At 40.7% G+C, this 564049-nt stretch overlaps 25 protein-coding genes and 1 non-coding gene across 50 annotated transcripts in view; 15 read left to right on the top strand and 11 right to left on the bottom strand.

The window, feature by feature from the left end:
- Positions 1–43949: 43949 nt before the first annotated feature.
- Positions 43950–62528, bottom strand: pdgfab (platelet-derived growth factor alpha polypeptide b). 2 transcript variants are annotated; one of them, XR_003298720.1, is made up of 7 exons: positions 61897–62528; positions 60690–60786; positions 56948–57085; positions 55568–55758; positions 47525–47651; positions 46859–46983; positions 43950–46155 (listed from the first exon to the last, which is right to left on the bottom strand). XR_003298720.1 is itself a non-coding variant. In XM_026358450.1 (6 exons), exons 1-6 carry the CDS (start codon positions 61957–61959, stop codon positions 46142–46144), a joined length of 630 nt encoding a protein of 209 aa, XP_026214235.1. In that variant the 5' UTR covers positions 61960–62528; the 3' UTR covers positions 43950–46141. The 2 variants fall into 2 exon arrangements, 1 of the variants encoding a protein (XP_026214235.1); XM_026358450.1 differs by lacking the exon at positions 46859–46983.
- Positions 62529–73563: 11035 nt separating this feature from the next.
- On the bottom strand, positions 73564–127585 carry prkar1b (protein kinase, cAMP-dependent, regulatory, type I, beta). Of its 3 annotated transcripts, none has more exons than XM_026362216.2 (11): positions 127429–127585; positions 126211–126398; positions 114219–114389; positions 111649–111740; positions 95515–95576; positions 92349–92395; positions 89273–89431; positions 85318–85378; positions 82802–82923; positions 76112–76193; positions 73564–74963 (listed from the first exon to the last, which is right to left on the bottom strand). In XM_026362216.2, exons 2-11 carry the CDS (start codon positions 126382–126384, stop codon positions 74791–74793), a joined length of 1143 nt encoding a protein of 380 aa, XP_026218001.1. In that variant the 5' UTR covers positions 126385–126398; positions 127429–127585; the 3' UTR covers positions 73564–74790. The 3 variants fall into 3 exon arrangements, with proteins under 3 accessions (XP_026218001.1, XP_026218012.1, XP_026218019.1); XM_026362227.2 differs by having other exon boundaries at positions 127487–127578; XM_026362234.2 differs by lacking the exons at positions 126211–126398; positions 127429–127585 and adding an exon at positions 117113–117165.
- A 993-nt stretch (positions 127586–128578) lies between these two features.
- On the top strand, positions 128579–148770 carry LOC113163865 (dynein assembly factor 5, axonemal). Its single transcript, XM_026362888.1, has 13 exons — positions 128579–129137; positions 129443–129627; positions 129775–129899; positions 130046–130164; positions 131499–131731; positions 132263–132487; positions 136365–136508; positions 137836–138004; positions 140327–140474; positions 142979–143129; positions 144633–144789; positions 145053–145244; positions 148244–148770. Exons 1-13 carry the CDS (start codon positions 128600–128602, stop codon positions 148396–148398), a joined length of 2541 nt encoding a protein of 846 aa, XP_026218673.1. The 5' UTR covers positions 128579–128599; the 3' UTR covers positions 148399–148770.
- A 307-nt stretch (positions 148771–149077) lies between these two features.
- LOC113156850 (glycerophosphodiester phosphodiesterase 1-like) lies at positions 149078–152820 on the top strand. 3 transcript variants are annotated; one of them, XM_026352245.1, is made up of 6 exons: positions 149078–149454; positions 150193–150368; positions 150693–150798; positions 150905–150997; positions 151099–151310; positions 151571–152820. In XM_026352245.1, exons 1-6 carry the CDS (start codon positions 149194–149196, stop codon positions 151713–151715), a joined length of 993 nt encoding a protein of 330 aa, XP_026208030.1. In that variant the 5' UTR covers positions 149078–149193; the 3' UTR covers positions 151716–152820. The 3 variants fall into 3 exon arrangements, with proteins under 3 accessions (XP_026208030.1, XP_026208021.1, XP_026208013.1); XM_026352236.1 differs by having other exon boundaries at positions 149078–149496; XM_026352228.1 differs by having other exon boundaries at positions 149078–149514.
- A 163-nt stretch (positions 152821–152983) lies between these two features.
- On the top strand, positions 152984–156463 carry LOC113156866 (MAPK regulated corepressor interacting protein 2-like). Its single transcript, XM_026352258.2, has 5 exons — positions 152984–153437; positions 153529–153598; positions 154358–154497; positions 155089–155193; positions 156000–156463. Exons 1-5 carry the CDS (start codon positions 153383–153385, stop codon positions 156059–156061), a joined length of 432 nt encoding a protein of 143 aa, XP_026208043.1. The 5' UTR covers positions 152984–153382; the 3' UTR covers positions 156062–156463.
- A 129-nt stretch (positions 156464–156592) lies between these two features.
- Positions 156593–163134, bottom strand: trap1 (TNF receptor-associated protein 1). The gene is made up of 17 exons (XM_026352216.1): positions 162937–163134; positions 161836–162006; positions 161648–161730; positions 161393–161533; positions 160676–160908; positions 160411–160520; positions 160239–160312; positions 159784–159939; positions 159524–159644; positions 159339–159408; positions 159024–159171; positions 158661–158846; positions 158239–158377; positions 158056–158141; positions 157736–157881; positions 157538–157610; positions 156593–157228 (listed from the first exon to the last, which is right to left on the bottom strand). Exons 1-17 carry the CDS (start codon positions 163055–163057, stop codon positions 157127–157129), a joined length of 2160 nt encoding a protein of 719 aa, XP_026208001.1. The 5' UTR covers positions 163058–163134; the 3' UTR covers positions 156593–157126.
- A 612-nt stretch (positions 163135–163746) lies between these two features.
- Positions 163747–196757, bottom strand: crebbpb (CREB binding protein b). Of its 5 annotated transcripts, none has more exons than XM_026369337.2 (31): positions 195903–196757; positions 184113–184741; positions 181275–181448; positions 179081–179333; positions 178259–178372; positions 177383–177628; positions 177178–177277; positions 176785–176922; positions 176533–176650; positions 176231–176405; positions 176057–176119; positions 175669–175790; positions 175327–175515; positions 174659–175150; positions 174260–174433; positions 173858–174035; positions 173568–173686; positions 173205–173444; positions 172933–173021; positions 171961–172071; positions 171745–171801; positions 171558–171635; positions 171373–171440; positions 171108–171258; positions 169310–169456; positions 169100–169213; positions 168829–168994; positions 168087–168254; positions 167677–167838; positions 167137–167418; positions 163747–167027 (listed from the first exon to the last, which is right to left on the bottom strand). In XM_026369337.2, the coding sequence occupies exons 1-31, from the start codon at positions 195985–195987 to the stop codon at positions 164748–164750; spliced, it is 7482 nt and encodes a 2493-aa protein (XP_026225122.1). In that variant the 5' UTR covers positions 195988–196757; the 3' UTR covers positions 163747–164747. The 5 variants fall into 5 exon arrangements, with proteins under 5 accessions (XP_026225122.1, XP_026225301.1, XP_026225233.1 ...); XM_026369516.2 differs by having other exon boundaries at positions 171961–172041; XM_026369448.2 differs by having other exon boundaries at positions 173858–174032.
- A 1249-nt stretch (positions 196758–198006) lies between these two features.
- LOC113156047 (adenylate cyclase type 9) lies at positions 198007–231364 on the bottom strand. Of its 3 annotated transcripts, none has more exons than XM_026350881.1 (11): positions 230708–231364; positions 227855–230598; positions 210378–210550; positions 208324–208431; positions 206717–206973; positions 206435–206537; positions 205473–205681; positions 204935–205094; positions 204512–204654; positions 204277–204300; positions 198007–203829 (listed from the first exon to the last, which is right to left on the bottom strand). In XM_026350881.1, exons 2-11 carry the CDS (start codon positions 229665–229667, stop codon positions 202500–202502), a joined length of 4320 nt encoding a protein of 1439 aa, XP_026206666.1. In that variant the 5' UTR covers positions 229668–230598; positions 230708–231364; the 3' UTR covers positions 198007–202499. The 3 variants fall into 3 exon arrangements, with proteins under 3 accessions (XP_026206666.1, XP_026206676.1, XP_026206657.1); XM_026350891.1 differs by having other exon boundaries at positions 230938–231364; XM_026350872.1 differs by having other exon boundaries at positions 227855–231364.
- Positions 231365–232870: 1506 nt separating this feature from the next.
- On the bottom strand, positions 232871–246549 carry srl (sarcalumenin). 2 transcript variants are annotated; one of them, XM_026358009.1, is made up of 7 exons: positions 246485–246549; positions 239789–239884; positions 239547–239642; positions 237938–237973; positions 236679–236795; positions 236061–236294; positions 232871–235940 (listed from the first exon to the last, which is right to left on the bottom strand). In XM_026358009.1, exons 1-7 carry the CDS (start codon positions 246543–246545, stop codon positions 235129–235131), a joined length of 1452 nt encoding a protein of 483 aa, XP_026213794.1. In that variant the 5' UTR covers positions 246546–246549; the 3' UTR covers positions 232871–235128. The 2 variants fall into 2 exon arrangements, with proteins under 2 accessions (XP_026213794.1, XP_026213877.1); XM_026358092.1 differs by lacking the exon at positions 237938–237973.
- Positions 246550–251165: 4616 nt separating this feature from the next.
- Positions 251166–257005, bottom strand: tfap4 (transcription factor AP-4 (activating enhancer binding protein 4)). 2 transcript variants are annotated; one of them, XM_026360448.1, is made up of 7 exons: positions 256673–257005; positions 253915–254080; positions 253707–253805; positions 253433–253603; positions 253182–253331; positions 252216–252383; positions 251166–252124 (listed from the first exon to the last, which is right to left on the bottom strand). In XM_026360448.1, the coding sequence occupies exons 1-7, from the start codon at positions 256759–256761 to the stop codon at positions 251966–251968; spliced, it is 1002 nt and encodes a 333-aa protein (XP_026216233.1). In that variant the 5' UTR covers positions 256762–257005; the 3' UTR covers positions 251166–251965. The 2 variants fall into 2 exon arrangements, with proteins under 2 accessions (XP_026216233.1, XP_026216240.1); XM_026360455.1 differs by lacking the exon at positions 256673–257005 and adding an exon at positions 254527–255621.
- Positions 257006–260433: 3428 nt separating this feature from the next.
- On the top strand, positions 260434–285407 carry glis2b (GLIS family zinc finger 2b). 2 transcript variants are annotated; one of them, XM_026340451.1, is made up of 7 exons: positions 260434–261266; positions 277899–278100; positions 278232–278362; positions 279924–280079; positions 280166–280299; positions 280390–280508; positions 280702–285407. In XM_026340451.1, exons 2-7 carry the CDS (start codon positions 277923–277925, stop codon positions 281442–281444), a joined length of 1461 nt encoding a protein of 486 aa, XP_026196236.1. In that variant the 5' UTR covers positions 260434–261266; positions 277899–277922; the 3' UTR covers positions 281445–285407. The 2 variants fall into 2 exon arrangements, with proteins under 2 accessions (XP_026196236.1, XP_026196155.1); XM_026340370.1 differs by lacking the exon at positions 260434–261266 and having other exon boundaries at positions 276608–278100.
- A 119-nt stretch (positions 285408–285526) lies between these two features.
- Positions 285527–380794, bottom strand: LOC113148302 (mitochondrial import inner membrane translocase subunit tim16-like). Of its 3 annotated transcripts, XM_026340154.1 has the most exons (31): positions 380615–380794; positions 378836–378932; positions 378500–378580; positions 378094–378164; positions 376870–377056; positions 375734–375810; positions 371360–371410; positions 352415–352498; positions 352071–352153; positions 295039–295093; positions 294706–294763; positions 294463–294608; positions 294227–294325; positions 294043–294147; positions 293792–293951; positions 293515–293690; positions 293249–293357; positions 293071–293157; positions 292749–292891; positions 292474–292578; positions 292263–292348; positions 292019–292160; positions 291825–291914; positions 291544–291660; positions 291267–291402; positions 291047–291138; positions 290796–290882; positions 287180–287264; positions 286618–286754; positions 286336–286401; positions 285527–285710 (listed from the first exon to the last, which is right to left on the bottom strand). In XM_026340154.1, exons 1-31 carry the CDS (start codon positions 380672–380674, stop codon positions 285621–285623), a joined length of 3162 nt encoding a protein of 1053 aa, XP_026195939.1. In that variant the 5' UTR covers positions 380675–380794; the 3' UTR covers positions 285527–285620. The 3 variants fall into 3 exon arrangements, with proteins under 3 accessions (XP_026195939.1, XP_026195863.1, XP_026195784.1); XM_026339999.1 differs by lacking the exons at positions 285527–285710; positions 286336–286401; positions 286618–286754; positions 287180–287264 and adding an exon at positions 288843–290490 and having other exon boundaries at positions 380615–380793; XM_026340078.1 differs by lacking the exons at positions 290796–290882; positions 291047–291138; positions 291267–291402; ... (22 more) ...; positions 378836–378932; positions 380615–380794 and adding an exon at positions 287950–288052 and having other exon boundaries at positions 285534–285710.
- Positions 311354–334188, top strand: vasnb (vasorin b). Its single transcript, XM_026340251.1, has 3 exons — positions 311354–311668; positions 318572–318633; positions 330336–334188. Exon 3 carries the CDS (start codon positions 330343–330345, stop codon positions 332404–332406), a length of 2064 nt encoding a protein of 687 aa, XP_026196036.1. The 5' UTR covers positions 311354–311668; positions 318572–318633; positions 330336–330342; the 3' UTR covers positions 332407–334188.
- A 301-nt stretch (positions 380795–381095) lies between the features above and the next one.
- On the top strand, positions 381096–387182 carry dnaja3a (DnaJ heat shock protein family (Hsp40) member A3a). Of its 2 annotated transcripts, none has more exons than XM_026339789.1 (11): positions 381096–381354; positions 382013–382140; positions 382236–382319; positions 382478–382684; positions 382793–382945; positions 383028–383175; positions 383431–383495; positions 383693–383821; positions 383942–384057; positions 384223–384320; positions 384855–387182. In XM_026339789.1, the coding sequence occupies exons 1-11, from the start codon at positions 381111–381113 to the stop codon at positions 384872–384874; spliced, it is 1392 nt and encodes a 463-aa protein (XP_026195574.1). In that variant the 5' UTR covers positions 381096–381110; the 3' UTR covers positions 384875–387182. The 2 variants fall into 2 exon arrangements, with proteins under 2 accessions (XP_026195574.1, XP_026195660.1); XM_026339875.1 differs by lacking the exon at positions 384855–387182 and adding an exon at positions 384451–384587 and having other exon boundaries at positions 381121–381354.
- Positions 387183–387326: 144 nt separating this feature from the next.
- Positions 387327–392203, bottom strand: hmox2b (heme oxygenase 2b). Of its 2 annotated transcripts, none has more exons than XM_026339572.1 (7): positions 392098–392203; positions 391381–391533; positions 389778–389867; positions 389541–389658; positions 388875–389366; positions 388444–388567; positions 387327–388340 (listed from the first exon to the last, which is right to left on the bottom strand). In XM_026339572.1, exons 3-7 carry the CDS (start codon positions 389852–389854, stop codon positions 388213–388215), a joined length of 939 nt encoding a protein of 312 aa, XP_026195357.1. In that variant the 5' UTR covers positions 389855–389867; positions 391381–391533; positions 392098–392203; the 3' UTR covers positions 387327–388212. The 2 variants fall into 2 exon arrangements, with proteins under 2 accessions (XP_026195357.1, XP_026195441.1); XM_026339656.1 differs by having other exon boundaries at positions 389778–389863.
- A 3428-nt stretch (positions 392204–395631) lies between these two features.
- On the top strand, positions 395632–407883 carry LOC113152069 (tubulin epsilon and delta complex protein 2). 3 transcript variants are annotated; one of them, XM_026345048.1, is made up of 10 exons: positions 395632–396163; positions 397434–397492; positions 397837–398428; positions 398547–398600; positions 398693–398771; positions 399002–399146; positions 399462–399557; positions 400360–400553; positions 400697–400863; positions 404305–407883. In XM_026345048.1, the coding sequence occupies exons 1-9, from the start codon at positions 396060–396062 to the stop codon at positions 400844–400846; spliced, it is 1473 nt and encodes a 490-aa protein (XP_026200833.1). In that variant the 5' UTR covers positions 395632–396059; the 3' UTR covers positions 400847–400863; positions 404305–407883. The 3 variants fall into 3 exon arrangements, with proteins under 3 accessions (XP_026200833.1, XP_026200823.1, XP_026200814.1); XM_026345038.1 differs by lacking the exon at positions 404305–407883 and adding an exon at positions 401591–402946; XM_026345029.1 differs by lacking the exon at positions 404305–407883 and having other exon boundaries at positions 400697–401142.
- trnat-agu lies at positions 396434–396507 on the top strand. The gene has a single exon. It is a non-coding gene; the product is annotated as a tRNA-Thr (tRNA).
- A 2331-nt stretch (positions 407884–410214) lies between the features above and the next one.
- Positions 410215–420588, top strand: ccnf (cyclin F). Of its 2 annotated transcripts, none has more exons than XM_026345015.1 (17): positions 410215–411233; positions 412054–412205; positions 412370–412476; positions 412568–412635; positions 412840–413036; positions 413300–413353; positions 413678–413782; positions 414004–414081; positions 414505–414659; positions 415011–415175; positions 415388–415511; positions 415626–415806; positions 415978–416065; positions 416830–416929; positions 417073–417203; positions 418196–418374; positions 418654–420588. In XM_026345015.1, exons 1-17 carry the CDS (start codon positions 411221–411223, stop codon positions 419106–419108), a joined length of 2352 nt encoding a protein of 783 aa, XP_026200800.1. In that variant the 5' UTR covers positions 410215–411220; the 3' UTR covers positions 419109–420588. The 2 variants fall into 2 exon arrangements, with proteins under 2 accessions (XP_026200800.1, XP_026200789.1); XM_026345004.1 differs by having other exon boundaries at positions 412051–412205.
- Positions 420589–422524: 1936 nt separating this feature from the next.
- abca3b (ATP-binding cassette, sub-family A (ABC1), member 3b) lies at positions 422525–449722 on the top strand. The gene is made up of 31 exons (XM_026364313.1): positions 422525–422802; positions 423907–423998; positions 426787–427036; positions 428875–429002; positions 430312–430477; positions 431253–431512; positions 431615–431731; positions 431892–432012; positions 433719–433892; positions 433991–434172; positions 435750–435896; positions 436060–436189; positions 436289–436443; positions 436698–436853; positions 436941–437151; positions 437280–437430; positions 438279–438377; positions 439825–440023; positions 440114–440420; positions 440510–440783; positions 441438–441642; positions 441758–441977; positions 442673–442831; positions 443495–443667; positions 444500–444634; positions 444805–444999; positions 445172–445359; positions 445462–445632; positions 445974–446170; positions 446424–446497; positions 446884–449722. The coding sequence occupies exons 2-31, from the start codon at positions 423945–423947 to the stop codon at positions 447013–447015; spliced, it is 5130 nt and encodes a 1709-aa protein (XP_026220098.1). The 5' UTR covers positions 422525–422802; positions 423907–423944; the 3' UTR covers positions 447016–449722.
- A 1117-nt stretch (positions 449723–450839) lies between these two features.
- On the top strand, positions 450840–454182 carry LOC113164868 (cytochrome P450 2K1-like). The gene is made up of 9 exons (XM_026364433.1): positions 450840–451167; positions 451301–451463; positions 451834–451983; positions 452138–452298; positions 452509–452688; positions 452765–452906; positions 453349–453533; positions 453641–453782; positions 453861–454182. The coding sequence occupies exons 1-9, from the start codon at positions 450958–450960 to the stop codon at positions 454046–454048; spliced, it is 1521 nt and encodes a 506-aa protein (XP_026220218.1). The 5' UTR covers positions 450840–450957; the 3' UTR covers positions 454049–454182.
- A 1258-nt stretch (positions 454183–455440) lies between these two features.
- Positions 455441–459291, top strand: LOC113158169 (cytochrome P450 2K1-like). Its single transcript, XM_026353897.1, has 9 exons — positions 455441–456041; positions 456153–456315; positions 456398–456547; positions 456709–456869; positions 456971–457150; positions 457234–457375; positions 457467–457651; positions 457736–457877; positions 457961–459291. The coding sequence occupies exons 1-9, from the start codon at positions 455841–455843 to the stop codon at positions 458146–458148; spliced, it is 1512 nt and encodes a 503-aa protein (XP_026209682.1). The 5' UTR covers positions 455441–455840; the 3' UTR covers positions 458149–459291.
- A 201-nt stretch (positions 459292–459492) lies between these two features.
- Positions 459493–463266, bottom strand: LOC113158157. 2 transcript variants are annotated; one of them, XM_026353880.1, is made up of 4 exons: positions 463115–463266; positions 461220–461889; positions 460956–461069; positions 459493–460799 (listed from the first exon to the last, which is right to left on the bottom strand). In XM_026353880.1, the coding sequence occupies exons 2-4, from the start codon at positions 461856–461858 to the stop codon at positions 459843–459845; spliced, it is 1710 nt and encodes a 569-aa protein (XP_026209665.1). In that variant the 5' UTR covers positions 461859–461889; positions 463115–463266; the 3' UTR covers positions 459493–459842. The 2 variants fall into 2 exon arrangements, with proteins under 2 accessions (XP_026209665.1, XP_026209674.1); XM_026353889.1 differs by having other exon boundaries at positions 460956–461057.
- Positions 463267–463316: 50 nt separating this feature from the next.
- LOC113158179 (RNA-binding protein with serine-rich domain 1-like) lies at positions 463317–466110 on the top strand. Its single transcript, XM_026353905.1, has 7 exons — positions 463317–463376; positions 464316–464462; positions 464566–464751; positions 464856–464961; positions 465188–465341; positions 465444–465585; positions 465747–466110. Coding segments are annotated over exons 1-7 (843 nt in total). The 5' UTR covers positions 463317–463374; the 3' UTR covers positions 465853–466110.
- A 578-nt stretch (positions 466111–466688) lies between these two features.
- On the top strand, positions 466689–479133 carry LOC113155822 (arf-GAP with dual PH domain-containing protein 1-like). Of its 2 annotated transcripts, XR_003298259.1 has the most exons (12): positions 466689–467223; positions 469262–469392; positions 470479–470570; positions 471629–471711; positions 475054–475166; positions 475348–475494; positions 475717–475800; positions 476029–476091; positions 476224–476295; positions 476500–476728; positions 476829–476967; positions 478919–479133. XR_003298259.1 is itself a non-coding variant. In XM_026350517.1 (11 exons), exons 1-11 carry the CDS (start codon positions 467133–467135, stop codon positions 476855–476857), a joined length of 1134 nt encoding a protein of 377 aa, XP_026206302.1. In that variant the 5' UTR covers positions 466689–467132; the 3' UTR covers positions 476858–479133. The 2 variants fall into 2 exon arrangements, 1 of the variants encoding a protein (XP_026206302.1); XM_026350517.1 differs by having other exon boundaries at positions 476829–479133.
- On the bottom strand, positions 477707–521133 carry LOC113155828 (ras-related protein Rab-26-like). 2 transcript variants are annotated; one of them, XM_026350536.1, is made up of 9 exons: positions 520375–521133; positions 518568–518678; positions 503483–503524; positions 501674–501740; positions 497193–497245; positions 482302–482367; positions 481351–481407; positions 480549–480625; positions 477707–479736 (listed from the first exon to the last, which is right to left on the bottom strand). In XM_026350536.1, the coding sequence occupies exons 1-9, from the start codon at positions 520558–520560 to the stop codon at positions 479637–479639; spliced, it is 759 nt and encodes a 252-aa protein (XP_026206321.1). In that variant the 5' UTR covers positions 520561–521133; the 3' UTR covers positions 477707–479636. The 2 variants fall into 2 exon arrangements, with proteins under 2 accessions (XP_026206321.1, XP_026206329.1); XM_026350544.1 differs by lacking the exons at positions 477707–479736; positions 480549–480625; positions 481351–481407; ... (3 more) ...; positions 503483–503524; positions 518568–518678 and adding an exon at positions 519299–520110.
- Positions 521134–563489: 42356 nt separating this feature from the next.
- LOC113162385 (SRY-box transcription factor 8) overlaps positions 563490–564049 on the top strand; it is a 2732-nt gene continuing 2172 nt past the window's right edge. The window contains exon 1 of the mRNA XM_026360478.1: positions 563490–563905. Within this exon, the coding sequence (XP_026216263.1) occupies positions 563490–563905 (416 nt within the window). The remainder of the gene's footprint in view (positions 563906–564049) is intronic.

Below are 564049 nucleotides of genomic sequence, written 5' to 3'. Positions count from 1 at the left end.
AAAACTAAAACATGAAATGCATTTATTCTTTAAGCACATATTTTGTGCTCATACTTTTTTTTTCTTCACCGCGAAAATAATAATCTTCCTTTTACTACAATTCATGGTAATTAGTTAGAACAAATTGTAACTGTACAGCTAGAGCTTTAATACTACAGCAGAAAGCTGTAAAAAACTACATAATCAAGTTTGCACTTCTTTGACACTATTTTAATAACAAGCATTATACAGTGGACGTAGCTAACCAACATGACAGCTCAGTGCATGTTAGGCTGACTCTGAAAATGAGTGCCCATATTAAACTGAGTCCAGGGCCAGGCCCAGCTGACCAGACCTTTCCATGACCCTGCTCAGTGGTGACAGCTGCACCCAGTCTCTCTGGAACACCACGCCATCCCAGAGCCAGCTAAACAACGCTTCCTTCAAGACAAGGTCCCTCAAGACAAACAGTCAGTCAGACCCAGACTTCAGCAGGATCTGACTGTACCCTAGCCACCCAGGTGTGCCCTGCTCACCTCGGCACAACAACGCTTCTATTGACCACTTGTTTACCTCTCTTTACCTCACTTTCCAGGTCTATATTTGTAGTCATCCTTAGAGGGATTTAACTGTTCACAGGTCATCAGAAAATCCAGAAAATGATATTACTGGTCATTACTGATTACTTTCTCTCTACATGTGAGAATTAACAGAAAATAAATTAGCCTGTCTGTACGTGGTTGGCTATGTGGCATGTACAGCCACTTCCTCTGCCCACAAAATGCAATTTACATGATGTGGTCTTAGAAGATACTGTAGGCAGCAAGACATCACACTTAACTTTAATGCTGATTCTAGTTAAAAACCACTTCTTGTCTTGAAGTATATAAACTGCAGCTTTTTAAGATGACACAGGCCCTTCACTGGAGAGACAGAAAGCACTTACTGTATGATTCTTTGTAAATCAAAATCACTGTGAACGTGAAAATAAAACTCTACTCGAACACATATTCTGCAAAAATTGTCTGACTAATTTAACATTATTTCATGGGTGTCTCACTGTGGGTTACCAAACCCACAACAGTGCTTGTGAGAAGAAAAAAAAAAAACGCCTTTACTGTAAATGTTTTGCTCTATAGTAATGTTGGCCTGTCAGTCAGTATCGCAGCTTCTGGATGGACTGTCATTACATTCTGTACAAACATTCATGCTTCCTGGAAGTAGCGCTGTGCAGCCCCAGAGAACAGCATGCATGGCAATACTCTTGATCTCATTTCCACACTTTTAGCCTTTATTACGGTGACAGAGTGGTGACAGGGAGGAAACAGTGGGAGAGATACGGGAACTATGTGCACAAACATGTCCAAGCAGAATCCAACTGTCAAATAGGTGACAGTATTATGATGATAAAAAAGAAATGGGTTTCCCCTCTTCCTCCTTCTTCTTCGTGTTCTTCAGCTTTGTTGTCATAACTGTCTTCTTTCATGTAACCCCTCTCTACCATTTAGTTGTCAATAATATCTCCTAACTCTCTGTCTGTGTATGTATGTGAGTGTATGTCTTGGCGTATGGAGTTTGTCAGTATTCTAGCAGTGGGTAAACACTTCCTCTGGCCAAGAAAAGCTGCGGTGGTAGCAATGGTGTGCGAGGTAATTGGAGGGAAGACAGGCCTCTGCCCAATGTAAAGCAGCTGGATTAACTTGGTTTGTATAAATCTGAATGAGCCAAGTGGACTGGCAGCATCTCAGAGACCTGGGATCCCTTCTAAATAAACACTGTCGTGGATGCCAGTGTGAGACTGAGGCATGTATGTAAGTGATGGGATCAGCCTGATTTAGAAGGCTCCAACTGAGATCTTGATTATAGGGGATGTTCTGAATATGTCCTCCTATTACAGTAACAAGGGCTGTTACCTGGTAACCAAACACTACCAATCATATGCACAGGATACGTTTGAGAAAGATGACAAACAGAGGAAAGATGAATCCTCATTAGTCTTCTCTGTCTTGCCTTCTGCCTCTCTTTCTTGCCAATCCTCAGTTTCAGACCATAAAAGGCAGGGATGTTATGTGATGGATGGGAATGGAGCCTCTTACGGTGCCACTCTGTTGAGTTCCTGCAGTTTCTCTATTCAGCCTCATTCAAAAATGACAGCATGGGGGGGAAACCCCTCTCCTTCTGAGCAAAAACACCACATCCTGCCTGCTAGCCCATCTCCCCACTGCCCTCCCATGTTCTCAGATCCAGACCCAGTAACACTGCTTTATTTTTATGTTGTTTAGCAAACTGCTCCTTAGCAACCAAACCAAAGACATCAGGAATCTACAACCAGTACTCATGGGACAGATAAAACCCAATGATGGTATGTGCGTATTTTTTGTCTCTCGTATCCAACTTTAGCAACTACATTCTCACACTTAGATGAGGAGCTAAGTAAAAGATGCAACCTAGTTTGAGAACAGAAACTTGTAAAGCTCCAGTGAAAATGAACAGGATTTAATTTACTTCAGTTTTGTACTTTAGCCTGTCTGTCTTTTCCATCTGAATGGCAGATACTATACAGCATGCTAGGAATATGAGGTCAAGTCTGCAGTGTACAATAAACTACAATTAGGTGTGAAATATGGACTGAATGTTATATACTGTAGCACATGCTACATAAAATTAAATATAAAGTCTTATAGATCCACCTTTGGCCACTCTTTCTATATGGAATCAACACCTCTTCACGCCAATAAATCTAACTGGGAATGACTGTATGAGCTGAGAGCTGCTCTGTCGACAGCCTGTGGTTGACCGAGTGGAAAAGCCTGTGTTCAACACACTTGACAAAGGGCAAACATACATCTGCACACGCATTTACAAATGTTGATGGAGCCGAGGTAGTCTCTGTGGGAACTCTGTGGGATTCTAGGAAAGCCCTTCCATGTCTTCTTCCATCCCCTCCCTCCTTCCCACATCAGTCCTTGTTTCCTTCTCTAACCCAACATCCTACCACCACTGGCTGCCTCGACATCATGAATATACAGACCTTTTTCCTCTTTTTTCCATGTAGTCTGCACCACGTACTGTCATATTTGATCAAATCTAATATGTATCTTGCAACTATTGCCTGTTTCTGACAGGGAGTCTTGCAATGTGACTAGAATCAAAATAGCCACATCATCACTCGTCCTGTGCCTCCCTGCTCTGAGACTTCATTTTATGAGATGCTGTTGATTTAACATTTACTCACACCTTTTTAAACAAAAGGTGTACACAGTCTCTTTGCAAAACTATGAAGCTCTTGGTGCTGCCACAGCTGTGCTATGTGTCTCTCTCCCAAGCTTGAGAGCTCATGCAGTAGGTTGATTTGCTATCAGGTGTAGTGGGATAACTTCCACATCCTGCTCTTTCATCCTACCAGCATGGATTTACATGTGACTTACTGCCTCCAAACCACAGAATTATAACTATAACCAGGATATGTTTTTTTATTATACTCTCACACCTACTGTGGATTTTGTTTTTCTGAAGTGATTCTGTTGTGCGTTTTGGTCATTGTCCTGTTGTATCACTGAACTTTTACAGAGTTTCAGCTGTTGTAAAGACATTTTCATGTTATCCTGAAGAATTTCACTTGGGTATTCATGAGTACTTGTGGATCTCTTTACATTATATTTGTTAATACTATTTACATTAATATTACTTAGATGAAGATTAGTTCACATTTTATGACAAATGAATGCAGAAAACCATGAAATTCCAAATGTTTCACATACTTTTTCTGTTTTCTACTCACTTTTAGTACACATCCTGTGTTTGGCAGGACATCAGCTCTCTCTCACATAACATTACAGGCACTGTCATCATTTCATACCTATAATAACAACGTGATTTAATGCTAATTGAGGCTCACAGTAGAGCAAAGACCTTGATTTTACCGGAGCAGAAAGAATGTGTGAGATCTCACTCCCTGTCACCCACTATTGTCTTGCCTTCCCTATCGTAGAGGAGGATGGAAAAACCTTCTTTTAGGATTTTTGATTTCCCTAAATCTGTCAAGGAGGAATTTTAATTTGTAGCTGGGCTCAAGACAGTGTGACGGAGAGCAGTGAGGGAGAAACAGGTGCAGCTGGGTAGAGTTCCCTCCTCCCAGCTATGGAAATAGACATGATTGACTGTGTTGTATTTACTTTATCTGCCATATTTTAGACTAAAGTTTACTCTAAATAGCCATAAAGCATGCAGTATTACTGCTTACATATTCTCTGCTGACATCACTAATACATTACAGACAGTTACTGTAGGCTACTAGACACCCAAGACATCCAGACCATTGTAGAACAATCAACAGAAACTGGTCTGTGGCAAGTCAGAAAAATTAGTTTTCTAGTTTTTACAAGTACACTTGGTAAAAAATAATATAAATAGTTGTCTAATTTAATTGTTGTTTAACTTCTTCTATTACTTAATCTGTCTGGACAATATGTTGGAAACACTTGTGCAATTAATTTCAACATCCACCAAAAGTACAGTTCTAAATCAAAAGTGAAATCTTCTCTGTTATGTTAAGTCATAACAGTTTGTTTTTGAAAAGAAGTATAAAACAGTAGTGTAAGAGGAAATCTTAAGCCATGTTAAGTTTATTGGCTAAATACAAAGGGAATTTACTTTACTAGATTTTATTCTAAAATTGAACCATATTGTGGCAGTTGAGCAAAAGTAATCAAGTCTGCACTAAATTTATTGGCAGTCCGTAGTCGTGGAAATATTTTAGTCACTGCCATCCCCAAAGACATACCACTAGCATGGCAAAAAATATTGGAAATGATTAATCACATCTTAAAATTGTTGCAGAAACAATAGGTCGGTGGTATAATGTTCCCACCATGCAACTGATCCACCGAACCCTCCTCCGTACAATGAAAAGCTTCCTTGGATCTCTCAGTTCGCTGGCCTCCTCAATGAGACCTAATGAGTGATGGTTTTATTAAGCCTCTACTTTGGCACATGGATGGAGGAAAGGAATGGCAAGATGGAGAGAGAGGTAAGGAGAGACTGAGCGAGCAAGTGATCCCAATTTTCCTCATGAACAGTCTGAATGTGACACATTATCAGGGTTTATTAAAAAAGGCAAGTCAAAACATACTTTAGGGTAAAAGAGCAAGTTTTAATATTAGCAGTGGAGAGAAGCAAAGTATTAGGAGCCCCTTCATGGCTTGACCTTTTCTCCTCCCTCTCTCTTGTTATTTCCCCTTGCTTGTCGTTAACACAGAAAACAAATCCAAAATTATTCAGACTGGGAAAACATAAATGTAGACATATGGAACTTTACTGCTGAATGGAGCACACAATAGACAAAGTGTTGGCTTTTACATTCTCAGAGAAATCTTTGTCTTATAGGAAATACAGTGCTGGTATTCATTTTGGTTTATTTAGAGTTTTCCAATTTGTTCAGTAAATGTTTTAGGAAAAGTTCAATCTTGCTGTGAAGCTGCTAACTACTCAGGGTGGGAGTGGTGGCCAGGAAGACTCAGCATGAATGCTGTCTCTCATTTTCAAACAAAATATTGACAGAGAAATGGAAAGACAGACTCATGCTTTGCACCCATTCAGGTGAAACCTAATTAGCACTACTGAATACTGGAGCGGACTATTGAAATATATTATTGATGGTGCACAAAAAGAGAAGATGGGCAAAGTCTGCTATTAAGTGTGCAGGAAATCGGAGAACTAACCTCTGTGACCTATAGATGGCGCAAGATAACCAGTCATGAAACATTGTCTCCTCTTTGCATTGAGTGGTTCTGTGTCAGGTGTAACTGAAAGAAGGATGTGTGATTCCTGAGTTTATGTGTCTCCCTGGTGTGAGAAAGTGTGTTGCTCTCATTACGCCTAAGAGTGAAGCTTACTATCTGAAAGAAAAATTTAAAACACCGAGTACATTTCTCTTATTGGATATTATTATCCCATATTGGGTAATAACCATTTATGTGCCAGCGTGCACATAGGCTTATTGATCCCAAGCACACATCACTGCTGTGTGAAAGGTAGAAAAAGATTAACTACATAGTAGGTTAACAGGAAGGTATCTTGAACTGTAGTTCTGAAATTATTAGGCAATTAGTTGATTAATTAATTAATTAATCAAGAAAAACTTCAGTAGCAGCTATTTTCATACAGTAATTTATCTTGTTTTATTGACCAGAAATACCAAAACCCTAATTATAGCATCAAAATAGCTTAATAGTTTTTTCCTGGTTTTCTTAGTCTTATCTGATAGGAAACCTACAATTATTAGGTTTAAAATTGTACCTTGTGTAAAATGTACATATGGATATTCAAAATTACAGTTGTAGATTTAGCAAGAAAATAATTAATAGAATGACAATAATGATAAAATGAATCCCACTGAACAGGTGTCTAGTGGACAACTAGATGCATTGTAAAGTGCTTTCTTTTTTGTTAACCCTAAATATAATTATACACTTCCATCTTACAGTTAACCACACTGTTTAAATATCCCTAAACTCTGTACATTCAGCCTTCTGTTGCAAAATGATTTTTATCAACCGATGTGTAAACACATAAAAACTAAATCTGAATGTGGGAGCTCCTCTCTGACTATTTGTGTAGAATACAGCAGCAGTGTTTGTGGAAATCTGACTGACTTCACTGGGATCCTCATCTCATTTCCTCCACAAACAGAAGTATACTTTGAGGAAGAGCAGCAGATTTATTTAGTTTCCATGCTTCCTTTTACTGGAGGGAGTCTGAGGAAGTCAGGAGCTGACTGGAAAACCAAACAAGACAGCGCCAGAGTAAGTTATAGCACAGGTAAAGTGTGGAAGGTCAGGGTGAACGTTAGGGGCTGGTGCTCTGGTGAGCTTTTCACACCCCAGTTGCACTCCTGTAGACCCCCCACACCCTATGAATCCCTTAATGGTTTAAAAATGCCAACAGGTATCAATACTGGCTGTACTGGTGCAGCTCTCCCTTCCTATTATTGTGTGCCTCCCTGACTGCCTCCTCACCCCAGGCCCTGCTATCTTTAAACCTTGATAGATGTTGGCTAACATGTGAGGTATGGGAGACAAGTGAGCATGCCACACAGGAATACTGAGCTACACTATGTCAAACATTTTGGTGAAGAAACATGCCTTCTCCTATCATTTTTTAGTACTTTGAAGGTTTCCATGCACTCTGTGATAGGAAGCTGTTTTCACATATAAACAGGATTTTACTTCTATAAATCTTCATGTTCATCTTAATATTTTGGCCATGTTTTTCAGACATTTTTCTTAGTCTGACTGCAATGTTTTAATTGTGTTTGAATGAAAGATTTAAGCTTTCCTAGCATGTTTGCCTCCATAAGATGCATGCATTCAGCTGAAGGCCAAATAGACTGGCTAGTTGACCTACTGCACCACCCAAGGGATCAGAAATAACAGGGCTTAAAAACAATTTAAAAATTGACACACAAGCCAGTAGTTTTCCAGTATATCATGAGGGCACAGCAACATTATCATGTGCATGGATGGACAGATAGCATCTGAATGAAAGTACTGCTCCCCTGTAGAAGGAGTTAAATGCAAATAGTACATAAGCCCAGTGGCTTTGAGCCAACGTCCCAAGCCTATTGAAGTTTATTTAAGCTTGAATTCAACATGGCCAACAAATATTTCTTTTAGAAAAAAAAACTGAGTAGAAAAACGTGGAAATACAAGGAAGGGAAGGGCTTACCAGTAGAGAAGTATAATGTACACAGAAGCATATTGCAGCCAGTAAGAACTGAAGCATCGAAATGCTTCATCATTGGCCAGTTCCCAAGGGGGAAATGCATACATATCATGTTTCTTCTTGTAGTTTGTTTCACAAGTGAAGTTGTCTTTAGCTGTTCCCTCCTCTCTGCGAAAGCTGTGAAGGTTCAAAGAGGTCACTTTTGTGAAGAGCAAACATCTACAGTGTCTTATGGAGTGTAAAAATTAATTTGAGTAAAGGAACATGCTGCCTGCTGTATCTGTGTTTTAGTTTGACTATTTTGATGAGATTAAAAACATATAGAGTATGCAGGTACAGTACAGTACAAGAATAAGCTTAAGTTGGATTCAGTTTTTTCTCACTCCCTCTTGCACTCCCTCTTCTATGCCTCATCTTTCATGTCACTGACATGTAGGGTCGATTGCTGGGTCATGTCAGTGTGGTGCCAAGTGTCCTGGTGTCTCCATTGCTGTAAAGCCATACTAACACACATGTACAGTATGTACAAGGAATTTACACCTGCAAACAGACACACACACACAAATGCTGGTTGCACACACACATGTGTGACATGCATTCTGCACATGCATGCACAAATGTAAGCATGCACCCTGACTGTAGACTCTATGATGCCTTTAGTCTCTTTACCACCTGATCAATCATCCCAACTGCCATTAGATATATTAGAGAAACATTCCTTCCCAACAACTGCAGTAGGGTTTGTGTGTGTGTGTGTGTGTGTGTGTGTGTGTGTGTGTGTGTGTGTGTGTGTGTGTGTGTGTGTGTGTGTGTGTGTGTGTGTGTGTGTGTGTGTGTGTGAGAGAGAGAGAGAGAGAGAGAGAGAGAGAGAGAGATTTGTACATTTAGCATGGCTTAGTATAGTCACAAGATTAAAAAATATAAAAGGCAGCCATTTATTCTATATACTTTCCCATTTCTTGTTCCATCTCACTCTGTGAAACCTAGCTGGCAAATGTAAGACAAGAAGGCTAAAGAGAGACTACATAAAAGCCGCCTCTAGCTCAAGTCGTGTTCATGCATGTTTTGCATCACACTAGAAAGAAAAGAAAAGTAAAGCCTCTCTGGATGAGGTACTTTATCTCCCCTGTTGTCCATATCTTTCACCCCATCCCTCCTTTTCCTCGCCTCTCTGCTCTTTGATTTTTCTCCCTCTTCTTTTTCTGAAAGAGCTGACTGTTCTGCTCACGGAGTGAAAACTCCAAGTGAGCGTGTGTGCTATGCATTGTTCCTTCTTCCTCAATATGATGAGAAAAGCTTGAAAAAACAATGTCTGGGGGTGGAGTGAGACCTCTCTGTTGTCTTTTTCATCTCTTCTCTCTCCTGTTTCTTGCTTCTCTAGTTGACAGTAATGCTCTCTGAAGACCTACTGCAGGTGGGCACCTTCTAAACTGAGGTACACTTATCCTTGTGCACACACACACATTAGAATGTGTGTGGGCACGTGCTCAAGTTATACAACACATGGCTGCATGTATGCAAAATAAATTGTGAATCACAAAAGCTGAAAACATCAAATGGAAACTTAACACAAATTCAAACACATTGACTTAAGAAAAGGACAAATGTATGCATGCCATCCAACTATGTGAACAGGATTATCGCAGGATCTGACCTGCTGACCTTGAGGAGGTCATGTGTGAGACGCAGGCTGCAGCCACTGGCCCCACCATCACCAGAATGTCTGATGTCTCAGGAATCTGTGCAGCACCAATCTGCCCGACCACGCAGCACAACACAGAGCTTCATGCAGTAGTGGAAACCTCTTCAGAGGGGAGGGCAAGACAAAAAATGGCACTCCCTTACATTAGGTCATAATCAGCTGTGATAATAAGTGCAGCTTAGAAGTGAGTTTCTGTGCCCATGCTTTTTAAAATAAATGTATGGGAATTAGTTCATGCATAGCCATGGTTAATCCTTTTTCCTATCTTCATAGACATTTTTACCCAGAGACCTATTGGATTTTTTTTTTTTTTTTGTTACATATTTATAACTTAATTATGTAAAGTGTGTGCAAAGTACTAAAAATGGCTGGTGACGCACTGCTTGCACAGAACAGGCTGTTTGGCAGGAACAAGCAAGAAGCAAGCAAGATTTATTGGTAATGCTTTAAATTTACCACTTATTGCAAGAGAATAAAACCTGGAAAACAGTTTCACAGTGTAATAAACTTTTAAAATCCTTTAATGAACAACTCTAGACGGGCCTCTTCATGTGTTCTCTCATGTTCTAATCTATATGATTTGCAAGTATAATGTTTGTAGCATATGCGCAAAACACAGCAGCAAGGTGTAAGATCTGATATACAGTTCAGAAGTATTAAGGAAAGTTAAGTAGAAAAGAAGTAAAGGATTTGCTCAGGAAGCAGGGATTTAGCCTCTGAAACTGTACTCTCATGCTCTCATACTGGTTTTTGGCAAGAATTGGTTTGAAAGATCTCTGTTTTTTTTTTTTGTGTGTGTGTGGTAGATTACACCAGTTTTATCTATTTGTGTAACTCCACCATGCTCCTCACCCACAGTTTCTACAGGTAGCGATGCCTGTCTTCTCAATTAGCGTCTTCAGCTCACACAGAGAAAGGGTGAGTGATTTGAGGTTGATTCTTTAGTTGATGTTTATATTGTCAGGTGACCTCACAAGTGAAGTTGGCTGCATTTAAAAGCCTCTGCAGTGGTTACACATGGCTCCCCCAGCCTCGGTGTCTCTCCTCTGGACAACATACCACTCGTTATCCCTCCACTGCCTTACCATCAACACCACAAAAATCTCTGCTCTGTGTGTGTGCATGGATATGTATCCAGTATGTGTTGTTATGTGTGCGAGTAAGCACGTGCTTGTGTGTATATGGATGTAATTGTGTGTATATATCTAACTGTGTTTTTGCAGGAGCTCGAAGCAGCCGCAATCACTTTTGATGGATATCTACTCTGGCTTTGGAGAGCTGTACGTTTTCCAGTGGGTGACTCATGGGGCTTCTGACAGATGCCTGTACCAATTTACTGCTACTGCCACTGCTCTTGTTCCCCACCCCAAGTATGTGTGTGTGCAAAAGTCTATGAATAAGTGTCCTGTGCATTGGCTGGTTGTGGTTGTAGTTTCCAGCTTCTGCTTATGGACTTTCCACTCTTCTCTTGAACAGCAGACGAGTAGAGTAAAGGGGAACGAGGCAGCTAGAGTCCTTTAATGACACTGTACACACATGATGCATTGAAATAAATTGAAACACATACTGTGGATAAAATGGCCTCAGTTGAGTTTTCCGGGTGACTCACTCCCATCTTCTCTTGTTATCTCAGACTCAAACATGATAATGACTTTATTTAATCTACTGAAAGATAATTGTGATTTCAGCCACATATCCTCAGGTTACACACTGTTATGGACAGAGGTGCATGCCACAGCTGAACAAAAGGATTCATAACTGTATTATTAATCTGAACAGAACAGTTTATGGCAATAAGAAGATACATGCCACTGAATCAACAAATTAATCTGGAAGGTCACCCAGTTCAGTTGTCTTGTGACTTCTGACTTTTTTCGCCCCACAGTAAAAGATTCTTTACCTGTAATGCCTTACTTGGAAAAGCTCACCTGGATTGCTTCATTGATTTATTAGCTTGACAAACAGAGCGACTCACAAATTATTTCAACTCTTTGATAAAGGATCAGTCACTTGCCAGTAATCTGTGTTGTATATTTCCAAGACAAACATGAAGGTACAGTCAGTATGAACTATGGCCTTATGTGTTGTACACATTGGCAAATGTAACACAGTGATAATGTGATGTCAGTGAATCTCATCATCTTGATAAAATTAACACTGGACAAGCAGAATTTGCCTTTGAAATGAGACAAATGTTTCTTCTAGATCCTGTCCAGCTGTATGTCTTACATATGTGTGATCATAGGGTATGTCTACAAAAGTAAATCCCAACAGGGGCTATTTGTGGAAGATTGAATAGCTCAACTCATTTGGAAAAGGTTGAGCCTAAATCTGTAACAGCAGAGGATCATGTGATATTATGAAAGTAATGAGTGAAGACTTGACTAAAAATATTGAATAAACAGTTCAAATAGATGATTAAAAGTAATATGTAGTCACAATATAGTGAGTAGTAAACAGCTATGTGTAATTTGTTCTAGAGTCCATCACATTTGAACAGACAAATTGGAGCTTAAACATACAGTAACCAAGCTCAAGCAGAGAGGTAGCACTCTAGAGACTTAATTTATGTTCATTGCTGGCACACATACACACACATCCTTGTGAGCTGAAAGGGAAATCCCCTTTACTGCAGGTAAAAAAAAAGCTTTTCTTTAGGAACTACATGAACGCCGTAAAGGGGATCACATATCTTTGAGCTGAAGTAGTTCTTTGGCTGAAGAAACTTATTTCAACTTGGATTACTTTCCTAGGCCCCAGTCTAATCTAATGCAGTTCAACCTGGCTGAAGAAGGGGTGAATAGCCTCATCTACTCAAGTAAAAACAGAAGATATAGTTCAGATCCCCCGAAGACGACATGGCTGTAATGCATCAACCATATTTAAGAACTGTGTGACTAATCGCTGACTGCTTCAAAGCAATCAGTAACTATTGCTAAAGCCTGTGGTCTGCCAGGAGGACATGCCACCTGGGAAATGTTCAGAAACCATGGTTTCATCCTGTTAAACACAGCATATTTTTACATCCCCCACTCATATCTGTCCTTCTCCATTAACTGGCAAGAAGAGAAAAAGTAAAATCTTTTTTGCTTTGATGCACATGTGAAAGAGCTGACCACCCAGTCAGCACCCAGGCTCCTCAGCTCCAGAAAAAAAACCCAAATTCCATCTGTCTCTTATTGCTGACCCAGACATGAAGCCTTTTATTGAGGATCATCCCTGGATGGAAGGACTTAACTTCTATTCACACTGTTTTCATCCCTTCCATTCTCATCTGTAAGCAAAAAAGCATAGCACACTAGTGTGACTCCTGGCTTCACTGCAGGCTATTCTCGGCTGAGGTTACCCAGGACACCATGTGGTTTCACCCAAATTTAGCTGCCCACAGTATGCCTGAGTTAAATCATCTGTGTTTGTTATGCAAATAATAAATATTCATTAATGGTTCTTCCACAGTTCCTTGGATTCTTCTTCATTATTTTGTGTCAGTTCTGTAATCTCTGAAGAGATTTAATCCTTCTGGACTTCTAGAAATAATCCTAAACCAATATTGACATGTGCTAAAGAAGTGCGCCTGTGGTAGTAGTGCTGGACCAGAGGGCTGTGAAGAGGGTCGTGGAGCCAAAGCCAAACCGCAAGGCTGCACAGAGGAGAGAGGGCAGCCAGCGGAACAACGGTGCATCAAAGACATCAAGTTGAACCACCAGTCTTGTTTCTGCGTCTCTCCACCTCTTACACTCAACTTATTTTGAGAAAGACCAACATGAGGGCAACCAGCAAAACCTCCATCATTGTTGTTATCATTTCCAAACAGAAATTTTCCATGCCAAAACTAATTTAGATATGCTGCTATATAATGTGTAATGCATGGAGCTGTGCAAGCACTTGTGTGTGTGTGTTGTGTCAAACCACACATACCTTTTCATAGATCACCATGTGTTTACCTAAGAGGGTTTAGCTCATGGAGAATCTGTCAGTTTTACTGTAGCCAGTGGGTTCAGAGCCCCCTAGCTGTTCTGCCCAGTGCTGTGGATCAGCTAAGGATGGACTTGGCTGGGCATGGCCACTCTGGGCGCCGATCCCATCCCCACATTGAGGTGATGAAGGAGAACTCTGTCCCACACATGCCCTCCCCCAGCCATGGCCACAGAGGTGAGGAGGCACTCAGGGGACACACTGGCTGGTGTCTGAGACCATATTCGCACAGCTGACAAGATCGGCCTTGGCTGCTCTCAATTTGATGGTGCCAGTTTGTCTTGCCCGCTGCTGCCCACGGCTGCCCTTCTCCGCTGTGAAGTGCTCCACAAGCACTACAGTATGGTCAAGTCAGCATTTCCCATTCCATCTGTCCATGTTAAAAGTGGCAGTATCTGGGTCCAACCTTGTCGCATTGTAGTGGGAAAATGTTGAAATGAGAAAGGTTCCTGTGGTGGTTCACATGATTAAAGGATAAATTGAAATCTTGTGATTTGCATCATTGCAAAATAAACAATATCACATAACTGGCCGACCTGATTGCTGTCTGAAAAATCCCCATCTCGTTTAGAGTAAGTGCATCTCTGTGCGCTTTATTACTCTCTTAAACACAGCTTTTCAACTCACTGTCTTCTGACTGGGGTCACGCATTTATTTTAAAAACACAGCAGAAAGATTTAACCGTGCTGGCCAGCCCAGGTGCTGGTGAATAGGGAGCTATGACAATGGGCTATCAACTGAATGGAGGATCAAAGCTGCCACCGGTGATTTCATGATGGTTGAGGGTCCCTGCATAAGGGTAGGGCCTCCTGCTTCAGAGAGCTGTTTGTGAATGTGTGTGCGAAGAGCACCATCATACAGGTTCACTCTCCCTTTGATTTTACTCTTTCTTAAAGTGCTGTAGCGGCGCCGATGTCAGTTGCATCTCACTGTTCAGTGGACATCAGAGACAAAGGGCTGGGTTAACCAGGTGTATTGTCCTGAGTTTAATGACAAACACAGGCAAGAGCTGACTGAGGATTTTGGTTGAAATTTTACAGAATAACACAAGAGCTGGAGATAAAAGAAAATAAAGCCGGCTTCTTTTCTTTTTTTTCAGTCAGTGAGCTAATCTCCGAGAGGGGATAAAGAGAGAAAAGAAATAAAGAAGAATGGTAAAGCATTTACTTTGAGCACGCCCGGTGCATACCGAGGCTCAGTTCGCAGATTCCAAAGACAAGCTGATGGAAGTGAGCCAGGCTGCCTCACACGGGAGGGGAGGAGATATGAAAGAGCCGACAGAAGAAGATGGAGTAAGAGGGGAAGAGAGTGTGAGAGGGGGTTTGCTTATGGAAGAGGACATTAAAGGGAAACTCTCTTTAATCAGGAACCTGCAGCACGCTGATTGACAAGGGACAGTGAGTGATGGAGGAAAATGGTAAGATGTGAGGCTGGGAGTGACAAAGATGAAGGGGAGTAGCTCGCAGAGCATTACAGCTGGAGTACCTCAGCACCTCCCAACACTCACCCCTATAACCCCTGCCTACCTTCTGTTTGCCTTCATACCCCACACCTGGAAAAAATGTCACTGTCTCCATGCTAACACCACAACATGCAATGGCTGGAAGAAATAGATGAAGCAAGCAATGCAGGGAGTGTGGGATGATCCTGAAATGTTGACCTCAGCTGTTCAGTGAGTCTAGAACGGATAGCAGCCAAGCAGGGTCTTAAGGATTAATAGTTCAGGGAGATGCAATGAGACAACCATGCCACAAGTGGTTTGTCATGTTCTCTCTAAAGTTTCCCTCAGCGTTCCCACCGTATCTTAACCCCTCCTCCCCACACACACACACACAAAACACACACAAAACACACATCGCAGTTCTGGCTCCAGGATCCCAGATTCCAAAATCTTAACCAGACTCTGTGCACGTGTAGAGAACAAGTGAGCATCTTTGTTCAGCGACACTGCCATCCTTTTCTCCCAAGGTAACTCACTGACAGACAGTTAGAAGAGAGATGGATGAAGACACTTTGTACCTTAAAGAGGCAGGGAGGGGAAATGGACTGATAGGACCAAGAGATAGCAGATAGTAGAAGAGGCTACGTTAGCTTCAACAAAGGAGTGAAAGAACAGAGGGAATAGAAAACATCAGTAAGGACAGAAAAGAGAGGAGAGTCAAGAAGAGCCAACATGAGTTTGCATTTGTTCAGAGCAAAAGGAGTTCCATCCCTCCGAGACACAGCGGCATCACAGGCCAGATTACTGTCTCCACTGTCTCTCAGTTGGACCTTTCTGACAGCCAATTGCCATCCAGGAAGGCTTGTAATCCAGGCCATGAGGGGTTGGGGCAGGGTCAGAGGTTGGGAGTTATGGGGCTGACAGACAAGAGAGATTGATGCCAGTTGACAAAACCTGAGCCCCACTCAGTCTCAGCAGCAGCCCTGCCTGCTCCCCAGGGGCCAGAGGGGGATCAGAGATATAGATACAATCCCCCATCTCCTTCTCATCCCCAGAGACATACACTCTGACTGCCCCCAACTCACATATACATAAATGCTAGCCCACTTTCCTGTCCTGTCTTGTTTGATCAAGTCCTAGACTGTAACAACCAGTGAAAGACCGCTGTAAAAGGAGAGCTCTGACATATATTTTGTTACATCCAGTTGTGAATTCCTGCAGGGTGCATGCACACATTGCTGTATGTGTCTTCATCAGCTAAAGGAGATCATGGTGTTATTGAGAGAACGTGAATTGAGTCTGGTGGGTGGAAGTACTGTAGAGGTAAAGTAATGGAGCATGAACTGTCACAGATAGAGTTACATGGGGGTTCAAAACAGGCTAAACTCACAAACGGCCTTTCGAAGATATTGTTACGAAAAGCCAACTGGCTCTGTGAGAGTAGAGGGGTTGGTAAAAAAAAAAAAAAAGGTGGGAAGTAGACAGGTTGTGCTTAATTGTCTTTTGTGATGTTAGAATTGTGTAGCACTTCCTCTTGTTGAAAAGCATCAACAAGCATCATAGAACATGTTACATGGACCCCAGCTGCGAGCGCAGATCACTTACTCACTCCTTCTCTCTCGTCTCTTGTTACATGAAGTAATTCATGTGGAACGTGAGATCCCTTTCCAACCCTCTGCTCTCTCTGTGGAGAGAATGTGATATGCTGGATATGTACTGTGTGCAGGTATGTACAAAGCTGTAAAGTGTTATCTGCATAGGTGACCAAATAAATAGTGCTCTGAGTGCGCATGTGTATTTGTGTATCTGTGTGCCCCGGACGCACATGTTTGTGCAGAGGTGAAGCTCTGAATGGAAACCAGTGAAGAGTCTTCAGGTCTGGCTATGCAGTCAGAAAGGAAACCTTAATGATGTAACACATGTAGTTAGTTGTACATGACTTATCATAAGTTATAATAAGGCTTGACGCATTTAGTTACAGATGAGTAGTTACTCTGTATACTGTATTTTGCACATGAAAGATGGTATGCAAAACATATAGCATTATTATAGTGTTACATTCAATATTAAAGGGGCTACATTAAAAGAAGACATTTTCAGACATATTAAATATTATAAGGCAAATGTTCATACAAGCTATGTAAGTACACATCTCTATGATTTTCTATTTATATTCATGTTTGTATGGGTTGAGTTAAGTAGTAAATCGTAAGCTAAAATATATTCTTCCAGTGAAAACACTATGTTATTTTTATTGCAGAACAGAATGTGCACATTTTACAGGATGACAGTTCAAATTAGTAATATATGAATCACTTATCAAATAGACAGTAATATAATGTAATATAATTTTTTCAAGCATTCCACATTTCAGACTCCTCAGTTGTAAAAATTTGTATATCAAACTGATATACATTTGAACATTGTCTCTTTTATTTAGAAAAAAAAGTAAATTTACAGAGTAAATAATTGAGACAATAAAAGTAGCTAATACTTATAACAGTCATTAGTTTCAGTCTGGAGGTATGATATGTGAAAGATAAAAGAGGATCTGATAACTAGAGAGCTTTATATTACACAGATGAATAAAGCTCTTGGATGTTTGCACAGCCATTAAAAAAACATCCCATTTACCAAAAATATGTTGATTTGTATTGGTAAATAAAATCTATTCAGCCCATTGGTATGATCTTAGTAGTTTTGAGAGAACAATTTAATAAGATGAATTTTGCAACTCTGTCAGGTTTGAACTAACTGACCTCCTTCCACCACTGGCTGAGCTCAGCAGATCAGAAGAATAAGGTGAGGATTAGGTGTAAACAGAGAATCACTGGCTGTTTGAAGCCATACAGGAGGTCATGTTCACTTCCCTGGCCCCATCCTCCCTGTTTCCTCCATTGATTGGGAATGTTTATCACATTAGGTAGAGGTCAAGGAAGGGGGCAAGTCAAAGAGAGGCTGCCACCCAGCAGTCTGGCTTATGATGCTGTCCAGAGCCTGACCACAGACACGTAAACCTGTTGAGTAGGATTTAGTGGCTAGAAGAAGAACATGTTTGTGATTAATTAAGGCTGAAGAAAGACAAAGAAAAGGAGCAACTCCAGTTTGTCTGTCCTCTGGCCCATCATACACCTATTTACACCTACTCATTAACAGCCTCAGTGCACTATTAACCCACCTATGTTGAACTCGACCTCTGTAATTTGTGCATCCGACCAGTCTCAGATCTGCAGGACACTCACATGAAGCTTTCATCTCCAGACAGAGGCCTAGTTCAGGGCCTTTTCCTGTGACCCAGGTCTTGGCTTGGCTTAGCCTGAGGCACAAAGACATCTCTCTCATGAATGACAGGTCTGGGACCTCCTCTACCACACCATTTGACCCCCTTGTTGGCCTAATTGTGTGTAATGCCAGGGCCATACCCCACCCAATTCCCTGGGCTGCCACGGTGAGGCCCACGGGCTACAGAGGCCAATTATTTCCTTACTGTTGACACAGACAACCTGACAGTCTCCCTCCCACATAACTCCTGTCCTCCCATGTACTCTTGTGTCTCTCTCTCCCTCTCTTCCCATCTTTTTCAGGACCACCTAGGTGTTTGCTAGAACTAATGCACACGGGGACTGTTTTTTTTTTTTTCAAGCCATGTTGGCAGGATCCTCTCTGTTCTGCTCACGTTCTCTGCATACCAACAGTGGGCCATTAACAATGCCGCCCCGAGGCACGATCGTAACGGGAGGGTGTGAGGGGGTTAAAGGTCACCTGCTAGAGCAAAGTTATTTGTTTACTTCTTGATCTGGAGTGGCTTATCAGTAAATTTTGAAAATTATGATTATTGGTAGTAGCATTAGTAGTAATATGAAAGGGATATCTCTTTTCTTTGTTTCTCTCTAGTACTCAACCTTTGTATTTTGTTAGCTTTTCTTGTTGGAACATCAATCAAACCACCACAAAGAGGCACAAAATTATCACAAAGACACACACGGCTTCTTTTGTGTGTTCATATCCAGGAGTCTCGTGGCTCATAGTCTCTCCATTGTAGACTGTTAAGAGCAGAAGTTACAAATGCCAGCCATTTGTTGCTATTATATCGTCCACGTGTCATTATGTGAGCTGTGTGTTTGACATTCATTTATTACACTGCATAAAGAACGTAACTATTAATACTGTAGAGTTAATTGTGACCACAGACCTGGGTTGTGCCACTCCCCCATTCAAAAAACCTGCCTCTGAAAACAATAGGAGCAAAAAAACAAGTCCTGCTGTGACCAAACAACATCCCTTATATAAACAACGGGGAGTCAAGGACAGCAAACTGTAAATGGTAGAGCTTTTTTCATCTTGAGCCCTGCATGGATGTCTGCCAAAACTTAGAGATTAGACAATGACAGGACTGTGAGTGATAGTGCTTGTGTGTGAGTTATGAGCTGCACCTTTCTGCAAGTTGTCAGGTATGGCATTGGCAAAGGGATAGACATGAAGGAGAGCTTCACAATCACACTGAGAACAAGAAGGCTTGCCAAGATCCAGAGGGACAGTTTGTTTTATAATTTTTACATTTAAATTTACTCGTTAGGCAGTTACCTTTGTCCGAAGCAACGTACAAGTGAAGTACAAAGCAAGCAACAAATCTGAGACAAGGAAAAGCACATATGTTTAGTGTATATTTAAAGGTTGTAATAACTGTGATCACACTTTATTCCTCTTCTTTCCTCAATGTGTTCTCTCCTGTGAAGCTTTTTGGCTAAGTTGAATGGTATTCAGAGAACAGTGTGTCTTAACAAAGCTGCCTTTATGTAGACTCACTCACTGTGGCTTTGACCCGTATCTACCTCTGCTGTCAGACCAAGATGGACTTTGTGCGTATTTGGCATTTAGTCTAGTATATCTGATTTTGTCTCATTCTGTTCCCCAGTTTAAAATGTTCACTCCATTGCCCGGTATCTACACAACACATATGTGACAGTTACTGTTCTACAGGGATACAAGTCTCACCAGGTGTGTGTAATTTGTGTGACAGCCTGATGATTTAGCACGGCAGGTCTGCAAAGTTTAACAAGCTAGAGGAGCCTGTGCAGATAAATGGATAAGGTGGACCCATGGGAGTCGTAGAGGCTCCTATAGAGAAGTACCCATGCCACCTGACTCTGCCCTAGAGAGGGTGCTGTGACCGGCGTGTCAGTCTGGCTGGTTGGTGTGGGCTGGGGCTGGTCTGTGGTGTGACGAATGGGACACCTGAGCTAAACTGTAACACAGCCAGCATGGTGGGTCCCCCTAATCACTCTGACTGCCCAACTTCCAGCATTAGGTTTCAGATTCCATGGGGTGTGATGGTGGAGCTGTGGCCCAGTGAGTCTGAGGTGTCTGGTTTGCTTTAACAACAAACATTTACAGATGCTGCTGCACATACCACTTGGTAGCCCACAATACTCACACACAAGCCCCAAAACAGACAGTTGAACAAGGGAAACACATGCAAACATGCTCTCAACACATGCTCCTCATACTCACTCCTCAGGTCCCTTGTAACTGTAACTGTGATCAAACTACAGGAACAACCATAGCTAACCTGATTCTCAGATTGGATCTGGATCACAGTTTACAAGCCTAGTATCACCCAACAGATGGTAGAAAACTGGAATTTAGTGGAATATGATCACTCAGCTAGATGATGCTCTTCCAATAAAGTGAAATATATGGAGAGAATATACCAGGTGCCCCTCTCCATTCATATCTCTGGTCAGGCCACTTTAAAGCACCCATGCAATAACAGGCAGTATTATTAGTCCCTTATATAAACAGCTTTCTCTCGATCAAATAAACCTTGGCAGAAAATGAAATGACCAGTGAATAAACACGTCTCTATATTTGTCATTGACAGTTAAAGTTGGCCTACTTGTGGTTTAAAGGGGAGGGGGTTTCAGATGTAAGGGGCAGAACTTGATGCTTGGTGATACAGTGCTCTGTTGACATGGAAAACTATCAGTTTACCATGTTAATTGAACATCTAATAGCTCATGTACAGCAGATGGTCTGAGGTGAAGCATGTCCTCCTGCCCCCTCTCTTAGGGTTTTATTTCTGGATCTGCAGAGGTGGAGTGAGAAGAGGGCAGAGGACGATCTCTGTACCCAGGACTAAAGCCTTCCTGTTTGAGCACATGAGGTGCACTCCTCCCCTCACCTTTGCTGACATCCACCACAGCCAAATTTAAAAACTACGCAGGGAGATATTTCAGTAAACTGCGTGTCAATAGTGATCTGTGCCAAACTAAACTCCATTTGCACTTGTTTCTCTCCTTTATTGCTCATCTAAACAAGCTTGAGGGTTGGTGGGAAAGGAGGAAGAAGGGCAAGGGTGCCGGAGGTGGAAAGGTGAGGAGGCAAAAAAAGGGGAGTGGACTGGGGCTTGCCAAAATAAATGCATGAATACCGTCTTTGACTGACTGGCATCTTTGAAGTGAGCTATAATTGCAGGCCTCTTGTCCAGCAGTGGAGCCTGTGGCAAGCCAGGTCCTGGCCGAGCTGATATGTCTGGCTGAAGCACTGAGGAAACGCCATGGCTTAACAATAAACAAAGTCAAGAGGCTTTAATTTAGTATGATGCAGCGTCATGCTTTGGTGGCAGTAGAGTAAAACCACAAAAAAAGAAATTAGTTATTGCTACATTCATTTGCTGTAATTCTGTTTATAACTGACCATCATCAAATCACGGCACCAACAGAAAACCAGTCTGGCACCACACTGGGTGTATCACTTAAAAAATTCCCCCTAAGTGATGACGGCATACACAACGACCTAAGTACTGAGGACTAGAGAGGATTGTCACAGAGGTTCTTTCTCAGTAACACACATGCACTTATTAGGTAACACTTGAGCCCTCTCAGAACAGCACTACCTGTGTACTGTACTCTGCCACTCTCTGAGAACATGTTGAATGCAAAAGCATGTATTCATGTGTTCATGCATACACATGCACTGTGCATGGGTACAGTTGCGTCAGGGGGCAAAATTGGGGTCCAGAGACATGAGAACCAAACACTAGAGTAGAACGCTTTCTGATCATAGCGGTGTTTTTCCACTGGGGAAAGTGTGACAGGATTATATGGGCTGTGATTAATACACGGCCCCTTGATCTCCTATGTAGAAAATATACCCTCCCAACCCTGTGATTATTAGCCCAAACTCCCTGAAGAATACCTCATACAATGCACCTTTCAGCTGCTCTTTTTAAACTTTGCCACTGGTGTGTTGTCTGGATTTTTTTAATGTTCCACTGCAGCACTTGTGAAAAAGGGGAAAACCCAGTTTGGTGTTGCCTTACAATACCCCTCGGTGTATGCATGTGTAACTTTGTACAACTTTTTTAAAACTGGAAAAGTAAACAGAGGAGGGTTCAGTTTAGAGCAGAATTGTACTTGTCTGGGCAGCGCTTAAAATGGCTGCTAGGTTTTTCTTGTCCTTTGTTTCATTTTCTAATGATGAGGATCCTTGACAGCTCAGCCAGTGTGATGAGAAGATGGAGAGGCTGATCACCTTGAAGCAGCTATTTGATGTTTGCTGAATTCGGCACAGTGCCAAACACACATTCCAAGTCCTGCAGATGCCGTGTCCCTCTTTTCACAGCCCTGACATGTAAAAGAAAAAAAATTAAGTTAGTTCAATGATATATAGTAGCAACAATTTAAAACTGTGTGAGCTGTCAATCAGATTTCCTCCATACAAACAGAATGAGTCCCTGGTTTATGAATCTTCAATAGCACAAATGACTTCATGTCGATTTAACGTTACTGTTATCCTTGAAGGTTATCCATTCATTATACTCATTATAGGGCACCAACATTAATGTCTTTGTGATAATTTCTACAGTAAATTCTGCAACGTGCATCCTCTGCTGTCCACAGCACTCAGTTTCCCTCCCTCCTTGCAAACTGCTGCTGACTGGAAGAATCCGGCCCAGGTGTGGGGTTGGCGGGTAAACCTGGCAGTCGTCCAAAGTCTAACCCCCACAACCACCAGTCACACACATAGCCCCTTTTCTCGCAGTGCACACACCTGTGCCTGGGTCTGGGCCCCTCTCAGCTGTCACTCTGAACCCCAGGAACCTCAGAGTTGTTCTCCTGTTTGATCCAACAAAATCTGAAGTTTTTTTTCTATGCCACACACAAAACACACACCTGTGCTAAAAGTTAAACACAAATTCGTACTTGTGCATGCATTCACGTGCACACATTAGTATATGACTTTACTAATGCATTAGTATATGAATATACTAATGTGTTGTAAACTCAGTCACCCCGCAGGTGGCGACTTGATTCTGCGAGCTGCAGTGAGGTTGCCTGATCAGTCAAACAGAAATACCATTTGGCTTTATGTAACTGTAAATGACAAAAGAGCAGAAATAAAATAGCTCATCATAACCAAATTACAGTATTCAATGCATGGTTAGTAAACCACAGATCAAGTTGTTCACATGTGTGTCATCACCTACTCACCCCTCCTTAATGATATCATGGGGAATGACAGAGAGCACAAGACTGAGGACAGTCATTATTGGTGAAGAGCTAAAACACTAAAAAACCATTGCTCATTGAAGAATTAATAGCCACAATAAGCTCATTTCACCTCTATGCTGACAACAACAACAAGAAGCTTCAAATAAATGCAAAAACATTCCTGTGGATCTGGGTGTGTGTGTCTATCTTTTTTACATGCACCTTCTCATACTTGAAAAGCCCAGATTGAAGAGTGCAGATGTTTTCACTATGGTACAACGATAAAAATGTCAGTGTAAAATCTTTATAAACTGCTCTGTTTGCAGAGCGCTATGAAAAATGCTGACCCAGAGTTTTAACTCATTTGAGAAAATGCCTGGATAAATCAGCTTTAGCGCAAACTTAGCATGAAGGGAGTGTTAAATGTGTCATCAGTGACTGTGAGCCAGAAAAAACTACAGGAAAAAGTTGGATGGGTGGTAGAAATAAAGCACTTGAAGTATGCAGGTATGTGAGCAGCCATTGGACTAATTTGTTTCTATTCTGTAGTAACTCACACAAATGTGAATATTAAATAGTAGTAGTGTTGCACAAATGATCAGAAAAATTGCCCTGTCCACACACGTGGACATAAAACCATCTGATGCATACTCAGCATCAATTTTTCACTCCTTCATAATAACCACATTCTGTGGGTGTTGGCAGTGTGGGATAAAATCAGGGATTAGGTGGTCTATAAACAGAAAAAAGACCAGTGGATTCTCCTTTTCACCCCCACCCCTCCCCTTATCACTGAACCACGCTCACCTTCGCACTCCCAGCACTTGACACAGATGGAAGGGCTGAAATTACACGAGCCCGGGCTCCAAATCTCTCTCCATTCTGCACACATGCCAGACACAGGGGAGGAAAGAATAACAGGCTTTACTGTCTTTAGCCTGTCTTTCTCCCTGCCTGGCTCAGACCATTGCTCAGTCTCAACAAGAGATAATCATTACAGATCATAAAGACATGGAGAAAATGTTGAGGGAGTAGGACGAAGACAGAAATAAGAGAGAGAACTGACTCTAAGGCAAGAGGGTAGAAATTAACATGGTAGTCAGGATGACAGGCAGAAGAAAAGAAGAGAAGAGAAGAATGTTTTTTTTATATCAAAGAAGAGAATAGAAAAGGGAGCCATAAAAATAAGATGTAAGACATAGCAGAATAGATATGAAATAGAAATACAAGCTCACTAAATATATCAAAGAAAAGAGAAGAAAATATATGTGGATGGAAGGCAAGTGGAGGCAGGATGAACATTTTTAAAAAGTGAAGCAAACGATCTATGGCAGCAAATCATGGTTTAGGAAAATCCAAGGTTTATTCAAGATGAATGTGCTCACCAATCTCTCCTGAGTTTTTTATATGCTCTAACTATTAATAAAAACAACCTATTCCCGGATACACCATCGGATATAACCTAAAAATATAACTCTTGTGTAACTCAACTTTAAATTCTCAATTTAAAGCAGCAGTTTTAAAGTAGTAAAGTACAATAAATTACAAATGTGATTTTACTGATGTAGTTGGTGGAGGTGGAGCCAATTTAAACTATTTTATATACTTTGTAGTTAGTAATAACACATTATATTTAAGAAGCTAATGCGTCAGTAAAACTGATCTAACTAGAGTCTTTCCTCCTCGGATTTTAATGGAATGGTAATGTCAGTACTTTTGAAATTCATGATCAAAAAGTTCACATGCACCAGGACAAAGACATCTTTTAGCCTCGCCTGTGCTGTCATCACAGTACCTGCAGTAATCTACGACAGGCTTATGTAATGTCTACAGCAGCACTTTTATATTTGGTTGATGACAGAGAGAGACAGTAACCATGATTGGAGTGGTGGCTCAAGCCTGTAGCGTGAGTCCAGAGATGTGTTTGCTGATGTTATCTGGACAGCTGTAAACAGACAGGCTGATGTACAGGGGTATGATGAACACTAGCACAGTGATTGTAACGTATCACTGTGCATTGGGCCTGCAATTAAAGCTCACATTGTAGATGTTGTTGCTACTTCTCATTTACAGTACTGTGTCTGCCCTCTTTCATCTCAGTCTCGGTATCCGTCTTTCTTTTTTGTTACACACTTACAGATCTCGTCTCAGCTCAGCTTGTTATCGCAGCTATCACATTCCCGCTGTTTCGTGTCTTTTACCCCTTTTCAGTTCGTCTTTCTGTGTTTGTCACAGCTCGCTGCCACTCCATCACACGCACTCCCATCATACCTCTGGACCTGCAGTTTCTTTGATAGAAAAAGTCACCATTCTTCATCTCATTTCCAAATGTCAGCAAAAAACTCTGGGACTGAAAAAGAAACTCCATACTAATACATAAAAACACACTGTGAATATTAACATATCTGCGATTCTCCTTCTCTGTCTGAGCAGGTTTGTGTTTGTTTTATGCATCTGCCTTTTCTGACTGAACGAGCAGTAAGTGCATTGAAAGTTGATGTCAGAGTCAGTCAAAGTCTAGCACATGCACGGCAGCGTCATGGCTCGCTGCAGCCCGAACCAGAATGTATTGAGAAATCTCTGCCAAGCCTACCCATCAAACCAGACCCCAAGCTTTGGTCATGTGACTCTTCTGATTTGTAAGAGACTGTTTACAATTTTGCTTTAAAGAGAGTCACAAATCCTCCTCTACTGATGATGTGTCAGCTGTAAAACATTTTTTCTGGGTGATCTTCCAAACATAAGGAATAACACATTTCTTCTATTAGCTAAGCCTAAGCCGTGCAGTTCACACTGTTTATGTCTGTTAGCAGATGCTTAACCAACAACACGTCTGCACTGGTCTGCCATCTGATCACAATCAGTGATTCAGACACAATTATTATTTCCTCCGCAGACATTTCTAATGAGTAATTTATCGAAGTGTCCTCTTCAACCCTTTGTGTTTGTCAGCGTGTGCAGGCCCATCTGTACACTCTGTGTACTTGCAATTGAAAGGTGTTGACTAATGTCTTGGAGAGGATTAGGGTATGTTTCTGCTCAGTAATGACATTCCTCAGTGTGTCTGTTTACCTCCTGTGTCCTATAGTTCTGTACAGAGCAGGTCAGCAGGTTGTGTCACAATAGGCCTCAGCTTTTTCCACTTCCTTTTCTTCCAAACTTGAATGATGAACTGCAAAAACAGAAAGAGAATTATGTGCAGTTGTCATTCAGAATAAAATGAGTAAAACGCTTTTATTTGCGCAGCCGTAAAACAATGACTGCAGTGTGGTGGATACATTTATGAGAGTACATGTTGAACCAGTTTTGGGTTCTTGTTACAGGACTGTAGTTCCTGACTGGGACCATTTTCAATAATCACAGCACATGGAAATGAATGAAGTGGAGAGGCCAAGCAACAAAGAACAACTGAGGGAGGGAGAATATCACATAATGTGACTGGTAAAGTGATAAAAGGAGGTAGTGTGGGAGGAAGCAAGGGCATGAGAAGAGACAAGAGGGTTGTACGGGAGGGTGTGTGTACGGTTGTTCTGCTTGTGGATGTTGTAGACGGTAATGTTATACCTCCTCTGTGTTTTGACATTTGAAGACTAATGGAATAGTTTCATACCAACAAAAAGCCAGACGATTATTAGGCCTCTTTTCTAGACGTAAATAAAAAGCAGAGAGGCATAACTTTCCCATGCTGACATAGTTGAGCCTTTCGTACCTGATATCCTTGGGTATTAATTGAGATTTGTTGCAACAGATATCTTTGTAATTGGTTAATAATATACCTATCTGTAGTATAAATGTAAAAAACATAGCTCCATGTACAGGATAAATGGGATATCTACAATGATTGGTCCAAATATCAGACAGACATCAAATCGTGTCTCTGAGGAAACACTGTCTGCATAATTTGGATGAGAGTGAACTGCGAGATGGAGACTGAGAGGGCTGGAAGTTTGTGGGAGTGGAATGAGAAAAACATATTCCACTGTCTAAATGTTCAACACTAATGTGGTTTTCTGTGAGTGTGACCTTGAGTGACCCTGAGATGGAGCTGGTGATACCCCTTTGACGCAAGACAACTGTGTATTTGTGTGTATTAACTTATGTTTGATCCCACTTACAGTATCTTAGACTTTGGTCCCAGGTTATTTTCTGGAAGTCTCACATCTGCCACTGTACTTAGTAGCTTTGCTCATCACAGCGAAGTTTCAGTTCAGCTTTTCTCTTCCACAGGATCCTCCTGATCAGTATATGTCACTATTAAAGAGGAACAAGTGACAGCAGCTAATATACAGGCTCAAAATAGGGTCAGAAATATTTTAAGTGGAACACAATATTTACAGAGAATTCCAAAGTCTGTGGTAGTAAAGAAACTTTTGGAGTTGCTGTCCAGGAAAGGAAAATGTCCAAACACGTGTACACACGTGTAATATTTCCAAAACACAAAGCAGTATTCTCAGAACTATCTTGTGACTCACATTTCTGTTAAAAACAAGTTAGTTGTCATCTTTGTTAGAGCTAAAATTAGGAAAAGATCCTGTTTCTGTTTATGAGAATTAAATGTTGATGGCTTCTATTAAATGGGATGGGCAACATGCTCGTGAAATTTGCACGCTTCGATGATCCACTATCCATAAGTTTTGCTTTATTATGACAACGTCTCTCTACTTTCATTAATGTTCTTGGCAAGCAATAGTTCATATAGTTAAATAGTAATTCACTTGGGCTGGAGCTATTTGTCAGGTCTTCATCTAGACAGAATTTGTCTAGTCGCCTGAAGACTTGAAATATATTCTTTTCATAATATTTTGAAGGGTTTAAAGACTTATCTGTTGCTATTGGACAGCATCATCTTCTCAATCTTTTTCACTGTAGCAGACAGAGATGCCTGGTTTGCTTCTCCCCAGCTAAAATACCTTGACACTCAGTATAAGTCAGGCAGCTACAACCACTCTGTCAAGTGTGATATCATTCATCTAGAGTTGATAATGTCTCAGAGTCCACTGCCATCTCTCAGATATGATTGCTGTGGTTGTTGCCTGACGACGTCTCTGTTGTGGTCATGTTTAGACGATAAACCAGGTAGTATCTTGTTTGTATAGTCTCTGAAATAGGTGATAGCGTGTGAGCTCATGGTTGAGTTGAGTTAAGTCTTGTTATTTTGGGGTCACATTACAGCTCACCCAGACATTACATTACTGGTCTCTGAGTTCAGGTGCTCCTGTTCACTTCATGAAATTTCATTTTTGTTTGTTTATTTTATTTAGGGCCCACAATCACCATCATATCTTTCTGGGTTTCATAAGACAACATGTAGAAAAAGCCAGAGGACAAATCTCGAGCTTCAGATTTACCTCTCACTTAACCTCCATGCTTTCTAACCTCTTTTTCCCTTTTTCCATGTGACCTTTTCACCCCTTTCTCTGTTTTTATATCCTCCCCTCCCCTTGCAAACACAGGAAACCTGGGCTGGAAAACCCAGCTTGTGTGACACTCCACTTTAAAGAGAGAGTATCAAGCAAGAAAATAAATACGGGATAGAGAAAGTAGCAGCAGAACAAAGTAAAACAAAACTGGCATGGATGAATAGCCAGGTTCTGGCTGATGTCCATGTTGATAGAGAGGCTTACACACAGGCTGGGGGGGACTCATTTAAAAAAAGCAACCTCTGATGCTTTTACATGCTATTGCAATGCTATTAAGACTGCTGATGTTATGATTGTTGCTTTGATTTTGATGCTGAAGGTGTAACGCACCCCTCTTGTATTTCCTATCCCTCAGTGAGTAATGATTTGGAAAGCCCAAAACGATTAACGGATGCCCACCAAAGCGACAATTGTGTTTGACTCACACTTGCTCTCCTGTTCATGTCCATTTTCCATGCTCTTTGATTCGCCTCCAACGAACCCTGACAACCCTCTGTGTATGCTGGTCGCTGATCTCTCACCTCACTAATCCTGCAAAGCTGACAGAATAATTTGTCTGACAGAGACCCTTTCCACAAAGCATTGTAACTGTGTAGCTTCATTGCCAGCCTACAATGAGGGCTAGAATAAGTGATCAAAAAGCACGGGCAGGATAATTATAATGTTTTAAAACTATGATCTTCTCTCACCAGTGCTTCATTGTGGAATACAGGCTGTCAAATGTTGGAGCTGATTACAAAAAAGGTGCAATCGCACATCAAAGACTCATCATTGTCACGGCGTCAGACTGGCCCATCCCACCTTGTACACTTCAAAGAGGTGGAAAAATCTCAAACACAGACGTACTGTCACACAAGTACTTCTCACTTTGTCTCCACACCTAATACGACACATACAGGCAATTTAAGTGGCTCACATGAACAGCCAAAATATCCTTCAGTGGGTAAACTGACATCCGTTAGATCGACTTAAAACACCGCACGTACTGTAGGTGGGCAAGGATCTAGATAAAAGTCGGAGATTTCCCAACAAGTCTTAACACCTTTGTTCAATGAAGATCCTGAGTGGAGATTTATTTGGTGGAATGAAGGGGGAAATCGCAGCCTGTATATTAAGCAGCCTGGCAAAGGGAAAATACGATACAGAGGACAGATATGTTTAGGTGGTGGGGGGGCGTTAAACATTCCTGTAAAGTTGCTGTGGGGACAGGCAAGGCTGTGTTCCATGACCGTGTCCACATGTTGACAGCTTTACGCCTGTGGTCCTGTACTTTAACTGCTGCTTTGGATAAACCCAAAAGCCATGGACTCTCACCGCTTGCTGCATAAACTGAGAGAAAATCTGGCCTGAACCGAAGCTTAAAGTTCAGTTATGAGCACTTCATGAGCCGGGTAAATACTGTACATGGGGACAGTAAGATATAACACTTTGGTTTGAATAAATGTCAATACGTGTTTTCACACTCAACAGGTGCAAGTTTAACATCCAATCTTCAGTCTCAGAAAGCAAACTTCAGGCGGTCACGCTGGCTGAGTTCTGCAAGCTTTAATCCTCCTTCCTAACCCCTGTTCAAAAGCACACAACCTGTCTTTCCTCAGTCCACCTTTAAGGTCTTAGTCACGGAAGAGGAAACATTGTTGGTTTGGGGTTTACAGGAAAATGACTCTGGCTGTTTATAAGGTTAGATGGTCACAGGCAGTTTTTGTTTCAAATGCCTAAATTTTGTTATAGTTGTTTGTAAGGAACTGCTCCCTATTAAATAATAAGGTAAATGACAACAGTGAGTATGACTAACAGGTCACCATTCATGGAGAGAGTGTTGCTGTTGATTACTTAATCCAAATACATGAAATTTTGTGCATGATGGCTTTAAATGTGGTGGCCAAATGATGAGATCTCTAAAAGCCTGGATTCAAAAAATCACAATCTCACTGTAAAAAACTGAGGGTAATGTGACAATCCCAGGTTCAACTCCAGTTGAATATCCACATTGCAGATCTCTATTTCTTACCTGCTTCTCTCTACCTACTGTATATTTCCTATTAGTGCCGCACTTCCAAGCTGTGCCTTTGGAAACATTTCGCTGTGATATAAATAAAACCTGACAGTCATGTAAGATGTTTGTTATAATTTATTATTGCTTAAATGTGTAAATACTTTGCAGACGAGAGTGTGCTGAAGGTCGACCATAAAATCAAATTGCTTACAGGATCTTTTTAAGGGTACTGTTTCCCAACATGTGCTCTTTCTGGCAGTGCACAGTCCTCAACCAACCTCTCCACACCACTCCCTCTGTCCATTAGCACCTCTCATCCCATTTACACAGCGTCACAGCGAAACCATCCAACACCAGCACTGGCTTTGATGACAGTATTAAGTGTTTCTAAGTGTGGCCCACATAAGTGCAGCTCTGTGTTTGCCTCGATTCTGTTGATACTGTATGTAGCAATAGTGGTGGCGTTTTGCACCCCACAGGTGTTAATTTTACACGAGTGGAGTAGTTGATTTTAAATCTGAGCGCAGCCATGTTGAATGAATTGAAAAGTAAGCACACGCAAACCAAAGACAAATATACAACTGCACTGAATCTATGTTTTTCCAAGGGTGAGCTGATGAACTAGTATACATTTGGTCTATATGCACAGGCTACTTTTAGATTAAGGAGGAAAAACATTCTGTATGCTCTGATGAGAGTAAAGTGCACACTTTATGTGACTGAATGAGCGGAAAAGAGAAAAACAAACTGTCTTTCTGCTTCTGTCTTCTCTTCCTCACGCCTCCTTCCCCTCTTATCTTTTCACTGGAGCTTCTTCAAGCAGGAGAGCTGCACAGTGAGTGGATTTCAAAGGAGCAAGTTAGGAAAAGGACAATAAATAGAACTGAGCAAGAATCTGTGAGCCTTTATCTGACAATTACAAATAAAAACATTGTTCCATAAATGCATTGTGTATTTATGCAGCAATCTGCAGAGGAATTTATCACTCACTGAGTTTCCATAATGCTATAGTGTATGGAGACAGAATGGATATATGAAAGAAGAATGGTCTCGTTGCATTCTGTACTTGTATCAATGCAGGGCTCAGATATTTGAGTATAAATAGCGTGAAAAGAGTTGTGCCAGACAGGAATGTCCTCCTCAAGGGCATCTGTTGGACGATGCCCAGCATGTCATGATGGGTGTTAAAATTTGCTGGAAAGCAGCCAAAAGCAGGAGGCAAGAAAAGGGGACTGAAAGAGTGAAAAAGAGAGAGAAACTCCTCCAAAGAGACTCTTGTCTAAGACATTTTTTCACTAGATAATTTTTCATACTTCCATTTATGAGCAAAATTAAAGAAAACAAGACAAAGAGGGAAAGAAACGTTTGACAAATCTATGGAGCAATAGATTGATGCAGAAATATTACAGATAACAGTAGGACTGGAGGATACATTTACAGGAAGAAAATCAATGTGAGGAGGGAGGAAAAAGGAGAGAGAATATCTGATTGGCTGGAGGCAAAGAGGCAGAAGGAGGCAAAAGAGGTGAATGAAACAGAAGATGGAGGAGTTATTTCACACTTCTCGTTAGCATGATACCCTTCCCTCACTGTGACCTATTAGTCCTCTTGAGATACAATCACTATACGTCACCGTATGCACAAACCAGGGCTGACTTCCTATTTCTCTTTAATTACTTCATCCTAAATGTTCCCATTTCTCTGTTTTGATAGAAGTCACTTTCTCTTCTCTTTCTTTCAGACTGTAAACAGTTTTTTACATGGTAAATTTCTTTTGCTTTTACATCATGAGACGTCAGGGCAGCTGACAGCTATTCACCTGAATATTTGAGACATAAAGTCACACAGGAATGGAATCTGATCCTATAAAATAACTTTCAACAGCTCCTTCCCACTTCTCAAAGATAAACTTTGCAATGCCACAGCAGAACATAAAGCGATTAAGTAGGGATGTCAGAGACTGTGGAGAGATTCTGTGTATGTGTGTCAGCATGGAAGCCCTGTATGTCTGAACAGCTGTGCATCTATATGAACGTTAGTGAACTGTATGCAGCCACGGTAGCCTTGTTGCCTTGTTTGTAGCAACAGGAGCTGCTGTCAGTCTCATTGTGACCCTGAAGGGGTCAGAGGTCAGGGAGGTCACACTGGGATTGTTGGGAGATATGGAGTGAACCAGCCTAGCTCCATCACAGCCCTGACACCAAAACAAAAGCCTGTGACCTCATCCCCTGTGAAGTTCTTCGATGCAAGCAAAGTTGCTGATTTGGATTTTAAACCAATAGTAAGAAAACACTCCAGCTATAACTCAAATCTCCTGGGTAGCTGACAAGACATGCAAGCTTTTGCCGCCTCGGTGAAAAGCAGAACAAGAAATGACCACAAAGCAGAGTCAACGGTGCATTCCAGTGTCAGGGGATGTGAGTCACAGTGCTGACACTGTGGAGACACCCTGTAACTCCTGGCAATGATAAGGAAGAAACAAGGAAGTTCATTCCTGTAATTTGGGAAATTTAACATTTTGTGATTATGATAGACCCCACAGAGGTCACTGGCTGGGTCGCAGCAAGAGGATTGATTGTGGCCGTGCCGGTGCCATCCCCATTGCTTTAGATTTCACAGTAGTGGTGAATTCCTCAGCTCTGGCATGTCACACTAAGATTTGTTTCATATGGTAACACAAAGGCAGCGCTGGTTGCATGCAGGGCCCCAGCACCAACCAGCCATTCTTGCTGGAAGGGCCATACACTCTCACAATGGCACCTCTGTAAATCCAGTGAGCCTGCAGAAGTTTGCTTTTGATCTCTCATCACGCGAAGACATCATCCGACTCCAGAATAGAAATAAGAAAGATCTTATATCTTATTTGGCCCATTTAGCATCTGCTTGATCTATTTTCTTTTTTGTGCCAATGTGAAAGGCTATTTTCAGTCAGGGAAACATTTTACAATTTTGATCCTATTGATTAGTAAAACAAGAATCCTGTTGTAAGAATAGAAAAGACACTAAATAAAGACACGAATGAAAGAGAAATGTTTCCGTGTTGCCCTCTCGTGTCATTAGTAACATGTCAAAGAGGCCATATATTACAACATATGCTGTTCACCAGTGCTGTGACCTGCAACACAAACAGGTGTGCAACAATATTATCTGGCTCTGCCACCAAATTGTTGACCTTCTCTTCTGCACCCCCCATCTGTTACCTCTTTAATCCTCCAGGCTTTTCACCACAGAGGTTACCCTTCTTTAGATGCACATGAATCTTCAAGAAATAACAAACCAGATTATGGATGTTCAACAAAGTGCCATCCAGGAAATAAACATGAAACATTATTATTACTTGGAGCTAGCTTTTTATTATTATAAGCTTTATTTTATTTTATTTTTTTGTGTCACAAACGTAATCTGACTCTAGATTTTTAATTAAAGCTCCTGTTTTAGACTGAATGTTTAGAGTCATACAAATCCCCATAAACCAATATGAAGTAATCACTGCAGAGACCCAATTCTGTAGAAGCGCTGAGGTTAACCAGAAGACTTACATGACTACTCTACACATTCGACCACACGATGCCACCTTGTAGCGCCAACCGCAATGTAACACAGCTGTTTAGAAAGAACATGCCACCCATACTTAAGGCTGGCACCCACAACCAGACGTTTGTGCTGCACCAGATCCTGATGAGACCATTTGTTCTCAGTCTGGGAACAAGAGATGAAAAGAGACAGAAGATGCAAGGAAAAAAACTAAATGCTGCCAGTAATTCAGTTATCACAAGGCGGAGATTTACAGAGTAAGAGCATGAGAAAAAAGGGGAAGAGAGACAAATGAGAGAGAGAAAACAGTGTGAGAATGCCCAATGTTGACTTGTCTATCACTCTTCTTCATCAACTCTGCAGCAACTCATTCAACAACACAAGGACATCTTTCCACTGAACCAAGGATCCGGCAAAACACACACATCACAAACATGAATTTCTCAGAACACATGCATGCAGGGAGATGCACTTCGTCCAGCTGTATTCTTTAACTCCCCTGATGATTACTACAAACTCAGCGTAACATCCTGCAAAAACATTCTTACTCTGTCTTTTACAAACTGTCTGATCCCTGACTGATGTGATTGCACTTTTCCTCCTCTACTCCACTTTCTCCCTCTGTCTCTCACGCTCTCGCACTGAACCTCTATCCCATCCAGCTTCACCCTTACATATCGTTCCACATTTACATATCAGGCCCAGTGCCAAGCTCTGCCATAAAAAAGCCATTGTCCTAATCTGCTCCAAGACGAATGTTTCAAGCATGTAATATCATCAAATTATCAAACACATTAACATTTTCCTGTTGCGGTATTGGTTTCCCCAGTGCAAACATACTATCATTGTCATCCTGTGCCTCTTATACACACGAGCCCTTCAGCGTTCAGTGTCTCAAATGAACTGAGAGAGCTGAAATGCACACTTGCGCCACTGGCATAAGAGCAACAAAGGTCTACACAAGCCCTGTTGTCCCAGGACAGTAAGGTAGTTATCTGTGCCACAGTGGGAACAAAAATCAGTCAATAGATGAATGCTATCTTTATATCTACTGCACCAGAGGTGATTTGAAACAGTGCCACTGGACGTCATAGAGCTCCACTCTGAGGCGCAGTCTTTGAAGCACTGACAGCGCCGACAGAATCAGGGCAGCTCTTTGATACAAGTGGTGGGGAAAGGAAAACTTGAGCGTTAAAAGGGAGCATTATTTAGTTACAGTTCCTCTAAAAAACTGTAACCTCAAGAACGACAGGAGGAATAAAACATGTTGGAGTTGGCCTGAAAAGCTTTGCGGGTGGACAAAGGGTTTTCACTCTTATTAAAAAGATGTTTTGGGGCTTCACTTCAAGGAAAGAAGATCTAATATGAATGTTAGACATGTGTAAGGTAACTAAACATTCACAGTGTATTATTATTATTATATTCTGAGCTTATGTACAATAGGTCTTTTAAATAAACACAATTACTGTATACCACACAAGCACAGTAATCACTAAAGTTATCCTAAATTGGGAACTTGTGGTGTTATTCTTTGTCTAATCAAAAGGCTTCAGTTATAATGAAGTCCCTTGTTAGACCTATTTGGGCTTGAGGGAACTGAGCTATCTACCCCAAATTGTGTTTATTTTACTCCAACTTCCTGTTTTCCTATCACACATCATCTAAATGCTCACTTCCTGCCCGCAGGACTGCAGGTAAACCAAAACATTACGTCAGCGTAGAACCCGTGTCTCGCCACGTCAGGCCCTGGAGGGCTTTTTGAGGAGAACGAAAAACACAATGGCTGGCAGTGGGAGAGAGAGTTAATTACTGAAGCCGATTCACTTGCTAATGACTGTTTCACTTCTGTGGGGTGTTTTTAATGGGATTCAGGAGTCAGACTGAGCAACAGCACAATCTGTTTTTAATGCGACTTTGAGCGGTTTGAACTAACGATGTTACACACAGAGACGAAGTCGCTGCTTTTACTTGTGGTGCAGAGTGATCTCATTAGAGGCTGCATAATAAAAGAGAAATTGAGTAATTAAATCAGGACAAAAAGAGAAAAAAAAACTGAATGAGTTTATCAACACGTTCACAGCACACACCTCGAGGCACTTCTTTCACCACGATCACATATAATCCCTGACGCTGTGCAACAACAACAATATAAACTTTCATTGGAGCTCTGATTCAGTCTTGCAATATGTTGGGAAAACAGTCTGAGGTCTTTTACTTCATGTCACAAACTGCTGTTAATGTGCACCGGAGCTGTTGATGCACTTTCTACCGAGTCTCATTAGTGTTGATTCTTTATTGCAGATGAGGTCCATCACTGCTGTGTCATGACCAAACGTTAGGATGTGGGAGCTTTATTTCAGTATGAAAAAAACTTAACTAAAAACATTACAAACACCTCAAACAATGTGACACCCCACAAAGTCAAACCTGTTTGTTAGGTTTAACTGGAAAAAGTAATTTGAATTTCACATGCAGACACTCCAAAATACTATATACTGAAAAAATCACATTGTTATGAGTTACTAAATAAAACGTTGCTGTCCAACAATGAATACAGACACTTTCTCAGTTCAACTTAATGAAGTTCCATCTGGCAGCAGTGCATTGAACTGTGTTGCAGCCCATAGAAAGAAGGCTCAGTTGAGAAAATAGCAGAAAGGTGATTAGCAGTGTAACAATGGAGAATTATGACAAAGCATTGTCTGTTTCACTCTGGCCCCCTTGTGTGTCAGTGTCTATAGACACAATAAGAGAACAGCAGAGAAAAGGAAGCTCAAGTCACAGGGCTCGCCCTGGACTTACTGTTTCAGCCCCCTGCTGCACAGCTAAGGATTACGGAGCTCTTTATAGAGACACTTCCCTCCGTGGCCCTGCCGACCCCCAACTGCTCAGCACGTGTTCACAGCATCACACAATGTACATGCTCTGTGAATACACACGTTGTCACATGCACACACATACCAGCTTAAAAAAAACCTTGCTCATCTGTCTGTTTTTTACCTGCCATCAACTCCACAGCACAAAATGATTACCTAGTTTAAGTGTACACTATGCAGAGTACCACAAATATGCAGATGAAAAATCTACTTCGGTGCAGCTTCGTAAGAATCAGAAACTGGAGTCTGGAGTAAGACAGTTGAAAAAACTGGGGCGAAAAAGTTTCCTTTGGCTTTGTTTGTTGACCTGTGCCTGAGTTCAGTTTTACAGACCTTCCTGCGTGACTGTGGACTCTGGGTGCTGGTGTCACACTCACATATTTGCCCAAAACCCACTTAATATGCATTAAAGGAGGACACACATTGCAGCACCACAGAAAAGAAAACTCCATATTCAGTGTTTGACACGTTTATGAGTCTGCTGTTGGGATAGTTTCTTTATACTGAGCAGATATTCTTATTTGCCCTCATTTCTCAGTCAGCAGGTTGGAGGTGTCAGTCATTTATATTTAAGTTTACATGCACGGCTGTCTCTATGGCCCACAATGATTTACGCCACCAGCTCTGCACGACAATGAGTATGTAATTTAAAATAGCAGGTGTTCACATGCTGCTTAGCTCATGGAAAGCGTGTTAAAGAGAGAGAAGGAAAGTCAGATGAGTGCGTGTGAGGGGAAGCAGAAACCTGAATTACAGTCATAAATGGTTCAGTCAAACTGGCATGCAGGTCAGCGACTTGTCCCGACCACTGCTGGGCCTGTTTCTCATACAGCGACAATAACTTTGCCAGGCAACTTGCAGCTGCATTGGTAGCAGTTCTCCTGTTACTGTTATTAACTTTGGTGAAAGTCATGTCATAGATATTCAGGTCAGGCTAAAAAACACTGACTAGAAAGCACTGGGGTTAGTGGGCAACCATGCATGTGCGTGCGTGTGTGTGTGTGCTTCACATTGTGCAATGACATCATCTTACTGAGCAAGGAGAAATGTGTATGCAGATGAAACAGACTGAGAAGATGTGAAAATATTACAAAAGCAGATATGATGGCTTTTATTTTCTACTCAGAGTTTGTGGGAATGAGAAAAGGAGATCGTAACAGAATTGCAAAGCAACAAAAGTGCAACATGGATGTAAAGTAGGAACATACAGGGAATAAAACTGAAGAAAGATGAAAGGAAAAGTCAATAAATGAGAGGGGCCATAGAGAAACAAAAAAGGGATCTGCTCTTTTGCGAGACATGACAAAGAGAACAAACGGGGTGCTGTGAGTTCTAAGAGCCGGCAATGTTAACAGGCTGTCAGAGACCCCATCACAGTCTTTCCTCTCCCCCGCCATCCCTCCATCTCTCACTCCCTCTTCCCCCACTGTCGTGACCTCCCCTCAGAAGCCACTCCGTCAAACTTGCTTCCACTCAGACTCGCACTGAAGACAGTTTTGTGTGTGTGTGTGTGTGTGTGTGTGTGTGCGTGTGGAGGAGGGTTATACCTAGACAGAGATGCACATACAAGCATGCAGCGGATCGGATGTAACAAGAAGCCCAAATATGCATTTTTTTATTTGGTCTTTTTCTGTCGTTTAAACACACACTGTGTTGTTCAATAACACTGCTCATCATTTGAACAAACCTCACACCACATGTATACTCATACATCAATTCTTATATCAGTTTTTGTACAGTAAAATACAATATGCTTGACTTTTTAGCAGAGTTTAAGGCTGGGGATGAATGCTAGTCACAGACAAACAGTAAAGTGGGATATCTGACATGAAAAAGCTGCTGCGTGAGTTCATTATCAATCTTCTTTTGGGTGAACTTGTGTTACTACCCTTCAGTACCAGGTGCATCTGCCACCTGCCAGCTGGTGTGAGCAGTGTGAGGTCTGTTCTGTGATGCTCTCATCATACCCTCATCAGACAGGTAGGTGTGAGGCTGCTGTTCCCACCGTTAATGTAAACTACACAAACACACACACACCAAAGTCCAGAGTCCTACATTAATGCGGCTCATGCTGTATTTTTTTTTCTTTCTGTCAGCACAAGAAAGTCTTTGTGTGTGTGTGTGTGTGTGTGTGTGTGTGTATGCCCTGTCAATTGACAATAGTGTTGCTTAAAAGATAAGGGAGTGGTGTGTGTGTGTGTGTGTGTGTGTGTGTGTGTGTGTGTAGGCTTCCTCACAAGTGTTCTAGTCAGGTTTTAAAACTAGGTGGTCTTATCGCATTGTTGAATTATGGGGCGTAGGACAGTGCAAAGACTCTCTGTGTTTGGCTCCCTTCATAGACAGATGCTGTGTTAGTCCGCACACGCACTCACACACACACACATCACTTAGTCAGCATTTCACCAAGCCTCCTTTTAGCTTTCCAGTGCTTCATGATGATAATAATGAGGTAAGAATGTCCTGAACATCATCATCTCCATAAAGACAAGGATCACTAAGAGGAAAAAGAGAAAGAGGCAGAGTTCAGCTGAGTCCATTACTCCTCTGATGGTGGTTGGATCAAAGTAAACACTGATACTAGTTCAACCACAGTTAATAATACTGCTGCCCAGGAATGTTGGCTGGGCCGGCTACTCCCGACCTCACACATATAATTGTACACACACAAACACACAGATACGCACACTCACACACACACGCACGCACTCCCCATTCCTCAATAGCAGTGACACATTCCAAGCTTTCTTCCTCTCTTCCCACAAACCAAACACTGCTCACTCCTTCTTTCTAATTGTAGACTTTTGATTTATTTGATGTCCAAAGGGAAACTGGCTTCCCTAGCTGCGCTCCCATCGGAAAACATGCATGCTCACACACTCAGCCTCTCAAACGCTCACAAACACACAGTAGAGGCAATGACTTGTTTGTAATTACAACACATACAAACTTCAGCTCCCATTAAAACCTAACTTATCTCCCTCCAGAGGCCTCTACACTCTCAGTAGTTGCTCTGCCACACCCTCCTTCACTCCCTGCTTCTCTTACGTCTTCCCTCCCCTCAATTTAACAAGACCTGACAGAGGCCCTGCCAGGTTCACTTCAGTCAGATAACACTCTGAGAAAAAGCAAGTTAAGTAATTATGGATCAGCTTGTGAGTATTTCCAGGTCGTTTGCTTTCAACCACCACGCAAATACTGGCACAGTCAATTAAAAGAGATACAGATGGATTTAACTGAGAGGAAATGAAAATTAATTCCCTCACTCTGCCAGTAAATGTATGCGTAGGTTTGACTGGATTAGCAATATTTGCTGTAGGTTTTTTTACTTTGAATAAGCTTTACTACATGGAAAAATGTGAGCACTAGTCTAAAGTAAATGTACCGGTGACACAAATGGAGACAAGCATCCCATACTGTCGAGTGCAATTTTACATGCACACGAATTGAGAAACAAAATGCTGATGAAGTGCCCTTATGAAAGGGCCGAGCAGACTGCTATCCATCTCATGTTTATCAGCACCATCCGTCATCCACCTCCCCTGGGTGATCCAGAGCACAGTGATCTAGTTTCAGTGCTGTCGCTTTGGGAGCACTCACAGCAGGATGGCCTCATCACTCGCCGTGATTCAGACACAAGGAAGGTGATGGAGCTGTGACAAAGCATTTGAACAAAGAGAGCAGAGAAAAGGCAAGGAGATGGTGGAGAAAAGAAAGAGAGGTGACGTTTGGGGATGAACGAGGACTTATGATGAAGACCCACTACAAACTAACACACTTCAGCCACTTCTCACTTGTCACTGTGGTGCTTCATCAGCAAACACTGTGTATGAGTAACCGACAAGCTTTCCAACAATCTACTTGGAAAATTTGTGCCACACAGCCCCTCATTGTTCTCACAATCTTGGCAGTAGGAGAGAAAATTTTAAACATTGGTCCCAGAAATTACTGACTAATGACTTTCTCTGCCATTTAATCACAGCACTTAACAATACTACATTTCCTGACCCACTACAGTATCAGTTTTTGTTATCAGCTTGCAATAATATAGACCACATAAATTTGCCCCTCGTTTTCGACCTACGAGCACTTTCTATTTTTGAATCACTGCTACAACTAGAGTGTCTTCACCATAAATTGTGGGATAAGATGTTTGTGGCCACTGGCAGAGGTTTTAAATTATGCAGGAAAGATTAGAAACAAGTCTACACATTCTACACATGATTAATTTTTTGATCAGAAGAAATAATAATTAACCGTCACCACTCGTATGGTGCTGATAAACCATTACCTGTGTGAGGTGAGATGTGCCTGTACGTAAGTTTCCAAGGGACTGCCACCCAAGGGTGAAACCAGAAACTAAAAGCACAGGCAACCTGCTTTCCTACCCCTGTGCTAAACCCCACCACAACCTCCACCAGCCCTCTCCTCAATCAGCCTCCGCTGCCCTAATCCAGTGTTTACATAAAACGCTGGGCAGTAATGATAGCCATGAGACCATGGACCACCCCATGTCCCTCCTTCCCAGCCTTCCACCGCTAACCCAAAGCTGTTTTCACAGGAGCCAAATACCTTAAATACATAATTAGCGGGGTCATTTGTGCAATGGGGGCCCCGGTGAGGGCATGGGCATGTCCGTGTGAGTTTGTGGGGGAAAGAGGGAGGATGAGGAGTATAGTGGGGGCAGGATATGAAGACGTAAGAAAGAGGCAGACAAAGACTTGCATTCATGGCTGTGGCCCCGGACAAACTTGGCTGTTGCCATCATCAAAGGCCCCCTCTGCCTTTCCTCAAAACCCAGAGGCCACAGGTTGAGGCAGAGAAGAGAAGCATAACCAATTCATTCCCAGGTCGTCAAATACTGATGCTTTGTCAAAGGTGCTCGCGTCTCATAGAGTTACACAGAGTTGGTGTCTGTATACTGATGCACAGGGTTTTCAAACAAAATGCAACTGTAATATTACATTTGTAACAGTAAGAAAAATATTATAAAATAACAAATCTTGTGTAAAACATTATTTATTATTTGGTTTCAGCATTTCAATCCAATCAATTGCAAAACTATTTTCACAGGCCAGAACCCTGCTGATGCACAACAGTGGTGCATCCCACAACCCAGATGTGAAATACATATCTACTTATCTCACTGTTATCTAACAATAGGCTGTTACAGCTAGCATTACTCTACAGCATATCGCACCTACCCCTGATGTTTCCATTATTAACGTGGACTAACAAGTTTACCTGTGACTCTGGATAGCTTGGCAGTAGCCAGGTGAAAGTGCTTTGTTCTGTAATCCAGCACACTGAACTTGAATTTTTGGTAACGCAAATAAGTACATAAATTAAAGTGCCACTGAATGTGTTTTTGCTGTACTTGTATTTTACTAGCAGCTTTGGTAAATTAGACAGTTTTGTAGTGTCTGTGGGGTTCTAAGTTTTATGTCTTATTCATCATAAATTATCAGATATTAATTATATATTACAGTACACATAAAGGATTCATTTAGAAGATTAAAGGTTCACCACACATTTTGCATCATCAGCAACATCCCCCATATAATCCCTGAACTCTGATCCGTTCAGTGTAGGTAGTCTAATCACAGTTTAGCCTCCTCAAGAGCCCAGAATTCCAGTCATCTATGTTTCACACCAGGAGGCCTCCTTTGTATTTTTCCACTGCACACACACTCAGAGACATTTCCACGCCCGTATACACACATGCACACACTCACAAGAGTCCATTCAGCAGCCCTTTTCACACCTTGTCTGCCTCCTCATCTCCCCCTGGCATTGTTTATGAAAGCATGTCCACTTAGTGCTGGCCTGTCTGCCCCTTCTTGCTGTGGTGCCGATTACCTACATCCTGAGGCCACTTCATTCCCTCTTTTCTCCATTTTTCTCCTCTGTCTCCATCCCCTTGCACTCTCACTCCTTCAGGGTATTCCCACCCCTCTCCCCTCTTCACCGTGACATATTGTTCTCTTTATCCTGCACAGTGAGTACACTGCACATGCCATACTGAGTCCCCAATCCTTACTTGAGCCTGCCCTCAATCCGTATGAATGAAGTTGTGATTGTCAAATTAAAAACAATAAAATCAATCAATCCTCTGCTCTTCCTTTTATCTTTACTTTATCCCCTGTTCCTCTGGCTTCCAGAGCTGCTGTCTCTCTGATCCTTTCTCTCTTTCATGTTTTGCCGTCTTTATCTGACTCCCTCCTGAGGTAATAAGCAGGGTGTATGGCTGGGAAGTGCAGACGAGAGGGACTTTCATGTCCTTTGGCCCAGGGATTAGGGTGAGCTGCTCGAGGAAAAGTAATAAAGCCCCCAGCACCTACCGTCTGCTCATGCTGGATCCTGGAATAAAGCCCAGCTCCTGCTCAGCCTGCAAGCCTGGAAAAGCTCACATTTCCTGTGTACACCACCGCCCTTACATCCAGCTTCTGTCCTGCTTCAAGCAGCAGTACAAGCACATGTGTACTCCATGCTTGTGAGGTCACGTTATCTATAGATCTTTTATTTTGCATATTATACCGTCTTCAGATTACAACCTGTTAGAAAGTGTGTTACTAGGGAGCAAGTATATTTTCCAGGTGCAAAATATTTCCTCTAACCTGGAGGGTTTATTGTCACTTTTCTCTGCTATATTGTCCAGTACAGTGCTGCTTAATACTTGATATTTACTTATCAATGTGTCTCATCTTGAGAACACTGCAAACAAATTACAGAACACTTTGATAAGCTGAAATATATTTATTGTTGAAAACATAAATATATAAATTATGATTATTGCTGTCTTTTTCCAATGGAAGCCCAAAATAAAAGTAATAAAGGCTTAGTGATAGCGTGAAGGCATTTTCTCTAATCAGATAGCTCTAAGCGTGGAACACTATCTTACACTGATGTAAATGTGACTGTGAAAGGTGATAAAACGTTAGCCTTTTAAATATAGCACCAGTCGACTGATGGTTAGTTAATTCAAAGATGGGCTATGTGTGTAAAAGTTGATGTTTACGGCTGAACAGTAGCTGACACAGTAATGTGTCAGTCAAACCTTTTTTCACTTGACTTTAACTTGACTTACTTCACAGTGCACAGTGACTCACTCTTTAGCCTTTGACTGTTAAAAAAAATGTCTTCCTCATTTAAACAGGGTGAGAGACGAGGATTGTTTTTGCACCCTGTTGGAAGGGCTACACATTCATCACTGTTATAAGAACTGGTAAGGAAGTAATTGTTTGTTTCATCAGGGCACGGGTTCAGTCCAGGACTGTTCTGTTTTCACGCCACCCCAGAGGACTCATCAACATCTGTCCTGATGGTATGTGGCTGCATAAGGCGTGAGCTCCTTCACAGGGTGGCGCAATCAGAGATTTGTTCTCCTGTCAACAGAGGAGTAAAGTCTGACTACACAAGGGGTCCATTCACGCACAGTTCGATTTGCTTTGCTCACTCATTCACTCTTTAAAGTGGACTTTGCCCTTCGCAAGCACAACATGTGCGCTTGTGAAGCAAACCGGGCGGGCATCATCCTTATCAATCTTAGAGTGATATGGATGAAAAATAGCCTTGTGGCAGGAAAAGTATGTGCGAGTGCACACACGCCCTGTCTATCCCGCCTCACATGTTAGCACACTAGAGTTGCTGTAAAATTTGTGTGTGCTTACGCGTGTACTCTAATGTGCTGTGTGCACATCTGATTTGTGTGAATTATCACATGTGTGAGAAGCTTATTTCACATGCCTGCGAAATAAGCTTCAGTGTGGTCACTCACCATGACTACATAATATTAAGCCACTCTGCCCCCACTGATACACCCCTGCATATGAGTGAACAAGCACTGCTTTCCCCTTCTCAATATATTTCACTTCTTGTCCACATTTCTGCCCCTTTTCCAATGGATTAAATACAAGCATTCATACCACAAAAGAATTAAACATAATTCTTGCTTGGATATAAGTAAGCATAATATATTTCATAACAAAAATAAAGCATCTTCCTGTAGTGACTCTCACATCTCCTCCTTGCACATACATCCAAACCATATACAAGACTTGACATCATTCAGATATACGGTAATATAATAAGAAACATGGATGACAAGAATAACAACAACTTTAAAAAATGACTGAGATTGTGACGCTGATGGTTACAAAGAACCTGACCACACAGAACTTTTGCACGTATCCAAAATTATACAAACATATTTTTAGTTCTTTCTTTTGTACTGGAAGAGACAGAAAGCAAACGTCCACATGTATAAATAGCTTTTAAGTAGCGGCGTATCTTCCGTTTTCATTTTAACTGTACATAGCAGGTGGGCAAAGTCATGACCGCATGGGGTCTCAGGGAAGATTTCCTCTTTACTCAGAGCAAACATCCAAAAACATAAAATGTTTGATTCTCCATAGAGAGTCTTTTAGAGGAAAAAAAAAACACACCTCCATAACTCAATTGTTTTCCTATTTCTCGCTTTCTTTCTTCCTGTGTATGCAAGGATCGTTTAAGCAGGGAAGGGCACTTTTATGTCGCCCAGCTGGAGCTCATCCACTGCTGTTCTGGAGTCTGAGCACCAGATTCCCACGAAGGCTTGATCCAACTGTTTCAGGGCAGTTTCAGTTGTGTGTCTTGTTCAAACAAAGTCTGTCAAAAAGTTCAACACAAATCCCTTTCATCATCTCCCTTCGGCCTCTTTCTGCCCTGCCCAGGCTCCACAGCATCTTTCTGTTTTCTTCTTAATCAGCACCAGGGTTCAGTCATCTGGGTAACTGGCAGAGGAAGTCATCATCACTGGTTATTGTTTATTCTAAAAGCACCTTTGGCATCTTATTAATTTTTTTCTGTAGTCTACTTTTCAGTCTCTTGTCTTTAAAGGAAAGTTGTGTTTGTTTTTTTATTAAATGAAGGTTGCATTTCGGCGGGGAAGAGGGCAAAGCAGGTCTCCTTTTGGTGGGATCCTCTATTTAGGTCCCTCCCACACTGAAGTTCCTTGTTCTGATTGGTCTCACCTCACATCCACTGTAGAAGACAGAGCAAAGTCTGTAATTAGTATCACAATTTTATAAACACAATGGATGTATTGACTTGTGAAGAACAAACTGCACTTTTGCATTTTATGCCCAACTGCATCAAATTCGTTCATGCAATTCACGACACACAACACACACAAGACCCACAAAGTTTTGAATCATGTTCCTCCAGATTTCATAAGAGAGTGATCAAATCAGTCCTCAACATGGCAGGTTGTATGTGTGTGTTACTATGTATGTGCACAAAATAAAGGGCAGAGAGCTGGGCAAGAAAACCTCTGATTACAACATTTTAACAAAAAATAAAAAACTTCTCTGACAGCTGAGAGAGAAACAATATCAGTGACGGATATTGAAAAGCAACAATAGAGAAAACGGTGTCTTCTACGAAGTGAACTATACACACAGTGGGTGGTGTCTTACTGTATAACACAACAAAAACAGTGCACACGACCACACACAATCCCAAAACAACGACACAAAGCAGATGTATGCAGTGTGCATGCTCAGCAGACCAACAAGATCAACATGCAGCATCGGGGCACACAGCATGTTACGCCTTAGCCCGCACTTTTCTCATACTGATTGGCTGTGACGTGATTGGTGACAGTGATTGGCAGGCCCTCTTTGCACCATGATTGGGCCAGTGCAGTGCCAAAAGGTGAGAGGACGCCGCGGAGCTAATGTCCTACCTGTTCCCTTCACAGCTCTCCAGTGGACTTTGGGTAATGAGAGCAACTTTATTATGTTGCCAATAAATCCTTGCTGGGCTTTAGCTTTTTAGGTTTCCTTTTTTTACCTTTAGCCCTACGAAGGCCTGAAAACACAAAGTCAGGAGGGGTGGATAGAATAGAGGGTTAACAGCAAGAAGCAGGGTTTATGATACAGAAAGAGGCACAACAGCCCTGGGACAGAAGCAGAAAGCGCAAAGATATGACACATTATAAATACTTCAGATGTCTTATCAGCACACTTCACAGTGCTTATCAGCTCTCAGGGAGAGGAAGGCCTTTGGACACCCTCCCTTAGCAGAAAGACTTGCATATACTTTCACACACATCCTGACCTAACAAGGCGCAAACGATTTACAGTTTTGCAATAGCACGCCATCTCACAGGTGTGTCTGTCTGTTTGGGAGCAATCAGGGGAAAAAAAGTCATCCAGTGCAAAGCCAAACAGCCAGACAGAGAGAGAAACTATCAGACAGACATGAGGAAGGCAGAAAAGCAAGGCATCACATGATGAGTGGCATGAGGATCAGGGTCATCAAACCCGGACCCCCAGAGTTATTTTTCTGCAAGAAGGCAAAGCCAAGACACTTGTTGTGATCAAGTCCAAAAACAGAGGTTCATATTTACCTGTTTCTGCATCTGAGTGTTCCACCACATGATGTTGTGATGTGCACACGCACTCCAGGTGGTCTTCTAACCGCACAAAGACCTCCTTCAGCTTGGGTTTCCTCCTTACGTACTCCACCTTGGCCACCTGAAGAGAGGAAGAAAGAAAAGATTAGCTACAGATCCAGCTCGCGCGCCGAGTGTTGTTGATGAATGCACACACTTGTAGCTCATCGGCTAGCATCAAGAGGCATAGCACTGTGACTGATGACTCTTTCATAAACTGATTCATTTTTTAAAAAAAGCCAGGCACTGCTTTGCCTTGTTGTGTTTGAAGTGTGACAGCAACATTCCTCAGACGCTGATGCATTAGGTTCCACTTGCTGTGTGCTCTATGGGCTGTTGATCAGGTGTGTAAATATTGAATGGAGTGTATGACCCTGTCCAAGCAAGCTCAAACAATGGAAGAAGGAGGGTAGAGGGGAGTGGTGTTCGCCCTAAGGCCCAGGGAAGCTTTACCCTGGCAGGAGAAGAGAGGCTGGGAGATCCCCCCCTATGCTAAAGGCCTGGAGCATCCACATCCAGACAGACAAACACCTAAACTCCAGTGCCTTGTCCTGACATGTAGGATAGTTTTAAGCCACATTAATATTTCTTCATGGGTTAGAGAAAGTGTTGCTTAACATGTACATGCAAGATATGCTGGGGGACCTCTACTGATACACTGAGATCCTCTCCTCTCTCCTCTCCACTATCCATTCAAATGCTACCATTGCATGTCATTAACTTTGTGTCTCTCTCTCTCTCTGTACTTTTCTGCAGGCATCCTGGGCCTTGGAGCTGTATATCTCCAGAGTCCAGTTATTGACCCTACGAACCTGCCCAATGTTTTTGCTGCTTGTTGTTGTTTTTTGTTGCCTACTGTTCTTTTTCCTTTCCTATTTTAATTCACCCCAACCGGTGGAGGCAGATGGCCTCCCACCCTGAGCCTGGTTCAGCTGGAGGTTTCTTACTCTAAAGGGAGTTTTTCCTCTCCACCGTTGCCTTGTGCTTGCTCAAATGGGGTTGTTGGGTTCTCTATATAATTCTGTATATACTTATACTGTAAGGTCTTAAACCTTAAATACTGTAAAGTGCCTTGAGATGACTTCTGTTGTGATTTGACACTATACATATAAAATTGAATTGAATATGCAGGTACCTCAGCACCTCAGGAATTCCTATAGTTTAGTGTAGTTAACATCCTCTCAAATAAACAAAACAGGGTTGACCTTTACTTCCCACCCATCAGCTCATTGAGAAGGGTTATGAATAGACTATATTGATTAAAGCTTAGATGGAGCCTGAATAGAGTCTGTTGTATGTAGGTTATGATGATCTTGTTATGTAACACAGGAGAGGTGGGCACATTTCCCCTCTGTGATCAGGGTGCTAAGGGCAGGTAACCTCCCCATCCACTACTGAAGGCCTGAATTACACTGTTTTGCAGTCACTATGAGGTATATATCTCACAGACAGAGGCCTAAAACTGATGATAGGCTCCCGTCTTCCAGCCTGTGATTGCAAGGCTGGCGCTCAGTGTTGAATTAGACACGCAAACAAACGAACACATAAATCCCTGTCTGATGAAACAAAGTATAATGTTGACATTCACACAGGGAGCGCTGCCTCATGTCAGTGTGTAACAATGGACGGAGGGTCATCTGGTGAGGCTAAACTGAGGCAGAAACAAATCAGGGACCAACAGCTTCACCAGCTGCTCCTGTGCCACTGTTTCTTTCTATGGAGAGAAAAGAAATAAGTGCGGGAGGGAAAATAGCATAAGCAAGCAGAGGAGGTATGCAGAGAGCAAACAGAAGACAATGGTGTCTGGGGCAGCATTGGTGTGTTTGCTGTTTTCAGGCCCTGACAGCGCGAGAGAGCAGTTGAAAGGCCTAGAGAGCACTGAAGGTTGACCATCACTCTCATTAGAGTAGAGGAGGGTGTGTGCATGTGTGTGTGCAAAAAGAGCGGGTCATTCAAGGTAAGGGAAGGAGGGACTGACCACAACCATGACTAGCATTAGATGGTATTCATGTGTTACCTATTAACATTTAGTTTCTGGGGCTGCCCACTAGGGATAATTATTACAAACACAGAAAGGACAGATAGAGAAGTTAGAAGATAGAAGATAGAGAGTAAGGTTTATTGTTATTGTTTATCGTTACCTATTAAAACTGACACAAATTTCCCAGAAAACCACAAAATTTGGGTAGGAGGGAGCGAAAGCTAGAGGTACAGCTGTATCTGCAGAGCTCTGTTGCCATTGCTTACAGGACCATCTACAGTATATTACTTCTCAATCAGCCTTTGCTCTGCCCATTTTGTCAACACTCTCTCTGTTTGTCCTTCTGTCTTGTTTCCTGTTTTTTGTCTTTTGGAGAAGTGTTGATACTACAGGAATTACAATCGTTACTCCTACAATTTTTCCATTTCATCCATTTTGAATTTTGCCCTGCTCCATTTTCAGCCACTTCTTCACTTCTATACAAAGACCAGCTTCCTATCCAGAGTCAATGACTTCTCACATAAAACATACATCAGAAGGAGACCCCCATGCTATGACAAGGGGCCCCACACATATTTATCAAACTGCTTTAAACTCCACAGAAAGCCGGGGCCCTGAGAAAACGTCCCCTGAGTGGCTGTGGAATGATATTCGAGAGGCGTGGGGTGAGATAGGGGCTCTGGGAAGTCCCCCCCTTGGCTTCTCCGCAGTGTGAAGCTGATTGTCCCATTTGGGTTAATTGGGAATTCCCTAAACACGAAGCACTGATGAGAGCATGATGGAAGGGAAAGTTTTACTCTGGTCTTCCAAAGAAAACACAAAACAGGGATGTAGATGTGCACCATGGGGGATCATGAACTGGAACAGAGACAGAATCAAGCAAAAATAAATAAAAATGTATGTGTGTGTTTGTAGAATGGAGGAGTGAAAAGAGGCAGGGTGGGGTGGTAATTCATCTGTCAGAAGGGAAATTAGGCAAAGGAAACACTTTGAGCTTGTTCCCTGGGGGAAAAAAGAGCTTTTGTTGAGATGCTACCATTACGGTCAACTGGAGGAGAGGTGGGAAAAGTTCTAGAGAGGAGGGATGTGAAAAAAAGTCTTTAGTGTCTCCATCTGACTGTTTTCCAAAATCAAAGAAAGGAAAAACTGACTCGCAGAAAAAAGGCAAGATGAACTGCAGAGGAAGAGAGCAAACCACAGAAGACAGACTGAGCATCAGACAAAGACAGGCTAGACAACCTGCTGCTGCCCACAACACACACACAGAGAAAAACACACACTCAGGGCAGTGGGTGGAAGGGGTTATCACAGGCAGTGTGTGGAGAAAAGAGGAAACAAGGAGTGCATTTATCATGTTGCTCACAGGATAGTAATGCCATAAAAAAAACACCTCTCTCACACACACACATCAGTGTATCACCAGATGTGAAAGTCTATGTGCTCCTGACTGCATCGTGTGCAGTGCCTCCTTTCTCTGCATAAAGCAGAAGAATCTCTATAAAATATCAAATATCAAAGTATTCCCAGATAAATAAGACTAAGACTGACACAGGGATAAAATTAGAGAGTGGGAGATGGTTCTGTTGCGGTAGAGAGACAGAAAGAGCGAGGAGGGAGTGAACAACTATTTCATATAACAGACAATCAGACTCCAAGACTGAGGGGGGACTTCTGAGAGGAGAAGAGAGGTGGAGGAGGAGGAGGATGAAGTCAGAGGGGAAGAGCGAAAGGGAGGATAGGAAAGGAGGAGTGAAAGAAAATACAGAAATGAAGTAAAATATGATTAAAATAAGGCTGCTACTTTTCCTGTTTCAGCTGATGCTTTCCAGCCGGTGCGGCAGTAGCCAAACTCTTTGGCTTCTGACTTGGTTGGGAAGCTCTCATGGTCTCTGACCTGCCCCACCACCCCTGTCGTGCACACCACACACGTTTATATACACACACAAACTCGCTCACCCTTCTTCATTTAGTAAGAGAGCTGAGTGAATCAAAGGGAAAATAATTCACAGCTGCAGGGGACTTCAAACAGGGAGGCCCCTCATTTCCATCCACCCCCTCCTCACGTAATCCACAGGACCCTTCAGATGATCATAAATCACACTCACTGTATCACCGTCATACTGTCTTTTATTTATGAAACACCCCGTAAATCAGCATCCCGCACAACTACAGCTACTGCTTCCCCCAACACCCAGGTCTGACCCAAGGCCTCTAAGGTAACCAGGATTGTGTGTGTTTGCGTGTAAGGATCGAAGCCGGGGGCCAGCGCAGGGAGATGTGTGGACCCCCACACTCAGCACTGTGGCTACATCCGCCTGGCCTCTGTCAGCCTCCACTTTGATCCCACAGCCATCAACACTTCATTAGTCTGCGGCCCATCTTCCTCTTGCTGCCGCTTCACTCAAATGGCCTTGTCCCTTCACTGTGGTGGGGGAGTTCAAGTAGCCTAGCGAGGAGCGTTCTCTCCTTCAAACACACACGAATTGATTCCTTCTTGGGTTTACACAGATGTGCGCTGACGACCCTGTCTGACCTCCGCAAAATATGCCATCAAAAGTTTCTAGCTACTGAAGTAAATTAAATGAGAGAAACTGAACTATGTTGTGGATTAGATAGATGATGGCACCTCGTGCTTCTATTTTTACAGTTTTGGCAACGCTCTAAATAAATGAGTTCAAAAATGCCATTCACAGCAGAAAACACTGTAATTTAGTATTTTTTGAATTAACTTTGTGGAACCCAGGGCTATAATTAGCAGCTCATTTCTGCACTCACTGTATTTTTCTTTTTTCATTATAATGTGAAGCACTTTATGAATTGCTCTTATTGCCCTGATTTTCTGAATTACCTTAATTATACAACAATTAAAATCACATAGATATTATATTATGTGATGTGTGGGATATTTTCTGTATCTACATGCATCTGAATGAAGAAGCATGATATAATAAACTTACAGGCTTAATGGACTGTAGATAGTTAATGAATGAGACGGTGAGTGACATCTCTATTCTTTCCCTTTCATGCCATACAGTATTTACTCAGCCCTATTAGAAAAACAAACAGAGAGGCACTTTTATTAAAAAAAAACAGACAATCTAAAGCGCTAATGTGCAAAACAATGCAATTGCATGCTGCAATCACTATATAAACTCTCACTCTATCCCACACACACACACCTTTTATACTATCTCCTCAGTCCTGCCTGTCCAAAATCACCTGCTGATTAATGGCAAGAGAGTCCATCTAGCATCTAGCAATCGTTGGGGCCAAAAACACTGAGAAAACACAGAAATACGGGACACAGCTGCAGCTGTCAGCAGACAGAGAGAAAAAAATATGAAGAAGAACAGAAATACAGTAGGGATGATGAGAAGAGGTGAAAACAATAATAAAACATGAATAGATGAAAGATTGATAAAGGTTTTCATCTTATCATCAAAAGAGCTATTTTTCATTATTGTCATGTTCTGCTGCATCTAGATTAATACATCTCTAAGAATATTACAGTGCAACCACAATGAAAGTGGCAAAAGTGTTCAGAGATAAAACAACCAAAAGCAAATGAGACAGTAAAAGAAGAAATGCAAAGGAATCACTTTGATGGAAAAGAACGTGGAGAGCCAAGATGCTGGGATAGGGGGGGAATGAATGTGGTGTCACTGAAAGTGCAAAAGAAGGTGGGGGTGAAGGAGGAGTTAAAGGAATGCTGGGAAGATAGACTCTGAATATATAAAAACATTTTCTCATTAAGAATTCTGTTTGCCTACATGTCTCTCAAACCTTTCTGCTTCAGTTTCTCTTTCCATCTCTCACACTCTCTGACTTAATCTCTTTCAAATACTGCACTATCTCCGAATGGCTGGCAGCATGCTTATCTTTACACCTCTCTCCTTTACAGCATCTTCTCCGTGCCAAGGCATGCAGACAACACAAAAACAACTATTTAATGCAACCTACATGCACACACGATGTCAGAGGCGGACTTTATCACAGTAATAGTGCAAAGTGTTAAAAGAGTGCATAAGAATGAGACGCAAAAAAAAAGGAAAAGAGTGACTTTAGGATCTGCCCCTTCTCCTCCCTTAGGCACATCCTATTTAAAGTTTTCTTTTTTATTACCCCACTACTGAACAGGACAAGCTTGTACAGTACAGGGCCTGTATAGACCCGCTCTCTTTTTTGGGTCCATACCATGAAAAAGGAAAGAGGGAGAGAAAGAGAACAGAGGAAATAAATAAATAAATGTGCAATTTGGACAAATGCATAGTGGCATGAGATGGAAAGAAACACAGTAAATGTGTTCTTTTCCCATCCTTGGCAAGTAGAAAGAAAACAAGTCAGGCCCCGGGTAGACGTGCAACATTTTTAGCTTCCTAATAACTAAAATGAAAAGCACAAACTGAACCCCTATTCGGACTAACTGCTGAGAGGATGGAGGGGAAAAAAAACTTGGCACGAGACAATGTTTCACACACACAATGTAGTGAATGTCTCTTGACTGTAGCGAGCCCTGACAGATGACCTTTCCACTGATACAACGCCCGTCAGCCCCCCTCACACCCGGCTGAAACCACACGGAAAAATGGCCCCTGTGAAACCCCGCCCACCTTGCCTGGAGGTCCCTCTCCAGCCTGTGTGCTCATTTTGTCCTCAAGTGTCATGAGGGGGACACGGCCATAAGTCGCATGGATCACGGCATTCCAGGAATAGCTGAATCAAGCCTTAGAGTGACTTGTCCACCAGCGTCAGTGTTTCTCCACCCGTCTTCATCACTGTGATCACAGACAGAGCTCCCATTGAGGTTGTCAGACACCAACTGTCTGGCAGACGGAGAGACAGACGAGTTGCGTGCAGACAGATAGATACACAGAGTGTGCTGTATATCAGAGCTTGACTCTTGCTATGAGTCAGCATTTCTGATCATAAACTCTGTGCCCTGGATGCAGTGTCCTGTCACCTACAATGGCTGCACAGAGACTACAAGAGGGTCAGAGCCAATGCCCTCCTATCCATACTGAAATTCCCTTGACCCATGCCAGTGTGGCAGGGGTAAGGAGGCAGCAGCAACTTGGGTTGGTATTTGTTTTATTACTCTGCTTGGCCATTGAGGCGGCATCTTTAAAGCCCTGTATGAGGAGCAGGGGGGAAGCAACATGCCAGTACCCATGGCCAGGCAAGATCGCAATGATTAAAGAGAAGCGACAATAGAGTGCAGAGATAGACTCAAAGAGAAACACAAACACAGTGTTCCAGGCTATCCTGTTTATGCCCCAGTTGTCTCTTGCTCTTACAGAACAGAGCACATAACTCCCATACCTCCAAATAGAGCTATGCACCAGCTAACAAGCCGTAGTGTAAATATAACAGAAATACAACTCAGCTCCAGCCACGGTGTCTCCTGTGATCCTGCACAGAAGGACATGTTTTTAAGTAACCAATGCCAAACAGTGCAATACCCTTCAATCCTTCTCTGTTTCTCTTTGTCACCTTGTCTCCTCCAGGCTCCCTGCTTCCAGAAAAGACAAAAAAGCCCAAACAAACAGAGAGCGGAGGAAAGGTTGTTCAGTGGCCGGTGACACTCAGACATTCTCAAGATACAGGAGACTCTTTCTCTCGCTCTCTTGCTCTGTCTTATATCTGGCAGGAACATCCCTCTCTTCAACAGATGTCCTGGCTAAAAGTGCCAACAACCCTCCCTCCCTCCCTGTCCTCTCTCTCTCCTTCTCTTAATGCCTCCTGCTGTCCTGGCACAGGGACCCTGGCCCCTCGCCAAGCGCGGGATGGAGTGAGGAGAAGAGAGGGTGGTGATCGGATGAAATGGAGAGCGGGGGGTGGCAGCTGGGGGGGCATGGGAGGAAAGGTGGCCACTACTTTAGTTGAAGAGGAGAAGGGTAAGCTAGGAAAGCCAGTTCTCCTATGTGATTTACTTACCTGTACTACTGTAAGGATCTGGAGTGAGTGTGTGTGGATACAGGCATGCTTTTTTCAGTCAACTAACTTGCAGACTGTCTTACCTTAACTGTGCGGTGGTGCTTGCGGGATGGGTGACAGCGCATGTTGCTGGTGTTGCAGCAGCCCGTGCAGCGCTTCACCTCCACACAGGGCGGCCATATCAGGAAGTTGGCAGACGTGGGATCCACCTGACTCCTGGGGATCTCATAGATCACCGTCCGTGTCTTACACACCGCCGGGACCGCCTCCTCTACTGCAAGAGAGAGAGGGAAGAGTCGAGTTAAAGTATTTGGTCTGCATGAATGTTCAGTGACACATTTTCCGAATGCGTGCTAATGTATTATTGTAATCTGTCCATCTCACTCCAGCTGTTTCATGCTTTCCATCACTGCTCATTATGTGATGACTTACTTGATGTGTGAGCTGTTTGTCTTACCTCATATCACACCCAAACTCTTAAAGTTATTAAGAATACAAGCTATCCCAAGTGTTGATCTTATATTAGGAGATCTAAGGAGCTTTGGGATCAAGCTGGTGAGACAGGCATCAGGACTGGGACAGAAAGTCTTAATGCTCTCCAGTGGGAAATCTAGTAATGGTCTTTGAACATCTTGGCAATACTGAACAGAGGAAGCATTAATTTCAGATTTAATGCACTGACAGGCACTCAACCTAAAGAGGGTGTTATAGTAAGATGCCATTATGTCGTAAAGATGATATGTGCATCATATACAGAACATGACAGCCTTTGTAGACAGCTGCCAAAATATACTGTTTACTTTATGATACGCACCACATGCATGAAATATGACCAGTTTATCGTGCATGGCTTTAAATGCTGCGCTGCTGGGAGAGATGTAAAGAACACGCAGCCAGTCTTAACACACAGAGCACACACTACATGGTAATCTCCACGCCTCGATCAGATATCGTACGGCATGGCGTTTTATGAAGAAATCTGACTGAGAGCCGAGGCGAGCTGCAACTTGAACCCTGAATGTCTGGAATTTCCACGCTCTAGGATATATTTCTCTCCTGACGCGTGTGTCTTAGATCTGCAAGCATCTGGCCAATTAAAAGGTTTCATGTCAGACGTCCTTTTTAAACTCACACGCCAGACTCGTTTCTCATGATGCCCTGATTGCCATAAATACTAGGTAGATGTCTTCATTAGGGTGGCTGTTATCCACAAAATGCAATATAAAAACCACTAACTATTAACTTTGTTTGAAATTAGTGTAAAGTGATGGGTTTCATCTCCTGGGAAGAACTCATACTGAATGATAGGGGGGATATTTATGACAAATGTTATTTTTAGGGCATTATAACACTGTACTGTAAGTTGTTGTGCCAAGTTGTCATGTATATAGAGTCAGGTATCATGATGCAACCCCTGAGGTGTACAGTGTATAGCATATTCTGTAGTATTCATTTAGTCTTACCAATGCTCCTCTTCCGTCGGGTGTGCAGATGGGAGCTCTTCAGGTCATTGTAGTAACCTTGATGATGAGAGTGATTCTTATGGTGAGTTTGGTGGTGGTGGCGGCGCTTGGGCTCCTCGATGACATCATTTCCCGTACCTCATCAAAACAGAAGGCATCCGATGTAATAATGTCACACAGAGAAGAAGCAAACACAAACACGAAAAGCTTATTCAACCAATAAACCAACTATGAGTCTGTAACCGCCGCTGCAGCTTCAACAGCACTGAATGACTGTGGTGGGTGGCTTGCTGGGCCTCACCAGCAGCCTGTATGTGACCCACTGTTGATGTTTTATATACTCTCTCCACAACAAAGAATGTGTTGGTTAGTCACATGACCATAATGAGATGGTAACTTCCAACTGGTTTCTAGCGCTATATGCAACACATGCTGTGACTCCCTGAAGGCTAAGGGTTCCCTCAAACATGTTGGCTGGCAAGCAGGGTGACTACTGATGATGTCACGCAGTAAGGTAAACAGTCCAGAGTATGTACAGGCCCGAGGCAGAGTTTTACCCAGACCTCTGTGTAACAGTAAGCTTTGTGTGTCAGCCTTAGTCACTCATTTGGCTGAACTTTCCCAGCAGCAATAAAGTCAGCAGCTCCTTCAAAAGCAACCAGCTTTCACAGACACACAACGATCTAAAGTGGTCATTTGACAGGTGGTACTCAGCCGCCATTACCCCTGGTCCTAATTAGTGGTTTCATGTCTCTCATTTACCTGAAAATATTTGCTTTCTCAATCACTCAGTGCCTTGGAAAAGTACATGTTCTGTTGTGCTGCAATGTTAGTTTCTTAAATCTCCCTCACTACAGTCTAATATAGCCAGCTCAGCTTATTCACAGTCATGGTCATCTGATAAAGCTGGCTTGTTTTGGTCCACACCCAGAATATGAGGTGGATTACAGAAGAGTGCCAGAGCAGCAATAAAACGATAAAGCTTGTTCACAGCATACTGCCCTTTCCTAAAGAACAGAGTCTGAGAGTGTTTGCGAAGTGGGTGGGTCTACGTGTCTGTAGGTACAGCATACCCACCCACCTTGCTAACACAATCCTACACCTGTACACTTAACATAAACATACTTAAACCCAATGTACACCAGCACAACAAAGCTTAGCCGTGGGCAAACACATTCCACTCATCCTGCTCCTTTGTGCACTGACCAGATTCACCTGAAGGGATTTCCTCTACCTACACTTGGTACTGGTTTTGAATGCCTTCTTTTTCCAGGTTTGTGAGGTGTCAGTGCTAATATTGTTCCTTAACCTCAGTAAGAGTTAAGGGAATTCCCCTCTATCCTGTCATGTAGTTCATCCAACAGCCAGTGACAGAAAGGTCCATAGAGTGGAAATGCTCACTGCAGCTGAGGTTTGGAGTTTAGCAATGGACTGACTCCTACGTCATATACATTCTCCACTCTATGATGTGCTGATACACACTGTCTGCAGAACTGATTGCAACAGTCTGTGTCAGAGCTGACAGCCGAAAGAGAGGGAGGATCTAAAGTCTTTTACAGACTGCAGAGTCAATTTTAGCACAATAGATTTACTTTTCTGTTGTTTTTTAGTTTACACAAACAGGAGGAATCAGAAAAACAGAAAAGTGGACACAGGGAAAAAGTAGGGAGAAAGGTTTGTTTTTCTGTTGACTCCAGGTGAATAAGTAATGACATGCCTAGAGTACTGTCAAACAGAGACACGAGAAAAGACCAGACCAGACAGTTTGTAATCATGAATCACCCTTGCATGACTTCTAAATGATTTCTTCCATTAGCTCCCTCCCATTACTCCTCTGCTCTTTTTTCTCCCCCTACATGTTGTTGACTTGTCATAATAAGTAATAGGTGTCTCAACAATTCTCACTCTTTTCTCTCCGCCACGTTTTACATGGGTGAGTTGACAAGTATTAGTGTGGGTCATACGGGCAGCAGATCCTCCCTCTGAAAAGCACTTAGGAAACACAATAACCCTGTTTTTGAGATTGTTCAGGTTCATAGGAAAAGCTGCCAAGTACACAGGAGGTAAACACGCTGCCAGCTTGTCAGAAACAGAGCAGATTGCAATATTCAGCCTGTCTGGGTGAAGCATAACAGGAATACAACCTCCAAGTTTTTTGCTCCCTCCTCCACCTTTGCCCTGCACCAAGAGTCAGGTTCTCTTGCCTGTCAAAGTCCTTCACTGAGAGAGATAAGAGCAGGCAGGCAGGAGGGGACGCCTAAAGAGGGAGGCAAGGCTAAAGAAGAGGAAAAGAAAAGACAGGAGCACCTCAGGACCCAAACACCAGACTTTAGTGAAGTCATCTATTAGTCAGACGCTATCCCGGCAAGACATGTGCACATAGACAATCCAAAACAAATGCAAGCCTGCATCAACCGATGCAGCAATAATAATAGCAGCTGAATTTTAAAGTCATTCCTCCAGAGATCTCACATTGTCATAACTGTGCCATAAGGAGAAACAACACAAAACAACCTCTGACTAGATCAATAAAATGACAAAATGACTGTCCTACATCATGTGTGAGAGCTTCCAGGTGCCAAAGTGCTATACAACCTTACAGATATTAACGAAACCATCGTAGCCTTCACCCTCCCTTTCCCCTCGTTGACATGTTAAGCCGTGTACAATTCATCCTATACTGGTAGCTTTAGTATCCTAGCCATCTGCAACAAAAGCTCTGAAAATACCCCTCTAGCTGGCGTCAAAGGTCTTTTAATGGGCTGGCCAGGGCCGCCAAGCTGGCCGTCAGACAGATTTATGTCCTCGTAATAATAATCAGCCTACTTCTGTTACCCTGCAAAACATTCCTCTGTTTGAAGAAAGACATGTTAATTCAATTATAAACACCTCTTCTCATGCTAGAGGCACTCCAGGGATCTATTCTGGGCTCAGAAGAAAGTGGGAAGATCACTGTTGTTGAGTGCACATTGACTTGATTGTTAAATAATAAATTAAACACACTAATGATGTGGGGCCACATCAGTCCTAATTGATATGTCCATCAGAAAAGCAGTGATGTGGTTATATAGAAGACTACCTGAGGGAAAGACTAGTTTTAATGTTTAGGCTGAATGTAAGTTTGGAGGTTGCTAATGAGCTATGACCAGTAGCATCCAACATCTAGGGGCTACTACAGCAGATTCTGTAATTACTATTTCCATTGACAAATATTTAGAGGAGAGCCTTGAGTTTGATATATGGCTGCAGCCTGTGTAAATAAAGGCTCGTGTGAAGGCAAACAGCTTCTTCTAGTGCACCCCTGTAACTCAATCTGAGACAGACTGGTCCCTGAAGGCAGAAGATACAGCAACTCAGAGAACCTGGAGCAGAAGAAATCCACCTGAGTTGCTGTCCCTGTTAACAGGTTTCCTGTAAGGCCAGCCAGAAAGAATGTGGACAAATAAATGCTTGCCAGTGAAAGTCCACCTTAACACGCGTGTACAGTAAATGCACCTATCATACTTTAAGGACTACACTTGGCAGCTTCCCTTTGGTGCACACATGCCTTGGCAGTTTCAGAGTGCGCAGTCAATGGCACGTCTTTTGAGCTTAGATTTAGGAGGCTGTTTTAGCACCACCCTGCACTATGTGCTATGACATCAACAATAGCAATCTTACATGTGAACAACAAGGTCATTATGATTACAAAATACAGCTCTGGTGATAAAAAAGAAAGTAGGTATCAAGAGGCAGAATTTACCTACGGAGTCAATCTCCAGTAGCCGCTGGAGGTCGCTGATGCTGTGGATTTCGCTGTGGGACAACCTGTCTATCAGCTCCTGGGGAAACTCCACTTCCTTCAGGGGGCGGAGGGCACAGAAATCAAACAAGAGAGGAAAGTTAGAGAAGTGTCGGGTCAGTGGCAAAACGTTGTGTAATTATTTGTCTATAGAAATAAACGCGATGGGTTTAAAACAGCCTCCGGTAAAAGATCAGCACTGGAACAACTTTGCAACTAGGTGCCAACATGAAGAAACAGTGGCGCTGAAGCCTTTTAAAACAAAGCAATTTAAGTTTAATTTGTAAAGCACCAGTTGCATGACTGAGGGATAATAACATTTTCATTTGAGTATTCTATAGGAATAAAGACTAAGCGCTTTTACAAGAGTATTAGATTATTTCCATTAACTGGGAAGCCTAATATAAAAATATGATAACCACTATTAAATGTAGATGCTGAATTGTTATATTGCTGATCTTGTTCCTCCTCAGGCGAGTGAAACAACAGAAACCCCTCTGTTTTCTAGTGGAGTTGTGTGACCAGAAGCTCGCCACACTTTGCACTTGTTGCGGTCCTGCGATGCCTGAAGTTGATGAAACCATGCAGCCTTACAGGAACAGTGGCTATTTATATCACCCAGACCGGTTCCCATGAAAGCGCTTAGCCCCACCAAAACGTTTGCCCACTTGGCTCGGGCTACAAACAGATTTGGCACAAAAGCCAAAAATAACTCCAATATGCGTTCAAGTGCAGACGCGATTCTGGTTCTCACAACTTCGAAGTTACAGCTCCACATGGTAACTGGAGCTGTTGAGCTGTTTGTTCATTCTCAAAATGAATTCAAATATTAACAGTGTTCTTAAAATAGCCTCTTAGGCCCGTATTTACTTACGCAAACAGGGGGAAAATAGATTAATTAAAATGAAGAACTGCTTTAAATTATGTAGTCTGTGTGTTTATAATCTAGTCTTCCAGTCTAATTACAGGCTTTAGTTCAGGCTTTTTCTTTCTCAGGGCATCAAGTTCTGGCGTAGTGTGTAGGTGCTTGAGAAATGCGCGCTCTGTGGCACCGTGCACCCTCACAGGATAAGAACCCGCACCACTGTCTATGACTTGGGGGCCAGAGGGACACAGTCTCTTCGGCCCCCAATGCGTCTCTGACTGCGCAGAGTCCCGGTAACTTTACCTCAGCGGTGACCAGCAGAAGGTACGTCGTCCACAGCAGGATGTAACAAAGTGCGGCTCTCATCTCCCTTTAATTTAGAATGAACCCCAAACAAGAAAAAGGTGCTGTTCTCTAGGAGCCGCAGTGTCGCTCCTGGCCCCAGAGGATCCACAACCATCCCCTCACGGAGAGAAACCGGGATGTCAGAGCTGCTCAGCGGGCTCAGTCAGACTCCGTGCTGCACTTGCCTGTAACGCTGAAAAAAGCTAAAGAGGCTGGAAGTTGGCTCTTGTTATTCACACTGGACTGCGTCCTCTTGAACGAGCTCTGTGCGGCAGCTCGACATAGCTCCTCGGGCGCAAGTGGGGCAGTCCCAAGAGACAACTCAGACACACGTTGCACTTGTCCTTCACCCCCTAACAAACAGGCTTCAAACTTTAGCTCAAAATACTGAAATGTCGAGCAACAATTGCGAAGAATGTTTAAATAACACAGAATTACGCACGACTATTTTTCAATAACAGCACTTAATAGTCCTAAAAGAATATAATCCAAACGAACAGATCCTCTCTGAAAATCACAAGGGAGAAAGTTGTCCGTGCTGTGCTATCCAGAGCCTGTCTTGCAGCAGTCTGCACAGCTCCTTGACTGTGCGGGACTCTGAAGTGAATGAACTCAGAGCGCTTCTGAGCGGCTGGATATAGAGAGCCAGCAGCTCTGTGCCCGTTGCGCCTCCCCTCGCGTTTTGGCGATCATGCATCTATTCAGTTGAGGGGAGCTGGTTGGCTGGTTGGATGACTTAAGATTCAAGAGCATGTTCCCATCTTCCCCACCCCACCCCCTCAGTGTGTATGTGTGTGTGTGTGTGTGTGTGTGTGTGCCCTTCGACAGAGAGCCCATTCAGAGATCCAGGCTGTAATCGATATTGATCATCGCTGATTGGAAAGGATGCAAAACTTCAACGACTTTGGACAAAGTGGGACGAAAAGAATGAGAATGATGGTGAAGATAATAATGATGAGATACTGGTCTCATTCCTCATTGTTAAAATTTGAGAAACTGTCTGACTGAACGATTGGGACCAGAGCAAAACCACAATTACATTTACACTGAAATCCTCCAAATCTCTTATGAAGGATATAAATAATTTGGTCAAACTACTATAAAACAACAATGATAAATACCATGACACTAATGATGATGAAGATGGTGGCTCACGATGTTTTATGATAATGGGGTAATAATACGATCTGTGCTTTCAATGCAGAAGAACCCACTCTGTATTATATTTGGACATGTGTGCAAATACTGTATCTGTACATGTCTTTAGAGAACAAGCACAGTGTGTCGGTGCATGACATTTGGGACACAGGAAGCAACTAGTTAACTGCAGGTTAAAAAACAAACTGGTCCTAACTTGTTGTGAGGAAGCTGGAGGCTGTGCGGCGCTGCTGTGCTGCGCTGGGAGGTCTGGAAGCAGAGCCTGAGGGCCTGATAAACGAGACCTACAGGAGCAGAGACACGGGGAGAGGCAGCATGCACACACACTTTATCAGCCAGAGGTGACAATCAGCACGAAGCCATAGGTCAGCCAACCAGGTGGCCTGCCCTCCACCTTGTCCACTCAGCTGGATCCCTCAGGCCAGCCTGAGGGCGTTGTAGCTGGAAACAGTGCGCGGAGAAAGCACTCAAGCAGCTGGCGGAGTAATTAATGTAAGTATTTTAATAGGGCTGTGAAGTTCACTTTAGGATGGTACCACTGCTGTAAAATGATTTTTATCATTGAAATTCCTTCTGGTAAAGCGATTTGTGTGACACGTTGCTCCCAGTGAAGCTTCTTTTTTTTTTTTTTAATTGGATTCACCAGTTTAGCATTGATGACTCAGTATGTGATGCTGGGGCAAAACAGTCATCATCCTGACCCCGCTGGGGAAACAGCCTCACAGTGCCGTCATGGTTACAACACAATTCAGCCTCCCTGGCTGAACGTGCACGCTCAGGGAAACCTCTGAATCATCGTTCTTGTAGGTTTATAGGTTGCATCATCGTGGGGTAAGGGGGGGGGGGTCTGAGGAAGAGGTGAGGGAGCAGAGGAGAGGATGATGGTTGTATCTGTGGAGAAAGGGAAAAAATCATTATGCTTATGCAAGATTAATATTCAGAAATAATCTTAGCATTGACCTTTAGTTGCAGGGACCATACTGATGGAGTCAGTGGTACAGGTGGTGGAAGATAAAATGAAAATAATTAGATAAACAGCTGTTGAAGAATCAGTGAACTCACATTTAAGGAGAAGACAACAATTTAAACAAGACCAGAAGCCGTTCTCTATTTCTCTCACCCTCCTTTTTCTGCATAAGCTATTAGGCAACATGTTTACTGGCAACTGAAGTCTGTGTACCTAACAACATTAACCCCATTAAATGGTTTTATAGATGCTGGTGCACAGTAAATCTAGCCATAAAGACTCTGTGGATGGGGCTTTCTCTGAGTGAGCTGATGACTCCCGTTCCCCTCCTCAGGCCACACATAATTCCCAGTGAGAGAAGTGTAGAATAAAAGGGGGGAATTTTTTAAGAATGTGGTGGATATGAGTTACACGGCCTTTGGGGGATTAGAGCGTGCCTCTTAGTCTGGATAAAGTCTGTCTGTTCTTATCATCAATTTCCACGGTAGGAAATATATGATAAGCAATTGTGACCTTGTGAGCCCAAATATTTTTTAAGCTGGTGCTAGAAGTCTGACCTCAGCTGAGCATAAGATCTGTTTTATAATTAGGAATAAAGAAAGAAGAAAATGAAGTTCAAAGATTACTTCCATTTGGTTTGTTGAGAAAATCCTAATATAATTATAAAACACAACGTACCAGGCTTAATTTCCCCCAAGGGATCAATAAGGTATGTTATTAAGGATAAAGGTTGGACTTGTTTCCATCATTGTTCAGATCTGATATGTGTTAAAACAATCAATATACCAAATAAATAAAAGCTTTAACTATGTTTCTTTTTGTTCTAACATCTCTTTTCTGTCATATTATTTTATTATCCATACACGTATACAGCCTTGACACCTGTTGGATAGGCTCAAAGTAAAAGACCTGTCAGTACAGTCAGTGTTATGACACACATCATAATCCATAACTCAGTGTCAACTTGATCCCAGTGCAGTTGAACTCTGACTCTGCAACGAAAGCAAAGAATCTCACACTTCAGTGTGCTGGGGAATCATAAAAAGATAGCAGAGCCGACAATAGAAACTCAATACACTGATAGCCCCATATTCATGACACTTATGACTGTTAGATTTCCTTTCCAAATAAAGTTATTACATATTTTCCATTGGGCATCCCCATTCTATGACACCTCATAATGTCAAAGATCAAGTGGATTGCCTTGCAACAGAGAAACAAACACAGATCTTAACCTGGTGTCTCCCCAAGCGCCAACCAGCCGTATCATGCATGAGTCACGGACACAAAGAGCTGGTCCTTTGTAGTCTACAGAGAGATCTCCTCCCTCCTCTTCAGGGTAGAATTAGGCTTCACTAACTGAAGCCCTAACTAGCTCATCAGTGTCTATAATGACAAAGTTGATTCCATTAGTGGGTTATGTCTTGGATGTTTTTAGTGTGCAGCAGTGTGTTATTTGACACGGGCGCATATCTTCTAATAGGCCCATTAAAAACAGTGGTAACATTTATGGTTTGGTTACTCATGTGCACATAACATTTACATGGGTAAGTAATTCAGGTGAAATTTCCCAGGAGCAAAGGTGCATTCCAGAGGCGGGTAGAGGTATAGATTGGACTTGGAAATTATCCAGAGCCGAGTGCATATCCAGGCCAACCTCTACACACATAAACAAGCTGTCGCAGAGTGCACCTACACACATTCGCACATAGAAATACTCAAACACACACTCTCGCTGCCTGTTCGCTGAATATTATGCAGTGGAGAGAGGCCAAGTACAGCAGCCATACTTCCAACTGCTCCTAGAACCAGCTGCTCTTTTATAGGGATGATTACTGGCAGCCATTTACAGGCCTTCATCTCTCTAACATGTATAGCAACCTGAATGAAGGCCTCTATGGGGCCTCACAGCACCAGTCTGGACCCCTTTTCCTTTAAGGCACTATAGGTGTGCAGGCATTCAGGGGGCACAATGCCCAACAGCTCTTTCATAAGTCACAACTGTGTAGTCAAGTCACATAAATGCACAAAGCCGGTCGTACAAGGTATGCAGGGCAATCTTCCAGCTGCAACACATTAGACATTACAGCAGCTCACTTCAGTTGTTAAGGGACCCTCTCTGCATCCTCTCTGTGTGATCTCTACATCTGTCAAACTGTGGTCTGCTCTTGTCATAACTCTACCTTGACTTTTTCACTCTGTAGTCTTCCATGAAAGCCATCCTTAGAGAGCTAGAAATAGGTGTTCGGTGTGAAAGAGAAATTACACCAAAGAGAGAAAATACTGGGAACACGCTGGAAGAACTCCGAGTGTGTGGTGTGTGTGTGTGTGTGTTTTTCACGTTCCTTGCTGCCTCCGCATCCAGCTTCTGCAGGTTTGAGAGTTTGACCCCGTCATTCAGGTCAGAGATGGACTCGTGACCACAACACTGTAGAAGACGCAACAGAAAAATGCCTCCGCTCCAGATGTGAGGAAAGGAAATCCCATTTAGAAGCAAATCAGACTCGTGCCTCAGGTATGAAACCCACACATGCCCTCTCTCATTCACTCACACACAGACTATATATGTGGGAACTCTAACACTAACACTTACACACCTGCAGTCTCTCATGCACAGTCTTCAATTTCCACCAATGGACAGACACACAGACATGAAGCAATCCGGCAACAAGTTCTTACATGCAGTTCCCCGTTCCCCCTGTCCACACCTCCTTTTCCCCTTAAAACACTGCCTCTTTATTCTCGATGAATGAAAAAAAAAACACTCTCTCTTTCTGCACACACACACTTACACAGAAAACAGGGGACTTCCAGCCACTGAGAAATAGCAGCATAATTGCCGGTGCTCTGTTGTCTATCAAGACCTGACCTTTCCAACATGTGTGTGCCGTGCTGGGAGCGGTGGGAACCGGCAAGGAGGAAGACAGGGGTCTCCCTGGCTCTGTGGTGGTCTGACCCAGCTCCCTCCTCCTTTCCTTACTGCAGCTCCCCCAAAACTCTGGGGACTCCCACTGCGTCCCCGTGTTATTTGGGTTCGGAGGCTTGGAGGGGAGGATATGGTTAACCCACAAATCAGGCTCTTGGGACGGAGACATCAAAGGCAGGACAGGATGATGTGAAAAGGGCAAGGAGAGACAGAGCTGCCCTGTCTCACTTTGGTCCCAAGAGGATGGAGGAAAATTCAAGGTTTATGTGTGGAGCCCAGACATTATAGTGACACAATTGTAAGCTTTCTGTTGGTGCCAGTGGGAAAATAACTGACTAGTATTGCCTTACATGAATATGGCCCTTAAATAAAGACATTAAAGAATGAAACATATACAGGCATATACTAATAATAAACATATGTGGGTTATAAGATTATACATCAGTGGTAAGTGGGAAAAAGTGACTTGACGTGCAGGGAAAAGTCAGCCAAATAAACAATCAGAAACTGCATGGATGTGCTACTCATGGGAAAAAATCTAATAAAAAACGATATTATAAGCAAAATGGATCACTCCTGGGCCAAATGACAAGTCATCTTTACATTGCTACATGACAGACAAGCTAATTCTCATAGGGGACACACAAAGCTGTCCTCAGAAATGTATTAGGAGCCTATAAGCCCATAATTACTTCAATTGCCGTGTCAGATGGGGCTTCCACTTTGCTATTTACCCTACCTTCTCCTCTTGTCTTTCACTAACCAAGGGCTGCCCCACTGATGGCATAGGGATCACAAGATGGGGGGACTAGTGGTGGTTGTAATGATGGATAGTGGTGATGTGGGAGCGGGTGGGGTTCTTTAACAGGGGATTAAGGAGAGATTTCTCTGCTTGACTTGAGCAACATTAGCTATCTGTGACAAAGGTGAAGAGGAAAGAAGAATTCGAGGGAGGGAGGATGATAAAGGTGAGAGGTCTGAACCAAAGATTTCACCAAAAGAAACCTCTAGAGTAAAGGGTGATTAAGTCCAGTTAGAGAGTCCTTTTTGTTGCACCTGGTTACTGGCCATGCCATTTAAGATTCTCCTAAACACAACCACACAGCCACAAAGGCACATTACCTCAGAAAGAGAAGCCCTGCCCAGGTTATGGGCCGTACCATGATTTTTCGGCATGCAGTTTCACATGCATCATAGCAACAGTCATTAGTGGTTAATAAGTAATACTCCAAAAACCTTTAAGCAATGCTGCAGCTGTTCTAAAAAACAATGGGGCAGATTTTTGGTTGCTTTGTTGCTCATGTTATTATTTGAGGGCCATAAAAGTGGTACCAAATCTGGATCCAACACTGAAAGATGTACAGCAAGTGAGATATAGAACAGAGTTAGTGGGCCCTGAGTCCTGTTTTTTCATTTTGGCATGCTTCCGTTTTCTCAATGTTCAACAGCAGAAAGTAATAAAACACAAGTGGAACATCCCTCCCAGAATTGACCTGGAAATGCTGGAGTTCTTCCAGTGTATATAAAACCCCAATCCCCAGTCCTTTGATGCCAGCCTATACACTATATTGTATACAGTCAAGAACCATAATAACACCTCTCCTCCTCCTCTCCTAGGACTCAAGATGAAGTGTCAAAATCCTGAGGCAGAGAAAGATCACAACAAACTGAATATCAACAGGAAGTGGCTCCATTATGGGCTTAAAGATAGGAGAGAGTGCTCTCTGGTTACAGCACTCACTCAAATCCACACATTCCTGCAGGGTTTAAGGAGAGCCAGGTCACTCCTGTGGACGCTGCTCCCTAGCCGCTGCCTCTGCCCCCGGGGCATTGCTCAGGGTACAAGTGGGACATTGAAATTCAGGGGTCCTTGAGGAGGAGCTGGAGGGTTTGTGGATTCTAAGTTGGCTTGACAATCAGGAGACACTTGACAGCCTTTTTCTTGTGACTTTGCACACCTGCACTGACAGGTAGTGTTATGGGGGATGAGATGAATCTGCTGGGATGTCAGGACAGACTTAGAAAAGCTTCCACATAATAGAACCCAACACACATTAATTCCTGGGGAAAACGCCAGATCTTAACAAGATACTGAAGATGTCAATACTCCCAGTCCATTTTGGAACATCACATCTCAAAGGATGACAACTGATTTGGAAACAAGAGATGCTGAAGTGCAGGAATCCCCGGAGCCTGAAGCAAAACGCCAAAATCCCTCAAAGCCAAAGATTTATTGACATTATCTGAGTGGGCTTTTGAGACCATTTCCTAAACAGTTCAACAGAGAGCTTTTTGCTTATTGCATCTTTTCATCTTCCTAATGTGGGTTCAGATACTTTTATTATCTGCACTCAAAGCTGATGATTCCTCAGAGAGCAGGAGGCACTGGAAAAAAGGAACAATTGAGACAATTGCTGAGCTGCCTCCCCAGGGAGTGAAGACAGAGTCAAAGTAAAGAGATGGATTGTGCTGGGTCGGGATCGACATGGGCCGGAGTTATGTGCATGATGGACTATCTCACTCAGAAAAATGTTAGTGACCCATTTCCTCCTTATGCATGCAGAATGCCGGCAGAACATTTCAGCCTTTCTGTTTGTTTTTTCTACACGTCGTTTGGATGAGAGTCACCAAGACTCCATTGGCTGGGAATAGCTTTGAAACTGAGGCCAAAATTGAGACGAAGCCTGTGTTTTGGTACATGTATACATGTGAATTATTTACTTGTCGTCCAGCAGGAAATGAGGAACGATAACAAGCTTGGGAAAGAAAAGCAGAAAAACAAACAGATTGTATCTCATCCCCTCCTTCGTTTCTTGCTTTCTCTTTTTCTACTTTCTTTTCTCTGAGGCAGTCGGCTGCGTCCTTCTGGGACAAACAGCAAAGCATGTGTTACTTTAAAGACTTGAGCAGGAAGAGGACATGATTTCAAAGTAAATAATTTCAATTGCTTTCAGTTGGATCATAACTGTAGGAAGATGGTGGAATTGTTAACGGAGAATTGTCTTAAACGTTAGATTCCCCTGGTTTACTGGTCTTGGCAAGTGTTGCTGGGTGAAATCTGAATCTTGAATTGCCTCAAGTGATGTCACTTCAGTCGGTGTCAGATTTATCTGAAGATTACATGTTGTTTGAAAATGAAAAAGGAATCTGTAAAGTTAGCCTACAGATGGATGGTAAACTGCAGAGCTTACCAGACATCTGCCTGCTTATCGTCTCTGCTTGAGGCAATCGGCTCACAGCTACATTAACTGCTACTAGCATGTCACACCTGAATTTTGTGCCATGTCAGCACCTGGTCTTGATGAGGAAGAGAAATGTCCATTGCATTCCTGCTATAGAGAGAGAATCAGAGAAAAAACGTTTTGCTTTGCTCAAGTATCACAATTACTCACACCGAGGTATTCAGTGGTCACTACTTAGAGGGGCTGCGGTTTTACTGACTTAGACCTTGTGATAATCTCCTGACCCAAATTTTGACTCTCTTTCTCCCCCTGACCTCAGCTCGGCACCCCCTCCCGTCCCTAACCTTTCAATCCCATCAGCCTCACTATTGCCCAATCACCTGTGACCAGACCTGGGCATTGACCTATGACCCCAGAAAGTTACAATTAGATTTGAGAATCAGAGCAGCAGAAGTCAGGACCGGACAGAGATGAGATCCTGGACCACGTTTCGAGCCAGACATGGTGAACTCTGCTCTGGAAGTCACCACACCCAATATGTCGAGACGAAAACAGAGCTGAGTATCAAAGGCACTGGTCATTAGCGCAGGCAGTTGGGGGTTGATTTTTTATCCACCATGGTGTGGGGATCATGAAGGAGGGAGAAGGCAGGGAGACTCAGTGGAAGCCTAGTGTTGGTAGGCATTTTAATTAGCCTGGATCTCCCCCAGACAAGAGGGTAGAAGGAAGCAGAGATTGCGGCTATGGGAACAGAGAGAGAGAGAGTGGGAGAAGAGCACAGGAAACAAAAGAGAGAGAATCAGGGAGAAAGAGAGAAGGATAAGGGTTGCACGCCCAGGGGCTATGCTCACTGTTCCAGATCTAAATATGCAACACCAAATAAAACATCCTCTCGGGAGACGATGGGTGGTTGTGTCTGGTTACGGGATGCAACAAATACACACGCAAGCCTGCACACACACACACCAAATCACTCCCAGCCGTCTTATCTTGTAAATTTTTGGAAATCCTTTATAAAACTTGGAATTTAGGGGGATGCATGTTAGAGGCCGTTGTACAAATGAGCGGCAAAACCTTCCCATGCTGGGATAAATTCTTTAAAATTTATCTTAGTGGGCTTCACATCACTCAGGAGTATTCTTAAACCCCAAATGTGAGCATGTTAAAGGCCATGTCAGTGAAGCTGACACAGCATTCTTTTACATTACTTGTCCTGTCCTGCAACATGTTCATCTCTTTCCGAACCTCCTTCTTTATTCTCCTCCCCTGAACCAGCTGAGTTAGCGCCCAGCTACTCCACTACAGGAGTAGCTGGGAACTGTAGCAGAGCCAAACTGCTGCAGAGAAAGGGGATGCAGGGAGGAAGAGGGGATTGAAGTGCAGCTGTGGTGATTCATCCTCCAGCTACTGTTGCTTTCCTCCTCTCATGGACCACTTTCTGAATGGATCATTTTCTGAACTCTTAACTCTCACTCGAGAAACACCTACACAGCTGAAACTCAGATGGACAGAGGAATGTAGCACAAAACAAGTCTGAAATAATGAATAACAAAGTGCATATGAACAAAACATGGAAAGACATATTTCTTTCTGTAACAAATGGGAAGTCATTACACATAATCAATGAGATAATTTAACCAAGGCTAATTAGAACATATCTTAATATGTAGACTAGAGCAATTTAAGCTCAGACCTCTCACCTTTATCATCCTCCCTCCCTTTCTGCCTGGGCATATAATATTTTTTTATTATTATTATTATTACTGTCTCTCTTCTTCAGTTCTGTAAGTGACAAAGTAATTGAACATTTAACAAAATGCATGGATCGTGGAAATACAATAACTTACATTTTACCTTCAGCCTCAACACTGAATGCTTTGTTTAAAAGTGAATAAAACTGAGTGAATACTAATGGCTGTAATCAACTTTTCAGGCTTCTTGTCAGGTGTAATTATTGCATTAAAACGTCTTTTTTAATTGGCTGTTGTTGACTGTGTGATGGCTGTGCCTTTTTCTTGTCTGATGCAAGTGCAGTTATCTGAAATGATGTCAGCTTAGCTGGTGAAAAGTGCTTTCACAGTGCACAGCGGGGCCACAGGAGATGTATGACAGATTATGCGACTATATTGGACTCAAGCACCGAACTGAGTGACTTAAATTAAAAGTTAGTAAAGGTGTGTGTGCTTGGTTGTTCATCTCACACTGGCACAGTGCCACAGTATCAGGGCTTTGTCTTGATGCTTCTGTGACAGTGCCAGGTTTTTCTCCTACTGGCCCACCCAGGATGGCCCAGTAATTGCCCTGCCTAACCAGATACTATGATCACATGCACATACAAAAAACTCAGGTCAGCTCAGGTTAAATTTATCTTCTGGTGTTACCAGTGTTATCAAAAAGGCTTTGTTTGGAAAGGATGAACACAATCGTTGTTTGACAAGACAATCCCATCTCAAGGTCTGCTTCCTAGATTCTTCAGTCGCACAAACTCTGCCCACTGATGACACTTGGGTATCACAGAGATGGATCTGTTGACACAAGAGTTCAGTCCCTGTCACTTAGATCACAAACAGTTTTTCTAAGTTCAATTTACAGGCCTTTTCAGAAACCTTCAGTTATGTAAAATATATTATTCTATATCAATCCTCCTTTTGGTTACCTAGAATGACCTAACAGTATTTCTCCACCTGTTTGTTTAATAAGCAAGCAGCTTATGGAGCTAAGATGCATAAATATCAGTGTGGTCTGAAACCAAAACAAAAAATGTAATTTAGCAGGTGCCACATGGAAATGGCTGTACTTGCAGACATGTATAAAAACTGTTCTGTTCTGTGAACATATTTATGGTTCATTGTCATGAATGGACAAAGCCTCCTGAGGTTGCTTGATATGAAGTTTTTCTCTTCGTAAAGCTTTTGGAGGAGAAATGTTTCGCTGAGCTACAAACTCCAAACTTCATATGCATGAACTCAGTGTGTGTTAGTGTATATTGTCAAAATGATGAAGGTGCATGTGTGAGTGTGTATGTGTGTGTGTTTGGGAGGTATACTAAACTCAATGTCAGCGGGTTGGGGGCACATTCCTTAGTTGATTTAGTGGGCATTAAGATGAAGAGGAATGTGTCAAAGCTGTAGAGGCTTTAGTTCACTGCGGTAAACTGGCTGGGAGGAACTCTGAGGCTTTCTGACAGCTCAGACTGACGGATGACTGACACTTGGCTTAATGTGAGAAGGATGAAAAACAGAGAAGTGTGGAGGGAGCCAGAAAAACCTTTCTCTGCTTCACAGAGTAGAGTAGGGAAGCAGAAGTTGGGAAAGAAAGGCAAAGAATGTGAAAATGAGTCACATTCACAGTGGGACAAGGAGGGAGTGATCAAGAATATATTACAAGTCAAATCAAAAGGATTTCAGAAGCTTATCTTTATTTGCTCAAGATGGTTTGGTAAGTGAAATAAAGAGATACAGAGTGAGAGAATACAGAAAGACTCTGTTGAGGTCTCGTTTTATACAATATCAGTTGCTGGGTCAGTTGTGCATTGACAGATTACAGTAGATCAAAGGAATGCAACACAAGTATATTTTTTTTACCTCTTTAATATATTTCAAACAGGAGTTTTAAAAACAACTAAATCACACTCCTGTTTTGACCCAACATTACAAACTCTAAAATGGTGCAAAAGCTTTCATCTAGCAATGTAACATCGAACAAAATCAGGTTTAAAAAGCATCAGGTAAGTCGTGTGTGTATGTGTGTTGAAGATTTATTTAGTCCTGAGACAATGTAGGAATATATAAATATGTTTGTGTGTGTGTCATGTCAGTGTTTTTCAGACTCTGCTTGTGTGTATCTGAAGTGGACTGATAAAACTACTGCACCTTTGGAATACCACAGCTCACAAATCAGAATGAACCGCTGCAGGGAATATCGGAAAGCGAGAGGATTTCTAGTGAAAAAAGCAACTTGTCAGTTCATCTGGCTGACACACACCACATAATATTAAAATCTTAACTCAACATATCACTGCCTCTAACAACAGCAGTAAATGCACACTTAAGAAGCACTAAAATGAAACAGCCAAAAATGTGTTTTTCTTTTTATCTATGTTTTAGGGAACTGTGTAGTGTAGTGCAGGTCTGATGTGACCTAGAAAGAAATGGCACCACACATAAGTGAAAAAAAAGGCAAACCACAGCCAGCGCTTTACATAAACATGATTTACGTCCTTCGTGTTTCCTGAATTTCTCCCCACACTTCATAAATTAATGAAAGTACAATCGCCATTTTCTGCCAGTTCAGAAGCATGCGTCATTCACAGCTGACACACTGTATATAAGACTAATTTACATATGTCATAAGCTGAATGATCTCTGTCCTCACTCTTATTTTTTACACTCCTGCATGTTGTTTTTGACATAAAGCTATGTGACAGCACAGGTCAAGTCAAGGTGCACAAGATTGAAATAAAGAAACACGCAAAATGGAAAAAAGGCAGGAAAGAAGCGTCCTGTCATGGTGAATGTAAAACTCTCTAACTCCGCATCCTCACCCTTTCCCACCCACTGACAAAACTCTGATGCTGATGTTGCCCACCCCTGCTGGTGGTGCCCAGAGGGGCCGACCTGTCACACGGTAAGAGAGATGAAGCTGTTGTATCTCTGAATGTTCCTCTTGAGGATTTCTGAACATGGCCCCAGCACACGCTCAAAGCGGGGCCTGTCCAGCTTGACACACTTGAGCGGACCACGTGCAACTACGGTGGCTGCCCTGGGACGATTCAACAGCAGGGCGATTTCACCTGTAGGTGGAGGAAAAAAAGAAAGAGAGAAGAATCAGTTTGACAATTTTAAATAAACACTATTTGAAGGATGTTTAAAAACGTTTTATTAAATACATTATGCTATTACAACACTGAGAAATTTGATTGAAAATGTGTTGCCTGCAATATGCTGAAAATGGTTTGGCCAGGGCCATGAAAAGATTAAAGAACTGAAGAACAAAAAAATAGATAGGACATGAGAAGGCTGTTGAGCAGCCTAAATCCTATATTAAGCCATTTAGGAAAATATCTAACTTTCAACAGCAGTAACTGTTTCCTCAGTTTTCAAATGCTTAGGGTCTTAAAAGAAGAGATAATGCAATACAAGCCTCCAAAAAAGAAATGTGAAATTTGTTGTGTTATCAAACTCAAAATGGAGATATATGAATTTTTATAGGATTTAAAATCTTCATATTTGCTATGATGCATTTGTAATATTAACTATACATTTGGAATGGTGTATAAAGGTTAAAACTACACAAATACTACATTTTACGCAGTATCACAACTTTTCAGAAAACTGAGTTCTATTTAATGTGAATGATGCTTGTATAATTAAATTAAATTTCATTCATGTATCACAACTTAATAAATAATTCTGAAGCTTTCTAACACGATTATAACAAGTGACAATATTTTATGTTTGTCTGCTTGTCTGCTTAGTTTTAATTTTTCCATCTTGAAAATCTGTTTTTTGGAGACAGTAGACTGGCAACAAGCAGATCCAACATGGGAAGCCAATTCATGGAGAAAAGAGCTAAATCAATGATGCTAAGACAGGCCATTTGAAGATATTTTGTTTTCATTCCAAGCACAAGCAAAAATCACATGTTCTAGTTTGTTAAATGTTAAACCTTTGGTTGGATATGGAAACTTATTTTCATTATGACATGAGGAGACAATGGTTTTTATATGACATACAATTCTTAAAATTTGAATGTTAAATCTAAGAAATCTATACCTCAGTGCAGTGAATCTTTTTTGTGTTTGTTCTTGCACAAATTTGTAATGCTAAAATATAAATTTAAAAATAAAAATGTATTTTTTATAGAAACTGTTTTGACAGCTTTTTGTTTTATGTGCCAATTTGGAAAAGGAAAAGGTTTCGTCAGACCACAGTTACTCACCAAAGTAGTCAGAGGGTCCGAGGCGTCCAACTTCCACATACTCCTCATTGTCAGACCTGCGTTGCAGAACAGAGGCTATTCCCTGGAGAAAAAAAGGAGAGTTGAAGTAAATAAAAGACAGAGAGACAAGAAAAGGAACAAGATGAGTTAAACAATGGAGGGAAGGAGGGGGTTGGAAAGAGAAAAGGAGGAGTTATTTAGCGAAGGGTTGAAAATCATCAGGAGGATTAAGTTGAGGAGAAATTCCTTTGGTTCATAAGAACACAGGTGCACAGGATTTAGTCCACTTTTCTGTGGGACTGACACCTGTTTTTTAGGACGTGTACGAGCAGAAACACGAAACACACAGATATTCCAGCGGGGTACGTGATACAAAATGTGATTGGTTCTGCTTTATGTCCTCCAGAGTGTAATAAATACAAACATCTAAGTCCATTAGAGCCTGAAATGATTCCTCAGGGTCTCCATAACATAATCCCCCCCTATCAACATTCATCCACAAAATGGAAACAACACCATTTTCCAAGACTATGGGAGCTCCAATATTGTGTCCCTAACTCACCCCAAAACACAAAAACACATGCGCACTACATCTCATGAGCACACCCAAAAATCATATTATAGCTATCACCTTGCTAATTCGCATGGTATATTAGGCATTTGCTTTACACACACAACCAGGTAACAATAACAAAAAAAAAAAAAAGAAATAAACAAAACAAATAAATGCACAGAAGAAACACAAACAGTGAGAAATTCAGCAGAGTCCAACAGCTGAGGTCTGCTGGACAGACGGACTGGACTCTATGACCAACCATGCTACGCATATTACCATCGCCTGCTGGTTGCTGTGTGTGTGACTCATCTAAAAAGTATAAGGGAGGAAATTTGATTTCCGTTCACATGAGCCTAACAGTTCATGTTGTTGTATCTTGCAGCTGGTGATAAACTTTGTGAAAGGGCATATGTGCATATGCGCATACACAAAGTATTTGGAGCTGTACTCAACTTCCTATTAAATGTAATAACATGTAATAACAATAAGAAAACACATGGTTGTGTGTGATGGAGAATACGCTTGGCAAGTATATGTTTAGACAGAATTAGAAAGTGTGTTTTCAGTGTTAACTGACATTTACATGTGCTAGAGATAATTGTTAGCAAGTAAAAAATCAGTTCCCAGCTTGTCTTGGTCCACGTTGCAAAATAAACTTGACCGTTCCAGCACTTTCTCACTGTCTCTAATCCTTCTCTGCTCTCTCTCTGCTCCTTGTGCTGACGAAGCAAATTATGCTAAATATGAATATAATGAGCTTTAATGAGAAGCTCAAAACTGCCAGCAGCTCATTGCAGGCACACAAAGGTGAGGCTGTATTTTAATGAAAGGGATGTGTGTGATGGAGGGAGTTTGTGCTTAAAATGAACTGTGGAAAAGTGAGAACTCCAGTTTAAGTAAGTGGAAAATACTGTATGAGCATCACTTCCATCTCATATCTGGCCAAACTATGTTCTGATGTCATGACCTCCACACACGCGACACTGCAGTGTGAATATAGCATTTAAAGTAGAGCAGTGATACCGTACCTAAATATAGGTGAATGTGGTGGTGAGAGTAAAGAGAGTGTTGACAAGTGTGTTTACTCATTTAGTCAGTGGTCACTCTTGATAGTTCCCTAAAAAAGATGCTGTGCATATAGAAGTTGGCAACTGCGAGACATTATAACAAAAGTCTGAAAAAAAATCTTTGTTACATACACTTGGATATTGCATTTTGGAAGTTGCTAAATTGCTGCAATATAGTGGTGACATTTAATCCTTCCAACAGATTTCTGTTGAGAGACAGCTGCTGAAACTATATATAAATGTATAATATATATTTATTTGTATTTTTTATGTTATCTTGCAGTTACATGCTAAAGTCATCAGTGGTGACTGTTATTTATTACATTAATTTAATGCAGAATAAAGATTACCCATCCCAATTAGCTGAACGTATCACCCAGGTAGCTGCCAAACTTATCTTATAAGATACATCAGAAGCAGAGCAGCAGAGAAAAGGCTGGTGTTTCATAGTTTGCTTTTGTGGTTGACTTAAATGCTGCTATGGTGACAAGAATGTCTTTTCATGGCATACTCTATGACATTTAAGCCTCTATGTGAACATAGCATGAAGACAAACAAGGTTACTAGACTAGTGGTAGGTGATTTTTGAAGGTCTAAATCCCCTCCTCATCCAGTCAGCATTTGTGGACATTGAAGTGGTGCCAGCCTACAAATATCTAGGTATACACCTGGACACTAAGTTGGAGAAAGGCACACAGAAAAGCATAGAGACCATTATACAGTGCACTGACAATCCCATGCACAACATCCAGATGGATCAGAGAAGTAGCTGCAGTGCCTATCTTAGTACAGTGAAACCTCAGCTGAAAGAAAATCATGTAGGAAATCACAACAGAAATGCAAACCATGATTACTGAGTGAACATACATATACATTACATTTAGTCATTTGGGAGATGCTTTTAGCCAAAACGACTTACAAGTGAAACTAATTACATTCACTTTTCATAAGGTGACCAGAGAAACATATATAAACATATACAGTACACAATTATACCACTTTTTCTACCATGTGTAATCTCAGGCACAAAGAAAGCAGCAGCCACTTTTAATGAAACACACTCAGCTTGAGTGGTAAAGTGCTATAAAACAAAGAAAGAGATGTGAATGGAGAGGGAATGAGGGAGGTGGGGCGTTGTAACTCCTGTGTTTACAACCAGTTGATTCCTCTCCTTTCCATTCATGTCCAAACAAACAAAGTGAAACAGCGCAGCACCATCAAGTACAGTAGTTAATTCGTGAAACAGGCCTTATCCAGTGTGGTCTAGATAACAATCTCACAATGTACCACTCCAGGGGCAGTGCTCTGCTCCACAGATATTTCTTTTATAAACACTCAGATCCTCCTCACCATGCTACCAGACACAGGGTGCAAAGAAATGGCAAAGATAAGTAGGAGTGGGACAGGCACAAAATGTGTATGAATGACAATTTGTGTAAAGAAGTAACAGAGTTATCTAGTAAGTATGATTGTGAGACAGCTTGTGCAGCAGGAAGAAATTATCCAACCTAATAATGAACTACCAGTATGTACTCTACCACTAGTCACACATACCTAAACACATACCACACGCAGAGCGTAGCGACTTGGCTCGTGGCAACATGTCAAAATGTAGTGTCTTGTACAGAGGAAGTAACAACCATTGGATCAACAACAGGCACAGAGAGAGCGGGTCAGAGAGGCACAAGCAGACGAAGGAAGAAAGGTGATATCCTGAGTAGCCTGTTCGCAAGGCCACCCAGCACCAGCAGTGTCTGCACCTTCTCACTAAAACACTAACACACATGCATACATACCACAAATGGCCTATGGATGACTTTCTTTCAAACAAAGATGACTCAAAATCAGTTTAACAGAATTAAGACCTGTAAATTGCTACCTATGTTCACCATATGGTTGAACATATGAACATATATGGTGAAAAATGACCTCGTTCATTAACCGCATTGATCTTCAGTCTATCAGTATTAAGTGCCATTAGCAGAATTGCATTTCTATGTATACATGTAGGTTACAGTAACGGGTGATATATTGTCAATAACACATAGACAGCTCCGTGACCCAGTGTGACCCTTTAGACCCTTCCTGTGTGATTATTTTAGAGTGAGGTTAAAGGACAAATATGAGTTACCACGTTGAGTTGCTGTTTAGACGACTGACTGGAGGAGTAAGAGTTATTACACAAACTGGCAGGAGACATAAATGAGTCATAAATCTGAAAGACAAAAAAAGACAAAAAACAACTAAACTCTGACTGTAACATTAATGACTAATAACTTCACTTGGACTTTTTCATTTTGACATGGAATGAGCTAAAGATTAAAAATAAGTAGAAAAAAATGACTTCATTTCCTGCCAACAGAAACACTTTGAATCACTCTGAAAATAGCTTAATTGGCATTGTAGATCAGCAGATGATCTCTTACATTATCGAGGTGAATGTAGACTTTTCTGTCCTTCTGTCAGGAAAAATAATAAATCGTAAATGTAATTTATTAATTATGATCATGAGACCCACAACTAATTACAGTGGATGCCAAAATAAAGTAATCTTCAGTTTTTATTACTTTATTTATAAGATAGCAAAATCTGGGTCCCTCTTTTGTTCTTTTGTTGAAGTTGAAGTCTCATCTTGCATTACGTTAGGTGAGTGTACTCATTAAGCCCTGAAGGAAGGCAGAGTTTTCACCACCCTGGAGTTCTGTAAGGGTTTGTTTGTATAGTGTGCGTGGCAAAGAAAGTGATGTCTCTATATGTCCCTTTTGCAAATCCCCAGAGACAGATAAGAGGGAGGGACGTGGGTTTTAATGAGAGAAATGTGAGGGTTTTGAGTGAACAAATCTCTGACAGAAGGAAGAAGAAGAAGAAAAAGACTCGCTAGATGAAAAGTTGGTGAGTGCAGAGAGTTGTGGTGAGCCTGAACTTGCAACAAGCTCACATAAAACCCTTCTCTCTCTCTTTACAGTGCTTGTGGTCCTTCTCGAATCAACCTCCCCTGTAAGCCATATGTCCCTCCCTGCCTCTTTTGACTCATCTCTTTCTCTCTCTCTTTCTCTCACTCTCTCATTTCCCTCTCGGGAGGCTGTGTCTCCTGACCCTGTGTGAAAGTCAGCAACACACATTCCACCAGTCCACCCTGCTCTGGGAAAGTCAGGCCTTGCTGTATGAGAGACAGCGAGAGAGAGAGAGGGGGATGGAGTGAAAGAGAGCTTAGAGGAAAATGGAAAAATAGACAATAAAAAGGAATGAGAGAGATTTATACTATTAGGTGATGAAATTAAAGGGAGTGCAGCAACGATTAAAGGGACTGTTCAGGATAAGTTGGAAGAGTTGTAAAGGTGCCCCTACTGCTTGTTTTAAAATTTTAAACATGTTTAGTGTGACTCTCTGTTTACTATGACTGCCTTTCTGTCTTTCTTACCCTCTTTTGTCTGTCTCTCCATCCTATAATCCCCCAGATTCTTCTGCATATTTTGCCTTTTGCTTCTCTGGGATCTCTCAGTCTCAGATTGATGAGTCATGCATTGCTAACTGCTATATTTGTGCCCTAAACCCCAATTTGGTTCATTTTTTTGCATAGTCAAACTGCTGTTAAGGGATTTCTGCAGCTTCAGGAGGCTCCAATGGGAGGCTTCAAACTCAACCAACACTGGTCAGATAATGTGAGGTGTTTGTGAAAAATATATATAGTGCAGTCTATAAATATTTGGAAAGGAACACATTTTTGTTGACTGGCTTCATGCTGTAGCAAACATGAAACCTTTGAAAAGATGAAATAAAACATCAAACTTCAACACATTTCTTACTTTATGTTGAATTCATAAGCCTTGAAGCATCATTGTTCACTTGCTATTATAGCCTTATTTAGTCTTAAATAGATGTTTCTGTATAACCTGTGCTGCTGAGTCAGGTTGCTGAACTTGACTCCTCTCTGCTTGTGTTACATTGTGTTCTAACTTTTAGCATTTGCCCATACATTTTATTTGTGCACACAAAAAACACTGGTTATCTAAAGTTACATTAAGTCTCAACAGTCTTCATGTAGGTGACTGACTTACTTTTATTCAGATTTATATCTGAATTCTTTGCACACTGAGGCCTCCTTTCAATATTTTTCCTTGTTATGTTCTTTCAGTACCATACTGCATTTGTCTTCAGTTCAGCATTGTCTGATTGTCTACACTGTTCAAGAAATTAAAAAAGGATTTGAACAAGCCAAACCTTAACGTTTTTGCTGCATTTGCACTAAAACAACCTAAAAAATGTCACATTAAAAACAAACTGTATATTTGAAAAGAGGTATCACAAGGTGAGTGAAAAAAATGTGAAAAGGCTGGAGATGGTGAAGAGGAGTGCTGTGTTGGAGGGGTGCAGATAGAGAGTAAAACAAGGATGAAGAGTGATACATCACTCAGCACACTTTGGCTTAGCCACACCTAACCACTCCCACTGCACTATAGCCACTGCACTGTTCATATGGACTATTGATGGACATACTGTAGATAAGTTGGATATAGTAACTGACAGAGTGAGAATGTGAGACAGACTAACCTATATGTAAGACTAAGAACAAGAGGAGAAAGAGGGAGGTAAGAACGAAATGACAGCAGATTGCAACCCCACCCCCTCTAGACAGAATCCTCTTGACTTGACCCTGGCGAAGGCTGTGTAAGTATGGAGTTAATCAAAAGTGTGGTAGGATGACAGGCAGGGGCCCTGCGAGAAGCTACACCAGGGGCTCCAGCCTCACAAAGCCTGCAGTTTGACGGGGTCTATTCTTTGCACAGTAGGTTTTCATATAGTCTGTCTGCTGGTGGCAATAAACTGGGATCAGTTTCGAGCCCACCAACATCTCTGCATGATGATACAGCTGATGTACATGTCATCATACCATATATAGTCTGTGGGCCCCTTATGTCAACAAATACAGTGCACAGGAAATGTGACAGTTACCAAGTTACCACACATACTATTTTACTTGTGGTGCTACTACTTTTTCTACAAAACTCAGTACAAAGAGTCTCATAAAACTCACAATTTTTCAAGCAAGCACGCATACAGACTCACCTCTGTGATAATGAAGAAATCATCGCCAGGTTCTCCTTGCACCACTATCTTTTCTCCATCCTCAAACTGAACGGGCTCCAAAGCATCCGCCACAGTCAGACGTTCCCACTTATCCAAGGATTCTGGCAATGAAAAACGCATACAGTATGGATTGGTATCAAATGTGTGTGGCTTTCAGTGATCAAAGCAATATCAGGAATACAAAGGTGGATTTTTTATGTTTCATGGTCTGAGAGGGTGTTTCTTGCTTAAGTCCTGTAAGCTGGTGAGAATGATAACTCCAGCCTCAGGCTAATCCAGTCATTCATCAGGGACCATTACTGGTCCCCCTGTCAGATCCCCCTGTCTCCCCTCCCTCTCATTATGAGGCCTCATGAAGCTAAGACACCTTGAAACTAACCCCTAAATCTCTGTTTTACAGATTCTTGGGTGTGGTGACAGAGTGCTGTCATCTTTGAGGTTAATTCAGGTTTTACCGTGCCATAATAGAAAGATTAAGACCTTTATCCCCAAGACAGTAAGGATGAGAGGGTAAATTGGTGTAGATAAGAGCATCTGGATAGTACATGTAAAGGTGAATATGTACAAAATGTACTTAAAGCATAACTAATCAAATAAATATAAAGGTCAGTGCAAACCAATGTGAAACCAGTGTGGCTGAGCTAAACATACAAAACTAGGAAGATTCACTATTACAGTGTTTTAAACATATATTTAAATACTAATAAACAAATATTAAAATAAGGTATGTATGTATGTGAAACCTTTAAAAAGATATTTATATTTCAAAATTTGCAGTAAATGGACCATTTGTAAATGAGTCCTGACAAAACCTATGATAAGGTCTATCTTTTTCAGTTTTGTTGATCTTGAGAACCAGTGGCGACAGCTTTCTTTCCGACTGTCCAACCACATGTACAGTGACGTGGTTAACCCGGGATATTTCTAGAAGCTGTTGGTATTCACACAGAAACCGAAAACACAGGCGATCTTCATTGGGAAAAATCTTGCAACCAGAGGACTTTTGAGCAACTCAGATGGATTTTTAGAAATAGGACTCACTGATATATCTCCACCTAGAAGACTTACCAAATGAGCTTATGTTCCTTTCACAATTCAGTGGATTACCGTTGTCTAATCTTAACTGTCCATATATGTGTTTGGAATGTGACTTACCTGCAGTGAAAACACTCATCATCTTTAGCTCTTTAGCTTTGTTTCCCTTTGCTCTCCTTAGCTTTGTCTAGATAAAAGAATGATTCAGTGTTTCACTTTGACTAAGACATGAGTTAGAGGCGTAAAACCCGTTGTTTGAGACCATTGTCTCCCAATGTGTTCAGTAACTGATCCCAGTGTGTCTATTTGAGTGTGTGTGTGTGTGTATGTGTGTGTAAATGTGTATATTCTTAGGATTAACTAAGGTGATGTCTGGTGGTTTGGAGGTGTCCAGTGTCCCCTCTGGTGGGGCCACGGTGTCTACCAGCCCCAGATGGATGTCCTCTGTCTGGCTGCAAACTAAAGCGGCAGGTCCTATAGAGCTGATCCTTAACAGCGCTGTAAGTAACATGATACACAAACGTGCTGACTAAAGAACCTACATTTCACGCTCCGCAAAGCCTGCACCCACTTGGATCACCTTGCTGCACACATGCATATTACACACACAAGGAAGGGACACTGAGGTGTGAAAGACTGTGTGTGTGTGTGACAAAGAGCATGTTGTTTTTACCCCTTCACTTTAGGACATCAAGGGCTTGTACCCAATTTCGTGGCTATCTTAAAAATCAAAGACAAACAAAAACACTCCCGCCTCCTACCCCTCCTCCAATTCAAAGAGGTAGTGCAGAGAAGCAGAGCGACATAAAGAAGAATGAGGAGAGGAAAAGCACTTCGGAGAGGGACCGTTTGAATACAGGCCTCGACAAGGCTGTCAAAAAGGGAGGCGCAGAAGAAAGGAGGTGAATGAAAGGAGAGCGGACCTTGCACAGACGTTCTCTCAAGACCTGAATTGAGTGTATGTGTTTACTCAGCCAGCTAATAACTCTGTACAGGGGGCATGGCCTTACTCTATACACCACACACACACGATCAAGTGGAAAGAGATGAGATGTCAGTTCCAATTGCAACTCGTTTTGGAACTTTGAATGAATCTCATTCGCCATTCCTCCATACTCTGTGGTCTGTGTAGCCTGGTGTTCAAATTCCAGTGGGAAAGAGAGGCTTAGCTTAACTCCCTATTCTTCAATTGTCCACACAACGACATTACAGAGTGTGACTGGCTTTAGTATGAACTGTGCGAGGGGATTAGGACTGTACACACAGACCTTACTTAGTTATGGCCCTTGTGTGACAACGTGTGTCTGTGTTTATGTTTATGAGCTAATCTACAGTATATGTTGCACTCTCTGACCTGTTGTTTCTAATTACACACTAATTCTTCAGCATATTCACAAATACAGAAACAAACAAGTAAAACTAATTAATTTAATCACAAACACTCACATACACAGACTTACCAAGGATGGACACTTTGCTAAGGAACTCTTCATACATTTTTCTCTTCCTCAATGTGCTGCCCTGTAAAAGAAAATAGAGGAGGCACATTTACTATGTGACCCAAACTCTATGAAATTGCATGGTGACACTGTACATCTGTGGAAGAATTATAATTGTGATAATTCTGCAAAATATCGTGATCATTATGCCTTGGTTTCAGGACTGATTTATTGCAGTGCGGTACCATAATAGCTCACTTCTAAGAATAAGTATTTTTCACAGTTACACCAACTAAAACTCTTGCTTTTGAAAGGTTATCTCATGCTGTGTCATACTTTAGCTCTTATCAGAACAAGTTTAAATAATTACCACTTTGGGGGACTGCTACAAAGAAAACCTTGCACAAAAACTTGTTTGTTGTGACAGAGTTCAAACTGAGAAATTAATTCAAAAGATTTTCCTCTCTGAGGATGATTTTCCCACTCATTACACCTTTCTTGTCATTATGTTTTATGTGGTATGTGCAATATTTCTCTTTTTCTTCTTTCACACTCACAGCTTTTCTTTTTAGTGAAGGTTTTATTTGCCCACATGGATGAATATCAGTCATTCACACATCATATACAATAAAAGACCTTCATATGTCACAATTGTTCTTTAAACGTAACAAAACCACCAAGCTATAAGAGTCAAAAATATAAAAAAAGCTATTATATATATATAATAATATAATAACTATGATATATTACTATAATTAAGAAATCGATAGTTCATGGGGTCATACTGGAGGTATGTATGAGCTGTGTGGTAATGTTCATAGCACGTGTGTGTCTGTGTGTGTGGCCCACCCCACCCACCAGGCAGGGGACTTTCCCCTTTCTGCCTCTGCCATGAACATCAGGTGCTTCCTGACAAGTCTAAACCCAGAGGACCCCTTCTCTAACTGCATTTTTCCTTTTTTCCCCACCTTTATTGCATAAAGTCACTCAGAAAGAACAGGATCATAAAGAGAAAAAAGAGAGAGTGAGGAGAGACAATTTCGTCTGCCATGTGTCTGCCTTTGCATATGGAAATGATATATTGAGGCTTGGGGTGTCTTTAGTGCATAAGTGCCTGAGTCCCGTTGCTGCCTCTAATTTCATATAATTTCACATTTTGTCTTAAAAGGGGAGAAAATGTTCCCAAGTGAGCCAACGTCAAACTCTAAATCGTAAACAACTTGATTAAAGGAATTTGAGTCTGCATCGCCTCCCTCCTGGATAAACGATTCGAGTGTATGTGTGTGTGTAAATGTGTATGCAGGCAGAAAGAGTGTGTGCGGTGCATGCAGTCTGTTTTTAGTTCTGCCACTTATGTTTCGCTGCTGTGTCTGCAGAGACGAAACTTCATGCTTACTAAGATATCAAATACAACCCCTCACAGATGTATACTCTACCTCCAACACAATGTCACACACGCCAACAAACACACACAAACACACACACACACACATGCACTTGATCTTCCACAGAGATGTGGGGTTGGTCTCCTGATTGTGTAGAGCCCCATAGAGCTCCTCACACAGGCTTGCTGTGCTTAAAGGCTTACCATGTGTACATAACATTATATTGCACTACAGGCTTAATTTATGCGACTGGAGGCAGGAGGGTGGGTCAGTGTGATGTCAGTAACATCTACTGGGGTGGATGGAATGAAAATTATACTTTCTCATTTCTCATTCTAAAATTTCAAGTTATCTTTTTTTTTGTTGTTGCTGGTGCACATTTTTTTTTATCTTTGCGTTCCTTTTACATCTGTCCTTGTCCTTCCAGTCTACTTGGGAGGGCCTGGGCATATGTTTTATGTACAAAACTCCCTTACTCCTGTTGGTCCTAATGTGTTGTGCTCCTCCTGTGGTTGAAGATGAACCAGTCTCTGTGTCTGCTCGCTGTCTTTGAGGTTGAATCATCAAAGAGTTGAGGTGTGGAGCAAAGCCAGACTAAACCAACCGCAACATACACCCCATCCCCATCACCTTCATCTCTGTCCAAATCGAAACACATACACTCCCTCCCATTCATTTTTTGATATCATTTCTTCTTGTCTACTTTCGTCTTGTGTTGTTTGTTGACAGTGGTGTGTTAGTTTGTTGATGGCTTTGCCTGGAGCTGTGTTTAAATACTAAGGTGACACAACAAGATAGGTATTGTATGTATGATTGACGGCAACATAATGGAACCCATGTATTTATGAATGATATTACACTGTTTACTCAATGATCTCCTGGATAAGAAGGAGAAGGCAGTTTTGGTTTTGAAGGGCTGACTTGTCTCTGGTTTTACATGACAAGATCCCTGTCTTCCTAGTGTTACATAAACTGTCATTAATACGCCCAGTGGTTCAGACTCCTTCAAGACCTTCTTTGATGATGAGGATTTTACATGTCACTTTTACCATTAGGTGGTGGTATAAGGTACAGGCCATGTCTTCAGAGGCACAAGAATCTAGAAAAAGCTTGAAGTAGCTGTTGTTCTCTTTATCAAATAAGTAGGTAATTATTTTTATTAATTGCTGTCCACAATCAAAAAATACTCAATTTTAAGCTATTTAAAACACAGAAAAGCAAGGATTGTCAGCCTTTGAGAAGCTGGAACCTAACATAACTTTTTGATATTATTTATCTGAGTAATATTAAGAAACTATTGTGTCAAATCTGATTTATTTGTTTTATAATTTGGAGACACAAGACAGAAGAAAAGCAGATGTGCAAGTGAAGGAACAGCAGCAGCTCACCTTCCTGAGCTCCTAACTAGCTGCAGACACAGGCAGTCGGCACAATTTTACTGGGGAACGCACACACATGCTTAGACACAGAGAGAATGCTCATTGTGTTGGCCTGAGATGCTGCCAGAATACCACAATTTATAAAAACAGCTTTACAAATCACTGACATCAATAATTAACTACAGGTTTACATAATTGAATTCTGCTTCACCCCGTCTCCCCTCCTACTGCTGCTGGAAAGAAAATGAGGGAATGAGAGAAAGGGAGAGAGAATCCTATCAAAGAAGGGTTACCAGGGCATATTGTGCCCTCAGTTAAACTATGTGCTTAAGAGGTGACATGAGTGCTAGGCAAGCTAGTGCCAACTTCACACTGAGCTGGAAGGTCCAAACACAAACCTTCTTGCATCTCTGTGGATTCAAATAGTTTGACACAGACCAGAGTTTTTACTTCTGGTAAATGCTTAGATGCACACGGGTGGTTACAAGGTTAATTGGAGGCTATCTAATTTATTTGGAATAAGGTGTTAGGAACATTTGAGGAAGTATTTAGTTGAACAGGGAGACCTGTGCAGACACACACACAGTAATTAGTCATTCTAAAGCGCATAAAATGTGTGTGTACGTGAGCATAAATGACAGCTGGGGCAGAGCACCTTGTGTTTCTAGTTTAAACATTTAGACATTCCTGGAAGATAAGCTCCTGGAGGGGGAAGTGTGTAGACACATAAGAGCTGACCCTCTGTCTCCTCTACCACCCTCACTCAACCCCGTCATCTTTTATTTTTTGCCTTTCCTCATCTAGAAAAAATCCAGAGAGACACTATAATCGAGATACACTCCACTATGTATGTGTGTATTTTAGATAAAAATAATTACTGTTAAGGAGTTTTAAGTGGGTGAGTGGGAGAAAATATCACAAGTGATGGACCACCTATGATAACAGTGAAGAGAGTTTACTAAAGCACATTTTTATTGCAAGTACCTCACATTTTTTTATTGAGTCATAGTGTGGCTGTTGTTGGTGTATGTGAATGTTTTATACTTTGCAACTTAATCTCCAAGATGAAAGAGCTAAAGTGGAGCACACTTTCTAAGGAAGTAAAAGGCTCATATTCTTTGAGTATTATCATGTGTCCTCCTGGTTACATGGCGTGTGAAGAATATCTGGTCTTAACCAGATTTTAGTATCAGTTAGTGTTGAAGTTCATACCATCAAGATGCGCCGGTAGCTGTCTCGGTCAATGCCCCACAGTTTAAGATCAGTCTTGGCTTTGACGGTGGCAGCTCTGGGGGTCCCATAGATCAGGGCCAGCTCTCCAAAGCTGCCTCCTTCTCCAATACTGGTCACCCACTCCCCATTCACATATACCTGCAGACAGAGGAAGAAAAACAGATCTAATACACTCATTTTGAAATGCTTGGTCACTTATATGCACACACACACACATGCACAGCTCTATTTAGGCCAGCCACTATAGCTCCACAGACAATACAACCTTATTGAGATTCATTCAGGCTGTCTCTGGGGCCGTTACGGTTTCACCTGTCGACACACTATCCACTATCTTGTTGACTTACGTCAACAGAACAGACAGAATAGAGGACAGAGAGAGGGGGAGGGTTTATCCCTCCAGTGGCTGTTGTGAATTGCCACAATTGTTGCAAGCCATCATCCAGGACTCAGAGTGTAGACCACAGGGGACATAACCTTCACAATAAAATGGGGTGACTTCAAAGAGACAAAGAGAGCTGGCTATGGTTAAGACAAGTCTCAAAGAACAACACAATAAAATGTTGTGAAAGTGTTAAATGAAGAATAGCATGTTTACTGCAGTTTCCCTAGTTTAGTCTGCAAGTGTCTCTTGATCTTCAATTTTCTGTTTGGTCTCACAGACACTTTCATGCAGCTCTTGGGCACGTAGCATTGTTTCAATAATCAACATGAACTCCTAAATGGATCAGGTTTGCAAAGCTGGAGTAATAGCTTTCAGAGAGGTGGAACGCTGGAAAACTGGAAAGAGTTGTACTGTACTGAGTCAGCAGTGTGGATAAGGTAAAATGGAGTTCAGAATGAAAAAGTATTAGACAAGAACAGTGTATGCTATGTCACAGCTGTGGCATTTTCCAAATACAAATACCTACAGCAAATTGCACAGGTCTGGTGGTAATTAAGAAAGAGCAAGTACTGGAAGGTGGGTGACTAGGCAATGTCACTCTGTATTCCTGTTTGTAGTTAGTTGATGCATGTTTTCTCACTAGCTGTGTGAGTGTGTGTGAGACAGGGTCTGTCTCCAACTATTTGGCAATTATTTCACTTAATTTCCAAATGCACGATCTGCTTAAAAAATAATAATAAAATAAGATTACTCTTATAAATAAGTGCTTGGATTAAAGTAAAAGTGAATTATCTTAAGACATTTGCTCACAAAATGTCAGATATAATCATCTGTGATTAAAGTATTTTCCATATTTTTTCTGCAAACAGCATTTTATTCCAATAAGATCATCTCAGATTTTGTAGTGAAAGCTTTCATCTACTGTGTGTTGCACCATTATACTGTAAATACAGGCCAATGTCTGTAAGTGAATACACTTGTGTGCAGACATAGAGGGGTGTTTACTTCAGTGGCAGTGGTTGTCAGCTTTTAGGCAGTTTATGGGATGCCGGCAGATTTACACCCCTGTCTAATGAGAGACATCTCCACACTTTAATAACCTCGGCACTGAGCTAGAAGTAGTTTAGTGCCTGAACTGAGGATGGGAGGCAACAGCTGTGTGTAGAGACAGAGGGATGGTTGGCGGAATAAAATGAAGGCGACAAAGATAACCATGGGATCTGGGCAGAGGTGAGGTTGAGGATAGAGGTCTTCACCCAGTTTAAGTGCAGACTGACAGAGACCTGGCTGTGGGACAAGACACTTAAAATTCACCGGTGACAGACAGGGAGAGGTTTAAGTCCCAGTGAAGAGCAGACCACCTCCAGTTACACACACTGGCAGAGACAACATAGGCAAATAGTGATGCCGCAACTGTGCAGCTGAGCACTAGAACAACTGTGGATCTGATCTAGAATTTGGGACGAGTCAGAATTACGGAAGACGAGAGAAAGAAAAAGATTTAGCTTTCAAATATTGTTCCTGAAACCAAGTCTGATAAAGGAAAACGGATCAACCTGTGGTCAAAGGACAGGCTGCACCTTAGGTGGAGTTTGAGATTGGTTGAAAGATGACCAGCACTGAATGTTAAAATTAGCAGCGAGAAACAGGTTCCACTAAAAAGCCTCTGCTGTGAAGGTAAGATTACCATAAACTGAATATCAGATGGTACACAAGACTAACTTACACTGAAGATAGCTGAGGTACAGAGACAAAACATTATAATAATGGAAGGAAAAAGTGGAGAATATCTGTAGTCTGTATGATAAGACCTGGTTAACTTGTTTGCTTTATCAGTCTTCATTGGGTCTTATGTAAATGGCATAAGCTCAACATGTTGCTGATTATATATGTTGGAAGCTATAATTCACAATCTCAACTTCGCGGATACTCACATGTTTTGTAAATCACATGTGCACGATGACTTTTTTGTAGTAAACAAACAACTCTTACAGCTAATTTACAATAATGTATTTGATTCTATAATCTAATTGTATTTGACAAAACATCAAGAGTTGATATTGTCTATCAAGGCACCATCTCTTCTGGCTGTAATCATACAATTGCTTCTCTCTATATCTCAGATGCATTGACTATATTCTCGCTCGGCCGAACTTGCCAACCTGCTTCTTTCCTTTTACCCACTGTATCTGTGTTCACCGCTGTAAGCTGATAAGGTTGCTTCCTGTTTAACTTTCCATCAGCTTCTGTTTTATCTCTCCACTTAGGTCTACCATACTATGTCAGACTTGCTAAGACAAGAGGTGTTCTCAGTTTAGCTGCCTTCACAGAGCGCTGAACTCTATAGCGCCATGTTCAGATTGTCATCAGAGTGGAACTGAACTTTGAAGAGAACAAAACACGGGGGCAAACCAATACAACCTTTCCATTGTTACAGGGAAACATTGTCTCAACATGAGTGGAGAAGGCTGGATTTTCCCACTGAGCCACAATCCGTCTTATGCCCTACTCTTAAAAACAGGTGAATAAATGCTAATATTTGGACAGAGGAAACTTTTAAAAACATTTTTAAAATGCTATTTAAACCATTTCACTGATAATGAAAGAAACTGTGTGTGTGTATGTGTGCATGCGCGTGTGCATGCTTGGGTCTCTGTGTCAACCACTTACGTCCACTTCACCCTGGTCAATCACATAGAAGTTGTCTCCTTCATCACCTGAATGGGGAGAGAAAAAGAAAACAGGGGTTTGTGAGAGAGAATAGAAAAAAATCTGGATAAATACCTGGCTTTGAACCAACAGGAAAACCTCTTCCTACTGCTTCCTCGTGCTTATGTTCTAACAGATTTTTTTTTTTGCCATTAAAACAAAGAGGGTAACAACTCTGTGCCTTAAAAGATCAAAATGATCTGTCAGACAGCTTTATGTGAGCTGGGGGACAATAACGTAACACTAAGACATACACCCATTCTTTTTCTCACACTCTCTCTTTCATATCTGTCACATTCTACCTCTTAAAAAAATTGTTGAATTTCTTGCCTTGCAATCATTTTTCTTTGGGTCTTTATAATTTGAGGTCTTTGAAAGCTTCAGGGCAGACACAGCGTCAAAGATGCCGCTGCCTCCTCCAGAATACATATTTCAGCAGAAGGTTGCAGCAACAGCAGTGCTCATTAATACTGCTTGTGTGGCTTAATAGTGGAAACTCTGAAACAGAAGTGCCTGAGCATGCAGAGCTTACAACACCTTATTACAAATTATAGAAAGATTCCTAGTATTCAACTAAAGATGCCAGTTTTATCTATTCTTTTTTTTTTTTCTTTGTGGAGCTTTGCTGCTCCACAAAGAAACTCACATTTTCCTTTTGGAATCAGGTACAGTAGTCCTATTGAGGTCTATGTTTCTTTTTCCACAAAAACTGAAAATGTGAACTGCTGCTAAAAGAATAGTTTCAAATTTTACTTTCTTGCTGAGAGTTAGATGAGGAGATCAATACTATTGCCCAGAGAAAACTGTTTTGTCTCTCTCTCTCTCTCTTTCTCTCTCTCTCTCTTTCTCAAAGGTAACAAAATACCTAGGTACAGGACTATACTGTGACTGGCAGCACTAACTTCCTGAAATCTCCAGGAGTTGTTTACAACAGCTGCTGAAATGTAAAACTGTTCCTTTACGTTTTCCTCTAAGGTTGCACAAGCAGAAAATACATGTTATCGTTCGGATTTATGCGGATGGTGGACATTTGAGACCATTAAAGATGCAAATTTCCAATAGGAAAATAAATCCTGCAACTGTGGCCATTGTTTTATATGTGCAAGTCGTACAACTTCAAATGTTTGGTTAGTAGCCTGGATCCATTTCATTGACAGGGATCCGCTAAAAGCATCTAGTCTGGAGATAAGGCTGAAAAATGGCAAGGTGTTCCTTTAATTATGCTATCTGTTACACAGGGCTCAAGGGAAAACTTTACAAAAGATTGACAGCCACATACACGCGGGCTATGAGGCTCTCCCTGCAGTGACCTCTTACAATACTATTTGAATACAACTCTCTTCAGAGGTACAAGTGGGTAATGATGCATGTGGATGCATGGGACAAAGTATGCATGTGTGTGCACTTCATAGGTACCAAGTATGTATGTATGACTGTGGAGGTGTGTTCTTGTGTGTATGTTCATTCACCTGAAGAGTTGAAAGGCTGAGGGCACCCTGTGTGTAAAGTTCACAAGAGTTCACACGGCTAATTAATACTGAGTGGAGAGTGCTCGTTAATCATATAGCTCTATTTGTCACACAAAACGCTCCTTGTCTGTCTGATGGTGTGTCCCAGTGGAGACCCCAGATACACACACACAACAACAACCTGCTGCAACCTGGCCCTCTGCTATCTCCCTCGCTCTGTCTCTGCCCTGCTCTCTTTCATCTCATCTATCTCTCTTTCAATTCCCACTCGCTCTGTCTTTCTTTTCTTCTGCTCTTCCTGTCTTTTATCACTTTGGTTCTCAACTCTTTGTTTTGCGCCCTCCCGGTCCCTCTGTGCCTGAAAGTGCAAGCAAATATTTGACCAGAACATGCACAAGCACATAGAAATGTATGCATGGTCTGTATACGCCTAACGCAGTATGCGGACCAGTGGCCTCATTTAAACAAAATAATTGTCATACACACTCTTCAAACTTTGCTAATAAGAAAAATACTTTATACTAGGCTTGTGCACCATTAACATATTCATGATATTTAAAATTAGGACTTATACATAAATGCTCCTTTTACCATAAAGTCCTTTACTGTGTCTATATAATACAGAAAGAACAAAAAGTTCACATAACCAGCAAATTCATTAATCTAACTAATATAGGCAACACTGACACAATCAAAATACCCCTAACCTTTTTTTTTTGCATGTTATGAGAAAATTGTCCCTTTGTTTAAATACCACTGAGGCATCAGGGCCGATAACTCCTTGCTGTGTCTAAATAGTGTGTGATGGGTCAGTACAGTGGTGCTTTCTTGAAGCTATACAGTGGTCCAGACATTAGCGATGACATCAACACTGTATATACTGTACACCACATTCACAGGCTGTCTAGGATTGTGGGCCCTGCAAAGTTAGCTAGACTTATTATCACCAAATTAGGACTGATATACTCTTGGATGCTGATGGGGGAGTAACTGAGTGGGTGCGTGTCCAATGGCAGACAGGTCCATGTAAGTGTGTTTTGTAAGGCGTGCCCCACAAGTGCAACAAGTGTGATTTTGTGCAGGTGTGAACAGAGTATAATATCTGAATGTGAACATTATCTATAAGAATGTGTTAATATTCTGTGTTTTAAATATGTGGTTAAACATGCCTGTATTGTGTATCATGGGAGTTTGAGTGGGGAAGCACTGGAAAAATACAGCCTGGCCCTGCTATGCTTTTCAAAGTTCATGGATGTCTAAAGTGAAGGCTTTCTTGACTGTGGGTAGGCAGAGAAGAGGGCAGACTGGTGCAGAGTGGGGGAATGTGCTTTAGGGAGAGGAAATGGGAAGAAACCAGAGTGCAACAAGATACAGTTAACATGTGTCTTGGTGGCACAAGACAGCAAAAAAAGGCATAATATTTTCTTTTTTATATTGTTATTTAACAGGAAATTTCTTATTCTCCCTTCTGTATCGTGATTTTGGGATGGATTTTTTAACACAAAACTACCACTAATTTATTACATATTATATGAAAAATGTAGTTTAAATTAAAATTTTGGACTGTTGAACATAAAAACCCAGATTGTAATATCATCAACACATTACATGTTACATTTTACCTTTACATAAATTCATGCGAACACACTTATACATACCTTGCTGAATAACTGTTTCCCCTGCAATGTGGGTGACCGGAAACATGGCATCAAATATATCACTGGGAAAAAAGAGAAAGAGGGAAGAGGAAGAGGGAGAAGGAAAGAAGGAGGGAGAACACAGTTATTATCAACATACCTGCTATTATGTTGCATCATCCCACTGCTCTTTTGAATTGTGAACTCCCTCACACACACACAAGAGTTTGTTGTATGAACATGAGGAGCAGTGTGATGGAAAAGACAGAGCACCCATCATCACTGTGTCCACTCTATACGCCAAAGAGAGGGGCCTGGGAAATCTTGATGACCCCAGCACACTATATATATATATTCTATATATATATAGTGTGCTGGGGTCCGACAATCCCAGCAATTCAAAAATTCAAATCTGTGGTGGATCTGTTTAGGCGGAACTTTGGGCTTTGCTAAATGCACATACCAAACATAAGAGAGTATTATTATTGCAGACAGTAAGTTATCATTACAAAGCTACAGCCACTTTCGCTGTATCTTTGCATTATACAATATAACATGGTGCATAGGCTTAAACACAACTCTGTGTTGTTACAGACATGATCAAAGCCTGAGCTGCTGAGCGTATCTCCTAAAAGTAGCACTGAGAAAACAAACAAAATGACGGCTGTGCCTAAGCACTTAATTTCTGTTTCAGCCCGGCAGGGAAAGCGCCTGTTAGACTGTTCCTAATCAGGCTGTTTAAATGCATGAAGCCTCAGCAGATTAAAGTTCCACTGCTGGGATGTGTTTGGACAAGAGAAAACTCAGTATCCTTCCTCTCTTCTTCTCTGCCCATCTTATACCTTCAGGGGATATTTACCTATTTAATCAGTTGCGTACCACCCTACATATAAGGAAATATAGAAAAAACAATAAAAGAAGGTCAGGCATATTGTATCAAAGACATACAAGACCTGCAGTGTGAATGTGGGGCAAGTTTGAGCCCGTTCTTGGTTATTTGCTTTTCAGTTAATGTGTGCATTTCAGTGAGTGTGTCTACATTTGAGTATACACTGCCCATCCAAAAAAAATGTCACACACTAATATTTTGTTGGTCTGTCTTTAGCTTTCATGCCTGCCAACAATTTGACTCTTCTGAAACAGATTAACATCTTTTTATACGACCACAGGATGTGCTTCTGACAAGTTAGGGTTAAATAACTTGTTGGCAGCTGAAAAATAATAATTCATGCAGTAATTATCTAGTGGGAGGCTCTTAGCCTATTTGCTTAGTTAAATCCAGGTGGTGACTTTTTTTTTTGGACGGCCAGTGTAAATTGGCTATGAAAACACACAGGTTTATACAAAATAATGTGTCATGTATAATACAGTATTTCTATGCTCATGACAGCACATTAGATAATGCAGCAGTAATGAATTCATGGGATGAAAAGGTTTATACAGCTGAACACACCTGACTGCACATTACAGACATAAAAGTGCTGTTTTACATGAACCTTCTCAGCAAAACTCTGCAGGTCAGCAGATGTTGGGGAGAGATCTGACAGTGTTGTTGAGTGGTTTTGAAGTGAACAGACCCTGCTTGCATTTGTTTATGTGGACACTGAATAAAATGCAGACTTTAACAGGTGGACATGAGCCAGCTTCACCCACAGGTAGGCCCTGTGCAATGCAGCTGGACACTGACTCAGATGTACCCAGGGAAACACACACATACCAAACACACTTACTCTTTAAAACATACAGGCTTGATCTAAAAGATGCACAGACATACTTAGATAATTATATACTATAAAACCTACGGTATATGCACATGGCTCTATGTATTCTACAGTATATACTCACCTGAGCACACACACACTTGCAAGATCAACATATTTAAGCACTGGCATTCGTGATGAAAACACATGTACTGGCACTCAAATGACATGCAAACACAAAGTCTTTGATGGTGATTAGTCAGCACAACATCTGCAGAAGGGTTCTCAACTCTCCTCAAATCTGTGACCACCTGCGCTTGGCAGGAGTTTGTTTGTTCAGGAAGCTTCAGCGTGGTCTTCAGGTCACGTATAATTCCTAGCGTGTGGATTATGAAAATAATAACCTCAGCAAAACAACAAGTTCAACGGGGGAGACCAATTCAACAACATAGGGAATTCATTAATTATAATTTCTTCGGAACAAAAAATATTTTGTTGCCATCTAACTCAGAATAGTCTATTTCAGTATGTGCCCTTTGGCAGTGATGCTGGCATTAATGATGATGATGCATCACACAGCTAAGCAGGATTCTCAAGACTGAGCCAAATAGTCATAGTAAGAGGATCAAAGGCAAGCAAACCTGCCTTTAGGTAATTACCCTTGACCACCTCTCTCTTTCCATGCCCTGCTCTCACTGAATGCATCGGTGAGCACAACAAAGACACTTAATGCAGATAATTACTTCCCCTCGTCTCTACCTGTCTCTCTTTCCCTTTCTTCATCCCCAACTTCCTCCCTGTCTGTTCTCTATCACTTTTTCTCTTCCTCCCCCCTCTCAATTATCCCTTTCTTCCCTCTAATTCTCTCCCTGCCCCATCTATTTCTCCCATCTCTTGGTCTATCGCCCCCTCCCTGCCTGTCTCAGATGAAGTGATTAATCTTGTCCTTTCCGCTACCTGTAGTCCCTCTGACCTTATGAAAAGGCAGAGCCCCCCCTTCTTAACAATGGATGTGCTGTTCTGACGGAGACAGGCAGAGAGAGAGAGAGATACCCTGCAGACTGTGAGGAGGCTCGGAAGTTCACCTGTACCCTAGAGAGAGACACAAAGCTTCTGTCATGGTTGAGATTTGAGGAGATAACTCCCTACAACTTGTGTATCTGCCTTCACACTCAAACATACACACACGTATTTATTTAAATTTTGTCATTTGGCAGACACATTTATCCAAATAGACTTACACTGTGCATCCATGTAAATACCCAGTTGTTAATTACTTTGATAGTTTGCTAATTGGCATCATCATCATCAATCCCTGTCCATATTACATCACATAACTGTAGTGCGAAGCCAATATGTGTGCTGGTCTGAAGAACAGGAACCAACAGCTAGAGATAATGACACTTCTGTAATACTTCCATGGAGGTGAAGCAGTGGTTTTAAGTTCAAAGGAGCAGCAGATGATGCCAAAAGATATAGTCATCGGTAGAATAAACATCAGAATGGAAGCAATTAGAAATAAGAGACACTTGTATGTAACATCTGCATTGCCTTGTGTTGCACTCATCATGAAAATGCGTTTTTGTAAAATTATATTAACTAAGACAGGTACATAAAATGTAGCTGTTCTCTCCAGTTGGAAGTACAAAGGAGGGAGTGTGCATAAACATGCAACTATATTTGAGTTTAAATGGCAATAATAAAAAAAGTTTATGTTATCCTAACATTTTTCGTACATGTACCCAACAATGCAGCAACAGCCTACTATTATTTTCAAACACCCATAAAAATGTGGTTAGCTTAGGGGATTTCAGTGATTAATGAAGTACAATCAGGTCTGCTTGTTGTAGCTGGACTGGTTGTTGTTCTTCTTAGTTGGCATTGAAGGCGCTTCTCTCTCTCCCCTCTTTCTCTTCCTAATCTTTCCTTTACACAGCTGTTTATTTGTTCTGCAGCAGACGCCTTATCTCTTACATTAGTACCACAGCACACAGCACTGCCATTATTCCATTAACACCAAAGGGCTCTTTAACAGTGCGGCATGCCGCCATGTCTTTGTGTTTCTTAATGGGCCGCAGAATGTTGAGTTACACAAGCCCTTCATGGGGAACCCATCCAGAATGCCCTGTCTGAATGTCTGGGTGAAAGGGCTTTTGCAATAACCAAAATAATCAACAACTGCACCACATATGGGAAATTCCCAGCCCTCAAAGCAGAGCTGTGTCTTAGCTTGGCAGCGACGTGCCACTGGTTTGGCTGGCATAGTGTTCATGCCGTAAGTGCTTGAAGGATTAATTTTCACTACCACAGTTGATAGTAATTCAGATTGCTGATTCTGGCTAATAAGACAATAGTCTTTGTTTTGCAAGTTGACATAGTTCCACTTTATAAGTAATTCCCTGAGGACAAATGTACAGTTAATTTGTCTAATATATAAAATAAACTGACACTAAGACACACAAATGTATATATATATAGATCAGAATTTACCAATTTTTCAGATAGCAGAAAACCTAATAATTGAAACTAACAAATTTACAAAAAAAGATGCTGTGCTCTGTTCACGTTTATTTTTACACACTCGGTTCCACTAATGATAATGTTGTAAAATAATGAGAATGCTTTAAAGTGAAAATGTTTTTGGTTTGAGGCTCCACAAAACCTGGAAATGTATGTATAAAAATGTATGTTGCATACAGCTGCTCCGGGACTGCGGCAATAATGTGTATACATGTGTTACAATCTCAACATCTATAACTAAAGTGGCATGTTGCTATGAACAACACAAACTACCATACTGCTTTTGTTTCGCTGCCAAGTTAGTATACTGTGTAAAGCACTTGCAAGTGCATATAAATGAGCATGCAAACATAAACTAGATTTTCACTGATGACTGTATTTAACAGAACTGTTTACTAGCCTGTTGTGTGACTCATTGTGGGTATATCACAGCAAGATGGAAAACAGTTTTATGAGTTTAAAGTTGAGCACAACGTGCCAAAGTTACTCACGTGGAACGACTAACTCAACCCATTCGTATGGACACAACAAAATCTGTTTTAAAAAACATTACATAGACTTGTAATACAAGTGTATGCACTTGTATTACATACACTTACATAAAGACAGACACACCACTGACAATCGTCAGACAGAGTGTAAGAGAGAAAAACTGGGAAGATAAAGAAGGTGTAATTATAAAGCACTGAAGCATTCAGGGAACGATATTTATGACATGAAAGCTTTTGACATGTGGCCTCTCTCTCACTGGAGGCCCTGCAAAAAATGGATGGACCGGGCCATACCAGCTGCTGCCCACTTCTTTACGTTGGCCTCCAAACTCTAAGTGAAACCTCAGAAGATTATGTCATGCCTTATTTGGTCAAGACACACTACAAAGATCCACCAAACCACCAAATCACAACCATGGTCCACTTCTAAAACTACAGTGGGCATGCTGAATAACAGAACTCAGCAAGATGTTAAAGGGGTAAAACCTTGAACGGTAATTTAATATTTTAAGTTTCAGGATTTTTGAGTTTGATGATTCATAGAATAGCTGGACCTATACTGTGGCTCACGTCATACAGCTACATCAGACAGAACAGTCAGATATGGAGAGTATATCTCCTTTTAATTCAAATTGTGTCTGAAATACAAGAATTAGTTTGTAGTTAACATTTTTTGCATGCCATAAAGTCGTACTTACAACTCTCTTTACAGGATTAAAACTATATTCACATATGTAGGCATCTAAAGCTTTCCAGGTAGAGTAAGCTATGTGAGTAAATGTTGGAAGCTGTATTTAAAACCAACAGAGGGCAGGGAGCACACTGTGTTAAATCCACACACCTGGCCTTGATGGATTTAAAGAGGGTGTAAACGTGGATGCATCCTGTTGCCTCAAAGAGTGGATGTGTATCTCAGTATGTGTGCATTGCATCACCAAAGCACCTGAAGGCCAATGCACTCATGTCGTGATTTGTGTGATCTGTACAATGCTGCTAAAATCTAAAAAGTGTCATTTACGTATACTTCACTGATCAGATCACCTGAGAGAAAGAGAAGTTGAAGAGGCAAGACACAAATCAGCTTTAAATGTTCGATTTTGTAATCTCTGCTGTCTTAAATGCTTAAATGCAGTGATCAAGTGTTTTCCTCAATTTCCACCCGAATCAAGATACACATACAATTTAGGGGGTGGGGTGGTCAGTCTAGAGAAAATACTGACTGACACAATACCTTTCCTGAAACTTTTGAGCCTAACTAAAGCAGCAATTCTCAGCTAAAATATCAGGCTGAACTACCACTGAACCAGCACTGGCGCCTTCGACCCTGCGAGCCTGCCAATGCCAACTTCATGAGATGGCAATCTGGCCCTATCATCTCCGCACTGTGCCCAGTACTCACAGAAGCACCAGCGCTTTACTCACATGGCTGTGTTGCTGGCATGGCAATAGGAAGCTTTGGAAGACAGTGAAATAAAAAGAGAAAGAGAGAATTCAGAAGCAGCCAGCTGATGTAGTGAATACCAGATAGGTTAGGCTTTCTACTAAATCAAGCTTTATGAACACATACATAAACAAACACAAATTAAAACTGTATACAGGCTTAAAAAAGCTATTTTACAAGATTTTCCTACTGTTTTATTAGCAGCAGTGATAAAGATGTGGAGACTGTACCATTTCATTCCTCTGCTGTGACTACAGCTTGGAACACACCCACACACACTGAATTTCACTAAGCAAATAGGTAAGAACCTCCCATTGAATAATTACTGCATGGATGATTATTTTTCAGCTGCCAACAAGTTATTTAAACCTGACTGATGCAGTGAGTAGCTTCTGATTTCGTAATCAACCATGTCAGAAGACACATCCTGTGGTTGTGGAAAAGACGTTAATCTGTGTCATAAGGGTCAAAATATTGGCATGAATAAAGTAAAGAAAACATGTAAGACAAACCTACTAAAACTGGGTTAAAATGTGCAGTGGAAGAAGGTCATGTGGTCTGATGAGTCCAGATTTACCCTGTTCCAGAGTGATGTGTGCATCAGGGTAAGAAGAGAGGCAGGTGAAGTAATGCACTCATCATGTCTAATGCCTACTGTACAAGCCTGTGGGGGCAGTGCTATGATCTGGGGTTGCTGCATTTGGTCAGTTCTAGGTTCAGCAACTTTATGTGCCTAAAGAATGAGGTCTGACTACCTGAATATACTAAATGACCAGGTTATTCCAACAATAGATTTTTTCTTCCCTGATGGCAAAGGCAAATTCCAAGATGACAATCCCAGGACACACTCAAATTGTAAAAGAGGGGTTCAGGGATCATGACACATCATTTTCACACATTGATTGGCCAGACCTTAACCCCATTTAGAATCTTTGAGATGTGCTGGAGAAAAGTTTGAGCAGGGGCCTGACTCTCCCATCATCAATACAAGATCTTGGCAAAAAATGAATGCAAATCTGGACGGGAATAAATGTTGTGACATTGCCACAGCGAATGAGTACTGTAATCAAAGCTAAAAGCAGTACAACAAAATGTTAGAGTGTGTGACTGATTTTTTGGACAGGCAGTGTATATGCGACAACATAATCTTTTTTTTATTGGCAAAATAATATGATTAGTTGGCTCATTTTGCAACAGCTCTGCATCCATATCTAATGTATTTCCTTTTTATTGTCATCCATTTTTCCAGTCATGCCTACAAATAACTGATCTGGGCTAAAAATAATGCCAGACTCTCATAAAGAGCTAAATCTTAAATTACACTGCCGGCATGACATGTATGAAGGGTCTCTGCTCCTCTATTTTCTGACAGTTGTGTGTACCAAGTGTGACAGGGCTGTTTTACAGGCCTACCTGATGATCCTACACACACCACCTGCTGATGCAGCCATGATGTCAGCCCAAAACTATCACAAACATGTCCAACCCTGCTGCCTCTCCCTGTCTTTCCTCTCCCTTTCTCCTTTTCATGTGTTCATGGTATAGTGATTAATTGACAGCTGCTGTCAATTAACCTAAGCTTATTTTTTCCTCAACTTTCTCTAAGTTGTTTTCCTCATGTTGACCATCTAGATCACATTTTCAGCACTCATAAATTTCACACATTCCAAATGCCCATTTCCTCTATTGTTTGTTGCCCCAGGGCAGGAAAAAGCAGGCTCTTCCTCCACTTAGAGGGAAAAGGGCTGGGGCTGAATCAGGTGCTGACAGGACTAAGCCTCTACCTCTCTGATGTGTCTACAGGGGACGTGTCATCAGAATGAAAGAAAGAGACAGACAAGAGAAAGAGAGGAAGACATATTCTCTTCCTCACCCAGCCTGCAGAAATAAAAAAAGACATTCAACACTCACATATATTGTATACAGATTTAATAACGATACAGGTGCCAAGAATTGTGCCTCTCTCTTTTCCCTCCCTTTCTCACTCTCTCACTCAGATACGCAAACACACACCTATCCTGACACGTTGCTAAACATCACAAAATATGCCGCTATCCGCAGGCATGTCCCCTCATTCCTCCATTACCTTGCAGAGAACAGGCACTAGAACAAGGTAAGCATTTTAGAAGCAGATTGGGACACAAGTTGTCCTTTGTTGGGGTTTAAACCTAGCAGGTGTTTACACAACACAGTACATTATACATGCATGCTCAAACACAAACATGTACTGTGCACACAGAAATTATGACAGAGAAAACTCAGAAAGTCTAAAGCCCTAAGGAAGAATGAGGGATGGATGAGTAGATGACAAAATGGAGAGGAGTGTACTTTCACAAGTGCTAAAGGCTAAAACTGAACACTGTACTCGTGTGTAGGTGCAGTGCTCTGGGCAGTGAGGTAATAGGTGCACTGAGTGCATGTAGGGGAGAGAAATAGTTAGACATTCAATACCTGACATCTGACTGATGTAAGGCTTCCCTGCTGTAAACAGACAGCTTCATCAGACACACAGCCTGCAGACCTGGACAGTGTTGAGCAACCTACTAGGATCTTGTGTATAAAGTGGTAACACCATGGAATGTGCTAATGTTAGCAACTTGCTAACAGGAAACCTCATTTAGCACCAATGTATAACTTGCTTGGATGTCTTTAGATACAATGAGATTAAGATTTTCCTACTCTTAACTGAGAGCATTAGTATATAACATAATACACATATAATATATATTTTAATAATTATATGTATGTAGTATGTATTAGGTGAGTTTGCAATGTATAACCATGCTAATGGAAATCCAGCAAAATAGATGGACTAAAATCTGCAACACAACTCCATGGGATGTCCCATATCGAAGTTTATCCAGCATGGAAATAGCCTGAGCGCCTCTAATCTAAATGAAACTCAACCAGAGTGACACCAATAAACCAATGAGGAGGTCATGGGAGAATTGACACACTATAACAAGACTGTTGTCTGTGCTTGTGCACTGGAACCTATCAAAGTAGCATAGACAAAGCAGACGGGATGTATACAAAAGGAGGCCATGGGCTAACCAAGGCTATTCTGTAGGGCACTGGGCTGCTCTGTCCCTGGCTAATGCGTGATGGTCACTGTGTGGGTTCTACTTAGGGCTTGGCTGAGCTATAAAGGCACATCATGTTCTCACAGCAAGGGCAAATACTTTTTAGGATGTTACTGTCATGCACACTGGCACATTTATCCATCACATTTACTCACATGAAGTGAAGCGTGACACTGTCCCTGCACACAGTAACAATCTAAATAACTCCCTGCCCATATATTATTGAACACATACACAGGTGTCCCAGTTTAAAAGTGTTAACAGTTAAGACTTTGAACACACTTTCCATTTTGTTGGCAAACATGGACGTAAGATTGAGATGATTCACTACTTCTCCCACTATGGACATATGATCCAATTGCTGGATCCAAAGGCCAGAGACCAGTTTCTCTTTTTTTTTTCCTGTTTATAGCAAGACAAACACGTGCATGAACACTTACTCTCGTACCAATTTCTTAGGCATTCATTTTCAGACAGCTTTCACTTATATATGCACATACATGCTGCATTGTATGTGAACAGGAACATACTTCTACACATGTGCACAGACACAGACATGTATCCACACATGCAAACACACACAGACACATAGACACATGCACATTGATGGTATAAGCAGCTGAAGAGGCAGGAATGAATCATAGCTAGCTGGAAAACTATCTTCCATAGACTCTGGGGTACATTTTTAAGGGAATACAGAGTTCTAAAAAGTCTCTAGACACTAACACTACTACATGAGTCACTACTTTGTGCAGAATTACATAGAGAAATAGATGAAGTGAAGGATGGAGAAAGATGACAGGGGGCGGAAGAGGCAACAGGGGACAGGTTGAAACACAGCAGAGGGTATGAGAGAGGACAAAACTTTCCAACCACTCCACAGTTCTAAGTGTAACTGTGTTTTTGTGCATGTGTGCTTTTGTTGATGTGAATATATGAGTGCATTCATCTGCACTGACTTGCATAATTTGAACCTTCTACAAATGATAGATTTGTGTGTGCGCCCTGTGGTTTTCTTAGGCGTAAAGGTGAAGTTGTCTGAGCTTAGACGAAGATGTGATGTGCTGGGGGAGGTGAGGTTGTTGATCTGTTAGTCCTCTGTACGTAGATGATGGTGGGGATGGTCGAGGTTCAGTCAGGCCTTCAGCTCTCCTGTGGAGAGTGACCTCATCGCCTGGCCCCGGGCATTGTGGCAGCGGCACAAAGCCATGCAGGGGACAGAGAGAGAAGACTACACATGAAGTTGTGGGGGAGGGGGTGGATGTGAGAGTGGATGTAGATGTGAATGAGTCTGCATGACTGAGAGTGGGAGAAAGACAGGAAGAGAAAGAGAGAGAAAGAACGTAATGAAGTCTAAAAATGGGAAAAAGAAGACCACCAGGCTGTCAGGAAGAACGGGGATGAGAACACACAGAGAGTCAATGAGGGAATGAGTAAGACAGGAAACACAAACACACACGCAAATAAACACACTAAACAACACACAACAGAAACCTGTTAATTTGTTCATGCTGCCGACTGCTGTTATTGCATCTCACAGGATGTCAGGAAAAGGCGCACAAATAATCGTAAAGCCAACCCACTTACTGTAGACACAAGTCTTCAACAGTCATTCTGATATCACGAGAAAAAGAAACGTGGGTGGGAGAAGACTCACAAACAGCCATCCCCTCTCACTACATCCTGTTTCCCCTGCTCAGTTCACTGCAGGAAAAGGGTGTCTGCAGGTGGTCAGTGTGCAATTGTGTATGTCCACATTTGGCATATAATTTGTATTTACATGTATATGAATATTGACAGTTCCAGTCAGAACAAGTATGTCTCGCTGCAAGAAGCACTGACTCCCTACAAGAAGCAATATCTGTATTATCTCTGTGTGGCAAAAACACCCTCTAGGGGCTGATATGTGGTAATAACACACACTAAGTGTCAATGTCTCCATATGAATATCAATATACATATATGTTCTACCAAACACATACTGTTCGACTCCCTGACTTGACCCATTCATTAGAAACAGAGGTTCAGTATCACTTTCATTGATGTTGATATGTTTCAAATGAGCGAGTTATCAGATAGAATGATGAGAGCTGTGTTCATCTGATAGGCTTACACAACACCCTCTCACATTGCACCCTCTGTGTTGTCTTGTCCCTTCACACAATCCTTAAATAAACTTCCACTGGAACACAAGACGACACAGCTCTTTCTCAGGCAGTTTGTGTGTCTATCCATTTACTTTTTATTGTTTATTTAAGTTATCTGGTCTTTGCTGATTTATTTATTATTTGTGCACCTCCTTAGGCAGACACACACACACACACACACACAGGCAAAAACTGCTGGTATACTAAAGATGTTCCCCATCCATCGGCAGGGGCTAGTCAGGAAGGTGCAGAGGTCAGAGTTTAGAGGTCAGAGGTCAACTAATCGGTCACTTCATCAACTCATTACTCTGCTTGTTAATTAGAGGATTAAAGCAGGCAGGATGAGGTAAGCGTCACCTCTTTACTATCCCTTTCCCCCCTTTGAATATCCGCAAAATGTTTTGTCTCATATTGATTACTGGCTTACTTTAAACACTATGGAATACTTTCTGTTTTTTGAGGTTCTGATTCTTTGCATATCAAAGATCAAGTACTGTTTGCTTGATTTACAATTAGGTCATGACCTGAGAGGATTTAACAACTCCTGTAGCCAGATGTTATTTTAGAACTTTACAAACTTTGCCAAGATAGCTGAAGCAATGGGATAAACAGGGGTTCCCCGTGCCTGTCGGACTATTTATGTGGTTATACAGAGAGCAGGGCCTCTCTTGTCTGTACTGTCCTCAGGAGAGTGTTTTGTGGTATGAAGTCATTAGACTAATGCAGGCACAGAGAAGAAGACGACCTGATGAGCATATATATATGTGTCTATTTGTGTGTGTTTTGATTATGTCAAGAGAAAAATTGAGGCATCTCTAACAGATTTCCCAGAGGTCTCTTCTTCTGCAATTAATCTCTCTCTGAATGTGACCTCAAAGAATTGCTCCAACATGTGTGACTTCCTGCCTTGACCATACTGTTGTTCTCCACATAAATAAGTGGTATATTATCAAGGTCATCTATCCTGGTGTGCAGAATCTGACAAAACCATTTACAATATACACTGTACAGTTATCAGTGGTCTTATTTCATATCAACTCAATAGGAAGTTAGATAACAGTAGGAACTAAAAGAATGTGTTTAAACAGGCGATAGCGCTTCTAATACCCACATTAAAAGGCTAGTTCTCAAATGGTATTTAACAGTAGGAAGTGGTGGGAAGATATGCTGGCAAATCACATCATAGGGCACACCTGGACAAACAGATTATATATGTATGCACATGTGTGTAATCACGTACACACACAAACCTGAATACTTGACAGCTGGGCCAAGACCAGATATCCAAATTGGTGCAAAAGAGTGTGACCTGATTCATTTTGTTATCAACTACATTTTGTTATCAAAACCTTTAATCTGAAAACTATCATCTAAGTGCTGTAAGTTAGCTGAAACCAAAACAGAATAATCAGACATCCAGATGGAAAGCTGAGATAATAGTTTCAGTCGATATGTTAACAACTACTGCATGGTTCCAATGTTGAGACAGGTGGTTGCAGGCTGATTTGGGTGTTAGCAAAGCAGGCTCAGCACAATGTGAAATCAAACACCTGTTCCTATCTTATCTTATGTGCGTGTGTGTCTGTTTGTGTGGACGTATTATAATGAGGTCATTATTGCAGCTAATGGGTGGTAAATAAGGAGTCCACCCTATGGTCCAGTGGGAGCCACACCATGGCAGAGGTTCAGACGTCAGTTAAGAGACGGCGAAGAAACAAATGTACATAATGTCTCCTAATGGTACAGAATGTGCTCATTCCCTCTTTTTCAGCAAAACAAAATATTCCTATTATTGCACTGTATGTACGCATCATAAATAACATGTGTTTTGATCTCTTTAATCCTGTATCCACCTCAGCTTCACTAGTGTTTTGTTAAAATTTGGAACGCAAAATATGTTTCGCTTCCAGGCAGCTGGGGAAAGATGGACTACACACACACAACTAGTGCAGCTTAAAAACTTTGAGCCCATAAAGTTTGACATATGGAATGGTGTATTAATCAAAGACTATACACTCCCAGCAGACACACACACTCTGACACACACACATGAGAAGGTCCTGTGTGTGTGTGTGTGTGTGTGTGTGTGTGTGTGTGTGTGTGTGTGTGTGTGTGTGTGTGTGTGTGTGTGTGTGTGGCAGCAGCTTCAAGCAGGAAGGAAGGAAGAGTAAAAGCAGTAAGGTTTTCAAACCATAAAGAATACCAACCACACGAATTATCTACTGTACTGTATTTATACAGGTATTTGAGGCCTAAATGTTGGAATTACTGCAATCTAATCTAATCCCCGTCTTGTTGACACACACAGACTTTATTCATTTTGACTGATATGTGTCAGATAAATAAGAATGATTAACACAATAAGTCCATCCCCTACAGATAATGGCGAATTAACTAAACTAACCAAGAAATTCCAACGTTATAAATTTATGAAATGTGTTGTTGAATGTTTGTTCGCATGATTGTTTGTGATTTGATTTCAATCAAAAAGCAGGGTTGTCAACGAGTCTGTGTTTAAGATAGGTCAAAATGCGCTGCTTACAGAGTTAATACAGTCAGTAACAAAAAAAAACTAGATAAATTATGAACAACAAGAGACAGGGCGATAGAGGATTAGAGAGCAACAAAAAAGAGAGAAGAGCCTTAGAGAGAAGAGGAAACAAAGAGGTCTTCAATGTTTTCATGGTCATTACTAAAGGGGATGATAACATAATATAGTGCTAATGGGGGAACAAATTGTGTGGTGTTCAGCTTACATAACTGTTGAGTGACTAATCACACAAGATGTTTCCTTGACACAAACACACACAGACACAGACACACACACACACACACAGAGCCTCTATTTTTTCCCTCCCTCAGTCTGTCTCACACACATTACTCTCAAAGAAAAATATCACTTCTATGAATTTATCCAGTCAATTATTGAATAAATAGAAAATAGTATAGTCCAGTTGCAAAGATCTGTCAACTCAAATGATGCATGTTTTGATGCTGATGTCAAAAACAGGCCCATACCAAGAGCAATGGTCAACTGTCACTACCTTTTCAGCCAAACGACCAGCTGTTTGCAGAGCGACAATCAGTGAGAAAAATGGAAGGTGTAACACGCAGAGAGAGGGCCATGTAGTCAGACGGCATCTGCTAATGTGCGTCAGAGCTTGACAGTTCTGGCACATCTATAGAACCCGACGCACTTCATACAGTGACTTTGTCAATGCCAACAACAGAAGGCATCAACAAGCAGAAATTAATACCCTCAAGCTGAGTTTAGCTTTATTATATTTTTCGTCTCCAGCAATAAATGGAATAATGATGATCATTGTATATTATCAAGTTTGGTGAACTTTAACACTGCGAGCATGTAGCATAAGCTGCAGTGTCTAAGTCATATACAAAGGCCTCTCATAGCTGTGTGCAGTTTTCATTAATGATGGAGGACCACATTTGGCAAACAGGCTCTAGGTGCATCAACAGCAATAGCCAGCCATCCAGCACCATCAGCTGGAAGTCACAAGTGAGGCACAACAGAAGCGAGAGAGTGAAAAATAAAGACTTAGGGGAATAAGGCTAAGCCAACTAACTGTCATGTCCCTGCATGCATAATCAAATAAGGAGGTTTTCACTAGCTAAGAGCCTTCAGTGCTGCTAACTGCATGTTCACCCGCAACAAATTCCTGTGTTAATGGTTGATGCAAGCTGTATGTAGCGAAACAGCAAACATGACAGCCAGTCGATTAAACTCTACATCATGCATGGTTTCATGGGCTGACAACACAACCATTTCATAGCTTAGCATGCCAAGAAGCCTTGAGTACATTAAATCCTGACAGTTTATGGTCTACTGCCACTTATTATTGCAGTGTAACTTTAATCTGACACCCAAATGCACGTTTTTTCCGAATGTCCAGTTCTATCACACGTTGCATTTTGCTCAGAGCTGCTTCAGAGGGACTGACATGCAATCAGAGTCCTTCGTGCCTGTCCCAGGCTGTAGGGTAAATTGTCAGTTGACGAAAGACTAGAAAGAGTGTGTTTTGGGTTTGGTCTGTGGAAGCTTTAGCCAACAGGAAAGCTCCGGTGTTTTCCTCTTCATGGGGCATAATGGATTCTCCCCGCCAATGAAACATTATTCCGGCTGGCGGTCGGGACTGTAAGCCACCTGAGAGCCTTTCCCACAACACCCCCTTTCCTATCAGAGCCAGACCCAGCTATCAGCAGAGATCTAGTATAGAAAGAAGGATGGATAGAGGATTGTTGAACAGAGGAGCAATGTAAAAAACAATGAATGGAAGCAGATGGTATGGAGGAACAGAGGGAAATTGGCATCCCTCTCTCTGTAAGACAGTTATGAGGAACTGTTGATTTCTGGGTAACGTATCTGTGCACCACTGCCCATTTCTGAATACACAAAATGATCCTGACATACACACATGTTGCCATAACAACCAACAACAAAACACAGACACATCCAGTTGGCCCCTTACCCACTCTTCGCTGCATCCCCCTCCTCCTCTGCCACATATGTCAGTGTTCACCACTCCTTCTCTGTCTGCTGGTGTCTCCACAGACTTGACACGCTTCCAAAGAAGGCAACACTGGCACACAGAGGCTACAAGGGCGATGCACTCTACTGCAACAATGGCCCGTTCATGATTTTTTTCAGCATACAAAGATGTACTCACAGTCCACACACACATTAGAATTGCTGGCATCAGAGTAGATGTTGTGCAAACCTATTAAATAGATCATTGGGGTCACACAAGTTTGTACCTTCTCTCATTGTCGTCCAGGTGTGCAAACAGCACATTTTTGGAGATGGCCTTTGCCAAGGCTGTCATGGTCTTGTAGTCCTTTGGGATCACCTATGTAGACAAAGAAATAATCCATTACAGCAAAATGCACTGTAATAACATTATGCAGATGGACACATGAAACAAACCAGTACAAACACATAATAGCCCTGACTTCAAAAGCAGACTAAATTGAGTAATTAAAGAGCAGCATATTGGCAAACTCTGAAAGGAATATCTCACAGATGTGTCTGCATATTTTTGGGAAAGCCCATCTGTTCAGGGATTACACTCAAAATGTCACACAGACCAAACTCAGAAGAGGCTTGAACTCATTCATAAAACATGCATTTTCATGTCCCAGAGTATGTGGTGTGTGTGTGTGTGTGTGTGTGTGTGTGTGTGTGTGTGTGTGTGTGTGTGTGTGTGTGTGTGTGTGTGTGTATAGTGGTGCGGGAGAGGAGGGGTAGACTGTAATTACATTATAGCAACAGATGTGTCCACATGAAGAAGACCATACAGCACTGTGCACAACATGAACACAAATCCACACACAGCCACATCATATGTAAAATAAAAAGTACCAAATTTTTATCTCTCTGCTCTACTTAGTTTTGAGTCCTCAGTGGACAGAAAGAGGCTGATCTGGCCTGGAAACTTTGTTGGAGGAAGACAGAGACACCGAGCAGGGCTCAGTGGCCGAAGTAATTTTCAGTTTCAGATTTTAGGTTAGTCTTCTATTCATCCTTCTCCTTCTCCTCCTCAAGAGCCAGCTGCAGCACTGTCACCAAAGGGATCATTAAATGTCAGCCTGTCGCCAGCTTACAACCAGCTTTTGATTCAATGAAAATTGTGATTCAGTGTGTAATTCCTAACTTTTCATGGTAATATTTAGATGTTCTGCTATAGCCATATGGGAAAAAGTGGTTGAAAAACCACATGGGAGAAAGATGGATTCTAAGGATTTAACAGCTATGCCTACATGAATTTATGAGGTGAAGCAAATTAGATTTTGTTGGTACATTACATGTGTACTAGCTTAGCTGAATGAGTTAGGCTACTGTAATGACAAGCTTACATTACATACACTAATATGCTAGGTGTGAAAAATGCTTGGAAAGTTCCTACTTTAATGTCACATTAACCCTTTAACATAGTGTCATTGCAAAACTATTTCAATTAGAAGAGCAGGGTTATTGATTGTGTGCTGTTCGCTAATGATTATCAATGTAAAGTCATTACTGGAACTGATAATGTATAAAGATGTCAGCACACAGGTTCTTAATGTGTGTGTGTTACCTTAGTGTATATCAATGGCCATAAGAAATATTTAACATAATTTTAATTCACTTTTCTTTTTGCTGCTAATATTGCTGCGTGAAATGTTTTGTGTCTGTCTATGTGAGGAAAAGTGAAGATAATGAGGATGTGGATAAGGTTTGCCACTGTACCATGATGCATGACCACAGTGTCTGCTTGAGACTTCAGAACCACAAACACAGATGCATGTTGGTGCGTGCACACACCTGACAGACATGCAGTGCATGCTACAGTGGCTATGTAATTAAAGCGTGGTGACAGGTGTTCATGCCGTTATGTCATTACCCAGCAATTAATATGGTGTCAAGTTAATTACAACTGAAGAACCATGGCAATGATATAACAACTACAGTGTGTGTGTGTGTGTGTGTGTTGTACATGTGCCTTCGTGTGTGCAAAGATTAGTTAGAATTTCTAGCAAAAGAGCACCTTTTACTATTCAGTAGCTCATCTGGAATTGATACTGACAATTAATACTATAGATACTAATTCTCAACCATAGTATTTGTCATATTGTTATTAGATGTAGTGAGTAAAAAGTAAATTCAAGGATAAATTACACTTAAATTAACACTTTCCAAAAATCAGGATAGGGGGTTAGAGAAAACAGTCCTTTCTAAGTACTAAGGAAGACAGTAATGAGACTCCACATGTCTTTAAATTTGAAGATGAAGATGTCAGATATCAGCAAATACCTAAATGGAGAGTCTCTGCTGATCATGGGTTAGACTGCTGCCTCACAAACTGTGTACTTTGCTAAACTGAATTTTATGTTCATAAAGTGTTGGCATAAATTTACGTAGCTTCTCTTTCTTTCTACTGTCACATTATTCCACTTAATGTGTTTACATTCATGAGCCTACATGGGTGTTAACAGCACAACAGTTCTGTGTCCAACAAATAAACAAACAACTTCAGTGTCTGTGGGATGTTTCTGGTTCACAGTAGATTCCTTCTAAAAATGTTTCTAATATTTATGAGTCCATCGGTGCCATCAATCTTTTTTAGTTATATAGTGTTGCTGTAATGTCTTATTTGTTCAAATAAACAATAAATAGTTGAGTGAACTAATAGTAACTGTTCTGTGTTACAGTAGAGTGAGTGCATGTATCTGTGAAAACATGCTGATCAATTAGTATTTTCAAGCATGTGCAGTCGGACATATACTCAATATGTGTGCCTTTGTGTGTGCACAGATGTTTGCTTATGCATCCATCCTCCAAGGCTGACCTTGCGTACGTAGCTGACAGCATCTTCTTCAGTGTAGACCTCGGCACTGACCCCTCCTCTGCGGCGCCGGGCCTTGACAACCGGATTTGGTGGTGGTGGAGAAACCTCATCATCATGTGAGTCTGACTGGCTGTTAGATTTCTGGCGTGCCATGATTTGCTTGCATTCTTCCTATAAAAGCAAGAGAGGAGATTGGTAGAGAAATGAGCACAGTGTGAGAGACAAAGAGAGAGAAAGACAAAGACGTATGCAGTGGTTAAATAAAAAATAAGTATCCTTCTTAGACAAATTCTTTGAAGGTGTAAAAAAAGATGTACATGCAGAAAAACAGATGCAACTACACTTGTAGCTTCAAGCAAGATAAACAAGATCATTTAAGAGTATCTATTATTTCTTAACCTCACAAACAATCACATGAAGAAGGGCTGACAAACCACTCCAAGCATCGAGCATCATGTGGATTTTCTTAACTAGGTCAGATAATGTAACAGAATAAACCTCAGAGAAAATACAAGAGGTTTCCTAGTCCTCATTGCACTGTCTGGTCATCCGGCTGCCCTGCTATGAAGTTAAATCAAATATTAATATCTGCAGGCCTGAGCATGCAGAGAGAAAAAGGCTCAGCAAGGTATTCTCCTCCTGTCAGGTAATGAACAACAAAGAATAAAGACATGCCTCCGACTGGATGTTGTTTTAACTGCTGAACACTCTGCAGGTGCTGAATTATTGATTGCCATCCTAATTAACACATTAGCATGAGTACACAACAAAAGCACCGAATGCTCATTAATATGTGTAAGTGCTGTAAAACGAGGGCAACGGAATAACAGCAAAGGGAGATAGCATCTATTGCTGTGCTTTTTAACATCGTATTTATGCAGAAGTTACTGGTGTTCATCTGTGTGAATGTGTGGCACTATGTCTTTATATATTTTAACAACATTTTTAACATTTTAGTGCATTAGTTTGTTTAATAGTACAAACGGGTTGACTGCAGTAGCCTACAATGCACCCTCAAGTATTCCGACCCAGCAACAACATCTAAAACAAAATTTCACTGAGTGTCATTGAACCAACGATTGCTGATTCACTGCATTGCTACTGTGCTGTTAGGAATAAACAAAGATGTCTCAAAAAGACAAGAATCAGGCAGACAGGCAAGTGTGGCAAGATATGGCGTTCTCACACTGCAGTACAGAACCACCACAAAGACAGAAATGAACAAAAAGAGAGCAAAGATTATATTTTTCTAGGCATCAGCCATAGCTTCATTTAGAAAAATAACATACCACTTTCCAGTTTGTAGGAATTTGCAGGCTGCAGGTCTTTATGTTGATACGAATATTGGTCGGGCTTCATGTCCTCTAAAAAAAGCCTATTATATGGTTCAGTTTACAGCTGAAATACTTTATTTGTGTAGTAAATTGACAGAACTAATCAGCAACAAGGTTTTCTTTTTCACCCAAAATTACTAAACATTATGTCAATCCTTGATTCTTCTTATGATTTATTGATTTTCTTTGGGTAGTAAACTGAATATCCTTTTGAACTGTTGATAAGGGCTAAACCAGTAAATATAACTTTGTATTTTGTAATCTTTTTACATTTAATTAATTATTAATAATTAGCAAAGACAATAATCAATCAAGGAAACTCCTGGTTTATACAGATAACAATGCTGGCTGTCAAGAGCAGACAAAAGAGGCTAATGAGGCACATGTTGCATATGGCTTTTTGGTAAAATTATATTGTTATACTATCATATACTACCGCTGTAAAGTATTTATTACATCTCATAAAGTACAAGTACCACCATTTTCTATCAAATGCACTTATGCAACTTTTACTGTGGAAAAGGAGAAGGAAGACAAAAACCTAGAGGAGCTGGGAGCATTGTTACAGTATGCCTTGGGCAGTGAGCAAAAAGTGCTCATTCTGCTCATATACAGAGAGTAAAGGACAGGGGAAGCAAGATAAAAAAAGCATAAAAAGATGTCAGAAACTCAGAGAACCAGAGACACAGATGGAGAGAGTAGGTGACACTGAGGAAACTGTCAAATTACCTGAAAACTGAGACAAACAGAACTATGAAATCCAGACCACACAACTCAGCACTCCTATGCACTTTCTCAACATTATGTTTTAATCATTCTGACATCATAATGTAATGTGGAGGGAAAATGCAATAATACAGCAGTGTCATAATGATGCATAACATTAGCCAGTTACAGTTGTCTAGAAGGTATTTGTCAGCTTGTACTTTATCTCATTCTTTAAGTTGATACCATTTCATGTCATGGTCTTAGACTCTCGTGTTCACACTGTTTCTCTCCTGCTCATTCCATCCTAAGGTTACTGTGATGCTTTGCTGCTCACAGTCTGTGTAAAACAATGTGATAATGCCAATCACACACATACACACACACACCAATTGAAGAAGTAAGCTAACACATACACACTCTTCCTGCTTACGCAGAGTCACCGCCTGAGGGAACACAGCCAGCAGGAGGAGAAGAGGGGAGGCACAGCCAGAGAGCAGCATAAGGGCGCACAAACACACACACACATTCTTACAAACAGACTGCAGGGGAAGAGGAGAGGTTTAATCAAGGTGGCAAAGTCTGCAGGTAGCATATGACAACTAAAGACAGTGATGGTTAAATCAAATTACCACACTTTCCTTTAAAACTTTGTAAAGGAAACATCTCTCTCCTCACTTCAATCACAGAACACTGCTAGCAGACACTAGTAACATGCTCTTATCTAGAACTACCGTCAAACTACTGTCTTTACATTGCAATAAAACTTGCACGGACTTTCATTACATTTAAGATGTTATACAGATCAGCTCCAGAAGACTAAATACACAAAAGGCTGGTTGAAAAGCTATTTACCATGGCATGGAGGACCCCTGGTCAGGCCTGCTGTGTGTCCCTCCACCTGTAAGAGGCACTGGGCATCAAGTCAAATTGTGAGTGTGCCACGGTGTACATCGGAATCAACACACGTGGATGCCAACCTCATATACACCTGACACACGTCACGTCACAGCAGCATCTTTCCATACTGGCACAGCAGCTGCTGTGTATTTGCTCTGTAGTGTGTATGTGTGTATGTGTGCACTCTCAGGTTTGAGAGTGTGTGTGTGTGTGTGTGAGTAAGCAAAATATCCAAGTTTGTGTGTGAGAGACAGAGAGAGCACGAGTGGCAAAACGTCTGCAATCCTCACGACACAGCAGCTAAAAAACAAGACTACTGATGAAAACACTGGTCACAGCAAAAAGCCTGTCTCTCCATCGCTCCTGCGCAACTCCCTGTCTCTACTTTCCACTCTCTCACTTCCTCTCCACCTCTCTCTCTCCCTTGCACACTCACAATCAGGTGGCGCAATGAGCGGGCTCTTCTCGCTTCCCCCCGTCACTATGACAACTGGGTACCGTGAGCATCGTGAATAGTTGGTGGTGGGTCTGAGCAGGAAGCAACGATAGCTCACACACCTAGATTCAAGAACACATCAGTTCTGACGCCTGTTGACAGATCGTTTCTCTCCCGCTCTCTCTCACTAACACATCTAGAGTGATTCAGTTCACAGAAGGGAAAACGTCACTTCTTTCAATACAGACTTCTGTTCTAACCAAATGGCATGTCTGTGTGTTTGTTCCAAACACTCCCATAGAGCTACATCACTATCCCATACATTCAGTGCGAGTGCCAGATGTCAGTCTGTGCCATGCAGTGTCTTCCCCACTCCTTACTTATCCAGTCACACCCGCATGCTTTCTTGTTAGGTCAGATTTTCTGTCATCAAGTGAGGACTTTGTGTCTTTCCCAAACATGTCTTCATACTGTTGAAACTTTTGATGTCATCAAAGTGTAAAGGATCTACCTGGGAGTCTCCATAAATCCAAGGTGAGCTGAGAACAGATGCTATGTTAAACCCAGTCTACGCAGTTGAAGACTGTATTTATTGTTTTGCAGAGCTACATACACTAGCTAAGAACAAAATATCTGCAGTCCATTTTGCAACCTTTTTGCTATCCTATCTTAATGTGAGGTAGTGTAATTTCTATTTTACAGATCATAAAATAAATTTACAAGAGCAACAGGCTACTTTAGAATGAGTGCTATTAGGTAGGTATTACTACTATCTCTTTCCTATCCCCCTTGTTCTCCCCTCTGCTCTTCCTGCGTCATCATCAGCAGCTGGGTGCCAGAGAACAAGGACAGGATAGGAGAAATAGGAGAGGAGATAGAAGACACACGCATAAGCAGGACACAGAAGCTCTGTAAAAATTGGGCTTTCCATTAGAGACAGAATGACACTGGGTTGGAGACTAACCCAAAGAATGAAGACACAGACAAAAGATGACACACAGGCAAATCTATTCAACTCATTCTATGTAAAGTCACTGTTATTACACCATTGTGAAATCTAATTTCAAGTCATTTATGGATGAATCATGTTAAAATGGGTCTCTCCTGTTGATTTCCTAAACAATTTTGCACTATGCAGATATGAACAAAAGTCCTGACTAATCTCATCTGTGACTAACCAATATTAATCAGCCAAACCACCCATCATGTTCAGCACAAAAGCGGTCAACCCATCAGAGAGGATCAAAGGGCTCACAGAGCAAACACTTCAAAATATCCATTTAATTTTTTGACATTAGTCAAAGAAAAATAAATATCCATCAGCAGTTACCTTAGGTAGCCCTTGTTCAGTGACGTCAACAATTTCACTCCACTGTTGAAACTTTGTGAGTAAACCAAAAACAACAAGGTGCCTCACAAACACACACTTACACACACACACAGGTAATGAAGCATAGAGAGCTGATCCACCAGCGAAGCTAACAGTCCACTCATCACTCTGTTCCACACCATTACAGCACCACAATAGACAGAAAGCTGGCTGCTGTATTACAACTGTGTGGAGTGCTGACCTGGCTATGGAACGTTGTTCACTCTCTATATGGTTGCAACACACACAAATTTGCCATGTTATCCGACTGGTGATTATCTATTGGTGACATTAATTACTACATCATAATCAAGTCTACTTGTTAAAAACAAACTAACAATGATGAATTAGTGTTGTTTGTCACTTTATAACCTAATCTTAACTCTTAAATCAGCAGTTAAACAATTTGTGGGGACCAGCTTGTTCCTCCTTGACCCTATAATCAAACATCACATATCTAGTAAACATGAGTAAATGATACTACTGTGTTTGTGAAAGCACAGAGAGAACAGAGAGTTAAAGGCCAAAACTCATGACATACTGGTTTCAGAACTATATGCACAATGTAACCCAACTCCTTTCACCACCATGAAAATGCATCTACATTTACATGCTTGCAGGATGTTAGTGGGAGTTGTTATTAGTTTCGGTACCATGCAACCTATAGACCAAAACTGAAACTCTGGTTGGCTTCTCAATTAGTCAAAAGACAGAACATGAATCTAGAACAGAAATCTACTTACACAATACATTAAAGTACATTCTTTAGATTTTAGAGTTGGTTGGACAAAACAAACAAATGTCCACAAATGTGAATGTGTTAATTTGGGGTTTGAGGTAATTTTACTCAGCATGTTTTGCTTTTTGTAGATCTTACAGAAGAATTCAATTATAGAGAAAATAACCATTTGATTAAATCAATATAATTATTAGATTAAGCTCTTTTGAAATCTATGAATAACTTGATTAGATGACTAGATAATACTATCTGATCACAAAGGAAGTGACTGCTTAAGAGTGTTGTTGCTTAACTGCTCAAGCAAAAATCAAGCAAACATCGTAGCGCTCTACCCTGGGCACATTTTCTCTTTTTCTCACACCAATCACAAATCAGCGAAGGAGGGAAGCAATGGGCAGATGACAGAAGACAAAGAAGGACCACCAAGGAGACAGGGTGTGTGGGTTACCTGTTGGGGCCCCAGGGTGGGTCAGAGAGGAGGAGGTTTAGGCCTGGGTCATTGCGTGCACCCCATGCTGATTTGACAGAATACCCTGCTCCCAGCATGATGGTGGGGAGAGTGAAAACATAATGTTGGAGATGCTGAACAGAACTGACAATTTACAACCTAAAATACTCCATGCACTACACTGGCGCGAACACGCAAAACACACACATATGTTGACTGATCTAAATATTCTCAGGTCAGAACCTGAATAAAATAGTGACAAAGTAAAAGAAACAAAAGAGAAAGTAAACAACAGGAAAGATAATACAAAGGCAGATCTAATCCTCCTCTAAATACTCTCAGTAGACTCAATAAACAACCAAACCTTCCTGAAAAATTGTCAATCATAGGCCTTTGAAGGTACTGGCGGATTTGTTATGACAGGTCCTGGTGACAGCTGAATGGCTGGCAGCACGAAAAGGCTTCTCACTTTACATGGGACGAGGAGACTATGGCTGATTGACTGATAGATTGACTGACAGGGAGTGAAGAGCTCTCCATAATGGAATGTGATGAGCTCGTTCACAGAGTTCATGCAGCAGTGTTTACATTTGTTTTAATTGACACGCTTTATGATCTTCAGAGAAGCTAGGCACCGATGTAACACTAGCCTAAGTTAGAAACAACATGTATACATTTGTATGCATATCAATCAATTCCCTATTTCTGCTGTTGATTGAATTTGAAAATAAAAATAAAAAGAAAGATTAAGCTAACATTGGGTTTAAACTAGCAATTTATTATCACAATTTAATGAATAGTAATTTTTCCGAAAGTATGTGTAAAGTGTTTAGTCACAGCAGACGTAAACATAAACATAAATAACATAAATAACAAATAAGTTAGTTAATTAATCCTCACAGCAACTGCACAGCTACACCTTGAAACTTTTCTGACTGCTTGAAGATAGAGTAAGCACTACAAGTAGGTTTTTGCAGCTAATAAATACATTGTTAGTTATAGCCAATATATTTAAAACCTTCATCCCCTCACTATAACTTTTGTTTAAATGTATTCAAAAAAGCACAACACAGAAGCCAATGAATGGATGTTCAAAGGAAATGTGCTTTCTTTTGTGCCAGTCTGTGATGGACAAATGGAAGGACTGGGCAAGTTGGAGTGGGACAGTTCATAAAGAATATGTGCAAGATGTGAGAGAAAAGAGGAAATAGACAGGAAAGGTGAAGGGTGGAAAGTATGAAAGGCTAGTGACTTGTGAGAAAGACATGAAAGGAAGCACAACTGAATGATAAAAAATTTGCAAGGATACCTCTGCTGGGGAGGAAATAAAAAGATGAGAGACACAAGAGAAACTGTAAAAACCCAAGAGTAAAATTTGAGATACAAACTTACGACAGCCATGTGAGCATAAAAAACACAGATAGTATTCTGCCAATTGTAACACACACCAACTAGTATGAATGCATATATTTAAGATTCTGAATCTACTGCTGAAATGAGTGAGTGAGCAAGTACCCAAGAGATTATGAAACAACATTTACAATGGTTCAAAAGTCCCACAGCATGTATCCACCCATGCATGGTCGTATCCAAGCACCAACACATACAGATGGAGTTGAGGAGTGACGGCTGTCATGCAATGAGCATTTGGTTAGCAGTTTATGTGTTATGTTATCTACAGATCAGTGGTGGTTTCTACATTGCTGCACTGAAAACTGCAGGAGGAGCAGAGCAATACTATATGTTCTAACTGGGAAGGTAACATAAAGAGAACAAGCTAAAGATGGAGATATATTTGTCATACATGTATTTTGCAGGTTTCCTGTATAAACACAGTGTTACAAAAGGAACCAGAACTCTAAAGCAAGTTATTCGTATTTGCAAATTTCCATGAATGTGGCCAGATAAGTTAGCAACAGCAGCTCTGCCAGGATCACTGTTGAGCCTTGTGAATGTAATGCAATGTGTCTAATTCAAAAAAACATCTGCGATGGCAGCTGCCCACTTGATATTCTGAGTGACATATCCACACTCACACATTCAGTCCTGGCTCGTTTAGCTACTTGTCTATTTCAAAATCTGTGATTATGCTGGAGACTAATGAGATCTAGATATAGTTTATATTCAGGTTTCATGCAGCATTCATTTGACCATTTAAAATAGACGTATAAATAACAGACTGACAAATAGGAAACCTGTCAAAAGATATCTAATTTAAACACTAAGCCGTCCCATAAATGTTGTGTCTTTACACTGTAGTGTGCCAAAAGTTAGGGTTTAGTTCTCCACGATTACACAATGAGTTGAGCACTCATCTGAAGCAAGTGTTGTAAAGATCAAAGGCATCATTACCAGGCATAAAGAGGCAGGATGAAACGGAGCAAGCAACTCTTGTTTTTTCCCATTCACAACATCAGCTGGCACCCAAAGACATGTTATTACATCGAACAAAAGTTAAAAACAAACTAGGCAGACTGATGATTTAGCTCTCGAGTGTGCATGAAATATACGTGTGTATGTGTGTGTGTGTGTGTGTGTGTGTGTGTGTATGTGTGTGTGTGTGTGTGCATATGTGTGGGAGTGTATGAGTAAAGGAGAGAGACCGAATATAGAAAAAAAGAGAAGGTAGACAGGAAAAAAACAACATCAAAGAACTGAGAGCAGACGATGGAGAAATTGAAACAGAGAAAAGATTTCCTGATAAGGAAATGCTTTATGACACGGATCCTGTGCAGACAAGAAACTAGGTTAGCTTTAGCAGAAGAGGAAAAGGAATACCCTGGTGATCTAATTGGCATACCTAAAAGCCTGAACATATGAGAGGACATCAGGAATAAAGTTTGTGAATAACAGGGTTCACTGAATACAGGATAACCGTCTAACAATCCTCTACTGTTGCCTAGGATACCGCCTCTAGTGGGCGAGGAGTGCTGATGAAAATGGTTGAGATGAGAAAGAGAAGCACACACAAACATGGAGGGTGAAGTGCAGGAGAAAATGTGGTGACAAAGGTGTTATTTTCTTTTCTCTCTTTGGGCTGTGAGCAAGAGTTTCTTTCTCTGAAAGAGCTCCAGAATCAGAGACACTTTGAATTCCTAAAATTATGTATGCCGCTTTGCATTTTAAAATTGTCTTCATACCCTGGCAATTTTCATTTCTCTCGGAAAAAAGAATAACAACACAAAATTCAGAAATCTGTAATGTGCAGCTCTAAATCCAGATTTAATGGATGAGGCTTGTTGAAACAAATAGTGTGCCGAATGTTATCATGGTCAGAAAGAAAGGAGCACCAAACCCTTCCTAAATAACTGGGGCACCACAAAAACACACATGGCCTGTTTCAATTAATTCAAGAACAGATTTAGAAGGCTTGAAGGCTTGACTCGAAGAGTGTTAGGCAACGGTGCACCTAAGAGGGCCGAAAGCCAGGAGCTAGTAATTCTGACCATTTGTATACACAAGGTAATTCCAGTAACCACCATGCACAATATGACATCAAGCAAAAATATATTATTATAGAGTCTTTATGTGAATGTGTTAAATTCTTAAGTGCAAAATGGGAGCCTAACAAGGTTCCACTCAAGTGGATGTTTTGGAATAAAGACCAGAGTATGTCTACACGAATTCATAATACTGCACCAGGCTGGAGCAAAGTATGTATGAGAATCTACTATATGTGTTTTTGTTATAAATCTAATAGGTTAACCAACTAAATCCAATATTCAAAGTTTATTTAGTGAAAACAATACTGGCACAAGACACTCCAGTATTTGTCCTCTTGATATCGGGACACTTTTTGTTCAAATGAAACTTCAAATAGCATCTCCTCAAAATATTTTTCTGGCATTAAAACAAAACTGTTAAGTGGAGCTGTTACTTTTCTAATAAAGTAAGCAGTCAGGCTATTACTTCTCGTAATTATAACGCTGCATGTTTGCTGCAGCAGACATCTATCACACATGGAGACTTGGGAGTGACAGCAACACAACCCCCTAAGAGGACACTATAATAACGGCCTACAAGTGGATGCAGGAGTGGCGATGGGTCTGATTAAACACTAAATGTAAGTACCAGCAGTGATGATAGTGTGTTAAATTGTACTCTAGCAGCACCAGCATAAGCAGCTAGATTGAGTAGAGTACGACAGCTTAAATACATTACTGAAAAGAGTATAATGATATGTACTGCAAAGAGTGAAGCATGTCATGTGAAATACTAATGTCTATTGCACCAATAATAAAAATGTAACCTTTCGTAAGCTACTTATCCATAATGCACTGTGTTTCTGGACACCATACCCCCATTTCCTTAATGAGGTTAGTGCCTCGGATTCATGTGGCAGAACATGAGCACCAAAACACTTTGTATTTTATCAACATAAACAGCACTAATCACAACAGAAAAACACAATTTTGAGTTAGTGAGATTAGATGCAAATGCAGTAAAGGTGCAGTGAATGTCATTTTCAACATGTATCACTTGCAACCTGCTATTCTGTGCAGAACCTGTGAGGCCTGTGATGACTGCTGCTCCAGATCCTAATAACAGACAGATGCAAAGAGATAAACAAGTGAAGGAGAGCCTGACCTTGGCCTTAATGCCAGTTGTGTATTCTGTCCTCAAACCTAGGCTTACAGTAGTATGCTGAGCGTGCTAACTGTTTGAAAAAAGAGTTTGATTGGTCTGAGTGGATAGATAAATAATAGATAATTTATTAAAACATAGAGACAAATTGTTGTTGTATTAACACACTAATGCAGATATAACAAAAACTGCCCTTTTGAAAACCAAATCAGATGACTCTCACATGCCACCACACACACACACACACACACACACACACTCCTCCAGGCATTAGGATGGTGAACTTCAGTCCTGCAATATCTGATTCCTGCAACAATCACTTCTCTTTTTGGAGGCTTAAACTCTCCTCAAGACAACTTCAACAGCCAACAGCTTCACCTCAAACACCTTTACAATCTATTTGTAACAGTGGTGAAAGAGTAGAGCCCATTGTTCTCATAAACCAATCTTGTGACCTGCTCATGAGCAGAAAATTAATCTGCGCCTCTCCTTGATCAAAGCCTAAAGGCCAGAAAAGAATGTTTATATTGGCCAAAATCTGGAACAACAAATTTTAAAGTTATCAAACACATTAGGCACAACTACAGTTTGCATTAATGTATTAATCTACATTTATGTGTGACATCAACTTGATATTAAGTTATTATGCTCAAAAAATGCCTTATAAATAAAGCAGGACATTCCCAGTCCCACACACACATACTTTACAACAACAACAACAAGCAGTTACAGTGTGTGGGCCACAGTGAATGTGCTAAAAAACCTCCACCGTGTAACAACAAAACAAGTTTTCTTTCGCCTCTGCTCTATCAACTTACTCTACCGACTCTTCCTGGCCACATGTCAAGGTGTCCTTAGAACAGACACATATCCAACTACAATTTTAACAAAGGGATCAATAAAGTATATCATTATTATTATTTTTCAAAATACATATCTCTGCAGGTGATTAGGTTGGTTTAACAAATGTATTACTTCTTTTTTCTAAGACAGACGGAAATTAAAAAAGCAGGTACAAAAAGTCTGTTCCCTGAGCCTGCAAATAGGACACTGGCCTTTTATGGGTGCTCCTCTCACATTCCCTAATGGATTTCCCTTTTATTCTATGATAAATGAAAGCTCTGTTATAACAGTTTGAGTACGCTGTGTACAGTGCACACATGAATTAACTTTCACACTGGTAAAGAGAATTAAAACATTATTCCACCTATTCTCTCTCTCTCTCTCTATAATAACCAGACACAGGTAACTTTCACATAAGCTGTATTTTGACATGCTATGGCACATTACACAAGTATTTTAATATCAGAAAAACCTGGAAAAACACACTCATGTAACATGTCATTAATTGTCAAATGTAACTTAGAATTAAGAACTACATGCTAACCAAGGTTTCAGACAACACAGAGCTCCACATTAGAAATAGAGTGAGAATGACAAACCTACATCAAAACACAAACACAAAGTTAACACCAACCTTTTCCAGCTTTTCAAAATGCTCCCGCAGGAACTTCATAGGACGCTCAGGTTTAGCGATGCAGAGGTTCACAATGCACTCTTTGAGGATCTGCTGGATGTTGTGCTTCTGCACAAAAATTTCACAGCCCTTCAAACTCTCGTCTTCTTCCAGAGTGGTGGAGGAGGTGGCCATCTTTTCTTTTATTTCTGTGGCAGTGGGAGAAAACAGGGTGGTACATGAGGGGAGGGGTGGGAAAGCAAAACAGAGTAGCAGGGAAGACGACAGTTGAAAACAAATTAAAATGGAGGGGCAAACTACAATATGCAGTGAGAAAGGAAGAGAATGGAGGACCAGTGGATCATGAAAAGCAGATGACTGGAGATTTTTCTGAATGATGATATGAAATGCTGTCCACTGGCATTAGACCATGTCAGCCATGCTATGTGATTTTTGTATTATTGTGACAAAGCAGCTCGATTTGGTGGATTTTAATTACTAATATTAGCCAAATACAGACATATGTATCTGATTTATTTACTTTTTCTTAAGTAATACTCCTTAAAATGTACTTCAAAACTATTTATATTGATATGTCACAATATACAATTAAATATGATAAGATATGTGCTTTTATTTGTATTGATCATTCTTATGTGACCTATTTATAGTTTAATAAACTTGTATCCCAGAACAAATGTGTATGTCTTTTATTTGTGTGTTGATGACGGCAGGCTGGCCCACAAAATAAGATTATGGCTAAACTAAAACGACATCAACAGTGAATTACACTCCAATACATTACATCCCCATGCTAAAATAATAACTCACCAATAACACAGCAGTAATTGTCATAACAAGCCAGGAAGCTAAACAGGTGCAGCTAACAGTTTACTGTGTCACTTCCTCAAAGAGAAATCACGTCCACCATGTAGTTATTACTTCATGATAGATGGACTGTATGCTATGACATCTACCGAGTGCAGTTCCTTAATGCCAAACAGTAATGCAGCGTCTATAACGATTTACTAATCATGTACTGTGGAGGTAGTGATGAAACAGAGCACCTGTATTTAGTAGACAGCTAACCTAGCTAGCTTTGCTAAGCTTACAATGACAACCAAACCGCAACGAAGGGGAATTACTACCACTACCACGACTGAAACGCTATGAGGAGGCAGCCTGAGCCGCTCATTAGCGGTCACAAAAAGAAAACACCGCTCTCGCTGGTGTCCCTACCGTTATTATTATTTTGTTTTTTGTTTTTTTTTTTGGAGGATGCTCAGTGAGAAAACACCTCGCTGGTTGTGGCAGATGGATGAGGCGCCGTGTGTTAGCCGGGATGCTGCTGCTGCTGCTGCTGCTGCTGCTCCGCTGCCTCTCTGCTCTGCGTCAGTCCCGGTGACGTCGATCTGTCATCGGCTCGACCGCAGCGGCGCTCTCTCGAGGCAAGCGGCGGCGAGCACGCGCCAGCCCACGTGCGCGTGGAAGTCTTCTAAAGGAAACATCCACCCTAATAACGACACTGTTTAAAAAAATAAATAAATAAATGTTTAATGCATAGAGTTTGAAGATGGTGCTGCATGGACTTTATGTGGGTCTGTCAAAATGCTGCAGCCATGAGCAAAACACCACCCTACATTAGGATATTAGAAAGACTCTGGTTCTTGGCAATAATAAAATGTACAGCATTAACAGTTAGGGCAATAAACAAAGACTTAACAAACAACTGTAAATAAACCTGTAGTAATAATATATTAAAGGAAGTCATCAATAAATATGTGGCTTTTGTTGTTCCAAATGAACTAAAACTAAGTTCTCCTACCCCTCCTATGCATGAGCAATTGCATACCATGTGAGAATAAAAGTGCTAAAAATGCCTAAAAACGCCACCATATCTCATTGTGGTGCCAATGTGTCTCTTTGTGGTTGTTTTGTGTCTGTGGATCAGGCAGAACAGTGTGTTATTTAACAGGTTTCTGCTTGATCCTTTTATGTCAATGTGCCCTTGGGAAAGACTGTTGCTCCAGCACCTTGCATTGATGCCACACTGTCATCAGCATGACATCTTTTCCCCCCACAAGATTCAACAAAAGAGTTAGGTTAGTTATGTTTTAAAACACCTTGATGGGAAATGACCATAACGATCACAAATATTGTACTTGTATTATTTTATTTAATTAAATTTATTTATTTATTTATTTATTTTTACATTTTACATTTTTCCTGTGTATTTAAAGTGCTATATAAATAAAGATGCCTCGCCTTGCCTATATCTAATGTCAACCCAGAATGCATTTGTAACCTACTGTTGTGAATACAAATAAAGTTCTGGATTTTGAATTGACAGCTATCGTAAAGCAGCCGTTTGTTTGTCGTGCAGTTGCTTGTTGCTATAACAACAGTTAAGATGGCAGCCATGGCGGCTGGAGATGAGCATGCTGCTTCGGAAATTTTGAGAGGACTCGCCCGACATTTAAACTGTCTAAATGAAGACAACAAAGCGACAAGAAAGAGGGCTCTTGAGCAAATCAGACGAGAGACTGTTGATAAAGGACTTTCGAGCAGCGTTTTACAGGAGGTTTTCTCTGTCGTCCTCAAGCCTCTTCTCAGATGTCTATCAGATCCGATGGAAAGATGCAGAGAAACAGCTGTACTGGTGATAACGGAGTTTATTCGTTGTGCCCCTAAACCCGAGGAGTCACTGCCTTATCTCATGCCCTGCTTGGCTCAGAGACTCGGGGAGAAAGAGATTTTGGAGCCGACGGAAGAGCTTCGGCTGCTTACTATGGAGATGTTGACACTGATCGTGGATGTGTGCGGGAAACATTTAGCCCCCTATCTGAACGAAATGATCAACATATTGCAGCGAACCATCGTCGATCCCTTCCCAGATGTCAAAAGAGAAAGCTGCAAATGCACAGTAAACTTTGCGAAGAGTGTGCCAGGTTGGTAAAAGTTTTTTTTAGCCATTGTTGATAAAGTCTGTTGCCATGGTGCCGAGGAACCTTCCAGGCACCCAGACATGTTTGTGTGCTACTGCGCAACTTCCTGGTTATTGTGAGTTACGTTAAAGGGCTAAAATAGCTAAACCATAAGCTTAGTCACTAAGTTTTACTGACATTTAATCACGTCGTTTAGATGCCCTTAGATTATTCCATTTTAAATTAACCAAAATGTGTCATATCACCCACCCAGCTCTTCAGTTTTAGAAATGGATGAGCTAAAATGCATTTCACTTCTTTCTCCTCAGAGCACTTTCACATGCAGTCTGACAGTCTGGTCAAGCCTCTCATGCAGACAATTGCTCATCAGCACTCCCGAGTACGAATGTCTGTCATCGATGCCACTGGGGCAGTGATTCAGTATGGCAGTGGGAAAAACGTGGATGACGTTCTCTCTCACCTGGCACAGAGACTATTTGATGACTCGGCACAGGTTCAGTTCATTCACATAATCCACTGTTAGAACTCAAACTTAACTTATTCACATCTAGGCCTCATAGTTATGTTCAGAATGAAACTATGCTATCCTCCACAGTGAACAATGCTTATTCTAAAGCAGTGCTTTTGCTCTTTGATCCAGGTGAGAAAAGCTGTGGCTGCAGTTGTTGGCAGCTGGCTACTTCACATGAGAGACAGATACTCTTATTTCCACAAACTCATCCCACTCTTGCTGAGCAGCATTGATGATGAGATCCCAGAAATACGGTAAAAGTGGATACTGCCATTCCTCTTTATTTAGTCATGTATCATGCCACAATAATAGGTTATATACCTTTCTTGAGGTTAAGGTAGAGTTTGATATATGAAATGCAGTGTATAATGTTGATGATCTGTGTTTTCCCTCACTCCAGACTTCTAGCAGCTGATTTGTGGAGACAGGTAGGCGCGCAGTGGGAGAAGGAGAATGAGGACGACATCAAAGACAAGTTGGACTTCCTGCTCACCCCACCTCCCTTTTACCCACCAGGAGGTTAGTTCCTCCCCAGTTATATGTTCTGGTTATCACATTTTAAACTGGGTCAGTTGCAGAAATAGATGTAATTAATGTACTGTGAGAGTTGCAGGCATGTGATTATGGAACCAGGAAATCAGACTTTGGTACCATTCAAATTAAATTTCTAGTCTAAACAATATCAAATCACTTATGTATCCAGTTAAATGCAGAAAGGGAAATTAATCCTTTTTATTAGGTAACATACATTCCCCTGCGCTTCTCCACTCACCTAAAGAAATGTGTGCAGGAATCATCCCTCTTGTGTCTTGTTACTGCTGCCAACAGTACCTCGATGGGGAAAATAAATTGCCTTTTTTTCCCTGTTTGTGTACAAGAGTTCATATAGGATGAATTTAAATTTGTAATAGTGCTTGAATTCCAGTGTTACAGTGGAGTTTCTTTGTGCACTGGTATCACTTATCTTCCCATACATCACAAAATACATGTCATACCAGTTAAAAGCAAATGTAAATATAGTCACTACACCTTGCTATGTTAAATCATCTGTCTTTACTAAAGCTGTCCAAGGTTATTACCCATCATAAAAGTGATGCAGCAAGGTGTAGTTTTGAGGGCAGGCATTGGCTTGGAAACATAATTGTCTGCCTCAGGGCTGGGAATGAGTGCCTACAGGGCAGTGTTTGCGGGGTACAGTTCTTTGGCCCTGCTTTTTGGTGAAAGCTCCCATACACCCCCCATCTATACATGTGACAATAAACATAAATTTTGGTTGTGCTCGTGGAGTAGAAAAGAAGCGAAAAGGCTCTCTTTGTCTCTCTGTTTTTGTCATCATAAATCTGCTTGATCTTCAAGTCTGAAGAAGTCACTATAAAGCAGTGAGACACGACCAGAAAAGGGCTTGTTTTGTCTTGACCTGGTGTGTCTCTGATTTATCTCTGTCTTCCTTTAGCCTTCTCTTCCTTCCTGTCTTGTTAGTGTGCCTATAGGAGAACAGCAATTAGGGAGAGGCATAGGAATAGAAAGAGTAGGTGGAAGTGGGCTGCAGGATTTTAAACCTAGAAGACTGTTATAGAAGGTGCTTCACTTGCTCTGACAAGTCCCTTGTGGAAAATGTGAGGACCTGAAGTTGCGTCTTTAGACATTTAAAAAACCTGTGAATGAGTGATATTGTTTTTCCATAAATATAGTTTATTTAGTATTCACATAATTATATTGTCATTAAATATTACACAATTCAACAATGTCTCATAAAAGACACAATAATAGAGGTGGCATAAAGCAGCCAGAAAAACATGTTTCCTATTTTTGAATAGTTCTTCTATTTTCTAATTTTCTAATTTTCTATGCAGTGGAGCGTCCAGGGCTGGGCTGTAGAGAGTTGGTGGTAAGAAACCTTGGTAGGCTTGTGCCGGCCATTACCCACGATATAACCGACTGGCTGGTGCCCACACGGATCAGAACTTCTCAGCTTCTCTATGTGCTGCTGCTTCATGCCGAGGACCACAGTACCCAACATTTGCAGCCTCTTCTCGCCACCCTCTACCAGGCTTGCACTGACTCAGAGAAGGACGTTGTCAGCAATGTAAGTTAGAGGGGAGAGTATGGAGAACACATCACTTTGTTTTAAAAAAAATCACATTTGTGTGTCTTGCGTGTGTGCAGTGAGAATCACGCACACATGCTCGCTATTAATAAATCCATTTGCACTGAGAATATGCAAGTCTCAGTCGTTATGAGGATGTTATAAATATATATCTGATATATCACACCATTGTAATTTTTTTATGAGGTTAGGTGTGGTGCTTTGTATTTTTTCAGCCTCTGACACTATAAATTGTTTTGTAATATTTCAATTATTACTATAATTTAGGACACATCTGTTTTCCTTTGACTTAGCATTTTTTGCAATTTTGGTATCTATCTACTGTCCTCAATTCAGACCGGGTTAAGCAGGACTCAATGACATGGGATGCACCTGTATTCATAGGAGGATCCTGTAGACCTTTGATGTTCAGGAGATTAAAAAAGGACTTCCTGTCGTTCTTGTCCACCTTTACCCTCCCATATATTTGTGTCTCTCTTCACTCTCTTCTCTCTCTGTACCCACATGTAGTGCCTGGCAGCTGCCAAACTGCTGGGGACCTTTGTCCCTCCTGCTGTCTTCCTCAAGTTGCTGCTGGATCATGTGACAGCCCCCTACTCTAGCTCCCACCCTTGGGCCCCCCTCATGGTCCTGGCTGCAGTGCTGGGAGGCTGCTCCAAACCTCTCCTTAAACCACATCTCGAGCAGATTGCCAACACACTGGCCCAGCCTGATGTCTGCCAGGAATATCAACAGGTCAGCAGGGGGGAGCTTGGGCTTGGTTTTGGTTGACCTGTTTTTTACTTATTTACTTGAGAATGATGTTCTTTGCCAGTATCTACCTCATTCACGCCCAGTACAGCCACATCCTAATGTTTTTAGCTTTTTAGCAGGGCACCTAACATTTACTGTGGAGGGGAAAATAGGTTGTATTTACATTATTAAAACAATAACATCAGACTTGTTTTGATGACAGGTTTGCCAGGTTTTCTATGCACTTAAATACCTGCCATGTCTTGCTCCAGCTGTTCCTTTTCCTGTCTTGTTGGATGATCTTGGCAGTGTCATATAAGGTCAATGTCTACTCCTTCTATGTGCCTTATTGCTCTTATTTTTGGCAGTGACGGTGCAGCATTGCAGTCATACTGTATATTTCTTCCATAATTTGTCCTTTATGGAAATATGCTCCATGATAAGATGCCACATCTCTTGAAAGGGCTTTAGTTGAAGAGGTTTTAAGAGTTTTCAATAGCACTACTGTACATGGTGAGTTCAGTGAGTTCACTGTTGAGCAATTCTCCAAAATGCCAACCCTGCTAAAGTGACAGTCCGTCCACATGGTGTTTTTAAAATCTAACATTTCAAGTTTATGATCAAAACGTCTCTGCTCACACGCAACTGTGAAATGTACTCCCACAGCGTTGAACGTCTCTTTATTTTTTTACATAGCAGAAGAAATGATTAAAAATACCTTTGGAGTTTTTAACAGTCTGCCAGTGGAAAAATCCCACTGATTCCGGAGCAGACTCTTCCCCACTTCCCTACTTTTGCAGCAAATATGTTTCCCTTTCAGAATCAAAATAACAGTTGTCTGGCAGAGAACTATTTTTTGATCCTGCCGCAGCACTGACTCACCTATACCCTAGGCCCCACCCCTTCCCAGTGAGGCCTCCAAGAATTTCCTCCCAGGGATAATGATAACAAAAATCCACTAATTTCTTGTGACCCCTACATGGCTTCTCTGACCCCCCCTGAGCAGACAAGGCAGGGCACAGACTTTGTTTTTTTTTTTTAGTGTGTGTAGGGTCTCAACACCGGACAATGGTTCAGCCATTCCATTAAAAGAATCTTTAAAATTTCAAAGCCTGCCTGGTCAAGGCTAGTGATTAATGGGGAGGGAAGCTGACCCTCTCTGTCCTCCCTCATTGCTGTCCAGCAGGGTCAACTAGAGAGAGAACTAACAGGACAGGACAGCCACACATTGTCTCACAGATGGAGGGAGACCTCTGTTTCCTCTCAGCCTGTTGCTCCATCTGTCTCCCTTTGTCATTCTCTGTGACTCTGATTCTGAGAGAAAGGCAGAGAGCTGTTGTGTCAAGAGCTGGTCCAGACAGAGCACCTGCAACATTCTTCGACAAGAGGCAGTGTTCATAACAGGGAGCAAGGCCAGATCACGGTGTAGCTGTAAATAATACCACTGATGAGAGGAGCACCTGCATCCAGTGCTTCCTCTTTCTGTTTGTGCTGAAATGCTGACCTACTCAGTTACCTTTGCCTCTAACCTCAGAGAGTTATGGGCCACTTGAATTAAAGGGTCAGATAAACAAAAACTGAAGTTTGACTTGGACAAAATAAAGAAATATAAATAATCTTCAAAGAGTCTCTGCTTTTAAAAGATTGGAAAGCAGATATACGATGTCTCTGCCTTGCTGACTCTAAAGTTCCTGCAGTCTTTAGTAAATAAAAATATTGGTTATAAAATCAAGTTGATATAAAGGGCTTGATGAAGAATAAAAGGCTAACTATCATACACACTTTACACAGTTGAGTATTGCAGTGTTGAGGGTTGCTATGATAATGTAGGCAGCTTTGTATCCAGAATGGATTTAGAAGCAGAGTGAAAACATATCCAATATAAGAACAGTTTTTTTTTTTCACCAATGGCACGCCGTAATTGTTCCAAATATTGGGAACTAGTAGTAGTGGTACTTTTGAATTAGGTATTGCAAGGCATAGAAGGAGAGGGACTGCCAGTGAATTAACTTGCATATTTACAACCAGGCTTGTTAACAGTGCACAGTGTCTAGGTGGAACTCTATAAAAAGTTCCTGACCTACAGTAACCTGGAGGAATAGATAAGTGGGGAGGAAAAACAAGGTTCTGTGTCTTTTCATATTGTCTGTGCATGGAGAAACGTCAGTGTCCCAACAACCAGTTTATGGCTGAAAGTGCAAACATACCTCCATACGTAAGCATGTCCCATATGCCTTCCTTTTATCATAGCTGACAGCTGCGTACTGCTCACAGCTCCACTGAATGACACGTTCAAAGAGACGAAAGGAAAGGCAGAAGAGCAAACTTCACCTGACTGCAAGGGGTCGGTATTACATCCACCACTAGTGTTTGTTTCCTGTTGCTGTAGAAACCCGTGTCTATGTAGGGGTGGGCTCCCTACTGCATAGGAATTCATCGACTGGTATGGCTCCTTAAAGTGGAGTCTTGTGTATGTGTGTGTAATTGATATATCCAGTAGTGGATAGATGTATAGACAAACTTTGTAACGAGGCCTCTTGAGCGTGCCCAGGCCAAAGAAACCAGGTGTATCTTGCCTTGCTCCAGGTGTCTGCCTAGTCATTACACAGCACCACTTTTTCCCCTCTCCCTGTTTCTGTCATGGCCTCCCTTGATAGTTGTTTTCTGTGCAAGTAAAAAATACATGTTTGAATCTGTGACTCCAATGTATTCACCTGCGACTCTTTGGTCATATTTTTTTCTACATTTCTTACAGGGTTTATATACAAGTTATTTGTAGACGTTTCATTTTATCAGTAGGGTATTGTAATGCAAGTTGTGGTTGTTCAGGGTTGCATGGAAGCTTAGTTTAGCCTCATACTGCCTCAAGAAAATGTGTTTACACATTTAACTAACACCCTGGACTCAAGATATGTATAACAAGCTTTTTTCCAGTGTGTGCTTAATTCTCTGTTGCAAAATAAAAACATTTGCTTATGTGTCTCACAAACTGGAAGTCCCTGAGCTCTGCTTCTTCTCAGTCCTGGCCTTGTTAATGCTCTGAATGTCTTTACTTGGCTTAACACTTGTTTTTCTTCCTGACTAATGCCGAGCTGCACTGTACAATAGCTACTTAAATTTGTGAAAAAGATGCACCCCCTACTGATATGTAACTGAGTGTGTAACTGCCAGACAAGTTCTCAGTGGGTGTGTGTGAGGAAGCACATCTTTAAATGGGAGTGTACGTTGAGTGTTTCTTGCCCACTCAAACTAGTCCTCGCTACCCAACTCCTGTGTGAATTATGACCAGACCAAAGCAAAACAAGGCTGCTTTACCTCTCAAACGTCCATCTAAAAATACACACTTCACTCAGTCACTCACACACACACATATTTGCACCTTACATCTCCTCCTCCCTCCCCACCATCCAGCCCTAATGACAGGCCACAAGAAAACAGGAAAGGAGGCCATGATCCCTGTGATGCCATGGAAATTAGTCTGAGCCGCAGGTCTTTGTCTAAACATGAGATCACCACAACACTGGCTGACAAGTGACGTGTCACATATGCTTGGAAAAAAGTTATTTTCTCAGTTATTTCATCCTGTGGATCACTTATACAGAGTTATTGTTTGCATTCATTTGGTTACCTGCGCTGATTATGATGGAGTTATTTTATTAAATAGTTCAACTATCAACTAGAGTTAGGGTAAATAAAGGGTGTGCTGTGGAAGAGAAAGTGGCGAGTGAGTGAGAGCAGAGCAGAAAAAAGAGATTGTGAGCGCTGAGGTGCAGAGTGTGGATCGAAAAACAGTGTTGAATCCATCTCACAGGGCTCACATCTGCTATAAACTAGATGACCAAGGTGATCTTAAAATTCCTTCTCTGTCCATCTTTTCCAGGTTATGTACTTGGAGCAGTTGTTGGCTTGCGTTGATGTACTGCTGCGTCAGTGTGTGTCAGACTGTGGACCAGTCAGCCTGCAGCTGCTGCAGGTGCTAGTCACTGTCCAAAGCCTCTCCACTGAACCAAGTCTCAGTGAAAAGGTAAGAAAGTTTAGCAATATGAATTTACAGTCCAAGATACAGCCTTTCTGCTCTGCCATTCATTCACCCTAACAAAAACAGAATATTGCCTCACCAATGTAAATTTTCAGCTCTTCTCTGATGTGACATTATTGTTAACCCCTCCATTTTCCTTTTTTCTGTTTCATTTTATTAGAAAGCTAACCAGTCTGTTTAAGAAAGAGCTTTATTTGTACATTGTACCGTCTAGATGTGTACAGGTTCAAAGTAGGCATGGCCAGTAAAATTTCCCACTTAGCCAAGGGAACTGCAAAAAAAATTGCATTTTTGGGAATCCTGTCTTGGGTGAAAGGTAGAGAAGAAAAAATAAAAATAAAAACAGATTTAGAGGAATGACTTGTGTTTCTTAGCAGGTGTGTGTCATCATCCCAGCCTCATTTGTGGTTTCATAACTCCTCTGCTCGTCACACAGACTTGCATGTTATGGTCAATCTCCAATGCAAAGAGACAAACGGGAACAGTGACAAGTAAAGCCAGTGGTATCTGAGGCCGGGGTGTCGCCTAACTTCTCGTCGCCGTAGGAGGCTAATGACAGGGAGAGGAGCGAGAGGAAATTGGCACTGATGCTTAGCAGACACCACATAGGCCACCAGTGTGTGTCTGTGTTTACGTCTGTCTGCGTTGGTGTGTTAGAGGAGAGATGGGAAGGAATGGATTAAGAAAGAGAAGGGAGGGTGAGAATGGCCTTGGGCATTCCTGGACCCAGAGGAAAACTTGAAAACTTGTTTTCCCAGAAAAAGGGGCACGAATTTCCCATCAATGGACAACTCAGGGTTGTCTAGTTCTCTTCTGAAGGGACAGATCTGTGACTCAGACATTGTCTCTGTCCCTGTCCATCCCTGTGGGACTATGAACTGCCCTGAAGTTCTGTTCCCCTGCCCTATAGAGTCAACTAATTATTTACTCTCCTATCTCTCATTCTTGCCCTTTCCTCTCAGCTTAAATTTATTGGTATGTGTGTGTCTCTGTGTGTGCGTGCTTCTGTCAGTTCCTGTTCCTTTGTTACATCCTGTCTATCTGTCAGGGATTTTGTTTCTAAGTGGGTTTATGTGTAGGGACCTTGCTTTGTCTGCAGTGTTATTCTTCCCATGGTTTCACGTGATGGTTTTGTGTCTGTCATGACCTGAAGAATTCCCAAATACACATGCAAACAGCTGCAATTGTTCAACTTAAACAGAAATACTTTTTCTCTTTTAGCCTTTCTACCACCCAATGTACTGTCTTTTAGCGTGCAGCTTAAAAAAATATGTTGACATCATTTTGTTCCACCTTTTCCTCTTTCCCTCAGGCTGTGGAAAGTGTACAGTGCTTGTGTAAGATTCAGGGCCTGGACTCAGTGATGGAGCTCTATAGACAACATATGACCCAGCTGCTGGACTGGCTGTCTGCCTCTGTCAACACCTGGTCCAGTTACTCTCCACAGAGACTCCAACTTCATATCATAGTCATGCAATCAGGTGAGAAGTGAAGCTTCAGTGAGCACAAGACATTGCCAAATTATACTGCAGGTGCTGAACTTTGCATATATAGACACAGTAATGGTCAAACAAATACAACAAGCTTTTAGAGGTTAGTCTGTTAAATTACCTGTTGATGATGAGGAACTTCATCAGTCTTCAAATAAACATTTTTATGTTTGTGAGCCTAAAATCTTAATGTTTCAACATTACTTTATTGACAAAGCTGATCTTTCCTGAACCTGTTCAGGCACAACACATAACATCATATTTTGTATGTTTATTATCATCACATTTTGTCTGAAAAAATTTTGTATCAAGCTGTTTGTTTTGTTCACACATGATCCACCAACAAGGCATTGTATCAGAATCAGCGTCTGCAGAAGCAGCATTGATTAATTCTTGTACAAAGGCTCCAAATACCCAATAAGAAATGTTTAAGGTAAAATACAATATATAATTTATAACTTGACACCTTCGACGGAGCGTGTATTTTGTCATAGTCCAAGACTGTGAGTGGTTGAACCACAAGATATTTGGCAATGACACACAGAGCTCCAAACAAAGTGGAGCAAAGTTTTATTATTTTCTGTTACCCAGGGAGAGAGGATCATCGACAGATACACCCACGCAAAAAAAGAAAGTCTGTCATTAGCACCAGCTGGCTTACTGACTTTTGCAAATCCCCGACTCTCCCTCTGTTTGTTGTTCAACAAGCGTGTCACACACTTGTCTAAAGGTGTTAGTCTATGCTTGTATGGCTATGGGTGTGTGGCTTAAAAAGTCACTGGCGTTGAAACTTCTCTATACCATATAATCCTGCATCATCAGCACCTCCCTGTGCCACACTTTCATCTTCACTTCTTTCTCTTCACTCCCCTCTCTTCCTAATTGACTGGGCAGCTGTGTACCCCTCTAATCCTCTCACACACACACACACACACACACACAACTAACTGACCAGTCCACTTGGTGATCCCCATGCAGGTCACTACATCAAACGGCACGATAGCTGCCTGCTCTTGACCTTCTCCTGGATCAAGGCCACTTTGAAGCTCAGTGTATGTGTCTGTGAGTTCATGAATGTTTTATTTGCGCATGTTAAAGGCTGCTCGAAGCCTCCCTGGGTTTTTTCTCTTGCAGATGTGATCTGTGGTCTATTAACGTGACCCAAGCACATTATTATCGGCGTCAAAACAGCCAGTGTGTTGCCGCTGTGTTTGATGTGCACATGCTTCAGGGAAATCAAGCCTCTGCTGAACAATTGTCGGTAGTTAATGTGACAACTGAGGTTTGGTCATTTTGCTTGCTCATCAGCTCGTTACACTGTGTGTGTTTGTGTGTGTGTGTGGGCGACAGGAAAAATTATTGTCCTGTCATGTCCTCCTGACAGTCTTATGTTGTTCAGTTGGTGCAAGAATACAATCTTTGTGTATAGACTGAAACAATCTCCTCTCTCTCTCACCTCTCTCACCTTCTCTATTATAGTGCCAATGCTCAGGGACAGGATACATGTTAACAGTGTCACACTTCAGTGATGAGAAGTGTGTTGTTGTGTCATGTCTGTTGTCACGGCGAGACAACTTGCAGACATCTTTTCTAACATCTCTGGTTGAATGACACACCCTTTGATTCACACATTGGCACTGGATGAAATAGGTCTCCCTTTTCCTCTCTCTCTGTTCGCATGTGTCTTTGTGGTGTTGGCCACCACCCTCAGGCAGTTGCATGATTTCCTCTGTCTCTTCTCATGTCTGTACAGTTGACTCCAAGCAGGGCATGGACACTTATCATTCATTACACACACCTTACTATATATAGCTGTGTAAACATGCAGTCAGACTGTTCGTGGGTGTGTGTGTGGGCATGAGTGTAACAAGCAATACTTCCACTGTGAATTTCTTCTTTTCCCGTAATAGACACTCGTATAGAAAGTCACACAAAGACCTTTTTAAGCCTTGTTTCCTCTGAGCTCTGTGTCACTGTCTCACCAGTCCACTGAGGTCTCATTAACGCAAACCCGTTCAGTGCTAAAGACAAAACAAGGTCTTGAGTCTGTGTAGGCTTTATCTTGTTTGGCTTGTGTCTATTATTTGACAATCAATCTGACACATAATTAATTAATAATTAAAAAAAATAGATTCAATATTGAGTAGTTAGTTAACACATTCATCATAGAATCCAGGTTTAAGCTTTTGCACAATCACACAGAATATCCAAAGCTCCTGTGTAGAGTTTTGAATATTCTGTGTGACTTCCCTCATTAGGCAGATCAATTCAGACATATATTTGTATATTATATATTTTATGTGTTTGTTACAGGTCCAGTGATAGGTGAGTTTATAAGCCATCTGATGCCTCTGCTCCGGTGCTGCCTCCAACCAGACAAAGATCCAGAGATGAGGATGAGTATCTTCACAATGCTTGCCAAGTTGCTAATGGATGCAAGCAACACACTGGATTCCCAGGGGTGAGAGAAACAGACACATTCACACAGAAATATGTTTTGTTTCTGTAACATGTTCATCATGAGTTCTCACATTTTACATTCAACAAAAACACTGCTTTTTTCAGGTAGAGTCATGTGGTCAATGATAGGGTTATAGCCTCTCAGAGCATCATACAGACTAACACCAATTAATCACTTCTTGGCATATCCCAAGAAGGAGATGGCACGTGCTGTATGAATCTGTCATCAGTTATTTGAATGTTATTGAATGGTGACAGAGGTAGGGAGGAGAGATATCTGACATCTAAAGAGAAGTTCCTGTAGGATATTCCTTTCTGTGCCCCTCTACCCTCTAGGGTCCCCTCTGAGTTCTCAGCTGTGCAATCTTCATTCTGGGCTCAGAACACTAATATGAGGGAATGCATTAAGCCTCAGGCCCATCCTGAGTCCCTGAGTCAGCTGCTCCTGTCGATCAGAAAGACATACCACGTCCATGGGGTTACTATGGAGTGTCACCCCAACCAATACAGTCTGTAGGGTTAGTAGGTGTTTTCATTTGATAATACGTATCACAGACTGCTGATCATTATGCGGTGAGATCTTTAGCCTGGATCTGGCAACAGTGTAAAGAAAATAAAATAACATCCCTGTCAGTGAAATTTGTCACATAAACAACAGGTAGTATTAAGCCAAAACATTGTCAGATCTTCCAAAATTGCTTTCAGCGTTGATCGTATTATTTTATCCATAAATGTGCACATTAGACAAAAGAAGCCTCTGTCTCTTCCCCACTCACAGTGCGGCCACCTGTGCTGCTAACTGCTTCCCTCATTCCTGAGCTATATCTCCAGTAATCACAGAACCATCAGGAAACAGAAATCATGTTACACCTTCACAAGATTTCAAACAAATGCTTAACTTACACTACGTGGGGCTGTGCGGTCTGCCATAATATTTCTATTCACACTCATCTCATCCTTCCATTCACGATTTACGGTTTGATCTTTGCTCAGCAGATTATAGCCCACACACACGCTATATGTCATCTAGAGGACAATGATAGTCATAGAGAAAACCTCTTCTCTTTGTTCTACACCCAAAATGACTTAATGACTGCTCCGCTGTACAATAAGCAGAAAGGGAAAGTAAGTTTGTTTGCTTGTAAGTGCTTTTCATCCACACATATACATTATCTTTCTGTTTCATGTGGATTTGTGCCATGATTAAAAAGCTGGATGTGAAATTGAAGTAGGTGATGTGAGAGAAGTGAACTTTTTTTTTTCCCTGAATGTGGCTGGCAAAACTCCTGTGCCACTTGCAGAGGAAATAAGAAAGTATATTTTTTGTGCATGTGTCTCATACAAAAGGTACCTATCTTTAGCTTAAATTTCACCTTTGAAGACACAAAAAATGCAGTTACTGAGGTGAGATTGTTCTCTTCTTCCATACATGTGTTCCCTGTGTCACTTATTTTAGGTTCTTGGCACAAATAATACGGTTTGTAACATGAAACATGAAGACGAACTAAAGCAGATCCAATCCTGTGTCAAACAAGAACAATACTGTATTTAGTAATGGATAGAAAATTCCAAGAGACTTGAGACTTTGGTAGATTATTAATCAGTTTAAAAAAATAGGTTTCAGACTAACAATATGTGAAAGGTTGTTATGCAGTGTTTGACACTTTTATGCATCAGACACACACACACAACTTTCTTTAGACCATGTGTATGATAAGATCATGAATTGAAAGTTCGGCAATTACTGAATCTGCATCATCTTATTCAATTACTCATTAAGACAAAGGTTTTTGCCCTTATTGTGATGTGAGAATGAGTTGCAGCTGCTTTGTGAGCATTACAGTAGCACAGACAACTCCACTATGTAGAGACCCTTGAGATGTACAGTCATAATTCCCTGGCACTTCCATTCAAATGCATGGTAAAATCTTGGTGTTTTTTCCTCTGGACATCATTGCAGTGAGGTGGAAATATGTCTTTCCATTTCCGTGCGTCAGTCATGATGAGCTTTTAGTAGCCATCAAGACGAACACACTGAATTAATGCAGCAGCAAAGGCTTGGCTATATTAGTGGCACACAGTCTCCCCCTGCTGGCTCTGAGACATTGAAACGGTACACCTAAACAAAATACTTGGGAGGTTTATTGTGACACCAGAACAGCCAGAGGTAAGAGGCAGCTTATAGAGTTGGCTGGGAGCAAAGATCAGTGCTGACTCTGTTAGTGTGTGTGTCACCATGGCAGAGAGGGAGAGGAGTAGGAAGGATATCCAGATGTTCCTCCAGCTACTTTGCTACTACCCCCCCACCCCCACCCCATCTGCTTCAAAGTGTGGGAAAGTGACTGCAGTATAGTCATTGTGTTGCAGCTGTTTATAAATTCAGCTGGGCACACTTAGTAGTTAAATGCCAAAAGATTTATACGAAAGATGCAGATGCTGTTGATATTGTGTGTCTTTCTCTGCTCCTGTTCTCCATCCATATATCTACTCACTTTCTTCTTCCAGACGTTTTCATGATGAGTCAGAGGGGTTCCTGTGTGACACCGTACTTCCTAACCTGGTGTGGCACGCAGGTCGCACTGCTGCTGCCGTCCGCACATCAGCCCTCAGCTGCCTGCTGGCCCTTTTGCACGGAGGGGCCATCACACCTGGACAGGTAAACACTTGCACAGCATAGACGTCACATTCACAAAAGGAATCTGCCTGCACAAAAGCACATATGATACATTGGTTACATCTGTTTCCACCTGTGCAAAAGGGACCCATAAGCATTGGCAGCAAACAGAGGATGTGAACCTCCTCCAGTATAACGTACTACTAATCTCCACTCTGCAGAAACACTTTATATTGACTCAGCTGTAAAGGAGAAGATGTGGTAGTGCATTCTTCTAACCCATCAGGAGTGCACATTTATTTCAGATTCTCTGTTTTGTCCATTTCACATCAAAATAGATGGTCCCCCTTGGCCATTTAGGAAAATCTATGATCTGCCATTTTTCTCTCATTGGCTGAAAGAGTTGGCCACAGCAGGTAACAGGTGTATGTGGGGGCAAGCGGGTTCACATACCTTTGTCCCTGAGGAACAATGCTGCCACTGTTGGGTCCTTGTTATATGTAGGAACTATCACCAAGACATGCCCTTGCACCTGCCTGTCAGAGCATGTGCCCAGTTACAGTATGTGTTTCCACATCTGGCTGTATTTACCCTTGCGTGTGCTCAGTGACCAGTTGAACCTGGCTCACAGACTTTTTCTGATCACATATATTTAACTACAAAGCAAAGCAAACAGCTGGGGGACAACGTGAGCATGGGTGTGTGGGTGTTAGTGTAAGTGTGTGATGAAACTTTTACTATCGGGGGGCAGTCAATAATCCACAGAAAACCTGTGAAACCGCTCACTAAATAGGTAGTTAAATGCCAAAGCATCTGTTACTCACAGCACTTGGTCTTAAATTAGGTTGCAGGTTACAGGTTAAAGGTTGAGATGAAATAAATGTGTCCTGATGAGTAAAACAACAGAGGGTTGTGTGTGTGTGTGTTTCCAGGGGCAAATAGAAACATCATTTCATTTAGGCATTATTTCCTCACCACTCCCTGTGAAAACAATTAGCAGCTCCAGTTAAACCTTGGCACTCTCTGATTGTCACTGACGTAATGCCGGATCACTTCTCTGCCAAATTTTCCTCCTCTTAGTGTCTCGTTCCCTCCCTCTCCCTCATTTCCTTCTTTTACTGTTTCACTTGCACAGTTTCCCCATCTGATAGCAAACAGACGATGTGACACAGGGTTTATCCATCACCTCTTGGCCTGTTGCTTGCAGTGCTCAGCCTCACCTTGTTTGTTCATTTCCTCTGTTTCTGATCTGTTGGGATGAAAACATCATTCTTCACTGGACTTTTGAAGTTGGGCTCCATGCCCATGTTTCTGTACAAACTGTACTTAGACATAATCTGAAGCTGTCATGATTCAGGTGACATGTCGATTTGGTCACATAATTGAATTAAAGTATGGAAACTGTTCTTTTAACTTTTCTGGACATGAGTTGAGTTATGCACAAAGTAAAATAGAGACACAGTTCACTTCTAGTAGGTCTGAATTATATTAATATCTTGTCATTCAGTGAATAACTGCGTATCCTGGTCTTTTTCCTGTATGTAGCTGCTGTGTCTGGAGGAGAAGCTGAGACCCCAGGTTTTGTCTTCCCTGGAAGAAGACTCTCAGACAGGCAGACTGTTGGCTTGTCGCTCTCTGTCCACAATACTCAGACTTATAGGAACCAGTCTGCACCCAGATGAACTCAACAAGATCTATCCTGGTAAATGTCAAACACACATATGCACTTCATTCTATAATGATGCACACCAAAATTCACATGTTCGCTTTAACCCTGTATAATCACATATCACACTTTTATGTCTGTAGTCGTTAAAACCGTGAATGTGTGACATCAAAGTTGTGATAATAAAAAAACAACTGATAAAAATAAAAATGCAGCTAAAGTAGTTTTGACAAATTGTGATTTTTTTTTTTTCTGAATCTGGTTCTGTTTTTTTTTGCGTTGGTGTCTTTCCTCAACAGAATTATTAAAGCGTCTGGACGACAGCAGTGAGCAGGTGCGCGGTGTGGCTCTCCAGGCCCTGGGGCTGTGGCTGTCCAGCCTGACGAAAGATTACAACCCTGAGCTCTGCGCTCCTCATCTGCAGCTCCTCTTCCAGCAGCTCCTCCTGCACCTCGATGACCCTGACACCTTGGTGCAGGACCAAGTACTCGGTAAGACTGGGTGGGGCATGTAAACCTGCAACTTCAGAAATGAGAAGTGTTGATAAATTGTTATGTTGAGGGCAATGGACACAAAATTGTGTTTAACTACATGTGGAATTTACTATACAACTAGGTACTTACTAATAAAAAAATAAATAAAGATTGTGAATATAACATTGTGATGGAATATGGGCCATACGCCCTTAATTATCTTCTAAATCTATTTAGCTGTTATAGATAATAAAAAGATGATGGTTGTTGTGAAGCAGTGATGACAGCAGAGCAAATGTGATGAGCTGCAGACCAGCCTGCTGAGTCTGAGGGGAGAACTGGGGCTATCCACTGTCAAACAGTAGATTATTGTACTGGCACGGTGCCAGCAGATTCCCCCTCTTCTTAATTTCAGAAATGTTTCCACGCAATTCATCACTTAAGGCTACTTAAGGAATTCCCCCTGCCATAGTACTGTATGTCCATTAAGAGCTGAGTTGGAGATCATGGAGATTATGAATAAGCATCCACCTGACAGAAACTCTTAACAGGTTAATATGTTTAACGTAATATCCACATAATCGTCTCACCAGTATACCAGTCATATCTCCTCCTCTTCACCAAGCATCTCCGTCCACAGTGCCCCCACTTAATTGTAACCACATGGGAACCACTCCTACCACTCACCACCTCTCCACATCTGTCCTTGCACCCATTCTGCTTTTTATCCTGCTGCCTTTTATCTGTCAGTTGTTCTTCCTCTTCTGATACTCAGTGTTTTCTGCGATGGCCCTTAACTTCACGGCTGGTTTTATTGATGTATCAGTGGAAAGTCTGAGTGGCTTTTGCTTGAAGTTTGTAACTGAGGCTCAGCTCCTCTGGACTTTCACTCTCTCCCACTCACATGAATGTTAGCTGTCATTACTTCTGACAGAACACAGGTGAGCGCTGATGCCTTAGCCAGCAATGAGAGGCCTTGGATATGATCTTCATGCAGCCAGACAAACAGGGAAAGAGGAGAAGGCATTCATACACACTCAGCACATGCAGCTATAGCTTTCATACCATAAATTCTACCTCTGCAAGATCACTTTTGAAAGACGTCCAAGGACAATAAACATGTTTTTGCCACTGGTTATCAAGTGTCTGTAGCCTTGACTACAAAGAACAGAATAACACATGTAAATCAACTTGATGAAGTGGCCTTTGCCCACATACAGCTCTGGAAAAATGAGAAGTGATTACCATAGGTGATCACCTGAATCCTGTTTGATTTTTTGTTTTTTTGCACAAGGAGTGGTATATAGTTACCCAACAGCAATGGGCTGGTTTCTGATTTCTTCTTTAGTGAAAAGATTATCACCACTTTGTTCACAAGTTAATAGATTTCTTTTAATTTCTTAATATAGCGTTTTCTTTTGCAGTTGAGTTTGTGTGCCGTTCATCTGTATATAAGTATTGTTTTTGAACAGGTACATGATAATACAGTATGTGAAGTTCAAACATTGTAAGGGATCATTTTGGAGAATTCGGGGCTCTCTCATATGCTAAAATGGCTTATGTTTAATGGTGCTGATGCTCTTGACAATTAGTTAAACCCCAACTCTGGCACTAGTTCGAGGATATGTCTAGTCACATTTTATGTTTTTACTGTCAACAAATTCCTTAAGAAGATCAAAACCAACATTGAGTTGATCCTAGTAACACTTTCTGTACATGTAGTCAAAGCCTGATATTACTTACTTCTCTTTCTCCATTGTTATCCAGAAAAAGTCCTTGAGCCACAGTGGTGCAGAGCATGACATGATTCTTCTTTATAATAAACATGAACACATAGTAAATCATGCATCCTGATCCTGCTGTAAATAGCAACTTTGTGCACCAAATATTAATGCACAGCTGCAAATAGTCCAAAATAAGTTGGCCTATACTACTTCCATTTGTTTGAGTAACATTTCCCAGCTGTTTTAGAGAATTATTGACCCCTTTCATCTGGCCTTATACAATGTAATGCTACAAATACAATTTGTGTACCCCAATTCGTCAAACTGTGATCCCCATGAGGCACAATAGAACTGTAGACAGGTCGGAGTCTCTTTGTGAAACGAGAATACCTCATGACCTGCTGAGTGATTGTCTATCTGACAGCACCCATAACCGCCTGCAAATGTGGAAGCATTCCTCACTCTCATGCTCGGCTCTGAAGCTTTCTCGTTCTTTTTTCTTTCTTCCTCTCCATCTCTTTCCCTTTGTTCCTTTAATAGTTGATCCCATTCTTATGCTTCTTAGATTTCAAACGCATATCTGTGAAGTGGCTTGATGTCTGCAGCATGTCCTGACAGTATGACGGACGGCACTGCCACCCCTCCTCCGTCTCATCCCTCCTTCTATAACTCCTTCAGTGCTCCACCCTGATAATCCCACCATCCTGGCAGCAGGGCTGCTACCTGCTCAATCACATAAGACTGTTGGCACGGGCATAACTCGTTTCTCACAAGTCATCATTGTTCTCCTTTGAACCTCAGCCCCACTCCCACCTCCCCTCCCTCCATCACAGCTGAGTACAGCATATACAAAAGCTGAAAATCCCCTCCATCTCCTTGAAGAACAAAAGCAGGTATCGGATGATGAGTTTACATGAGCTAACTCATCCAGAGTGATGGCATGTCACTGCTGGAACAGCAATTTTCCATTGTGGTTTCTGAAGCATTTCTCCATTGATAAAAATTCAAGAAACCATGGGAAGAAAATATTTGCAGAATTGTCACCTCCCAGTGGAGGAAAGGGGCACTTGCACATTTGACAGGCAGAGTGGATGTAGTGTGGTTCATCATTGCCACCTGCTGGTTTTCTGACTTCAACGTATGTTTGAAAACTATAGTTACACTTTTCTTCTGTACTTTTACCATCAAATGTTTAATTTAATCCACCCTTTTTAGTAAATATATGAATACATTAAATATTCTCAAAGTATTTTCCTGACTCATTTATGTTCTGTGTCTGTTATGTGTGTCCAGAGATTCTGAAGAAAGGCAGCTCAGTCCACCCAGAGCTTCTGAAGCGTGAGGTGGAGGCAGTGAGAGACAAACAGCGGAGTCCTCTCTACTGTGACCGGTTGCTCCAGCACATCAGCTCACTGCTCACAGACACTGCGGCAGGTTTTCCTGAGTGACATGAAAGTCATGCCAAATAAACACAAACACAGAGACTGAAGTTTATACCGTGATGGACTATTGTACTTAAATTGCCCGACAATAAAAAGTGGATGTGAAACTCTTTATGTAAACATTGATTCTGTCATTTTTCAAATAAGAACATTTTTTATTTTTAATTTAACATTCAGTCTTTTTTACACAATGTCACGTTTACAATTTTTAAAATTACATATATATATTTTCTGCGTCAGTTGCATTTTATGTGTTGTGGTTGAAATGTTTGGCTTTAATGAAAAAAAGAGTTTGGACTGTAGTTGTGTATCTTTCTAACATTTCTTGTATTGCATTCCTTGAGTCTGGGATGAGGCGTTTTTTGTTTGTTTGTTCGAAAATGACTTAATTTTTCAGATGTATAACTACAAAATAAAAAAAATTTAAAAAATAAATGAAATATGCAACATGGCTATATTTGAGTAATAGAAATAACATGACTAGATTCTGTAAAAACTGTGAGAAAGCACATCATCTCGACTCTGAAAGCTGTATTTATTCACTCGTCTGCTGGCTAATGATCATTTTGATTTGAAATGGTATCACAGACTGTTTCGACATCTTTTTTCTACATCCTTGCACTGATGAGCGCTGCAGCGCCTCCTCCTCCTCCTCCTCCTCCTCCTTCCTCAGTATGATTCCGTGTGGACCTGCTGATCTGCTCATGCTCATCTGTGTTTGTTCCGCTTCCTGGACCACAAACATGTCTCGGTGCTGATATCTTCAAAGCCTCTTTCTGGTCCCGTCGTCCTCCTCCCATCATGCTGCAGGTCGGAGATGAAGTCGTTTATTTCTCGGCGGTTTTTCTGCTGGTGATGTTGGGAACCAGGAGCGCTACGGGGGCCTCTCTAGTTACTGCATTCCTGTACATTTTCATGATGATGTTCCGGTTCCCTCCGGTGCCAGCAGACCAGGCCGGCCGCGTCCTGCGGCCCAGGACTCCTTCGGGCGGCGTCCCGGTGGTGGCGCACCGCGGAGGATGCCACGACGCTCCGGAGAACACATTGGCAGCGATCAGGGAGGTCAGACTGTCGGGATGGAGACGAGGAGCTGTGCACGGACTTGTGTGGAAATGCATCTATGTGCTGTCAGATCTGATCATTACCGCAAATTATAACAATTCTTTTTTACATCCCAGTCAGATGAAGTCTGCCAGTCCCTGTCCCACTAGTTTATTGGACGTTGGTTTGCCATTATAAGGTCTTTTGTTGTAATTGTAAGGTTACTGAGAAAGCAGTGCGCATCCCCACATATCAAGCACCATGCACCCCACTGCATGTTTGATCAGTGTGTCTCTGGATAAGACCAGTACTACAGCAACACGTGATTGATATTTAGTCCACCTTTTTGCCTTTGATGAATGATTATATATTGAGTTACAGAGTAACTCAGTCTTTACTATTAATATCACTGTAAAAACATACATTAGTGAAGTAATTTGTTCTCTTGAGATTGTGAAATCAAATAATCATTTGTTGTAGCAGCCACACTGTACATTGTAGGATAAACAGGCACAAGTTATTTACTGACTGTTTCTATTATCTACATCTTTCATTTTACACATGGTGAAAGCACCTGTGGTCAGTTTACTGTTCAGGTCATGTCTTTGCCACACACCTTTAAACCCAGCATGAGAGTACTGATCCACTCCTGTAGTTGAAAATCCCACGACAAACAATATTTCTACTTGTCAATATACAGTATTTCCATTTAGCAAATGAAGCCATCTTCTTGTCCTTCGCTGTGATCTCCTCTTCTAGGCCAGTAGAAATGGGGCAACTGGAGTGGAGCTGGACCTGAGTTTCACAGCCGATGGAGTGCCCATACTGATGCACGACGAGACCGTGGACCGTACTACCAACGGCTCAGGGCCAGTTGGCAAACTGCAGTTTGTCCAGCTAAGGAGATTAGACGCTGCAGCTCGACACAGGCTGAAGTACACTTGTTATCAAACAATCACTTTAATTTGCCAAAGCGTGCGATTTCATGTCCCAATAAGTGGACTTTGGACTGTTTGTAAATACGCTGCACCTGATGTGAAATTTCTTCTCGGTAAAAACTTAGAGTTGCAGAAATGTAGCAGATATGTTACCATTTCAACAGTTTGGTACTCAGAGATTGAGCAGAAATTAGAAATTAGTAGATTTTTGAGACTCAAAAGGAACAGACAAACAGATTTTGGGAGATGTGAGGTTGAGACACAATTAATATCATCTCAGGTTTACCTCTAAAACATTGTTGTGGTTTTGTTTGTCTGAAGGAACAAGTTCATTGGAGAGAAGGTCCCAACTCTGCAGGAGGCAGTGGAGGAATGCATCAAACACCAGCTGACCATCTTCATTGATGTCAGAGGTCAACCTGATAAGGTTCTGACCTGTCATGCATATTCCTAACTATCTATCTATCTAACAATAGCACACAGTGACAGTAATTCTCATAAACATGGATGGAATATGTTTTCTTCTCCTTCAGGCTGCATCAGCGCTTCATGCTATGTATAAGAAGTTCCCCGTCCTTTATAATTCCAGCATTGTTTCCTCTTTTGAACCCAAAGTCATCTACAAGGTAACACAAATACAAACAAATCTAGATAAGGCAGAAACTGAAATGGATTTCTGGTTTAACAGGGATGTTTTATACTGACCCCTGACCTTTGTGGTCCACAGATGCGTCAGACTGATCCCAACGTGGTCACAGCTCTCACCCATCGGCCCTGGAGACTGAGCCGTTTTAGCAATGGCACTCTTCGGCCCTTGTCAACATGGGGTCAGCTGTGGACCGGTGCGCTAGACGTCTTGTTAGACTGGGCCCTCCACCACATACTGTGGAAGCTCTGTGGCGTCTCTGCGATCCTCATGCATAAAGACTTCATCTCGCTGTGGGTCAAATTTAATTTTTGTAGAACTGCAGCTGGAACTACCAGGTTGCAAAATTGTTTGACGCTATTTGTTGCAGTGTTGGTAGCATTTTCATTGATGTCGAGACACATGAAACAATCAGACACAGAAAAATGTCGACACTGGGTTCATAACTTATGGTGACTGGTCATGAGGTGACCTTTCATTTCAGAAGTCATAAAGCTTGAGAACCACTGATCTGCATCATACAATGCTAAATGTTTTTTCTGCTTCTTGTCAGAGACTACGTTCAGTACTGGGCAGAGCGCGGTGTGGTGGTTGGAGCCTGGACTGTTAACACCGCTGTGGAGAAACGCTACTATCAAAACCTGCTGAAGATCAGTTACATCACTGACAGTCTGCTGGACTGTGATCCGCACTGCTGAATGATCACACACACACACACACACACACACAGCAGGTCAAGATACACAGGGTTCACAGTTTTTGTCCTTTCATCTGTTTCAACATTTCCCAGTTTCTTGACTTTATAAAGAACATAAAGCCTAAAATTTGCACAAGAGGTTCAATTTATGGAGGAAGATATTTGGTGCTAACTGTCTCTGTAGGGCCACAGAAGCACCCAATCTTTAAAGAAATATAACTACATTTTACCATAGATGTAAGAATATATTATCTGTAGCTGGCATACAGATGATTTTCCTGTAAATCTACAGTCACATTAAACTACAAGGACCCAACTGTGTTCTTGTTTGTTCTTAAAATACCAACAGCAAAACCTCCAACTCATCTGAACAAGGGATTAGGCTCAATCTACTTTAAAGATCCTTTGTACCTTCTGTTCTGATCTTTCCGAGGCTTTGTTGTCCTTTTAAAGAGACACCAATTTAACTAAATTACACAAACTGACATTGAACCAACTCCTGTCCAGATGACATTTGATGGTTTGATCGGTAAAAGTCAGTTTTATATGTACAGAATATATCTGTTAGATTTTCTGTAAATTCCATCATCACACGTCCAATGCTGCTTTAGGAATCCTACATGATGCTAGAAATATAACTTAGAAGAAGAATGGCCTTCCTTTTTATTATATAGTAGGAGTATATGGGAATTTCCTTTGTATAATTGCTGTTAAAAAAGTCCAAAATCAAAAAGTGATATACTGAAGCACGGTTGCCATGTAAGCTGAGTTGTGTGTAAATATAGTTGCGTTGCACACCTGTGTGTACTGTCAACACAACAATGTTGGGTAAATATGGTCGGGGTTAATTAGAGAAACGGAAGAAGAACTCAGTTTGAATGAATTATTGAACAAATGTAACTAAATTAATTGTTATTTTAATTAGTTGTTAATTGTTAGTTAAATTAATTTATGTTGTGCCAAACAGTGGAATAACAAAGGAGGGAGGTGGTATCCAGAATCAAACAGGTATCAAACTGATTCGATTGGACATTTGTGGAATTACTTACTAAGATTCACTGATTAGATGTGAATGAGAAAGGTTTAATAACACAATATCATCACATTAACATCTCTAGCCGGTGGCGCTTTGAGCCTGGTCGTGATCCAGGGACAGTGTCTCTTTAAAGCGCCCGGGGAGGCGTGTGTCGAGTGCTGCTGCGCGTTGACGGTGCGCGTCCAATGTCTTATGAATGACAACCACTGTTTCAAGTTGTGTGACATTGTGGCGCTACAGGGCACATCAGCAGCAAAGGCTCCGACTTTATCTGTGTGGACAGCTCGACAGAGGCGGCAGGTGAACGCGGTGTTTGTGGCTCAGCTGCGTCCTGGCTGATGGTTTTACGCGCGGAGGAGCGAGGCGCAGCTTTTCGTTTCATGTGTTGTTACTGTGCCAAAAAGCCTTTTTTTTTTTTTTTCCCAGTCAGCTCAGTGGATTTTGCAGGGACTCCAACCTTGCTCAGCTTGTCAGCTGAAATTTCACCTCATCAGCTTTTGGAGAGACGCTTCTCGGTTTCATATCAGGCGAATTGATCCTTTAAAAGTAGCTCTCCTCCAACTGTGTCCGCTCCAGCTGGATTCTGCCTCAAAGTGCTGAAACAGAAAGTTCACAGGTGACTTCTTGCGCGCATGATGTACACAATCACAAGAGGTCCCAGCAAACTGGTGACTCAGCGACGCACAGGTGAGACTTTCACATGCTTTTATAAATCGACCCCACATCGGTCTGTTTGGAAAATTGATTTGAAAATTTATCCTTTTCTCTTCTTCTACAGGGCCTACGCAGCAGCTGGAGAACAAAATAAACGACTTTAAGCACAAACAAACGTCCTGGAGTTTGCCTGGGTAAGTTATCAACTTCTGAAGAGACACGTGTGATGAAAAAGTGATCGCGACAGTATTTGTAATGTTCTTTATTGTTTGGGTGCGTGTGTCCTAAACGTCTGGTTAATTTTCTGATCAGACAAAGTGATTCAGATGAACTATGTGAGGTAAAGTTGATTAAATATATGAGCGAATGGCAGATCTGAAAGCAGTGGACGTCATCAGCTTGAGACAGACGGCGTGGGAGGAAGGTGAAGGTGGTGGTGGTGGTGGGGGGGTCGGGACTGTGAGACCTTTACAGGCTGTAAACGTTAAAAAAAAAACAAAGAGGACACTCGTATATGTCGATCTACATATGTTGTATATATTTACGCCCAAGGACCAACACCATGTGCGACTGGCACCATGTGACTGGACGGAAAAGTGCAGTTGATGTGAATTTACGCAGTAGTTTGATGAGTGTGTGGCAGGACTGAAGTCCCAGAGAGTATCTGAGCAAACCCTGCACATGTCGCAGCGATCTGCAGCTCAGGGATTTCACACAGCTTCCCCCAAGGCTCGCTCAGTGTGCAGGAGTGTTTTCATGCCTTTGAACCAGCCACAGTGTGTGTGACCTTGTGGGAAGGCGTGGTGACACATGTTCCTCCATTCAGCTGTTGCAATCTCTGCCCCCCCTCAACTGTTTGCTTTTACAAAATTCCCTGCTGAGAAATGAGAAACTTGATCATGCGTTTTTGAAAATGATTCTAACATGTTTTTGTCCCCCTCCCTACCCATCAGCCTTCCTGCACCCAAGATTGTTTTCAACCGTCTCAATGGTAAAAAGTACCACCCCCCCGGTTTGACTGTGCCAGCAGGTGACCAACACGAAGAGGCTTTCACCCCCGCACATGAGGAAAACGTCAAGTTCGTCTACGAGGGTAAGGCGTGAGTGGAGAAATGAGACTTACTGGAGGCCTGAGAGTGACATTGTTTTACTATCAGAGTTTATAAGAATTGCCCCCCACCCTCACAGCTGCTCTGTCACTGATAGCCATGGCAGGCACACCCACGTATCAAGCTTCTCATGCCCCTCGCTGGCACACCTACTGAGGAAAACGGCACTTTTGGCTTTAACTTGAATCCACCAGCCACTTGGAAAGAGACTTGTGTTCTGCTTTGAGGAAGGACGACAAAGGCTACTGACAGGATCAGTGGTTTCTCTGGGGTTCTGGGTGAAACTCGACACAATGACCCAGTTTTACAGTGTGTTGCTCTTTCTAACGTTTCTAACAGGCTCATTCAGTCTCCAGGAGACTTCATTTGGCTTAAGCTCATGGTTTCTGTCTCCTGGCATTGAAGCTCCGCTAGAGCAGCTCATAAACAACTTCAGTCACCTTGTCGTTGAGTGGACAAGGACACACACAGCGTAGGGCCCGGCCTCCCTTCTGAGAGAGATTGCTTTTATTGTTTATTGTATATTTGTGGTAGAGCCTGGGCTGCACTGACTGACTGAGTTGTTGTCTTCTCAGCTTGGCAAGAAGTGGTGCAGCAGGAGCAGGGTCCACACCAGGGGCCAGAGGAGGCCCAGAGAGCAGTCCACTACAGAGAACCCACTCCGAGCCCACACATGGACAGTAAGCCTTTACAGCCTTTCCTCAGTCTCCCAGTTGATGCTATTCTGTCCTCAAGCTGCTCATGTTTTCAGGTTACTAGTCTGCATTTTTAAATATGTTACAGCTATGAAAAAAATAGTATCTCGTTATGACGGGGCCATTTGCCCTTTCATAATGAGATACTGAACCTGATAGTTTTTTCTTTGAGATAGAGTAACTTCACACATATACTTACTGTAACCTGGAGCCCAGGTTGGATCTCTGAATCACAGCCAGCCAACTAAAGATTAGTGAATCTGTGCTCTGATCCTTTCAGCTGCAAGGTCGCAAGCAGAGGTCAAGGGCCTGTCCCTATTCACTGTCCAAGTGAGATGTGCTGTTAACACATTTAATTAAAGTTGTTAATACAGCTCTGTTGTTGTCTGTAGTATAATGCTGTAGTGTCTTAAATTTTAAAATCCAAACAATTTAAGAGATAGTAACAGATTTATTAACCATTTAAGTGCTGCTGTTTCACGCTGTGGCCGCTAGAGGGCAGTGACGTAAACACGGGCCAACTGTCGTAAAGAGCATTATAACACAAATATACATCCGGTCAAAACTACCAAAATAAATCCATCAAGCCTCATCGTCGACAAGTTTTATTTAGTACACATTATGATGGAGAACAGATCCGTCAGTTTTATGGTAACCCCCGTTTGCAGTGAGGTAATAGAAACGCTATTAAGTAAATTCATATAAGAATACTACATTGAACTTTAATGACAACAGAAAATGTGCACTTTTATTTGTATATGTATGAATAATCATTTATTTCTTGTTCTAAGACTTTGTGCCCATTGACTTGGATGAATGGTGGGCCCAGCGCTTTCTAGCCAACATATCCTGACCTTTTCCTGGGATTTGTGGGTGCTGATGGACAGTCAGTCATCTGACGCAGGATGGCACGCAGAGGAGAGGATCCTGTGAGTAGCAGCTCTAATGGCTCAGAGACAAGGTTCAAGTGGACAGACGGTGCTGGGACACTGACATAGTGACCAGAAAATCACTTTGTTAAAATCACAAGATTTTAACATTGCATCCAACACTAACTACTCAGCGTGCAACCGACAGCACGCTGGAGGATGATGTCTTGAAGCTTTTGGCATTTACCTGCCCTCGCAGCAGGGTGTTAAGTTACTTTGAAATGCAGTAAAATTGTATTTTTAAAAAGCTCTGGGTTTTGCATCTTTTTTCTTTTACTGTCACGGTTTATTCTTGTCAATGTTGAAGCAAAACAGGACACTGCCAGTGGCCCCACAAATGCTTATACAGTATTTTAAATGACTAAGATATTCACAGGTATTCAACCTGTTGAAAATCAATGTATGACCACACTTCATACGTCACATTTGCAACCTGACTGTAGAAAAACAAACCATTTTTCAGTTGAGTTCAAATATATTTCATCACATTAATTCCTGCCACGTTTCAGGTACTTCTTATAAAATATTAAATAAGGTTGGAAAAAGATGAAACATATGATAATGAGAAAGTGAACATTCACAACTCTCAGTATTTAGTGCATGATCAGTCTTTTACAGTCGGTGTAACCCTGACCTTCATGACTAGCTCTATAGCATCCATCTAAGCAATATAACCAAAATATGAAACTGTTGCTGAAATAGTGCTGAACAGAGAACATAAAGATGTAGAAGTGTTGATGGAAAAGCTCTGCAGCTGGTGTTAGCAGTTCACGTTTCTCTGACTCTTTGTGTTCTCCACAAGGGGGAAGGAATAAAGTACTCCAGATGGGACAGAAATCTGATTTGTATGGCTCCTGATGAACATAGGCCCGTAATGCTCTTCAGATACTGTCGTTCGCCTGGTTTGTAGGCCCTTCAGCTTAAACACTCTAGTATACAGACGACCACATCAGAGCCGAGGCTGAACTGTTCATGTCTGCACAGAGATCTCAGTGCTTTTCCAGAGCTTTAGACAGCAGATCATTCAAGCGTGAAACCATTGGTCGGGGATCATCATTCAGGCCTGCTGTGATCATGGCGTTGTCATAGATCTGAAAAACATACAGAGATTTAAAAAAAAAAAAAAAGGTAAATATTTAGTGCTAGTAGGAGGAATTACATCAATAAACACATGATTAAGTAACATCTGAGTCTTAAACTAGATCAAGTACAAACAAAGGCCAAGTAAACACTGAGAAGCCATGGAACCATGTGTACTCTAATACAGGGGTCCCAACCATAGGTAAAAGAAAAACAAAGCAACTATTAAATGTTAAACAAGAGAAAAAGGCTCACTGCATTATAAGAGGCTTGTTCTTGTTCAAAACTATTATTGCACATCCAGCTCTGACCCACATTACCTGCTCCAGCAGCAGTCCAGCCAGTTCAGAGTTTGTGTCCTTCAGTGCGTGCAACTTCTTAATCAGATCATGCCTACCAGATGATGGAAGAACAAGACAGTGAGAGCTGGACTCAAACTTGCATTATTTAAAGATTGTTTTTCTTCTTCATCTAAAATCTGTTGCACCACACACACACACACACCCTCTCTCTCTCACCCTGCATTGATCTCCAGTGTGGGCTGCAGAATCTGAGCTCGCTCTTCTGCAGTGCGTGCCAGCTGCTGGGTGCGGAGAAAGTGGCGAGCAGCACCCATTTCCAGCACCGTGATCATGGCTGGGTGGGTGTCAAGGCGAGGAGTCAGCTGTCGGTCAGGGAAGAAAATGTATTATACAAGATGTCTATCAGACTGGATTGGAACTGATTCCTTGTCAGGAAAACAACGCCTTAAATCTAAGTAGAATTTTAGTTCATTAACCAGTGGAAACTACCTTATAAACATCAAGGAATCAAAGAGCCGCACTAGTCTCATCATTACCTTTATGTTGGTGACTCTGGGACCCAGAGCATTCCTCATCCAGGCCATGAGGTCATCAGCCTGCTCCTGTGTCAGACGCTCAGATGCTGCAGAGAAAACACACAACAAAAAAACATTAACGCGCTGTAATTGAATTTATTACAACAAGAGGTGTTAAGCTACAAATCTGAGACAGAAGCTGACCAGGTTTGGTGTCCTCGAACTTCTCCTCCTTGTAGTGATCCACCACAATGTCGGTCTCCACTGAGATCAGCTTCTTCTTGTCAAACTCTCTGAGATGGAGCAGGGTCAGCTCGTCAAACTGTTCGTAGCAGAAAAGCACCTGTACACAGAGAAAAAGACATTTTCAGTGGATTTTTCATTGATATTGTCAGTTTTTAGTGTTTCTCATTAATAAATCCACTTAAAAAGAACAAGACCAACATAAAGCAAAACCAATCCCATCATAAAATGACATCATTAAACAAATTTGTTTGTGTTACATTCACACTGAGAGATATATCTTCTTTTTTAAATCCTAAAATGTTTGGTATATCTGATTTGGGTTTGGGAATATTGGGGTACATGGCCCAAGACGCTCAATGGTTCTAATAACTACCACTCACCTCCATGTCTTTCTGTTTCATGGCCTCATAGTAGGGGGAATGCTCAGCAAGATGACGGTTAGGAGCACACAAGTAGTAGATGTTGCGAGTACCAGCCTTCATGCGTGAGGCGTACTCTATTAGATTGGTCTGCTGCCCCGCCGGCAGTGCAGAGGATTCATACCGCAGCAGCTTTGCAATATCCTCCTATACAGAGACAAAGTCAAAGGGGGCTGCTGCTGTTAACAATATCTTTCTGCTGCTTTAAAAGCTGGTTTCTCATTCAAACCGTCAAACAGTAATGACATTTTGTGAAAACTCTTAAAAAAGTGATAGAAAGTTGTTTTCATATTTAGTTTCCCTTTGAAAGACAAAAATTGTCACCTTGACATCTTGTTCCTGGGTGGTGACGATGCCCTCCCTCATGAAGAGGCCATAGTCTTCAAAGAACTTGTTATACTTCTCTGGTTCCTTCTTGCTCTGGTCCAGCAGGAAGCGGATCACCCTCTGCTGCAGAACATCACGAAGCTTCCTGAAGAGAGGTGAAAATATTGGAGTAAAAGTTAAAAAGCAATGAACTGAAGTTAAACAAATATATTTTAATAAATATATTTTATACATAATATATGTTTCACACATGTAAAAGGGAAATGATTACGTCTAAGACAAAGACAGTAAGGTGCAATACTGGTGTTGTACCTGATGAGGGCACTCTCCTGCAGCAGCTCTCTGCTCAGGTTCAGAGGGATGTCCTCACTGTCCACCACACCTGCACACAGTGTTTAATTGTTTTTGTATCGTTTCATAAAATAATGCAGGCAAAAACTGAGTAAAAACAAGCAGCTCCATAAGGAGCAGATGGAGGAAGTTGAGAGGATCCAGACCTCGGAGGAAGCGCAGCCATTTGGGCAGGATGTCAGTGGCTTTGGTCTGGATCAGGACCTTCCTGCTGTACAGAGCCACACTGGAGCCCATCTCTCTGCTCACGTCAAACATGCTCGGCTTCTGTTGACAAATTATTCATCACACACATTACAACTTCACATTGTTCACTGCCACCCACAACAAAGATTACAGTGTCACTAATGTGCATCACATCACTGTGCACAAAAAAAACTCAAACTTGCTGTCCTGAGTTACTCACCGCATCAGGGACATAGAAGATGCTTCGGATGTTAACTGGGGCGTCAGCGCGGTAATGCAGCGTATAGCGAGGCTTGTCATAGGCCTGAGCAACATAACGGTAGAACTCCTCATGCTGCCAGTCGCTAATCTCCTTAGGGTCCATCATCCACAAGGCCTGAAAGGAAACAGGTTAAACAACCATTATAAAAGTGAAGTCCTCTGGTCGCATTATAGCCCACATCTATGAATCGATTATTTATTCTGGTAGCCAAAACATACTTTTAGAAACAAATGCACATTTACAAACTGCATCAAAACACCTGAGGCAGATTTCATATAATGTGTATAATGTGTGTTTCTGGATATATACATATTTATTGTGGATCAGTATTGCTGGGGTTGTTTAAAGTTAAAGAGTGTCTACTACACTAGTTCAATGAGATGCTGGATTAAAGCAGAATCAGAGCAATTTACCTGCAGGGTGTTGAGTCGCCGTCCATTAAGGAAGATGGGGAAGCTCACAAAGTTACTGTACTTTGTTATGACCTCTGAAAAAGAAACAACAGCTTGTAATCTTATGGAGGGATGCATATTTTGTTTCATCACGTTTATTGTTTAGCCATTGAAGCATCTCGGTTAGTTATACCTTTAACTCTGTCCTCAGAAGAAAACTCCTTGCACTCATTTTTGAGGTGCAGCACAATCTTTGTTCCCTGTTGAACTCCACTGGCTTCAGCAATCTCAAAAACTCCAGAGCTGAGGGAGACAATAAACAGTTACATCTGGTTATATTCAGACAGACTTAAAAATACATGTGTTCATCTGCTGCAGAATCAAATCCGGCATCTTTATTCTTCCCATCTTCTTAAGATTAAAACTGCTCCTATACCACCCCCCTCCCTTCCTCTTACCCATCTGAGGACCACTTGTATCCAGGTGCACCAGGTTCAGCAGAGCGAGAGTAGACGTCAACGCAGTCAGAGACCATGAAGGCAGAGTAAAATCCAACTCCAAACTGACCAATGATGGTGCTGCTGGCCTCTGCCTGGTTCTGCAGAGCATCCAAAAATGCCTTTGAACCCGAGCGAGCAATAGTTCCCAGGTTGGCCACCAGCTCCTCTTGGTTCATCCCCACTCCAGTGTCCTGTTGGAAAACAAAGAATCCACATGATTAAAGTTCCTGGAACTGATCATTTTACCTTTAAACTGTGATAAATGGAGGAACTCATCCTGTAAAGTAGGAAGAGAACAGCAGAAACAAAAACAGAACCTAAAACAAGGGTAAAACATAACACTAATATCAGGCATCTAAAACTAGAATTACCGCAGGGCAGTCATGTGTCTCCGCCGACTAGTGCAGTTATCATTTAAATGCAGCAGACTGCACAACACCATGGACTAACAGGCTACATATGGCCACCAAAATGTAAACAATTCATCACAAAATCAAGTGGACGGTTGTGTCAAATTTTAAGAAATTCTTGTTCCTTGGATATCGCATTCACAAGAATTGGGCAGCTGTACGGATGTACAGATAGACAACAAAAAAACATGATACCTCCAGCCCTGGCTATCGCAGAAGCATATGTAATTAAAGCAGTTTAAACAACTTTCACACGTGATAGTACCTGAATGGTGAAGGTGCCTTTGGCAGCATCCGTTTGCAGGTGGATCTCCATTGGGGCTGTTTCACCTCCTGCTGTGATTAGTTTATGACGCAATTTTTCCAAAGCATCACTGCCATTGGAGATCAGCTCTCTGATAAACACCTGGTGGATTGAGAAAGAAGCAGGAAATGTTATCAGTTAAAAGTTATCATAACTCATCAAATTATCAGTTGAGTTAATAAAATATTGTCCTCTCCTAAAAACTCTTCTTCTCACCTCTTTCTCCGAGTACAAGGACCTGGCAACAATATCCAGCAGCTTTTTTGTTTCAGCTTGAAATTCATGTTTGGAGAGGTTACCTGGATAATTGAGTGAACAGCAACAATAACATTAGGTAAAATGTGACAAATTATCACATGAGCCATAAAATTCAAAGAGAATTACATCTGCAGCAGTTCCGGCACCTTGCACTGATTCTGTGTCACTGATAATGGTGTGTAGGGGCTCCTCTTCAGGCTCTTTCTCTACCTCCTGGGTGCTGTAGTAAGACTGTTGGCTGAAACCAAGGCTGGAGCGCTGAGAGCTCCAAACTCTGGGTTGGCTGCTCCACCTGTGCTGCAGTCCAGGCTTCAAGTCTGGTGACAAAAAGAATGCTACATTACAAGGCAGCTCTGGCACTGAATTTTTGTTTTTTGCGTCTTAAAGTGGGCATAGAAATCATGATGTGTATTATTCAGGATTAGGCAACCTAAAGAAAATTAATCAATAATAGATTTAATAATCTGTTACACATTCTGAGTAGTCCTATTTAGCAGAAGAATAACAAATGCTCTGATTTCAGCAAGTCATATATGTATTTTTTCTGGTTTTCTTAGTATTCCAAATCAGTAAACTCAACTCAGCTGCGTTGTGGACTGTGGGCATTTAACCTTGACGTCTCTAACAGAGGAGTGTGCTCATCTCTGTACTTCAGCCACCTAAGATGCAAGCAAATTACACTCTACCAATGAGACTATGGGTCTTAAATTAAAATGAGTATTTTTAAGCCTGATCAAGAAATCAGATTTTAATAAAACTTACATGGTTACATGTGTGCTGTGCAGGTTAAAGCATATGACTATTAATTTGATCCTTCACATGGAGGATGGATTCAGATCTTTCTCAGGTTCCTTTTCTTGAAATAAGATCACCACTGAACAGAGGTTCATGGAAAGTACTGGAAATATATATAATATTGTCCTTTTGTAACATTTAAGACACCTAATTGTTTGTGTCTACAATGTCTGCTTCACACAGATGAAGGACAGAGTATGAGTCATGAAAAATAAAGAGTTTCTACACAGACCCTAAGGAGATAGAAACCTTAACATTTACGGGGTCATACGAACAAAACAATATTGTAATTAAGTTTATTTAGGATTTGATTAGATCCTGAATTGCATGAACTTCTTCTACTACTACTGCTGCTGCTGCTGCTGGTGTCATTAGAAAGATGTTCGAGTGCAGCAGTTCACTTGTAAATTAGCCGGCTATGCTAACTCAGCTAGCTAACAAACATGGCTTACCTCCAGTCAAGAAGCGGGAGACAGTTCTGTTGTTCAGTCCTGGTGCACATGACAGCAGCCGAGAGTTGGCCCTTTGAGAGGCACTGAGAGCGAACCGAGCCAGGCCGAGACAGCGGGACATGTTGACTGACGAGACGAGAAAACCACAGGTCACCCGACACAGAGGGGACACACGCTGAACGACGGTGCAGGCAGGACCCGCGGCTGCGCCTTGTGATGACGTCAGCACGCCGTCCACTTAACTGCCTGATGAGAAGTCGATTACAAATATCCGTAAAACATATTTAGATTAACTGTTTGTTAAAAACACTACTGATTCTGACTATTCCTGTGTATATTTAACCGGATTACTCATTGGCTGATCCAGCTTATTTTAAATTGATCAATTTTTGTTTTTTAATTTGCCCTTCAAGGTCAAATGGTGGTAAACTTAAAAGCTTTAAAATTATTTAAATACGTTTTCATGCTTATGTTGAATGCAGTAAACAGTAAAGACTAACCTGCAGCTATTTTAATAATCAAATTGATAGCCAATTTGGTAGTTTATTTGGAAAACTACCAAATTGATGATGGTTCCAGCTCTCAGATTTGGTCCTTTATTTGGTCCATGTCTTATAGTCAAGTGTATCTGAGCTTTAGTTGGTTGGAGCACAAGAAAATAAGACATTTACTTTCTATGGCCCAGATAATATTAATTACTAATCAATAATATAATAATTCCATTTGTTGTTGCTGTAACAAAAATCAGTTAAGTCTTAATGTTGGCTACTACTACTTAAGGTATTTCTAAACAGAAAAATTTGAAGCAGATTCTGTGGCACACAGGTTTATTTAACAATATGGTATATAAGTAAGAAATGAGCCATTTGAACCAGTTTGTACAGTGATTTCATTATTTTCTGCATATTTACAGTACTGTCTAGCTGCTAGATTTACATTAGAGAACAGTTCAACAATTCAAGTTTAATGCAAGAGAGAAAATGATGCACAAAACTCTCTCTGAACACAAATCAGCAGTCTAACAATTTAATTTTCCCACCACAGGCAAAAGAGGTTCAGGACTTAATGAGAATTTCTTTAGACTGAAGGAGAGACAAAGCAATTTTTAAACATCTGCAAGACAAATACTGGGTCCACGCCAGTAAAAAGGACATTCTGGCACCTGTGAACATTAACAAGCTTTTGTGCAGGTCCATCTTAAACCTGCATGTTGTGTTTGGATGTGTGCAATAGTTCCTAGAGCTATACAAATACGTTAATCTCCCATAGACTCTGCAAACAGGAAAGAGATTAAGGCTTTCCCAAAGGCAGTCCTTTTGAAAAATGGCATATTAGAATAAATTAGCCAGGAACAGAGAAACTGAGCAAGAGGTGAAACCTCGCAAAAAATTCCCAGACAAATAATTTTACAGTCTTCTCAACACAAATACACTATTAATTTGCAAAGGTACAAAATAAAAAAAAAATTGTAAAATGAAATATTTTTTGTTTTGAGAAGTTTTGTTAAAAAAGTCAATACCAGAGCATAACAAATGAAAAACAAAATAAAACAGCACAAAGACCAGAGCAAATACTTGCATGGCTGGTCTAAACAAAAATATATTCTTTGTGTCTTTGTTGTCCTCTTTTCAACAGCAATTATTAAATCACTCTCTGTTGGAAGAAAAGCAGTCCCATGGTTTAAGGAAAGTTCACTGTCCGTAGGCCTCACATGACTTGACTTGACTGTTTGTATTTCTTTTAGCTTTTTACATCAGCAAGTACAAACACTTCTTGAAAACAGATCAAGGTCTTTCTTCTGTCATGAAATGCTACAATCCTTCAACAAATTTCTCCAGCGTGTCTCCTGTCATGTCACTGACCATACCCATGTCATTACTTAATGCCCCTCGGTTTGGTGTGTTAAGCTGTGGGAGCATGGCACTCTGTTCTGGTGTTCCTATGTGTCCCTGCTCCATGGGGCCTCCGAGGCTTGGGTGAGGAGAGCTGGAGTGGAGGGTACCATGCTGGGGTGAAGGCTGAGGCTGTATCCGCGGGGAGGGACTGGAATGCGGGGGCTGCTGCGAAGGCGGACGGGGCGATTGCACTGGGGCTGGGGAGCGTACTTGGTTTCCCAGGGTGTTCGCCATTGTCTGCCCAGGTAAGTGAGCTCCTCCCTGGGGTTGTCCTTGGAGCATGTGGGGTTGTGGACTCATCGAGTTAGCCTGTGCTGGAGAGCCCATCTGCTGCTTCAGCATCTGCTGCTGCTGAAGAAAGCGCTGCTGAGCGACGCTTTGGGACACTTCCATGCCCATGCCAGGTTGGCCCATTTGGGATGTGGGAGGATGCTGGCCCATGGGTCCCCCACCTCCTTGCATAGCCATTTGCTGCTGCATACGAATCTGGGAGTAGCTCGCTGAGCCCGGCAGCTGCGGGGGGAATTGACTGTGGCCCTGAGGCATACCTCCTTGCTGTTGCTGTTGCTGCTGCTGCTGCTGCTGCTGCATCTGCTGCATCCTGAAGATCTGCTGCCTGCGGTACAACTGAGGATTGCCATTTTGAGCAGCATTCATCATCTGGCCTTGAGGGCCCATAGGCGCCATACCCTGGGGCACTGCCTGTTGAGGAGGCTGCTGTTGAGGTGCCATCCCTGGTCTCGGAACCTGGTTTGCCATGGCTGCCATGGCCTGCATTCCTGCCTGGGACCCCAGCATAGCCTGAGGGTTTTGCTGCTGGGTCTGCTGCTGTTGCTGTGGCTGGTTAGCCTGGTACTTCGCTGTTCTCTGTTTAATGAAGGCAGCCATGAGTTGTGGGTTAGACTTAAGGATGTTGAGAACCTGTTGCTGCTGCTGTGGGGAGCTGGGAGATTTCAGGGTGCGCAATAAGTCTTGTAGGGCATTCGGAGCAATGTTTCCAGGAATCCCCCGGGGCATATTCTGTTGCTGTGGTGTCATGCCCTGCTGTGGTGTCATGCTCTGCTGTGAGGGTCCCTGGGGAGGCATGACCCCAGGCATTTGGAGACCTGGTTGCTGGGGCATCATGGGCCTCTGCATGAGCTGGCCCTGCTGAGTCATGGGGGTTCCCTGAGCCTGCTGAGGGACCATGGGACCTTGTTGAGGAGGGACCTGCTGCTGATGACCTTGGGGACTCCACTGGCCCTGCTGCATAGCCTGCATCACCTGGGGGCCTCGTGGCCCCTGCATCATCTGCATCTGGCTCTGCATGGGTCCCATCATTCGTGGGTGGTTCATGGGCATTCCATTCATGGGATAATTCTGCTGCTGATGTTGTTGCTTTGCCTTGGCTACCATTTCAATCTGCTTGGCCACCTTCAGCGCTGCCAGCAGTGGTTGTTGTTGCTGTTGTTGCTGCTGCTGTGGTGGCTGAGGCTGCTGTTGGTGTGGCATGTTAGACATAGGTGACTGCTGAGGGGATGACTGAGGCCCTGGTTTGCCTGGAGTAACTGGCGGGACTGGTGTTGGGGGCTGGCTGCTGCGGCCATTATTTGGGAAGCTTTGGGCAATATTGGCAGGGTTTGGTGGCTGCTGTTGTTGAGGCTGGTTGGGCAAGGGCTGGGGGGTCTGGGGTGTATTAGGCTGCTGCAGAGAGTTAGGAGTGTCGGGAGCTGCTGAGGTAGGAGGAGATGGCAGGGGCATACCCCTTCCAGCCATAGTGGCCATTCTGCGTCGCATCATTTGAGCTTGCTGAAGCCTGTGCTGCAGCTGCTGTTGTCGGAGTTTGTGCTTGATATTGAGACAGAAGGGAACAGGACACTTGTTCTCCTGACAGTGCTTGGCATGATAACAACACAAAGCGATGAGCTGCTTGCACACAGGGCAGCCACCATTGGTCTTGCGCTTGCAGCCCTTGGTGTGCTGAACCACTCTCTTCATCTTCTGGCATGAAGGCAGAGAGCAGTTGGCATTGCGGCATTGGCAGGCGTGGACCAGGGACTGGATGCAGCGCTGTATGCTGAGACGTCGGCTCTCCTGAGGGCTCTTGGAGGCCTCTCCACCCTGACTGTTGCTATCGTCGTCAAGACCCAGGCCCCATTTCACCATCTGATGCTCATGGCCCTTAATATTGTAGCAGTTAATGCATAGGTCATAGTCCTGGTGAAAGGTAAGGCAGACCACATTCAAGTTAAATCAAGATTTAAAATAAATTCAAAAGTACTATAGGTCCTAAAACAAGTAGTCTATATACAGTGCTACAACTTACCTCACAGACAGTACAATGCCAGCGAGTCTCAACATGGTGCTTGCACTCATTGCAAGTGTACACAAAGCGGTCCTGGCCCTGGTTGTGCAGTTCTACCAACATGCACATTGTGCTCCATTTGCATCTTCTCAAAGAGCTGAACTCCCAGTGCTTGTCTCTAGCCAGAGTCAGAAAGGCATCCCGGCCATCCATGAGATCACATGTCAACAGAGGGTCAGGGTCCATGATGGGTGGCAGAGTGTTAATGACAGGCCCAGCATGAAGGTGAATAACAAAAAATACCTGGAGTAGAAAGAAGAAGAAACCCATTGGTCACCAGTTCTCAACTCTGTTCACCCCATATAGGGAGGAATTCCTTCATGGGAGTTAAGTTCATGATCTGCACAACTTTCTAAAGTTCTATGGCTGTATGTTTGTGTAGTGTAGCTTAAAATCCCTACAAGATTACAGAATTATAACTAGTTGCTACAATAGAGTGTCCTTCCTAATTATGAGGAATGGTCTACAAACAATTTGTTATATTTGGCAGTCGTTCCCCACCTCCTTATGTTTCTCCATCGTGGCATAGAGCTTCTGGGACAGATCATTGGCTACATTCGGCATCCCAGGCTTTTTCTTATTGGCTCTGCTGACGCTGCTCTTGTTTTTGTTGGTTTTCTTGTTATTCTTCTTTTTGGCATTCTTGCTGTCAGCATGGGTTCCCTTAAAATAGACGAATATGAACATCCAGAGATTGCACAACAGGCAAGATGAGATTATGCAATTAAGCTGAGTGGTTATTCAATGCTTCAGTTGCTGCTGAAAGCATTTGTATAATGAGAACTTGAGTATGATAAAATCTGAGGAGACAGAGGCCTAAATAGCATGATGTTGATTCTGGCATAACAAGAGCATTCCTTCAAAGAAAGCCCCTCTCAAAACACTCAAAAACACCTATCCATCTAACTCACCTCTGTTATCTCAGAGGAGGCTGTGTTCTCCTCCTTCTTTCTCTCCTCCTCCTCCTGCTCCAGTTCTTTGATGCTCTCCTCTAGTACATTAGGCCAAAAGTCTCCCTCAAAGTACGGAAGCTCGTAGGCACTGGTCAACCTATCTTCTGTTGCCTGCTTGAAAATATCCTGAAAACAGAGAATTCCATCAGGCAATATAGTAACAAATAATCAACAAGAGAACCCCAAGGTTTAATTCAGTACTTTGGCAAATGTGAAAATAAAAAATAAAAACACCAAAAACAAATAACTGAAAAAATATTTAAAATATTAGACCCAAATAGTTACTATATATTGTACAGTATCATCAGAATTTTTCCAACCACCATTTTTGCAATAATCTACAATAAACACCAGGGGGAGCCTCTACTATGCCACATAGCTGAACTCTGGATGGTAGATAGCTGATAAATATTATGTCTTATCAGAAGAGAGACAAAGAGGAAAGTTACATTCCATAGTGATAATGACTTTAAAAAAAAGAAGTAGATAATGGACAATTTTCAATGCTGAATATCTAGTAATAACTAGTTTAAACTTGCTTGTACAAATCCAGTTTAAATTGATGTTCTTAAGTGTAGAATTTGTTCATTTGAGCAAAATAGCATGAAATCTGACCTCCAGACACCAAAAGTTACTTAGTGAAAATAGTTATATTATAACCGCCAAAATCTTTATTTTTATTTAGTGATATTTTGCTGACCTTGTAATCATGTATGATCCTCTCAGCGAAAGCCTTGTCCAGCATCTTCCTGTACCATTCTTGTAGCCTCTTGGGCTTGGGAATCTTCTGGTCAGGAGGGTGGCAGTGGAAAATGTAGTCATCTCCTTCACTTGGTGGGCATGCCCAGATGTGACCCGTCACATACCTGACAGTTATAAGTCATCAGATACTTAGCAATAGGTAGAAGAATACACAATATACTACTAAATTAAATCATGTAAAACACTGTGTATTAGTACACTTCACTTACCCAAGTTTCTTCACATACTCCAGGTAGCCTATTAAAATCTCATGGTACACTGCAGTCCTTAGCAAACGTGGCTTGAAGAAGTGAATACTATCGAGGTATGATATATAAACCCGCCTGCAAGGCAAATATGACAAAAATGAGAAATATTAATACATAGCAAAGTAAACTCAGAGAACCGGAATATATTATTGTTTCTGTTGTAGTTTTTACCTTGTATTTGGAAAGGGGCACTCTGAGCCATACTCTTGAACATGCATTCCAAAGAAACAAACGTCCACTCCATCTATTTCCTCAAATGCAAAAAGTGCTTTGGTTCTGTAAGGGAAGCTCTCAACCATCTCGCCTGATTCTACAAACCTGAAGAAACATGGAGGCACAAAGTTACAAATCATGCGTTTGTGCAGACAACGTTATTTCATGTATAGTTTGCTAGTAATTAAGAGTGGGAGAGAAGGATAAGCAAGAAAGCCACAAGCAACTTTTTCATTGTACATTGCCTGTCCAAAAAAAAAAAAAAAGTCACACTCTCCAACATTTCGTTGGACCGCCTTTAGCTTTGATGATGGCACACATTCACTGTGGCAATAGGCTTCTGCAATGTCACATTTTTTCCTGTCCAGAGATGCATTCATTTTTGCCAAGATCTTGTATTGATGATGGGAGAGTCAGACTGCTGCACAAAGTCTTCTCAAGCACATTCTAAAGATTTTCAATGAGGCTAAGGTCTCAACTCTGTGGTGGCCAATCCATGTGTGAAAATTATTTGTCATGCTCCCTGAACCACTTTACAATTTGAGCCAGATGAATCCTGGCATGGTCATCTTGGAATATGCCCGTGACATCAGGGAAGAAAAAAATCCATTGACGGAATAAATTCATTCAGTATATTCAGCTAGGTAGACTTCATTCTCTAGACACATAACATTGCCAGATCATAGCACTGCCCCCCCAGGCTTGTACGGTAGGCAATAGACATGATGCATGCATCACAGCCGAAGAGTTGAAGGCATCAACTGTTCATGAGTCTACAGTGTGTAAAACATTAACAAAAGCAAAGTGTCTATGGCAGGACATGACAAAGGAAGCTCTTGCTTACTAAAAAGAACATTGCTGCCCGCCTGAAGTTGGCCAAAGAGCACAATGACACTACACAGCAGTATTGGCAAAATTAAACTGACGAAACTAAGATTGAACTATTTGGAAAGAACCCACAACACTACATCTGGCATAAAAAGGTCACTGCAAGTCATCAAGAAAACATCATCCCAATTGTAAGGTATCTTGGAGGAAATAGCATGATTTGGGCTGGCTTTGCTAAATCAGGGCCTGGCCAGCTTGCAATGAGCTTCTGAGTGTTTTAAAAACTCTTTTGCATAATGTGAGAATCTCTGTATGTCAGCTGAAACTCTTTAGACGTTGGGTGATGCAACAGGACAATGAACGAAACAGAATGGCTTCAGAAAAACAAAATCTCCCATTTGGAATGGCCAAGTCAGAGCCCAGACCTCAACCAAATGGAGATGCTATGGAACAACTTGAAGAGTCAAATAGAGACATCCAAAGAATATGACAGAGCTAAAGCTGCACTATAAGGTTTTTATGGTTGTTCTGAATAAATAAACAAAAAATATATATATTATTTTAGGTACATTATATTTGTTAATACTGTTGACATATTATTGGTGATTATTGTGCTACTTGACTTTGGTTTTGGATGTGTTTTTTGAGGTTTTCTCTGAATTTGTGCAGCAACTCCTTGATTACCTTTCCTATGGGGAGTGTTACCTGTCTCTATCTCTTGCATAGAGTTCTAAGGATGTTTTTCACCTTCTATTGCTGATTTAAGGTCAAAAATCCTTGTTTTCTAGATGAGAACACAATAGATTGACACAATGGAGCTTGCAGTGAGGAAGCTGCCACACAATGCACCATCATGTTATTCCACATTTAAAAAAAATGTTTTTATCAAAATAGGAGAAACACCCTTATCAGCAGGTAACAACCTTACCTAGACTTCATGCCAGGCTTGACCTCCACCGTTTTGTCAGAACTGGCCACGACTCGCACAAACACCTCGCCAGCCTCTGGATGGTTCTGCCTTTTCAAGTACTTATTCACTCTGTCTTCAATGTATGTCCCCAACCTTGTAGATTGCAACCCTTTACAAGCACAAAGACATTTATCATTAATTCAGGTTTTTAACATTGTGACTTGAATATTCAACAAAAGTTAAATAAAATGTTACTGTGGTTTTACCATTTTTCATAACTTACGTTTGGCTGAAAATTTGTTCTCCTTTCTTGTTTTGCCTGACTTCTTCAGGCAGTTGTCACAGACAAAGCTAGAAGAAGAAAAGTCAAAACTATACTTCCATGTCCACATACAGTAATTCCAGCAAATAATAATTTCATGGACTGTATATGCTTAAATGAATGGAAAGTTGTCCAGCAAGGCTTACCCTGACGGCCAGATGACATCATAATGCAGCACGCAGATTTGATGCATCTTTCGCCCACAGTCTTTACATTCAACAAACCTGCAAGGACAAGCGTTTGTCTTTCTTTCCTTACAAAAAGCAGCGAAGAAGCAATCCTGTCATATTATAAGGACGGGTCAAGCAAAGCTAATGTTAATACATTACTCACGGTTCAGAGTCCAACATGTCATTCTTCTTCTTTTCAAACTGATCTTTTGATATCATGCTGCATAAAAAAAGAAGATAAAGAGACAATAACAATGAAGTTCAAGTTTGCTCTTATGATTAAAACTCCCTTCTACAGAATAAGTCCAGAGGGAAAACAGGCTGGCAATTTGATGATGATCACCAGCTAGTATTCGGCCACCCAGGCCTGGTAACTTACGTCTGTGGCTGTGCCGGGTCATCCCCCAGGGTCACACTGTTGCCCTGAATCTCATTGAAGCACTTCTCACAGAAGTGATACCTGTCGGCAATAAGGCCATATTTGGGTGAACTGCAGCCAGCACACACAGTAGCAGCACAGGCAAACCGACGTACAGGTGGCAGAATGAAGAGTGAATGGAGCACACGGCAACAACCGAGGACGGAGCATGGGCAGCGGACAGGCGGAAGGACACACACACAGGCAGAGGTACATGTTAGTCACAATTAAAATGGTCACAATCCAGTCACTCTCATTCAAACTGGAACAGAAATGAGGAAACATGCTAAAATGCTATGTTAATTATGATGTACTGTAGGTACAACACCACTGACTAACTGCATGCTGGAATATTACAAAAACAATATTTCACTAGTCATCTATAACATAAGGAACATGCAATATGAGAAGATGAATGATTTGATCATGCTACGAGGGACAGGATTAGTGATAATGCAAATACAAGTGAGTAGATATTTTATGAAAACTGACAAGATTATCTTTATTGTAGTAAATGGTATTTTGGTTATTATTATTATTAATTGAACATTTTTTATTTGGGTAAAGGATAAAACCTCACTTAGAACTTCCTGGACAACATAAAAAACAAAAAAAATTAATTCTTGTAATCTAGTAAGTGTGTAATAATTGGTGTTGCATTGGAACGATACCGAGGTGCAGTTGCAATTTGTGGGCCACAGGGGGAGCCTTGGTGCTGGTTCTTGGGCACCAAATGTATAAGAACCACACTAAATACATTCTGCTTGGCCACAATATGCAACTCAGTGATATCCTTATCTTTAAATAAAAAAGCTCATGTGGCTAAAGTCCTTAGGGCTCTGTTGAAAGGAGTGCATGAAGTACTGTGTTGTTTTATCCTTAAGGGTGTTGTTCCAAACGCCCTCAATATCAGTTTACCTGCATGCATTTTACCTGTTCTGGTAGCTGTAGTAGGTGCCATCCCTGGAGATTGTACACAACTGTTTGCCATAGCAACACAGTGTCTGGGGTGAGAACTCAAACTGCAGAAAAAACAGTGAAACATTAATAATCCATACCATCGTGACAATCATGTTGAGCTTACGGTTTGATATAAACATTAACTGACATGATTAATGGAAGGGTGGTTTTTAACCGTTTCCTGTGTGCTCCTGTGTTTTTCAAGAATGTTTTTTGTGTTGGGTTTCCATCATGTATCGCCTCACCTTTCTGCCGCAGCAGTAACCCAGGCCCTGCATGACAGGATCAATCTCTGCCTCAAATACTTCTGCCAGTTTGGTGCAGTACTTGTAGACGCGAGATGTTTTTCGGTTGTAAAGCCAGGCGTTGTTGAACATGAGCCACACATCGTCCACATACTGCCAAGGCTCCTGGTACTGACCTGTATCCAGCTTACGCTTGATGGTGGATAAGTCAATGGGATTCTTCACAATGTCAAAGTAATCCTGTGCAGCAGGAGAGGCACATTAGTGGTAAAAAGAAATTGTGCTCAACAGTGTTTGAAATTGGAACACCCCTTTTTGTTTGTCGAACAAAAGAGGTGTGTGTGTGTGTATGTGCAAACTCACAGGAATACCCAGTAGCATGGGGTCTACAGGTTGTCTGAAGGGCAGTGACTCTGGGTCTTGTCTGTAGAGAGACTCAAGTGTTGGCATTAGGGCTTGTCTCAGCTCCTCTGGTTTGAAAACTGGACAGACAATAACAGTGTCATTAGAAAACAGCAACAAAAACTGACAAAGTATCTATCTTTCAGCTCCACAATGTCTATTCTCAAAATCTTGTAATGATCAAAAAACACTCCATATTATACTGTTACACGCCAAACACATCAACTGCAGACATATATTCTGTTTCTTACTTTTTTTGCGGTTCTGAGAGGCGGAGGTGGATGTACTGTTGGCCCCACTTTCTTCTGCTTCTTTGGATTCTGCCTTAATCTCCGGCTTCTTCTCCTCAGTTTCCATTGGCTCCTGCTTTGGCTCTGCTACCTCTGGTACCTCCTTCTTCACCAGCGGTGGTTTGGTGTCATCATCCTGCTAAGAAACCATTAAGTATTAAATATAGTAGTATTTCATAGCTTTTAAAACAGTTTCCTTTAGGACAAGTCAAATGTACTTTTGTAGACATGAAATACAAGCACCACTGGTTGGCTTTGGTGAAATATTTTGCAAAAGTGACCGCGGAACAAACAGCTCTGAGATTCTGGAGTGATCAATAAAAATTAGGTGTGTTCTTGTTTCTTATAAAGTCATGGACATACCTCCATTTTTACATCAGTCTGCTTCTTCCCAGAGTTGGTGTCATCTTCTTCATCTTTAACTTCAGTTTTAACTTCAGTGCTGCTCATGTCAGGCAGGGCCTGCTGAGAGTTCATCTCAGCCACAGAGCCTGGGGTGGGCACTCTGTTGTCTATACTCGCTGCTGCCTGGGACATCTTTAAACACACAAGAAAGAGATATTCTGAGCACAATACCTTTCATTTATAAAGAGTTCTACTGGCTTCATTAGTGGGGATTACTGACAAACATTAAGAACGAACTGTTAGTGATTGTTTGGATTAAAAAAAAAAAAAAAAAGACTATTTCCCTTTACTAGAAGCTGAAAAAGGCAAAAGCTCCACTAAGGCTTTTGTGGCTTACATTAAGAACTAGTATCTCACCGGTGTGCTGGGATGCTGTGCCTGTACCGATGTGGGCTGCTGCATCTGGCTTGGGGGTTCAGGTTGGGGTTGCAGGGGTGTGAGTGGCTGGGGATCAGGTGGCGTTAGTGAGGGGGGACCAGTAAGGCTACTGGGTATGTGGGTTGGGGTGGAAGAAGGCCCACCCGTTGAGGCAGGGGTAGAGGGCTGAGGTGGCATCGGGGCCTGATTGGGAGCATGGTGCGGCTGCAGCTGCTGCTGCTGCTGCTGCTGCTGCTGCTGCTGCTGCTGCTGCTGCTGCTGCTGCTGCTGTTGTTGTTGTTGTTGTTGTTGTTGTTGTTGTTGGTGCTGTTGATGCTGCTGCTGCTGCTGCTGCTGCTGCTGCTGCTGCAGACCGACAGAGGTATTGGGTGGAGGGGTTGTGCCCAATGATGGTTGGGCTGTAGGACCACAGGACAGCTGGGAGCCAAGAGAGCCCAATGCATTCATAGAGAGGTTAGAGTTCTGCGGCTGCTGGAACAAAGAAATATATTAAATACATTTCATTCCAACACGATGTAAATTGTGTTTTAGAACTAACTAATACACTTTACTTGATTTTCTATTTTAGCACATATGGTTGCATTCAGCAAAGCACTAGAATACACAAAAAATTGTCATTTGTCTCAGCACAGCACTGGTCTCCTCACCTGTGTTACAGCAGTCTGTGTTATGGGCTGGCCCAAGCCTGAATTCACATTTATTGTTCCACCTGCAGCTGCAGGGAACTGGCCCTGTGGCAGGAACTGACCCTGGTTGGCTGTCTGAGCTACCATGTTGTTGGCATGACCACCCATGATGCCTTGAGTCTGAGGCATTCTTGATGGAGACATACCCATCTGAAAAACAGAGAGACAAACCAGACAAATCATTATTAATTGTATGTTAAGTGAAAAATTATTTAAATAGGAGAAAGTTTAGGACAGAAATTGAAGGACTTATAGAAAAAACTGAAAAAGAGAGGGAGGGGAGAAAGAGGAGGAAGTTCGAACCACTGGGACGGAGCTCATATTCATCTGCTGTGGATGGTTCATGGGGGAGGGAGCACGTGCTCCCATGGGTGCCTGAGACATCTGCGCATTCTGCATTGCCATTGGGTTAAACTGATTGATTCCTGTGGGAACAGACAGACAGACACACACACACACACACACACACACATCATTAAATACCTGTTTATTATTCCTTTGAGTTGTTGTAATTTAATATTCGATACTCTGTTGGGATCACAAAGAGACTAAACCCGTATTCCTACATATCAGCACTGATAAATGTATTTGGTAACAGGTTAAACCAATCAGGTGTGCAAGAAATAACATTTGAAAGTGAAACCAGTAGAGCTGGAAAATCAATGCAGAAAAAATAAAGATGAGCACATACCTTGAGGAACCTGCATGCGGTTCATCATCTGATTTGGCAGATTAGGCATAGGCACAGGTCCATCTACGTAAAGATATAAGTGCAGTGTTCATCTAAGGTTTGAGGTTATAATATACATTAAATGCATATTAAGTAAAAACTCTTAGCTAGAGCGTAAGGAGTTATGCTACTAACTAGGAGGTCGAACAGCCTGTCCTGGACCCATCGCGTTGGGTTGAGCCATGCCAGGCTGCTGAGGCCCAGCTGTGCCCATAATGCCAGGCTGTTTCTGGAGCCGTGAGCGCCTCTTCTCCTCCAGTTCCTTTTGAATCTTGTAAATTTTTTCTGCCAGAAAATGGTAATACTCATCCTAGGATAAGAAGAAAGACAAGACTTAAAAAAAAGGAATTGTGTTTCTCATTCTTTGGATCTGTTTAAAACTCTCAGTAATGATATGAAAGTAAAAAAAAAAAAGAAGTGTATATTGTATTAGTTACCCTGCTGTTGGCTGACTCATACATGTCACCCTCAACCTTGCGTGCATATGCCACCAGGTTTTCCATTCGCCGGTCCTTCAGTGCTGCAGGGTCTGGGGTGGGGAATATGGCTTGTACTCTGAAGAGAAACACAAAAAACATAAAAAAAAAAAAAACCTAAATCAATAACAACCTGAAGCAGCAAGTTCTTTCCTATATGACTAAACTCTAGTTTTTAAAATACTTTTCTTTTTATTTTACTGTTGGACTTACAGTTTGTGCACCAGGTGGGTGCGCAGGTCCTGAGTGACATGTTCGTGCCAGGCCTTCCTTACCCCTGTAGCAGAGAGAGGGGTGGCAGCGGGCAGGTTTCCCATGCCTCCTGCTACTGACCCATCAGGCATCAGCTGACTATAGGACAGAGAAGCAGGAAAACTTCAAAATCAGTCACCAGAAGATGCACTGAGTGATGTTTTGATGTTACATTTCAGAGGCAAGATGACTCATTTGCCTAAATCTCTCCCAGTGTATAAATTAAATAGTATATAGTATAAAATGTTATCATTTACCAGGAGATAGTGATAATAGATTCATACACAGAGCTTTAAACGTACACATAGAAGATGACTCAACAACAGCATTTTGTGTGTGAGCCTGATTGCTCACCTGTTGAGTGAAGAGGGTAGAGAGGAATCAGAGTGGATTCCAGTCTGGTCTGAAGTAGGGATACTCATGCCTCCTGCCATCTGGCTCATCTGATTAGTGCCTGATAAATGGGATATAAGAAAACAAATTAGCAAGAGATTAATAATGTTGTTATCACTTGTATAATATTCTCTAAGATGCCACTCAGGTGCTTTTAATCTTGTACCTAGCGGGTTCATATTTCGCATCTGCTGGTGCTGGGGGCCTTGGGGGTTTTGTTGACCTGGACCCTGGCCCTGGACTTGAGCAGGTGACTGGTTCCCATATGGCAGCCCTAAGGCAGCATAGGCCCTCTGCATGGAGCTGGGGTCAATATGCGTGGCAGCACTGTTGATGGTTGTGGCGCTAGACTGGCCCGGTCCAACTGTGCTGATGGTGTTCTGCAGGCCAGCCACAGGGGAACTAAGCATGGCTACAGGGCGAAGATGAGAAAATAATTAAGTATCTTAGCAAATTAAATAAAGCATGTAACATATATGTAAATAAATTATTAACAATGGTACGCTGAGATATTGTTTTGTCTTGTTTGAGTTTCAAAATCAAAAGAGGTATTTTTCTACATAATAATATGTTATGATTGTGTGTGTGTCTGTAGATATGAGGATAAAAAAATCTGCTGTTCCCTACTGTGTTGACTGCTAACAAGGAGCACGCTGCCTCTGTGGGGGATTTAAATCTGTCATAGGGCCTTTTAACCAATCAGGGATCACGCTGTCCCAAGATCCTGCCCCCACTGATGGCAGAGGCACACAGCCCCTCCCCTGGGTGTCACATTACAGGCCCAGCCTTTCTAAAGGAATCCTCTCACTGTTTGAGCTATCACAGTTAGTGAGCCAGCACAGAGCTGTGGCAGGGAAACACAACCTGCAGGTGGCACTACTTCATACTATACAATCAGACTCAGTGCGCAGTGACAAGTACATTTCTGGAGACTTAATATAACCAAACAGAAACTTTGAATGTGTTTGTTAAGTTTAAACTGCACTCTTTTGCATGTTTTATATGGATTTATAAATTAATAGATGCAACTGGAGTTACTCACGTTGCTGGCTCCTCTTGTCACTAGCATTCTTCAGAGGCAGGCAGACTGGACAGTCATGCCGCGTACAGTTCTTCCAGTGGGATATGATCTGTCTGGATGATGCACAGTGAGGCACTGCGGAATAATAAAGGGACACAGACACATAGACATAGAATGAGGCACAGTGACAAGTAATTCATCGGTATCCGACACTGTAAGTTAAACATTTAAGAAGGATGAATGAAAGCGTTGAATTCATGAACCTCAATGAATACAATACAATATGAAGCGAGACTTTGGCTATAAAATGACCCGGAAAAGTGATTAAACCAAGCACAGTGTCAAAGTAAGTTCAGTAAAAAAAAAAAAAAAAACTACGTGTCCTCCTACCCACAGCTGTCCCAGAGAAGGAAGCAGTTATCGAGCATACTAAATAACAAAATGGAGTATGACCAGTGACAGCCATTTAAATAAATATTACATTTATTGCAATTTTAAAACTGTAAATAATAATTGTGCTTTTTTGTAAACCACTGCTGTTATATCATAATGGGTGTGCTGCTTCTTATTGTGCTGCTAATTTTAGTGAACTCAAAGGTACACAACATGTTTTACTGTGTTGTCCCTGTGCTATGTAAAGCACCTAACACTGTGCCAACATCACAGGCTCCGATTACAGTTTCTTACACATGCAGGTTACAGTTATACCATGTAGACAGAAATTGTAACTAATCTCACTACTTAATGATGAAAGATGAAACATGAGGAAACATGAACAAAAAAAGTTGGATTCACATATACATTTTTATTCCGTCAATCTGAAATCGCATCACTATCACTCACCCTGGCAGGACTTGCCAGCCTGGCAGTGGGTCATGTGGTTAAGGACGTTCTTCATGGTGCGGCAGTGTGGCAGAGTGCAGGCCCTCACCTCCCCGTTTGCCTGCTCCCGCCGCTGGCACTTATGTGCGTGGAGCAGCAGGACCAGCTGCTGCTGAATAAGTTTGCGCTTCTCTGGGTCGGCCGTTGGGCCTGCTGACACACCACCAGCCCCAGCTACCATGCCAACTGATGCTACCTGCTGCTGCATCTGGGACTGTAACAGAGTGCAAATATGCTGGTTAGATCATAAACATAATAAACCAAAAAATGTTACGAATTTAGAGAATAGGAGGAGGTATATCATAAACTAGTCAAACATAAGAAACTTAACATTTAAAAAAAATGACAATGACTTCACACCTTTTTACAAGAAATCCGGGACTGACTTGTCCTGCCCTCTAGTGAGTCAATTTCCTGTTCTTCAAACCAATTTGTAAAGCACAGGGATCAGTTTGCTTTTTGTCTTATAAGAATATCCCTCTATGTTCAACAGTGTAAATGTTGAACATTATCAGTACACAGGCTTTAACACAATATAAAATTTTGGTTTCGCATTTTAAAGCATGGAAGCAATGTTCATATACGGCTTCAGCAATTTCTCAACAGACAAGTTTTATAAAGACAATATGAGTGGGCCATGTGAAGCTCAGATCTGTGTTAGGGGTTAAAATCTCTGAGCATGAAAACTTTTATTAAAAACAAAACACTCAAACATCAGTACTTGATTAGTATTGTTTGTTTTATCACATGGTCTACCAGCTGATTAGAGACATTGGCTACATTCATATGCACATATGATGTTGCACAATCTATACAAATGAAACAACTATACTGAAATAACACATACTGTACAGATATGGTAATCTGATGATCTCTTGACTCAATTATTAGTTGTAATCAAACAGTGTGTATGTATAAATGGGAACTTATATTTCTATAGCACTTTCACAGGACTGTTTGTCCATGAGCTAATTTATAGTATTACTGTGGCAGCACTACAAGATGTTTAAATACTGTTTATATTAGGTGTATTTTGACAGTCAAAGACCAACCCAATGAATAATTTAATGTAAGATTCCTTTAGTGCTGAGTGTTTTCTTCTGGAAATCTGTATTTTCTCTTAAGGTAGTTTGTTTCCATACACAATTTTAGCATACTGTTAACAGCCATGTATTTCAGACTCTTATCTGTTATGTATGTGACGTAACAAGTGAGCTCTTACATTTTGAATTCACACCTTTACATGTTGCCTTACAACACAGGGGAAGTACATTGTGTATTCAGATTCTGAGCACACAACTACGCAGCTTTTGCTATGTAGCCAGTATAGAAAATAATATATAGAATTAATTCATTACAAGGAATTGAAAACACAGACAAGCATGATTGTTTGCCTTCAGGATACATACCATGTTCTACAGTGAGTGCCAAATGTAGCATTTCAAAAAAACGTGAAAGGGTACATTTTAAATCAAATAGTTTCTAAATACTTATTTTTGAAATTCTCTGCAACCTGCATGGTATAATATTTATAGTGGTGGCAAAATGTAAAGCTGTTTGTGCAGTTTCCTACTGCATTCCACTTTAAATCAAGCGGTTGAAAGTGTTTCAGTTGTCAGACTTCATATCCACATTCAGCCACTTTCATTAGGTTCTAAATCCTTTTTTCCACTAAATGTCATAAGCTACAAAATATGAAATATATTTTTTTGTTAATTCAAATTTTCTTATCCAGCCCTAATTAAACCTTACTGAAATCAGAAAGACACAAATTCAAATGTAAACTACTATTGCGTTTACCAAATGAGACCTGATAGGAGCCTGTTTGAACTGCTTTCTCTATTTTCAACATACAAAAGAAATAAGTTCTAATTAGGTCCAAAGGTTGTAGTTTACATGTCGATGGCTGCAGACTGTGACCTCATGTCTGCAGAGTAGATGGCAACAGATGCAGCATAAACCAAGTTTAAACAATATATCTGATTCAAAGAATATATATACTTACAGAATCAATGCCAACATTTAAGTTTTAGTTTTATGTCACATCTTTCCTGCCAGGTCTTTCATACTGATCTCATTGACACAGATTAGCGTAGGCAAAACAAAAAAGGGATTGGAACAAATAATATTTATTTAAGATCTATATAACACTTACCATGTTTGGCACACTACCAGCTCCCTTCAGTTCAGCAGGGAATTGGGGCAGGTTGTTTGAAAGGACTTCTCTTGTCTTGTTCTGGACTTGTTGGGCATTGACCCCTGCTGCTCCCATCTGCTGCACTCCAGCCTGACCATACTGCTGGCCAAATGGAGCTCCTGACATCCCCATCTATAGTGAGTAGGTAACACAGAGGGTGGTCAGAAGGTTTGCATATCATGGAGCATATCGTCACTGCAGATCCATCTTTTACCTCTGCACAGAGGTCTGTGTTTGAAAACTTACAGAACATTGCCAATGCACCCACACACAACAAGATAAAGTAAATATGGTGCAAAACTTGCATAGCATTACTTACTCCCTAAATGTTTTCTTCAATTTTACCTTTTTCATGTTGAACTAGTCAGACCCCCCTGACTTATGCTGTTCTTCTTACTCTCCCTTACGTTCTTGACATCTTTCTAATATAGTTAAATAAAATGCCAAAAATATGTCTTCAAGGATTATACAGCCACAATGCTCACCAACACCCTGTAAAACTGACTGGATAATAAATGTAAAATTAATCACCAAGTTGTTTTAATATATTTTCCTTGGAAACAAAAGAAAAAGTGTGCTCAGTATGCATTTTTCTGGTGTCTTTGCCAGTCTTTCTCAATGGTAGGCAAAGCTTCCTTTACTTTTGGGCAGTTCCGCACTGCCAGCAGTGCTCAGACAGACTGAGCAAGCCCAGCCCAGCAGGGATAGAGATACGGGAGGAGACACACGGAGAGAAAGACAAGCTTGCTCAACAGCTGAGCAGAGCACTGCGCTGCTGCTGCCAGCCCCTCCCCCTTTGCCACACAGATGCTTGCCTGATGCCTCCCTCCCATTCACATGGCGTCATTCTCCACTCATACATGGATTTCCCACTTGATGATTTTCACTTATTATAGAGGAGTGTCACTAGAGGAGAGTACTGTCACACAGGAAGCCTCTAGTGTTTCTCCTCCTCTTGGCACGCTCTTTCCTACACTTCTACCCCCTCCCCCCCTTTACTCTGCCTCCCCCACTTCAATAACGACACACAAACTAGCCCTCTAAATGTGATTTACAGCTCTATTATCAAAGGCCAGAGGCCCAGAGAGAGGTAGTATACACCAGAGCAAGAGACAGAAAAAAAGGAAACAGCTGGAGGGAAAACAGTGAACAACAAACTACAACACAGACTGCTGATTCTGTTCTTGCAGGGCAAATTACTGTATGAGAAAAGATGACGACTGATATGACAATATTTTTCATTATCAGCCGAAACAGGGGAGAAGAATCTTCCTAGTTTTTTTCTAGTATAAACAGAAAAATAAAAAATACACCGTTGCACTATCCTTGTGGCGTGGATATTCTCTATTATTTGTAGTTCAGAAGTTTGACCATTCTAAAGTAGTAAATCATGTTTTTTTACTATAAAAATGTACAATGAAATCTTTCATTTAAAATTGCCCACTTTTAAAGAACTTTTTCAGTTATCGCAACCCTGAAGCCATGATTCTTCCTGAGGCTACAGTCTAAAATCTACACGATTATACCTAACATTTGAATTGGGTGATGGTTAGAGACAAACATGAAACAGGAATAAATTAACACATTACTAATACTAAAAAGGTGTAGCCTGCAAGCCAACCACAAATCAAGTCACTTGCATAATCATCTATTTGTATATTGGTGTATTATGAACTATTGAGTTTAAAATCATGGGCTAAAATTGTAATGCATCCATTTAAAAATCAACTCAACAACCTTAAGTGAATCTGAATAGTGTCTAAAGAGACAGTATATACTCCACATATGTGTATTTTATTGACCAATTTCCCATGCACATATCAGAAATAATGTTGCTTACATTTCTTCTGCTTTTAACAGAAAAGTCAAAGTAAACACATCACTTACAACCAGTTTCTCCCACCCTGTATTCTCCTCAGACACCATCATGGTATTTTTAATATCATGTTATGGCATTTGTTTGACTATTGCATTATAATGTAAGAATATATAGTCAGGTATTAAGGTGAGATATACATGTATGTATGTGAAAGGACGAACTCGTTAAATGTGGCAACATCTGTTCAAATCATCTTAGTGAGAATTTGTACACTGGTTTAACCTTGGTTTCCTGTCAAACCACAACGACCCAAGATTCGTAGACAGGGGGGAAACACTGTCTCACATTGAGCACTTCAAAGTCTGTATGAGCAGGAGATCAAAGAAATTACTGTTCATTCACAAACAAATATAAAAGAGCTGTAGTTGCATCATGGCACAATTCTTAGTATAAAATGATTACTATTCATTCCAAGAATATTGAGGCATAACAAATCAGTAATAAATGCCTCAGCATGTATCAGCCTTGAAACTCTCAATTTAGACCCACAAAGATTGGTGCACTAGTCTACAGATTCAAGACTCGACTGATTTGTCTGCTTCCTCCAAAAGACCAAGGAAGAACAGATCAATAACTTGCAAGTGAAAAAGAGCTCATAACAAGCCAGCAGCATAGCTTCAGGCTAGAAATTATATACTGTATTTATCTTGATGAAAAATGAAATGTAAATGAGAAAACCTGAAATACAGTGCCCATACACTGCTTGACAACCTCAGCCTACAGTAGATTTAAACTAGACTACAGAACTACAGCTATTTCTAACAACCTCTATGACCATCCCTTAGAAAAGCAATTCCTAAAAATAAATAAATAAATATATATGAAAAATTCAAAGTTTTTAACAGTAGTTAGTAATTTATGACTCAAATGATCTTCCATGCTATGCAGGACTAATTAAGCTGAATTTAGAACCTCACCTTATTTAGATTTCCAGCTTGCTGGGCATTCATTGAGTTGTGTGCACCCAACTGTGGCCCTCCTTGGGTGAGTGTCTCTGCCAGCACACTGCCTCCAACACCAGGTCCAGCGCCCACTTGTGTGCCCTGCATGCCTTGGCTTTGGTACTGCATGCCAGGCCCAGGTCGCCCCCGACCTGCTGGTCCCAGAGCTCCATTCATCACCTGTCCTGTCTGGCCCATGACCCCCTGACCCTGCCCACTGTTCAACATGACCTGGTTGAAGGCCATGGCTGCACTTCCATTGCCTTGTCCAGCAGCAACACCTGCTTTCTGGGCCTGAGGAGACTGGTGACTGGGTGAGCCCTGCCCCAGTGGACTTTTACCAAGCACAGCACTTAGCTGGCTTCCCACCATACCTCCCTGCTGTGGGCTGGCAGAGTTGAGACAACTTCCTAAGTTAGTGGAACTTCCTGGTCGCAGGAGCTCAGACAGCTGTTTGTGTTTGGCAGCTGCATCAGGAACGATGGAGTTAAGACCAGGACCCCCTCCACCTGGACCACCATTAGAGGACATTCCCATTCCCAAGTCTCCATTGGGAATAAGCTCATCTGGAAGGTCATTTTCCAGGTCAAATAGAGACACTAGATCTGGAAAAAAACATAGAGAAAGTAAAATCAGAATTGGGAATCACTACCAAAACATCCACTTTAACAAACACCAGACCAAGCTACAAGCCACCAAGCACAGAGACAGAATTACGTTATCGTCATTATCAGGGAATTTAAAGGTGCAAGTAAAACCCTGATTTTGCCACTTGCAATTTTAAGGATTCACTGCCAAATTCCATCGAGTAGCACGGCACATGTACGTTTTAACTTTTCACATTATAATGAATCAAGGCATAACTGTTGTTTCATCGAGCTTACTCATTACCATATTTTCATTATTAGGCAATTGGTTGCTGCTACATGTTGCTTTGCTGACGTCAAACTTAAATAATGCCAAAAAAAAAAAAAATCACATATTCAACCAAAAATTCAGTGGCTTGTCTGTTTTACTGTACAGCAGGAAAATAATATCAACCAATTTGTCAATAACAGGTGTCAAATATCTACAGTCGTAAGAAAAGGTTATGGTATTGCTTGCATTAGTTTTCTGCATAAATTGGTCTTAAAATGCAATTTGATTGTCAAACAATATTTCTAAGCTGATAAAACACAATCACAATCTTTTATGTGTTCATTGAACACATAAAGCAACAGTGTTTTATTAACAGGTTGAACCACCTTTAGCAGCAATAACCTCAAGCAAGCATCTCTTGTAGCTGTGAATCAGACCTGAACAAGGTCCAGGAGGAATTCTCAACCATTCTACCTCTTAGTACCACTTAACCTCAGTCATATTCTTAGTTATTTGGCAGACGCTTTTATCCAAAGCGACTTACAAAGCAAGCAAATATCTAAGACAGGCAGACAAACTTTAAAGTTAAGTGCTCTAGAAAGAGTCGTTTCAGTTTTCATGCGCTATAAGTTTTTGTCTTTTGTTTCTTGAACAGTTCAAGTTTTTGAAAATTGAGAGTGAGACAGCTGAGCGTGCAGAGGTAGGTGGGTCATTCCACCATTGTGGAAGCACAGAGCTGAAAAGTTTTGCCCAGGATTTTTTTTTTTAAGTTGAGGTGGGAGGATCACAATACATTATTTCCTTGCAGAACGCAGCAAGCAAGAGGGATTGCAGACCAGGATGAGGGAGTTCAGGTAAGCTGATGTGTTTTATTGAAGTCCTGGCTGGGAAGACAAGAACTTCTGTCTTGGCGAGGTTGTGCTGAAGATGCATCTCTCTCATCCAGGCAGCAATATCAGCGAGGAATGCAGAGATTCATCAGATGCAAATAACAGGAACAGCTGTGTGTCGTCAGCATAGCAATGGTAGAAGGTTATTCCACGGCATCTCTATTTGGTTGAGGTCTGGGTTCTGTATTTTGTGTCTCTGATGCCATTCTGTAGTATATTTAGCATCATTAAGTGCATTTATATGCACCCAAGTAACCACGTTCCTCTTAGGTTACTTTTGTGTCTCAGGTAATTAGGGAACAAGTTTACATACATACACACTCACGAGAGACTGACAGCACTGCGAGAGATACACAGTAATAGTAACAATGCTCCTTTTTGCAGCAAACTGTCTTAATTGAAAAAAAAAAATGCACGGTTAAAAGTGACTTCTAGCTACTATAGGGACATCTGCATTGGTTTTAGTTTTAGTTGGATTTCAGGCGGACTTGATTGAAAAGCAAGGTCGCATCGCTCCATGTAATGATCTCTCCTTTCATCCAAACACTTCTCTAAGCTGATAATAGTGGTGATGAGTGTCAGCAGCCTTTGTTCTGCACACGCGCCCTTGTAAAAAGCCAATAAGAAGTCTGGTTACACGTTTACATGGCAGAGTAATCAGAGGAGAAGTCCGGTTTCCCGCTTAGATGACACTTACAAAATCAGCTTTCTCATGAAAGCTGACTGTGACCTGGTTAATTGAGTGCATGTTAACGCACTGACTGTTCTGCTGCATCACCTAGGTTCTTTTGAGCTTCAGCTTGCGTTATTCTGTAGCATACCTTGGTAAACATGGGAATTAATTTTCCCCTCCACAGAAGCAAGCAGTTCAGTTGCAGAGGCAACAAAAGTAGAGACACCGCTACACAATTCTCTTTTTACGCCATTCATAGTGCTAAGTGTACTTCCAAAATAATCCTACCTTAACTTTATCTTTCCACAAGACATTTTGCCAGTAATGTTATGGAGTGTCAAGGCATGGCTCACATCCGCTGATGCTGTTTGTTAATGTTAAAAGACTAAAGCAGTGTTTTTATAGGTCAATGTAGTCCTAAAGCACACCTCTGTTCTAATTGTTTTGAATGGACTCCAGGTTCTCTAACACTTGACTCCAGAAACCAGGTTTAGCCATTACCTTTCCACATTACTCCCTATGTTTAATTGGTGCGTTCAATAAAGACATTAAAAGATCATGTCTGGGTACTTCTGGATATTTGTGACTTTGGAGAAGATGAGATCACATTTTATCACAATTTATAAAGCAAACCAGGAAATTGCAAACACAGCCATTACTTTTTCTTGTGATGGTATGTTAGTCTAAAAAATTCTGTAGTGTTTTCTACAGCACAAAATAATCAGAAAGCTTATTTCTACTAATTTCTTAGACTAGCAATATTAAATCTGGTAGGGACAAGTGAAAAGTAGCAGTTCCCTCAACAAGAATCTTATTGTGACCCACTTTTCCAACCAAGTGACCAACACTTAGTTGGGAGGAGAAGGTGAAACCCCACAAGATAATGGGTAATCCAGTCCATAGCTATATTTGATTTGCTATAATTAAGCAAATAATCATAACAACATACATTCATATGGATATCAGGTATCATTCCCTGACCTTATCTAGCTTTGGCTGTTGGTTTACCTGCACTGGCAGTGACATCTGAACTCCACTGAGTTCAATTCTTCAGTCTGAAGTACACACTGTGCTCATGGAGGCACATGTGGCATGCATCAATATGACACAAAATATAAACAATTGTAGCTGAGTATGAGTGATGTTTAAAAGTAAAAACACATGCAAAGGATGTGACATTTGTCACATATATAAGCACCACATATGACGCATCTGTTTGTAATTTCCTTTTAGGCATATTTGTTTACTGTATTCTATGCAAATTAGATTAAATGGCCAAAACTGGAATATAACTTCCAATAAACCTATTTAATATATGTAATGTGCAGGTGCAGATAACTATATTAAATCAGCTCAGTCTCTGGTGCAACTCCATCTTTTTTCTCTTCAGCTTAGAACATCCTTCTGGCTGTTTTATAAAAGCAAAACACATAGAACATTAATGATTGTCAGTCAAAATCACGTCTCTATGCAAACGTCTTACACGTGACAGTGCAAGTATGCCTGTATAAGTCAGTCAAGAAAACTTTTACCACTACAACAGCCACACCTCTACACGTGCCTGTAGCACTGTGTCTGGAGCCAATGTTTTACTGAGGTTGGAGAGCAATCTAACCAGTTTATCAAAGAAATATAGGAGCAATTATTTTAGCCTAAATATTACAGCCACAGGCTTTAAATGAAATACCTGACTTGTTAGTGGTTCAGGTTAAAGCAACAACTGCAACAGCAAGAGACATGGATGATGCATAGCTGAAAGCAAGCACCTGTGCCTAGCTCAAGGTCTATTCAGCAACAAGATTAGGATCATACAAAGTTGGAAATGACACAGTGGAGTCAAAAATCTATCTCAAGGAGGAGTGCTTCAGCATAGTGATTCATTTCATAGGGCTGAGAGTATGATTTAAATTACTCATTATACTACAAGGATATGAGAATACAGAGTAACAAGCAATCATATGCCTGAGTAGTGACAGAGGATGCAGCAACCAAAGAGTTTCAACACTTGAGTCACACTATTCTCACCTGAAGTGCACATTGCTGCGGCCAGTCATAATTCAGCCAAAGCTTTTCAGCAGCCACAAAAAAAATCCTCAATTAGACTCTTTAGGCTGAGAGATAACATGCTGTGCAGCAGGGTCTTGATGCTCTACCAGACTTTGAGAGAGGTGGGATAGAGATGGGAAGAATAAGCTGCAGCCTCTTTTTCATCAAAGAAAGAGGGAGCAAAGTGGCCAAGCAATCAGCAGTGATATAGGAACTTGCAGCTTCTAATGAGCAATGCAAGCACAACAAAACACCAGAAGACCATCTGTACACCAAAATCTTAAAAAAAAAAAAAGAAAAAAAGAAATAACTAATAAATAATAATAATAATTCTGATTAATTTATTTTATATCTTAGTTGTGAGATTGAGAGCTTTGTAAAAACAGCTATTCACTGACAGTTTATTAAAGTAAAAATTTTAAAATTGGTGCTTAAGCAGGGCTGTGATGATTTCAAGATGTTAAAAATTAGTGGCACAATACCCTTGTAAAGCTGGGCCAGGAGTCCATTTGCTGCGCAGTGTTAATGAAAACCACTGCCATTCAGAGCAAATGACAGAAAAATAAATCTTAGAAGGAAATAAAGTGTTTTTTCAGACTTGCTGATAGGCAAGGAAATGTGACTGAATGAAACACAGCAGTCTTAGGACATGACCATTTTGTGCATGTGTGAGATACAAAGGTTAAGAGCAGAGAGCTGCAGTGCAAGACTGTATGGGTGAAATCATTGGCATCCAATGCCGCATTTTGTCATTATCTCAATGAGTTCGCATATATAGCCAGCATAGAGTATCATCTGTTCCACCATGCTGGTGAAATGCAGCATTTTAATGCTTGACTGCATTTGTATGTTTTGCAATGCTAACATAGCAGCATAATGTTCACCCAGGGATCGGTGGTGATACACAGCACCAGACGTGGGAAAAAGGAAAGTGAAGTGAGCAATCGAGCTGGAGAGTGGCTGCCCTTTTCTTACCTTTGGCACTAACACTCCCACTCAGCCACTGGAATAAAAACACATCTGACATTGACCACAGGGGCCAACACATACTGACACGAGACTAAAGCATCATAAAAAACTGTCACACATTAACAAACAATCAAAGACTGGCTGCTAATTGTAGCTGTGAGTGACAACTGTGTGTGCAGTGGAGTGGTGTGCTATATGTCAGACTACCAATAACGGATAGACTTTACCAATAATATATGTGACTCAGTAAGTCAAAGTGATTAGTGTATATAGCACTAATACTACTTTGCTAACATGTTTACAGAAACAAATGCCATAAAAATAATTCATTTTTCAAAACAAAAAAACTACTTATCCTACCACATGTAGCCTGGCACTTAAAATCTGCTCAGTGTACTTAAGACCCTGAGCCACATCCAGGACTTCAAAGAGAGCAGGTCTTCAAGGGACACTGTGCAATGCTGAAGTGAATGTATGAGTGTGTCAGCTAAAACAGAAAGAAGAGCAGCGGGGGAGGAGGCTCACATTGGGCTGCTTTATTGCCCAACGAAAGCTCCTGTCACCCCTCCGGAGGATGTGCTACCATGTCTGAGGAGTAAGACTAGCCTACCACGATAGCACAACATCAAACCTACTGATTCTCAGCAGAAAATGTCCAGTTTAATAATAATAAAGCAGATTGTAGTAGCCTGACAACAACTGTAAGTTTGGATATGTGGACAGGGTTTTAGCACAAAATAGTTTTTTTTTCAGTGTCAATTTGCATTCATCAAACAACAACTGGAGTTGGCCTACAGCCTCAATTGTTTTTTTTAAGTGGGTGACTATTAGGCATGCGGGTCAGGGGCCTCATTACCAGGTAACAGGTCCAGACCGGTACTGAGGCCTGCATGTTTGGGTTTGCAAAATTGGACCTACAGAAAACTCTGGTTGCATTGACTTGTTACAACCTTCCTGTTGACTTTTTTTTGTCACCGTAAATGCCACAAACCTTCCAAGACGGTAAAGACACTTTATGTGTTATGCCTGAGCTGTAGTGAGGTTGAAACCATCAAAAGTGTTTTATTTTTCTTTTTGTATTATTACTGTTGTTATTATTACTAGCATTTTATAAAATGCTTTTATTCAAAATCCTTACCCTAAAATAACGAATAGCTACAGCCCAACAGAAAATGCAAGTAGTGTTATTACTTTTTCTCGCGACTGTAATTTTTCATATTCCCAAAGTCATACAGTCACTCTTTTAAGCACTAGAATGCGGGACTGCAGAGTTAGGGTTTAAGTTAGTTAAGTAAAGGAGAGCAGCTCTGCAATACCAACAGGTATCAGTAAACAAAGAATTGGCTTTTGATCAATTGTATTTATGCCCAGATCAGTCAAGATAACAATTATCCTTATCTTTCTGTTTTATATGATTGCGTCTTCTCTTTTGTAAAGATTTTACATTGCCAGCTGTTTTATCTTTTGTCAAGATTATTTTAAAAACAAATTAGAGAAGTATGGAGTTCAATTTACAAAGTAATGAACCAAGAATGTGCTTTTGAATTGTATATCAATGCAGCATCTTGCCAGTTAAAGTCACCAGAGGTTGTATTTGATTTTATCATAATCCATCATTACCCATGAATATAATGTTTTATAATCTGTTACGCTCAAAACTCTGCACAGCCCTTCAGCTATTGGTCATTTAATTAAAATAAAAAGTTACTAATCAAGCAGAAATTACTGAAGGAGGGAGAGCCTACATCAAGAACTTTTAGAAGCACATCTCTAACAACTGTCAGACTGTCCTGAGAGCCAGACTTCACAGGCAGCGTCACTCAGTGGATTTACATGCACTTAAGTAACCAGGTTGCTGGAAATCAGAGTATACATGCAGCAAATTAGTGATCAGATTTCTCCTCTGCCCTAGACTGATTTTAGAGACACAGTCTACTGATTTTAACTGTATAGAGACAGGAAAGATAGATTCACAACTGCTTTTTTTCTCTCTCTTTTTTTTCAGAAATATGTGTGTCGGGGGAGCAAACAATGAAGCATGGCATTCTTTAGGTTAGTTTAGTATCTGAACATCAGCAGTTGTTTGTTTATAGGTTCCAATAGGAACCAATAGCCAGAAAGAAAGAACTATAACTACTAGAGACACAGCAGTCTATTGTCGCCCTTAGAAAGGGCTAGAAATTGCAAGGAAACTTAAAATTTCTTATCATGCTGTTAACTACTCCCTTCACTGTGCAGAAACTGGCTCTAACAGGGACAGAAAAAGGAGTGGGGGGGGGGGCACATGCACAACTGTGCAAGAAGATAAATATCTGAGAGTGTGTAGTTTAAGACATAGATGCCTCACAGGTCCTCAACTGGTACACGTCAAACACCACTGTCAGCATCAACAGTGAAGAGGAGACCTCAGGATGCTGGATTTCATGGCAGAATTGCCAAGAAAAGGCAGTATCTCAGACTGTCCTATAAAAACAAAAGACTGAGATGGGCAAAAGAGCAAAAACATTGGACACTAGAAGAAAGTGTTGACAGATGAGTCCAAGTTTAAGAAGAACATTTGTGAGACACAGAACAAATGAAGAAATGCTAGATGCTTAATACCTTTAGTCAAGCATAGTGGAGGCAGCGTGATGGTCTGGGAATAGGAGATTTGTCGAAAGTGGAAGGGACCTTGAGGAAGGAAAGCTAGCAAAATTGACTGCTAGAATGCCTAAGGTCTGCCAGTAAGCATGCCTGTTTTGCTGCAAAATGTGTGTTTTTTTTTTTTTTTTTAATGAAGGCAAAGTTTGAAGAACATATTCATCATTTCCATCAAAATTATTATTTCTAACTCTGACAATGTCAGCATGTCCTGTTCTTTTGCTATATTTCCTATTCAGACTGTGATTATAGGTTTTTCAGAAAGTGTAGAGAGTTATCTTTCCTGTCAAAGTTAGAGATCAGCCAATTCTATGCAGTATTGAAACTGTGATCACCACACAAAGCTTGCTAGTTTGTTTTCTTTCCAAGCAGATCCTAACTTGCTCTGACAATTTTCTGGATCTGGATTCTGAATTTATGTTCCTGTATTGAAATAATATATGCAGTTTTATCTCAAATCAAGCCTTATCAGTCGATTTATTTTCTGTAGCAACCTGACATGACTGATTTTATGAACTCTAGCCCATCTAATTTTTTTTATCATATTATTATTTGTACTATCATTATTGTATTTGAGAACTGTGGTCGCTGTAAAACATATAAACAAGCACCTACTATTGGAGACAAATACAAAAAACAACAGATTATTCTAATAACAAAAAATCAAGATCAGACTTAAAAGGATTTGAGCGTTTTTGTGACTTCCTGTACACAGTAATTCTGTTGGAAAGTTTGGAAACTATATGTCTTGACTGCAGCTCTTGGTCACTTCCTCCTCGGGCTACTGAATGCTTGCGTCCCCTTCAAGTCTGCAGGCAAGGTGCAGTCATCTTAAGCAAGCCCATTGTCTATATACTGTCATTGTTCATGTAAAATTTGTTTCAAAATGTTGTAATGGTGCCTAATAGGTAACAAAAGTTGTGCGTTTAAATTTAACTAGACTAGACCCTGTGCCAGAATTTTCTATCCATCTGTCTATTGTATAGCTCTGTATGATACATTTTGCCATGCAAAACCATGAGAAAAAACTCCAAAATGATCTGTCAAATTTTAGAGAACAGTAAGCAGTAAACAGTTTGTGAGATTGTTTTATTTTTAAATATTTTCTATGTACATCTTTAAGACAGATTTGATCCTCTTGGGCATGGATGATACCAGTCTTGTGAAAGTATCTATCATATGTTCTAGTACTTTTTAAGCTCTTCTTTCTAGAACGGCTTTGTTACCCTACTACTGTTGAAGGACATACTGAAACAGGTCATAGCCTTCACCTATTCTACAAAATCACTTTATTTTTGAAACGTGTTTTGCATCACTGTTGTGTTGAGAAAGGGCTTTCCCACCAAGATTGTTAAGGCTGGAAGTTAGCTTTTCATTCAGAATTTTGATATACATGCTTGCATTCATTGTACCATCTTAACCCACATATCAGGACACACCACTTCTTTGTTTCAGCACTGTTTAACCGCTGTGGTAGTCCTGGTAAGCTCCATGCTTGACATGCTGTCTGACCAAAGGATGTGCTGCCAATAATCATCAGGTTTCAATTTATTTGGCAGTTCTTGCAGTTTCTTGCCATTTGGTGAACAATGGTTTTCTTCTTAGATAATGTCCGTAGAGAACGACTTAATTTAATTACCTGGAAGTTGAGTCATGGCAACTGGACTTCCTTCTTGTTAGGTCAAAACGTTTTACTACTCATTCAAGTAGCTTCTTCAGTCGGAAGATAGTTGGTTAGAGACCATAAATTTATGCTCCAGGTTTGGTTTCACTCAACCCCTGGCTCGTTAGGTGAAACAATGGAGGAGGAGGTAGTGAAGGAGTGTTAATTTAATTACACATTTCCACAGGTTATCCTTCCATTAAGCACTTATCCATCAATTATCTATGCAAGGTTGTGTAAATAGTAATTTGTGAGTGACTTGATTTCTCAATAACAGCCGCTGTACCATCTGATTTTGGTAGTAGGTCTCTTCCTATACCTCCAAACCACTCCTGCAAATGTGTTATGTCCAGTACTCCACAAATACTCTTGTACCCCGTTTATCACAGTGTCACAATCTGGTTTCTTAGTTCCTTAGGCAATTCCTAGCAATGTAGATTCATGCTACATTAGCTATTACAGTCTGACTAATCAAACATTTCAAACTTACAAGAAAAAAAACACAGCTGCCATTACTCAACTTCCAGATAAACTCACTGGGATGACTGAGTCTGGGCAACCATAATGAATTAGAGACAATTCAAACTTAAAACTGGGAATAATGTTGTGTTTGGAGATTATTACCTTAATGGAAAATTACATAAACAATCACTTTTGTTGCTTTTTGTTGACCACAGTTAACTTTAACTTTAAGTGATTGCAGGCATACTCATCTTTAAGACTGTACTTTGGGCCCTGAATTTTTAATGTAGTCTATCTGACTACACTGCAAATACATCTGAAAGAGGTACACTCTTTGCAATATATGTTTTACCAAATGCACCTGTCAGATGGCCTTAAGACTGGCGTCCTACTAGATTGGTACAACTAATCAGTGCAATAGTAAAAGTGCCATTGAAAATTTTCCTGGTGCTCATGATCTATAAATCTTTATCCTAATTAAAAAAATCAATTACAACTAGAAGTAAGCTCATCATATCTACCAAATAATACTGTACTTTTGCATCAGCCACTATCTACACATAACACAAATTAGCTTGAACTAGTCCTATGAGGCTTATGTCTACTAAACACAAACACTTACATAGTATGCAACCACTAAAATAATAGAATAAAGTGTTAAGTACAGAATATGAACGTTTTTTTGTTTTTTTTTTAAGATGAGTCCAGTTCTTCCATGCCATGAAGCAAAGTTGCTCTGCAGGTTGGACCAGTGGAGAGGCAGACCCTAGGGCTGGTCCTGTATTACTCAGTCATATCATGGTAGCTGTTTGCCACAGTAGCAGCTACTTTATACGGGTTTACTAACCAATTAACTGGCATCTGAAGGGTTGGTTGTTGGTACAAAACAAATTTAATACCCAATATACTTTTTACCCAGACCATCCAAGCATTTTACTGAATTAAACAAGTACTCAACCTCCAACGGCATACTGACCAAGTGGTCAATTAGGTTATCTTTCAATAAACACAATAAAAGGTTCAAGTATTATCAAGAATCTGCATTGCTGTGAACTGTCAATGAGCCACCAAATCCAAATTCAATCCCAAGCATTTTTATCTGTGATGATGAATAGGAGAAGAATCACAATATTCTTATGATGTCATGTTTCTAAATATACATGTGCATACAGGTTACTCAATGAAGTGTTAGTCCAAAAACAAATATCTCTAAGATGTTTTGATGAGCAAATGTAATTATATTTTAAACCCTGCAAGTTGGGGGCAAACTTTCCCTGTTGGGGAACTGTTCCCCATGTGATGAAATGAGTTTGCACTTTTTAGACTAATTGCAATTATACTTCTATAAAAGCTATATTCATTTTCCCTTCGATTGTTGCACAACCCCATTCAAGAAGGGGGCTTATGAGTTGAATCCACCATATACATTATCCTTAAGATGCATGCACGTATTCGCAGAAAGGATTTTGGTGTTTAGGTTTGCCAAACAAATCTTACTGCAACTCTGCATATGCTTCCCACAAATAAGCTAACGTTATTGATGTAAACCCGTGTGCTGCCCTTACCTGGGCCATCTGATCCTGAGAGGGGTGAATTCAGCTTGGGTCGCTTTGCAGTGGGGGGTCCGACATCCAGCAGATTGTCAGCCATCCTGGTCGGCAAATGCTACCAATGGATGATGCAAGGAAATAACAGTCCAACTTGTCGGCCGCTGGCTCGTAATATTGGGCAAGTTTTCAAAACGTTGCGCGTAAAAAAAAGCAATTGAACTGTTCTGTTTTTTTTTTTTTCTGGACTGGCAGACTGGAGAAATGCTGCCTGAAGAAAAAGGCTTCAAAAGAAAGGCAACAGCGCCACGCTTCGCCGCCGAAGATCACCCCATGATAATCCAACACCCAACACCCACATAATTTTCCTCAATAATTACGTCCAAAAAATATTTCTGTTCAAGAAAAATAAATAAAAATCAATCAAAAAATATTACACAAATCGTAAGCCCATCCCTTTCTCCGTAGATCGCCGCTTTCGCGTCTGTACAGAATCATTTTTTTCGTGGCGAAAACGGGCGACACTAAAATCAGTTTTGGGCTTAAATAAAAAGAGCAAAATTCAAAAAATATTTTGTATGAAGTGGATTATTTTTCTCGTCGCTGTCTCCCGGTAAATACAGCGTCTCGGGACGGAGATACGGCGAGAAGCGGCGCTCTCTAAAAGGGAAATCAAATATACAATGGGCTTTCGACACGATAAAAACCCATGTAACCCTTACATGTTTACATTAATCCTCATCGGAAGAGCAACACTTCGGTTTTCTGCACGAAAAAAGCCGTTTGAGCCCGGTCTGGAGAGCTCCGATCGGTTTTTAAAATTAATGCTCCCCCCGAAATCCCGATTCTGAGCCGCGTCAAGATGGCGGCTGTTGATTCCTCCGATACAAAAAGTTTTTTTTTTTCTTCCCAGCTAGACTGAGGGGGGGAGGAGGGGGGGGAGGGGGAGGTGTCGTGCTACGACGCCCTGACGTAAACCTGTGTCCCGACGTGCGTCATGTGGACGTACGTGAAGTCGCCTCTAGGTGTGTAACAGACCAACGAAGTTGAGTTTTATTATGTTTTACTCGCTTCAAACTGTGCAAATGCAAAACACTCTATTGATGGAAAAGTTCTCCAAGGTAAATATGCAAACTGCAACAACGAAGTCCTCGCCGCTCCTACACAGTCAATCATATTACCAGCAGTGGAAAGTACATTTATTTAGTTTGTCAAACTTCATTTATGTAATAGCTAGTTTTTTACTTTAAAAACATTTTAAAAAAACATATAAGATTTTGTAAAGACTGATTTATTACTACGTTGGACTATTCAATAGTATAAAACATAGTTAGGATCATCTCAGTAATAATAATCCAAAAACATAATTTCTAATTTTATGTTAAGGGACATTTCTGCATAATACATGCTATTAATACTTGGAGTACATTTACTTAATAATGCTATATTCATACTTGTTTTGCCCATACGATTAAAGGACTTGAAAATTAAATGTTTGTCATACCATGGTATTGTTACTATTACTTCCATACAGAGCTAAAAAAAAAACCAAACAAACAAAAAAAAAAAAACAACCTCCAAACATCAACAATTTCCTTATTATGTTATTATTAGCAGTAAAAGTAGAAAAAGTTAGAAATACTTGGATAAAAGTGCACAAGTAATATGAGCTAAATGTATGACTACCTAAGTTATTTAAAGTAAAAGTACTCATTATGGAGCACAGTATTCACTGTTATTTTGTATATATTATTGGATTGGCATTCCTGACTCATTAACATGCAAGTCTTACATGGAATTATCTGTACTTTGTATTATATTATTTCACTCAGGACAAGTGTGTTAGGCCTATAATACTTACTGAGTTTAGCTCATTTTATAATGAGTTTATAACAATATTATACAAAAATCTGTCATTTTGTAATTATTAATTACAAACTTTACAGAAGTAACATAAAATAATGCAGTAGTACAGTATAACATACATACAGAATAAAACAAAATTACATAGAAATGCAACAGCAAAGTAAAGTGGATGACCTCTACACTTGATAACATGTAGTATACAGCACTGGTATACACAGGACCAGATGTAGTGTATAGGCCATAAATTCAACTGGACAACATTTGCAACTGCCTTTATTCAATTTTGACGTTCACTTCCATACCTATTAATGTACTATATACAAAAAAGCAACAATTCATCAAACTTGGCTGTAGCAGGCTTCTGAAATACTGCCTATGTGCAGGAATCTATATAGTAGTGTCTCACCCATTGTATTTGGCCAGTTTGATTTAACAAAAAACAATATGTGTATAGATTAAAGCCTTGCTGTCCTAACATGTTGTCATTTTTGAGATGATAAAGTTAATTAAAATGTCCAGGTTGTATTCCTGTTAAGATTAGATAATCCCTTCCTAAAACACACAAGCGCGCAGTTAAACACTCATACATTTTTTTACACACATGCAGACAAGCAGAAGACAGTATTATTCCAACACTGTTAAAATTACCCAGTTCTTTAGACTATTCAACACTCTAGTACATGCACTTATATAAATAATAGAAAATGCTTCAATAATATACAATATAAATGCATACTGTACATACAAAGTGAGTGCCTTGTGCAAATGTGTTTTAACAGCGAGCATATAAATGACTTTCCTTGAATGTGAACAAACTGCAAAGTAAGAAGATAAGACGTGAGATGGTGATGACACTCTTTGGTATCAAAGAATTCCCATCTCAATAAATCCAACAAAATAAACTGAAGAGCTTTTTTTTGTTTTTGTCTTTTGCAGTGAAAGAAAACGGTGGCAATCAAACCCATGACTTGACAATCTTATTGTGGCTGTTTGTTGCAAATTTACTACCAATTCACAAACATGTCCACATTTCATAAAAAAACATAGAATTTAAAAGATCTTATAAAAATTAAGAAAAACTAAGAAATGTAGCTGATGTGCTGACAATTTAGACTCATGACTTCTATTAAGCAAATAAGTCTGGGTAATAATTATTCTAAACATCCCTTTATTGTAATACAAGTGCATGTTAATAAATTTGAATTTCATCAAAAAGTTAATTTATTTCAGTAATTTAATTCAAAAAGTGAAATTAATATATTATATAGCTAATTTACATACAGAGTAATATGTTTCAACCATTTATTTATTTTAATTTTAATGATTATGACTAATGAAAACCCCAAATATTTCTCAGAATATTAGATTCCAAAATATTCAATGTTTTAGACTCATGGTGTAACACCTGCAAAGATTTCCCAAGCCTTTAATTTTTCTCTCCATCATTTCAGGAAGCTACACAATCATGGGTAAGACTGCTGACTTGACAGTTGTCCGGAAGATACTCATTGACACCCTCCACGGGGAAGGTAAGCCACAAGAGAAGCTAAAGAAGCTGGCTGTTCACTGAGTGCTGTGCCCAAGCATAATAATGGAAAGTTGAGTGAAAGGTAAGGGTGTGGCAGAAAAAAGTGTGCAGGCAACAGGGCTGACTGCAATCCCAAAGAGGATTGGGAAGTGAAGGTCATTCCATAATTTGGGGGCAATTCACAAGGAGTGGACTGCAGATTTTCAGAGGAAAGTAAATTTAGCATTTCATTTGGAAATCAAGGTCCCACAGTTTGGAGGAAGAGTTGATAGGCACAGAATCCAAGTGGCTTGAGGTCCAGTTTGAAGTTTCTACAGTCAGTGATAATTTGGGGAGCCATGTCATCTGCTGGTGTTGGTCCACTGTGTTTTATCAAGTCCAAAGTCAGCACAGCCGTCTGCCAGGAAATTCTAGAGCACTTCATGCTTCCCTCAGCTGACAAGCTTTATGGAGATGCTGATTTCATTTTGCATTTGCATTGTGCACCTGTCCACACTGCCAAAAGTACTGTCATTAAATACCATGTTTAATGACAGTGGAATCACTGTGCTTGAATGACCAGCAAACTCGCCTGACCCATAGAGAATCTATGGGGCATTGTCAAGAGGAAGAGGAGAGACACCAGACCAATGCAATTACAGCAATGCAGACGAACTGAAGGCAGCTATCAAAGCAACCTGGGCTTCCATAACACTGACATGGCGGTGATCAGCATTGCTACAGAGTGATCACCGCCATGTCACGGCGCATAGATGTAGTAAATCATGCAGCCAACATTTGTATAATAAAAACTTTTTTTTTAAAATTCATCTTATGTAATGTTCAAATTACTGTGAGCCATAATCATCAAAATTAAAAGAAATAAACGATTGGAATATATGGCTCTGTGTGTAATTAATCTATACAATATCATGTTTTGAACTCAATTACTTAAATAAATTCACTTTTTGACGATATTCTAATTTACTGAGATGCACCTGTATAACAAACACATTTTGGGCTGGTACAGGGTTGTGTGCTCAAAAGCAAAAAATCTGTTTTGATTTTCCCTTTTAACTCCTATTATTGCATGTAAAACCACTCACACTCCACCTGAATAATAGGTACAGTACAAAATGAAAGACCAAGTAAAAATGAATTTGAATATTGCATTAAGGCCAATTAATTATAACATGTTTGGTATGTTTACATTTAAGAAAAGGCACTACTCAAAATCTTATCACCATCAAAATTAAATCTGATCCAAGCACGAAAGTAAACCCAGCACGAGCTTTAAATAAATATTCAGTATTTTAAGCAATTTAAGCAACTTAGAGCTGACTTCGAAAAGAAGTATTAAGGGAAATCAAATTTAAGTTAAAAGGCACAAGCTAGTCGAATTTCACAAAAAGAAAAACAAATTTAACTTGTAACATTGAAGTTAAATAAATTATAGGATGATAAAGGAAGGCAAACTGGTTCTTTGTTTGTTTTTTGTTTTTTTGGCAATATTTCTGTTTTCTTTCTTTCTTATTTAAAAGCAGCAATTATGAAATGATTGTTTAAAATCTAATCTACTGTTCGACATATGTAAATGTAAAAAGTCTGATAGTAAGACTTTTGCCTCTGAGCACACAAACCCTTTTGCTATGAAACAGTACCAGAGAAAAAATGTCAAAGAAAATTAGATGTAGTTGAGATATATGTAATCTAATTGGTTTCCTCATTTATCTGACATAATTGCATAAAATCAATATAGACAAAAAGGAAACTGTAAAACAACAGAGGGAATCATGTGAAATGCATTTAGTGCACTGCCTTTGCATTTACAGTGCTATTACATTAAGGTTCATGCCTTTGCAAAAATGATGCAGCTAATGCCAACTACTGTAGCTGTTTGCATCCAGTAATGTCTTTCAAACTATAGAAATTAAAGAGGGAAACATAACATGAACAGTTCAAGTTTTGTCTTACAATAAAAAACATTAAACACATTATTTTTTTATTTGTGACATTCCACTTTGATTATCCATGTCTTAAAAGCACTATCAGCTAACACACAGTGTAAACCATAGCAAACCTAGGCAGCGGTTTTCTCTAATCGATCTAAAGTCACAGCTAAAGACACTCACAGGTACAGCAGTGTCTCGTAGGATCCATTGAAATACTCATCAACACTAAACAAGAGCCTGGATCACGTGGAAGGGCACAAACACTAGTCACAGTTAGCTACGTCTACAGTGCTGTTGTTGCAAGCATGCTGATTAAGTGTAGCTGAGCTGAGACCATCATACCTCAGTACTGAGGCATCACAACCATTTTAACTGAGGCCAGAGGAAGAAAAAATGCCACATCAGCAAGCAAGATTTGTTTTGGCATCCTGCAGTTTCACCAAGTCACTTCAGAAAGTCATATGCATCTCTCCTCATTAAACGTTGTATGATTGTGTTAATACACAGCATACAAACACACACAGTATATATGCAAATACACTCATATGACAAACAGCTCAGACCCATAGGCCCTCAGCCCATACTCATTAGTCTCTGCTGTGTCATCCATAAGGACATTTCTCATTTTCATAAAGCAATTTAAGTGCAGATTTTAGTAATACATGTGTTATTCAGTTATTTCCCTTCATTTGACACTTACTGCGATGGTCCTCATTTTGTGGCACTTTTCATAAGCAAGGTCAGCTTGCTGAGCTCTTATTTTATTTTGAAGGCAAAACATCATCGCAAAATGTACTTTGCAAAGTAAAAGCATAATAAAGGAAAAGCTTTTTTTTTTTTTCAAAAAACTTTTTCTAATTTATAGTTATCAATTACTATTAGTATCCCCTTACTCACAAAGGTTTAGTCTACACATTGTTTCTATTCTAAAGGCACTTAAAATGCATGAAAGAAATAATTATTTTAAAGGAGTGAAGATAATCAAGTAAGTTAATTGGAGATAATGGGATCTTTAGAAGGCAAGTGAGGGTTCAGTGTCAGCCATCACACCTTCCCATTTCCTCCATATGTTCCTGCCAGACAGTCTTTCTGTGGTCCACTCAGCTTGCTCCACTGACAATATCAGCCAATCAGATTTACACTAAAAACAACCTGCTGAGTGGCTGATGCAGATAACAGGCCTGAGTCTTCTCGTAGGACCAAATATACACATTCTACAGATGCCAACTGGCAGGAACAAGAGCTTAAAGGGTAGAGGGTTTAAGATCAAAGTGCCACGGTAGCAAATTTTTAAAGTCTGGTTAATTCTCCGACATTACTGTCACAATCGTTCTTCTTCATGTCTTTGATGGTTCGATTGTGGAGTGTATTTTTCTGGGCTGAGACAGTGACCTGTTTGTTATTTGCAGGAGGAGAAGGTCCCTCTAGATTGGTAACAGGTATAGATGTCAGGCCACTGTGAGACATAGATCGTCTGGCATGAGAGGTCTCTGCAGAGGGGCGTCTCTCACGGCTGTCCAGCCCTTTCTCATGACTAAGCCCTGTAGTAGTCGAAGAACCAGCACTGGCACTGGCTACCATAGTATTGGTGCTGCTAGCAGTCACGCTGGTTGTGGGCACCATGCTGGCAATTTCATCAGTGGGAGAACGACCTATGCTACCATCTACTTGTGCTCGGATCTCTGGTGAAACTGAGAGTTGGTACTGAGGCACAGGGCCACTGTCACTACTCTTAGGGTAAAGGAAGGTCTTCATCTGACCTTTGCCTTTGACATTAACTGTGCCCCGGTAATCAAACTCATAATCCATGCCACTCAGCACACAGTAGCTCTCTTCGCTGACCTGGACACGACACTCCACACCTGTTGTATCCATGCGACTAGCGATGTTGACTGTGTCTCCCCAGATGTCATAAAGAAGCTTAGTGGTGCCAATCACCCCTGCTGTTAAAGGCCCATGATTGAAACCAATGCGAAGCTTAAAGCCAAAGCCCAGCATGTTCTTGTTGAAGTCATCTACTACACGCATCATTTCTAGGGAAAATTCAAAAAGAGCACGGAGGTGGGCATGAGGATGTGCAGCATCTGCACACTGTTGGGCATTGAGACCAGCTGCTGCCATGTATGTGGCACCGATGGTCTTGATCTTTTCGATATTTGTGAAGCTAGGTTTTCGTAACAGCTCATCAAAGTCACCTATCAGCTCGTTGAGGACACGATAGCACTCCTTTCCTCCCTCATAGCTTTCCTCATAAAACTCACTGAAGTTAACAATACTGGCAAATATTACTCCCACGTTATCGTGGTTCTTGGAGTAGCTCTGGGTGACCTTCAGCTGCTCTGCCACGTGGATGGGGATGATATTGCGAAGGAGCCAGTCAGCCTGGTCCCTCATGTTCTGGATCTTGATGCGGTGTTGATCAGCCTCCACATTTCCATGGTAATGCAGGCGGTAACTGACCTCAAATTCGCGGTTAAGGAACCAGACCAACAGAAGGAGGAGGAAAAAGGCGACGCAGACCTCAGGGCCCAGCATGTCCTGTGAGTTGGGTTGTGGGTCAGGGTCTACTGGGTTGTCAGACATGATGATGGAGCTGTTGCTGATGTTTTGCCCATCAGGCCTGGTGGAGGGAAGGAAAGAGAGAGGTAGACAGATTGTCAGGTAAAGACAAATAGATCTTTGAAATAGATATTTTGTTTGTCAAAAAAACCTGTCTCTTCTATAGCTGCAAGTTACTAATTGCAACTAAGGAGGGTTTTGGCATCGACACAGCATTGGCTTTGATCTAGTTTTACATTTTCGTGCATCATGTAGGGAAATATTTAGCTTAGTGGTTGGAATATTGACCATGAACTGCACTATCCCTGGTTTAAGTTTGGCCAGGGTCCTTTGTTAGATCTGTTTCCCACTCATTTTCATCTTTCCACTATTGCTACCTAGTAAATGCATAATCTGATATAAACGGCCCTTTATATCTGAAAAAGATGTTGTTTTGTTTGAAGTGATTTGTCATTTGATCTTAGAGCAGTTAGAAATGATGACACCCAACAATAATCATTGTACTTACCTTAAAAACAGACTCTTAGCAACACTGGAAATGATGAGACACAAATAGCACTAATTAGTGCATCTAACACAATCCAACATCCACTTGTGCTCTTTTTTTTTTTAATTAGGGACATTATCTTGAGATTATTATTCTAAACACAAGTTAATTCCTTTAGGTTTAATATGCTATATTTGGACAATTTATTCTTTATTTCCTTTAATTAATGTCTCCACAATAAACTGGCATGTCATACCTGCAGGGGGAACTAAAGAGCAAGGCAAGTAGTGCCAGTCCCACCAATGTCGCTAGAACTGAGCGCATCCAGTAGCTGAGCTGGCAGAAGTTACAGTATTGAATGATAGCTATGATGACAGCACAGCAGATAAACATGGTGAACTGGGGAAATATGGGATAGAGAGCAGTATTCATTAGGCATGAGACACCAACAATGCTACAATGGTAAAAACAAGCAATCTGTACATTGAGCATAGTGTAACGTATTCTGGCAGCAAGCAACAAAACACATTTTGAATATAATTAATCTTTAACTTAGTGATGCAAATTTTACTAGCATGGTGACCCTACAGGCAATCTACTAGACTGGTCCAAACAGAACTTGATTCAAGATATTAAGACAGCAGCCAAACAGCAATACTGGTCCTTTTGTGACATCCACCTGGATGGAGAGATGCATGTCACAGGTGACGTGGGAGAAGACGGCCACAACAGGCAAGGACACCAGGACAGTTCCTATACAGTGACGGGGTATCCAGCCTGAGATGGTTTTCATCAGCACCTGAGTGCAGTTCAGTGCACTGTCCAGGTAAAAAGCCATACTGAAAAAGAAAAACAGTAGGCAGTGGTTAGAGATATAGTAAACAAATACTGCCCTTAAATTGGTACTTGAGTTTCACCGCAGCCTGATATCACCTTGAATAATAAGCTGAATCCAGGTTTGTATTCACATCATTACCTATTTTGTAGATGAGTAGAGGTAGATAGAGGTAATTCAGTTACCCTGCATGCAAACTACACCCTTTAATTATTTTAAACTCTGTATAATGGCTCTGAAATGCAAATCACTTTGGTGCCACTGGTCAGCATGTGTCATCCAGGCAGGAAAACAGAGTAAACATAGATAAAGTTAATTAAGTAAAGTAAATTTTATTTTTTTTACCGTAGTTTAAGACCATTATCTGCATTCAGTATCTCACCGTATAGTAAACATCAGAGCGAGAGTCTCCAGGAAGGCAGCTACTGATGTCAGAATGAGTGCTGGTGTAGACAGACTCTGCTGAGTGACAAGTGGTCGAAGAAAACAGGCCAGTGAAAGAGCCAAAAACACTGAACAGCAGAGCAGCATGTCGAGGAAAGAACTGAATGTTGGACTGGCAAATGTCTGCACTGCTGCTCGAGTCTCCACCTTGGTGGAAAAGAGAGTGAGGGAAAAAGCAGAACAGACATAAAACAGATCAGGAGAGAAGGATATTAATAAACACATATGTAAGTTGTAATTAAAAACAAGGGTGGGTGGGAGGTTGGTGGTCAGGGGTCATTAAGGGGGAGATAAAGGAATTAATGGAAATTAGCTGTAAAAATGCACCACTGAAAAAGATTCTCCATTCAGGATTACTTAAAAATTAATTGTCAACATATGAAGACTAATTGAATGACTTAAGTAAGTCTCAAATGAAATCTATCCCAATTCCCATGTCAGCGTCTCAGACAGCATAGCAACAGTTGCAGCTGAGACATGAAAATGTACTTCTGATATTACACCAGCAGAGGTCATCACAGCCTAGTGCAAAAACACTTTTAATTTCCTGCAGTGATTTTTCTTTGCCGCAGTCTTGAACGTCTGGCTTCAGAAACAAGCCACTGACACGCAGAGAAATGCAAAACAGCAGAAAAGCAAACACACACAAATATAAAAAGATATGACAAGCTCACTATGAAGGTGATACAGAAAGACTGACAGGAATCATTAAAAGACTCTGGTTTGTAAAACTCTCACCAATGGTTATATCACAACCAGACAAAGGCAAACAAGTAAAGCTCACAGCACAAATACATAAAATAAAAAATAAACAGAAACGTAAAGTCTGCATGTATGCACATTACACAATCAGGCATACGGGCACCATAACAAACACAAATACTGGTCAAACACACACACCTCCTCCTGGTAGCTTATCCGGTAAGCAGACTCCAGGCTCTTCTCCAGGAAGGTGAGGCTCAACTTGTTTAAGGGAGGTTTATAGAAATAGTCCTTCATAAGGCTGTTGAAGGCATAACAGAGGGTCAGCATAATTTTTTACAATTAGGATTTTAAAAGATAATCAATCTTTAGAATCAACAAGTTTCTCGTTAACAACTGAAATTGATCTACTGATCAACTGTACATTCTGATAACATATTCTGATATAAATTAATAAACATATTCTTAGAACATTGTCACCTGTCCTCTTTGATAACATCCACGAAGTGTGCATCACTCCTCTCTCTGAAGTTCTTGGATCGCAATGGGATAAGTGCTGAGTGATCCACGCCCATGACGCCTCCACTCCATGTCTTCTTCTCCTTCTCCTGCAGCATCTCACACAGAGACGTCTGGCTATTGTTCAAGGCTTCCAGCTGTGGACTGAGTAGGCCATTCAGTGCCTTAGGGCTGCGCCCTGCGGAAACCACTGGGGAGCACTTCAGATTTGAAGAGTCCTAGGGGAAAAAAGGGAAATATAATAAGTGATGAATTTAGAAAAGGAGGGAAGGTGTGATGATGGATGTTTGCTTTAAAACATGTTAGTAATAATATGAATAAGCCCTATATATAATATAAATAGTGCAGTAACATCTGTTTAAATGCATGTGGCACACTTTAACTAGGACTCATGGAGTTCTACTTCTTTGAACTATTTTTGAGTCTTCTTTTTGCTCCTGGATATGAGTAAATGTAACTATAGTTGGTTAAAATGCGACAGTATTTGATGAAAATGTAATATTATAAAATACAGTCACGATTAGTAATAGAACAAACATATGTTCTTAAGGAATTTGTCTTCGGTACACCATCACATTGAATTTGAAGTGAAGATGTAAGCAAAGTCAAGGCCTTCTGCTTTAATTCAAAGGATTTGACAGTGTGTGGCATTAACCATTTAGAATTTACAGCCATTTTATCTCTCCCTCTCTCTCACACAAATACACACACGCACTTTGGGGTCTCATAAATAATGGAAAAAGTCCTATTTGCTCCTATCTGTCCTATCTGCCCTATCTTGCACTTGCATCTCATGAAACACCAGAAACATTTCTTCTCATACATTTTGCTTTAATGTACCCCCTTGAATTAGCTTTTTTTGCTTTACTTTGGATAAAAGTTTCAAATGAAAATTACTATATTTAAATGTAAAATGTAAAAGTTCCCTCATTACTTCATTCATAACTAAGCAAACAGATGAAAGGCCTGGAGGTGGTTATGATCTAAGAATGCATGGATGCCAATGGAGCCATTTCACTGGATTTTATTGATGATCTAACTGCACAGATTCAGCCAAATGCTGCAAAACTGATATGACACCACTTCATTTTACAGACCGAAGTTTCTCAAGGCAAAGAAATGGGATATTTTTCACTGGTCAAGTCCGTCACCTGATCTCAATTCGATCAAGCATTCTGTTGACTTACTGAAGCAAGACTGAAGGCAGAAACACCCACAGACAAGCAGCAGCTGAAGGCAGCTGCAGTAAAGGTCTTGCAAAGCATCTCACGGGAGAAAACTCAGCATTTCAGGCATTTATTGAGTGCAAAGGACTTTCACCCAAGTATTAAAGATATTCCGAATTGTTGTAATGTTAGTTCTATTGTATTATTTATAGGGATGTGTATATGAAAATTGCTGTCATTTTTGTAACTCTTGTCAAAATCCTTGAATCAAAGCTAAAAGTCTTGACATCACACCAAATTTAATGTGGTAGTGTACAGAGGAAAAATTCCCCCAAAAAAGTGTCTTCACTGTAGACGCTACTTTAAAGTCTGGTTTGGTTCAGGTAACAACAACAGACCAACCTTGTTGCTGTTGTTCTTGTGGTCGTCATGGCAGCCATTGTGAACTGCTCCTTCTTCCTGAACCTGATCTTCCCCTGGTATCAGGACCACGCTGCACTGACAGGGAGACTAGACAGCGGGTAGAGATTTGAGGTGGGAGCAGCGTGGTAGGGAGATGCAGCATATGGGGACAGGAAAGAAGAAAGAGAATTAATAAATGTGGAGATACAGATCAAAGAGAGTATGTGAGCAGAGAAAAACCTGAAAGTATGGCATTGATAGAGATCAAGAGTCTTGAAGGACAACAGAATGGGAAGGGAGAGATTTCAAAATGTATGTCTGCTGTGATCACAACAACATTGCTGCAGCAAAAAAAAAAATTACTGGCTTAATATTATTAATTAAAATGATGATAAAGCTAACAAGAGCAGCAGTTACTGAGATATAGAAATGGAGACAGAGAGTAAACAAGAGCTGTAGAGATGATCTACACAGGCTCAAGGTCTTTACTTTTATCCAACTCACCCTCTTCAAACTGAATGGGAAGTGAGAGTGTAAAATAAGTATTCGTGCGATAGTTAAGTTGCACTAAAACTCACTATGACACTGACATCTGCAAGGCGCTGTGAAATGGTGAGAAGCCAAAACACACACAAACACATCCTATATAATGTAAACACACAGAAATAGCCCAAACTGTGTATCTACATGCTACCCTAAACGTGTGAACATGTATTACCACACCTCACCTATAAATCCTTTCACACAGTCAAATGTATTTTTTGTTGAAGTGTGATCCTTCATTGTAAGTTGTATCTGAATTGTATGAGAGCCACTGAAGGAGGATAAAATTAAGTAAATGTCAGTCAGTCGAAGACAAGAAGTCTTGCATGAGTTAAATAATTACCACACCAATGACCCCCACTGATTCTCCGAACTGTCATCATCGATGCTCTTCCTCCTCCTTTTTTCCCCAGCTCTAACACTACCCCTCCACCTGGCCTGGAGGAGAAATTAAACATCTGTGCAGGGATTATCGCGAAGCATGTAATCGCCAGAAGGCATTGGAGGTCATGCCTCTCCCCCCAAATATGAAAATTATTCCAATAATTGTCAGGGTCAGTGATGAAAAAACATTACACTTCTCACCTCAATAACCAGCGTTAATCCAAGTGCAAGCCGTACTGAATGTTCACTTACCGCTTCATGTTGTTTTACATGTTAATCAGCAAGAGTGACTGCAAAAGCCACACAGTTAAAACACACTCTCTTTAAACTGCAGCATCACTTATGTAAAACATGAGCCCGGTTATTGATCTTGACTGTAACAGCCTGGAGGATGATCTGAGGTTTACTCTTTTGTAAACAGGCTCTGTAGTTGATAAGTCACTAAACTGTGTTGTTGTGAACCATCCAGGTTATCAATGTTTTGCTGGATAAAACACTCACAGGCTTACGGGTGGAAACTCTGTGTGAATGGAGTCAGCAGTGTGCATGGCACATTATCTTTATCAGAGACAGCTTTCGGAAGATACAGAGAAAGGAGAACAGGCCCTAGGTAATATAGTATAAGTGTTGTTTTCTGGCCCTTATCCAAGATCGGAAAATGCTGTCGAAAATCTGCCAAAACCAACTAACACTTACCCCCAACCCTTTCAGTTTTTTGACTGAAAACTTCACCCTTGATCATGGAAATGAGGAGCATTAATCAAAGTGACTTAATGCGTGATTTTGAGGGTAATTAGAAAGGTGTTTTGGTGAGTCCATGACCTAGTGGTACAATTTGGAAGCAAATGGGAACATGGATGAATGGACATGTTCTGGGCTGATGAGCATTAACAGTTAGTTATTATGTAGATGGCCTTCTGGGTGGAAGAACACTTTTTTTTAAATTATTAATGTTTATTATTAATTTGGATTTAAGAAGGGTAGATGTAAGATAAGATAAGAGCATAAAAGGGGAACATCAAGGAGGCTATAGCAGAACACAATATATCAGTTATATTCCTTTGGCAATAAAGATCACATAAATAGGGAATGGCTGATTGTTGATATCTTTTTGTCAGAGTACTCACCTTGGCTCTGTCAGTGACCATGGTACAGGTGGAAGGGGCTCCATCAGGTGTGTGCACTCTGGGCATGGGATACTGAGGTTCTGCATGTTCTGGTCCAGACAGCCCCAACTGAGTGCAGCTACAGTGAGAGTGAGGCTCTACCTTTCTGGCAGAGATCAGATATGTCTTCATGCCTACAGAAAAATAGAAATACAGAGAAAGAGAGGGTAGGACATGAGTGACTGATCAGTCCTTACTCTCTGATGTAACTGGAGTGAGGGAACTTAAAATGTCTTATCATGCTGTTAACTACTCTCTTCTCTGAGCAGCACAAACTGGCTTTAACAGGGAAAGAAGGAGTGGGAGGCCCTGATGCACAACTGTGCAAGAACACAAATATCTCAAAGTGTGTTGTTTAAGAGAAAGACGCCTCACAGGTCCTCAATTGGCAGCTGCACTAAATAGCACACGTCAAACACCAGTGTCAACATCAATAGTGAAGAGGAGACTTGAGGATGCTGGACTTCATGGCAGAATTGGAGGTGGTAAAATAGGAGATTTGTAGAGACTGGAAGGGACCTTGAGGAAGGAAATCTATCAGAATTGACAGCTAGAATGCTTAAGGTCTGCCAGGCTGTAATTGCTGCAAAAGGTGTTATTTTTTTGGTTGTTTTTTTAAGAAGGTAAAGTTTGAAGAATATATTCATTACTTCCATCAGAGCCATTATTTCTAACTCTGACAATGTCAGCATATCCTGTTCTTTTGCTATATTTCCTATTCAGACTTATTTCATGTGTGTATTCTTGAAAAACAAAGTATCTAAGTGATCCCAAACTTCTGAGCGGCTGTGTATATATGTGTTTATATGTAAATATCAACATGGTATATGGAGCATTTATTAAAAATAGATAGAAAGCAGATGCTAAATTGATCCCAGACATGTTTATTTTGTCCACTGCCTTCTTGTCAAACCTATTTCTCTGATGATCTTCTATAGTCTAAGGGGCAAATCCTCAATAGAACTGCTAAAACCCCTCGCATATCCTTCCTGATCTATTGTCTCCCCAAAAATATAAACACTCACACTATACTGTGTGTATCATGCAGGTACATGTGTATGTTTGTGTGCACACACAATGGCCATGAGACAGTTTTCACTTTAAGACACAACAGACCGGATCCAAATATTTGAACACCTGCTATGCCTCCCTAGTCTGTCACCATGTTACCATTTTCATCACTCCTGCAAGGTATGTGTGTGTTTGGTGCTACCTTTAACCTAAAATGTAGTCTTCTGAACAGACAGTTTATAATTTGTCAAACAATGCAAACAAAAAATAGCAATATAAAATAATACATATGATACATTTTAGACTTCTAAAATCTCCTGATAATGAAAATTGTCAAACTCTTTATAGTCACAAAACATTCGACCTCGTAGCTGAGACATGAAATTCCTGGGAGTGCATGGTTGTGTATTTCATGCTCTCTTTTTATTTTATTTTTATAGTTTTTTTCTTCTTTGTTTTTTTCTCAGCCTTAGACCACTGGGTCACCAGGAAGCTCCCACTGAGTAATGTTAATCTCAACTGCAGCCATATGGCTCACTTCCTGTTTTGGCCTTTGTTGCCAACATAGTTGCTTCAATAAACACACACCAAGAGACAGACAGAAAGCAGACACATCTTTATTGTTTTGCACCATAAAGTTATTCAGTCCTTTTCACTGTGACCAAGGAGACCAAGAGTGCGTGACTTAACCACAGTAACAGGTTTCTGTGTGTGTGCGTTTGTTTGTCAGCAACACAGGTAAGTACTTGTGACCATGTGCTTAGTCACCTAATTTAACTGTCACTGAAGCTGAAGCCCCAGGCTCTGAGGATTGTCTGACCTGAGTACTTCAGACAGGCCTACCACCGACTGGCCTCTGACACAAACACAAAATAGCCTAGACATATGACACAAGTATCCATAGTCCACACACAAACCTATAGCACAGAGCAAATATAAAGATACACAATTGAAGAACACAAAAATAAGAAAGAGACAGATGTAAACACAAGTGCAATTATGAGACACTCACAAAAAGCACCTCCCTCCAACCACCTACACAGCCAGTCAAACACATATACACAGCGAGCGAGCGGGGGTGTAGATGGACGCCTTTGCTGTAGCTGGGTCGATAGCCAGGTGGATGAGGATTCAGGGATGGGAAATGAAGGCGGTAAACAACAGTAACAAAGAACTAATTCCCCGCACCAGTGATGCAGAATGGCACACCAGACGAGAAGAGGCAGCAGGAAACTGAGGGGAGCTTTTGATTGCCTTAGAATGAGAATGTGTGAGTGGGAGTGTGTGTCAAAAACACAAACACAAATGCACACACTCACACTGCGTTGACTGATTTCATTAGTTTGCTAATCAAATCTCTCCCTGTCTTCCACCATGACACACAATGACTTCTGCCTCTGCTTATGGGTCAATTGCATTATTTCCCCCCCTTTTCCATTTTTGTCTTTCCCCCAGTTCTAAACTTGCCCACGGGAAGGAAATCTTCAAATTATGTATGTAAGGTTGCAAAAGCAATGTCAAACGATGCCTCCTTTTTCCAAGACTGTGGGCAGATATCTGCATAGGTCTGACTGTTTTCTTGTTTGTTCACTGAGATTTCTACAGGCCAGATTGGAAAGCATTTGAGTCAGAGAAACAGTCATGTCCGTTTTACAAAACTCCTCAAGTATGTGAGTCACAATGTATTATTTATTAATATATTTGGAGTCACGATGAATGCAAATCCTATATTTGCTGTAAAAGCAATGCTGACTACTGAGTAATAATAAAAAATGTACAAGATAGGGGCCAAAGGAAATCTACCTCAACAGAAATCACTGAACCATTCGGTCTCCATTTCCTGATACTGCAACACCTTATTTAAGGTAAAGATGTTTTTCAGCATAATAATAACTAAATAAGACACTAAGCAAACCAGTGGATTACTGTAGAGAAATAATAGATGAAAGAATAATAACCAATATTTAAAACAAATTTAATAGTAAATAGACAATTAAAAACAAGATAGCAGACATGAATACAAAGCTGAAGGAGAGTGGGTCAAAACTCAAAAATAAAACTCTCAAAACTGAAGAGGACAATGACAAAGTGACAACTCAGGGAGGTGACAGAAGATCAGCTGCAGCCTGCCCTCTTTATTTTTTCCTACTTATATCAAAATAACTGTGTTGCTGTCTTGATATCAGATGTTTCAGTGTTCCTCTTTTATCAGACCAAACAAGGGAAGTATGGATCATGTTTAAAGAGAGGAATCCATGAATTCCATCACAGGTTGATGCAGATGCGGTGAGTTGTTGCATGAGTTCAAGTGTCTTCAGATGTGTATTTTTGTGAGCCTGTTTCTGGTTGTTGCATAAGTTCAAGTGTCTACAGATGTCTATTTTAGTGAGCCTTTTTCTGGCCATTCTAGGACTATCCTTCATCTTTACGATCCAACCTAGAGGCAGCTGAACCTGTAGTATTGTCAGGCAGTAAATTGTGGCTCTAATAAACTGGCCTGACCAGCAGCTGGCTCCACTGTCTATTTCAACAACATTATCGGTATACAGCTGAGCACTAAAGGTCTCGCGGCAGGGAAAAAGGTCAGAAACTTCACGCTGTGTGTTCCAATTGATGTTTCTTGTTTCTTTCCAGCTGAGAGTGTGTGTGTTTTTGTGTGTGGATAAATTTGTGTGTGCGTGTGACTATTCCGTCCGTCGGTCTGTGCATATTTGTTTGATGATCTGTGATGCAGGTACATGCGTGTGTTGGCCTCTATCCATCGCTGATAACCTTGGGCAAATTGAAGAGCATCATAAGTGGCAGCCTCTCTGTATTACGGGACTTGAAGTGTCCTGTCCTGTGCCATGAGCTGACAGGAAACAGTAGATAACCTTTCCCTGTGAGAGCCGAGTCACATTATCTCCCTCTCCAAGCCCTTTGTTCACGCCAGAGGGGAGCAACAATGAGAAAAGCACTTTGCAAACAAATAACACCATCACCTCTCCTCCTCCCTTCCTCTTGTCTCTTCACAGCGTGTCCAAGCTCTTCTGGTACAATGGCTACCCATGAACCTCCTCTTTCTGATGATCTCTTACTTAATGCAGAGCTTGTGTGCCAAACAAACATACGTACATAACTAAGTTGGAGGCAATACACATCTTAGCTGCAGTGGCCATTTCAGATACTTAAATATAACCTCCCCATCGTACCTGAGCATAGAGGACAACTCCCTGATATGCAAACTGCTAGGTACAAAAAGCCTGTCTGCACACAGAAAAGAAAAAATATAACAAAGGCCAAATTGTTATTCAGAAAAGAAACAAAAAAATCTAATTTTACCATTGGGATAACAGCAGAGAAAAGAAGAACAGATAAGAAAAAAGCAAATGCTACAGGTACAGCAGCCATAAAGTTTTATCACAACGCAGAATCTTTCCTTTTCCACTTCTATTCGCAGCCTAAATGAGAACGTCCATGCTGCCGTCCCAGGAAGATTTCCTTAAAGCAGCAGAACACAGAGGGCAATAGAGAGCAAAGGAAAGTTGGCAGATATACTTGGCTTAGCAACAACAACAATACACGCGTACACATGAGCACACACACACACACACACACACACACACACACACACACTCCAATATCGTGTGCCTGATCTTCCCATAATGGCTTTCCAGAGTCAGGTATCAGAGCAGGAGGGAAATGGAGCAGGTGGTGCAGAGAAACTAACACTGCTAGGCTGAGCAGATCTCCATGCCAGTTGGCACCGTCAGCCAGCAGCCCCTGTCTCCTTCTCCCTCCACCGTGTCCCTGTCATGGGATATACTGTACATCCCGTCCCTTTCAGGGGGTGGGGAGGCAGGAGGCGAGGTGTCCAAGCTGTTAAGAAAGACTTCATTACTGCAGCATAAGGTGCAGTAATGAAGAGGATGGCTTTGATAGGAGGCAAAGATGACATATTGCAGAGATTTAAAGAACACTTCAAGTAAAGAAAAATGAGTTAGGACATAGGTGAAGGCTAAAATGAGTCTGCGTACGTTGGTGGGTAGCAGTGGTAGAATGTGAAATTTTGTGTATGCTGTCTGCAAGTGAACCCATTCAGTCAGAACACATGAAAGACACATGCATTTTTCATAAGGAACCACAGAGGGGTTCACACTGTCATTCGTGACAGTAAAGAAGAAGCAGTTTGTGTGTGTGTGTGTGTGGACAGTGGAATAGAGTGAGCGCTGACCTTCCTTTTCATAGTGAACACTTCTGCTGAGCCCATATTACTTCTGAGGCATTCAAGGGCATGTGAGGGGGTGAGCAGAATTATTCACAATGTCAAATTAGGACAGGCTGTCGTCTGTCAGAGGATGTCAAGAGGAGACACTGAATGCTGTTTAACATGCTGACTTTAACCATAACAGACGGACTCGTGAATAATATATGAAAAGATGTTTCACACTTAGCTCCACTTACTACATACCTAAACAAACACAAAAACTGATATTTAAATATATATCCATGTAGATGTACATATATTTTATAATTCATTGGACAGTTCTTAACCCAGTTTTTGTAGTTTCACCAATTTCTTTACATGTTTTCTTTGCTTGATTCATTCCAATAATTTGACACTTCTAAAACAGATGAACATCTCTTCTATGACCACAGGATGTGTCTTGAGACATGGTTGTTGATGAAATGAGAAGCTACTCACTGCATCAGTCAGCTTTAAATAACTTGTTGACAGCTGAAATATAATCATCCTTGCAGTAATTATCCTACTTTTTCTTACCAGGCAGTGTATTTACTTTAAAGTAATTAGAATATTCTATTTAATTCACTCAACTTTTTCTTTATTTTCTTTTCCTTGGGGTGATTATGTTTATAAATTGTCCCATGTTAAACTGTTAAGAACTGGGGGTTATATTTAATAGTGTTGAAGTATGATTGATTTGTTTTTAAGGGGCACAAGATGCAGCACAATGCACAGTAAAAAACGCACATTGTCCTTTACAATTAAAAAATATATATATATATGTGTATTACTGTTGCATGTTGTATTTAAGGAAATGTAAGGCAATAAAACTAAGATTAATTTTGTGTTAGTTGACTAAACATTTAGCGAACACAGGGTTATAAACTAAAGCCATGCCTGAAATGTACACATCAAACTCGCTGAAGTGCAGCTAAACCAACAGAGTTCTTCTCAAACACTGACAGACCCCAGATAACCCACAGTGACCTTTTGTAAAAGGCTGAGTTAATAAAAATAAACAGCAAGCCTTGCACACCACCTGGGCTTTCTCAGTACATTAGCTCTCCAGGTTTGGGATGAAAACACTTAGCTAAACTGTGAAATACGTCAGAGTATTTCTCTGCTTACACACAAACACACTGTCCCAGTTCAACGAGTCTGAGGTCTTTCTTCCCGTTGCAATAAACAATCAATATCCTTCCCCCCTTTCTGCCCTTCACTGCTCTAAACAGATGCACCATGAAAACAAAAGTTTCATATTTGACCAGTGTGTTTTTTTCCTGGCTTCGATCCGGCCCCACTGCAGCTCACTCCAAACAACAATAGAAACACTTGACATCTCTCCAAAGTCTTTAACTTTTGCTTGGCTCTGTGTGTCTCATACGTGCTTGTTTTGTATTCTGTGCTTATGATCCATCCATCCTTGACAGTCCCAAGCTGTCATGGTCTGCTGGCAGACAAGAGATACAGTTGACATCCCTCCAACATTTTTAAACTCGGCCTTTGCTAAGTGGTCTGTACTTTATTTCTTTTTTGTCTCATTGTTAACCTGCTGTCTGTCTTCTTCTCCTCTCTCTCACTACCTCCATCCGAATCCCCGTTCTTTTGTGTCCAAGACATTATCCATTTTTCTCATCACCACATAGGCGTAAAGGGCTCCTCTCTGGGAAGAACTGCTCCCTAGCTGATATGAACTCAAAAGCTTAAACACCCTTTCCATCTTATCTTTTTTTACATCATCTTCCTCTCCTCTGTCCAACCCTTTCTTCATGCATGCTCCTCTGAATACTAATGCCCCACCGTCTTTTCATCTGCTCCATAATGATGACCATATGGCTCTTTATGACACACATCAGTACATGTGCACTTCACTTTTAGTCGTTTGATCTGTTTCAAAAATAGATCTGAATCAGGTGTTAATTTCTTTATACTAGTGATCTGACTTTTTCCTGATTTAAAATCTATGAAATCATACTTGTTTAAGCTTTTAGTGTTTTACTGTTGCAGTTTGAAAAAGAGCTTGATGCAGAACTTAACGGAATAAGACTGGTAACCACCCTGTGTATTACCACCTGCATTCAGAACAAATGATTGAGCTATATGCCCAAAAGATCTATTCTTAGCTTTCTGACAATGCATTTTTCAGATAATAAAATTGCTGTTTAAAATTGTTTATCTTGTGAAAGAGGAGACCTTTCCTTAAACCTAGTGACATTATGACAGTGCCCGTTTTAATTCCCTTTTTTATTTGGTTACGTACTTATACTTGACCTCAGAAGACTCGTCCCTGCATACTTAGATGTTTTATAAGGGGAATACATTTTAATGTGTATATTTTATGTCTTCTTCATAAATTTGTATTACACAAAATCTATAAATCACCTTGGTTTTGAAAGCCACTATATAAAGAAAGCTACAGTTGGTCATTTCATTTTAATGAAATATATTCTACTAATAATATTCCTTTTTTGCTTTTTTGTGTGATATCATAAAACAGAATTTGAAAACAGCTGTCTTCATCTGACAGAAGGAAATTAACATGCAAAGGAACCAGTTTCCAAGTAAGTCCTGTTCAAGTTGAGAGACGTCGATTTGAAACAAAATTAAACACATTTTTTGTTATAGTCTTGTTTATAACTAAAATGTAATTACATCAGACGATAAAGTATCTCCATCTGAGATACTGCTGACCCACAGCTATAAGCAGCGCTCTATTATGGATTAAACACTGACCGACTTTGGGGCTCTGGGTAAATAATCACAGCGAACAACCAACACAGACACAAATATCTCCTCACCTTTCATTGTCTTGTGCTCCAATACCACAGACTCTGCTTACTCAACATTTTGAGTAATGATGTCTTCACTAGGGGGTTGATGATGATTAAGTGTTAGATCCTTTGCACCATTCCCTGAGAACTCTTTATCTAAAACAGGCCAATGACACAGCAGGAGTAAAAGAAGATGCCAACTACAAGCTCAGCTTCCAACCAGAACACACTCTGCGTAAGAGAGGAACACAAGTTGCTTATCTACTCGTGGTTAGTTGCCCTTAACCTGCTAAATTGACACATTCATTAAACCTCAAGGTCAAGCAATGAAACAAGGTTTTATACACAGCCTGTTAACATAAGCATTGTTGATGAGGTGCCATTTAAAAAAACAGCAGTGGCACTTACTCAATATTTATAAGAAGAGACAGCTCCAAAATGGAGACTAAAATGGCAGGAAAAAAAACATGAAGGCCGAAAAGTAGGACAGAAAGAGAGACATATTTGAAGCGATAAAAGGGTTGGGAATAATATCTGTCAGGAATATATCGGGTACTTTACACACACAAACAAATATGGCCTTTAGGAGTGACAGCATGAGAGGAGCAGATGACAGCTGGAGGGGCAGACGAGGGCTGTCCCACACTTAAGTCAATGAAGGCTGTTGAGCTTGAGGCAGGGAGCTCAGTTTTCACAAGAGAGGAACCAGTAACATAACCAGCAACTCAAACAGCTTCTCCCACCATTGATGTGCCAATAACACACAACTCTATATTATACTCAATAATTTCACCAGATGACACTACTCTCTCATCACATATTTCTGCATGTATGCTTCCACACAGTCTTCGAGGAATCTGGGGGTCATTATGGGCAACCAACTAAGACTTGCTTACCACATCTACACCATGTCTTGCGCAAGACATGTCTACAACATCTGAAAAATAAAACCCTTTCTCTATGAATATTCTACTCAGCTCTTTGTGCAATAACTTTGCACAGTCTGCTCTTGACTATTGTAATTCCCCACTGACAGGGCTACAATCATGTGCATTTAAACATCTCCAGATGATCCAAAATGCAGCAGCCTGCCTCATTTTTGATCAACCAAAACAGACACAACTATGTGCATAATTCTGTAATGGCTTCCAGTGGCTGCCTGCATCAGATTTAAACCTCTGGCACTCGCCTACAGAGTGGTCAACTCAGCACCTACCTGCCTGAGAATTGTAATCTAGGTCTACAGTCCCTCTCGCCCACTGTGCTGTATTAACACATAGCATCTGGTGATGCCTACACAACACAGAATACGATTCCAAGCAAAGCTTTCCAGCTCAGTGGTCCCATGATGGCAAAATGAGCTACCTAACCCTGCTTGCTCAACAGACTTATCAGAGACACAACTCTTCGGCAACTTTCTATGCAGTTAAAAACAATCTCTGTATGTCTAATGAAACAAGCATTTCTTCTAATGGCACTTGGCTTCAAAAATAGTAATTCACTTGTATGTTGTTTTAGATTAAAAGCATCTGTCAAATAGCCAAATGTAAATATAAATCCCATAATAAAATTACATTAAAAACATTAAATTCTTAATCAATTAGTGAAGCCAAAGTCTACTCCACTGAACCACACCATCACCCTGGATGAATGCAGATGACTCTAAATACAACTTCCTGTTACTTGTAAAAACTCACCAAATGCAATTTACCAAATAGGTATTAATCTGCTGCTGAAAATAAACTCCAAAAAAACAATATTATTATATTATTGTATGACGTATTACTTAAATCAATTAACTTTAAATTTCTGTATATAAAGATCTATACTAACCAAGAGTAGAAAAGTCTCTACGGTACGAAAGGCAGAGCCACACAGGAAGGGTGTGCGTTTCTACATGCAGGTTTCTTCATCTTCACAGAGGCGACAAGGTAAAACTGACAATAAAAATAGATGCATTCATAACACAATAACACACGGCATCACTCATGGAGGAAAATACTTTTACTGTATAGACGTAAAACACAAACATGTACAGTAAAGCCCTAAAGGTTGAGTGTAGCAGCAGGCGTCTGGGTGGACTGACTCCCTTCATTTATTATTAACACAGCCATTTATCCCTAACACACACACACACACACACACACACACACACACACACACACACACACACACACACCACACACACACCACACACACACACACACACACACACACACACACACCTCTGTGCACAATAACAACTTACTACAGCCCACAAACATGCACGTGTGTGTGTGTTTGCATTTAGTGTAGTTAGGTGTACTAAGTGCACAAAATGTGTGTTAGTGAATGTGTGTGTAGGCAGGTGGGTGAGGGGTTATTGTTTGTGTCACCTTAAAAGTGAGCTCCATCTATCAGTGTCAGTAAAGACCAGTGGGTGCCTGACAGGGGGAGTTCTGGCATTTTTTATCACCATTCTGTACCCTTGATCACGAAGGAGAAAAGCTTAGGATGCAACAATAACTCATGAAAGCCATTTATCACCCGAACATCTGCACAGCTCAACTCACACTGTACCATTACAGATCCGGACGAAGAACCAAATGTACAATGAGATGGCGACCGAAGGAAGAGGATGCACAAAAATGCTTTCAGATTTCTTACACTTTTTCGAGCTGCATAAATCTATGAAAGCCAGAATGTGAGCAACTTGTGTCTCGGCAGCAAAAATTCCTTGCAAGTCTACAGTTTATTCTTGCTGGCTCAAACAAAACTGACTGTGGTCATGTTTGCCAGAAGATATACAGGCAGATCTTCTCAGCACGTTTGCATATGTGAAAACACCTGCAGTGTTTGATAACAGATTGGCCTGCTGCATAGAAGAGTCCTTTACAAACTCTGACTGTGTAGAAGAATTATAATAATTCTAATAAAGCATTATCAAGATAGCACGATTTAACTGTATCTATGATCCTATGAATTAGATGTTTTATAGTGAATACCTCTTCTATTTAGGAAACTGATAATATTGTAAATGTAAATACATGATTATTTTAATATTTACTATATCTGTTGGTTATATGTGTTTAATAGATTAATTTATTGTGTGCCCAGCGAGTCAATAGTGATATCACTTGTGCTTTTCCAAGAGTTTAAGAAAAAAAGAAAAAAAAAACAAACAGAAAATTAGAAATTTAGTTTAAGTAGAAACACACAATAATAGCTTCTGATAATAATAACAGCTATATAGTAACATAGCTGGGATTACATCTTTCACAGCCACACAAGAGTCTAGATTGTCTTCTTTTATTAGAAATCATAATTAATAAGAAATTGGTTCATGGTATTTACTACTTTTTAATACTATTTACATTTGTAATGGCTGTGTAGTGGCTCTGTCTGCAAGCAGCACTAAAACAAAGTGAATACTTCACCTCAATCTTGAGCATGTTCTACTGCAGACATGCTACATTTCCTGTGTTTTGCAGTCTCAGCTGTGTCAGCTACCCACATGTGTGGCTCCTTATCAAACAGGCAGTCGTGGCACTGATATCAGACTCCCTCATCCACTTCGCCCTGGGCCTGTATCTGTCAGACTAGATACAGGAAGGACACTTCAGCACTGAGCCAATAGGACAGTTGTCCCCTATAGGGGGGCAGAGAGGTTTGTAGGGTTCTAAACCACTTGTCAGGATTAAGTGGAGCACAGCAAGATACATGGGTGTTCAGAGCAAAATCTCTAAGTATCAGTTCAAGAGAATGCTTACTGGGCCAAGCAGATAATATTATTTGCAGCACTTTGGAATAATATGCAGTTCTTCTTTCCTGCTTTTCATCCAGAAAGTCATTACACTCCCTGTTTACAAATATTTTATTACTTGCTGGGTCAAAGCAGCAAGAAATACCCTTGCTGCACAGTCCTCCTGAACAGGTGGTGCAATCATGCTGAGTAACAATGTGACTCAGCAAATACGCTAAATGAGTGCAGCCATAAACCCCAACTTATCACCACACTGTAGACTTTCTATAACCTTGCTACAATGACCCTATGTTTGTAAAGCTCTGCAGACTTACTCTGCATGTTAAAGCCAGACACAAATGATGAGATTTCTCTTGCTTCAGGCTACAATGATATGCAGTGCTAAACTATAAATCACAGTAATACTGTACAATGCAGCATGATGTATTTTGCCATTACTCTCTCTCTCTCTCTCTCTCTCTCTCTCAGAGCTGTAATCTAACATGCAGAGTCACTGTTCTAAGCAGGGTTCTGTCACTGCAATGCAATACAATACAGCAGCTTAGAGTCCCACCTGGGAGTCTCTGAGGAGTCTCCTCCCAGAGTTCAGATGAGAAAAGGGGGGTGCAGAACGCTGTGTGCTGCGTAATAATAATCCCTGGTTTTATAAACCATCCCAACAGCTGCCAACTCCAGCCTAAACACACTCAAGCTCTAAGTCTGCCTCCCCTTACACTGTCCTCAGAGTAAGCCTCTCCACTCAGAGCACTACAGTTCACTGTCAGGCCCCCACTCCATCCCACCGTTCACTCCCCATCTTTCCACAGTGGGCCTGAAGGCTGTGTGTGCATACTGATTTTGACTCTAGAGTCTAGACGAAAATTATGCCATGTATTTGAGTGCTGGCAGAGAGAGACGACAGCTGTGTATATATTAGGGTGAAAAAGCCAAACAGTTTAACTTTTTGTCAAGTGTAGCAGTGTGTAGACAGAGTGCGTGTGCATGCACACACACACACACACACACACACACACACCATCCAATTTAGGTGTGAAATCCAGAAGCTTAAATGTATACAATATCCCCTCTTTGCTTGAGGGTAACACTAGAGCTCAATATTGAAGTCCAGTTACATGGTAGCTTTAATGAGGTGATACCACTATCCACTGGACCACAGCTAAAATATACTTAATTTACTTCGCTTCTCTAGTTCTCCCTCAATTTCATTCCTCCATTCCTGCTTCGAGTGTAACCTCAAAACCACTCTCATATACTGTGTTCAAGATAGCAGCCATTTTAAGTAATTCTCCACTGCAATGCAGGCAGATACTGTACACACACCTCTATGGAATAGCCTTCCACAGAGGTGTGTGTGCATGTGTGTATCCCAAAAGTATAAATGCCTCTCTTGATGACTAATAACAGAATTAATAGGGTTAGTGTTAAGGGACACAGGACATTCATCACCAGGATTAAATGAAGCTATGTTCTGCTCTGTGCTCAAATCAATCCAAATGTAGCCAATCAATTACTGTTCTGAAGGCTTAAAGGTAGACATGGATTCAGGAGAAATTAATATCATGGACCAGAATACAAATTGTGTTCTGTTTAATGGCTAGTACAACCTCTGGCCTTGGCTGATTCTCTTTGATATCCACACGATACAAAAATCTCTCTTGTTGCCTCATCATAAATAATCACAGCCATGACAGTCTCATTATAGGCAATCAATATCATTTGCTGTGATAAAAAAATGGCTGACACCAGGCCAGAAAGATATGATGATGGAGAAACACTAACATTAATCACTTAAGCCAAGAAGATTACCCAGTATTGCTTAATTAGAAATCTCCCGCAGGGTAAAGAGAGGAGAGAGCAGAGCGGGATATACTGTACTCATCTGCCCAGCACAGCCTCTCTCAGCAGTTAAGTACGAAAAGGTCAAGCTCTCAATTTCAAACTGAATGAGAACAAGCCTTACCTTGAAGCAGGTGGTTATGGAGAACACAGTACATAATGAATATTAATGGAAAAGGGATGTACAATTATAATAATCGAGCAGTTTGAAGCTCAAAATAATGAAAGTGTTATTTAGATCATGAAAGTTGAGGTACTCATTTTGGTTACTTTTCATGTTTTTTTAATTATTCAACCTGAGGAACAGCAACACCACACGAAATTTACTGCAGATAAGAGCAGGTAACAAACACGTGTTTTATGTGTGCAAACACATTGGAAAATGTTGATCTTATGACTCATATTTTAGTCGACAGCAAAAATAAAGGTACTGGCCTCACTTTTCTTATACTTTTGAAGGGGAGTGTATGTTTCCAGTGTGCTCTTTCAACCTGCCCAGTGTTTTGCCTGTTGCTTGTTGTTGCTTTTTTTTTTTTCGCACTCCACTTTCCACTGCTTTCTCAACCGGTCGTGGCAGATGGCCACCCACCCTGACACTGGTTCTGCTGATAGTTTTTTCAGTTAAAGGTTGATTCTTCTTTCCACTGGCACCAAGTGCTTGTAATGTCTTTTGTTTGTTTGTTTTTCTCTATTATTCTGTAAGGTTTTACTATGTAAAGCCCTGAGATGATTTTGCTGTGACGTGGTGCTACATAAACAAAAATGTCATTTCATTAAACTGAATTTAATTCTCAAGTGACCACTTTCCCATTGTCACAGTGTTTACACTCAGTCATTTGATATATTGCTATTATGAAAATACCAATTAGAGCCACTTTGATGTCTGCCACTAAGCCACTGAAGCATTTTGTACATGCTGCTTGTTGTCAAACTGTGAGGGTTTTGTAGCAATACAAATATAGGCAACAGTACTAACAATAACTGCATTTGTTCCATTTTTATTGTGATGCACAATCCTCAGTTAACATCGACCAACAAACAATTTCATTTCCCCATGAAAACAATGGCTGCTTGAAAGAGAGAAGAACCAATTCTGGCTCTCTATGGTGATTCTGTCATCAATGGAAAGATAATGAGGCCACACTGACAGCCTCCTCCAAAGGGATAATCTTCTGCAATAAGCAGAAGGAAGGGCATAAACAGGTACTTTCCAAGGAAACGGAGCCAAATTTAGCTCCCACTTCCAGTTAGGAAAAGCACAAAAAGACAAGGTCTGACCTCGTATTCACCCTTCTTACAAAGATAAACACATGTTCAGAGTTGAAAATTATTGTGTCACTGTATCCTTCCAGATCCTGAGATGAATTTTGATTTAAGACAAGGTTGCAACTAATCATTTTCATTATTAATTATTCTGCTAATTAATTTCTTAAATGATCAAATTTGGATTATGTTCCTAAATTCATAATGTAAAGATTTGCTGATTTCTGCTATGTTGTAAACTGAATGAATGTGTGTTTTTGAAAAAGAACTTGCCCTGGAACTGAGCATGTGTTTAATTCAGTATTTTCTCATTCGCTTCTCCTCCATGTCCTGTCCACTAAGGCTGTCTATGCCGGACCATCAATCATCCTGAGATCTCCCCTCTACATGCTCCGATCTAGATGTTGTGGCTCTAAATTTGTCTTTCGTTCTGTAGTCCCAGCCACTTTTTGTTCCTCCTCCATGTGTGTGTTCATTTCCTTCTTCCTACAGTATGCGTATGAATGATATGCTTGAGCTTTACCTTTGTAAGTCTCTTTCCAGGTATTCATAGAAAGAATGTTGTCTGGCTCAAAACCTATATTTTCATGGTGCATGGAAGTTGCATGACATACTCCTAGATAATCTGCATATGTTACATTACATTATTATGTAATGAAATGTAATGAAACTCTCATCTTGCTTGTTCACACTATAAATCTACTACTATTTTTCTTTATTCCAATCTTTTCTGGGAAATATTCTTATGAATAGAATACCACTGGGTTTTGAGCTGTTGTCGGTCTGATAAAAAACAGGATCTAAAATATCACATAAACAATTAGTCAGAGCCATTGTTGCACAAGACTATCAAACTGTCTTACTTACCCTCAAACACCGGCGACTACCCACAGAAATGTAAACCAAGCTACAACATCTACATTTGTTACTAAAACAAATACCATAGTAGCACCCTATGGGAACCTGCTATGGTGGACCTCAAAATAGTGTATAATTACAGTAAGATGCTATATATAAGGAAGTACAAACTCGTGAATAAGTGTACCTCCAGATGAGGATAAAAAAAAACTTAGATTAAATAGCCTCACTTTGGATTTATAGTGGAACTGTAAGAAAATTCATGTTCTAAAACCTATTTGTGAGAAAGTGAAGCATCTCACTGACTCAAAAAGGACATCAGCAATACACAGAGCATGGCTGCACAGTGATCAGTGTCTAGGTGAGACCAGTTTAATACGGAGTCAGGCAACAGGGAATAGCTCCAGCCAGGATCCATGCCCGTCTGCAATGTTACCCAAGTGATTTATACAGACTGAGCTGGACAGTGGAGAGAATTTTACAGCACTGGAGAACAACTCTCTCCTGACAGCCAGCTCTCTCACTGGCACAACCAATCTATAGAAAGAGGATAAATCTTAGGAGAGGAACTGAATAGATGATGGAGGCAGGAGAGGAGTTGAGAAGTAGAAGGAGGAATGATAACATTGTGGGTAAGACATCTATCCTCACAATAAAAAAGAGGAGGAAGAACAAGAGTGGTAGTCAGTCATTAATCTAAGAAGAGGGGAAATGCAGTCCCATAAATCATTCTAGCTGGTTGGTAAACAACAAAGCACTGATTTCCAGGTAATAATGGAAATATGTGCAGAGTCCCATAGATATAAATGTTTCATAGTTGGTGCACTATTAACGTGCATGCTTGAATTGCTGATTAGATCGAATTACCAGTTCATACTAAGCCATGCCTAAAATTCACTTTACAAAAACTGACATACAGCCTGCAAGGAGATACATTCAGCATCTCTTGAGACAAAAATAAACCCGAAATGCTAATTCAAAAGGGTAGATGAGCACCATATGCAATACCTTAGTTACACTAGATGATAATGGATCAGCAAGCTTCAAATGATGAAAGGAGCCATTAAGCCAACATTTAGTTACACTGAGGCAATTTGCATAAATATCTGAAATAAAAGCTGCAGTCGAGCAATTTAGAGGCAAGGAAAAGGGAGGACAGGATTGAGAGGTGAAGATAAAATTGCAGGCAAATCTCTATGAGAGAAGGTGACAGTTGCATTAAGTTGTAAAGCAATCCCTGGGGTTCAGAGCAAGGTTAAGAGAACAGGACATATTGAGGACGCCGGGGCAATATAATTGAACATGAGAACAAAGAGTGGGCAGAGACAGGGAGGATAGGAAAGAAGATGGCGCATGTCTGTGATACAGTCTCATAATATCAACATCACAGAGGCCACTGATAATAGACTCAAACCTTTGCTAGCTGATCTGTACAGGGTACAATACATGATGTTGAAACCCTGAGGCGAGAACTATTGATATGCTGACAACAGTAAAAATTCCTCTGGGAATTGCAGTGAAGCATTAAAAGGACATAAACCTAATTACATAAAAATGATACATTTTGTGGACTCATGGGGGAATAACTACACCGACACCAAAACTGAGACAGATTTTAGCAACTGCTGCTGACCTTGAAGTCTTGTTAGGGATTTGAACCATGTCTACCCCTTCAGATCAGATTAAAGCTTCAGATAACATACAGCACTGGGAAAAAACAATGAGCACCTACCTTTGAGTTGGTCAGCCACCACACTTGGTCCTATTCTCTCATTGACCTGTCCGTCTTCATGCTGGTATCGTTCATCTAGGAAGTTGGCAGTGGCCTGTGACAAATGGACCTTCCCAGCCACTCCTAGTTGTTCCATTAGGTTGGCGAGGTTTACATCGTTTGACCAAACATCAAACTTGAAACGTTTCATGCCCAGGATACCACAAAGCACAGTACCAGTGTGGACGCCCACCCTCATGTTTACCATCTCCCTCTTCTCCTGGCAGAACTGTTCAATAGCTTGGATCATGCCAAGGCCCATCTCCACACAGCAATAGGCATGGTCTGGCCTGGGTTCAGGACAACCAGCCACACAGTAGTAACAGTCTCCTAAAGTGCTGATCTTTTCACACCCAGTGAGCTCACACAGTCTATCAAAACGTCCAAACAAGTTGTTCAGAAGCCCTACAAGGGCATGAGCAGATTTGTTGGCAGACATTTTTGTAAAACCCACAATATCTGCAAAGAGGATGCTGACAGGCTCCATCCGCTTCATGTTGAAGGGTCTGAAGATGATCTGGCCTCGAGGGATGGAGGTTTTCTTACGCTTGTTGTTTTTAGGGCTGGAGATGGCAGCTGCTGCACCACTAGTGGAGTATCTTTTAACAGAGTTATCACCTATCTCCTCATCACCCTGCTTCATCAGTTCATCAGCAACAATTCGAGGCATGACAGAATGGATCATTCGCTCTTTCAGGGCTTTCTCCACCTCCAGATCTTTGCCATGCATGATAGCTTGCCCCACCTTAAGGAACGTGCTGCGTGAACGCACCTCTGACATGATGAACAGATGGATGCCTATGGCATGGGCACAGAGGTGTAGCAAAGCTTTAGCTGGGCCGAGCCAACTCAGCATATCCCAGTCTGATTGAGAAGCTATGCTCCAGCTCTCTTCTTCCTGGATTAGGTGCAACCAGCCCAAACACTCAAAAAAGGCAGAGTACAGGAGCCCAAGTAGGACAGAAGCATAGAGGCGAATATGAAGAACACTGTACAGCAACAAAAGAACCTCGATACACAGAGAGAAGGTTCCTACAGGAGAAAGGCAAGGAGTCCAGGTGCCACTGCCCACAAGCTTTTCAAAGGACAGATTGTATGTGGGACCCATGCCACTGAACTCTTCTTCATCAAGTGTAGGTGTCGGAGCCTCTGGGTCCCTGTAGCCTGATGTCTGGATCTGGGGGGCCAGAGTGAGGATGAAGGTTACAACAATAAGCAGCAGAGATGCTTGGTTGTAGAAGGAGGAGTAGAGCTTGGTGAATGTTAAGAGGAAGAGGAGGAGGCAGAAAAGGAGGAAGGATGCAGTGGGAATGAGAAAAACATTCCTATCACAGCGTGAAGGATTGGCAGCAAAATAAAATCCCCAGAGGATGCTAGCAGCAATCAAGTAAAAGAGCACATAGCGAAAGCGCCGCTGGGTCTGAGGGAAACACCGTTCTCTACATGCCTCCTCCAGGATCGAAGAGTCAAACTTTGGGTCCCAGAAATGACCTGCAGATCTTTCAAAAAGCTGAGGCATCTTCTTATGTGTACGAAAAGTCTTGACCGCCGGCCTCCTGACTCCAGACTCCCCGGAACTGCAGCTGGAAGAGATGCTGTACTTGCAGTGCTTCGATCCCCCGATGAAGCCTGCCCCAATTGAACCCAGTGGCCCGCCTCCATGCTTGTGCTTTACACTGCTGCCAATCTTCACTGAGACGCCTCCATCTCCACTTGAGTCACAGCTCACTTCTGTGTTGTGAGGCAAGAGCTGTTGATGTTGGGGGGATGCCATGTTGCTTTTATCTATTCAAAATCAGAAACTATGTTGACTTTAGGGACAGTTACTTACAAAGTAGATAAAGAAGTGAGATAAAGTATGATCCACTGTATAGCAACTATGGAAACGATTGCTCAATCTAAAAAAGGATAGCACAAACAATAAACCTTTTCAGAAGAAATGTCCACTCAGAAATGTAGTGGCTGCAGAAACACTGGCAGACCTTCCAAAGATTTGTAGTAGTTCATTACTGCCCTTCTTGACGTCAATCCCTGCATTCCTCTGCGTTCCCGTCTGTTTTGACGCACTTGAGACTGCAAGGTTCATTCGTCGTCTGCTCTGTTCCAATCCAAGTTCACTCAGCTGTCTGCACACTGCTTCACTCATTGGAAAAAATCATGGACCATACAAAATGGGTGCGTAAAAGGAAAATTTTAAAGCGAAAAAACAAAAAAAAAAGTGTTTTAGTATTAGTTATTGACACGTCATCTCCAAAAGTATGAGCAAGTAAATCTAGTTATACTGTGTTGCTGAATTCAGTGCTGGTGCAAGCCTCCAAATTCCCTCTTATCCATTCAATTTTCCATGCTCCTCAATTCCACTGGGAGTGTAGAGCATCACATACAAAACCAAACCACGTTTTGTTTACAAGACTGAGCTTAAATCTAGATCTAAAATTAATTCTCAGAAGAGTTCTCTTGCGTCTGACAACTTGCTGTGTTGATGGAAAAGGTCAGTTTCCAGCATTACTGCGCAGGTCAACTCCAACTAACATATGAACGCAGAAACTGCCACCACAGCTTTTATTTATGCCAACATGCTCCTTGCTGTGCACGGCCTTATCGGTGCTACCGTGGACGCAGCCCCGTCCTTTCCTGGCTTTCCACTCCGGAGTATCCACCGCTGCTTTGTCTCCAAACGCAGTGGCAATATTGTGCACCGAGGTCTGCAGGAGACAAGCGCATGAGACGCATAAGACACTAGATCTGAAACTGTGTTTTATTGCATGAGCTATATACTGTCAATGACTCGCGCGTAAACACGCTCCTCCACACCTCCAAAGCTATGCACCAATCAGTTTGTGTTCAGTGTTGCATCGGTATTGCTTTGTATCCACAGACACCAAATGTCGCCAGTTCATCCTCGCGGTGCGCCCTAGAAAAATGTCCAAATTGTCCAGATATTTCGAGCATACAGGTTCCAGACTGAATATTCACTCTCAGCCGGACAGTTGTGAAAAAAACCCAACACTGAGTAGTCTACACCGAGTACCGTCCAGTCCCACCTTTTCTCTGAAGTAAAGTTTGCCCACGGCAGCTCGGTGCCCCTCTCATTGGCAGGCGTCGAAAGCCCAGAGGAAGTCGGGCTAATTAAAAGGACTCCACCTCCGCTGGACGCCCCCTACACCACAGTCCCATGGGTCAACGCAGAGTGCAGCCCTTGATCCAACCCCTTTACTTGAATTACATGAAATGCACAATCCATATATATGGATATCTCCAAATATCTCCCAATTAATCCAGGACGAATTTGATGGATTAGGGCTGCTGCATCGTCCAGTGTTTCAATTTTCTGCACAGTGATGTCTTATCTTCGTTATCTAAACATCATCTGCGTATCACGGCAGCGTCTGCACCTGCATAAAACGCTGCGCTATCCAGGTGCCGTGGACAGCGCAGTGGCCGCTGCCGCCTCCATCTTCTGTGCTCTGACAGCCGTCCGGCCGGAAAAAAAAGTGTGTGTGTGTGTGTGTGTGTGTGTGTAGGTGAGTGTAAAGTGCCCCAGAAAATGATCATGCTTTCCGTTCTTTCTTTCATAAGAAACCCCCATTACACCTTCTTCAAACAGTAGCACTGACACACCTACAAATTAAAACAGCTTGTTGCCCTCTCTTTTTCTGATTCACTGCTCCAATTACTCTAATGATGCAAAACATCAGTGTAAAACATGAAATCCGTGCCAGATATTTAGGCTATTTGCCCCAAAGGTTTTTACTCTTCCTATTTTACTTGTACCTGTACGTTAAAGCTCACAGATTCTAGTCATATACCTTTTAACAAAAACAGAGCTGCCTTTTTAATACCATTTATTTTGAAAACAATTTGTCGTTCTTCCGTTTCTGAGGTTAGTGTTGACTTGACGCTGCCGTCGGCAGACGAATGGAGAAGAAAGGCGACTGGTGGGAGGAGACGGAAACTGTGGAGGTACGTGCACGCACTTGAAGGTAGCGAGCACGTATTTTAGGGAAGGGTGGGATCGTGTTTTGGTTGCAATCAGCATAATAATAATAATGCATCTATTAGCCACATCAGCACATAGACTACAGACTCCAGCTTTAGTGCTGTATTCCTTATTTAATTGGCTGAGAGAAATATTAAACAGCAGCCCTCAGTGGTTTTACAGAATAGTCAAGGAATCAACTCTGCCTTCTAAAAATTTAATTTCTAGACAACTTAAATACAACTGTGATTAAATGTGTTCAAACCCTCTTGCAATACAGGTGATGTTGGAGTGTGTTCCTTCAAAACAGGATGAAAACAGACTCTCTCCACATTTAGACATAGTGTTGAGTTTGGGGGCAGTTTGCATTGTACTAAAACTTGTTTGCATGGCTTAAACACATTTCAGATTACAAGAATTATTTTGGGATGAAGAGAGTGATCATTCAGTTGATAAGACAATGCAGTTGTGTAAGTGCCACTGCAGTGTCGGTATGGTGTTTGTGCACTGTATTATATTCTGATTTATGCAAAGAAGAATGCAAGTGTGTCTGTTTTTATGAGACTACAACCTCAAAAAGATTTTATTATTTGATAAGAATGCACTTTATAAAGGATTGATGAAGCAGAAGATTTCGTGTTTAAAATAATGTATAAAAAACAACAAAATCTTTTTATTTACCTGAAGCCCAGTGTGTGATTGCCTTGTGATAGTTGTTGTTGGTTCTCTTTAACATGGTTGATGCATTAAAAAGCGGCTTTAATGTTTGAGTATGAACTGTAAATTATTTCCCTCAGTTAGTCTCTTTACAGTCTTTGTACGGTAATGTTTTGGGAATTGGAAATGCACTCACATGTTGGATCTAAGTCCATGTTTTTAGGAAAAAACCTTTATCACCAACACATTCAATACACCCAACAACCCACCAAAGGAAGGGGGACAGAGAAGAGGGAACGTGTTAATCTTATAACACATTTTAGCTATTGGAAATACTGATCATTTTATCAGAATAACCACAACGTTTCACTAACTAGTCAGAAATCTTTATTTTTGACGATCAAGCTTCCAGAAAACTGATTTATATTGTATACCAAAACAAAACAAAACAAAAAAAAAGGAGTGAACCAACAACTATTTTAATGCGATAAACATCCATTCCAGGTCTAATTCACATGTAAATTAAAATACCTGATGATGAAACCGAGCAAAAGCACAACCACAGAACATCATTAACCCAAGCCATCACCCTACTATAACTGCTGCCATGAGTGTTAGTGAGTGATCTGTATAACCTTTTACACAGCACTCTCTAGTGGGCATGTTCTAGATCTGCAGTGTAAACATCCTAAACACACCCTGTGGAGCACACACACTCAGAGAAACTGAGAAAGTTAAGCAAACGTGAGTTTCATTGGTTTGTACGTTTGTTTTTCTTTTCCATTATGCTTCAGATTTTAGTTGAAAACACTCAACACTATGGGGTTAATGAGGGAGGACAAGGAGGGAACTAGAAGTGCATTTGTCTATGAGTTAACTTGGCTGTAACTTAATCTGTAATTATTACTACCTACCTGTTCTTTGGTGATTTTAAGCAATAATATTAATTCTGTACATATGTAGCAGAACACAGCAGTTAGCTTGACTTAGCATAAATGATGGAAAGTGGAGGAAACAGCTAATCTGTAGGTGTACAAGCAATGAGTTGCAGTTTTAGGAGGGTGTTTGTGCTGCACTGCTTCTTTGGCAGGTGCAGTAACTTCCTGGAAACATAATGGTAAAGACAAGGCCCCAAAAAGTTGCTGCACCTGGCAAATAATTAGTGTTCAATAGCATATTTTCAAAATGTCAACCTATTTTAAGCAATGGGATATGCCATATTCCTAGGGAGTTCATTGAGGTAGGCTTACATAAGAACTTGTAGCTTTGACATGTATCACTCCAAACAAATGTACAGGTTAGTATTTGGGCATTTCTTTTTTACACAGAGGTCAGGGGTCAACTGATGAGTCCTCCATTAAACCTTTTATTCTCTATTACCTCGAGCCCACTATTTGCAAGGTGAGAAATCCACTACGAAAGACATCCTCCTTCAGCAGGATTGTTCTGTACATAGACACACCATACTTCAATGCCCATTTTAAAAGTGTACATAGAGAAATCGATAAATATCTTTCTAACCTGCAGAAGAAATGGCAGAGCAAATAGATATAGGCAGCTATAATTCAACCACATCTCACATGTGTTGTTTTTTTTATGGTCATTCAGCTCAAAATGCTGGGAAGCATATTGTTAAAGGAAAATAATGTTCATAACACAGTATTGGTTTTCTGTCAAAGACTGAACTCAAATTTATAGAAGCAAAAGTAAGAGCAGTTAAGAAAGAAAGCAGTATGAGGACGCCTACCAAACTCAGACGACTCCAACCCTTGAACCCTGACCTCTGCTTCCATCACAGCGCTCATTTCACAGGTTGTCAACAACCAAGACATTTAGATAAATAAAACTAAGGAAGAAAAGGCCATAATTGTTGCATAGCAGAGCTGGTTTATCTGTCGGTATCATGAGGATATATTATTTGACTTTGTTAAAAAGGGAAAATACATGCATGTGTTAAATAAGATGTGACTTCTACCATGCATTGTTAATGTTAATCTATGTCAAAGTTTTGGATGACTACCAAAACACATAGGCTTAGTATAGCACCCACAAAAAAAAAACTACTTCAAAGACATCTTCTGAAGCATTTGGAATTGACCTTGCTGCAATGCTGCTCAAACTTTCAAGATGTTACCACACAAATTTGCAACTCTTGTGTTCACTTTTGCTGTTTTTATTCACATACAAGGGAGCTGGTATTTTTTTATTTGATCTAATTTTTTTCCATTTCTGTTTTTCAATACAGAATTTCTTCTCCCAAAATCCCAGACAGTCCACTGTGATTGTGCAAGGGAGAGAGGAGGGCATGTGTTTTAACAATACTCAGTCTTCAGTGGCGTTTTCTTATTTCTTCAGCACTCATGTCCTTAAGCTGCCTTATCAAACAATGACCCTTCCCTCCCACTATCTGCCTCATTCCCACAGTCTGTAAATGCACCTCCCCATATTCTCCTGAGGAAAAAAACAAACACTAATCTCCTCTTCTCTATCTCCACAACAATACAGGCATTCTGACAACAGTAGGGTTGGTTTCCACCAGGCCCTTTCTATTCACTTCCTCTTTCTCCTTTCTTCCCTTACTCAAGTTATTTTGTGTTCCTCAGTTTTTTCGGTAGCGGTTCTTTGGTTTCTCACCACAACCAGTCGCCTCACAAGACGACAGACCAGGCTGCTTCCCAGAATTAATGCTACTCAGAAGGGCAGGCAGCTCATTGGTGATTGCCCTCTCAATCTTATCTAGCAGACAGCCTCCAATGTATGAGCACTGAGCAGCCAGGGGCTTGAAGTTGGTGATCGGGTTGATGCCAAAGAAGTCACGGTAGGCATCACGGTTGGGCAGGTCAAACTTGCTGACGTTGGTCTTGGCTAGGATGGATTTGAAAATGTAGAACTTGTCAGGGTCGTCCACAATCTCTTTAAAGACTAGTTCAGGGTCACTGAAGAAGCTCATCTTCTCTTTAAAGGTCTGGACATAGCGGTCCACCAGCAGGCCATGGATACGTACTCGGATGCCATGCTGGCGGATGAAGGCAATCTTGTTCTCCATGCGGTTTTCAATCACCTGGTTCAGATCTTCCAGGAGGGAGATCTCCTCGCGCTTGAAGAGCTCGCGGCTGGTATCAGGTGCATAGTCATATGGCCAGAAGGAGCTGACATAGACGCGAGGAGGTTCAGTAACATTGATGAGGGGAGCCAAGCTCCAAAACAGCGCTCCATAGACTCTCATTAAGTCCTGGGTTGCCAAGCTGTCAGCTTTATTGAGGATGATACGGATCTGGGACTCACGACCCTTCAACTGCCGGAAGAGCATCTCCAGCTCCAGACCAACGTCAAGCTTGGTGGGGTCAAACACCACGAAGATCAGGTCAGCACGGTCAATGAACCACTGGCAAACATCATTAAAAGGATAGCCTAGACAAAAAAAAGACAAAGTTAGTGTTGCCTTTAAGTACTGAGCTAACCAGCTGCTTTATATTTGAACGGTGGCATGTGAAAATCTGCAAACTTAAGGTAAAACAAATTCTGATTTACCTCTCTCCTGCTGCTTTCTGTTCTCAATAATTCCAGGTGTGTCTACAAAGGTCACACGCTCCAGCAGCTTGTGAGGCATCTCAATACCAATCAGCTTTTCCAGAAAGTTTTGGCCAAATTTCTCCAGGGGAGAGAAGGAGCGAGAGCTGTCTGCTGCCATGACAATGCCCTCAACAGAGCGGATCTTCTCCCCATGCATGATAACAGTGAACTCGGAGGTAGTGGGCTCAGCTCCTGAAAACAAGTAAAGGGAGAAACAGAGGGAGATATAAGCATGAACAGCTTGACACTAGGAAACAATTTCAAGAAAAAAATCTGAGTTAATCATATTTTATAACAGAGACCATAGATCACTGCATGGCCTTTATAGGATTTTATGGATCTAAAGTAATTAGACACCTCTGTGATGTATCTTCCCACACGATAACTTGCATACATACAAACAACTTGCTTCGCACTCAAACCTGTGACATTCTGAGAAGGCAGCTGCCTTTCTAAAGCTTTGGATTTATGATAGCATTTTAGGATTACCTCATCTCAACTGGATTTGATCACAAATGGGATTACAGCATTTAAAATGGTTATTGCTAGTTCAAAAGGAAAAGGCGTGCAGCATACCTGTGTAGAGCTGATAAGGGCTGTCATTCAAGCCCAGGAGGTAATTGATCATTGAGGACTTTCCTACACTCCAGGGTCCCAGGAACAGCACCATGGGCTTGGAGGTAATCTCCCCATCTGTTGGACAAGTACAGAAACAAGTTATTATAATCTTGGCAGAATGGCTAAATAATGACGAAGATCTTGCCAAGTTCATCCCAAATTTTATATGAAATATAGTCATGAAAATTATGCTGGGATTTTATTTTTCTACCAAAAAGTAAAGGTGCAAGAACTACTCTTCGTCAATCACCATCATCAATCCATCCACAAGATATTCTGGATGTGTGTTTGGGATGAACTACAATGCACTTCAAGTTGCTCTTACTAGAGAGCACAGAGGCATTTTTTAATACTTAAAAAAGGAAATAAAAGAATGACAGGCAAAAATGCGACACAGTGAAGCTGTTAGACTTGTTTAATAGCATAAGAGAACATTCAAAGATTAAATGAAATACTGCAGCCATGTCTTTGACAACAAAGCACAACACACTCTGACGTAAGACTCAACAGACCAAGGCTTTCAGAGCAAACTGTGTAGCTCAGCTAACGACCATATGTATAGTGAGTGGACATGGTGAAGGGGTGGTTGTGTGCAGATAATCTCATATAGCCTACTGGACCAAACCTGAACAAATTCAACACAAGACAATGATGAAAATATCATAAGAATAATAAAACTCAAAAAAAAAAAAAAAAACCCAAAAAAACAAAAAACAGAAAATGAATTATTTTTTTATTTCAAAATGTTTTATTGCTAAATGTTGCTAATGATAATACATTTTGAAATGGAGAAAAAGCTAAATAAAGAACAAGGTGTGTAAGAAGGTCAGTGACACTCCTAGCCAGTGACTGACCACCCCTCCCACCAGTGCCCCTCTTGCTAAAGCCAGAACTGCACATGCAACCCCCTCCATGTTTCTACATTTTACACATCTTCATGCTTCATTTCTCTGTAAATACTTTTCTCTGATTCTAGCAAATTTAAATTGCTCGTTTGTTTCTACAACAGAGAATATGTCATTTACATTTCTTCCCTTTTAATTCTTTGATGTGGAACTGTTTTGATCAGAGATTGAATGAATTTGAATGAATAAATCATGAAAACATAAAGTGGTCTTGATTCACATTGGGTATGAAGACCAATGAAGGGGGGAGAAGGAATGGGGCTGAGCACTTCAGGCAGTGCCATGCACAGGTAAGCCCCCACCCACACCCACCTGTGGCTGAGTCCCCCAGGGTTCGTCCAGGGTAGGCTGTTAGATGAGGGGACCGGAAGGGATGGGGGAGGACAGGAGAGGTTGAAGTACAGAGAAGTGAAGGGAATAGGAGGTGAAGGAGAGTGATGAGAGCTCAATGAGGGTGTGAGGTGTCTACAAGCAACAGGGAGGGGTAGAGTAACACTGTGCATGAACGGATGGGAGATCCTCTCCGCAATTTAGTCCCATATTTGACCTGATGTGTCAAACATGTGCTTTCACAAAAGTATTTACACTGGTAAAAAAAAAGTTTGGAAACACCAAGGTATTATTGTGTTTTTACACTGAAATGTAATAAATGAATACCAAAACACAGAAAACATGTTCCCCACTGATCTGTAACAAGCAGGTCAATCATCTACACTAGAAAGATTACTTTTAACAAAACAGCCACCATTTGCTACCTAACCAGTGTTAAACATTAAAGCTTCTATTTTTTCCAGTGTAGATAGTGTTAAATTGATCATGCATGCCCTCCCAGGTGTTAGAACATCTTCAAATAAGTTAATGTCCAGTAAACCAATAACTTGAGTTTATGTTTGACTCTTCCTGCATTGTCAGTGTAAATTAGAACTGAAAATGGCCAAATAAGAACACCTCTGTCAGCTATGCTCACCACTACACCACCATCGCTGGACCACCATATGGAAAAGAAATTAAAGATTTCTTTACAGAGACATATTGCAACTGAACCCAATCAGGACAGAAGATGCAGTGGAAGACCCAAATGCACATATGCTTAAGAAAAGACCTCGAAGGGTTCATTGCTGAATAAAATGAGAGAAATCCCTGTGTGCAGACGCTGCATAAGAGACTCAGAACAGGTGTTTCAAACTTTTTCTTACCAGTGTGTACCTACTGTATGTGAACAGGCAACAAGGTGAATCTTTTTGTCTGTATAGTTTTAACTGTGCTCTGCAAAACAAAGATGTATGTTTCTATAGAGACACGACACAAGTCATCTTTGACAAGTTTCCATGCATGTTAAGCCTGAAACACCACAAGAGGGAAGCTTTGTTTCAGTGTGGGTAAAAAGTTTGTTCTTGGCTGTTCAGTGTTGAGTTTACTGTGAAGAAACAAAGCAGAGTGCAGAATCATTCAAAGATCAAACAGGGACATTACAAAAAGTGTTAAGATAAAAATAAATAAATAGAAGAAAAGGGGAAGAAATGGCTGGCATTTATTTCTAGGGAGTTCAGTGTCTTCTTCAAGGCTGTGCAGCCACAGACTGAACCACCAAACCTATGGTTTCTGAAGACCAAAAATATAATGTTGAAGCATGGTACCATGTTAAAACTATAGTTCACAATTTTATGGTTTAGGTAGACGGTATGTGGCTTTGACTTGATTGGACTTTAAACTGAATATGAGTGGGTATGATTATACAAATGTTCTGCTCTACAGACAATAAATCACCTTTTTTTATTGTCAAGATACAATTACAAATTTTACACTGATGATGTGAAGATGATGTGTTCAAACAAGTCGACAAATCAGTCACCAAAGCAACAAAAACAGAGAACCCACACAACAGAACAAAGTGGAGACACAACAAAAGTCTCTGTAATACCTGAGATCTCGTGCTGTCTCAGCTCATTGTACTTGTATGCCTGCTCCATTGGCTTGATGGATGTGTGGTAGATCTTCCGCAACCTCTGTAAAGCCGCTGATGGACAAGGAAAAAGAGATTAGAGGTAAATATTTATTATGTGTTAGAAAAAGGAGTCTGAAAGGTGCATTTTCAGAAACAGTGAGAATTAACTACTTACTGTTTTCTATATATTCTATGTGTTAAAACATCTTTCTACTTACCTGCATAGTCTCCTGCTTTTTCCTCAGTTGCAAGTCGCAGCGTCTCATCAATGTGAGATCGATCTCTGAGGACGGAGGTGAACTCTTCTTCTTCTTCTGCAAATACATAAAAAAACTTAACTAGTTTCAAGTGCATGTCCAAAATACACTGCTAAAATGATAGGTCTAAGTGAGGTTGTTACAGTTTCATTATGATGCTCACAGCCACTCATACTTTCTTGGAGGCACATTATTCAGTACATCCTGTGTTGTACTATGTGTCACCACTTCTAGCAGAAATTCGAGGGCTGTCATGAATAAATGTTTGCAAACTGAGCCTGAAGACACTTGGAGCTCCTTGCAAACCAAGCTCAATCATTTCTCAATCATTGGGAAAAAGTCCTAACTTCAGTATCTGTGTGCACTAGAAAGCAATCTGTTTTAATGCTGGATACATGTCCACTCATGAGTGTCATGTCTGCTTTTGAACACACTTAGATTACAGCTGTTAGTATAATCAGCCCTCAGATCATAGGTCAAACACTGAAAATAAACAAAGCCATTTGTTTGGAATTAGTTCGTTCATTCATTCATTCGTTCATTTGTTTTTCACACAGCCGGGAAGTCAACCAGGAGATACATCTTTCAACAGCTGGACAGTCACATTTTGGCACGATATGCCATTAATTCCCAATGAAAAAATGAGAAAGGAAGTAAATATGAGTGTTTGTTTGGTATCACCATTGGCTGTTTAACCAATGAGATGGAGAGAGGGACTTCCCCACTTTCATATTGGACTCAGAGGAGAAATCAGCACTGGACTAGGTGTTCCCATCAGATATATACTCGAAATGAGACAATGATGTGCAATCCGCTGTCTTTTCCCTTCTATATTTACCCACCTATCACAGGCTAATCACACTGTGAGGCCAGTCCTTGTGTGCACAGGCCTCAGAGCAGACCTCTCTGCAATGCCTCCTGCACAGTCCTGCCTTGGACAAACCTGCTACAGCTATGAGTTAAAAATAGGGGCAGTCAGGAAGTCTTTCTCGTTCACATATTAGTGCCGTGGGGGAGTTATGAGTATTAGTATCCAAGCTACCAGACATTCCCCTAATAGAGTTGTTAGAGAATTTTAAAGGTGTTTACAGTATGTTAGTGAAATATAGAAGATGACAGAGTAGTAGTATCAGTCTGTATAAATTACATACTATAATCTGAATATTGAGGTTGCATAAACAAATGGATTGCATGCATCCTGTCAGTACAGCTCGGTTAACTGGCACAGGAAACATATTAACATAGTTCAGAAGCAGTTCCTCACTTTATTTTAAAATAAGATATAAAACAGAATAAAATATATTTATCAAAAACTGATACAATAATATGACATTTATAATCGAGAGACCAATATGGAGGATCAGAAAGGATTAAGAATTGGTGTTGTTAGGGCATGATCTTGTGATCTCAGCTGGTGATGTGGAACCTGCTAAGCACACGTCATGTTTGGGTATTTGTGCAATACTCAACTCAAAAACTGTCTGGAGTTTAGAAGGTAACAAATGGATATCTCTTATGATAGAGGAACTAACTTTGATTATTTTATGTGAGCTGCTGTCTGATGCACTCACCCTTCACTCTGTTTGGCATGCTATATACTGTAAATGGGGGACAGGTCAAATATACTGACAGTGACAGTTTGCAAGCACATCTCCACTCTGGTGTATTGCGAGATCCAACACACATGTTGTTGCTGGCTGTGTAATTTTAATACTCCTCTAACATACTCTTCACAACTGCAAATCACCAAATTTCATAATGTTCTTTTAGAAAAGATATTAACAAAATAGCTTTTTTTACAAGTAACATAAATACTGTACTGTTAAACGTTTGTATCACAATAAATGCAGTGTTGGATGATGACACTGTTTTCTACATCTAATAATAAACTGTAGTATAACAGTGTGGGAAGAGTCCACCCTATCAGAGTGCAGCACCCTCATGGCATCCTGCACCGTAACCTGGAGTACAGCCACCGTCCATGTGGTCAATGACTTCTAGTGTTTCTGGCTAAGAGTCAGAACTACATGTTGCATTAGCCGAAACTGATCAAATGACAAGCAAAATCATCTGTAGGCTGGTCTGTTTACAAGCCTTAAGTAAACTTGGTTATATTCTATATTATATGGGTCTTTAAGGCATAAATATGTTTTTATTCAGTAAAATAAAGTCGTGTCAATAGATTTTTTACAATACTGAGAATTGAGGGAGCAGTTTCCATCAATTAAATGATCTGTGCACAGCTAAATGATAACTTGAAGACCCCCCACAATGACTTATTGTATGCAGTAGGCTTTAATTGAGATCCAAACAGTTGCTCATTTGTGGAGCAGTCGGTTAGGGAACAACGCAGAACCACTGATTCTCCCTGAGTCAACCTGCTAAAAATAAACCTGTGTAATGTTGCTCCCAGCACGGTGCAAGAACAAGGCTAACCAAAAGGTTAGCAGCCAGAATTAAAGCAGAGTATGAGTAATGCTGCAATCCCTAAAAATATTTAGAAACAAATCTATATGGGTCGCTTTGTATTTGGGCATCTAATTGGCTACAAATGTAGTTTTTACTCTTATGAATGTACAGTCGAACATGGTTGAAGAATCTTTTCAAAGCAGCAAGGATTGTTATGTGAACTCCAACTGGCATGTTTGCCATGTCTCAATCCAAATGCTCAACTCAATACACCGTGTAATGAAGCAGAGAAACAAATTTAACATTTCACACCTAAGTAAAATAGGTTTTGTTTACATTAGTTTAAGAAATACCAGGTGTCATCGTCTTGAAGCACCATAGGTGCCATTTTGCTATTGAAACACGCTGCATGGTTCAGCTGTGTGCCATATTTAGAAAAGAGAATTAAGTCACGACAATGAGTCAAACATGTTCACAGGATTTCAAGATTTTTCTGGCATAGAGAAGTCATCAGTCAGAGATAGATCAAAGATGCTAGAACATGGAGGTTAAAGTGGCTTTTGAGGAACAGATCGATGTACCAGGTCTGTTTCTGCAGCACAGCACACAAAGCTTCTGTAACTTGTCTCATTTCTCAGAGGAGTTGCGTCTTTTAACACTGGCACTCTTGAGTGGGCCTTAACTGCTGTGAACTTGTTAACACCTTCCAATCCAGTCAATCCCTGATAGAAGCCCTGGGACCAAATTCCACAAAGATCAGAGAGGTAGTGTTGCTTGTGGATGGTGGGCCTTGCATCAGGACTCAAAATTAACCCTGCAGGCGCCAGGGGAGTTGAACCCTGGACATCTGTGCCCTCATTGAAGCCGTTGCCACACAACCTTCCCTCAGTTTGGAGAAACATTCTGGCGGCATCTGAATATCCTGCAGGATTGTGGAGCCTAGCATGGCGTCAGCGGCTGGGTAAGTCATGCCTCAACTATAGATTTTTATTTGGAGGCAATTCAGTCATCAGACTTCATGTCAATCACCAATTGCCAATGTAAAATGTGACTATTTAAAGACCCCCCTCAGTTTTATTTCACTATCGAGTTAGTAAAAAGATTTATAAAAAAGCTCAGTATTTTCCTGAAAACTAAATTAGCACGTGCATGATTTGTGACATTATAAATTGTAATTGCAATCATACATCAGCAAATAACCTTAACTAGAAAGAAAATAAAGAATGTCAAATTTGTATTGAAACACAAATATGTACTAATTACTCAAAGCACACAACCAGGAAATAAAATTACATATTATATACTTATTTAGGCCTGCATGTTTGTGTTGGGACAACATGTATCTGTCGTCATGTGCATTTAAACTGTATATACTGTATTACGAGTCTCTACAAATGTAAAAAGATCATGTTCAGCTCGTAGCACAGTGGAAGTAATTTAATAATAAACCCTTATCTAAAAAAATGCACGATTCTCCTCCTAGCAAGGGTTAGAGGCGTGAGGGCAGTCAGCAGATTATGTGTTGGGCATGGTGAGAAGAGGCCACGGATGGCAACAGGTGGAACTAGTTCTCCCCCTGTAGTCAGAAATAGCCCCACAATGGGTCAGAAAGTGAATGGAGGAGGGGGCAGAATGGCTGCCTCCTATTAAGGCTCTGACTGTTCAGTCTGGAGACTCTGAGACATTAACATCCCACAGAGCCGACTCTGTTTCAAGGCTAACCAAGAAGCTATTACTTACTCTACAATGCTTTCACACTACAGTATGTTCTAAAAATGAGTATATTTGAGACAGAAAGTCTCTACGGAGTAACTCATACAGCCTTCTAGACCCAAACACTTGTGCATTCTGTTCTGCAGTAAAAAAAAAAAGCCAAGCCACTGATAACTAATTGATGAGAATTACAGCTAAACCAATATAAAAAATTAACAAGTGTGTTGTTAAAGTGCAGCCTCAGAACCTAAGAGCCAGCACAGAAAACATGTGCTAACCCCAACCCCACTCCAAACACATTATGACTTGTCTTACATATAAACATTATGTATCACAGCCTGTTTGAGACCTTGATTAGTTCTTCACTCCTGTGTGTTTACACTTGAGTAATACTATCCACTCCTAGTTCAGTAAAATCATTTTTGGCCTCATCGATTTGCAGTGGGGAGAAATGTAGGTACCCCCACTCCATGTGATCCACTACGTTGGCATGTGGCACGTGTGGGACTTCCCTCTGATGGTAATAGTGGAGAAGACACACCAGTCGCACTAAACTGCCTTACTATACACCTCTCCTTAAGACAAGCCCCAGCGCCCCACGTCCCAAGGGCACCTGAATCCTTTCCTGGCTTTCAAACAGGAGAGCAGGGATTTAGACATCACATCAACACCACAGCATAAAGTACTTTTGCCCTTGTGCGTTACTTTGAGCCTGTCACTCCACTTCATAATCTGGTATCATGGAGCCAAGTTGGTCATGTAACACACCCACTCACACCAGCAAAAACAAAACATAAACAAGCCGGATCTTTGCTTTGGACTGAAAGATGAAAGCATGCCTGAAACACCTGCAGGTAAATCACTGTAAAGGAAATATAATGGCAGAATAAAGGCACCTCAATAATTCCTATTAACACAGTGTAGACTGCAAAGCATTATTATACAAAGAAGATTGCTTGGATCTTTCCTTCAGTGTCGAGGTGACAGAAATTAATGTAAATGACTGAGATATCACAGCATCAAAATGAAAGTGTCATCGTGTGGGTGCTGCACAATTCAGAGCAGTTGGGCAACCGTGTTGAAATGATAGCACATAGATTTTATATTCCTTAAAAAGGAGATTACCCTTTCTGCTTGTCTTTGCACTTAGCTACTTCAGTGGAGTTCATGACACTGACCAAACTGATCAATAATACAAATAATTACAAACTGAGCAGGATGGAGTTCATAGACCTCATAATTGTCTGTAACCTGCAGATATGGAAGACAAAAGTACCGCATACTCAATACACAATCAATACACATTCTGCACATGTAGTAAATTTAGAGCCCCCCCAAAAAGACACCTGCAAGGGCCTGCAGAAGGGGATTTGAGGGTATGAGCTGTCAGTCTGGCCCCTCCTGCCTGGAGAATGCATGTCCCTATAAGGCCAACTGCTGGGAATAAATTGTGATTGTGACAGTGCAGAGTGACAGCAGCTGTGCAGCATATCTAAAGGGAAGCATAGGGCTGGGAGGGGTGAGGAGTCAGGAGAGAAGGGGAGTCAAATGGAGGGAGGCAGGAACTGTAGTGAACAGTGTTGGGTTTCAGTAGGCCTTCCAATCTTAGACACCTGACAGCAGCCTGGAATATGGAGGCCTGGCTCAATGCTGTCGAGCTGAACGCCGCCCAAGGACGGACAAGGGTGACAGACAAGGGTAAAAGCAACCGCTACAATCCAGACCCACAGACCAGTTGGCATTTATAGAATGGCTAATCTGAGAGAAGATGTTGCAGCTATGACATTCAACCCCACAGGCACCGTGTTATCACATTTACTGTGATTGTCGGTATCCCTGTAGTTTATGATGCCATGGAACATCACAGCAAATGCTGTGACCTATCTCTCAAATTAAAAGAATGAATAGTGTGACATTGTTATTATTAAATGTCAAAGGTAAAGAGAGGAAAAATATTTCCATTGAAGCTCCTGCGGCTGTTCTCCTCTCCTTGGTTAGACCAAGACTTTCCATCAGCTGGTGCCATGCGTTAGAAAAGCTGACATGCTGTCAGTCCACATGAGGAACTGAACGCTAGTTTGCATAATCCTCAACTCCTTTTCTTTAGAAACTCATTAAAATGGTAGAGACACATTTCCTCATAGACTAAAAGCTGCAGTTATTAAAATATTGTATTTGTTTTACATAAAAACATGAGAAAGAGCCACCTAAATCTGTCATTTGTAATGGGTACCAGCAGTTTAATTAGAAACGGGGGCAGATTTTAAATAGACAGGCATGAGGCAAAGAATAAACAGGATAACATTTCTGTATCTACCTTAGACCATCCTAGGCTGTGTCCCAATAGTTGCCACCGGCAATTTCTAAACAAAAGCCCCCAGAATCAACACAAGAACCTGCTTTTGGCCACATCACAAGTCACTCCTGAATCTCCAACGTCTAAACCAACACCATGTCACCATTTCATCTATTAGCAGCTGCTGTATACAAATATATATAGTGCCACTCTACATAATCCAAGAGAAATCTTCTTACCTGCTGTGGCCTGCAAAAGCAGCAGGTAGAGGAAACAGCAGACTGAGAATGTACCCTTCATGATGGCTGCCAGGAGAACTCAGATAGCCACACAGACTATATATACTGAGGCACGAAGGTTAAAGGGCATGCGGAAAGCAGAGGCGGGGCTCAGTGAGAGCCAGTTGGTAGAGAGGGGCCGACATGTGTGTCTTCGAAGTGCAGCAGGAGTCATAGCATGTCACAGAGACTCTACGTGTACAAACAGCTGACTCTCCTTTTTAGAGAGGTCATAGATTGGTCATCGGTGCACTAAGACCTGGCTGTGTCTGTCAGAGACAACTCTGCTCATTGTCGATATTACAAAAGTTACTTTTTCATTTGTTCATCTATTTATAAGAAACTGTACAACAAAATTATTTATAATATAAGCAAAAGTAGATCCAAGATAAATAAAGGAGAAACGGGGAAGAAATAGGCTCCTGTCCACCTAGACCACCCATACCCCCAAACCCAATAGTGTACACACAAAGTGGAAATGAGGAAGGTAAAGCATTCCCACACATATTCCCCCAAATGCAAGAGGATGCTGATCGACAAACACACACACACACAGAAGCAAAAGGTAAGGGAAAATCATTTCAGAGAGAGTCTGGACAGTTATGGCCAAGTGGTCACCCCAGTACATGTTTTTTAAGAGATTCAGATTTAATTTACCAATTGCTTAGAACCTTTGCAGAAGTGTGCAAATGGTGCCACAGTCCCACATCATATGCATAAAGGTACCAGAGGACCTTAGAGTACAAAGGCTGCACAAAGCAGTTGTAGACCATAAAGCTAAAGTCACTCTAGATAAAATATTATTGTTATGACAGATATCTGGGCCTGCATTAAGGCAGGCAAAGTAGCCCACCTATCCATGTCACTGTGAACATTTTTGTAACTATATTCGTGAGAAGTAGATTTATTTAATCCATAAAAAGTGCCTTTAGGCTGCAAAAGTCGTTTACCTTTCTTGATAGTCTTTGTCCATTTGTGTAAAACTTAGATCATTTCTGGCTGTAATACACATATACATGTAGACACAGACAAAGAAATGATTCTTCTCATCTACTTTTTGTCAATAAATCAAGCATGCAAATTTTCCAAAAAAGAAAGTAGACTAAAATATTAACAATACATTATTACAAAAATGTTTGTGGTAAATGTGATGGCCTGGCATTAGAGGGGGCTGTCAAACATTGCTCTAACTAGGAAATTAAAAAAATGCTCACTGCCATTGTAATAATCATAAGAGTGTGAGTGTGATAGAAGGATGGGAGCTGAGAAGAGGGATTGTCTGGAACATACTGTTAAGACCCCTGAGTCAGCGTAGAATCTCTAACACAGCTAAACGCTGGGCAGATTACTGCTTTATCACACCCAAGCAGACACACTGTGGTGAACGTAATCCCACAATTCCTCAGGAAACAAGATCTCAACTGTAAATTAATCCTCAAAAATGGCAGGAGCTCTGTACTCATGCATGTCCATCCCAAATGTTTTGGAGTAGAAGCGTGTCTAAACAATATGGCATGTTAATGCATAAAACTGCCTTAATCCTTAGGAACTTCACTGGTGGTGCAATGTGGTTGAGAGGCATGACTATTTGTTTATGAGGAAATCTGTGCTACTGACTGGCTTTTATATGTTCTACTGAACATTTATTATTTATTAACTAATTACAAATGATAAACACTGGCATCAAACGTTGGCTGCAGCCGTGCACCTGCACTGAATACAAATAGTTTAGAAAATGTACAAATAGTTTAGAAAATGTATTTAAGAGCTGTTTTAGCTGATTTAAGGATGGATTGTTACTCTGGAGAGACATTTATTAACTAAAATTAACATTTTAATTACTTAGAATCAGTTTCTTGTTTCTTTGTAATTGTTAAATGACTACTTAAAATGCCAGGAAGTCCATAAATGCAACCACACCTACATTGCTCTTTAAGCCTTTTAAAGCAGTTTGCTAATAAAACATGTTAAAATACACAAACCATCATAAATTCAAAAGGAAAAGAGGTCTACTGGTTGACACTTTGCTTATTAACAATATGTCCACATTGCTATAATATAATAAAAACTAGGAATTACTCTGCTTCAGCACACCCAGATACTTTTGTATGAATGTGTGACCTGTAGTAAATGGATGTGCGTCAGCGGATGACAGCAGGAGAAGCCACCTACTGTCTTAGTGGTGAACATTTTTACTGTCATCGCCTTCACACTGGTCCATCTTGATTTAGCAATGAGCTGTGTCGCTTGGGATGCAGGAACCTTGGAGGGTGGGACTTCAAAATTGCATTTACCAATCCGGAATGAACACTTATGCATCATCTGCACCGCTTGAGTGACAGCCAATCACAACTTGAGGAAGACAATTTGAGCTGGCTGCGTCATTATTATGGCTATAAATGTACAGTCAATTATTAAATTAAACAGTAAAAATGACACACATACACAGAACCCAATGTGTAAAAAACAAAGTACAAACTTTTATTATTCTGTCTTTACAAAGGCACAAGCCTCTTTATCCCCAAAACATTTCTTTTAAAAAACAAAATAGCTTCTTGATGACCATATGCACCGACAGTTCTATCAAAAAAAAAAAAAAAAAAAGGTACAGAGAACAAACAAAGAGAGGTCAAGGAAGGAGCTGCAAAATGTGAAGGGAGATGAGAGATATTGACAATAGATAAACAATAACAGCATTAAAGATTGCAAAAGAACAAAAAAAGATGTAAAGGGACAAAAAGGGCAAGATGAAGAAGACTGGACATGGATGGAAAGGGTGATACACAGCTGTGCGGTTTTTACTCATAACCTCAAGAGCTTCAGCTGAGGAGACGCCCCTTCTTACAAAAGAACGAGGCAGACTCCAGTATACTACAGTAAGTGCTTTGTAATCTTGACCCTCTTTAATCATCCCCAGGCCAACCCCACTCAACTGACAATCTGATATGTCCATGTAACGTTTCCTAACACACAGAACAAAACACAGATGTAAATAAAACCGTTCCAGGATTTAGCAGAAAACTATCAAATGCAGATACTCTGAGGAAAAAGCAAGGCTCTATGTAGAGCAGAGCACACAAACCACTTTTTCAATATCCAGGAATCCCCTCCCTATAATGATAAGTACTGGGAAAATATCCCATGATCTCATTTCAGAGCAGCTGACATCAATATTTTCTTAAAGGGCAATTCTATGACATAAATCATGATAGATGAGTTGTGTTCACTTGAACACAGTATCTGTCCAGCAGTTCAAAGCTCCATCTATTCATTGATGCAGGATTTCTAAAAAAATAAAAAGCAGTGATGTGTCAAAAGCCGCAAATGTCACTAATCTCTCACTAGAATATGTTTAGCATTTAAAAAGTAACCTGATTAGAAAAATGAGTAAAATTTTGTGGAATGTCAACACTTTGTTCTGGATTTCCCCCCACACACATCTGGCAAGAATAGTGTAGACAAAAAACAGTTTGAAATCTACATGCAAATCCAGCCGGAGGTCAGGATTAGGACACAGTTTGAATACTTACAGGGGAGGAAAAAATAATAAAAATTAGGAGCGCTTAAATGCAATTAGTATACCAGCAATTTGTTTTTAGGCAAACAAAATAGAACAAAAATAAAAGTGAATTCAACAAAACAACTTGTATATGTTCGTATATCACACTCCAGGTGTTTATATGCCCGCTTGGAAAGGTGAGGTGAAAACCAGAGGGATTCCACTAGTTAGCAAATGGCCCAGATCCAAGTGTTTAGGTACATCCCCCAGACACAAGGGCTGTGTTAAGGCTGGCTTCACAGTGCCTCTCTGCACCCACGGGCTATTGGTAAGGCAAGTTGCTGCCTCTCTCAGCTACATGTCTCAAAGTCGTTCTGCCTGTCAACCAACAGTTCAGGCAAAAGATTACATTTAAAAATAATATCTAGGCTGAAACATGTAAATAGTCTGATACAGTAGACAAAAAAAAAAAGGACAAATGATCTACGTAAGGAGATGCATAGAGCATGTATGTTCTACCTAATCACCTCCATGGCACATTCAGACACTTGCACTGGGTATTTTTTCTCATATCTGGAGCATAACTGCTTCAATAGATGTCCCAACATTTGGGCAAGAAACTACACCATTTAGGGCTGACTAATAGCAGCCCTTAAGATGAGCTAACAGGTGATTGTATGTCAGTTGTATTTGTATGTGTGCGAATATTGTGCATACATACATACGTGCCTCAATTTCAAGGCAAAAGTGATGCTGTTGCAGACTGCCAGAGTCTGGAGCAACACTGAAACCCTGCTGATTCCAAATGCTAAAAGAGACATATGCACATACCAGTGGAAATCACTCAAGAGTGCCCACAGATTAGCTTATTTAACAAGCCAGGTGCTTTTATATTCAAGAGGGGCGTCTAGAAATGTCAAAGCACTGATTATTTTTTGTCAGGTAAAGATAAGAACATGCCAGACATGTGGAATTACTGGGAACCCAGCCCAGTAAAAAATGGCAACAAAGAAAAAAACAAACAAGAGAAAAAAAAAAAAGAATAGCGTTGTTAACCAGTAAGTGCACTCTCTCCTCCTGAGCTTCGCCTCATTTCCTGTGGGCACCAGTCAGACATGAAAACAGCTTTCAATTCTGTGGTGCTTTTTTTTTTTTTTTTGTCTTTTTTTCCCAGTACAATCACTTTAACTTTCTTGCTGAGGGAGCCTTAGAGAAACAAAACATTAAAAAATGGACATCACAAGAGTAAAATAACATAATCTTCCATCCAGAAGCCTAAAGGGTGTAACTTTGAAAATATTTTATAAGCTCACAGTGTCTCTCCAAATAGCTCAGATGGGTCAGAAAGAGAAGAGGGGTTAAAGGATGTTCATCTTAATAAAAATGCTCCGGTGGTGGGTGGTGATGATGTCGCCACACAGCTGGGCTCTTCATTGACTTTGTGTCCCGTTTCGCAGATCAGTCACGTGGCTTCAGGCCGAATAAAGAGAACAGTCCCGGTGGTTAATGGAGATATAGAGCACACAACTGAAATTCTAGTATCCAGTATGATAGAGCATTTATAGATCAGTCAGTGATCATTCTAGTAACCTTTCTAAAGATTCATGAACAGACATGAGTTTGTATGTCGGAGTGAGATAGCAGGGGGCTAGATATAAGCGAAGAAATGACTGCATGAATGAGTGTCTAATTGTAAACCTATTCTGGCTGCCTATCATGGTACAAAATGTGAGTGTGTGTATGTATGTAACAACAACAAAAAAAAAAAAAAAAAAAAAGAGAAAAAGATGAGTGCTTCAATCTAGCTACCAGCCCTATTAATGTCCACTGAACAAGAGAACTGTGGGTTTGTAGCCCCCATTAGCCCTGGTCTGCTTGGGCATGTTGTGTGTATGCATGTGCGTGTATGTAAGTGTACAGCGTGCGAGACGTCAGGGATGAACTCAGGGCAGTGAACAGTCGTCAGGCCCGTCGCTATTGGAAGCCGTGTCTGAGCCCGCCGCGTCAGAGAGAACACGACCTGAGGTGACGATGACCGCCCTCCGCTGCTCTTCCTCACCGACACAACTCTTGCCCTGGGTGCCCTCAATGTGCTGGATTGCCTGGAGACACAAGGACAATAGCACCCTCTAGTGTCATGATCGGAGAATGAGCCCATTGATTTATGACGAAAAACGTTTGTCTGTGTCTTACTTGAACAATGGTGTCCAGGTTCTGTCGAGATGTGGACACTGTATTGATAACTGATGCTGGGCCCATGGTTACCACGGTGACATGATGAGGCTGTGGAGTTTGGGCAGGTGCAGGGACGATGACGGTGGCATGATGAGTAGGCGCAGGAGGGGTAACTGGGGCCAGCACCTGGAGGAAAGAGTCACTTATTACACCTTATGCTCACTTCACTTTGCTAATACATGCACATAATACTCATTAGAAGCCTAGAAAAAATAAAATAAATATATGGAGAAATATTTAAAACAGTGCATGTACACATAGTTTTTTAAAAAGTGGTCATATCACTCAGCTCTGCCTGGGGAGTCACAAAGTGTCACATGACAGAACCAAAGTGCGTCAATCATCTTTCACTACTAGTACCCAGCTGCCACTAGCTCTGGATGAGCAGACAGCACACGCCGATTGATTTGGCATCATGTTCAACTTGGGTTAGCCTGCAGAAACAGGATACTGCTGCTGTCAGGGCAGGAGACAGCAGGACAATGTGTGCACTGGTCACTTAACACAATGTAAATGTGTGTTGATAGCTCTAATGCCAGACATGAAAGGGACTGTCATGCGGGACTGTCAATGTGAAACCTACAGTATTCAGATTTCAACATGAACGATTCCAAGTCCATAAAACAATAACGGGGAACAGGGGAATTAACAGGTACTTCTGTGTCATTGTCATCAACTGATGCATGATCAACACTCCAGCAGACAAACTTTTAACCATTTAACATACAAAATGTCTTAATGTGACGTCAGTTCTTAAACGTGCTGGAGTGAACCCTATGTGCTTTTGGGATTACTAATGTAAAGTGCACACTGTATTTTGTGCATAAGAAAAGTGAAACCGTTACAAAAGTACAATTTATCATCACAATTTAAAAAAAGATTCCACTGCTCATGTGTGAGTCAGACTCATGTAAATGTTCCAACCTGTGGGCTGTGGGCTGGACTAAGATCCCTCTCCAGCTGCTTGTGCTGCTGCAGATGAACAAGGCTCTGCGTCTGGGCCTGCTGCTCCTGGACCTGTTGGGCGATTGCCTTCAGTTTCTCTGGGTACAACTGGGCATCCAGGGAACGCATCTGACAAACAGAGCAGTGAGGAAAATTGCTTATCAAAATTATATTGCTCACTGTGTTGGTTCAGACATAGTTTCAGACTTTTGAATGTGGTGTGTCCTTACCTGATCTTCCAGCAACATCCTGACTGATCGCTCTTTCTCCAGTTGCTGCCTCAGTTCAATCATCTCCCTCCTCAAGTCCTCAGTCTTCTCCTCCTCCAGGATGTCTGGTGAGCCAATCCCTTCATCCTTCTCTTCTGCACGCCTCCTCTTCGGGGAGGAACCACTTAACTCCTAGGGAGAACAAAATAGTTTAGATAACTGATAATACTAATAGACAGAAAGGCTTGATAGAAGCTTTGTTAACAGTTTAGGCTTTGGCACAATGATGCTTTACTTGTATGATTCGTTTGAGTTGACTGTTTTGCTGCAATAGCCGCGTTTTCTCCTGCTCCAAGGTAAAAATGTACTCTGCCGTCTGTTGCAGGATGGCAGCCTAGCAAAGAGGAGAACAACCATGTTACATGGGAGTTATGAAGGTGAGTTCAGACCCTGACAGCTACATCTTATTCATCATCCAATTCTCATCTCCGTTTGTGACCTACCTTGCTGAGCTTCTCTCCATCACTGTGTGGGATGAGTGTTTTAAGTGACTGGAATCCAGCATTGATGCTCTGCATACGCCGACGCTCATTGCTGTTGGCAATCTCTCTGCGAATTCGCCTCTCTTGGTCCCGAGCTGTCTCTGGTGTCAGGGGAATGTTGGCCAGACTGGGGGGGAAAATAAGTAGGGGTAAAAGGTTTAGGCAGACATAATTTATTGCAAACTGATGTATATTAAAAATTATATCACTCTTCGATGGTGAATTTTGCCCTGAAAATTGTCTTAGAAATTAACTATTGGATAAAATAAAACCAAAATGTTACTACTGTCACACTTATGAGCACATAAAAAATGTATTTATTACACTGTAAAATGCTTGTATGATCATCCATATTAGGAATAAGTTCTATTAAACCAAATCAATTTGTTATGTAGGATTTAGCTTGTTTCATGTTTTGCATGTTCTAGGTACAGATTTACTTTCAAGGTACATAAAGTTTAGTTCTCAGAATTATTTTCAACAAAGTTGTTAGATTTCTGTCTCTGGTGGTTATATGGCAATAAATATTAGTGGAAAAGTTAGCAAATGCCAGTCACCCTAATCCTCACTTACTCAACTCATGTCTTATTGGAACGACTTTATATCCAAGTTAAACATCTATGTGGTTCTCAAACGCAGTATGCATCTTGGATAGTACTCTTCATCCCAATTCTGAATTTTAAAGATTTTGGAGAGTTTGTAATTACCTAATTACCTAAAAGCAACACATTCACATTTCACAGCAAGCCCTATGGACACAACTAGTTCTACAAAGGTATCTTTTCAAGAGATGTAATTAGAGCAGCAAGTCTGTTAAAATTTCAACCCAAACTGTAGAGAAAAGCCAGGATATTCCATATGCCGTAGATCAGTCGAGGGGAAATTTGAAGTAAACTTCCTCTAACATCCTCTGTATCGAGCCCAGTATGTTTGGGACCCTCTCTCTAGCCAAGCGCTTATCTGTACTGACTCAGCTGCCTTAGTGCAAACACTGGGGACAATTATGCAGACACAGATGAGAAAAAGAGTGTGTGCATGGACACACAGTCACACAAACACACACAGTGCAGCCGCACATCCAGCAAACACATCCACTGCCAAAACATGACCAACTGGGTTTGGGCTCGACGATATTTCATTAACATGAACCACTACAGAGGAACAACCTGGGTCCTTTAGAGTAAGTTAATGCATAAAACAAAAGTACCAGGAAACTAAAAAACTGAGCTAGTCAATTAATTTGTAATGATTTAATCAGAATATAGATCCAGAAGTACAGTTATAATTATTAAGTAATTTAAATATAAATAATTTGCTGCTTCTGAAATGAGATAACCTGATATGTCTAGCAACTTTTATGACAAAATTTGAGACATCACATTGACAATAAATTGGGATTTTTCACCATTTGCTAAAGTTTTATAGAATAAAATAATAAATTGGTGTATTGCACACTCGTGGGGGTGAAATGCAAACAATATGAGTAAGTTCGCCCCGTGAAGACAGCAAATAGTTCTACTATAAGACGAGATAATAGGAAATATGGACTGTAAATTTACATTAAATTGTCTTCATCGCTTAACGATCTTCCGCAAAATCACTGATTTCTTTTTGCTAGAATAAGGACTACATTTCCCAGACTCCCCGTGTGACTACCAACAGCAGCAACAGCAGTATATCCCTCCGCCTCCGCCTCCAAACCATGGAGGGCTGCGGACGTATCGACGGGCCTTCCGCGACATACACACCCCCTTATTAATAACACCACTTTTTAATTTTCCTGCCTCTGCGCGAACGCCAAATGGCCCTTTTACTGGACCCACTAGACGAAATACGTGTGTGAACAGCCTAAATAAGCTCACGTTCAAATCACAGCCCTCCTCCCCCCCCACACACACACCCCGACAGCACCTCCGTGCTCTAAGCAGACTTTTCGTGTCCTCCGCCATTACAACAATGCGGCAGGCAGCATGGCAGAGGTGCGCGATGAAAAGACGCAGTGGAGGCGACTCGACAGCGCCAACAGGACGCACACAAACACCATTCAAACTATCGCCACGTCGAATGGGGCGACATTTCCACGGCTGTTGTGTATTTTCACTTCAACAGTGACCGACAACAAGGCGCCACAAACAGGAAACGAACACCAGACCCCTCATCACTTTTAGCAGAAGCCACAAGCATGGCCGCACTACCCACAATAACTTCGGATCCCTCTGAGCGAAATCGGCCACCCCCACGACGTGTGCGGTAAAAATAAAAACAGACCCCTTTTTCACGCCGTGTGACACCTGCTCGTGGGATCTTTTGACTCTGTGAGGCAAATTACAGCACGACCGTGCGACACGGGGGGATAATTTGAGGATAAATAAGAGCGAAGGGATGCGCTCCGGAGCGGAGCAGCAGCGTGGTGTGCGCGGAACCACGTGGTTTGTGTTTGTTAGCCACAAAATACGCCGATTTCGCGGCCAAATGTGCGAAATAACGCCGCGCAGAGGGTGTTATGGTCCGAATCAAAGCCTCCACTTGGTCAATCTGAAAATAATATCCGCGTTTGATGCTAATTGGAGCCCGCAGTTGCCCGTGAGTGGGTCGTGTACACAATAACAGATCACACCAAGCGTGTTGCCTCAGCGCCGTCGCTAAGTGCGTGTTCTCCAAACCGATGACTTGTAATAATAACAACAATACCCACAGTGTGAAGCGTGTGTATACACACCTACAAAGACCTCCAATCACTTCTTTCTCCGTTTTCCTGAAATGTTGCAAGGAGGGCACCTTCTGAGCTGGTACCATGAAATACTCCATGCTCGCCTCTCGCCAGTTTTGTCCCCCCCCCCCCGACAAAAAAAAAAAAAAAAACAGTCACCGTGGAATAACACAAAATGAGGACGACAATGAGCAAAAACCCCGTGATCCGACGGGGGGTGAAATCCTCAAAGAAAATGTAAATCCCTCGTCTGTGTAATGTAGTAGTTTCAGGCTGCTGAGAGTTGTAATGTTACTCGACTTCCAGCTGATGGGGTTCCCTCGTTGTGTGTGGCGCTCTCTCTCTCCCTCCCTCTCTCTCTCTCTCTCTCTCTCTCTCTCTCTCTCTCTCTCTGTGTGTGTGTCTTTCTCCCTCCCTCCCCTTTGCTTTCTCCCTCTGCATGATCATGTGTGTGTATGCAGCTGATCGGATGGCTTTCAAGGCGGGAAACAGCTGGTAGGAGTCACACACACACACACACTGCACTACAGAAAAGCCTCCTTCCGCAGAGACGCGGGACTGCATGTAAACAAAGGACTATTTAGCGCAGAAAATACGCACGAAAGCAAAACGCACATGTGCAGTTAAATGGCATTAAATGGCTTTAACGGGGTTTATAGCAAAACATTGATTTCTAATGTAATATTAAAACTGCAGTATAGGGAAGTTAACACAATAAACATTTACTAATTATCAATGCATAGCAATCAAAATAATCTGCCATCATCTTATTCTATTCTATTTTCTACACCGATTGAGCTGATTAAAAAGGAGGATTTGCAACAGGTAGCCCTTAAAACTATAGCACCTGGATTACTGTTTTAGATCCATAACCCAAATCTGGCTATTGTAAAGTGACAGCTAAAGCCGACAGGCCCGTAGTAAATAAAGAGCGGCTCCACTACAGGGGCGGATACTCTCAACAGCTGCGATAAGCGAACAACAGATCAGCTGACGAGCTGGCAGAGCTGCACAGCAACAGCGCACCGGGGACGGGCTGCTGGCTGACACACAACACGGCTCGACGTGTTTGTGGATCACCATTTTGGATGCACCACTGGTGGCACAGAAGGATGAATCACAGTAACCCAATTAAACCGAAGACGAGACGCGCATTCGCCTCTAAATTAGACGCTCCATCGTCGGCCGTAGTGCAGCATAATTAGTGGGTGCACTCACTGGCCACTTCATTAGGTACACCCCACCCGAAGCCTTCAACCTAATGTGATCAAGTACAGCAGCTCAGCTGTGAATTCTACTTTTACATGGTCGTGATTTCTTAGGTTTTGTTGAAATGGTCAGATATGGGATAATCCTGTTTATTTATTATTGACGTCATAGTGGTGGCGTCATACTGAAATGCACTGTATGTCGAGGTGGTTGTAATGTTTTGGCCATGCAACAAATCAGGAAGTCAAAACAGGAGAACCACCCCTTATAGATCTTAAATGTGAAACCATGTAGTGAGTGTAAACACTGTGCATGATAAGTAACTAAATAGGCCCAAATTTACTACACTATTCCATTTCTACAATTTAAGGTACTTGTTCTTTGTTACTTTTACTTTTACCCCTCTACACTGAAGAGTTAATATCATACTTTTTCTTTGACTTCATTTAACGTTAGTTACTTTAGAAATAGATGTATTATGATGTATTATTATGAATTAACAACCGGTGAGTATTTAAAGTGGTTAAATCAGTTCAATTTACGTGGCCTGTAAATGTTTCATACTGTGTATTAAAAGAGATCTTGGTTCCTTGTTTCTTCTTCCTTTTTATTAGTTACTAGAAGATTTTCCTGCTTTTCACTTTTGAAAGTTTGTAGACTTGCACATTTGTGTTATTACATGCAGGAAATTCAACACTGTTCAAAGTGAATAGGTAATATACTGTAAATATTGATGAAATGTGACCAAAGAATTTGAAATGGATCCACTTCTAAGTATTTTTCAGGCAAGTATCTGCACTTTTACTTAAATATTAAGTTTGTGTACGTCTTCCACCTCTGCATACCCAGATACAGACATGACTATGTATACAAGACAACAACCAACCTTGTTCACTGTTTTAAGGTTGTTCACAGTTTTTGATTGGTGTTGATTTGGTTGTTATGTATTGGATTGTTGGTGTATTGTGTTATTCTTTCTGGTTTATATTAGATAGCCTAGTAGAGATAACACAATTTTGTGTTTCAAAGGTGTAATAAGCTAGATTTAAATGTAATAAACACAAATATTGTCCAAGCACATAGAGTTAAACATGAAAATAAAATATAAGCCATTGATTTGCTGTTAGACAATTTCACATTAGTATTTTGACTGTTTCAACATGTGCAAAATATATGTGTGCAATACTTCAATACTTAAATTTCATAAACATATTTGTTTATCCTGGTGTTTATTTATTAGTTAGGCTATTATACGTTGTAAAATCATTTGATAGATAAAGTTTTATAACCCAGACAATTTGAACCATAGCCAGTAAAAAAGTAGTGGAAGTCAAATCCAGGACATCCTGGAATACTACATATCAAAAAGGCATGTGGTCAACATAATAGTCTGCAAAATATGTAATGTAGTAATAGTGATATGAACTATTAACAATCTTTTAAACTCAGAGGAATGTGAAACTTTTACGTTTTGAGTATTTCAGTATTATTGTAAACCATTTGGCTTTTAGACATTATTTTCACTCAATATAAACGTAAAACCTTGCAAGTCAGTTTTTGCTAATACATAATAAATACAGTATTATAATAATAATAATAATAATACATCTCTAGGGCTCCTAAGGTGCTTTCATCTCCCAGGCTGCTTTACGCCCTCTAGTGGTGGCCTGGTGGCTAACCACTCGTTTACATCCCATTATCAGACGAACTGAACAGCAAAAGATCAACACAGTAAAAACAAACACAATAAAAAACCACAGCTGTGAAAGTGATGCAACAAAGTATTTGTAAAATGTTCACTGAACCATTAGTAAATCAGTCACAAACACCGAACAAGTAAAAACATGATGTCATGTGGCAAACATGAGAAACTGCTTTTGAAAAGAGGAACTGGGAGAGAATCACAATAGTGCAGGTTTCACCGTGCTCCAGCTCTTTTCATGTTCATAAGCCAGAAACAGATTAGCTCAGTTGAGTGAATTTGAAAATTGTACATAGGTGCAAACTGAGAAATAAATATAGCCATCATAGCAATTAATAAATTGAACGGTGGCCTGAGACTTTTGCAGAGTGTTGTATTACCTGCCCCAGGGGATGGTTGTTAATTTAAATAAACAATTACTTAACAATTAAGTCACATCTAAACGGCAAATTGATTAGTCAGACAACCTCTTTGGCTCTGTTGTAGTGTATTGTGCTCATTTCATAGGAAGAGATCCTACTTTTTACTTAGATGATCATTTACTTACTGGATTAGGGGGTTTTATGTTGTGTGTGTATGTATGTGTGGTGATTGAATGTGGACTTATTTTTATTTAAATAAAGAAATAGTGAATCACCCTTGATAAGGCTGTGTTGTTTTATAACCAGCCTGTTGAGACAGTGAGGAGGACGTTTGAACGGAGGTGTGTTATCTTTGACGAAGGCCTGTTGATGCAGGTGATGGCCATGAGGACGCAGAGGCAGCGGAGAGGGAAGACTTTGGAGAGGAGCCTGGGACTGCCCATGGTGGATGGGCGGAGCAGTAAGCATGCGCTGAGCTGGCAGACTCTGGGCTGGTCCTGACGGGCTGGCTGGGCTCCGGGCGGCAGTCTGTGCGCTTCAGACGGTCGTGGGGGAGACTACCATCAACACGCAGCGTCTCCTCGGGTGCTCAGAGGAGAGAAAAGCAGAAGAGAGACGAGGATAACTGCGAGAAAAAAAAAAAAAGAAAGCAAACAGCCCCCTCCTCGGCTTCTGGACTCTACCCCCACACCCCGTCGCCAACCCGCCCTATCTACCCAACCCACGACTTCGTGCCATCCCTCTGGTCTGAACTGCCCTCCCACCTCCCCCCTGGAGAACCACGACCACCCGTAGGAAACCCCCACTTGACCAGCGTTGCCATTAAGCGATGCGCTTTGAATTTAGGAAGAAATCATCCATGCGTTTTTGATGCACAACACAACCAGTGGTCTTCATTTTTCCTCGGCGGGAACAGTTCAGGCTGAGGATCTGGGTGTTTACACTTTTTGACGGGTTTCCAGTGGCATGATAACATGCAGCATAGATCATCCCACGGCAACAGACACGAGTGTCACTCCTTAGATTAGTCTTTATTTAAACAACAGGCTGTCGACGCGCTGCGTTTAGCATATGTTTGATTTTTCCATGCTTAGAAATAATCCTGACAATGGTCTGGGAGCGGACCGCCTCTCCAGACACCTAGTATTATTTGTTCAAGACGTGTCAGCTCTCGATTTCGTTTTTATCGGAGAAAAAGCGACAGATTGACGTGGCGTCAGTTCACCACGACGCTGTTTAGCCACAGGACTTTTCGTGCGAAGTTTGCACCCGGGAAGAGGGACCGAGTCGGAGATATCTCGGCCATATCACGGCATTTCCCCCCTGTAAGGTAAGCCAGGAGCAAACCTGTGTTGCATGTCAGGCGTTGCATATTGTGTCTAATGTCATGTGTGTCCACGTCGGTCGGAGTGCGCTGCAACAATGTGAAAAATTGCACGAGTTCAAACAGGGCAGTGACCTATTTTCAGAGTCTCCAGCGGTGCACCGACATCCTGCAGCCTGGGCTCCCTACACTGACACATTCAAGGCCGGTCGGTGGTGGCGGACGTGTCTTTACCGGCGTTTGTGCCATTTACGCAGACACAGTGTCAGCACCTGTATCAACGTGAGAGCAACCCTTCCTACATCCTCAGTGAACTGGCATCCCCCCCCCCCCCCTTCCTAACTCAGTCCTGAGAGACATTTTTAGAGCAGGATCACAAATCCTGGCCTATATAGGGGCGTGCATCACAGCTCAGCCAGCTGTTGTGCAAGATGCAGACTCGTACTGATGTCTGATGTTCTGTCACAACATCTGATAAAGAGTTCAACGTCTACAGAGTGCTGACAGTCACTTAAACCAGTGATGAATGGGTAAATAAAGAGGTGGCTCAGCTGTCACACAAGGTAAATGTTTACTAAGATCATTAGATCAGATTTTTGTTATGATTTTCACAAGAAAGCCTACTGTGATGTCATGTCATCACGTTTAATATCAGAAAGTGCACTTTGCTTTTATCCCAGACTGTATTCCTGGATAGCAGATATAGTTTTACATGTTTATTTAAAATCTTTCTTTGTGTAAGTAATGTTTGGAACTGGTGACATCTTTGCTTTGTCGTTTTATCATTTCTGTTAAGGCCACTTCTAACTTAGTTGAAGGCAAGCATGTCGTTCAGGGCTAAAAGATGAGCATTGACAGAGGCCTAGATAAAGAGCTATTTTCCTCCAATTAAGCAATTCCACTGTCCCTAAGCCTAATTGTGTGCCCACTGGGACTGGGTTAGGGATGGACCTTCTCCCCATTGGCTGCCTCCCATGGGCCCATTGTTCCAGAAGATGCCAGGGGAAAGAGCTAAGCCCTGCCAAGGCAGACCTAACAAGCCCTGTGCTTGAGTGAAATAAGGGCTGATCATTAAAAAGCATTAGGCCTCAATGCAGATCGAGGCTCACTCAGGGGGCTGCAGTTGTATTTCAGATTAGAATAGGATGGCTGTGGATTTCCAAGGTGATTTCGAGGCAGTCTATTAACAATATAACGTGTGGGTGCATGAGAGAAACTGTCACGCACAGAGCATGGGACTGGAGGATGTCTGGCTACGGACCCACTGGAACTCTCTCAAAGTATGTGGGGAAAAGGAGCAGTGAAAGAGGCCACATAGGCTTTGCGCAGATGAAGGACTTTGATTCCCTCTTCTCCCTCCCTATTCCAGGCCCCTGCTATTTAATCCATAACCCCTCTCTGAACTGTGAGCACAGGTGCTCCTCACATCCACAGCATGCTTGCCACATTGTTTATCCAATCAGCTGATGATCAGTTCAACCGCAGGTCAGCTATAACATTGATCTGACTGCGGCCAAAAACAGAGGTATCTATGTGCAATGGTACCAGGGTTATTTAGGCAACTTATGTCTCACACTGCATTTAGTCTTTGCAGAGAAAAGACTCTTGTCTCCAACATACAGCCAGATATCCACTGGGATCCAGCTGCGGATCCCTGTGGTGGCATCCCACACACGCAGGATATGTGTGCGTTAGTGTAGGTAGCCTTTTTTGCTGTACATTTTCTCATCCTGACTCCATACTTGGACAGCTGCTTGGATCAACAGCTCACACTGAGTTTTAGTCAGAAGTAATAGTTTCACACCAACTATCTTCATCAGATCAGCTGTAATTAGAGCACTAGTGGATACACCATAATTGTTTTCCACAATGCCAGACTCTGAAATCAAATTATGGGTGTGGTTGTCAACCCCTTCCCCAAATTTCCCCTGTTTCACCCCCACCACAACTGCATGACATCATACTCCTTAGGTCCCAAACTGTGAGGGAAAGGCAGCTGCTTTATGGTGGAAAAGGTGGACCCTAATGGCATATTCCTGCGTCAGAGAATAACCACGAGGCATGTGGTAGAGGCTTGGTGGGAACCCACAGTGCACTTGTACTTAATGCCTTAAACCAGGCTAATAAAAGCGTACTGCATCTGACATGAAGAGAAGTATATTCAGTCCATTCTTACATTGTGCAGCATGCTACCACAAAGAAACTCCCATCTGAAACCTACGGTGACAAGTGTAAGTTGCACATACTGTTATGAGGTTGGCTAGGACTGCTACAGGGAAGTGAGTGGGATGTAAGTGGCGCAAACACTGGAACAGCCAGTGTGAGTGTTTGAATTAATATCACAGTGGGGTTCCATAGCTGCTGGGGATTACGGTCAAGCTGAAAGGCAACTCAGCAGCAGGGGAGGGAGGATTACAGTGGTCAGTGAATGAGGCAGCATGCAGTGAAAACAAGGCACCTGATACACACTTCCATTTATCTTCACAAGAGCCACTTAGATCCCCATGACAGATATTTCCTTTCTGTTACACATAATGACAGTTAATAGATTAATAAACAATTAATGCTAATCAGTTTTGTGAGCATTAGCGCTCAGTGCTCAAAAAAAAAAAAAAAAAAAAATTACAACCACTACTCCTGGTCATTTTTCTTGCATGGAATTGCATATCATAGCTCTTCAACTTTGTTTGGGTTGAAAGTGTCACAAATAATGAATGAAGCACCCGTGTGTCCCTGCAGCGAAGCGAGGTTCAGAGAGGATGTGGTTTATAACAGAGCCATAGTCTGATTTGTTTAAAATCCCACAAAATCTAAAATCTATTTGGTAATGAGTCAAAATGTTTATATTATTATAAATGATTTGCCTTCCATCATCTATTATTATGGCCCAGTATCAAAAATACTATAATTCTGGCTTCAGATGAAGTTACTGGCAAACAGGTTGTTCTGCAGCTGATGTTGGCTGTATATTATATCCGTGGATTTCATACAAGCCACTGGGATATGACATGATATGACCTATTCAAATCTTAGTAGAAACAGAACTTATTCAATAGCTGAACTTAAGTTAAACTTGAAAATGACTTTCTCAACTCATGCTATTACAGTCCTGTTTTTTTTTTTTACAAAATTTCTTATCACTAATCGTTGCCATGTGTGCAGCAGCAGAGGTGACACACTCAGTCTTTGGAGCACTGTGGTATGATGTGTCTGTGTGGAGTGGTGTCAAGACTCTTGGACTCATGCGTTAAGACAAAACAAAGCGGGAGCAGGGCTTTACTCACACTAACTTTCAAACTGAAAGAGACCATTGCATACCGCTTTGCTGGCTGGGCTCACGGGCCGTGCATTTTTCTGCAGTTAAACTGTAACCACTAATCACCTCATGGCCTCACTGTTTCCTCCTGGAGCAGACCATTCCTGCATCCCCAGGCTAGGGTTAAAATGGCACCCCAGGGGAATTTGGTCTGCCCTTTTTTAAAATCACCTGCGTGGGACATCCCAAATGAGCACAGGACTCTTGCTCGCTCTGTGAGGAGCTGCCATGGTGAAGTTTAGGGGTCAGCTCCTCTGCTGCAAATCTACAGGCCTGCATTTCCAAAATAAACACAGACAACTCAGTGCCTCACTCCAGCTACCCCACCCAACCTCTTCTCATTCTCTTAAATGCTCCTTCTGCACTTATGTTCAGTATTTCTATCATGAGAGAATTTCAGCTTGCAGAGTGCTTTAGACGATATACAGACCCTGTCTGGGGCAGGGCACACTTGATGAGGAAATGTTAGAGAATACAGGCATAATGCCAAGGAGTAATAGCAATGTAAAGATGCTAGCAGAGTATGGATGGAGGGCGTAGAGTCTCCACCAACATACTTAATATTTAGTGTATATATGATGGTAAAAGTAGATTCATCTGGAGTCCTTTTATCTAGGAGCTCAGATCAGGGAGCTGTGAGTTGTATAGTAATATGCTCACAGAAATGTGGTTTAAGTGGAGACACAGCTGGTTTGTGTTATTATTTACTTGGTTGGCCAACACCCTGGATTCTCTAGTATACTCCTAATAGCTCTACAGCAGTTCAGTATGACTGAGGTATGTATGTCTGTGTTTGCTTATTTGAAGAGAAAAGAAAAGGGAGGAGTCAGGACAAAAGGGATTCTGCTTGTAAGCACGGGTGAGGAATAACATGCTGGGATGGGAGATGTGGGTGAGGAATTGAGGGTGTTTTTTTTAGAGAGGGAGGTGGGAGAGAGAGACTGGTGAGGTGTTTCAGATGCTCAAATAATGCTCTCAAGTCTGGGCCTGGCTCTCTGTCTGGGCATATCCAGTCCTGTCAGCTAGCTTCCAGACTTTGCCCCGTTCACCCCCTCCTTCCTCCATCCCTTACTCCCTGGGACTCTCCTCTTTGCTTTTAACTCTGCTTCTGTTCCCTCTTTCCCTTCGTCCCTCCCTCACATTTTTGTCTCCCACTTTCCATGAGCCCCCAGCTTCATAGGGTACATTATATAAGACATTCTCCATCTTATACATGTAAAAGAGTGAGGGAGAGAAAAAAAAAAAGTTTGGCCTGTAAGTGTTTACCTTCTCTGTGGTGTTGTGGAGATGTTGCCAGCACTAATTCAAATCATATGTACTAAGACTGCTTTTTTTTTTTACTTTTGAGGGAGCCTTATGTAATTTGGAAATGCTTTAAGTTTGAGGTTGCAGTTTGTGAAATAAAGACGTCTTCTGACTTCAGATGCAGACATTAAATCGCCTCACTGTTTTTGTTTGGTTGCTAAAAGTTGGAATAATTGACTTTCAGTGGCCATTTTGAATAATGGCCAGTCCTTGTCCTAATACAGCCTGTCTCTCTCTCTCTCTTTTGCTGCATCCAATTGCTTCTAAGTGCCCTTGGTCCTTGTTTGCTCAGATCTCAGTAAATGGTGTTGTCAGTCATTGTGAGTTTGGCTGTTACTTCATTGATTCTAAATGTCAGAAGTAATTCAGGACAGAAGACTGTGTAAGAGCATGAATATCGCCTTGAGCGCCAACATTAATTGTTCGGCTTATTCTTTCCAAGGCTGCAGATATACTGCATGATTGTGTTGGTCCATAGTACATTTATTAGCCGTCTCTGTTCAAGGTGCTTCGTCAAATCAAAAGATAAATCAACTCCAGATCTTTCTGATGCTTATTTCCAACAGATTGTACAAATTGGATGTGCCAACAATCTCAAATCAAGAGTTCAGTTATACTCCATTTTACAGCATTATGCTCAATCCTGTCTGTCGCCATCTCTGTTGCTCTCCATCTGTCCCTTTGCATCTGTCTCTCTGCTCTCTTTTTCTGTTTTTCTCTTGGATGGAGCCGCAAAAGATGAAAGCTGTAGGGTGGAGCCTGTCACTTAGTTTTGCTAGAACACAGAAATATGGAGACAAAGGGGGAGGAATGGGGATAAAGAGAGAGAGAAAGAAAGGAGAGAGCAGGCTGTCATATTGACCTTGTCTTATTGCCATCGATGGTGGGAGGGGACGTGGGGTGGAGGGTTACTCCATGTGAGAACAGAGAACACATGGCTGGCGTCAAGTTGGCACAACCTCATAAGGAAAAGACAACAAAAGCTTTGTATGTACATGTATATGTAAGATGAGGCAGGACGACTGAAACTGCTATAGCAAACATAGTATAGGTGGGGCACACCCAAATCTAAAGATGCAAGAGCTCCTTGACTGCACTACTGCCATGTTTGCCCGTCCACCCCCCAACACACATCTCGTCACTTCGTCTGCTAATTGCTCTCTGCTGTTTTGTATTTCTCCCTCTTCCTGTTTTCCTCTCCTTTCAATATACTTTGGTTTTGGAAGCTGAGCCCTTCCCTGTTCCTGCTCTCTGTACATAAACACACTTATACACACATATAGATGCAGCATAGACTCACATTCTAACAAACACACACACTCCCCGTGCAGAGCACATCTGGTTCTGTGTGCTCTCCCCCACTCCCATCCTGGCAGTCTCCTTTTCAGCATGGCTGCCGCATAGGTGTCACACAACCCTCTCCGGGGACGGGGAGTGTCCATCCAGGAGTGACATGAGGAAGTAGAAAGGAGTGACACTGCAGGCTCATAAGCCTCACAGAGTTAAAGAGAGCAGCCACTACACACCTTACCCCCAGCCACCCGCAGGCTGTGTTGCATAAAGCTGTTGTTGGGATCATATTACTCTGGCTATTGAATAAGAAGACTTGCTTCCCATGGAGTTCACTCTGTGCTGTTGGCTTATTGAGTTGCAAGCAAATGAAAGTGGCTGGGGTCAGTGTGCAAAGGCGAAAGGGGTTTATTTCTCATGCGTGTGGTGCCATAATATCCCTGTCCAGGAAATGACTGTGAGACGGGCGCACCCCTCCCAAAGCTGGAGCGGTACCACAGTGCTCTGAACCGGTATGAACTCACAGCCAGCACGCTGCGCAGCAGTGTGTGTGTTGTACATGTCTGTGTGACTGTACATAAGAGCTCTACAGTCAGGGTGTTTATTTGTGCTGTACCCTGATCCTTGAAGTCATTGGAAGGATAGACCCCACTGGCCCAGCAACAGGTGCTGAAATATAGCTCAGGTTGGCTGCTTATCGTGCTACAGTTTCCATATACATGTCACCCCTATTAATCTGCCTTCAGCATGTTTTTAACTGTGTGGGAGAGAGGGGGAGAGAACAAAAAAATTTCTGGACCTCGTCCCATTCCCTCCCACCCAGTGGCTCAAAACTGGTGCTGGGTTTTCACCAGTGAGGACATTTTACATCTCTTGTTGAATTAAACCAACATCTTCATGTGTTGGTGAACACATCTGAGTTTTTCATGTTAAAACGGAGTCAGCTGGGATTCAGGGAGTCGTCAACACTGGCCGTCAGCTGTGCTTTTTTGTTGCATGTGCTGAGCCAATTTGGTATTTTAAAGATTTAGGCAGGTGCCATTGCTTTGCATTCCTAACCTGACCTTGTGCTCATTTCTGCTGCCTTTAGGGGAGGTCTGCCTCTGCAAAAAAACAGCAAAACAGTGAATGTGTGTGTGTGGCATGGGTGCACATATACATATAAGAAGACAAGCCTGCTTATAAACTTAGCTTTTTCAAGTTGTGTACTGGAACTTTCCATCTCTTTTTAAGTGCACATTTCTTTGCACACATGCTTCTCTACAGTGAAAAGATGCATATAAATGATTTTACTGTATAAGTGCAGAGCTAACATATGTCATCTGCACTGTCTCTTGAGAGGAAGAGGAAGTTTTTGTTTGCAGTAAAGAGTACTTAGTAACTGGGGGAATGTTGACCTTCCAAATCCAACGAAGTTACCCATCTACAAATATCACCAGAATTTCATATGGTTAATCTAGCTCTTAGAATAATGCTAATGTTGGTGTGAGTCAGCTGGAATGACAGCACTTAGTGTGGGAGTAGCAAAGAACCGTCACTTCCGAAATACAGACTTCATCCAGCAACCCGAGCAAAACAGACACAGCTGGTTAGTGGGCTGATTAGATGACAAGGAGCTGGGATGTTGTCCTGTTTGATCATCCAGAATCAAATTAATTCAAACATTCCTCCAGTATCTTAAAGCCTCTAGTGGCTTAAAACCACACACACACACACACACACACACACACACACACACACACACCTCACCACAGGAGCACAAAACAAGTCATGGTTAACCCCATAAACCTAACAATATGCACAACCTGTAAGACAGAGTTTTTAACTTTTATCATAGTTGCTTTTCTCTTGTGACCAACCAGCTTTGACAGTCTGAGATTGTTTTTCCTCCCTCGTTCATTGGCTTCACCCCCCCACACCTACTTTCTTTCTTTTCCTGTTGCTTTCCTACTGAGCATGGTGTGGTGACGCCCCTGCTTGGCTTCTTGGCTGGCAAGACGACTCCAGACCCTGTGATTGCTAGCAGGAGTCGGAGGATTGCATCACTGCCTGTGGAGAGAGGCTACAGGAATGGGCTGAAAGGGGGAGGGGAGCGGGTATGGGAGGACAGCTGAGAGAGATGTGAGAGTGTTCGATGGAGAAATAGGAGCTGAAGAGGAGAGAGCGATGACAGACAATAGTTATATAGCCCATAGAAGTTAACAGGAAGTCAAGAGGAAATAGAGCCGAGGGAGACCATGCAAGTTTTCAAGTGTTTATGTGGAAGTGCAAAGATGAGAGGCGAGTGAGCTGGGAGGGAATGCATTTAGTAGACTGCAGGAGGTAGAAAAGCCCAGCAGAGTTAGTGGGAGGTCAAAGTAAGCTGGGGTGGGGATGTCGATCAAATCTCAAGAGTGCAAAGACAAACACTTTCTCTTCTCTTCTCTTCTCTTCTCTTCTCTTCTCTTCTCTTCTCTTCTCTTCTCTTCTCTTCTCTTCTCTTCTCTTCACTTCTCTTCTCTTCTCTTCTCTTCTCTTCTCTCTCTCTCCTCTCCTCTCCTCTCCTCTCCTCTCCTCTCCTCTCCTCTCACGGATGGTGGCAGGCCTCCTGCTGTGTTCACTGGTTCCCGCTGCCCTTTGCTGCGCTATGAAACTGCTATTTCGTGAAATGCCCCACATTATTGTAAGATTACTCACCGCTCGTTAAAGCCTACAATACTGCTGTGTGAAGTGCCTTCAGCATTAGTGTTGGGAAGGTTTACTGCTTCAACACTGTGTCATCTTCCTCGAGGGGATTGTCTGTTTACCACTGATTGCTGTCTTGTTTCTACAGTACAGGTTATGACTGCTGTAGTTGATTAAAAACTTATGTAGCGCATCTGATTTTGAATGGGAGTAGGTGGGAGAGAAACCAGCCAGCCACTCAGAACACATGTTGCTACACGTGGCCCCTCATCCACGTACTGTTCATGTCATATAGCAGCTACTAGGGAGTCTAATAAATTGACTGTGGCTTGGGGGAAGTTTCCTAGCCTCGTGCCAATGTGTAGCTACTCGCAACCCCAGTACCTGCCTCTTCTCTTTTGTTCTGTCCATGTAGTTCAGAAGGCAGCTTTTATTGCATAACAATTCACAATGATGTTTTCACCTTGAAGCACACTGTGTCCCCTTATAATGAATTACATAATGAAAAACAATTCACACAAGCTTTGCACGACGTTGTTCTCTGTGTTGGATGTTCATACAGGTAGAAGAAATCCACCCATCATCCATCCATCCATCCATTCATCTCCGGCCACCCCACGCCACCCAAAAGTTGAGTCAGGTCACTGTGTTGTGTGAGAATCCAGGGTTTAACAGGCCATAAGGCGCCCTGACACGATGTGAAACCTTTCATACTTTTTCATAGATCATTCATGGCCTAATCTCACTGTGTGTTCTCTGCCGTTGTCAAGTCTGGCTGGATGCTATTAAAATATAGAGTTTGGTGGTGGTTTAACATCGACAGTCTCCCTCTAATGTTTAAATCAACCTGGGCTGCTATTAATGTCAAGTGTCTCAATGAACAAACCTGTCAGTGCTGTCAGTTTATTATACTTAGGCCTGTAGATTTAAAAGTGCATAATGACACTCATATGTTGTTGTATCCAATGTTTATCTATCAGTTATTTTATTGATAAATCAAATAATACGTGAATCCATTATATGCTATGTTTGACTAAAAGTTAAAAGTCCAAATACAGACGACAACATAAGACTGAGAATTCTTATTGTGTGATAAGTTGATCTAAATATATCACAGATATCTGTGTTTAACTAATCACATGAACAATTATTTGCTTATTAAAGTAGTTTTAGCGTTATCGACATTATTCAGTTTTTTGTTCGACTTCACAATTGATCTGCTTTTTTCAGCTTTTTCATCCTTCAAAAATCCATCCTCCCATTATCTAAAAGTTCAAAAAAGTAAAGTGTAACCACTAAGTGGTTCCTAATATGCTGCATGCAGGGAACAGTTGTTTATCAGTTTAGAAATAAAGCAGCAAATGTTCACATTACAGAAAGTAGAACGTTTTAAATATGGTGCTTGAAACATTGGTTATTAAAATAACAATAAAAGAAAATCCCATTTAAACGTACTAAACTGAGCATCTAAACATCTCCTAACAAACACAATATGGCTTTGGGAAAAAACTAACCTAAGACTCTTCATACGTTCAATGTTCGACCACGGAGAGATACCGTATAACTTTAAAAGCGTGTTCTCTTCCTTTCTCATGTAGCAGTCCCCTTTGACAACAAACCGCAAGTGCGACCCACCCTCCTCGTTTTGTGCCTCCCTCCCTCCTGGCACCTTCCCTCCCTCCATGCCCTCTGCCTGGAATTCCTCGGTGTCTGAAAGCACTGGCTGGAGGCCATCGGTAGCTCGCTGAGAAACTTCCTGTTGCACACTCTCCCTCCTTCACTCCATCTATCCCTCCCTTTTTTCTTTGCTTCCTTTCTTCACTCACTCATTTCTCCTGCGCTCCATATGTTGACTTGGATTTGTCAGTTTCTGTTTTCCCTTGCATCTCTTTTCATTTAATAACTTTGTCTTCACCCTGTGTTTAATGTTTCCGGTGATATTTTTCAGTTTTCTTCTAAAAAAAACCCAAAAGAATATGAATAAATCAGTGCTTCAGCTATTGTGACTCCAACAACTCTACTATCCTGTTCTTCAATAGCCCTTCCCCAGTGGCTCCCTGCATGCCACTATTACATAATCCTGTGTGCGATCCTGTGTGCCTTTTTACAACAGGGGGAAGAGGAAAAGGGGAATTTTATATTGACAGTAGGAGAAAACTAAGTTATTTAAACTTCATTATGTGAATTCATGTTGAATAAATGGTGTGAATATAGGAAATAATTTGGAAATGAATCAACCTATAGATAAGTAAGGGGGTGCAGTAGAATAGGATGAGTTACCGTGCAAAATAAACTGAAAGAACGAGCAGAATGGGGAACATGTGCAAACAAAAGCAAAAAACAAAAGCACAGAGTAGAAGGATAAAGAGAAAGAGGGAATGAGAGGCCCAGGAGAGGAGGCGTAAGGATTGGAAACTGAGGTTTCCTGTCTGAGGAGGCGGCTGGCTGAAGAGGCAGAAAAAAAATCCCTCAGCTGTGTGTGTGTGTGTGTGTGCGTTGAGTGTGTGTTTGTGTGTTGAGTGATCTATCAACGAGTGAGGGGTGGAGGGTGTATGCAGGAGCTGTGGCTTGGGCATGTATGTGTCAGCGGAGGTGGGGTCACTCGCGGCTGTTACCTCAAGAAACGTCAGCAATGACCGAAGCGGGAGCGGGTGATGATTTTTGGGTCTGTTGTGTTTCCAAATCATTAACAAATGTATTAATAACTGGATAATGTCTCTGTCATTCGGTGCTAATGTGGGAAATCTGCAGCATCACGTTCCATGACTGTCAGATGAATCCGTGTACAGTAAATCTGACTATTAAGGAAATCTGCAAATGGGAATTTCCTTACTATGAGGCATGAAAATGCTTTGATCACATTAATCCAACTATACAGAATATTGTGTATCTAAAGCTGCTCTAAACATGCCAGGTTTGTTTATTCCTCCTTTGCCTCAGTTGCAGATGTAGAACCAAATGTCAGAGGTCATACCACACCCACACCTCACGCTGTCACCTTTGACCCTGTCCTTCCCACCTGGTGGATGGTAAAACCAGCAGGTCTAGACACGACCCACACTGCACAACACCCTATTGCTAAACCATGCAGTAACAGATTCACTAAACCGAGTTGTTTACCTTCAGTGCCTGAAATGTGGAGCCTAGCTAAGACACTTTTTGGATTTGTCAGTATAATTTGTAAGTATAAGTAAAATTATATGATTATTATAATAAATAGGACCTTTAAAAGACCATTTAAGGAATATTTCAATCAAAAATGATCAACCTATCTCCTGAGCAGGACATTTAAAAAAACATGGACATAAGTCCTCCCTCCCTAATTTGCAGGTATCCACTGCCTCAAAATGCTACAGAGTTAAGTCTGCAGGAATTGCTACCTCCTCTATGTGAATATCATTGTGTGTCAAAGTGTTAAATATTTTAAAACATGTTAAAACGCTTCAGAATAACACCAGTCAATGCTGTAAAATGTTAAAAGCTATCGTTCCCACCAAGTTCTTTCTGTCTCTCTGAGTTTTCTGTGTGAGAATGAAAAAGAAAAAGCACAAAGTGCCCCAGGGAGAGATGGCTTACCTCCTACAGACCACCTCCCAGGGTCACAGCAGGAGGGAGATTAAGTTACAGCCAGCCTCAGAGGGGGTCACATAAAATGTGTGTACACAGACACACACACTCGCTCTCTGAAACTATCACAGCAAACAAAATATTACAAAATACGATTTTACACGCTGTAACATAATCACCTTAAACCCCACAGTTTTCATAGTCTCTGCTTTTTATTGGCTCTTATTTCTGCATCATGGATGAAGCAGACTGGGCTGAAATATGATCCTTCTCGGCACAGATTTCCTCAGATCAGCTTGGGCTGAAGATCAGTCGGCCTGAGCGGGGTTAAGAGTCAGTGCTGATCCACGTTAGCCTAGCCTCAGAGCCTGGAGGTGTTGAAACACATAGCCTCCCTTTGACCTGATGCCCCCTGCACTACCTCACCCATATGTCAACTCCTACCTCTCCCACACTCTCCGACCTCATTCGACCACATTCACCCCTGAACATGCGCGTCCATGCCTCATCAAAGGGTGTAGTAATGTAGAACTCGGGTGGGGAAGGGTTATGGAGGCGAATAGGTGATGGGCTTTGCTAAAGAGGATCCACACAAACCTCTCTTTCAGGACTGCTCTTCCTCCTCCACTTCCTCCTCACCCTCACATACACTCACTGCGGCCCCCTTGGTCATCCCTCTTCTCCCCTCGCTCTCTTGCTCAGCTGCTGTAGCCTGTGTTTACTCTGCTAGAGAGAGAGGAGAGGGCCCAGAGAAGGGACAATGCCGCCTTTCAGAGAGACTGTCGACCCCACGGCTGAGCAAGGAAGTCTGCATGGGGGCCAGCCGACACCCCTTCCCCAAACTTCACAGCCACCCGGCACTGAGTTTTACACACACACACACACACATGCATATCTCACTGGTAATCACACACACAACAGCACACTCTGTTCTTCTCTTTATCGTTCATTCTCCCACTTGGCCTTTCTTTTAGTCTCACATTTCCCACAAACCCCCTCTCAGTGATCGCGTCTGTTTGGAGGATGTAGACTAGATCCTGTAACTCTGGTCCAAGATCCACACACTGTGAGTCATTTCCCAGCCAGTCTTTACTATTTCTCCTCTAAGAAATAATCATGAGGGTGGGCTGAGGTGAAATACGTCAGTGGGGACTGATTCTCCAGGAGCTGTACTTGTCAACTCCACTGAGATCACATTAGTGTGGTGCAGACTGCACTGGGCGTAGCGGCTTTTGTAGAAATTTTATGACTTGAGTTTCTTGGAAGTCAAAGACAGATCCAAGTGTATTTTGTTTGTTTGTTGTGACTGTGCAAAACGTTTTAGAGAATGCACACTAGGTCATGTGTCCGATAAATCCAAACTGATACCATCCATACACAACATTATCTACGGCCACTCTTAAAAAACATATTTACATGTTATAATTATTCTAAATATAAATTATCAAGTGCCAATGTTTTTAATATTATTTTGTTGGAAAATGTTATTGGTAGTGTTAATATGTTGTGGGGTTGGTAATAATTTCATTGAGTAATAGATTAATAGTTAGGTCTAAAAATAAAATAACAGGACAATAATTTTGTCAGGTAAACATCCAGTAACCCCAAAATATAAAATTTTATTTTTCATATTAAAGAACAGCGCAAGAACATTTTGCGAATTTTACTTATAAATTATATTAATCGATGATTCACAAAATAACTTCTAATCAAGTTATTTTCTCCACGTTGGCGTGAGCATGCTTTATTAACTACTCAAAGGGGGGAAAAAAAAAAAGATTTAATGGAAGAATAAATTCTTTGCTGAGATCGGTTTGTTGTATCAGCTTACTGTCAATAGAAACTGGTTAGAACATAAGTAGATAGCAACAATGCTCTTCATTATATAGAGGGAAGGACACATATTCATGAGATGCGCTGGAGTGGGATAGCTGTGGAAGCCTGATTAATAAATTGGTAAAGATGAGCCTTGCAGTCCATTATAGAGGTATAGTAGTGGTTTGCGTTCGGAGCAGCTGCCTGAAAAGCACTTTTGTGTGGAGAGACCTCTGTAGTGTTCCTCCGTCTGTCTCACAATGTCAGAGGCCAAATTGATTCATATTTGAAGTTATATGATCCAGAAGTTCAGTGTCTGTTTCTCATTGTGTTTTAAATCATGGATTAAAAATGCTGATAGACGGTCAGTTTACTGTTTGTCTCTGCAAAAGCTGAGAGTAGGATTTGTAGAAAGGTTAAGCTGATTCATAGTCTGTGCCTCAGGGTAAAGGCTTTTACTCATTTAAAGTGGATGACAGACGATTTTCTGGCACTTCAACCAAACAACAAAGCCCAAACTCTTGGCAGCCTGTGTGGTAGGAGTTACAGTAAGTCAATCATATCCACCCAGTCCAGAGGAGAGAACGAGATGTGGTATTAACCACAGCTTATTCTAAATGAGAATCATATCCGCTGTGACAGCTCTAAACATGTTTATTTTCACAGCTAATGACAGTGTTTTCCCACATAACAAACTTTATGGTCAAAATGGTCATTAGAGCAACTACCAGTCATGCTCCACCTTTATTACTGCAGTATTAACCTGGGTTTTACTGATGGAAATTATTCATTTGTTAAGCTATAATCTGCAATACTGGTTAAAATTCTTTGTTGGAACAGGTGGAACTGTTTTCAGTAAACAAAGTGTAGGACAATGGAGACATTATTAGAGAGTAAAAAATGCTGCCTACACTAGCAAACTAGTGTAAACACATGTGGGCTTTAGTGTAGCTGTTAAATGTCAAACTTATTTCAAACCCGAAGAATTGATGTGTTTCATTTTATTAGTGGCTGGTTGCTGCAAATACTATTTTTAATTCTAACAGTTATGTAAAATTCTCCCTTCTGGTGGGTTTTCCTGCTCATTTCTTAAGTCATCACTGATATTTTACTCCCATCTCAGGGGACCTGTGGGTCATGTGCTTGTCAGTGGTCTGCAGTCAGATAAAAACCAAAGGTTATTTGTTCTAATACGCTTCTCAATGTGCATGTGTGCAACTTTATAAAAGACATGCATCAGCACAAGATCTCATTGATAATACTATAAGGCAGCTGTGCGTGCATGTTCATACACGTGTTACTCTAATAGTATAACTACTTATGTGTATCATCATCCTCTTATCTATAGCTGATTGTGTCTATACACCCCCGCCTACACATACATACATGCTAGTTGTGAGCTATATGTATGAGTGTATGTGAGCTGGTGGCCATCCTTCGTTGGCGAACCTGGTGACCTCTTTGCTCTGTGCCTCCCGTACACAAAGGCTTCTCGTGTGGCCCCTGTTGAGTCACTTTCAAAGCCCAATATTCACTACCAACCAGGGCTTCTATTAGTGTTTGTCGGCATGTGTCTGTCAGGAAAAGGGAGGTCGAAATTTGTTGAAATTTTAGTCTGAATATTTACTGTGTGTGTTTGTGTGTGTGTGCCGACTGTATGTGCATCAGTATACACACCACTACATCCACACTGGGAGATGTTCTTCATGAGCCCGAGCAAGAATATAGGACACTCTGTAAAGTATGCGTGTGTGTGAGCCTGGTGAGAAGGAGCAGTGAACCCTAACACTGTGTTGAATGGAGAGCTTGGCTATAGACCAGCAGTACTGTACTAGCGCTGCCTGTATGTGTGTAGACTAGACTCAGCAACTCGGGTTGAATGGATCTGGTTTGTGTAAAAGTCTGCATTTTGAGAATTATTATTTCTTCAGATTTTGCTGAATTGAACAAATCTTTTATGATTAATTTTGATGCATATTGCTGTTTCAACTGTGTATGTATTTGCTAAATGCTTTGTATGGTACAACATGGTGAAGCTGGATCAGTCCAGTGGCCGAGGAACTGAAAATGACAGCTAGATGAAGCATCCTGCTCACAACCCTCAGGCTGGGTCCAGAGGTCAGTGTGTTTAGAGGAGGGAGGAGGTGGATAGAGTGGGTGCAGCTGGACTTGGAAGACCTGGGGGGTTGCCAGTGTGTCTTAAAGGTCCGTGAGGTTTGAAGGTGAACACTGTGAGGTGGGGGGTCGCTGAAGTTGGGGGTGGCGTGACAGGGTGCAAGGGCCAGTGACTGGCCAAGAGGTAAGTTAAAGGAGGGCTGGCTGTGAGGGTGACCATCTGGACTGGATTGTAGACATTCCTCATGAAGATTGTGTGAGTAAAGGTCAGCGTGGAAAAAGGAGGAGGTCACACGAGCTCTACATGTGTGTGTTTATTTTTCTTTGGCTTACACAGTGTTTCACTTCACAATTGTGGCCAGTTTACCATTGTTGGAGAGCATTTCTTACCCAGTGGGATTCTGGTATGTGCCGTACTTTTACCAGCATTCACGTGGGAAATATTGCAGGTGTTTCTTCTGCAGTCTGTCACTGTTTCATGTTGGAATTTAGCATTGATTGTATGTGTGTCCAACGCTGGCCCCACTTACCTTAATCTAACCCTCAGTTGCTGGATGTTTGTGCAGGCGGGAGGTCGGTGGGTTGCAGTCATGCTGTCCCTGGATGAGCCCTTGGACCTTAAACTCCCTCGACGGGCCAGTGGGCGGGATAGAGGGGTGCGCTCACCCTCCCTCTCCCCACTGCACCCCAAGCGAGCTCGCCAGCTGCGCATGGCGGATGATGGCACTGCAGTCATAGAGCCAGCCTCGCCTGCCTCTCCGCGCACAGGTAGGTGACACTGCACTGTAAATAAAACACAAAACAAACGTGTGTGTGTCTGAGAAAAGAGTGAGAGCAGTGTGTCCGTATGTCAGATCTCCCAGGAGAGAGTTTGTCTTACCAGATGTGTGTTATGTCAGGTGTGCAAGTGGTCCCTCATGATCGAACAGACACCCCTACCCCACCTGCGGTGGACCTGAGCATGTCTCCATCCTCCCGCCACACCCCCAGCTCTCCAGAAATGACCAATGGCAACTATGTCCCCTCAGGGGTGAGTATGACAGATATCGAGATATCTACACACCAATGTAGGAATTCTAAAATAGTTTTTATCAGCTTTTATGTTGCTCATGAATACCTCCAGCATATCCCCTTTTTGATTCAGCTCTCTGTTGAAACAAACACAGCCTTTCAGTGCAGAGCCAACACTTGACTCAGTGACTCATCCTGTTGGTCAGCAAATCAGGAACAACACTGGTTTGTGTCATACTCTCCATAAGGGAATCAGGCTATGCAAGGGACGGGAGGCCTGTGTATGTGAGAGAGAGAGAGGAGGGTGGCTCTTATCAAACACCTCTTGTGTCCTCAACAAGTGCTTCTGTCTGTTCAACTTGCAGTCAGTGGTCCCACTGCCATGATGTGAGTCTGCGTGTGTGTGTGTGTGTGTGTGTGTGTGTGTGTTTGCTTGTATAATTGGATTTAAGAAAAGGTACAGCCATGCAGACCTCACGTTGTCTAATTCAATACTCTCCCAATTGAATTGAGACATGCTAGCTGAAATCATTCAAGCTACCCCACTTCCCACTGAGCCCTAGATTGCCTCCCGATCCCAATGCTACACACTTTCTAGCCTGTACTTATTCCTGGTGGGTGCAGATAGGATACTTTATCTCCCTCTTACTGTCTCAGTCTGACACACACACACACACAGAAATAAGTGGTTCTTATGGATAAACAGCTGCACACACTCGCACTCACACGTCCCCTACAGCATCTCACAAAGCAGCTCACATAGTTTTGCATGCAGAGGCAGAGCTCAGTGCAGGGAATTTGTCTCATTTCACAAAATTTGTCATATACACATTTCTGACATAGCTAAAGACGATAAGACAGCCACAGGATTGTGATCCATTTGCACCCTTTTTTTTTTAGCGCTCTCTCTCTTTGCTTCCTCACTGTCACAAGACACCTCAGACTTATAGTACTTGTTTTCTAAATTCAACATTTCATCAGGACTTCTGTTTTCTGCCTGAGCTAGGTTACACTGTTTATGTCTGTGTGTGTGTGTGTGTGTGTGTGTGTGTGTGTGTGTGTGTGTGTGTGTGTGTGTGTGTAAGCCAGTGCCTTAGCTCTTTGAGCCCCAGCTGAGTTTCAGTGAATCTTACAGCTCTCATGCTGAGCTCAGGGATGTGGGGAGGTTCTGAAGCAAGCAGCAGGTGACTACAAAGAGAAAGCAGAGTGGATTTAAAGAAGAAAATGAATATCAGCAGTTCTTCACTCGTCTGAAAAAAAAATACAAGATGTTTTTTTGTCTCTGCAATTTTTACACCAGTTGCTCTAAAGTGAAGTAAACATTGTGGACTCCAGCCACGTAGCTGTTTTATTACTCTAATCTCAGTGATGCCTGATACTTGAGTCATGTCAACTACAGTTCAAATGCAGTTTCTACATTGGTCGTGTTGATTTGATGTATTTGCTATAATTTCAAGGCTCCATAATGGACCCATACATTTGTTCTTTAATGCAGACAATAATGTGCGCGGTGAGGTCAAAAATGCTCAGACTGATAAAGGCCATTTGCACTCACTCCTCTTTTTCTTTTTGTTTAACAGAATTCACACATCTCACAGGCCTTTCAGTTTTTTGTGCCAATTGGAGCTGGGGCAGGAATTCACCTGCCATCCTCCATGTTCCTTGGCCAGACAAGTGATAAACGAGCCTCTCCTGAGCTGTCAGCAGATGAACAGCTGGCCTGCCGCTGGAGGAAGGTAGGTCCTGAAGTGTAAAGTAGAGCCTTTATTATCCTGTTGTAACTACAAATATGGCTAAATTGGAAATGTTTTCCCTCCTTCAGTGCCATCTGCTTTTTGACTCCCTGCAAGACCTGGTGGACCACGTCAATGACTTCCATGTCAAGCCCGAGAAGGATTCTGGGTACTGCTGCCACTGGGAGGGCTGTGCTCGCAAAGGCAGGGGGTTTAATGCCAGGTGAGAAAATCATACAGTTGTATACAGCATATAAATATAATATATTTGAGAGCAAGCTGACATCATTAAATTGTTTTTGTCTGTCTGCAGGTACAAGATGCTCATCCACATCCGCACTCACACTAATGAGAAGCCCCACCGGTGTCCCACCTGCAACAAGAGCTTCTCGCGTCTGGAGAATCTCAAGATACACAACCGCTCACACACAGGTCAGTGACAAAAAATGTAAAAAAATTCAAGCTAAACATTAAGTAAAAGCATCTAATTGGAGTTTTAAAATGAAGGCTGATATAGAACTTTAAACCTTTATGGAGTTGAGGGGTCATGAGTCTTGGAGTTGAGATATGATGCCTAATTTATTGTTTAATAAATTATGAACCACACATCTGATTGTTTTTGCAGGTGAAAAGCCCTACATTTGTCCTTATGAGGGTTGCAACAAGCGTTACTCCAACTCCAGCGACCGCTTCAAACACACACGCACACACTATGTGGACAAGCCCTACTACTGCAAGATGGTGGGCTGTCTGAAGCGCTACACAGACCCCAGCTCTCTCCGCAAGCACATCAAAGCCCATGGTCACTTTGTGGCTCAGGAGCAGGGCACCCCAGGTGGGGTGGGCTCCCTGCTTAAGGGGAGTCAGAGTGGAAGGCTTGCTAGTGGAGGCGGTAAGGATTCTGAGCTGTCATATGTTAGTGGAGCCCACATTATCATCCCAGGGGCAGCGGCTGCTCTCCTGGGAGGCCATGCTCTGCAAGGCCTGAGTGGTGCCCTGCCCCTGTCCCCCCTCAGTCCTCGCCCCCTGGACCTCAGCACACTGGGCTGTCCCAACTCACCTCCAGGCAACCTGGCAGGCACACCCATCCTGTCCTTTAATGGCTCTCCACTGGGCTTGGCTAAGTCCCCTCTGCTCTCTTCGGCATTCCCCTCCTCGTCCCTAGGCTTGCCAATGGTGCCCATACTGGGGGCCACATCTGAGCGCAGAGCCCAGAGCCTACAGGGGAAGAAGGGCCATGGGGAAGAGGCAGAAAATGAGGTGACCGGAGGAGTCCTAAACCTCTCCACAGGAGGGTCTCATGATCCCCTATCCTGGGTGGTTATCCCCCCTGGCACTGTGGTGCTCAAGCCAGCTGTGGTCAACTGATACACACACACATATACATACACACATTCCAGAGGAGCTCAGGGGATTGGGTGGGATGGGGTATGCCATAAAGAGGGTACGGGCAATCACAGGCGATGGGGATTGGCTTAAACAATCAAATTAAAGCAAAGCATTTCGGAGAATAAAAAAAAATATAAATAACACTACACCTCACGAGAACTAAGAATACAACACAATCCTCTTTTATTGTTGGGAAACCAAGGGGCCCAAGAACTCTGTTCAGGAACACGTATGGTTTGGTATATCTATCACAAGGCCTGCCAGTGGGCTTCTTTTTGCTTATCTTGTACTCATTCCTGTTAGCTGGTTCTGTGGACAGGGACAGTGAACGTGACAGTCTTAGTGTTCTGTGTTTTCGCAAAAGTCCTGATTCAATGATATTATTAGTATTTATATGACTGTACTTCATCGACAGAGTGCCTCCAGCTTATCAGTGGGATAGATACACCATTAAACTGAATGACGCACTCACAGTTAGGCAAACTTTCACGTAATAGGAAGATTCTTCACAGTTGATTTTAAAGTTATGACCTATTTTTCACAGGCAGCTGTGATTAATATGACTCAGACAAGCTTGCCACACCAAAGCAAGTGAACTCAAACTTTCCTTAAGTTGTGCAGGATAAAAGCTGTAGCTTCACATCTTGGACAGTTCAATTAAACATAAACCTTAATATTGTCAACTGGTTTATAGTATTGAAACCTCAAACCTGCTGCTAACCTCTCAGCTTCCCCAGTGCAACGCAAACTGGGAGAAAGCACTTTTGACAATCTGTCCCCAGTTCGGGGAGGGTACCAGACATGAACTAGCCGAGTCTACCAGAATATGTGTCTGGCATGCAGACAAGGGGCTTTTAGGACACAGAGCAATCTGAGGACTTAACACAGACAAATGGTGTTATATCACCTGACAATGACCAATCATCACTTCCTCTTTTACACAAGTGAAATCCAAGCACTGGTGCATCTGGCTCCCCCCTCTGGTCAGTCACGGTGCACAACATCCCACTTAGCATTTACAGAACTAGCACTGTTTTTGCTCCTGGATTGCCCAGCTGCTTTCCCAACACGTCCAGTTTATGCATGAAAGAGCCACTGTGCTGAAAAACACTAGTGTCTTGTATTTTAAAAAGTGACCCGACACAAAACCAGCTGCGAAAATCAGGTGGTCGTCCAGTCAAAGCCCAACTTAGGCTTGATGGTTGAAGTTTTGTCCCATGTTTAACAGGCTCATGCTGTGCCTAAAATACTTGGAGAGGATAAAGTGGGATGTTTGTGTTGTGCTACAGTGAGGGGGGGGGGGGGGGGGTATGATGCACTCAATGCCACGTACAGCTGGACTGACTAGGAAACCACACTATTGTAAACTGCCTCATTTTCTCTGTCCAAAGGGGCAAAAAAGACAAAAAAAAATAGACTCATTCGACTTGGAAAACTTCTCTCATGGTTTGATTAAACAGTCAACATGCACTTAACACAAGCTTCTCCTCCTACATGTTTTATGACATCTCACTGCCAAGTCATGGTCCTTTAAAAATGAGTTTCTGTAAGGATCAGGGGGCCTTCCAGGTCGGTATCGCTTTGTGCTGATGCATGTATGATGTTGACTGCCTTCTCCACAGAGGAGACGTAGGGGAGCAGGAGAGGATCATCACAACACAAGGAACATTCCCTCAAGAGAGTGACACACTCAGTCCTCCTCTGTCGCTCTTCTTACCATCTGCTCATGTTGGCAGTCTTGGTTTTCCATCACCCAGTCTTAGAAATAATCAGTCATTGCTATTTGATATTTTTGTCTTTTTTTTTTTATTTTGCTGTTGTTCAGACGAGACATTTTTTCTGATGTTGAAGTTGCTTGTCTTCTGGCTGCTCTGCAATCAGCTTTCTGCTGTTGAGATTGAGTCTCTCGAGGGGTTGATGAGAAGAAGAGAGCAAGAGGTTTGGGTGATCAACCAGAGCAGTGGATAAATCCGAAAGGTCGTCATCAATTATTAAATTGATTAGCAAATACTTAGACGATAAACTAAATAAAATTTACTGTCAAGAAACAGCAGGTTACTTTTTCAATGTGAGCATATTTGCTTGCTCCTGCTAACATTTAGCTCACGGCGGTTCCCAAACTGCCTCACAGAGTTGCTAGGATGGCTCCAGGCTGTTTCTGCTGATCTTGTGAAAAACTGAATAATGCTACCTGCAAAATCACCACCTTAAAATAACACAATCTATGAAGGAGAACACACTGCTCCAGGGAGGAAATGACATCACACTCCTCAGATTGGTGTACTTGTTTAATTTAGAGAGGGTGTGGGCATAACGTGTTTATGTACACCAAATTGCCTTGGGGTTAAATTGGTTATGCATCTGTTTCTGATGGACAGCATTGAGGAATAACATCTTATTGTGAAATGGCGGGCAGTACTGCGAGTGAGAGAGCACAGAGAGAAAGGATTGGCTGAATAGAGAAATGAATGGACAGGGGCTAGTGAGAGATGAGGGTAGAGGCTGTGTGCCAGCAGAGGAAAAGAGGCAGAGGATAGCTGTGCTCTGCAGCCGCCCTCCATCTGGCCACCTACCCAGCAAACGGCCCTCTCAGCTCTGAAGTCACTGGCTGTGCCCAATGTGGCAGCCACTCACAGGCATACCAGCCGGCAGAAAACTAGGCCAATGAACTCTGTCTGCCCTCTGGGGTTTTTCTTTTTTTTTTTTATAGATTAAACCCAAAAGGCTCAACTCCCCCACCTCCTGGCTAAAAAGCTTTCTCCCAGAGTTGGTGGAGTCAGGCGAACTGACAATCTGCATTCACAGTAAAAGCTGAACTAATATAATCCTCCGTCTATGAGGACGAGCTCTGCGTCAAGCTGTCCACACAGCAGCGATGAGCTGTATACCTGTGTGTCTGCCTCAGTAATTGTCAGTCTTCATTATCTCAGACACCCCCTGCCCCCACTCCACAGCACGGTGGCCTGTCTCTGGGTTCAGGCAGAATCTCTCTTTGTGAGTGGACAATCCTGGCGTGTGATGTCATCAGAAACAGGTGTTAAGTAGGCTAGACATGGTTTCCGTGGCAACAGTGAAACCCACAGATGCGGCAGCTCTCCTCCTCCTCCTCTTCCCTGTCTGTCTGTCTCTTCTCTGCTGGTCGAAGCCAGGGACAGAGACTCAGCACAGCAGCAGAAAGCTGGATAATAAGACACGGATCCTGCATGGGTCCACATACTTTCAATATTAAATAAGCTGTATGATCCATTAACCCTTTGAGCTCAGTCTGTAATAAACTGCACTTTTGTTCCCCTCATAGCATGTGTACATACAGGGATGCTTCACCACCCATTCCACAACATTGTAGAGTGTTACACATCTGTTGTTTTTTAGGGGGTTTGAGGACCACGAAAAATTGTACAAATCATCCTCACTGGCTAAAATGTTTGTTTTAAATGTTATTTTTCTGACATTATAAAAGCGGTACTTGCTCCTGGAAATTTTTAAGTAACCCTCACTAGATGCTATGAATAGTGAGACTGAAATCCAGGGTATAAAAATTGTGTTCTCAAGCTACGTCAGTGTCATTGTAAAGGGGTGCCATTGACTGAAGTGCTACAGTGATGCACAAAGGGTTCATGATAAGACTAAGGCCATGCAAGGCCTGTTCCAAGTTATGTTTTTTGCACATTTGTGAGATATTATGTCAGTATTTTAATTTTTCCAAGTGCCTTTTATTATAGGTAAAATATAGAAGTTATACATTATATGAAAAAAAAGATTATATGAAAATATATTTTTTCCTGGCATCATGTTCTGTGGTTGAACATGCTGAATTTTAGAGTTGTAAAAGTCTCCAATTGGTACAACATAGCGGTGTTCTCCTGTTTTAGAGGAATTTTATTACGATATTGATAATAATGTCAATGAAAAGAATAATGTTTAATAAAGTTGCATTTGATACTTGTGTGTTCATTTCTCTTACAAATATATAATTAAAAACACCCAGATATTGATGTACATAAATACAATAATTAACTTATCTTACAATGACCACACATATTCTAAAAAATGCCACAAAATCATGTGTAGAGAAAAGAAGAAGGAGGATTTTATTAGGTTATAATTTACAGAAGACGGGGAGAGGAAAAAACAGGATGAGCATTAATTCATAATTCATGTTTCTGTATTCTGATCTGACTGCTGCTTTTGTTGTTGTGACTGAATACTTAGCTCCTCTTCCAGACGCTCTTTAGCCCGCACCACCTAGAAGCAGACATAGACAAGCAAATGATAATAACAAATAACCAAATTACACTGTGGTTCATTCAGAGCACAGTGGAACAGGCCATAAAAAAAAAATAACAATTTCATTTCCACTCGGATCACAGAGTGTTTTCCTCCCACATGCTATGAGTCACATGATTGTCATAAATTGAGATTTAACGCAGACGTCATTGTTTGTTTGAATGTTATAATCAAAACAAGCAAACACAGTGACTAAGCTGAGTGTCATTGTTCCCCAACAGCAAGAGATCCAATCAAACGACACCAGCATGAAAACACTGATCGTCTGTTTGGATGATTTTTTGTTTTTATTTTTGTTGGCAGCATTATTTGTAAAACAATCATAATAATGAGACTGTTAAACTGGTAAACAAACTGGCAAAGTGCTACACTGAACAACAATTCATGATGAACCACGAATCTGCACTTGAGATACATTACGTTACGTTAGAGTCTTATTACTTTTATAAAACAATAATTACTAAATAATGGCAGGTAACTTGCTGCCTTAACTGTCTTCCACTCTAGAAAACACATTTAAACCATTATTATGTGAACAACGTAAGTAAATAATAATAACTGGTGAGGCAAAGTAATTACTTACTTTCGATTGTAGGTAAAATGAACCACCCACTGATTTGTCATTGACTTTAAAAAGGTGCTCATAATTCTGCAAGAAAAAAAACACGTAGTTTTAGCCTTTAATCACGAATGTAAGAAGGAGCATAAACAACGTTTTATTTCATAGCTGAAAAATCATGGATATGAACTTAGGTGTTGCAGTGTGCCTACCCATTATTTTAAAAACATATGACTAACCCTAGTACACAACCCAGTACTAATACTCTCCTCAGTAAAAAAGCCTTAAAGAAAAATAAAACTGCACCTTCTGGACCTCTTCAGGGTTGAGGTTGGAAATATTGAGGATTTGCTGCGCCTCTTGCAGGCTCATGCCAGTGATGCTGGAGGCTGCAGCTGACTGCTGACCTGCACTGCCCCTGGCCCGCGCTGCTGCTTGACTGGCTGTAAAGGAAAACACAACACAGACAAATGTTTACCACTAAATAAACATCATAAATGTGAAAAATAAAAACAACTTTACACAGAGTGAGGGCTGGATGACCTGATATTATCATTTATTAAATTTCAGGGTATGGTATAACTTCAGCATATTATGCTCCAATGTCTACAATTAAGCATTTCTTCTAATGCAGTATGCAATTTGTAGATTTACTGATTTTGAAAATTTATTTAATTATATAATAATAGTGTTATGTTATGAAACCATTTACTGACCTACGTCAGACAATTTCTGCATTAATAGTGTGATCATACTGCAGCTGTATCAACTATTTCTTCATATTACTTATTTTGTCACCTATTCAACACACAATGATGTGCAAAACGTTCAAATGTCTACAAATTACTCCATGAATCAAATAGCATACCTGCAAATTCTTGCTGTAAAGCACGAGCAAACGCACGTCCCACCACCTGAGCTCCCATAACAATGATCTGTGCAATATATTTAGCCTGCAGGAAAAGAGAAATACAGCAGAAAACAAAACTAAATCACAGAAAGCAGAACTCATACAAGCAATTTGACAATGACAACCATAAATAAGCAGGGACCTATACATGTCCATTTTAATAGCATGCAAAAGTGCACAGTTTAATGATGTGTGCAGCTCAAAACAGAAACGATGTTACAATTAGAAATCATTTTTTAAAATGTCAAATTGACATTTTAAAACAGACATTTATATGCTAACACCAAACACTATCAGTGTAGGCTGCTTTCTGTGTTTCTATTATTAGCATGTGCTATACAATATACGTTACTGTTTATTTATTAGACTTAATTATTAACCTAATTATAACTTAAATATTACTATATTAGTAAATCAGTTCATATGGCAGTCTGCAGGTGCGGATGCTAAATAAATAGCACTACGTTTTCAGTCTCGTTTGCACAAGCGCCTCTGTCCTGTTTATACATTATCTTAACATGTGCTGCTCATTAAATTAAACCAACACTGTTGAAGCAGCTACGTTGTATGTCAGAAAAACTAAATGCGACAGACTCACAGCTGCTCCACTCCTGCTAATGCTAATGCTAATGCTACATAACATTACACCTCTGCGCTCACTCGCTACCAGCTAATGTTAGCTACGACACTGGAAAGACACCCACGTTTAGCATTAAATGTATTCTTACCATTTTAAAATACTAAGCGACTTCCACAGACAGCGTGTAGCCCCTGTTTTCACACATGTACACTGAAGGTTATTTAACAGTCAAAGTTCAAGGAAGCAACAACAACACACACGTCAAGACGACTCTAGTGGACGGTGATATTTGTTACACTGACACCTAGTGTTAGGGAAGCCAAACTGCAGCTCAACATTAATACCACATGGCAAGAGTGTAAGTAAAAATATTTATGATTAGAAAAATATACACCACCATATACCTATATACCATATAAAATATGAATGGTGTTGAGTTTCTTCTACCTTACCTACATATCTTTATATGTACATGTATATGTTATATATATAATGTGACATCATGTGAAAGACGTTTTGTAGTTCATTTAGATGGTGTCATCTGCAGGAGTTATGGAGAAGTTGCTTGACCAAGACTGTACCTTCTGTAGAATAGGCAACCAGATCACATTAACTTGAATAGAAGTTTTTCAACAAGAAGCACAGAGAGATTTCTATTATTTTATTTTATGGATGGCAGAGGAATGTTTATTACAATTCATATACACATTCTCGCCAAATTAGAGCGACTGGAACCAAATCTTTAATCACTTAAGTCACCCTTTAAAGTGTTTAGTGTAATAAATGTACCCCGACTGATCATTACTGATGCATTAATGTGTAAACATCATTATATTGCTGTTGCTGGTAATGTTTTGACTTTTCATATAACGTATGTCACAGTGTAAAAGTAACTTCATTTTGTAATATAATTTTTATGTACTTAATTGCATTCCACTACTGAAAACCAGCCTCTGCTGGGAAAGAAGATGACTAATAGATGGGTTCAAAAGGTGTTTATTGCAAGACAATGTGTAAAAAATCCACACACCTTTACTTACGTAAGACAAACACAACAATGCTTTACTCACTGTAAAAAAGGAAGGTCTTATTTTAGCACAATGGAAGGCAGGTTATTCCAGTCTAAATATTACAAAGTATGGTGTTTTAAAATAACAAGCATATCCAGTGAACAGTATATCAATCACACAAGCACTGACACCTGCAGTTCATATGTACAACCTGATGTTCTGACTATTCTTGGCTGAATCGGTTGGTTTATTTCAGTCCATCAGAGGTTGTAAACAAATGCTGTTAGTTCAGGCTGGATTGTTGACAATATTGCTGTAGCCCTGATTAGAAATGACATGATGGCTGTTATGGCTGCATTTCAAGTTATTAATACTGTACTGTTATTGTCTAATTAACACCATGGTTACTTACTGCTAGTTAAAATTAGTTAAGAAAGTTAGCTCATTTAGTGAGGAAGGTCCCCAAAACTGATAAAGACCATGAACTAAAGTTAAAATGTCCAGCAAACAAGAAGAAAAACATAATCATCTTACAGTATACAAAGGCCCCTCTAAAACCGGTTTGGCTTTCTGTGTATAACATTTCATTTGATCTTTAACCCTACATAACATACACCTACGTACTATATCTTAATTTCAAAACAATCTAGCTGGCACAAAAACAGTAACACATCTATGTGTTAAGAGTGTATTCTAACAATGGTTGGCAAAAAAAAAAAAAAAAAGTTTATCATCAAAAACTCCAGTTCATGGCCAAACATGAACGCTGGTGACCCTGTTGCATCCTCAGTGTAGTTTTTGCAGCTAAAGGCTTAAACAGTTACAGTTATTGTGTGTGGGTTTTTTTTTTACCTGACCAAAAAGGAAGACAAACATCAGAAAATCAGATGTATGACGTTCGCGCAGCATTAAAAGACACGTTGTGACTGAGCATGCTTACATAACTGGCCTGTAAAAAAGCAAGCAGTGGTACACTGTGGAGGTAAATGTGCACACAGAACAATTTTGTACACAATCATTTATGACCTAGTATTATGATATCAGAAGATTACAGACTAGGCAAAAAGGGGGGCTGTATTATTTCTATTAGTACATCTCAGAGTGTATTATCATGCTTATATTGTGAGGAGCTTGTTGGTTTTTAAAAAATGTGTTTGTAGACTGTGTAACCCGCAGTTACAGTGGGAGAGAGATTTTTTCTGGAGATTTAAAACAGTAAAATTTGCTGGAGCTGTCCTGGTATACTGTATGTATTTACTTATAATTATTATTGTATTCCTGTATTTGGGATTTTGTTCTAAATATAATCAATATCTTAACATAATTTGCCATAAAGATAAACAGGCACAATTAATTCTTCTCTGATGTGATGAACATCTATCACACAATGTGACATTTGATTTTCCAAACCCATACAGACACTGTGACATATACAGTACTGACATCAGGAAGTTTTTTTTTTAACATATTGTTCCCACATTACACAGCCAGAGTATGCACAGACTTTGCTGAAGTTTCATTCACATTGTACAACAGTCTTTTCTATAGTGGTATCAGCTCTTATAGCTCAGATGATGTCTGGTCGGCACATTTGCAACTTAAAGATTGTTCTGGTCTCGTCTCTCAGTTGTTGGCACCATGACTAAACCAAAGGCAAACTGGCAACTTCTTTAGTCATCCTGGGTGATAAAGAACTCACAGTTAGATTGATGGACTTGAATGATTTAGCATTGTGTTTGCTTATCATACAGTATGTCAATTTCATGAAAATATTCATATGGATTTTGTGACAATGTCCTCAGTTTATCATTTTTTTCTAATGTTCAGGGGTTTGAGGCCATGACAGAGTGACCTCGTTATAGTATATTATTTATACCTAGAGTTAAGTAAAGTAAAGTGGATCTCAAATCAATCTAACTAAACTAAATCTCTGTCATTCGGGTTGAGACTCATCCATCCAGCGGTTTCCATCACATTTACTCACCCACTCGTCCTCGTCAACCCCCTGGAAGGACTCCTGTGGCAGCGGGTCGTCCATGTTTCCCAGCTTAGCCACCATAGCACTCAAAAGCTAGGTGACACAAACACATATTTAGGGTTAAAACATATCCGAGAACTTTGACTTAGTATCCATATACATCCAATCTACCTGCTTCACAAAAACTGTGAATATGATCATACATAACGGAGTAGAGAGTACAAACAGGATCCTATGGTATCTAAGTTTGTCTTCACCTCCTCTTTCTTCTGTTCATCGGTTTTCTCCTCCAGGTACACAGAGGAGGGCAGGTATTTCCTAACTGGAGCCTCTTTGGGAGCCTCACTCACTGAAAAACATTATAAAACACAGATTAGGGAACATTGAAAACTGGAATGTAGACTGCAGAGCTAATCATCTTCATTTACACAGATAAAGACACACAGATAAGGTATTTATACACATTTAAAATCACACCTGGTGTCATGTCTTTAGGCTTCAGACTGATCTTTTTGTGCTGGCCGTTGGAACCAGACAGCCAAGCGGAGGCAGTCAGAGCTGGTTCCCACCACACTGCTGTGTCGCTGTAGATATCATCTTGGAAAAACTCTTTCTAAAAACCCAGATGGGACACATAAATTAGATAGTTATTGTAAGAAATAACAGGGGGAACTCATTGCCATTCTTTGGAGGTACAAACGGAGAAAGCCATGTAGTTTTCCAAAATCTCCTGTAGATGGTGTAGTTGGCTTACCTTGACTCGTGGAACTCTGAAGGCCACTGGCTCTATGGACGCCTTGGTGAGCAGTAGTCCTACAGCTATCTCTACATCGCGCACATTGCATTCTGTTTTAGGCAGAAAGACCAAGCCCTACAAACAGGAAATAATCAGAGGTGTCAGAATTAAGCTTGTGCAAAACAGCTTTACAGGTAACCACTGTAACACGCTGGCTGCCCTTGTAAACATGTTTTTACCTTGCTGATAAATTAAAATGTGAAAATATATTAAAAGTATGAAAGAATTTAGAAACATACCTTATGTGGCTCAGGTGAATTAAAACTGCTGCACTCAATCAAGTACGGTTCTTCGGGCACTATTTCATAAATGTGCACTCTGGTGTCGCCCTGGACAACAAATAAAATACACAGGCTACGTTTAATATTTTCCTTCTTAGTTTTAGTTCAAATGCAGCTTTTATGTAAATATACTTTGGTTTTCATTTGCTTACCTTTCCAGTGAGGATGACCACGCTGGTGTCAGGGTCATAAAAAGGGATGAGTGTGGAGGGGGAGACGTCTACTTGAGTGGTGGCTATGGTTCCAGAGGACAGGGAGTCTGCAGAGTACAGGTAGAGTCCTCTCTCACTGCGACTGCAGAACGAGAAAAAAAAGGGTCAGTGGTCTTTGTCTTTGCCTTGATCACAGCTGCACTTAGAATATTTTATGACAAACACTATTTGTCCTTTTCAGCACCTGTCAAATCCCGACACCAACACGTATTTGCCCCCACACACCCACACAACACGAGCTCCTCTGGGGCCCTCAGGACCTGGACCCTCCTACAAACAAACAAAATAGAGCATAGTGGGACAGACGAGTTAATGAAACAAGGAAGTAAGGCTTTTCAGTAATTTATCAACACTGTGATGCAGTGCTTACAGATAAATACAGTAATTCCTCCTACCTGTATAGGTGTTGTGGACTTGCGAGGGTCATAGATGCGAACCTTCCCATCTTTGCACACCGTGGCCAGGAGCTTGCCATCTGGGCTCCATGCCATACCAAAGATCTGAATACAATTCAGAAGAAGAAAGAAATTCAGAGACTTGTTTAAAGAACAGCTAATGTATTTAGTCCAGTAAGCCAACATTTGTTCATGTGTAAATTATTTTGTTATCATCTTAGATGCTTTACTTATTTAGCCAAATTTACATCTGGCCATCGATCTTAGTCACCAACCTGGTCCTCGTGTCCAGAGAGGAGTTTGACCTGCTCTCTGCTGTCCAGGTTCCACAGGCGGACTGTGAGATCGTAAGATGAAGATACAAGGAGTCCACTGGCCAGAGGGTGGAACTTGATGGAGTAAATCTTCTCCGTGTGGCCTATGACAGGTCATAGCAGCTGTCAATCAATTCACCTTTTACTCTGCTGTGACTAGTATTACCTTTATTCTCTTTATGTTAAACAGTTCACATGGATGTTCTGTATTATTTTTAGTGAAGCCCTGCAAGATTCTGTGCTGCATCAACAATCTGGTATTATATGTGTGAGCCTGTCTTACCTTGCAAGATGAGCTCAGGCTCAGTCAGGGTCTCGGTCAGCCCCCCTTTAGGTACCCGCCACAACCTAATTTTAGCATCATCACCAGCTAAGGGAGACAAGCATATTTAATCACACAGAGACACTTATAGAGATGGACAGTGAGGAGAGAGAAGGGTACACCGGGTGTATTTACTCACCTACAGCAAGCCGCTGAGTGTCAAAGGGGTCCCAACAGAAGTCCACCACATTTACAGAATTCTGGATGGTGGGCAGGGCTGTGTCAGGAACCCTGCCAGGCTGAGAGCGCTAAGGAGAGGAATAAAATCACTTACACACACACACAGCAAACAGCACTAATTAACGTATAAGGCAGAAAATAAATACTTAACATAGAGAACACTGCTTTTATAAAAAATGTGACATTAACGGTTTGAAATTAAACTCCAGCTGCAGTTGTATGTACCTCAAAGATCGCAATCTGGCCCCCAGAGATAGCAAGGGGAACTGCCACACGTTCACGGTTGACACAGAAGCCATCACACTCCCCTGGGGTAGTCAGGTTGAGGCCCCGCATGTTGGTGATGTGTGTGTTGCGGTGCATCACTGCACCCTGGATATGACGAAACTTGGAGGTTGGCCCTGGATGAGTTCATTCAAATTAACAACAAGCCACTTAGGAAATGTTATTATAAAATGATAATAACAATATAAAAACCGAGCATGTGTATGTGTGTTCATACCCAATAGGCCCTGGATAGTCTTGGTGCTCTGACTTGGACTGGGGCTGGGAAGAAACCCTGAGGAGAGTCCAGAAGTGGTGGAGGGAGATCGGGATGGGACAGCGCTGCTGCTGGGAGTGCTTAGAGGACTACTGGAGGTGGAGCAGCCACGAGCCGGATCCTACAGAACAGTGCGTTGTATTGAATTTGTCAGAAAATGTCAGTTTTGCTTTTATCTTCTATACATTACTGTCTACAGATGTGTCTCTCACCTCTTTGCTCCCCCCACTGGCCAAGTCCTTCTTAGCAGGTGTCTGTTTTGCTGGTGGAGCCTTTGGTTTGGGTCGTTTGTCTGGGTGGAGGCTGACTTTCTCCACCTGAGGACAAGTAGAGCCATTTGTTTCAGCTGTGTGCACAATTCCCAGACTGGACAAACTTAAATTAGAGAATCATTACCTGCTTGTTTCCTCCCCCCCACCACTCCACAGCAGACATGGCTGGAGTGGTGCCCACAGTGTCTGGGTAAAGATCTTCATGAAACTCCTGGCCTGAGTGCTGGTAGTCAATACAGTCAACACAAATTTAGATGGAATAAAACAGCTATGCAAAGATGGACGTACATTACTTGCATATGTTAAGAATCAGCTTTATTTGAGGAAATGGCACCAGTGCTGTGTACAATGTCTACATACCTTGCGAGGGACTTGATAGCTGATTGGCACAATGCAGCTATCTGTCAGCTGCAGCACACGCATCACTTCACAAGACATGACATCCAGCGCCAGCTTAGGGACCACGGCAACGCCTCTCGTCGAGGTATCCGTTAGACAGTGGCTCACTACAGGCACAAAATTAAAAGAAGAAAAATGAAGTGAGGGATGAGAAGGGAAGTTGTGTTATCTGAACAGAGCAGACACCAGATGTCTAAGCCTTACCCTGAGTGAGGAAAGGCTCAGAGGAAGAAACCTCAAAGCAATCGACCACTGTGTCTCCCTGTGCAGGAGAGAACAACATTAAATCATATCTTGCACTGCAAGGTTTTGGCTTTCTTTAGAGTAAATCAGAAAAGAGTCTCATCTCTTATCACACAAGATAAGAGATCAGCAGTGAAGTGAAACATGTTCTGCAGTAATGAAAGTCATCTGTTAAAATGCGAATGTGTAAACACTGCTGATTTGTGTCTACGTGAAACATAGATCAGAAAGTCAGATCATAAATACTCAGTATTTAATCGTTGCTGCATATTACTACAATAAATGACATCTTACCATGCCAGCTAGTACAAGCAGGCCAGTGTCTTCATCAAACAGAGGGATCAGCATCCTGAAAGCAAAGAGACAAGAGGAGGCAAAGGAAAGACAGAAGACATTAATCAACACACTGATGTTGTGCACAGACATTTTAAAAAAGCCACCGGAACGGGTTGAAGTTGTACAAATGTGCCACTAGATGAAGCAGTAAACTCAAGTTTAGGGTCAAAGTGTTGACACTGTCAAGGCGGCACCCGGAAACTGCTGCAAGTTTGTTACAGATCTTTCAATTAAGGGAACATAAAAAAATACAAATACATTTCAGTGAATAAATTCATATTTAATTTAGGTAATGCTTAAAGGTTTCCTAAAGCCCATGTTTATGTCTTTAAATGAATTATTCTTCATTTAAAGACACTTAACTCCATTTACAACATACATAACATATATAACACAATAAAACTATAATAACTTAAAAATCAGAAGCTGTTAACACAGAGTTCATATAGTTTAACATATTTTTTGATCAATCTGTCTTTTGATAAACTGATAATAAATCAACTTTTTTATGTTTGTTCCAGCTCTACCTCACATGGGCAGGTCTAAACAAGCCACAGTCACCTGCCTTCTCTCATGATTTGAGGTAAGAAGATTGAAGGATAAGGAAACCGAGTAAGCTTTTAACACAATGGGGAAAATACGGCTGGCTATAGTAATAAAACCAAACAGGAAATCATAGCTTAGACCGAGGCAGACTTGAACAAACAAGAAAGAGATATTCCCTCAGTCTCTCTCTTCTTTCCTCTCTTCATCAATGAGTGTAACAGTCAGCATGCTGTATTATTTTCCAGGGCTGGGACAGAGGAAGAGTACAGAGAGCGATGGCTGATCTAACCACTTCACATCACAGGCCAGAGATAGGCTGATTGAAGTGGAGAAGCAGTTCCAGTGATTGGCTTATGATGATGACCTTGTGTAAGGGTACTAATCTAGAAGAACGCCACTCGGCTGCCTCAACATCAACTGAGAATGACAGAACGCTGATGTAATGCTCCAAGTACGACAATATAATGACAGACTAAGTTTGGGTATCTTAAGCGATGGCGCATGGAGACACGCGAGGGTTTATACTGTTTACATGTGAGACAGAAAGAGAGGCAGAGTGCGACTGTATGTCACTCACTCTCACGCTTACAAATGTTTTCCAAACTACAGTAATGAAGCTCTTTTTCATTTTAATCTTTTGTTACATTTTGGATGTAATTCTCCTCTTGGCCGTTTTGCAGTAACAGCAGACAGCTAAAAGCAGGTCATGACTGTAAGGGCTTAAAATGTTTTAGTAAACCAGCCTGCCAAGTGGAAATTGTCTAGAAAAATGAAATATTACTTTGTATATGCGGGTAACAAGTATTTTATTCTACTCAGTGGAGCTAACCTTGATATTGATTCCCACACTGGTATTTGAAGTACAAGAACAGATAAGTAACTGACATAGTTCATGTAGAAAAAACAAAACAAACACATTATAGGAAAATTAAAGTACAAAGAAAGTACTAAATACTACTACTACATAGCATAAACATGAACAAGGAAGTGAGGCAATAGGGAAGTTTAAATTTTTATATGCAAAAAAAAAAAAATGCATGAATGTAAAGTGTGTCTCACTTTGTTAGGAGTGCAAAATGTTAAAGCTGGTAGTGTGTTTGACTGATTGTCCTTTAGTCCTTAGTGTTGCTCACATTAGCTTTTTGTCTTAACACTGTTTCAAATAAGCACATAATAAAAAAAACATTTCTGTTGAACATGTGCTTCCAGTATAATATGACTGTGAATGTCATGGTGTTTATCGCATGGTAAAGTGAATTAGAAGTAAGTTCTATTTCCCTTCTTCCCCTAATCTACATATCTGGTCATCCTCTTCTTCCTCTGTTACGATTGTTTTTAAATTTATCAAAATGTTGAACCTGTCCCACACCTACTCTCCCTTTATTTAGGGCCCGCGACGTCAGTAAGAGGCGGCGATGCTTCGTTACGATGACTGTTTGTTCCCATGTCAACATCAATCCACAGGGAGTCTCTAAACGCCTCCATTCCCACAGCCCTCTTGCTGCCCATCTCCCTCTGTTTCACTCATTCTTTCCTTTCCAATTCATCAACACTACCACGTAGCTTTCTGTGCTCCCTCTCTCTCTCTATTCCTCCAATTTCTCCAAATTGCCTCCACTTTCTCTGAGGCCTTATCTCTGTTTTTCTCACAGTAAATGTACAACAAGTCAAACAGCCACATAATAGGAGTGGAGCTTTATCACTGATAATGGCCTCTGTTTACTATCGCTTTCATGCTCCACCTCACCACCAACCCATTTTCCCACAGGGAGAAATGCATGTACGCATGTATGTGCATATTTACGCACATAAATGTACCTGCAAACACACATTAGTGTGCTAATAAATTGGCTTTATTATGTATGTGTACATGCTCTTATAAGAGAGCGCTGTTATGCTCATGCAGTGTTAAGTGTGGGAGCAGCCTTGTTGTGCTGATCTGAATCACATGGGGTGATTATGAATGAAGAGAAAAAACTATTACAGACTTCATTCATGCTCTTAGAGTAGAGGCTGTAAATAGAAGTGTGTGTACGGTACCAAATGCAGCCTGACACAGAAATCCAGGCACAAGTCAAACTGGTTTAAGCTCACTCACACACTAATTAGCCATCAAGCAATATTATAAAAACAATAAAACCATAATATTTTCCATGTGGAGGTATTAGAGAAAGAAGATATATAAATGGAAAGACATCCACAATATCTGCTGAAGGGCATAAATTAAAAAAGAAAAACACTTTTATACCTTCCTACTTCTTCCAAAATGGCAAATGAGCCACCTCATGCTCCAAAAACACCTTGGCTTCTGTCTGCTGCTGGCACTGTGCTCCGACAAAGGTTTACATAAAACAGAAAGTGGGAGAGAGAACACCTCCCATCTTGTCTGCCATCACCACACAAACCCAAACATCATAAAATTACCTGCACATGACAGCAGCCTTCAGCATCAGCAGATATGATGGGCGAATGACTCTGCTCTTCATCCGTGTGTGTGAGTATGAAAAGGTCCGAGGCAGTCCATGTTTATTACGATTAGAAGAATGTGTTGTCATTTAATAACATTGGTGATGGACTGGAATAACTGGAGAGCCAAATGAATATGAGGATGACAGACATATGCAGAAATGGTGTGTTTATGTCTGTTAAGAGTTGAAAGAGTTTAACTGAGCAGAAAATATACAGTCATTGGAATAAGAATGGCCACGACAATTAGACTACCAAAAAAAAATCCTTCTAGAAACAAACTCAGGCCCAAAGATACTGAATTATATGTAAATGCCATATGCTATATGTATGTTCTTGTAAGTCACACACTACTCTGATGCACTGATAGCATGAGAGACACACAGTAGTGTATTATATACAGTATATCGGAGCTAATGAAAACAGGCTGCAGAGCTATAAGGTTATAGAAGCTATGACCAGATCAGTATCAGTCAATGGAACCTTTCTCTGCTTTATGAGAACATGGCCTTCAGCTAGGCCTGCCTTACTGCTAAAAACACACACGAGAAAGCAAAATAATCTCCAGTCGACAGGTACATGCTGGCCAGAAAGTAAAGAGAAAAGAGGCCTGTGGGGAATCTGAAACCAAAACAAAGCAGCTGGTTGTCTACATCTCACACAGGATCACTCTTAAAAAATGGGCACACAGAAGACTTTCAAAATCTAACCAGCTCTGTTGATCTATAAAATGACTTACAAATACAAACTACACTGTGCAATTAACTTCTTCACTCTCCTTCTGTTTTTCAGTGGTACTTTTACTCTACTCTGTACTGTACGTCAAAGAAATTTCTCAAATTCAGTCTACATAAAGAGTAGTTTGCCTTTGGTAGATGTTCCTGAGGCTTTTAAAAAAATCACATTAAGTAGTTTTCTTCATTTGAATCAAGGGACTAATTGTAGAAGATGTTATACTGTATGTTGTAAATGTTGTAGAGAGAGTGATTTTGGGGTGTGCAGTATAAATAACACACACTTAGCTTTTAAATCACAGACGAGCATTCTTCCTCTAGTGGATACACAGCTATTCTGACTTGAAAAAGCCACAAACTAAAGAGACTTGAACCATAAATCACAGCAACAGGCCCATGACAGTATTGGAAGTCATGTTCATGGTCACACTGGGGTCTTTCTATTTTCATTTCATCCTATTTTCCTCTCCATCATCCAACCTCCTGCTTTATCAGTCTACTGATTATGTCATTGCAGTCAGTGGGAGTGAGTGAGTGGTGCAGCACTGGCAGTGAAGGGTCTGTTGAACTGTGAACTGTTCACCTTATCAGCCCTCCTCTCTCCACAGATCACTGCCTTCATCCCATCCAACTGGCCTCTGCTGTCCCACTGGCCAGAGATGACTCAGTGTCTCGGTCTGAAGCTTTGGCCATAAAATAATGTTGGGATTATTACACAAGGTCACAAGTACAGGGTAAAAGTAGAATTGGTGTATGTATTGTTAGGAGGTTAAATTCAATGAGAATGAATTTAATAAGAGCTCAATTGGAAAAGGCCACGTCAAACATTTTGCACTGTTCCATGAAGGAGACCTTCACGTGGATGGATATTTCAGGATATCTGAGCTAGAGAAGACTTATTGAAATAGACAAATGTGTGAACAAAATGTTTTTTGTTTGAGCCCTCGCTTGCTGGTTGTGGCTGATCTTACTAGAACTACTAGAACATTAAATTGCAGCTACAAAAGAGATATCAGTAAACATATCAGGAGTCTGGACCGCTCTGTTTCCCGCCAAGATAAACTTTCTGCGTCCACTCAAGTCTATTGAGTGACAATTCTCACACAATGAAATACATTTGAAAAGTTGAACCACAGGCCAAATAACTCAGCAGACAGTATCACATGTGCACCGCAGTCCAGTCAGCAACACGTCTAATATGGCGGCCAAAACAAAATATCAAGTGACTTAGAAACGTGGGTGAAAAACCTCTTAACGTGTGAAAAACACAGCAATGTAGCACCTTTGAGAGACTCTACTGAGTCATAATGGCACTTTAAACTAAATGGTAAAACTGACATACCAACATAATAACATTTAGCAGGTGTAATGTCTTTCACTGTTTTATTTTAACATGTTGGCATGCTAACATTTACTGATTAGCACTACACAAAAATTCGACTAACTAAAATTTATATTGTCCTCACAATTCATGGAAACTAAACTAAATGTTTCTCCTCTTTGTATCCTAATCAATGTGGGGCTAGAGGAAAAGCCACCAGGACCATTTATCCTCTGGGGACCATGAACATTTAACCATCTAACCTTGATAACCCTGCCCTCTTCCCGTCTTTATTGTTGTGACAGAACATACTATTTTTGTTTCACTGTTATTACTCTTGCGTAAGGGAATTGGACACAGCTAATGGTTTTAAGCACACTTACACTGGGGGCCCATGGGTGTTCACATTTCGCCAACAATGGAAGGACTGGTGCGGAATAATCCACTGTGATTAACTGAGATTCGATGGAACAACACTGGACACGCATAATCATCTCCAGCAAGGTAAGCCCTGGGTTGGTTTCTAGTGTTCTTTAAGTATGTGAACTAAACCCTCACATTTCTCATTTTTATAGAAGATATGTGAGTGAGGTAACGCTGTCAAACACTGAAACATCAAAATCCACCAACAATTACATGTGCCAAAAACACAAATTAACAATTTATCACAGCTGATGAACTTACTGAACTACAACAACACTGGTTGTTATGACCCCCCTTCTCAACTTTTCATCTATTATCACTTCATTTAACTAATAGTATGGAGACATGTCATTTACAGTCACCATCTTTGTTTGCACTTGATAGATTTACACCTTAGTAAATGTGTTGTAAATCTGTGAACTGTCTTTCAAAAATACATTCACATCAGTATTACGTGTTAATTATCTCTCAGAAACGCTTGAATGCAGCAACACCTGCTTTGAGTGGTTGATGATTTCAAGGCTCCTCAGCAGGCGTTAGATTCAAGATGCGCCCCGCTGAGCAGCGAAAAATACTAAATCGCAATATACCTTCTCTACTGTGTTGGAGAGTGTGTTTTGTTTCCAGTGTGTGTGTGTTTAATAAGTGTGCTGGGCCTGTCTGTCTGCGTAGCTACCTTCAGTAGCCAGCTCATTAGAAGGGAATTAGAGTTGAAGCGCTGTACTCCTGAGAGGGAAAGAAAAGCTAGGATTGTTGGTGAAGGGGCCAGCTGTGGCCGTGTCTGAGCGCCAGTGATGAGGCTCTCAGATGGGCTGCCAAGCACCGGTTCTCCCTTCTCTCCATGCTTCATTGGGCCCTGTCCTTTAGCTCCTGGCAACCGGCACACATACACACAAGTACATGTGGTGAAACACATGCACGTGCATACACTCATGCTCAGGATTTAATTAAATTGACTGAGTCTCATGTCAACAGGTCTGCAGTGACCCCTCTGACACCCCCCCCCTCTGCACACACTCCCAATTCCACATACGACCACATGCAAAGTTGCCAGATTAAAAACAAATGCAACAGCCTCAACAATAATTTCCCCCTTTCCTCAAGAAACAGAATAATACATCACTACCATTCCAACGTATCATCAGTTCAGCTGTAGCAACCCCAATCAACCCCTAATCATGCATGTTTTCAATATCTAAAGCATACAAACAGTTTTATAGACACATTTTTAGACAACTCAAAAAACAGAGCTGTCTACCAAGTGATGGGCAGCACATCTCTTTTTCATTATGTTGACATTTTATTTTTTCCTTCCACCGGCTACACAGACAACTACACAAACCTATTAAACTCACAGGCTTCTACTTATCTTAAAGAATAACAGAAATCAGAACCTCATCGCCCAATTTACACACACTCATGTCGCCTTGCACAAACTCACAGGAAGACCTATTAATGCATGGTAAACTGGTCCAGACTGTCTGAGCTATAAAGCAGCAAGGTCACTGGTCATAAACTGGCAGGAGACCTCAGACACAACTTCCAGCATTGTCCTGTGTACTGGGAAGTTTTAAGGGCAGACGTGGGTGGGGTTGTTTGAGAACGTGGGTGGGCATAATGGAGTTGGGGTATACAGGCTGAAGGGGAGGTTAGTGTGTCAGAGAAATAAAAAACATGCATAATAAAAGTGTGTTGGGGCTGCTGCCACATTTAAATAGCACACAAACCTCCAATAATAGCTTGTGTTCAAGTTTGTGTTTGGATCTTTGATGTTTAAGGTCTGTATCTATATTTGTGCTGGTGGTTCCTTGTTGATGTATGTGGAGCCCCGGAAGAGATGTGTTCCACGTTAACCTCTGGGTTCAGCATCAAGGACTCAGGGTAGATGACCATTATATGACCTGTCAGTGGGGGCCTGGGAACCGCTCGGCAGCCATGTCTGCCTCAATGCAGAGAGGAGAGAGGAAGTGATGGCACAGATGACAGAAAGACAAGGAGTAAGGGTCAAAACTGCCACGACCTCCTCTGCTGTGAGGTCATGTAAAGAGTCCACCAAACACAGACAGAGGTGCACATGTTTAAAAGGAAGAAAGGAAAGAGTGAACTGCTGGACTCTTGACTAGAAGTTGATGGATTATCAGCCAGCATTAGTACTTCATGAATGTACTGTGATCAGCAAAATCTCCGCCAATAAGAAATAAAATAAATTCTGCAAAAACTACTGAAATGGAACCAAATCCTGAAAATCTGGAGGACTTTCAGTCTTTTTAGCTATGGAGGGAAATCCAGATAATAAATCTTAGTGTAAAAGTAAAACAAATGTGGACTGAATATAACTAAAATAAGACTAAGGGAAAAGACATGATATGATATATTCCAGCAGGTATAGTGGTTATTGTAAATTTTAATTGGACATGATCTGTATCAGTATCTGACCCTCAAAACACCTCCTAAAAAATCCTCCTAAAGTCTGTGAATAAACCTCAAAACCAAGATCAGCCTTTGATATCACATCTTGCACAGTAATTATTCTGCAGGGACAACTCCAAAATAAGGATCATACTATAAGATCGGCCTCAACTTGGCTCCAGTGAATCAGTCACTCCACACAGTGCACTGATTTGTTATAAGGAACAAATTGAAGATGAAGTCAGTCTTAGGTGCACTCCAGGTTATTTTTCCTACTATGGAAAGTCCAAAATGTTGCTGATCTGCCATGCACACAAAGTACCACTCAATAAAGTCTACTTTAAAAACACAATCCACCAATAACAGGCTCAATGAAAGACTTACTGCCATGTTTAAACCCCTGCAGTTAAATAGACCATGGTCTCTCAGACAGACACTCTGCAGCTGAAGAGCAACAACTTAATGCCACATCTGAACAGTTATATCACAAGACCTGGACATTTGGTTGATGAATGTTTTTGGCTAATGTTTCTCGAGTCTTTAGCCAAAATTGCCTCAAACGATTGCAGCGTTTGACCCCGTACCAAAGCACACACCAGTCAGAACATACTTGCTTTACCGTGTGTGACCGAGTGTGTGCGCATTTGCGTGTAGGAGACTTTCCCTCATAGACAGCCAAGACAAAATTATTGGAAATGCTAGAACCATAAAACCCAGTAATTTACAGACACAAAACATTACTGTTGAATATTTGTTTTTCCTTCAGGCTTGAGGTACGTATGTGCAAATAAGAGAGGGTCCACTCAAGAGAGGGAATGAGAAAAATAAATGGAGAAATATAAACCTTAAAACAACTCCTTAAAACATTTTCTTTTTCACCATTCTTGCTCAACTATAGCTATAAAAACATTCTTGGGGCATTTAACAGAGTGCCTTTCATCGATCGTCATCTGCACATGTTTTGACTCCGTGGTGTCTTCCAGTTTTGCTTTAACAGTCACTTAACTGAGTTTATCTCTCTGTCTCTGGTACCAAGCGACTGGGTATCTGACTCATCTCTGTGACACACACACACACACACACACACAACGGGCTGACTGTAACTATGCTTCTATATTTACTTTTTCTGGTCCATCTAGAATGCCACTCAACTGACCTCTCTCAAAAAGACAAATTCCTCGCCTATAAGATGAAAATCTAGTATCTCTAAAAAGACAAAAAAGGATTGTTTTCAGAGTGGTGACTTTGATCCTTGAAAGACCAGACACAAGGTTTGATATGACTATCATGGCTGATAAAGGAGTTCAGCTCAAGTAAGGACATGAAAATCATGAAAACCACCACAACAGTACACATTAACTGTATACTGTTCTTGCCCTGCTGCTGTAGGCCTAATCATTTAAGACATTATTTCAGCACCTCAACCTGACTGTGGTTCTTGGCCTTGGCCTTACCTTTCACCCTTTGTCCTGAGTGGATCGACAAAAAAACCTGTGCGTTACTGTTAATGGGTCTGGCACACAAACACTAAATCATCTGCTTTAATGACCAAAGCAGGGATTTGTATGATGAAAACCAATAAAAACTTCACCGAGTACAGCAGATTTACTATAAGGGAGATGGCAAAAGACTGCAGGAGGAAGAGAAGAGAAACTCTGCAAGACAGAGAGCAGTAAGAGATAAGATCACAATCACATTCACGTAGTAAATCACAACAGTTATACGTGTCCTCATGCTCGTGTGTGTGTGTGTGTGTGTGAATGACATAAGAATGCTTTGAGCTCTATCATGCTGCATCTGGGGTTATGGGGCAGAAAGAAAAACTAAAAGTTACGGAGGACACTGTAGCCTTGATGAGCTGAGACTGGTAAGACCAGATCGACCCCTATTGCTGAGCCATCTTTGCAGAATCACACACACAGACACACATTTTATTTGTTCTCTTTTTCCGTCATCTCTGTCTGTCTTGGTGAAGGCAGAAACCACATTTTGTGACCACCCATACGAAGTATCCATTGCTAATGTACAGTTTAGTATACCAGTCACACAATGCCAAGAACCCTAAAACATTCAAAGTTTATAAACTTTACATAGCAAATGGCGGCAGTTATGGTCAAAAGAAAGCAGACAACTACACACACAAACGTCTAGTGTTGCCTATGTACCCACTATCTCTTAACAAAGAGCAGCCCTGACCAGACATTTACATGCCCACATCCAGCCTCAGCCCTGGTAATTCCTCTGTTGCATAATGAAGCAGCTTTGAGCAATTTGTTAACACAGCAGATGCATATTCCTCTGGAGGATAAAGCTAAGTGGCGCTCATGTTGCATTGAATTACACTCAGCTGAGCCACAGCCTTGAAAGCATGGAGCAGGCCTGATGTTCTCAATATGAAGTAAACAAAAACTACAAAATGACAGTCGTAGACATGACAGTTTGAAACCAATAATAACAGATCACTTATGCAACTCCTATTTGACCTCTCCTTGTGCCTCCACATTCATCTTTTCATATTACCGTTATGTGTGTTTGTTTTTATTTAACCTCATTTATTTAACTAGGCAGGTCATTTAAGAATCAAATTGCTCTTGCCTGGTAAAACCCAATGCATGCTCAAATGCTGAAAAAACAAGTAAGGCAGAGAAACGGTAATTAATTTAGGTTTCAAAACAATCACCTGCATTTTTAACAACCAATTAATAAAAGAGATGATTAATTAAACATAATGGTAAACATAATATGAAATATTTCCACACATACAGTATACAAATAAACAAACATGATGTTTCCATTACCTATTATCAAAATATGTAAATGACCAGCCCTGAGATGACCTGACAAGACCTGTGCTGCATTTCTAATACAGCAGTGCTAAGCTGTAGTCACTGTGCTTCCTGGCGTAAACCACAGGCATTCTGCTGTTACCCAATACCTGACATACCAGACTGCAGGGTGAGCATAAGACTGAGAGGTGAGATGGAGGGAGCAGGAGGAATGAAGGAAGAGGAAGGGATTGTTGACTTCATGAGGCCAGGCCAAAACATACTTCACAACAACGTACAATTTGGGATGTTTGACATTTGTGTGACTTTGTATTTTACTTTTGTACGTTGAGGATACATACAGTATACACATTTTTATTAATTTTACATTTGTACCTATGATGCATTAAAAACTAAAACTAAAGACCTGCAGACAGTCTGAGGACACTGCAGCTGACGCAGTAGCCACATGTGTCTAGTTTAAAATACTCTATATCTGATGGCTAAATGACTGTGAAAAGTACAAATCACACAGTGGCTCCAGCAAGTGAAACATGTTCTCAATCATCTCGACAATGTAAGTTGTAAACTCTGGATTGTTTTCATGATGGATTCTTTGTGTTTTCAACAATATAATGTGCATTACAGGCCTGTCCAGTTCTGAGACATGCATGGCCCAGCTGTGCTGTCTGTCTCTGTCTCTCTCCTTAATGAGAAGTGCCAGTGTGTGCAGAGTCAACAGACTAGTAAACCTCAAAGTGAACTGCAGTCTGACCTCTCTAGGTCTCCGTGTGTTCGCTGTCGTCCCCTCCTCTGCGTGAAACAAACAGCTCCTGCAATCACTAAAAGTTTAGTGCACAGATTCTTGAGGTCTTTGTGTTGAGGGCCTTTTCATGTTGTTCGCTAACTAGCTCACATTAAGGGCTCAGCTTGCTCCAATGAGGCCAAAATGCCACGACAATGCCACAGGAAAATGACAAAGTCACAATAATAATAATAAGAAGAAGCACAAAAACAAAACAATAAACAGACAACAAACAGGAGCCACATATGTTTTAATTAAGGCATCCTGTCTATGTTACCAAAGCAAGGTTTGTTGGGCCAGCCTGTCTAATCCACCCTCTGACAGATGAATGGTGAGAAAGGGCAAAAATATACTTTGGGTGCACCCTCCACCCATTTCACCCTGAACATGTAGTTCACTTGAGGACACATATCCTTCCATGAGCCACTTTGGGTCAGGTTAACCAAGGATGAACTATGTAAACAAGATAATAAAATGTACACTTGCTGTAAGAGCGTTACATTAAAAAAAAGCTTCCTCTTAAAAAGACAGCTTTATGAGCAACACATTGACTTATAATGGGTGAAGCTGGCAAAAAAGCAGGTGGGAACAGTCAACATTTCACCTTTTTTTTGATTCATTGCATTTGATTATAGTATTATGTGTTTGTTCTCATGGAAGCAGTGACAACTTCTGCTTTGTGTACTCATTAGTCCTCTCTCCGTTAGCCATATTTCTTCATTACATCCATGTTCCCATAGCAGCCACTAATTAACCATGCATGTTCATAGCTTCTCATTCTCCTGTCCCAGGTTCTTTCTCCTCTGTGTGGCACTCCTTCCCACAGACATTTTTCCTAGCTATTGGGGCCTGGGGCTCTGCGGGAAGAAAGGCAGCCTGAGCCTCGTGAGGAGGGCTCGGTCGTGTCTCATGGCAGCCCACACATACTGCTGTCAGAGCACATTTATGTGTGACATGTATTTGTGGACAGAAGGGGTGGCATGCATCTGCACGAAACACACATTAACACCAATACATATGCAGATATGCTTTACACCAACAAAGGATGTACTCACACTCTCCCCTCAGCCTGTAAAGGATGGCGAGAAGCTGGGAAAATAATGAGCAGAGATTGAGTTGAGGCTGCATCAGACAATAACTATTCCCAGGATGTCCAGGAACGGTTGCTAATCACGCTAATTGCTGAATATTGCAAAATATCAAATTGACAATTCCTTAATCACTTGAGTGATAAAATAATATTAAAGGATGTAAATGACTTAAACTTCAAACTCTGCCTCTTCTGGAAGTTAAATAATTTAGTTTATAAAAATTTGAGTTTATAGTTCCTCATATTTCTCCATTTCAGCTCATAGCAGTAACCATTTTCCAGTCCATGTGACCACAGTTTATCACTGAGGACAAATGAGATCTGATCTGTTTGTCTTTAAAATGCGCTGCACATTCCAGATTCAGAAATTTGTCAGCTTCTTCTTTTTTGGTGCTCTTTAAGATCACTCTAATTAATTTCAATTGTCATTTTCATTAGAGAGCATACTGACAATGAGGGGAGTAAGTGAATAAGTGAATTCGTGATAGAGTGTCTTTCCATCTCTTCTGCAGGGACACTTTTCTTGGCTGTTGTCTGCTGAATTCACAAGTTCCTTTTCAAAAAGTAAAAAACCCACAGGCATGTACACCTCAAACCAAGACACATGCTTGTGTTTCTGAAAAGACCTATGGACATCATCATGAAGGGTGTAATGGGTACAATGAATATTGTTGTGTCTTCATTGTGGTCTGTGTTTGTTCCATAACCGGGCATGAAGCCACTTCTGTGTTTACTGTAGAAAAAGCTTAACAAGCTTAATTTACCATATACTGTACTGTAGTATAGCAAATAGACAGTAAACATTTTGTGAACTGAGTTTACAGCAAAATGTTCAGGAACACAAAAATAAAGAACTGAACTAGTTTTGTACATGCAAAACAAAGCTAAACGACAGTAAAAGCAAAGAAAGAACAAATTGTTGGTGCCCTAACTCTGATGTGATTTAAAGATTTCATTGGTATAACACAAAACACACATAACACACAATTTACAAACATGGACAAGGCAAAACAAATAGAAATAAAGATCTACACACACAGCTTTACGAGGAAGGACAAAGACTGTTTAGTCTTGTTCTATGTCTCTATAAAGATTGGGAGACAATAACCTTCACGATCCATTTTAAATGTACTTCACAACAGAATTTTGTGTCAAGTAAGATCTTCAGTGTGCATAACAATAAGTTTAAAAATGTTAAGTTTGTAATAGACCTGAGCAACACTGTCAAAGTTACTAAAGATTAAAGCAAGAAAAGTACATGTCAGAGGAGGAGAAGGAATTAGGGCCTATCCAGGGTTGGGAAAGAGAATGTGGTGAAAGTCTGGTTGATGTAATACTTCAGCATGAGTTTGAACAAACTCGTAGATGAGTAAATGAAATAAAAAAGAACTTGTCAGCAATGTGAGGAACTGCTAGACTCGACTTTCCAGGAAAAGTGACAAAAGCTTACAAGGAGCAAAAGTCCTTGTCGTCCCCTGAAAAAGCAGCATGGTGCTGTGTGCCTCGAGCTTTAAACTGTTAGCAGGCTGTGGCTGGCTGAGCTGCAAACCAGTGTTTTACTAGTTCCCCTGGGCAGTGTTATGGAGTGGGCCGCCTCGCCATTTTTACTGAGCCAGGGTGATTAGGAGCTTAACGTGCTGACGGCACATGCAGTAATGCTGTTACAGCCACTAGCCTGTGATTTACACCACTGACCGAGCGCCTGTGACTGTCCTGTAATGTACAAATATGTGGAACACATTGAGGCTTTCCTGTTGTGGGCAGAGTTGACAAAACTACAAATAAAATAGAAACTGAGACAAAATGCTGTCAGTTCAATGAAAATAACGAGTGAACAGCTTTGCACACAATTTATTCAATAATTGTTGTCACCACATGTGGTTGATTTTATTATTTTGCCACAAATGCTGCTGAGAATTTGCTCTTAAATATTAAAATGTTGGGTAATAAGAGAAATTGTAAAAGATCATGTAGATTTGAGATAAGACACTTCCTGTTCTCTGTATCATGTGAGTGTATATGATTGCTGATTCTAATTCATATCTTTAACCTTTAAATAATAGAATGAAGAATTAAATGACACTAACTTTGTAATATAGAGTAAAAAAGGTCCATGCAGATCAAAGTTATTAAATTTTAAATAACTAATGATATTGATTGCTATATAAACATTTCATCAAATAATTTCTTACTATATTCTTTTGAATTATTGGTTAAATCAGCAGTATTGTATTGTATTGTATTTCGTATACTCTCTTTTAATTTAAGTGTGGAAACCTTTGGATACCAGTCTGGAGGGGAGTTCTTGAGACTGCTGGTCCTCCTCAGCACGCAACACACACAAACACACACGAGCTGAATGACCAAGATAAATAAGAGAGTGCATGAATTAGGGGACAAACAGAGGTGAGAGCATGAGCACTGATTTGTAAGGCTCATACATGGGTGATAAAGTTCAATAGGCTATGCTGTGATTTATTTCTAAGCCCTTATAAAACTCAGTTGTGGCTCTGTACATCTGGACCCTGCAGGACATGCGTAAAATCATTTCTCTTTTCTTGCAATTTACCATAATGCTTTGCAGATGGCACTGTGCATGCGTGTGTTAAATGTGTAATAACTCCTACAGTAGGAGCAGGAAGAGAGGCAAGGAGAGGAAAGGCATGCGCTCGGACTGTGTGGAGACTGATATCAAAAAGTAAACTGTACAAAACACACTGAATGGCTCAACATGTGGAACTTAAGTGCCCCTTGTCTAGAGGATAATGAGGGTGGGGGTAGTTTCAGGAGACACGTGCAATGGCCTCTAAGCCAAAGAGAGGTCTGTTTGTTGTTCTTGTTGAGTCTCTATGCCTTCAGCACGAGGGTGAATGATGTCACCACAAGGACAAATTTGGCCTGCTTTCAATTAATTTTACAATTTCTCGTCAACATGTGGAGAAAACAGAAGCTCTGCAGGAACGGGCAGGTTGAATTCACACAAACATTTAAAGAGCTGCACACAAGAGGCTTCTGGTTAATGCTGCGACTGGCTAAAAGTACACATCGGAGGTGACACAGTTCCTGAGAGCTATCACCTTACTGTACCTTGGTGGGACTAGCTGACACTGAAATAAGCTACCAGCTGCCAAACGGGGTAGTTTGTCACTGACATTAGGAAGTAATCAACAGCTTTCTCAGCTTAGAGATGGCTCTGTGAATGAAGTAACCATATGTGCTAATCTGAGGCTGCACGTACACTGTCCAGGGAACTGTCTCATTTCTTATCCTTAATTCACAAATTGATAGATATCAACATAAAAGAACCAACTTTCTTCAAATTACATAACAATTGTTTTTTAAATCCTGTATTTTCATTGAAAGGGATGTTGTCTGACCTGGTCTGTGTGTCTACACATACTGGTGATGTCTAGCTACTCATTTTTCTGGAGAAGCAAAATGCATACTTAAGCAACATAGTCGTTGACAAATAGTCATTCAAATGAAATGTAACCAGCTTCTATGTAAATAATAAGACCAGTAATGTCTTCTGCTTAAAACAGGTCGTGCAGGTAGGCATTAAGATATAGTGAGCTGAAAGGAGGCTGGAATTTCTTTCCTTCAGCACTCGGCCAAACTGCAAGGTGAGGTGTGTGTGTGTGTGTGTGTGTGTGTGTGTGTGTGTGTGTGTGTGTGTGTGTGCGCTGCCCTCCGGTCTGTGCAGGAGTGCGCTCTGCTGCCGTGCGCCTCGCCTCGCCCCTCCCATCCCTTCGCTTAAACTCTCCTCTGTGCTCACCAATAAAGCGCTTTTTGTCCAGAGACTCCGAGGCTTGTGCGCATTCTTTGACGTGGAGGTTGCTGTACCTCTCCAAGGATTTGATGAAGACCGTTTGTTAGAAGTTTGTTACGTTCACAGAAACTTTTTTTAAGAGAGAGAGAGAGCGCACACTCGGAAAACGACACGGTGTGGAGTTACATCGGCGAACTGCTCCGCTTGGATAAAGACACAAGAGCGACTGCTCTCCTAACTTTACTCCTTCGAAGTTGAGGGTAAGATGTTTTTGCTTTGTAAAATAAAATAAGGATAAACACTGAACGCTTTTCGGGCTCCAGCCCTTGGAACAGGCTCAACAATTGCGTAAAGATTTAAAAGCAGGGCTATACTGACAAATCCAGTGAGGTGGAATATGATTATCTTTAGAAACACCCTGATCGATTAACTGCACTTTTAATTAACTGCACCCCCTCTCAGTGTAAAACAAACGCGTTGACAGGTTTATGTCACAAATATAACCAATCAACAACCGGTGTTCATGGAAGTTGTGTTTGTGTCATATTTACCAACCCTCTTTACGAAAAGAGTGAATGATCCAACAGACGTTCACCGGTTGGCTGTTCTGCTGTGCATTTAGTTCATTGGAAAGTTTTATGCTTATCGAAATACAGATATCAATCCCGCAAACACTAAAAATATACAGTAGCGCCTTGTTGTCGCCCCTGAAGGGTTCACTACATCAACGCTGCAACAACTTCTTGGATGCAACAGGTTGTACTGGCGATGTGGGCGCCACTAATATTTCAGATCAACCCAATACTAACAATAAACCAGAGTTCGCCTTTGTTTGGGAAATGCGTAAAAACGCGAGCCTGTGCGCGGAGCGAAGGGAGCCGTCGGAGCGGTAATGAGGCGGAGTGGTGTTGAACCGCAGGACGCCGCGCAGCACGCAGCGTCCGAGCCGAGTGTCTAGACCGCACCGAGCCGTGCTCACCGCAGAGGACAGCTGTTTTTGGACCCACACAGGGGGAACATCCCACAACATACAGTTCACCAGGACACAAGCGTTGAAGTAGTCTCAGATTTACTTTATACTTTATAGCAGCGCATGGTGCAACAGTGTTCACCCTGAATGCACAAACTGTCGAGGACCAAGTTGGTCACAATCATGCGCCAGGGCAGCGCCTGGCCGACGCATTGACGTGCTGTGGTTTCATGTGCGCTCAGACCAAGAACGAATCTTGTGGAAATTATTTGGCTACAAAATGAGCTGCAAGCCAGTAAGATGGATGGATGACAAAAATATCTTCGCTTTGTCATCCAGAGTCAGTGGCCAAGTTTTAGTCATAAGCACAATTTAAAATTGTTCAATAATAAATATGACTTTAACAGTGGCTACTGTTATAAAACGACCCAGTAATTTTATTATTATACAAGAAGTAATTAAAATAAACAATAAGTCGTTAAAATAATGAAATCAAAACTAAATATTTATAGTTTATCATCTTAATCATTTGATCTTTTAACTGAAGGCAATACAGCAGAGCAACTTCATATTTTTTCAGATGTGAGGAAATGTACACACACAGCAGTTTCAGCATGTGTGCAGCAGAGCAATGAGTGATAAGGTCAAATTCCTGCAAGATTAAATCTCTGAGTGACCTCCTCCACCAATAAACTAACATCTAATAAAGTGACATGAGTCAACATGTTTAGATCAGTCTTTGTTACAAAACCTAAAAACAAAAGGACCTGTCAGGTTAGTTGTTCTTTCCAGATAATCACAGCATAGCTTTCCAAATAAGAATATTTGCCAATAAGAACTTGTTTTTATCTGAGGGTATTAAAAAAGAAGGAAGTTTGCTTCAGCAGAACAGTTCGTATGTTAAACTTGAGTTTTAACCTTAAAGTTATTAAAGTGTTTATATGTGGTGGGGTGATAACCAAGGAAATGACCACACCAACACACGCTCAGTGTGCCAACACTGAATAAAATAACTGTAAAATTGAAGGCTATGATATAAAAGAGCCCTGGAAGCATCTCTGGGAAAGTTTGTAACTTCAGGGCCCAACTGGAAATCACTAGTTATAATATAACCACAATGCATATTCACCTTCACCTCTGATGTACAACTCATTTAGAAGTCAGCGTTCGGACCACACTCCTTCCAGCTTTCAGACAGATTAACATCTTTTACACAGCCCCCACAAACAAGCATGGAAAATCTCCTTTCCTGAGGGCAAAAAAGGGAGCAAACTACTCCAGTTAGCCCCTCTATTAACCCCCTACAACCACGTATTGCTTATTTCCTCACCATGTGTGTCTTCATAAATTGTCCTGATGCCATAGGAGAAGCTACTGCGTCACTGACAGTACATAATGGTTGAAACTGGTTTATATTAGGCTACTAGGCACAGCAGAGTAGCTACGGGGGGCCAATTATCCCTCACTAATGCGGAGAACTTTCAGTCTACTATTTTGCACAGATTGTAACACTTACAGTACAAGAGAGCAATTGTGGACAAAGCTCAACATAGTAAAGAATGCGCCAGTGTAGTTATTTTCTGTACAGGGAGCTGGACAATCACATCGTAGGGCTCGCTGTGTTCTGCCTCAGTGTTTCAACAGGCTGTTGTGTTTATATTACCACTTTTCACTGCTGAGAGAGAGAGACTGAATGGGGATGAACGGTGTATGAGAAATAAGGTGAGAGACAGAGAGAAGGATTAAATGAGGAGGGTTAGAAGTGTGATAGGTGACAATTTGACAATAAAATACACCACTGTGTGTGCTAGTGTAAGCATTGAGGGAGACACACATGCACACTGGGTGGATTATCCATGCTCCATGGAACAAGTCAGTCTGTGGACGGGAAGCATGACTAAGGGGAAGAAACCCTCTGTTATAAAACCCAATTTAAACAATTAATCACTGGGCTGCTCTGCTGTCACACCACTGTGACAGTGATGTTGTAAACACACTACCCATCCAGGATCTGGTTACCAACATTGTGTCAGTCTTTTTTTTTTTTTTTTTTTACTAAATCAAGGCTGGCATTTCATTATCTGTGACAAAGAGCTTGAGAGGAAAAGAGCACTGATGTACAAATTCGCTGTTGCTGCTGCTGATTGGAAGTTGTTTTCCTTTGTTCTTAGATCAGCTTAGTAGAAATGTTGCCACTCTTCTTCCTCTAAACTTAAAAAAAACTCAGTTTGGACCAATTAAAGGAAATGCCTGAAGCATTTTACCCTGTGCATCTGAGGGATTAGAGGGTTAAAAGTCAGGTGGTGAGGCGAGAAGGCCTGTGGAAGGGAGAAGAGGAGGTAGAGGCAGCAAGGGAAGGACACGAGTGGGGAACTCACACAGCAGGCAGGAGAGGTAAGGTGACAGGGCAGAAAGAATATGAGTGTGGGTTTATTTTCCCCTCAAGGCCACGTGAGAGCAAGGTCTCATCACAATAAGAAAGTACTTTCTGGGAATGACAGAGAGAAATCAAGATGTAAACACGCTTCATCCATCTGCAGTAAACGTTTCAGTGTGCCTCTCTTCAGGTGCCGCACAGCAGGGGTGTGTTCCCTAGTTGACAATCAAAAGCGGGTGATACCCTCTCCAAGAGGCCTTTTAAATAAAACCCCTGGCTTCAAAGGCCTGAGTCTCACACATCCATGCTGACCCAGAGGTATGCAGAGGCAAACCCCAGCCCATACGCCTGCCAAGCAAAATTGAAGAAGAGCTTGCCGATGCAGCCAAATGATGCGTTCAGAAGAACCACTTCAAAACCTTGCATAAATATACACACACATGCAAAGGGATCTGAGGGCTTTGGAGTGCCCCAGCTTGAGCGAAAAACCCCAAATAACTGCTGTCCTCTGTGTCCACATCCACATACAGAGACACACACATGTTCACTGCAGAGAGATTTTGCCAGTTACTAAAGCCGTCTATCTTCTGAGCACTTTGAATCAAACACAGCTTGAAACAAACGACTAAACTTTACATTAAGTGAAGCTCTGCTATTTTTTAACCTCCTTCACTCTGGTTGGAAAATCTGTAAAAAGCCAAAAAATCCCCCAAATTCCTAAACTGACTCCAGTGAACAACTGAGGGAAAGAGAAGCAGAGTGAGAGAGAGAGATTGAGAATGAGAAAGAGAGGATGAGAGGGAGGATGCTCATCTCAGAAAGCTACCACAAATTGCTGCATTTCAGTGGGCCCGTAAAAAAAAGAAAAAAGAGAGAAAAAGAGAAATGGCTCTTAATCTAAGGTTGTAATTACCTCTGGCCAGCACTGTAATTAGGAAATGAGCCTTGAACTAAATCTTACTGGGCAAGAGCAAAGCAAGGGCGCGTACACAACACACACACCCACTGTTTGACCAAAACCAGAACTAGTGAAGACAGATCTCCCTTTGAGAATAAGGTCAAATACTTAACCACTAGTCATTAATGACTAATGAAAATTAAACAAACAACCGTTGAGATGAACATTAACTCTTAATGCTCTACCAAATATAGATTGAATGATAAGACAGCCGAGTAAATTTGTGAGCTCATGTGTAGTGTGTGGGTTATTGCATGTGTGTCTGCTCACCATTGGGTCACCAAGTGTGTGAGACACTGTTCAAAGAAAGTAGTGACATTCACACACACTAACGTAGACGCATTATACATACAAACCGGCACGAGCGGTTCTTTCATAACATCAACCAGCGTTTGTTGTTCTCAACATCGATACTGCTGTTATCTGCCGCTGTCCACACAGCGAGGGTGCAAGAGGCGGGCTGAGAGAGAAAATCTGTGCTTGTACCCATACAAATGCCTGCATGTGTAAATATCACCACATATCAACCTGAATATCAATCATTCAATGCTGCAATCACAGGCAAGAGGCTGCGACAGTGCCACAAGTCACAGCTTGTCACTGTCATATATATTCAACGTTCGAGGAGCGTCAGAGAAATCCTCATAAAATCAAAGAAAGCAGCACACCTACACAGAGTTTTCTTTGTTTATGCTGCCAAACCAGCAGGTTTAGGGTTTAGACTGTTTTGAACCATAATTTGGACAAATTGTTGGCAGTTTTAGAGGATGCCACTACAAAGTGGATCTAACATTAAAGTCAGACTGCTAGGCTCTGTTCTGCTTTAGGAGAGATTAAATAAAATGGGGTAAAGAGAAGGTAGGGACAGAGAAAGAAAAGGAGAAACAGAGAAGGAGAAGATTGAGGCAATATTTATGTATAACAGATGAACGCAGAGGAAGAAAGAAAATTATAGTGGACAGAAAGCATCAGCGCTCCAAAAAATGAGGTTATGACAGACCCAAATAGCTCCTTCAGAAGAGAATAAAGAGGAGTGTAAACCAATAATGGTAAAAAGAGAGAAAATAAGACATACTGGTAAGTTAAAAGATATTTTGGCAGAGTGCAGTCTATACAAATGAAAGTCCAAATGCCCCGTGGTAAGTTGTGGAAGACGCAGCCGACATTATTAGAAATGCCAATTCAGAAAGACCGTTGTCAACAGTTTTATCTTTTTGATAAATGCCACAATCATTTAAGAAACTTGAAGAAGTAAAGATGATTTAAATCTATTATAGGCGTCAAGTTCCATTTTTCAAAACAAAATATTTAAAGTGCAGAGAAGAGAAAGAGGGAGCCACAGACTTTGAGAAACTGACCACAGAAAGTCACACACCTAATAGATATACAACCAAAAACTGTACTATCACATTGCTGATGTACAGGTGAATAGTGACATACATGCAAATGACCTAAAAACATGCACTGAGGATACTCAACCAACATCTCTCTGCCTCTGTGCAGCAGTGCAAAACACTCAGACAAATAAACACATGGATAGAGAGTGCAACAAAGGCCTCAAAGCAGGTCAGCAAGCCAAACCGAGCCCTGAACTTAGATGTAAACACAGCACTCTGTATGTGGAAGTGAATGTGCACCACGCGACAAGTCAGACATGTATACAGTATGCAAAGTGAAGTGTGGTTTCAGGTGTTACACAACCAGGTACGACACATGGTCTGGTCATTTCCATTGTTTTCCACTTCACCGACCGTCTGAGTCAGAGCTTAGGTATATGAGCTATGACTTAAAACACTGCTTAGAAGAGTCATACCGGGAGGGTGAGGTCTAGTGTAGTCCTTATGAATAGGTGTACAGTATAGTAAACAGTCTGCCTGCAGTAAGAGAAAATGCAGAGAATAATGAATGCATCTTGTTTAAGGATCTCTGTTTTATGACCCTGCCTTAAATCAATTAAATGAGAACCCCAAAAAGCCTGCTATTAGAAAGAAATGTGGGACCCGATCTTGGCCAGATGTCTTCCAATAAGAAAACATCTATCAAGTGGTCACTGTATGTTTGAATTTTCCCAAAACCAACTCTTTTTCATAATCCTATAACCAAGCTCAAAAATAACATGTGATACTAGTTATTATTATATTTACTGTATGCATAGCAAACTTGCAACAAGAACACAATTGCAAACATAAATTTGCACACACAAATCATCCTGTGGCAATGGATAATGAGATGCTAATCATTAAAAATACACAAACAGTGTGGTCAATTTGAATCCTACCAGATGATATGACTTAAAATCAAAGCTATGAAACATCTAAACTGTACGCAAATGAAATAACAATCTTATAGCTGCTCTGATATATTAATAAAATCATCACATGCAGCAAACTTTGATGCCCTCCTAAGGCAACACAGAACCTCATTTATAAACAATTTAAGATGGTAAAACTAAATGAATCCAGCAGATTTTACTTGACAGAAACATTGCTAGAAACACAGAAACCATGTTGAGGTTAAAACAATAAGATGCTCTACACACACAGAAAGGCACACTTAGGCCACGGCTGATGGGCTGATACTACAGGACGAACAGCTGACAGACTGGAGAGTGGTCGGCCCGCATTCTTCCTCTCCTGTTCTGTCGTTCTCTTGGCCGCCACACTGCCCGCCAGCGCTCAGCAAGCTTCCACACACAGCTGGAATCCAACCAATTAAGAGGAAAAAAACTTCCTGTTTTGCTGTGGGGCCATTAACAAGGCATGACAAGTGGTTGAATTCCAAATAAATGGAGAGAAGAACGAATCTAAATATACTCCATTTACTTTTCTAAGAGGTAAAACTATTGTCTTATTTTTCAGAGAAGAAAGATCTGAAACCAAGAAAGGTGGAGCAGGAGAAGAGGAGGCAGCTCCTTCACTGGGTAAGCAAAGCAATTAATTATGACATTTTTATTAGTTAACTGTATCATTACAATCATGAACCGTTTCCATCATAACACAAAAATAGATAGTCAGTTAGTGTAAGATGGATTGCATAAGAGAAGTTGTATTTTTGACACGCATAATTGAAAAACACTCCCTTAAATATTTGTCTTCAGAAACCCAAACCGCACACTGTTGGCGGTCCTTATTGTTTTAGCCGTAACACCCTGCTTCTTCAATAGGGTCCTTTCAGACAACTCTGAGCCTCTTAACAGGGCTGTCAGGAGAACAAGAGTGGCTCTCTTAACACACTGTAAATGCTGCATTTACTAGATACAGTAAGGATGTGTAGGGTTACAGCGAGAGTAGAGGAAGTCTGGACTTCTAGAGCCTCCCCAGAACTTTGCTAAGTTAAAGACCAAAACTAATAAACCACCTACATGTATTTGGTTCCAGCTCTGATTCTCTGTTCTCTGTACCCACCCTTTTTGACCTCTTGACTCCTGGTCTGCCTCATTCCTGTGTTGTGCTAGTTGTCAATGAGCTGTGACAGGGACTGTGTGGCTTTGTAAAGAGACACACACACACACACACACACACACACACACACACACACACACACACACACGCAGAACCAAACCTTAGCCTCGGGCTTCTGGACGCACACCACTACTCTCACTAATTGCCTCGCAACTCCTCCATCTCTCTGACTCTGAGAAGCCCAGTCCTCCTCAGGGAAAACAGAGTAGAAGCGAGAGCAGAGTTTTGTTCGTAACAGATTCCTCAGGTTCAGGTATTTGTGTTTGGAGTGTGTGTGTGTGCTTGCTGTAAATTATTTGCCACGCAGGTAATGCTTCAATGGCAGCACACACACTGGCTTTGTTTCTGCCTTAATCCTGGATTTTCAACGTAAAGCTTATACACACCGTCTTAAATTATAGCAGACTGTGACATCCTGAGTGTCTGCTTGAACTTACTTCTGCTGACTACACATCCTTGCCACACCTAAATGTATGCATATGAACATGTGGTAAAACATGAGATTGTGGATATAATGAGCCTCTCGATGTCTGGCTTTAAGCTGTGTGCGTTTCCCCTTTACTACGACTTGTTGCTTTGAGTGTTTGACATCAAAACGTGAAGGTGAAAAACAACATTACCACAAACGTCCCACTCAGTGTGTAGCTCATTAACAGGCTAACAACACGGCAACAGCGCACAATTGTTAATAATGTTAATATTTCTACCCAAAAGCAAATAGAGAAGATCAAACAAAGGTGTTCCAAGATATTTATATACTCTGCTCTGCCACACATTGACATCAGAGCAAACACGGGCAGGTCACACGTCTGACACACAGGTACTTATTGTTCTGTGTTACGGGTCAGCTCAGGAATCTGTAGTCACTTAATGACGTGTATAAACGGATGTGTTAATGAGAGTAAACACACTGCGCTTTATTTTGACAAAATTGCTATTCACTGCTACAATAACAAAGCATTAGTCATTGCTTATCTTGTTGGTAGTGTGTCAGGTCATCTCTGGCTCCCTCTCCATCTACTGAAGACATGCAGTAGATCTGTGCTCCTTCAAAATCACCCCAAGGCACTGGTTTCTCTTTATTCAGTGAATGTGCTTGAGCAGGCATCGCAGTGAGGAAAGATCATACCTGTGGTTTTGCAACGTTTTATCCCATTTAGTGCAAATCACGTTTAATTTAATGTATCTATTGAAACTGTATGTAAAGTATGTATGGATCTTTGTCCAACTTAATCTACTGTTAAGAGGTATTTTGAGTTATAATGCAAACTTGTAATGTGTGATCCATTAACTAGGAAATTTCACGAGTTTGCTTATAAATTTTCATAGTGGGCAGAAATCAATGGAAACCAAACAAATAAAAATGCAGTGGTAAAAAAAACATAAGAGACATACAAAACCTGTAAAAACTATGTGATGTTGTTTAAGAAGCCATTTAACTTGCAAACACGCTGGTATAGTCCTTTAAAAGAGGCACTGTTTGCAATAAATGGACACAAAGAGCCTGGGGTGAGGTTTGTGTAGTGTATTCCTCTGATTGGTGTGTGTGTATTTACTGGAATAGCCTCGTCATGCAGATCCTAATCTTTATCATAAGCAGATCCCTTCTGCATAATGACTTTGACATTACAAGGAGTTCATACTGTTTTGATGATCTTAGAAGAAATTCAAAATGAACCTCTTTCTGTACTGTGCTGGATTATTACATTTTAGCACATTTAAACCGTTTGTTGTGAAATGACGTATTTCACCAAAGAGAAAAGAGGGATTTTTCTTCCTTCTTCCTTCTCTCTCGTCTTATTTGTGCTGCATAGGAGGAATCTTGTCAGTGCGCACCTGCTGCAGGCTAACTGTGAAGGTGTGGGTCAGTGTTGGTGTCTTAATGAGCTGCTGCTGACTAATGTCTTTACACTCCCAAAGGCATTTGGGCCCAAGGGTTGGCACAGCTGGAGTAGCAGGTCAATGTATTAAACTAGGGATTACAGACATTCACAGGGCCCTTTATATGTAATATTTTAATACAACATCCAGGGGTACTGAATTATTAAATGCCACATTTACAGTGTGGAAATTGTACATAATAATTTAAAAAATTAAAGTGGATGACAGTTCAAATCAGATGTGTGTCTACAAATCCTTTTTAAATACCTCATTAATATACCACTGCAAAGTGATAGTAACAGGTAATAAACAAATCAACTGTCATGGACAAAGGCATGTCAGTGTTGGGGGCAGGGGAACTGTGCTGCCTAAGTGCTGGTTTGGCAGTCAGCATCTTCAATGCTGGCATGGAACCAGCAGAGACAGGAGTTTCACAATAAATTCCTTTGTGACAACCTAATCAGCACCAGTGATCTCCATTTCACATTTATCTTGTGTGTGTGGCACATGTCTCAGGGTTTTTTATCTGAGGAAAAAGCCTGCGGGGTAGAGCAACGAGAAAAATCACAAACGGTAACTCTTAAGAAAACGTGGGGGAGTGGGGCTGAAAAACAGGTAGCACTGCAGGATGCCTGCATGGTGCAGAAAAATAGAGAAAAGGTCCAGATTTACAGTATGTACAGTAAGTTTAGTTAATGTCACTGACAACTGAATATGGACATCTTTACTTTAAACTCAAGCTATAACAACACATACTACCAAATGTGTTATCAGCATCTGTTTTTACTCTTTTTAAGCCTTCCTGAAATTCAGTGAGAGAAATGTTCTTTTGTTTTTTCTCCACTTGCTTTAATTTCCCACACAAAGTAAGAAAAGATTTGTGCTGTGTTGAGTTTGTCCTTTTTACAGAGAGTCTACAAGTTTCCAATATTCACCAGAAACCTGACAACATTAACATGTTGATGTTTACCTGTCACCACTTGGAGTTTCTGTTTACTGGCTTATTATTTTAGCCTTGGGCTTTCACAAGCCTAATGAACACTTTGACAGCTACATAGTTGCCTCGAGGCTCTGCGGGGCAACTGTGACAGATGGAGATGACATGTCTTCATTAGGTTTTAGTCATACTCCTTCTAGCTACACGAACAAATATGAAAGAAAAGAAGGTCAAAGGAGGCGAGCAGAGGAACAAGACTGATAAGATAGGAATTTTAGTGTCAATCTCCAATGCACTTCAGTAGAGTGTATTTCTGTGCAGATTTAATATGAGTGCTTCAGCAGAAAAGCAGCATTCAGCAAGATGAGTCGCTGCAAATGTAACTTTCTGGAAGCGAGAGGATATACTCATCAGTAATTGCAGTGGATTGATCCAGACAGAGAAAGATGAGCAGACAGACAGGCGGAACATGCGCAACTGTTTCCTCAGCGAGTACGTGTGACACTGTTTGTCTAACAAGTATAGTCAGCCTGCCAGTCAGTCAGTCTTAAAGTCAGTCAGTGCGCCTGCCTGCTGCCTGACTCATACACTCCCTCTCTGATTCTGTTGGGCTCAAATGTGAACTCTCACACAGCGCTGTTGCAAGAAGAACAAAGGTAAACACATTGTCAACATCCAGCTGGGTGGTCCATACCTTGATGTTTTGATAGTTGCAATTTATTCTGGTTCACTTGCTATAATTTTCTGATCTTAAAGGAACTTTTAATCATATCTGATCACTTTGGCTGTGTCAGTAAATAATATAAATCGGTCCTGACAATGAAAGATTCGAGCTGATTAAGCAGTGGTGTTAATGTAAAAATGTACATGAGATTAACACACATTTCATCTCTTTTAGATTGTCATCATCAGGTGACAAGCATTGCAGCCATGTTGGAGCTAAAATAAGTGTAAATGAGGCAGGCACAGCGTCACAGTGCATGCACATTACAGTACGCTCATGCCTCACTGATAAAACTGGTCCATCCAGCCACTTCAAACCGCAAAGGCACACTCACAGCACAAACACTGTTCTATCCCCACTTAAGGCCAGGTGCCCAGGTGTCTTTTTGAACTATTTCTTGCTGCCTGAGACCAGTTCACATTACATGTTCCTATCATGAACACACTTAATGAGCCAAACAGTCTAATAAAGTTTTGATTGTAAGAGGTGGTGTGTATATTAGCTGTCATGCAGAGGATATGAAGGCACAAGTCAAATCCTGGCAAGTTTCCAGTTTTGTGACAGAAGGATGTTGTATTTACTGTTTCCTGGTGATGTGGTGCTTTTGGACTCATCAGATTGTGACTACTGCAATTGTGTGGATTGCTGCTGTGTCTAACAGAAAAGAAAACATAAACAGAAAGAAAGAGAGGGAGGGAGTAAGTAAGACAGAGAGGAGCTGTTTGTGGCCATTCAGTTGTGACTGATTCAAGTCTGGGTAAAGATAGACTCAACAGAGTAGTGGAGAGTTGTTAAGGTCACTGACCAGAGTTGCTGCTGCGGTACTTTTCCCATAAATGACAAAGGTTGTAGATTCAAACAGAAAAACAAAATAAGGAAACAGATGAAAGCCCAGGTTGTCAGTAGCACTGAAATTATTATTTTGTGTGTAATGTGAGAGTCCTGCGTTGAAGATCTGACGTGCACCCATGAAAGAAATGTGACAGTGACCTAAATGACTGTCCCCAGAGGTCATAGGGCAGGGTGCACTGATAAAAGACGTGCCATTGTTGAGACATTGCTTACCAGGGCAAAACAAGGGCGCTGTGTGTAAACTGAGACAGGGAGAGAAGTGTTATACCTCAGTCTGTGCATCTTGTGTCTCTACTTGTGTGTCTTTATAAATATAATCAAGCCTAGCATTTACAGCTTCATCCGTCATGTCCTTGAGCAATAAAACAAAAGGAAATGGTCCACATTTCCTCTTGGAACTCAGAGTAACTGACCTCTATGCTCTAAAGCTCAGAGGAGGCAGACTGGACAGCACACATGCTGTTGTAGAGTCTCACTTCTGGCTTAGTTTGGCAGGCTGACCACACGCCTCTGCCGGTTTTCTCCTCTGAAGCGTGAGCGTGCAGCTGGCTAAGACTGGGGCTTTGGTGCAGAGCGCATCATTTACTCAGACACGCTCCAGAGGTTTTGGATTTCATGTTGCCCCGGAGGAGCAGAGAAAGCACCTGTTGTGTAGATGAGGACCAACAAGCTTCAGGTATACATGTGCGAAACTGGAGCTGGGTGTGTGCCTGTATCAGACACGGGCTGCTATCTAAGTTGTCTGAGCCACAGTGATAACAGGAGGACACAGAATACTGAGCAGCAGTGGAAACATTAATCTGAGGCTGACCTTTGACCTCAAGAAGTCGCACTCTGCCTAACAGATTCATAGGCTTTGTTGGCCCTTGGATTGATGATATCTGACCAGATTTCTTCCAATCAAACTTAGTTGTTTAGAACATGTAAACAGAAACACAAAATCAAACAGTGGGTTGCCACATATCTCACCATAGAACAGCAAATATACACCACTTTTGTGAGTTTCACTATTCCACTACCCTCTCATTCACCCCTGGCCTGTATATTATTCTCACTTTCAAGTTCTCCAGCTGCAGGATCTGATGGCAGATTTTCACACTGTCCTTATAAGCAGGGCTGCTCAACACTAAAGTGGCCTGAGATAGAAAGGGTCGTCTTTCACACTAATAACAAGCTGCTTTGCTACTCGATATGCACAAGATAGGAAGTGAAAAAGCATGGAATCTAAAACAAGGCATTAAAAAAAAGAAAGCAAAGTCTGTAATAAATAGACTTTTTAAAGGGGTTGTTTGCATTAATTGAAACAGCAACTCTTTGACAGCAATCAACACTGGAAGAACTGGATCTGGCTATTACAGAGTCTTTTCTTGTGGTCAAGCTGAAATCAGTTGGAAGGCTTCATTTATGCAGCACATTGTAAAACTGCTGTGGCCCCTAATCCCTGTTCATACCACTACAAAGAAATGCATTGATGCTGTGGCTTCAAGACGAGTATTGCCACTGACAGACACTGTAAAACTATCTTCCTTCTTTCATTACACATGTCCTCTCCTTCCTCGTCTTTGTTTGTGTTCAGTCTGCTTGATTGACCTTAATGTAAGTGTGGTATTAGCAGAACTTATTTTAGAAACTCATCTCTTGGTTTCTACTAGCTTCACATAGATTTTATGCAGCTGATACTTGATCATTAGATACCTAAGATGTTATATAATAATTCTTTTGTATTTATAATATAAATGAAAATACAATATATTCAAAAACCTATAAGAATAGGTCTGTTCTCCTGTTATGCCACAAAACCACTTAAAGTAAACACCATCAAATGCAAATCCATAGATGAGGATGATGCCAACAGTGAAGTGTGGCTTCACTTTTGTGTCTCAAAAGATGGCTTCCTTCTTCATTGGTAAATATTCTGCTTGCTTATCCAGTTTATTTTGTTGAACAGTTAGAGCCAGCATTAAGTACACACATTAGAGATGCATAAGCTCATGCCATAAACAAATACTTCACAACATTACATGCATACCAGAGTTGTTGCGCTAACATAGCTGACATTTTAAAATACATATTTGTGCTACATGTTTCTGATGTCTGCACAAGCGTGATCCTCTGTGCTACCTCCTAAGTAATGTTTTTATCTTTGGAATATTTTACACAACTGTGGTTTCTGCCACCCAGTTCTCTCTTGACTTCTTTGTCCTGCTGACGAATAACCCTGTTGGATTTTGGTTAACAGGGTCCAGCTGTGGGGAGGAAGGTGCTGACAGTAGTAAGGGAATATGGGGAGTGTTTGTGTTTTGGAGGAGTGGTCCTTTGTCTTCTTATAGGATCATAGATGTAAAGGGCCAAATAGAGAGAGGAGAAAGGAGTACATGGGAACAAGGAGGGGTCAGAGGACTCACATCAGCCTTCATCACTGGTGTTTTTCCCAGTTATCATTTACTACCAAAGTGAATTCATGTCCCTGTGCAACAATAGTAAATTTACATGAGGAGCTGTAGTAATATATTTTAATGGTGCACACCAGTAAACAGAGCCGTCAAACCTACAAAACTGTAGATCACACTCTAATGTACAAACCACAAACATTGTTCACTTCAAAGAAAAAATCCCAGAAGATAAGGGGCCTCTTAAATGGGAGTATGCACTCTCTGGTGATGCAGTATTATGCTCTTAATGTGCCATGGTGCCCCTCTGTAGTCTCTGGCTGGCCTGCTGGGTTATGTAAGTGCACAGTGACCTGTGACTCCTCCACAGACAATTTTCTACCCCCACTTGTATCCTTCACTGCCCCTCAGTGTTGGTCTTTAACTCTGAAGATAAGGGCTCTTGACGCTGGGCCTGTCGGGATTTAATTACTGGAGCCCACTTCACCCTCCCAACGCCAGGCCTTATCCACCTCTTCACCCTAGTGCCCCCGCTGACAGAAACCTGTTTTTGTCTCTGCTGTGCCACTGCTTATGTTGTCTTTTCCTTCTTATCTTGAAATGAAAGAAAAAGTGGGATAAGAAGTGAGCGGAGTGAGAGGGAAAATTGGTTTTTGTTCCTTTTGCCTCTTCTTCTTCTTTGGCTCTTTAATTTTTCTTTTCAAGGGGTTTAGCATGCATTTCACTTAGTGTTACGCAATGATTTTCCCATCCTTTTTCCTTTGTATTTACTCCTTGCCGTTTCTGACCCTTGGGTGATTCCACTTATTCATCAGCCAACACCTCTACAGCCCCAAAACCTAGATTCAAACATAAGAATACACAAGAATACACAGATGCAAGCATGTCTTTATATAAGAGGTTTGGTCACAAACATGTTTTTATTCCCATTCATTTGAAAAGCACTATTACAATCCATCTATCGTCTGTTTATAAACTAAGAAAAACTTCCTGTTAATCTCTAAATGCCATGCCGGTGAGACAGAAAAGCTCACTATTTCAAACTCAGCTGCTGCCTGTCTCAGGAATGTCTCAACAAGCACGCAGGGGAGAGAAGAGGAAATTACAACTCAAGAAAGGAGGAGGAAGACAAGATGGGAGTGGGGGCATTATTCCTTGTGCAGTATGACGAGCTTGTCTTTCTGCTATCTTTCTTTTTCCCCTCTATGGGCAGCCCACTTCCACTCATTTCAAAGCACTTTGGTTAAAGCTACACATTCAGGAATCACTCAGCACCGCAGAACAATGTGGATCCACACTGTGGTGACGCCACAATTGCGCCTTATCTTACACGCTGATAAGACCTGCACAAGTCACTCTGTCTCACCAAAAAGAAAGAAAACAGAAGAATCTCAATTATCAAACTACAGTTTATCTATGATCTGGCAGTATTTACAAACCCCCTCCTCATCCATAGCTTATCCTCCACATGGTCATCTGATGTGCCTGGCCCGGTTTGGAATGAGGCACACTCAAATAAACATTCTGCCCCGGGGAGCTACGGTAGAATCACCACGTTGAGCGTCTAAGAAAAATATTCTCAGTTTTATCTACACAGCTCACCCTTCTCACGGCTGCCTTGATGTTGTTGTATATTCTGGCGCTGGACCTTCTTACTTGTCTCTGGGCTCGGATACACTGTACCAAAGTAAAGTTTCTCTCTCTCAGGAAGGAATGAGATTGGATTTTTGGACGTCAGACACATACAACACTTCTTTCACATACACCCTTTTAACCTGTAGAAATACACTGCCCCACACACTGTGATAATATGAAAATCAGAGGCAATCTGTATACAGTTTAGTTGTTCACTCTATCTTCTTCATCTCCTGTTTATCCTCACAAATCCCCTTGTTTTCTCTTGTTCTGTACACATATGCAGCACAGCAGCCACACTTTCTTTCATTCCCTCATCCATTTGCACCTCCATCATTTTTGACCCCTATATTGAAACCTGTCTTTTTCTCTCTAATGATCAAAGAAAATGTCCTGGCAGTCCTGTGAACTTACCAGTGTCCTGTGACCCCAGTAATTCTGGTTTCTTTTTTTCCCCATCAGCAGATAGTTTTTATTTCTAACCCCCTAGTAACTGAAACATGACTCAAAAATCCTTTATACTTCTGAACACATAATTACTCACATTGCCCTGAACTTTGTGAGTAAATTGCTGTGCTATAGCCCATCACCTCTGCTGCCCATGTTGCTGTAGCCAAAAACAATCCATCACCATCAGATGTTATCAATACTTTCTGGATAGGATTTTCCATAAACAACTGTAATAGTAAGTGGGTTATACTTTTCTGCATGGTTGCCAGATTTGAGGTATTTCTTCTGTGTTGTTTGCAGGTGCAGAGAATTAAATTTATTAAGCGGCTTTGCTTTGAACAGGGTAATTTTATTGACGTCTGGCTGCACGGAATAACAATTCTGCCATGCCTGAAAAAGTTATCTGGATCATGAGCATAACATGTTGGTGGGAGGGATGGGGGGTGTAAGTGCCATGATTGCTTTTTGTATACAGAAGAGAAGGAAATCAGAGAGCAAGGTATCTTTCCAAGGAGGTTGCAATTTCAAGGAGTGAATGTTGAGGAGTGGAAAGAAAAGTATGCTGAAAGGGAAGGAAAATAAATGCCATAGCCGTGGCGTGATTAGATGATACTGGTCGTTCCTCTGTCTTTCTGCTCCCTCCCCAAAAGCCTTGATCTCCTGTCCAAGTTCTGACATTTGAAGCAAGGGTTTTTTTTTTGTAAAAAATGGAAAAAGAAGCCAATGGATGTCAAAAAGGATAAAATATTTCAGGACACAGCTGCTCTGATGTACTTGGCTTAAGTTCTTTTTGGTGGGGTTAATAACACCTAAATATACAGCAGCACTTAATTTTTAAAAATGGATGCATTTATTTCCTAACTTGCTTCTTCCACCTATAAAGTAGATGGCAGTGTGCGTAGTTATAGAAAAATATAAGTATGCTAGCTTTAATTTCAGAGGAAAAGAACATAGTTTAAAGCTAGTACATGAGAAAAATAAAACCTGAAAAACCTAAAAAAGGTGTTTTCTAGTAACCTGTTGAAAAGATAGGGTGGGAAGTGATGATTTAGACATGCTCAGTAGATCAAGATGTTGCCTTTTCCCCCAAAGCCATTTCACTCAGTATCAGGAATTGATAAACTGCTAGACACTTGTCAGCAATTATTTCTCCCTTACCTCATTTCTCTCTTTCTCTTTTCCATCATCCTATCCCTCCTTTTCAGCCCTTTCAATTATGGTTTTGGTGCACTACCACGTTGTTTGTTTTATAAAACTTAGGCTCTGGTGAAATGGGCTTAAATTACTATAGGATATATATTCTTGATGACTACTGTCTTCAGTCTCTGTATATTCCATCCTTTTTACAGCATTAGAAACATTTGTTTGGCAAGTAGCACCAGCTGTCAGTCTGCGTGACGACAACATAGAAAGTGTGTGTTATTTATATTACGTCCATGGTTAGGGAAGCAGCTTCGGGCTATCAGGGGAGCTCCTCTCAAAGTTTTAAAACGGACACAAAGTAAATTATCCACATATGCGTGGCCACGTGCAGCATGGCAGACACACAACCACACAAAGTTGACACAGTGTGGTTAAATGAAAATGGAGAGACTGGAGCATTGTTTATGGTAAATGTTTTCGAGGAAGTGTGTGAAGCTTTTTACTGGTTTAGTGGCTTTTGAGAGGCGTATAGCAAATTTTTGTTTATTTGTTCTTGTTGTAACATCTCAGAAACATAAGCTAATTTTGTTCATTCCAACTGTGTCAGTGTGATCATAGACTATGAAGCAAACTGTGACACAACTACAAAAGCGTTTTTGCAGTATTGTACTTAGCAGTGGGTGATAAGATTCAAAAAACACATTTTGTTTTCAAACACCAACACACATACAATCAGAAATATATATGGTTTTGGCATCCCATAGTTTTATCTATTACACATCGTACTACGAGGAGAATATGGCACTGCTTTAGTCAGAAAAGTGTGGCAGAAAGCCACTATATCCACTCATCCCCTAAGTATAGCAGAAAACTCTATTAGAAGCATGAGGTCACAACTATTGCCCCATTGTTTGAAAGACCTCATGATAAAAGACTGCCTTTGATCACTGGCTACCTATTGTTAAACCTTTGATACTAATCTCACCTCATAGAGAAAGATTTATGCATTAAAAAAACTACACACTGAATGAATAGCTGAAACACAAAAGGTCAGAAATAAGTCTTTATAGAGGGGGGAGTGACATTTACTGTGTATTTTCTTCAGTGTTTATGAAGATTACTGACAGTTTATATGTTATTTTGTTTTAGGCTCATCATGGAGAAAGAAAGAGTCTGCACCATGACAGTCCATCCATTGAGACTGATGCCCTTTCTGCTCCTCCTCATCCTGCCAGATGGCACCTTGTCCAGTGACTGCCCAAGGGATTGCTCATGTTCAACGCCAGAATCTATCCTGTGTTATCAGAGACGCTCCTCTACCATTCCCAAGGGAGTGCCTCAGTCCACAAAAAGCCTCTATCTCTTTGCCAATGGCATCGAAGGCTTGACAGCTGAAGACTTTGATGGCATGGAAAATCTGGAAATGCTGGATCTCAGTCAAAACAAATTGACTGAACTTTCAGATAGGGTGTTTGAACCTCTGACGTCTTTGAGAAACCTGGATTTGTCATCTAACCAGATCACTTACATTTCGGAAGAATGCTTCCAGGGTATGGTACTGCTGGAGCGTCTTTATTTGTATAGTAATCATATCAAGACCATCCACCCTGCAGCCTTTAATGGTTTGGAGCACCTGTTGGAACTCAAACTACAGGGCAACCAGTTGACATCCCTGCCTGCTCTCGCAATGCCTCGATTGCTGCTTCTGGACCTTCGCTTTAATGTCTTTCCTACTCTGGGACCCTCAGACCTCGAGACCCCAAACCTAGAGTCACTGAAATTGGGTGGTGTAGGGCTTACCAGCCTGAATAAGGAGCTCATAAGTAGCCTCAAAAACCTCCATGAACTGGACATCTCAGGAAACCACCTTGAGTCCTTCCCCTCAGTACTAAAAGAAACCCAAGGCCTGATTCATCTGAGCCTTGCAGGGAACCCAATGGGTCCTCTGAGGGTTCAGGACCTGCAGAACCTTAGCGAGTTGCAGGAGTTAGACATAAGCAGCCTCAGTCTTCAGGGTCTTCCTGAAGAGTTCTCGCAGCTCTTCCCCCACCTCAGAAAGCTTATAGTGGCAGAGAACCCCTTCAATTGTCTCTGCACCTTAGCATGGTTCCCAAGATGGCTACGAGCCCAGAGCATCACCCTGGAAAGAACAGAAGAGACACGCTGCCATTTTCCACCTATCAATGCTGGAAGGGTGCTGGAAAGACTGGACCATAGGGATTTTGGCTGTCCTACAACAACTACAGTTACAACTAGTACTGTCAAATCTACTACTACTTTACCTGTGCCTGTCACTACATTACTAAGTACAACGAGAGCTGTTCCAGTTCCCAGAGCCACTGACGTCCCCAGCAACCCTGGTGATAATCCGTCCTTACTTCCTGTGCCTGCATCCCCCAGTAGTAGCATCATTGATCCATTCTGTCCCTCTCACACCTGCCTGAATGGGGGTACATGTCACTTGGATCAGCTTGGTCAGGTAGAGTGCGACTGTCCACATGGCACTTCTGGCATGTATTGTGAAGTCCACAATCCACCGTCACCACCTGACTTTGAAATCCCTGTGGCAACAGTCACTGCAGATGTTCCTGATATCAGTTCACATCAGGTAACTTCAACCTCAATCCAGCTGGACCTCCACCGCTACATAATAACGCGGCCTTACATCCGTGGAATCCGTCTAACCTACCGCAATCTCTCTGGTCCAGACCGCAGACCAATTCAAATCAGCCTGCCAGCAAACTTCCGAGAGTACAGGCTCAGAGGCCTGAATCCTAACTCCACCTATAATGTGTGTGTAAGTCCTCTAGGCACCCACAGTGGCACAGACAGCGTGTGCACTGAGGCCCGCACAGCTCCTGAAAGCATTATTAGCACAAGCCCAAATGCGAGATCTGACCCAAGACTAACCACTATGCTGGTGCCTGCAGTTGCCATATTGCTGCTGCTGGTATTGATAGCAATAGTAGTTGGAGTGGTATGCCATCTTCGCAGAAAGAGGGCCAAGGGCCACTTGGACTTAGATTGTGAGCCCTCACAGCTAGAACTGGATGGAGTTAAGGCTGGCTTGGACAATGGGGCACTGCCACAAAAACAGCCCCAACTTATAATCCCTGAACCTGCTGTTCAAAATGGCAATATGGAATATGAGGTTTTGCTACTACAGGATCACTGTACATCAAATAACAATATGTCTTCACACAAACCTTCCTACTTTTGACACCCAGCTAAACCTAGCAGATGTAAAGGAGGATTTTAATTCTTTTCTGCTTTCCTTACTGGTGAAATACAAAGTGCAGCAACTGCTGCTGTGAAAGTGGAGGACACAGTAACAACCAGTCAACGAGCGACGAAGAAACTGGACATACTGTATATTTAACTCAATGCTCTCTATCGTCTAAATAGACATTAAACTATTTCGAAAACATTGTTTTGGACTTCAAAAGCATTAAAAGTGCCTCAACTCCATTCACATGCTGCATCCTGTTTGAATAATATCTCTCCACACAAACTGCTGGACTAGCAGCCTCTTAGGCCCATGCTATGACTCTGGGATTGACAGCGTGCTGTCAATAGGTGAAACATTAACAGACATAATAACCTGCCCTCCTTAATGTTCATAAGGGAGTGTGTACTGAAATAGGGCTGTGCTGCCTTTCCCACATCACAAAAACCCAACTAAACACTAACAGGAATTGTTTTTTCTTTATTTTGCAACCCTTTAGCACTATCCCAAAGGGATCGGTGCTTGCTGTGAATGACCTTTAAGACACCAAATGAAGTTGTGCAGAGAAGATAGCTAATGCTTGTATTGCTTTATTTGGCTGTAAAATTCTTGTGATTTTTGTTTGTTTTGTATATATGTTTTTTTTATACCTGTGTTTTTATAATATCTTTTATTGTGCAACATTGTGACTGTTAACAGCCCTCTATACCCTCTCCCCCACCACCTCTTGTGACTAACAGACAAAACAGCAGATTAAAATCTTTGAAGATTAAAACTCGTTTGGTACCAGCAAAGTCAATCAAAGGACTTTGCCCCCAGAATGTCAGACAGTCTAAGTCTATGTGAGTCCGGGCAGACTCGAGACTAAATCCCCCGTCTCTATTCTGAAGCCCTCAGCCTGCTTTACATAGAGAGGGTAAGCAGATTTACTAAAGGAGAGAGAAGCAGTTGACTGAACCCCTTCTGTTTCAGTGATCAGTGCTGAGTTCCAACTAGATCTTGTGTTAATTATAGTGAATACACCACAGCAAAAGAGAACTTAATAGACTTTTATTTATTCTTAATTTTTCCTGCTAGGGAAACCGTTTCATCTCTAAACCACAATTCACATACAACATACTACTTGGCCTGGCTGACAATCTAAGCAAACAGTGGTATCGTATTGTGTTTCTTTTGAGTAATAATAGCCTGCACTGCTTAATGCTGTGCACAGTTTCTCCATGGCAAGGAAGATCATAGTTTTGCTCACTTGCACCTAACCAGACAATGAGATTTGCAAAGTGGATTATCTGTGAATACAAGATAAAAAAGAAGGAGTGTGTGCGTGTGTGTGTGTGTGCGCGCGTATGTGTAGATCTGTCAACTTCAGTGATAATGCAAGTACATGTTCTGTCTTGTGCAAAGACAAGCAGACATACAGTTACCCCCCTCTATGTGCCTACATGCCTAGGGTACATTAAGACCCAAACAACTGTACCTAGGTAGAAACTCCAAAGACACATATGTGAATGTCTAAGTTACCTACAGTATTTCCAGAGCACAAAACTCCATGCTAACAAAACACCTTGAGAATCCATTCAAAAACATTCAAGCAATGCAACTGGAATATTTTTCTGTAAATTAGAATACATTGAAGTATTTTCAATGTGATTGTTATTTTTTCCCTGTTTATTTTGGGAAGCTCCTTGTTGTAATTGATTGTTTTTGTAATTCTGTGAACTTATTTGTACAAGTGGAAAAAGTGATATTATCATTAAATGAATATCCATCATTAAATGAGTTGGTTTTTTTTGTAGGCTTTACCTTTGTTTGTACCTTAAGAGGAAGGATTAGATTGACAGGCAAGAAGGGGGATGTATGAATGTATGTCATTCACTTCCCTTCTGTCTTAACCATCATTCAACAAGGTGAGGGGTGCGGTCACAGGAGGAGGACACATAAATAGAAGGTATACAAGAAATTGTAATTATTCTGAATATAACATTTACCAACAAAGTAATGTATGTGTGTGACCTGTATATTTGTGTATATTCCTTTCAGTAGTTGTATAGTGCTAAGAGTCATGGATGTATTGAAAAACTGCAAACTGCATCGAAACATGGCACCCATTCTTTTTTTTTATAAAAAAAAAAAAAGAAGAAGAAGAATCTGGTTTACACAGATAATCTTCACTCTTATACATGTTAGATAAAAATCTAAATTAATCACATCACAAATTATATACCAAATAAAGAGAATAGTTCACGTGAGTGGTTTTGTAGTGCTGAGAAAAATGTATTTAGTGTTTTATAGCTGCTCCATCAATCAAAAAATTAGGGAAAGTGAAATTTTGGCCTACTGATGAAAAAGTCAGGTGAGCACCAAGTGATGTCAGATTCATGATGTGATGATACATACATTACAGGGACATCTATGAAACAGTCAATTGCTGAGGTATTGGTGTAGAACAACACTGCAATCCGTAGAGCCTTAGCATGACATAAGTGTTACATTGTGCAGTTTTATATAATTTCCATGAGGATGTGAATAATATAAATGTGTAAAAAACACACAATCCAAATGTGTACATGTTCTACAAAATGTATGAATTCTCCTTACAGTCCATCATCAACCAAATCCTTTACTCTTTAATGAGTATTTTCTGTAATAGAGAGGAAATTCTCTCTTACCAGCAGTGAGCTGGGGGCAAAATGGAAATAACAGTTATGGCTGAAAAATAGTCTAATAAGTGGATTTAACAATTAATGACTCACTGGTCTTAGCCTAATAGGTGAGCATTGTTTGCAAACCCACACAATAAACAGGCTGACCACCCATGTGTTTTATAGGTAATATGCTGGTAGGGGATTGATGCAGCATGCATGCACACACGTCCACACCCACATACAAAAACATGCATACCTTGGTCCATAGCTTGGAGCGGTTGGGCAATGTCCCACACTAACAATCCAAACATATAAAACAGCACTACTCCTGTCATGCTGAGGCTATTATGCCAATTTAATCACATATTGGAGAAAATTAAGGTAAAAGGACAGATAGGTTACACTGTAGGTGGTGCCAGATAAATAATACCTGTGGCTAAAAGAATGCATGAAGCTTCTGTCCATCTCTGCAGCCAGGCATCTGCAAATGTTCGTGTACATGAATAAGAAAAGGAGAGGGAGAACAGAGGGAGTGTGTGTGTGTGTGTGTTTCTGTTTCTCTCCTTTCCTTGCATAAAACAGTCTCTCTTTTCTTCCCCTGGCTTTAAGAGAAACCTGGTCCCTGGATGAGAGCCAACATTGACGCTCTAACTCAGCCTGTGCTGCTCAAAGACCTCTATTGTAGTTTCAAGGGACCCCTTTTTCAAAACATAAAAATTCCACATGGAATTACATTAGTAAAAAATTTTTTTTCACTTTTTCTACTTTCTTTTCTCCTTTCCATTTCTCTCTCTCTCTCATTTTTTTGTTTCTCTCTTTTTTTTTTCAGGACTACATAAAGACAAGCCAAAGACAATGTGTTGAATCACAGGGTCATGTGGCTGCATACAGCCTGTGTGTTTCACGGCACATTTCAAACTTTTATTGAAATCACTTTTTGTGTCTCTTTCTTTGTTTCTGCTTCCCTGTTTTCCATTTTCCAAATAGCCCTTCTGCCCACACAGCGCAGCTGACCTACCAGTAACCTCAACCATCTCTCCAACCTCAGTATTTACAGTCAGCAGCTGGGGGCATGAAATTAACTCCACGAAAATCAAAATGAAGCATTCAACTCATAATTATCCACAAAAAAAAGGGCAAACAAACTATGTTGCACAAGCAGCAGACATTGCTGACTGCGGTATTAAATTGATGACACAGTTTTATAATTTCTCCCATAGCAAGTCATACTTCTTATTGTCTGAGGAGAGAGATATGCATTATTATACAATAGCATTTAGTTTCTGTGCTGTTGTTACATACTGACCAACAAGTGTATTGGATTTTAAAAAAGAAATTGTAGCAACAGTGTGTAAAAGAGAAAAGGAAAAGAAGAAGTCAGTTGAGAAGACACAAAACAACTTTGTTTTTGGAACCTGGATCTCTGGCTCCAGTTTTTGTCCCTCTGCTTGTTTCCCTACAGTATTAGCTTCAACTTTTCTGCTCCACAATCCACCTTCCCTCCCTCTAAATCTTGCTGAAGTACTAACAGATGAAGGGTGGTGTGCCACCGGTTCCTCTCATGCCATACAGCTGCCAGTCTGTGCCAGCAGATGGCTCAGATGCTGCTCTGACAAAAAGCAATGAGGGGAAAGATGAGAAGTGAGAGCAAAAGAAAAACAGGAAAAGAAAGCACAAGGAAGAATTTGACTTTGGTTAGCTCTTGGCAGTATAGCAGGCACACATGCAATTCATTTCACGTGTTGCTCGGTAGATTATTAGATATAAAAACAAATGGCAGTTTAATTTCCCTGATGCAGATATTTTCTTCCAACCTAGTTTTATCATTGTTTCTAGTCACAATCTATCTCAGTGTGATGCAGGATGACCTTTTATTTCATTTCACACTAGAAGTGGAAAATGCAAGCTGACAGGCGTGTAGTAGTATTATAGTAGGAGTGAATCTGGGTTATACAACTGTATGAAAAGATGGCCTGTGACCTAAGCAAAATTATCTATCTCAAAAGTCAACAAGTGGGTGGTGCAATGTTTCTACCGTAAAATTATTTCTGTTATTCTATTAGTGCTCACATCTTTACCAAGCTTTAACTGAACCTACTGCCAATGGGTGATGATACAGTATATTCATCTTGGGTCCAAATTTGACTCAGTGCCACATAAAAGGCCTTAAAGTATAAGGTGATTAAGGAATAAAAAGCTTTTTCATAATTACAAGGTGTTGAAATGCTCCTATAAAATAAAAATAAAAATATAAAATATAAGCACTAATGAGAAAAACAGAAATCGAGAAGCTGATGATCCAACCAGCTGTACGAGAAGGAGGAAAGTTTGGAAATAATTTGATTGCATTTTAAAAAAAGGGAGCCATAATGAAATGTGAGGGGTGAGGTAGGTGAGGGGGGCAGTTCTAAGTGGGGCCACATGCACCGACAAAGCTTGTTCATCTTTGGGACTATACAGACAAGAGGTAATAGGGAGGTGGGAAGAAAAAACAAAAAAAGGTTTAATCAGAACCTCTGGAAATTCTGTGTGTCCAAGCGAGAGACAGTGAGCGGGGAAATTTTATTTATTTAAACATGAGCATGGTATTAATGAAGAAGAGGAAAGGCCATGTTAAGTGAAAGAGGGTGAAATGCTAGCACATATGGGTGCAATGGTGTTTCATAAGCCTGACAGAAGAGCTCAAGTGTACAGTTATCATTTAAAGTATTCATATCTAATTATTCTAAGTACATATAAGAATAGTTTAGTTTTTTTTACAGGTCGGACACAATTTATCTGAGTGGTCTTTTTCTGAATTAAAAAAGCTATAGCCATTTGGGTAGAAATGCACAAATCACCACTGAGAAGAACTGCATTCTCAAAAAACAAAAAAAATAAAAAGCACTAAAGGTCTGAGCAGCTGTTCACGAGAGAGAGAGACAGAGTAGTTAAACAGCAGAGGAAAAGAGTGGGGCTCAATTTTAAAACTCAGTGGTGAATTCCAGCAATTGTCACCAACAGTTACAGTTGCCACACTAGTGTCTGGCAAGCCTCAGACTTCATAGAATGCTTTCTTGCTTGTCGGCATCCCAAAACCTCAACACTTCCAGCCAAAATCATCTCCAGACAAGAGAAACAGGAAAACAAGACAAGTGACAGTCACTGAGCTGTCATCATCTCTGGAATGGTTAAAAAAAATATTTTCCGGTTCCAGGTCTGTTTTGATGCACGTTTTATCAAATACTGCTGTAATGAACATAACATTTGGAGACTGGGATTAGTATTGGACTGGTGTCCAAGAAAGTATAAAAAACCCACCCATGTCATTTTTACTTGGGCATCATGATTGGCCACAAACCGTCATTAGTGCAAAAGACAAACATGTAGTGTAGAAAAGTCAGCATCTTTTCACTCTACGAAAGAACTTCTTGTCCTTGTAAGTGTCCGTACATGTTCTTTTATCTGTTGGTTTGGCAGAAGAGTTTGTTAAACGGCATGGTTAAAGTAGTAAAATCATTGGAACTCTGTTAAGCAGCGTGCCCGACCACCATAAAAAATAGCTGCTGAACAAAGTACAGTCCATCCTGTCTGACAGCTCCACATGCTGCCTTCTGAGTCTCTCTTTAGGTAGCGACTAGCCAGAATCAGCAGATACAAACACTCTTTTCTACCCTCTGCTGTCACTTTGGTGAATTTAGAGAGAATATGGTGATGAAAGTTTTTTTTTCCTTAGGTATTTTATGCTGACTATGGTCTTGTCTTATTGTACTGTTGCATAAATAATTGCCTCTTGGGGACAATAAGGCTGATACTGATTGATTTAAATGTATTTTTCTTAAAAATACAGTATCTAACATTTTTCTCTAGAAATATTTTCCTACACTTATCTTTATGTGGAAGGGTGTGTCAAAGCCCCCTGTTGACCTGAACTCACAGAACTTCCTGAAAGCAGAGCAGAGAGACAGATCGCTGGATAGTGGATTGATTTCGACTCTCATGCTAGGACCAATTTAAGTTACATATTGTTTCTTTAACTCTCAGCCTGGGGTAGACCACTATATGCATACACACATGATGCAGTGTTTACAGTACCTACATACCAGCAAAACATGAGTAGAGTGAAGTGATATCAAATTCTCATCAAGTATCCATTTAGTTAAGTCTCTGCCAGTTTACAAAAACATCCTTACAAAGAAAGAAATTCAGTATTTACATGCCCGCAAAAAGTACAAACACAGAATAGAACCACCCTTAAACTCCCATAAATGCGCAAAGCAACATATTAAAATAATAATCAGATGTATGACCTGAGGAAGTGACTGTTTGTGCTCGTTTGTCACTGCAAGGGGCCATGCGTGAGGCTTGACACAGCCTGCTCGGCAGAGTCCCCGGCACTGATTAAACCAGTATTACTCAATGCATTATTTCATCTGCCCAGATCAGCAGAAGTCCTGCTGATCCTGCAGAGGAAACATATGGGACACACATGCAAGAATTGCAAGAATGGGACTTGCAATAAGATAAAATAAAGAATCTATGATTGTTTGTGATGTGCTGTAAAAAGTAATGCATTAAGTTCAGGTCCAATAATCAATGGTTCAGTCTGGAATGCTATAAACATTATTTCCTGTGTACGAATTTAACTGCAGCAGCTGCCTGCTGGTGTACAATTGCACCCACAGCTAAATATTGGAAAGAAATGGTCAAAACAACATAAAAACTACAGTGAAAATTATAGCTTCTAAGAATTTAAATAAGAGCCATGCAAGGCATATGCACCATGTGCTAGAACTAATTTTGATTTGAGCCTAGGCTTTGACATAAACAGAACAAAAATTACGACCTAAATCCCTCAGATCAACAACTAAATTAAGAAGGAGAACAATCGTGCACTTATACATTCCTTCTTTCGACAGATGGGAAAAGATCTCGCCTCACTCTTTCCTCTCTCTCCCCCTCCAGTCTCCTTTTTATTTCTCATTTCAACATCGCAAGCAACATTTTAGACTCAAAACCTGCTGCACAAACACAACAGCAGAAGCACATTTATAACTTGGGAGCTGCCCTCTGACAAGGAACAAGCCAGGCAAAGCCTCAGGGTCAAGCCTTCAGGGCTCTGATACATCCCCCTTAAAACTCCAGCACACATTAATCAAACACTGCTGTGTACACATCCTGCACTAACTTTCAAACTCTACTTGCGTTATGGATGCACTGTGTATACACATCTGTAGATTCCACATTGTTTGTGGCTGTAGCTGCTGTGTAATCTCAAACTGAGCTCAACTACGCTGTGTGGGTGGGCATTTTACGGGCATGAGCAAGTAAGGAACAAAAAAATGCACTTGAATTATTAGCTCAAATAAAACCAATTCAAATAGAAACACCTCGTATTACAGAAATAAAACATCACAACTCATTGATCCTCAGGTGTGAACTCCTGCATATAATTCAAGCAGGATTCAAATTATTTCCATTTAAGCAACGTGTGTGTGAGGTGAGTTGGCGGCGATAGGCACGGATTATGTGCCTGTAATCCATTTCATCACAGCAGGCGCTGATGGTGTCTCTGTGCTAGATGGCATGATTTACATTCATCTCTTACAGGACAGGATCCCATCACCACACATTTATGTGAATCAATTTGTTAAACAAATGACTTAGCTGTGTGTGCACAATATGGTACATATGAAGTATTCCACATCAGTCTAAGTAAATCCATTTCCCTCAAACATCCGCATGCAGTTCAAACACAAATGTTCGCTGGTAGGACATAATGACTGTCTCAAACATCCTGCCGCCACAGAGTAAAGGTTACCTGACCTCTGACCCCTGCTTGAAAACTCTAACCCTACAAGAATGGGCAGTCAGCTTCTGACCAACAAACACCTGTTTGTTTCTCACAGTTAATAACACTGCAAAGGGGGGGGGGGGGGTTTCAGAGTGAGTCATTACACTCTAACACAAAAAATGTTGATCTGCTAATCCTGTCCGCAGGGAAGGTCTGGACAGTCACAAGTGTCTGTGTGGTGATTAGTAGTGAGCTGGTGAACGAGTAGCAGACCAGGATAAGGCGGATTGTTATAGGCTGGAGTCTGGTAATTAGGTTGCTGGTTTACATATCTTTACGAGTCAGGACTAAACAGGGACAAGCATACCCGTGTACACACCAACACTACCACCACTACCACCTGATTTTCATGCTGGACTGATAATGGCAACCTTAAAATAAATGCCATGTTTTAATAAATGATAGGTAACAATTTGCGAGTGCACACAACTTGTATTTTATGAGCTAAAACATGCAAAATCAAAGGTCCTTTAAGTATCGCCTAGGCTCTTCAGTATGTGGATCCACAGACACAGCCGACCTCTGTCCGGTCCATTTGGAATGACAGATGCCACAGCCCACCACTGTCCAGGGCTTGGCCAGGGTCGGAGAGGGCATATCTTGGTTTTAGGGTGGTGCTACAGTCACTAAAGCACAGTAAAAAAGTAGCCACCGCACAAAACAAACATAAACAGGGATGCCCACTGGTCAGGCTGACGCCACGTGCCTGTATGGGTGCCTGCCAGCCCAGGCTCTGGCCTAGGGGTGTGAGCACGCAGGCTGGTAGTCACCCCGAGTCTATAGTTCCACCCCAGTGGAAAATGTGCATCAGCCTGCATGGAGCCCACTGCGGCTAAGAGAAGGTAGCAAATCAACAGACCCCCCCACTAATGTAGCCATCACTTCCCAAGTTACCACAAGCTAAATGTATCCTCCATGCGCAGCAGAAAATAACATAACTGTGGGGAGGGAGAATGAAGAGGGAGAGGAGTTGGAGCAGGCTGAAATAAAGCCTGTGTTGTGTGAGTGTTGAGATGAGCGAAGGAGAGGTGATGAATGGATAAACTGAAAAATCAAATAACTTAAACAAAAGAATGAATATTGTAAGCAAGATTAGGAGGAGCACAAGACGAGGGCAATCTGAAAGATGGATGGAGCACTTCTACAAAAGAGTAAATGACAGCAGACAGAGATGAAGAGAGGAGGAGGGGGTCTCTTCAGTTCAACCACCACATATTTTCCCCTCGTATAATTTACAAAAACCCACTGAAGGTCACGAGCACAACATTTGGTGCCAACTCCAACTCAGCAGCCAGCTCAGAATTTATTTTCTTGAGCTCTTTAATTCTGTCCCAGTCTTTGTCAGTCTGTCTGTCTCTCTAAGCATCCCATCATTTCCATGTATTTTTATGGGACATACTCCAATCACTGTGGATTTTAGGTTTGGAGATGGTCGTGTGTTCTATTCCAAGGCTGTACGTCTTATAACAATCTTGGTTTTTGCAGCATGTGGTTAGCAGGCAGTCGCATCTATTTCTTCATTAACACCAAAACACGAAGAAATCTGTATAACAACAGAGGTGGAACGGGCGTGGCATCGTATTTACGCGAGGTAAAGGAAGAATTAAGGAATTTGTTGTATAGGTTTCTGCCTCTGTGTTAGTTTGCACTGTAGCTAACTTGAAGCTGACTACAGAGATGGCACTTAGCCTGTCAGCTTACAGCTCTGAGTCCCCACAGCTTCACAGTACCAGTGGACCGTGGATGGACCATGATGGCCAGGATGTATGGAGAAAAGTTAAGAATAATACAGGCCAGCTAACCAGCACACATGTGTAGAGGTTTCTATCATCATTTGTCCATCAAGCTCGTAATGTTTCAGTCCAGTGGTTACGAAAGGACTGTTCCCCTAAAACGCCACCCAGGCAGGTCAGAGTGAAAAGCCCAGCAGCTCGCCAACTTTGTCCCTTTAGCCTCTGAGGAAAAAGAAGTCCTTTAAATATTTCCCTGTGACTGGGCCTCTATTTCTCTGGGCTGGTCTTTTGGTTAAACATGTTTGTCTAAGGTGCTTTGTGAAGGAGTTGCTCTTTCACTCTCACTCCAAGAGCCTTTCCACACAGCTGGCATATAAAGAAATGCACTGCAAAGAAAAACAGCAGGATATGTAGGTACAACATGTAAGTACAAAACTGGGCAGGCATAGCAGCTTTACAGTGTCTGTTTTTCAGTGGCAAAATATTTGTTCCTGGTTTGGAAAATAGAAACTAAAAGAAGCAAGCCGATATATTTTCAAATAGACGGCTCTTTTAATCATTATGGTGGCCTAACCGAGCAATGAAAGAGACAATATATTGTAATCAATCACTACAGTCAGGCAGTAAAGCCAGTTTAAACTTAAACGTAATAACTAAATTAAAACTGAAAAGAAAGAAAAACAAAGAAGTACAGAGTACTATCTTGGTATCGTATCACCTTTTCTGTGCTTCAATGCGTGACTGAGGAAAGACATGGATGATTAAGTCTACGTCACTCCACCTGTCAAATCCTGTTGAGTGATGATGAATACTGTTTGGCGAAGGTCTACGTGTGCTAAAAAACGGGAAAGAAATGGCAGAGCCGTCCAGACATGTATGTATGGAAGACAGTGTTGCATGTTGTATGAGAATACGTGTGTGCGACTGACCGATCCAGCTTGCTGGTAGGAATGCACCCCCTCTATCTCACGGTTGAGTGGCTGTGTGAAAGACACCTGTGCCCCACATGCCCTCAACACACACACACACACACACACACACACACACACACACACACCAGCAAAATGCACTGTAAACGTGCCCCTATTGTGGGGTTAATGGCACTGCAAAACCCCTCAAGCCCTGCATCCCTCCACACATGATTCAATGGATAATCATGGACAGGAAACACCTTCAGGAGACTTTTGCTTTGGAAGATATGGGTGACAAACTCCTCAAACTTTATGGAAGACAGCACTCCACAGCGAAGCACTATTTTGCAATCATCCATGTAGGTCTGTTTTCTCGCAGCAGTGATTGTGACAATACTAGATGGTCTATTTTCACCCTAACACCATTTTAACACCTGCTGAAGTCATTTGAAATGGCAGATTAAGATGCTAAATTAGTCTTTCAGTGTTAGGACTAAGGATGCCTTAAGCTCTGCTTGCCTCATCATCTTTTGTTGCCAGAAGAAACAGTTCTGCACAAAAGACGTTTCTTACAAGACCTGTGCCTCCTGCTTATCGCCAACTCTTTATTCCGCTGCTCCCCCAAGCCTTACACAAAGAGCCCATACAATAGCTGTCTGACTAATTGACCTTGCTGAAATAATGTCAGCTGGCCACATACAGAGGACTTTCAGGGAATGTTAAGAGTAGGAAAGTCCATAGAAGTTTTTTTAAAGATCACAGCTAATGACCAAACGATGTCCCCCCCCTGAGGGTCCTCCACCTTTTCTTCTCCCCTCCTCTCCAACTTGCCTTGCACAATGAAGAATTTATTTCCTGGCTACCACCACCTCCTCATCTCTCCCACCAATTACATTTTAATGACATTTTTTAATCTGCTTAGGCCAAGTGAACTTGCACAGATGTGCATACACATAACCTTGGGCAGCAAAACAGGGAGACCATGCAGGTGCAGAGCAATTTCTGTTGTCATAACTTTTCCATAGAGACCAGTGAAATCTGACAGGCGGTGATGCTGCTCAGTTCTCTTCTGGTCTTGTCTTCTCTGTTGTCTACTTGCTACTCACAAAGGTATGTGCACATAGTGTATATAGACAAATACTGTACCTCGCATCAACACAGAGAGGCCCTACGACATCATATCATATGACCAGTTATGAAGCGACAGCAGACAAACACAGATTGAGAGCAGCAGCATGCCTCAGCACTTTTCTCATTTAACTAAGCGTGTCATATTACTTCTGCTTCACTAACAATGACATGTTTCCATAGTGTGGGCAGACAAATAGGGCCCATATGAGAAGTGACTTCAGCATGTGGCTCACCTGCCACCGACCAATCAGGGAGCCTCTTTAATAAAGACTTTCCTTCCTTGTGTTTCCTTTTAAGACATCAGGCCGATGACAGGTCCAGGATTACTGGTTTCTATCATGGAAACGTGATCATAAAAGAGAATACAATGAGCAGACAATCCACCTAGCCTGTTCTTTCTTTTAAACGATAGGAAAAGTCTGCTCACTCAAACTGACTTTTAAAAAAAGAAAAGTTAAGTTGGATTTGCTCTTGTGCCAGATGTGGATGAATGTTGTGCTGATACTGCACAGACTATTTACACATGGGAAATGCAGACTGACACATTATGAGTTCAGCTTTGGCATTGCTATTGGCAACAATGACTGGCTGTGAGTATTTGGACAGTGGCACTTGTTATTTGGCTTGATGCAAAATGCAACAATGACTATGTTGTTGAAGTGCCAAGTCTCAGCTTCAGATGGACTGAATTAATAAACATAGTGGGATAGATGGCTGATCAAATGTTTTTGAGAAGGTGTGAGCTGTTTGATTATCAATACATCATTACATGCACAGAAAGATTACAGGTTACAGTTTGCAGAAAGTACAATAAGACACTTGTAAGGTTCAGGTAAGATCCACCTGTGACAAAGAGGCCTAGCCACAAAATACACAATATATATTTACAGTAATTCTAACCTGTTATGTTAAGTTTAACTCGTGCAGTGACAGACTGCCAATCTGCAGCAGTCCTAGAAGTAGCAGTGGAGACAAGGCAGAAGGGCAGGAGTGGGCAGGGTGTAGGGAAGAGGAAACCATCTACTAATGAGAAACACACTTCCCTCCATTGCTCAAAATTGTTCCCTCTACCACAGCAGAGAGCGGTGGCAGGCATCCAGAAGGTGACTGGCGTGCAGAAGCGAGGCATGATTTAAAAACAGGAGCTCTGCAGCCCTACGGTTCCTGATTCTCATGAAAGGGGCAATCATTCTTATAAAACATATGCATGCGTTGAAAGAGAGCTGGGGGAGGAAGAAGAAGGTCGTATATATGAGCGTGTTAAAAAAGACAGTAAGACATGGCAGATAAATTAAATTTAGAAGTACACTCTAAAGAAAACCTAAAGCAAAACAATTGACTGGAGATACCAGAAAGCTTGTTGCACATATTGGAAGGTCCCTTGAGCCAAATATGTGATTTGTGATATTGGGCTATATAAATAAAACTTGGTTTGATTTGGAAAGCAGAATAAAGGAAAGTATGGTTAATAATGGAAAAAGGGGCAGTTAACTTTGTGGACATTTGCGCAACTTCCCATTTTGGAAAACCTCCTTGAACCTGCCACTGTGGCTTCTCCACAAATACTATCCCCTTGCACTGACACTTAATAACAGTGTATTTATTCATCGCCTTGCATTGCATCCATGTGTTGTGAATAATAGCCTGTGCTGCTTCCACTTTAGCCCATGTCCTCTGCCAACCCAGCCTCCTCACATCTCTATCAGGCACTCAGCTACTGGATATCTACCCCACAGAGGAGGACGAAAAGTGCTGAAATGCACTTGGGAAGTAGTGTGAAGCCTTTGGTGGGGCACAGATCCCAAATGTTATTGCCAGAGCATCTTTATGGAAAAAAAAAAAAACAGAGGGGGGGGGGGGGGGGGGGGGGGGGGTTGTCCAGATATTAAAGAAAAAAAGCAAAACTGTTACAAGTGCAACTATTCTGCTGTTTCTGTAAATGATGGAAAATGAAGTCCGACACTGTCACAGAAAAAAAACCTTTTGGAGTAATTTGTGCAATTTACTAAACAGCATTAAGGCATTCTTAACTGCCACGTAATGCAGAACAGCCTTCATTGACAAATCATCTGCAGTTTAGTCAGCATGAAATCATAACTCAAACTATAAAAAAAAAAAAAAAAATGAGGAAAAGTAAAGTAAAGGTGAAAAGAAAAAGAGATGGGGTAGATAGGAAGGAGGTAGCTAAAGGCAGACGAGAGAGACTTTTTCTACTTTTCCTTCTGCAAGTTAACACAAAAAGGGTCCTTCTGATCCCTGGAGTGCTGAGCACATACCTGCGGGATGAAATCAAAACCCTCTGTGAATTATATTACATGTTCCCTGCCAAACACGCCACATGCTTCCATGTGTTTTTACCAGTTCTGCAAGGCGTGATTAGGCTTTGCTCCACAAAAAAAAAAAAAAAAAAAAAAAAGCATAATTAGAATCCCAGACACCAGTATCTTCAGAAACTTATATCCCAGATTCTGTTTCATCAGAGTACTATCAAGAGACAAGTCTGAAAAAGAAAAGTGGGGAGATGAACGGCAGAAGTATAATATGTCACCACATAGGGATAAAGAAAAGATTCATTAAAGGATAACAGCTTTTTCTGACTTGTTAGTAACTGAGCTTTTGGTTGATTACAAACTGTAGAGGGGAACTTCTACAATGAGGTGTTATAGATTAAAAGAAGGTAAAAGCTAAGAGAGACATTATTTCTAAAAAAAATATAAGAGGGGATTTCAGAACTCCCTCCTCCTCATTTTTTATCCTCTTTTCCTGGTCAAGCTTCACCCTCCACTGAATCACAAACTGAAACCCCAAATGACTAACAGATTCCAGACACCATGTTTCAACTGTCAGAAAGCCGAGTTCAGGTTCTTTGACAGAGCGTGTGCGGTCACATCTTTACCCTACACCACCACCCAAGGCCTTCCTGAAGGCAGGCAGCAGCTTAACTGTCGACTTGACCCCACAGATCCACTGAGGATTGTAGTTTTGCATTTCCCTCCTGTTTTTTTAACTGGGCCTAAACAACAATGCTCCATTTACTGTTAGAAAGTGAACTTTGAGAAATGAGCAGGGTCCAACTATCGTTCAAATATTCTGTGGCATTTTTTTTTTTTTTGGTCTGGTTTGGTTAGCAGTGCCCCAGCTGCACCTAATCCCCATAGCAAAGCCTTCATCTGGGACTGATTTTAGAGTGCCTGGTCTGGGGAGGGAGAAAGGGGGAACTGTTCTGTAAAAGTCTGGTTCCCTTCTGGGACAAAGGCTTCTTCTCAATCCATCTGATTAAAGGGAGTTTGGCTCAATTACACCCAATGGCTGGGCCCTGCTCTCAGGCACGACCCTGGTAAAAAAAACATACATACATAGATTGTGGAGAGTCAACTGCGGGTGTGAGTATGTGCATCACACCTGGGGCAGTCCCATTCGTTCACCGCGAAACCTCACTCAGCCAACAGCACAATCTGTCAGCATTGCTTGCCTCAGAGGGCGAGCTCTTTATGTAACCTTTGTGACTGAGTTGGGAAAACAGTGGGGTCAAATCTCCCGGAACATGGTTTATGTCTTCTCCAATCGACAGGCTGAATGCTGGTGAGCTCCAGGTCAGAGTGATCTGTTTTAATCAGCCTCATGCCAAAGGAGAGACAGAGCCGAAGAGGTACGCCAAGATGAGGAGTAATAGAAGATGCATGTGTGTAAAAGTGTACATGTGTTCACTTTTATGCATTCGTGTGTTTGAGTGCAGCAGAACATTGGTAGTGACTGAGGACAATTACAGGGTTTAGTGTTAAAGCCAGCATTTCATCTGGAGGTTACACTTTCATCATGCTGAATCCTAACCAAGTGACCCTCGAAGAACTCACAGTCAGCTTTATGATACCATAACAAGTTATTACACTGACAAACATAATCAAGACTTTGTTTTGTCAACTCTGCGGGTGTGGGGAATCTGAATGTATAGCTGCTAAAGCGAGGGTGTATGGACAATTATCATGATGTCTGAAGCATTTTCACCGCAACCTGGTTGCAATCGTGCCCAGTTGTAAAGTTCACTGATTGCAGCTGGCTTAGAGCACCAATTAAACTCATTATTTCAATTCTAGTTTATAGAGCAAAGGGTATGAGGAAGAGAGTGGCAAACACAGATCCATAATGTTCTTCGATGTCCACATCTGCAGCTTGTGTGGAAAACAGGTCTGCAGTAAAAGCTGCGTTGACACAGCTCTCAGACTCATCACCTTCCATCCCTCAATTTTTCAGTGTCCATTTCAGCCCCAACCATAAATAAACTTTTCCGTACGTTATTCTCCATCCAAATTAAATTCCACCCACAACCCCATTTTAATGGCCCTTGCTCCCGGGCCTCTTTATATCATGGCACTCCAAAGAAAACAGTCCTACTGAAAGTTGTGGACGAGCACAGCTAAACTGATACAAGCCAGCTTGTTGCTCCAATTACACACCATGTTTGCTACAAGCCTTTAAATTAAAAACAGGCAAGGACCAAGAAAAAAAAAAAGTATCTTTATGTGCACCTCAGACCTCAATGACAGAGAGGAAAGGCCCCACTATGGATGTTTGACTTAAAGCCTCCCTAGCCAGTCTTGGTTAAATCTATCAACCGCAAAGAAATATGGAAACAAGGCCTACTTCTGATTATTTTCATTTTGTCTTTTTCATCTAGAGAAATACACTTAGAAATACACAATAGTGAACTAAAACAAAATTATCCACAGAAAATTGACCGTGATAACGAACCAGAAACAAACAATTAAAATCCTGGAGGCCAAGGAGAACTTGAGGACAAGCTGGGAACACTGCGAATTATGGCAAAGTATAGTGTTTTTGTTAGGAAGCTACACTGAACAATGAGATACTGATTAGAAAGTGGCTAGCATTACTTGAAGGAGATAGGCAAAACATAAAAACATACACTGTGTAAACAGTCAATAAAGAACATTTGGTGGTTGCCCAATAACTTAAAACAAGCCAGCAATATCTTCAGTTATCAGTGGCTGCTGATTGCAGACTACGCCTAGGAGCTATTTAGGTTTATTGTGTCTGCCCAGTTCTTAGATGGATATGACTGAATAGGAAGTACTGATTATATTTTGTTCCCTCAATTTAGGTCCTACAGCCTTGTTTGTTTTTGACAATGTCATAGATGCTTCCCTTTCCTTTTCTGAGATAAACAGTAAAGAGTGGAGACTTGGACTGTGGCAGTAGCTTGGGTAAAAGTCCCAAATAGGAGTTTGGTCAAATCTCCAGCTGCATTTAGAAAGACTTGGAGAGGAAAAGGAAAAAGAAACAAGTGTGAGATGAAGGATAGAATCATACATAATAATCTGCTTTTAAACATAACAGTAAAAAGTCATTTACAGGCCTATTTAACATAAACCAAAACCTAAATCTCAATATGAAAAGCAGTTTGACAAATCTTAAGAGTTGGTTTTCAGCCTCAACAGAAATTATTGATGAAAGGGTGAATATAATGGCAATGTGAGAAATGAGAAGAAGGAGGAAAAGAAAGACTGGCAGCAAAGGGCAAGTTCTCATCTGTCATTAAATTCAGTCTGTTTTATATCAGTGGTGGTCTGCAGCATCTGGCGGGGAAGTGGCCTTGGAGAGATTGCTCAGAGTGATCGCTCTCTGACGCGCCATCACGTCACATGATAGAACTACTGGACTATTTAATGCAGAACATATTGCAGATGGGTCAGCACACACCCTTGAAATTGCATCCAAGTGAAATCACGTTATTTCAAATGAACTAATATCAAAATGCAGGAACCCAAAGGGCTTTTCTCGCAATCGAAGATAATAAATGTACTTAATGAATGCAAGGTGAACGCTTCTCCTGATTAAAGAAAATGTGGACATTCACTGATTGTCTCTAACCACTGGTTGCGTAAGAAAGCATCAGAAGTGCAAAACAGCTTCTCCCCAGATGAGGACAATGTGGTAGAAATCCTCACATCACTGGTACATTCTCTTTGAGTTGCACCATCATCATACCCACAAAACAGCGGCTTTAAACTGTGAGTAGATTTCAGCATTCCTTCTTCTACACGCAGATACCGGGGAGACAAACCTTTCAATAAAATTAACCAATTAACACTATAATCTGTGGTTTCCAGCAGACAATCAGTTCCTGATGTGTTGTTTTCAAAGAGCATGGTGGGGGGTTTTCCAGACATCTAGTATGAATATCACAAAGGCATATTCATCTTCACATCAACATCAGTGGCATCAGACGTTGTCCGTGTCCGTGAAACATATACGAGCATGAAACGATTCCATGGATTCCAGAGAGGCACTGAGAGAGGCAACTATCTGCCTTACTCAAATGAAAAGAGGATGTAGAGGAAATTGAGATGAGTGGCGAACACAAGGGCAGAGGGAGGAGTGAGAAAGGAGGTTGTTATTTAGGAACCTGCTGTGTCAATGTCTCTTTCACACACAGATTCTAAAAAGAAAGATAAATCAATTACATCCCTTAGACATTACTTTCTTTTGACAGTCCTAGGCTACTAAAAACTGTTCAGACTACTTACATTAATCTGCATCTACACACTGGTTCTTTCTGCAACCAAACATGGGTAACATAGGTGCCAAACAACCAACATGCAAACATGGTGTGTGCTGCTTTAGTAATACCGCTGGAAACAGAAGAAACGCACACCACTCTTTCTCAGTGCTCTCCGCTGCTACCTCACTGCATTTTTTAAGTAATAATAATGATAATTAATGTGTCTAATCCACCACTGTATGACCTGACAAAGTCTGCTCGTCTCCAGTTCGGAATGACTTGGCTTGCCAATCTGTTTATAACAGCACTAAAATGCATGAGCTGGATCTGACATAGGAGTCCTCACTCCCACCCCCTCTGTTCCCTTTTTTCTTCCTCCCTTTCATTCCTCTCCTCCCTGGAGCCTGGCCACGCTCTTGCTCCCCTCTGGTCTGCGGCAGCTGTGTTTGGAAAAACAAACACAGCGACTGGAGGAGCTCGGGAGCAGAAGTGACAAGTGGGGAACTGAAGAGAGAAGTGTCAATGTGCGACTGCTGTTGCCTGACCTTTCACACTGATTCTGGACAAAAAGATGCCGAGCACACACATATATATACACTAGCAGTCTGTGTGTGGGTCAGCTCTGAACAAGGAAGTAGCAGGAATGTGGAGGGACACTGTAATAAGTCTGGGAGGTCTGCATGCCTGTCCCGACAGAGTCGCAAGCAGCCTTCACAATGTGCAGTAGCCCGCTATACATCAAACTGCACACAGTCACACTTTGTACTGTAACAGACAATCCTTCTCACTCTTACTGACATTAAAGTTGAAAGCTGTGTCATGAGTGTCATGACCGTGGCAGCCAGTTATGGGGGGGCAGCGATTGCATACTGATGAATTACTCACCCACTAGAAGTGCCGAGTGAAGAAGAGCTGATCGAAGAGCTCAACTTCCTGCTGTCCCAAATCCTCACCTCCCGACTGCGCATCTACAGTACACACAACATGACACTGAGATTGATGCATGTAAACAGAGGCAGGCACAAAAGCTCACAATAACATAATACATACTGTATGAGACACAAAACATATGGGCAATTTAGCCTTAATAAACTGTTGCATTGGGTTTCAGCTAGGTGTATAGACATTTAACAAACTCCAAATTAAGTGTATATGTACATGCATTTGATACACATTAGAAATACAAGACTCCTGGTCCCTGCAAGGTGCAGAGCCAGAGAGTTTCTCACCATATCAAAGCCGGTGGTCAATAAAAGGTCATCTTTTGCCCACAAAATGCGTGAATCCTTGTTGTTCTGAAGACTCTTGGCACTCTATTGGACAAATAATGTAAAAGTTTACTTCAGAGACCAACAACATTGCACTATGACAACTTAAACACATCTTGCTTTACTACCTAATTCTCTATGAAGAACCTTGAAATTGAACATTACTTTGGGATCTAGTTCAACATAATGAGTGGGGTGGTGAGTGAATGATTTGCAAGGAAGAGAAAAACACACAGGGAGGAAGGAAGAAAGAAAGACAGGACTATTCCCAGGTGCCTCTGACAGATCCCTGTAGTTGGACAGAACGGGACATGTCCCATGAAAGGAGCACTTGTTATTGTTGGTGTAACCAACAAGGAGACTTCTGCCCCAAGTGCAGATTAGATTACAAAACTGTGACCGTGCATCAGCATGTGCTCATGGTACTGAGACTTTGTTACCCGGTTTCCATGGGGAGTATGTGCCAAAACAGCAGTGTCAGTCTGGGCTGGATAGGTGGTCGACAAATACAAGACACATGTTGTCAGAGGTAATGGCTAAAAACAACAGTATGTGTTGAAATGAGAGAATGTGCATGTTTGCAAAGACAACCTGTTACAAAGCAACAAGAAGCAAGTGGAAGTGGGCATGCCAGTAAGTTGGTATTTAAGTCAACACTTCAATGCTTTTGAATTAACCCACAGAAATACTATGTTTAGAGGTGAGGACACAAGAAGACATGATACACAAGGCTGGCTTATAGGCTATAAATCAGATACTTTAAAGTGCGTTTCCTAAATACCAGGGGTTTGAAGCTCCTAAAAACGTACTATTTAGAGCATCTGTACACTAAAGACAGCTCGGAGGTTAACAATGAGGTTTCCATAGGAAAGGAGCTGCAAGCCCTTTATCCCGCTGTGTCTCCACAGATTACTGTTGTCATTTTTATGGGCACACTAAGTCTGAGGAGCATGGCTAGATGTCTCTTTATGACATGGAGACAGGGGCTTATTTTCTAAGGCTTAACATTCATAACCTATTGAGTGTGCTGCCTCATTCTCATGTCACCGTTAAATAGATGCAGGTGACAAATTATTAAAAACAAGAGAGAGAGAGAGAGAACTTAAGTTGGCATCTTGCACCCAAACCAGGAGCTAGGTTACATGGATCTGAAGTGACAATAAATGTCACACATGCATACACTGTTAGCTGCTGGGTGCAACAGGAATGAAGAAAAGTAGTTTTTTTTTTTTTTTTTTTTAATTGATTTCAATGAAAAGGAATTTTCAAAGTTCACTCCCTTCCCCTTGAGGGTACTGTAATTGCATCTTATCTTGCTGAGCAGATATACTGTAAATATGTAAGTATGAGACAATGATTTTAGGATGAGTCATTTTATAATTAACAACCACTGAGTGTAGTCACCAAACACATGCAGCCGCTCAACAACAACCTCCTCCTAGAGGCTGCCCAGTTTGTGTACTGTCCCTGTACAACTAAACTAGGTTTCACATTGCACAAATATCCTCTTCTGTGTCTGGTTTGGACGGAAACAAGTGTACTTCCCAAACACTTAGACTTACTGAACGTAAAGCTTGGGCCAAGACTCCTGTGCTGGAATGATTTCTGTCAGTGAAGCAGAACAAACTATAAACATTCAGCAGCCACATGTGTATGTGTGCTTATTGACCACTGGCAGTTCAAACTAAATGTATTATTCCCAGCTACGAGGGGACCTAACACATCATAGTTTTAGAAGGAAATGCTTCTGCACCACTCTCAAGAATGATACATTCATACCAGTGTTTTATCTGACACCATCTGTATGTTACACAGATGTTTTGTGGCTCCTGGTGTGCTCCCAAATAGCACTCTCCACTCAGAGGGATTAGAAAACCCTCTACTGCCCTGGCTCTCAAACACATTTCTAAAGTTTTGTTACCAAAGCACCGACTGAGTTGATAATAAGTCCTGGATTGAATAAACACTTAAGTCGTGACTGAGGATCATTTTTCAGTCTGCAGTCAACTGGTATCTCTCGTGCAGGTAACTGAACACATATTTGCCTTGAAAAGTTCACACAAGTGAGTGAGTTGAAAAATAGCCCAGATGCACAGGACAGATCCAGAGTAAACTAAGACATCCAAAGAAGCAATACATCACAAAAGAGCTGGGGAAGGAGATAGAAAGGCTAAAACCGGCACGATATAAACAGACATGGAGAGAATTCATTGCCACTGAGCTGTTCATCACCGGCACCACTGCCTGATTTCCTTCCAGGGACAAGACAATATAGAACTGGCACTCTGACCAAACTAGGAATAAGTTGAGCTTGGACTATTTTAATCTGCTCAAAGTCTGTTTAACGCTCGCCCTACTTTAAGGAGCAACATGTGGTGTGTGATTCATATTTCTGGCTAACAGCAGTAGATTCCAATTGTGTTCATATGATAATCAAGTGTAAACAGCATAAATTCTGCATCATCACTTTTCACCATATTCAGTCATGCTGATCCATCAATGTGCAACAGATGAGCACATCATAATTAGTTTAAGTTCATGTGTCAGCGTACTAACATTTGCTAACTGAACCTTAATACAAAATACAACCAAAGCAGATAAAAATCTGTCCAGATGATGACAAGGAAGCAATAACAAAGGTTACTAGAATTTATTCTCAATTCAATTTCAGTCCTCTAAGCAAATTAAAGTCAAGAGATCATCAAAGCCGAGGGGATTCATAGATCAAAATGGTAGACTGACAAACAGACACTGCCAACAATACGGCTTAAAATAAAATTAAAACTGCACATAAGCTTCTAAATAGACATATAGCATAGTCATCCTGCATTTAGATCTGTGAGTGGGACAAAAAGACAAATCCCTTTAGAGGCTCAGTAAAAAAAAAAAAACAAAAAAAAAAAACACTAAAAATATATCACCTTTCTATGAACCACTCCTAGAGCAGATGGGCTTAGTTTTGCCATTACCGCATCCTTTAGGCCTTCACTGTGCTGAATGAGCCAGCTCTGGGGCTGAAGGCAAATAAAATGTCTTACGACAGCCAGCTATATATGCTCCAACGATCACACCATGATCCACCATTATGACGTCATCCTTCACCCGGATCTGAAGAATCGTGCAGCTTTGAGCCTTTTGACAAACATGTTTTCAGGGCTTGGCGAATTGAGCGGCAGACTTGCAGTTGAGGATTAGGGGTTTGGGCTGGGCCTCTGCTCACCTTTACCCAATAAATAACATTACAACTTAAGGAAGCGTAACACAGTCGTCGGAGAGCTACACTAAACTACTAACACTCCAGGGCAGCCAGAGGACGCAACATCTGGACTTTTTGGTGTCTGTGTATATATATATATATATATTTTATATATTTATATATATGCTGCCAAACAGTATCCCTCCCCGGCAGCCATAAATTTACCTCAAATCACATCTACCTACAGCCAGACTCCTCGCAGTTGAACCTTACCGACATGCTACAAATCGATCATGACACACTTAAAACGAGGAGAAACAAAGATGGGGAGACGGAGAAAGAAAAAAAAAACTGTAGAGAATAAGACAAATGTTTTCCTTAGCAGTCAAACAATGGAGCCAAGTCGATGGAATTCACATAGAAGGACCAAAAGAATAGAAAATGGTTAATGGCTTGACAAAATGTGCACAGGAGGTGTAGGGAATCAGTTACACCTGCTCAAATGAATGGATCACAGATACAATAAAGGACGATAGGAAATTACATCACATCTGGGAAAAGAATGTATCAACACAGGTGTCTCCGTTAAGATGTGAGAAAATGTTTCAGATTGTAAAACAGTAAAGGTAATGGACTAGAATTAATAAAGGTAGCTGTCATAATACTAATATAACTCAAATGACACCAGATGTGTTGAACTTTTTGCAAACAGAGATGTAGATACAGGAAAATGCCAGTCAGCAGTCTGGCCTATTATGGTTTTAAGGGTCTATTAAATATCCTCAATATAAACAAACAAGGATCTCTCCATCTCCTTCTGTCCTTCTCCCTCAGTTATCTAACTTCTGAACTTCAACAGACGGCATGCGCATCTGTGTCACTCTCTGAGAATGTTGATACACCCACCCGGACAAATATCAGGTGTCTGTATGCACATATGGGAACTATCACAATCTCTACATCTCCCACTACCTCTCTTACAAACTCCCCTTGTGTCAGCCTTTCCATCCTTCTGTGTATCACTTCAACGGGGATGTAAGTGTTTGACAATGAGTGCCAGTGGTGCAGAAATTAATCCAGTGTGCTGGAATGCTTATTTTCCCATCTTCACCCAGTCTTATAATACAGTTAATGAAGGCAGATCTTCCAGTCAGATATGTGTACTGCTTTTAAAATGTTTACACATTTCCATTCCACCTTCTGTGGAAGCTGTGGGAGCAGACTGCATGGCATTCGTTTCATGTTTTATTGAAGGTCATCCAACTCTAAAAAGCTAAAAAGCATATTTTCTCAAACGTAAATCTCCTTTTAAGATAGTGAGGTTGAAATTCTTGCTACTGGTTTACCTTGTTTAAAAGTTGATTACAAGATATTTAATGTAAAGTATATTACTGCTCGGTATAGTGTCTATTATAATTCTGTTTTATGTTGACAGACACGTTTGCTTTTTTGATGGACAATAGACAACAGTACACTATAGCTCCAGCTGCAGACACTCATCTCTTTAACCAGCTCCCTCCTTTTTCTCTCCTCTCCATCTTTCCACTCTTTCCACAGAATTAGCTCTTTTCCCCCTCTAATTTCCCCTCTTCTAATCAATAACTGTTGCCCTGTAGCTTTCATCACCCATGAAACAGACTCCCTCTCAGTCTTTTCATCTACGGCTAATTAGTCTTTTCAGCAATTACTTGGTTTTCTTCATCCTGTTTTTTCTTCAAGGCCCATTTAAGTTGTGTTTCTTAGTCAGGACTGACTATCTTGAATGTGTTTCTACATGAGCAAGTGGGCTTTTAGAAATAGGACATGGGGGGGGGAGATGGAAATCAAACTAGCCATTTTATTCTTTCATTTCCTTTTGCCTAACACCACTTTTTCTCTGTAAATTGGAAACATCTTATGTTTCGCTTACTTCTCCAAAGAGCCACAAGTCATTTTCTTATTTTTCCATACTTCTCTTTCCTCTGCACTCTCCCTTCATAAAGATGAAAATGAATGTGCGAGGTCAAAAGCTGGGCAGGGAGTGTAATCTAAGGGAATGACAACAAGTAGTAGAGTAAAACACTACATGCAGCTGTAATAGCATGAACGTGAGAAGTGACCCCTCTGACATGTGTGGGTCATGCATCTTGCAAGAGTGTCTGCTTATACACTTCCCTAACTTTCTTTCTTTTATTTCAGAAGCATAATTAAAATCATGTAATAATAACGAATGAAGTTAATATTTTGCTTAAGTAATGATTTTACTGATTCACATTATCGATTGCTACCGACATCCTTTTTTTCCATATTTGCCTCACTTGCAGTCCTTTCTCCCCTTTTATTCCCTGTGTGTCATCAAATGAAAGCACTGTGCAACAAAAAAAAAGTTTTTTTTTTTAATGCTGAGATGAGAGCCAACAGCACAATGAGTACAGATACGAGGTCAGGTCTACTCTGCAGACACGAGGCAAGTAGGCTGCAGCCCCCTGGGAGGGTCCAGTGATACGAACTGGACTGATCCCCAGTTAAATATAGCATTGAGCTAGAATGAGATATCCAGAAGTCCAGTTCTCGTACCAGTAGTCTGGATTTTCTTTTTTTCTATCTGTACACTCTTCTTCCTAGCTTTAATGAGAACAATGTGGAGAGCTTAAGATAGGACACAGCGAAGTAAAGGTGATAGGTAAGAGAGATGAATAATAATAATACATTTTAAAAAAAAGCACTCTGCACCCTGTGCATCGATCAATCTTGCAGAGCTCAGGAAGAAATTTACTCAATTTCATCCTGCACACTCAAAAAAATACATGTACCATGTATGATGCAACCCATATTTTCTTTATTATAAAGGTTGCAGGTGCAATGCTGTCATGAATGTACAGTTGTACAGAATGTACAGTTTGGCCTCATTATTGTTTTGTTTGTTCAACCAACACAAATCCATGTGTTTGTCATCCCTTAAACGAACAACAAACGGAGTAATGGCAACCCAAAAGCATTCTTAAGTAAGGTGGCATGTTTTAAAACTTAATGCATTAAATGCACAAAAAAAAAAATGTTTCAATGTGAAAGGTAACCAACACTAAACAAAAGCTGCAAATACTTAGATTTCAGTTGGTAGTTGATATTGGATTGACCGATTTTGACCAATTTCCTGTCAATTCACTTTTTGATTAATTAGCCTAAAATGTTCTAACAATATAATGAATTAAACAGTTCTGGACAAAATGCCACAAAACTGGCTCAGTTTCTGTGCACCGTGGAGGATTTGTGAGAGACTCATCATCACTAACTACTCACCACAAAGACGTCACCATGTGTTTTAAGAGGAAATACTGGTTGTAGGAATCATTCTACCCCAATGGAAAAATAAATTAGAAGGGGGGGAATTAGTTAGGTGGAAAAAAAAGTGAGTTCAACCACAGATCAATTCCCTTTTGGACAGAAGAAGAAAGAGGCTGAAAACAAAGAGAAAAAGAGGTAAAGAGAGCAACAGTACACATAGAAAGGTGATTAGAGACTTCATTGAATATAAGGTATGCAAAATGTGTTGTTATTCTTTGTGTTGCTAAATATATAGACAGAGAGTGCTCCGACTGCTGCAGTGCAGAAGGCCCAGCTTTCTCACCGGTGTAGGCTTTCAAGAATTGGCACTACTCTACCATACCTGCACTGCTACTACACTCATTTTTTTGCTGCAGTCTCATTATGTCAATTTTCCTCTTCATCTAAATATGAACATGAGGTTTGAAGAGTTTTGTCTATGTGCGATACTGAGTAGAAGTTCCTGGAAGTATACACATCTCTAAAGGCTGTGGTTTGTCAATTTTAAAATATTCTTATAAAAGCAGACCTTTCCAGATTCAGTTAGGTGACAGTGATCGGTGGAAGGAAACTGGCATATTTATACCCAAACATTGTACCAAACGCCTAGTACTACATGTCCTGCCATTTGTAATTTGGTGGTGAAGAAGTATAGTAATCTTATCCAGCGTGTGTATTTGTTAAGGAATGTGAGGGGGCAGGTGTAAAAACCATTACCCAGCCTGAGCCAACGCAGGTGGCTGTCTATCCACTCAGATATTCCCTCAACAGATGTAGCCCAGGGTCACTTGTTTTTTATTTAGCTTATTTTGGATGAATACATCAGGTAGATATAATCTGCCTAACCATAAAAGACTAATGGAATATATATTTTCAGACTCTCAAAGCGCCCAGAAATAGAGACAGTTTATCTAGTGGTGTGAAAACCGAATAATGCAGTAAATATTCCCTTAATTCTGTGTATTGCCTAACTGAATTAGTAAAGTAGTGAATCATACATCCAGATGACATAAAATGTTTTCAAACTAGTCTTTTTTATTATGTTTCAAAACTAGGTTTTGGGATGCAGTGAGGGAGAAACTGTGATTTTTGGTCCACGCCTAAGCGAACAAATTAGTTTAACTGCCATGCTGAGTGAAATAAAACACTGAAGTGGTAAAAACACTGTGATTATTGAGCCTTGGTGCTAATTGGGCTGTGTGGCCACAGTCAAATATCCAGCCAGCCAAGTGTGCCAGGCTAGGCTGTGGCCACCCCTCTTTGGGGCCTGGTGACAACAGACTGGACCCAATTGCACCATGCAGTGGAAGGGCTGGCACCAACTGCACTGTGCCTACTGGCAGAGGCCTCCGTCTGGGAAAATTACCAAAGGTCAAAGACTGGTCTTGAATCAGAGCATACAGAGCTAGTAGGTTCCCGGAACTCACATGATTAATAGGACGACTGAGTTATCCAGAAACTATGTTACAGTCCAAGAGAAGCACTGGAGAGCAACAAGAGATTCATGTTCATGTTTGGTGATCTCTGGGGTTTTTAATGGCTATGGTGGTTAAGGTTTAAGCATATCCTAGAGATTGACTTAGGGACCTGGTCCAAACAGAGATCCATGGGGCAGGACAGGGCACTAATGACAGAGGAAGGAATGATGCTGCTGACAACAGCAAAATCTGCAGCATTCGGAGTTGACAAAAATGTGCATGCCAGACCTCCTCGTAAAAACAAAGAGATGATTCTTGGAGAGAGTTCTTATGAAGAGAGTTTGTGCTACAGAGAGGCAGACACGGAGAGATAATTATGCCCATACAATTGGAGGCACCACGAAGCCCCTCGATCCCTGTAGATGTACCCACCCCTTTCGCTTATGGCTCTTTCATAGCTGCGTCGGATACAGTTGGCTGGCTTTGCTCCCTTCCTGAAAACCACATCATGGAGGCTTCACATCTTCAAAGTATCCCTACACATTTGTAAAGGAGCATGAATTGTGCACAATGGGATTCGCCCAGGAGGCACATGTGTGCAAGGCATGTCATGTTCATGTCATTTGTGTATAACCATGGAATCATTTAAACTGTGTAAATACTGGAGGCCATTCCTTTGTTTTACGATTCTTCCTTAATCTACTATTGTATTTGCTAGCTGCAATCAAAGTGTGATACTGGAACTTTCTTGTATCGACTTCAAGCATTTGAGAATCACTCATGTTAAAGATCAATTTAAACAAAAGAAAACAAGTTTAATGCCATTATAATTACAGCAGCAGGTGTTAGCCTAAGGAGGCGTACGTGTGCATCGACCTAACTGAAGTGTGTAACATGTGGAGCCTTTTATCCTCTTCACACTGGGTAACTTCTCAATGCCTATAGTCCAAGTGTGATCCACAGCAGCAGAGCATGCGGCAGCTAACTGACAGCTTGATTAATTATCTCATCTGCACTATGCTAACAAGCACCTCGATCTCCTGCTGCTGCTCACACTGCTCTACAAAGACTTCTCAACTCTGACAGAGCCTCTAACACAAATTTCACCCCAACCCTCAACAGCTTCACTCAGGGTGAAGTTCTATTTAGTTCTTGCATGAAACCACAAATTGTAGCAGAACCTGTTGTCTTAAGGGGCTTAATTAGTAAAATATGGTAAGGCCTACGTAGGCTTTTGCTTGAAAAGGATGTGGCAGTTATAAGACACGTGTGAGCCAGATTCCAGGGCCCCATATCCTCAGAAACTCATCATGTTACAGAACATCTCTTTTGTTTCACCTCCAAGTAAAAAAAACATTTAGCACCAATGCAGGTATGAACACCTGTGTCCCTTTCTTAAGACCTACATTTTAAAACAACCTGTGGGAAACACAATGGGGAGAGTTATCTTCTGAGGGCTGTCACAATCTAACTTTTGAATCTTTGTATTCTGCAGCTTTCAACACTTTTTGTGTTGGGTACTGTTAGAACAAGGATCTTCTGAGTAGCCACAAACACGGCAACGCATCTGTTCCAACTGCACCGCAACAATTCCAAGTAATCCCCTTTACTTTAAAACATATATCACACTTCAATGTTCACAAAAATCAAGCCTGAGTCAAAAATATGTGAGTTAGTACTGATCGTGACTGAATAATGAGTCAATTTAACTCAATTTTGGTCAGTTAATTGAGATTATGCAATCTAGAAATGTAGTCAAGGTGGTAAGAGAAAAATACCAAAACCAAACTGCGCTTGATGTTCTGCTCATTAGATACGATTATCACATCAACAACATTTCTACTTACATTCAGTATTCAGATGCCACCAGTGATGTATGGCTATGGTTTGTTCGATTTTACTAAAATACCAATTTGCTGTTATTCAACTAAATCTGAGCTGTTATTTTGCCATTATCTTTAATTATATAATCACCACATAAACTATTTTATTATTTAACAGAGTAATTAGTTTAACATTGTACAGTGTTTTAAACAAAGCAAAGTGCTTTGTACATTCAACATCATAACTTAGAATTGTTGAAGTAATGCAAATGCTTACATATAAAATAGTTTGTAGACAAAATCAAATTCCAAGATAATATACAGTAGAGCCAATGGCTGATTTACACTAAATCAATATCAGCCAGTCAATACACAACTTGGCTTTGTGTATTATGGGCATTCTTATACATACTGGCTAATGCATGAATTGTTTTTCCTGTACTCTTACTCTGCTCTGTTAACTGTCTAACTGAGAAAAGAACGAGAGGAAATGCACCATGTATTAAAACGATCTCCAATCTCACCTGTTCCAACCACTAGGAAAAACGTAAATTCAAACACAAACCCTAAAACCACCAGTAATCGATCATCTTGAAAACAGCGCAGGGCAGAGAAAATGAACAACAAGCCACTTTCCACCTCATTCTCCAGTTCTGGCTCTGGAAAGACCAAAAAGAACTGAACTCTCCCTACTTTTGTATTACCTCCAAGAGTAGAGAAGTTTGACTTAAATCAAAGACAGAGAAGCAACTTGCTGTTTTAAATAAAATGAATAATGTAAGTAAAGCTGTGCAGATGGGGATTAAAGCCTCATTGTGGTTCCAGAAAAGGCAAAGAGAGATAAAGAGGGCAAACTGAGGTGAAGTCACATGGGAGCATGAGATGCTGACTGGGAAGTACTGATGTCAATGTTAGAAATTCATTTCTTATATTAAATCAACTGGTGGCTTTTTCTCATATTCTAAAGTGATGACAGAAACTTCCAGACAATTCCCAAAGTGATTCCCACGTGAACTGCACATTGCAGTAACAATGATTATTCCATTATTGAATCTGAATTAGCTTTTTTTTGCAGCTTCTTATTCTTAAAACTTTAATAAAACCGAAGTAAAAACTAAAAAATCATCAGACAACATATGACTGACAGCTGAAGAAGACACCAATTCCCATGGCACTGAATCTTCAAACAGGATGTAGCAAGAGATGTGTCTAATTGACATCCATATTTAGCTCCAGGTGTTGCACACATGTGTGCAGAGAGCCTTAATTAGTTGCAAGCTAAGAATCCCAGAGAAGCCAATGCACTAATGAGGCCTCTGCTCACAAACAACCCACACATGTGAGTAAAGAGCTCCATCACTGCCAGCTGGCACCCACTCTTACCCCTTTCCTCCCAAAAAAAAAAAAAAAAAACTTCAGCACCACCCCTAAAGAACACACCCACAAACACTTGTGCACACAAACCCTCTTCATTAGCTGAAACTTGTGCAAACTTCAAATTGTATCCTCTAAGACCAGATCCCTGGACTTTCTGACCCCCTCAACTCCTACTCCAGCAACCACAATGACCGACATTCATTAAGCCTTCTTTCTGTTTATACCCAGAAACACAAAACATAACTCAAACATGCTATCACACCAAAGCCAAGGCAAGATTATCTTTTTATTTACAAAGAAATAAGCACAATAAGCACAAGAGGAGCAAAGTCGCAAAAACGAAGCACTGATCGATCAATCATAATTGAAACAGACTCCATCCAGATCAGCAAATGGAATATCCAGATTTTATGCCACTGTTTAGCTGAGCTGTCCAGGACAACAACAATCCTGCCCCCTCATTAGGAAAGTCTCCTCTCAGCTTTGCCATTTTCTCCTCAGACTTTAACTAACACTGGCAGATGGGCGGCCAGTAACACAAGGAGCTGAGAGATGGAGAGGGAAAGTAGAAGAAAAGGAGGGGGCACAACATCTGGGCTACGTTAAACTCTGGCTATTACAAAGTCCTGAACTGAGCAGAGGCCAACTGAGAAAGATACAGGCACCACAATGCATGGGGGTGATTGGAAAAGAGGGTGAGCACGTAGAGAAAGACAAACCACAGGAGTAGACGCAGCTTGGTGACACAGAGCAGGGAGAGACAGAAAAAAGAACCAGATCTGCAAAAATGATCATCTCATCTGTGGTATATTAACACACAGAATGACTCAATAAATGTTGACGCAGCAAAGTAACTAAAGCTCTGATGACATAAAAGTGCCCTTCTACCAACTCTAAGAAAGTCAAAGGTCACTGCAAATAACCTGATTAGATAGATGTAGGCCAGCTAATTGACAGTTTGACCTTGACATAAATAACGTAACTACTTTGCCAGGTGTCTTTTCTCTGTATCATGATCTAAGATTTCTACACGTAGAGGATGTGAGTCCATCATGGTGTTGCTATGTGCAAAATGAAAACAAAAATATGTTTCCCAGTCATCACCGTCCAAATTTGCATTTATATGTTATCTTGCTACTACTACTGTGCCATCGCACATTCACTGGGGAGGCAAACAGTTATGAGGAGAATGCTGCTGTGTGTACAGAGAAATATTTCTGTTATGACATGTATATATTTGGAAAGAGAAACTGCTGCTGTACATAAAAGTAGTATACATTTGTGTTTAATGCTTCACATAATGATGTATGAACAGTGCAGGGACGACTGGCCACTTTATCGCATGAAATCACGAATGGTCTTCCACGCTTCCATTATCACTTATTGGCATATTGGCTATAGAAGGCAGAGAAATCGCTATAAAACTCACAAGCATTTTTGGCTTGGTTTTAAATAAAATTGTGCAGCTTGTGTATGTAGAGTTCGGAGCAGTGTTGAGTAAGCCTATGACATTTTCTTGGAATCATTTCCCATTCTTTATAGACATTAAATTTCACATTTCACAATATTGTCTGCATATCCTTGTGGTGTTAATATAAGACATTCTTCAAACACTAAACAAGCTTCATTCTGCGGGAAGTATCAAAATCCCATTTTCTGGCAACCACTGACATTCTGTGAGAAGAAATCATTTGTTGGTACAACAGAATACTATTCATTTTTGAGAATGAGATAGGAATTTTCACATCTGTGTCCATATCTGATGCATTATTTTATGTGATATTCACATTCTCACTCACTGCTCAATAAAGAATTAATCTAATTCATATAGCAATATACTATATCTGCCATTATTGATTATTATTGGTAACATTAACAAACAGCATAAGCCAATAAAATCGTTATTTGTCAGAGATCACTTACATTTGATTATGAAATTCAGTAGTTTTAATGAGATATCATCTTATAATAATCTCTATCAATAAAGAATTGAGACTATAATGCACATATCACAAGTAGGACAGTGACATCTGCTCAAGTTTAGTAAGACATAGTATGGTCTCCCAACCTCCACCCTTTTCACTTTTCTTGTCTCTTCTACAAGAAAACACAACATATTGAGTAACAATATCAAATAATCACACAAAAATGACAAAATTAAGTTCTTCCATTTCACGTCATCTCTTTAAATGTTTCTCCTTCGTAGCGCTCCCTCTGGGTTTCCATTTGTGGTACAAACTAAACTGTTCTGCAACAGTCAAAGAGCTTCATTGTGCTGCCTGCCAGAGTCCACACACACACACACACACACACACACACACACACACTTACACAAAGCTCACCTTGCCTGCTGGTAGTTTTTTATATCCATAATGAGAAATCTGAGAATGGACAAACATATGCACTCATTCCCAATTCCCAAACACACACACGCTTATCCAATTATAGGAATTCATAGATAACAAAGACTTACAAATTTAGTTTATTATGCCTGTGATGCGAAACCCAAGTATGGAGACTTACACACATATATATACACACACACCTACCAGGGAGTTCAGTGAGTGTAATTTATGGCAGCGTATAAAAGATGGTATGAGTGGCTGCTCTCAGCCACCTATAGCAGTAAAATCTCTGTGCTTTTCTTTGGCCCTGCCCAGAGTTCCCCCCTCACGCCAAACCCATTCCAGCCCGTGGTCCTCTCTAATTTCACCCAAAGCAGCAGAAGCTTGAGCTGAAAAAGAGGAATCTGGCCCCCAAGTCCAGCAAACTATTCCCTTTTCCTGTCTCCCTCCTCTTCCAGCAACCACAGATCGACAGCTCTATGGCCAGCACTGGCCCAAAACTATGAGGGGTATTTTCAGCACTGTAATTTGAAGCACACATGGTATACACATACACACACTCATATAGAGAACCACACACTCAGCAAATACACAGGCAGATGAAAAGATACAATAAGACAGAGGAGAGCAGACACGTGTCCACAACGACACATGTTGTTACATCCACAGAACACCTTGACCCATAGGTCTGTTGACTTTGTGTGCTGGGTCTGTGCAGTAGCTCAGTACAGGAAAGCAGGGCGGAGGCCTAACTGCATAGAGATGTGAAAGAAGCTCATCTGAAAACAAGAGGCCAATAAAGGGATGCTATGGCAGAGAGGGCACAGAGGGCACAACTCAGAAAAGGAAAATGAGTAAAAAATATTCATATAGCGTAATGTTTATTTTTGGTGCCACTGGTTTGTGATTTATACTGAAAGAATTAAGGCTTTACTTGTTTTGGGTCTGTTTTTAATTAGTGAAAGGCTTCGTCATACTAATACAACATGTTTATCTCACTCGGTCTTCAAAAACAGCTTTTTTTTGTACTACACCTTTAATACACTACATGTTACTGAGCTTTACGTAACATAAGTCACCCGTGTCCTCCAGTTGACCTAAGCTGGTAGTCGATTTAAAATTAAAATATGTTTTTACTGTTGGGCAAAGAGCTCTGTTGGAGAAGAATTAGCTCAACCTTTTGTTAAAGTTCCCTTTTAGTGGGCAAACTGAGAAAATCTGAATCTGAATTATTTTTATTAGAAAAGTATGCAAAGAATGTAAATCTGAATGTTGGTGTTTAATTGTCTAAGTAAACATAAAACAGTAATAACACACATTATTAGTGCAGGGATTAATGAAGAAAATGTAGTAACAGATATGTGAAGTGATGATACAACAGTGGAGGTGGGATGCAGTGAACAGTGTGGGGTCTGGTTGGGTCAACTGTACCGTTCAGCTTTTAGGAAGAGGAACTAGTTCTGGAAAGAGGCTGTTCCTGTGTTAACTGGTAGAGGTCTTTATTGCTCCCAATGTTTTCCCTGAGTGGAACAGTTCAAAGACTAATTGTCCAGGGTGGTATGTGTCAGAAAGAAGAAAAAGCCAGGTGAAAACACAAAACACACAACAAAGCAAGATTCAACTCTGAAATTCAATCCTCAGCCCTTCAGTGGTGGGATAGCAAAAAGCTGCCACACGCACAGACAAACAGTCTCACCAACTGTGCCAACTACCTAAATACAACTGTCTGCATGCTCATGCACACAGATACACTCTAGCACTGATTACAGATGCAGTATATACTGCTCCTCCTGTCCAAGACCTTAATTACCCTGCACAGTCTTATTTCCCATAAATACAGCAAGAGCAGGGCTGTAATTAGGGCCTATATTTACCCCACCTGGCTAAGGGAGAACCCAGTTCAGTGCTGGCCACAGGGATGAGCCAGCCCTGCTCCACAATGAGTGCAACCAGGACACCAGTGGACAAATGAGCAATGTCCCAACTCATGGCATGGGACGGAGGGCGCATAGACACGTCATTGCCAAATGAGATAAGCAAGCAGCCACTGGAAAACAGGCAATAGACTCAAAATACCTGTGGTAGACTGGCACAAATACACGATACCAAGTACAACCTCTGATGTTTCACTTCTATAAATAAGGGAGACCAAAGAAACAGTGCATACATTTTCACTGAACTGGTTCTGAATAACAAATTGCCCATTGTGGTTCAAGTTTATGATCTACCAGTGATTGCTATCCACCGAAATGCAAATACATGATAAACAAAATGGGGTTACATGTTTTTTCCAGGCTCCCACAACAAATCAACCCATTAGTCAACTGATATTGCGACATATAGACAAGGCAAATCCGAGGAACTGTCTCTCTAGCTCCCTTTTTTATTTGTTAGACACAATTGTTTGTGGCACTTTTTAAATTATACATTTCATATATACAACTGTATATATCCAGTACATGCAGCCATTCAAATCAGCTATACACACTTGATGTCCGACACAGTCAGACTACATGTCTAACAAACCAGCTCTGACAGACTATAAACCAGCATTACCAATTCAGATAACCAACAGACAGCAGGTGTTACTTTTTCCCCTTTGTCCTCAGAAACCCTCTTGCTTAAAGCACCCTTGATAGAAATAATCAAATGAACGTACATGTGACATGCAAAACATAATTCTCAACCCATGCCTTTAATCCCAGATCATTTTTAGATGTACACAAGAATAACAAATCAAAGCGAAGTGGAATGCCTGAATATACCCTCACTTCTCCTGAAGATTTGTGGACATTAAAGCTTCACACTCATCAATATTCAAATGACATCACGTTTAAGGGGGTTTAGAACAAATTGCCTGCACCCTTCCAACTCTGCTTCAGCAGATAGGGTTGGAAATAAAAGTGGCAGTGGCTCCCCCATTCTCCAGAGGGAGAGCCTCGCACATCTGAAGGCTGTGAGGGTGAGGTTCTGCTCCCTCTCTTCTAAAAGCAGGAACTCGTGTGTTTGAGATAGACTGGAGGAGGGAGAACAAAAACACAAAAAAGGGAAGCTCAACCCTCTAATGACTTTGATCTGGATCCTAACTTTGGTTTGAGGTGGTGAGGCCATGTGTGGAGTGCTGCAGAGAACAACGTGCTGACTCAGGCTTCTGCACTACTCTGGCCTCCGTTCTGTGGCAGTGAGACCAAGAAAATTAATAAGAGAGTCGGGAAGAAAGAGGAAAAAGAAAACACCGAAAGACGATGGTAGACTTTGCTTGACCGTGTCCAGTATCCACATAGTCCTGAAACCTGAAGCAACTTTTTTTTTTTTTATACCTCTGGCCATTTTTAAATGGACAATTTTGCTAACATTTAGAGGAATAGAAAGGTCCTAGTTAGTTGTCTCGTTGGCCTTTGCCTTTTCCAAATTTGAAAATGACATGTAAAGTGAAAGAGAGTGCACAAAAGAGATGATTCAGTGATTTGCAAGAATGAATATTTTATAAATCAATCATATTTTATATGTAAAACCTGAAATAGGCACAGTAACTATTGCTGCCAAATAAAATTATGGCAGAAAAAAATAAATTTTCCCACTGAAAGTAGGACTACAAAGTAGGACTACAATATCCTACTTAAGATAGCGCTAGTCTCCAGCCAGCCCTTCCACTCCCTGCTCTACTGTGCTCTGCTACACTTTCCCACTCTCTGTCCAGCCCTAGAAAGTAGTCATAATAGAATTATAATAAATGAGAACGCTGCAAAAAAAAAAAACAAAAACAAAAAAAAAAAAAAATATATATATATATATATATATATATATATATTTGTAATAAAAAAATAAGTTGTATCAAGTAGCTTAGAACTAAAATACTTAAGTAAAAGTACCTTAAAACTGTATTTAAGAATTAGTATAGTACTTAGATGCATACTACCACACACTGCCCTGGATTTGCGAACCACTGCTCTCAAGCATAATATAAACCAATTAGCTGAAACTTAAAACACATTCCTGGCTTCCAATCTGCCCTCAGACTTTTGTCACTTCTATTTTTCCCCTCCGTTCTCCCAAATACGGCCTGCTGCTCACCGCTGTCTACTATCTAATAAAGTAAAAAAATTGCCATAGACTTGGCTGGAATGTCCCAGCAGCACATCCTCACTACCAGAAACCACTGATCTCTTACTGGAGACGCCATTGCAGACATACAGACAACCCAACACTGATTCATTCTAAAGTAATGAGACCCTTTGGCTGCGCAAAGTGATTTAAATAGCAATTTTATTTCAATTACTTGAAGTCATTTGTTAAACAGAGCACAGTGACTGGCTGAGGATCTGGAATAGTATTTATTCGAGCTATTTGGATCACTGCTGAAAAATTGTGCTGGATGTCCCCCATTGCATTGTGGTGAAAAAGAGACAGAAAGGGCCTTTGCAATGCAGAACACTCAAACATGCTCACGCAATGTGTTAAAAGGGACTTCAAAAGTGACACACCTGATGTAAACATCCAGGTTCAAACACTGGAGAGTCAGCTCAGGTTACTTAAGCAAACAGAAACACTGTCGTCGCACTCTGTGATGTAAAGGCGTTCAGTTGTAAGTGTGCCACAGAGAAAATAATCTACATGTACCTTTCTTTACAGCCTGTCAGAGTCAATGACAACACATGCGTCCCAAACAGTACGCCTTTTATAAAAGGTGTCAAACGTTTCCAAAGACACACAGAACAACACATATGGGGGGTACATGCACCAACCCAGGACTATGCAGTCCTCCTTCTCCTTTCCATACAAGGGGATGTGCCTTCCAGGTATTTCTGCGGTCTAATATTTAATCTGCTGTGGCATGTAGTGTTTTTACAGGATACCTCATATTTACAAATAAGCAGGCCCACAGCCCGAGGCACACCGAGCATCTCGGTAATTAGAACACCCTGGGAGGTCCAACACTGAAATGTGTGAGAATATTTGCACTCACCACCCCCTCATCTTCATCTTCCTTCAACAAACAAATGCTCTACCACTCCACTTCCTCATTGCTACGTATTGGCTCATGGTTGTCATTGGTGAGAGATTTCCAATAAGGGAGTTAAAAAAAGGTTAGTGGTGTGAGCGGAGACGTTCATGGTCACACCAGTTCAGTGTGGGATGGGTACCCGTGGGAAGAGGAGTGAAGGGACTGCAACTTGTGTAGCACCAACATAAATCAATACCATATGAGCGGCCGGTGGTGAGTTCTCTGGGTTAACGTCAACATGTTTATCACAAGATGTAGTGATGGAAAAAACAATCTGCAGTGACAGGGACTAGACATATAGTTTCTTTTGCACACATTGGCTTCTTTACTTTAAACAGCGTCGCCTCAGGTTGTGTCTGTACTAAATAAAACTACTTCTAAGCTGGAAAACTGCATTTGATTTCCTTGTTTTGGCAATGTGGTGAACACGTAGACTCACCTGAACAGGTGTCAGTTGAGCTCTGGGGTCGAAGACGCGCAACATCTTGTCCTACACAGACAGAGAGGGAGAAGAAACATCACTGAACTGAAAAGAGCTGGAAATGATTAACATTAAGATATATAATACAGTGTTATAAAACAGTTTAAAGCCAACTGAGCTCAAAAATCCTTTGTTTTAAATCAGGTCTACTGACATTTTGGTTTATTTTCAATCTCATTGGTGAACTACAGAATATGGAAAGCATGCAAAGTTAAGTAATAAAAATAAAAATAACATGCAAGGGCTGTAAGGAAAGCCTATGTTTTATTTTGATTTTGTTTTTTTTTTAGTAAACATTATGAACATGAGGCGTAAAGAGCAAGATTTACAATTCTCACAAAGTAAGGAGGAAGAGAATGACTCAGCTACAATCATTATTAAAAATTATGGACAACTGATACATGAAAGCGTAAAAATATTAAAAGCACCTTTATAGAGTGCCTCCCCCTCAGTATAACTCAGGTAAAGAACAACACAAGTTCTCTGAAGCTTTCCTTTATCAGTGTTATCTCACTGATTCATTGTCAGCAGTGACCTTTCCACGGCCTCATGTGCCTTCACCCCGGCCAGTCCAAACATGCATTCGGCATCAGTCATAGCATCCAATCACAGAGGCTTCTGCATGATTGAGAGGAAATTGGGCCTAATGGGATCAGGCTGTGACCGGGACATGTGTCTGCAGCCGTGTCACTCAATACTGCTGTGTGACCGAGATCACAGCAGCAGCCTGACATAAAGAGCAGAAGAGCAGGCAATGAGGATAAAAGCTAAGGCTAAAACCACACACACAGTTAACTAACATATACATGTCAGAGGGAATCATGAGGCTGACAGTGACATTCACTGGGGCACTACACAGCATTCAGACGCTCACAACATAACATTTCTATCTCCCTGAACCAAATCATCAGTTTGAGTTTAAGCTTCTCTTCACCCTTCTCCCCTCCCCATCCAGGAGGGGAATTATTTGCTGTTTATTAGCTCCAATAGCAAACAGGGATTTATTTTCCTGCCCCTATCTGTGTGTGTATAGGAGTGTATCTGTGTAGCCCACCCACAAATGTGATGCCCCAAGGTTGTGTCTTCAGGTCTCTGTGACTTGGTGTAAGCGAAAGGCTCAGAGAACAGTGCAAGAACAACACACAGACACAAATAGGCGTTCCCTTCTCGTGTGAGATGGGTTCGAGCCCACCTGTTGCTAAAATGCCTACATTTTAAGCCAACACACAGGTTCCGGTAAATGTTCTTTGATAAACTCACCAACTTGTTATTTTGGGCTAAGGGGCTGATACTAACTACTATTTTCATCATAAGAACATTGGCAGATTATTTTCTTGGTTAACCGATGAATCATTTTGTCAATAAAATGTCAAAAATGGAATGACATCCTCGTTATAATTCCCACAGCCCAAAATAAGACCTCCTAATTTCTAGTTTTGTGTCAGCACTGGTCTAAAACTCAGATGAACAAAGTTTACTATCACATATGTCAAAGCTTCAAATTATAAAAACTAAAATTAGCATATTTTGTGTACTTTTGGTTATATAAAAGACAAAATTATTTATTTAATTATTAATAATTATTATTATTTGACTGCCCTATTAATTGCACAATATATTTCTATTAAGTGAGTAATTGTTGCAGCTGTATACTCAGTGGCCAATCTTTGTTCCCTCACCTCAGACACACACACACACACACACACACACACACACACACACACACACACACACACACACACACACACACACACACACACACACACACACACCTACCTACTGTATATACTCACTGGTATATCATCATAGCTGTAGTGCACACAACAACATATGTGAGAGGAAACTATCTGGCTGTGCAAACACACAAATGATAGGCCTTCGTGTGCGCACAAACACCATGCACGCACACACACACACACACACACACACACACACACACACACACACACACACAAAATCAAGCAAGCAAACACACTCTGTAAAGCCTACAACAATAACTCGTATAAAAACACACACCACCACAACTCATAAATGTACAGATGGAAGGCTTGGATGGATATGTGTGTGTGTGTGTGTGTGTGTGTGTGTGTGTGTGTGCTAAAACAGCAGCTGTTTAATCAAAGTGACAGAGCCTCATTCCCAAGCTGCTGTTAATAAGTTTTCACTGCTCACAACTTTCACGTGTATGCAAACACACGGAGTCGCTGGGAATCTTCAGCCAGAGATGCTCTCTTCACTCATCAAACACACTGCACTGCCAGCCTCCTGTTCCTAGTCTCCCACGGTTACCGCTGTCAAATCATGTTGCGATTGTCAAGTTGACACAGCAAGATGCTTTTATCAAACACTTCTACCCTGAGAAATATGGTATTGAGTACTATTAGAAAATGACTTTTAAAATTCAAGGTGGACGGTGGAACATAAATCCAGCAACACCTTCTAAACAACATACCACCCTGTCCCATCCATCATTTGGATAAACACAGACTTTACTCAACTCCACTCATTCTACCTGTGGATTTCCTTCCCCTACACCGAATGGTGCTTTTCTCTCTCCAGGTGTGTCATAAATATACATCGCCCCAACTCCAAACGAGGCCTGTCATGCTACTTTTGCTCTTTAGAGTGGTGGTCTCCCTTTTACCTTCCCCCCATCCTAGCCCAGTGTTTATCCAATGGGATGGTCTGGGGATTGGACCCACATGTTGGCAGGCCCTATTTGCTTTAATAAGATGGATTGAAGCGATTGAAAGGGGCCTTTTGGGTTAAATGACACCAGAGCCCAACAGGGCAAGAGCCTAGGAGGCCCCCAGCTCTGATCTTGGCTCACATTTCCCCCCCCCACTCGCTTTCTTTCCAGGCGACCTGTTCTTTCAGGCTGAATTGAGGCTGATGGTAGCTTAGGTGAGGATGATTATCTTGTCAAGGTAAATGTCATGATGTGGACACAGCCTGTGAAGGGTGGAGTAATTTGTTGCATGTCAGAGTAAAGACAAACAACTGGGATTTGACTGTCAGATCAGACCTGTTAAGTACACACATGGTAGATTTTTGTGTCAAACCTAATTTGATTTCAAGCACAAGTTAACTCATCATGTATTGTCCAAAGAATGAACAAAAGGACTTTTGTATCATTTTCACATCCATTAGTCTATGTGTGGTATCAGAATGGATGCAAATCCCTTGAGAAATTCATCCTAGTACGGAGGTAAAACTCGGAAATGAATTATGTTCACCTCCACTGAAACACCTCCAGATCTTCCTATAAACCAAATATGCTCATGAAGCAGTTCCACCTCAACTCATAAATTCCTACTTTCTCTGCCCCCTGCTCATAAACCCATACCACCTCCCTCTTCCTCCTCCTACACAAAATATTAACAACATAATGGAAAGCCCTTTAAGCTCTGTGATTATTTCCTGATGGCACACACATGCATAAAAACACAGAAGACTTTTTCTCCTCTTAGATTTTGCCCTATGTGCCAAAAAAACTACTGTACATGTCAAAAGAATTACGGTCAGCAGTTCCTGATTAGACACAAACTTGCACGAGAGGATGCAAAGGTTCAAAGGGGCATTCAGAGGTGAGGTGTAGGAGTGGAGACAGGTGTGGTCAAGAAAAAAACAAAACACCCTGATGGATTTTTCCCTCGCACGCAGGATAGTGCTCTTATTAATTCCTTAATGGCCATATACACTCCTCAAGATCTACATCAACTGTAGTTTAGATTTTTTTAAATTGCATTGTCATCACATTTTTCATAATAAAACTGGTTATTGCATTATTTATTTCATAGGGCTTTCCAAGTTTATTCTTTTTATATATGTGATCTTAAACCTTTTTATGAGCATTAAAGCTAGTTGAGAGTTTGATGAAATAAAGCCAATAAATTAGAAGTAAAGAACAAAAAAAATGTAGGTCAACGCCCATACTGAAAAGGTTTATACACTGTGAAAATTAAATGTAGATTTATGGATGCATATTCGAATAAAGTTTTTATTTTTATGACTAATTTCAAACTTAACAAACTCGAGCTTCTTCAGAGTCCTTTTAAACATTTAAACAACTTATCAACATACACTAATTACCTTATCACTAACAGCTATGCCAATGAAATAAACTCCATACAGAGCAGCAGTGTCCAATATGAGGCATGCTGGCTCCATCTAGTGGTCACTTAATGCTGCAACAGCAATCACACTGTGATTCATGCAGATATAAAGTTGTTAGCAAAGTACAACTAAAGACAATATTCACTTTAAAATTAAAAGGTGAGCCCATGCAGGTTCATCGCAATGTACATCTGGTGCAGGGCACTCTGTCCTCACCTTGCAGGAGGAAGCCAGCAAGGAGCCGTCCCGTTTCCAGCTCAAACTCTGCAGCTGGTCACTGTGCGGCTCCAGAGCTGCAGACACACACATCATAATTAAGAGACACAAGAAGAGGAAAGGACTAGTAACATTATGGTCATGTTGTACACAAAAAGTAAGAATAAAGTTGAAAAAAGAGTTTTAAAAAAATAATATATGTGATAATACAAATAATAAATTGCAGAATGACAGCACAACATAGACAAGACAATAAAAGAAAAGAATACACACAGCAATGAGGGTACAGCAGGAAAAATGCAGGGGAGAAATAAAGTACAATAAATACACCACAGAGAAATCAGAAAATGCTGAATAACACCAAAACAATGATGATTCACACCAAAGAATGGACCATGTGTCCTTACAGATTAGGCAGGTGAGAGGATTATGAGCACGACAGTGCCATATGTGAACACAGCACAGCTTGTATGAATTGTTCAGTTCCACCATGACACCAAACAGATGAAAAGAAATGAGAGGTGCACTTGTTAAGACAGGTAAACAAATGGTGATGCGACATCAACTTAAACAGCAAAGACAAAGACAAGAACCCAAACACGCTCTCATTCAAATATATTGAATCAGTCCTTAAACACATATGAATGAGGGTGACTGAAGACAGTGTGGGGGGGAGGTACAGCAGCGAGCAGCAGCAGCCAGGCCAGCTGTCATGGAATGGGTGGGGGGGGGGCAGTGTTTGTGTGTGTCGGGGGTGAGGCCAGAAGATAGTGACTATATCCTGAAGCCAGTCTGGGAAGACTGGGACCAGGACTGCAAATCAAAACATTACCTCTGCTGCTCCGGCACTTAGACAGAGCCACAGGGCTGTAAAACGTAGGCAGTGACAGTCAGACAGTCCCAAACAAAAATAAAAAGAAACCAACCACTACACTCCACTGAAAATATATATTCATGTTACACATAGAATCAAAACAGGCCACAACAAAACTTGAAGACCAGACGACAGAGACTGAAATGTTACATGTAACACACAGTGTAGGATGTTTGACAAAGACTCTGACAAAGTACATATTTAAGACATGTGCTTTAAATTGAACTGTGCACCTAATGAAATGTACAGCTCTTGTTGCTACCTGCTAGCGGTGCATCCCGGCGACTGGTGTCCCAAATGAGTACAGACTTAGAGGTGCTAACAGCCAGCAAGTCAGAGGAGGTGGGGTGGAACTGCACCAGCTCCAGCTTTCCCTGGCCTGGACACAGGGTCAGCTCTGGACTGCTGGGCTGTTCCTGCTCTGGATCACACAAATGCCACAGCTTCATCTGCACACACATAAGGGGGGGGGGGGGGGAGAAGAATGGCCAGGGTCACTTACACTTTAAAAGTTTCCAATTTAAACATTAAACGTTATATGTCTAACCAGCAAAACTTTTCCTGCCTCCACTCTGAAAGAAACAGTCCTCAAACCTTAATAAATAACTGTAGTTTTGAATGTAAATGTATGAAACTGCTTGTGATCAAATAGGTGTGTTTATTGGCAGACCAGACAAAACATGCATGACAAACCCATTTGCTGATTGTAGCTAGTTTAAATCAACTTAAATGTTCCTCGATGGAGCAGGCTGGGAGTGAGACAATTACAGCAGTGACCTAAAATGTGGATGAGGAGGTCCTTTGAGGAAAAAGATGAATTATCTCAAAAGTCCTGAATAAAAGGAATCCTCAAAATAGGTATTGAGGCTACCTGCAAAGGGCTCTACATCCAGGTCAGGTTTGGATTTCTGGCTGAGGCTGTCATATAAAAAAGCAGATGAAGGGAAACTGTATGATAATGGTTTTAATTCAGTAATACAACATCCCCTGAGACATATTTCCCCCTTATTTAACTTGCTCAGCACCACAAGCTAGTAAAACAATTGGTGCTGTTGGCATTAGATAATAAGAAAGAACTTAAAATGCCCAGTATCTGCAGACCACTGTGAGGTGTGTGTGTGTGTGTGTGTGTGTGTGTGTGTGTGTGTGTGTGTGTGTGTGTGTGTGTGTGTGTGTGTGTGTGTGTGTGTGTGTGTGTGTAGCAATAGTCATGTGTTTACACAGGTATCTATGGTATATGAAACTGCTGAGTCTAAAGATGCAGGGCCACACTCAGCAGATTCCTGGAAGCCAGGGCACCTTTGGCTGAGGATAATGTGCTGAGAGTCTTCAAACTGTCTGAATTAGAAAATGTGAGAGACTCATTTCACATTTAAAACCATGCCAGGAACAACAAACCCAAAAAGGAAGTGAGCATCAGAGTGAGATCAATACAAAGAAAGAGAAAAGGAAAGAACCAACATCTCAAAGTAAATGGGGAGCTCACCGTTTCATCACCAGAGCATGTTGCCAGGAGACTCTCATCAAAAGGAGAAAAGTCCATGTCAGTCACTAGATCTGGCAGAGAGGAAGGAAAATAAACAGAAAATAAAAATAACACAGTGGCTGGATAGTGTAGGAGTAACATCACGTCCCTCCAGCTGTGGCCTACCTCCAGTAGGGGTCTACTTCCTAACACTTACCCTGCCTGTCTTTGTACCTTGTAATTAAATTAAAAGCTTTTTCAAGTGACTAAATAATAATAAATAATTACATTTGTAAGGAAACTAATTTGCATTTCTCAAGTGATGGTTTTAAAGACACATTAGTGTCTGTACTAGGCTGCAGTAATGCAAAGAGAAGGAGACCTGGGAGAGACGCACAGGTCTAAAAACAGTATAAAGAAAAAGTACCAGAATGACAGGAGATCTGTGCGACTGTCCACTGGCCATCTGAACCAGGTTTGACTGAGGTCAGACCCAGCATTCCTCCACCTGTAGACACAGAAAACATCAAACACAAACAGGCATCTGTAACATTTTAATAACATCCTGCTCTCCGTGAAATGCTCTGCTTGTCTTAGGAGTGTTTTTGTTTTTTTGGCTCCACTTTTCATTTAATTTTAACTTGATTCGGTTTTCTCCATATTCTGAATGATTGGGTGTAGAGACTTGTTGAAAAACAACTGTACACAAGGGATCCTTCTGTCTGCATGAATCAAGCTACTGACCACATATCCATAGCCTTACCAGCCTGCTCTGTATTGAAGGCCACAAGTTTGGAGTTGGCTTTGATGTGGTTCCCCTGACAGGAGAAGGAACCAGCACGAACATTGTTGATCCATTCCTACATTTAAAGACAGAGGAGGAACAATAAGTGGTTTGCAGTGTGTGAAACATAAACATAATAATTCACACAGGACACTGGCAGCATACTGTAATGGAAATTAATATGTCCACATCAACAAACCGCACACAGTTGTAGCATAGGAGTGAACACAACCAAGTTGCTGTCACAACTAGAATTAAAGGAAGACATAAACAGGAAGGATCTAGCTGAGAGCACAAGTGTCTCTGAATGAGTACGTTTTGAGGAAGTGCAAAGGCTCCCAGCTCTGCACAGCAGAGAACTCTTAAAGCCTCTTTCATAACCTTAACAAGGCAAAAGCAGCAAGAGGACAGAGTGTCTGTACAACATGCTCCAACAACTACTGCTGTGCTAATCCTCGGAAAACTGGTAGAGAGCAACTATGACGAACAGTTTTTAGAGTTTTATACATAATTATAAAACAGGAATTCATTAGAAATAGCGTTTTTTGCACCCATGCGCTTCAAAGCTCACTTCAAAAGTGTGCATCTATTTTACCGGTTTAACAAATTCTGCATGTGCCTGAAACATGTCTACTCTTGCAAAATCCTTTTACATATCCAGGGACAATGTCTATCTGGAGCATCCTCGTAAATTATTATGGATCAACATGCGCAAGATCTGGTTTGTATTTCTTCTCAATTTAAGTGTTTTCTTATTGTTAACAATTAGGAACAAACACCTTCTGCTATGAATCAAGATACAGGCTCATGATTACAAAGAGCTGAGGCACCAAAGACTGTTTTCAGGGGACTATAATGCTATCTTCCAAATGAGAGCTGACTGAATTGATTCCCAAACTACTTTCTCACATCATGTGGAATACACAAGCTGTTCGGGATCCTCTAAGGAGGAGCTAATCTTTATTGTGGTTCTCGCAAGCCCTACAAACCTGTTTACCATTTTCTCTTTTATACGGTGCTTGAGAGCTCCTGTCATATGACTTCAACACAATCATGCACATCCATTACTGAATACAGGACTAGTTTAACATTGACAGCAGCAAAGCACCACCTGCTGTGAAACTGCAGCAATATCAGGATCATGCACCGTCCATGCAAGGCAGGGTAGAGGATTACATAATACATCTCAGTAAAGGGGGTTGCAACTTAAAACAAATGCATCCAAAGAACGATAGAAATGTGAAATTTTTATTTAAGACCATGAGTCCAGTTCAGACACGCCGCCCTTTGCAGTTATCTCTGACAGAGAGGCTTCATTATAGAGTCACTTATCACATCTCCTATTCAAATCGTTATGTTTCACTCATAGAAAATCTGTGCAGACACTAAACGTGCAATCAAATCACGGTGCAATCCAATATTATAGTCGAGAAGCACAACAGAAGACAAAACTCTGTAAGCTGTGACACCACTGTAAGGGGCGTCATTGCAACATCCTATGCAGGCTAGCAGTCCTATGCAACCGCATGGCTCGACCTGTCGTTTTGTTTGATTTTGTAGTAAAAGCATGTGTTTACGTGTGTGGATTCAGATATCCGTGTAGTTCTCTCAATACTATGCAGCCCTCCAGATGCCGGAAGTTCAACATCCCTTGCACACACAGGCAGGCGTTCCCCCAAAACACCACTTTAGTAGCACGGCTAATGTTAGCAACACAAACCAAACTGGCTCTACAGACACGCTGTGAGGGCTACTCACGTCTTTCTTGGCAATTTTCGGAGTGGTGTTTTTGAATTTGGAGGTCTTAAAGCGATTCATGCTGCCCTCTCAGGTTGACTTTCGTGCCTTCCGGGTGTTTCTGTCGAGCTGGCTGCGGCTCGGCTCGGGGCTCCGGCTGCAGCTGACAGCTCAGGTTTGCAGCGCGGTGTCTGTTCGCTTTGCTGCTCGGAACAGCCCGATGGGGCGGGGCTTTCCTTCTCCAACACAAGAGGACACCCTGCTGGGCGACGTGCTACCCCGGATGTTAAAACATGCACTTACACGTTCATTTATTTCTCCACTGCTGAGACTTGCTTTCACTGCGATGTTTGAATGCTTTCAGATAGTACGAATTGAAGTCTACACAAGCTGCCCGTGAGGAGGTTATAAAGAGGAACAGTTGCATTTTAAACAAAGTCGCTTTTCTTGAGAGCTGCTCCTCTTGACTCACACTTAACAGCTTTGTGAGCTAGGTGACGCCCACTTCGTTACGGACATGCGCACTGTGTCCGGAGCGGTGCCCTGCAAAGTAATGATGGCGTCCTCAGCTGCTCGCTGTTCCTCACGTTGGATCACAGTCATAGTGTCCTCTGGACATCGCCGGGCCGCCGGTACTATTGTCTGTACTGGTAATGGAGGGGTTCGTAGTATTTCTACGCTTAGAGGGGGTAAACTGTGGCGGGGAGAGAGCCTGGTGTGCAGTGCAGCAGGGAGTGCGGTGACATTGAGAGGGCTGTCAGGTGAGTTGTGTTTTAGCCATATGGTACTGGCCCAAGCTAAGCTAAGCTAAGCTAAGCTAGGCTAGGCTAACTTTGTTGTCAAATTCTGTTTGCTCATGTGGTGGATGCATGGTAAAACAACTAAATTAATTCAGCACGGGAGAGGCTTTAAATTAACAATTTAAAGTTGTTAATTTAACAATTAACATTCAAGATAAGATGGACTCGATATTGTGTTTGTGCACGTAGCCATGACTGCTAGTTGATCAAATGTGATTTAATCAGTCCTGCTAGCTTTGATTTGCAGTCAAGTTGAATTTACCGGGTAGTGTTAAAATATTTTCTCAAAAAGACTCTGTAATCTAAATAGTATTTTGATTTATTAAACTGTAACTCCAAAAAACCCGGGATGTTTAACCATTATGTAACTTGAATATGACTCTAAAACTGAATTTTCAATTTGTGTTTGGACGATATTGCAGAGACACTAACATATGTTTCCCTTCTTGTCCAAGTGGTAAATCATCTCCAGTTTCCAAGCATCTGTGTTCCTAGAGCTTGATGACAGATCAGGTTTACCTGTGGAAACCTGTACTCACTTCTCAAGCCGAAACTGGATGCAGATCTATTTCTCTAAATTATATTACTTACACATTCACCCCATTTTATATTTTGACAGGTCTGAAGTCACCCCATGCTGCTTGCTTTCACACAAGTGCCCCTGCTAACAGCAAGCAGGATTTTTACCAGGTCCTTGGAGTACCTCGCTCAGCAACCCAGAAAGAGATAAAGAAAGCCTACTATCAGGTCTGGTCTTTCCTGACATACACAAACAACTTATGTTTGTTCTTAACTGACTATTGGCTTCACAGTAGTTGACAGTGTGTTTCGTTGTCATTCAGATGGCCAAGAAGTACCACCCTGACACCAACAAAGATGACCCTCAAGCCAAGGAAAAATTTGCTCAGCTGGCTGAAGCTTATGAGGTTTGGTTTTTGTCTTTGTTCAAGCTTTCACTTGGACTATCTACTGTCTGTTTGGTACCTTTGTGTGTTTTATTTGAAATCTTTGAGTAGTCATCTCTTCCAGTTTAATCTGTCAAGACAAATCAACAATCTAAATGTTTTTTTTGTGTTTCTCTTAGGTCCTGAGTGACGAGGGAAAGAGGAAGCAGTATGATACTTATGGCTCGGCAGGCTTTGATGCAGGTCAGGCTGGTGGCAGACAGCACTACTGGACTGGACAGACCGGCAATGTGGACCCAGAAGAGCTCTTCCGCAAGATCTTTGGGGAATTCTCAGGTGGCCATGGGTTTAGAGATTTCAATGCTATATTTGACCAGCCACAGGAGGTTAGTGTAAATTTGTGTGAAACTGTTTTTGAACTGTCTGTTGGTAATTTTGTGTCCGTGCATGTTTCAATTGATTGAGTGAATAATATCTCTCTCTCTCTGGCACAGTACATCATGGAGCTGACATTCACTCAAGCAGCAAAGGGAGTCAACAAGGAGATATCTGTTAATACTGAAGCAGTCTGCCAGCGCTGTGATGGCAAGGGCCACGAGCCTGGCACCAAGGTCCAGCACTGCCATCATTGCAATGGCTCTGGCATGGTAAGGGCTCTGGGCATGTTGCCTTTCTTCACTCTGCATGTGTATTTCATTACTAAACACACATATTTTCTTGATCGTGTAGGAGACTGTGAATACAGGCCCGTTTGTGATGCGCTCCACATGCCGTCGCTGTGGTGGCAAAGGCACAGTCATATCCACCCCCTGTCACTCGTGCCGTGGGACAGGACAGACCAAACAGAGGAAGACTGTGATGGTTCCTGTGCCTGCAGGTCAGATAAACATCTGTTTGATCTATTGTAAATACCTGTTCTCATCTCTATTAAGAGATGGCTTGTCACAAATCATAATATCATATAACATGAATCTTAACAAATCTCTGAAGTCATAGTCCACCTGAAACCCTTTAAGAATGAAATGACTGACCTACTTTTAAGCCTTTAGGTGGTGAGCGTTTGATACTCAAAGCATAGATTTTTATACAGTTACGGGTACAACCCCTCACTTTGGTTTGTTTTTGCTTGAAGGGGTGGAGGATGGCCAAACAGTCCGAATGCCCGTTGGAAAGAAGGAGATCTTCATCACATTTCGGGTGGGTATCGATATAAATACTAGTGTGTGTTACTAATCTCTCCACAAGCCCATGCCTGAAATAAAAGAGCTTTCCAGAAGGTGCATGTTCCAGTCAGAGCTGCTGTAACCAGAAAGTGCTGGATTGAGCAGTTTGAGCATTTTAATGTTTGCATACTATGTGTGATCGATTGAAGTGTGTTCCGGTTTTGTGACCAGGTCCAAAAAAGTCCAGTGTTCAGGAGAGATGGTGCAGACATCCACTCTGACCTGCATGTTTCTGTTGCACAAGCCATCTTGGGCGGCACAGCCAGAACACAAGGCCTCTATGAAACACTCAACTTATCAGTAAGTAGACACATACATTCTTCCCAGTTTCCCAGTTCACGAGGAAACAAACATATTACAAATAGACAGTGATAAAATAAGTGATTGGTGATTTTTTTTTTTTTTTTACCTTGTCTTCAGATCCCTGCAGGTGTCCAGTCAGACCAGAGGATCCGACTGACAGGGAAGGGAATTGCTCGTGTTAGTGGTTATGGCTTCGGAGATCACTATGTCCATGTCAAAGTAAAAGTACCCAAGTAAGACTCCACAGAGAAACATTCATCTAGATCCCTGAAGATATGAGAGAGACTTGTGGTTGATATAAAAACTTGTATAAACAGCATTAAGCAAACTGGAATAAAAATCCTTGTTTTGTGACAGATGTTTTTTTTTTTTTGTTGTTGTTTTTTCTTTTTGAGCAGGACATTGACTGACAGACAGAGAGCTCTACTAATGAGCTATGCTGAGGATGAGACAGAGGTGGAAGGGACAGTAAATGGTGTCACTGCCACCACCACAGGTAAGAAAAACAAACTCCATCTGACTTTAACTTATTCAACTGTTCTGCTATTAATTTTGTTTACATCTCTACTGAGAAAAGATCTTGGGAAAGGGACTCTTTAGTTGATGCAGTGTCCATCTCTGTCCAGGTGGGGGCCACAGTGGTAAGTGGTCTGAGACAGGGCAAAGAGTGCATGACAAGAAGGATGGAGAATTAAAACAAGAGGGGGGCTTCATCTCCAAACTAAAGAAATTGTTTAGTTTTTCCTGACAGTCACAAACCAGGTAGGAGTAGTAACCGATTTATCTCAACTAATTAGTGTCTCCCACTTCACAAATATGTGGGATATATAATACAAAACATTTATTTACTTTTCACTAGTTGGGTTTGTGGCTGTCATAAAATCACAGCTGCACCTCTGTGTTCATAGCAGTGTCTAGCCTTCTATTCTGCACCTTTAAGTGAAAACTTAACAAATGCCATCTTGTTTCTTGAAGTTTCACTTCAGCAAGAGTCCTTTCTTTAAATACTGTCTTTTCCTTTCTCTTCCAGGTAAAAGATCCTGGAACTAGGAGGCTCCAGCATCAGGTCAGAGGGCAGAGGGGACAGCAACATGAAGCAGAGACAAAAAGGGACAGATATTTGAGGAGTACTGGGTGTTGAACAAGACCTACGAAGGTTCTGGATGGACCAATAAGGACCTACCTACCATGCCCTACGGTGAATAAAGAAGAGAAGAGGTTGACCTTCTGTTTATCTGCCAAAGTGGATCCAAATACAAGCGGACATTGAGATGCATCAATCACCTCACTGACTAATATCCATTGAGCCTATTTTGGTAGAAGACTTGTCAATTACCATAGCCCTGTGTGCACCTTGGTTTTCTGCAGCTCCTCTGTCATTAATATAACAGAATCAACATGCACAGAAATAAGTTATGATATTGACAGAGTCTGTCACACTTCTCTGCCAATGCTTACAAGTCGATCATTAGACTACATGTTTACCTCAGAGGTCAAATGTTGGGGAGTGTAGAAGTATGTCTGCCATGCCAGTGTATGGTCCCTGTCCTCTCTGAGAAGATTGAACTGTCCGAAGTTTAGGGTAAACTGTGAACACTGATACTTCTGGTCTCTTCCTCTTTATCCCATTTACATTTTGAGAGAGTTCTGACCATAATAACATTTGTGTGTAGACAGTTGTAAATCATACATGCAATGAATGCATCATATAATAGAGATACTGTACAGTTAAAATAAAGCTAAGGTCTGGAAAAGCCTCTGTTTTATATAAATCATTAAACAATAGTACAAACAAAGTGTTCATCTTTATATTACATTACATATATATAAAATGCCACTACGATATATAAAATGCCACTACGACATATACAATCCACAGGTAGTGATGTTTGCAGAGTATGTTGTATTGAATTACTATGAGTTAAACAGATGTATCTAATGAACTAGTGGTTTTCAATAAATCTACTTACGCAGATCTATGTATGCTTTTACAAAACTATTTTTAAGCTACAGCTGACTTGTCCTCTGTTATTTTCTATTCTACATAACGCGGTTCATTAGTAGAATACTACTGGAATTTGACTTCTAGAATTGGGATGTGATTTCAATTCAATTCACCTTGTAATAACTAATCCTTCAAGGGTCAGTCTGCTAGAGGGTTTGTGTCAATGAGCTGGTGAAATAAATGCTTTTATTTTGGAACTTGTGTGCTTAAAAAACAGTGGAAAGAAATCAGCTTTATTTCTGCATCAGATTTTATTTCATTACAGACAACACAGCATATTCCTTTCACTCTCATACAATGAGAGTGCTTGAGTCAGTGACTAATAAAGCTTTGTCCAGTTAGATACACAAACAGATTAAAGGCAGGGGCTAATTAAAATGCAAGCAAATTCAAAGTTAACATGAATTAGTCAAGCATTCCACTTCACCTTAGTTTAGGGTTTCATCAATGGCTAAAACTACCTGTGCTCCTGAGATTCAAGTAAGCATCTCTATAATATGTTCTGAAGTATTTTTGACACATCAGATCATAAGAGTGAAATAAAAACATGAATGCTACAGGAGTACATCAGGCAGTTCCTGTGTCCGTCCTTCCTATGCAATGCATTGTATTGCCATCTGACTGCAACATGAACCTGAGACTTTCAAATAAAAAAATCATACGACTTCGTTTTCATGCCTGTCACCAAATAGCTGCACTGCAGCTGTTGTCCTGAATTAAATTCGCTAATAAGGGAAATCCACACATTCATATACAGTATGCATTGTGCACAATTTACACAGCAGGGAAACCTGGATGACAAAGTTATCTGGAGGTTTCCTTTGGTAATCTGTGGCTAAGAACTCCAAGCAAAGAAAATAAATACAATGCTTTGAAAGATAAAGCAAAGTTAACAAAATGTCTTCACTGTGTCAGGATAAACGCTGAACTGGAAATCAAAGCAATTACTCTGCATATATGAAACAGCACAAAAGTATTCCTCATGTACATCAGAAACAACTGATTTGTGCACCAATAGGGAAAATAAACTAAATATACAGTATGGATAATGAGAAGAAAGTTTTAGTAGTGGTGCATTCTGGTAAATCCTAAACAAACACACATAAACAAGAGGCAAGCTGTTGAAGGACCTACCTAGTAGTTCATAATAAACAACAAGTATTGTTAGCCACCATGTAGATAAACTACACGTCTAATATAGTATGTAGACAAACCATTACTATTAAACAATCTCTTTTAAAACATCTGCAATCACCTTTACTAACATGTCCTAATATAGGCAGGTAAAACTGAATCAATGAGTCATTCAGCTTCTTTGATATTTACGCATTTAAAGTGAAAACAGGCAGTTTTTATGAATACAAGATGCCCCATCATGTAACTGTGAAGCAGGCGAACAGTGCATCTGAACATGCATCAGCAGAGATTCAAATATACAGTATCTTCATATATTCAGTATCTGAAAGGTGTTTATTAATACACTGATGTATTTCATTATTTATTTATTTTCATTACTTGTTTATTATAATTATTTATGCAATTAATTTAATTAATACACATACACTTTCAAGTGTAGGTGTGTTATATTTAGGGAAAAAAAAAAGTTTGATTCGTATGGTCTGTCTTGTTGGAGTATACATGTACAAACTTTCAGGAACCATTTGAAGTATGAATTATAAAATGTGATCATAAATTTAGCAAAGCATATCACTGCAGTGCGTTTTTATGTTTGGAACTGCACTCAAGCTGAAGAATAAAAACTGGAGAAAATACTGTATTAATTTACAGAAATTCAATAAAACAAAAAGGCCTAATTAAATATGAATGCAGCACTTTTCCCTGCAAAAGGTCTACTGTGGTATTCTATTCATGAACAATGTATGCATAGTATGTTCTAACATGTTTTAGTACGTTCTCCATAAATACATTTTAATAATACTGATAATAATAATTATCAATATCAACTAATGTGTCTTAGTCTGTTTCTGCCAATTTAATTTAACTGAAAATTTAATTTTACAACATATTAGAAAGAAAAACAATCAGTTAATCAGTCCATGACAAAACCAGAACACAGCTACAGGTCTTGAGATAAACTGAATGGATGGGCAGCACAATGGAGGTAGAGAAATCAAGCAACTTGAAGAAGAAATAAGTATCATGGGGTAAATGCATGGAGTTGATGTATAAAATGGTCCAAGCCTTTTTTTCCCCTTTCAGCTTTCATCTTTAGCAAAAATTAAATAAACTTTCACCCATGAATGTTTGTATGAAACTACGAAATGGTCTACAGCTCATGGGGATATCTATTCTCCTTACTGTTCTTCTTTTTACTCTTCTCCTCCTTCTCTCTCACAGCAGCAGTGACAGGCTGAAGGCTGGATCACATCAGATACCATGCAGCCAATCCAGCCAGAGCGGCAAACCAAGTAGCAAACAGGACCTGTCCTGTTGGGTGCCTGAGTACAGCCATGGCGAGCTGACAGGCATATGCTGTTCCACCAGAAGCCGCTGGGAGCACAAAAACAGAAAACTTAACCAGATCATCATAACAATGTATTTATATATTAGTTAAAATGGCACAGTGCCCACAAAGATTACTACAAAAGCATACCCATTTTAGCAGCATAGTAGGGACATTTGCTGATGTCCCCACCCATTGCTCCATGGACAGGCATGCCAGCATCTAAAACATCTTCCTGGATGGTTTTACCAATTTCTTCCAACTCCTGAAATACCTGCAGAACAAATATAAATTATGTACAACACTGACTGCAAGTGCCCAATACAAGTAAAAAATATTAAATAACATTAGGGATAAAAGGGTAAAAAACAATTCCTGTTGTCTGACAATACATATTGACACATAACCCTGACATAGACTCATCAACACAGTGCAAGTGTCCTACCAAAACTGTCTAATACATTATTACATATGGTTTTGCATTTGTTTCCCTATTGTAAGAAATCCTCTTTTAAACACTTCACACCACCACCACCAGGGAAAAGATTGCCTACCAGCCTTCTTTCTTCACTGTCTCTTACCTCCATGTTAAACTGGAAGGCTTTGATTGCCTCATCCACCAGCCTCTTTTTTGTTTTCATGTCCAGTTCAAGCTCATTCATCCGACTGCGGTATAGCTGTTTAAATTCTTTGGCACTATGGATGGCATCAAACTGGTAGAACTCCAAGCCTTCTCCTGTGGAAGGAAGCTTCAGGGCTCTCTGTGCCACCTTCTTAAGTACCTGGCCTCCAGAGAGGTCCCCCATGTAACGGGTATAAGCGTGGGCCACCAGCAGCACTGGGTCTTCCTGTCCTACTTGGTGGATACGGTCCACATAGCATTGAGTGGCCTCAGAGCATCTGATCTGGCTCTGCCATTCTGGGCCATAAAAATACTCAAGATCACGAGCCAGAGCCTCATGGCGGTGCAACTCTGCTGGAAAATAAAGAGGCGCAAAGTGGGGGTGGTCCTTGTTCTTTTCAATCTCTTCCTCCATGGCTGTGTAAGTGTAGTAGAGTGCCACGGCACCAAGCTGGATAGGATATAAAGAAAAAGTTTAAAGTTTGGTTTGTCCACTTTTTCAACTATTCTTTGTGTCTTTTTGCCTACAGTCATTCATATTCATTTAATTACTGAACTTCTCTGTTTACATGTTTTACTAAATCACCAGTGACATTTAACCCTTCCAGATTTTTTTTAAACTGACCTTAAAAAGCTCTTTGCGGATGCGTCCCCTGAGAAAATCCTTCACAAACTGGGTGTTCTCAGCCTTTTCATGAACCTCCTTGGTCCCTGCTGCCAGCATCTCAGACAGATCCTCAGGTCTTGTAAAAGAAAACAGACAAATCCAAGGTACGTTTTACCAGTTTTATTTTCTAATCTCACTCCACTTTATGCACTGTTTGAAAAAATTGAAATATTACAATATTACTGGAATATTTACCTGAGGGTTTCCCCATTCTCCTCATATACAAGTCCTGTTTTAACACTTGCTGTTGTCTCCATCTTCTCTGCTGACATTTGTTGTTCCTGTCTGCAGCCAGTTCACCATAAAAAAAAAATCAGTATAATAAAGCAAAATGGCATTATATTCTTAGTGAAATCAAATAGCATGGGCATGTTCAAACTTAATCACACTGCACATATGCTACCCAGGCTTAAAAAAAAGTTTTACAGTGGCAAGAAACACATAGTAAACTACACTGCCCGTCCAAAGGGAAAAAAAATAAATAAATCGCACGCATTGTCATCTTGGAATATGCCTGTGCCATCAGGGAAAAACACTCCATTGATGGAATAACCTGGTCATTCAGTCTATTCAGGTAGTCAGCTGACCTCATTCTTTGGGCACATAACATTGTTGAACCTAGACCTGACCAACTGCAGCAACCCCAGATCATAGCACTGCCCCCACAGGTTTGTATGGTAGGCACTAGGCATAATGGGGGTATCCCTTCATCCACCTCTCCTCTTACCCTGATGCACCCATCACTCTGGAAAAGGGTAAAACTAGACTCATCAGACCACATGACCTCCATCCATTGCTCCAGAGTCCAATCTTTATGCTCCCTAGCAAATTGAAGCCTTTTCTCTGATTAGCCTTACTGACAAGTGGTTTTCGAAAGGCTAAGCTGTTTAGTCCCAATCCCTTGAGTTCTCTTCACATTGTGCGTGTGTAAATGCTCGTACTTTCACTATTAAACATAGCCTTAAGTTCTACTGTTGTTTTTCTAGTATTTGATTTCACCAAACGTAGTGATCGCCGATCATGATCATTTAAGATTACAGATTCAGATTAACATCTTTTCCACAACCACAGGATGCCTCTTCCGACACGTTTGTTTAAGAAATGCGAAGCTACTCGCTGCATCAGTTAAGGTTAAATAACTTGTTGCCCACTGAAACGTAATAATCTACACAGTAATTATCCAATGGAAGGCTCTTACTTAATTGCTGAGTTAAAACCAGGTGGTGACTTTTGTTTTTTGGGACGAGCAGTGTATTTGCAGCTTGCTTCTTTTGAAGTGGCCCAGGCAGATAGAGACAGAGATAGAGATTCTGTGGAATGACTTCAAGGAAGCTGTTTACACCATATGTCTTAAGAACATGACTGAGCTAAAGAAATTCTGTAAGGAATTATTACATCTTTGATTATACTGGCACAGTTTTGAGATATATATACAACATTACCATGGTTATGATTGTATAATGTATTATAACTATTGACTATATTAGTTTCCTTTAGCTACAGCTGTCTAAAACTGTCACTTGAGCTGTGATTGCATAACTGCTTTACAGAATTAACCATGGAACAATGTCAGGCTGTGGTGTTCCCTGTTCTAAAGGTTTGTAATACTTCAAAACTCAAGTAAGTCAAATCAACAACATAGCCCATAGACTATACAAGACATTACAAATTACAGCTCGTCCAGAGTTATTCAAAAAGCCACATAAGATAAAGCAGACCAAACAAAATCACTGTTCATTCAACACCACATCCTTTCATATGTGCCAACTTATATGGAATTGTTGTATCTGACTCTTACCCAAGTGGCAGCAGTGGTCTAATGAGGGAAAGAGGGAGTTGATATCACCCACTGTAGCTGTTGTCCCAGCGATGATGATGATGATGATGATGATGATGGTCAAAGGAAAGACGCCTTCTGTTTGTGGATACAGCAGCTTTGACCTTCTTTAATCTGAAAGGCAGATGAGGCAATATGAGAGTTAGAACTGATAGTGTGGAAAGGGGTTGGCTTGGTTTACACAAGAGAAGCTGTTTTAAACAGAATCAACCCCTGAACTACAGGAACACAGCCGAACAAAACGCATGTCATGCGACACAGCACAGGCCTTCTGGCGTTTACCAGGAGTCTCAAATAATAACTCGTTAACTTTAGTGTTGGGTAAAGCTAGCTAGTGTTGTCCGTTGAGGAGCTAGCTTTTACGTTATTTAGTTAGATTCAGCTCCTCGCTCTAAACAGAAAACGCCATCTCATGCCTTTCATTGTAACAGAAAAAGGGTCTTGATTATTCCACCTGACGATAACGTCCTCTAAGTTGCTAGGAGCATCTTTTTGACAACAGCTAACTTTAGCTACTTGATTAAGCTAGCTAACTTAGCTAAGAGCTAGCTAGCTACACGTTCAACAAGGTAAAAACACTCGATCTGAGAGCATCTTCGACATGATTATCCACATAACAAATTCGTCTTAATACTCGAGGATTAGAAGACTTTGACATTGCCATTAGCCACAACAAACCTTCGCTCCACCACTGTACACTGCGCTGCTTTGAACTACAAATCAGACAGGAGGAGCTAAGCGAAACTGCTCCGCCTCCACTCGGCTGCTCAGTCAGGTGGTGCTTACTTCTCAACACACAGTGCTGATGAGGCAAATTAACCACGTTTGTACTGCGTTGACAAAAGGAAATAGGAATTAAAGATATTTTCTGATGGTTTCGCATCCCTATTTAATATTTAAGACTGAGTTAGTACATCACGGGAAACGATCTTGTGATTTTAAAACCCATAATGATGAACCTAGCTAACAGCTACATCCACTCTCACAAGAAGAAGAAATAATAATAATGAATGATGTGAATGAAAGGTCCTGATGAACAAGACCTTAATAAAAATAAATAAAAAATAATAAAAATAATAATAATTTCAAATGTCAATAGAATCCTATATCTAAAGTATGAATATAATTTAAGCTTCTTAATACATCCCATTAATGTGTCAGTGGATTAAATGCTGTAAAATGTATTGAGCATTTACTTAAGTAGAAGTAGTTGTACTACAGACTTCAAGTAGGCTGCATAAGAATGATAAAAATACAAAATACACTTAAAATATCAAAATAGGCATATATTATTGGATTGTTATTACTGATGCTTTGTAAGCAGCATTTTAATATTTTTGATGTTGATATATATTTAAACAAAATTATTACATTTACCTGTTCCAAGTTCCCCTTTAAAACTGACTAAAAACAGAACTTAACCAGATACATCAGACAACAGCCTTTATGTTGTGTTTTTTCTATAATTCTTTCATTCAGAATCCACATGGTACTGGACACCAAGCATAGTTTAATGCAAAATGTGCATTAGTATTGCATCCTATGTCACACATTGCAACAAGCCAGAAACTACAAAATGATCAAGGAAAAGAAGCAAGGCCATATCAGGAGGCTGGATGACAATAACCACAAGATGGCATTTCCATCAAGCAAATGCGGTTTGGCAGGTTACATCACACTGTACTTACAAGTTGAACACACATTGAGAAGCCCATCAAACCTTTTTGAGCTAGCTAATGTGGAAATTTATTCCAGCAGAATTTGTTCATTCTTGGGGTGAATGTATATTTTCTTGTCATTTTAACTGATCTGAAAAGGCATTTTTTGCTTGCTCTAGTTTTGGCTTTTATCTAACACCAAATTCCAGCAACTTGATATGTGCCTTAATCTTTATTATCAAATAAATTACCATTTACAAATTACTCTAAAATCGTTTACAATGGTGTAGCTGTTACAGATCCACATAACAACATCAGTGTAATGATTAAACCATCTTTCTTTTACAGTACTGGTAAATCAGATCATGATTTAATTCAATGTCTACATAAAATGACCACTTATCCTTGTTACATGAGCAGAACATCAACACATTTGATGGTCGAACATTTTTCCCCAAATATTACTTTACTTAATAATCTGAAAAAGTATGATACAGCAGTTTTTAGAAAGAATGATTTGATTTATCTCGCCCTAGAAACTGGAGGAGTTAAAGAGGAATATTTAGCATCTTGGATCTACAATAATATTCAGTACCCGGTCTTGATAAAGAATATTGTTGTTCACAATTAAGTCAAACACATTTGAAAAATTACACCAGTGAATCTCACACCTTTAATGTGAGATTTGGAGAGGTGAAAGGGGCAGGGCTGGAGAAGGGCACATAATTGTAATGGATAGTCTACTAGCTTGGCAGAGTGTACAATGAGCATAGTGCACTGTGTAATTACAATGAGTGCTTCCAGATTAGAGGGTGTTTGACCAGAGCCAGCCAAACAAAGGTATCCAAAATCTTACCTTTATGTTTGCAGCTGAACACAACATAGTGATCTGTCCCTCTTGGACAAACAAAATAAGCTTGCTTTATACAACATGTTTACAACATGCTGCGGGGGTACTCTGCCAATTACAGATCATAGTTGAATAATTATTTTGAAGGTGTTTTTGTACGTATGATTCATGCATGCTGTTCATGAATTATGTACAAGGCAGTTGTTTGTGTTGCCGAGCAGATTTGTTCACAAGTGTATGTGTAAAAAGCAGTGTGTTTGAATATATATGTGCATAATGTTTGTGTGTGAGCATGTGTGTTGATGTGCATAATGGGAGAAGCAAGAGTGTGTGTATGTGTGTGTGTGTGACTGTCAGAGCCTGATATTAGTGTGGCAGCCGGCTGCAGTGTCAGATGCTCGGTTGGCAGGGCAGCTGAGTGCCCCCCTTCGTTCTGCTACCGAGACACAGGAGGCTGGTGGGGGTAAAGATGAGCTAGCAAGATGATTCACTTCCCTCCAATGGGGCCAGCAAGCTGTTGCCATTACATTAAATTGCTTTGGGGAGTGATGCAGTTCAAAAAGAGAGGAGGGGGACTTTGGTCTAAATCACTGGCGGAATAAACAAAACTTAATTTCATCTTGAATTTCATTTTGTCAATTTATATTTGAGAACCTCACAAAACAAAATCATACTGTCTGTTTGATAACCATGTTTAATGAAATAAATTCAATTACATTCAGCTATAGGCTTCTTTTGTATCTAGTTTCCCTATTAATGGCTGACAAATAAGAAACAATATTTGGGGTAAGACATAAAAGGACTGGTCTAATTGGTACTGAATTATACTGTATATTCACATTAACACTGTTGCATAGTAGTGGGTGTTTGTACTTCTTTGTTTTGGTATGGCATCAAATCAGACTATCAAAACTGTACAACAGACAATTGCAGAGGATGAACAAGTTTGATGCCCAGGCGTGCTGTCAACATTTTCAAGTGTTTCCACCGTGAGGAAAGTCAGTGATTTAGTACATCATTATCACTTATTTATCATATACAATAGACTAATAATGACAAAACTAATCTTCAAATCAATTTTCAGAACAATATCACACATCACAAATTTGCCTTGTGGGGATTTGCCTGTACAGCATATGGCATCCCCTGTAGTAGCTGTGCATGAACTGATTTGTTTCTGTGCTGATGCCTAATATGATGCAGTACATCATCAACAAACTAGCAAAGAGTCAGTCATATTGTGTCCCTGTTTACTCTCCTCTGCTAAATTTTAATAACTTCAAATAGCTTCCGTAATGAGACAATCAGATGTACAAAGTTGTAAATATGAGTAGGCTACAGGGGAATATAATTAAAATTTTATGAATGCTGTTATCAAAAAGAAAAACAATGTTCTTCAGAAGAATTATTAACTGATAATTCAGATATGACCGGTGTGAGTCAAGAATATGAGCAGGTCTGATTGATAAAAGCTGTAGAGAGAGTCTTAGGGTCCAGATTGATTAATTTTTTTTCTCTCTCTGCTCTGGTGGTAACAGTGAAATAACACTGCCTAGTTTTTATAGCGTAAAAATAATAAATCATAGTAGCTATACCATTTTGTTTCAGTCTAGTTGTGGCAACGTGGAGGATCATTAGGGACGAGATGTGTGGAGACTGTTAAAGGGAACAAAGCCAAAATCTCGCGAGATCAGACAACTTTAGTGGAAATAAAGCTGCCAAGTTTTTAGCTAGTTATAAAAGTACAAATGATGCATTAATTAGCTCAGGAATTAGATGGAAGGACATGTGCGATGGTGATGTGTACCTTGATGTGCATTTGCACAATATCCAAGGTGACTCTTTTCAACAAAAACGGGGAAATGTGACTTCCGCATCTGTTAATGTTGAATTCGCGGGGTTAGCACCCGAGCACTAGTTAGCATTAGCGTTGTACCGTTGCTAACACTTGTCAGGAAGTCAGTCGACGAAATATCCATCGTTCCCAATGACGCTGTTGCTATGTCTGTGAACTTATGTTAACTTTAGCGTTAATTAATTGTTTAAACCGATAGTTTGAAAGTGTTTCCTACGTGTTGTCACTGCGGAACAGTTATGTTAAAGTCACCCCAAGGAGACATCCAGACTTTAACATGTCCCTGCTGTCCGTGGTAGAGGAAGCTATAAAGTCATACAAAGCCGAGCAAGCCAAGATTAATGACAGTATTCAACTCTACAGAGAAATACTACAAACGTTGTAAGTAATGTGCATCTGATTATTAACTCAACACCGCAGTTTTATGTTCAATCTTATGATTTCTTAGCCACAGTTTTTGCTACCCTAGTATTATAAGTGTGTGTGGGCTAGTGTTAATGCTCTATGACATATTCAATGATGTTGCGTGTCTTGCAACTTCGCCAGAGAAGTTCACAGTTTGAATACTATGCATTCAATATTATTATATATTTAATCCATAGTATATGTATTATACTATAAGACCTTCGTTTGTGTGAGTGGAAGTCGCCCGGCGCTGTGGCTTAGTTGGTTAAAGCGCCTGTCTAGTAAACAGGAGATCCTGGGTTCGAATCCCAGCAGTGCCTTTTGTGTCGTTCTCCGCTGAAAGCCGCAAGATTACGTTTTTGAGTTAAATGGTATGTTAAATACAGATGTTAAGATCAGCACACATTGTAAAATATACGTTTTGTAGACCTATTATTTTGGTCAATAATTTGCAGGTATTTTATTTAGTATTCGTTAAACGTTTTAGGCATTAAAACTGAAGATGTTTTGTATAACACCATCATGAATAGTTTTTATTAACCTCTCGTGCAGTAAACAAAAAAACCCTTTTGATTTGTAAGTTCCAGTTCTTCTAGATAAAACCTACTTGCACACGGTTTTTTCAAGATACTTGGCAGATATGTTCTTTGCCTGTGTATTAAGACTGCAACTCTACATCTCTGTTTCTGGCTCAAGTTGTATGTTTAATTTAGTTATCATGCTGCACAATGAATTAAACTACCTTAAACTTTTACATAATTTATAAATATATCTGTGTAAATGTTTGCTGATGAGTAACAAGAAATTGTGATAGTTTAAAGTGTGAATAGAATAGTAGATCTGCATATAATTAATTTCAGTAATGATTGTTCTGCCAATTATTTTTTAGATCACTAATCAAGTCTCTTTTTTTGTATAAAATAATATCCATCACAAAATTCTAGAGCAAAGAATTATTTAATTAAATGTCTTGTTTTGTTCCACCAACACCAGTTTCCCTTTTTGGTATTTTTTATTTGAAAACAATATATCAAGTATCCACATTAATGTTATTTCAGTCTGCTAATTAAATACTTTTTGCAGCTTTTTAAACTCCCATTGATATTCACAGTTGGCCTTAAAAAAATCTACTAACATTTGGAAGTTTTTAAACTTAAAATATTTCATACAATAAACTCTCATACATAGTTTAAACTTGCAATTTGTTTATAACTAATACAAGTGACATTCAGTTTTTATTTTACAGAACACCACAACTGAAAGCCTGCTCTGAAGAACCAGAATGTGCAGATAATTCTGCAACAGGTAATTAAAAAAAGTATTTGTCAATTCCATGTTCATTGATAAATGGCTAATTTAAATTATTATTAAAAAAATAACAAAAAAAAAAAGCCAATTTATTAACAATGTTTATTTTAGTATTTTTGGTTAATATAGGTGACAGAGACAAATGAGAGAGGTTTGACATTGTGTGTGATTTGTTAATTGTGCTATTTATTTTATTCTTTGAAATAAATTGTGTAGGATCCTAAGCAACTCCATACTGCCAATTTTAGCCAAGTCTGTGTTTTAAAATAAATAATTTATCTGAACTGATTTTGCTTCAATAGTAAAATAACTTAACCATATTTGCATGCTACTATGTTCAGACACAAATATCTCACCCGGGAAGACAGAAGATTTAGCATTGCTTGAGCGAGCACTGGAGAAAGCTCTTCACGTCCGCACTGCTTCAAGAGTTTCTGAAAAAGACCCCAAAAGAAACAAGCATCCTGGACCTCAAAAGGAAGCCGGGGCTACAAGTGTCCTCTTCAAAGATGTAACCCAGTCTTCTGCACCATATAAGGGGAGTCAAACAACCATCAGATCTACCTCTAAATCTAAAGCCAGTCTTGACAGAAAATGTCATAAAAGGCCTGGGTCATCTACACTAGGATCAAGACCTTCTGCTAGCTACAACCCAGGACAGTCCAAAACCATAAATAATAGAAACAGAATCCAAAATCATTCAGTCTCATCAGTTGGAGCTGTATACCACCAGACAGCCAGGAAATCCCAGTTGGATGGTTCAACCCATGCCTCTCTTACTCGCATCCCAACATTACAGTCTAAAAATGCAACTGTGCGTAGTAACAGTGATGATGACCTGGAAAAAGCTGACACTGCTTCCAGTCCTTCCAATGATACAGTGCCTTATTCACACATAAGAGAGTGGGCTCACAGTGTGCCTCAACAAAATGGGTATGTTTCTAAAACAACTAGAGTATTCAAATAATTTTATATGTAACTTTCTCACAGTTGGAAGCAGTGAATATATGTTTATGGTGCTCTTATCATCATTCTGCTTTCATTTTTTTAGGACACTACCTGAGCAGGCAGCAAAATGGAAATCTCTAAGAACAAAGGAAAACAGGTGGCCAAAATGTGTCTTATCTTTTTAATATATTATACTGCATTGCACAGTTTCTCATTGGTGCTAATATTACCTCTTTGCATTATCGTCAGGTTGTGGGATAAAGTCATTTCCCTACAAAGGAAATCTATGCCTGGGAACAGTCACTTCATGGAGAGAATGAGAGCTATGGTACCCTTCCTTTTTCTAGGGAATCATGTCAAGAGAGGCTGGGAAGCGTCAGACTGGTTTTTCCATCCTCTGTAATGCTGAACTTGGCAGTATAGTTAGTTAGAATAGCTTGACTCCTGAGAATAAGCAAAAATGGGAAATTAGCAGAGCATGTTTCTATAGAAATGTGAATAGAACACTTACAGTAAAATATGTAAACATCCGGTGTACCATTTTTGACCCTCTCCTAGTTCCCTAAGGATTGGCCATGTGGTAGTCCAGATCAGATCAGGGTTCTGGTCGACCGGCTGACTCATCAAAGCTATGACCTCACCCACCACTGCCAGACAAAAGAGCTGCTAGCCAAACACATCCCTGAAGTGGCCACAGAGCTGGGTAAAAACCTGAATGCAATTATGCATGCACACAAAATAAGCAGTAGACAAGTAAGAAGAGATAACATAGACGGATAAAGTGTGTGGATGAGAAGATTATAATTTAGGAAGAAACTGCACAGAGACTTAGCACTTGCTCTGCCAGTGATGCTCAAGACCCTGAACTGGGAATTTGAGATTTATTTGTAACTCTATCAGATACAATGACTGCAGTCATGAGACTGATTAACAAAGTGCAATTAAGCTAAACAATTCCATGTGGTTCTGGAAGAATGTTGCCATTATAACTAGATTTTTATTATGTAATTCTGTATAGGTGGAAAGGACAGCAAGTACGATTGTAGTGCCACACTTGAAAGGTTGCAGATGACACCAGCTGAGCTCCAGGGCTGTGCAGATCAAGTGAAAGAAGGTAGGAATGCAGCTTCAGCATAACACATCTATATTTTCACAAAGTATTTGTTCCCCTACATGAATTATAGCCTGATCTGTTTATGTGAAGGTGTTCATGAGCAAGGAGAAGAGGTGTTGCATTAGGAAGAGTGTTTGAAAGCTGTGAATGACTATGTCTGGCTGTCAGGGTATAATTTACTCAGTGTGTACAGTATGTTACATGGTTTAATTTCCATTACATCTAACGATACATATATAAGTATGTGATATACTTTCCATTTTCCTTTCACACCACTCAGATCACTGTATTACTTTCACAGAGGGAGTTTACGTTTACAGTTATAGCTCCAGTGCAGCAAAAGTATGTTGCTAAAACCAGTGTGAGAAAAAAGTTTCCAGTAATTTCTTATTTCCTGCTTTGACCATACACCTCCCATGACATTGTGACCATGTGCATCTCATCTAGGATCCCGTGTCCCAGGTTTAGTAGGGGTTTTCCAGAGGGATTTATCATTTATTGGATTTTAACAGCATTTTGAAAAATGATTGTGATGAATGAATTGTGCTAACGAGGTAATGGAGCTTCTCCATCGTGCCTTGTGGAAAATGAAAACAGAGCCGCAGTGAATCCTAAGTGCCAGATTGGTTCTTTGCTTAGCTTCAACAGGTCCCCACTCCATGTGATGGTGTGGTTTTGTTGTCTATCCTGACGTGGCTAGGCAAAGGCTTAGCTATTTAAAGCTGAGGCAGCAGAGTAGAAAAACATTTTTGGGTAAGGTTGCTCCTGCTCACACTCTAAAAATAACCTTATTTTCCGTCAGAGTGGGAAGCATGGGATCGATGGAAGCCAGAGGGAGGTTGTCTTTGCCCCACTGGGGCAAATGGCCTGACGGGAGATGAGGTGATTGCACCCTTGCCCCTGACTATAACCTACACAACAGAGGCAGAGCTCAGAGAGCTAGAGAATCTGAGAATGCGAGTGGCACTGCTGCTACAAGAGATTTACCTTGAGCAGGTAAAGACTGTGTTCTTAAGCCCCCTGTTAAATAAATAAAGGACATCAATACATTTAGTCATGCTAATTAATGAGACCGTTCTCTTGAGTAGTAGTATCTACTGAGACATAATGGGCTGACAGACTTTTGTTCTATGTTATAGGCCTTATTGGACACTCTGTCCCCTCTGCTCTCGTGTGTGTTACCTGGGCCTGGATGTCCTGAACCCAGTGTCCTGAGAGATGTGTACTCCCTGTTGGGTGAAGGAGGTGAATGTTTCCCTTCCACAGTCCTGGACTCTGAACTTGATTGACCACAGGATGTATAGAGGTGCTCTGTCCTCCCCTATTCACATATGTAATAGAAATAAAATATCATAAACATCTCTCAGTATAACACAGTTCCATGCAACATCTATTATAGTTCAATTACACCACTCATACACTGTAATATATGTGGAAACTGTGTATTTGTACTTGAATCACAAAAGTAAATTTTTATTGTGACACATCTTTTGTTAGTGTGCTGTGACACTATTCTGTTTAAAAACAAAAAAAACAACACATAATAAATAGACTGTTATAAGATATTAACTGTATTTTGCCACATTTCTGGATTTTCCTTATTCCAATTGGAATTTTAAGTTATGTTTTCCTAATGGCTTAATTTTATTTTCATGTGAAATTGTTTGTTATCCAAAATCGTTGTCGTAGAATGATACTACATAACAACCAATACCGGAAATTCTATCTAATGGAAACTCTTAGTTTTGCAACTCTGCCAGTACCAGTAGGTGGCACTCAGGTCACAGATGTGTTACCACAGGACAGACCATCAGGTGCCTTATGCTAACTTAAATAATGGCACAATTATTACTGCTGCTTCAGATTCAATCAATAAATTGTCAGTTGGTTTTGATCCATGAATCACAATTAGAAAGAACACATATGAAGCCCATACCATGTTTCTGTGAGCTGAGGAATTTGTCAATTGTGATAGAGCTTAACACAAAAAGATGGAAAAGGGTTGGAGGGGCCTAAAAGGTTTGTATCCACAGATGACGTGTAGATGCCATGGGCTGTGCCAGACTGGACAACAGGTGGCGCTGGGTTCACGCAGCAGGACGTGGGTGTTTAAGCTGTGCTGCACCAACCCTCGTGTACACACAAACACAGGGACATGCACCCCCAAAGCTGGCTGAGTCACAAAGACTGCGCCTGGGGATCTGTCTCCCTGTATGCTGCAAGCTTGAAATGGCATGTTTCCCCAAGGATAGAAATAAAAAAAATTACATAAGGTAGACAACTATTTCAGCCTCACATTGCCTGTGTCAGGAGTGCAGTAATTCAAATTCTCCTGAAATGTAGCACTTGCATATTTGCAAGGCGCCCTCTGTTCTAGCACTATGTGTCTCACCACTCATGGATTGCAGCCAAGTCATCTGTATGGGACTGCAGCAGTGTACTGCAAGACTCCGGTCCACCCATACAGTCTTGGAACAGTCTGTGTGAACAGAGTAAAGGAGGGAAGCATCTTTGAGCTCACGTCAACACAACACAGGTCCCTGTGGGAGTGGTGCCTACGCAACTCAGCCTTCCTGTGACCCGCATACGTCAGCTGCTGCCTGGCTCTGGCTGTCACCGGCAGTGCTTTTCCACCCCCACCAGCATGGCCTGGCCTTGCCCAGGTTACCCATGTCTCACGCCTTTGTCCCATACTTCTCACGCTTCTTTTTGTTACATAGTGGAAAATCCAAAACAGTTTTACTTTCCATAGATGAATTTTCATTTTCTTTCCAATTTCTGTACTGCTATATGCCTCACATACACAAAGAGAGGTTGAGTTGAGTAGTTTTTTTGTGATACACATTCCTTCTTACTTGTTAACTTTTTTTTTTTTTTTTACCCTTTTTGTTTGAACTGTTTTTCAGCCTTAGTGCATTGCAACACAGGAGTACAAATCCACAGAAACCGAACAGAGCTACCAAGAATCCACTTCTCTCCTTCTATTGCTCTTAAACGTCTCTTTTCTCTTGGAGCCCCGCCCCTCACAAACATTTCTCACTCACCCTTGTTTACTTCGTTTTGGTTCATCTGCAGCTCTTTTGCTGAATAAGCTAAAGCAGAGATAAATAAGTCAGTATGATCATCAAGTATGCTCCATTATGGTTTATTATTTGATTTACCTGACAGTTTAACTGGTCTAAGCTGGTCTTTTATTTCAAGGCAAAGACAACAGTCTTTTATCTAAGTAACAGTTGCCTTGTGCAGCCAGATGCATGATTGACATTTATTTGAGAATATTAGGTGTCTATTATTCTGATAATGTGTGCCTTGCGGGCACTCGAGAGCAGGAATCCACTGATCTAATCATGTGTAAAAAAACCTGTTGCTAAGCTGAAGCCAGACTGGTATTTTATGGTTGCATAGAGATAATTCATATTATTATTATTATTATTATTATTATTATTATTATTATTATTCATTCAATAATTTTGAATATTGACATTTTAGACCTATAATGAAGTTATAGGTCACTTTGGCGATATAGCTTTCATGCATATCAAAGAGGTCTGTTTTCTCATCACAACATTGAGTACATGTGAGGCATCGGTTTGTTTCCTCTGTAATTTGTCGGTGTTGTTACATTTAAACATGAAAACCTTTCAGTATCGAATTACCATAATCACTTTGAAGTTCACAGTTTTCGGTTTACATTAAGTTGGCCACAATGCACCCAGTAATGGTGAAAGATAAAACCTTTGACATTTTCCTTCCCTGACATAGCTTTTCAGATGTTAAAGAGTAAGATTGGCCAGTTTAGGAGAAGACTACATTTTATTTTCATGGAAGACAGTCACTAGGGGATTAAATACTCCTAGGTTGTCTTTGATTCAGAAAGGGCTGGCATCTTTTCTATGTGTGGGTGGAAAATGAGTGGGGGCTGCCTGTGTTTGTGAGTGTGTTTCTATCACGTGTGGGCATGCTCAGTATTTGCACTTTGATTATAGAGGAACTGTATATTCAATGTCCTACAAATCTGTATGTGCAGGTGTCTGCTTTCAAATAAAAGGATTGTGTGGGTGGCTGTAGGATTTCTGTTCAATATTGATGACTGTACAGGAGCCATGGTGTGCAATAGCTGCACCATTACTGTAAAATTGCTGTATGAGGTGGCACATCTGTGGCTTTTCAATATTGAGGAGTGAGATGCCCCTTTCACCCATCAACTACTTGGAAGCAGTAGCTTTCTAATTTGAGATGATGAGGAATTCCCCTCTCTCCTCTGATTTCTAGTTGGCAGTATGTTTCTGTTTTTGCTGCTTTTATACTAGAGGAAAATAAAAAAAAAATGCAATTGAGAAGTAGTGATGGGAAGATGAATAAGAGAGGAGCGGTTAACTCTTCTCCCCTCCCCCTTTCCGTGCTTCATCAACCCCTATTCTCCCTACTTTCATGTTTGACGTCATACAAAAGAAGACCAATCAGAGCACTTGGACGTCCCCACTTTCTTCCCAGCCCCTCCCCTCCCCATAGTCCCTTATATATTTCTCGTCAGTATGTTCAGCAGAGTGTACAATGTGCTGCCAGAGAGCAAGCGGGCAGTGTACAGAGAAACAGCCAAACAGGAAGGGAGAGAAGGGAGTGTGAGTGGATTTCAGCGCTGACTCACAAGCCTTCATCTGACACGGTCCAGCTATTCCTTCTCCGATCATTTCACTGGTCTCCTGTAGACCTTTTTTCCTTTTTCTATTTATTTCTCCTTCTCCAGACCAGAGCTGACTACAAAAGGAATTCAAGCCAACAACACTGCAGCCTGGTGTCAGGAACCGGTCCACACCATCAGGATGGGCTGTACATCGGGCCACTTGGCTTGCCCACCTCAGTCCCAGGACAACTCAGGGCAGGAGGGCCAGTCGCTGGATGCTGGTGGTGCCAAAGTTCCTGAAGTGCTCTCCTCTCTGGAGCGCCTGTCTCAGGCCACTGGAGGCATGGAGAAATCCTGGTACCGCTGCATCTTTCCGTTTGGAATCATCTCCTTGGTGATTGGTGTAGCAGGAACGGGTGTGACTTACACCTATAATGACCTGCCTCAGACTAAAGTGGTGTCAGTGGTGTTGCTTGTCATGGGTCTTTTGCTAATGTTGATGGCCACAGCCTGTTGGACTGTCCACAAAAAGAAGAGAAGGAAAAAGAAAGAGGGAGGTTCATTCACCTCTGAGCAATGTCCCCTGTGAAGCACAGAGGGAAAACAGTTGAAGGAATTTTAATGCAGAGACATACCCATGTCTGAGAACTCAAGAGTTGGCTAAAGAATCTTTTACTTTACCTCCTCACAGTGACAAATGGCCTCTATTGTTTATTACAGCGTTTGGCTCAGCTCAAACTGGAGAGATCATGGGTTGAGAAATCATACAGAATGGAAGGACAGACATGATCTGTGTAATCTGTAGGTCTGGACTATTTTGCATTAGCAAGGAGGGATCACCAATGCCTCACATACCCCACCAGCTAGTGTCCAGTGTCAAAACAACCTCAGAGGAGACACACACAAATATGCATTGCACACTGCATGCATATTTACCTGCACGGTTTCATTGCCCTCACAGTTCCTACTCACATATGCCCTGGCAGTCATAGTGGAAGCTTGCACAGACACCTAACACGCTATGTAGAGCTGCTGTTGAAGTCAATGCTAGCGTCACTAGACACGTCAGTCACAGCATTCTTCTTGCCAGGACAGGTGACTCTCCAAGAGGCCAGAAGTGGGCCAAAGAGGGCAACCCGACACCCAACTGAAAGAGCAGCGCACCCACGTCAGCAGCCAGCGTCATTCACTCGTCCTGTGACACCGCAGCAATGTGTTGGGGGCTTTTTTACGCAATGAGAGAGTGGAACTTGAGTCCAGCAGGATCTTAGTGGCATCTGTGTGGATGATGAGCTTGCGAGAGCAGCGGATCTGCTGATGAACCTAAAGACTGTTGGACTTTGGACGTTAAAGAAAATTTGCACATATGACCATGCCAGTGTCAAGCAAGAGAAACTTTTCATAAAGCAACATAATCTAGAAGGCCTTTTGTAGCTCCAGCTTCATATAACAAAGCAGTGGGGTACTGACTTTCTGACTGACTGATTGCCCTCCTCTCAGTGTGCAAGCATTTATGCCTGCCTTGCATCTATGCTGGGCACCCCAACTCCACACAACAGGCCAGGATTATTGAAGGACACTGCCTGAGGGAACATGCCACTGTGGGGACACTTTGACTGATCCTGCTCCCCTATGGCCCCTCCCGCTTGGTGCCTTGAGCAAGCACTCATGGAAAAAGGCTCTGTTGCACGGCCCCATTTCCATCTGAACTCCAGAGAATTTTCCCCCTTGTTCTCTCTCTCTCTTCACCCCAACAAGACTCTCCTCATCCATCCTATATGCCTTCCTCCATTCTACATCACCAGTTTTGACTTGATCCCAATCATTTGCCCATTTGTGAGGAGGACGTGTGTACAATCTTTTGTTACATTACACACAAATACAACTAAATATAATCCATATAGTCTTCAGACATTTGTGTTTATCACTCTGTGCCAAAGAAAGTTGCTTATTTTCCCTCTCATAGTGGAAAGAATATTGACCGAGAGTGAGTGGCAAATCCTTTTGTCCGAATGAAAATAGGGAACAAGGCTGTTCTAGTGGATACCGGCTTAGGTTTGTATTCTTAGTAACTCTGGGGTTTCCCTTTGCTATGCCTTCTCTGCACTCAGCTCCACATCTTTGAATAGGTGCTTTCTGTTAGTTGGTGGTCTCACAGGATGAGACACACAATGGCATTTTAGTTTTGTCTTAAACATTCTAATTTCTGTCACTCAGTGTAACATGGGATGGACAAAACAAATCACAGGAGGAATTTCAGTGTACAGAATGTATAGAGTCTAGATCTTTTGTCTTTGTGCAAACGACTGAGTACTAAAATTCCTTCACTCATGAGAACTATCACTGACCACTGCTGCATCAATTCTGGCAACCAGATTAGTGACGCTTGTTGTTGACTAAATGTCTCTATGCATCCAGAGGTAGCCGTTAACACACAGTGCCAAAGACTAGCCTGCCAGTTACAAGGCTGCACTTGCCTGCCTGCTTCAATAGACATGCAATGATCAGTCCTTTCTCACACAATCTGTAGTCAGTGTACAGATTGTTAGCCAACCTCTGTTAAGTAAATGTAAGGAAGAGAAGAGAGGAGAAATAATGAGGTAATGGTGTACACTCAAAAACAGAACCTGGACAGTCATTCCTTGGATTTTCATATGGAAGTAGGGAGCTACTAGATTGGGATCGACCATCCTGAACAGAGCAGTATTAATCTTAGGGAATACCGTGCATGACTGGCAGTAAAAGTGAAAATGCCAAGTTAATCTGAGTAGAGTAAGTCTTCTCTGAGCCTTTATCTACAATCGAACTAGCATATATCAGTCTGTATTTGCAAATATCTGCATGCTCTATGCCCTTAGATAGATGTCAAATTAAATTATCAAGAGTATTCTTTAGCTCAGTGCAGTATTATTGTCTGAGTATTGAGACAAGAGAGAAGTTGTAGGTATCACATTACATAAGATTCTTACAATGACAATATAGCAGGCTGTCTCGCTTCTCTGTCTGTCTCTGCTATCTACAGATGTCTTCACTCTGGCTAATGTTTGCTCTAATCAGAACTCCTTGGAGGGGTAAGGGTGGGGTTCATGGAGTTTCAACATATTGCAGATACAGAAATGAACCATGATGAACAATGTTTATATTCAGTTATTGACAAAGTCATGTGCAGTATTTAAGAAGGTAGACACAAAAGCTGTAGATGAGAACTCCTGTCTTTGGTTATTGTTGCTTCTGATAGTGCTGCTTGGCCACATGTGGTGTTTTTCTGAGGGAAAAGACATTTTGTGGCAGTAATCGTGAGAAACAAAGAGAGCTAGAGTGTGAGGAACAGCTAGCAAAAAACAACACTGTTACTCTGCCCTAAGTTTTGGCTTGTGTATCAATGCAATTTTCACATGCAAAGTACACATTTCCTTTGTAAATTGTGGTTGCGTAGTTGTTGCTAACTTTTAAACTATATTGTGCCAGTATGTTGATACTAACATTGGTGGCAGGTGACCAGAATTTGTTTGTTAGAGATGTGAAGTGATTTCCCTTCTGCCTTCTAAAACATAAAAGGGAAAATCTACCTCTCTCTGCTGCGGGGGATACATATCCCTCACCTAGAAGACAGCCATGCTGTCTACCTATGCTGGTCGTCACTCCACTGAGTGACACAAAATATATGTGTTTGTGTGCTCTCAAATATTTGGTGCTGTATATACAATTTTATATTTGTACTATATATTTCTACTTACATGTTAATTTTAATTGTTGTATTAAATAAATGTTATGTGAACATATTGGTCTGTGATGTTCTAGGAGAAACTTTTACAAATTTAGGCAATGAGCTCTGTCTTGATCTAGAAGAATCTCTGGGCGAGGCTGAAACTACAAAGGATAGATGGGGAGTTGATAGGTGAGTTCGGTTGGCGAGACCACCCGAGCTTCCCCTGAGCCTGAAACTTTGATGCTGTAAATAGACACGTTACTCTGCCAATTTGGACGACTTGATCAAATACCTAAAGACGGGGGATCCTTTGGATGTTATTGAAAGAGTTTGTTTGGTATTCACCAGAATAAATGACACCCCCTACTGGCAAAAAATGAAATAGGCAAAGTACTCTCTTCATTAAATTCACGTTATTAACATAAAGGTCTGTCTTACTCTGTGAGAGTAATAATGTTAAAATCACTCTGTTCAACAGGAGTTAATTTTATATTTGATGGCTATGAACATATTTTATCATTCATTGGTATCCTGGGAAATGGCTGTGGGTGTGGAGGGAAAGTGTTTAGGTCTGGATAAAGGGTGGAAAGCCAACAGGGCAACGTGGTCATTTGGATTGCTAGGGTCAGCAGAGATTACAGGAAACCATATTGGAGCAACACATTCGCCTCTCAACTTCCAGAGCTCGGCTTCAAGCCCAAGCATTCTGTGTTGTTTGGCTTATATCATACGTTGAATAATACAAAACTGACATCAGTTTAGAATTTAAGGCCGGAAACACATAGGTAGTAAAATGTGACATCATGAAGTCTGGATTTGAGGCTTCATGGGGCCTGATGTCTCATAATGTTTTATTTAAATTCCTGAACAATTGCATCTGTGCAAAAGACAATCTTGTCTGTTTAGTTGATTAGTCATCGCCTGCTGTTGGTGCCAAATTATACATTTGCAGTAGGATGGAGTTACATTTCACTTCTGCTTTGCGTATTATTAGGGCTGTGTTAGAGACAGGTGTAGATTAAAATTGCATAGCCTGGCCAGACTGACAAATTAAATCCCAAGCAAAATTCAATTACAATGCTGTCTCGATTTAGGTATTCTGATAGAAGGACATGTGATGATGAGCTATTGGATTTTAACTTGAGAGAGTTTGGAGCCCTGTCTGGAATATCAAAACAATATCACATACACACTGAACACTGATTAATTTTGGATGAGTATAAACAGGAGACACTGCAAATTAGAGGCAAAAATAAATTGCGTATAGTATTTCCTGCCTCTGATTTAGTTCCCATATCCTCTTCATTTTTCTTCTCCTGTTACTCTTTCAATCTTAAAAGTCTGTGCATTTCAGTAATCAGTATCTTGCTCTATCGGGGAACTGTGAATTGAAATGCTAAGGTGTCAAGCTATAGCTCTCTCATCTAGTACTTAGATCAAAGTCTTCTACTTCCTTTGTGAGGCAACGTCTTTACCACATACCTTTTCTGCAAATTATGTTATTAAACAGCAGAAAAACTTTGCAATTGTATTTGCAAGTATAATCAGTATTTTTATTAACTTGAATATTTTCGAATTAGGTTAAATGGACTGGCCAAGTTTTTTTTCTCCGTAGCCTTTGCTGGTCACTTTATGTTTTACTAAGAAAATGGTAGCAATGGGTCAGAGTTTCTATGGAAACAGTGATTGCATTCAATTGAGGATGTCGCAGCCCCTGCCCCAACTGAGGTCAGTCAGCTACAAGATAATTTGATCATACAGCACCTCCAGCATGTAAGGAACCAAGAATAATATGTCTCAATTGGCATTGAGGAGAATAGCAGAAATTTTCTTAACACCAAGATGTTGCAATGATTGTTATGCTTGTGGAAGTAAATAAGTTATATAACATTTTTCTTTTCACTTTAAGCTCTTGTAGAGCCTGACGAGATTTAGTGAGCAAGTGATGTGCAGATCAATAGAGAGCCTGGAAAGAACAAATGATTACTACAGGTAGTGTACTCTGTTTCTTTGTAACCTTCTTCAAAAGACCAGCATTCAAGAAGACACTATTCATCCAAGAGAGTAGTCAATTTATTCACAATGGGGATCCACGACAAAGGTATTAATCATGGTGTAATTTCCTCAAAGGAACCTATGCCAGAGACTGAACTGTTGCTTTACTGTTCGCATTTATGCTCAGTCACATTGTATTGATCATGTAGCCTAATAAGTTTTAAGTGTGTGCATGTGTTTATGAGATGTCCAATAATCTGATTTGCAAGGGTCTGCAAGGGTTTTTATTCTTTGTGCTTAACCTTTGCTTACATTTGGACCTCTCTTGATTAACCTATTTGCCATTCATTACCTTAACAATTTATTTATTTATTTTCGGGACAGGGCATTATAATCAGCATCTATATACGTAAATGTCCCTGTGTTAACCATAAGGCTAATTTTCAGCTGTTGTCCCGCAGCTAGATATTGATTTAGCCATAAGAAATCTTTAAGACACACAACATGTAAAGACAGGAAAGAACAAGCAAAACCATAAAGCAGATGATTAGAACAAAAAGCTGCCATCATGTAAAATAGGGAGATGAACAGAGAAGGCAGCAGATAATACAGAATCAATTTAAATGAACAATTAGTGTAGTCATTTGGATGTACACCTCTCTACAGCTTATGGCAGAGTATGAAAATCTTAAGGTGCAATTAACAATATATTACAATTTTGTTTAAATCTCTTTGCCACACTGCGCCTGTCCCTTTAAACAAGGTACCTTTAAACATAGGTTTCTGTTCAACTGCATTTCCCACAATGCACAGTAAATGGGAGGGTCTATGCCCTTTCTTCATAATCAGGTCAACCAATCATACCCAACAACAGGCGAGCGCGTACTTCGAAATGCTATGACGTTGTCCAATGAGCGTCTGATATTTTACAGTTTATAAATTTCAGCCAATCGGCGCAACGCTTCTTCACCTTGGCCAATCAAAGATCCATTATGTGGTATGTGGGCGGTTACATTTTCGACCAATCAGATTGAATATGGCGTTTAAACAGTGAGCGCGGGCGGTCCTAGAGTAGCAGTGGGGCGGGTCCAACCTCTGCGGACGCGTGCTTGAATTTGAATTAAGATCTAGCTAACAACTAGTTAGGATAATAGTGTACTGCTACGCCACAACACATACAGTCACTGTATTGGTACACTGTATATTGTGTTCTCTTGGGAAGGAGTCTGTACATTTGTGTCTGTCTAATATTTGTTGAGAATCGCCGCAACGTTTGAATCGCTGCTCAGTGCTGTGGCTTCAGTAGCTGTTGGAGGAGAGATCACTGTACTTGCAATGAAAGCGGGCGGTAAGTAACCTTTCTCTTTAAACTAGCTTTTAGACTTACTCTTTCTACCAGAAATATGGGAATGGCTTAATGTAAAACTTGTTTTGTGAAGAGGTTATTTCATTTTGCAACAAGCTACACGAAGTTGGCTAACACAAGCGTAGTCATGGGTTTCTGTTGATACTGGTAGTTAACGATACTGCAACGTTAGTTTCAACGAGGTTAATGCTCGTAGTATTTATATAAAACGTGTCTCTTCGTGGTATCATACTCGTTTGTTGTAGTCTAAATCTAACATATAGTAGCAAACTTCATGAATCCTGCTCTTAACTAAGGTTGTGTTTGAACCAGAGGAGGGAAATTTGGGCGCTCACCAGTTCTCCCAGTCTCAGTTCACCGTCGTTACATAGTTGTTATTTCTTACTGTTTTATTACTTAATGTTATATGGTTATTTTAATAAACCTCTAGTGATAACCTTTTAATTGATTTAAACATTTTAGCTCTCAAACAATGGGTTTGCCTAGACCACCCGGAGATTCCTCAACTTACGTTAGTCTTCGTCTTGGTGTACCTGGCTACTAGCTAGCTAACATGTCCTCTGTGCTGCTTGAAATGAACTGCAAATATGTGTTTAACATTACTGTGAGAATTAGTTTGCCAGCTTTTTATTTAGATGTGAAATTCATCAGGGTGATTTTGTCTGTACACATGAAAAGTTTTGTTTCTTGTACTGACAGTGATAATCATGCAAAATAATTGAAACCTACCACCCTACTGATACTACTACTGCATTACTACTACTGCATTAATATTAATAGCAATATCTTTTTCTTTCAGTAGTCCACTGCCGTTGTTCGAAATGCTACTCGGTTCCAACAAGAAAGCGGGTCCGTAAGCGAACTCCAGCCCTAACCTTGCTGTCTCTGCCTGAGGAAGTCCTCCTGTGTGTGCTCCAGTGCCTCTCAGCTGAGGATCTGCTGTCTGTCAGAGCAGTGAGTAAACATACTGTACACACTGTAACACTACTACACCACCTCTAGCATCTATGTGCCACGTGTTTTCAGATTTGTTTTGGTTTAATATCTTGTGACCACCTGATTCAGTTTGTCAGATGTCTCTCACATCTGAGGACTAATTGTCCCCACTTCTGCTACAGGTTCACTCCCAGCTGCGGGACATTGTTGACAACCACTCCAGTGTATGGGCTAGGGTCAGTTTCAGAGATACGTGGCCCTCTCCCAACACCTTATGGCTTTTTGAAAGGTACTTTAACTTCTGCCAAATAAAACCGATGTTTGTTTATGTGCGTTTTACTTGAAGCGCACATAAACAAGTTGAAACTCTCTCCTTTCAGAGCTGCTGAGAAAGGGAATTTTGAAGCCGCTGTGAAGCTTGGGATTGCTTATTTGTACAATGAAGGACGTAAGTTCAACACCTGACAACTTCCTAATTCAGCTGCTTGTTGATAATAGAAACTCTTAGTTTGTTACTTAGGTTGGTAGGTTCTGTATAAAAGAGCATCTTAGTTCAATTTAAAATTTTGTTTAAACAAGGTCAAATGAAAATAGGGGACATAAAATCCTGTTGATGAATGCTATAAGCAATTGCCTTCTTTCTCTCCACTAGCATTGCTGATTGATGAGGGACGAGCGGATGTATGTGGTCGCAAGGCCTCCCACTTTTTTAGCCTGGCAGAAAGCCTGCGGTCTCCCATGGCAGATCCCTTTATCTGGGTGTTCATCCGTCCACCATGGTCGCCCACTGGCAGCTGCTGCAAGGCCGTAGTGTTTGACCGTCTCAAGGCTGAGTGTGACAACAATGTGGTAGGTTTTTGCCAATTTAGACAACAAGCAGACATGCTTTCCTTCATAGCTGTCTTGATGGAAAATTCAGCAAATTCTCATTTTAAAAACATAAAAACTGTTTTTACAGTAATTTATAGAAACCTTTTCATGACATTTATAACTACATGCATATCTTCATAGCAACAATTTAGACCACAATTCAGTGTTGTATAAGGAAGAAGAAAGTAAAATATTCATTATTACATAAGTGTTCATTAATGTAATTTTCTCTTTTTCTACAGCAGAAGAGGGGGCCCTTATTGCACTGTTTGGCCAGAGTTTTGCATCTTTTTGATGTGAGTGAAAGTGGGACTGAACCTGATTATCTGGGTGTGGTTAGAGCAGTTTCTATTAGCCTGTACTCGACATGTAGAGCTTTGTGTTGCTGTCACAGGGGGCTGTCATTAGCAGCACAGATGGCACACTTGTTGTTTTCTCCTCTTTTTGTACAACACAACTGTTACCTCACATTTCTTTGTTTGTTTTCCATGTTTAGACGAGGCAATGTTAGACCACACTTGGTGTGTAGGAACAAAACATTTAAGCATTTTATCAGTAAGATGTGTCAATCATGTCATGAAATATTGTTAATATAGTTTTTAAAATTATTTTTTCCCAAGGATGATGAAAGGAAGTCAGAGGCCATATATATGCTGGAGCAGTCTTCACAAGCTGGTTGTCTACAGAGCTCCTACTTGTTGTGGGATCACAACCGCAAAGCAGCTGTGAGTCTGAATTTCATTTAGTATTCTTTTTCTTCATTTTCAAACACAGATGCATTGTGTTTGTCTATAGTGTTAAACATATGCTAAAACTATCTGAGGGTCTGGGGAAGCCAACTAAATCTCCAGACATAATATTGAATTGATAAAAAGTTTTTGTGAATATATCAATTGACAAATGAGACCAGGCATGACATTGTTTTTTGTCTGTGTTTAAATTTCAGATGGCAGATCCAGGCAGGTACCTCCAGTGTGTCCGAACCCTCAGGGACTATGCTGGCAAGGGATGCTGGGAGGCACGGGTGTGTGACTGAAGACAAATTTTTGTCTTGAGCCATTACATTAATGTTCAAATTGATTTCAAGTGTTCTTCTGTATCATCAGTCTTGTGATGGCTTTCTTCGTCAGTCTTCACTGTTGCTCACAGTAATAATACAAAAGACAGTGACATGTTTGTTTGACAGCTTTTCATCTGTCATGTTTTCCACGCCTCCATTTGTCGAGTTTGAAGTTGTTCTTGTTCAGGCTCTCTCGGAAAGTGTCAGGAGGTCTTGACAGTTGTTGACATACTTAAAGCTCAAGCTGCACCATTTGCACCACTGAGTCATAAATATGAGTCATCTGAGTTACAAGCTTTGTAATTACAGCATCAAACGATTGCCCTGCCCAATCATTTTAAAAAGTTGTACAGTATTTAACTATTTTATTCACTTTTCTTTACACAGCTCTCTCTGGCCAAAGTGTGCAGCAGTGGGAATCCACTCGGTTTGGAGGCAAACGCCTGCTCTGACTTAGTGGCCCAGCTCTTCAGTTCCACTAATACAGTATCACGGCACTGCGCTCAGAGCATCCTCAGACGTGGCATAAAGGACACTATGAGGTACTTTAAGACAGGAACAGAAACTTTACCATAATGTTACTGGCATGATAACGGTCTGTCTGTGAATAATATCTTTATAGATAATTAAATATTCCCATCAGAGTCACTGAGATGAGTCACTGTGTTCTGATCTGTAAGATGTGGAACATACTGTATCCTTCAGACAATTTTCTTTAGATCACATAGATGTTTTCAGGCATATGTAAAAACTTGTTTTAAATCAGTTTTTAGTCTAATCTATGTTGTTGTATTACTTCACATTCCTTTCTGTGCTATTTTAGACTATAATATAAATGTTTATGCACAGAATTTTAAAAGTCTGCTTGCCTCGCTCTCTTCCTGCCCCTGCAGATACATCCTGGTGGACTGGCTTGTGGAGGTGACAACTATGAAGGATTTCTCCAGCCTGACACTGCATGTGACAGTGGGGTGTGTAGACAGATACCTAGCTGTGCGCTCTGTCCCAAAGGCTCGCCTTCAGTTATTGGGCATTGCCTGCATGGTAGTTTGTACACGGTAAGAATCATATTTCTCTTAAATATATATGTGTTTTCTTAATATGAATGCAATAGTTTTCTTGTTATAGGGTTATTATAGAGAATTATCTTTGAGGTTACAGGATTTTGGGTCTTTTTCTTGGGGATTTCTATTATGTTTGTCATAAACACATTTGTAAAATACTTTCTTTTGATACTTTTATGACAAGGCTTTCTCATTTCCTTTTTTAGTTATATCAGTAAAGAAATCCTGACCATACGTGAAGCTGTTTGGCTCACAGACAACACCTACAAATATGAGGACCTGGTTCGAATGATGGGAGAGGTGGTGTCAGTGCTGGAGGGAAAGATCAGGGTGAGCACAACCAATCCTTCCATTACATTCTTAATTCATTTTCATATTAAAACATCTTTTGTGGAATTCAAACATTGCCAATGTAAAGTGTGTATTTTATGCACATATGTTTAGAGCCCCACACTGCTAGACTACGGGGACGTTCTCCTATCTCTGCTGCCTCTGGAGAGACGGACCACTCACCTGTTCAGCTACATCTGTGAGCTGTCACTGCTCTACTCTGCTCTTGCCACACCACCACCTGCCAAACTTGCCTGTGCTGCACTGCTGCTTACACGAGCACTACATCACTATGGTAATAACACTAACAGACGTACATCTACACACATGAAAAGATTCATTGTGTCACCCTGTTAAAACTGACATATAATGCAAATAACGTTTTCAAACAAGTAGTATTTATAGGTTCAGTTGAATGTAAAGTTTATTTTCACCTTGACTTATATCTGTGCTCTTCTCTCTGCAGCTCCTCTGTGGCCCTGTCAGTTAGTTGACTACACAGGCTTCTCTAAGCACGACCTTGTCTCCCTTTCTGTGGTGCTCTATGTCAAGTGGTAAGTTTCTTACTGTGTGTGTGTGTGTGTGTGTGTGTGTGTGTGTGTGTGTGTGTCTGTGTGTGTGTGTGTGTGTGTGTGTGTGTGTGTGTGTGTGTGTGTGTGTGTGTGTGTGTGTGTGTGTGTGTGTTTTAGACTGGATTGGTAAATAGTTTATTAATCTATTGATTTACAGTAAATGTAAATGTACTACAGCATTGCAGAATGCATTCTGTAGATAGAGGGGAAAAAAAACATACAAAATGCCAATGAAAATGTTGCTCTCCATTCTTTGCTTCTTTATTGTAAATTAGCCCACACACACACACACACAACTGCTTCACTGTGCTTTCCTCCATGATAATAGATAATAACAATTGATTCATGACGTGTCTGGCTGTTTACAGCATGCTCATATAGCCACATTGATTATATGTAAGATTGTTTATACCATCTGGTGCCCAAGAAAATGGATGGCCATTAAGGTTTATAAGCAAATGTGAAACCCAGAGACCTGCTGAGTCATAAGAGGGTAAAAGGCTTTTGGGGCTGTAGATGTGGGGTTAGATGGTTGTGTGTGAGTGTTTGCTACCATCAGTGAATCACTAACTGAGTCACAGAAACGTGCCTCAGCGTGAGCCTCTTTGATAGGTGAGCATTGTATCGACAAACTGTAATTCTTAAATGGACAAGTAACGAGATTTGTCCCCCAGAGATGATTAAAGGGACGCAGGAAGTGGATCTGACTCATTCTTCTGTTTGTTTCTATCTCTCTCTCTCCTCAGTTTTAGTCAAGATGTCCCCAAAGATTACAGACATGTGTCTCTCACTGGAGTTAAGCAGCGGTTTGAGGATGAGGCCTACCAGCATATCAGCAAAGAAAAGGTGCTTCATTGTTTTTGTTCTCACTTTTGCCTAGTAGGTTTAAAACAAAAACATTTTTAAGTTACAAAACAGACTCTCTCTATTAATGGTCATTGATTTTTTAAAAAAAATGTATTTATTTATTTTTTTATGACCCCCACAAGATAATGGATTTTAAAGAGCTGTGTCAAATCTTGGAGATTCCGGAGGTGGAGCCTCAGATGGAGCCTCCTAGTCCCACTGGTCAACCAGATATTCGCGCCTTCCTTGCCTCTCCATCCAGCACCAGCAAGCGGTAAGCCAGTTACTAACAGACAGGTTCCCTTTTATAACACTTCAGAACTGAACTTTGTAAATGGATTAAAAATATTATACCCTGATGCACAGCTATGCTAAATTTAAATCCGCTGTCCTCTTAGCAATTTTATGGGCCCATTAAATTTTAATTACATAATCTCACTCTGAGCACTCCAGAGCTTACTGGACTTGCATTGCCTTCTGATCTAAATCATTTTAGTTTGCATACAGTAAGATCTTATTCTCAAAAATATAACAATAATAAAAGTTCTCTTCTGCAGTATCTGATATAAATTAGATTTCGGTGATGTGATCAGACAGCTGTAGTGTATTGCCTGTGTCTACTTCCTATTTGCTATACAGTACACTACATTTACTGTCTGCCAATTAAATGTCCGAATGCACAATATATCTACTGTGTAGTGCCCTCATAATTTCCACAATAGAATGATTTTACAGCTGTTTATGATTATAGTTATTGTTTGAAATCCAAATTTAATACTCAATATTGAGTGAACTAATTACAAATTATTAATAACTAGTAGTGAAGAACATCTACTATCTCTAATTTACCTCCAAAATGTTGGAAAACCCCACTTAATAATAACAACAGTGACAGAATGCTCAAAGTAATAAAATCCATTACACAAATGTCAGAGAAGCATCATAAGACATTTCCAAGCAGGTAGATTTAATGCTTAATGCTCAGTGCACTTAATATATATTATACATGAATCTTTGTATTAAAATTGACTTTGCGACAGAATTAGAAAATCATGCAAGAAAACTTCAGTTATGAGAAACGACTCAATAACCGACTGTGAAGTGATCATTTTTTCTTCCTGCCCATTTAGCAGTCCTTATCTTTCCCATGTCTCCTGTGCTGTTTGGAATTTGTGAGCGTTTTGTCCAGAAGGTGTTTGTTTTGTGCCATCTGTGAGACGCACCAGTGACTCACTGTAACGTACTGTTTGTCCACTTTCTCCCAAGGCGACGCGATGACAACATGCAGGCCCATAGAGCCAGTTTTGTGGCAACCCCCACGGCAGAGCTGTCCAATCAGGAGGAGACACTGGTGGGAGACATCCTGGACTGGAGCTTGGATACTTCCTTTTCTGGTTACGAGGGAGACCAGGAGGAAGAGAGCGAGGGAGAGAAAGATGCCGATTGTGAGTGTTAAGGAGCAAAGACGAAAAACTGTTTGGCATAATTATTCCAGTGTAATTTACTAGAGCTTTCCTGTAAAGCATGTAAATGAGCTAATCTACAGTATATGTGGAGTAAAATAATTCATGAGTCGGTCTTCCAGTAGGACATTATGTGACTCAGCAGTTGCAAGATTCAGCATAATCTTATTATTAATTATTATGGACAAATGTGAATGGATAGTTCTATGAACTTTTAACGATTTGCGGTTATAAACTGACACCATCTTCTTTTTTTAATAGCTTCAATGATGTCCATCAAACTTAATGTGCTGACTGATGCGGACAAAGGACTTGAGCACTGCCGAGCCTTATCCAGTGATGACGACAGCTTCTGTGAAACAGAAAGGGACGTGAACATGGATCACCAAGGCCAGGAATCCCCTTCCTTCTCTACAGACATTCACAGTTCAGGATACTCCTCCGTCCAGAGTGTCCAGAGCCCCTCATCCACATGCTCTTCCTCCTCCCTCATGCCTTGCACATTCAAGCCCTTTGCCGCAAATTTAGGTGCAGCTTCTGCTAATGCGCAGCCAGGCTTCCGTCTTCTGGTGCCCATGCAGAGGCCTCGGGGCACCTCCAGCAAACAAGTGAAGAGAAAGAACTCAGCAGCTCATAGTGGAGGTGAGGTGGAAAGAGAAGAGGAGGATGAGGAAGGAAATGAGTATTCTGTTAATGTGGGGTTTCTGAGCCTATAGACAGTGACTATTTAATGGCCCCAGGCTGTTCACACACCACTTGGTCAGTCATTATCTTTCAGCACTTTCTTTCGGGTCTCTTCTTTCTCACTCCTATCACTCCGTACTGGTCCATCAGCTGCCAGAAGATCAAGAAACTTCAAGCTTTAAGACAAGTAAGGGAAAACAAATATACAAATTAAATACCTAGAAACTCTTTCCCCCTCCTTACATGTTTACAAGCATGGCACAGTCAAATACCTACCTGAACCTAGACTCACAGTCAGCTCTGAAACCACTGGAACATGACTTGACTTTCCTCAGGACCCTATTACATTGTTTGCCATTTCTGTTTTGTTTTACAGCCTTCTACAACAACCTATCTCAGATCTCATTAGATAGTTGCAAAATCAAACCTCATGGGCGGTTTCAGGAAAAAGGTCTGCAGTTTAAAAAACTATAGCTGTCATGTTGTTATAGTTTTGGTTATATAGTATCTGATATGCACTGTCTGTACAAGAATCTCTTTGTATGTTGTGAATATATTTGATACCTGTTATCTAGCTGGTGAAAAATGTCAGCATTTGAAGCCTAAAAAATATGATTGTATGAATTTTTCCTAAGTTCTACATGTGTTTGCCAAAGGTACTGTGGTGATGTAAGTTGTGTTTTCATCTGCTAAAAAGAAACAGAGCTGTGAAATTAGTCTTTTAGTAGTCTGCATCTTCTATAGTCCTGTGCATATATACCAGTTTTGCTGATAAATATTTCTGATCAGTATTACTGGAAAGACCTGTAGCACACTAATCCCACCAGTAACACCAGATAGGTGTTAACATGTTAACTGTTGGTGATATTGACACACTATATGCTCTAAGGTGTGCTTTTAACTGCATTAAGAATAAGCCAGCAGGATGAGTATTGTACAAATCTCAGCTTATCATCCAGGTGTATTCAGCTCACATGAAAGGTGGCAACCAGTGCAACATTAACTCTAGTGAGTTGTACTTTACTCACTTTTTCCACACATTTAAATTAGGTCTAGCACTTTTATCATCACAGAAGGAGCGCAATTCAGTGAAATATGACAATTTCAATGCTTGAACAATCAATACTAAAGTATTTTGAGTGGTTTTCATTGTTTTGCCTCCCAAAAGGAGAAATGGAAGTTCAGACACTAAAGGCAAATGATTACTTGATGGGGTATTAAAAGTACTGTATGCCTCATTCAGGACAAAGTATACAATGTCAAGATGTTTGTGACTGACTGTAAATACATTTTAAACTGTTACTCTAGACTGGTTATCTCCTGTGTTTTAAACATGTACATAGTACTATATGTATAAATGAGAAAAGACAAAGAATAGGCCACTATTACTTGAAATTGTTTTTGCTTCATTCCAGTTTTATTTTTTAAACTTCTGTTTTTCTACAGTATGGTTTTTTCTAAATAGACCTGTGATGTGAATGTGTAATGCTCATGTTAAGTTCAAATAAAAAAAGGCATCATGGAGGTTTCTTTTTTTTTTTTATGCCTAACCCAACATTGCAAACAGTGATTTTGCGATAAATGTTGCTCACTTATTACTCAAGAAGGAGTTTAGTAATGTGTGAGCTGTATTATTCTTTTCCAAACCAAGCTGTTTTTCTTCAATAGAAACAATAAACGTCATGTTTCTTGGAGAAAATAAATTGGCTGGTTAAAAGCTCACTTTAGATAAGATAAGTCTGTTTGTGCTTACGGGAGACTTGGAGACTGAAACACTGAGTTCAAGTTGTCTCCGTAAGCCTAATATATTCAAGTGGCTGAGCCAACAATATGTTTTTAGGGTTAAAGTTATGTTGCATTGGAAATTCCTGCTTATAATCTCAAAACAGCAAAGCAATTTATAAAACCTGATATCATTTGCCTATAATTAAGATCTAATGTTGTGTCATGTTGTAAGTTTTCCTGGCAGTGAGAAGAAGAAAACCCCAATTCTTTATTTTTTAACTGTAAAACCTGGTGGACGGCTGCTTAATATTGGAATTTTGTGTAGCAGGTTTTAAGTGTGCCTTGTGGTAGGTTCAACACTGGTATTAAAGGGACTCTGTACCAGTTTTATATATAAAGTTTAATCTACCTGCCATGTCTGATGATATCATTGTATTATACCTGTAACTAAGGGAAAAGAACATAATTCAGAATATAAATAAAAAAAAATCATGTTACAAACTGGAGCTACGCAATGCAAAATGTAAGAAGTTGTGTTAACAGACAAATAAGTGCAGGAGTTATTATATTAGTGCATTAGGTGCAGTATTTTGCACAAGAGGGTGAAATGGTTGCCACGTGTCTGTAAAGCTCTTTGTAGATAATTTCATAGAGCAGAGGATCTTCTCAAAATGTACATAATACACATGCTGGAGGTGAAGAGTCCTTCCACATAGATAAGATAAGCCTTCCAGCAGTAAGCTAAAAACTGTTGCATCAGTTTGACAAATGTTCATGTTATCCCAATGAGGGGAAAAGCTCAATTCATCAGAAAGTCTAAGAGGGTCTCAAAAACCAGATCCCAGAAGCTGGATCATTTTGAACATTTCCAAAGCATGTGCACAAATGTTCCTGGGAATGGCTTACATCAATCACACATGTGGTCCAGGTCTCGTATACTTTTAACTAATTTATCTTTACCTATGAACATTTTTCTTCCGCTCTTGTTTGATATAGGATTTCAGTTTAGGGGGGGTTTCCTGTGTCACACTTTTCTTCATACTACATACTTGTTTATCTTCATTCTACTTCATACTGTAAGGGGTGACCACGCTGGACTGCAGTAAGAACAGTTTATTACCAGACTCTCTAACTAGGGAGCCGTGCTGTTTCAATATGTGCAGAATGTGATCTGGCATTGTTTTCCACTTGGCCTCAGTCCATCTTACACTAAATGATGCACTCTCTGGCTCAGACTCACAGAAGGCTGCGAGCACTTTCAGGATCTTGTTTACGTATGTTCTTTTCCTTGCATGGTAGAATTTAATTTGCGTTTGTGGATGCAGTGACTACCCGTGTCTGCTAACAGGGGGGGGGTTTGGAGGTGTTTCTTGAACACATGCTGCTCATTTTGAGGTTGTGCAGCCTGAGGGGCCCAAAGATCAGGACCCCAGAGGTCTGGTGTTTGGCCTTGTCCCTTTAATGTGTTGTCTTTGCACTACTTTCAATCAAATATAGGTTTTAAATGATTTCAAATCAATTTCTGTTTTTATTTACACCTCACACAGCATCCCTACATTTGTTTTCTGGAGACATTCATGGTGAAACAAACTAGTTTGAGCCCCCACATGTACGCATTGTTTCTTATAGTTTTGGACAGATGTGCTTTTCAAGTCCAGCTGCTGTTTTCCACGTGACACCCCCCCCCCCCCCCCGTTTGCGAGATCACGTGATTTGTTGTTGTCGGTTCTGCCATGAATTCACGGCTTTATCCAGCAGCTGGTGCAATGTCATCTCCTCGCTAGCTGGCAGCAAACTAGACGGAGAAACCCCGGACCAGGCTGCAGACGTCCTTCGCTTCACTAATGCCTGATCGAGCCTCGATTACATCGGTGAAGGAAGAAGCCCCGCAGCGCTGGTTATGGAGTAGGTTTCAGACAATCAGGAGGGTTTGTTTTCACGTCGACAGGAAGAGGGACCTCTGATTGGGAAGTTTATGTGCCGAAACCCGATCTGTTTGTGGTGAGTGGACATATTCGTGCAAAAAAAAACACCACTGCATCCCTTCTTTAAAAGGCTTCGGGTGACGATTAGTGTCAAATGAAGTCACACCGGTGAGCCGCCACGTTATATTTCCAGATGCTTGCTCAAAACCGAGCTTTGCTCCTCAGCTCTGCCATCTGTATTCATCGCGATCCTTATGGATTGACGGGCAGGTCGACTGACCAATCACATGGAGCAGAAGGTTGATTCGGACCAATCAGCGACGTCAAGGGCCGGTTCCTGTTATTAAGGGCCCTATTCACATACATAGGTTTTTTCTGTTTCTTAGAACATACTAATAAAAAATAATAGTCGCTAGAAATAGCTGCTAGCTACATGTTTTTCTAAATTAAATTACATTAATAATAGCATGCATGCATTTGCCTCGATGTGTCATGAGGAGGATGTAGCTGCTCAGTGTGATTAGCAGTTTTGTTATATTAATGAACTCGTGACGTGTTGTAAGATAGGACTTCATTAAGGCTAAATTTACTGCCATGAGACTCACATGAGCGACACTAGATTGCTGCAGCCTCAGGAACTGAAATGATCGCAGTCTGTGGATTGTTAATAGTGACTATCAATATTAGAAAAAGTTCATATGTGTTTGTGACTATTGTGTAACCTTGTTTTGACTAAAGAATAATCTCCACTGTCCTGTCCAACTGGTTCACCATGAAGATGTCAACGACTTGTCTTTATCTTTTCCTTGTTGGGCTTCAGCTTTGTTTTTCCTGGTTGATGTCATGGCTTTAACTACATACAAACACACATTTTTGCCATAACGTTTTTGCTTCCCAGTTGTTTGTAAAACAAAACAAACAAACAAACAAAACAACAACGACAAAAAACTGCTCAAACCTCACTTTGTTTTTGTTAAGGCTGATTGCTCAATTTCACTTCTCTTTTTTTTTTCCATTTCTTGACTTTTTGTTTAATAGAAACTGAGAAAAGAAGTAGTCTCAGCACGCGGTCACAGCTGTTATGAAGAGGAAACAAATGTACAAGAAATAATTATGTGCAGTCCTTGAAGTTCAACATTTCAAAGTCTGAGTATTTATCTAGATATCTTTATGTTTCCAGCCGCTGTAGAAAGCTGACTGTGCTGCCTTCTGAGCAAAATGGCGATAATACGACAATTTGGACTACTGGTGTGGAAAAACTATCTTCAGCAGGTGAGTTTTAATAAGGCGATGCTTCACCCGGTCTGTATGTGTATTTATTAGGTGCTGGTGTTGTTTTAAACTCTGAATTGCCAGAAGTAGCTGTGTTTACAGAGCAGATTCCTGTATGACAGTGTTTATGACGTTCTAGGCTTATGTGACACCATAAATACAATAAACTGAGTAACATTTTGTTTTCTCCCACTTATGATGTTACCCAGCTACTTGGATAACCACAGTGTGTTTATACTGTGTTGTTGTATCACAGACTCAAGCTAGAATCTAGCTAGATCAACACAATGGCTGCTTTCACATGCTTCTACCAGCCTTACATGGCTTTTTTTTTTGGAAAGTCCCTATTGTGGGCTAGTTGTTTTGTTCATTAAATTATTTTTCTCATTGTTATGCCATAACAAATTATTATCCAAAGTATCTCAGTCTTCAGAAAATCCGATATTTTATTTGAGTCACTAAAGATTCGTTCAGCTGTTGCTTAACATATCATGGATGTTACATTTGCTTCATCACAACCCAGAATATCAGAGAAAGACAAGGTGTCCTACAATAGCAGTTCACTTGAGGCCTCTATTGTTGCATAGTTCACAGAACACCATATCATCACGGTTCAGGTTTTGGCTTCAGTTTACAGAAGATTGGAAAGACAAACAGTGCCTAATTTCCTGGCTGTGTAAGGCTTTGAAATATTGCTTGCATAGTTTTCTTTACAATCAACAGTAATATCAGTTGACAGTTGCACAATGCTGCAGGTATTCAGAAATGGAATTGGCACTTTGCTGCATAGCATGCTGGTGTGTGGTCATTGCTCCATCACTCCTTATCCACTCACTGCTGCTCCAGTTTTGGTTGTCCAGAGGCTGCATGAGACTCTAGGAACAGGCACAGTGGACATGTTAAAATGTAATCTGTGTTCCAAAATTTAATGTATGATCAGGTTTAACCTTGACAACAAAATTGTGGAGATTGTAATTCAGGTCTCTACAAAGCAAAGGCTGGAAAACACTTGATATCTTTTTGGTGATGTCCTGCCACATTTAGAAAACTTCTGAAACTTCAGAAAACTGTTCTACAATCAGAGTAGTGTAGTGTACAACAGCATTTAGCTTAACAAGAGCAAAATTAAATGTTGTGTCACCTGTATTTCTGCGTGTGAATTAGGATAAACACATTAATTACACAACCAAGAAAAGAAATCTCAAAGTAATCTATACAAGATCTGTTTTAAATCAATTTTAGCTAATTTCCTCAATAAAAGCAGCTCGATGGGCAGTGTTAATAAGGTTAATTATTTCTGACTGAAAGCTCATTTGTATGAGATAACAATGTTATTTGGAGGTGTTGCATTCATTTGCTGCTGCCTGTATGTCACACGCTGTGGTCCACATGGACCCTGTCCCAAAGGCATTATCAGCACCATGACTGCCTTCAGTTTCCTGGATACTGAGGGTCTAACACACACGTTAAATGATACAAGTACATTTGTCATGGTACTGTATCTAAGGATGTCAACAACCTAATAGAAATAACAGTGTATCAGAGATTTGGGTTAAAACAGCATGTAATCAATTAGGACACTTGTAGTGCAGTAAATTATGCAGTACTAAGAGTTTTTGTGTTTCAGTACTGCTTTCAGTACATTATGAATTTCATTTCCTTATTTTGCTGAATTCGGATCCATTTTAATTTGTAAAGATAAGTGAACTCAAACATTTCTCTACATAAAATTAAGTAGAAATCCAACAACACTAACCACTAACATCATTTAATATTTGGTCAAGGTCATTTAGATTGATCGATTTAAAACTTGACAGCTGCTGACACACAGTGCTACTGACACAGTTTGAATGTTAATCCCAAAAAGTATGAAGATTCCAGTTTTTTTTTTTTTTCAGTGTGGTCATATTATCAAATCTGTTTATGTCTCAAAACACTAGAATTACGCATTGTGGGTACATACCTCCACTAACCAGTGATTATAGTGGTTTACAGGCATGTCTGCCCATATTCATATTCTAATAAGTTTATCCATGAGTCCAAGCGGATGTTTGTACCAGATATAATGAAATTCTTGTGTCTCAGGTATTTCTGAGATAGATTCACAAGTGTGCTGAAAGAAGAACTTGATGAATGCACGGCCAGTGGGACTTTGACCTTTGCCTAAAATCAAATCAGTTTATCATCGAGTCCAAGTTGAAAGTTTTGTCAAATTCGTAGAAAAACCTTACAAGTGTTCCTTAAATACCATGTTCACAGATACTGGGTGGCCACACAGACAGCTGGATAGACAGACAGCCTGAAAAGATAACACAGCACGGAGGCATAAATATGCAAGAATGATTAGAGCTAAAAAGGAGGTTCCCCATTTGAGATTGAATGTGTCCAAGTCACTTTGTATGTCAGTCACTCAGCAGGTGGAGGCTGTCATATAAATTATGCTTTGTTATAGCCTGTGTGTGAAATGGCCTAATTCCAAATTTTCAAAGGATATTAACACTTTTGAAATGGGATTGCTTTTGGTTATAAATGAGGCAGTGCTCTCAGCTGTGATTTTATTCTCCATGACTTACCTGTGGCTGAAATATGGATGCCATTTATTCATTTTCGTTCAGGTTTCCGAGTTACTGAGACGTTAATAGCCTGTCATGCACAACATAGAGAAAATATTGACTTGAATTAACTATTTGTGTTTAATTTTTATTCATAAAACATTTTCATTCTGTGTCATGTTTTACGACTTCTGATAATACCTTATTCAGCCTATTCCTCTATTTCTGCTCTCCAGAAACGTCAGATTCTGGTCACCCTGGTGGAGATTCTGCTGCCCCTGCTCTTCTCAGCCATCCTCATTGTGCTTCGTCAGAAAGTGCCTTTTAAGGACTACCCAAATGCCACCATTTATGAGAGCTTTTCAGTTGATTCGCTACACTTCAAATTGCAGCAGATGTCTCTGGAGCTGGCCTATGTACCCAGAAACTCCAGTGTGGTGCGTCAGGTGGCAGAGGATGTGAAAAAAAGTTTGTTTCTGTCTGCAGGTGAGTTGTAGTTAGGCAGAATATGGGCACCTTTAGCGATGGTGGCTTATTTAATAGGCAACTCCTGTCCAAAATCATAAATCATAGATATCTTTAATGTAGTCCAACCAAAGGAAACGAAATCTACCCAACAGCAAGTTCACTAATGAACATATCTGCACATATACATACTTTCTGTAATTCAAATAAACAATTAGTGTTTATTTGATGCCAGTCTTATGCAAACCTGTGAGCCTGTCGCTGTATTTGTGGGGCGGTTTGATCTTCACTTACGATTTTGCAATTAAGTCCGACTATTCATTTAATATGGCTGTTTTCTTAATGTAACATATTTTAAATCAAGTGCCACTGTGAAATGCAAACTGAATTGTAAAGCAATGTATATTGGTAAACCATAACAGTATTGATTCAGATCGTTTCTCTAAGGCAGTGGTGTGCTTTTGATCAATATGCATATTTTAAATTATCTTATCAACAGCCTTTGTGTTCAGATGGAGCCAGTATTATATATATTATGCCTTAATAACATGTAAGTTGTAAAAGGTTTTTAATGGGATTTAGCTATATGTTCCTACATCGTTTCAGCCAGTACCACCACCACTTTAAATCAATACCTGAGCCTTAGAACTAATTTGGGACAGACGTGGGAACAGTGGCTCCTCTAGAAACAACAATAAAGAGAGCAAATATACCACACCTTTCTCTCATTGCAGACTGTATCATGTAGAAGTTTAAATAGTAATAAGTTCACACTTTGTTTTTCTTTTTATTTCAAACACAGGCCCTCTCGATGTGACCTGTAGTTCATAGAAATGTGCAGACAGAGTCCGATGTGCAAAAATGCTCTTTACATATCTGTTATCACATTGCTGGAAATGTGGACAAAGAGCATCTGTGTGAAACAGAAGCCACAGTTGTCTGTGATCCCAGCTTAGCCATTGATGAATAATTTAGCTTGCCTCAATGTTCAAAGGAAAAGGTGGAGGGGAATCTACTAGCCTTCTATCTTTGCTGAATTTTAAAGTCATGCATGAACAGAAGACCCCAAAAAATGTGATATTCCATTAATTTAAAATGTAGCATTAATAAAACAAATGTGGATTATGTCAATATTTGTTTTAAACCACTAAACCATCCTCGTTCAGGGCAGTTTTGTTTGCATGTGCAAAACTCCCGCTTGTGGCAGAAGTCTTTTGCCCAACATTTCTGTTAATTGTTACTATCTATTGCAACTGTCCTTTTAACATGTTACTGTTTTGGAAATTAGAAGTTTGTTAAATTAGTGTGTCGAGGGCGTGTTTGGTGTGTTTTACAGCTGTTTGTCCTCGATCTGTCTGTGTCTGACTGCGCACTCCCCACCTACTATGTGTCTCCCTGCAAGTGTTTACTTCATAATGCTGACCCAGATTTAACCCTAGGACGAGCGTGGTTTGCTGCACAAAATACCTTCATGTGTACTTGATAAGTGAAATGAAAAATGCTATTGAGAAACGTAGTTCTGCAACACTAAAGAAATTGTGAAACGGAAAAGTAAAATCTGTTTATTATTGCCTGTTTGCATGTTTTGTGTTTTCACATTCATGCATATATTTATATATGAACTTTTATTGGGACTTGGACCTATGTCAAAGAAAGCATGTGGACTTGTTTTGATAGTATTGGCTGTATGATTCAGTATGCTAATACCATCTAGACCAATGTCTTGGCTGTCGGTAAGAATAGCAAGCATCAAGGTCGAGCAATAAGACAGGCACGAAATCAGATGTACGTGAGGTGAATACCACACTACAACTAATGGAATCAACATGTCTGTGTGTATGTTTCTTTTTTCTTTCCAGTGTCTGGGTTTGAGACAGAAGAGCAGTTTGAGGAATACGTGAGAAATGACCCTCAGTCGAGAAATATACTGGCTGCTGTGGTGTTTGAGCATCATTTCAGCTATGATGATGAACCTCTGCCCCTAAAGGTAAAAGGCAGAATACACACACACACACACACACACACACACACACACACAGAGTCATACACTGTCTGTTGTTGAATCTTGAGGAGTGGGTGCAGCTGTCCTGCGTTGTTTTGTTGCCTGATAAAGTGATAAAAACACCGTGGAGTCTAGCCACAGCATAAAATTCAGTTTTTCTCTAGTTTTACAGAAGCGTAACTTATTAAAGTGTTGTAAAAAAAATATACTGTTATATTCTGTTAATCTTTTACTGATCTCAGTGTAAGAAGGAACAGATACCGTGAAAGTGTCAGAACCAGTCTTTCCTGGCTCATGCACTCATTCTCCTCCCTGAAAGCCTATTTGTGTAATTATGCACTCGACTGCTTTTTCTTTTTTTTTTTTTTTTTGTCAGGTGATAGTTTAAACATTAAGTAAAGATGTTAGACTAACAAAGAAGCTCATGTTTTGTTAAGGTTCATGAAAAAACACAGCGGTGCATGGTAACTGCATGTTTTGACTTGATTAGTACCAGTCTGGTTGCTCTGATTAAATGTCAAGTAGCGTAAAGGTAGACTTGTAATGTATCCTCCGGTTCCTCCTGTTTAGTAGGAAAAAACCTGACAGAGGACAGATGAATCCACAGCTTCACACAGTGTGAAAAATCTTTATTTGAGTGTAATGGAAATGCCTGACACACTTAATAGGCTAGTGAGTGTGTGAATAGGGAATAGGGAGTGAGAAATGTACTCCCACATTTTAGGGTGAATCATTTTTCCACATTTATAAACAAATTTCACTCCCAGTGCTATTCTGTGTGCTTCTCTTTCCCGGTGTCTCTGATCTATACAGTTAAACTTTGTTGTCCTTGTTAAGGGACAGTTAACCTGGCTATCAGATGCATAAAACTATAAAAGTTAATAAAACAAAACATGAAACAAACTTACCTTTTTATTTCTCTGTTATATTGATCTCAGTCCTTCAGATGAGTTGTTCTCAAGCTTTGTTTTACACAGGACTTAGAACAAACATATGTTTGCTTACAACCCCTATCGCTGGCTTCGCAATCAAAACCATAAACGGAGATTGCACCAAACAGGCCTCCACCTTATCACTAACACATTGGTTAAATGTCCCTTGAAGAAAAAATTTAAATTTTATGAATTGCATTGAAATGTTCCAAGTTGAATATGTACAAAACATAAGATTTATTGCATAGTTGATTTTTTTTTCTCTACAAGATAACTGACAAAAGAGACATGAGACCGGATGTGTGACCCCCCCCTCCTCCATTTGTCTCGGCTTTGATTTAATCCACTAATTCTGTTCTCAGGTGGGCTACCACTTGCGTTTCTCCTTCACGCCACGAAATGCCCCAGGTAAGGAGAAGATGGAGCTGGATCCAAACAGTGACCTGGACTGGCACACGCTCAGCCTGTTTCCCCTTTTACAGCTGCCTGGGCCAAGAGAGCAGTATGACAAGGATGGGGGCACGCCCGGTAAGACAATTCATCTCTTTCAGTCTTTGTTTGTTTTTATCTGTGTCTCCCCCTTTTGTAACCTTTTTTGTCTCGCAATATCTGAAAGAGAATCTTAAATACCTCATATTTTTTGGATTTTTTTTTAAGGGGCTTAACTCATGAGATCATAAAAGTTGTGTTTCTATTTTGATAGAAATCATGGTAAATGAATAGCTCTTAATTTCCCACTATATCTAAAGTGAGAGCCTTCACCGGGTTTCCATGGCAACCACATCATTTTGGCATCTTGAGCATGATGAGTGCTAACCAGTTTTGGCACGATCAGTGTTCCCTTGCATCAGTTGTTAGGCTGTTTGTGATGTGTTAGGCACCTTTCAGGTGACATCAAATGCTCTTAAATTAACCTTCACATTTGTGCCTCCGGACGGTTGAATTGGGAATTAGAGGAGTTGACCTTTTTTTTATATTGAAGTTCTAAAGTTGAATGGAGCTATAATGGGATGAAGGAACATACTTAGGCAGACATAGAAGATGTAGTTGTCTACCTCTATAGGGAAGTTTGAACAACTTTAAAGATGGAGTTGTCGTGTCTCAAACACAGACTAGCTGCGTTATGAGGGTGGTAATAATCTATTTTCTGTAGTTCCACAACAGAAAATGACTTCTGTTGTGACTTGGTGCTATACAAATTGAATTGAATTGAATTGAATTGAATTGAATTGAATTGAATTGAATTGAATTGAATTGAATTGAATTTCACTCTTTTTTTATCTTCTTCTTCTTCTTCTTCAAGGTTACTACAGAGAGGGCTTTCTGGCAGTGCAGCATGCAGTGGACAAAGCCATCATGAAGTCTTACAACAGTACTGCTGCTACCTCTCTGCTGTATCACACCAGAGTGGTTGTGTCACGGTTTCCTTACCCTGCCTTTATATACGATGTCTTCATCCTGGCCATTCAGAACCAACTGCCCCTATTGTTGGTGCTCAGCTTCACCTACACTTCCCTCAACATAGTACGAGCCGTGGTGCAGGAAAAGGAAAGGAAGCTCAAGGTGTGATGGTGTACTGTATATTGCCAGATTTTCTGTATATTAAAATGAATAATAGGACTGTCAAACTGATCCTTTACCTCTGCCTTTTCTCATGGATATCAGGAGTACATGAGGATGATGGGTCTCAGCAACTGGCTTCACTGGAGTGCCTGGTTCCTCACATTCTTCCTGTTCCTCTCTATTTCAGTGTTTTTTGTTACTCTGCTGCTCTGCATCCAGGTAGTAATCTTCTATTCATATGCTGACGTTTCATTTGAATAGACAGCTCATAATCAAATATTTTTGCAGTTCCTGAAGAATCGCTCAATGTTCATTTGGTGACTGTAAATGTGCCTCAGTAAGTCTTAACCGAGCACTGGAACTGTATGTGTTGTTTTAGGTGAGCCCTAATGGAGCAGTGCTGACCCATAGTGACCCCACTCTGGTCTTTGTCTTCCTGCTCATCTTCGCTGTGGCCACCATCAGTTTCAGCTTCATGATGAGTGCCTTCTTCTCACGAGGTGCGTGTGTTTGTGCCTCCATGTCTGACAACTTCTAAATGATAATTATCTTAGTTTTGACTGTCACACCCTTTCTTTGTGCTGTGCTCTATTGTATGTGTGTCAAATGTCAATTACACTACACTCTTTTGCTTAATTTTGCTGTGGCGCCCTCACTGTGTGTGGTCTCTCAGATGTAGATGAGGGTGTCTGTTTTTTTTTTCTCTGCTTGTACAAAGCATTAAAGCAACAATAAATAGTCTGTAGTTACAAAAGCTTCTTCAAACTGCACAAAAACCTAAGCTATAGTGTTTTATAGACAAAGTGTTGATCATTTGAAGGAGTGTAAAGCTTTAACTAATATAAAGTAAATTATTATTAGTAAATCCTAATGTTTTATAAGTATACTATATAAGGTGCATGTCTTTGTGCAGAGAAATATTTTATTCACTTTAAAATTACTTTTATCGTAGTTAAAGGCTCTTTTCATCCATGTGAAATGAAAACACCTGACCTATCCCGAACAGCATATGGGAAAAAGAACACTGTTTATATCTTATCACTTCCTTTTCTCATGTTCCTCCTCCCTCACCCTCTTTGTGCTTTCATTCACTCCAAACCCTCTCATTCAAATCCCCATTCAACTCTCTCAGCAAAGCTGCTCAGATTGCAAGTGCTTGACAGCTCAAGTTTTATTTAAGCTTTTGCAAAGCAGTTATACACATGTCCTCTCAGGTATATGTTTATGTTTTTGTTGGCTTTATAGTTATCACAGGGATCCAAAACTTGATTATGATTGGGTATGATAAAAGCCTTTTGTCCTCCTGGGCAGAATAGAAAAGACAAATAGGTTTAAAAAGTGTCTAATTTTGTTAGTTTACAATGAGGTGTTGAAATTCTTCTTCCACCAATCATACTGTCTGTCTCATGATGTAACATAGCACCTACCCAGGGAAATTTTCCTTTTATTGCTTTGACATGAAGAGACTGAGCACCTTAGGTGAATTTTTTAATCTTCTTCGCTTCTTCCTGTTAGGTATTTCCTTTCTTTCTTTTATTCTGACCCGTCTCTGATTCCTTAATGATTGTCCAACTGTAATATTTGACAGCATAAAATCATTAAAGGACTGCAAAACATAGCAAACTAAACAAACCAGATTATCATGTTGTTTTCTCTGTTATGCTTTATATACATATAAATGCTAAAACATAAAGATGCCATTATCTAATAAAGCTCAACTAGGTTCTCTTGTAAGCTTTTCCTAGAAATGATCGTAAGCAGAAAAAGAGAAGCGATGAGATAAGGGGCTTTTACAGAAAATAGGCCAAACCACAGAAAGGATTCTTCAGTGCTCTCCTTGGCCATCTTTGAACAAATACAGGGTACTTTTCTCTCCTGGCTGTCTTTGTGTTTGCAGCTGCCTAGATCCTTCTGCCCACCCACTAATGCCACTACCAGCACTGCTTATTAGGAACAAATAAAGACAGTAAATCAATGCATGTTCCAAGAAGTCTGAAAATGTCACATTGTCTGTCACAAGTGCTCTTTTGAGAGGTTATGTCATGTTATCTAAAAGTGGAAGTAAAAACAGCCCTGTAACAGGATTATGCAAGTCACTAGCTTTTTCTGTTTCAGATGTTTGGTTATGCAAGTTTACATGAGTCTTATTATTCTTTTTTTGTTTAGCATCCCATCGACTCTTATTCTTTTTTAACTCTTACTTCAGCCAACGTGGCAGCAGCAGCGGGTGGCTTCATCTACTTCTTGAGCTACTTGCCTTATTTATTCCTGTGGCCCCGCTACGACATACTGAGCCATGCCCAGAAGGTTTCAGCCTGTCTTATCTCCAACGTGGCCATGGCCATGGGTGCTCAGCTTATAGGAATGTTTGAAGGCAAAGGTGAGACTTGATGCCAAGTCTTGATGCCAAGTTTTATTTATTCCTGTGTGTAAAGTACTTTTAATCCATGTCTTTTGTTTTATACTGCATTCCTATAGGTACAGGAATTCAGTGGTACAACTTGTTTGACTCTGTAACGGTGGATGATGACTTCTCCTTGGGCCAAGTTATGGGTTTGCTGCTGTTTGACTCTGTGCTTTATGGGCTGGTGGCCTGGTACATGGAGGCAGTTTTTCCTGGGGAATATGGAGTGCCTTTACCATCTTACTTCTTTGTACTGGTATGTTTCAAAACTACCCAGTTTGTACATGAATTCATAGAAAAATGTGCTGTAACGTTCATCTTAATATGCAACTTTTAAAAAATTATTTTATCACCCAACTTCTACAGAGTTTCAGCTGACGTACCGACATTCTCACATTATGCTCAATACATTTTTTTTACACTTGGGAATTTATCTTCCCCCCAATTACTGCAAGCTGGCCAGGCCCTGAAGCAGCATAGCAGGCCCAAATTATGTTTCCTGCACCCTACTTTACGACTGGGATGATGTTTTAATGATGATATGCAGTGACCTTTTTATGCCAGATGTAGTTTCATCAGTCCACAAAACATTTTGCCAATACTGCTGTGGAGTCGATGTGTTCTTTGGCAAACTTCAGGCATGCAGCAATGTTGTTTTTAGTAAGCATTGGCTTTCTTTGTGGTGTCCTGCCATAAACACCATAGGTTTGGACCCTGTGGTGGCCAAAGCATGTGTGAAAAATAATATGTCATGTTCCCTGAACCACTCTTTCCCAATATTTCAGCTCGAGCTTCTCACTGCATCAGTTAGGGTTAAATAACTTGTTGCCAGCTGAAAAAGAATCGTCCATGCAGTAAATATCCAGTGGGAGGCTCTTACCTTTTTGCTTAGTTAAATCCAGTTGATTACTTTTTTTTTTGTGGTTGGGCAGTGTATTTGTTATTACTCTTGACTTAGATGACGATCAGATCACATTTTATGAGAAATTGATGCAGAAAACCATGAATTTCCAAAAGGTTCACATACGTTTTCTTGCCACTGTATACATATATAATTGAACTTGACAAGACTATTACATCGTGTTTTGCAATTCATTGCAGTGTTCAGCACTTTCATCACTATCAGGTAGTTGTAAGGTCAGGTCTGAGGTCTCCTGTAAGAGAACATGTTCTTAGAGGAATGGCTTCACTCATTGAAAGTGGCCACAGTGATATAGTGACATTGTAGGGGATTGAAAATGAGAGGTCACAACATATTGCCCGGAGGAAGTCTTTGAGTTCAGCTAGCTAGAATAACAGGAAATGTCTAAGTCTGGCCAACCAAGACAAATAAGGTTTATCTTTATAAGAACTATGGACGATCACGAAATGGCGTGCATATACAGAAGCACAAAAATAAACTTATACTGACCCATTTCCCACTAGCCAGGAATTCAAGACTGCCAGCAGGGTGTGGATTAGACATTGACGCACTTTTCTTTGTCCATTGTGTGTGGGTGTGAGATGCTCTTTCTACAGTGCAGAAAGTGAAGGCTTGACTCTGATTCTTAGGAAGTGCCCCCGAGGGAGGCTCGGTCAGGAAACAATCCCCTGTAATTTAGAGCGTACATGAACAATGTTAATGTTGGCCCTCTCGCTCTCGTGTTTTTATGAATGATTGTATTCTTCTGCTTCCTTGTTGCATCCTGTTCATGAATTGATTTTATCCTTTTAATCTGTAGAGTACATTATGACTATATACTACCATTGTACCTTTTTTTAACTAAGCCATTTTCACCTCACTCCTGTTACCTCTCTCTATCCATCACTTTCTCTTAATCACCACATGTGCAGCCTTCATACTGGTGTGGCAGCCCTCGCATGGCTTTGCTGAATGAAAAGGAGGAAGAGGAAGATGCAGAAAAGGCACTGAAGGGAGAGTTCATAGAGGATGAGCCAGCTGGACTTGTTGCTGGAATTAAGATTAAACATCTCGCTAAGGTGAGCAGTGAAATGGACCTCGTGACTAGGAAGAATGTTCCTCTTATATTGAAAAATGTAATTTAAATTCCACTGCTTTAGTAAGATGGTGAATAGGCAAACAAGGTTACTCTTCCCCTACTTGTTCAGGTAATGCATGTAAACATTTTACCCCTTTTAACAGAAATTTAAAGTGGGTAACAAGACGCGGCAGGCAGTGCAAGATCTTACACTCAACATGTTTGAAGGACAAATCACGGTGCTGCTAGGACACAACGGTGCTGGGAAAACCACAACACTGTCTATGCTGACAGGTGAGCAGTTTAAAGACCTTTGAAAGCAAGCAGTCTACACACAAACACACTCCAGTTTGCCTCCTAAATGACATTAACCCATCTGTCTTTGTGCTCCAGGTCTGTTTCCACCCACTAGTGGCAGGGCCTATATCACTGGTTATGACATCTGTCAGGATATGACTCTGATCCGCCGCAGTCTGGGACTCTGTCCCCAGCATGACGTACTGTTTGATAATCTAACAGTCAGAGAGCACCTGCTCTTCTATGCACAGGTACTCACATAATTATACATACACTGAATATACAACGACACACATCTTTTGTGTGGAGTTACCCCTGTATTTAAATGCTGATTGTAATCTATGTTGTTTACATTGTTTCTGTATTAGATATTTATTAAATATCTAATATCTAATACTGTACTTTTCCACTTGCTCTGCAGAAAGGCACTTTTTTGTGTGAAACTAATCCAGGTAGTTTAGGTTGGTCCATGTGTTCAAAGTGTCACCTTCTGCCTCATGTCTAGTTGAAAGGCTACGCTAAAGACAAGATTCCAGATGAAGTGGACCGAATCATCCGTATCCTGAACCTTGAAGACAAGCGACATGCTCGCTCCAAAACACTCTCTGGTGGCATGAAGAGGAAACTCTCTATTGGCATTGCCCTCATTGGAGATTCCAAGGTAAAAGACTCTCATTACTCTCATTATTTTTGTTCCATCCTTCCTCCACATCCACCTTCCCATATTCCAAACTCTTTACAACTACAGGTGGTGATGTTAGATGAGCCCACATCAGGTATGGACCCATCAGCTCGACGTGCCACGTGGGACCTTCTGCAAGGGGAAAAGCGCGGTCGCACCATCCTGCTCACTACACACTTCATGGATGAGGCCGACCTGCTTGGCGACCGTATCGCCATCATGGCAGGAGGAGAGCTGCAATGCTGTGGGTCACCACTCTTCCTGAAGAACAAATATGGTATGTAAAGAGTGGTATTGAAAATATCTGCAGCAGACTCAGAACATGCTGCCATTCATATTAATCATGGGAATATATATAATTGGTTAGATTATTTACACAGGCTTATTCTCTAATCTGCTCACCAGGTGCCGGCTACCACATGGTGATTGTAAAGGATGCCCTTTGTAATGTATCTGAGATCTCTCGCCTTGTCCACATGTATGTTCCTAATGCAACACTGGAGAGCAGCGCTGGAGCCGAACTCTCTTACATCTTACCTAAAGAAAGCACCAGCAAGTAAGTCAGGCAAAAAAGAAACAACTGTAATTACTTGTCCTAGCCCCTAGCTATTATTAGAGATTTTTCCATTATTTAAATGCAATTCATAAACAAACATCCTGTGGTCGTGGAAAATATGTTCATCTGTTTCAGAAGGGTAAAGTTATTGGCATGAATCAAACAAAGAAAACATCTGAAGAGACCTCAAGCCCATTTATATTTACATTTAGTTTTTTACCTTTAAGTTGTAAGTCACTTTGAATAAAATCTTACAACCTAAAAGTACAAGTGAGGGATAAGTGAAGTACAAAGCAAGCAAATATCTAAAACAAACTCTAAAGTAAAGTTCTCTAGAAAGAGCTGTTGCAGCTTCATGTGGTATAAGTGTAAGATTTTTTTTTTTTTGTGAACTGGTATGACCAGAAACCAAATTCAGACACTGCAGAAGCTTGAAATGATGCCGCGGCGAATACGTGCCGTAATCAAAGCTAAACGCGGTCCACCGAAATATTGGAGTGACTTTTTTTGGACGGGCAGTGAATATTTGTGTATGTTAATGGATGTTTTAGGCACATTATTTCTCTCTGCACCTTGACCTCTAAATTTCTCTTATCCTACAGGTTATTTGGTGGTGTATAAACATCTGTCCTGTTAGCTTGTTTTATGGTCCTTTTCATATACTGAAAAATCAATACCCTCCACTTCACCCACCCACCCCACAAATTAGACTGTGATTCCACAGTGGCATCCTTTGCTACTGTTCTATGCTTACATTTGGGCTACATATAATTTAATTTAAAACACTGTGACACGGTGAAGTTGTGAAACTTTAAGTGAGGGGATTTGTTTTTTTTATTCTTGCCCAGGTTTGAGCTTCTGTTTGCTGAGCTGGAGATGAACAGAGACGAACTGGGCATCGCCAGCTATGGAGCCTCTGTAACTACAATGGAAGAGGTTTTTCTCAGGTAAGAGAAATATCTCATGGGTAATAAGATAAGTCTTCAATGTCCTATGCTAGGTGGAGGAGTCACTTTCCTACTTTTGTGTATACATGTATACGTGTGTTTTGGAATTTGTGGAATTTAACCCAGACTTCATGTTGATGATGGTGCATTTGTACTGACTGTCCATATCGTTATTTATTTTTTTGTTTTTGGCCTTTAAAAATTATTCCACAGGTTTGTTTTCAGCACAGTCAGCAAAAAGTCTGACTTCTCATTTACTAACTATGAAGCTACCAGGAAGTCAAAATATGAGAAACATTTACAACTATACATTTAAATGGACAAATCTTTATTGATAATCACAAAAAATGTGATGATTTATTATAATTGTTATAATAATTATTTCTAATAACCTTTTTAATGAAAACAAAAACAAAGAAAATGTAAGAAATAAAACTATAATGCAGTTTATATTCACATGTAAAGACCTTGTTTTGGTGCTTTTTTCATTGAGAGTTTGTATGCCTATAAACACAAACTACGGTTTATTGTAATAAGCAACCACTGGTTGGTCGGTAAGTTTTGTGTACGAGCAAACCAGTGCTATGACTGATATGTTTGTCCTCCTTTCCTCTGCTCACACCTTCAGTCTCAGGTGCTTTTTTTGCTTTCTGATGTATTTTTATCTGCAGAAATCACACTTCAGTAAGCTAAATGCAACTGTCCTATATCTGTGTACTTGAAATGTGTATCTGCAGCAACAAGCACAAGCAAAAGAGTGCTTCTACTGCAGACAGCTAACACTGCATGTTCCTTCAGTGAGCACAAGTGTATTTTGTGCTGCCGAGAATGTTTGTCCCACAGGAGTCATTATTTACAACTCAAAGTGAAAGTCCATCAGTGCGTTCTGGCCATAAACGCTATGGCCAAGAAAAACTGCTGTTTGAACATTTGGTCATTTAGCTCTATTCTGGCATCAAACATTTCGCATCAGAGTAAAATAACTCACTGACTGATGACTATAGTTACACTGCTACCTTTAAGGCTGCATATGTATTTTATTGTAAACACAAAATTTCAAATACAGTACATTTTGTATAATAGTCATTTTAATAAATTCCACAGTTGATGTAGAAATTATTAGACTGATCTACTTGTTGATATTTGACATTCTGCTCATAGAGGCACACTGTGTCTGGCTAAATAAGGGCTGTAGATTGGGATCTGCCCTTCTGTGTATGTAGCTTCATTAGATGGTCTCACTGATAATTAAATTCTCAAACCCAGAAATAGCATTATTTGCAAGCAGCACTGGGTTTCCTCACCCCACTGCGCTGCTAAATGGAAAAACATGAAAACTGGTCAATTGGATTTGAGGTTTGAGCAAAGATTTTGAAGTAACTTTTTTTTGTTTATATATTTTCATGGTCATGAACTTTATATTTAAATCAGCCATTTGTATGTTCAGGGTGGGAAAATTGGTGGATTCTAGTTTGGACATCCAGGCCATCCAGCTGCCGGCCCTGCAGTACCAACATGAGAGACGGTCTCATGACTGGACCACAGATGATGCCAGCAGCATCAGCGGCATGACTGATGTCACTGACTTCACTGACAGTGGAACACTAATTTCTGAGGACTGCTCCAACATCAAGCTGAACACAGGGGTAAGTTAGGGGTAAGCAAACCGATACTTCATGTTTTCTGCATATTGGTTACATCGCTCACATTTCACTTCCTCCTCTGTACTGCACCAGGTCAGACTGCACCTGCAGCAGTTCTATGCTATGTTCCTTAAAAGGGCACTATACAGCTGGAGAAACTGGAAGGTGATGGTGGCTCAGTTCCTGGTTCCTTTAGTCTTCACTATTGTGGCCTTGGTTGTGGCACGCACGTTTCCCAGTTACGAGGATGCCCCTCAACTAAGACTGCTACTCAATCGCTATGGCCCCACCAGGGTCCCTGTTGCACTGCAGCCTGGGGCTGGTCCCCTGCCCTCTGCTCTAGCAAATACATACAGGTCTCAGCTTTCTGCTCAGTTAGGCCAATTCATCAACATCACTGGTAAGCATACTGAGAGAAACAGGACTTGGTTTGACTGCTTAGCCAAGTATTTACTGAAGCACATTTCCTCATTCTCTTTCTCCCCTCAGACATTACTGATTACATCTTGACCCAGGCAGAGGAAGAGGGTGGCAGCTTCAACGAGCGCTGTGTGGTGGGTGCTTCTTTCCTTGCCAGAAGCAGCCAACACTCAGAAGCTATAGCCTACTTCAACAATCAGGGATATCATACACCTGCCACAGCCCTCATGATGGTGGACAATGCTCTGTACAAACTTCTGGCAGGGCCGAACGCTTCTATTGAGATGGGAAATTACCCTATGCCGCCCAACCCATCTGAGATCGCCCAGAACCAATTGACTGAGTGAGTGGAGGGTGGTGGGGACCAATTAGCATAATATGAGTAATTTGAAGTGGGTTTGGAGAGAAAAGGGCCAGGAGAAAATGTAAAGGAAGACTCTATTATCCATCATTCAAACATAATGGGGATTTCCAAGGGAATTCACTGTCTATAAAACATAACAAGAGTTTAGATGTACTGTATGACTGTCAGTTATTTTGTTCTACTTAATTTGTGATAAAATACACCACTACTCCTCAGCTTTACTGTTCACTTACACCACTTTTATTGCCTTGTCGGCCACACAAGAAACTATTTTCATCATAAAAACACTCCGCATTATTTACACAGCACCAGCATAGTGGAACATTTAGCAGCTTAAGAGCCAAATATTTCCTTCAGAAGTTGGTAATGAGCAAAACAGCCTCAAAGGAGTGAATATTGGATATGAATACCAGAATACAGCGGCCAATTATTGCAAGTTGAACAAGTGAGGAAAGAAAAGAAGTTGTACTTTTACAAGAACTCACTCTTGAGTCTGTACATATACATTGATCTGTGTCTCTGACACTTCTTTGCATACTTTTTTTGCATTAATTTCCTCCTGTCTTATCATCAGCCTCCTCATGTTTTTTCTGTCCTAACCAATCTTCTTTTAATCTCCTCTCCCCTCTTTAGAAGTAAAATGGGCTTTGCCATTGCCATCAACCTGATGTATGGTATGGCCTCACTGTCCAGTACGTTTGCACTGCTACTTGTAACAGAGTCCTCTATTAAGTCCAAGCATGTGCAGAAGGTCAGCGGCGTCTACCTGTCAAACTTCTGGTTTTCAGCATTGGTATGGGACCTGTTCAACTTTCTCCTGCCTTGTCTCCTCATGCTGGTGAGTATGATGTCTGATAATGAGACTTGATTAAGTACTTGGCCCAGTTTTTCCAGGCTAAAAATACACTATGCATTGCAACACTTTCATTTCTTAAATTGTTTTGTGTCCTCAGGTGGTATTCAAAGCATTTGGAGTCAAGGCCTTCATAGAAGATAACCACCTGGTAGATGTGTTGTTGTTACTGCTGCTCTATGGATGGGCTGTTGTGCCTCTGATGTATCTACTCAGCTTTTTCTTCTCCACTGCTGCCACTGCCTACACTCGCCTCACCATCTTTAACATGATTTCTGGCACGGCCACCTTTCTGGCCGTCACCATTATGGCCATCCCAGGTGAGACGAGACACTGACTTCTAACACATGTCTCAAATTAGCCAATGAAAAATATGTTCATTATAACAACCATATGCTTTCACAAAGCTTTCTGAAGATGAGAAACATTTTCAGACTAGTCATGTTGGGCAGGTTTTCCTGAGATGATATTAGGTTTTAGTTATGAGAAACCTGATTCTTGTGTGTCAAGATATGTTCTCAGGTGTCTAGTTCTTTCCTTCTCTTGTCTTTCACTCACATGCTCACTTACGCTCCCAGCACTTTGTTTTTTCCACTGTTACTACTTTTTGCCAATATAAAAACCTAAAGAGAGATTAAAGTGAATATAATATGAATGCTACTTTTTCAAATGTAATTTATTTCACAAATAATCATATTAAACTCAGACTAATATGCGACTTGTAAGTTTTAAAGGTTTAAAAAATGTCCAACTGTTTTAGTACAAGTACATCTTCAGTACGTAGGAAAACAACCAATGCCCATCCCTGCAGAGATTTGGGGCTCGGTGTTCTTGCTATACTCTTCATTAAAAATACAATATTTGCCTGTGGGTGGGAAACCAGTGGGGGATCATATGCTTCAAATCCTACGTGTTTATTCTGGGGCAAAGATAAGATACAAAACAGGGGAGGTGAGATAAAACAATGTTTTGTTGTCATTCCTGTTAACTGCTTCCTTATGAATTCTTTCTGCAGAGCTGAACCTGAAGGACCTGTCACACTTACTGGACAAAGTGTTCCTGATCTTCCCAAATTACTGCCTCGGCATGTCCTTCAGTCAGTTTTACCAGAATTATGAATTCATCTCATTCTGCAGCACCAGTTTTATGACTGAGATTATCTGCAAGCAGTATAGTAAGTACTATAAATGTAGCCCAGAGAGTTTTAAGGTTGTTTTTGTTGTCATAGTGTTGGTACAGTCTGTGCTTCTAGTTAGAAAACACTGAAAATCCCCTCCAAAAGTATTGGTACGGTGAGGCCAGTTCCTTTATTTTTGCTGTAGATTGTGATGCCCTCACTCTTGCCCTCTGGAGGTTGTCGCTGAAGTATGTTTCTCTCGTCAACTGGTGTTGTTTTCCTGCAGACCCAAATCTGAAACTGAATGTAAGACATTCAGTGCTATTTATTGTTTGAATAATCGATGTAAGAGGACACACCTGGGCAACATAACACACCTATTAGTCACATTTTACAATACTAGTGTTTAAACAAAAGGTCCTATCTTTTAAGTTGTGTATCGGATCCAGACGTAAAAAACCTGGAAGTAAAGCTGAAATTTCATTTTCATTTTTTTATGTCAAATCAAAATGTTTTCAGTCTATAGCAATAATTATTTACAATACCTTTGAAGGGGAGTGTATTTCCATAATTTACATTGAATTTGTTGTGAAATAAAATGTATAATTATAATGTGGGTGGCAGTATTACACATGGATTGTAATTACACCATAAAATCACATCAAGTATAAAAAAAACAAACAATCCCTGTTTTTTAATTACCATTTTTTGTGGTTTTAGACATCACATACCAGCCAAACTACTTCTCGATGTCAGAGCCTGGCGTGGGACGCTTTCTTGTGGCCTTTTCAGTTCAGGGAGTGGTCTTCATCTTGCTGCTGTTTGTCATTGAGCTGCAGTGTGTCCGCAATCTGCGGCGACTCCTCACCACCCTGTGCAGAAGACGCAAACAGGTAGATGAATTGGTAAACAAGGAAGTGTTTGTCTGTGTCTCTTTTTTTTTCCTAGGAGAATGCAGATTTTCCAGTTTCATCTTAAACTTTCTAGCAACCGCAGCTTGTACTCTGTCACCTCTGGGAAAAGATAAATAGATTTAAACCTAGAAACAAAACAAAATCTCTGAAGTAAACTTGTTAGTTGTAGTGACCTCTGATCATGCAGATTTAATTACATGTACAGGGAATAGACAAATGGTGTGAAATCAAAGCTTGAACCTTGAAGTTACTTGGTCACAGTTGCACACTGCTACTACTAGGGTGGTTCATGCTAGGCCGAAGGCCAGTTGGCAACATTTGTCAGTCATAAAAGAGGTCTGGCAGTTAGCACAGTGTTAGTTTTCAAAGCAGCATGAGAGTAATAACTAAACTGCACCCCTAAGTGCACGTTCATCTGTTAATACAATTACAAATCAGTTTATTATACCAAAAATGGAAGCCATGAGCAAACTGAAAATTGATAAATATGTTTGTCTCTTATTCCAAAATGGATACAGATCATTTTATGTATCACTCCTTACATAACAAAACCGGAGTCTCAGCTGCACTTTATCAGGCAGTAAGGTGCTACTTGAGGCTCTTGGCACCTCTAAGATCTATCACCACCCCTGCATTAATCAGCACTGAGACTTTACTGGAGATATTTTTTGGCATTTAAGTCTTGCATGTTTCTCTGGAAAGACTAAACCTCCTCCAAATGATTTAATAAAGCACTTTAGTGAAATGTGGCTGAAATGTTTTTATTCAATTTACCTACTTGTTCGGGTTTGTGTGTATATGTGTGTGTTAGTTGCCTCTAATAGAAGATGCAGGGCTCCTTCCAGAGGACAGAGATGTCGCTGAAGAGCGGAAAAAAGTCTTGGAGTGCCAGCCGGTGTTGGAGTCCATGGTTGGTAGTCCCCTCATACTCCAAGAGCTCAGCAAGGTATGTAACAAAGGAGAATCTTTCTTTTGTAAACAGGTTTGAATGTTTTTTTTTAAACAATGACACACATTAACAGCACCTTAGTATGGAAAGATGTGTGACAGTAGAGATGTGTGCCACCATGAGATAAGAAGAAGTGGTACAGAGCCCCTGTTATCTCTCCCTCTCAGGTGTATAGCAGTGGGCAAAATCTCCTGGCTGTGGACAGGCTGTCTCTCGCCGTCGGAAAAGGAGAATGTTTCGGCCTCCTGGGCTTTAATGGTGCTGGGAAGACCACAACATTTAAAATGCTGACAGGTGACGAGAGTGTTACCTCCGGGGATGCTTACATTGATGGCTACAGCATCTTGAGGGACATTAAAAAGGTAGGAGCAAAATAACTAATGGAAGCAAGAGGTGTTTATATACATTCAAAGATAAATTGACTTCACTCGTACAACTTTTGAATTTAACTTCACCGATTTTGTCAGTGTGGCGCAGCACTGCTTTGAAATCAAACATTTTTAGAGGATAATTAAATTTATCTCTGCGTTGCAGGTTCAGCAGCGCATTGGTTACTGTCCTCAGTTTGATGCCACATTGGACCACATGACAGGAAGAGAAACTCTGAGTATGTATGCCAGGCTTAGAGGAATACCAGAAAAGTATGTGTCTGGCTGTGTGGAGAATGTCCTCAGGTCGCTGCTGTTGGAGCCGCATGCTGATAAGTTGGTCCGCAATTACAGGTTGGTAGTTGTAGCTGTAGTCATGTGTTTTGTGCCAGATATTAGAGTCAATTACAACAAATAATTATTGTGTAAATAATATGTCACCATCAACACATGCAGTGGTGGTAACAAGCGGAAGCTGAGTGCGGGCATGGCTCTAATTGGTGGGCCGCCGGTCATCTTCCTGGATGAACCTTCAACTGGGATGGACCCTGTGGCAAGAAGGCTCCTGTGGGATGCTGTTACACGCACAAGAGAGTCTGGCAAAGCCATAATCATCACTTCTCATAGGTGAGATTTGTAGTGTTTATTGGATATCAGGAAATACTTTTAATTTTTACTTGTTATTACTGTTTCTGCTACTTTACTACATTTAAGAAAATAACTTTGTGTTCCTTACATTTACCTAGAAGTACTGGTAAACATTGTGCATGAGCTTTCAGAATGCAGTGGAATTTATAGAACATTTCAGACATGTCAAACATTATAAATTATTAAAATTAGTACAACTCCCACTACCTGAAACTTTACAATGCTGTTTATGCATTTACACAATATTAATAGTGTGACAGACTTAAAAAGCAAAAAGAGGTGAGATGCTTACATCTCCACTTGATGTGTTTCTTCATCAGTATGGAGGAGTGCGAGGCCCTGTGTACCAGGCTGGCAGTGATGGTCAATGGTCAGTTCAAGTGCCTCGGGAGTCCTCAGCACCTGAAGAGCAAGTTTGGAAGTGGTTACACATTGCTGGCTAAAGTGCACATAGAGACTGATATGGAGGACAGTGACCTTCAGCTGTTTAAAGACTTCATTGAAAGCACCTTTCCAGGTCAGTTGACATTTATAATAATAACTACAACGATAACTAGAATTGTAAAACACCTTTTAGTAAATGTAAACAAAATTAATAGTAGAAACGACATATTCAGTGCTATTTGTTAAAGAAAAACAAAAGGAAATGTGTCAATAAAGCACTTGCATTCACAGTTTCATTCTGCACTCCAGTGGGCAGATAACCATGCAAAGCTTGCATGTGCTTCTCTGTAGATTTTCTAACTGTGTGAATATTCCTCTCACCACAGGAAGCCAACTAAAGGATGAACACCAGGGAATGGTGCACTATCATTTGACTGACAAAACACTAACCTGGGCCCAGGTACTGTAATTAATTTGAACAGAAATCCTTACTTTTGCATGTGTTGTGTTAGAGCGCCATCTAGTGAGCAAAATGGTAATTGTTTTTGACAATTAGAAATTTAAAAAAATGTTTTTTTTTTTCATTAAAATGCATGTGGAATAAATAACCTAAACAACTTTGAAATGCTAGAAATGTGTTTCCAAAAAGAATACGCAGCAGCTCTATACATGCAGTTGCAGATATAAGTTACAGGTGTGTTGTGTTTGTATTGTGAATTTAGCTTTAATATGTGATTCTGGCTCGGAGTAACAACAGGGATACTTGGGTAGCAAGAGACATGTTCTCAGCACACTTCTCATTCACTCTATCTCATATCTCCCTCCTTATTGCCCATTTCTTTCTAGGTGTTTGGCACTTTGGAGGCAGCCAAAGAGAAGTACCACATTGAAGACTATTGTGTGAGCCAGATATCACTGGAGCAAGTGTTCCTCAGCTTTGCCCAATTCCAGCACTGCTCAGAGAGTGAACGGAAGTAGGTGGAGTGAGGACTCCGTCCATCCATTGTCCATTTTTTACATTGTGTGTAGGACCTGTGTTCGTGGACTTGTCTCTGTTACACAGCAGGTGTGTACGCAGGCTTGAGCAGAGCACATTTTTTTCTCCGGGTCCATTTTTATCTAAACCACCAACAACACACACACACACACACACACACACACACAGACACACACACACACACACTGGGCCAGTCTCCAAACATTGACTTCAGCATTTCTACTACTGTATCATGTCAGTGTTTGATTCATTCATGCATTGTTGTTGTTATTGTGTGGTAAGAAAGTAGGAGAGTTGGGATTATGTATGTTTATGCCAAGTTATGAACCCCTTTTTTAATCAGCTCAAAGCCAGTTGGCCTCAGACATGAACATTTTAAAATTCTTATTTAAAATTGCCCTTTTTTTTCCTCTGAGGGTTGTTTTTGCAATTGGTCTGAACTGGATTCACCAAACTCTCTTAGCTGCACAAACGTAGTAGTAAATTGCTGGATCAATACACAGATGAATACCACTTGTTCATGAGGTGCGCATTCATGAGATCCTTATATTAAACAGTGCCCCTAAAATTGCGTTACAGTACTAAGAAATTGTCGCTGGAGGTTGAGGTCTGCTGTCAAAAACCACCAAAGCAAAAACATAACAAATTAAACCATGTCAGCAGTCACATAAGATAAGATAACACAATTTAGAAAATGATAATAGTGTATCATTAGAGCATCACTATACTGCGCCAGAAATAAACTCACACTGTTTGATTCACTATGCTGTATATATTTTTATTGAAATAATATTGGTATCATATATAAACTGGAATTAATTTAGGTAAAGCCACTGTCATTCTTAAACCAGTGTCTTATTTGTTCAGGACAAATAAAATCATTTCAGAAATTTGTTCGCACCCCAAAAATATATATAATATAATAATAGTATTTTCAATCACCCTCACTACTTAAGAACAATCGGTTTGTTTGACTGGTTCTTGCATGAGGCCCATTGACACTACTCATGAAACGCTACCACTACATTGAATTGTGTGTCACAGGGTTTATTTATGTGGGTACTTATATGTCTGTACAGTCTTTTTGTTATTTATGATTGTATTACTTGATTTTCAATAGTTATTTTGGTGATCAATCATCACATGGAAATGAATTTTATTTCATTTATGAAATCTTTGCACACCTTGGCGCCTTATCTAATTAATGAGGGTTCTTGTTTCTTTTTACTGGCCTACACAAAATGCCGGGTTTCCCTTAGGAGCCTCTTAATGTTGTTATGAGATGTAAATAATGTGACGTGTTCATGGTACTAAAACCAGTTGCAGACCACAGGAGAACATTTACTAATTTAAAGACTGTTTCGGGCCCAATGATGAATGCATGCATTAGAAATGACTTACAGAGTGCATGATTCTGGGAAAGCGCTCCTAACCATCACTAATCTGATTTAATTGAGGATTAATCCACAGAGTACATTTGTCTAGTCTGGGTACATTTAGTACACTTCCATTGTTCAGCTTATGTGAACTGGTGACTGGTGTTTTTACTGCCAAGTTACAGCTACGGTGTGTTATGATGTGGATGTCCAGCTTTTACAGTTTACATTACAGTTAAGTGGAATTATTTCCAAATGCTGCTGCTGTTGCAGTAAAATGGGGTTTGTTCACTTCAAATCAAGTTGTAGCAGACTGCATGTGATTTGGCTCTAGAAAGTAAGACTGCAATGACTTCTGAGGTGTTTTAGATGACATTTTTTTTCTGCAGCTATGCATTTCACACAGTACGTGTGTGTAAGTGTGTGTGTTTGTGTATAATGTGTGTTTGCGTGTGTGAGAGAAGAAGAGAGAGATGCTTGATTCCTGAATTACTGATATTGACACAGTCCTACACTAGTCCTTAAAAGTATAAAAATAAAAAGATGGTTAATGTGCAGTGGTCAAATTTAACTTCTTTATCATCTTTATTGTAGAGCTGCTCCTTTTGGGAACATTGGGAAATGCAATAAAAAGGTCCAGCAGTGGTATGGATAGTAAAAGTAAATGTTTCCCTACAAATAGATGCCTTGTACTTGGGAAGAATGAGCAATGCGGTTTGTTCCTCCTCCACTACGCTGAGTACACCCCCATTCATCACATTTCCAAAGCTTGTTTGTGCTTTAAAGAACTATGTGTCATGTAGACATATTTTGAGAAATGACTCGGGATTCACAGAAGTGAGATGAATTTATTTATGTCCCAAAAACAACTAAAAAACAAACACTTGCATTGATCCACTTTTTTTTTTATATGAGTTACAGTCTTCTTTGTGTGTGTGTGTGTGTGTGTGTGTGTGTGTGTGTATGAGGGGGAGGGTCTGACATTCCAGCGAGATACATACATGTGGCTTATTGATTTTTAAAGGACTCTACTTTTGTTACATTTGTTTCTGAACTTGCACATTGCCTCCTTCCATGTATGACTTGAATCAATTGCAATGTTGGATATGAAGTCTGAGGAAAACCTGATGGGTTTGTGCTACTGACACTGAAAGACTGAGTATGCTGAAATAGAGTGTATCATATTATAAAAGGGAATTTACATCATTGTAATTGTGTAATGTACTGTACTGTAACATGAAACTTACCTTGACAACTATATGTATCACTATTCTTTTTAAATTAAATAATGCTCTATGCAAATGGGAACAAACATCAGTGAATCGTCTCGTTTTTCCACAAAGTAACACTTCACACTGCTGGACACTGGTTTCTTTGGCTTGGTGTAGTTTGATAGTATCTGCAGTGCACATCCCTGAGTAGTTGGACCAGTTTAGACCAGGTTAAATTTATATAGGTCACAAGATGATTACTGGGGCGAGGAAAGCAAAAACAAAAACACTGGTGTCACTACAAACCTGTCAAATTACATGTACCTAGAATCCAACATGCTGTTGTGTAAACATCATGTTCTTCCATGAACCTATCTGTTAAAGGTACCTGCCAAAAAATAGGATTAACCCCTGACCGAACAAGTCCCTGTGTTTGAGCGGCTCACGTTGTCCCACTTTTGAGATGCGTCTCATATGTGTAAAGAGAGCCAAAAACTGCAGGGAGATGGTTTGTAACCTTATACCTGCAAGCACACTCCAGTTGGTGTTCCTCCGAGTGAGTACAGGACAAACTGTCAGCTTTCCTTTACACAGGATTTTGTGTGCTCTCACAATCCTTCCAATACTATTTGGCAAACAATAAATGAGATGTCATATGCTTAAATCCTGCCATTCTATCATAACGGTCTGATGGAGTGAATTTAGCAAGTTCCCCCACCTCTGCAGAAGACTTCTAAAGCTCTCTTAGGAGATTGGACACCCACCAAAGGTCCTATTTACCTGGTTATGTTGTGCAGCCACAACTAAGAAGAGTTGGGAACATGATTCTGAGAAAGGAAAGAGCTGCTAGACAACTCTAGACCATCACTTCTGAGGATGAATCCCCCGAGTACATTTAGTCCTGTGTTGTTCTGCTCACGTGAACAGTGCTTCTGCTTTCGCTGCCAAACACACTAAAGCAACATTTAGATATCAAGTTATTTAAAATGAAAGCATGAAATCCCAAAGATTGTGATGCAGGACTACAGGTTCTTTTTTCTGTAACTTTCCAGGTTAGTCAGCTAATTTATGTGTTAACCTGTTATTAGATGTACCTGAAATCTGAGACGATTGTGCGTCAATATTCTGCTTCCCTCTAAACCTGTCTGTTGAGTGTCGTTATCTAAGTATAGGATTAAACCCTTGCCAAACAAAACTTTGAGCTGGAATACTTGCCACTCCTCTTGAGATGCTCTGAAGGGCGGAGAGATTGTTTGCAACCCAATAGGTACATGTGTTGCTCCCAGCACTGACTGTTAGATGTGAGGACGTTTAGACAAGAACAGCAACAGAACAGATGGCTCTCTTGGAGGATTTTGCTTCATTCTTCTTCTCCAGTCCCACCGCGCTGCTGGGGACTGTTGCAGTCCTGCTCACGCTTTATTTCATCTCCAGTGGTTTCACCTCAGACAGAACAGGGAAGGAGCCTCCAGGACCGAGACCTCTGCCCCTGCTTGGCAACATGTTACAGCTCAATCTCAAGAGGCCCTACAGAACCCTCTGCGAGGTGAGTTTAGCTCTTCTGATAAGAGTCATTTTATGACATAGAAACCTATTTATCAGTCCTGGCATTTTTATGTTTTTGCAGTAATAAACGTTGGCAGCTCTGACATGTTTGATTGTATTTTTCTTTCATTCAGCTTTCAAAGAAATATGGATCTGTATTCACGGTTTACTTTGGACCCAATAAAGTAGTGATCCTGGCTGGATACAAGACAGTCAAAGAGGCTCTAGTCACCTATGCAGATGAGTTTGGAGACCGAGAAATCTCTCCTATATTCCATGATATAACTCAGGGCCATGGTATGACCTTAGTGTGTTACAATAAAAACTGTGCAGTGGCCTTAGAAAGTATTCTTACCCTTTCACTTTACATTCAATAACCTGTACTGACAAACAGATTTTTCTGCAAATCAAAACATTTTTAAAGTTTGTAGAAGCTCATTTGGGAGAGCTTACACTTTGATGTTTTCTTGAATACGTTTCTGCAGTCTTTGCACACATGGGCCATAATTTAAGCAGCCATTCCTGTTCTTCCTGCAAATTCTCTGCAGCATAGTCAGACTGGATAGTTAAGGGTCTGATTACTTTTTGAAGCCACATTATTTTGACAAAAATATACATATACTGCACCAGTGCAGACTTAGTTGAACTTACATGTAATGTTTCATAGGAATTCTGTTTGCCAATGGAGACTCGTGGAAAGAGTTGAGGCGTTTTGCTCTCACCACCCTAAGGGACTTTGGGATGGGAAAAAGAATAGCCGAAGATAAAATCTTAGAAGAGTGCCAGCATCTGATCCAAATGTTTGAAACGCACAAAGGTATGAAGGTTTTCTGATGTACAAAAATAACAAGCTGTGCTTAAAGTGTCACACATTTGATAGTTTTTGTACAGGATTGGAGTGTACAGTGACGTAACAGAGGTGTCAACGTATTCTTTTGGTACATCTCAGTGTTTCTCGTGTCTTTTTACAGGGAAACCATTTGACACAGCATGTCCACTGAATTATGCAACATCCAATATTATCTCCTCCATTGTGTATGGAAACAGATTTGAATACAGTGACCCCCGGTTTGAAAGTCTGGTGAGAACAGCCAACGAGAACATACGTCTTACGGGTTCTGCATCGGTCCAGGTGAGCCTCGTGCGGATCACACACTCATTTAAACGAGCAATGATATCTTAATCAACTGAGTGTTCAAACAAATACAGAAACAAAACTTGCCATTTAATACATCAAACAAACCAGAATCTATATGTTCATGTATTTCCACACAATGAAATCTGTCTGCTCAGGTTGTTGATTGGTTTGTTAATCTTTGTTGTTTTTGCTGTTGTGTCACAGCTTTACAACATATTTCCCAGACTGGTCGGTTGGATAAGAAACCGGCAGCTGATTTTGAAAAACGCTGAGAAGACCGTCAGCGATGTCAAAGATTTAATCAAGAATCTGAAAGAGACACTGAACCCTAACATATGCAGGGGACTGGTGGACTGTTTCCTGATTCGGAAGCAGAAAGAACAGGTAAGGAAACATCTTTAGCATGTTCCATCGTTTTTGTCTCTTTTATTGATCACTTGTGGGTGTTCCTTCCTCTTAGGACTCTTGTGTCTTGGACACTCACTACAACGAGACAAATCTGATGTTTACAGTGACCAACCTGTTTGCTGCTGGTACAGATACCACAGCAACTACACTGAGATGGGGTTTGCTGTTAATGGCCAAATATCCACATATACAAGGTATATGAATCTTTCCTCATTGTTGTGCATATTTTGTATCGTGTTAACGCCGACAAACACAAAGGCAACAAGATAGTCACATACTCTACAGTGCAGTGTAACTATATAATGGTGCCTCCACCAACAAACAAGATGTTAAACATGAATCATATTTCAGTAACTAAACACCAATGACCATTACAATACACGTTACATCATTATAGGCTGCCTACATTGTGCTATAGGTCCAACAATATAGAGACAATGATGTGGTGAGTCTTCAGACAAATGTACCTAATGCATGACCCCTGATGGTAGGTGCATTTCTGCATGAGAGACAGATGAGCTTACCAGGATATAGATTATTTAAAAAAGTTGTAGCTCGCTGCTTTGCATTTTAACAACTATTAATTATGACTAAATTAGCAAAAGTAAACATTAATTTCTTAAGTTGTGTTCTCAGCTCAGGTTCAAGAGGAGCTGAGCAGTGTCATAGGAAGCCGTCAGGTCAGGGTAGATGACCGGAAAAACCTGCCGTACACTGATGCTGTCATCCACGAGACGCAGAGGGTGGCTAACATTGTCCCCATGGCCATCCCTCACAAAACCAGCAGAGATGTCACCTTCCAGGGCTACTTTATCAAAAAGGTCAGTCACTCAAATATGTATCAGCACCTATCTAAATAATTTTGTTTTTGGCAACTCATCTTGAAAATACTTGAATTCTTAGATTTGCTTTATTGTTTTAAATGCAGGGGACAACAGTGATTCCTCTTCTCACCTCTGTCCTGTATGATGAGAGTGAATGGGAGAACCCCAAAACTTTTAACCCTTCTCACTTCCTGGACAAGGAGGGTAAATTTATTCGGCGAGATGCCTTCATGCCCTTTTCTGCAGGTATATAAAACTCTGTGCTCTTTATACAATAAATATAATTTACTGTCACACAGACATGAGATAATTTTAATTGTGCAGGTCGCCGGGTGTGTCTTGGAGAGAGTCTGGCAAAGATGGAGCTCTTCCTCTTCTTCACTTCCCTGCTCCAGCGCTTTCGCTTCACTCCTCCACCTGGGGTCACAGAAGATGAACTGGATCTGACACCAGCTGTGGGCTTCACTCTCGGCCCTTCGCCACATGAGCTGTGTGCTGTCAGTCGCCAATGAGCAAAGCACTGGATGCAAATGGCTTCTTTATATTGTATATAAATACATTGAGCTCTTTTATATCAATATTATATAACAATAAAACCACCATGTATTTACACAACTTCTCTTCTAGTGAAATATCTAATAAATTATTTTCTGATCAAAAACACAAAAAATAACACATACATGCTCCTGACTAGGTATTGGCTAAAACAAAACTTAGCCGAGCTGTAAAAAAAAATATAGGCCTATTACTAAAATCAGTAAATATGTTGCTTGTAGAAAGACTAATCAATACTCAAAATGTACCTAATTAACTAGCTGTTAAAAGTTACTTGAATTTGGAAAGAATAAACTGTTAATGAAAAACCTTCTATGCAAAATCACATTATTTCTCACATTAACGTCACTATTTAGTTGTGTTGAGATGTCTCTGTGTAATAGTTACAGACAACTATTGAGTTTTTTTTTTCATGGTGTTATTAAGGGCTTTTTTCATGATGGATCAAACCATTCTTATTAATATTGCAGTTATTAGGGATTGGAGGGCACTATTCAAGGCTAATGATGGCTGATTTATTTAGTAACATAGTAGAACATACCAAAATCTAAACTGATTGCATGAAAACGGAAATAATCTATGACAAAATAAATCTTACGAGTGTTGGAAACAGACCAAACTTCATTTTTAAGTAAGTAATGAAATCAACTCTTTAGAAATGAATGTAGCCATGAACAGTAACAGTGTCAGAAAAGGTCATTTATCAGAAGTACTTAATATCTAGATAATACACAAGTACACTTAAGCTTTTAACAACATAAACATTAGATGACTACACTTGTAACACCAACTACAACTAGGTTACAGAGGAAGTGATTCCAGGAATTGGTTTTGTACTATTCTAGGAAATACACGATTATTTCCACATTTTTACCAACTTACTGTAAAGTGCCCACAACCACAAGGTACTCATTTGAGTTACTGGGTAGAAGTGGATTTTTATTTGTATCTTAACTTTAGCTTCTCTGTATTTACCCACGTACTACTGATGTGGTAATTACCAGTTAAATAACATTACCATGTATTTACTGGGCAAATGCTTAGTAATAGGGAGACTGTAAAAGGAAGGGTTACCGTTTTCAGTACCCACTGAGACCAGACAAATCAAAGCATGATACATAGAATTAATTTAACTTAAGAAATGCATCACATAAAAAACAACAACGGTTTCAGTGCACATCTCTATTTATTTTATAAGGAGCCTTTTCTGCAGGTTGACACCAGTTGTGTGCTTCACTTACATGCACTAAGTGTCTCCACATGTGAGGGGCGTATTTATTATATATAGCAAGTAAGAACATGTGGGAGTGCTGTTTTTCATTATTATCTCTAAACAGCGTTATTCATTGCTGCCTCACTCTCGGTTTTCAAACACTCGAGACATGGATCTAACTGCGCTTCGTGTTATTGCGCTTTTTTTTCCTGCACACTTTTAATTTGTCTCCTTCACATAGTGCACTTCATTTCTTTCCGTCTTTTCTTGGAGTTTCCTGCTTTTCGTTTTCCAGAGCCTGCACTTGAATTGGTTTTAAATCCTTTTGCGCATTTTCTAATTCACTCATTCATTGGCGAAGCGTTTCCAAAGGGAGGTGTGGACCCAGGTGAGGGCTCCAGGAATGTGAAACACAACAAAAACCCACGGGCTGGGACACCTTGGAGGCTGTACCTTCGTTTCACACAGGAGCCTTTTCAGTTTAGTGTCACAGTTTGTGTTCCTGAAAGCAGTTTAGTGAAGGTGACTGCAGGATCATGTTGGAAGATCTTTTCCAGTCCACCTCCACCTCAAACGTCTTGTTGGGGGCAGGTTTTGCTTTGCTGGTCGTCACCTTTCTTTACTCCAGCGTCAGCTCTCCAAACAAGAGGAAGGAGCCTCCAGGACCCAGACCTCTTCCCCTGGTTGGTAACCTGCTTCAGGTGGATCTCAAGAGACTGGACAGCAGCCTTTTTGATGTGAGAACTATGTTATTATTTCTTAATGGGGTTATTTCCATGCACATATGTTTCCAATCAAAGTAATCCAGTCATCTGTGACACTGATCTGGAACCTATAATTGTTTTTAGCTATCCAAAAAGTATGGACCAGTGTTCACAGTCCACTTTGGATTTAAGAAAGTGGTGGTCCTGGCAGGATACGAGACAGTGAGAAAGGCTCTGGTTAATCATGCTGTCGAATTTGGAGACAGAGAAGTCACTCCCTTATTTTACGATTTTAACAAAGGACATGGTAAGAACACGTTTGGGGATTTTTTTTATTTAAAAACTTGTTTTTGTCTGTGTCAAAGTAACTCAGCCACTTTTATTTCCAGGCATACTATTTACCAATGGTAACACGTGGAGGGAAATGAGACGTTTTGCTCTAACAACACTCAGAGATTTTGGGATGGGCAAGAGGCTCATCGAGGGGAAAATTATTGAGGAAATTCAATACCTTATCAAAGAATTTGAACGACATGAAGGTAACATGATTTAATCTGAAACACAGCGTGGCATTTGTCTCAGTTTTACAATTGGTTGTGTTTGACCTTCTTTTTAATTTGAATCCACCTCTTGTTCAACTTGTGTGTCTGAATAATCTACACATTAGTCCTTCATTTGTTCCTAACTCTGTTTCTTTCAGGTAAAGCTTTCAGCATCGCCCAGCTATCTAATTATGCATCGTCAAACATTATATACGCTATCATGTTTGGAAAGAGGTTTGAATACAAAGATCCTGTCTTCCAAGCGATAGTGGATCGAGACCACGAATCCATCCTTCTGACTGGATCAGCTCCCATCATGGTATTACGGACTTACAATGATTACAATGACGTTTTATAGTATATAGTGTTTATAGTGCACATTATTAAATTGTTCAACTGCGGTGTGGTGGTCTCCCACAGTTATACAACCTGTTTCCTTGGCTGGGCCCTTATATTCCAGCGTGGAGGAAATTGATGAAGAATGTAGAGATCAACAGGGCAGAAATAAGAAGCAAAATAGAGGATCTGAAAAAGAGTTGGGATCCTGATGTGTGTGGAAACTTTGTTGATGCGTTCATGACACACAGGCAACATCTGGAGGTGAGCAAGCCAACGCCAGTGAATCACAACCTGAGCTGGGATAAAAGTCGAAGTGTAATCTTTCTTTCTGTGTGTTATGCTAGGATTCTGAAATCAAGAGTTCCCAATTCAGCGATGACAACCTGCTCTACAGTGTGATGAATCTGCTTGCAGCTGGATCTGACACATTGGGAAATACACTTCAGTGGAGCCTACTTCTCATGGCCAAATACCCTCATATTCAAAGTAAAAGTCCCACCCGCATATTCATGTCAGTTATCGGTGAGTGAAAGTAGCAGCACGAATATTCATTAGGCTGAATCGCTTATGCATCCAGACCAGGTCCAGGAAGAGCTGAGCAGGGTGGTAGGAAGTCGTCAGGTCCGAGTAGAGGACAGGAAAAACCTGCCGTACACTGATGCTGTCATCCATGAGTCACAGAGACTGGTTAACATAGTCCCCATGGCCATTCCTCACAAAACCAGCCGAGACGTCACCTTCGAGGGCTACTTTATCAAAGAGGTCAGAGGATTGTTGAAAATATTCCTCCATTGAAACTCTTTGTTCTGAAATTCATCACATTCTCCTTTTTTCTTTTGCCTTCAGGGAACAACAGTGATTCCTCTTCTCACTTCTGTCCTGCATAGTGAGAGTGAATGGGAGAGCCCCCACACTTTCAACCCTTCTCACTTCCTGGATAAGGAGGGTAAATTTATTCGGAGAGATGCCTTCATGCCCTTTTCTGCAGGTATAACAACCTTGTTAGTCCTTTGTAATTAAACCCTAGAAAATTTACTGCTGCACATGTATGATCCAGCTAATCGCTTGCAGGTCGCAGAGCGTGTCTTGGAGAGGGTTTGGCCAGAATGGAGATCTTCCTGTTCTTCACCTTCCTCCTCCAACGCTTTCGTTTCACCCCTCCACCTGGAGTGACAGAGGATGAACTGGACCTGACACCAGTTGTGGGCTTCACCCTCACTCCCTTACCTCAAGAACTCTGTGTCCTCATTCGCCATTGAGGACGAGCACTGGGACTTCTTGACTGTTATAATGTGTTTTTTAATTCTGTGGCAGAGGTGGAAACTTTCCAGTTGAAGTTACTTTACACAGTATGTTACCACATACAAAAGAGGTCTTTAAAATTAAGGTATTGAAATTTGTCTTACTGACAGCAAAGCATTCCTTGAATGTAAACAGAGCAAACGTTTTTGCCTTGACTTGCTTTTGGGCTTGTTGCCGTGATATCAGTGCAAACAGCATCAAGACTGTACATTAGGTCAGACAAAGTTTATTCACCTTTAGAAATGGGACAAGCTGGACAGCAGTCTTATTAATGCATGCTCACCACCCTGATATACTAAAACTATTAAAATCACTACTGCTATAGCATGCCTATCCATATGCTGTATATAATGGTTTGAGGTCATATAAAAAAAAGGTTTGTATCCTTTTAAACATTGGAAATGTGTGCACTCATGCATGTTGTTTCCTATATTATTTGTAAGCTTTGCCTTGGTATCGAGTGAAGCAGTAAAACTGGTTTCTGGCTGCAGAAATAGCTGGGGGGAAAAACCTGTGATAGGATCAAATGTCTAATATGCACAGAATAGAGTGCTGCAGAAAAGTTAAGCTGTGATATGAACCTAATCTGTGTGATTTAAGGAAAGTGGTGATCCAAGCTGAAGTTTGCAGAATAATACACCTCCTCTATTTGTCACAGGGTCTCTCATGGACATGTTATCATTATGTTCTACCACCAATTTCCAACTTTTTGGTGAAACCTTACTTACAAATCAAATTATTTGATAACTTGTATTAACGCATTTTAATTTTTGAATGATTTAAGAGAGAAAATTTGAGAGTTAATTATAATTTAATTATAGAATTATCCTATAATGTTTCTTTCTACAGTCTCACTGTACTTACTCCTTTTCTGCTAGTCTATCCTAGTTTGTACTGTGTAGTGAATCCTCTCTCCAGTAATGAATGAGTTGCAGTAGAATTTCTTCGATTTGTGTTGACAGGAAACAGCAGTTTATCCCTTGCTGGCATCTGTGCTTGTTGATGAAAGTGACTGGGTGATCCTCGTACAATATATACACACTGTTTTATTGTCAATCCCATCTGTTTTATTAAACTTGTTGCTATTGGTTTCATTTTTAGATTCATGTGTTTTGTTTTTTTCTCAGTTTTTTTGTGAAAAGTACGTTGTCAATATCTTGTCATATAACAGTTATGTTCGGTATAATTATATTTTTCATGTCTCACAGGTCACAGGGTTTGTCTGGGAGTCTGGCAAATATCATCGATCAAACACCCCTCACACACACACAACCTCAACACACTGAATTAGGAACTTTGGACCCTAACCAGCTCTTTATTTTGTTAATCAGTTAGCATAGAGATATGAAAACTAACACACCCTAATGCCAGTCCTAGTGAATAAAAAACAAACAAAATAAACAAGGATGGTTTTCACAAAAATGACAAAGTATCTTTTCTTTCAGTTAATATCATATGATAAAGACAAGCAATGATCAAAATGTTTACTAAACTATTTTACCCCTTTATTCTATTGCTCTTAATAAATTAATTAAAAAAATGCTACAGTAGTTAACTGTAAAAACATGTACCTTACATATGTATATTAAAGTCACATTAAAAAGCACGTCAAAGCCCTTATGGTTCCAAAACACTATGGATCTGAAATCCCCTAAGGTCCTTCCACTTTGATAATGTTGATCTGTTGATCCTGTGAGGAATGGTTAGTGTTCATCAATGGTTGGGTGGACACACTGCAGTCCTGGAGAGTCCTGGCTGAACAGCTGCTTGGGAAATCAGACGTTTTGCTCTCTGATCCTCTGAGAGTTTGAGAATGGGACTGGCTATATGTAGAGAGGTAGGACTGAGTGTAGGGTGAAATGAGTGGTTGACTGGATTGCTGTGAGTATGCAGCTGTGTATGACTGGGTTTGAGGGGGTGTGTGTGTAAGTGGAAGGTTCTCAGCATTGCTACATGGTGGGAATCCGTTGATGCTTGTAGGGCTCAGTCCTGGCAGTTTAAAGGCCTCTACATTTTCTAAACTCTCTAAAGAGTTATAGCTTGGCTGGTTTTGGCTGCACTGAGTGTACGTGCCTTGGCTGAAGTTGAAGGTGTCTTGGCTGAAGGAGGTAGACGCAGGGGCTGTTGGCAACGCAGAGGGTGATGGAGTTTTGTTGTGCTGCTGCTGAGCACTGCTACAACGTCCAAGTTTAGTGGTAAGGCTCTGCAGAGTGCTGAGTATCTGCTTCTGTATGTGTGTCTGCTGTGCCTGCTCCCTTTCTAGGCGGCACTGTTGTTCCACCAGCATCTTTACTGCCAGGCCTAAGCTGCGCACCTCGGACCCCAAGGTCTGGATCTGATCCTGCAGGCCACCTCTTCCTCCAGCATCTTGCATGGCCTGCTGTGGGCTTGGGTTCACTTCACTGCGAGTACCTCCCTGGCTTCCAGGGGTCTGTAGACGTATGACAGGACCCCCTGGAGCAGAGGATGTTACAGGTGCAGGTGGCCGGTTAGGAAGACGTATGCCAACCCGAGGCAGAGGGTGAAGGGAGCGGAGAGTCAGACTTGGTCTCTGTGTCAAAAAACGCCTGGTGGCACTGGCTCCTACAGACTGAGGCTCCATAACAGTCTGAAAATGAAAATATGTAAGATTTATTATTTATAAGTGTAACCCGTGCATATTGCCAGTCACCCAAAAGAAGTGAAAGCCTTATCAAGTGCTGTTACACATCTTAGTTAAAACATGAAGCCTGAGATCATTTATGGGTGGTTGCTCTTCTCTCACCTTTTCAGTGGTCAGATCATATGTTTCAGATGGTTGAGGAATTGTACTTCTCAAATCACCAGCTTGGACACTTGAGTGATCTCTTCTCAACAACGATGCCACCTGGTGGAATGACTGTTGAAAATCAATTCATGCAAAATTAAACTGAAAGGCAATTTCATAACTATAGACTGCAATTGGCAAATAATATATATTCTAAACAACAATGACAAATTGCACAATTAAAATTGTGACAAATGAGAGAACTTATGTTTGGGCAGTTACCTTCATCCTGTGTGAAAGTGCTTTATCCAAAAGCCTCTTTCGTGCTGCCAACATTGAATTGGTAGCTGGAGAAGGTGTGACTCTCCTCCTAATAAATGCTCCAGAAGGTGTTAGAGTGGAAGACACAGTGCCTGTCTCTGCCCCGGTTACAGTCGACTGGGGACCTCGCTGGCTGTTCTGTGCAAGGGATGTGACACTGACAATCTGTATATCATTTTCTTCCTTATCTCTGTCGTGTTGCTGTTCTGCCCTGCTTCCTCCACTGGTCTCCCCAGACCCAGATGGCTTTGCACTAGCCTCTTGATTTATGGAAGCTTGTCTGGAAAAGTCTGCAGCTGCTGCAAAGCCAGCATGATGAGATGCCTCACGTAGTAGGTTTTGGAGGTGAATGTTATTCCAGCCCTCTTGTATTGCACTGGTTCGAGGCTGCACATGTGCTGATGCTGAGCTGCTTCCGACTTCCACAGGTCTGACCCTCCCTGGGGGCCGCCCTTGGAACTCTCGCAGGAACAGGTAGATGGCCTGGGCAGACACCTTGATGTTCTCCAGCTCCAGCACAGCTTTAATCTTACGGAAACTCAGACCAGCCTTCCGTAGCTCCACTACTTTTTGTTTGGCTGCATCATCCAGCCGGCCCATTGTTCCTCACACCAGAGGAACCAGTGTTTTACTGTTTTAGAATAAAAAACATGTAAATAACACTTGTATGGTGTTGATGTTTAAAGGATGAATCGATTTTCAGCTTGCTTCAGATGGTTCTAGTATGAAAAACTCCTCATACTATGGAGACTGTAGTCTAGGTCAACCAGATTATGCCATCTGGAGGTTTTTTTTACATCTAGAAGCAGGGGAGGCACAAGAGAAGTTCTCATACATGTTCTCCCCAAATTTAAAAGTGAAATTACCCTTAAATTACCCTTATTGAGAAACTAATGTAAATAATACAGCAAGGTTTTGTGGTCACCATAACACACAAAGGTTCTTCAAGTGATCATTTTATTTAAACATTTATGATATTAATGACAAATGCTCTCAGTTCTCTAAGAAATGTTGTCCAGAAGCTGTGAAGCTGACAAAATCAGCATCACACTGAATACCTGCTGCTATTGGGTGCAATTTGAGACAGACAAATTGAGTACCTTTTGACTGAACACTTTGCTGCTCCTTATGTGCAATAGCTGATTACACTGAATATCTTTGTGCATTTCTTTGTTTATTTTGTAAAATGTGCTAGTTCGTTGGTCCTGGTCTAATTTTATTATTGTTTTGAAAGTTTTATTGTTGCTAATACTTTAACTCAAACCTGACTTTTGCCTTTATCGTCTATAAAAACTGACAATGCAGAGTCTCAACAGTTTTACTAAGCTTTCATGGTTGGGATGGCATTTGTGATTACACTATGTAGTTAGATAAATATCTGCCCTTTTATTTCGACTGCGTTAGTAAGTAGACATACAGGAAACATGGGATAAGGGATGGGGTATGACATGCAGCACAGGTCCCCAGCCGCACTCAAACCAGGGTCGTTGCTGCTACTTGTCATGCGATGTAACCATTCTACCAAGGCGACAAAGGCGCTCCATATACATCTCTCTCTCTCTCTCTCTCTCTCTCTATATATATATATATATTCTATATTTTAACTATATACGTTAAGAAAAACAACGCCAGTACAGTTGCAAAACACAATAGCCAGTGTCATCGAACAAGGCCTTATTAAAATGTATTACTAACTAACATTAGCATAGCCTGACTATAGATTAGTGTCCATTGCAAAGGTTTAAGACAAACGTATTTTGAACACGTTGCACCTGAGCTGTTTATGTTAACTAACATATGCTAGCTGACCTAGCTAACGATAACGTTATAGAACCATTATAAAGTGATTCACTCACCTTGCAGAAAACTGAAGATCGATATGTGTTTCCTCTTCCATTAAAACATTGCATGGACCACTATGACACATTTCGTCTTTGCATAGCTACGATGTCTCCATACATAAATAAACTCACATTTCTTTCGACAGCAACGTAAATAAACAAATGACTTGTATGTGGCGCTTAAGTGGAAACGTCACTTCCGCTTTGTCGTCATCACTGAGCGACGTTTCCTCTGCGCGCAAGTGGTAGAAGCGAAATCGCCTCGTTGGAAAGAAATGTAAGTTTAGCCTTTTATTCAATCGCACTCTCACTAATTTCAATTCCAGCGCATGCATTTCTACATACGAAATTGTTTCCCACGTTTTATAATTGTCTGTGCATTTTATGAAGAGAGCAGTCATCAAGAGACAGTACCCTCAATGGCTGCCTTGTTTTGAGGAGTCAGTTGAATGAAAATCAATGGCGGGGGATTTATGTTGTTCCGAGAATCGTTGAAGTGAATTAGTTCCAGATGCTACAGTGATATTAGTAGTAGTATTACAATATACATGCATTATCAATTGCATTAAAGTTTTGCAAAAAATAGTCGTGTGTTTTCGGCGTTTGAGCTCAGATTTTGCTCAACAATAATATCGTTCCACCTTATGGTGTGCTTTTACTTTCAGAAAGAGATTCACACTTTGTTTCTCCCCTTCGTTGTAATTAGATTGTCTTTAGGTGTTGATCACATGGATAGATGGGACTACCAGGTTCAGGGACGTAATAAACAAAAAAGAGTCAAAACGAGATCTAAAACTCCCACAAAGAGACACTGAACAACTATAAAGAGAGACAAAGTGACATCCAAAACAACTCTTAACAGATGGATGTAAACCTACTAAAAAGACATAATCTCTAAAATTGTTCACAGCACTGCTAAAAGAGACTCGCACAACTGAAAAGATATGAAAGCAAACTAAAAACAAATGTTAAACAACTAAAATGAAATGCTAACCTACCATAAAGATGCAAAATAAGAGAAAGATTATAAGGAGAAAGAGGCGGACCTGTTGTCTCATGATCTGTCTGTTGTTGATCTGACAAAATGGTTGTTTGATTTCTTACATTCAAGTACTGACAAATTGCTAATGAAAACCATTGCATTGTAGCTCACAGCCCTACGTCAGTAATAAGTATAAAATATGACACAGTAACTGCAACTTGCCTTTGACTTCAGGGCACCATCACCCACAAAGCGGAAGGAGGAGGAGAAAACAAAAGATAGAGGCAAAGAAAAAACTAGTACGAAGGAAGGAGACAAGGACAGGGGACGGGATAAACTAAGAAAACGCCGCAGTGCTTCTACTGGCAGCAGTAGCAGCAGGTTTGTTTTCTGAATCACCTTTTTATGTGATTTTTTTGTGTTTATGCTAAAGCCAACATTATGTCATGTTCTAATGTAATATGTTTTTTGTGTTAATGACCAGGTCCAGATCTAGCTCTTCTTCAAGCAGCAGCTCCGGTTCCAGCTCTGGATCCTCAAGCGGATCCAGCTCGTCTGGCTCCAGCCACTCTGGTTCATCTAGCTCTCGTTCCTCTTCCTCGTCCAGTTCCTCGGGCTCCCCCAGCCCTAGCCGCAGACGCCATGACAATCGCAGGCGATCCCGCTCAGCGTGAGTGGCTTCACCCTTTGTAGCTATGCAGGATTTTATGTTGTTCTCATTTTGTCCTGATTATATCACGGTGAAATTATTCACTGTATTTTTTTATTCTGAAGGTCAAAAACACAGAAGAGGGGGGACGATAAGGAACGCAGGAAAAGAAGCCCAAGCCCCAAACCAACTAAAGTTCATCTAGGGCGACTGACCAGGAATGTGACCAAGGTAGAGCAGTAGAGAAACACACATTTTTAGTATATAATAATAAATAGCATATAATAATAAAATAATAATGTTCCCTGCTGATGTATGTGACCACCATCACCATGACAGGATTGAAGCACATATATATAATATTATATGTATTTCACACACATTTCAGACATTCCTCCACACATAAAGTTTTCTGTTGACATTTGTCTCATGGCCATGCTGTGTCGTCTTTGCCCAGGAACACATCCAGGAGATCTTTTCCACGTATGGGAAAATAAAAATGGTAGACATGCCAATGGATAGACTCCACCCTCACCTGTCCAGGGGCTGCGCTTATGTAGAGTTTGAGACTCCAGAGGAAGCCCAGAAGGCACTCAAACACATGGATGGAGGTAGGCCAGAGTATTTGTTTCAGTGCCTCTGTCTTGCACAATCATTGTTTTCTTTCCACATATCTGTTGACAAACCGTCTATGACAATGCTTTTATTAACAGGTCAGATTGACGGACAGGAAATCACTGCGTCTGCTGTGCTGACTCAGCGAGTCCGTCCTCCACCTCGTAGACCCTCTCCCCCTCGCAGAATGCCCCCACCGCCACCTATGTGGCGTCGCAGCCCACCACGCATGAGGAGGAGGTCAGTCTCATTTGCCTCTTATGAATATTTTGGGAATGAATGGGGAATTAATTTCAGTCAGTGACACCATCTAACTTTGATCATTTGACTAATACAACACTTATGTCTGCTGAATCTTTTTGCTTTCAATCCACAACTATTTCCTCCTTGTGGTCTTGCAGGTCCCGCTCCCCAAGGAGACGATCCCCTGCACGCCGACGCTCTCGCTCCAGATCTCCTGGCCGCAGGCGTCACCGCTCTCGCTCCAGCTCTAACTCCTCCAGATAGATACATTTCCTGCCTCTGATATCGAGTGATCTGTTTTGTCAAGATTTACGCAGAAATCAAATCATCTGATTTGTAGCCACATAAACATTTGCTTATGTTTAGAAAGTGGACTTTTTTTGTGCAAATGTGAGTTTCTCTTCATTTTTTATTTTTTGCTGAGTTTGAACTCAGATTTACAAGTGTTTCTTTCAAAGTGTGATTTCTTTTTACTGTGTACTGATTTTTAGACATTTTGAAAAATAAAAGTGCTGAAACGTGTATGAGTCCAGTTTGTAACGGTCAGGCCAAGATAAAGGGAATTTGTGTATAAAAGAAATGAAATGAATGTTGAGTTTTCAACTGAAATTCCTTTTTGAATTGGATCTGCCCTTGAATCTGTACAGGTTATAATTTAAGGGCTAAACATTTCAGGTTTGTCTATAAACTAAATTAAATTAGTTTAAAATACACTTCCTAGTGTACTTAATAATTACACTTGAGTTAATTAAAGTGATGCTTTTATGGGCAAGTACTTGCACTATTAGCTGAGTATAGAGTTTGAACACTTAATACCAGCTCTGATATTGAATTGAATCTGAATAAGCAGCTTCTAAAAGGCTGTGTTGGCCTGTTCAGACTGTTCAACTCTGCTTTCTCACGCTGCACCAGATAAGCTCTTTGTTGACCTTATATGAGGCAGAACAAACACGTAAAACACTTGTGATTTGTTATGATAAACGAAGTGCCATCCTCTCTCCACCCACCCTGCTGGATGGAGGACTAATCAGCTGCAATTAAAAACACCTCTGTGTGGAGTTTCGAGTTGGACTGTGTCAGCAATTGAGCAGCAGCCACCATCATAGTTTCATTTATGTCTGTGGATTTTTAAAACATTTATGACTGGACTTAATTCGTCATCATTACTGAAATACTAGAGCCTACAGTAATACCTCTACCTCAGCTTCTGTTTTTTTGTTGGAGGAGTTGGGTACATGTGCGTAATCGCTGTTTGGGAGTGTCGCTGACTATCACCACAACGACCGCTGGGTGTCTCCCTCCAGATCAGTGCAGACAGGACTTAAATGCATGTATTGTTGAAGTATATGCGGGTTTGTAGCGTCTACTTTAGACCAACTATGCCTCATCAACTAATCACGCTTCGCCTATGACTTCTGACTTCTCGGCACTTGCTTAGGCGCGTTACGACGCGTCCGCAGCCTCCGCTGACAGTCTCTGCTGTCGGTGCATGAGTCGGAGGTTTTCAGCTTCTGAACACTCATTTGAACAGAATCGTTTGCGTTATGGCTTCGGGTCAAGAAAGGAACAGACACCGTATGAAGCAGCTGCTGGGGAAACCTGGGAATGGAAACTGTGCCGACTGCGGAGCTGCAGGTAGGATGAGGGGAGACCCTGACAGATGCTGGACACCTCAAGACGCATTTTAATAATCTTTCCTACTTAAATCTGTTTGTTCACCCACTGTCATTTCCATCTGGAGCTACAAAAGTGTAATTGCACACTGCAGTTTCATGTTTTGCCGCCTCCCTTTTCGCAATAGAGAAGCTGCAAGGTCGTTAGTTTCTCCTCAGTAGACGATGTAGTCACAGTTCATGGTTGTGAAACATAAAACCGTTGTTCTTATGGACAACCCCCACACAGGAGCGGGATGGATTTGGTTAGAAGTTTATAATGAAAGAGTTTATTTAAATGCGTTTTCAGTTTTCATGAAAATGGCACTTGTTTCATCTGAGAGCTCAGTTTAAAGTGCTCTCTGTACAAAATGTTTAATCTGATGGGTTATGTTGTGTGTATATATTTGTTTTTAGGACATAAATATATACAGATCTTGTATAATATATATTTGGAGTTAGGTCAATATGTATTTCTCTTGTGGCTCATTTCCTTGGGTATGTACAAGTGACCCTGATGGTCACACATAGTTGACATGTACTTATCAAATGTGCAGTCAACATATAGCCTACAGTACACACAGACACAGACAGATGTGGTTTGTGAAATAGGGCTTATTTACCCTGAGTGAAGATCATGATGGTCTATATAACACCAGTTTAAGTGTGATCTGTATGTCCTGTCAAATGGCATTACAGTTTAAACTCTATTTCGGTTCCTTATTCAGGCCCTTTTTTAAGAGACCCAAATGAAACCGTGTACAATAATAATAGTTTGATATTAAACACTGTACAGATCCAATGGGAGTGGCTGCAGCATCAGCCTCTTGTCTGTCTTGCACGGATCGGATGCATTGTTACGCGTGTGCATCTTTGTGATAGTGGGCAAGGAAGTCTTTTTCTTTTTTTTTCCTTTTGTCCAATTCACTTTGTCTTCATTAGAAATGGTCGTGCTGCTGCACTGGTGGTAAAAACTACTTGACACTGTCCCAGTTATCTGACTCAACACAGCAGTTGTAATCTCACCCTGCATCAGAGTAATGATTCTGAAAATGAGATTTTCAAGTGTAGTAGGGGGTGTGGGAGGGTGTGAAGCCACTCACAACTTCACTACTGTGTTTTGTCTTAATTTACTAGAGCTTATAACACAGTCTGTCTTTTTTTTTTTTTTTAACCTCCAAAATGGGAATAAAACATTTATTTATGTGTAAAGGTTTGTGAATGGCCTTTACACTGCACTCTTCAAACAAATATTAGAACAGAGAGCAAAGCTTACCGAACTTCCTAAGAACACGGCAAAATGCTGAAACACAACTATTGTGATTTTGGAACAAATCACTTTTTTTTTTTTTCACGTCATCTATATATTAAAGCTCTTCAAGCATGTGTTTTCTTGTGACACAGTGGCTAAAGAATCAGCCTCTTGTCTGTCTTGCATGGATGCATAGTTATATGTGCAGCTTTGTGATAATGTGGAGGAAGGTAGTTGTGAGGTAGTGGTTAGTGATGTATCAAAGTGTGACTATATTGTAAGTGTAATTTTGCATGTCCTGGTGGCTGTACAGACACACAGTACAGGAGTAGCATTACTGTAAGTTGTATTTTCTTTTTTTTTAACAGACAAAATGCTTAGTATTAAGGGAATTCTAGCAAATTAAAGACAGAGAGACAGTTTAGGCACAAAGTACGTAAAATGCATTTAGTCAGTCTCTGAGGATCAGAGAACGGACAAACCCGTAGCCGTACCCGTCTCTGCTCTTTTTATTCCTCACCGATGTTTCTGTCAGACACAAATTGATCATGTACTTACCAGAAAGAGTCTAAAACCATTCCAGAAATCACCTATATAACACATGTGAAAATGATTTCCCCTAGTCTATACAGATGATATAGACCAGGAAATGTTCACAACGTGAGTCAAATGTGGGTCAATACTGTTAAATATAGTTCACAAATGTTTGTTCCATTTGTACCCTAAAGGGATTTTGTGTGTGAGCTTGTCCTTTTTTTTCTTTTTCCAGACCCTGAGTGGGCATCCTATACCTTGGGTGTATTTGTGTGTCACAGCTGTTCCGGCCTCCATAGAAACATCGCTCAGATCAGCAAGGTGAAGTCAGTCATGCTGGACCCCTGGAGCTCCTCGGAGGTGGAGGTTAGATTTACTTTGTGACTGGTTTTATTCATAACTCTTTGAACAAAGAAGAGATTTTATTCATAACAAAGAAGAAAGGTCTGTATTTTATGAGACAGGTTCTAAAAGACAGCTTTGATCATTGTCCAAAACCTGGCCTTACTCCCATCCTGCTCCACTGAATCACCCACTGCCTGCCACTCCACCCTTGCGTCCCTGTGTGGACGAAAAAGGCCCGTTATTAGTTTCAATTCAGTTTGGCCTGAAAGGCATGAGCCAGCAGCTGGCAGATACAACCAGTAGCTTTGTATACTGTGTGTGGATGGGTGTTTGTAGTGTGTATGTGTATGTGTATGTCTGCTTAAGACTTCTTGTAGTATGAAAGTTGCAGGGTTATTTTTAAGTGCAAAATCTATTGTTTTTATGCAATCGTATCAGTGATAGTGTCATCATGCTGCTTTGCATTGTGGTTTTCTTGTGTGAATGTGTGCAACACAATGGTTTGTGGCGCTTCTGCCACTCAGGCATCCTCTCGCTTTTCTTTTTTTGTTAATCTGTGTGTGTGTGTGTGTGTGTGTGTGTGTGTGTGTGTGTGTGTGCATAAATGTGTGATCTAAAGTCTCCCATCTAAGTGCTAATGCATTCTAAACAGTATCCTCTCTGTTAAATACAGAGTCCCAAAAAAAGCAGCCTCCATGGCAGCAGTCCTGTCTCCCCCTGGGCAAGGAGTCAGCCACACAAACGCTGAGCTGCAGGCACCTCATTAGAGTTTTTTTTTTTTTTGTGCGAGTGGAGGATGTCTTTATTTCCCTGTGTGGACAAATTTTGCTCAAATACTATTATTGTGAGAACATTCCAGCAGGTCCCTACAACATCAAAGAGCAATTTTGGGATTTGGGAAGACTATGTTTTGGAGTTGGGGTTCGGATAAAGTTTGGGGTACGACATTTAGTTGTGATGGGGCTTGGGAATGAAAGTATAGTGTGACAGGACTGTGTGTGTGTTTATAACATGCTTTCATTAACACATTCATGCTTTTTTTTCCAGCCATTAAGCATCTGAGTACCCACAGATATTACTACAGCTGTTTCTTTTTCCACTCTGCAGTTTATGGACTCTGTGGGTAACAATGCTGCCAATACCAAATATGAACAGATAGTTCCTGCCTTCTACTACCGTCCCACACACAAAGACTGCACGTAAGTAATGTCATCCACCACCCTCCTTTATTGTTTTTGGTACTTTTGGACCAAAAGTCACTCTAAATGCAAATGGCTTTGGAAATAGCTACGGCATAGACAGAGAGCAGAAACTTTCCTTTTGTCTTTGTTCTGATTTTTAAACACTCTGAGGTGACGGTTAGCTCACACATTAATGAAAGCTTTCTAAAAAGTAGTTTAGACAAAAATAAAATTGTAAAAGCATTGGCAATAAATCATGTTTCTGTAAACTCTACCGAAGTTAAAGTTAAAACAAGATTAGACCTGTTTTCCATTAGCTAAGTAGATGTGTACTATAATACCACTTCAGACCAAAAAAGGTTTGTTTACATCAGCACCAAAGTCTTTCCAGTGTCCATCACTGATCAACATTACAAACCTAAGCTTGTTACATTGCTGTTATTTTGTGCAAATAGATAAAAAAATAGCACTTTTTAAAATGCAGTGTCCACATATGGCACATTCACTAGCATGTGGACAAGATGGGGTTTTGGTAGCCAGACTGGCATGCAGAAACTCCTCAGTGATAAGACTGAGAAGTTCCTGTAGTTTAAACAGGAAGTTCAGCAGTAGGGTTTCTTCTTAGCTGTCTGTCTGTTGACAGAAATAACAATATGAGATATCAAGTTCATCCTAAAATACATCTGCGCTGCATTTGTGGGCGGTGACGAGTACAAAGCTGTACAATGGTATTAAAGAGTGGTTTGTTGAAAACACAGGCTGGTGAGCAGCTGAAACTTTCTTCTTTAAGGTCATCAGAAATCTAATTTAAGTCATGATACCTTCCTTTAAACCTGTTGTCAAAATGATGACTTTGATTGTGAAGACCTACATTTCTCAAATGCTCACACCTAATTGTTTTACCATTGATTGGTAATGATATTTAAAGTAAGTTAAATATCATTTATTTGAGTAAGATAAGGATATTAAATGCAGCCTGGAGCCTCTGCATCTTTGTAAGTTATTAAATTAGCTCCAGCATGACGTAAACCTCAAACCCAGGCAAAGCTGAGCATCTTATATCGACTGCTTTACAGGCTCCTGCGGGATCAATGGATCCGAGCAAAGTACGAGAGGAAGGAGTTTCTGTGTGTGGAGAAGCAGGAGCCCTACTCGGCAGGTAGGAATGAAATGTGTCTATAAACACACGACACACTGAAACACATTATACTCTAAGAAACAAGTAATGGTCTGTGGCTCAGACAGCACCACCTATTCAGTGTCGAATGAACACTCGGCAGGAAAACAGCATCATCCATTTATCATTACCAACATTCTCGGGTGAAACGGATTACCGCCTGCAAGGTCGCATTCAATATTAAGAGTGAAAGAAGAATGTAAAGAAACAAAGAAAGGGGGGAAAAATGCCCCCAAAATCCACAGCATGCGCAGTTTTTGCTCGATTCAAAGACGCAATCCTCTGTGTGCTGCCTTTAGCAGGTCTTTGTTGTGCTGTTTTTTGCAGGTGTTGCCAAGTATACACCTGACACACAAACCTTTAGTAAATCAGGCCCGCTGTCTTAATGAGCGGTTGTAATGAACTTTTGACCTTGGTCAGATAGGATAGCTGTTTTCCCCTGGCTTCCACTCATTATGGTGCCATTGTTTATCTGGATGGATATTATGGATAGGCTGGATGTCCCTCTTCTCGTTTCACCAATTTTCCAATGGGTGATTTTGTGAAAAAGGTGTATTAATCTGTTGGGGATCAGTGTGTATTGTAAGCCGTGTTGTTTGGCATGCTAATGACGTGCTGCTGGTGTAATGAGCTTTCCCACTGCTCGTTTGGACATGCAGATTTTACAACTTCTAGTTGGGTTGTTTGGAAGATGGATGGATGGTGTGTCAGAGTGACTTATGGTACAGAGACGATGAGGACTGGTTAGTTAGGGTGGTAAACCTAACTGTTCTTTGTTGTCCTCATTTAGCTTGTGGTATCAGCTGATTTTCTTCCTGCTCTACCTCTGCTCTTTTCTTATTTGCACCTACCTCAGTTTATGCCCAGTTAAAATATAACTTGCTTTTTAGTCATTGTTGACTGTGTAATCACTTTGTCTTTGGCCTAAGCTCAGTTCCTCAGTAAATATGTATTGCATAACCCTATCTCTCTTTTGTGCTGAATAATGTGAATGTGTTTGTCAAATGATAAAGGTATCTCATTAATGAAGAGAAAGTACTATCACCATAACCACAAATTAGTAAGGTTTTACAGAACAGCCATTCCAGCACTGAATGAAATTAAAATGAGCTGAGATGCTGTACTTTATACCATAAAAGTTTCTCTAAACTGCGCTGCCAGCCTTCCTCTTATCACTTTATACAATTATAACTAGTAACAGTTCAGCTTTTTCAGTGCCACAGACGTTGTGGATGCTTGCTCACTGGCATACAGTAGCTTACTAGGACACCTGAATGTAATGGAAGCATGAATTAAGAATTGGCTCATGGCTTTTTCAGCCTGCGTTTTATTAAATGAGTTCCTTTTGTGTATAATCAAACGGCTTCACAGCTGCGAAATCTCTAGTTCTTAGCTCAGTTTAAAGGGAAACTGAGAAGTTGTCTGCACAGCGTGACATGTCTACATAATATATATTTATAATGGTCTCAAACCACATTTTCTATCAGACTAAGAACCATGTCAGAAACAGGAAGTTGTGCAAAACAGTCAGTTTAACCAGTTTAACATAGTTTGACAAGTAAAAATTATGAAAGTTTAAAAACATTACCATGTTTCTCCATACCCCTATTGTGTAAAGAATGGGTGTGACTGTCCTGTCAAATTGGTAATAGCTGTGTCATTGATAGAGTTGCACTGTTGGGTTCATACGCAGTGTAGTATGACATATGAGGCAACGGGTTGACGTCTAAAATCAACAGACCTGTACACTGTAATTTCTCAAACACATTGTTGTAGATAATATGCACACAGATATTTAGTTTATCAGTAAATGTTAAGAAGAAAGAAGGAAAAATCAGTAATCAGCTCTCCCGTTAAGGTAGAGAATATAAAGCACTATTGTCAGAGTCTCATGACTGTGTTTCTGGCTCTCTGTCAATGGCCTCTTGTGTTGTGCTCTGCAGAGGTTTAGGAACATGTCGGCCATAGAGGAAGAAAGGCGTCTTTTGTGTACAGATATTCTGCGTAACATTACTGACAGATTTGAGGCCAAGGGGAACTAGCAGTGATGCATAGATGACCTGAAGAAAGGCATAAGCTGTGGTCCAAAACTTGCTTTGCTGTGACAAGTGTGTCCACATCTTTGACATTGTGTTGACCAAGTAAATGGCTTCTCCTCTTTATCTCTGCTGTTATGTTGCTGTGGGCGGGGGTCTGATCCCCCCCAACCCCCCTTCAGCTGTGAAACAAAGCAATCTCATGAATCTCACGACTCATGAATAATTAAGGTTTTGCACTTTCTGAAGAAATCTACACAAAGGTGCAGATGGATAAGCAGAAAATGATGTGTGAATTTCTGAGTGTAGCAGCATTTGGAATTTTTTTTGCATATTTGGCATATGACATATTTACACACAGAATCGTTGTTTGTTCTGCTCTGTGAATTCAAAGTATCTGAGAGAGCACTTCTACACCTTCTTGCAGGGGAAGTGGTTTGTCAGTTGTGTCTCATGCAGACTTCTATGTGCGTAATCAGAAGAAACTGTTGAAGATGTGGGCTGACATCACCAGCATTTATTATTGTTGCTTACTAAAGTATACAACACAATTATAATTATGGTGTTAAAACCACTGTGAAACTAATAAATATTCAACCCAACAAACAAAAAGGCTCAAGGTTTTTAAAAGCCTACACGTCTGTAAGAAATGACAAATTGAAGACCATGTTATTTTAAAGTATCAGCATTAAAATCTTATATTTGGGGAAAGAAAGGTCTCTGCTTTATGTTGCTGGTCTCTACACTCCACAAGTGTGTATGTCACACACGCATGTGAAATAATGCCTTTCTTCCTGCCAGTGCTGTTCGCTCACACCGAAAGACCAGAGTTAGACAGGAAGTTGAATTATTTAAGTGGCGTAAAATCAGAGGCGCTTCTTCCACCACTGCTGAGCTGCTTAGAAAGATGACCACATGAGATATGTTTGCATGCTCACTTAGATTAGGTCACTAATATTACAGTCACTGTTACACCGTTAACTATCTCTCAACTGTTCATTCCCACTGTTGCATGAGGTTGCATGACTGTTTAGATGTGATGAATGGGAACAATGGAATATTGTTATATTATGGTTTGCTGCCCCAAACGGCCCAAAGCTCATGCAGCTTCAAGATGACAAACTATTATAGCCTTGATGATGATCTATGGTTTTATCATTCTTTTCTTCTGTATAGATGTTTGTTTGATGTATGTGTTATTATATTTTGGTAACGTCTGCTTTGTCTTTTCTCTGCATGCTTGCTCCATGCCGATGGAACGGGACCCATGTGGCACCCCTCCTGGCAGGCTACAGAGAAGGGTTTCTATGGAAACGAGGCAGAGACAACGGGCAGTACCTCAGCCGAAAATTTATCCTGTCCGAGCGTGAGGGTGTTCTTAAGTACTTCAACAAAAATGATGTGAGTGACTTCTCTATTACTTAAACAGCCATATTAAAAATGTAACTCTGACTATAAAAGTCCACTTTGCAATTCATTAAAGTAGATAGTTCCTGCAGAGATCATGTCCACATTGTCAACTTTATAGCCTTTTCTATTCCTTATATGTAAGGACTGTCTCACTTCTAAAAATGTCTTTTAGGCCCGAGAGCCTAAAGCCATAATGAAGATCAATAGCCTGAATGCCACTTTCCAGCCAGCTAAGATCGGCACCACTCATGGCCTGCAAATAACCTATCTGAAGGACAACAGCACTAGAAATATCTTTGTTTACCACGAGGAGGGCAAGGTAACGTCTTGGATTGGAAAAGAGCATCTGTGAGGGGGGTGGAGGGTGGTGTGGGTCGGTAGAAGGGAGAGAGAAAGATGGAGAGGATTAACAAAAGGCATGTGTCTCTCTCTAGTTGGGGTGATTTGTTATTACAGAGGCTACATTTAAATTCTTAATAGGAGCTAAATGGTCAAGAAATTCTTAAGTGAGTTACTGAACATGTGGCGTTCTGTCCTAAAGGAAATGGTCGACTGGTTCAATGCCATCAGAGCTGCCAGGTTTCATTACCTGCAGGTGGCTTTTCCTGGAGCTTCCACCTCTGAAGTGAGTATGCAAACTCATAAAATAAAGGTGAAGCTGTACCTTCTCCTGTTTACAACAAACACTAATGCTAAATAAAAATCCCAGGTGTCAGTTTTTACTGCATATTAGAAAAAACCCAAACTTTTTTTGAAACAGGGGTTTGTAGATACTTTCTGTGGGTTGACATACTTTTTGTAGTAGTGACCTGGCCACAGCTCAGTGTCTATAAATGTGCTCTCTTCTGTGTAGCTGTTGCCAAAATTAACCAGGAACTACATAAAGGAGGGTTACATGGAGAAAACTGGTCCAAAGGTAATGCAATTCTTTTTCCTACTTGTGTTGCTAGCTTACATTTCCACATCATGCTTTACTGAAAGAGGGAAAAATACACATCCTGTAGCATTAAAAGACAGTCACATGCTCCACCCCTGTTCTGTCCCACAGCACACAGAGGGCTTCAAGAAGAGATGGTTTACGATGGATGACAGGAGACTCATGTACTTCAAAGATCCCCTGGTATCACTGCTGTGCCTTTTTTTTTCTCTTTAGTGCATCAATCTCACTCTTTGGAAACAAAACAAAACAAAAAACCTTGTTACATTCATGTTATTAATTCATGTTATGTGTTCCTCAATGAAACTACATTTATGTTGTTGTACCACTCAACTTAATTGCAGCTTAAATCAGGAATATGACTTATGCGTGTCCCTCTGTTCATAGGATGCCTATGCAAGAGGTGAGGTGTTCATTGGTAGTAAGGAGAACAGCTACGTTGTGCTTCCTGGCCTCCCTCCTAGCACTCAGGGCAACCACTGGCAATTTGGAATAACTATAGTAACCCCAGACAGGAAGTTCCTTTTTGCATGTGAGACTGAAGAGGATCAGACGGATTGGATTGCTGCACTTCAAACTGTTATCAACAGACCAATGCTGCCTCAGGAGTATGCAGGTAAACGCCAAACTAAATCAAGTCATCATTATAATAATAATAATTTTTTTTCCCTCCACAGTTGCTTAGTCTGATACATGTGTCTTTGATCTTTCTGCAGTGGAGGCTTATTTCAAGCACAAACCATGAGTCTCCTAATGGTGCGGGAAGTGGAGCCAGAGGAAAATACCTAAGATATGTACTTGACATCTCCATAACAGCAGTAAAAACTGAGAGGTGACAGAGAAAGGGACTTGAAGGTGAGACGGCTTACCATTCTCACATTTACTCTTAGTACTCAACCTCACATACATTATACACCAGATAAATTTCTTCAGGAGCCGCTCCAAAGCTCACAAATGTTAGCCTAACGCACTCATGTCATGTGTTGTGACTCACATACTTGAAAGAGGTCGTCCTGACCTGAATGTGCAAGATGTTTGCATGTGTGTCTTTTGTGTAGGAATCAGAACTGTGCTGCTCAGACATGAAGACATTTCTGTATGTTCTGTTCCCAGCGTAAATACATGTCCCTGAGAGGTTTAACTGTATTGGTAGTTTTGTATTTCAAACTGTGCCTGACCTGTTATACGCAGAGTAGAAATATTACCTACAGCTATTCATACATTCTCACATTCACTATGAATATAATGATATTTAATTCTTCATATTTATTTTTTAACTAATTTACTAGCTACAGCTTTTAATGTTATTATGCAGAGCACCGCAGGCAGGATAAGCTATTTGCTTTCTGTGCTTGTTTGATTGTGAACTGTTTTGTGTGAGGTTTATTGTCATAAGTGTTGGCTTTTACTTTGTCACTTTGGAAAACCGGATAAAACTAATGCTATCAAGAATTTGCTTTCATGTCACACAACAAATTATCCACTAGAGGGAGACAAAGAAAATGTTTTAGCATAAAACCCACCACCAACAAGTAGAGTTGTGTAAACGAATCAGAAAAGCCCACATCACTTTCAGTTTTTTATTTTTATTTTTTTATTATCATTTAGATTTAGGCTATTACAAGAAAGTTGCACATTGAAAAGTAGTCAAACAAAAAATGCATTCCTGCGAACACAGATTGGAAAAACAAAGAGGATGTGGAGTAAATAGTCTTTATGGCTTCTATAACTAAGAGGAATCTACCAAAGCAACAGTCTTATAAAAAGAGGCATTTACTTTTATAAACAGGTTAAATATTGTTAACAGATGATAAGAAACGTCTTTAAAACACCATTGCACTATGTAACCCATTAACATGTAGGTTTAATTTTAAATGGATACAGTTTCACGCATCAATCGAGTCTGATCTCACACACTTTTTAGAAAGTTACCTTTTTTTTTATTGGGCTACATACATCCTCAGTTTTTCTCTTGACATGCAGTGTGATTTCTATGTCCCATAATTCAATTGGGCCTTTAAGGACTTTGGTCAAGCTCTACATACGTCAAGGGTAATTTAAAGCAAAAATACTTCTGTAAAGGGGAGATTTGTTTTTCTTTAATGCATTTACAAAAAATGTAGACTTATTTTCACCTTGCCACGGGTTACTGAATGTAGTGTGAAGATCAAAATGGCCCATTTATCCATTGAAAATTAAATCTGTTACAGTAAGTGTAGTAAAAGTGATCTCACTGTATATTTATGAATAACTAAAAGCAAGAATTAAAGCAGTCTAATGATTGCACTGGCTACAAATGAAAAATAAAAACAAATATACATTAATATGCAATACTTTAGGTAACACTGTCAACATACTGTAAGTCTTTACTCCCCACTCATACTCATTTACATCTAAAAGTGCTATTTTCTTTTTTTTTTTTTTTTACATGCAGAAAGTGTTATTTGCACCATTCTTTGAAACTCAGTGTAAATAGATCACTGACAGTATGTCTGACCATCTGTTTTTAAAAACAATTTGAAAATTAACGACATCATCTAGAAGAGGGGTTGCATTGAGGCTCTAAGACCAACATCGATCCTTTATTATTGGAGAAAAAAAAAAAAATCCCAATGTGTCTGAAAACAGTTCTTAGGTTCTGTCGTCCATGCACTGTAATTTATGAAGATTTCTTTCAACTGTGTACTTTTGCATTTAGCATTAAATCACATCTACAAAGACGGTGTTTAATGAGGCTAATGATGTTGTAAAAAAAGTACCTTTACTCTATGTTGAAGACATAATACATTTTTCCAAATATCCTCAGCTGAATCATGGAAATGCTTAGGTTGAGTTTATGCTGGTGAGCTAAGTTGGCTGCAGGGAGCCTGAACAGCTGACTTGAACACTGAACCATCGAGAGAAGACATCACTGTACGTCGTCTAGTATTTGAGCATTTATCGACATGTTGACCAATAAAAGTACATTCAAACAAAACAACAACTTTTTACTGACGTCCTTATGTTGACTGAAATAATAAATGTCTTTGAAAAACACATCCTGTCTCTGCATAAAGATAAGAATAAATTCCCACAATAAAATTGTCACATGATTAAAGGTGAAATAATCGAGATTCTATGGTGATGTCAATAGGGAATCATATAGATACGGTTATGGAAGACTGTCCATTAATTGAGTGTCCAGCGCCTAAGTTTGTCTTTTGAAAAACCATAACCTTGGGGCTACAGTCACAGCTGCAAAAGGAGGCGAGTAAAGAAAAGCAGGACACACAAGACAGGAGGGCAGAGAGATGGGTGCAGGGCATAAGATATAGGTTGTGTGTACTGGGACAAAGAGGTGTGAAGGTGGAGAAACAGAAAAATAACAATGTTCATACCTCGCTGGAGTTGACTCCTCATCTCTGGTAGGCCAGATATGAATGCATATGATATGAAGATGAGTGATTCACACACACATACAGTACATATGGCAAATACACACACACACACACACACACAGATCCAGACAATGACTGGAGCAGGCTTTATGACCTGCAGCACCCTGTGCTCTTCATCTCCTTGTTTACATATTCCTGCAGCTGAAATTTCTCACTGGGTTCCTTCATGGACCTGTGCTTCAGCTCCCTAAGACAAAGGGAGGCGTTAAGATGAGGTTAAAAGAGTCGCCAACCACAAAAAGAACAAATGTAAAAGTAATTAAAATTAAGATTTACGCTGATAATTGTCCCATTTTAGATAATTCACCTTTCTTGCAGAAATATGTTGTTATCCCTACTATAAATACAGTATATACTATAGTTACTGTATCACACCACTACTGAAGTTACTCTCCGTTAGCGTGTTAATGGGGAATTCCATTATGTATTATCAACAAGCTAATAGGTTAGATTTTAGCACCACATGGCACGCTGTCATTGTCATTCCCAGGGTGGGAACGTGTCATACTGTTGGAGATATTGGTTGGTTATAGTTGATTTTATACATCTTATCTTTTGTATTTTTCAGTTTTACAGTGTTTATATTTGGGTGGAAAATAAACAGCCTGAACTAGCAACTGTTTACCTATCTACAAACTTTGAAAAAGTAAAAATTATACTTTACTCAATACATTTTGATAATTGATCATTTAGAAGGCCTGAAATGACAGACGGGTATATATTTTATTCCTAAAACTTGTCTGAAGGATATTTTCAGGTGAACGTCCATTTAGTATCTTTCAAAACCTTTTGGCCTCGTCTTTTAAGGTTGGAACTTCGGTGAAAGTCCTTCAAATTAATTGAGTTAAGAAGTGTTTGTATTTCTAAGGTTAAAAATGAACATTTCTTAGTGACAGTAAAGTGCTGTCATATATATTTGTAGTTGTAGGCAAGAATTTAGTAGACTAAAATTTCTTAATTAGACAAATCCATTACACTTGCCGAGAAAAGGATACTTACTTAGCCACAGCAGTGAAAGCCAGCTCCACATTGAGACCTGACCTGGCGCTGGTCTCCATGAATGGGACGCCAAATTCCTGAGTATCAAAGCAAACACATGAAAGTGAAGGTTTATATGTCTGCATCAATAATACAATCAAGAATGGGTTTGAAGTGATTAAGAACAGGTCAGATCAACAGTTGTGCTCTGAACTTGTTTACGTTGGATAATAAAGCTCTGTATTGAGAACTATTTTTCCCAGCCTCTCCTTTGCAGGGGGATCTGTTTGAGCTCACAGTGACTGATGTGCCTGACGTGCCTTATTCCCTCCCAGGCTGAACCTTAAGTTACTTATTGGCACTTTATTGCTCCCACTTCTGGAGAGAATCACTTCAGGCAGCCAGAGTTATAAAGGAATGTTTGCTCCTGCAGTTCTCAGTGGATGTATTTGCACCTGCACTGATGTTTATTAAAGAATCGAGCACAGTGAAACTGATTGTAACTAAAATGATGGTTTGCAGAAACAAGTAAAACTATCACAGGTGACCTAAAAGGCAGGAATGACTAAAGTAAATATTCATAATCAAATTCCTACTATCTACAGGGAACAATATCTGTGGAGTCTGGCCTTTCTTTGTTTTTAAGGTGGTATATTTTCCTCATTTTCCACCTTAACACAAATCAAACTCTTGATAATTCCAACTTTTTGGCCTCGATTTCACTATAATTAAAGAGTTACAACTTTTCTACATCTACTTTCTTTTTGCAGAATATAAACAGTGACAATTGTTCCCATCTGTTCCTGACTTCTCAATCCTTCACCTTAGCAAGTCTCTCTCCATCTTCTCTCTTCACCACCCTGTCATGCGTGGCATCGGCCTGGTGAGACAGGGGAACAGGGTCACACATGCACAGGCTCCAACAACCCACATCAACAGCGGAGATCTGTTTGCTGCTTGTCTACAGTTTACATACAAGCCTCTTTGGGTGTTCAGGTCTGATCGCAGCTAATGAGTCAAGGCTGGGGCTCATGATGCTAATACGGGCTGATACTGTGTGTGTGGGGAACTCAAACTAGACAGAGCTCCAGGGCAGAGACGTCTGTTTTCTGTCCAGATGGAGCTTTGAGAATGGCATTGGCAAATTAGACTGACAGTTACTGTTAGATATGTATGTGCCTGAAATGAACAAGACAAATTCTAGTTTTAGACATATTTCAAATGAGCCGACTGTAACTAAGCATTCAGTTATGTTTGTTTCTTTTAGAGCGTAGTTGTGCACATACTGTCCTTAATACTGTTCAGCTGTATTGTTACCAATTCCAATACATTTCTTTTATATTCCTCACACTGAAGAACATGAAAATGTTTTCGCAGAAGACAATCTCAGATCTTAATATGTTAAGGATGTTGTTTTACTATTTTGTTTCAACATCAACAGAGAGTCTGTCTCTCAGAGCTTCTTAAGCCAATTTGTCCTCATTAAAGATTTACATCTTTAAAAATATCTTAAGTAAAATATTTCCCTGCTGTTAGCAGATGCTACACAACCACAACTAAATATTCCATTTGCTATTTTAAGCTATGAATTTAGTTTTGGCACGATAAAGTAAAATATTAGCACATTTATAATTTAGGAAACAGATCCGAATCAGACTAAGCAGCGTTTTGCTAATGAAGCAATGTTTGATGCTTTGAGGCTGAGACATATATTTTTTTTAGCGTGCATGTCCACAGTATTGGTTGTTTCCAAATATTTTGCATAATGCCTTGCCTTGTTTCCGAGCAGCATGAGCACCACATCCTGTTGGGCGTATTCATGGATCTCAGTCAGCCATGCCTGGTCACAAAACGGGAAAAAGAAATGGGACATGTGATAAGTCGCTGTTGGACAAGTTGAAGACATGAGCATAAAAACCTTAAATAAAAGGATCTGATATAAGGGACAGGAAAGGTCTGCAGTCAAGAAAAACCTTCTCTAGACCTCGACAAGGACAAACCTGAGAATTAAATCTAATAACATGAATAAGTAGGAGAAGGAAAGAGAGTGACTGTAGCATTTAGAAGATGAATAAGGCTGAAGGAATTGAAAAAGTGCATTCATATACTGAGGCAAGGACGAAGAGATAAAAGGTGAGAAAGACAAATACTGAGAGATTAGTGCAACAAACACTCAACCTCAGTTTAATCAACACTGTCTGCTCCATCCTGTTTTAACTACAGCATGTACACAGGGGAAGGATGAAGCTTTACGGAGCACAAACAGTACTTCTGTCTATATGAGATTCGACAGCACCTACACAATCCATTCACTGTTAATGAGCTTTACAGCTCAGACACCTGCAGATTTCCCTGTTAAAATAATATCTCTCATCTCAGTATGAAGCTTATTTGTACCCGCTGTGACTTACTTCACATTGGATTTCTGACAGGCTGGTGATCAATTTTTGTTTTCCTTAGTTGTCCTCATCTACAGCCGTTTGTCCTCTGAAAGCTCACTGCAGTTACTTCTGGTGATGACTCTTGTTACAGGATTTTATCAGGTTCACCTACACATTAGTTATCCGATGATAAAGGTAATGTGTTGACACTGCTGCATGTATAGATTTGAATGCATCCATGTACGATATGCATGATAAACAATAAGTCGACCTTTGTAGCCTTTTAAAACTGGGTTATGCAATTCAAAGTGTTTTACTGATTAGTGAGAAGTTAATAATTAAAAACAAATTGAAAACGTAGAGAGAATCAAGTCAATTTCAAGGCGAAATTTTACACAGCTGTCATCAGGAACACTCTCTTACACTGTTAGTTGGTCTATTCTACCGTATTTAAAGGAGAACAGTAACAAAAGTAAAACAGAAAAAGGAAAGAAGATGCTTAAATAAAGAGTTGATAGTTTTGATACCTTCATTCTGGTCTTTGGGTGTTTTTAACATTGGCTATACAGCTTTTAATTTGAACTGTACAGTACAGTTGTTATTAAGTTTACATAGCATTTTATCATTTTACACTATATTTGGCCAAACTTTCATTGTTTTTGTGTCTGAGGGCAGCCTGAGTGTTAGTATAGATGAGTTATTTAGTATATTTATTATGATATACTATTATTTAGTGTATGTCTGTAATATATCCATCCATCCATCCATCTATCTATATATATATATATAAAAAAAAGCACATGGGCAGATACATCAGTCTTTGCAGAATCAAATAGGCGCCCTGAACTCGCCTTTTAACAGTTCTCTCCATGTACTGTGGTTTTTGGTGACGAAGCATCATCAGATAGCTTTAATAATTTCATTTAACTGTTTATAGGGTGTATAGTGTGCCTCCCTTTGGGTCATTTGTAGGTTCCTAACCAACAGATATGATTGTTACAAATTATGCCTTTTGTCACCTCTATTGGTCGCCTCCTATTATCTTTTTATATCAGGAGAGGGATGACATGTTGAATGGCTTAAAATGAGTCATGTTGGATAGATCAGTGCTGTACTTTTGATCTATCGTAAACCCATAACTGAACAATAGAGATGATATCTGAGGGAGTATTTTGACCCTTTTTCATACATAACCCCTGAAAACACAAGTTTAGCTTTATGAATAGAGAGCATTGAACAATACTGTGGATTATGTCAAACCTGTAAAAGCACAAAAAGCTTATTAAAAGCATGCCACTTTATGTCATATCACATCTACTAGTGTGAGAAAGATTAGACAAGATTTTTTAAAATAAATAACTGTGAAGATTCTCAGTCATCCAGGTCACGCTTATCCCAAAGTTGCCGTTCAGTTTCAACTGGACTTGTTTTAAGTTCTTGGAGACTTTCCGCCTTTTACTCAGAAGTGATGAAGTGATTATAAATGTTTAAACTATTTGTTTAATTCTAACGTTGTTTAAATAACATAAATGACAAAGCAGAAACTGATATTGCAAGCTTGTTTGTTAATCTTATTAGTTATATTTTAATGTATCACCAGTCCTTTAAGCAGCTTCTTCAGTCTGAGGAAAAGTAACTTATGGATCCAAACTTATTCTCCACATAGTTTCCTTTCTCACCTACTTGACATGTATAAATGAAGATACACCCCTGATACTGTATCTTTATCTGAAAGACAAAGTGCACTCGTTTGAGAACAATGATGTACCGATATTGGACAGAGAAGACGGATGGTTCGAGAGAAGTGAAAGAAGCCATTTATGTGTAAGTGGAAAATCCTTCCCTCAGCAAAGGGTGAGCTCTCAAACACAATTTGTCTCCAATTTTTCATGCTGCCCTTTCATTTATCTCCAGGAAGACTATAGGAACGCCTCACACAACCACCTGGTAGACCAGACCTAATGACATTAGGAGGTGTTGTAGGAGTTGCGATGACTTTTTTTTTGACTCTCTCCTAATCAAAGTCTCTTTCTAGAGTTCACCTCACAAGCTTATTCAGGTGAGATGAGAAATTAAACCAACCTGGAGGATAAATGTGTGTCCCAAACAAACTTTCTTACAAAGTTACTATATGAGTCAGAATCCTAACAAGACACTGTGGAGCAGCTGAAAGATGTTTTTTAACGCCGGCCGACAGTTTGTGCTAAGCTAGGCTAAACAAGTCTCCATTTATTGGCTCTGGTATGAAGCTGCTGCAGTGCAGAGTGAGATATCTCACTGCATGTGTAAAGTTTTACTGGAATTGTTATTGTCTGGTAGGGTGACACTGACAGTTGATCTTAATTTATTTTAAAATAATGTGTTCACTGCCTTCTTGTGGTCACAATAAAGAACTGTAACTGTTATTATTATACGATGATACTATATTATTATAGCATAACGCTATAGCATAAATAGACAAAATAAATCTTTCTACTTCTCTGATCAGTAACGGTCCTTCAGAGAAATAAATACCAGGCTCCAAGAACGTCTAATATCCTGGCTGAAGGGGCAATGGCTGAAGGACCTGGGCTGGGTTCATCTTTTATTCAAGAGTAATACTAGGATCTTTTGCCAAGTGCCCAGGGAGCTAAATGTCAATGACAATGTGGCACGGTGGCCAAGAAACAACATATTTCACTATAGTGCACCAAATCAGATGCAGTTGGGAAGCTCATTTTGTTTGTAAGGGTTAAAGGATAAACCTCAGCTGCATTCCACAACTAGATTCCCATTTCACACATATCTCCTCTAATTCCTGTTCTGGTGAGTTAAAAGGTTTAAAGGATTAGAACATTTCTCAGTCCATCTTTCAGTCAATATTAATGAAATGAGTAATGATTCATTGTTGTTTGCTGTCAAATTTTACATTTGGTAAAGATAAAATGCCAAAGGCACTGCTGAAAAAAAATCACACTGCCTGCTCTATTGTACAAGTACAAGATGTTAACGATGGCAGAGAGACAGATGTGAGCGAGGGAGAGATGTGACAAAGAGACACAGAAGGTGCCAAAAGGCAGTAAAATAGAAAGACAGACAGTGACAGTGAAAGACAAAACAGAGGAAGCAAGATAAAAGCCGGGCAGACAGCTGCTGGCGACTACATCGTAGCATTGTCGGGACAAGTTGTCTCTGGCAGAGCTGTGTGAGGGTACTTCTGATGTAGCCTTGTATCTGTTTTGCCTTTTTTGTCACTGAAGAGAAAGCAGGGGTGTGCACGGCTCAAGGTGAATTGGGTAGGTCAGTTTTTATCCAAGGAAATTTCTCTATACAACAGTGATGCGAATAACTGTTTCTTAGGTCTTTTAGGAATTGGTAACAGACGATTGATAATGTAATTAAGTGCAATTAAAGTATTTAATAGCTTATTGCTTATTTATAACATCATTTTTGTTGCCATATTTCCCCTCAAAGAAAATATAATGCTAACATTTCAAAACGGAAGGTAACCTTTAAGCCTCTGCACGCCGACTTAAACAGAACATACTGTTTACTGGGCTGTGTTGGGATATTTCCAGGGGAGGTCATCTTCAGTGTATGACAGCAGAGCGCACAGTTGCAGCAATACATAAACAAGTGGATATAGAAGCATAAGGAAATAAACAACACCTACAGTATCCACACTGAATTTAAAATCTTGCAACAGATCCTTCTAAAAATCATTCAATAAACAATAATAATTTTAACTATTCGCCACATAAACAGAGAGAATAGAATGCAAATAAACAATCCAGTGGGTCTTCTTTCTGAAGCAATAATTTGTCTCAGTTCCACCCATGTTTTAACAGTGTGAACCACCTTTAGCTGCCTCCAAACCATGAAAAATCTCTTCCATTAACAGAAACACTTCATTTAATCAGGTCACTAACATAAATTATACATTGCTGAACTCATATACAAAATATATTTGCTTCCTTGAAACTCAGGTCACACTTTGCTGAGTATAATTATAAATGTGACTACATTTCCTCAAGGAGCCTCAGAGTATCTTCGCATGACCCCACTTTTGCCTCTATTGCACTTTTGTCTAAGCAGATTTGCTGTGGGTGACAGCACTATTCTTGCCAAGCTTTGATCAAAGTATTACGCCAACAGACAACATGGAGAAGTCTGCTCCCAACAACAGGCAGAGTCAGACAGAGTCGACCCAGAGGAGCGCAGGGAGAAAGTAGGACTTCTCCCCTGAGAGGGAAGTTTAAGCTCTGCAAGACAGCTGAGCCGAGTGTCACTGTGTCGCTGTTTGACACATGAGGAAGATGAGCTTTTACACATTCATGCAGGTACACAACAAGGTTGCAGAAACAGCTGCATAGGTTATATCTGATTTATTTGAAACCAAGGTTTGTAATGTTTGCGTTAGCATTTTAAAAATGTGTTTTCTGCCATTTATGTTCCCTATTTCTGCAGTTCTATTTACTGCATGCATGCAACTTAAATATGCACATGCACACACGCAACACCCCCAATAAAAGTTAAATCAGTAAACATTGTAAAACCTCTGGTTGACATGACTATCTGCAAGTAAACATGTCTGTATGTATGATGTACTTTCAAAAGCTGCAGTATATATGAGGATAAACAAGTAAGACATATCCTCTACACTGACTCTAAACTTGTGTCTATTTTAATTAGCGACACAATTTTGAGCAACGTGAAATAAACCTGATAAAAGCTTTTACCAGATGTTTGCTTAGTGATACTTAGTTACACTGATTTAGGCACGGCCTCATGACCTGCTACAGAAGTAAATACATTTTTATATAAACTGGTAAGGATACACTTTTTAGTATGCCTGTCCTGGAGGACAAAAACTACACTGCAACAAGACAGGAAAAAAACTAATTATATGTTTTATTGGTGGCATAATTGTTCAGTTAAGGAGTAAATTGACCCTGGCAGTGCAAGTCAGGACAGTAGATTTGTAACTACCCTGTCTCAGAATTATAGGGAGAAAGCTGGTTCATTTTGAGGGGGCAGAAAGGTCCTAAGAAAGGAAAAGAGAGGAAATAAAAACCTGTAACCTGCAGTGTGCTACCTTCCTGCATTTTTATTATATTATAATAAAATGACCTATCTCACCTTTTTGCAGTAATGTAGATCATTGCGGAAGTTCCTGTTAAGTGTGTGTCAGGTTTTGAGATCGTGCAAACACACCGTCCTCATTATCATGATCTCCTTGCTGACATGTGTGCCAGTTTGCAGAGTGTGTATATGTATGTGTGCATGCATGTGTCAAATGGGAATGTGACGCCTGTGTGCCTCCCTGTCAGTCACAATGATTTTATGATGTCTTGTCATTACTTGTAAACACAATTCCTCTCTTTTACTTTTTCTATTTTGGTGCAAAGGAGCTATAAATATTGCCTCTCCAATCATATGAAGTACATTCACTGCCTGTAGATATATTTCAAAATGCAAGTTAATATAATAGACTGTGATAAAAGAATCCAAAAGCAAACAAGTGTGGAAAAGCTCAGAAAACCCCTAAAGCCATAGAGTGTACAGACTCTGAGGTGCTGATACAGAGTCACCTTGTGTGGGAGAGGTCTACTTAGATCGAGGGCTGTATCTTTTGTTTCTTTGTCATGACATGCTGCAGGCTTGTCATGACATTAGACACCGAATCGATTCTTATACAGCATGTTCTTTTGTGCAAACACAAAATGCACCAAATATTCACAGGTTTACAGTAACTTAATTAATTGTTCCGGTTCTATCAAGACAACTTTCAGCAGATAATACCACGCATTCAATCACATGTTAACAAGCAGCCTTCTGTTTTAATAAACTGTATATTCTATGATCAGAGGGTATTTCTGTAGTGTAGGTAGGTTGATGTCAAATTTAGTAGTAAATCATGAATATATTTATTTAATTTGTCCATTTACTTCCTTCCAATAAGCTTTTATGAAAAAAACTATTGAACAAACTACACTGCACGTCCAAAAAACACACTCATATTTCATTGGTTCACCTTTATCTTTAATTAGGGCATGTATTCACCATGCCGTCATTTCAATATGCTTCTGCGATGCCACATTTATTCCTGTCTAGAGTTAATCCAAATTTTTGGCCAAGATCTTGTATTGATGATGGGAGAGTCTGACCGCTGTGCAAAGTATTCTCCATCCCAAAGATTCTCAATGGTGCTAAGGTCTGGAGTCTGTTGTGGCCAAATGTGTTAAAATGACGCATCATGCTCCGTGAACCAACTGTTCTCATGTTACATGTATACTTTAATGAAGTTGGACGGCAATGTTACACACAGCTACGCTTATGGTTAGCGCCCAGTTTGAGCGTTCATGTAGAAGTTAATATGTCTTACCTTAAGTGTTTTTTTTTTGACTGTATAGAAATATTTACTTCATTTATTTTTCAGATATAGTTACAGGCCAGCAACAGACTTCTTTTTTTATGGCTGTGAGACACAGCTCAACACTCCTCCATGCCGGAACACCTTTTTATGTGGCACATTTCTTTTTATGGACTAAACAGAACTAAAGGTACCTCAAGCTATCACAAAGCCACATTTTTCTTCATACTGGCCAAATATATGGATTTCGAACTTTTACATGTGTTTATTTCATACTCCACTTTTAATTCATTGAAATATTTTTGATTTAATACTTTTACTAACTCATCTTTAATTATATGATAAAACTACAAATAAAACATTTTCAGAGTTCACTGACCACCTTAATTGTATTTTAAAAATGCAAGCAAATTTGAGTTGATGTCAGCAACACACTCAAAAAAGGTGGGCAGAAGCAAAATAAAGCATCCGCCACAGATTCAGTCTCTGGCAGTGCTGCATGAGAAACTGTCATGCTACTGTGATATATATATACGAAGGTACCATCGACGCTGTACCAATTCAGAGAGACATGTCACCAACATGGCAACATCTTCCGAGAAAGACCATGGATATTTTTATAGAACAAAACCGGGCTGGCTGAAATCTCTATTCAGCCAGTCAGTGTTTTAAAAACAGTGAGAAAAGAATAACATGCCCTGTGTGCAGCTGGTGAACCATGCTATTGGTCAGGAGGCTCTCTACTGCTGTTGGTCAGCAGGTGACGATGGTCACGAGTGTTTCTTGGGAATGTAGAGCCTCTGTTGGGCACTTTCCCACTTTTGATGGGAAAAATGTGGGTTCCAGGTGAGATCAGCTAAAATGTGCATACCAAAGACCTCAAAGCTCTCTACCCTATCTACATCCTCCCCATGTATGCAGAGGGCAGAATGTGCTTTGATTTCCTTAAGTCCACTATCGTTATCTTAGTTTTTGTGATGTTTAAATCCCGGTCATAAGTAGCTGCCAAAACTTGAAGAGCACGAACAGGCCTTGATCTTATAAGGCAAGTATGCTAGGGGCTGATACAGCATGGCTTCACACAGAGTACTTGACTCATGCAGTCCTGTTCCCTATTGAAAATGTATGGCAGATCTCAAGATGGTGGCGTAGAGGCAAGATGGACATTGTAGAGCTTGCGTACCACACAGGTAATGGTTGTTGAACCATGAGGCGAAAGCCCTTTAAAAAACATGCATGTAATACTATTTTCAAAATGATAGTGTCTTCCTAGAAAAGTCCCAAAGCACCAAGAATGGGCAAATATTCCAACTGCAAAACCGCAACTATTAGAATGCGCAGTTTTCAGACAATTAAAAAGTAAAATTAAGGCAAAGTTGGTATTACATAGAGGTAAACTAGCCTCTGGCTCAACTTTATTTTAATGTGTTGCAGGCATCAAACTCAATATTTGGTTATACTTACCAAATACGATGAACCTGGTCATGGAGAACACTGAAAATCCATTCTTTGTACTTTAGTCAGATAAAAAAGTGACTTAAATAATAGATTTCAGCTCTTGTTGCATTTTTTCCTCATCCAGGAGGCAGTGGAGGCATCCGGAGAAAATGATAGGAAGAGCTGTGTCGTCAGCATAGCATTTGAGAAAAATCCCACCTTTTCTGAAAATGGGAGAGGGTTTGACTGGGTGCACCTCCATACAGTTATTAGGTACTAATTACAAATAAAATCTTTGATATTTCTAAACACTTCTTTGTACTTTCTGATATAGAAAAAGAGAAAAAGAGAGACAGTTTTCACTTAACTTTTTCATTTTAAGAGTGTCCAAACCAGCCCCCTCACAGGTGAAGAGCCTCTTTCAGTTGAGTTGCAACAAACTCAGAGAAACATAAAATGCCCTCATCTAGTGAGCAGGCAGAGATGATGTGTTTTTGTATATGAACAGTGAAATGATGAAAAGGCAACAGCTATCGTTTTCCCAAGCTTTCCACAATAAAGAAGGATCTCGTTTGAGTTGTAAAAAATGAAACTTGAAAACACACAAAGAAGGCAGCAAGTCTTTTTCCAGCTATTCTAAAGTAATTTCCTTAGAGACAGTCCAACACCTCTAACATACAGTGAATCCATCCACTAAGGCATTTCATTTATTTTATCCCCCCTGGCAACAAAAAGCCAGCACCTACTAGGACATGCTCATTCATCTTGCTCCTGTTTGAGTGTGTTCTTGTGTGCACATAAGCATTTCATCTGTTTTGTCACTTTGCAGCTGACATAAAAGTAAATGGAAATGTCCACAGAAAGCATCTGCCTGAACACCACTGGAACATTTCTCCTCTGACACTTTTCCTATGCAGATCTACGCTCCACTGGCTGCATCATATATGACTACAGTCTAGGACAGGTGGTAATCTACTGAAGTAATCGTGCTGGCATACTAATAATGTTCCGTGCAGGAAACCAAATTACAGGCAATGTGTGAGTGACAAGGTAATGGATGTGGATTACTGCATGTCATGTCCTTGTGAACTTGTATAAAACTGAAGGCACAGAATAATCCATGAAATGTACATACCTACAGCACCTTGCCTTAAAACCAAGTTACTTCTAAAATGGCAGTGTCCACTGATTATAAATGAATGGTATTTGAATTCATATCACTGAATTATTTACTGACAGTTCCTCTCATCACCATCTGGTGTGGTGGTGCCATGACATTTAACTAACAGCTCTGATAGGCAGGCGGCCATTTCATTTGAAGCCAGTCCATGCCCCTGGGACAGACTGAGAGAGATGAATGAATGTACACAGTTGACGGTTTCATCTCTCTCATTTCTTTTATTGGGTTTCTATAATACAGACACGAAAATGTGATCAAGCATTTGGGCATCGGCATTAGACACACACACACACACGCACATAAGAGCAAGCGTGGCTAAAAAGCAATGCATCATTTAGCAATTATTCAACATTAAGGCCAGACTGTTCAAGTAGAAACATTTTATTAAATATACGGCAAATGTATTCTAATGCAGGTTAGAGCTATTGATCTGCACAGTCAATATAAAACAGTGTTTGGGTCTTCTGGGCTGCTTAACTTGGACCACTGCAGGTGCACTGATCAATTCTCATGTAATGAGAACGTAGCAGGGAATTTTTCTTTTTGTATGCAATCAAAAGATTGCAGATTGCCTTGAGCTAGTGTCTTGCTCAGGGACAAATCGGCAGATCAACAAGTGATACAAACTGTACTACAGCACAAGTGCGTGTGTGTGACCTGGTCCTGTTCAATTGTAACTTTGCAATGAAATTGGTAATATACGAGTCTAGGCTAAATACAAGGTTTTATTAGTGAGCAGCAGAAAACAAAAACAAAAACTACAGAGCAAAGTGATAGCAACACCCAAAACTGTGGTAGGGCTTCACTTTTATAGCACTTGTTGGTAAATTGCCCTGCACTGTACTTACAGTATATTTTACATAAAGAATGAAATGACTTTAATTTAAAGGGGATCGGTTGTGAATCCACACAAAATGATCACCTCTTTCTAGTTCTAGGCCACTGTATTGTCTTGTTGCATTACTCCCCTCAGCACAGTTTCCTCTTTCAGCAAGCAGATGTTTTCAAGAATAAAGATAAAACGACTGTACACTTCCTGCTCCACACCAAATGAGTGATGTGGTGGTATTTTAAAGTTTGTGAACCCCGTTTGTGCTTTAAAAAAATTGCAAATTTCCTGGTCACAATAGTGCAGGAAAGCACCATTTTATATAGTCAAATATCTCCCTCCTGAGTCACAGCAGACCTTTTGTATTTTAACAACATATGTTTTTTTCTGGTGAGGACAGTCTCTTGCCAAGATTGCAGTTTAAACCCAGATCCTAAAGGTGACTAAAGGAAAACTCTGTAACTACAAGAACAGACTGCTGCACTTTCTGAATGGCATGTTTGAAGACCTGCAGATTAACCGACAGAGAGCACTGCATCATCCTAATTTGACAATATTTCTGACTTCCATCCACAGCAAATGACCCAAGCTCTGAATGATAGTGCTTCTGGAGCCAGGTTTCTTTTTAACAGAGTAACCCAGACAAATGATTTGCAGCAGAGGCCTAAATGGACTCTTATAGTCTCCCTGAAGCACTCTTTTTGACAAGAAGACATTCATTACAATACTAAACAGCTTGTATACCTCTGGTAAATTCTAACAAATACTTGCCACTGTGTTATATAAACCAAAGATTTATTCATGATGCTGACCATGACGGACTGCATGTAACACCTTAGTAACAGTTTCTGAACCAGGCTGCAGATTAAGAATAGATTCACACCGAGATGCAGATTTTATTGTACAATCATCACACTTATATCAATGATATTATCCAAATGAAAGCAGCTGATATTTCAGATTTTGCAAGCCAACATGTTTTGCCTGAGACTCGCTCACCTTCAGTGTTAAGTGGATGATGAACAGCTCCTATGATGTTAATATTTTGCTTGCCTAAATGTCTCCTTGCCGGGGAGACAATGACACACCACAGAGAAGACTGGGTCTGAGGGCACGTTGATTCCCACTCCCTCATTTCTCCCTCTCCTTCAACGTGGCATTCATCACCATTAGCGTTCATTAACATGAGTTAGTATTCGTTAGGCAGCGGTGTGCCAGCAGGCATCTGAGGCTTGCCGCCAGCATATCTCTCCCCCTGTAACAGATACTGACTAAATGATAGAGTGGTTAGGGGATGTGGAGATTAAAAAAAGAAAGGAGGCAAGGCTCTGCAGGTCTGGGAAAGACTTGCCAATCTACTGTATGTCTCCAAAGGTTAATGAATTCTCCTAATTTATAAGGAAGCTAAACACTATTTCAAATAATGAACTTCAACAGGGTTGAAACTGTACCACCGCAGCTTATTTAACACTGGATTAATGCTGACTATTCATACACTGATATATCATTATTTGTCAATGAATCAATTATTCAGTCAGAAGCAAATTAATCATTAGATTGACTCAAACTTGGGTGGGTTTATTCTAATTTAAGGTAACTGCAGATAAATTGCTGTCAGCATGTTTTGCTTTCTGTTATAATCAACTAACCTGACATGCATCTGTTTTATAATTTGTTTTAAATTATTACTATACTATATTTTACATAGATTGCCAGTAATGGTATATTCAATTTAATGACCATCTTTTAACACTATCATACTAATGTTTTTACTGTCTGACATTCCCATTGCCAGACATACACAGTGTTATGCCCCCTATAACTGTTCTAGACATGGGCATCTTTATGGTACACCTCTTCTCAACTCATACAGTCCTTACCTAAACCCTACTTTCACTGTTATTTCAGAAAACTCACTGCCACTTTCCCCCTTTCTAATTCCACTTCCTCGCTTTCCTGGCTAAGTAAACTAGGTCCCAACGAATATCTGCCACACATGATCATTGCATGATTATCCACAGTGGATATAACAGTGGAAACTCCTACACTGAATACTGCAAAACACACAACAGCGTGCAGGACAGTTTGTAGATTGAGTGCAGGTATTCTGCACCAGTCTCCTTCAAAGAGTTTGATTCAGAACAGAGCCTAAAGCACCATGTATTCAACTACAGAGAGATAAGACAAAGGGTAAAGGTCTTTTGTAAATAGGAGTAGTATACTACCTCACTACTGAGAAGGCAGAAGACTTTGTTTTTTGATGCATCAAAGTTAGTTGCTCATCCTCTCCCCTCAACGTCTGCACTCACACAGCTCTTTCCTCCCTCTCTCCTTGAGCTGCTGTTCACATCTGGTGCTACAGAAACACCTATTCTGCTTTATTGATCTCTCAGGGCAGATGAGCATGTCATTTTTCTTTGGCAGACACAAGTGACAAACAACTTCTCTTCTCCTTAACAGCTACTATGCTGCTCTAAAACAACCATTTTTTTTTCTGATGGCCGATGTCAATTAAAGTAGTTGAAAATTGCCACCCCCTCTGCTGCAGGCTACACTTATTACACAGAGGGAAACAGCAGGTATGGTGACATTGTGACAGCTGCTGGCAAAACTTCAGTTCCTCTGACAGCAGTGGCACCAAGAAAGACGGTAATAGAGGAGATGTTTCTGAAAAGGTCTAATGTTACGGTCCTAACTGCAAACTATTTGACTTTTACACCTGCACAATGTAAGATTTCTTTTATATTCACAAGATGGAAAGATTTAAGCATCAAGCAAAATAGTGATTTTTGTTTATTTAACAGATTATTATGGCATAAAATACCACTGGAAGAGTGTACTTGCATTTGGACTTATGTAACTTTTCAAATCCTTCCTCCTTGTGTTGCTAATTTGCCAGGCTTTTTATTTGTTCTTCTGAATCAAGATATTTCCTATTTTTGCTTGTTTCTATTCTTACACAGCTTACTTTAGAATTTCTGTAAATAAAATTCAATCAAATGAAGAACAGAAGGATAGTTAAAAGGCATTCAACTGGGAAATCTAAGTGAAAAGCTTGCCACAAGGCAACTCACTTATGCGAATGAGACAGAACAACAACAACAACAACAACGACAGAACATTTATAGTGACCAATGCAGCAAAGTAATACAGTATTAATATAATCAGATAACTGCTGGTTTTACACAGATGTTTCATTTTCTTTTGATTACTGAAGTCATAAATGTAATATCAAGCATAGACAAGCATAGACTGACTATAGTTTAAAATAAACCTATAGTTACTACGTACAAGTATCTGTCACTTTAACTCTCAGTTTATTGAGCTGTTTATGAATCCACCCAGTCATGTAGGTAATACAATTCTCTGGTCAGATGATTTTCTTTATCAGTTCCATCATTCATCATCTAATCTGTTTTCTGTTTCCTGTTGTCAGAGTGCATAGAGCAGGTTTTACTGCCTGTGCCAACGAGCTGAACAAGCATTGTAATGGCTCAGTGATCAGCACTGTTCGAACTCTAGTGCAACTGGAGCCTTTCTGTCCTGCATTTGCATGACCCCACAAACAATATGCAAACAACAACAACAACAATAATAATAATAATGATCAAGACACTAGCTTCAGAACTTGTGTTGGTCGCTGGGCCATGAGGTGTGGCTGCCTACTTTACTCACATAAAGTCGGGATTATGTCAGATGCAGAAATGAAATTTGCCCACAGCAACTCAAAAAATACAGTAATTTGATTGCTGACAAAATAAATACTGACAATTCATTATAGTACTGCTCTGACTGCCAAAATATGAAGAAGAATCAAGAAGGGTCAACGCTATGCAAAGTCATTTAACATATTTTTCCTCTTTGTGTCAAAGTTAGAGCTGAGTGGAGAGATGAAGAGAGAGATGAACACAGAGACTGGAGGTCTGCCAGATGATAGACAGCTGAATCTCCCATAGATGTCCACATAAAGTTTGCACTAAAAGCTGACTAACCCAAAATCTATTTTTTCCCTATTTGTTCTGGTGTTTATCTCTGGACTGATTTTGATGATAATGTGCTTTAATCGTGAATCTCACAACATAACTCACAGCAATGTGGTACTGCAAAAGATGTATCCAGTAATTCATTCATCAATAATGGCTGACTACACTTAATTTAAGTTAAGTCATATCAGGCATGATGTTTAATGCACATCTTCATAAAGCAATACATTACATTTACATTTAGTCATTTGGCAGACGCTTTAATCCAAAGTAACTTACAAGTGTGGTTAAACGCAAAGTGTAAGAAGGTCTTGCCTAAGCACCCCTACTTGAGAAAGGCCACAGCCACAGCGTCAAACCCGTCTCCCACATGGAGAGTGGTGATCTTACCACTGCACTATCCAGCCACCAATAGCAGCTTTTTTATACAAAGTATGAACATTTACACAAGATCTGAAAAATTAGATAAAATAGCAACTTAACCATAACAGAAGGCAACCTACCTGGATGTTATCAAATGACGTTTTGTTTGTGACATCATACAGCAGAAGAAGGGCTGAAAGAAACAGAAGAATAGTTCAAGTGTATAATTTGTTTCTTTACCCTTATCTACAAGTAACATTACTTTATGATAAATTAATGCAGAAATCTAAGCTCTTTTTTTTACCCTTTTATTGAGCAGTCTGAATGTATTATTACCAAATAAATGCTATTTGGTTTTGCTTAGTCGACAACTCTGCTGTCAACAAGGCTGCACTGACAGGACTCAGATTTGACAGTGAGAAAATGACTCGCCCTGTAAGGAAGCTGGAAACTGTATTTTGCAACATGAAATATGCAAAAATTGACAGAATAGGTGTGAAAAGTCCTTAGAAACAGCAAAGTAGCCTCCCTGCATGACCCTGTATATCTATGCATGTAGGAGTCTCTCAGAGAGTGCAGGCATTCGAGAAGCATCAAGTGACTGTGCAGCTGTGGAAGGAGGTGGTCCCGGAGAAATGAGCATGATACAGACTGACAGCTGTGTAATAAAGCTAAATCCCGCAAGTGTTTCCCACACTTTGGCTATCTTTTATCAGCCAATGGTTGAAGTCAGGCAGCAGAATATCATAAACTGTTGTGTCTGTTGTTGTGAGTGTGTGAGGATTAATGTGTGCCTTTTAAAAAACTAATTTCTTTCTGAATCTGTAAAGGTCAGGCTCCATTGTTACTTGTGAAAAAGTAGTTAACTAAATCAGTTATTCGCAGTTTGTGGTAAATATACAGAACAATCAACTAAATGAAAAAACCTCATTAAATGTGAGATTTCCTGGCAAACTGAACGGTGAAAGTGAGGTTTAGATAAGGAGATAAACAGAGAAAAGAGAATATGAGAAAAACTTAATGAAAAAGAAGAACACTCATGACAATAAAAGGCAATAAAACATAGCAGAAAAATGTAAATTGAGGAGATAAAACAAGACAGAAGAACAGCAGTGGGAATGAAAGAAAACGGTGCATCTGTTCTCCATATTTAAATTCTCTCGCATACAATTTCCTATCTCACAACTTTACATTATTGGTTTGTATTCTTACTTTATATTCCATTCTGCATGGTTTGTATGGATATTAGATTTTAAATGTTATTTTAAATTTGAGCTTGGATGTTTTTCAAGCCGAGTTACGGAACTGAATGTAGTTAAAAAGTTAGTATATCTCGACATTAAGGCAATACTGAGCCTTTCTTAGATTTTGATTTAGGATTATTAAATTATACTTTTTGTAAAAAATGTTTCACTTAGACATATTTTTCTTGAAGCTTCTTTTAACACAACATCTAAACACACATAATTATAATAAAAATATACACTGAATTAAGTTCGTCTTGCAATGTAAAATAAGATTACCTATGTTTTGTGTTTGAGTGAATTTGAGCATAAGTTTAATGAGCTGTGACTGATAAAGATACACTGCACCTTATGAGGAACCTATGAAGAGTTATAGAAAACTGTATTTATATAGAAAAGTGACTGTCCTCCTGAATGCCGTCCGCAGGAGCACACGTCCCCTTTTAAAGCCATATCTCCTAGCTTATCTGTGACTACAGCTGCTTATTTTGGTATCAACCCGTCATAAAGAGCCTAAGAGAAGTATAGAGAGTGGTAAAATGGATCAGATGTTGAATAAATCTTTAAATATAACTAATACGAGTGAAATAAAGTTAAACTGAGACAGAAAAAACCTTTCAGAAAAAGATACACGCTGTAATGTCCCTTTAGGGCCTATGTATGAACGGGATTAACGTGCAATTAAATTTAGAGATTAGTCCCTTTTTCTTCAGATTGCATCAGGTATATCAGAATTCAAGTCACTGCCTGAAGCATGTGTGAAATTACTTTGAAAACTGTGTGTTCTCCACATTTAGGTTCTCTTTCTCCCTTGCACAAACACTAAATTTCCAATATTACAACTGTACATCTTCTGTTCATACTCAAAAATTTGATTTAACCAGGAATTAACCTCATCAAGCTTTTTTTTTTTTAAGGAAGACGTGGCACGTAACCCATTATTAGGTTTGTAAATCAATTCTGAATCCTAGATAATCTTCATCAGATGTAAGTAATGAAGTAATGACTGCACTATGTATTTTATTTTACTTTATTTGAGGTGAATAATCGCAGCAAATCTAAATCAAAAATACAGCACAGATTCCTTTGTCTTCGGGCTACAGGGCCTTCCATCTCCTTGTGGGAACTTAAACCATCTCCTATCACGTTGTTTAATCCAGCACATCGGATACTTTTTTGTTGGGGTGAAATTGTTTTCAAAACCTCTGACAAAGCCTGCAATTTTCGTTTATCCTTTGCATTTTGTCTGTTTAATCTATTTTATCACTGTTTTTTTCCCCCAGCTGTTGTTTTCTATTTTATCAAAAAAGTACAAACAAGTTAAACCAAGATAAGTTTATGCACTATAAAAACTGACACAAAATAATCACTGAATTTTACAGAAAAAAAGCAGCAGAATAATATCTGATGGCTGTCTACACTTTTTCTCCCACACAGTAGATACACTGCCTATCTACAAACATCTAAAATAACCCTCTGCATGTCTCTCTCTCCCTGTCCCTCCACCCTCCTACACTCATCCTCTCTCTGAAAGCACCAGCACTACTTAGCTTTGGACTGTCTCTGCCTCCAGCTCTGCTTTGGCTCCCAAAAGTTATGGCAGTGACAATTAGATCCATTTATCATTCTCCACCAGCGCAGCTGTGTGTGTTTGCAAGTGAGGTGCAGTGTGTGTAAACGGGTTTGAGGTCATGAAACATGCTGACACACTTCTCTGAACTTAGTGACGTGCAAATGCCTTCAGTGCTATAAGGTCACTGTTATTGGCAGAAACATCAGTGTTACTCTATATAAATGTTACAGTAATAAACCATAAACCTAAGTAACTCATATAATTTTGGGACCCTAAGTGGAATTTGATTTGTGGCTGTTGTTAAAGCAGTACAGCTTGTTGGCCTCAAGTTATTTAGTATTATTAATTGTCAAATGTGGTAATTTATTTTGTTGTCAAGAAACTGAATCAGGCAGTGGTGCTGCAAATTGTAGTAAAATGCTTCTGGTTTCTTGTGTAGCTCATAGAGGTCTACAATGGTACTAGCCAAGAGTTGTTTTTTATTGCAAGTAGATGCCTAATCACAGTAGCTTAGTTTCCATCCATTCATCTTCATGTACAGCTAAGATATATCCAATAGTACAGAAAAATGAGCACCATTATCAGTGACAGGTATTTGTTCATTTTTTTACCTTATGCAACCCTAAGAAGGTAAAAGATTCATATACAGTTCAAACTGCCCCAGGAGAGCTGGTATTTCGCAGACACTTTGATGTAGGCAGATGTAGAGTGCAGCATTAACCTGTTAAAAAGCCACCAGGGCTCACCATAAAACCTGCAGCTGACTGTTAAATACTGCTTGTGTTATACGATCGGTTTACTGTCAGGATGAAAGGAAGGAAAAAGTACACAGACTGAAACCTGTGTACTTTTTCTTTTCAGAGGTTCTGGAAAGCACACAGAGACCGACAGTCAAGGGTGCACACAGTAGGAAGGTAACCAGGTGGAACAAAATGTATGCGTTTCCCTTTTTGGAATTGGAGTTGTAAACACATCTTTCTCAGGTGCTCTTTTCTTAGTTGAGCCCTCATAACAGACATGTGAGAAGGTGATCAGCATTTAACAAGGTCACAATCACATGGATGGTAAAAAAAAACTATATAAAAGATATGGCTCATATGGTCATTTATTGCCCTGGGTGCAGATTTTATGTGCATTTGATTCATGCAATTTCCAGAAAACAAAACAAAAAAAGTCTTCACCTTAATTAACAGCTTTGTGACAGTCAGTCACACATTAATATTTTGTTAAACCGCCTTTTGATTATTATTTCTTGGACGGGCAGTGTAGGTTTCTAAACAAACCTGTATGTCTAATGACATCAAGATGAATAAAAGACTGACTTATAAACACACACAGACTCATATGCAAACACACACGTATCAGTAATGAGTGATTACAGATCATCAAAGGGCCACATAAATTCTGAATGTGTTGCCCTTCCAACCCCTTTGAGAAGAGTTATAAAACCTCCCTTCATCTACACCTCGACATAAACACACACACACAGCAGTGCAATGGTCCTAAATTTAATTTACTGTGCACATAAACCGAAGGTAACACATATACTCCCATGAAACACTAAAGTAATACATGCATCATAAATAATGGTTTGCATGGACACCACACTGCAGTGATGCCATAATCTGCCTCAACTGTCTGATAGATACCTTTTATCTAAGAAGATCTTCAGTATAATGATTGCAAGTGTTCTAGTATGTGTACTGTATACTCTCACTGTCCACTTCAATAGGTAAAGAAACACCTCTTAATATAATGCACTCACTTAACCTCAAAAATAAAGAGTACTGCATGTGTCTCTCACCATTGGCGTCACGGTAGTAAGCATGAGTGACACTGCGGAACCGCTCCTGTCCAGCTGTGTCCCAAATCTGCAGAGAATGAGAATGAGAGTGGAGGGTAATCACTGAGAAAAAAAAAAAAAAAGTTTCTATCTCTCTTTATTAGATTGTCTTCTGTTAGCTCAATCAATCAGCTGTAGCTCATTGTGAAAGCATCCATTCAATTTGCTCTTGGGATAATGGAGAAGTCTGGAGGACGGAAACAAGATACATGAAGCTATTGCACAGTTCATTGTCTTATGAATTCTAGAAAATATCTGTACTGAAAGTTGTGTTCATTGATTTTTTTGGGAGCAACATGTCATGTCCATCAACTCCTGTGGGAGATACCTGTGTTTTCGGCATTAAATGCTCCACCATGTTTACTAACTCTTTCTTCTATTTGGCGCTTGACGTGCAGCATACAGTATTTATTGTTGCTGAGAGCACAAGGTTGATGACAGTGGGAAGAGATGCTGTGTGCTGGATTAAAGCTGAAAGATGCTGAAACAGTTTGCAGAGCTGAGACAAACTGCAGAGGCAAGTGATAATTCTTTGTGGGAATTATCACTTGCCTGTAAAAATGTGACCTATTTTACATTACGCATTATAATTTGATCCATTGTTATTATAAAAATATGAGTTTTCTAGTTTTAAGGTTGTAGAACGTACTGGTATATGGTCAGTATAGTAAAATGTAAAAGTTCACAATGGCTCAGTAACAGTTACTAACTTTTTACTTCAATTTCCAATTTTAGCTTAGTCTGGGTCATAATATTGAATTTAAATTAGCTGTGGTCAATACCATTCTTCCTATTGTCCCACTGCAGTGGAATAAGGCTAATTAGGTCATTTTCCCATGAGGCAGCACAGTCTCTTGTTGCAATTTGGCTCCAGTGACAATTACGTTTTCCCTGAGCTCTCAAGCAGACCTGTCTCCTCAGTTTGCTTTTATAGAAACATCATTTCCTCACATCACGTTGGGGTTTTTCCACTTTTTTTCTTCTGGCAGCTCACTTCACCTGTTAAGGGGGGGGGGGGGGGGGGGGGGATCATTCCCTTTGGATTCCAACTAACCAATTTTCCCTCTCTGAGACATGTCAGCTTTGATGCTGGCTCTGCCTCCTGACTGCCCTGTGGATAAACCATGGCACTAGAATTTAAGTGGCACTGATGAAGAATGTCAATTACAGGAGGAAAAATAACTCTCTCTATTTTTATGCTACAGACTGTTGTGCAAACTGACTTTAAGCCAATTAACTCCAAATGAAACAGGGGAGACACACTCCACCAGCCTCCATCAACCCCTAATTAAGACCACTAGGGATGGTTCACATAATTCATATGCTCTGTTTGATAGAAATATCAAACATACACTTTCATTCAGTATGGGTTACATTTTTTCAAAACGGTGACTGAGGTGTGGAATAAGGAAGAAAACTCAAAGCCTAAAGGAAATTATTCATGGAGATGGCTAAAACCTAGTTATCTTTCTGGGGCTTTTTGTGTGTAGATCATTGACTTTCATCACACACTGTCTATAGACAGTGCAGTTCACCCTGTGTGATTAGTTACATACATCAGCTACATGAGGTAAATAGCAGGCACGACTAAACCTAAAACAGGTTGTTATCTTGGAGACACGAGGGGTTGGAAACAGGATCTGACAGGTTGCTCGAATGCCAGAGGGTTTAAAGCCTGGTTCTTATTTGGTTGACACCTTTCTATTGACAAGATCTCTTACGCGCGAGAAATCTCTTTTCACGATTGTCAGGACAAATTAAAATTCTTACCTGAAGCTTCACCTTGACTCCATCAATGTTCAGGACTTTATTCTGGAAATGAAAGCATGAAATCATAAGTGACAGTTTCTAAACTTAAATGTTTTTTTTTTCACAACTAGCAACAACTTTTCAGCATATGGACAATGTCAGGTGTGTGAGTCCAAGTGTGTTTGTGGTCAGACACTAGGCTGGGCAGTCTCTTCCTCTTATCTAACCCAGCACTCTCTCCTCCTCTCTCCATCAATATTGGATGTCTTCACCTCGCTTTGGCCCCTTTTTATGAAGCCTCGCCTTTTTTCCTCCAGAGGATTAACCCCCTCCGCTCTTCTCGCTTCTCTCAGTCTCTTTTCCTCAGAGACACATTCCTCTGATCTCAACTTCAATCTGCTCCAACACACAGCAGAGTGATGTGATGGTTAGAGGTTAGCTCTACCTGAGTGCCGAGCGCACAAAGGTTAGATAACCTCCCATCAGTCTCAATGATGAAAAGTCATGTGGGCTCTTTTATTTTGTCTGATTATTAAAACAGATCAGATATTAAATGGTGCGCCTCTTTGGTTGACAGATCCTCACAGCATACATGTGTATGTCAACACAAAGGACAGTTTCCCTTTTTCTATGAACCAGTGGTTGCTGCCGAAAAGAGGAGGTCAGTATATTCTTGACTGGACCTGCAATGGGGGACACTCAAAAAGGCCCCTTTGTACACATCATCTCTCTGAGTTGGTCCTGAAAGCCACTGCTGACCTTCAAATTCACAAATCCCAGAGGGGAAATCAAAGATATTTAACCCCAAGACACTGCTAATGTGACAGCAGAGCACTTAGAAATGTTAGAAATAGATATGGTTTTTGTTGGTGTTTCTGGGTGGTTTATCTCCCTGAGATTCACAAAAGAGGACTCTCATGCATATTTATAGACAAGTTGAGTTGCAAGTTAGTTTGCAAGTGTGCTCTAATAGGAATCAGCATCTCTAAGGACTTCTTCCCTGTTGTTGTTGTTGTACCTAAAAAATAAAAAATAAAAAGCACAATGTGCTTTGAGGATTCATAAATATTTAGTGTCCTAGAAAAAGAGACTCATGATAGCACCATGATGAGGGTTTTGGGTGGTTAGTCAGGCTTGATTGCACTGATAATTATGTTGGATTTGTTAAGAGGTGATACTTTAAAATCAGCCAGAACAGGACATAAAAAAAAAACTAAAACATTTATAAGATTACAAAAATATTAAATAAGTGGACTGAGCTGGATGATAAGGATCTGAGCTGCAGTTTACTGTGGTAAGACGAATTCGTTTAGACGAATTAAGCTACTATAGATTAAACACTGTCAATCACACTGCCTCCACTTTACTTTTGAAACTTTCTCGAGCTTCAACATTTCACAAGCTGACACAGCTCTGCTTACAACTTGTTTACAATTCACAGAGGGATGCCGGAGACGCTTGCACCACTTTCAGGTCAATTTCACTCCCTGAGCTGCAGCAAAACATCCTCCAAACATCTTCAAATACAAACTGCTCTACTTGCCTGCCAGACACTGAATGTTAGTAATTTAATGTTTGCCCCCCCCCCCCAAAGGTAAATGAGTGAGAAGGTACAATCAGTACAGAATGACTAACGGCATTTCTTAGGGACTGTGAATTACAAACGGATGAGGAGGTTTCAGAGGGGCTCATCCAACTGTCCCTTAAAAAATAAAAAAAGTTTATATGGTATATGGTACTGTTTCTTTCCTTTTGCTCTGAAGGCAGCCTGACCCACACACACCCGATAAATAAAAGCAACAATACTGAGGGAAGGGGATATACAGGGTGCTCTACTCTGTAGTCAACCCAGCACCCAGCAGCTCTCAAGTTTTTTTAAAATCATGCTGACACAGAAATATACATTCACATATTGTGCAAAAACATTCAACTGCTTTTATGATGTACTATAAATGGCCACATGTAGCCTGTTATTATCCCAATCAAATGTTTATGTTACTACTGTATATTTATGGTTGCACACTGTATGTATAAGGAACTTCTACAATGTGACAAATGAGACCGACAGAGCTACCTCTGCTATTTAATATGTTCGCCGCACATATTTCATTTTCTGTAGGAGCTGGTTGTTAACTGCAGGTACAAATAAGGCTTCCTCTCCTCATTAATGCTCTCCTCTTCTTCTCTAAAGATGCTCAATATAGCTTGGTCAGCACTTTCAAACCACAAGGCACTCTTTAACAAATACTTTCACTTGAACTGAAGTGCACTGAATATTCTCCTGGAGATGGCAATGGGACAGTACATCACACCAGTACATTACACCAGGTACACGCACGTAATGTAACTTATAAAAACTAAGGGATTCATGCACTGATGGGCTTTATTTGCTGACCAGCAGTAGCAGAGAGACCAGAACGAGCAATGATTGTGGCTGTGTTTTTTTAGTCGCCAGTCACAGCACTGGTAGAAAAAGCTAAATAATCTACCTCAAAACACATCTGACTGTGCAGGGTAATAGCCAGAACCTCCCTGTTATTGGCTTTTTCACTTGGGTGACCTGGTGAACTTAAAAACTGCGACTAATTGAAAGAGCAGTGGGCCTTAGGGCCATTTCAGACTGAATTCTTCACTGCTACAAAAACAGACCTCCTCAAATGAAACAGAAAACAAACCCTGGCATCTTCCTTGCACACATCATTTGTTAACACAGTTGCACAACATGTGCAAATGTTTATCTGACAGACCACAATCCATTCTCAGCCAACTTTCCTGAATTGTGCTTTTATGCAGGTTTATTGATTTACCTGGATAGCTTTGCTCTCTTTTTACATCAGTCTATGCTTGAGATTTAAGCGTCTTTTTGAAAGAAGCCACTGCTTTATAGTTGATCTTCTACCTGTAACTTGGAGCAACACACTCACACTAGCACAGACACTTGCTGCTATGCAAACACACCCTTAGGCAGCAAGTCCTTTCTGAGGTTCCATCACCGATCCATCATTCAGCTGAATGCTGTGAGAGGCAGCCTTTAACCTCTCTGAACCTCTTCCCTAGGATCTATGCACACACTGACGTGATACAATCAAGATGGAAACACAACAGTGTATGGTTGTGTGCCTGTTGTGACCATGTGGGAAACGTGGCTGATTCAAAACACATAGCTGGGACGAGCTGTGAAGCTGTGTTTCAACATTTCCAGTTTCCATTGCTCTTCCTTTTTATTTTTATCAGCACTTTTTTTTTGGGTCTAATATCACCACAGAATCCTCCAAAGAAAATTTGCCAATGCATATGCTGCTAAGATTTATTACAGTTTTTCTCAAACCCATTTCCTGAATGCATGCAGGAAAACAAACCATGCTGATTCATACAAACATCCAACTTAATGTGTGGCATTATCCAAAAGCACATATGTGCTTCCATGAACATAAAATGTTGCTGCATTGAATTTTAAAAGAGAGTTCGATCTGTGATGAACATAGTGTACTTAAATGTTCCCCTGTGAGGTTCTTGACCACTTGTAGTGCTGTGGAGCTGCATATTTATGAGTGGTGCCTTGTTATGTCTTTGTTTGTGCACAAGGACACATGCGAGTATGCACACAGGTGGGGTGATTCACAGTCCTGTCAATAGTCCCACAGTATTTCACTAATCAACTGGTGGTGGCTATGTGGCAACCAGCAAATGTGGAAGACAATGCAGGTCTCAATGAAAGGAAATAAAGCTGTTTTTCTTGTTTTCATGTGCCCGTTTACTTCCTTTTCTTTTATTATAATAAAAACCACTGTCCAGATCAGTGTGATATATTATTGTTGCCACATACACTATCATTTTATGAACACTACCCATGTTCCCTTGATTTGTTTCTTCATAATTTCTATCTCATGAGTTTCCATGTTCCAAGATTTCACTCCTCACCTCTTTCATGCCCTGGTTAAATATTCATGCTGCTCCTCAGGGCTCGCCTCTTGAGACCCCTGTGACATTAGGGCAGCAGGTGGCAAAGCTGGTTTTCATTAATTACAAACATCTCCCTAGGCAGAAGTAACCCCCAGCATACACACACACACACACACACACACACACGTTTACAGGGGCATGTACAGACACAGCCAATCCGTCAAGTTCAGTTCTTGCCATTTAGTAAAGCGGAGGCTTGTATATCAACACAACAAGATGACTCTCCCCTAATTATAGAAGTAGACACAATGGACCAAGTCACATACTCTACATAGTACACACACACACACACTGATAGGTTCTGTAGAGTTCCTGTGTCCAACTGTGCTCTCAGTCACTTCTGTAGCTCCTAGCTCATACTTCACTTTAATTCAATTGCTTTTTCAAGCAGAAAAAAACATTACTGCCACTTGCTGGCATGATTACGTTTGGCACTTTAATTGCACCCACTCAGAGAAGGCTGTCAGGCAGGCAGACAAGCTGTCAGGCAGGGGAGTCGACAATGGAGAAGTCAGTCAGCCACCCCTCCGTTGACTATTAAAATGTATAGAAACTCGAAACTAGGGAAACATGGATGCTTAAAGGTTGTGATGAATGAGGGCATGGACTGTCATTGACATCCACGATGACAGCAGAAGTATTAAAGAGAGACTGAAGCTTTCAGAGAAGAGGATGCAATCGTCAAATCACAGCTTGATTTCTGTGATGGGTCTGTTAGCGTCATCTCAGACTCTTTCCCTTCTGTCTTATTGTCATCACTCTGCGTAACACACACTGACTTATATCATGCAGGTTTTAACTCCTCCCTAGGACCAAAATTAAAGAATGTAGAGTTGTAATGTACTCAGGGTCAGAAATTATGATGTAGTCCAACCATTGTTTTCATTTATCAACATGCAGTGTTTATTTTGTAGTTAGATATGTTAGGTTTATTTTTTAACTGTATTTAACGCTAACACTGACACTGACCACATTTACAGAAAGACTACAAGCTTAACATTTACAAGCAAAGTGAAATGTTCAGTCACACCTCCTCTATGTCCTTTGCATCAGAAATACTCATCTCCAATATAAATGAAGTGCTGAATCACAGGACTAGCCTTTTGTCAATAGTGGGAGGGAATAGTACACAAATCCATCAGCATCTTGCTTAAGTAACAAGCTTGATCTCTCTGCCTCTGTCATGAGCTTGATTTTCACTCCTGCTCATCTACAAGTTAGTTAGCTAGTTGAAAAAAACAAAAACAAAACAAAACGCTGGGTGTACAGTAGGTGTTAACCTTTTGTAATTTCATAGTTTTCTGCATTCATTTGTCATAATTTTGTCTGATCTAAACGTCATCTATCTAATTCAAGAGTATTAACAAATATAAGATGCTTAAAATAATAACACAAAAAATCCTGATCTTTCATGTCTTTATTGAAAACGACTAAAAGATGGATTTTAGTGTTTCGGGTCACTGTCCTGTAGCATCACCAAACTTCTACAAAGTTTTACCTGACATATAATCATTCTCTCATTCATTATCCTGAAGAATGTTTTGATACACTTGGGAATTCATCTTCCTCCCAATAACTCACAAATGTGAGCCAGTTTCAATGATGCCTTCGAATCTTTGGCTGTCACTCGAGGTTGCTTCTTTACCTCATTAGTGAGTGTTCGTTGTGCTCTTGGGGTCATTTTGACTGGCCGCCCACTTCTTGGTAGAGTAGCCACAGTCCCAAAATGTCTCCCGACTCCAATTAGCTTTTTTGAAGTCATTATTGCAAGGGTTTACACATTTTTTCCCACTAGCACTATGATGTTTTTATGATTGTTCTCAATAAAATATAAGAGATCTGAATTTTTTTTGGTGTTATTATTTAGGGGCACATTATATTTGTTAATACTCTTGAAGATCAGATCACATTTTATGACAAATTAATGCAGAAAACCAAAAGGTTCACATACTTTTTCTTGCCACTGTAGTTCTCGTTTCTGAGGAGCAGTAATTAAGCGATGACTAATATCCACTTGTTGCATGAGTCACTCTCTCGAAAACATTCTGTCTGAAGATGACCTCATGTTCCTCTGAACAAAGAGATTCTCAACACTTCAATATGCAGAGTTTATTTATTGTGTGCACTAAAACATCACATCACAACCTCCTCCCTCTAGTCTTTTCCAGCCAAAGATGAAAGTAAAATTAATGTGATTCATATCAGACTAGTCCTCATTTAATCCATTTCAGAATACCGTCACTGACGATGGACTGGCTCAGGACTGAATGGATCACATGATGGCTCACTCAGCCTGTATGAACCTGTTTGTGTATGCATGGACATGTTCTGTGTGAGTCACATCTGATGAGTTCCACACTATAGGGCGTTAACTAAAGATTGATTTTTATTATCAATTTAACCAATAAGTGCTTTTTACTGTTACTCAAGTTAACAGGGGTATAATATGTATTCAGGTCCCTTATATAAAGGAAAGCGTGTAAAAATTAAAATGTTAAATCAATAAAATGAATATTAATAAATATTAAAATGATCTGATCTTTTTTCATTATCTCTCTGTATGTTTAATGAGTTACTTCAATAAAGACATAGAAGACCTTTACTGTTTCATAACCAATTCATGCAGAACACCAAGAAACTATAAACAGTGCTGTTAAACGTCCTTGTGGCTGTATATACCAATCTTGTAATATTCTTACTGATGCTTGAATGATCAATGCATCATTAATACTAACTATTTAACTACAATTATAAATATCCTCTGTTAGTTATTATGTTTAAAAAAGTCGTTATATTTTTCTAATGTAATCACATGGTTTTTGTTAGATCTTGCAAAGAGACTAATTACTATACAGTAGCTGTCATGTATATACTGTATTTCATTGTGAAATGAGCTTAAAGAAGTAGTAATTAGCACAATTAGTGCACTTAATAAACGATTTGTGACATCAATTTACTACCATGCGTGGCCAGATTTTCCCCATTTCTGAGTTATGTTATTCATATCACTTCAAAGTGTGGCCTCTGTCATCAGCACCTCTCTCTCTCTCTTGCAACTTGTTTTTTTTTTTTCACACTGCACACATCAGTGCAAATACCGTAACTTCTGAGCTTTACAGACAATGCATGCATCTCAAAAACGTGGTGACTAGTAATTACCCTGACAGCTATTAGAGATGCTATCAACAGTGACGTAATACACACGTCTAACAATGTCAGCCTAAAACATTCAGAAGAGAAACACAGAGATGCACAAAAAGAGCTGCCTGCCTTGTACTCCCCTGCTTTATTTATTGGCATGGATGGGGACAAAATGTTGCCCCCATCCATGTTGCACATTCAGCATCAGTTTATATATTGTGGGTGCACGTGTCATTGACAGTCAGTAGATGTGTGACTGAATTGACACCACACTAGTATCTCACTTCATGATTTAATGTAACTGATGTGCACTAATGTGCCCCTCATCAATAATCTAATGATAGAGACGTTTAATGTTTATAATGTTTATAACTCTTTAAATATATATATATATAACTAACATAAATACTGTGCACTCGTCTCCAGGAAGAAATCCACAATAACCTTATCATCTCCAAGGAAAAGTCGGCAAAATGAAATAACATGTCTTCCCCTTCCTCATCCATCTGTGGTGTCAAATTAAACCAGTGAATTGGCGAACACATCTTTAGCCAATTTAGCTACTAAGAGGTTTTCAATACTATTGGCCACAAGATGAAGGATTGGTCTTCCAGTTCCACCATTAAACACCGATTACTGTATTTTGACCAAACAACTGGAAAATCCAGCTTTTGTGGTGGATTGGGTGATTATTGTGGGAGGTCAGAAATCAAGACTTCTTTCAAGAAATAAGCTCAGTTGCCATGATTCGTCTTCCAGATAACCCTCAACTGGAGGAATGAAACTGTTCACACTGTTTCTGAATGACCTCAACTCTACTTTAGTAGACATTCCTGCACTACTATTTTTGTCACACTGATATGCAAAAATCAGCTGATATAGCAACCGGCCCCATTCACAGATCTGACACAAGTTGGTAAAACTGATAATCTCATTACAAAGGCACACGTGAATGGGTTGGGACATATTAGGTGTTATATTATTAGCAAATGAACAATCATCTCTTCTTGAAGTGTAAAATTGGAAAGTTTAACACGGAGAGGGACATTGAGCAAATTGTGAAGGCAGGACCATTGACTCACGTCATAGCTCAATATCCGATGGATATTTCTGAAGACCTGAGAACAAGAGTTGATTTTAGAATAAGTATTTCTAATGTGTCTTCTTTTTCTCCTACTCTGGATATTACAGTGTTAGGCTTACAGCTGATTCAGCTGCTCTCTGACTCGATTAGCCCTTCCTGCCACCTGACTGCTATTGCTGCTGCTGCCTCTGTCTCATTGTGTTGCGCTCTACTATCACAGGTGGAAATGTTTCTTGTGAGGACCAGCCAAAAAGGGTCCTTAGAAGACCAAAATATTCTCACAAGAACCGTATTTGAACTAAATTTTCCCACACAAGGAAATAAAAACACAAACAAGCAAGATTATCAAGACAATCTTGAACACTGCCTGCATAATACTCTTTTGAATTATTCAGCGATGTGTTCTGTTCATAGATAACTGGATGAATTATAAATGAATCATTGCTGAATCTGTATTAGACGGTTTAACCAAGACAATGTAAATCACTATGTATGCAACTTTAATATACTAGAGGTGTTGTGTCAGCTAGTTATTCTTATTTCAGGTTATTGTATAAAAATACATTCTACAGCTTCTTTGTTGTGAAAGGAAATGTTTTGAACATAAGTAAGCTGTATGTTTCCCACGTGTTGGAGGGTGATTTAAATGCATCTTTCAGTATAACTGATACAATGTTCTCCAGAGCAGTAGCACAGTTCTCACATACATACCAATGTCAAGCTATCTGACAACTGAAGATACTGAGTGAAGTTTCTGCAGTTGCTTAATTCATAGCCCCAACTCCCCCACACATACTAAATACACCCAAAAATAACATCAGAGTGAAATCTGAATCAATCGGTCGGGTATGTGTGAAGCTCCCCTGCTGTGCTTCAAAATAGAAACATTTAATTTTACATGACTCAGCTCCGTCAATGATGCACAAAACACTTTGGGCAAAATGTTGTTGTGTATGTTGGTACATGAAGGGTGACCTCTCAGGGCAAATAGACAGGATGGTCGAACAAGGCTTTATAAACAACAAAGTGCTGAAAAATGTTGTTGTTGAGCAGGTTTAGAAAAAAAAGGGGATTACACTTTCATTTACATTCACTTTTACTGAAATTATTTTAGAATCTGTGTATAATCTAATACAACTCTGTAGTTTTAGTCTTGCACTTCTTCTTGTAGTCTTGCACATCTCAAGGGACTTTGTAACTACTTTTACTGTTATAATAAAAAGCAATAGCTTAATGATTAAAGTAGCGAGCTTGTGACTGGAAGATCTATGATCAGCAGGGTACAAATCTGGATGGGAGAAGTGAAAGAACTTGTCCACCCCCTCATCAACACCAATGTGGGCCCCTTGAGTAAAGCCTTAGCCCCATCTGCTCTAGTGGAGCTGCTCAGTGGCCACAGGTCAGCCTCTCATGGGCGGCCTCCAGATGTGTAAGTGTCTTTGACTGACCTCAAACAAGACTGAAAGTTTACATCCACACTAGGCAGCTCTGCAATAAACTGCTGGGTACAAAGATGGTTTGATCTACACTTTAGCATCCACATCAAAACTAATGATTATCAGGCCATTAATTATAAATGGTTAAAAGGTACAGTGTCATTGCCTGCTGTCTTTGTTGTAATATTTGCTAATTAGCAGGCTGACATGAATGTTAATCTTGCAGGTATTTATGCATTAAATAAAATATCAATCCATTATCGTAACCACTTTTCCACTTCAGGGTTGTGGAGGTGCTGGAGCCAATCGCAGCTCTCACTGGGCAAGAGTGGTGGTGCTAGATTAAAAGTCATTTGTTTACCTCAGTTACCAGGATTCCTCCGGTGGGAACCATAAACGCCTGGACAAAATGTTGCCCCCATCCATCAAGTAAGTTATGGGATGTTTCAAAGAATAAGTTAAAAATTCCGTGGGATTGGGCATCAGTAAAGACAATATCATTGCTTCTATGTGGACTGTGAAGGTCTGCAGAAGCCATCAGGGCAACATATCTTATACAGTAATCTATCATATAGTTATACTGTTGTTGATCTATTCCAAAGTGGTGGACTCACCAATTAGTTGACATTTTTGTGCTGCTTGCATAATGAAAACAAACATCACCTTACCTGAAACTGATATGTGAGGCCCTGCTGCACTCAGGTTTGCTCTTGCCACCCATTAATCAGTGACAAGTTCAAGTTCATCCATCGTAGCTGTAAATCACAGACACCTTCCCTGATCTACAGAAGCACTGCAAATATAAATCATTAAGATAAAAGATCTTGTGTATAATACAGATTACAGTGAGATGAATTAGTATGCCAGGCGTGAGGGCATTGTCTCTTAAACCTGCCAGCAAAACTTTATGGGCTGCTTCTAGATAGACCGCTTTAAGTAAATCATATGGGAAGGGAAGCAGAGATGTGATGTTTCATTTGTTCTGGGCTGCAGAGCACGGTCTGTGGTAACTGACTTCAACACCTGAATTCAAGGTGTAACGATATGTTCGTCCTCAGGGGACAAATCATCTGTGACTTGCCCACTGGACTAATTTTATTATAGTTGTACACATACCAACATGAGCTGAGTCATTGCTCAGTGTCTTCACGCGTCAAGTTGGAGCGTGGGGGGGAAACTGTCACAGAGGTCAAGGGTGGTTTTGCATCGCAATCAAAAGGGCGTTTGCCACAAGGTGGCAAAAAAAGGAGAACTGAAAAGCTGCTCTTCTATTGAAATGACAACGATGAGCAGGTTTAGCTGTAACCATTACCTGAAATTAGTATTTTGGAAACACAATGCAAACAAGGACTGACTGTGATAGCTCAGATAGCATTTAAGATCTGTCTTCCTATGAGGAACTTATTTGGGTGCCGGAAGGTGAAACTTGAGGTCTGTCACTCGGTGCACAGTAAATATTACCGACAGTAGGATGCAGCACCCTTGTCACTCAGAATAGGTGAGAAGTGATTCTCTTCTCTCCTTCACTACATTTACATCAACTGAGGCAACTACAAGATGACTTGTCTCTGGTATTATGAGGTGAGGTAGTGATGATAAAAAAAACAGCTGCTGAAGTAATACTGTTAAAGGTCTTTCCTCTGAGCATCTTTCTCTCCCTCTTAATAACCTCCCCATTTCTGTGTCGAAGAAATTACTCTTCAAGCTTTGTTTCCACAGGAAGACATTTTGTCCCCTGCAACAGAGACAGAATCCTCCTGCAAGCTCATAATATTGTGTCCCAGTAAGTAACAGCAAAGACAAATTTAGCAACCATCCAACCACTGTTTATAACTGTAGCATTTATATGAAAGTGAGTAAAATTTGTGTGCCTTCAGGCTGCAGCATTAAAAAGAATAAACAACTCATCACACAATTTTTTTTAAACAGGAATATGCAGAAAAAGCCAAATAGCAAACCAGGGGAGACAGAAAAATTAGACACACTTATGTATGATGGATGTGAACAATTACAGTATGGAAAAAATGCACCCTCACTGTGTGTAAATGTTATTGCAGCAGATTTAGATTAGAGATAGACTGTGTTGGCAATAGTTTGGTAGATTGATAGTAATGTGTTCATTTTTTGGAACTGGAGGAGGAGCTTAGCACCAAGGACAGCTCCTGCTATAGCCTGCATTGCATATTTCTTTAAAGTTAGACAGGGACCCAAAAAATAAACATTTTTCAACCCGGAAAAAATATGACTTCATCCTGCACTTGCGGCTGTTGCACTGGGTGATTTGGGTATCAAATGTGAATTTATCTGCAGATAAAGTCGATGCCAAGTTGTTTTTGGAAAACTATTCAGAGGGATTGGGCACATATGCCACAGCCTGGGTGGAGAAGTTGGAAAAGTATTGGGGGGATAATGATCACATTATTTTGATTTGTTGACAGAAGGAAAACACTGAGTAACACCATCTTAATAATGAACCCGCTAAAGACCCACCAAGGCTGGAAATCAATCTCATGCAAAACATTTGGTATTACAGTTTCACCATCACCTGAGACTAAAACCAATGTAAAATAACTTTATGTTGCTGCTGTCCAACAACAAACAAAGGTCAGCCCTAAATAAAAACTATGAATGTATTTCATTCTGCAGCATCAGTTAACTACTTGCTCATTGCTTGATTAAACACCAAACATTCAATAACTAAAGAGTAAAAAAGAAAATATATCAGGCAAAATGTAAATGTTCACTTTGTCTATATGCTGTCTTTGTTACTCATTGCAGAGCCAGACCTTGAGGTCCTTGAAGGTGTCATCTAATGAGTAAGTGATTCTAAAGGTTCCTCTTTAGAAAGTCCGGCAGAGATAATTCAGTATATATATGTACACACACACACACACACACACACACACACACACACATACACACACTGCACAGAAGTGGAAATAAAAGTGACATTAGCTGAATAGATGTGTTGAAGTCCAAAGATTAATGGAGACAGTGGAAAAGGAAATCTGCTCAGGAAATTCAAGTGTTTTGTGCTTAAGTGTTCCTACACAAATCTGTATTCCATCTAAACATAACAAACAGGAAGCTAAGGGCACGAAGAACACATCAGTGGTCCTTTTCACTCAGACAGCAAAAAAGCAAAATGTCGCCTCAGCAGCAGGAGTCATTTACTCTGACCGTCTTTCACATGGTACTTGTGACCTCCTGATTGAAGGAAAAGAAAGAGGAAAAAGAAATCTCCAGCGCTTTGGCTCTTGTGAGCTGAGAGCCTCATGGGCTGCACAATCAAGCACAAAGACAAGTTCTTTCCTTAGGTCAACCCCTGCCCATCAGTTAGCACCTGCATTACCATGGCAACAGATGACCTGCGCATGCTGCATTGTAGTTTTCCAAAGCCATACTTGTTTTTAAGACGATGAAATAATAAAATGAGATAAGGTGTAGTATTGTGAACAATGGCCCTAAAGAGGAACTCATTCAGTCATTTAAGACATTGATGGCTGTTAACATTTAAGTTACGTATTCCAACAATTCTTTAAACATGCAACAGTGAACACACATTAATAAAAATATAACATTGCTTCTTTACCTACTGTAAAAGAACATTGAACATATCCACACATTAATTGTACTATAGGCAATGCATAACTGTGTGATTCCCTGGAAAGCTATTAATACAAAGTCTTATCAAATTAGACAGATTTAGTCAATATGCCATTACAAATATGTGCCAAAATATCACATACTGTGGAATCAGCTCTGTTTTCTACTTATCAATAATTGGTGAAATTATGAAATTTAAAAAACAAACAAAACACACACAAAAAACAAAAGAACAAAACAAGGGAGAGCAAGATTATTCTTCTTTCATACTGCTTTTATATGGAGATGTTATAATCAAATACAATTTGTGTATTTCTTACTCTGACTCTGATTTTAAGCCTAACAAGGCACCAGTGCAGCTCTGTAATCCTGAGAACATACTGAGGTTTAAATCAGATGAGACTACAATAAATAAGATGGGGAAGAAAACACAGCATCTCACTGCAGCTTTGAAGTGGGAACCGGATCAAATCCCCATACGAAGCAAATTGCCTCTCTTTCCCACCAACTAAAAGAAATCAAAACTGTCTTTCCTAAAAATAACAATGGCTCTCCTCCTCTGTGTATCCTACATGGGAAGACAAACACCAAGGAGCTTCATGTTTTCTTTCTCAACAAAGTCTGGTCTCACAACTTCCCAAATTAGCACACACACAATTGCACAGTTGCATAAATGGCAGTTTTTCATGTATTTATAAACTGTGTGTTCTCAGATAACGCTTATGATGATATAGTTCGTTCTGTAAGTGTAGTGACCTGCGAGTTTTGTGCAATATGTTAAATAAACTACAAATATGAAAAAATGCCAGCAACACCATTTTCTAATTAAAAGACCCAAAGATGTCTCATCATTAAGAACTTGCAGTTTGACTCAGGAACAGGTTCTTGGAGCTCTAGTTCGATTGTATTGAAAAACTGAACCATTAAAGGAGAAACCATGCAGAGGAGAATCTGAGACTTGAGGATGATAACGAAATTAATCATGTCACAAAGCTCGGTGCCACACTGGAATTAAATAATAAGTCAATACGACCAAAGAGCTGACTAAGCACCAAACTTTATGAGTTTTGGACTTTTTCCTCCATTAGGAGAAAACATAACGGGCCGAGGGAGCTGATGAAGGTCTCCGCTTTGCTTAGACAGGCCTAAACGTACATAGGGACTGCAGACACTCGGTTATAAGAGATGTTACATAAGTAAATAAATCAACTGCTCATCCACCCACAAACTCATCCAACCCACACACAGGCCTATACAATGGCTGGATACTTTAATTTAACACATACACTCAGTGGCAGTCCATATGAATCCGTCTCCCAAGAGCATAAAGGATCTAATGTTGCAGTTACACAATGCAATTGACTTAAAGTTTGGTCTTTACAATTGAAAGTTAGAATAAGCTCATTTACAGTGATGTTGGGAGACAAGTCAGAGTCATTCTGCTCGTCACACACACTGTGGTCGTCAAACATAACCAGAGAGTTTGGTTAAAGGGGGGGAAGTTTTTATTTTACACATTCACACACACACAGTCCCTTCCTCATGCAATCAGTTAACTTAGCACTTCACCTTCTTTTCTGGTTGTCACATAGGACCATGAAACTGGCACACGAGAGACACTGTGATCATCCAGAGAGCCCACAAAACTAAAGCATGTCGAACTAATTAAAGAAATCAATATCCTATCTGGTGAGATTTGTAACAAAGGAAATGCTCATAGCTCTAGGGCATAAAGACAATGAATAGTTTAAAAAAATCCCATTAGTACTTATGGCCCAGTTTTACAAAAGGTACTAAAGTTGAAGGTGTGTCTCCATGTGTATGTGGGGAATTGGTCTGTTTGTGCATGTTTTCACTGCATCAGTTTTAAACTCACCCTAAAGTCAATGCCCACAGTGGAGATGAAGCTGCCAGCCAGGAAAGCTCCGTCTTTAAAACGGACCAGTAGACAGGTTTTCCCCACACCAGAGTCTCCAACCAGCATCACCTGCCCAGGAAACCAGTGAGAGAGAGAAATGTGGGATCAATGAAGGGAAATATCGGGACAAAAGTAGAAATAATACATAGAAACATAAACAAGAGGGAGCTGTGTCTCATATATATTTAATTTTAAATCAGTGTTTGTCAGAACATTTGAATCACTCAGCTATATTTGTCCTGGTATTTTATTGCTTTGCCAGTGGAAAGGGTGTATGTGAATGAGTGTGTGACAGTGGACGTCATTAAATCCCGTCTCTAAGTACGTTGCTTTATGTTTGCACATCTCTCCATCTGTGCTCACAAGTAGACATACTAGTGTCTCGTTCCTGCCAAGCAGCCCTTTGTGCATTTGTCTTTTTATTCTAAGCTATGATGAAGTTAAAGGTTTGATGTCATTACTGCTATCAGGTTAGCGGAGGGACTGCGGGCCCCAGACCATGGAAATCAAAAGTGCCTCTTGGGTGGAGGGAGAAAGTACAGCGAAGATGAAAGACACAGGAGGAAGAATCAAATGATGTACAGTCACGGTGATGCTGAGCAGTACATTGCCCCCTAATTCTTTTTCAAAGATATGTTTTTTAATCTCTTGATTGATCTATATGTCTGCAGCAGTGCACAGGTATAAGCTCCCCATCTTTTCCTGCCCTTAGTCAGTTCTTAGTCAAATCTCCTCAATGCAGATTAATAATATTAAAGAGGAAGCAATATATTATGGATTATGGCCTTTTAATTGACGTGCTCTTCCCTGCACTACAGAAAGATGACTACGCAGCTGCACTTGTGAAAAAGTAGCCGAAACATTAAAATTTGGACTTCAACCCAGTCTTGGAAATGAATTAAATTAACAATTTGATTTCTGCACCAGGCTGCATGATGCTTCTCAGATTGTACATTTAAAAAATATAAAAACAAAAAAAAAGTACACTATTCAAGGAGAGGCCAGTCAGTGTAGGCTGCACAGATAGATCTGACTGCACTTGTTTATTTATTGGTTGCAGGGCTGTTGTGTACTCCAGATATGCAGCGCTTGATAAAACAAAACTATTCAGTTTGAAGTGGCTTGGAGAGAACAGTCTGTTCAATTGTTCTGCAAAAAAAGAGCAACACAAAGCCATCACTGCTCTCACATCAAACAGCTGCTTCAAAAACACGGAGTAGGTGGCACAAGTCCCTTGAAGCTTCACTGCGAGAACACAGTCACAGACAGTTCCTCTGCGCACGCAGTCAGTAAAGTAAAGCAAACCGTCTCTCGCTCGGCGTAAACGCGTAAAAGCCAGTTCCCTGTGCCGCCGAGACAAAACCTTCCTCCAACCAGTTGCACAGCACGAAAGAAGGGTTTGTTTGCAGGCTGCTGCTGCTGCTGCTGCTGCTGCTGGGCGGCGCGCACCTTTCCAGGTTATCGATCGTCTGTTGACACAGCTGGTGTCAGGGGCTCGTTGCTGTTTAATGAATAAAGGTGGTTTGAAACACGGAAGATAAGTGAAGCTACACATGAGAACACAGTAAACAGAACGAGGTGTTCAGTCCTCTGCGCCCACAACTATATTCTAACATAAACCAAGAAGTGTCCATGATTGTTTACTCGGGTTAGTTCATGGTGACCTCCATCGCGCCCGCTCCATCCACCCTGTAGCAGCTGATGACTTTCATGTGAGCTGCAGTTTGATGTGCACCAACCTAACCACCGACAAAAGCCGTCTTACCTTGAAGGCGATGTCATAGAACTCGCTGCTGTTGCTGATGGACGGTCTGCTGGGATGGACCACGCCGTTCATCTGAACAATGCCCGGGCTGCTCCTCGCAGCTTTCCCGGTCCCTTTCCCGGTGGGGCTCCCCGCAGACGGGCTGCTGGCTGCGGCTTTGCCTTTGGCTGCCTTCTTGCGAGACATTTCTCAAGAATTCTAAACTATCACTGGGAATCTCAACTAAAGCAAAGCAAACAAACCAACCAACAAACAAAAGAAAAACCAAAAAGAACCGGGCTCCTCACGAGGTGGAACAGGAGCGGAGAAACGTGAAGGGATTTGTTTGTTGGTTCACCTGCGCGTTGAACGCATGTTCGTCCACACCTCTCTCTTCTCAAACTGAGAGTCAAATTGTCCCGAAATGCAAAAACGCTCTCGTTTCCGCTGCTGTTCAGCCGCTTCCTGTTGTAGGGAGCTGGTTCCTTCTCAGGGCGCAGCGCGACGCAGCAGCAGCAGCAGCAGGAGCGGCGAACGTGATGTGGCACAAAACTCAACCTTGCGCGCAAAACAACCAGGACACGGTGCACTTTGTGCTGCGATGCGCTCTTTAAGGAAGTCCTTCAAGGCTTCACAGTGGACTTCACTGTGATCCTTATTATGGTTCTGCTGCAGGGACTGTGCCAACTTTCAGGAGCGAAATATAAGCAGCAGCACCACGTGACTTAAAGTTATGCGTTTTAGAAAAGTATGGGACTTTATTATAATAATAGGATTACGCATGATGATTGTGATTATGAGGGGGATGAAGGCCACAACACGCTGTCCGTGGTGCTGAAAAACAGCTGCACACTGTATCGAGGAAATGGTTCCATCCAATCATTGATTTTATAATCACATTTGATCTTTGTGTGACATATTTAGGAGTCACGTGTCTCTTCCTCTCTCCCAAAGGAGGTTCGTTATTCTTTAAGAAGGCAATGATCCTACTGAAATAATAACATTTTGTTCTAAACCTTCAACATGTTGTGCATATAATAGTAGAACCACTTGACCTTCAATAAAGCATCCAGAGGCTCTGTTGTACATTAATCTTTAATTCAATAAGCGACGATTTTAATGTTAATTGTTGTCATTTTGTGCACATCAACACTCACACGACGTATTTTATTCCTCTAATTGAATCTTTTTTTTTTTTTTATCTCTTACATTATTTTAGGCGTCTTGTTTCCACATAGGCTTCTTTTATTATAGTGGAGCCTCAAGATAAGTACATATACTGGTTCCATTAACATAAACAACATAAACATAACATAAATTTTAAAAAAGATGGTGACATGGACAGGATAACTCCCAGACACCTGTGGAACATATATGAGATGTGATTTCAATGATGCACCACAAGAGGGGGATATGGGAATAGAAAAGAGAAAGTCACAGACAAAAAGGTTTTGAACAGCAGAACTTTAAGTTCAGTTTAAAGCTGCATTCAGTGTTTGTTTTCTAGAAAATAAAAATGTTCATTGTTAAAAAAAAAACCATTTAGGAATTAGGAATATATCAAATAGGAAATTAAATAAAGAAACATTCTTTCTTTGTGTTGAATTCATTTAAAGAAATAACCCAGAATTTGATGGACTTCTACAGTGTGTCTTTATTTTTAGTAGTAGTTTTATGTGCTACAGTTGTTTTAAGCTCTCTCCATCATCCACCAGCAAGCTGTTTGTGATCAGAGCAAAACAGCTCAGAGAATGGTCACTGGCCTCTCCGTGACTCCTCCACACACCCGTTATAATTCAGAACATAATTCAAATGTCTCTTCATAACATGGCCCATGTCATTCTGTAGCGGTGTCCACATATTGTCTACATTTGCAACAAAGAACGGCAGCATATTCTGATTAGACCCTGGCCCACTGTGGCCAGCAATGAGATGCTGTTGTTTTCTCCTTCTGTAATCTAGTTTGTTATGCAATATAAAAATTGTGTATGATACAACTGCCTTTGTGTTCAAGTGCCAGGCTGTCCAGACCCATTAGAACACACTCAAAGATCACAGCCCACAGACCTTACTTGCTCCCGACAGAAGGAAACTGAACTGAGCTAGTATTACCTCTGACCTTTACAATGTGTAGCGTGAATAACACCGAGCTAAACTCTCAAAATCACAGAGCTGTTTGACAAGTGTTAACATATCTAAAATCAATTTAGAAAGAACCAATAGAGCAGTAAACAGGCTGTGAGTCTGTATAAATATGTATTTGTACATGTCTGCATGTAGTTTTAGTGCACGATTGTCTTCATTTCCCAACAACTAAATTTGCACCAACCTGGAATTGTAATACAGAGAGAACTTTTTGCAGCGTCTCTCAGTTGTCCACAGTCCAGAGGTACTGAACAGTTTGGACGTAAACACACAAACAGCTGAAACCTCTTATTTCTGTCCCTCAATCTGCTGTCTGTCAGCGTTTTTCCACACTCCACCCAACTCACAGAGTAGAGCAAAGTTGGAAGTGGAGAATCATTGGTTTGAGGGAATATGAACCCCCAAATCCTCCGACCCCCATGCACAACTCCCCTCGACAGCTGAGATTTGTTCTCCCCCTAAAGCAGCTGTCTTCTGCGGCAACAGCTGGACATTTTGGAGGGAGTAGGGAACGTGGATAGAGAGGGTTCACTGGAATCTGTCCCTGGTTTCACAGAACTTAACAGTCTTGTCAAGGTGACTTCAATGTGCTCCATGAGTGGCTGTATATCGTAAAGTGTAAAGTAAAGTGTCTGCACCAACATGCAGTATATGGCAGTACTAGCAAATGAAAAGGTCCACGAACACACACTTTAGAAGTACAGTGTTGTGGTTGAGAGAAATCATTGTACTTTTACTTGCTAGTATTACATACGATTGATTGTGTGATTCAGTTTTTAAGGAAGCATTAAATCCAATGGTTTCATTCATTCTTGTTACTTAGCATCAGTTCACAACAGCCTCACCTGAGGCAGAGCCACATCCATGACAGCAAGTCTAAAAAGTGTGGGTGAGTGTAATGTACTTGGCCTGGTGCTTGAAAAATATTGTGATGAGGAACATAAGGCAGACAGAGGATTGCTGTAAGTACACGCGTGTGTGCCCAGTGTAGAAAAGATGTGAGGCCCTCAGGGTCACATCACTCTGCAGGCGCACCCAAAGGCCAGGCATTTGACAGTTTACCTAGGGTCAGTGCCCTGAACGTGGGCTGGGTGGCGTGCAGCAGCCTGGCCGGTCGCTCAACCAAAGCTACAGCAACTGTTGATCTGTTGGCCGCGCTCTCTCTCAGCTGCCCGTGTCCAGGGTGCAATGAGGAGGGGCAAGGGGGCAGCCTGCCAGCCAGCACCCTGGTTTGTCAGCCTTGGCGAGAACAACCATCAGTGTACTGGTACCGCCTGGCACTTATTCGTTCCCAGAGGCATCTTAGATGAGAAAAATAGAGCGAGTGTGTATGTGTGTGTCTGAGTAAGAAAGGAAAATGGGTGCTGGTTGTACTAAATTAGATTTTTATGTAGTTATAAGGGACATTGTTTTATAAATAAAAAATCAGAGAGTACATGCTAACAGTATCAGTACAGACATCATTAGACTTATAATTAATTTAAAGTTACAGTACATTACAAGACTCTGTTGAATATCAAAATTTGATCTTAATCTATAGAAGTGCTGTTAAAGTCTTGTGTGACTCAGCGTTATTGAACAACCTGGCAGACATTGGCTTGTTAAACCTTTGTTTTGTTTGCCCTAAATTAAATCTGCTTGATTAGAAAACTTTGTAGTGCATCCATCTGTTATCTTCATGACTTCCTATTCCTATTATAGGTTTTAGGGGTGGTCGCAGAAGGCTTTCCATCTCATTATAATATTATAGAAACTCTCCTTACTTCTACATGAACAAAGTGAGTATGAGAGAAAACTCTCATAGTCAGTTACACAATTCTATTTTCATCTTTTCTATTTCTGATAGACTCTTGTTATTTACCCTGCTACTGTTGTAGTGAATACTGTAAAAGATGAAATCACCAAATATTAATACATAATAATAAAGAACATGCTACTTTCATCTTTTACGTGACTTGATATAAATGTTGTTTGAGATGTTTCTCTGCTTCTAAACTTCACCTTCAGAGACAATTTTTAATGTGCTCACTTCATTGCACATGCTCCTATAGACTGTACCTAACTTAACTAGATGAGTAAATGGAGAGAAATGAGCCTTTGCAAGAAAACAATGTGTTCTGGTGGCTTGAAATTGCCTTGGCAAGATGATTTTGCTCAATCTTGCCATATTTTAATGTGCTAAACCAATGAAGCCAAGCCCTGACTTCAAATCTGTCATCATACAAAATGTTTAATTCTCTTTCCTTTACGCCGTAAAAAAGGTGACAGTGTTAATTATTACCTTTCCAACGACGTCATCAGCATCTTAGTGTCACACTTACAATTTCCACCTCCGTTTTAACACTGTTTTCACAGTCACTGCTTTTTTTTTTTTTCATTTTTAATTTTGCTGTGACCCAGCAGGGGGTCTGTATTAGTAAGGCCTCAGAGAGCTGTAGCAGGGTTTAATCTGAAGTGCTGAAAATAATACATGCCCAACCCTCTCCGGACCCTTTAAAAGATCCAGCCATAAGACGGGGCCAGGGTACCAGGATGGAAAAACTCTACGAGGGCAATAATCACTACCAGGGGCCCAGTTTTCCCCAGTATCTGCTCCTTATTCAAGTCCAGTTATTTATTTGGATATGGACCCCTTAAATTTCATTTTAAACTGCCTTGTGTTTCTGTGGATCTATTAAGATGTGCAAGAGGTGCGAGACAGGCTTGTTCCCACCTTTAAAGACGCCACTGTGTCATCTTAAGAAAGTGGGTACTGGGTGCACTCACAAATGGAGGGTGTGTTATCCAAGACACAACCATAAATCCCCACTAATCCAGGGTGCTTCCTGCAAACGTCAGTGACACTGTAGTCTGACGCTGTGGCCGTCAGATTTATGACCTCACACATGGCGTTGCTGTCAAAAAAGGAAGCATTTGTAGTTGTGCGCGGACTCACATGTACACACCAAGCGATGCAGAGTAAGCACAGCTATGCTTTCACACTCGGATCTCGAGACTCAATGGGTGACCAATAAGTTAAATTGAGTTGGAGAGCTGGGACACGGAAGAAAGGGGTTGTTAAGCAGAGAAAAAGCAGAGATTCACTAAAAGGCGTGGTTTAATTGTCCACTGTCATTTCAATCTTCCTGCTGCGCTTAGACGCAGAACAGATTGAGTTCTAGGTGACCGTAATTTTTCACAGCTTAGATGGGGACAGAATAAAACACTACTCACTGTCCACTTTCTCTCTCATGCTGCAGGACCAGAGGTTGGCACTTCATGTCTGCGCTCAGCTGGAACCACAGCAATAAAAGACGCTGTTACACACACACACACACACACACACACACACACACACACACACACACACACACACACGCACATAGATTACATACAAGCTGTGGCAGAGAGTGGGCACGCAAGCACCAACTGGAGAGAGCCATGGTGAGCGGGAAAAGGTGTGAGCAGGAAAAGTGGTGTGTGTGGGTGAGTGTGAATATGCAAGAGTGTGCGTGTGTATTTGTAGAGTTTTTGCAGTTGTGACAGTTGGGATGAAGGAGTGGAGGCGGCGTGTGTGATTGGAGGAGGTGCCAACAGAGCAAGTGTCTCTTTATTTTCATCATACACAAATGTGTTTGTGTGTGGATATATGTTCACGAACAGTATGTACATCTGTGTTTGTGCCCGGTAATATCTAGCTTCGGGGTAAATTGGTCTCCATGCACATTTTTGTACATGTACATTAACCAGTATGTCAACTAGCCTCATGTGTACAGGATACATTTGTGCTTTGTTGCATTTGTCAGTGTTAAAGCTGCTTAGGTGCCATTAAACTAAAACCATAAAGAATGTTTAAATGCTCTGTTAGTTTGGTGACATTTGCAGAGGTTAGCCTTTTTCCAGAGTTGAATGTTGAAATTGGACAAATCCGCAAAACCCCTAATAGTAATGCTTTAAAATGTTGACTTTGTACAGTGTCTCCACTTTGGCTAAGGTTATAGGAAAAGATGCTGGTTACAGCAAGCAAAAGGGTGGGTTAGGTGATGTGGTTATGGTAAGGGAAAGACTGTAGTTATGGTAAGAAGTGAAATGCAGGTTTGACGTAGATCTACACACACACACACACACACACACACACACACACACACACACACACACACACACACACACACACACACACACACACACGCACACACGCACACACACGTACTTCCTGATTTGTGAAGTGCAGAATCCTTCATTGGACCTATAGACATAGGGATACTGGTTTTGACTGGCACAACAATACAACAGAGAGGGCTGGTTGGTTTAGACATAGATGAATAATATTTGAAAACATTAAATAGTAAGACGTTACAACAAACACAAACAGTGCCCTGGTAACTTGGGACAATCACCGTGGGCAGTTTTAACTGGGGCAATTTTTAAAAATAGAAAAAGTAATAATAAAAACTGCGCAAACTGAGGTCTGTGGATTATCCAGAGCATGTGAGACATTGTTCCGGGAAAAGACATGTTGCTGTTAAAGTCATTTGTCAGTGTTTTGAGAATCACAACAAAACTCTATTCATCACCGTTTTACTGCAGCAGAATTCTCAGTAGATGAAACAGAAGCTGTTCACATCACTAGATGCCACTAATAAAAAAAATTGGTGATTTGAGCTGATCCTTTAAAGTTTGGCGTGTTTTTGGACACCGCACCAGTGTATCTTACTTTACTTATGATTGTGAGGTCACTGTGTTGCTGTTGCAGTAACGAGCCATGGCAGCCGCTGCAGAGAGGCAGGCGAGCAGTGATGAGGTAATTCAGCCGGCAGGATTAAGGCCGTGACAACTGGTGCTGTGGCCAGTGCCAGTGCTGACCAGGGCAGTTGTGCAGTGGGCATGGTGCTATAGTCCCCTCTCCACGCCAGCATTAGCCCTCTGTTGTTTTTCATTAGCTTGGTACTGGCCCAGGGTGCCGTGTGGTTTGCCAGGCCCACAGCGTGAACCCAGTTGTTGCAGGGCTTTAGAGCCTTTTCACTCTGTCTCCCTTCTCATCTCTTTCTGTGGTCACACACATTGTGCGACCGCGGTCCTCACAGGGAATAAAGGATCAGGTTACGTAGCAAACACACTCGTTAACTCAATTATGCAATCCTTTAATGCTTTGATGTGTAGCGATAACGGCAGGATTATTGAAGGGACAGATGCCATCTCACCACAGCAGAGCTTTGTTGCCACATGCCTCAGCCACGGTCGATGAAAGATGGACAAAATGAACTGCTGAGGGTCAGAAGAAGGACCATATATACCCCGATAGGGCTGAAAGACAGAGGCAGACGTGGAAGATGTCAAAGTAGATGAATGCATTTTATTGATCTTCTGATGTGAGACTTACCTTTGGAGTGTTGAAACCTAAAATAACCAGTAATGGATTAAACAGCTCCAATTTTACTCTACCCAACATCTGTTTAATACATGTCCATGTAGCAGGATGTGCTACAGTGTGCAAGGCTCCAAATTAGGTGATTTCAGTCTCCATTTTCAATTTTCTGCAAGTTAAATTCTCATTTTTCTCTCTTGCAAAATGATGAAAATGCATAAAACACAGCAGCTAGCCCTTCATTTGTTCCCTCTTTGTTTTCAGTCGAGCTTGTGCATAAACCTAAAACCATTAGCTGCACCGCGGAGACCAATTAGCAAAACGTGGCCAAACAAACCTTCCCTTGCTTCTACAAAATATTCTCTCCTTTTCGCCTCTAGTTCTATTTCTCTCCCTCCCTCTGTGGCAGACTGAGGCACACTTTTAAAGCGTATTTGGCCTCTTCTAAGATTCTGATAAGTGATTTATTCATGATGAGTGTTCTTGATGCTTTGCAACTGTAGGGATGCTCTACTCAGTCCCGACTTATAGCCTGAAGGCCTGACATATTGATGTCTATCTCCCACATGGGCTCCAGATGTGAACTCATTGGCTTGATTTTTGGTTCTGATGTTCACTGGCTAAAGGAGCTCAGCTGGAAGATTTTATAGTCGCAGACCAATAGTCTGCTGACATAGAAGATGATGGGGACAGACTGCTAGTTTGGACACCTTCTGGGCTCAGTTATACTGTGTATTTATCAATGCTTTACCAAAGACACGCCTTCCAAGCTTTGACAGAAAATACCACCTCTGCTTATTGAATATATTGTACATTACTTTAAACCACAGTAGCCTGAGGACAATAAACATCCTTTCCCACTAGGTGGCAATACAGTTGCAGACTCACATTAAAGAAGAGACAAAAACACCTGTGGGATCACAGCGTCTCACTTGACACTCTCTGCAGTTATTCAGCGTGTCCCAAGTCTTTTGTAATCTGATACTTCGCCATGTGTAAGAGAAAGGACGAGACCCTTTATTTTCTCCACACTAAAGGTGCAAAGGGCCATGTAAATTTAAGATGTGTTTAATTTGTTACTGTTAATTATTGTTAAAGTGTGTCCAATTGAGACTGGTAAATTACTTAGTGTTCTGTTGCAAATTACAAATTCATGTTTTTATTTTATTTCATCACAAAACTGAATTACATTAGAATTCCATGTCTGTAAACTGAGTTTCAAATACAAAAAAGAAAGAAAAACACTTAGGTAGGTGTTTTTTTGAAAAAGGAAATTTCTCTTTAAAGGCAGATTTATAATTCCTTCTTATACCTATAAAAAAACCTAATTAGCATTTTCTTAAAAGAACCAAACTTTATACAAATACAGTATAAACGAGCTGCTGTTGCTGTGTCCTGTTTTGTAAGGCAATGTCACCTGAGTAGTGTCAGCTGAATGACTAAATAACCCAAATTTGCACCGTTATGCTGACATACTGTATAATATGTAGGCAGCACTGACAAACACCTACAAACCACCAGATTTGCCTGCATCATTACATCCAACGGTGAGTGTGACCGAAATCATGATGCTGTTTGCTTATGTTACCAAAAAAGGAAACATGGATAAGGACTAAAACGTGACATTTGTCTTCTTCTGTGCATTACTTTTATCAATGTTCACATCTACAAATAACAACAACAACAACAACAGAACAGATTAGTCAGCAAAGGACTTTCTTGACCTTCTCACCATTGGTCTTAGTTCCTGTTCTTAAACTACAGCCAGAAGAACAACAAAACAGTGTTTGATGTTGTTAGGCCTCTTTCTCTGTCTGCCTGGAAGTCCCCTTCTCTTCCTAACTATGACCAAATGGTGTCCTATAATTCGCAATGTGCATGTACATCATTTGAGAGCAGACTAAACCCAGAAGCCTGACCTTGGGATTTCTTCACCACATGAAATGACTGCCATATTTAATGTAAACGTATGGCCAATAAAATAACAATAACACATATAAACAGTTAGTGTCAGAAATAAATTAAAAGAAGACTTTAAATCAAGCAGTTTTGTTAGCCCCTAGAGTGTAATCGACTTAGAAGAGGGACTTTTGTGGTTTGCTGTAGTACGCAGTGTTTACTTACATCTCACAGGGGCACACAGAAGATGATGAAAGACAAAGCGAATGATGTCAAAGTAGGATAAAGTGGGTGCTGACAAAAAAAAAAGAGAGAGAAAGATGAGAAATGGAAACGACAAAAAGGAGAATAAAAAGTAAGCATGAGGACAGACAAGCCTGGAATCAATAATCTGGTTTGTCTAGATCTCAGGAGGGAAGAGAGAGTGAGTGGTGCCTGAGGACAACAGACCGCATCCTTCCTTCCTGCAAGGCAACATGGGGACAGGAAGGGCCACCGGGGGAGGTCACTTGGCCACCGAGTCACTTCCTGTCAAGGTTGCCAGGGATCAGGGGATAAGTACATCCGGGTCACAAGAGGAGCCACCTGTCTCTGGTTGTCTCCCTCTGTGCTCAAATCCCCTGATACTAACCTCAATAGCAGCCAGGTGTGGAAAACATCCAGAGAGAGGGAAGTTGGTGCGGGAGCAGGAGGGAGTCAAGGTCTGAGGAGTGAGGTGGTATCACTCTGTGTATCGTCTTTACTAGCTTTAGGTCTTGAGAATAAAATATCGGATAAAAAAGAAGAAAAACAAAATCTCTTAACTCGTCCTGCTGACTGTTAACTACTATTACCAAAGGAAATTCAGTTTTGCTGCATAAAAATGAAAGAGTGACAACCTGGCAGACCTGTAAATGTGTGTGTGAGACATATATGTACATTATGTGCAGTGTTTTTTACCCGTCTTCTTTTTTTAATGAGAAGTTGAGAGTTTGTTTTGATGGTACCTCCTACAAATCATCTTTTCTCTACAAGTCAAAGAGCGCTTTAAGCAAACTCCTTATTCAAACATAAAATACAAAATATAGGGGCTTTCCAGCGTGGAACTATATTGTTATTTAGACAAAGGGAATATATGTTGAAATAATCCACACTGGATGGAAACATGCACTGCAGTATTATGACACCCTGGGCTAGAAAAGTGATCAAACTTTGCCACTGTGACAGGGAGAATGGGGGACTTAAGCCAGCATCGGTGCATGTGTGTACGTGTATGTGTGTGAGTGTTTGTGTGAGAGTGTGTTTGAGAGTGATCCAAGCCGACCAAAAAGCCCTGGCAATTTCCTTGAGATGCAGAGCTTCACCGCATTCCCTAGGGGGAGGCCAAATAAACCTCAGATGTGCGGCAGGATTTGTCTCCCCCACTCTGTCGTTCCCCCCACCACCTCCAAAAGACTACAGAAACACATGGGAGTTGGGAAGAAGAGGAGGATAAGAGGACAGGCAAGGGGCGAGGGAGGTAGAGTGAAAAGGGGAGACTTCTGCTGTTTCATTTTTTAAACTCTGCTGTAAGTTGTCATCGTAGTCAGCTCTGGGGAGGTTTGCAGATGTTTATCATGTACAAGTGGGAAGAAAAAAGGAATCATAAATTGTACCACGATGCATCCAAGGTCACAAGTTCAGACCCATAAAGTACATGAATAACCCTGCAAAGTGTAATTATGGAAGTAAACTTCCACGTTGTAGGCTGCAAGATTTAACCTCGCGAAGCCATCTCAATCATTTTGGACAGAGGCTGAAGATAACTGTAACACACACACACTTTAAGAAGAGCACATTTTAAAGATAGTGGATTGTACTGGGAGCTAAAACCCTTAATGTTACAAGCTTGGAATTGGCAGCCACATTGTAATAGTGTCCAAGTAAATTAACCTAATCTTGAATGTGGCCAAACACTCACCTGTGCATCAGCCTTTAATTTGACTACCTAGAATGAATCAATGAATCATTACACACATAACACAACCAATTTACCCGATCTACAAATTATGTTGTTTTGAGCACGCTCAGAGACAACCTGATGCAACATCTTATCTTATCTTATTTAAATGACCTTTAGTCATCAGTTAAAGCTAATTCAGCAGATAACGTTCATTTTCCTTATTTTAGTATTTAAGGCTCTGTTACACCCAGTTTTTAACCACAAAGTGCGCTCTCCAAGGCCTCTGGAAATCCACCGTGCCACACACACACACACACACACACACACACACACACACACACACACACACACACACACACACACACACACACACACAGACCTCTGACACCCCACCCTGTCTTGAGAGTCCCTTGGCAATATCAGCAAGTGTCAACACATACTGAGAGGAAAAACATATACATGCGCGGGGCTTTGGCCTGCTTACGCACTGGCCTACACTGAAATTAGTGTCAGTATGTTGGTATATGACAGTGTCATTAAAAGCCGTTCAAACACACTGTGAAATAACCTGACATACTGTATAAAGAATATAAAAATAAGTGACACTCACTGTACTTATTGTAACCAAAGCAGGTACAGTGCATGTAGTACATGAAGGAAAATGATGAAAACTGTGAATTGTACTCACATCAGTGAGTGTGCACATGGTCGTACAATGCATAAGGCATAAAGTGTTGTGGGTTGCAGACAAATGCTATGAATATTGTTCCAAGAGAGAGGAAATCATTCCAACACAGACAGTGTACAGTTAGTACAGTAAAATGGCAGTGTGGAAAACACATATGGATCATCATCTGTTCATACTATCTCTATATTATTAGAATATGGTACAGAAAATCTGTTATTTGTTCTGTAACGTGTCCAGAATGCAAAGAGATATCCAGGACATCTTATATGTTGTCCACAATCTGGAAGTGGTATTAACGGATAATCTGACTGAATTCTCATAATACTGAAATAACCGAAGATAAAGCTGATACAAGCTGCCATTTCTTCTTTACTTTTACACTTTTAGGGTTTAAGAATACGTCATTAAAGTCCATTTTTTTCCAAGACATGAATTCGTAGTGTAGGCTCTGCTACCACCTCCATGGTTTCCAAGCTCAGCCCTCCAATACTGCCAACCCTTTCTGGCAGATTGGTCATCCTGCTGCATTCCCAGCCTTTGGCCAACTCTGGCTGATATACCGTAAAATCCAAGCTTCCTCATCATACTATCTTACACTGATGTAAGTCCGGTTGACAATAGTTAATCTGACAATAAAAGGCCACTCCTGTAAACACATATCCTGAAACATCATGTGCTAACCTGGGGATACGGGAGACTAAACAGGCTCCCCACAGATCCAAAAACCAACTCACAAAACCACAGCCGCACTTTAACCCTGCTGGCGCTGCCATTATTTTCCTTTTTGACTTTTTATGTTTTCGCAATCATCATTTAACAAGTCCGTAAGTTCCAGCAACAGCCAGGCTTGTGGCTTGATATGTACTTGTGATGGACGTCTTACCATACCCAGACTACTGGGCTCACAGTGGGGAAGTATCCATTTACCTTGGGTCTCCCCTACTCATTCTGCCTCTGGAAGGATGCCTGTAAAGCTAAAGACATGGGGTGGGGGGTGAGGTATATGTGTTTCCATTACGACTATTGCGCCCCTGAAACACTAGAAGTCTCATTTCGGGGATCCAATTTTATTAAATCAACCATGTGACAACGTTGGGCTGTTTCCACAATATGAGCAGGTACGGTGGGTGTGAAGTGGGCAGACAAAGTGCTCTTTGAGTGCTGCGGTCAGGCACATTACCAGACACCTTTCCACACCTAGCACTTGGGGAGCCTTATTGAGAGTATGGGCTGAGCCTGTCGTTGCCTTTGCCATTACTGCACTCAACACATGGTCAGGAGCCTCTGATAGCCGTAACACTGTTGCTACTAAGGACTCATTTCTACTACTTGTGTGCGTGTTTGCGTGTTAACAGCGGGGGATGAATGTTTTTGCTTCTGTTGGTGCTGGTAACAAGGAATGGTGAACCCTGCTGCTGCATTAAATTGCATTAAAGCTCTGACTCATCATTTTACACTAATATAACCCTGTGGCAGTTACTGCATGATGACATATGTAGACAAAAATACAGATGGAAAGTCAGGTGACAGGCATGTATTAGAAAAGCAGGAGTGATGTATGTAAGGAATGCATGTGTGACATGACAGCAGACAAGTCCTCTGCTCCGACAGAATAATTGAAGGGCTGCAAATCATAATGAGAGCCTATGTAAATAAATAAGGGAAAGATTATTTATTTGATTTCAGGGAAACTGGAGCTATAACTCATGTCTCATTTGGAGTTGGCGCTCGTGGTGCTGTGGTTTCTGAGCCTCCTCCCTACTAAGCTCTACTCTGGTCTGACTCAAGACTCAACTTACAACAAAACATACAACTCCTAAAACCCTGTAAAGCACAGCAAGGAAGGGCGGGCGTACACAGAGATAGGTCTGGGTCGCCCTGTAAATATAACCACTTGCAGGTTTGGGTCATGTAGCAGCTGGCAAACCAAATATTTTTCCAAGCTCAGACTACAGTATAGTGAATTTAAACTGTACATATAGCTTTACACCAATAGATATACAGATATTTTTTTTTTACTGAGAAACAGAACACATTAGAGCAGCATAATGACAAAGAATTTCATGGTTCAGTTAAACCATTTCACACTCCTGTCCTCACGTTCTTACATGCTGTCTTTGTGAAACAGGAGGTCTGGGAGAAAAATCACTCTTACTTTTGCTTGGATTCTAATCACATCCCTCCTTTTCTTGGTTGTCGGTTTGCCAGCTGAACAGTGTACAGGGCGGCTGCCATTTTGGCAGGGCGAGTCTTTTCCCTTACATACTTATAAAAGGCTGATTTTCCCCATTGGCCCCATCCTCTTGAAACAAGGTGTGCTCACTCTGCAGACAAGCCCTTAACAATCTGGGCCCAATTTAAAGCCGAGTCAAAGAGGAGATGTATGAAAGAAAGCTGGCCGGAAATCAATGTCATGTCACAGCCAGATATGATTATGGTAATCTGTATTAATTTGACCGCAAGTGCATAAATACAGATTAGTACAAGTCTCTGGTGAGTACCCCAACCCACCAACCCACACATTTACTGTATACAGTACATTCAGGCTCTCTGGGACACACAGGGAAGTCAACATACGGGAAAACCTCTAGTGGCTATATGCAATAGAAGAAAACAAGTTTATCAATGAGCTTGTAACAAGCTACAAATGCTGATGAGGTGGTGTCAGGCAGTGTCTCTTTACATCCTAGTTAGAAACAGAACAACCCGAAAAGAGCAGTTGCTGTGGTGATAACACCTGCACAGACACATTAACACATAGATCGTGCATTCGCGAACACACGTGTGCATCACATTCACAGCAAAATAGACTTACACAAGAAAGCACACTTGGCTGCAACAAAAGTCCAAATGGTGATAATGCACTTCCCCCTCTGTGCTGCTCACAATCCTTCCTCCACTTCCCTCCATGCTCATGACAGACAGCCTTGGTGTAAGGGTAAGTAAGCGGTAAAGGTGAAGGGAAAGGGAGATGGATGATGCTGTCACTGTTCACAACAACACTATCACTTGTTTCCTGTCAAACCGACAAAAACAACTTTTGACGAGCACACACTCAAAATAAATGCAGTATATTACAGTACATTCAAACTGCCTTACGATGGCATATGTTACTTATGTCAGTCAATCCATAAGTCAATATCCGTAAGAAATGCTTTTGTTAGCCAGCATCATTGACGTCCCTCAACTGATGTCTGATGTCGTGAGGAAGTTACAAAGAAAAGTCATGTTTGAGACAGATGAGCAATCGCTTGCCAGGCAGCATTTGCTGCCTCAGTGAGCATGCCAAAAAAGCTTTGAACATGTGTCACCGTGAAAAGACATTCCGCATTAGGGCCATTATAAGTGCAGTTAGGCAGTTGCCACATCTCTCTCTCTCAATCAAAACAGACGTTTCAAATAAAACCCACCATATCATATTCCCTTTAGGAATACTTTAAATAGGCTACAGGACTGTATAGCTGTCTGAGGTTAGCACATGTATCACTCAGCTGGAGGACTGAGGGAGGTGGCGCGAGGCCAAGTCCAGTTGAGGTGAACGTGTGCGGGATGTGGGGGCCGGAGCAAAAAGATTGAGCTGGAGCGCACAGATGTTGAGGTACTGACGGATGTATCTTGGACAGATGCTAGTTTTGCTCAAGCATGAGCAGCTGTGTGGATGTGAGCATGTGTGTACAGTATTTGTGAACATGAGCGTAGTTGTGTGCACACGTTTGTCCGTGCAGTGCATTTCCTAGTGTGTACAGAAGTTATCTTTTCTGTGTGTGGTTACAGGAAGAGGAGGATGACTCAAGAGGATCTCAATATTCAGTTATTGCTGACTATCTGTTACTTCTTGTGCTAAAAGTGGCCCCCAAAATGCAAAAGTGATGCACCAGAATAAGGGGCGCTAAGCCCGAGGATTCACTGCTATTGCAGATTTGATTGCTCACTGCCTTTTGTCACAGTCTCAGTGCTCAGCTTCACATGGCACAGAAGAACAACAAAGAGTGAATCAGAGTGTGAGCAGTATCTGCGCCCCGCTGAGTCTGTGTGCGCATGTGTGATTGTTCTAACTGTAATCACAGTTTGTGTGGGTTCCTGCGCTCTTGTCTGACTGTGGATGTGCACATGCGTATGTCAGAGGAATGCTTGCATCCACGTGTGGTCGGAGATGACGTAAGTCTCGCTGGTGCAAGCTGGCACAGTGCTTGGTTCGGCCCTAATTGGACTGCCTGCTTCAGATGCCTGATTGCAAACAGACGCAGGTGAGTGTGTGACAGTACACTACTTCCCCTCCCCCCTTTCTCTTTCTCCCTCACCCACTCTTCATGCCAGCTAACTCACTCTAATGAGTTTTGAGACCCATGTCGTGCATGTTGCTCACTACAGTGCTAATGATTACAATTTGTCCGGCCATCTGATTAAGGAAGTGGTTCTTAGAGCACAGCCACACTTAAAAATCTCCCCCAGGCTTGGCACACACAGTTTTATGGGCAAAGGCAATGGAGTGTCACTGAGGAATAGCTCCGCACCATCAAAGGTCTAATGATCCTTAATAGCACATGCATGTATTTTACAACTGTGGAGCTCACAGAAACCCCACAATTACATGTAATATCATTCACAAGGTGTAGTAAAATGCATAGATTTTGGAAGGAGGAGCTCAGAGTTTGGGAGTTTGGTGTTAGACACCCAGACAGGAAACAAAACTGATTTTTACAGGTAAGGGGTACCTGAAAGTAATTACTTATAACATAGGTTGAGGCCTGTAATAAACAATTACTTGGATTACGCCAGTATAGTGCCTCGTAAACACTGTGGTTCCAAACTACACCTGAGTTTTAAGCCTGTCTGCTGGCCAAGCAAAAAACACTACCTCATAAGAGAACTATGTCTGACAGCTTGGCGATCCTCCAACCAAGCAAGCACAGGTTTTCTCCATTTTATTTGGATCATCAAACATGGAATATGAAGAGCTAAATTAAATAAAGAATGGGAGAGATATTAGCAATATGTTTTGACAGCAGCACAGATTGATCGAGAGAGGGAATAGAAGTGACATATTAGAGAAAACAAATGCACTAACAAACTGGCATGATGGTACAAGAGAGAGATCTATGACTCATGATGCTCTTTCAAAGAGTTGAAGATCGTCTACAAATACACTTCAGGCCATGTGGTTCCCAATCAAGCTCAAATGTTCTGTTCCTCTTCCCCCCAAAGGCCAATAAAACAAACAGCGTGGACTCACAACACTGCCCCCCCCTTAAGGAGATCTCATTGAGTGAATGTGAACACCATGTTCCTCTCTCCTGAGCTCAGTCCCTCCATATCTATTAAGCAGTGTCAGGAAAGCAAACAAAGAAAAGAAAAATTTCTATTTTTGATAACAGATTAGCATCTTTATTTCATAATTGTTCCTTGTTCCACCATCCTTCTTTTCCACGATCCTTCCCTCTCCTTCTCGGGCCTGCTTCCCAGCCTCTGCCAGTAGGCGTAATGCTGGAACACTCAACTGCTCTGTGCGTCGTCTCTGTTCGCCTGTTAGCCCTGAGCCCAGACCGGCAGCTAAACAATCCAGCACCCCGAGACGGAGCCAAGCAGAGTGAGATTAACATGAGCTTGGAGTCATTACGCTGTTCATGAGCTGTGTCCAAAGCAACAACTTTTATAACACCTGTAACACACCAGCTAATCTGTCTGACACTCAAACCAAATAAACACAGCGAATGCCACTCAAAACACACACACACACACACGCGTGCACACATGCATAGTTTTGCACACAAGCAGCCACCTCTCTTGGCACAGATGTAAAACAGGTTTAGGCATAAAAAGCAAGTTTTCCCTTCCATCACTGTTTGTTACAGTGAATAACCTAAAGGTGAAGTGAGGCCTTAATGACCTTTGACTTACATGATGTCTTCTTATGGGAAAAATAGCAACAACAGGATACACGACACCACCTTTGTCTTACCCATCAGTCAATGCCAAGGCTAATCAGTCCAAATAAATCCAATAAGCCAAAATGCAGACCCCTACATTTAATTACTGAAATTGGGATCTTGGAGGCGAGAGCACAGTCTGTACACATACTGGCCCCTTTATCAACAAGCATAAAGGACTAATTGCAGCCTCAGCGATTATATAATTTAACTGTATTTAACCATATTAGTAAAATAGTGTGCACTACCGGGGAGCGGACATAATCCCAATAAAGAGGAGAGCTTTATAATTGGTTAATTTTCATTTCACAAGCTGATAAGATGCGCAGTTAAAGGAAACAAACCTCTCCACGGAGGTTGCAGTCCTGTACCATAGTGTGCTCATTAGGCATAGTCAAAGAAAGCCTTGTGGTGGGTTTTGTGCAGGCTACAGCTCTGTGAGTGAGAAGACAGGAATTGTGGAGTTCTCAGGGGTCAAAGGGTCACTAAGTGGTTAAGGCACTCATGGTGGATTGTGCAATGTATGTATGTAGCTTCATATCTGAAGAGGATTTCTATCATTGGGAAATTGTTAAAAAGTAATAAAATTTGCACTTGCACTTTTATTTCCTTTAGTATTTGTATGGGCACTTGAAATTGTTCATGATATGACGAACAGCAACGCTAAAGTTACAGGACATCTCAATGTGATGTTTTAACAGTCTGGTCATTTCCTATAATCTCATAAAAGAGAGATGCAGTAGCTAACTCTAGACTAGACTTTCCTCCCTTTAACAAACGTATCACTGAAAAGTGTTAAATGTGTGAAATAATGTCTGATTAATGGTCATGTTAGCGAACTAAAACTGAGCCGAACGAAAAGGTTCCATTGTCTGTATGAAATACAACCTTAACAGCACAACGAGTCCCAAATGTTCAGTGCTGTAAATATGTCTTACATTAGCTAATAGTATATAACCAATATGAGGTGGCCTTGCTGAAAGTGGCGGAAAGAACGACTGAATCAAATTTCATAAGCTATCCAGAGGACCTTGAGAACTGCTCACTCAGACGTTTATACACGAATTTCACCTAAAATTGAAAATATATATATTTTTGACAAATGCTAAATCATACACAATAGCTGCAACATAATTATTGTATAAGAATCAAGTTTAATATTTTCTTGATTCTTCTTAATTCTTAAAAGCAATCATATGACACATGCACACACTCACATACACGCTACTATGTGCCAGAACTGCTATAGTGACACACGTGAGGCAGTTACATCAATAAAAATGAAAGCAAACATTTTTATAATGCACACGAGTGCGACTAAATAAATCTCGTGGAAGGCACAATTTCCTCAAACATTAAAGTTCCTCAAAGACATGCATTTGCTATTAGTGTTGGGGTACGTGTCGTGCCAAAGTTGTGTCAAAGCACTTGAGGATTAGTTCCCAATAAAAAAAAAAAAGGTGCAGGTGTAAATAAACTGATGTACGTGTCTTTAACGCTCTCTTCGACAGCAGTCAGTTTCACTTTTTGACACCACACCTGTAGAATGTAAAAAACAACCCTGGTGATGATGGTGAATAATTGTCAGTAATTGTGCAACATGACTACAGTGCTGATGAACACTGAAGAGATTTCTCAGGAACACAGAGAGGAACAGGCCACGCAGGCGGAAGTGTGAGTGATCAGCCAGCAGACCTGGACATGTGGTCTGGGTCGAGGGTCATATCACCCCCATCTCTGCTCCCCCACACCGCTGCACACAGGAAGTCCAAATTGACACACTCACAAATGCAAAGGCGCGCACAGCAACTCGCAAATTCCTGGTTGCTCCTACAGGGCTGACCCAGTAACAGTCCCCGTGCAGCAGCTCTGTTCTCACAGTGATGACCTGCTCCTGGAGCTCGTAAACACAGACCACCCAAAGAGAGACAGAGAGAGATGTAGAAGGCGGGTGGGGGGTTTTGGACTAGGCTAGAGGCTGGAGATTGCTCTCCTTTGGTCAACTGACATGGCCTCTGACCTGACCTACTGGACCTACTGGACCTAGAGCAATAGAGTGTAGAAAAGTTCAGTCAGGAAAACAGTCAAGGTGCTTTACAGTGAACCTTACTTGAAACATGCTACAAACCTCAGCGACTGATCAGTGTCAATATCAGGTGGCACAGACGATGGTTCCTCCTTAGACACTCATGCAAATATCCAGTCAGGTGAAGAAGGAAGTGCAACTGTTAACCCCTGGCTTGCATTCTCACATTTTGCTTCTGCTTGCCAACAGGGTGAACCAAGTGGTGATCTCAGTGTTCGTTTGTTCGCCAGAACACAGACGCTACCTTACATGACTTATTTGCATAGCTTAGGCCATCGATGGACTGGTGCAGCTTAAATTCAACAGCAAGCTGCAGACTCAAGGATAAATGAGCAACTCCGACTACGGGGTGGCACTGCGTTCCAGAAAGTAGCAAATGAATTACAAATGTTCTTTCAGCTTACAAAAACGTCTATAAATGGCTTCTTTCAACCAAACTTTTTTGCTTGTCCAGAGTTAGCAAACAGAGGTTGCTGTGGGACAGAGCACTGATTATGTGCAGGATGTGTTTGGTTCTGAAAGATGTAGGGGGTGCTAGATGAAAAAACAGTGTGATGACTGTTCAGAATCCCGACCCAGACACAGACTTTCATTAATGACTAGAGGTCTGGTCATGAACTTGTGGCCTGGTCAAATAATGAACACATTTGTGGCACTGGACGTAAAAAAAGTCACTTAACTTCACGCACTTCTTAAAGTAGCGACTGAGGGCAATTTGAAAGACACATTTCTGATTGTGTTAGTGTATTCCTTTGAGGCCTGCCTCAATTTAACTGATATCAGTGCCTCAGCAGATGTGTGTGCGACTTGCCAGATGTGTCGGGCACCTGTAGTGTGCTGTCAACGCTGAAGAGACAACCCAGTGGCAAGCAGGACAGTGGAGCTTGTCTGGGCAGACACAGATGCACAGGGTCACACAGGGCGGCTATTGTGCAGACACCATTTCTGAACAGGCACACACACACACTTGCACACAGACGCACACACACACACACACACACACACCTGGGATGGGAGGCAGCAGCAAAATGCCACTGTGTTAAACTGAATCAGAGAGCCAGCTGCTGTGTTGTTGTTACTGGGATCCACCAGTATACCAGTCTGCACCGGTTGAAAGGCTGCAGAGGTCAGGCAGAGGATGACAACCTGATTGGCCAACCCATGTGCTCCAACACAAGATTCTGAAAATGAGTGAATTAACTTGTCATTGTAAACAAAGGAAGATAGTAATATCCAAAAAGAAAGTGTATGCATAAAAAACGAAGCAGAGATTTAGTGCACAAATTTCTACTTGTGTTTTAATTCACATTTACACATATCTGAGGTGTGGCTCTAAGACGTGACCTTGACTTTAATACAGATAACGTGTGACTATCAGGTAGTGGTAGCAGCCAATCGTGTAGCTCAAGCAGGAGAGAAAGCGTTCTTTGGCAGTGCACACAACATGCAAATAAACCTGTTTTTATGCCACATTGTCGATACCAGGACACCAAGTGGAAGCGTCATTATAAGACACAGAGGGATTTCATCTGACTGTGAAGTACATTGTGTGTTGTAAGAGTGTTCCAGGAACTACTTATTATCTTTTAACTTAACCTTGATATTTATGTGCTAAACACAAACCCAGTTTTCTTTAAATCTACTTCTTTTAAATGTGAAATGAAATTAACTGTTGATTTCAACCTGCTTCCAAACAATGACTTTGTCCAACTTCTAACACTTTAACATGGGCCACATCGACACCTTGATATAAAAAGAAAAAAGCCTTCATGGGTATCCTTTGATCATTTGAAGGAAAAGTCCCATTCTTTGATGCCAATTTGCAGAAGTTGATAGCTGATGATTCTATTAGAAGAGTTTTTAAAAGATGAATTCATGTCTTTTTTAGTTTTACCACTAAAAAGTCTGTTTTTAGCAGGCTCACTAATGTGTAAACTAGATTTACTGTATATCCCACCCAAACTAAATTATGAAACATCAATGAAATCTGCTATTTCAAGGGGAAAAAAAATTAAGTAAATTCTCACAATCAACAGAAATAGAGTTGTATGTGCATCACTGTAAAGGCCTGATGTGGAAGCAAAAATAGCTTCCTCAACAATTAAGGATGACTTGTGACAGATAATTCAGCAGACAGACAAACTGCAATGCTGTTTATTAACATATCATCAACCAGCTTATATGCAACATCAGTATTAATTTACTTATTTTCAACCAACTACAGTCTCCGAGATAAGGAGAGAATGATCTGCTTGGTGAAAGCCGGCCTGCAAATGAAACTAAATTATACCAATGTTTAATTTTTACAATAGGAAAGAGAAAAACACAAGAAAAAGTAATTACTGCTTAATTAAAGCCAAAAAAAAAACCCAAAACAGAAACAAGCAAACAACCAACCGACCAAACAAACAAACAACAACAACTATGCAACAGTTCATCAGCAGAAATATGTTTGAGGGATAATGATAATGTGCAGTGGCAGAGAGGATATGCAGATCCGATCAGAGATCAGATAATGCTATAATTCAATGCAAACTCATACCGCTGTAACAATTGAGGGTGGATGATAACAACATTCTTCTAGAGCTGAATGCCCAGTTTAAAAATGCAGATGTCAGATAGCCCCCATCCATCCCCTCCTCTCCTCCACTCTTGATCTCTCCTCTTTGATTTATTCATTTTCTGTGCTGGCGAGCCAGATAGGACAATGGTGTCTTTCATAACTAAAGCTGTGTTCCCACTACCAGCACCCGGTAGTACCCCAGAGTCCCTTATCCACCAGGCCAGTCTGATATGACCTGGTCATGGAGGACTGGCTCTACTTGGGAAGAGAACAAAAAAAACAAAAACAAAAGAAGGAAAATAACATAGATTCACATATAAAATGTACTGTGTATGTTTCTCACTTCATAAATATATAATTAAAGCAATATCAGAAAAAAACTAAGTAAAAATGCATCCAGAACTGACCCAGTTTGATCAAGAACTATAATTGCTTTTGTGTTGTTGGGCCAAAGAGATGCAAGTATTAAGAAAGATGTCTTACATTGTTGGAGGTTCAAATAAGGTTGTAAGTATGGATCTGTTTCAGTACAGGTTGAAAGGGATGTTAGGGATGTTAGGGATGTTAGGGATCCCCGATGACATATAAACAGAAGCCATAACAGACATAGTCATGTTTTTCTGCAAAAGAAAAAGCTGAAAAAACAAAATGAAAACAAAAAAAACTACATTTTCAGATACTACAGATACTTAAAAACACCACAATCACTTCAGTGTTTTCTGTAAGTTCCAGTTCACATTGGATGAAGCAATCATGTGGGAGGAAAATATGGAATGAGAAAAGAGGGACAAGAGCTGGGGTGAATGAAGGAGGACAGAGGAGTGCAGGCAAACGAGGAGGGGGTGGGCAGGGGTCATGTTGCCTCCCGCTGTACTTGCTCTCTGAGGTGCGGGGAGACTGACTGCGTAGTCGAGGCTCCTGCTTAGAAAGACTGCCTTTCTTTTCTCCAGGCCCTCCCTAATGCAATTGAGAGAAATTAGTATAATTATGCTCCATATTGCAGATTGAGGAGGCAATGTGGCCCATGGGATGTAGACGGGGAGGGCAAGCTAGTGTGGGTATTTGCTGACGGGAATAACTAATTCATCAGCTTCTTTTGCCATTTATCAGAGTACATTCTTGCATTTATGACATTACGGCTAATCAAATAAAGGGATCCTGGAATGCTGAATCTTTCTCAAAATGTGATTCTGCTAATGTGAAAATGACTCCTCCTCCCTCTGGCCCCCGTCAATCTCGTATCAGCCGTGTTCCAGATCTTTTGCCCACTCTGTCACAACCACATTGGACAGAAGAATTAGTCATCCTTGCCCACACCACCGTCCCCCCACGATCAGGTCAGTCCTAGTGCCATTCTCCTCCATTCAAAAACAGCTGCACATACGCTGAAACACATGTGAGTGCACCGCAGAAGACAGATACATCAGATGAGCCTGCTCTGAGACAGATGTCCTTGATTCTGGCATATCCATTCGTAGAAGAAAAATATTAAATACAAACGGCACACAACATGTCAATAATGTATTTCTGTGCTTGACGTTGGCTCTAGAGTTCTGAGAGAAGGCACAGGAGGAGTTCTTCCAAGTCCAAACCAGAAGTATGCTTTTGTTACCAGAGATAGCCTGAACATGGTTTCAGGGCACGGATCCACTATTATGCATCTGCCTCTGACAGTAATTGAAGAGTGCTGTATCCAGGGGTCAAAATGAGGTACAGAATAAGGAAGAGCGTAAATGTTGAAGAAACAGCGAGACAGAAAGAAATCGACTTAATCATTATAGATACAAAAATCAACTGGAGTATAATGACATCCAGATTAGTAAAAAAGGAAGTAATGAGGCGGCAGCACGTGTGAAAATGTGACCTTGAAACACACTTGAGGAAAAACTCCTCTTCCTCAGGCGGTGTGTTCGGAGCCCACCCTGCAGAGATGGACAGAGCAGTAGGGGGTGGAAGAACATCACTTGATCCCTGGTCCAGAGAGCACCGGGCCTACACATAATCTATATCCTGTTTGGGGAAAGCAGCCTTTTGAAACCCATCTGCTCGTAGCTCCCAATGGCATCATCAAAGTCATGTATGAGACAAGAGCATGCAACAAGACAAGTCCGGAAACCAGCGACTGCTTTTTAAGATCAGAGATTCAGCATTTGTAATTAACATCCTCAAGAACAAAGTTTTAGAACGAGGATGAAAAGATGCATTTTACATAAATGTCTGCCCCAAAGAAGAAAATAAATAAATGAGGGGAAATTCTCAGCAGCCACAGAGCTGGTGTCCACCCACTCAGATGTCGACTGATCATATATTCAAGTTTTTACTTTTGGGAGTTCACAGGTCAAAAACCAGATGATGCCTGGTTTTAGTCCATTATTATATTACATCACATGTGTTGCATGTATGTGACAACCCACACAAGGACACAGGGAAGAAGACGAAGACAGCAGTGAATCTGTTGAAACTAATAGGCTTGAACAAGTGGCATTGAAGTTAGAAAATAATTAAATTCGGAAAAGCAAGATAAAAGGCCTATGGGAGAAATGACCAACAAATCTGATTATGACCAGAAAACAACTTCTATTGAATCTGAAAGACCCAGATTTGTTTCTGAAACAAGAAACATACACCGTGTGTCTCTATTTATAGGCAACATCCCCAAGCAAAGGAATCCTGACTAAAATATTAAATTCTGATGTTACTTTCTTTCCCCTTTCAATAAAATTTACAACTAAGACGTTAAGCAATAGAAATTTTCGCATGTGGTACGTTTTCTATGGATCTGATGTAATTTTATGCAGTAACGATGATCAACATGAGTTAAAAACTGATTAAGAGTAAAAAGAAAACAGCATCTATGACAAAGTCTGAGACGTATAATCTATATTGTACAAAAAGGATTTCTTTTAAATAATATGAACAAACAGAATCCTGAATAGAAAATGTCACACATGCTTCAAAGTTAAAACAGATGTCTAAGAAAATAATGTGGCATACCATACCTGTAAGTGGTTATTAAAAATACTATTTAGAATAATCATTAAATCATATTAATAAACATTGATTACTACCCCAAAAAACTTTCAAAATGTTTTAACTGCCTCACTGTGATAAAAAAAGTACGAGGGGAGATTTTCACTGGAGATTTGTGGCTGTGCAGCGTAATAAAAAGTTTTGTGACCAAAAAAAAGATTGTCAAGGTTGTCGAGACACATAATGTGAGCCGTTAATCAGTCACTGAGTGGAGGGAGGCGGCTCCCTCAGGAAGCAATTAGCTGTGTTGGACCAGTTGCTAATAAAACACTTGGGTTACAAGCTACCCACAGCCCAGTCAGGCCAGGGGACCCACGGTACTGAACGTGTATGGATATGGGTGTGTGTTTGTGTGCGTGTGTGTCTGCGTGTGTGGGTGTTGAGGCCTAACAGGTAGAACGAGAAAGCTGCAGTAGCAGCAGCAACTGATACAGCAGCACTGTTTGTCAGCTTGGATGCCATTAAAGTGATGTTTCAAACAAAAATGTTGAGTAACAAACACTTGTAGACTTGAAAGATGAATTTATAAAGTCAAATTGTAAACTAAATAACCAGAAAATCTGCAAAATAAAAAACATTTCCACTTATTTGTTATTGAATGACTGAATGTTTACGTGAATGTCAAAAGATGAGCACTAAGCTAATCAAACATTTCAAAATCCTTAACAATTAGGAAACTGGATGGAAATATGAATATAAGTATGACATCCAACCGTACAAGAGGTATAAAACAAGAAAAAGCCATATTATAGGAGCTAATTTGGACTAAAAGTAGTAGAATGGACTAGTTGAAGGCAAAAACCATGTTCCCATGATGGGACGCCGCTGCCCTCAGTAGGGAGCCTGCAGAGTCCAGAATAAAGCAGCCAGCAGCCACTAAGAGGATCCCAAAAACCACCTCTTGCGGCGTGGTGAGCACAGTGTTAGATTAGGTTTCAGCTCGGCATCCAGGGCCTGCCAAAGACCAGAAACTAGACACAACAAAACCAACGCTTTTAGGAAACAAAGCCCAAGAAATGCCACTTCAAACTCTTTCCCGAGGGGGAGAGACAGGGTGAGAAGAGATAGAGAGAGAGAGAGAGCAGAAAGACAAGAGAGAAAGAAGGAGAAGGAGGATTTAAGTGGAAGCACATTGACAAGCTGTGGACAGCATGCACTTGTATGTTTAAAGCCCAATCCAGCTTCCAATGTTCAACAGACCATTCCCGGGAAGGATCTGTTGAAAAGACTAGTTACTCTCTGCACATTTGGAATCCAAAACTGCACTTGATGACTTTTTGTGAGGGGTAGTCTCCACAAAAGGTTCAATTTTTCAGATTTTAATGAAGGTGTTGACTTGTGAGCGTCATAAACAAACGCCCCTTCAACTGGCATATATGACAGACTGACATAGATACAAAATATGTAACAGTATTCAATGACACATCTTAAGCTCACTACCACCATTTATCATCTTAGCAGCTCCAACACTTGAAGCCTGTATGTTTTTTAAGGATGGAGCTACAAAGTCGGGTTTCTCTTTGACAGTAATTGCTCTGTGATTGTGTCATGGGGAATTGATTTGAAATCTGACTTTATTTTAAAGCACAAAAATACCAGAGATGACTCTGCGCTCTCTTCAGCATTCTTAGAAAATTGGCTTCTTAGTTTGTCTTCATTAGATTTATTGTTTGTCAAACAGCAAATTAAATAGCTTTGGCAGTGATCATTTTAAAGGAAATGAATGATATGGAAAAAATGGAGGCATTAGTGCAATGATATTGAGAGGTTGAATTAGAGGAATGTCATGGTGGTCAATTGAAATGATTACTGACACACATGAAACACTTAGAAGTGCCAGACAAATGCAATTAATTAGACCAGACACATGCAAACACTAAGGGAGTTTACGAAATCAAATCTGAGCGTGGCTGGCCAAACTCAGTGTAATATAAATTTGGAGTCTTGCAGGAATTAACAATAAATAAAAAAAGATGTACAACTGAAGTGAACCAGCAATCAGAAGGATAAGCAAAGCTCAGGTAGACTTCTGTCATCCATATGCGACGCTAATCGAAAACTTTCCCTTGTCTTGGCAGATGGAGCGAGTAACATGCTACCATTAAACTCCAGGCAAATCTTCTGTTTACTTTCAGCTGTTTGGACTGCACCCCGGCCAACCGTGTTTAATTATTACCTGTTTCCAGAGTTATGTGAGCACAGCTAACTGTGAGACACTGCTCGCTAAAGGGAGGCTGATAGTGCATCTCGACTGTGGTGTGAAGTCGTTTGTTGTAGGAAAACATGTACAGTTTGTGTTTTTTTTATTGCACATTAAAAGCCGAGGCGTGTCTGTGGGCCAGATTTTCACACGCTGTGTGGTCCTGCTTGGAGAGGTGAAGAGAAGAACAACCTCACCCTTCGTCAACAGAACCGGAGAGTGTATTCTCTGGAATCTCGGTGGAGTGCTGATTTGCTTTTCCCAGAGAATGACTCAATACAGAGGAAATGAGTGCGAGCGACCAGAGAAATAGTCTCTGCTCTATCACACCTGAGGGAGCCAATGGCAGGCCAGATATTCCCAGGAAGGTGTGGTCTACAGGAGAGATGAGTCAGCAAATATGAGTAAGGATGCTATCACTGTGTCAACGGCACAGAGGTTTCGGTGAAAATGTTCTGATGTCCGAAGATGAGAGGAGTGTGAGAGAAAGGGGAAGACCCGAGGAGCGGTGAAAGCAGAGGGAAGGTGGAGGAATGATCTATTCTCTCCATCCACGTCCTCCTTTTTAAAACAATGTAGGTCAGGCATGCCCTCCCTTCCTCTCTTCCTGGCCCGAGGATCTCCCCAGCACACATGTTCACTCTGCAGCCAGCTTACAGCGATTAGCCAGGCCTTCCTCTCTGACAGGTGCACCGTCACACTCTCACAAACTGAGAGGAGCCCACTGCCAGATACAGGACACACTTGGTGCATCCTTCCGTCAAGTTTGTCTCTTTAGGAAGGCGAAAACACTAGGCATTAATTCAGACAAGTTAATAGATTGGCATTTGTAAGGTGGTAGTTGTAGGTGGAAGGATAATAAGGCAACCGACAGATGTTACTAGATGTTATTGTACGTTTTATTCCAAATGATGCTTTGGTACATTAGTATTGATATAAAAGCCCAATACATCTTCCACAATTTCTGGTATCTGGGTTAACCACAGCCCTGGCTGTTCCTCACATGGCCAATATAAATTACAAACTTGAAAGGTAAAACGTTCAAATAAAGCAGATATTAGACAGACCACATGATGTTTCTCAAGTTCTGTGCAAACTAAAGAGCTTGCTGCCTGCTGCTTGCAAGTTTTTCTCCAATTTAAATGGCCTGTAATTACTTTCAGTCTGAAGGAATCAACTTTGGTTTTTACAGTTGTAAGCACTTAAGGAAAATAATGTTCTTGGCACCTGAATTCCACTGTGGCACATGCTCTGCTTCCCAGGTCCACACCAGTCTGATTGAAAAAACACCAGCAGCTGCTATGTCGCAGCTTCAGTGTTTGGCAGGCAACACAATGCAGAAAATGCAGAGAAGCCATAAGAATCATTAAAAAAAAGGAAGAAAAAAAAAAAAATCCAGACATGCCGTCTGTCTGCTTTCTTATTTGCAATCTAGATGTACAGTACAGTGTGTCACTGCTCGCTGGTGAGGTGGGTGTAGTAATGAAAGTGAGGAAGAAGGAGAAGGGGAGTGCAACCAGAAGGGATGATACTGCTGACAGTCAGATGAAGACAACAAGAGAGTGTAAAATAGAAAGTGGAGTTCACATCTGGGCCCTGTTAATGACAAGTTAGCTGGACAGTACTGTTGACAATTTGACATGATCCTGGATCTGCTAGGTCTGCCAAAGGCATGCTGATCTTGTTGTCTTGGCAACATATTCATAATATCAAACCTACTCAGGAGCAGTTTCGCGCTCACGTTCACTCAGTGAAAACACGATAATATCTCAGTTTTTACAGTTTTTGTCATTTGCTTAGGCTCAATTCTCAGAAGAGAAAAACATTTTTCAAAATGACTGGAACAACTGTCAGAACAATTAGCGTGTTGTTCACTGCGTAGTATTTCTACTTTATTCAGGCAAATTGCATTGTTTTGGTACATGTGCAACTACAAGTCTCTACAAAAAACAATATATATATATATCCATCCATCCTGTCTCTGTTGAATGCCATGAGTGCTGCACTGTGTCGCACTCATCTGGAAAAACTGAGAAGACATTGGTTCAGATTGTTGGAAACAACCCAGGAGCCATCGTGACACAGGTCTGCCATGAACTGCTAAATGACCACATGGACAAAGAAAAGGCCTCCTGGAGAAACATCTTATGCTCAAATGAGGCAAACATTGAGTTGTTTGGCCACAATGGCCAGAGGTATGTTTGGAGGTGTAAAGTTGAGGTGTTCGACTCCAAGAACATTGTTGGCAGGTTTGTTGCTCAAATCAACACTTGTCACAACTGAAATATGCAGAATGCACAACACGTGGGACCATGAAGCAGCAACATAAGACCACGCCATGTGTCAATACTATTAGCTAAGAACAGGATACTGGGGCTATAATTTGTAAGAGTTCACTTAAACTGTCAATAGAAGGCTGGAAAAAACCTGGTCTGATGAGTCCCGATTTCTGATGTGGCGTTCATATAGTTGTGTTGGACTCTGGACATAATCAGTGTATCAGCGGTTTAGGCAGGTGTTGGCGGTGCAATGATGATGGAGCTATATAAATTCAAACTTTCAGCCCTTTCACACCAATTGTAATGTACAGTGTAGAGTATCTGTCTTACTACCAGCAGCACAACAGTCTGTGTCACAAGGGTCAACTTAAACAGGTTTCTTATATGTAAACAATAAGATCACTGTACTCAAAAGGCCTCCACAGTTACTCACATTTAGGATGTGGTGAAACCGGGAAATGTGTATCATGATGTGCAGCTAACACAACAATTCTGCAGCAACAGTGTGATGTTGTCAGGTCAATATGGAAGATAACACCTGGGGGGTAATGTTATCAGCACCTTGTTGAATCTATGTCACAAATAATTAAAGTGAAAGACAAAAAGGGGGGGGGGGGCTCCAACCCAGCTCTAGAAATGTGTACCCAATAAAATGACCAGCTAGTGTGTGTGGACCATGCTTAAAACTCTGTAGTAGATTTAAGTTTTACATACAGTACATAATCCTTTTTCTACATGCCGGATAACAATGCGTTTATAGTTTAAGGGCAGGAAATACTTCAGCTGCGCAGAACTGCATTTCAAATTAATGTGGCACTCTAAATACTCACTATCTCAATGATTAATAATGTCCAGGTTATAACTTCTAAAACTGAGAACCTGTACTAAAACCCAAAAGCATGTATGCCTCTGCTGCCTCAGTAAAAATTTTACTGTAATGTCGATGCAAATTTTCCCTTTTGCATCTTATTTTGCATTCAAAACTTCCCAGTTTGCTGCGACAGCTGGGGAATGTGCTGCATGTGTATGGTGATGTAGGTTAGAAAAGAGAGTGGTAGCTTTGAATAACCAAATAAGTTCAGTTCAGCTTTTTACATTTTTCATATGGCCCAGACATTTTTCAATGCAAAGTGGCCCGCTTGGAGCGATGCATATCACTACACGTGTTACTGTGGCTGCTAAAAAATAGGGAAATCATTGGTGCAGATATGACAGTTAGCTGGGACAGGTATAAATTATTTACTTCCCTGTTCTGCTAAAGTTCAGTTTGGCTGTTTGCATGTTTTTTCCCGCACATAGTTATTTAGTTTACATGGTTACAAAACGTCAAAATGTGATAATTGTTTGCTTTAAATATAAATAGAATAATTAATTGAATACCAAATAGTACAGTTCCTGTCTCACTTTCACAAATACACATAGAAAAAAAAAATCTGTCTTGTTTGTGCTGTTGTTTAAACACAAAATCCTGGCGGACCTCATCTCCCGGCTCCTAACCCCAAACCCCCAGCTGTGTCCCAGGGAGGTGAAACCCAAACCAGAGTGCAGAGAGCTCTCTCAACTCCTCAACCTCTCAACACATCCTCAGCACTACCCTTTGAAAATAAACCACGCCGGCAAGCCCCTGTCTAAAACTCTCGCCTCATATGTGAGCACACATGCCCCACACTCCGCTGGGAGCTCTTTGGAGACTTCCCCGCCGCTGTTCCAGGAAGCAGATGTGAGAATGGCGGCAATCAAGCATGACGCTTCACTAGGCAATGTGGAGACCATTACGCTCACAGGGAAGATATGGAAGAGGGGTGAGAGGTGGTGCATCTTCAGTTGTCCAGAGTTGGTTAATGTGACACAGCACCATCAAACGCATCTGAGCAGCGCCACATAAACAGCATATGGCTTCATTTTGTTAAATTTAAGAAACGTAGGTTGGATACAGATGGCAGGGTTTAGACAAATTTAACATGACAAATGAATTGATGTAAATAGATGTAAATGACAGTGATGGGAGAGTAATTGGCCACAAGAAAAAAAGAAAAACCACTCGAACAATAACTTCCACACTCCCACGAGTGAGCAGAGTTGATGAAATATTTAGTGATTTGATATAGACCAGTGACACGTTCTTGCAGCTTCCCACACTCTAAAACATGTGGAGAGATAGAGCTCCAGATGGCTGGAGGTCTTCATTTTCAGAAATCCAACTTCTAATCATGAGCTCTCTCTCACACTTCTACGCAAACTGTAATCTGAGCAAGTGTGGAATCCAGAATGTGTTGTTTCTACTATCAGATGAGCAAAGGTGACAGATAAGAAAATGAATAATAGCCTGCAGGACTGCATGGAAATTGGGAGCTGTGTTTTCCCTTCTGGTGTAAGAGGCAGAGAGTGTGTCTGGGAGAAGCCTGCAAGGTGTGAGTGATAGCGCCGGGATGGAACTGATATCATGTCACTGAGTGTTTTGACATGAATGGTAGAAAACTACTGACCTGTGATAAAAACTGATGATTCCAGTGCCACTGTCCATGGAAGTCATTTAGTCAAAAGATATTAATCACGGGCAACAGAGTGAAGAGCAACAAAACGTGAAGCTATTTGATATTTGCTTGCTTTGTACCTCACTTGTAAGTCACTTTGGATAAAAGCGTCTGCCAAATAACTAAATGTAAATGAAAATGTAAGCTCTAAAAACTGCTAATAGAGACATGACAAAGGCAAATTGCTATAATTATTGAAACGCTGCTGCGGTTTTTGCTTCAGAAAACACAAAGTGAGCACCAGTGAACAGTCTGATGGTCGGTCACTTGCTCACAGAACTCTTAACAAGTGTTAGGGATGTGTGCGGTAGCAGTCTCAAGGCAGGAATACTAAATGTGTTGGACAGTGGGCTCTTTCATGAGACATACTGTGTGTATGAAATGACATTCAAGCATTTTTGGGGAAGAACAGAAGGACTGATTATCACTGTGGCTGAATTATTGCTCTCATGAAGGGTGATGTGTATACCGCGGTGTGGGGGAGGGAGCGATGTGCATCTAAATTCTCATTAATGATACAGAGACTTCAGTAAGAGACACATGTTTTATAAAGCTGAGGAACAGTTCACAAAGCCCACCACTTTCCTTACTTCCCAACTCCTTCGCAACCCATTAGCATACCGCTTTTATGATCTTCAAAAAGCTTGTTTATGGAACATGACGGCAGAGAGAAAACATATGCAAAGTTAATACAAAAATATATCCATATTTTGGTTGGCGTTTCCATAGAGAATGCACATGTGAAGAAAAGAAAAAAAAAAAAAGCAGCTCATGTGGAGCCACAGCTGATTAAGAGTGAAGATGGAGACGATAAAGAAAAGAGGGAAAATCATTTTTAATATTTCAGCTTCAATACTGCGTCAGTGTGTTGGCAGACTCCGTTCTCCTCTCTTTTGAAAAATAAATAATAATAATGACAACAGTACTAAAGCAAAATCTGTACATGTGCCTTTTGTGTCACCTTTGTCCAGCATCATGTCCCCTGCAGAGAAGATGGTATGTCATCTGATCCACTTCAGCCAGAACAAGAACACTCTCTTGCATGACTTCCTCTCCTCTCTTTCATTCCTTTCCCCTCTCCATCTCCTACCACCTCTTTTTGAGCCGCACAAAGCCGGATGAGGGTCATCTTACCAATGTCCTTATTGCGATGCAGAAATCCAACATCCATTTTGGCAGAACACTGACCTGTTAACATCCAAACCTCACAAAGCGGACAGGATCTTCCTCTGCTTTCTGCAGCACTTTGACTGCCCTTTGTTATTACTACTGTTAATGAAATAATTAAATCAGACTACAAAGCCACAACTTAGTTTCAGCAGATGACCTTAGTGAGGCAGCACTATGTTTTTGTGCTGTTGTAATTATTTGTGTTGCTTTTTCTAACTTTCTGCCAATATTCTCCCACTGTATGAATGATTTCAGTGATGCACACTTGTTTGAGTGGGCAGTATTTCCACTGAGGCAGTCCTTTGACATGTTTGTATCACTGTATTGCTGTTTTGTGGGTGTTACTGTGTTTGTATTTTGACATGGTATAATGTTTGTTTGTGTGTGTGCTGGGGTGGGGTAGGGGTGCTCCGAGGATGTGTGTGCATGTGTGGGTGGGGGAGGGAGGCACAGCTCTGCAGCCTGATATTCTGGGAACGGTAGGGTGGCGTTGTTGACCCACCTGCTCCCTTCTCTCTTCAGCTGGATCTAGTCGGATTTCAGCAGCTGCATCCCCTCACAAAGCACCTCTTTGTAATCTTCCCAAGGCGCACAAATACAACTGCAACCAGGAGAGGAGAGAGGAAGGAGGAGGGAAGATGGACAGTGAAGACAGAAAGAGGAAAAGGACAGTAACTGTTCTGCTTGGTGTGCACTAGTTTTACTGGCAGATCACACTATATCTCAGTGAAGTTACATACAGTAGCAAGTGCTCCTGAAGTCATGCATTGCTCGGAAAAAAGAAAGAAAGAAAGAAAAAACCCTCACACACAAACTGGCCGCAAACTGCACACCTGTGCACATGCATGTATGCAAAAGGAGACTTCATGATTTTGCAAGTGAATATAATTTAAATAAGCAATTTAAAAAAGGTGTATGCAAAATATTTTTGCAAATCTATGTCCTAAAAAAAAAAAAAAGCGAAAGCAACAAGCTGCCTCACAGATACTCAATGACAAGAGAAGAGGTGTGTGGTCATTTGTTTCCAATTAACAAACTTTGCCTCAGCGTTCTCACTTGCAGTAGATCTTTTCCTCTGAAATATACAGTGTTACACATGTCATTTTGCACATTAATATACACAGAACAAAGCGAGTATTTACATCCAAATATGCCTATATATGTATATGTGTATGTATAAACACACACATACACACACACACACCTTCCTCCAAAAGTAAAGCAAATATGAATTTGACAAAAAGATCAACATTTTAGCATTTATTCCCAGGTGTTTTTGTCAGGATCCAAAATTTGGGAAAGAAACCACAGGTGTACTAATTAACACATTCGAGCCAGTAGACTAAGGACGAAAGAAACTGTAAAGAAAGACCCAAAAACAACTGTTGACGTCAGCAACAAGCTCCAGAGGGCAAGAGTGAAGGTATCACAGTCTACTGTTCTCAGAAGACTTTGTGAACAGAAGTACAGAGGCTCCAGCAGAAGATGCAAACCATACATTAAATTAGTGTCATCATTTCCAAATATTCTAAGTATTACTAAGTATTACGGACTGATGAGACAAAGATGAACCTTTAGTGATGGAAAGTCTAACGTTTGTAGAAAGACATGATCAGCTCATGATCCCAAATACACAAGGACATCTGTGAAACACAGTGGAGGTAATGTCATGGTTTAGGGTGCATGGCTCCTTCTGGGACAGGCTCAGTAATCTTCACTGAAGATGTAACACATGATGGCAACAGCAAAATGAACTTATTAACATCCATTTCATCAACATTTCATCTGCCCATTTAAAGGAAGATGCAACCAAATGTATTAGAAGATCCTTCATCATTGATGTAAACAGCTGGAAATAAAAGCTGAAGTACTGATCGTTTGTCTCATATTCATCTTTGGATATCAAACCCAACGGTTCTCATTGTACAGAAAAAATAAAGGAAATGGCCTCAGAGTGTATATATAGACTGCCAAATTAGTAAACATGAATTCCCCTAATTTAGCTAAAATTAATGGAAAAGCTGAATTTATAAATGAAAACATATTATTTCTTAAAGTGGGCATGTACTGATGGTGGAAGTGAAGTGTTTGTACTAAAACAAGAAAAGAGGACAGAGAGAACAGACACACTCGCACTAACACAGAAATGTAATCCAAGGTGAGTGTGGTGAGTAGAATCAAATGTTGTTGATTTGACCATCTTCAGCACATATGGAATTTCATCTACCCACTGATAGTTCTCGGAGCTGAACAGAGTCACCAGTCAGGACAGGTTAAACTCTCTGAACTTCACCAAAGCTGATCCTATCAACCAAACTGATCTGACTATGCTTATGCAACACTGGACTTTTCTGCTGAGCAATACAACTGGTCAGAATTAAAATGAATGCACTGCAGAAGGTGGAGGAGAGCACTGCACTTCTAAAGCAAGCGACTTCTAGGGAAAGTTAAATTCCACGGTGAATGAAAAGGTTAGACGTTGAGGTCCACTGAAAAGAGTCTTTATATGCTCCGTGCTACACAAGTACATCCGTGCACTCTTTTGTTCTCAGCTAGAGATTTGCACCTCTTTAAACGGAACAGGAAGTGACCTTGGTGACCTTGACTCCCACGCCGTGTGACCTGTAGCTGCTCACCATCAAAAAGTCATGATCAAAACTCCCCCGAACACACTAATAAGCTTAACGCAAATAAGCTGTTTTAGTTGAATGTAGATCCACGAGTAGACTAAACATTTGTTATTTGCCTTTGTATATAACACATGAGAGCTACAACTGAATTTTTTCTTTTCATTTTGTTGCTTTGCATGTCTGCAACAGTCAGGCAAACAGTTGAAAATAGTGAAGTCGTTACCAGGAAATACCCTGTACCTGCAACCAGTGGCAACGGTTAGAAAGTGCTTCCTTTTTTTTTCTGCCTAAGGCAAGTTATGTATGTGTCACAGCTGGTGGACAAACCATACAGCATGCTAAGGATCAAGCATGAGTCATGACAGTCATGAAATATCAAGCCGCGTCACATTAAAGAAGGAGGTAACTTTAATTGTGGCATTTTTTGCAATGCAAATGTATTTAGGGTGCTTCTGGCCAACACTTTACTATCTAAATAATAAAAAACTCACAAGTAGGAATGCAACTGAACAAAATGCTGTTTTTACAAAATACGTGCAGAATGAAAAAGTACTACCCTGATCAGTAGTGTACTCCAAACCTACAATCAGACCTTAATGACATGTTACACACACCGATTCAATTGAGAGCTAAGGCTCCTTACTGTAGCTGACCATGTCTGTGCAAGGTGCTAATCTCTGCATAACGCTGTTTTTTTTCTGGTCAGTAATTCAGACCATGATGGGTATTTATAGGGGTTCAAAGATCTGTTTTGCCCACAGACAGCAAGTATGAAAGGTCATGCCGTGTATTTGTACAGTTTAAACATTCCTCCTCCAACCTTCCTTCATGCACAAACTAGCATACTGTGCAAACAGGTAATTAATAGGTCATATTATAATAGTTAATGGGTAACATAGTTGAGCAAAGAGTGAAGCACTAAGCAGTTTCCCTTTATGTAGTAAATTAACACACATCAGCCCCTGGGAACTAATTTCAGAGCTGTAGCATAATTTTAAATATTACAACATGCATTCAAATGATCATAACACACTCATTCTCTTCATGCGGTTAGCAGCAGGTGTGCTAATGTGTTTTTCCCTGTAGTGTTTTGTATTAGAGGTTACAGACAGGCTGGAGACAGACAGACTGCTGCTCATAAACATTGAAAGTCTTGGCTGGTACCGTAAAAGCTTAATTGGAGAATTTGATCCACTTCATCAATAATCATTTTAATAGCTTATAAATTATCCTGTAATATATGAATTGTACACAGTGGATTCTGGTTTCATACTGTGCTGGTGTGTGTGCCCTGGTCTTGCTTGCTACACACAGTGTGCACTTGTGTATGTGTGAATATGCATATACTTGTGCACTCTTCTTGTTCTCATAAAAGGGACATAAAGATGAACAGTGCAAACTGCATTTTATTCTTGTTTTAATTATCTGTAAATAAAAACAATCCACCACAGTAATCTTAGCACTGTGAGGCAAAGTCCCCACAACCAGACTAGTGTTCTAAAATAGTGTTGCTTTTGTCGAGCGGCCTCCCATTTCCCGTAAAGTCAAGGGGTGGGCTCTCTGTTCTCTCGCCGCCTCTGAGCTCTGTCCTAAATGTCTACATGTCCTGCACCATCTAATTCACAGGCAAATTGAGGATATGATTTATGAGAATCAAGGATCAAAAAGTAGACAATGTGGAAGGCTGAGTGAACCACAAGTTTTATTCAGAACATGTGCTGTAAAGATGAGAAGGAAGAAAGACAGAGAGAGGGCGTGTAGATCAGAAAGTTAAAAAAAAAAAAGAACCCACATACACCCACACTACTCTTGGGACAACTTCGGGACAAGATACACCATGGGAAGTGTCGCTCCTGCTGAATATCTTAGCATTCACGCTGTCACGTCAAGAGAAAATAACCAGGAACAAATAATTCTGCTGCACGATTGAATTGAAGCTTATTAATATGTTCGTCATCAACCAGGAGCTTCACCTTCAGACAACGCAAGGTAACTTATATTATTCATTTTCAGGCAACGTTCAAATACACTTTGTTGTTAATATAAGCATCACCTACACAATGATGCACTCACACATACGCATCACGTGTTGTGTGTACTCATGTGAGTCACTACATAACCAACATACAGTACCTACAGACAGCTGCCAGACCAAAGATTTACAGAGAAGCCTGAGGGAAATCAGTAAATGCCAAATTAACTTAACATAATCCTTCCCAACCTGCTACTTCAACCACTTCCAAAACTTATGTCCACAACGTCTAATTCATGTGAACACGCAGAACTATCACAAGGAAACTGCTGTGTCTCAGAACAGTTACGTGTCAATGAGAAAACACAGCTAATAATCTGGAAATACTTGAGCTCTCTCTTTTTATACTCCTGACATGAGTGTGGCTGAAGGCCAAACACACCCTGAGATGTTTTGGACTAATTGTTTCCTTCAGTTTCAAACACCCCCCCCCCCCTTTACTCTATTCAAAACTCTCTTCCTTCCCTCCTCACCATGCAATCCTTCCCCTCCACCACTCAGCGTCTGCTAATAGGTTTAAATAAAACCTGCAATTGGTCCAGTAAACCCCTCATTATGGTGTTTAATAGAATGAATTTAGGATAGTGTGGGGTCAGGGGTCAATAGGAGGTCCTAACACACAGCAGCTGTCATGTGGGTTGAACTGTGATTAGAACCAGTGGAGCCAAACATCTCCGGGTCCTCACTAAGTAGACAACCTGGAAAATACATTTGGCCACAGACCAAAATGGAAAACATCCACCACTCCAGCAAGTTCCAGAGGGGGTGGGATGAGTAGAGTTGGAGCACAGAGGAGGGGGAGGCACATCCGTCACTGAGCGTTTGCTTTAAAGTGTGTGAACCTGGCTGGAAAATCCTCTGAAACTTTTAACCTAACGACGTAACAAGAGCAGGTTCTGTACCTTCAGACGAGCTGGAAAATCCATGATCATGCAGATCAGCAGCCATTTTTTTTTTATTCATATTTTTAAGTATCTGTAACCTGTCTCCTCACATTCCAGTTGAATTTGCTGCAACTGTAAATTTTGCACTAATTACCTTCTTTCTGAGTGTGTGAAACCAAAGATAGAAGTGGTCTAGTTGATGTGGTGCAGGGGTGAAATATGGCTTGTTAGCAGCCCAGGAGCTTGTTCCACATGTGGTTGAGCAGCGGTTAGGATTGTCTGGGTGAGAGGGAGGGCATGCCAGTCTCCACAGTTCACCAAGTTTACAAAGAGTCAGTGTGCAATCAGTGAGATTATTTAACAGAAGGAAGGCTGGCTGTTTGGGTTAGGGCTCGGGGTCTGTGGTGACAGTAGAGACATTGGTTTCCACAGTTGTTCCTCGTGTGGAAAATCTTAAATAAATGCTCACTGGATTCTCGTTGGGCATTTATGCAGCATGCCCTATAATTGGTATTTTAATACTAAATATATAATTTACATGCAACATGTTGGATGGGTAACAAAATCATTTTCAAATTAGGTTTTGGGATTTAATAACTCAATAAACTTTAAGGATAATGCTAGCACATCTACAACTACTGTGGCAAATGATGTCAATTTCACTGTTGAACACATCTCTTCCAAAAACTTGGCTAGAGTGAACAAATGTGCCCGAGTGCATTAAAACACAGAAGCATACACCAAAAGGGGGAAAGATTCCTGTGGGTCACTGTGTAATCTAATTTTGTATGCACATTAGAAGTCAGAGAGTATAATTTACAAGTAAGGAAGAAGTGACCAGGGCCCAGGAGAACTGGGCTAACATGGTTTGCTAAGGCCCCGAAAAAAAAAAAAAATCTGAAAAATCTTTACCCAGTTCTTTCCTTTGAGATGCATCTCACAAAAATAGGAAAATTAAAACCTTCCTTCATTCTTTGGGACAGTTATGGTTCATGCGCGGTTACCTCTCCTCTCTCGCTCCTTCCTTTTCTAATCAAGAGCCTAGAGCCCACAAACTCCAGCCAGAGTTTCTCCCCACAACACAGGGAGGCATGAAAGGGGAAGGCGTCTGTTTAATCTGCCTCTTTCTCCCTGTCTCTTTGCCTCTTTACAGAAAGCAAGACAGTCCCCGCAGCCCCGCAGGACTGGACAGCGGTTGCCACTCATGCTCGCCTCATTCATATTTATCTTCAAATCTGAAACAAACCAGAGATGAGGTGATTTCTCAGTAAATGATAACCACGCAGAGCAACTTATGAACCATGACATGCTGCTTTGACTCATAGTGATCCATTTGTTTGTTTGTGTATCGTCAGGATACCTCAACACTGGCAAAAGCATTTCCATGAACTCTGGTAGGGAGACACGACGTGAGCCAGGAACAGTTTATTCAGTTTCAATTGTGATTGAGTACAGGGATTTCCAGCATTAAATGTGACATAAACAAAAAGATTTAATTGCAAATCTAAAGGGAACTTTAAAAGGATCAAGAAATTAATTTCATTGATGTGAAAGTGACTGGAATTAGGTCTTGTGCATGTTACAGCAATTTGATAAATTAAATCTTAATTGAGGTTTGTACTTGTTTTCTAGATCATCAAAAATAGCATGTAGCCTTATGTCAGGACAAATAAAACAGATGACTGCAGTTATCCTGCTTAAAATCAATGAGATACACATATAGTATGACTTATATCTTATTTCCAAAGTGTTTTGTCATGAATATGATATATTTACACACACAGGAAGACTAATTAAAAGCTCCAGAGCTCTACATATATGAGTGGCATAAGCCAACACATGCCCACAAATACTTGTCCATGTGTGGAGCAGGACAAGAAGGAAGCCAGAGTCACTCGTGTTTGACAGCTTGCCACAGTCCAGTTTGTCTGTTCACACACATGCACTCACTCTCTCTCTCTCTCTCTCTCTCTCTCTCTCTCTCTCTCACACACACACACACACACACACACACACCCCTACACACATGTACTGAACTTGACCCAACCAAGCATTTTCACAACAGCTGCTAGAAAGGAGGGCTGACCAAGTGAGAGCTTTCATTTTTCAGGTTATAGCTTTAAAACAGCAGAGACAGTTACAGGACATTTTGACTGTAAAAGAAATGCAGTTTCATGCCTTTTGTCTTCTCAAACCTATTGCTAATAAGAGAAACAATAGAAACATCTTACCTTTCTGTGCAAACCATTGTGTTTTTTTTTTTGCAGAAAACTCTACTGTGCAAGCTGGTCCACAGTACAAACTCCCTTCTTCCTTCAGCCACCTGTAGTGTACATCGAGCAAAGCAAACTGCCGTCCAGCACAAACATACCTTGTCTTTTCATAGGGACGTCAGTGATAAAAATCATCCCACAATACATGAACACAAAGACACCATTAACAAAGGCAGTGATTCAATCTACCCTCTTATCTCCTCTGCTCTTTATATTTTCAGAGTCATAAAACGCCTGCTCCACTATGAGAAGTGACTTACGGATCGCCAACAGCCTACTGGGAAAACGTTTTTTACTTCCTCTTCTAAATTTGGAGCATTTATCAAAGCAGTAATTGGGCTTGCACAGGCCTGTGAAGTTGTAGGTTTATTTTTTTTTATCAAAGCAACGCAACTCTTTTGTCAGACTTGTAGAGCAAGAAATGAGAGTTTGAATTTTATAGCCACGACTAGTCCCTCACACAAACTCACAACAGAGGAAAGTGAAAACATAGGAAGAGATGGAGGGCCTACAATCAAACACAAAACAAAAACGACGTTGTTTGATTGTTGCATGAGTAATTATTAAATGATGAAGAATGCCCCCACCCAAATAACAAAACAAACTTGCTCGTGATGACAAGTGATGAAGTGGATCATTCTGTCTGTGGGACGATGAGCTCTGTCAGACCTGACATTAATTAAACATTTTCTATCACTTGCAGCAGTTTATTTAGTTTGTTTCAGGCTTTGACGTATTTATCATTTATAGCTTAAAATTATGATTTGGGAGAATAAATATTAACCTATTGTTAATTTCTGCATAGCACAACGTTTCATGATAGTTGACCGTCCACTTTGAAGCTTGGAGCTGAGTAACTTGTTGAACTTTTTTAAAATAATTTCTATTTAAAAAATCCACTTTTAGTTTATTGCACATTCATTATTCTTTAATTGTTTAATTTACTTTTTCATGAGTGTAAAAACTGTTTACTGCGTTATTTTTTTGCATTTAGAGACTGAAAGTTGACAATAAATAAAAACTCAAATCTGAGTACAAATGAGTAATTTATAAACTTAAATTACATTTCCTAACAGTTCTATAATACTGTGTCCTAATATCTATTTGTCGCACGGCGTGTGCAACTTTAATCACAACAGAACTGTCACTGATGAAAAATAACCTCAAACCCGAACCAATGGGGAGAAAGTAGGGATTTCTTCCAGCCAATCGCAGGACGAAGGTGGAGTAACGATTTTAAAACTCCAACTCAAGTTGCTGTAACGTGTAGCTCCTCAGCTCACATTGTGGACCACAACTTTCACGACCGCACATCCCACGACTGCCTCGGAAAAACAAGAGAAACGAAGACAAATAAACAGGGAAGCAGAAGGAAAATAACGGACTCACATTGACTGTAATTACTGAAGGAATTTACCGTGGCGCACCGTGCGTAAAAAGCGCACTGGCCACTTTGTTGTCCCTTAGCTTTTCCTAATTGAAGATAATTGATCGTTTTCGGATTTTCATCTACCCCGGAGCTGAACAAATAATGTTAAAAATGACGGAGGAGCATGACAAGTGTATTGGCGACCAGCCGTGCAGCCCATCGGGTACAAACAGCTCAATGTCCCAGGACGAGTCTGACTCCGATGCTCCGTCCTCACCGACAGGCTCCGACGGTCAGGGATCCCTGCTCGCAGGTGTGGGCAAGAAACTGGACTCCGAGGATGACGACCGATTTCCAGCTTGCATTCGGGACGCCGTCTCGCAGGTCCTCAAGGGATACGACTGGTCCTTGGTGCCAATGCCCGTAAGAGGGAACGGATCGCTGAAGAATAAACCCCACGTCAAAAGACCCATGAATGCGTTCATGGTTTGGGCGCAGGCGGCCCGCAGAAAGCTGGCGGATCAGTATCCACACCTGCACAACGCCGAACTGAGCAAGACGCTGGGAAAACTGTGGCGGTGAGGAAATATTGTATTAGCTGTAAAGAGAAATGTAAGGAAACATAGCGTAAATTAACATTATTAAAGAAAAAAACTACAAGAGAAGTGAGTGGCTTCAGATTATGACATCAAATCCTAAATAATATTTAATTTACAACTTCG

Source organism: Anabas testudineus, chromosome 8, assembly GCF_900324465.2.
Source record: "Anabas testudineus chromosome 8, fAnaTes1.2, whole genome shotgun sequence".
NCBI classification, from domain to species: Eukaryota; Metazoa; Chordata; class Actinopteri; order Anabantiformes; family Anabantidae; genus Anabas; species Anabas testudineus.
The sequence above is the reverse complement of the archived record's forward strand: the minus strand, read 5'-3'. Positions and strand labels throughout refer to the sequence as shown.

What these genes read in the sequence shown, in the direction of transcription:
- pdgfab (XM_026358450.1), bottom strand. Translation starts at nt 61,959, where the DNA reads ATGAGAGCCGCACTTTGTTACATCCTGCTGTGGACGACGTACCTTCTG. An exon ending in TTCTGCTGGTCACCGCTGAG is followed by an intron (nt 60,787 to 61,896) that starts GTAAAGTTACCG and finishes CGCCCCCTGAAG; the next exon opens with GAAGTGGAGTTTCCCCAGGA. An exon ending in CCGACGGAAGAGGAGCATTG is followed by an intron (nt 55,759 to 56,947) that starts GTAAGACTAAAT and finishes TCTCTCTTGCAG; the next exon opens with TAGAGGAGGCGGTCCCGGCG.
- prkar1b (XM_026362216.2), bottom strand. Translation starts at nt 126,384, where the DNA reads ATGGCCACCTCCTCCACCACTCTGGAAGAAGACGAGAGTTTGAAGGGC. An exon ending in GGAAACAGTTATTCAGCAAG is followed by an intron (nt 92,396 to 95,514) that starts GTATGTATAAGT and finishes CTCCCCATTCAG; the next exon opens with GTGATGAAGGAGACAACTTC. An exon ending in TAGCAAAGTGTCCATCCTTG is followed by an intron (nt 82,924 to 85,317) that starts GTAAGTCTGTGT and finishes TTTCATTGCCAG; the next exon opens with AATCCTTGGATAAGTGGGAA.
- LOC113163865 (XM_026362888.1), top strand. Translation starts at nt 128,600, where the DNA reads ATGGCAGCCATGGCGGCTGGAGATGAGCATGCTGCTTCGGAAATTTTG. An exon ending in CTTTGCGAAGAGTGTGCCAG is followed by an intron (nt 129,138 to 129,442) that starts GTTGGTAAAAGT and finishes CTTTCTCCTCAG; the next exon opens with AGCACTTTCACATGCAGTCT. An exon ending in AACACACTGGATTCCCAGGG is followed by an intron (nt 140,475 to 142,978) that starts GTGAGAGAAACA and finishes TTCTTCTTCCAG; the next exon opens with ACGTTTTCATGATGAGTCAG.
- LOC113156850 (XM_026352228.1), top strand. Translation starts at nt 149,194, where the DNA reads ATGCTGCAGGTCGGAGATGAAGTCGTTTATTTCTCGGCGGTTTTTCTG. An exon ending in GCAGCTCGACACAGGCTGAA is followed by an intron (nt 150,369 to 150,692) that starts GTACACTTGTTA and finishes GTTTGTCTGAAG; the next exon opens with GAACAAGTTCATTGGAGAGA. An exon ending in AACCCAAAGTCATCTACAAG is followed by an intron (nt 150,998 to 151,098) that starts GTAACACAAATA and finishes TGTGGTCCACAG; the next exon opens with ATGCGTCAGACTGATCCCAA.
- LOC113156866 (XM_026352258.2), top strand. Translation starts at nt 153,383, where the DNA reads ATGATGTACACAATCACAAGAGGTCCCAGCAAACTGGTGACTCAGCGA. An exon ending in GGTGACTCAGCGACGCACAG is followed by an intron (nt 153,438 to 153,528) that starts GTGAGACTTTCA and finishes CTTCTTCTACAG; the next exon opens with GGCCTACGCAGCAGCTGGAG. An exon ending in CGTCAAGTTCGTCTACGAGG is followed by an intron (nt 154,498 to 155,088) that starts GTAAGGCGTGAG and finishes TTGTCTTCTCAG; the next exon opens with CTTGGCAAGAAGTGGTGCAG.
- trap1 (XM_026352216.1), bottom strand. Translation starts at nt 163,057, where the DNA reads ATGTCCCGCTGTCTCGGCCTGGCTCGGTTCGCTCTCAGTGCCTCTCAA. An exon ending in CTCCCGCTTCTTGACTGGAG is followed by an intron (nt 162,007 to 162,936) that starts GTAAGCCATGTT and finishes TTTTGTCACCAG; the next exon opens with ACTTGAAGCCTGGACTGCAG. An exon ending in TCTTCTATGTCCCTGATGCG is followed by an intron (nt 159,645 to 159,783) that starts GTGAGTAACTCA and finishes ATTTGTCAACAG; the next exon opens with AAGCCGAGCATGTTTGACGT.
- crebbpb (XM_026369337.2), bottom strand. Translation starts at nt 195,987, where the DNA reads ATGGCTGACAATCTGCTGGATGTCGGACCCCCCACTGCAAAGCGACCC. An exon ending in GACATGTTGGACTCTGAACC is followed by an intron (nt 171,636 to 171,744) that starts GTGAGTAATGTA and finishes TTGTCCTTGCAG; the next exon opens with GTTTGTTGAATGTAAAGACT. An exon ending in GAACAAATTTTCAGCCAAAC is followed by an intron (nt 171,259 to 171,372) that starts GTAAGTTATGAA and finishes GTGCTTGTAAAG; the next exon opens with GGTTGCAATCTACAAGGTTG.
- LOC113156047 (XM_026350872.1), bottom strand. Translation starts at nt 229,667, where the DNA reads ATGGCATCCCCCCAACATCAACAGCTCTTGCCTCACAACACAGAAGTG. An exon ending in GCTCTGATGTTTACTATACG is followed by an intron (nt 205,095 to 205,472) that starts GTGAGATACTGA and finishes TTTCTTTTTCAG; the next exon opens with TATGGCTTTTTACCTGGACA. An exon ending in ACATGCATCTCTCCATCCAG is followed by an intron (nt 204,655 to 204,934) that starts GTGGATGTCACA and finishes ATATTTCCCCAG; the next exon opens with TTCACCATGTTTATCTGCTG.
- srl (XM_026358009.1), bottom strand. Translation starts at nt 246,545, where the DNA reads ATGAAGGGTACATTCTCAGTCTGCTGTTTCCTCTACCTGCTGCTTTTG. An exon ending in GCTTTTGCAGGCCACAGCAG is followed by an intron (nt 239,885 to 246,484) that starts GTAAGAAGATTT and finishes ATGTATTTGCAG; the next exon opens with AAGAAGAAGAAGAGTTCACC. An exon ending in AAAAGCAGGAGACTATGCAG is followed by an intron (nt 239,643 to 239,788) that starts GTAAGTAGAAAG and finishes CTTGTCCATCAG; the next exon opens with CGGCTTTACAGAGGTTGCGG.
- tfap4 (XM_026360448.1), bottom strand. Translation starts at nt 256,761, where the DNA reads ATGGAGTATTTCATGGTACCAGCTCAGAAGGTGCCCTCCTTGCAACAT. An exon ending in ATGGAGAGAAGCTCAGCAAG is followed by an intron (nt 253,806 to 253,914) that starts GTAGGTCACAAA and finishes CCTCTTTGCTAG; the next exon opens with GCTGCCATCCTGCAACAGAC. An exon ending in AACTCAAACGAATCATACAA is followed by an intron (nt 253,604 to 253,706) that starts GTAAAGCATCAT and finishes TGTTCTCCCTAG; the next exon opens with GAGTTAAGTGGTTCCTCCCC.
- glis2b (XM_026340370.1), top strand. Translation starts at nt 277,887, where the DNA reads ATGTTTGTGCAGGCGGGAGGTCGGTGGGTTGCAGTCATGCTGTCCCTG. An exon ending in TGGCCTGCCGCTGGAGGAAG is followed by an intron (nt 280,080 to 280,165) that starts GTAGGTCCTGAA and finishes TCCCTCCTTCAG; the next exon opens with TGCCATCTGCTTTTTGACTC. An exon ending in ACACAACCGCTCACACACAG is followed by an intron (nt 280,509 to 280,701) that starts GTCAGTGACAAA and finishes TTGTTTTTGCAG; the next exon opens with GTGAAAAGCCCTACATTTGT.
- vasnb (XM_026340251.1), top strand. Translation starts at nt 330,343, where the DNA reads ATGGAGAAAGAAAGAGTCTGCACCATGACAGTCCATCCATTGAGACTG.
- LOC113148302 (XM_026340154.1), bottom strand. Translation starts at nt 380,674, where the DNA reads ATGAATCGCTTTAAGACCTCCAAATTCAAAAACACCACTCCGAAAATT. An exon ending in CATGCTCTGGTGATGAAACG is followed by an intron (nt 377,057 to 378,093) that starts GTGAGCTCCCCA and finishes ATGTGTGTGCAG; the next exon opens with ATGAAGCTGTGGCATTTGTG. An exon ending in TGGTCATCCTCACTGGAAAG is followed by an intron (nt 291,915 to 292,018) that starts GTAAGCAAATGA and finishes TTTGTTGTCCAG; the next exon opens with GGCGACACCAGAGTGCACAT.
- dnaja3a (XM_026339875.1), top strand. Translation starts at nt 381,147, where the DNA reads ATGATGGCGTCCTCAGCTGCTCGCTGTTCCTCACGTTGGATCACAGTC. An exon ending in ATTGCAATGGCTCTGGCATG is followed by an intron (nt 382,946 to 383,027) that starts GTAAGGGCTCTG and finishes TTGATCGTGTAG; the next exon opens with GAGACTGTGAATACAGGCCC. An exon ending in ATGAAACACTCAACTTATCA is followed by an intron (nt 383,822 to 383,941) that starts GTAAGTAGACAC and finishes CCTTGTCTTCAG; the next exon opens with ATCCCTGCAGGTGTCCAGTC.
- hmox2b (XM_026339572.1), bottom strand. Translation starts at nt 389,854, where the DNA reads ATGTCAGCAGAGAAGATGGAGACAACAGCAAGTGTTAAAACAGGACTT. An exon ending in CCTTCCAGTTTAACATGGAG is followed by an intron (nt 388,568 to 388,874) that starts GTAAGAGACAGT and finishes TTTGTTCTGCAG; the next exon opens with GTATTTCAGGAGTTGGAAGA. An exon ending in CTACTATGCTGCTAAAATGG is followed by an intron (nt 388,341 to 388,443) that starts GTATGCTTTTGT and finishes TTGTGCTCCCAG; the next exon opens with CGGCTTCTGGTGGAACAGCA.
- LOC113152069 (XM_026345048.1), top strand. Translation starts at nt 396,060, where the DNA reads ATGTCCCTGCTGTCCGTGGTAGAGGAAGCTATAAAGTCATACAAAGCC. An exon ending in TGCAGATAATTCTGCAACAG is followed by an intron (nt 397,493 to 397,836) that starts GTAATTAAAAAA and finishes TACTATGTTCAG; the next exon opens with ACACAAATATCTCACCCGGG. An exon ending in AGTGTGCCTCAACAAAATGG is followed by an intron (nt 398,429 to 398,546) that starts GTATGTTTCTAA and finishes TCATTTTTTTAG; the next exon opens with GACACTACCTGAGCAGGCAG.
- ccnf (XM_026345004.1), top strand. An exon ending in AGCATATCAGCAAAGAAAAG is followed by an intron (nt 416,930 to 417,072) that starts GTGCTTCATTGT and finishes GACCCCCACAAG; the next exon opens with ATAATGGATTTTAAAGAGCT. An exon ending in CCATCCAGCACCAGCAAGCG is followed by an intron (nt 417,204 to 418,195) that starts GTAAGCCAGTTA and finishes CTTTCTCCCAAG; the next exon opens with GCGACGCGATGACAACATGC.
- abca3b (XM_026364313.1), top strand. Translation starts at nt 423,945, where the DNA reads ATGGCGATAATACGACAATTTGGACTACTGGTGTGGAAAAACTATCTT. An exon ending in CTCTGCTGCTCTGCATCCAG is followed by an intron (nt 431,732 to 431,891) that starts GTAGTAATCTTC and finishes GTGTTGTTTTAG; the next exon opens with GTGAGCCCTAATGGAGCAGT. An exon ending in AGATTAAACATCTCGCTAAG is followed by an intron (nt 435,897 to 436,059) that starts GTGAGCAGTGAA and finishes CCCTTTTAACAG; the next exon opens with AAATTTAAAGTGGGTAACAA.
- LOC113164868 (XM_026364433.1), top strand. Translation starts at nt 450,958, where the DNA reads ATGGCTCTCTTGGAGGATTTTGCTTCATTCTTCTTCTCCAGTCCCACC. An exon ending in CCTACAGAACCCTCTGCGAG is followed by an intron (nt 451,168 to 451,300) that starts GTGAGTTTAGCT and finishes TCTTTCATTCAG; the next exon opens with CTTTCAAAGAAATATGGATC. An exon ending in CTTCATGCCCTTTTCTGCAG is followed by an intron (nt 453,783 to 453,860) that starts GTATATAAAACT and finishes TTAATTGTGCAG; the next exon opens with GTCGCCGGGTGTGTCTTGGA.
- LOC113158169 (XM_026353897.1), top strand. Translation starts at nt 455,841, where the DNA reads ATGTTGGAAGATCTTTTCCAGTCCACCTCCACCTCAAACGTCTTGTTG. An exon ending in CTGGATCAGCTCCCATCATG is followed by an intron (nt 456,870 to 456,970) that starts GTATTACGGACT and finishes GGTCTCCCACAG; the next exon opens with TTATACAACCTGTTTCCTTG. An exon ending in CTTCATGCCCTTTTCTGCAG is followed by an intron (nt 457,878 to 457,960) that starts GTATAACAACCT and finishes AATCGCTTGCAG; the next exon opens with GTCGCAGAGCGTGTCTTGGA.
- LOC113158157 (XM_026353880.1), bottom strand. Translation starts at nt 461,858, where the DNA reads ATGGGCCGGCTGGATGATGCAGCCAAACAAAAAGTAGTGGAGCTACGG. An exon ending in CACTTTCACACAGGATGAAG is followed by an intron (nt 461,070 to 461,219) that starts GTAACTGCCCAA and finishes GATTTTCAACAG; the next exon opens with TCATTCCACCAGGTGGCATC. An exon ending in ATGATCTGACCACTGAAAAG is followed by an intron (nt 460,800 to 460,955) that starts GTGAGAGAAGAG and finishes TTTCATTTTCAG; the next exon opens with ACTGTTATGGAGCCTCAGTC.
- LOC113158179 (XM_026353905.1), top strand. An exon ending in ACTGGCAGCAGTAGCAGCAG is followed by an intron (nt 464,463 to 464,565) that starts GTTTGTTTTCTG and finishes GTTAATGACCAG; the next exon opens with GTCCAGATCTAGCTCTTCTT. An exon ending in ACTCAAACACATGGATGGAG is followed by an intron (nt 465,342 to 465,443) that starts GTAGGCCAGAGT and finishes TTTTATTAACAG; the next exon opens with GTCAGATTGACGGACAGGAA.
- LOC113155822 (XM_026350517.1), top strand. Translation starts at nt 467,133, where the DNA reads ATGGCTTCGGGTCAAGAAAGGAACAGACACCGTATGAAGCAGCTGCTG. An exon ending in TGGAGAAAACTGGTCCAAAG is followed by an intron (nt 476,092 to 476,223) that starts GTAATGCAATTC and finishes TCTGTCCCACAG; the next exon opens with CACACAGAGGGCTTCAAGAA. An exon ending in TGTACTTCAAAGATCCCCTG is followed by an intron (nt 476,296 to 476,499) that starts GTATCACTGCTG and finishes CTCTGTTCATAG; the next exon opens with GATGCCTATGCAAGAGGTGA.
- LOC113155828 (XM_026350536.1), bottom strand. Translation starts at nt 520,560, where the DNA reads ATGTCTCGCAAGAAGGCAGCCAAAGGCAAAGCCGCAGCCAGCAGCCCG. An exon ending in TCTATGACATCGCCTTCAAG is followed by an intron (nt 518,679 to 520,374) that starts GTAAGACGGCTT and finishes TTTCCTGGGCAG; the next exon opens with GTGATGCTGGTTGGAGACTC. An exon ending in ATGGAGAGAGACTTGCTAAG is followed by an intron (nt 480,626 to 481,350) that starts GTGAAGGATTGA and finishes TTTGATACTCAG; the next exon opens with GAATTTGGCGTCCCATTCAT.